The sequence below is a fragment of the Bos grunniens genome, chromosome 22 (genome assembly GCF_055505025.1).
Source record: "Bos grunniens cultivar Pamir isolate PY7600 chromosome 22, Bosgru_T2T1.0, whole genome shotgun sequence".
Taxonomy (NCBI): domain Eukaryota; kingdom Metazoa; phylum Chordata; class Mammalia; order Artiodactyla; family Bovidae; genus Bos; species Bos grunniens.
In genome coordinates, this window is record NC_141186.1 from 56,864,367 (window position 1) to 57,311,524 (window position 447,158).

General features: G+C 44.7%; 5 protein-coding genes and 4 long non-coding RNA genes across 49 annotated transcripts; 5 read left to right on the forward strand and 4 right to left on the reverse strand.

Annotated features, from left to right (window-relative positions):
- Positions 1-12,166: 12,166 nt before the first annotated feature.
- On the reverse strand, positions 12,167-19,075 carry LOC147348700 (uncharacterized). The gene is made up of 2 exons (XR_015151869.1): positions 18,789-19,075; positions 12,167-13,827 (listed from the first exon to the last, which is right to left on the reverse strand). It is a non-coding gene; the product is annotated as an uncharacterized LOC147348700 (long non-coding RNA).
- A 134-nt stretch (positions 19,076-19,209) lies between these two features.
- On the forward strand, positions 19,210-95,115 carry RAF1 (Raf-1 proto-oncogene, serine/threonine kinase). 7 transcript variants are annotated; one of them, XM_086368685.1, is made up of 18 exons: positions 19,210-19,512; positions 64,795-65,027; positions 75,110-75,222; positions 77,084-77,186; positions 77,487-77,644; positions 79,727-79,825; positions 81,883-82,036; positions 82,635-82,694; positions 85,261-85,288; positions 85,397-85,524; positions 85,857-85,974; positions 90,044-90,128; positions 90,764-90,940; positions 92,020-92,066; positions 93,147-93,265; positions 93,606-93,737; positions 93,847-93,981; positions 94,147-95,115. In XM_086368685.1, exons 2-18 carry the CDS (start codon positions 64,821-64,823, stop codon positions 94,288-94,290), a joined length of 2,007 nt encoding a protein of 668 aa, XP_086224811.1. In that variant the 5' UTR covers positions 19,210-19,512; positions 64,795-64,820; the 3' UTR covers positions 94,291-95,115. The 7 variants fall into 7 exon arrangements, with proteins under 7 accessions (XP_086224811.1, XP_086224814.1, XP_086224813.1 ...); XM_086368687.1 differs by lacking the exon at positions 19,210-19,512 and adding an exon at positions 19,611-19,929; XM_086368686.1 differs by lacking the exon at positions 19,210-19,512 and adding an exon at positions 38,775-38,884.
- On the reverse strand, positions 95,022-133,026 carry MKRN2 (makorin ring finger protein 2). Of its 3 annotated transcripts, none has more exons than XM_086368693.1 (8): positions 132,917-133,026; positions 113,975-114,103; positions 112,904-113,085; positions 111,581-111,885; positions 110,555-110,769; positions 107,959-108,069; positions 96,476-96,620; positions 95,022-96,324 (listed from the first exon to the last, which is right to left on the reverse strand). In XM_086368693.1, exons 1-8 carry the CDS (start codon positions 132,937-132,939, stop codon positions 96,187-96,189), a joined length of 1,248 nt encoding a protein of 415 aa, XP_086224819.1. In that variant the 5' UTR covers positions 132,940-133,026; the 3' UTR covers positions 95,022-96,186. The 3 variants fall into 3 exon arrangements, with proteins under 3 accessions (XP_086224819.1, XP_086224818.1, XP_086224820.1); XM_086368692.1 differs by lacking the exon at positions 132,917-133,026 and adding an exon at positions 132,372-132,473; XM_086368694.1 differs by lacking the exon at positions 132,917-133,026 and adding an exon at positions 131,805-132,157.
- Positions 133,027-143,861: 10,835 nt separating this feature from the next.
- On the forward strand, positions 143,862-152,255 carry MKRN2OS (MKRN2 opposite strand). The gene is made up of 4 exons (XM_086368695.1): positions 143,862-146,202; positions 149,761-149,810; positions 150,536-150,698; positions 151,898-152,255. Exons 1-4 carry the CDS (start codon positions 145,931-145,933, stop codon positions 152,103-152,105), a joined length of 693 nt encoding a protein of 230 aa, XP_086224821.1. The 5' UTR covers positions 143,862-145,930; the 3' UTR covers positions 152,106-152,255.
- A 16,969-nt stretch (positions 152,256-169,224) lies between these two features.
- Positions 169,225-215,125, reverse strand: TSEN2 (tRNA splicing endonuclease subunit 2). 10 transcript variants are annotated; one of them, XM_086368719.1, is made up of 12 exons: positions 215,101-215,125; positions 206,351-206,565; positions 204,470-204,551; positions 199,810-199,846; positions 195,908-196,487; positions 194,858-194,935; positions 186,275-186,325; positions 183,875-184,013; positions 176,142-176,178; positions 175,249-175,360; positions 170,842-170,931; positions 169,225-169,936 (listed from the first exon to the last, which is right to left on the reverse strand). In XM_086368719.1, the coding sequence occupies exons 2-12, from the start codon at positions 206,537-206,539 to the stop codon at positions 169,877-169,879; spliced, it is 1,455 nt and encodes a 484-aa protein (XP_086224845.1). In that variant the 5' UTR covers positions 206,540-206,565; positions 215,101-215,125; the 3' UTR covers positions 169,225-169,876. The 10 variants fall into 10 exon arrangements, with proteins under 10 accessions (XP_086224845.1, XP_086224847.1, XP_086224843.1 ...); XM_086368721.1 differs by lacking the exon at positions 215,101-215,125 and adding an exon at positions 213,146-213,190 and having other exon boundaries at positions 195,977-196,487; XM_086368717.1 differs by lacking the exon at positions 215,101-215,125 and adding an exon at positions 213,146-213,190.
- Positions 215,126-215,137: 12 nt separating this feature from the next.
- On the reverse strand, positions 215,138-386,176 carry PPARG (peroxisome proliferator activated receptor gamma). Of its 22 annotated transcripts, none has more exons than XR_015151874.1 (10): positions 385,057-385,258; positions 362,804-362,898; positions 307,958-308,185; positions 306,018-306,187; positions 297,530-297,668; positions 291,851-292,050; positions 279,943-280,393; positions 257,858-257,918; positions 257,382-257,529; positions 215,147-215,274 (listed from the first exon to the last, which is right to left on the reverse strand). XR_015151874.1 is itself a non-coding variant. In XM_086368710.1 (10 exons), the coding sequence occupies exons 5-10, from the start codon at positions 308,175-308,177 to the stop codon at positions 262,151-262,153; spliced, it is 1,428 nt and encodes a 475-aa protein (XP_086224836.1). In that variant the 5' UTR covers positions 308,178-308,185; positions 350,234-350,351; positions 362,804-362,898; positions 372,818-372,886; positions 384,066-384,127; the 3' UTR covers positions 261,944-262,150. The 22 variants fall into 22 exon arrangements, 21 of the variants coding, with proteins under 21 accessions (XP_086224842.1, XP_086224841.1, XP_086224840.1 ...); XM_086368710.1 differs by lacking the exons at positions 215,147-215,274; positions 257,382-257,529; positions 257,858-257,918; positions 385,057-385,258 and adding exons at positions 261,944-262,398; positions 350,234-350,351; positions 372,818-372,886; positions 384,066-384,127; XM_086368708.1 differs by lacking the exons at positions 215,147-215,274; positions 257,382-257,529; positions 257,858-257,918 and adding exons at positions 261,944-262,398; positions 350,234-350,351.
- Positions 226,949-228,541, forward strand: LOC147348706 (uncharacterized). The gene is made up of 2 exons (XR_015151882.1): positions 226,949-227,049; positions 227,739-228,541. It is a non-coding gene; the product is annotated as an uncharacterized LOC147348706 (long non-coding RNA).
- On the forward strand, positions 346,017-361,701 carry LOC147348707 (uncharacterized). The gene is made up of 4 exons (XR_015151877.1): positions 346,017-346,155; positions 346,873-347,003; positions 359,707-359,836; positions 360,568-361,701. It is a non-coding gene; the product is annotated as an uncharacterized LOC147348707 (long non-coding RNA).
- LOC147348708 (uncharacterized) lies at positions 384,287-414,279 on the forward strand. Of its 3 annotated transcripts, XR_015151879.1 has the most exons (4): positions 384,287-384,491; positions 386,203-386,395; positions 394,585-394,752; positions 395,133-396,046. It is a non-coding gene; the product is annotated as an uncharacterized LOC147348708 (long non-coding RNA). The 3 variants fall into 3 exon arrangements; XR_015151881.1 differs by lacking the exons at positions 384,287-384,491; positions 395,133-396,046 and adding an exon at positions 413,221-414,279 and having other exon boundaries at positions 386,258-386,395; XR_015151880.1 differs by lacking the exon at positions 384,287-384,491 and having other exon boundaries at positions 386,258-386,395; positions 395,136-395,708.
- Positions 414,280-447,158: the final 32,879 nt, after the last annotated feature.

Genomic DNA, 447,158 nt, shown 5'->3' on the forward strand with positions numbered 1-447,158 from the left:
CCATGGGTGTGCAAAGAGTCAGACACGACTGAGTGACTGAACTCAGTAGTTGTGGTACACGGGCTCAATTTGCTGCACTTGGGATCTTCTCGGATCAGGGATCGAACCCGTGTCTCCTGCATTGGCAGGCAGAATCTTTACCACTGAGCCACCAGAGAAGCCCTGTAACTTCTCTCTTACAACACACATAACCTTGAGGGAATTCCTTCTTCTTTCAGACCTTTTGATTTATCAGGTGTACACTGGGGATACTAATCCCCCCATCACAGGGTAACACCCAGGAGTTTTCACGCTAGAAGTGGACTGTTGTGAAGATTCAGAGTGCCTGGTGTGTTGTCGGGGGCTGCCTGGATGTAAGCCATCTTTCCAACCTCATCATCACCCAACTTTAGCCTCTCATGCTTTCAGGGCTCTGATTGGTCTCTTACACAGTCAGCAGAATCCTTGGGGAGCAGGCACTTCAAGGGCAGTTGCTGACGTGTTCAGAGGGATGCTGAGTGGAGGCGGATGACTGCAAGCCAGTGCCAGGGCATGGGGCCAGCTGCACCTGTGATCTAACCATCCCTGCACCCTGCAGAGAAAAACCTCATTTCATTTGGAGACGATGTTGGCAGTCAACATTTTTTATTTCAAGGCAAAAAGAAAAGAGAAGTGCTATAGGGAGAAAGTTTTTCTCTTAATCACTATTGTCAGAAAGTTCAGGTTGGAGGAAATGTTAAAGAAGGAAAGTATGAAACATAAATAGCCTCAGAAGTACTGTCTTTGGAATCAGCAATTCTGGTTCCATCACACACTATGCTGTATGACCTTGGGTAAATTGCTCCCGCTCTTTGAGCCTCGGTGACTCCTCTGTAAAATGAAGACGAGAATCCCTATCTAGTTAGCTGGTGCTGCCTCCCTTCCAACATGGGTATCTGTGACTCATCCTGTCTCTCTCTGTTTGCTGCTGGGTGTCAGGGCTCCTCTGGGGACCAGGACCGTTGAGGCTGCAGGCTGACAGCCTAGGGCCAAAGGGCTCTACAGACCCTTCTTGTCATTGTTCAATTTGTTGTTCAGTCACTAAATCGTGTTTGCAACCCCGTGAACCGCAGCACAGCAGGCTGCCCTGTCCTTCACTATCTCCCGGAGTTTGCTCAAACTCATGTCCATCGAGTCAGTGATACTTTCCAACCATCTCATCCTTGGTCACCCCCTTCTCCTCCTGCCTTCAGTCTTCCCCAGCACCAGGGTCTCTTCCAATGAGTTGGCTCTTTGCATCAAGCGGCCAAAGTATTGGAGCTTCAGTTTCAGCATCAGTTTCACGAGCCAACACTAAACTTTAAGAGACTTGCAATAAAATCTTGGCATCACAACGCTTTCAGAAAATGCTTTGGATCTTAAAAAAACACTGCAGCCTGGACTTCCCTGGTGGTCCAGTGATTAGGAATCCGCCTGCCCATGTAGGGAGCAAGGGTTGAATCCCTGGTCTCAGAAGATCCCAAATTCCAAGGAGCAACTAAGCCCACATACCGGAACTACTGAAGCGCTCGCACCCTAGAGCCTGTCCTCCGCAACAAGAGAAGCCCATGTACTGCATCTGGGGAAAGCGCGTGGCAACCAAGACCCAGCACAGCCAAAAAAACACAGCCCTCTGCAGCCCCTTCCTGCCATGATTTTGTACTCTCCTGACTGCCACAAGCCTTACCCCTTGGAGTCCTGACAGCTGCTGACCCCTCACACTTGCTGGGCCCTGGGGGCTTTGCTTTTGCATCCCTTTTTCTTTCCTCTGTGCTCTGAGGTGTTGGACACTGGCAGGCTCGCTGGAGACCTTACAATGTGCCCGATGCCGCCTCAAGCACTTTTAATGCGTTCGTCCTCCTGCCCGGCCTATGAGACAGATGCTATTATTAGCCTCCAATTCCGTGAGGAAACATACAGAGACGCTAGGGGAACTACCCACGGTCACACAGCTGGGAAGTGGCAGTGCTGGGGGCCCTGGCTCCTGAGTGGTGTGCTGACAGCCTCGATACACGCTTCCTCTGCCAGAGACAGTGAGCCCTTGCTCCTCTTTATTTTTCCCAAACTATTGTGTGTTTTTCTGATGATAATAAAAATACATGCTCATAAAAAAACAAAAACGGGAACATGTAAAGAAACAAGTAAAAAAACATGTCTCAAACTTTCACTCCCGGCCCCTCCCTAGAAGTAGTAGCATTTGGGGGTCATGTTAGCAGATGGTCACAAGTGTGTGTAATCCAAGATGGGATATTATCATCTGTATGTACTGAAAAGCTACAATGATGAGAGAATGATCTAGAACTCACACAGGGAGCCATTCAGGTGGGTTCAGATCTGCCAGCCTGTGTCCTCTGCCTGTGTGATGCCGGGCATTTCAGTTTTCTGCAAAATGGGAACCTCCTAGAACAACAGGCTTAAAAACTTCAGTGAGGAGAAATGGTTAGCATGGTTTCTGACAGCCAGTGAGCACTCCCTAAAAATCTAGTTGTGATTATGATTCATGGCTGATGGGAGCTCTTTCGGTTGGGAGCCACATGGCCACGGAAAATTCATTCTCTGGCCACGGAGAGAAGCAAAGAGTGAAGGTTGCAGATGGTGTGAAGGCTGAAGGGAGACACCCAGCATGAAAGCCAGGCCTGCCGTCATGACCTGGAGGGCCAGGAGCAGCTTAGAAAGTGAGGTGTGTGTTGGGGTGGGGGGACAGGATATGGATTGGGTACTGGGGTGGGGCAAGGGCTGGAGGAGTCCCTGGGGTAAAGACCTAGAACCCCGCCCTTGATGGGGAGCCCTCTCTTTCGTGGGCCGAGTGTACTGGGTCTCCGGGTCTGGATAATCACCCTGGCGCTGAAACTCGCCCAGCAGTCTCCTCCCTCCGAGTAAATAGGTGTTGCTATTCTAAGCCGGCCTGAGAGAAAAATACTTGCTTTGCTTTGGAAGGATTTTTTTTTTTTTTTTTTAAGCCGTGAAAATAACAGGGCAGTAGGCTGACTATTTTAGGCTGGGGCCTTTGGCTGGCTTTCAAAGGCCCGGCCCAAATGAGATCTATTTAGAAACAGGTCGCGCTGCACACTCCGCACGCGTTGATCGTCCGGTAGAACAAGCCTGGATGGAGGCGTCCTAGAGATTCTGGGGCGCGGACCCGAGCAGCAGCGTTGGGGGGAATTGCGGGCCGCTGTTTACCCGGGGACTGTAAACGCGAGGCCGGCCTCTCTCGCTCTGAGCCTCTGCGCTCTCCCCACCTGCTCCGCCCCGCCCGCCCCGCCACAGCCCCTAAGAGTTCTCAGGGGGCGGAGCCCGCAGTCTGTCTGTCTCTCCACTTTAGGAATCCCTGGTCGGGGTGGGATTGGAATATGGGGAATGCTCCCCACCTTCTCTATAAATCAGCCGGGTAGGCGGCAGCGTCGGGGCCAGGGAGGAGCCTGCCCTCTGGAACAGGGCTGAAATTTTCCACTCTCAGTGGGTCACAGGGTGCCTCTGGGGACTGAGAAAGACACTCCGGAGGTGACGGCCTGAGATGGAGTAGAAATACCTGAGCCGAGGAGACTGGAATCTTGACCCTGGCCCTTACAAGCTGTGTGACCTCGGAGAGGTAACTTAACCTCTCTGATTCTTTGTTTTCTTTTTAGTGAAATGGAGCTTCTAAAGCAAACCTAGGGCTTCCCTCATAGCTCAGTTGGTAAAGAATCCGCCTGCAACGCAGGAGACCCCAGTTCGATTCCTGGGTAGGGAAGATCCCCTGGCCAAGGGATAGGCTACCCACTCCAGTATTCCTGGGTTTCCTTTGTGGATCAGCTGGTAAAGAATCCGCCTGCAATGTGGGAGACCTGGATTCGATCCCTGGGTTGAGAAGGTCCCCCGGAGAAGGGGAAAGGCTTACTCACTCCAGCATTCTGGCCTGGTGAATTCCATGGACTAAGTCCATGGGGTCACAAAGAGTCGCACATGACCGAGTGACTTTCATTTTCAAGGCAAACCTTACAGGACAACAGGAAAGATTTAAGAAGATAACGTATTTAAAAACATCTAGCAGAGGAGCCTGGTAGGCTGCAGTCCATGGGGTCGCTAAGAGTTGGACACGACTGAGCGACTTCACATTCACTTTTCACTTTCATGCATTGGAGAAGGAAATGGCAACCCACTCCAGTGTTCTTGCCTGGAGAATCCCAGGAACAGAGGAGCCTAGTGGGCTGCTGTCTATGGGGTCGCACAGAGTCGGACACGACTGAAGCGACTTAGCAGCAGCAGCAGCAGCAGCACATATAGAGTGGCCACCAAATCTGGAAGCACAGAGGAGTTTTTAAGAATAAGTGGTTTGTGGATTATACATAAAAAATTTTCTTCCAAATGTTAGGGTCACCCTGTGGTGGTAATAATACCTAGCACTTACATGGTTCTTATCATGTGGCAGGCACTGTTCTAAATGCTTTACATATATAAACTCATTAAGTAAGTAGGTGTTAGTCGCTGAGTCGTGCCTGACTCTTTGCCACCCCCATGGACTGCAGCCCACCAGGCTCCTCTGTCCATGAGATTTTCCAGGCAAGGATACGGAGTGGCTTGCCATTTCCTTCTCCAGGGGATCTTCCCAACCCAGGGATCGAACCTTTGTCTCCTGCACTGCAGGCAGATTCTTTACCAGCTGAGCTACAAGGGAAGCCCCATAAACTCATTAAGTCTTCATAACAACCCTATGAAGTCAGTGCTATATTATCCCCATTCTATAGATGAGCAAACTGAGGCTCAACATTAAACGACTTACCCAGGATCATACAGCTAGCAAATGGCAGAACCAAGAATCAAACTCAGATTGTTAACCTTTACACATTAGTTAACCATTTGCTAGAATCCCTTTTTCAAATACAACTGATGGCTTGACCCTCAGATAATGCTAATAGGTAAAAATATGACCGGAACAATTATGATGGTCACGGACCCCCAACACTGCAAAGAATCTTAAGAGGTAACCCAGCTACTGTGGTCTTGACCTTCTGCCTTTGTCAGTCAAGAATAGACTGAAAACATTTGGGAGGTAATTGGCAAATTTCTTTCTTTTTTTACTTTGTTACTCCCAGCTGTTAGGTGAGAGGTAGTCTCTCAGTGTGGTTTCTCTTATTAGGGTGGTGGCTATATTTTCATATGTTTCATTTATTTGCATGTTCCCTCCTGTGAATTGTCTGTTTACATCTTTGACTGGTTTTCTACCTGGTCTTTTCTTGCTGATTTTTAGAGCTCTCTTTATTAAAAGAAATGAATCCTTTGTCTGTGAATTGAGTTGCAAATATTGTTTCCCGGTGTGCCATTCGACCTTTGATTTTGCTGAAAGTATTTATCATGTTGCTGAAAGTTGACTTTCACGTGGTTCAGTGTATCGTTTTTATAGCTTCTGGCGTTTGTATATAGCGCTTGGAAATGCCTTCCTGCACTGAGAAAAATTTGTTTCCATGTTTACCTTTAGTATTCTTAGGGTTTCTCTCGCTAATGCTTAAATCTTTTGAGTCATTTGGGCCTTATTTCAGTGTAATTTGCAAGCTAGAGATGAAGCCTTGCCCTCTTCTTTTCTAGATGGTAGGAAAACAGCACTTTCCTTCTACGTGCCTGGCACGTCCACATGTACCATTGGGATCATTTCTGCCCCGTGCTCCTTGGGTCCAACTTTAATAGGAAAATTTGGCCGTAGTTTGGCACATTCATTTCCTGGGCTGACACAGCAAAGTACCACAAACTGGGGTGGGGGTGGGAGGACATAAAGCAATAGAAATGTACTCTCTCACCATTCTGGAGGCCAGAAGTGTGAAATCAGGGTATCAGTGGGGCTATACTCCCTCTGAGCCTGTGGGTCACATCCTTCCCTGCCCTTCTCTTAGCGTCTGGTGGTGGTCTCAATCCTTGATTAGCAGCTGCGTCGCCCGTCTCTGCTCCTATTGTCACATGACCTTCTAGGAACAAACGCTTGCAGTAAATGTATGAGAAGTTAATTTATTTGTTGTAAAAAATAATTCGCACATATTAATTTAAAAAACACCGATTCTCCAAGAGTCAAAGGTGACGAACAAGCAAGCCAGAAAACAAGGAATATAGATGTGGGGAAATACTCACCTGCTGACTAGTGAAAAATATACAACCTAACACAGTGATATGATACTTTGCTTTTTTCTAATACCCAAAAGGGAAAAAACAACAACTTAGACTGGCAAAGAAATGGTGAAACCGGCAATCTCAGGTACCACCAATCGCTGGAACCTTCTGGAAAACTCGTGGGCAATACAGATCAAGGGTCATTTAAATTTTTCTTCCAATTGACCCAGTAATTCTACTTCTGGGGCTGTATTCTAGAGGAATCATCCTAAGTAGGGAAAAAACTATTTGAAAAGGCAGAGGGGCTTCCCTGGCAGCCCAGTGGCTAGGACCCCACATTTGCGCGGAGCACAGATTCAGCCCCTGAAAAGGGAACCGAGGTCCGGAAACCAGACCCCGCAAGCCATTTAGTGGGGCCAAAAAAAAAAAGGTAGAAAAAAAGGGACATTTATTGGATCCACGCTAAATGCCAAACTCTTCGCAAGCTTTTCTCATTTAATTCTCTCCACAGATGGCGCTAGTGATAAAGAACCCACCTGGCAATTCAGGAGATGTAAGAGACTTGGGTTCAATCCCTGGTTGGGAAGATCCCCTGGAGGAGGGCACTGCAACCCACTCCAGTGTCCTTGCCTGGAGAATCCCATGGACAGAGGAGCCTGGCGGGCCACAGTCCATGGGGTTCCAAAGAGTCAGACAGGACTGAAGCGACTTAGCACGCTGCACACATAACCTCCTGAGGTCAGCATTCTTAGCTCCATCTACTGGCAAGGAAACCAAGGTTCTGTGAGGTTAGGCCTTGTCCAAGGTCACACAGCCTCTAAGTGACAGGGCTGAGCTTCCAGTTCTAAGGCCCCTGGGTTCCCAGCTCCCCATGGCTGCTTGGGAGGCAGAGCACGCCGGGTGACCCATCAGCTACACGTGGGAGGTGGGGCCAGGGTTCCACTGAAGGGTCTCTTAAGACTTCTCTGAGCTTTTATGAATCTATTATTGCTGTAGGTAAACCTCAGGAAGGATAAATACAGAAGTGAGTAAGAATTGTGCAAAAAATATTAGACACCCTTCATTTCCCCCTTCGGCTTTGGAACTTTCAGCCAAGATTAATCTTTGTTTTGGGTATATTGGTGCTTTCTGAATTAAGATGAGCTATTTGCTGTGTTTGAGTACCTGTTTATTCCCTGGACAAATACATTGTGATGATTAAGAATGCAGGTTCTATATATGGGAGTTCCTTTTCTCTTTGTTTGAAATTGTATCAAAATAGTTTTTTTTTTCCCCCTTAAAAATAGAGATGGGTGGAGTCGGACTGCTTCAATTTCTCCCGGAGCTCACCTGCTATTAGCAGTGTGTTTGTGTCTAAGTTCCCTTGTGTGTGTGAAACAGAATGACACTGGTGCCCATCTCATGGAATTGTTACAAGTTGCAGTGGGATTTACTACCCTATGCCTTATGGCATCATCGTAGGTAGCTTTCAGTCACCATTACTATTCATTCCCTTCTTGTCAACCAACTTGCTTTGGAGTTGTCTGCCTTCTGAAATTGTTTCTGAAGAAAAGCACTGACTTTCCTGATACAGCAAACGTCGACAGGACACCAACATTACTAGAAAGTGTCCCAAGAGGAAGATAAAACCAAAGTGGCCCAGAACCACGGTGAGGAAATGAACCAAGAGAAAACAATCTCTAGAATTCTAAGTGTGCAAACCATATTCGAGGCTGAGAGAAGGGGCTGTCTTCTCAGGCCTGAGTTCTACGAATCTGGTGTCAGAAGCTGCTGGCTAAGGTTGCCCTCTTATACCACCTCTAGGTCTTGCCCTTCTGGAGAGGTAGGTGAAGGGGTACAGATGATCACCTATTGAATAAACAGAGCCCCCCAGTTTTCCCACTTACTCAAAGTTATGAGGCCCATGTCTACTTGGAAAAGGATGCAGATATTGCTACTACTGATTGGGTGTAGCTTCCGTATTGTTTGCTGGCAGCCCGAGCCACCGTGTAGCAGTTCCAACTACCTTCAGGCCGCCATGCTGGAAAGGCCAGGAAGTGCTCAGGCAGACAGTGCCCTCTCCCACCCCCTCGCCCGCCCTTCCAGCCTTCCCCCTGGAGGTACCAGACGTAGGAGTAAGGAAACCGTTTTGGAAGTGGACCCCCCAGTCCCCAGCCATTCAGGACACCTCCAGTCCCAGACATCGTGGGACAAGCCATCCTGCTTGGCTCTGTCTGCATTCCTCGCCCACAGAACCTGTAGGCATAACAAAGTAGTTCATGTGTACACTGCCAAGTTCACAATGGCTCCTTACACCCGACAGGCGACTGGAATGATCGCCTGCCACAGGAGGTGCCATCTGGTGACAGGGCTTCAGGTTAAAACTGTGCGATGAGTGGTTCCTCATTTTATTCCCATCGGTGTGCCTCTTCAACCTTGTTTGGGGAGAACTGGCAGTTTTTAAGACCCCTCCAGGGCCATATAACCGTGCTGGCCTCTCTCCAGGGTCATCTACATAATTTCTGGGGCCCAGTACAAGGTGAAACTGTGGGGCCTCTTGTTCAGGAAGCCGGGAAAATTGTCATTAGAGGTACAAAGATGTAGAACTTTTTCTTTTCTCTGGACCCGTGATGGCGTTCTGTATTTGCTGTTTATTATCAGGCTCCTTGAGGTGTGAGGATGCTGGCAGCCTGAGCGCAGACCGTAGTAGGGACACACAGGTGCCTTTTGGCTTCTGGAGTCCCCCCAACCCCACCCTGCCCTGGGGGGCTGGAGGACAAGGACGGCAAATAATCACTTGATTATTGCGGTGGAGATCGGGAGGCCGGGGAGGAGGGAAGTGCCAGAAAGGAGGGGGAGCAGGCAACGGAGAAGCCCTGGGAGGTGGGAGGCACCACTGCCTGTGAGCAGAGGCTGCAAGCCCCTGGGGGCAGGCTCCATTGTCCCATTACATTCATGGGCCAAAACACATTCAAAGATGAAATTATCAGTAATTTCGAGCTTAAAAAAAATAAAAAGAATTTCAAGATAGAGACCACAGAGCATCGAACCCCAAGTGCTGGGCCTCCTGAGTGTCTGCCCTGTGTGTCTGCCCCGATCTCACCCACACCACCTGCCCTGCCCCTCATGAACACAAGATGCTTTAGTCAGAATGTCAGCCCCGCCCTCGTCCCGTGAAAGCAAAGTTGCTTAGTTGTGTCCGATTCTTTGTGACCCTTGGACTGTAGCCCACCAGGCTCCTCTGTCCATGGGATTCTCCAGGTGAGAATACTGGAGTGGGTTGCCAGGGGATCTTCCCAACCCAGGGATCGAACCCAGGTCTCCTGCATTGTGGGAAGATTCTTTACCATTTGAGCCACCCAGGAAGCCCAGTCCTATGAGGTGGACATTATTATCCACACACACAAGCTAAGAGGACCTCTCAGACAGGCGTGTTGGCTTGTCTGCCTGGCCTGGAGTCACACAACTGACACGAAGAGGAGGTGGAAATTCAGTGTCTGGTTCCAGACCACTGAAGTTGTCCGAACTCGGGTTGGAGAAGAATTTCCAGACACAGAGTATTGCAGAAAGGAGTGCGTTTATTAGGATCGAAGAGCACAGATAACGTGGGCACTGCAAGGGCAGCGGCCCAACACCTCCTGACAGGCCAGGGAGTCGACAGCTTTTGTGCATTAGTACCCAATTTGATCGGAGAAGGCAATGGCACCCCACTCCAGTACTCTTGCCTGGAAAGTCCCATGGACGGGGGAGCCTGGTAGGCTGCAGTCCATGGGGTTGCTGAGGGTTGGACACGACTGAGCGACTTCACTTTCACTTTTCACTTTCATGCATTGGAGAAGGAAATGGCAACTCACTCCAGTGTTCTTGCCTGGAGAATCCCAGGGACGGGGGCGCCTGGTGGGCTGCCGTCTATGGGGTTGCATAGAGTTGGACACAACTGAAGTGACTTAGCAGCAGCAGCAGCAGCAGCCAATTTGTTATAGCCTCAAGGCAAAGAAAATCCTGCTGCAAGGTGGCATTAGGTGATAGGTTAGAGAGCTGTAGGGTAACTACTAGGGTGAGCATTTTTGCCTAATTTAGGGTCAGGAAGCCAGCTGGTGATGATCGGGGTGGGGGGGGCGGAGGTTGGCAGTGGTGACGAAGGGCCTCAGCCAGCTTCAGAAGTGACCCTGGTTCTGGACTCTGCTTCTGCAGCCTTGGGGGCAGGACTCAATACAGACCTGTGCGTCTTCCGCCAGTTGAAGCTGTGAGAGCCTGAGAGAAGGCACCCCCGTGAGGTGTGAGCTGAAGCGGGAAATGCAGGAAAATGCCAAGGAAGGACAGAACACTGAAGGTGTGAGGTGGAGCCGGAGCCCTGGAGCTGGGGTGGAGAGGAGAGAGGAACATTTCCCTCCGGCAGGGAATAAAGCAGGAGCCGCTTGGGCGGGTACTCTGGTTCCACAGGCCTGAGAGAACGGGCACTGTTGCTGAGATAGGTGTTGGGCAGAGGCAGAATTTTGACAAGAGGGTGCCCTTTACCAAACGTCAGAAAAAGGCACGGAGGCCTGGGCTTGGTGAATTCCCCTGATGGGAGATCTCAGTGAGCAGGAGACTTACTGGGCTTAGTGGAGGAGAAAAGGGCTTCCCAGGTGGCTCAGTGGTAGAGAATCCACCTGCCAGTGCAGGAGATTCGGTTAGATCCCTGGGTTGGGAAGATCCCCTGGAGAAGGGAATGGCCCCCCACTCCAGTATTCTTGCCTGGAAAATCCCATGGACAGAGGAGCCTGGTGGGCTACAGTCCATAGGGTCACAAAGAGTTGGACTCAAGAGTGACTGAGTATGTACTCACGCACAGGTGACAAAGTTGAGCCTGAGTCTAGACCAATTTTGGATACATTTGACCCTAAAAGGGAAGAAAGAATTAGGGTGGTAACTCAAAGTGCAGAAGGGACATTTGAAAATGTGTGTTTTTTTGTTTTTCCATTTTCAAGACCTGGCAGACTCGTCCTTTTAGGGCAGAAAGTGGGGAGTCAGGAAGAAGTGGGGAGGGGGGACGAGGAGCAGCGCTCCCTGAGCACCCACTGTGTGCCTGAGCACCTCTTAAGTACCAGGGCCTGCACCTCTCCATTTCCTTTCTTCCCAACCACCCTTGAAGGCAAGGGTTTCTGCTTCTCCATCACCTGAGGAACAGGCCAAGAATCCCAGCAGGGAGGGCAGGGCTGGGGTTTGATCTCCTATTTGCCTGATTGCACAACCCATGCCTACTCTTCTGTGCACAGAGAGAAGCACTGGGATCACCCTGAGGGATGGGATGGGGTGGGAGGTGGGAGGGAGGGTCAGGATGGGGAACACATGTACACCCATGGCTGATTCATGTGAATGTATGGCAAAACCCACCACAATATTGTAAAGTAATCAGCCTCCAATTAAGATAAATAAAAAAAAAAAAGAGGGGGGGCGTTGGGTTTACCAGGGAGAAACTATGTGTTTTTCTCATTGGCTGCTGAAATAGGAATATGGTGGAGAGGGGGTGGTGACCTTGTGGAGCCCAGTTGTGGTCCTGGGCTGGGGGGAAGCAGGCAGAGGTGAGCCTCAGAGGTGGTGGGAGAGGCCCTGGGAGGCTGTGTGTTGGCCACGCCCATAAGGCAGGTGGACACCGCACCCCACCCCCAGCCCCCGCAGATGCTGTAGGTGAGATTGTGCACTCAGGGTATCTTTCATCTCCAGACCCTGTCGCTGAGGAGCTAGAGTGGAAAAAGATGTGGTCCTGGGAAGGGTGGAGAATCTGATCGGGCATCCAGGGGCCCAGGCATCCCAGAGGGCACAGACTGAGGCCTAGCCCTGGAGTCCTGGGTGGTCAGTGTCCTGGTGAGGGTCACACTGAATTTGTGGGTGGAGGGAGTGTGGACGGCAGAGGAGGTGCTGCGGCTGGCAGACACACTGGTGACCCCGCTCCATCGCTTATTCCCCCATTCCCAATCTCCATTTCTGGTGTGGACTGTTTGATTTGACTTCCAGGCCTTTTTTTTTTTTTTTAAATTAAATTTTCGAGTGGGTAACAGGCTTGCATGGTTCAACAACTAAAAATTATAAAAGGTATAAGAAAAAAGTAAGAAAAATAAAAATAAGACATACAGAAGAAACCAAAATATAATTAAAAAGAAAAACCCTTTTATAATTTTAAAACAAAAATTATAAAAAGTTAGGCAGTGAAAGCTACTTTTTTCCACTCTGGTACTTTATCTACTGAGATCCTACCCTCCCACTAGCCTGTGATCACCATCGGTAGCATTCTGTGTGTATTTCAGAGTTAATTTTAAGCCTTTACCAGCAAATGTTTTCCTTCCTTTTCACAAGAAGTGGCATATACAGTTCGAACTGTTCTGTCCCTTTGTTGCTTTTTTTTTTCTTTCATTCAACAGTATTTATTGGACATCTTTCCATATACACATCATTTCACATGTTTACAAGGGCATCTGAAGGGTGAATTCCCAAAAGGAGAATTTCTAGGGCCAAAAAGTTTATGCGTTCATAATTTTGATATTTGCCAAATCGACTTTTTAAAAAAAAATTTATTTATGTATTTGGCCGTGTTGGGTCTTAGTTGCGACACGTGAGATCTTTAGTTGCAGCATGAGAACTCTTAGTTGTGGCATATGGGATCTAGTCCCCAACCGGGGATTGAACCCAGGCCCCCTGCATTGGGAGCAGGGGGTCTTAGCCCCTGGGCCACAAGGGAAGTCTCTCAGACTGACTTCCATGGAGATCGTTCCAGGTTATAAGCCCCAAGTCATTGCACAGGCCTTAATAGTTGCTGGTTTCCAAGATCACTGAACTAGGTTTTCCTGCCTGTGACTCCACAGCGTGCACTGTGGACCCCCCAGGAGGCAGCCCCACACCCCTCGTTACAGGCTGCCCAATTTGGCTTGAGGGAGGTTTGGCCCTCCTTCACCGTTCTCTGCAGCGCTCTGCCCCAGGGAGGTCATCTCCCACCCCAGAGCTGCTTGCTAGTCCCCGAACACGTCACACCCCTATGCTTTTGCCCGTACTGTTCCCACCTCCTGCCCTGCCCCGCCACCCTTCTCAGCCTGGAAAATTCTGACTCCTCCTTTAAGCCTCTGCTGAAAGGTTGCCTCTGCAGAGGCCTCCCTGACCCTCCCAGGCAGAAACGGTCACTCCCCCTCCTCCCCAGGGTGCCCTCCCACAGAAAGAGGCCAGCTCCTGCCCTTAGAGCACGCCGGGACCAGGTGGTGGGGTAACTGTTTACATGGCTCTGTCTCTCCAGCACGCAGCCCAGGCTGGGCCCACACTTCAGACTCATCTGGGACTAAAATTAAACTCACTGGAGAGGCAGGATGGCATGGAGAGGGCACGGGCGTGGGAGTCGGGCTGGCGTGACTCCATCCTCTGTCATCTCCCCACCGCGCCAGCCCCAGCTCCCCGCTTCCCTCCTTCTCTGAGCTCTGACCGCACCGGTCTGCACGTCTTCCCACTCATGGCCCTTCAAGTGCAGTTCCAACTGCCTGGGGCTCTTCTTTCTTCTCTGCCCAGCTTAACTAGCACCTCCCGAGTCTAAAGACACTTAGCCCCCCATTCCTTTGTTCTGTGGTCATTCCTTTCATGTATGTACTGCAATCCTGAGTCTCACGTTGATGTGTTGGTTTGCTTGTTCACTGCTTGTCTTCCCCGCTGTGACCCCAAAGTCCTTGAGGGTAGAGACCATGGTTTGTTGGCTCCTGGGACCCAGGGCTAACACGGGGCCTGGCACACAGTAGGCACAGCAGAAGTCTTCAGCAACTGGATGAGGAATAAACAGAAGAAATGGTCCAGACCCAGCCCCACCACGGCCCACTTTGCCCCTGTATTAACTACCCTCTCGGAGGGTCTCCTCATTCGAACAGCACGTTTCTCAAGTTGTGATGTGTTATATTTTTTTAAGAATTTTTTTTTTTTTGATGTGGACCACTTTTGAAGTCTTTATTGAATTTGTTATGATATTGCTTCTGTTTCATATTTTGGTTTTTTGGCTGACAGACATGTGGGATCTTAGCTCTGGGACCAGGGATAGATCGCAACCTCTCTGCATTGGAAGATGAAATCTTAACCACTGGACTGCCAGGGAAGTCCCTGTGATGTGTATCAAAGATTATGAAAACTGCCTAGTTACAATAGGTGCCATAAATGGTAGCTACTATTTGTGAAATTTTACTTTCTTTCATCTGAAAAATGCACCCTTTTTGGCCAGGTTTAAAGACCTTAGGTGGCTCAGATGGTAAAGAATCTGCCTGCGGTGAGGGAGATCCAGGTTCAATCCCTGGGCCAGAAAGGATGAGATGGTTGGATGGAATCACCGGACCCAATGGACACAAGTTTGAGCAAGCTCCGGCAGACGGTGAAGGACAGGGAAGCCTGGCGTGCTGCGGCCCATGGGTCACAGAGTCGGTCGTGACTGAGAACACCAGGGCATGTCTGGGCTTCCCAGGTGGCGCTAGTGGGCAAGAACCTGCTTGCCAATGCAGGAGACGTGAGACTCGGGTTGGATCCCTAGTACTGGGAAGATCTCCTGGAGAAGGGCATGGCAACTCACTCCAGTATTCCTGCCTGGAGAATCCCATGGACAGAGGAGCCTGGAGGGGTACCATCCATACAGTCGCAGAGTCAGAAGCGACTGAGCGCAGCATATGGCATGTCCATTTTTCCTTCAAGCCATTTCTGACTCATTCCTTTCCCCACTTCTGTTCCTCTTCCGAGAGCTTTCCTGATTCTAGCTCTCCTGCCTTCTCCTACCACCAAACCAGAGGTCTCCAAAGTAGGTATGTGCGACCCAGTGGACTGCAAGATGGTCCAGCAATTCCACTTCTCAGTATATGCCTGAAAGCACATCAACCAGCCTGAAAACAGGTACTCAGACAAGTACGTGTACACGCATGCTCATAGCAGCACTATGCGCAACAGCCCAAAGATAGAGACAAACCAAATGTCCATTGACGGATGATGGATAAACTGTGGTATATACCAATATTTGTTGTTGCTTAGTCGCTAAGTCATGTCCAACTCTTTTCGACCCCATGAACTGCAGCCTGCCAAGTCCCCATGTCCTCCACTATTTCCTAGAGTTTGCTCAAATTCAGAAAAAGACCCTGATGCTGGGAAAGATTGAAGGCAGGAGGAGAAGGGGACGACAGAGGATAAGATGGTTGGATGGCATTACTGACTCAATGGACACGAGTTTGAGTAAACTCCAGGAGTTGGTGATGGACAGGGAGGCCTGGCATGCTGCTGTCCATGGGGTTGCAGAGTCAGACTGAACTGAACTGAACTGAGCGACTGAACTGAACTGAGTTGGTGAGACTTACATACTCAGCCATAAAAAGGAATGAAGTATTGCTGCATGCAACCAGGAGGGTGAACTTTGAAAATATTATGCTAAGTGAAAGAAGTCAGAACAAGAGGTCAAATATTATATGATTTCATTTATATGAAATGTCCAGAATAGATAAATCCGTAGTGATAAATCCATATATTGGTGATTGTCAAGGGCTGAGTGAGGAGAGGATAGGAGGGTAAGGTAAACTGCTTAGGGTAAACTGTTTAAAGGGTAAGGTCTTTACTTTGCAGTGATGGAAATGTTTTGGAAGTAGAAGTGGTGGTTGCATAACACAGAGAATGCACTAAGTGCCACTTTAAAATGAGCTTTAAATCATTCACTTTCAAATGGCTGATTTCACGTTATGTGTACTTCACCTCAATATTTTTTTTATAATTTAAGTTGATACATCGTATTTTTGTTTTTATTTAGTCCAAGAAATTTTTTTTTCTTGACTTGGGCTCTTAGTTCCCTGACCAGGGATCAAACCCGTGCCCACTGCAGTGGAAGCATGAATTCAAGCCCCTCAATAAATTATTTTTGGAACAATGAAGTAGCCACTTTAGCTGGTCAGCTGAGAGGTTTGAATGAGGTACAGGTTCCTTCAACTTTCATGCTGGGCAAATACCAGCTAGGGGTGGTCGAGGAAAGGAATGGCCTAGGGGTCAGCAAGTGCAGCTTTGGTGCCGTGCCCTACTCAGTAATGACAGGATGATAAGAGAAACTGTCATGATTACAGTTAACACTTCTACAGTGTTTGATGTGAGCCTGGCACTCTTCCAAGTGCTTTAAACACTAGACTCACTGAATCCTTACAACTCTGAGCTGGGTACCATCACTTTTTCATTACAGATGACAAACTGAGGAACTGAGGTTTAAATGACTTGTCCAAGTCACAGGTGAGGAAGTGGCAGAGTTCAAATGTGAACCTTGGTGGTCAGCCTCAACTCCCAGTCTCTGTGCTAAGTGTTTCCCATGTTTTATCTCATTTAATCCTGTGAGTCACATATTGTTGACTCAGGCTGGGACCTGGGACCCTTCACTGCAATTCCTATACCTTATCCACCCTTTGATCAATTTCTATTGAATAAGGAGGCCAAGAACCTTCACAGGAAATGACGTTGTGAAATTCGCTAAGTAGTGTCCGACTCTTTGTGACCCCATGGACTATACAGTTCATGGAATTCTCCAGGCCAGAATACTGGAGTGGGTGCTATTTCCCTTCTCCAGGGGATCTTCCCAACCCAGGGATTGAACCTAGGTCTCCCACATTGCGGGCAGATTCTTTACCAGCTGAGCCACAGGGGAAGCCCAAGAATACTGGAGTGGGTAGCCTATCCCTTCTCCAGCGGATCTTCCCAACCCAGGAACCAAACCGGGGTCTCTTGCACTGCAGGTGGATTCTTTACCAACTGAGCTAACAGGGAAGCCCAAACATCATTATTATAGGAAATGTCATTATTCCAAATCAAAAAATATCCCCTCACGGTCCTCCCTATTCAATGTCTTCCAGTCTTTCCCCTGCATGGATTCCCTTTCCATACTTATGTGTATTTGTATACTTATGTCTTTGTTTTTACATATTACTTTATATTTATATAGGGACTTCCCTGGTGGCTCAGATGGTAAAGCGTCTGTCTACAATGCAGGAGACCCGGGTTCAATCCCTGGGTCGGGAAGATCCCCTGGAGAAGGAAATGGCAATCCACTCCAGTACTATTGCCTGGAAAATCCCATGGACAGAAGAGCCTGGTAGGCTACAGTCCATGGGGTTGCAAAGAGTCAGATATGACTGAGCGACTTCACTTTCACTTTATATTTATATATAGGTCCATATACTCTTTTTTAAAAAATAGTTTTATTTATTTAGGCTCTTCTCTAGTTGCAGCAAGTGGAGGGGCTACTCTCTAGTTGAGGTGTGCGGGCCTCTCATTGCAGTGGCTCTTGCTGCTGTCGAGCGTGGCCCCAGGGCTTGCAGGCTTCACTAGCTGCAGTCCATGGGCCTGGTAGTTGTGGATCCCGGGTTCCAGAGCACAGGCTCAATAGTTAAGGCAGTTAAGGCACGTGAGCTTAGCTGCTTCTCGGCATGTGGGGTCTTCCCGGATCAGGAATGGAACCCCTGCCTCTTGTATTGGCAGGTGGATTCTTTTCCACTGAGCCACCGAGGAAGCTGAGTCCACATAGTCTTGTTATCTCTTCTTGCTTCATCTTCATTTCCCTTTATACCATACATAGGACTAACTATATTTTCTTTGGCTTTCTCTTCACAAGACAGAGCTTTTGATTATTGCTGACTTCTCAATACGGAGAACAACGTGTGGTACTGACAGGCTTTCAATAAAAATTTAAAGTAAAAAATGTACATGGTATTGGGTAGCATTGTGTGCCTGTGTTAGAATGAATAGTCAGAAGATCAGCCCTGGGATTTCTTTGGAAGGAACGATGCTAAAGCTGAAACTCCAGTACTTTGGCCACCTCATGTGAAGAGCTGACTCCCACTCTGATGCTGGGAGGGATTGGGGGCAGGAGGAGAAGGGGACGACAGAGGATGAGATGGCTGGATGGCATCACTGACTGGATGGACATGAGTCTGGGTGAACTCCGGGAGTTGGTGATAGACAGGGAGGCCTGGCGTGCTGCGATTCATGGGGTCACAAAGAGTCAGACACGACTCAGCGACTGAACTGAACTGAACTGAACATGTTCTACTTTTTAAAATGTAATGTCTTTGATGAAAAAAAAATCAGTACATAGAACTGATTCTTTTTAACAGATGGATATCCTGTACTGTGGAGATAGCACCCTTTATTTGAACAGTTTCCTTTTTAACTAAGTAACATTTTTTCCCAGTGTCATCTCTAATGCAAACAACATGGCAATGAACATTTTAGCGAGTGCTTTTTTGTGCTTGCTGCTGCTGCTGCTAAGTCCCTTCAGTCGTGTCCGACTCTGTGCGACCCCATAGACGGCAGCCCACCAGGCTCCCCCGTCCCTGGGATTCTCCAGGCGAGAACACTGGAGTGGGTGGCCATTCGTGTACCTATTCCTCTAGAATTAGTGTCCAGAAGTGGACTTGCTGGGGCGATGGGTATATGCATTAAAATATTCATGTGTTTGTTCCTGTTTAGTAGCTACATTGTGTCTCTTTTGCAACCCTATGGACTGTAGCCGCCAGGCTCCTCTGTCCATGGGGTTTCCCAAGCAAGAATACTGGAGTGGGTAGCCATTCCCTTCTTCAGCGGTCTTTCCGACCCAGGGATCCAACCTGGGTCTCCTGCACTGCAGGCAGACTCTTTCCCATCTTTCCCGTCTGAGCCACCAAAGAACTGAGACTCAAAAGATTACGGACTTTCCCACATGATAGGTAAATGACAGAGTCGCGATGTGTCACCTGATGCGTCGGACTCCAGGGAGGACACGCCAAAGCTGGACATTGTTCTCTACACTGAGTCCTCGGGCTCATTTGGTTATCTCTGGACCTTGAGATGTCACCAGGCTGGCCTTCTTCTCCCTTTTAAGTCTCAGACTCCTTCGGGGCAGCTAAACTCTGACCCTCCTCGACAGCCACTCCGTTGGCCAGTCAGCACCCGCCCTAGAGCCTTCACGGCTCGGAAATGGCGACCAGCGCGATCTCTAGGCCACGCCCACTAGGAGGTGGGACCAGGGTTCAGGCCAGAGCGATGGATGCCCGAGCCAAGTTTGAAGTCGGCCCCTAGGCGGGCTCGCGCAGAAGCAGAGCTGGTGGCGGCGCAGGTCGGGAGGAGGAGCACCGAGTGTAGGGCTCGCCTGCCGGGGCCGCCCGAGAGTCTCTCAAGTGCGGGCGCTGGGGCCGCCATCTTAGATGGCGGGATTAAGGCGAGAACGAGAGTGAGACGGGAAGGCTTTCCTGCCGCTCTTGGGGCCCGGAGAGGGACAGGTGGCCGGGCTTTGGGGTGTGTGCCCTGAGGCCGCGGAGCGCGAGTGGGACAATGCGAGAGCTGCCCGGGGCCCCGTCCCCTGGGTTGGGGACGCGCCGAATGTGATCGCCTCCCGCTCCCTCACCCGCCGCGGGGAGGAGGAGCGGACCAGACGCCGCCGCCGGACGACTGGACGCGGAGGCGGCCGGGCTCCCTCAGGTAGGCTGCAGGGCCGGGCCCTGGGAGCGGGGCGGCGGGGCTGAGTGGGCCGGGTTCCCGGGCGGCCCGGCTAGGGCGTAGCTGACGGAACGGCCCCGCGGCGGTCGGGCGGAGGGCCGGGCCAGGCCGCTGTCACCCCGGGTGGCGCTGGGCGGGCGGGGGCCCCGGGGCTCGGTGTCATGGCCGGCCAGCCGAGTCCCCACATTCCCCACTCGAGACTTCCTTGTGTTTCGGGGAAACGTGCGGGCGCCACCCCAGTTCCCGTTGCACAGTCCTTGTATTTCGGCCACGGGAAAATCCGCCCAGACGCCTCGAATCCGTGTTGTCACTGAGGTGGACCACCGTCGTTTCTTTCTGGCCGCGGAGTGGGGGGACCCGGGCTTGCATCTTCTCTCAAGTGACACCCTTTTCGGGAAGGTGAGAGCAGTCGGGGACAAGAGGAGGAAATAGGTCGGTGTTCCACCACAAAGGAAGGGATCGGGGCCTCCCCTTGGGGCTCAGGATTCTGCGGGTTACTGATGATACCATTGGGATGCTTATACTGACGGTCGGCCCCAGGATGCTTGGGAAAAAAGATCCAGGGCTCCTTTGTGTGAAGTGAGAGCCGCCTGGACGCTTCAGCTGTGCAGCTGCAGAGGCTCTGCAGAGCTAGTCGATGCCCCGAGAGAGGCGTTTGGACAGGAGGAGAGGCGAGGCGGCTGTGTTCATTCATTGTTCTCGCTCAGGGGCCCAGGGTGTGCCCCTTTCTCTGGTGGGAGGAAGGTTAGGGTCTGCTGTGCCTCCTCTAGGTGTGACGGGGTTCTGAAAAGTCTTAAGGAGGGAATGGATTCAGCCCGCGTTCATTATTTCTGCCTGCTTCGTCCTCTAGGGTCTGAGTGGAGGTACGCGGCCCCTCTGTTCGCTCCCAAGTGTGAAAACAATACGCTGTGATTAGGATGGGTTTACCCAGGGTCGTGGTAGTTTGGAACAACTCGTTTTGCCTGGGGCAGTTGAGGGAGCTCGTAGACTGGAGGGGACTTTTCGTGCTGAGCAAATGCTCTTCAGGTGGGGAGGGCGGAGCAGGCTAAGTTGAGGAAACAGCTGGTACAGAGGCCCCGAGATGTGCAGGAGTTGGGATGAATTTGGGGAGCAGCAAGCCGTCTGGGGTGCAGGAAGGAAGTGGTGAGAGATGAGGGTCTGAAACAAAGGTTGCCTAGCTTGCGAAGGATCTTTCTTTGTTGAAAATAGTGAGCTAGTTGGTTTAATTGGAGTTATTTTAGACGAGTGTTGTTAATTTTCTTGCTGATAATCGATTTTCCCCCTTCTCTTGATGATGTTAAAGCTGTTAGTAATTGCACAGATTTACTTTGTTAAGTTCCGTCAAGAACATTTTGATAAATGCTTTTTGTCAGATATTTTGCTTTTGCACTGTGGTGAATGAACAGAATTCATATTTCTCGGGGTTCTTGCAAAAGGTTCTTCTGAAGTTGTGCTTGCTCACAAAAGTGTTGTCTTTATAAGTGTAAGACAGTCTACTAATACTGCATTTTAAATGGTTGTTAACATAAATTGTGCTCCCCAATTGCTTAGAAATAGGCAGATTATATGAAACAGCTGAAAACTTGTAGAATGCAACTGAGGATTTTTAGTTTAGTAAATGTTTTATATAGTACACTGTTTGGATTGATTCTGTGGATTCCAGTTCTGTTTTAAAGTCTTTAGCTCTATGAACATAATTTTCCCCAAAGAGCTGTGTTGTTGTGGTTAATGTTTGTGCTAAAGTGACTATTATGATATTAACAGACTTCATCTAAAAGTTCCTGAATCTTTTTTGGGTTGTGATGCTTATATACCACTCAAGAACATTAAGATTAAAATTCTTTTGGCTTGTTTTCACCCTTATCACTTTAAGGGCTGTGCTGTTTAAAATGCAACACAAACATTTGGCCCAGTTGAACACAGGATACTTGGGAAAATTAACCTGTTACTATTTCTGTGTAAAAGTTTATTATCTTTTAGATACACAGTGTTTGTGATTATAAGTTGTAGTGAAAGTGCTTAGTTTTCTAAAACTCTTATTTAACAAGAATTAAAAGATGTGTATGCCTTCAAAGGAGAAGGCTTGAGTGAAATACAGGAGAACATATTTTATAGGTTTTGGTTTTGCAGGAGAAAACAGTGAGAAGCAGATTAAGCTCGTCACTTATGATGAAAAGTATCTAAAAGGTGAAATAGAGAATGGTTAAACATTAAGTATTATATTACAACTGCTCGGAGACTAGTTGCTTTTAGTTTAAAACAGACCATTTGTGAAATCCAAAGAAGTTTGCTCTGAGAATTAAACAACAACTTCTTGGAAGTTAAATTTGACTTCTCCAGAAGCACTAGGCTACTTATTAAATGGAAAATATAATTAATAACTTCAAATTACTATTTCAAGTAACCTGTTTGTAGTAGGTGCATGATTCTATCACATTTTAATTCCAGATAAAGCTTTGTTAATAACCTGTTGCCTAAAAATAGAAAAATGTTACATGGGGAGTGCTTTTGTTTGCATGTTAACATAATAGCCCATACATAATAATCCTGGTCTTGGGAGGAGCTTGTTAGATGAACAGCATGCCTTAATGTTGACTTGCAGAAGAGAATTTTAACTAGTGCCTTTGAAAGGCGGTGGACTATGTGACAGTGGGGGGTTTATGAAACCATAAAGTCAAGCTTTGACTTAAAAGATCTTTTGTTTTTTTAAATCATGTGTGTTGTGAAAATCAGTTCTCCGAAAGAAATGACTGTAGTTGGAAACTTGTTCACCTTGACTAAATTAATTGGGACATCAAGGGACACTTGGGTTCATTTAGGATGAGGTTGTTTAGGGTTTTGGTTGTGTGTGTGTGTGTGTATCTTTGTGTGTGGATGTCTAAGAATTCTTATTTGCTAAACTGCCCAGGTTGCAAATGTGATACTAGTTATTTGTGTTATAATTCAGTTAGTATTTTTGGTACAGGGCTTAACTACCTTGCTGTAATCCTTAGAATACTAATGGCTGGTTTTTTTTCGTTTTTTGTGTTTTTTTGCCTTAAAGTTGTGAGTAAGAATTCCTTAATTACATATCATAGTTTTCATCTTTAATTTTATAGTGGTTGCGTCATTCTGTCCCTCCTTTTCTCCCGGGATACTTGTGAAGCTCACAATGACTTTAGTAGGTAACTTCAGATCTGTTCCCCTTTCTCCTAAAATTAGTCCTAGAATGTCAGTTTAACCAAGGAAAACGTCAAGTGGGTGTTGTTCCTTTGTTACTGGTTTTGGCCCAGGCTATCTCAAGTCTCTCTGGCAACTCACTCAAGAAGTGTGTTAATTGCTTCACATTCCAATCAGTGTAGATAGTTTTTCTTGAGGAACACTTGACACATAGTTTTATTTTTAGATCAGATTCTAAGGGATTTTACTGGGTGGGGATTAACAATCGTAAAACTGATTTGGAATTAAAACCTTTGTGATTTAGAAATTGTTTACATTTTTGATTAATGAATGGGAAGTCACAGGCAGTGAAAATGTTTTAGGGGAACCAGATATGTCTAATGGCTTCTGAGGATCCTGGTGGACTATATGGGTGACATCTTCTTTCTGCCTGTTGGGTTTCATGTACTGTCATCCAGTAGCAAGAGTAAATAATACATCTTTACTGTTTTAGTCAAGACTTATCTCCTGTTTATTTTCTTTCATCCTGCTCGGGAAGGGAAAGGTGGTCTGATTTCTTTGAAGCTACTTAATACTAGGCATCACATTTGGACAAAGTATTTACTTTCTTCATCCGTAAACATTTCTGATGGAAGAATCTGGCTAGTAGTGGTTAACTATGTTACTGTGTCTTTAAAATTATGAGTCTTCATTCTTAATCTGGGTTTTATGGGGACATACTTTTTTTTTTTTCTTTTCAAAATTAAAATTATAGTGTGATTGCTTTACAATGTTGTGTCACCTTCTGCTGTATAACAGTGGGAATCAGCTGTATGTATACGTATATCCCCTCCTCCTTAGGCCTCCCCCAGCCCCCTCCCCACGTCTCTGGGTCATCACAGAGCACCCAGCTGAGCTCTGCGTTACACAGCAGCTTCCTCAGAGCTCTCTGTTCTACACGCGGTGGTGTATACATGTCAGTGCTTACTCTCCGAATTCACCCCATCCCATACTTTTCCATGTTAGATGGCTTTTAACATCTATCCTTTACCTAGGTTTCACTTCAGTTCAGTCGCTCAGTCGTGTCCGACTCTTTGCGATCCCGTGAATTGCAGCACGCCAGGCCTCTGTGTCCATCACCAACTCCCGGAGTTCACTCAAACTCACGTCCATCGAGTCGGTGATGCCATCCAGCCATCTCATCCTCTGTCGTCCCCTTCTCCTCCTGCTCCCAATCCCTCCCAGCATCAGGGTCTTTTCCAGTGAGTCAATTCTTCTCATGAGGTGGCCAAAGTATTGGAGTTTCAGCTTTAACATCAGTCCTTCCAATGAACACCCAGGACTGATCTCCTTTAGGATGGACTGGTTGGACCTCCTTGCAGTCCAAGGGACTCTCAAGAGTCTTCTCCAACACCACAGTTCAAAAGCATCAATTCTTTGGTGCTCAGCTTTCCTCACAGTCCCAACTCTCACATCCATACATGACCACTGGAAAAACCATAGCCTTGACTCAGACGAACCTTTGTTGGCAAAGTAATATCTCTGTTTTTGAATATGCTATCTAGGTTGGTCATAACTTTCCTTCTAAGGAGTAAGCGTCTTTTATTTCATGGCTGCAATCACCATCTGCAGGGATTTTGGAGCCCAGAAAAATAAAGTCTAACACTGTTTCCACTGTTTCCCCATCTATTTCCCAGGAAGTGATGGGACCAGATGCCATGATCTTAGTTTTTGAATGTTGAGCTTTAAGCCAACTTTTCCACTCTCCTCTTTCACTTTCATCAAGAGGCTTTTGAGTTCCTCTTCCCTTTCTGCCATAAGGGTGGTGTCATCTGCATATCTGAGGTTATTGATATTTCTCCTGGCAATCTTGATTCCAGCTTGTGCTTCTTCCAGCCCAGCGTTCTCTTGATGTACTTTGCATATAAGTTAAATAAGCAGGGTGACAATATACAGCCTTGACGAACTCCTTTTCCTATTTGGAACCAGTCTGTTGTTCCATGTCCAATTCTAACTGTTGCGTCCTGACTTTAGGGTAGATGAAATCCTGAGTTTTCCTTAGAAGAACATGACTTTTGTTCTCTGGCAAATCTCATTAGGAAGCTCAGTTTCTGGGAGAGGCATTTCCCTGGATCTAGCTAGATTATTTCGAAAGGAGTTTCCATTTGCATTTTAAAAAGTTGGTTTATAGTAGAAAAGACTCTGATGCTGGGAGGGGCAGGAGGAGAAGGGGACGACAGAGAATGAGATGGCTGGATGGCATCACTGACTCGATGGACGTGAACTCCGGGAGATGGTGATGGACAGGGAGGCCTGGCGTGCTGTAGTTCATGGGGTCACAAAGAGTCAGACACGACTGAGCGACTGAACTGAACTGATAGTAGAAAAAACTGGAAAAACTTGAGATGTTCAATGATAAGTAAACTGAGGGACAGCCCACTATGGGGCACAGCGCTTTTCTTGAACCGTGGCGTATATGAAGCATTTATGACACAAGAAATGCTGTATCTGAATGATTGTAGTTCTGTTAAAACACAACATTTAATACAATGGAATGTTATTCTGTAGTGAAAAGGAATTCATCTGAGCAAACTCCAGGAGACAGTGAAGAGCAGGGAAGCCTGGCATGCTACAGTCTGGGGCGGTCTCAGAGTTGGACATGACTCAGCAACAGAACAACAACAAAACTTACACATTCTCCAGTATGTATAAACCTTGCAAACATCATGTTAAATAAAAGAAGTCAGTCAGAAAACCCCACATATTCTGTGATTCTTTTTGTATGAATTGCCCAGAACAGGCAAATCTGCAGAGGCAGAAAGTAGATTTGTGGTTGCCAGTGGCTGGAGGGAGAGGGGAATGGCAGTGAACAGTGATAGCGGTTTCTTTTTGAAGTATTGAAAATGTTCTGAAATTGATTGTGGAGGTAAATGTACCACTCTGTGAGTCTAATAAAAGCCATTGAGTTGTACACTTTAAGTGACTTGTATGGGATGTAAGTTATATCTCACGCTTTACAAACAAAAACTCAGAGGCTACACATAGGAAGAAAGCACATGTAGATGTTACTAGTGGTTGTTAAACAGAAATTATTTATTATTACTTTATATTACTTTTCATTGTCTCTGAATATATTGTTTTATAATATAAAAAAATTAGGTTTTATTAATCTTTTGTATAGATTATACACTCACATGCTCCAGAATTCAAAGGATACAGAAAGTACACTGTTTAGAGTAACTCTACTTTCTCCTTTGTTTCCCATACCCAGCTTTCTTTCGTGGAGGGAAGTGCTTTATGAGGTTCTTAGGTATCTGCCTGTTTTGTGATGATAGAAGAATATTCACATGTCGGTGAGCTGCCCTTACTTCCTGCCAAATTGTCCAAGAGTCTCCTTTGCTTTTCAGACTAAGGATACAGTTCTTGCTTTTATATCTTGGTAGTGTGGATTTCTCTCACTATCTTCAGTGGAATTCAGAAGGCTTTTTTTTTTTTTTTTTAAGCACCTAAGTGAGTGCAGCAGGCTAGTGGTGGAGGGTGAATTAGGCAAGTTCCTGCCTCAGTGACCTTATCTACTGAGGAGAGATTCACACGATTTCCTCACTTTTATCTGTTCCTCTTTTAAGAGCCATTCTGAACACCATCTTCTAAATACCATTTCCTGATCTTTTTCTCATTATGTTTTCTTCCTTGAACCCTGTCTTAAGACCCTTGCATTTATTTTTCTTACGGCCTTTATCATATAGTCATTTGTGAGTTTATCATCCCATTAGATCATAAATTCAAGTTAATGCTTTCTAGTCAGTGTGCAAGTCCTTCTTTGTTGACATTTGTGAAAAAATTTGAGAAATTGAGGGACCAGGTCTGTGTACTTCGGTGAAACTATTAAATCAAAACACTACATTTAATGCTAGACTTTATAATAAGACCTTTTATTTAAACTTCGATGGTTTGTGTATGTATTTTTTGGTACTGTACACTGTAGACTTGATATGTATTTATTGTGACATGTATTTTATTTAAATATTTGTTCACCTCTCATCTTTTCTCACAAGACTGTATCTTAATCACCTTTGAATACCCAGAGTTTAGCACAGTGTTGATGCCCCTGATTTCAGTTCAGGTCGTTGAGTGTAAGGTGCTAAATGATGTTGATTGAACTGAATTTTTTATATAGATGTCTTACATCTCTGGCTAGACATAAGCTCCTTAGAACTGAGACATGTCTAATTTGTAAATCTCTAGTTCTTGAAACTTTGTCTTGATTATGTAGTAAACATTATTTGCATAAGTAGAGATTCACAGGTTCATCACCTGTGGATTGTTCCTACTGCCCATCACACACTAATGTTTACAATTAAGATTGTAAGGTGCTACTTCCTAAACTCATACTCAGAGCTTTGTAACATAGGATTTCTATGGAAGGAATCAACCTTGCTCAGCTTCCCCTTCTATTTTGCATTATCAGTAGAGTGCTCTGGGTGCTCAGTGCCAGCTCCCTGAGGACGTTTGTCTGCTTTCGTAGCTCGCTGATGCATTGGTTCAAGTGGCTCTTGCCACACTGGCTGTTCTCTTCTGCATTCATAGGCTTTCTACATGGAAGGTATAAATGATACTCTAATACCTTCCTTGGTCTTAGTCTGGCTTGGAATTAGAGAAATGTGAATGTGAGAATAACCATCATAAATACTCCGTGCCTAGTATTTATCTAGCTGTCTGACAATTCACAAATGGGCCCCTTAGGCTTTTTTGGAGGGAGTGGTGGTGGTAAACTATACGTAACATAAAATTTACTATTTTAACCACATTTGAGTGTATTATTCCGTGGCATTAAATGCATTCATAGTGTTGTGCAAACATGACTGCTAATCTGTTTCTAGAAATTTTTCATCATACCAGATAGAACCTTGTAACAATTATATTGATACAATAATTCCCAATTCCTCCCTACCTCCAGCCCCTGGTAAACTCTGCTTTCTCTCTGAGTTTGCTAGTCCAAGTATCTCATATAAAGGGAATCATCTTTAGTCAGTTGTGTCCCACTCTTTGCAGCCCCATGGACTGCAGCATGCCAGGCTTCCCTGTCCTTCACCATCTCCCTGAGCTTGCTCAAACTCATGTCCATGGAGTCGGTGATGCCATCCAACCATCTCACCCTTTGTCATGCCCTTCTCCTCCTGCCTTCAGTCTTGCCCAGCATCAGGGTCTTTTCCAGTGAGTCAGCTCTTTGCATCAGGTGGCCAGAATATCGGAGCTTCAGTTTCAGCATCAGCCCTTCCAGTGAATATTCAAGGTTGATCTCCTTTAGGATGGACTGGTTTGATCTCCTTGCAGTCCAAAGGACTCTCAAGAGTCTTCTCCAGCACCACAGTTCAAAAGCATCAATTCTTTGGCTCTCAGCCTTTTTATGGTCCGACTCTCACACCCATACATGACTACTGGAAAAACCATAGCTTTGACTTTTGGACCTTTGGGGAATCATACAATATTTATAATTTTGTATCTGGCTTATTTTACTTACTGTGTTTTCAGGATTCATCCATATTATACTGTGTGTCAAAATTTTATTCCTTTTCATGGTTGAATAATATTCCAGTGTCACACACAAAATATTTTATCCTTTCAACAGTTGATGGGCTCTTAGGTTCCACATTTTGGCTTTTATGAATAATGATGCTGTGAACATTGATTTGTAAGTGTCTGTTTGAGTCTCTGCTTTTGTTCCCAGGAGTGGAATTGCTGGAACTGATGGTAATTCTGTTTAACTTTTGAGGAATTGCCAAATTATTTTCCACAGCAGCTGCATCATTTTATATTCCCACCAGCAATGCATGAGAGTTCCAGTTTATCTGCATCCTTGCTAATACTTGTTATATTCTGCTTTTTTGATAATAACTGTCCTAATGGATGTGAAGTGGCTCTAGGCTTTTCTCTTAACTGCTAATTAGATTGACTGAGCAAACCAGAAGTTTAGGAAGTTGGCTGTATTTGCATCTATGGAATTTTTCCTCCTTTATAAATGTATTTGTATATAATGTTCTTCAAAGAGATAAATTAATTACACAATTAATGACTCCTTTTTTGGAAAAAGGTTTTTTATTAAGCTGGTACATGTAGTTGTTGCTTTTACCTTCCTTATACCTTTCATCCCCTTTTAATCTAAAATATATTCAGTTAACTTATAAATAATTATTTCAATTAATCTTGAGTGGTAAGATACACTAAGTGAAAAAAGTAGGGTACTAAAATATGTACATTAAAATTCTATTTTTTATAAAGAAAAACATTTACAGGCACCTATTAAAATGCCTCCCCTTCAATTTCAGATGCTACAGTGAAATCATCCTTCATTGTCTGCCTCTTCCTCTGCTCAGGCTGGAAGTGATTGTTCCATGCTCCACATTCTTATAGCTTTCTTAAGAAGTTACTCCTTTTTCCCCCATCACCACACACACACAAAGCTGTCAGTTCTTGTTGTTGTAGGCCTATTTGTCATCCTGAAAGCTCTTAGCACATGGTCAGTCTTTGGTAAGTCATGATTTTTTGTTTTTTCTACTTTAACAAGGCAAGGGCTATTCTTCTGAACTTTATAGTCTTCAAAGCCACTGGCAGTTGAAATAGATTATTAGAAATTGTCAAATGATGTGCTCCTTACACTTTTCCACTCAGTTCTGTGCCACGTTGCGGTATACAGAGGCATTCTGGTTTTTTGGATTCTATGTATCAGTACTTTCATGTGGTAGGTAGTGATTCAATATCCATGAGAAAGTTTAGTATAAATAGTGTAATTACGTCATTTCTCCATTAATAGTTTATTCAGCTATTTAAACATTAATTTTGTGCAAGGTACTGTACTGGCATGTGTGCTAAGTCACTTTAGTCATGTCTGACTCTCTGCGACCCTATGGACTGTAGTCCACCAGGCTCCTCTATCCATGGGGATTCTCCAGGAAAGAATACTGGAGTGGGTTGCCATGCCCTCCTCCAGGGGATTGTCCCAACCCAGGGATCGAACTTGCGTCTCCGTTGACTCCTGCATTGCAGGTGGATTCTTTACCACTGAGCCATCAGGGAAGCCCTACTGTACTGGATGACGGAGTATATAACAAAATGTAGGAAATACATACAGTTCTTTTCCTTAAGGCGTTCGGACTTTGATGTGTAAATTACATGGGTTACATTTTCATATTTAGTTTTTTGTTTTTTTTTTTTTTTACTCCTGTGGCAAAGTAGCTGGGTATAACTTAGAGTTTTAATGAATTAATGGTCCAGTTTACAGTGGAAACCTCTGAACATGTCCTTGGTTTAAGAAAAATATTCTTGAAGAGTTGATTTAAAGTATTTTCTGGGAAACAAATGGTTTTACAGATATACCTTATTGTAATTCTTACAAGTTCTCAAGACAAGCAAGATGCTTACCTTTGTTGGTATCGTTGAAGACCAGGGGATTTTTCTGTATGAAAGCCATTGACTCCACAAGGAATCATTGGAAAAATGACTGAATCAGATGGTTACTTCTTGAAATAGCTTTGGCAACGTTGTAAACCTGGAGGAGTACTTATCTTGAGGGTAAATCTCAATGTCTGCCCAAGTGAGAGATGCCAGTGTGCAGAATAGTGGATTCACTTATTTTATATTTAATGTCTTTATTTTATTAAATTTTTTTCATGTCTTTATTTTTGAAGGAAGCTCATGCTATTTTTTTAAATCACTTGTTGATTATGCAGGACTTGCCACTAAAATTTATGCCTTTTATGTGGAACAGAAATTATTGGTATGGTTAGTTAAGTCAGTGTTTCCAGGCATTAGCTTAGCAGGATGAGATGTCTGGGTGGTTTTTATTTCCTCTCCTTCCCCTTCCACTGTGTAGCTGTTTTTTATTTCATTATTACCCGACCATCAGAGTGATCACACTTAAACCATATTTTATTTGTGTGTTGCATATTTTTCTACTTGTGTTTAAGGATATACTTTATAAATAGCTCCGTTCATTTAAAAATGAACAGTTGCTGCTTAAATGAAGAAGCAATGACTGATTTGGAGATGAAAAGTAAAAAGAGTTAAAGAGTTTAGACAAAGTGACTTAAAATGAAAATAATGAAAAACTAAGAGTTAAAAATAAAATCGGCTCCATATGTCTTTCACTGTGGAACTGGTGTTTTATTTTTTTAGGGAACCGGGGAACTGATGTTTTAATGTAATTGTTTGAACTAGCTGATGAACTTTTAAAAAATTAGTTATCCTTTAAAAAAGTTAGGTTCTTTTCTAAACTTGGGCAGCCCGGCTTGCTAACTATGAGAAGGGTAGAGTATCACATTTCTTCATGTGCATTTATGCTGGCCAGTCAGCTGATGAAGTTACCAGTTTGTGGTCAGAAATTGAGAAAGAGGGGTGAGGAAACTCAAAATATTGACACACACTCCACCTTGCAGCATCTGAGTTGCCCTTTGGACTGCTTGGGAAACTGTAGCTAGGCCATTTCCAAACCAGACTTATTATTGTTTCCTGGCTTGGATGAGATGATATTTTATTTTTAAGTGTTGGAGTGTGTCTGTTTCAGCAGAAACTTTTTATATGTGAGGGTGGGTTTTTTCCGGTGTTGTATGACCAATTGAATGAAAAAAAGGAAAAAAAAGAAAATAGAAAAACACTTACTCCTTAAAGGAGGCTTGGAGTAATCTTGAAAAATTGATTACCCAGTCCCTCAGATGGAACAGAGCTAGACTGAGCAAAGAAATAAGCTTAAAGGAAAAATGAAGAGTGAAGCTGCATTCTAAGTATATTAAAATGGGTAGGGAATTCCCTGGCAGCCCAGTGGTTAGTGTTCGGCACTCTCCCTGCGGGGAACCTGGGATCAAGCTGTGTGTTGTGGCAAAAAAAACCCCCCAAAACCCCAAAAAACAAAAACAAAGAAGAAATGAGTATTCAACTATGTTTTTGTCCTGCCAAAAAAGTATTTTAATAGTGCAGGCAGTTTCAGCCATCACTCACTCCTTATGGTACTGAGCGTATGTTCTTGGGAGATTTTGATTGCAGTTGAAGAAAGTGAATCTGTTCTTTGTCATTCTCAATTCTCCCAAGCCTTATAATTCGACCATCTCATAATTGAGTGTGTTTTTTTGGTCTAAAGATACATTTTTAAAAAAAGCATCCTAAAGATAACAGCTTACCTTTATCTTAACTACTGCATGCTAGAGTTTACCTTAATTGGTTTAATCTTCCCATAAGCCTGATGATGTAGGTACATTGTAATCCTTACTTTAAAGAGGAAGAGGCACTGAGAAAGACGGAGTAAATACCCTAAATATAGGCCATCGACTTAAGGAGAGATGAATGGTATGGACCTAACAGAAGCAGAAGATATTAAGAGGAGATGGCAAGAATACACAGAAGAACTGTACAAAAATACCTTCACGACCCAGATAATCACGATGGTGTGATCACTGACCTAGAGCCAGACATCCTGGAATGTGAAGTCAAGTGGGCCTTAGAAAGCATCACTACGAACAAAGCTAGTGGAGATGATAGAATTCCAGTTGAGCTATTCCAAATCCTGAAAGATGATGCTGTGAAAGTGCTGCACTCAATATGCCAGCAAATTTGGAAAACTCAGCAGTGGCCACAGGACTGGAAAAGGGCATTTTCATTCCAGTCCCAAAGAAAGGCAATGCCAAAGAATGCTCAAACTACCGCACAATTGCACTCATCTCACAGGCTAGCAAAGTAATGCTCAAAATTCTCCAAGCCAGGCTTCAGCAGTATGTGAACCGTGAACTTCTGATGTTCAAGCTGGATTTAGAAAAGGCAGAGGAACCAGAGATCAAATTGCCAACATCCACTGGATCATAGAAAAAGCAAGAGAGTTCCAGAAAAGCATCTATTTCTGCTTTATTGACTATGCCAAAGCCTGTGACTGTGTGGATCACAATAAACTGTGGAAAATTCTGAAAGAGATGTGAATACCAGACCACCTGATCTGCCTCTTGAGAAATTTGTATGCAGGTCAGGAAGCAACAGTTAGAACTGGACATGGAACAACAGACTGGTTCCAAATAGGAAAAGGAGTTCATCAAGGCTGTATATTGTCATCTTGTTTATTTAACTTATATGCAGAGTACATCATGAGAAACGCTGGACTGGAAGAAGTGCAAGCTGGAGTCAAGATTGCCAGGAGAAATATCAATAACCTCAGATAGATAGTGACTGCAGCCATGAAATTAAAAGGCGCTTACTCCTTGGAAGGAAAGTTATGACCAACCTAGATAGCATATTCAAAAGCAGAGACATTACTTTGCCAACAAAGGTCCGTGTAGTCAAGGCTATGGTTTTTCCTGTGGTCATGTATGGATGTGAGAGTTGGACTGTGAAGAAGGCTGAGCGCCGAAGAATTGATGCTTTTGAACTGTGGTGTTGGAGAAGACTCTTGAGAGTCCCTTGGACTGCAAGAAGATCCAACCAGTCCATTCTGAAGGAGATCAGCCCTGGGATTTCTTTGGAAGGACTGATGCTGAAGCTGAAACTCCAATACTTTGGTCACCTCATGCGAAGAGTTGACTCATTAGAAAAGACTGATGCTGGGAGGGATGGGGGGCAGGAGGAGAAGGGGATGACAGAGGATGAGATGGCTGGATGGCATCACTGACTCGATGGACGTGAGTCTGAGTGAACTCCGGGAGTTGGTGATGGACAGGGAGGCCTGGCATGCTGCGATTCATGGGGTCGCAAAGAGTTGGACACGACTGAGTGACTGATCTGATCTGATGCAGATGACACCACCTTTATGGCAGAAAGTGAAGGGGAACTAAAAAGCCTCTTGATGAAAGTGAAAGTGGAGAATGAAAAAGTTGGCTTAAAGCTCAACATTCAGAAAACAAAGATCATGCATCCGGTCCCATCACTTCGTGGGAAATAGATGGGGAAACAGTGGAAACAGTGTCAGACTTTATTTTTCTGGGCTCCAAAATCACTGCAGATGGTGACTGCAGCCATGAAATTAAAAGACGCTTACTCCTTGGAAGGAAAGTTATGACCAACCTCGATAGCATATTCAAAAGCAGAGACATTACTTTGCCAACAAAGGTTCATCTAGTCAAGGCTATGGTTTTTCCTGTGGTCATGTATGGATGTGAGAGTTGGAGTGTGAAGAAGGCTGAGCGCCGAAGAATTGATGCTTTTAAACTGTGGTGCTGGAGAAGACTCTTGAGAGTCCCTTGGACTACAAGGAGATCCAACCAGTCCGTTCTGAAGATCAGCCCTGGGATTTCTTTGTAAGGAATGATGCTAAAGCTGAAACTCCAGTACTTTGGTCACCTCATGCGAAGAGCTGACTCATTGGAAAAGACTCTGATGCTGGGAGGGATTGGGGGCAGGAGGAGAAGGGGACGACAGGATGAGATGGCTGGATGGCATCACTGACTCGATGGACGTGAGTCTGAGTGAACTCTGGGAGTTGGTGATGGACAGGGAGGCCTGGTGTGCTGCGATTCATGGGGTCGCAAAGAGTTGGACACGACTGAGCGACTGATCTGATCTGATCTGAAAGGGGTTTCTAGGTTAGTTTTTGACTGCATCCTACACCTTCTCTGCACCTCAGAATGTAACCCCAAGATGTGATGAAAACTTAAGGTTTTTGTTAGGTTTCTGGGAATGCTGTTTTATAATTTCCTTTATGACTTAGAGTAGATCCATTTCCTTCTCATAGGCCTTGTATGATTAACCCCACCTTGTCCTTGTGTTACTTCTTGATCTAAACTAAGTTTATTGAGGGCTGGGATTGAGGCTACTCTAATTTGCCTTTCCAGGTACTTATTTTTCATAGGGCCCTCAGAGATACCCCCCCCCCCCCGCCCCACTTTTTTTTGACTGCACCGTGCAGGATCTTAGTTCCACACCAGGGATCAAACCCCCACCCTCTGCAGTGGAAACGAGGAGTCTTAATCACTGGACCACCAGGGGAGTCCCGAGATACCCCTGTTGAAGAGTTGTCTTTTCTAAACCTTTTTGACTTGAATAGAAATAATTAGTTCCATTACCTTTTTTCTATAAGATGATAATCATTGTGCTATGACTTTGTATGTGAAAACTTTTCTTCTAATCTTACGTATTTAATTTAGGGAATTAGCTTAAAATAGCACTTTAAGAAGTATTCTTTCTCTTCACCACTAATCAATATTTCATAAACGTCTAGGAACACTTAATCACTTGCATATGTATAAAGCAATTGTGGGCTCACCCTGAAGCCTTTAAAGTTTAGAGTGGTTGGGGGTACCCACCTCATTTTGCCAGTTCTTACGAGAATATTTAAGCTGCTTAGACACTATGTGATACTAGTACTCTGAAAAGTGAGCTTAGTGCAGAGATTTCTAAAATGATGTATTGGTTTTTGTAATTTTAGAAGTTCATTATACAATTAAGTAATGAAAACTGAGTTGGCGCCAGGCTTTGGAGCAGTGTTCGTGTTGTGATCAGAGTGGCTGTCAGTGTCTCTAAGGTTAATGGACTCGGCTTCAGTGCTGCCATTTCCCCTACTTTGTGCTCTCAGCCTTTTTTCTAATTTTCTGATTTACCAGGAGGATATGGAGTTAGAATACTTTAATTAGTTAACTGGTTACAATTGACATGCACTTCACCTCTGCCCTCTATAGTTAATAGAGCTACTTTTAACTGTGTTTTACGTTTTAGAACAGTGAAACAGGGAATTTTACATTTCTTCTAAGGCTTGCCCTAAGTTGTACATAGCATTAGGTTTACTTCTCTTTGATGGTAAATCTTGTCTAATGTCTCCTACCATGGAGAAATATAAAAATAAGAAGCTTTTTGAGGTAATGATAAATCTAAGCAGAGAAGGAGGTATTTTCCAGAAAGTTACCTTGGTTGTTAATTGCAGGTAATTAGGCATGTGTTGATGTGTAGATAATTTAGAAATGTGTTTACAGATTCCAAGATATAGACTGATGGTAAAGCATCTAGAATTATTACTCCATGCAGGCTCTGGAGAAGATCTCTGGGAATAGAGAGACCATTTGCAGAGATCAAATGAACAAGATAGCATATTAGCTGTGTTATTCCCCCAACTGGGCTTCTCAGGTGGCTCAGTGATAAAGAATTCTGCCTGCCAGTACAGGAGATGTAAGAGAGGTGGGTTTGATCCCTGGGACTGGAAGATTCCCTGGAGGAGAAAATGTCAACCTGCTCTAGTATTCTTGCCTAGAAAATTCCATGGACAGAGGAGCCTCGTGGACTACAGTCCAAAATGGGGTCAAAAAGAGTCAGACACAACTTAGCGACTGATCGCATAGCACACATTAACAGAAGTAACGTGAGAGCTAAACAGTTGATCTGTATTTTGGAAGCTAGGTCTTAATTTTGGAACACAGTAACCGTAGTAGTGAAGAGTGTTAGGCTTTGAACTCAGAAAAACCCTGGCTGGAGGTTTATGGCTGTCTAGAATTCCTGACTGTTTCATCATGATAGTAGGGAACATTAACTGTGTCAGGCCAACACTCTGTGCTTTACATACATTGTTTAATTTTCACATTTTGTAAAACATGCTGAGTAGAGGGGAGTGAGCTCCAAGTCCATCTTAAGTCTAAATGTCGTGAGTAAAAGGCTGTTTAAAGCTGTGGGCATCTTAGTGTGTTCAGGTCATTTATTCTAGCAATAGTCTTTTCAAGCCCTTGCTACCCGTTTCTCCTCCTCATTTCTCTCCTTTTGAACCAAGGAGAAACTCACAGCAGCTGCAAAATATTACAACAGAATTTTAACTCTAGGGCAGTGCCCAGGTTATTTTGATGTATAGGAGTTCTTTTGTATTGACTAATATTCAGAATTAGTCATGGTTTGTAGTTTAGCAGTCTTCTAATTACATGGAGATTTTATTTTATCTAACTTTTGTTTGTTACCAACTTTGGGTAGAAAAATTTTGGAGTGAAGATAAAAAAAGAATGACTTAAAAACAGTTTATGAGGCCAGCGCTCTCACCCCTGAGCCACAGGCCGTTAGACACAGTGGAGACTGCCTTATGTTTGGCTTCACTGGCTAGTCACTTGCTGCAGATTGTTAAGAGTTAGCTTCTAAATAAGAGATCGTCTGTGTGCATTTTGAAATACTTACTCGGCCGCGCCAGGCCTTGGTTGAGGCAGGCAGGTCTGCGGTTGAGGCCCTCGAACCCTTAGTTGCAGCATGTGAGCTCTAGTTCCCCGACCAGGAATTGAACCCAGGCCTCCCTGAATTGGGAGTGTGGAGTACTAACCTCTGGACCACCCATGAAGTCCCAGGATTATATTTTTGATACTCTTCTATTCTGTATTATTTAATGGATAAGAAAGAAAGGCTATGTGAGAAAAAGCATTGGGAAAACAACTGCTCTAAGATAATGAATTTGAACTAAATCATTATTTAGAAAGGAAGTAAAAATCTCTTAAATATGAAGGACATTTAAATTGCTTATGTTATATAAAACATTTTTTCCCCATATACCGCATTACTTATAAACTATTTATTTCAAAGTAGTAATAGTAACAATGTTAAACAATTATTTTTCTTTCTTAATGTGTTAAAATAGACCTGTAATTTAGAGTCTGAGAACCTGAATTTTTTTGTTTGTTTTGCTTCCCTTATTGTCACTAAACCTTTTGAACTTCTTGTTTTCTTTGTCTACAGAAGAACTAGGAATAATACCTGATTTTAGCCTGTTTAATTTTAATAATACTGTGAGATAGTGGAGAGGAATAAACTGTAAAGTTATGTAAAATTTTAAGTTCTCTTGATTGAAGTAAACTTTCTCCAATCAATCTCAACCACAGAATGCATTGCTATGTTCTTAGAAACTCGATATTAGGTAGCTTAAGAATGTCTTTAAAATCTAGTTGAACACCAAAGTGCTAGTTGCCTTAGGTATTTGTGTTCTACCACTTTAATATTTTTAAGTGAAATAAAAGAGAGTAATATTTGAATAAAAGCTCAAAAGTGAGGTTTTAAGACAGATTTCATATACTGATTCACTGAAGCATTTTCAAGAAAAATGCTGTCCATCTGTCTCTGTGAGATATTTATACGTGTGTGTGTGTGTGTGTGTGTGTGTGTTTCCCTACTCAGGAAGCAAGAGTAAAATGTATTTGGTTGCTTGGCTTGGCTGAGGTAGGGAGAGGGTAAAACAGTCAACCTTAACCCCAAGTTGGCGCAACTGCTTCTTGACTCTTTTAGGCCGACGTCCTAGAACATTTTGGTTCTTGTACACTGAACTCCTGAAGAGCTTCCTGGATTAATTGGGGTTGTTTTGTTTTACTTACATGGTCCAAAGGTGTCTAACCCTTCAGGAGAGTAACTGACAAGACAATCGATGAGGAATGTTTGAGCGAGTGCTCTGCTGAGGTCTGTATCTCCAGACGTCGATAGGATAGTGTTTCCAGTCAAACATTTATCCGTCCAATTAGGCCCTGAGTTAGATGATGGACCTTAAACATAGGACTCAAATCCCTGGAGGTACACACTGCGCACTGGCGGTTACGTTTTCATAGTTGTGCTCCCATCACATCTGGCTTGTCCCAGGCTGTTTATTGGTAAGCACTCTGTATGTGTGCTGCTCCCTAATAATCCTGCACCTGAAACGGTCTTGCTTTCTGAACACTTTTTTTATAGCACATGGTAAGCTAAAAAACAAAAAAACAGCAGGAATCTCCCAGAGTACTTAATTTATTACTGTTTTATTAATCTGGTGCTATTTATTCATTTTTAGAAATGCCTCTGAATGAAGCAGTTCTTTGGTTATTGCTCGAGCTGAGCCACAGGGTGAGAAGGCTGAAATGAATGTGTTGAGTTTAAAATGCCTGTATCATAACCTGTGTATTCTGCATTCTGAGTTTCAGAATAAAGTATCCCAGTGTCCTTTGTAATGTCACTTCTCAACAGCTTGTTAGGAATTGACTAGGAAATAACTTGATTTCTCTAAAAAATTTTAAGCAAGTCAGCTTTCACAGACACAGTATGGCCCCTGTATTTACTACCCTTTTACTTTGTTTGCATACCCAAGTGTTCCTTCCTGCTCTAACCGGCTTCTCAGTCACGTGCTGGTTTGTGTAGTTTGGGGCGTGAGGATTGTGGGAAGAGTGCTCAAAACTCTGCAGACTGGAAATGCAGCCTGCAGAGTTCTGTAAAGCCTTTTGCCTTAGCCGGGAGAATGTTGGTGACTTCTCTGCTAATGCCTAGGAGATGAGCGGTAGGTGCTGTGCTCTTATGGGCCTTTTGATTTGTTGTCCGAGGACAGAAGTGAACCTTGCTTTGCCAGTGTTGAGACTTTTATAAAGATAATCTTATTTCTTGAAAGCGTAAGATGAAAATCACTGGCACCCTGCTTCTGTTCCTTTTCTTCACTTTTCTGCTTGACTGTCCTGGTGCATGTTGTTCATGGAAACTCCCAGGAATGGATTCTTGATTGTTAAAAAAAAAAAATGAATTTGCTATAAAAGTTGAGTTCCAAAAAAAAAAAGTTGAGCTTTTCTTAACATTCCTATATCTGAATTATTTTAAAAAGAGTTTGAGAAATCTTTCATTTAATCATCTAATTAGCTGTGGCCTGTGAAATATGCTGACATTCAGCAGTTCCTTGTTTTTATTCACTGAGATACTGGTTTCATCATTTTACTAAAATGGAGACTTATTTTTAGAGGTTACAACATACGGCATTAGGCCCATAGCGAATATAGAGAAGGTAATGACTAGTAACTGATTCTAGAATCATTTGCAAACCTAATGTGAAAATGTATCAGTTTTCTCAAATTTTAGCTTTTGTATGTTCTGAAATTACTGAAAACTGTAAGAAAACTTTGATATTCTCTTTAATTTTGTTGATTAGTTTCATGGTTCACAACTTATGTGTATGAAGAACACTTTAGATTGACATCCAAAAATTTAAACTGGAACTGCCATTGTTTGGTTATGCCTAAGAAATCATTATTGTTTTGGGACATGTATCCCAAATATTTGTTAATTATTATATTTCTGTTAGGCTGAACCACCCCTCCTCCTGTCTGATAGCCTACTCTTTCTACTCATTCTTTTGCATTCTCCATGATCTTAGGCATGTTTAAAAACACTTTTCTACATTTCTTTAGTAGGGACACTGTGGCTTAAAACCACTTTTTATTTTCAGCAGTGTATATTTAGGACAAATGGATGTGTGTGTAGTTGGAACATGTTTACAGTTTAGTTTGACAGAGCAGGTGAACAGGAATGGTGCTTGGTTTTATTTTTACAATAAAACAACTGTGAAGAAAAATGCCAAACAACACTAGTAAATCAAACTTTGGAAATAGTTCAAGCATGGTAGAATTCCATAATGGCTTCAACTGGCTATTACCAGCTGGCTTTTGTCCGTTTGGCATCTGTCTGATAGAGCTGTTGTAATTATCAGCTGACTGCCACCAGTGGTTATACTGTGCCGCTTCTACATTTGCAGAATTCCGCAACTCTCAGTGTTGTAGTCTGGAGCGTAGCCCCTCAGCACCGTGTGTTCATAAATGACTGGACTGATGATTTCTAGTAGAACTCAGCACTCGCTGGACCTAGATGCCAGCCTTTATTATTCATTCAGGAAGTGTCTTAATGGCCAGTTGTATGCTAGATACGGTGAAAGGTGATGGCGTTTTTAGGGTAAACTGAACGTGGCTTCTTGGAACATATTATCAAGGGTAGACAGTCACTGGGTAGCAGCTATCTAATATAATTTCAAAGTATTATAAAAATGGCATGAAGGATGGTGAAAACAGTAAAGCTCAGTAAAGAGGGAAAAATGATGGGGAGAGACAGGATACACTGAAACAGGATGGCCAAGGAGGTCCCCTTTGAGGAGCCACATTTGATTGGAAACATGATTGACAAGCTAGCAACAAGAAGGTCAGTGTGACAGGAATAAATGAACTAAGAGAAAGGACAGGAGGTAAGGTGTCAAACATCATGTGAGGCCTTGTAGGTCATAGTTTTAAAGAATTTGGGTTTTATTTTGAGTGTAAGAGGGAACCAGTCACACTCAAAATAAGGACTTTAGCAGAGCAGTCATGTGACCAGATTTGTGCCTTAAGGTAGTAGGTAGAGAATAGTTTTGCAAGTTTTGAGAGTGGGCATAGAGACACCTGGTGTAATCTAGGCAAGACATGATGGTGCTTTAGGTTGGAATGGTTGGGTTGGGTTAAAGTGGTGGAGTTTGGAGGATCTGACAGCATGTGTTGGATGATTAAATGTGGTGGGTGAGGAAGATACTAAAGGAATCAAGGATCATATCTAGTTTACTCTGTTGTGTGGGTAAGCACTATTATTACCAATAATATCATGTAGTGATAGCTATTTTGAATTAAGTGCCCACAGTGTACCAGACAGTGAATTTTGTATTCTTTATAGTTTTTCATTTATTTCTCATAACCCCTCCACCTCTTAAAATATATTCTTATTTTACAGATGAAGAAATTAAGGCGCAGATGTTTTTTGCTCAGTTCCACACAGCCAAGAAGGTTATTCATCAGCAGATCTATGACTTCAAAGTGCTCGCTTAGTTTATTTGGTCATTCAACAAGTACTCTTCTAGGAATTAAGTATACAGAGGTTGTCAAAGCTCAGTCTTTATTTTCATGGAGTTTAATAATTTGAGTGTTAAAAATTTTACCATAAGAGTCTGTATAGTTTTGTGGACCAAGTGTTTAGGAGGACCTTGCTTAGCTGAATGTTGGATTTTTGGTACTCTTAATCTTCTGGAGTGTAGGTTCGACCTTGCAAATAAGCCTATACTGAAGCCTTTTTATTACTCAGTAGGTTAGGCCTTCTCTGGGCTTCCCTGGTGGCTCAGATGGTAAAGAATCTGCCTGCAATGCAGGAGACCCAGGTTCAGTCCCTGGTTTGGAAAGATCCGTGGAGAAGGGAACGGCTACCCACTCCAACATTGTTGCCTGGAGAATTCCACGGACAGAGGAGTTGGTGAGCTACAGTTCATGGGGTCACAAAGAGTCAGACACAATTGAACGACTTTCACTCTCTGGCCTAGTAGACTAGGTTCTTTCTCTTCCTATTGTTCTGCTTAATATACAGGCTTGATTCCTCTCTTTCTCAAATCAGGTTGTCAAGAGCAAATGCTGAGGAGTAGGGAAATCAGCAGAAATACTGTCAAGTCAGAAGTGGTTCTGGCAGCTAGAGTGCAGGAAGAATCTGAGAAATAGAAGACACAGAACTCTGTTGTCTGTTACATTGATTGTCATTATTGTTTTGAAGCTTTTCCATCAAACTACCGCTAATATTAGATTAAATGCCTACTCTTTAAACATGAAAGTTTTTTGAAGTCACATTTCATCTTAAATCTTTGGTCTTTGACTTTTACTTCATCATAGATACGTTATAAAAATATTTAAAACTGTGTGGGTGCTAGTCGCTCAGTCGTGTCCAGCTCTTTGCCACCCCATGAACTGTAGCTTGCCAGGCTCCTCTGTCCGTGGAATTCTCCAGGCAAGAAATGCTGGAGTGGGTAGCCATACCCTTCTCCAGGGGATCTTCCCAACCCAAGGGTCGAACCCTGATCTCCCACATTGCAGGCAGAATCTTTAACGTCTGAACCACCAGGGAAGCCCGTATTTAAAACTGTAATTACCTTATTAACCTCCCCAACTCAAATCTGAGTAAAATTATTGTTTTTGGAAAATCTGCTATATTTATATTCTGTAGATAACCAGAGGTTACTCATTACAGTAACTTACAAATCATTAAGAGAAGGTTGCTGTATAGTCAGTTTGGAAAGCTAGGGAAGGATATTCTGTATCAGAAAATTGTAGTATTTGTTAGATTTTCATGGCAGTAGAATCATTACAAGGTGTTAGAGCTGAAGGGTCAATATAGGTCATCTCTTCCAACTCTTTTTTTTTTTTTTGGGCAGAAGAGGCAGGTAACATAAGAGGTTATGTGGATTAAATGAAATAGCATTTGAATACTATATGCTTAGGACCTAGCTTGCAGTAGATGCTTAAAAGATGCTGGGTTTTTTTTTTTTTTTTTAATCTGTCAAGTCTGTTCCTTTTATATTTTCTCATATTTTGCTTTCTGGAAATTCCATTTTCCTGGTCCTAGTGATAGATGTGTTCCACAGAAGCGATTGAACAAGAAAACGTCGTATTTTGTCCCCTGCCTGGTCAAGGATCTCCCCCTAAGATTTGCTGAAGAACAGAGTGACAAGGGCTTAAGAAGACCTGTGTCGCTTGCCTGATTTGTGCGAGCGTGTGTTTACAAATAGTGGCAATGTTTGAGAAGCTTGAAGTTAAAGGTATTACCTGAGTTTTGATTCTACCTTTAAGAGTATGCACAGTAGGTCAATTTAAGGATACATCTCTAAGCTCCTTCCTTTAACAAACCCTTGATCTTGGTGATTGTCATCTGAAAACTGGTGAAGTGGACACCTGTTGTTTGTTTCTGTTAACCCCCTTTCATTGTAACTGTACCCATATTTTTCTCTGAGGAACTGTCAGCCCTTATTCCCTATTATGTAGCCATTCAGTTTTAATGAGACTCATCTCATCTTTAGCTCTAGTGGAGAGCCTGATTTGCTTCAGTCAGTCTGTAAAGGCCAACCATTTGGACCTAATGATTTGTTCACAGTGACTCACTGGAGGCCAGTGAAATGTGAACTCATGTGTTACTCTGAAGAGCTTCCCTGGGAAATGCTGTTTACCTGAAGGCATTACCAGAAAGTTCGAAAAAGGAGAACTTGAATTTGTTCCTTTGTCAAGGCAACTATATACGTATCATTTACATTGCATTAAGTATTGTATTTGTATTACATTGCATTAATCTTGTTGTTGTTCAGTTGCTTCTAAGTAATCTAGAGATGATTTAAAGTTTGGAAGATGTGTGTAGTTTTTATGCAAATATTACACCATTTAATATAAGGTACTTGAGTGTCCTTGGACTTTGCAGGGGATCCTGGAACAAATCCCTTGCAGATACCTAAGGACGACTGTACCACATTTTATTTATTCATTCATCACAAGATGGCTATTTGTGCTGTTTCTACCTTTTGGCGGTTAGGCATAATGCTCCTGTGAACTTTCTGATGTCCTAAGGTTCTGATGGACTTCCCAAGTGGCTGAGTGGTAAAGAATCCTCCTGCCAAGCAGGAGACTCAGATCCTGGAGTAGGAAATGGCAACCCACTCCAGTATTCTTACCTGGAGAATCCCATGGAAAGGGGAGCCTGGCGGGCTACAGCTCATAGGGTTGCAGAGAATCATACATAACTGAGCGACTTCATAACAGCAGCAACATCAAAGGTTCTAATAACCTGCAAGTCTGCCCTGAAGTCCTGTAGGTCCAGTCTGCAGTAGATAGAGAAGCCTGATGATTTTTGTTGCTCTGAGTGGATTTTTGGAAGGTAAAAGAATAGATTATTAGTTTTAGTTTGGAAATATTGCAAGTAACCTGAATGTTTTATTTTTATAGTTTTTGGAATCTTGGTTCCTTGACCAGGGATTGAAAGTAGTGAAAGCATGAAGTCCTAACCACTGGCCCACCAGGGAATTCCCGGAGGCGTTTTTCTTTTTTTTAATTGGTTTGGCCAAAAAGGTCATTTGGGTTTTCCTGTAAGATATTATGGAAAAACCCCAGTGAACTTTTTGGCCACTCCAATTTGTGACATTTGGGGTTCACAGGAGTTCTGAGACTCCAAGTTAGAGGTAGGTCTGATTTAGTCCTTTGCACCTGCTTTTTAAGATGAAGCCATGAGGTCCAGGGAGATGCATGGGCTTTCCCAGAGCCTCCAAATTTACCATCAGTGACTTTAATGGTGTTTTGACATGCTATCTTTAAAAAAAAAAACATGGTAGGTTTAGGCAACTATAAACATTATTTGTAAAAAATTTATTGTGGTAAAACATAACAAATTTACCACCATGTACCATACACATAATATAAATCTCTGCACAGTTCAATGGCATTAAGTACCTTTACAGTATGTTGAAACCATCACCACCATCCATCTCCAGAACTTTTCCATCATCCCATACTGAAACTCTGTACCCTTAACCTCCCTGCCTGACTCCCCACTCCTGTCCCTGCGAACTACAATCCTACTTTTTTTATGAATTTGACTACTCTAGGTGTGCCATGTAAGTGGAGGCATAGGATATTTGTCGCTTTATGACTGGCTTAGTTCACTTAGCATAATGTCCTCAAGGTCCATCCATGCTGTAGCATGTATCAAAATCCTCTTGCTTTTTAAGGCTGAATGATACTTCGTTGTATGTGTATAGCATATTTTGTTATCATTTCACTGGTCAGTGAACACTTGGCTTGTGTCCACCTTTTGGCTGTTGGGAATAATACTGTGAACATGGGTATGCAAGTATTTTGAGTTCCTGCTTTCAATTCTGTTGGGTCTGCATCCAGATGTGGACTCGCTGGATCGTATAGTAACTGATTTTTTGAGGAAGTACCATACTGTTTTCTGTAAAGGCCACACACCATTTTACATTTCCCACCAGCAGTGCACAAGAGTTTCACTTTCTCTGTATCCTTGCCAACACTTCCCTCCCTCCCTTCCTTTCTCCCTTTTTCTTTCTCTCTTTTTGATAATAGTCATGTAAAGTGCTGTCTCATTATGTTTTTGATTTTTCTTTTCCTTAAAGATGAGTAATGTTGAGCACCTTTGCGTGTTCTTGACTGTTTCTGTGTCTTTTTTGGAAAAATGTTTATGCAGATTCTTGGCCCGTCTTGAAATTTGGTTGTCTTTTTATTATTGGGTTCTAAGAATTCGTTAGCCTGTATTCTATAGAATATTTATATTCTAGATGTAAATCCCTTATGAGTTACATGATTTGCAGGTTCCCCCCTTTTTTCAACTAATTAATTTATTTTTAATTGAAGGTTAAATGCTTTACAGAATTGCATTGGTTTCTGCCACACTTGGTTATCTTTTTATTTTCTTGATTGTGTTCTTTGAAGCAAGAAGTTTTTAATTTCAATGAAGTCCATTTTACGTTTTTCTTTTGTTGCTTGTGTCTTTAGTATTATATCTTAAAAACCACCGGCAAATTCAAGGTCATCCGGATTTCCTCTTTTGTTTTCTTTGAAGTGTTTTATAGTTTTAGCTCTTACATTAATTAGATCTTCATCTGTTGGTTTCATTTTTGCATATTCTCTGAAGTAGGGGTCCAGCTCCATTCTTTTGCATGTGGGTATCTGAATTGTCTGGTGCCCTCCTTATTTCTGTTCTGTTGCTCTAAATCGTTATGCCAGTACCACATTGATTACTGTAGCTTTGTGTAATAAGTTTTGAAATTGCTAAGTATGATTCCTCAAACTTTGTTTTTTTTCAAGATTGTTTTGGCTATTCTGGGCCCTTGAATTTTCATATGTATTTTAGAGTCAGCTTGGCAATATCTACTAAGAAGCTGGCAAAGAAGCCTATTCTGTTAGAGATTGTGTTGAATCTGTAGGTCAGTTTGCAGAATATTGTTCTCTTAATAGCAAACTTGCTTTGACTGCTTTGAACATACACGGACCAACATTCTTATAGCTCTTGAGTTTTTATGTTCTCAGTTCAAAGGATCATTCTTTATAGTCTCTCAGTTTCAAATCAAGTTTCCACTTGCTTGTTCCATTCAGTTGTAGTGGGGGCTCAAGGGGCGGGGTCATGAATATAAATAGATAAACGTCACTGCTTGGGGCTTATTCCTGTGAATGAAGGAAGGAAGTTCTCAAAAGAGGAATGTGGGGTTGAGAGACATCAGTGTTGTTTGCCACACTTTTCATTGATGGAGGCAGTGGGTATAGGCCAGACTGGAAAGGCTGTGGAACACTTGGAAAGTTGAGAAGTCTTGAGATGCATGCATGGTTTTGAGGCAGGAAGAACAGAAGCCAGCAAAGCAAGTGGAGGAGATAGAAGAAACCCCTGCAAGTGCAGGATAATGAAAGTCTCTTAGGAGGAAGAGAGGATCGTTAGGCTGAGAAACCCTCTAGATTCGATTACTAGGATTTTATTGTTCAGACTTGCTTAAAAGCCTGACAGATAAGTAATGGCAGAGTACACGGTCTTTTTTTAAAGACTGTATCGCCTCTGCTAGACCAGCGTTTCACCCGTCTCAGTCACTGAAGTGCTATCTTCCTGGCTTTTACCAGAGCAGGGAACCACCTATAGTAGTGCTTGTTCAATATATTCTCTTAAAACAGCTCACTCGTTTGTTTGTTTGTTTTTTTTGGTGATGCCCGGAGGCTTGTGGGATCTTAAGTACCCCAACCAGGGATTGAATTTGTGCCTCCTATGGAGTCCTAACCACTGGACTGACTGCCTGGGCATTCCTGGAACTTTAAAAATAGTGAAGTAGTTTGAGGCTGTAGAGTTACAGAGATAAGGGCCTGGTGCTAGCATCACCTGAAATTGCAGGGGCAAAGCATCAAGGATGCTGATGACTTACTCTCTTGCGTTGACTTCTTCTGCACAAAAATGGAGGGAACTATGTTATGTGCACTTTCAAAATACACAGTCAAAATGAATCCAAAAGGAGCTGCCGGGAGAATGGGATCCATATAGTACTGTATTCCTTTGCTACTATTTTAATATAATAAAACAACAGTATTAATTTTTAGAGTTTGTCAGTGGCTTTTTTTTCTTTAATGGAGATTAAGAAGTGTTAAAGAGGTATTAAAGATCCCAAACTGGTAATTCTTCTTTATCATAATCTTTATCTGATTGATTCAGTGTTATTTTATGTCATGTTCACAAATCCTCTAAAATCACCTTGTAAACCATGAATGATGAATGGCCTGTGCTTTGGGAAACCCTGTGTTGCTAGACCGACTATTCTGTTCATGTTGATCAACCACCCAGAATATATCAAGGTGCAGCCCAGCTCTCACTAGCTCCTGTGTAACGAAGAGTGTACTGAAAGAAATGGCAACCCACTCCAGTGTTCTTGCCTGGAGAATCCCAGGGACGGGGAAGCCTGGTGGGCTGCCGTCTCTGGGGTCGCACAGAGTCGGACACGACTGAAGAGACTTAGCAGTAGCAGCAGCAGTACTGAAAGGGATATAGGATCATGTCATACATTGTACTGATGTTTTCTTAGGTCAGTCTCCCAAGGCAGTAGAAATAAAAGCAAAGATAAACGGATCAAACTTAAAAGCTTTTGTACAGCAAAGAAAGAAGAAAAAGTCACTCAGTCGTGTCCAACTGTTTGTGACCTCATGGACTGTATAGTCCATGGAATTCTCCAGGCCAGAATACTGGAGTGGGTAGCCTTTCCCTTCTCCAGGGGGATCTTCCCAACCCAGGGATCAAACTCAAGTCTCCTACTTTGTGGGCAGATTCTTTACCAGCTGAGCAACAAGGGAGCCCCAAGCCCCAAGAAAACTTGAATGGGTAGCCTTTCCCTTCTCCAGGGGATCTTCCCAACCCAGGGATCGAACCCAGGTCCTCCTGCATTGCAGGCGGACTCTTTACCAGCTGAGCCACAAGAGAAGCCCTTTGTACAGCAAAGAAAACCACAAATAAAATGAAAATACAGCCTATAGAAGGAGAGAAAGTATTTGCAAATGATGAGACCAACAAGGGCTTATTTGCAAACTATACAAACATACAACTCAAGAATAAAAAACAACCCAATCAAAAAACGGGCATCAGATCAGATCAGTCGCTCAGTTGTGTCCGACTCTCTGCGACCCCATGAATCGCAGCACGCCAGGCCTCCCTGTCCATCACCAACTCCCAGAGTTCACTCAGACTCACGTCCATCGAGTCAGTGATGCCATCCAGCCATCTCATGCTCTTGTCGTCCCCTTCTCCTCTTGCCCCCAATCCCTCCCAGCATCAGAGTCTTTTCCAATGAGTCAACTCTTCGCATGAGGTGGCCTAAGTACTGGAGTTTTCAGCTTTAGCATCATTCCTTCCAAAGAAATCCCAGGGCTGATCTCCTTCAGAATGGACTGGTTGGATCTCCTTGCAGTCCAAGGGACTCTCAAGAGTCTTCTCCAGCACCACAGTTCAAAAGCATCAATTCTTCGGCGCTCAGCCTTCTTCACAGTCCAACTCTCACATCCATACATGACCACAGGAAAAACCATAGCCTTGACTAGACGAACCTTTGTTGGCAAAGTAATGTCTCTGCTTTTGAATATGGTATCTAGGTTGGTCATAACTTTCCTTCCAAGGAGTAAGTGTCTTTTAATTTCATGGCCGCAGTCACCATCTGTAGTGATTTTGGAGCCCAGAAAAATAAAGTCTGACACTGTTTCCACTGTTTCCCCATCTATTTCCCATGAAGTGTTGGGACTAGATGCCATGATCTTCGTTTTCTGAAATTTGAGCTTTAAGCCAACTTTTTCATTCTTCACTTTCACTTTCATCAAGAGGCTTTTTAGTTCCTCTTTACTTTCTGCCATAAGGGTGGTGTCATCTGCATATCTGAGGTTATTGATATTTCTCCCGGCAATCTTGATTCCAGCTTGTGTTTCTTCCAGTCCAGCGTTTCTCATGATGTACTCTGCATATAGGTTAAATAAACAGGGTGACAATATACAGCCTTTTCCTATTTGGAACCAGTCTGTTGTTCCATGTCCAGTTCTAACTGTTGCTTCTTTTCTCCAAAGAAGACAGACAGATGGCCTTCAGGCACATGAAAATATGCTCAACATCGCTAATTTTTAGAAAAAGGCAAATCAGAACTATAAGAAGATGTCACTCCACATCAGTCAGAATGCTCATCATTAAAAAAGTCTACAAGTAACAAATGTTGGAGAGGGTATGGAGAAAAGGGAACCTGCCTACAGTGTTTATGGGAATGTAAGTTGATGCAGCCAAAACAGTATGGAGGTTCCTCAAAAAACTAAAAATAGAGTTGCCATATGACCCATCAGGACTCCCCAAGTGGCTCAGTGGGTAAAAGAATCTGCCTGCTGTGCAGGAGACATAGGAGATACTTGGTTGGGAAGATCCCCTGGAGGAGGGCATGGTAACTCTCTCCAGTATTCTTGCCTGGAGAATCCCATGCCAGAGGAGCCTGGCAACCTCTGGTCCATGGTGTCACAGAGAGTCAGACATGACTGAAGTGAAGGCACGCACGCATGCACACGGGCCAGCAGTCCCAGTCCTGGGCAGATACGTGCACCCCTTTCTTCACAGCAGCACTATTCACAAAAGCCAAGACATGGAAACAGCCTAATGCCCGTTGACAGATGCGTGGCTGATGAAGACGTGCACACTGGAATACACGCAGCAGCAGAGAAGAATAATGCTGTTTGCAGCAATGTGGATGGTGTCAGATATTATCATACTGAGTGAAGTAAGTCAGAAAAAGACTACTGCTGCATGATGTCACCCGTATGTGGACTCTAAAGTACGGTGCAAGTGAACTTACCCAACGGTGCAACGTTGCAAAACAGCAACTGGCTCACAGACACAGAACAGACCTGTGGTTGCCCAGGGGAGGGCTTGGGGAGGGATGGAGTGCAGGTGTGGGCTTGGCAGATGCAAGCTAATTGTACACAGGGTGGGCAGACAGGGTCCTATGATACAGCATGGGGAACTTTAGTATCTTGTGATAAACCGTAATGGAAATGAATATAAAAAAGAATATACGTATGTATAACTGAATCACTTTGTTGTACAGCAGACCTTAACTCAACATTGTAAATCAGCCATACTTCAGTTAAAAAAAATATGAAGAGTATAGGATCATGTAAAACTAAAAATGTGGGCTGTTTGCTTCCATCTCTTCTCTCCCCACCTTTCCTCCCTTACCCCTTTCCCCCTCCCCTCTCTCTCCTCTGTCCCTGAAGAAAAGGCCATCGTGCAGGTGAGTGTCGTTGGTGGCAGTTCACAGTGCTACGGAGGGTCACACAGTTATGGATTCTTGTCCCTGACGCACAGGTGTGAATCAGAGATTTCCGCCCACTGGCCTGGGGATTTTGTTTTTCTTCTTTCTTGTGTTAGATGCCCTTTTCCCTATATCTCATCTCTTTCTTGATTTATTCTTAATCATGTAACAAATCCCTTGAGACATGGATCTCAAGGGTAAAATATTTTTAGTAATGAATGTCAGAAAATACCTCTTTTCTACAATAGTTTTGGTGATTATTCTAAATTGGAAATAATTTCCCTTTAGAATTTAGGAGTCTTTTCTTCATTATTTTTCTAGCTTCCAGTGTTGATAAGTTTGAAGCCATTCCAATTCCTGATCCCTTTTATTTTTTTTCTCTAGAAGTTTGTGGAATTTTCTGTTACCCCATTACTGTAAAATTTAGTGCAATGAGCATTTGATGGGGTCTGTTGTGATAATTTCAGTTAGTCTGATAGCTCAAGTCATGCAGGGGTGTATGTGTTTCCTATTGTGTTTTGGTCTTTATCATCCATGTTAAAGTGTCTGATAATTCTTGGCAGTCTTATTTCTAAAAGGATTGGATTAAATAGCTGATTGGAATCTTTCAATTGGTTAGGCTTGGGTTAGGCTTGTTGTCTTTGAGCTTCATTGTATGGTAGGGGAGCTAATGTTGGGTGTTTTTTGAGCCTGGTTGCCCAGCTGTGGAAGAAGCTCTTGGGTCTCTGCTTTCAGGCATTCCATTAGCGTGGTTTTCAGAATAGCACCCATGCTTTCAACTGTACCTGAAGCCTCCCAGTGTAGAGACCCTCTGTTGTACTTTTCCCAGGAATAAACACCTGAGCCACCTTATTAGAAGAGTCTAAGAGACCTCCTTGGGAATTAGGCTGTTGAGTGCTCCTTTTCTTCCATGGAGTATAAAAAACACAAAATAATCTTACTCAGTACCCAGCCTGCTGATGGAAAGCTGACCTAATGTGAAATTCTTAAGAAAGTTACACCCATTGGTGTTGCCTTTATCAGTCTGTATCTTTACCCTCTCTAAACTGTCAGAAGTCTTTGTCACCTCTAAGATAATGAAATAGCACAACCCTCCTTTTCCGGGTTAGATCTACCCTAACCCCCTACCCCACCCCCGCCACCCTGTGGTAAAAAAGATCAGAGAAAATAGCCACCAGTTGCTTCAGAAAATAAGGTTATCTTAAAGACAAAAATTCATCCCAGACCAATTTTAAAATATTAAAATTGTGAGAGTAGCAGCATTCATCCATAATTCTTACCTTTTGACCTAGTATCTCATACCTAGGTTATTAAGCAAAATACTTACATACCTGATGGTATTCTTTTCAGGTTCTCTGTTGGGACAAGTAAGGCACAGCATTGTTTTTATCATATGTTCTGATTTCAGAGACTTTTAGCTCTGAAAAAAAAATGTGACTTAAGAGTAGGTTAAGGATGAATTATATGCAGCACAATGGGGTATGATTAGACAAAGAATTATCAAACATTTAAAGTTGGAAGGGGAATAATGTAACAGTGTTTGGGTTGAGACTGCAGTTGTGCCTATGTACACGTATGGACAGGATTGAGGCCACAGTTAGCCCTAAAGACAGCATTGCTAAATAGTGAAAGTCGGTAGCTCAGCTCCCAGGACTCCCCACTTCACGGGATTTAGGAGAGCCCCTTCCTTCAGCCTGGTCTGTCTGTATACACGGCACACTGAGGCACAGGCTCGTTTTCCACCTCTCTCATTCTCCGTGCTGAGTGGCCTTGGTAAGGCAGAAGCAACAGCAATATCAGCATCAGGCACAGCCGTTTACAAATATTGAACCATTTTCATGACAGCTCAGTGAGTTAATCCTTCAGCACAGACATCTTCTGAACTTCATAGTTGGATGTCTACTGCGCATGTAGTTTATTTACATGTAGCAACTGGACTAGTCCTTCTAAGACCTTAGGTTGTGTGTCTTCTCTGCTCAAAACTTTTCAGTGGCTTCCCATTTCCCTCAGTAAAAGACAGAGTCCTTCCAGTGGTGACCTGGGGTGACCGCATCGCCCCCTCGCCCGGCTGTACTCTCACTTCACTGAGCTCCATGATCTTTGCTAATTGTGCACGGGACACTCCTCCTGTAGGTTTTCACTGGCTGCTCCTTCTGCCTTGACTGTCCCCCCAGCAGCTTGCAAGTCAAACTCCTGACTTCCTCACTCAACTCCACCTCCTCGGTGAGACCGACTCTGACCTCACTATATAAATTGCAAGTCTCCCTTCCCCCAGCACTTATCACCAGCTATCATGTTATGTAATTTACTTTGTTTTGTATGTGTCCTCTAGAAGATCCGCTTCTCCGGAGGGTCTTTGTCTCTAATTCACTGAGTTAACTCAGGCATCTAGAGTAAAACAGTGTCTGGTACATAATAGTTGCTCCGTAATGTGACTGAGTGAAAAAATTGGTATAGGGGAAATTAAGTAATTTGGCAAAAGGCCACACAGCTAATAAAAGGTGGAAGTAGATTCTGAACTGACATCAATGTACCGTGCTTCTAATATTAGGAGATGGTATCCAAAAATGTTTTGTCAGGAGGAATAAGGTTATGGGTAACTTTCCTCTTTTATGCCCCTCCCCAAATTTAATTATATCATATTTTAAATAAAAGTGTAATAAAAACAACTGATCAGAGTGGAAGGAAGGAGCCAGTAGCAGGAAGCTAGAGCAGGCAGCCACAGGGTTGAGATCTGGCACCTCATCTGAGCAGCAGCCTGCCACACAAATGCACTGATCTTATCTGCCTGAAGAATAAAGAGTGATAGTGTGATAAAGCTCTGGCAAAACTTGTGAGTGCTTTTGACCTCAGATATTCTGTCAGTAATCTTGGCTCTCTATCTTACTGTGTAACCTTGTACAGTTTTATTTAACTTTCTTGGCCTTCAGTTTCCTTATCTCCAAAATCAGGATAATAGTATCTCTTATAGAGTTCTTGGGAGGCTTAAATGAGAGATTGTATTTAAAGAACTGATACTTACATAATGAAATGTGGAAAATTCAATATTACTCTGCGTGTTGTAGTCTGTACTCAGTAGTATTGTAATACTGAAATGTCAAGAACGCAGTAGCAATTAGCTAATGTTATTCTTGCTGTATAGTTGGTACAGAATTTTAAGAAATTCATTTTTGGTGAATATGTCTCGTTTCCTAGTCAGTTTTGGCAGGTGTCAAAATAGAGAACAAACCAACATTGTTACTGTTCAGATAACTAGTCTTTGTTAAGTATTTGTATTTTTCGTGGATCCTTGCTTGTGGTTATAATCTTATATTACATATTAAAAATAGCCCTTTCCCTTAATAATTTACATAAATCTAAATGTTTAATATGTTGTGGATTCTGTAACAACCATCTCATTGATTTGAAGTCTTCGTTGAATAACTCCTGTGAGTCATGTGTTGTGGTAATAGTAAGTTCTGGGGAAACAAAGGGAAGCAGAGAGGCATGTGTGTGCTCTGTCCTCAAGGAGCTTATAGCCAAATAGGGATGCAGACATGTGAATAACTAGGGAAGGGCTATTAATAGCATGCATGTGAATAATAGCAATATAAAAACACAAGAGAGAGTGGTAAATTCTTTATGAATAGGAAGCAAAGAAAGGAGGTTTTATGGGAAGAGTGTTTACCTGAAGGACATCACAAAGAACCCAAAGCTCAGTAGAGGCATGTAGAATTTTTCTACATAGGGGCTGCCTTCAAAGACTTCCGGAAGCCTACTTTGTATCTTTTGAGGTTCTCATGCTTGCTATCCAGAAACTTGATCTCTGGAACTCTCCAGAAGTGAGGTTAAAAAAAAAAATTATGAGACTCTGAGTGAGGATAATCTTTCTCACGTCCACTTTGGAGAAGGATTTAAATTGGGAGTGGAATCTGCATTAAGTTCAGTGAAATAGATTTAACCCCACACTCTTATTTGGTATTTCCTTTAAAAGCAGAAAAGAATAGGAAACAAGATCTTACAGCAACAATGATCATTGTAAGGAGTGATAAATGAGACGACAAAGAGGAAGGGCAATTTTGAGAGAGAATGAAATATTACAACTTCAACATGGAGTAAACTAATTTAGTAAATGAGACTTCATAGGGGCTTCTCTGGTGGTCCAGTGGTTAAGACTGGACTCACAATGCAACGCACCAAAGTTCGATTCCTGGTCAGGGAACTGAGATCTCACATGCTGCAACTGGGGGAAAAAACAGATTTGGCATGCTGGAAACTAAGACTTGGCACAACCAAACAGATAAATATATTTACATATATGTTTAAATGAGACTTTATCATGGGAGTACAAGTTCCATGCCTTACAAATGTCACAGTAGCTCTCTTTGCTATTCTGTGGAACTCTGGATTCCATAGATACAGGTGGGTATCAGATCAGATCAGATCAGTCGCTCAGTCGTGTCCGACTGTTTTCGACCCCATGAATCGCAGCACGCCAGGCCTCCCTGTCCATCACCAACTCCCGGAGTTCACTCAGACTCACGTCCATCGAGTCAGTGATGCCATCCAGCCATCTCATCCTCTGTCGTCCCCTTCTCTTGCCCCCAATCCCTCCCAGCATAGGTGTGTATAGCTTTACTTTTGTCCTTTGCCTTTACACGTCTCATCTTTTCTCAGCTATTTATAAGGCCTCCTCAGACAACCATTTTGCCTTCGTGCATTTCTTTTTCTTGAGGATGGTCTTGATCACTGCCTCCTGTACAGTTTTACAAACCTCCATCCCATAGTTCTTCAGCACCTCTGTCAGATCTAATCCCTGGAGTCTGTTTGTCACCTCCACTGTATAATCATAAGGGATTTGATTTAGGTTATACCTGAATGACCTAGTGGATTTTCCCTACTTTCTTTAAGTCTGAATTTTGCAATGACAAGTTCTTGGTCTGAGCCACAGTCATCTCCTGGTCTTCTTTTTGCTGACTTTGCTCCATCTTAGATTGCAAAGAGTATAATCAGTCTGGTTTTGGTATTGACCATTTGGTGATGTCCATGTGTAGAGTCATCTTTTGTGTTGTTGTAAGAAGGTGTTTGCTAGAATCAGGGTGCTCTCTTGGCAAAACTGTTAACCTTTGCCCTGCTTCATTCTGTACTCCAAGGCCAAACTTGTTTTACTCCAGGTATCTCTTGACTTCCTACTTTTGCATTCCAGTCCCCTATAATGAAAAGGACATCTTTATTTGGAGTTAGTTCTAGAAGGTCTTGTAGGTCTTCATAGAACCAATTGGTCAGCTTCAGCTTCTTCAGCATTAGTGGTTGGGGCATAGACTTAGATTACTGTGATACTGAATGGTTTGCCTTGGAAATGAACAGAGATCGTTCTGTCATTTATGAGAATGATAAATAAGGTCACAAAATAACGTAATGGAACCTGAGAAAAGAATGAAAGCTTAGTATACTGAGTTTCTTTGAGTCTGCTTGGCAGTGAAATACATGAAAACTGGAAGAATCACATGGATTAGCAGAAATGACTGTTTTAGTACGAACGTAAGGTGGAATTAGCAGACACATGGAGAGCGTTCATTGGTAAAACTAAGAAAGACAATCTAAGACTACATGGATCCTTAAAAAAATTGATCATTCAAGCACAAGAAGATATATTCTGAGTGGATAAATGCACTTGAGAACTAAGTGAATGCTCTGGTAGGGATTCTGAGCTTTATAATTACACCAGCAGTTTTCAGACTTAGTAGTGAAGGCAATGGCACCCCACGACAGTGTCCTTGCCTTGAAAATCCCATGGACGGAGGAGCCTGGTGGGCTGCAGTCCATGAGGTCGCTAAGTCGGACACGACTGAGCGACTTCACTTTCACTTTTCACTTTCATGCATTGGAGGAAATGGCAAGCCACTCCAGTGTTCTTGCCTGGAGAATCCCAGGGACGGGGGAGCCTGGTGGGCTGTGCACAGAGTCGGACACGACTGAAGCGATGTAGCAGCAGCAGTGATCTATACTAAGGAATACATTTTATGATGTGTGTGTACCTGAGTCAGAGATTTCTCAAAGTAATACTTAACTCTGCTACATGGATACACTCTGCTCTACCTTACTTGAGAAAGCTGGTCATAACTCATGAAAATGATATTCTGAACACTTAGGGGTCACACTCCACAGTGTGAAAAAGTGCTGAGTTACAGTCTGGGAGAGAAAGAGACTTAAGTTTTGGAAGTCTTCCTTGAAGAAGCTGGCTGTTAAGAAGGTACTTATTCTGTCCTTGTTTGATGCATGCTGGATACTATTTTAATTACATAATAGTCCCCCCTTACCTGTGAAGGATACTTTCTTAAGTGTCTGCCCCCCACTCCCCCATGGGTGTCTGAAACTACAGGTAGTTCAGAACTCTTGTACTGTTTTATGCTGTACATACATATATACATATGATAAAATTTAATTTATAAATTAGGCCCAGTAAGAGATATTCGAATTGCCAGCATCACAACTCTTGGACTTTTGCCCTGCTGCGACAGCCCACCTGATAACCCAGAAGACCGATAAAGGACTACAGAGCAGGTGGAACATGTAGTGTGGGTGTGCCGGGCAGAGGGATGGTTCACATCCTGGCAGGAGGGGGCGAATTGGTGTGAGATTTCATCACACTACTCAGAAATCAAAAAGCTTTGAAAGGCGTGCAGTTTAAAGCTTAGGAATTATTCATTCTGAACTTTTCTATTTAATATTTTCAGACGGGTAACTGAAACTGCAGCACGCTAAGCTTTCTAAGATGGGGCACTACTGTACCAACCAGGAGGGCCCAGAGAAGGCAGCTGAAATGGATCTCAAGATAGAATTTAGCAGATTATTCAGGGGTTTGGTCCTCGACTCTTCCTTGAGTCCCCTTGCTGCATAATTCAGGGCAATGTGCTTTCTAGTGTGGTTCTTTCGTTCGCTCCCGAACTCCCTGGTGGCTCCGATGGTAAAGAATCTGCCCGAAATGCAGGAGACCTGAGTTCAGTCCCTGAATTAGGAAAATCCCCTGGAGAAGGAAATGACTACCCAGTCCAGTATTCTTGTCTGGAGAATTCCATGGACAGAGGAGCCTGGAACAGAGGGCTGCAGTCCATGGAGTCAAGAGTTGGACATGATTTAGCAACTAAACCACTACCCATGAAACTCAGTACTATTAGAATTTCTAAACCACTTTTTAACTTAGATATAGGATAGATATCATTCTCTAACTTTCTAAAAGAATATTCATGCAGAGAATAAGTGAGGTCGAATGATTATGACAAGTGAACTATGATAGTGAAAGCAAACATTTTGAAATAGAAAGATTCGGCTTTAAAAAGAGTTTAGACTACAAAACCTTCAAATTCCAGTGTGATAGATGAAGCATGAAGTCAATAAAAGGCAGACTTTTTGGTGAACCTATGGAGGCTGTCAGCCTCAGAAATTATGCTAGAAGTAATAGATTTAGGGAAATTTGGATCAACTAATGATTAACAGATATAGACTAAGTGACTCAGGAAAGCTATGATACCTATTAATTAATGAATTGCACCCCCCCCCCCTTTAATCATAAAATGTCAACTCCTGTGGTGTCTTTCAGAGACTGGATTTGGGGGTAAGCCCATTTTGGCACATCTTTAATGGAAGAGTCATGGAGGAAGCAAAGTAGAGTAGGATCTAGGTTTGATTTCTGTGTTGTTCTGTAATGGGGATGACTGGAGGAGAAGGGGTATGAATGCAGAAGGAAGCAGCTTGAAACCAGTTGAGCCTAGCCTGTTCTAGAATGTTCTGTTCTAGAATAGGCTAGAATTCATGTTAAGTAAATTGTAGGCTTCCTAAAATTATAGCAGTTTGCTATCATAATGAGATTGTGAATATGTTGTGTCCTTTCTGGTAAAAGGTCGATGTTTAGCTTGTCGAATACAAATTCTTAGGCTGTCTCACTATATATATATATATAAACACAGAAGTGTGTACAATCAGGGTCTTTTGACATAATAAAGCTACTACTTTGTATTTGTGAAGAGAGTTATCTAAAAAGTTATTTTTTAATCATGGGACAGAAAGGAGCTTTTAAAATTAGGTTCCATATAAACTTTTTGTTTCCAAAGTTATCTTCAAATGGCGTACTGAACAATCCTCTTTTACACAATACACTTTTATAAGTAAGGATTGAAAAAGTTGGATAAATACCAAGAAATACTTTATGAACATTTTAAACTTCTTTTTTTAAATGTTTGATTTACTTTTGGTATTACACAGCACATTTAGTCCTTTGAAGTATTTTTTAAAAGATGATGTCATTGGCCCCATCTTGAGAAGTGTGAAAGTGTTAACCACTCAGTCGTATCTGACTTTTTGCGACCCCATGAACTGTAGCCCACCAGGCTCCTCTGTCCATGGGATTTCCCAGGCAGGAATACTGAAGTGGGTTACCATGCCCTCCTCCAGGGGATCTTCTTGACGACCCAGCTAGTAAACCTGGGTCTCTTCCCTGGTGACTCAGACGATTAAAGAATCTGCCTGCAATGCAGGAGATCTGGGTTCGATCCCTGGATGGGAAAGTTGCCCTGGAGAAGGGAATAGCAACTCACTCCAGTATTCTTGGCTGAAGAATCCTATGGACAGAGGAGCTTGGTGGGCTACAGTCCATGGGGTTGTACACGACTGAGCGACCAACACTGTCTGCATTGCAAGCAGATTCTTTGCCATTTGAGCCACCAGGGAAGCCCTGGACCCATCTTATGGATGAATAATTTACAATTTTAGCAATAATGTCCAGTAGTTTTTCTATTTAAATATGAAAATATGAAATACTCTGTAATTAAAGTTTGAAAATTTTCTTATTAATTTTCAGGAGTTCTTTGTATGTTAGGAATGATAATCCTCTTATTATATTCTTGTGTTGTAGGGAAGTATATATGTCTTGTTTTAAATTATTTCTTCTGATATAATGAATTTCTCTATTCATAAGAGAATGTGTTTGTTTTGAAACTTTTCTTGGGAACTGTGAAAGACCTTTTACTATCAGAAGTAGATTTCTACTTTGGACTGTCTAATTTTATGATATCTTTAGGATATGTGTGGCTGTGTATATATATATTTTAACTTAGAGCATTTGGTCAACAGATCAGAGGGAGAGATCATAATATTATAAACTAGATTTATATTTACAGTGTGCATACTTTTACATTTGGGAGTAGTATCAATGGGGTTTCTGAATGTCTTCATTTAATATTGAAGTATGTTGGCTGCTATATGGTTTTTTAGAAGACTCTTTATTCTTATTTTTAGATGTGTATCCTTTCTTGTTAATCGATTACAGAATACTTTGGCTTACAGCTTCCTGTGATACAGAGGTCAGCACTGGGGCAACTGGTAGGGCCCTCAGCCTTTCTGGTCTTGTCTGCTTATCTCAGCGTGCCTTACAGTTAGGGTTCATCGTGTTCTGTGAGTGGCATGAAAAAGGCACTGCTTTAGCATGCTTCTTAGCCTGTAAGTGGTCTTGATATAGACATGGAAACTTCAAAGTTATGAATGATAAATAATCAAAAACTTGAGAATTAGAGTGGATTTGCTTTTGTCAGTTTTTACTAACAGTTATTGTAATGTGTTCCTACTAAGTACCAGCGTTATTTTCTAAGTGCCTACAGTAGGACACAGAATTGGTCATAAAATAACTATGATCTTGAATTTAGGCTGCAGTTAAGTCAACGGCACCCCACTCCAGTACTCTTGCCTGGCAAATCCCATGGACGGAGGAACCTGGTGGGCTGCAGTCCATGGGGTCGCTAGAAGTCGGACACGACTGAGTGACTTCCCTTTCACTTTTCACTTTCATGCATTGGAGAAGGAATGGCAACCCACTCCAGTGTTCTTGCCTGGAGAATCCCAGGGACGGGGGAGCCTGGTGGGCTGCCGTCTATGGGGTCGCACAGAGTTGGACACGACTGAAGTGACTTAGCAGTAGCAGTAAGTCTTGTAGGTGGGTTCTTTAGCCAATAGATTATAATGCAGAATGCAGTTTATTGCAGTTTGTCTTTTGCTGAATAATGGGTTTGTTTTTTTTTTTTTTAAAAGATGTACTACCAGATGGAGATTTAATTTACATTTACTAGTTCTTGACAGGTCTTTTCTTTTAAAATATACTTTTTTGCAGCATTATTCTGGTTCCTAACTGAATTCATTTAATAAATATTTGAGTGCTTTTGTGATCCAGGTACTGTATCAAGGACTTAAGAATACAGTAGTGAACAAGATTGGCAGGAGTCACTGGCAAGATTGGCATGGAGCAGAAAAAGGGTGGGAGGCACTGACCAAAATCTGTAAACAGTTAACATAAGTGGTAAGTGGCATGAAGAAAGACTGGGTTATTTGATGGGGGTAGGGCTGTGGAGTCTTACAGTTAGGGTGGAGAAAGCGTCTCTAAATGATATTTTAAGTAAAGCCCTTAATGCTCTGAAAAGGACAGCTTGGCTGTTGGTGGAGGCTTCGGCTTTCCAGGTGAAGGGAACAGAACGTTCAGAAGTACTGAGCTGTGCAGCTTGATGGGAGTTTAGCTTTTATTCTGAGCCACACCTTTTCAGGCTACTGAGATGCTCAGATAAGTCTTTTCTGTTTAGTTGGGCAAAAAGGTCTAGGGAAAAGAAGCTGTAGATGTCCCTAAAAAGTGACCTCATGGTAATAGAATTAGGAATGTGTTGGAGCTTGGGTGGTGTCAGAAAGAAATGGGAGGCAGTGCGTCATGGTCCTGCCCCTTGAAGGCTGTAGGATCTTGTCCTGTCCCTCCCCCTTACACAGATAGGCTTCTCGTGTAGTAGTAAAATATAAAAAGCAAAACGTAGATATATATAAAGTAAAAATTTATATATACTAAATATATTTAGTTATTGGCTGAAATAGTTATTGGCACGTTGTTTATTACTCTAGATTTTTCACCTTTAAAAAATGATTTTAGATTTTTCTCCTTTCTAGATTAGTATGAAAGAGGTTCAGACTACATTTTCATTTTGCCTTGGGTTGCTTTTTGTATCTCTGCACATACAGAGCGACTTTGTCACATGGGAGTTCACATGAAGGTCTCTCTTGTTAAGTATCCATCTTTTCCCCAGGTTTTCAAGGAAAGAACAACCCTGTAGTGAAGATGCTTATCCATATCTCTTTTTTGTTTTTCGGCTGTGCCCTGCGACATGTGGGATCTTAGTTCCCCAGCCAGGGACTGAACCCGTGCCCCCGCATTGGCGGTGCAGAGTCTTAACCACGGAGCATCATTGAATTACCAAGTTAGTCTTTAAGAACATTTCAGATTTTTAATAGTTTTTTTGTTTTTAACAATCAGATCAGTTGCTCAGTTGTGTCCGACTCCTTGCGACCCCATGCATCACAGCATGCCAGGCCTCCCTGTCCATCACCAACTCCCAGAGTTCACTGAGACTCAACGTCCACCGAGTCAGTGATGCCATCCAGCCATCTCATCCTCTGTCATCCCCTTCTCCTCTTGCCCCCAATTCCTCCCAGCATCAGAGTCTTTTCCAATGAGTCAACTCTTCGCATGAGGTGGCCAAAGTACTGGAGTTTCAGCTTTAGCATCATTCCTTCCAAAGAAATCCCAGGGCTGATCTCCTTCAGAATGGACCGGTTGGATCTCCTTGCAGTCCAAGGGACTCTTGAGTCTTCTCCAACACCACACTTCAAAAGCATCAATTCTTCGGCGCTCAGCCTTCTTCACAGTCCAACTCTCACATCCATACATGACCACAGGAAAAACCATAGCCTTGACTAGACGAACCTTTGTTGGCAAAGTAATGTCTCTGCTTTTGAATATGCTATCTAGGTTGGTCATAACTTTCCTTCCAAGGATAAGCGTCTTTTAATTTCATGGCTGCAGTCACCATCTGTAGTGATTTTGGAGCCCAGAAAAATAAAGTCTGACACTGTTTCCACTGTTTGCCCATCTATTTCCCATGAAGTGATGGGACCGGATGCCATGATCTTCGTTTTTCTGAATGTTGAGCTTTAAGCCAGCTTTTTCACTCTCCACTTTCACTTTCATCAAGAGGCTTTTGAGTTCCTCTTCACTCTCTGCCATAAGGGTGCTGTCATATGCATATATGAGGTTATTGATATTTCTCCCGGCAATCTTGATTCCAGCTTGTGCTTCTTCCAGCCCAATGTTTCTCATGATGTACTCTGCATATAAGTTGAATAAGCAGGGTGACAATATACAGCCTTGACGAACTCCTTTTCCTATTTGGAACCAGTCTGTTGTTCCATGTCCAGTTCTAACTGTTGCTTCCTGACCTGCATACAGATTTCTCAAGAGGCAGATCAGGTGGTCTGGTATTCACATCTCTTTCAGAATTTTCCACAGTTTATTGTGATCCACACAGTCAAAGGCTTTGGCATAGTCAATAAAGCAGAAATAGATGTTTTTCTGGAACTTTTCTTGCTTTTTCCGTGATCCAGCGGATGTTGGCAATTTGATCTCTGGTTCCTCTGCCTTTTCTAAAACCAGCTTGAACATCAGGAAGTTCATGGTTCACATATTGCTGAAGCCTGGCTTGGAGACTTTTGAGCATTACTGTACTAGCGTGTGAGATGAGTGCAATTGTGTGGTAGTTTGAGCATTCTTTGGCATTGCCTTTCTTTGGGATTGGAATGAAAACTGACCTTTTCCAGTCCTGTGGCCACTGCTGAGTTGTCCAGATTTGCTGGCATATTGAGTGCAGCACTTTCACAGCATCATCTTTCAGAATTTGAAATAGCTCAACTGGGATTCCATCACTTCCACTAGCTTTGTTCGTAGTGATGCTTTCTAAGGCCCACTTGACTTCACAATATTCTCCAAAAAATTTTGTCAAGACTTTATGAGAGTGATGCCAGATAGTGATGCTGTCTCTAAACTTCTCTAGTTTCCTCAGCTGTCAGCTCAGAATAGTTAGTATCTATCGTCCCTTCTGGATTCAGGCATGTGAGGTGAGAAAGAGCTTACCGCATAGTGGGGGTGCAGACAGAAGCTTCTGGTACAAAGCAAGATGTTTGGATTAAATGATCTTTAACTCTGGGCCATTTTAGCTCTGACTAAATGATTTCAAGTGTCAGTTCACGTATGACAAGGTAAGGACTCTGGAATCAGATAGAGCTGCCCAGTTCTGAATCCCATCTTTGCCAGGTAGAGTGAAATGGATGTCATTTCCACCTAGAGTATCCCCTAAGGATCAGGGTGGACAATATGAATGGGGTGTATGCAGCATATACTCATTCTCATGATAGGTAGTGGGCATCTAGTAAATGGTAACTACTGCTGACGATGCTGATAATAAGATAAAACAACTTTCTGAAGGAGGAAGGCTTGAGAAGGATGGGTTCCCTGTCGACCTCACTGTTCTGTAAAGGTGGAAGCACCTCTCACTTGTGCCGAGATTGATTGCCTTCAGGGTGGTATGGCTGTGGACCCCCTGTCACCTCTGCATGGTGGCTGACTCCCAGCCGGTGCCAGGGCATGGCACGGCCTCACTGCAGAGTATCTCCAACTTACTTTCATTGTGTGAATGTCTGTGGACTTCAACTGCGGTTTTCTTGTTGCCCTATTAAAACATTTGATTACTTTTTGTTAGGTTACTATCTCTGCATCTGTTTGTAAGCTTTGTTTCCACACTAAAATTGGACTCCAATGAATGTTATGTTGGAAAGTTCATGTACTTTATATATAAACAGATACAGAATCTGGTTATTTTACTTAGCAACCTGGATGTTCTTGGGCAGGTAGCATGGTTTTCCTCTGCCTCATTTGTTTAAAAATTAAAGCATGGTTGGAGGAAGGTATTTAAAATCTTTCTGGGTCCTTATTATAGATTAAATGAGATAATTTATATATAAAGTGTCTAACACACATCTTACAAAAACTGGTTTCTTTTTGTTCTTCAAAGGCAGAAAATGATGGCTTACACTTTTTTTTTTGTATTTCTCATAGTACTAATGTGTTACTAATATTCAAAGGTAGTTTGTGCTTAATATACAATAACAAAAGAAAAAGTGGAACTGAAAAAGCATTAGACTAGACCTAGGCTATGTTCCATGTTGGCTCTTACCTGGTTGTATAACCCTTGATGAGTCTTTTGATCTCTAGTCCCCATCTTGTTCATTTTTGAGTTGTCTGTCTATTATATACTATAATAGAAGTTTTCTGAATAATGTATTTAAGCAGAATATGTCACCTACAAAAAAACCCACATAGTACTGTTTTCACAGTTACTCTGTATATTGTATTGTTGAGCTAATTAATTTTACTCAAGAATTATTATTTTTTTTGTTAGCTTGAAGTGCTGCGTAAGCTGCATCAATGGAGCACATACAGGGCGCCTGGAAGACGATCAGCAACGGTTTCGGATTCAAAGACACGGTGTTTGACGGCACCAGCTGCATCTCCCCTACAATAGTTCAGCAATTTGGCTATCAGCGTCGGGCGTCAGATGATGGCAAACTTACGGACCCTTCTAAGACAAGCAACACTATCCGTGTGTTTTTGCCAAACAAGCAAAGAACAGTGGTACGTAAACATTCCTCTCCTAAAATGTAGCTGTCCATCACCTATAAAAACATTACAGATCATGTTGCCCATCTTATAGATAGCAAACATCTTCACTGTCACTAGAGTCTTTATTTTTAAATTTTATTTTAGTGTCTTGTAGTCGCACCTTTGTTTTGGATTGAGGTGTTGTTGATTTACACTGTTGTGTGAGTTTCAGGCATGCAGCACAGTGACTCCAGCATATATATATGCTTTAGATAACTTTCCGCTGTGCGTTATTACAAGATGTTGAATAGTTCTCCATGTTATACAGGAGATCCTTGTTTCTAATCTATTTAATGTATTGCAGTTTGTTTCTGTTAATTCCACACTCCTGACTTATCCCACCTTTCTTTCCCCTCTCCTTTGGTAATAAGCTTGGTTTCTATGACTGGTCTGTTTTGATTTTGTATGTAGATTCATCTGTCTTTAGATTACACATTTAAATGATAATTACATAATATTTGTTTTCTCTTTCTGACTGACTGCACTTAGTATGATAATCTTAAATGGCAGTAGTTCATTTTTCTTTATGGCTGAGTAATACATTGGTGGACACTGGGGTCGTTTCCATGTCTTGTGTATCGTAAATAGTGCTGTGAACACTGAGTGCATGTATGTTTTTGAATTAGTTTATGTCTTTTTTGGATATGTGCCCAGGAGTGGGATTGCTGGATCATATAGTAACTCTGGTTTTTGTTTTGTAAGGAACCTCTATCCTGTTTTTCCTCGTGTGTGTACAAATTTTCATTCCCACCAACAGTGTAAGAGGGTTCTACTTAGAGTCTTTGTTAATTGAGTTTCTAGTTGTAGATTTTATTGCTTTATATTCTCTTCACACCCCCTTGCTTTTTTCTTTCTAGCTCTTGGCCTTCCTTCGACTTAGTCTTGCCTAGACGGTCTTTTCTGACAATTCACCTAAACAAATAGTACATTTTAAAGAAAATATTTACTGAAATGTAGTTGATTTACAATATTGTGTCTCAGATATATAACACGGTGAATCGTTTATGCAGAGACATAGATCCGGTGTTTTTAATACTCTCTTCCCGTATAGGCCGTTGTCGAGTACTGAGTAGAGCTCCCTGTGCTGCAGCAGGTCCTTACTAGTTACAGTTTTATATATAGTCGTGTGTATAGGTCAGTCCCAGTCTCCCAATTTATTCCTCCTCCTCCCTACCCTCTGGTAACCATAGACTTGTTTTTTTTTTTTAGACTTGTTTTTTATATCTAACTTTCTGCTTTGTAGATAAGCTCATTTGTACCCTGTTTTTAGATCCCATGTGAAGGTGATATCATGATGTTAGTGTTTGTCTTGCTCTGTCTTCACTCAGTATAACAATCTCTAGGTCCGTCCATGTTGCTGCAGACGGAGCGTTTCATTCTTTCCTATGGCTGAGTAGTATTCCGTTGTATATATGTGTACCACATCTGTATCCATTCCTCTGTTGGTGGACATTTAGGTTCTTTCCATGACCTGGTTATTGTAAGTAGTGCTGCAGTGAATGTTGGGGTGTCTGTATCTTTAGAATTATAATTTTCTCCAGATATGTCCAGGAGTGGGATTGCTGAATCATAATGGTAGTTCAGTTTTTAGTTTTTTAAGGAACTTCCATTCTCTTCTTCTCAGTGGCTGTATCAACTTACGTTCCCCCCAGCAGTGTAGGAGGGTTCCCTTTTCTCCACACCCTCTGTGGCATTTATTATTTGTATTAGATTTTTTTGATGGTGGCCATTCTGACTGGTGTCAGGTGAATATAGTACATTCTTAATGGGGATGTATTTCAAAGGGCTCTTTTAGAAATCCCCTTAGACATTTCTGGCTAATTACAAACTTTGTTCAGTGTATTAAAGCAAACTGTTCATTTAAAAATTTTTGATACACAGTCAAGTATATAGAAGAAAATAAAATTACCTGGAAAAAAATTATTTTAGTACATTTCCTAGGTTCTGGGGCAAAGCTGGAGGTAGCCTGGAAACCAAGCTTTTTTCCACGGCCCTGGACTAGCCAGTTATTCCTGTGTAGCTTCTGACACAAAATCTCAACTTTTCTAAGAAATTACTGCTCAAAACCTTCTTCCTATTCTGGGAGGCGGTGGGGGAAACACCACCTGAAACCAGAAAGTGAAGCTGTGCTACTCGTGCTTGGTGTGTGACTGTCCTGCACCGATGCGGTGCGGGAGAACCTCTGTTCAGAACATCAGGCGTCATCCTTTCCCGCCCTCTGTTCTTTGTGTAGAATCGGTGCCTTGTGTTTATTCTGTGTTCCAAGGTTGGGAAGTGCAGTGCAGAGTTTTCTTTCTAACAGTTCCACTCTCTCCTCTTTACTGAAATTTCCTTTTACTTTTGTGAAACCTAAAGAGCCTGCCAGTTACGGTGTCATACATTAAGGTACATTTTTAAACTGAAGGCAAAACTCAAAGGCATTTAAAGTTTGAGTAAATTTATTTTTGTTCCCTTTCCTGGAAATGAAACTTTAATGACTGGCAAAATAAAGAATAATAATAATAATCTCCTTATTTCAGCAGTAATCTTTTGTTTGCAAAGTGAGTTTTCTCATTAATTTTCTGACCTTAAGAAAGTGGGAAGTGTGACTGTGTCGGGCAGCTGAAGACCCTCTGGTGCTGCTTCCGGGTGTTGCTGCCCCTGTCTTCTCCACCCCTGTCTACCCATTTGCCTGCAGACTGGGAACCTTAGTTTTGCACAATAGTTTAAGTGTTTAGGCCTTTAAGACAACGAGGCCCAAATTTAAATCCTTGTATTGCCTTTTATAAGCTGTATCATGACAAGTTACATAATATTCTGAGCCTCTGTTCCTGACCTTCATGAAATGAGGCTGATGCTAGCTACAGTGACTAATTTCACAAGTAAAATGGTAGTTATGATAGTTTCTGGAGGAGGAAATGGCAACCCACTCCAGTATTCTTGCCTGGAGAATCCCAGGGACACAGGAGCCTGGTGGGCTGCCGTCTATGGGGTTGCACAGAGTCGGTCACAGCTGGAGCGACTTAGCGGCAGCAGGATGGTTTCTGAGAGTTTCCTACATCAGTGTGTCCTCGATAGCCTTCAGCTGAGTGCAGCTGGGGGCTGGGGACCACCGATTTGAAAAGCATGACACCTGCAGCAGCTTTTGAGAAGGTTCTATCAGAGAAAGCTAGTTTCTCTTGTTTCTTTGACCAGAGGTGGACTGTGTGCTTCTGATAGAAACACTCACACACTGAGAGAGCCAGGACCTGTGTCAAATACTGTGCAGTAGTACTCTGAAAACTGAAAAGTGATTTCGGTGACATTTAATCTTCATTAGAAGCCAGAGCTCCAAGAGCGAGACGGTTCTTTGCTGCTGCTGCTGCTAAGTCGCTTCAGTCGTGTCTGACTCTGTGCGACCCCAGAGACGGCAGCCCACCAGGCTTACCCGTCCCTGGGATTCTCCAGGCAAGAACACTGGAGTGGGTTGCCATTTCCTTCTCCAATGCATGAAAGTGAAAAGTGAAAGTGAAGTCGCTCAGTCGTGTCTGACTCTTAGCGACCGCATGGACTGCAGCCTACCAGGCTCCTCTGTCCATGGATTTTCCAGGCAAGAGTACTGGAGTGGGGTGCCATGAGATGGTTCTTTAAATATCCTCTAATCCAGTGGGGTTCCCAAACGTGGCTGGTATCAGAGTACCCAGCTCCAGGGGTACCTTGAAGGAGGAAGGCGTCATGTGCTGGCCGGCTCGGCCAGTCAGCTGTTTCTAGTCATCCCCAGGTTGCTTCACTGCCGGAGCCCAGAATGACTGTTATAATCACTTAGTGGGCTCCAGAGATTCGTCAGACCGTAACTGATGACAGCACGTATCCATGGGGAGTCCAGAGAGAAGAGTGACAGAGAGGGTGTATGTGTGATAAGTGATTTTTAGAATAATTAGTAGTCGCTTGGTTTTTGAGTTTTTCTTGTCATTTGTTTTGTGAATGTGTGTCTCTCTGACTTACTGCTGCTGCTTTTTACTAGATGAGTGATTGGATCAGAGCTCAGGCTCTTTAATTACCACTGGAATCACGTCAGAAGCAGCTTAAGCTACAGATTCCTGAGCTTCGGTCAGGATGAACTGAATCAGATGAGTGTGTTAGAGGGGGCAGGCTGGGAAAATACATTTTCCCAGGCTCCTCGGATGACTCTAATACCAGCCACGTTTGGGAACCCCGCTGGATTAGAGGATATTTAAAGAACTGTCTCGCTCTTGGAGCTCTGGCTTCTAATGAAGATTAAATATCACCGATATCACTTTTCAGTTTTCAGAGTACTACTGCACAGTATTTGACGCAGGTCCTGGCTCTCTTACTGCGTGAGTGTTTATTACTTTTCATTGTCTTCATTCTTGGTGTCTTCACAGTTCAGATCAGTCTCTCCCTTTACTGAGTTGTTTTGTTTCTGAAAAGCTGGAAGTTAGTGGGATATTTCTAAGGATATCACTGCTTCAAGAAGCCTTAAAAATAAACTTGTGAAACATTGAAGATGGACAGTTGAAAATATTCTAAACCTTTAAAATAAAAAATCACTTACCTCTCTCTGGAAAGGGGCTGGATTGGCCACTGGCAGCTGTCACATTTTCAGCAGAAGGACTCCACTGTGGGCAGTTTGCAAACACTGCAAATCTCATTCTGCTCACCCTGCTGCCCATTCTGAGTGTAGTTGCCTTCCTTTTGATTAAGTTTATTGGCTTTAAAAACACTGTATAGGGCTCTTACTGAAATGCTTAAAATCTTGGTTGAAATGTTTATCTAGCTGCTGATATTAGCATGCTGGGTGCTCACACTTTCTGTTAGGCTCTGAAGTGCCTACTGAGCTCCTGAGGACCGGGTACATGGGGGTATGAAGGGGTCTATACTGCTGAGACTACTGGATGGGTGTGCACACGTGTTTAAACCAGCAGTGCTGTTTGCCCTGACAGCGGGGCAGAGGCTTTATTTCCTCCACTACCTTCTTGCCCCCCTCTACTGTGCAGTGTATGTGAGACGGCTTTTTGGTTAGGAAGATGAACCATTTTGTTGAAAATAAGTTGAAATACAAATTTTTTTGATACAAAGAACTCATGTCATAGATTGGATTGGTTAATTTTCATTTCTGGTGGATATTTATGTTTGCATGAATATTTCATTGAGTCAAACAACTTCAGTCAATTCAGTTCAGTCGCTCAGCTGCAGCATGCCAGGCCTCCCTGTCCATCACCAGCTCCCAGAGTTTACCCAAACTCATGTCCATTGAGTTGGTGATGCCATCCAACCATCTCATCCTCTGTCGTGCCCTTCTCCTCCTGCCCTCAATCTTTCCCAGCATCAGGGTCTTTTCAAATGAGTCAGCTCTTTACATCAGGTGCCCAAAGTATTGGAGTTTCAGCTTCAACATCAGTCCTTCCAATGAACACCCAGGACTGATCTCCTTTAGGATGGACTGGTTGGATCTCCTTGCAATCCAAGGGACTCTCAAGAGTCTTCTCCAACACCACAGTTCAAAAGCATCAATTCTCCTGTGCTCAGCTTTCTTTATAGTCCAACTCTCACATCCATACATGACCATTGGAAAAACCATATCCTCGACTCGACAGACGTTTGTTGACAAAGTAATGTCTGCTTTTTAATATGCTGTCTAGATTGGTCATAACTTTCCTTCCAAGGAGTAAGCATCTTTTAATTTCATGGCTGCAGTCACCATCTGCAGTGATTTTGGAGCCCCCCAAAATAAAGTCAGCCACTGTTTCCACTGAGACCGGATGCCATGATCTTAGTTTTCTGAATGTTGAGCTTTAAGCCAACTTTTTCTCTCTCCTCTTTCACTTTCATCAAAAGGCTCTTTAGTTCTTCTTCACTTGTAGATGGTGTCATCTACATATCTGAGGTTATTGATATTTCTCCCGGCAATCTTGATTCCAGCCTGTGCTTCCTCCAGCCCACCGTTTCTTATGATGTGCTCTGCATCTAAGTTAAATAAGCAGGGTGACAGTATACAGCCTTGATGTAGTCCTTTTCCTATTTGGAATCAGTCTGTTGTTCCATGTCCAGTTCTAACTGTTGCTTCCTGACCTGCATACAGGTAGAAAGGGAAAGTTGATCATTTTCTCTCTCCCAACTACTCTCTCTTGGGGCTTCCCTGGTGGTTCAGTGTTAAAGAATCTGCTTGCCAATGCAGGAGACGTGGGTTTGATTTCTGGGACGGGGAGATCCTCTGGAGAAGGAAATGGCTACTCACTCCAGTATTCTTGCCTTGGAAATCCCTTGGGAAATTCCATGTAGCCTGGTGGGCTATGGTCCATAGAGTCAAAAAGAGTCAGACACATCTTAGTGACTAAACAACAAGAAACCACTTTCTCTTAGGGGTAAGAGCTATTTTTTCACATGCATATGACATATATAGACATATATAGGTTCCCCACCCTTTAAATAATCTTCTTGTCATTGTTCAGTTGCTAAGTCATGTGTGTCTCTTTGCAGCTCCATGGACTGCAGTACGCCAGGCTCCCCTGTGCTTCATTATATCCCGGAGCTTGCTCAGTCTTATGTCCATTGAGTTGGAGATGTTATCTAAACATTTCATCCTCTGTCACCCCCTTCGTCTTTTGCCTTCAATCTTTCCCAGCATCAGGGTCTTTTCCAGTGAGTTAGCTCTATGCATCAGATGGCCAAAGTACTGGAGCGTCAGTCTTTCCACCAAGTATTGGGAGTGGATTTCCTTTAGAATTGATTGGTTTGATCTCCTTGCAGCCAAGGGACCCTCAAGAGTCTTCTCCAGCACCACAGTTCAAAAGCATCAATTATTCGGCGCTCAGCCTTCTTCATGGTCCAACTCTCATACCTGTATGACTACTGGAAAAACCATAGCTTTGACTATTCGGACCTTTATTGGCAAAGTGATGTCTCAGCTTTTTAATGTGCTGTCTAGATTTGTCATAGGTTTCCTTCCAAGGAGCAAGCATCTTATAATGTCATGGCTGCAGTCACTGTCTGCAGTGATTTTGGAGCCCAAGAAAATAAAATCTGCCACTGTTTCTACCTTTTGCCCTTGTATTAGCAATGAAGTGATGAGACTGGATGCCATCATCTTTGTTTTTTGAATGTTGAGTTTGAAACCACCTTTTTCACTCCTCTTACATCCTCATCAAGAGACTCTAGTTCCTTTTCACTTTCTGCCATTAGTGTGGTATCATCTACATATCTGAGGTTATTGATATTTCTCCTGGCACTCTTGATTCCAGCTTGTGATTCATTCAGCCCAGCATTTCACATGATGTACTCTGCATGTAAGTTAAATAAGCAGGGTGACAATATACAGGCTTGATGTACTCCTTTCCCAATTTGGAACCAGTCTATTGTTCCATGTCCAGTTCTAACTGTTGCTTCTTGACCTGGATATAGTTTTCGCAGGAGACAGGTAAAGTGGTCTGGAATTCCCATCTCTTTAAGAATTTTCCATAGTTTGTTGTGATCCACCCAAAGGCTTTCACATAGCCAGTGAAGCAGAAGTAGGTGTTTTCCTGGGATTCCTGTGCTTTCTCTGTAATCCATCGAATGTTGTCATTTTGATCTCTGGTTCCTCTGCCTTTACTGAACTCAGCTTGTACATCTGAAAGTTCTTGGTTCACGTATTGCTGAAGCCTAACTTGAAGAATTTTGAGCATAACTTTGCTAGCATGTGAAATGAGTGCAGTTGTATGGTAGTTGGAACATTCTTGAACATTGCCCTTCTTTGGTATTGGAATGAAAACTGACCTTTTCTAGATGAAGACTGACCTTTTCCAGTCCTGTAGCCACTGCTGAGTTTTCCAAATTTGCTGGCATATTGAGTGCAGTTAGAACTGGACATGGAACAACAGACTGGTTCCAAATAGGAAAAGGAGTACGTCAAGGCTGTATATTGTCACCCTGCTTATTCAACTTATATGCAGAGTACATCATGAGAACGCTGGGCTGGAAGAAGCACAAGCTGGAATCAAGATTGCCGGGAGAAATATCAATAACCTCAGATATGCAGATGACACCACCCTTATGGCAGAGAGTGAAGAGGGACTAAAAAGCCTGTTGAAGGTAAAAGAGGAGAGTGAAAAAGTTGGCTTAAAACTCAACATTCAGAAAACTAAGATCATGGCATCTAGTCCCAACACTTCATGGGAAATAGATGGGGAAACAGTGTCAGACTTTATATTTTGGGGCTCCAAAATCACTGCAGATGGTGACTGCAGCCATGAAATTAAAAGACGCTTACTCCTTGGAAGGAAAGTTATGACCAACCTAGATAGCATATTCAAAAGCAGAGACATTACTTTGCCAACAAAGGTCCGTCTCGTCAAGGCTATGGTTTTTCCTGTGGTCATGTATGGATGTGAGAGTTGGACTGTGAAGAAAGCTGAGCACCGAAGAATTGATGCTTTTGAACTGTGGTGTTGGAGAAGACTCTTGAGAGTCCCTTGGATTGCAAGGAGATCCAACCAGTCCATTCTGAAGATCAGCCCTGGGATTTCTTTGGAAGGAATGATGCTAAAGCTGAAACTCCAGTACTTTGGCTACCTCATGCGAAGAGTTGACTCACTGGAAAAGACTCTGATGCTGGGAGGGATTGGGGGCAGGAGGAGAAGGGGACGACAGAGGATGAGGTGGCTGGATGGCATCACTGACTCGATGGACGTGAGTCTCAGTGAACTCCGGGAGTTGGTGCTGGACAGGGAGGCCTGGCGTGCTGCGATTCATAGGGTCGCAAAGAGTCGGACACGACTGAGCGACTGAAGTGAACTGAACTGAGTGCAGCACATTAACAGCGTCATGTTTTGGCTTTTATTTATTTATTTAAAAAATGTATTTATTTCTTAGTTCCCTGACCAGGGATTCAACCCTTGTGGCCCTTGTGGCGGAAGTGGAGAGTCCTGAGGTGGAGAGTCCTAACCATGGACCACCAGGGAAGTCGTCCTTTTAGGATTTTAAATAGCTTAGCTGGAATTCCGTCACCTCCACTAGCCTTGTTTGTAGTCGTGCTTTCCAAGGCTCACTTTACTTTACATTCCAGGATATCTGGCTTTAGGCGAGTGACTAGACCATCATGATTATGGGTCATTAAGACCTTTTTTTTTAAATAGTTCGGTGTATTCTGTCACTTCTTGATCTCATCTGCTTCTGTCAGGTCCTTACCCGTTCTGTCCTTTATCTTGCCAGTCCTTTCGTGAAATGTTCCCTTGATATCTCCAGTTTTCTTGAAGAGATTTCTAGTCTTTTCCAGTCTATTGTTTTCCTCTTTTTGCATTGTTCACTTAAGGCCTTTTTATCTCTCTTTGTTCTCTGAAACTGTGCATTCAGTTGGGTATATGTTTCCCTTTCTCCTCTGCATCTCTTCTTTTCTCAGCTATTTGTAAAGCTTCCTCGGACAGCCACTTAGCCTTCTTGCATTTCTTTTTCTTTGGAATGGTTTTGATTACTGCCTCGTGTACAGTGTTACGAGCTTCTGTCCATAGTTCTTCAGGCACTCTGTCAGATGTAATCTTTTGAATCTAATACTACTCTTTGTGTTATTCTGAAAAATATTTTCCCCCAATTAAGATGGGGGGACCTGACCCCTTCTGACAGGTCATTAGAAGTAATATAGTAACAGCACAGCGTGGCACATGCTGATGTTCAGTGCTTTATCCCAGCTCTCGCCTGTCGCTGGGCATCCTGGTTGTTCCCCCTGTGTATGGATTTGCCATCACAGTTGGCTCTTGAACAACTTGAGGGTTATGGGTGCCCTCCCTGTGTGCAGTTGCGAACTCAGATATAATTTATAGTCAGCCCCTGGGTATGTTGCTGTGTATCTCCTGTTCCGTAGCCTTTGGATCAAACAACCACGACTCATGTAGTACTGTGGTATTTATTACTGAAAAAAGGCCACGTGTAAATGGACCTGTGCAGTTTAGAGCCGTGTTGTTCAGGGGTCAGCTGTCCAAGCAGTGCTGTCCTACATTCTCTCCTTACACCTTTACAGACCGATGCCTTTATTCTGTGCTTACTTTCCAAGGAGTATGCTTGCACAGCCTGTGTTTGTTCTAACGGGGGTCCTTCGTTTGTAGGTCAATGTGCGGAATGGAATGAGCTTGCATGACTGCCTCATGAAAGCTCTCAAGGTGAGGGGCCTGCAACCAGAGTGCTGTGCAGTGTTCAGACTTCTCCACGAACACAAGGGGTAAGAGCTTGAAAGTCAGCCAGGTCTGCCTTCATACTAGTAAGGATCTCCTAGCTTCAGATAATAACCGTTTCCATTAAACAAAAAACAAGTACTTGCTTCCTATTGAACAGTGAATATTTGAATATCTTGTTTATAAAGAGACAGCTTAGAAAAGTAAGATACCAAGACCTTGAACATTTTGCTTAAATATCACATTGGAAAATAAAATACATGTTAGGTGTTGGATACTGTTTCCACAGAAGGAAGCAGTAACGTCAGATGGTATGTTTCTTCAGAGCAAGGCTTTTGTATTTGCTGTAAGGCAGTTAACAGAACGGGTACTCAGAAAGTGTTTGCCTTATTATTTATAGTTAAAGAATGTTGTCTGTAAGAGAGAAACTTTTACAATTCACTCATTTTTATTCAGTTCTACTAAATCCCAGCAGTTTGATAGACACAGGGGTAAAAGATGCAGGAGAATTTGCTTCAGGGATGATCCATAGAATATCCTATTTCTAATGATGGTGGAAAGATAGAGACATCATCTCACAGTCTAGGAGTCATAATAATAAATACTCTGAAGCATCAGAGCTGTCTGTGACTATCCGTTACCTGTTATCGTCTCCCCAGAAATCTGGGATGATACCTTAACTTTCCCTTCTTTTTTCGCTTGCATGTTCTATTTTTCAAGGTACTCCCTAGTTTGAGAGAGGAGCCTAGGGAATGAGTCTGCTCAGAAGGGTGAGCATAAAGTCATCTGTTGATGATGCTCCTTTCAGCTTCGGAGGCTTTTTGCTGAAGTGCAAATCTTTGAAGCAGATGGCAGCTCTGTCTGGGTACAATTGCGGGTTGGTCCCCAGGCTCATGCATAGAGCTCCTTAGATATTGGGGTGCTGAGATGGTGGGGGGGGCTTGAGCCCCCCGGTCCAGGCACGTTTGTTTGGAGCCATCCTCAGTTCTCCCTTGGGTGGAGAGTACCTGAGGGCTGATCAGAAGACAGCACAACCCTCATCTTCGCCACTAGGGCGAAATGGAGTCATGTTGGGTTTCCTGTACCCAGTTCAGGGAATTATATTAAGGAATGGATTGTTTCCTGTTAGATAATCAGACAAATGGCTCTGAAGGCTTCTTGTAGGTAAAGGGAGAGGTTTGAATGGCGCTGTGTACGCAGTGTTCTCTTCCTGTCCTAGGGTCTTCTTCCTTCAGGAGATGGGCCGGATGGACTGCACAGGACACAGGAAAGGAGTTGGGCATTCATTTTTACTTACATATACCTGCGTTTATGTCTCGTGTAGGCACAGAAAGAATAGTTTCAGAGTAAATATTAAGACACTTAAGTCTTTCCTCAGTTTATATTTATAAACAGTTCTACAGAGTTGAGCCCATTATTAATAGAAAAAGTGCATTTCGTTTGTGATTCCTTTCTACTTATTTTCAAGAGTGAAATAGGCTAGTGAAGATTATATTTTGCTACTCTCACAATATTTTTAACCCGTTTTATAGGATTTTTATAGGATTCTAATGTTTAAAGATGTCCAGTTTATTGCAGATTTCATTATGAGATTGTTTTATTGCATTGTTTAAGGAAAACTTTATTCTAAGAGTACCCATTTGGAGTCTGACTGACCTAGATTCCAAATAGGTCTTTAAACTCTGTGTAGCCTTGAGCCAAATTACCTTCTTAGAGCCCCAGTTCTCTTGTTTTTAAGATGGAGGTAAGAATGCCTGCTTTATGGATTTGTTGTATGAATTAAATGTTAGTGCTGTATGGGGCTTGTGTAGCATGAGCTAAATGGTATTTATTATTTACTGGTATTCAACTCTTTTACCTTGTTTAAATATTTCCCTTTTGTGTTATGCTTTTAAAAATCCTCTTTAGTAAAAAAGCACGGTTAGATTGGAATACTGATGCTGCCTCGTTGATCGGAGAGGAACTTCAAGTGGATTTCCTGGATCATGTTCCCCTCACAACACACAACTTTGTAAGTGGCGGATCTCTTCTCTCTTTGTGGTATGTTGGGTGCTTTGGCTGGCACAGTAGGAATTTCTCAGAGATAATAAGCATGTATGTTGTTGGATTGTTTAAAGCTATGCTATTATTGTTTACAGTAAAGCAGTTTAGGTTTCACTAGATCACAGATGTACTTCAGTTTCTATGTATGAATTTTATTACAAATGTTGGAAGTATGATTCTCCATTGTAATAAAACCTCATGGGGGCCAAGGAGGAAATTATTTTGTCTTTTATTCAGCATAATTTACACACCTGTATTCTTGTTCCAGGCTCGGAAAACCTTCCTGAAGCTTGCCTTCTGTGACATCTGTCAGAAGTTCTTGCTAAATGGATTTAGATGTCAGACTTGTGGCTACAAGTTTCACGAGCATTGTAGCACCAAAGTACCCACTATGTGTGTGGACTGGAGTAATATCAGACAGCTCTTGTAAGGCATTGTTCTTTTTTCAAAGAATATAAGGGGATAGGGAGGTATACCCCCTTGGAGGGTGCATATTGTGTATTTGACTGACAGGTCTGGGTTTTAGACTTTCTAAGTGAATTATCATGATCTGGAAATGATCTACTTTAGAAATACGACAGTTCTGAAATCAGTAAGTTTTAGTGTGGCTTGTATACAACTTTCTAAAACAGCTGGGAGGACTGTCATCTAGAGATTGATATACTGTGATTCTGTAAGACAAAGAGCACGTTGACATGGAGAGCCCCCAGGGTTTACTGGGTTGCTAGGAGACACTCCTCTGTATTGTATTAAATAATGCTGACAAGACCTCTTCTGCAGAGAAGGAGTAGTAGGTATGGTTGGTGCTGTTTTCTTCACCTCAAACTAGGGAAAACAGTAGTCTTCAAATGATTTTACAGTAACCTTAAACACATATGTCCCTCTGACGACAAGCCAGTTACTCAAATATATTCCATATAGACAAACTATTTTTTTTAGTAAGGTTTAATAAAGAAGTATTCCAGAGCACCTCTTAAAACCTGTGAACAGGGACAGGAAACGTTGGAGTTGCACTTTACCCCTTTTTGAGGGCACTAGAAAAATAGAGGCGTGTTATCATGAAGCCATCATGGGAGCACCTGTTTTGCTTTCGTGGTAGTCACATGTAGCTTTTGCAGAGAGAACTTCTCTCTTTTGCAGAGAGAACTTTGTAAGTAGCACAGACTTTGGAGTCCAGCAGACACTGGTCAGAATTTCACTGTTGCATTAACTAACTGTCATTACTTCTGAGCTTTGGCTCACGCATCTGTAGAAGAGGGCATCCCCTGGCTGCAGCATTCTTGTGAGCCTTATGTGAGAACGCGTGAGCTTTCCAGTCACTGAGTGCTCATCTCATGGAGGGAAGATGCCCAGTTGATGTGAATATCACTTTTTCTCTATGTATGACTTTTGGTGCTGACGGTGATCTGTCCTTCATACCTCAGTCTTACCATTTGTGCATTTCTGAGACAGAATGTTTCCAGAAAAGCTATATGATTTAGGTTACAAAGTGCCCTACTATATATAGATTTTTTAAAAAACACTATTTCGATGTAGTTGGACATTAGGCCAGTATTTCCTAGAAGTGCACACTAGAGACTCTGTGTTCATTGGCAGGTCAAGATCGTCCACGTTTTGTAGTCATTTAAGCCAGTCACTTAGGTTGGTGGTCCATTGGTGGACTTCCCGGGTGGCTCAGTGGTGAAGAATCCATCTGCAATGCAGGAGACCCTGGTTTGATCCCTGGAGAAGGGAATGGCTACCCACTCCAATATTGCATGGAGAATTCCATGGATAGAGGAGCCTGGCGGGCCACAGTCTGTAGGGTCGCAAAGAGTTGGACGTGATTTGAGCTACTTACAAAACTTACTCTGCTGCTAAGTCACTTCAGTCATGTCCGACTCTGTGCAACCCCATAGACTGCAGCCCACCAGGCTCCCCCGTCCCTGGGATTCTCCAGGCAAGAACACTGGAGTGGGTTGCCATTTCCTTCTCCAATGCAGGAAAGTGAAAAGTGAAAGTGAAGTTGCTCAGTTGTGCCCGACTCTTAGCGACCTCATGGACCGCAGCCTACCAGGCTTCTCCGTCCATGGGATTTTCCAGGCAAGAGTACTGGAGTGGGCTGCCATTTCCTTCTCCGATGAATGTGATTGGCTCTCATCATAACCGACATGCCCATCCACGTCCCCTCCAAACTGCCCACAGTAGAAAGGATAAGACTGAAACCCAGAGAGAGAAAGTGACCACCGCTCTGAGGGGCTCCTGAGTCTCCTCCCTGGCTTCAATTCTGAGGCCTGATTGTTGATCAGGGACTGCCGAGCTGCTATGTCTGAATCCTCTTCCCCTCCGGGATCCTGTGGCCCAGGAGACGTGAGCAATAAGAAATAGCTGGCCAGCAACTTACTCTGAGTAGCCTAAAATGGTCCAGGAAAGTGTGATGAGGAGAAGCTCAGTTTGGAAGGCCAAGTAGGCTGACTGTAAAATCACTACTGCAAGTCTGTAAACCAGTCTTTCTCTGATTTCATTTAGATTGTTCCCAAATTCCACTGTTGGTGATGGCGGGGTCCCAGCGCTGCCTTCTTTGACGATGCGTCGGATGCGAGAGTCTGTTTCCCGGATACCTCCTGGGTACTTTGCACCTACTGCTTTTATGGGAAGTTGTACTGGGGCAGATGGGATTGAAAGTGTGAACACAGAGGACAGGAGTTCCCTTGGGTTCCTGTCTCTTTCCATGTACACTCTGTGCAGCCTCTGTGGAACTCAGCATTGGTGTTAGAGCAAAATGTGGAACTTTCTTTTTGTAGTCCTTTAGTTCTTAAATTCTGGAAAGTGAATATAATTAATTCTGGTATCCTGGTGTGTTCGTTATATCTCATTTGTGTGTTTTGTTTTTGTATTTTTTATTGGAATGTAATTGCTTTACAATGTTGTGTTACTTTCCCCTCTGCAGTGAAGTAAATCAGCTGTGTGTACACAGGTATCCCCTCCCTCTCCCATCCCATCCCTCTAGGCCATCATCTCACAGAGCTGAGCTCTCTGCGCTGTACAGTGGCGGCCCTCTAGCTGTCTGTCTTACACGGTAGTGTATATATGTCGGTCCTCATCTCCCAGTTCATCACACCCTCCCCTTCCCTCACTGTGTCTACAAGTCCGTTCTCTATGTCTGGGTCTCTAGGGCTGCCCTGCAAATAGATTCTTTGGAGCCGTGATTCTAGATTCCACATACATGCATCAATATTTGACATTTGTTTTTCTGACTTACTCTGTATGACAGACTCTAGATCCATCCACATCTCTACAAATGATCCTGTTTTTTTCCTTTTATGGCTGACTCATATTCTCATGTATATATGTACCACTTCTTCTTTATCCATTCATTACATTTTAAAGACTTTGAGATTTGCCTTTGTCAGTATGCAGTGAGCCTCAGGGAAAGGGTCCCAAAATGATATACGGTGATTCAATAAAAATAAGACCCTCGACTTTGAAATACTTATTATGGCCTTGCATTGCTAAAACCATGATGTTTAATAAACTGCTATCTTGAAAAAATCTAATTAGATTTTTAATATAAATAATCCATTTTAATGTGCCTGTAAGTTTGCACATAATCTGTCTTTATTCTGTTTTCCAACTTTAAAATAAGTTTTGTTGAGTTCACATGCCTCACTCAGTTTTACACATGAATTTGGAACCTAAAATAATTCAACATCTTTGCCCAAAATATCTGACTTTAATTTATATGTAGTCATATAATATTTAATGGCCTTTGTAAAACTAACATGGAAATGATTCAAGGCAGCATATCTTAGAATAAGGAATTTGTATTGAAATGATACTTGGATGTATTGTTCAATGACCTTTATTTTTCTTGATAATTTGAAAAGCATGTCTGACTGAAAAACTGTACTTGCTTCTGAATATTTAGATAGAAGAAGCCAGGCCTCTGAGGCCATTCATGTTGAATTGCCTGGAAAGGCAACTTTTCAAGGCCGAGGAACAATTTCTCTTGAAAAAGTCTTTCATCCCTTGAATTCATGCATGGTGCTAACCTTGTCTGAACGAAACCCAGAGTAATCTTTTGAGCAAATGACAGTGTTACACTGAATGCATGTTCCCAGTTTGGCTGGTGGGAGAGTGGCATTGGGTAAAAGAAGCCAGGGATGAACGTCAGAGGTATGCAGATCTGAAAATCAAAGTCATTGTAATTGATTTTGTGAGCCGTTTATGGGGAGAGGATGCCCATGAGTAAAGTGCTGCCTGTGTGCAGGCACGCTGGGCAGGTCTAAGACGGTTAGACATCTTCCTTCAGGTTTTCTAATTTAGTCTCGAAGTGAACCTGGGAAAGTTCCAGCTAGCTTAATTGTAGAGGGTGGTGTTGAGATGGTCTAAAATTTTGGCGTATTCTGTAGACGTGATTTATTGAAGTACCATTTCTTTTTACGTGAATTCTGAGCATGTATATTATTTCCTTTTTAAAAATTTGCATGCAGAGGCACCTCAACAGAAGAAAAAATTTTAATGGTGCATATTTAGATTGACAAAAGAAAGGAATACTTTTGTCGAAGGTCATAGTGTAAGTAGGGTTTGTCCCGAGTATGTTAATGAAGTAAGTAGTTGAAAGATCTTTCCATTCCAGAGGCCCGAGTGTCAGCCATGGACTTTTCTTTCTCTTTGTCGCCTAGTTCCCAGCACAGATATTCCACACCCCACGCTTTCACATTCAGCGCCTCCAGCCCCTCCTCTGAAGGCTCGCTCTCCCAGAGGCAGAGGTCGACGTCCACGCCCAACGTGCACATGGTCAGCGCCACCCTGCCTGTGGATAGCAGGATGATCGAGGTAACGGCCCGCGGTGGGGGGCAGGAGTCAGCCGTCGGGCGGGCTGACAGTTGCGTCAGAGAGTTCTGGGTTTCTAACCTGGTAAGGAATGTTGCAGCAGTTTCTCAGGCCCCTGGACTTTCCGAATTTCTTATTCACTGTATCCTCAGACTAGCTTAATAATCCTGTTGGTATATCATTCAAATGGAGAACTGAAATTTCCTGAAGAGATGTTAACATTTGAGCTCATTCTTTCCAGGTTAGATATGAAGAGAATTTCAGTGAACTAGTGGATAAGTTAGAATAGAGAGTCCTGTTTTTTTGGAGGGGGAGTGGGGAAAAGAAAATAATAGCGATAGAGGACTATGAACTCTCTGAAAGACTTTGTGATTTTATTTAGAAATAAAAGGGTGGAGTCCTAAGGTTTTAATAAGCAGATATTTAGGGATATATGAAAGTACCCAAAGCAAGTGTTTTCAAACTGCTTTTTCTTTGCTTTGCTTTATGGTATGTTCTGTTTGTTTGGTTTGCTTTCTGGTTCATCTTTATTAACAACTGAATACACTTAAAATACTTCGTTTGTTCTTTATTCTTCTTATTTCTCATTGCTTTGGACTAGAATAACAGCCTGAATGCTTCTCCCAGGGCGTGGTCCAGACGATTTTGTGTGAGGGGAAGAGTAGGTATTCTTCTTCATGCCTTTGCTTTCTTATAAACTAACAGGATTTCTTAGACTGTCAGACAGTAGACTGTCAAAAATGAAACAATCACTGCATTTTATGTTTCTTATCAGACTTGCTTTCATGTTTTCTTTTTTGGCAGCAGCATGTTTAGGAGTTAAAAAAAAATACCATATGTGGTATTGTTGATAGGTGAAATCAGTTTCTCAGGTGGGATTTTGAGTCTAAGGGTATTAAAAATTGTTCTTTAAAAATAATTTTCAACCAGAGACTAATGCTAGTTTATTTACTTCATATTGAATACCATCACTATCTGTTTGCATTTTGTTTAGAAACAAAATGTGTCAGTTTGGTTGGTATACCCTGAAAATCCTTTGATACGAGGTTGTTTTTTTTTTTTTAAATCAGAGACAGCTGTGCTGTCTGCATCCTGAATTGGTCCTTGAAAAACCTAAGGGCCACCTTCGACCTCAGACACAGCTCACCGTACTCAGACCTCAAGTCATTTCTAATATACTTGTCCTTTGAGTGTGGGGTCTACATTGGTCGTTTAGGGGCACTTTGGTTATCACACGATTATTGTGAGGTGGTGTGTATGCAGACTATGAATCTTATTATTTTATTATGATGAGCCAGTTTTTACCAGTAATATACAAGTAATATAGCCAGTAATATACCAGTTTTCTTCTGATATATAATCTGTTCTTGTATAAACACTGTATTATAGTTAGAGGGAACATTAAAAGTGAAAATTCTTGAATTGTAGAAAAACTGGTGACTTCACTTTCACTTTTCACTTTCATGCATTGGAGAAGGCAATGGCAACCCACTCCAGTGTTCTTGCCTGGAGAATCCCAGGGACGGAGGAGCCTGGTGGGCTGCCGTCTATGGGGTCGCACAGTTGGACACGGCTGAAGCGACTTAGCAGCAGCAGCAGCAGAATAACTGGCACACCTGTTGTGCTTAATCCTGTCTGTACTTCAGAAGCAAAGCAAATTTTTTTTTTTTTTTGCAAAGCAAATTTTTGACTCCTGTGTTTTAAAAATTTGATTCAGCATTTTTAAAGTACACTTTCTTGCTTTGTATAAACCATCTTAGTTCTCTTTAATATTTAGATTTCAAGATGACAAGTCAATCCAGCTGTAGAAATTAGCACAGGAAAAACAGGGAAGAAAATTACTATGGCATTAAGAAAAAATCCTAATGCACGGGGTATATAATTCTGGTCAATAAAAATACGTTGTGCCATGCTTTGACTGAAAACAATAGATTAGTTGAATAGTAAAACTACAGCCTCTAAATATTCTACTGAAATTCAGGTTTTTTTGGGATAAAGGATTGTCCACCTGGCAGTCATCTTGTCATTCTTAAAAGCATGCAGATTCCTAGATTTCCCACCTTTTCTCCCAGACATTCTTAGATCAGTTCTACTGGTGGAGGGACTTGGGAATCTGTGTTCTTACATACATCTCCAGGTAATTCTGAAGACTGACCAGTTTGGGGAACCCTAGAACCAGGCTTTATTGGTAAACTCTGAAGATGGGGCTGCCAACGCTGGGGGTCTTGGCCTGTGATTTCTCTCATCTCTTGTAAAGATACCACAGAGCGCGAGCATTCTGGTAATAATTCTGTGAAAAAAGTATCTGTGGTTACACAAGCAAAACAGAGTAGGACTTCCAAGAAAAATGTCCTTTTCGAGGATATGGGGATGAAGTGGTTTTATGTTGTTGTCATTTATATACTCCAAGTGAGCATTTTATAAAATGAGGATGTAGGCCTCATGGGAGGGCCCTGTGATCTACACTGTTCCAACTAAACGGTTTCTAATAAATTCTAAAGGTAACCTTTGAGCTCTCACCTGAGTAGAATGTGGCTCATTTCCGAGCTCACCCGCAGGGTCTGAGGAACATTTGTGGTGATGTGCTCCTGGCTGAGGCCCTCGGGTGGTTATCTTTAGTTCTGTTTCTGCCACCTGCTGGCTGTGTGGCCCTTCCCGTGTCCCTTTGCCTGTTTCCATATGTTTTCTTATATGTAAAATGTAGGTTTCAGACTAGGGGATTTACGGGTCTCCCAGCTTTCCATGATTTCAGGCTTGGATAAAGTATGTAGACATGGTGCTTACCCTTCGCAAATCTAACTCCTGGGGGAGTAAGAATGAACTGGGCACTGAATCCCTTGCTGAAAAATAGTACTTTTCTGAGCTTCAGTGGAGCAAGATCCCCAACCATTGGAAATCTCTCAGCTTGATAGTAACTTTGTTAGCCTTCCTTTAAAGAGTACTAGTCTGCTGTGTGCATTGCTTTCTTCAGAGAAAAAAGAATGTCATGTCCATCGTGTATGAGAAACTAGCATCAGTCCTCCTAATATGTAATAACAGTCCTGGAGATACTGGCCACAGACATTTGATAAATTGAATCAAAGAAAAGTTAGTGTATGTAACTAGACCTTTTGTGATTTAGAGATTTTATAATCTCTTTTGCTCTTGTAAATCCTTATCCTCCCTCTCCGTCCCCTAGAGAACGTCTTTTCTAGGGCAGAAATTGATGCTTTCCTTTTCTGTTTCAGGATGCAATTCGAAGTCACAGTGAATCAGGTACTTGCTTAAGTCATTTAGCAGACAGCAACGGGCTCTTTCTCTTTATGCTGTTGTATATTCTGTTGGCTTATCCATGAGTGGATCCTGTTTGTCTTGTCTCTTAAGGCTCCCCTTCAGCCTTGTCCAGCAGTCCCAACAATTTGAGCCCAACAGGCTGGTCACAGCCCAAAACCCCTGCGCCTGCACAGAGAGAGCGGGCGCCAGGCTCCAGCACCCAGGAGAAGAACAAAATTGTGAGTGCGCCACAGCACCCCCTGCATGTCTGGGTTCCGCAAGAGAAGCCTAGTCAGAAAAGGGGATGCCGTTAATTTTAGGGGTGGGGAAGGCTAATTATACATGTCAGTGCTGTTTTTGGCACACTTGCCCTGGAAAACTTGCTGGTTTGTTGCAAGGCAGGGCACAACTAAAATGGTATTTTCTCAAATGGCAAAAACTAGACTTATAGTAATAGGTATTTTTAAAAGATCTGGGAATGGATGGATTGGGTTGATCCTTTCTTTGACACCCTCATTCAACAGAGTTTTAACCATTCATGGAATATATTCATGATCTGTGCTTGCTTTAGAGGCCTCGTGGACAGAGAGATTCGAGCTATTACTGGGAAATAGAAGCCAGTGAAGTGATGCTGTCCACTCGGATTGGATCAGGCTCCTTTGGGACTGTTTATAAGGGCAAGTGGCATGGTAAGTTTGGTACCCCCTTGCCCCCACCAACTACCAGGGTGAAATCCTGTTTCAGTCCAGAGAGGGCCAGGTGGGCTCACAGCAGCACTGTCCAAGGGTACCTGTTCTGTCTCAGTGACACTGCATACTGTTCTTTGTAAGACTCAACAATCTATAATTGGTACAAAAAAGTTTTTAGGATAACTTGAAATCGGTGAACAAGGGTTGAACACTATAGTCGAATGTCACAGTCTCTTCTTTCTTATAAATTGACTAGATAGTGTCAACCTGGGAGGGACACGCTTTGAAGCTCCTTAAATGTGTTTAAGAGTCTGTTAGGGTCATGCATTCCAGCAAGTTAAAACTGGCAAGGCTCTTAGAGATTTTACATGCAGAAAAGCAAGGTCTCAAGAAGGGGAACTGGCACACCCATGGTCAGACAGTCACACAGTAAAGCCTTGAGCCTCCTAAGGCAGATTTTCTTTGCTCTGCCCTGGAAATTGGTTGTGGGAACCTCTGTCAGACAGGAATGCACAGACTGTATTCTTGAATCTGTATGGAGTTGATGTTCTTATTTGAATGGAAACACTTTGTCACTTGGAAGAAACTTTGTATTTTAAGGTCTGTAGCCACAGCTTCTTTATTTTGGCAACACACTTAACATTTCTCTGTCAGGTTTTTATTGCCTCTGCCTTTAAAATGTCAGCAGGTAGAGTATTTTCTTGAAAATGCTACATGTTCTCCAAAAGACATCTCTCCTATATTCAGATTTTAATAAAACAAAAAGGCAAGCAAGCAGACCAACAAAGCCTCACAAAACCACACACAGAGTCTAGAGTGCCTGCATTTCTACCTTGGGCGCCACCATGTCTATCTTTACACATAAACGGACAAAGGCTGAGAGGAGTCATGAGCGTAAAATGTGTTGGAGCATTAAGATTCAACTTGTTAACAACTGAGGAATACTTGCGGCGTTGCGAGTAGCTTATTCATTAACACATGGGTTTTCCACTTATAACTAATCATCTGACAAGTCTCTGGTTCTTTGTAAGAACTGAGAAAGGACTGAATATTTGTAAATTACATGAAGGGGGATTCCTTTCCTTTTGAAAATTGCATCTAATATACTACTCTGGCCTGTCTCCCAGGTCACCGAGAAATTATGCTATTGCTGAATATTTTGTAAATAGATGTCATAAATGTCTTGGTGATCCCTTAGAAAAGAAAAACACAATTTTGTGAGATAGAGTGCTTATATCTGAGACAGCAGGCCTGTACGTAATTGCAGGAAGTAGAGCAGAAAATACTTCTTTTAATGCTTCAATTAGGAGCATTTTATCATTTTTGTACATTTTAAAGCCTCTGCCAGAAGCCAGCACATGCAGTTTAAGTGTTGCCCCAATTTAAACCTCCTCCTATTGAGCACTTTTATTGGGGGTTCATAATTTTTAGAGCATTAGATTTGCCACAGTACTGCCTTTGAGATTGTAGATTTTCTCTCAGTTATGAGCTTGTAGATTACTGTAAGGAGGTATGTTGCACTAGTGTTACTTCCATAAAGACAACCGTTAGAATGTGGATAACATCTAATGCTTTTAGGATTCTAATTTTTCAGTTAAGAGTCTCAAAAGTCAGAGGAGTGAGGAGCTGTGGACTTTTAGGTCAGCCTCTCAGAAAGCAAGATGTGGTCTGCAAATGAAGACGAAGAAGGAGAGGGTCAAGGAAACCATGATTTCTAGAATGTTTTATGCTATGCCTGCTTCCTTCCCCCCCCTCCATGCTTTTCTGATTCCTGTATATAATATGTTTTATTAGATTCCTTAAAAATTACAGCTGTTTTGGTGATTTTTAAATGCTTTTTATTTTGCCCAGCTGCAGAACAAAAATAAAAAATAAGAAAAGGTCTTAAAGCAGCCAAGGTGGAAGGCCTCAGATCTGTGAACGGAGCCCACTGACTTCACATACAGAAGAGACTCTTTGGGCCTGAGAGCCGAGTCTCTTTTTGAGTGTGAATTTGGGGTCTCCTAATTGCAAAAATGCATTAAAAGTGATGAAGACAGCAGCTGAAGCTGTCAAACTGTTAGCAGCAGGGTCAGTCTCTCAGGGCTAGAAGAGGCAGCAGATCCCAGACCAAGGACACTCAGGGGCTGCGTGTGAGGTCTGCAGCTGGTGGAGCCATACGTGGGGACCCCCAGCCCCGCCTCAGGCTGAGGCTCATCTTGACTGAGTCAGTACGAAGAGGAGGAATGGGGTTCACTCTGTTTCTGGTCTAGAAAGCAGGGCTGTGTATAGTAAGTTTTAGACAATCCCAGATGATTAAAACAGGGAAGTTAATTGACGTATAAAAAGGTAAAAAGAAAAAGAAAAAAAACCACTTCACATTCATCCTTGAATATTAAGGGCGTGCCCGATTAGGCTAGGCCCAGGGAGCGGTTTCCCTGAGGGATGGCCAGCCTCGCCTGGCTCCCGCCCGCAAACTCCCCAGCCTGTCCCTCCGCCACCCCGGCCCTGCCTCTCAGCTGACTGCCGCGTTGAGCCGGTTCACCTTCACGAGATTCTGGCCTCTGTCCCTTCCAGGCCTCCCGTCACCTCTGCCTGCGCCGAGCCTGCGCCCGTGCTGCAGACTCCCCCCCTCCTGGACTGCAGGCGTCACAGCACACGCTAGCCTTTTCCTGGCATCTCTTTCCTCCCCCTCACCTCACTGTGTTCCTGGCGTTCCTCGTCCAAAACTGCCTCTTCCCTTGGCTGACGTCCCCTCTCCCTCCGAAGACCGCCACCCTCTCTGCTGACATACACGCTCCCCTCTTGTGTCACCACCCTCGCCTGCATTCTGTCCTGGCTCAGGGGCTCCAGAATGGGCAGTTACTCAGAAGACTCTCGTCCCTCTGTCCGTCATCAGAGCTTGGGGTCGGGGCCGCACGGTTCACCAGCTCTGTCTGCCCGGGTAGAAGGCGGCTCTGAACACACAGTGCATCTCTGCCGTCCACAGGCAGCCTGGGCCCTCTGCAAATTCATGTGGCAGGAAATTGGTTAGGAACCAGGGTGGAAGCTGCTGTTAGGTGATTTCACTTTCAGATGATGCGGAGATGGTAGGGCAGCGATCTGTCATGAGAACCATCTCTCTACCATTTGGCGCCCTCAGAAGTGAAACGAGTGCCCCAGCAGAGGTGCTGGGGTGCTGCCGCGGGCACGGGCTCGGGATGTGGGGGACTCGGTTGCCTCCGAGGTGCCGCTGAGCTGGACTCCCCCTGTCTGATCGCTTGTCCTGAAAGCTGGCGTCCCCATAGGGCTTCAGGCAGTTTGTCATTGTTACTATTATAAGGACGACATAACTCTTCTGAAAGTGGCTTCTGAATCAGCCGTACCTATAAAGCAGAATTGCTCTGTGGATGTTTCTGAAGTTACAGGAAGAGTGATTGACAGTATTTTAGTTATAAGTACAGCTGTTGGACTGGGTTCTAACCCTGGCTCTGGCTTTTTTGGGCAGTACTACCTTGGCCAACTGACCGAACCTCTGTGCGTTGCTTGTAGGGTGAGGCCAGCAATGCTAATGTCAGAGGGCAGCTGTGAGGATGGAAGGAGGTGCTGACCCGTGAAGGCAGGCACGTCAGGGTGCAGTGAGCGATCACAGGTCATCGATAGGACTGGTTTCTAATGGGATTGAAGGCAGAGGCACTTCATTACAATACAGATCTTTGAATCTGTGCAAGGAGCATCTGGGCTGTCACTGGCCCGCTTCTGGGCACCAGCCTCTGGCCCCGGAGACTCAGCATCTGCTGGGCGGCTCACACCCCGCTGCTGTCGTCCTCACGGGCCCAGGTTGTGACGGTCACCTCACCACCAGGGACGCCAGGCTTGACAGGAACAGCTGAAACCGAGCTGGTTCAAGGCCTGTGGGGCGGAATTTTAAGGATAGTAGTATAACCTATTTTTTTTCAGCCTCTTGAATAACTCAGAAATTGGCATAGTATTTGTTCTGTGTAGGGCTGTGATTTTTGAATAAGGGATTCACTATCTCTTCCTCAGACGAGTGTACATGAAAAATGAAGTTAAGATCATTCAGCTGCACTGACTGTAAACTCATTTGCAGGAGACGTTGCAGTAAAGATTCTGAAGGTCGTTGACCCCACCCCAGAGCAGTTCCAGGCCTTCAGGAATGAGGTGGCTGTCCTCCGGTGAGTGGAGAGTGGGCCTCTGCGGCTCTCTGGAGGGGTGGGCGGGACCTGCCTCTGGGGGCAAGCTCCCTTTCGAGTGGAAAGGAGTGGAACCTTCTTCCAGCTCCTGTGCTTGTTAGGCCTTGAGAAGAGCCGCTCTGATGACACCAGCCTTCCACCGCCCCCGCTTCTGGGCTCACCACCTCAACAGCTCAGATTCTGTTGCTGGGTTTTGGTTTGACATAGAGAGAAATAGGTTCTATTTTCATATTTATTTCCAAGAACTCTTTATAGCCAAATGGCCTTAATTTGGACTTCAAAACCATCAGCTTTTCAGTCTTTGTGGAGTCCCTATTTAGACTCAGGACTAGGCTGAATGGATGGGCTCCGCAGATGTGGAGTCCCTGTGACCCCTGTGGGGAGCTTGGTGGGTCTGTGCTGCTGGGAGGGGATGCCTTTTCTGCCGTCCAGGCCGGCACCCGGGCGGCCGCCCTGCTAGCCCAGAGCAGCGGCTGTGTGGGCGCAGTCTGCCGTGCTTGCTTTGTGAGCCCCGGGGTTGTCAGCACAGTGGCATCGGGGCACACCGGCTGCGCTCAGGGGCAGGATGCACCTCCCTGTTTGCAGAAGCGCAGAGCCTTTTGTTCCTCCCCCTCCAGCAAAACCCGGCACGTGAACATCCTGCTCTTTATGGGGTACATGACGAAGGACAACCTGGCGATAGTGACCCAGTGGTGCGAGGGCAGCAGCCTCTACAAACACCTGCACGTCCAGGAGACCAAGTTCCAGATGTTCCAGCTGATTGACATTGCCCGGCAGACGGCTCAGGGAATGGAGTGAGTGGATGGCTTGACGAGTAGGAGGTCTGGGGTCTGTGCACCTTGTCCCTAAATCACAACCAAGATTAGGGAAAGCTAAGTCTGTTAAGTGGATTCTGTGATATTTTTGCCCACTGGAAGTGAACCTGTGGGGTGGACTGAAAGAACGAGAAAGTTGTTCTTTGCCTGAGCTGTCTACCTGCTTGGGGCTCAGATTCAGGTTCCAGCTGCTGCCCTCAGAGTTCAGCCAGACACCCCAGAACACAGAGCAGGCCGGCGGCTTCTGGGGGGCACCACGCCTCGGAGGCGTAGCCGTCCAGTGTGGTTTATCCACCTGAGGGTTTATTAGATGTCACTTTTCTGATAATTTGTTTTCCTTTGAAGTTCCCTGAACTAAAGTTGTGCTTGGAAGTGGTTTATAAAATCTCCTGTCGTGCTTATAAAATTCATACAGAATTTGCATGCTATACGTTTTCAGAAATGACTAGTGACTCATTTTTTAGAGATGAAATTCACCCCTAGAGTTGAGGTTTTTTTGTTTGTTCAGTATATTCAGAGTTGTGCAGCCATTACCACTATCTAATTTTAGAACATTTTCAAGATTAATTAGATGGAAGTCTTCTGTGTCTGGCTTCTTTCCCTTGGCACGTTTTTGAGGCGTTCATCTGCGTTGCAGCGTGTTAGTACTGCAGTCCTTTCTGTGGCTGGAGAACAGTCCGCTGTACAGATACGGTTTTACTTGTTTGTCAGCTGATGGACATCTGGGTTGTCAGAATTACCTTTTGAATAAAACTGATGCTAAAAGACAACCCTTCCTGTTTGTGCTGTGGCCTCACTTTCAGGTCTGAGTCCTAACGGGGACCACACTGAACCAGGGCAGGACCAGTACCCATACTGGGTGGCTAAAAAGTTCAGTTAGGCTTTTCTGTAAGATGCAAGCAAACAAATAACCGAACTAACATTTTGGCCAACCGCATAATGCCTCACCTAGGAGTCAGGCCTTCCAAGTGGTTTGCTTCTTTGATGTAATTTGAAGGAAGCTGCTTTTTACCAATGTCTCTCAAACTGGTTTTAATAGATTTATTTTCCCTTCACAGCTATTTGCATGCAAAGAACATCATCCACAGAGACATGAAATCCAATAGTATCCTTTGATGGTGGTTTCATCAGACTGCTCAGTTCTAAATTTAGAAGACTTTTAAAGTTTACTTCAGCAAAAGTGACTTTGGAAAGAGTTCCACGAAAGTTGAGATACTTGTTTTGGTTATGCTTGAAACAGGCCTAATTTAGAATGCTATGTATTAGTAAATTTAACTTGGGGGAATGGGCCTTTTGTCTCATGTTTATTTCTGGTTTGTGGACTATATCTGGTCAGAAAGTAGATGCAAGTTGAAAGTTATAAGATTTTTAAAATTATTACTTGAAATTGTCTTTCTTAAATGTACGTAAGTGGTTTCCTTAGAGACCGTTGGAATCAACCCTTTTCTGACTCTAATGTGCTTTTGCAGAAGGGGAATGAATAAAGGCGGTTCTTGTGCTGTGGGTGTGAAGTAGACAAGTGCACGCCTGCCTCCCCGCCCCCAGCCTCTCTGAGGAGCAGGCTTTACTTCTGGCCAGAAGCTTTGCTTCTGGCCTGTGGGAGGCACAGCAGTTGTGTTGGCTTGGAATTTGGGATGTGACCTACTTGGGGCATGTGTCTGAGGCAGGAAATAACCTGTTAGTGGTGGGTTTGGGGGCCAACACATCACACCAGGAGAACAGACACCAGATTCTAAGGAGGTACGGATTACTGGGCATCAGCAGATCGCACACGAGGCCTTAAACTGCCAGACTACTTTACCCGGGACAGAGGCAAGTTTGGTTCTGATTTTGAAGTCACTACGGTATCTGTTCTCATGGGAAATGTCTGAAGGCAGACAGCACTCAGGACTGAGGTGTTTCCCTTGGTCATGAGAGGGCGAGGCGCAGGCCGAGACAGTGTGCACAGGTTGCGGGGCCGTGCTCACAGTCTTGGGGTGTGGGGCCCTGCAGGCTGCAGGGAGCCCTGCTCCCTGTGAGCGTAGCGGGAGGGACAGGGTTGGCCGGGCCCCTGGCTCTGGTCCCCTCGGCAGCGCCGCAGGTCCAGTGCAGAGGAGGCCGAGAGGCGGTGCCAGGGGAACTTAGGGTGGCTTTTCAGGAGGAACGGGACCGTCCTTCTAAACTAGTGTCCTTAACGAGCATTGAGATATATTTCTCCATGAAGGCCTGACGGTGAAAATCGGTGATTTTGGATTGGCCACGGTGAAGTCGCGCTGGAGTGGTTCTCAGCAGGTCGAGCAGCCCACCGGCTCCATCCTGTGGATGGTGAGGCGGCTCGGCACCCACGGCGGGTGGGGGACCAGGGGGCCGGGGGTGAACTCCCGGCCGAGCCCAGAGCACCTCCATGCCATGCCCTGTGCCGGCAGCTCCTGGGCACACAGGTTCCTGGAGGGAGCTGGCGGCACACAGCGCAGCGTGGAGTTGGGTGGTGGGGGTGCTGGGTTCACGTCGGGCTCTGAGCTCATGGATCCTGAGCGTGGGAGCCCTTGGGGGTGAGCAGCCGCAGGGCTTTCTGAGGACAGGACAGGCATGCTCAGCCCCGGGACAGCCAGCCTGCCTCCTGGACGGCTGGGGCGCCCAGTAACAGATGCACTTGGTTCCGTAGGCCCCAGAGGTGATCCGGATGCAGGATAATAACCCGTTCAGCTTCCAGTCCGACGTCTACTCCTACGGCATCGTGCTGTATGAGCTCATGACGGGGGAGCTCCCTTACTCCCACATCAACAACCGCGACCAGGTGCGTCCCCAGCGCCCACCCGCTGGCTCTGGGAAGCCCGGGCCACCGCCTGCGCGGCAGGGTTAGAGGCGCTCTGCTCACGGCCCGCCCTCCCCCGCTGCTTCCCCAGATCATCTTCATGGTGGGCCGCGGGTATGCCTCCCCAGACCTCAGCAAGCTATACAAGAACTGCCCCAAAGCCATGAAGAGGCTGGTAGCTGACTGCGTGAAGAAAGTGAAGGAAGAAAGGCCTCTTTTTCCCCAGGTAAGGCTGGCTCCAGGCACTCCAGCGCATTAGAGCGGGTCTAATGACGCGGAGACGGCTGGACACGCTGTGCGTGGGGTGGGAAAGGCCTGTCTTGGGCCTGAGGGGAAGCTGCTGCAGGGACACCCGGCGCGCCCCCCGAGACCGCCCTGGCGCCTCTTTCAGATCCTGTCTTCCATCGAGCTGCTCCAGCATTCTCTGCCCAAGATCAACCGGAGTGCCTCGGAGCCCTCCCTGCACCGGGCGGCCCACACCGAGGACATCAACGCCTGCACGCTGACCACGTCCCCTCGGCTGCCTGTCTTCTAGCAGCCCCGCGCCTGCGCCCGGGCTGCCGGCGGGAAGGGCGGTCAGCAGGCACCACCGTCTGTTCCCTTTCTGTGGGGACAGAGCTGGTCTTCCGAGAAGCTGCTGCTAAGGACCTTCTACACCACTCAACAGGGCCTTAACTTCACGTTGCCTTTTCTGCCCTTTCTGCCCCGGGAGGAGGAAGCCATTCGCCAGCTGGTCTGTCCTGCTCCCCCGGTGGCCCCCGAGCTCACGAGCCAACCTCCTCCAGATGCACCCGTGGCTGCCGATGGCCACACGCTGGGCCCAGCTGTCAGCTGCAGGAGTGTCTTTGGAGCAACGACCACGCTCAGAGGGGAAATGAGGTGCCAGGCAAACCAGCCGTGACGTGGGACGTATGGACTAAGCCAGCTCCTAGGAGGGTCGCTGTCACAGAAGGCCTTCTCTGCAGACCCCTGGTGTGGCGCCAAACAGGCAGCTTTGCACATAACGCACCAGACGGCCCAGGGCTGTCGGGACTGTGGCGGCCTGGACGAGCCCGCTTTGGTACTAGGGACTTGACTAGGGGACACGTCCTTTTCCTGACGGGCTCCAGTGCTGGGCTTGGTTCCACCAGAGGCGCTGGGCCTCCCCGCCCGGGGAGCAGTCCTCAGCCTGCCGAGTCGTCTTCCAGGGGCAGCCCCCGTGGGGCGGGGCCTGGCCAGCCTTGTCTCTGCATCACATCACGTGTGCAAGGAAGCCAGGAATACCGGTTTTCTTGATAATTTGGATTTAATTTTGTTTTTATCGCGCCTGACAAAATACAGTTATTCAATTATGTTATTTTAATAAAATAAATTAAATGTAGGTTTAATGGCTGTTTCCTCCTCTTAAAAGTAATCCTGAGTTCACAGGATCGAATTCCGTTTGTTCAGCCTTCTGGAGCAGAACTCCAGAAGCAGGAAATGGGCCAGTCTCTGCCAGAGTGAACGGAATCCAACCTCTGTTCACCCTCCACTAAAGAGTTAACTGTAGGAATTATGCAGAAAAGCAGTCTAAACTCAGGTAGAGAGACTCCTTTACCCATACTTTAATACAGTTTATAAAATATCTGCTATCTACAGATGTCTATAAAAACAGGTAATTCAGGCTTGGAGTGAGTTCTGGGATTGACAATATCTTAAGCTCTTAAAATCACAATTGATGAGACACTTGTATTCAGTTTTCCTTAGGACCACTGCTGGGTTAGAACTAGAAACTGTTCTTAGGTACTGTTAAATTTGTATAAAACTTCAACTCAAACAAAGCCAGTTTACAGAGGAGAGTGCACAGGAGCCCTTGGTACAGGGACCCTCGGGTCACAAGCCAGCAGGTAAGAGCCAGGGGCGTGTCCGCAAGGTTGTTATCTGCCCGGTGGCCCCGAAACAAACCCTGAACGGGGGGCTGTATCTGCTCTGCCCCCTGCTGCTTCAGGAGCCCCCCCCCTCAGAGGAGCATCCAGCTGCAACGCTCCTGCCCTGCCTGGGGCACTGGAGTGCCCTAAGCCAAGCTGTGAGCCAGGGAAGTATGGTGTGCGGCGCCCCGTGTTCTAAAAGCAAGGTGCAGATCCCGTGTTGAGCACACGCTGTTTGCGCACACTAGGCTCACACAGGAGCCCTCTGAAGGGGGAGGCTCCTTTGGGGATCCGAGCACCTGCTTCTGGGGGGGCAGCTCCATGCTGGAGGGGCGACTACAATAGCAGCTAGAGAAGCAGGACCCCATCTACGTGTTAGGTTATTTTATATCCTTCACTCTTCCCACGGCTGTAATAACGGAGTGGCTGAGACCCAGAGGAGTACAGCCCCACTGACTCTGGCACCCGCCGCCGTGGACGGAGCTTGGCGCGCCCGGCGGCAGGAGGCTTGGCCGCAGAGCCCCCGAGGAGGGCGCGGCCGCTCTTCAGGTTTCGGACGGCTCCACCCCGGACAGGTGCATGAAGAGGTCCCCGAGCTCCGTCACGTCCACGTCGTCAGTGCTGGGGGCATGCCGGCTCTCTCGGTTTTCGATGAAATCCCAGAGTCGCACAGAGTTAAGGAACTGCAAAGACAGCCAGCAGATGTGCTTGGTTACTGCTAACCGCAACGCGAAAGCGGAGTCTCTGAGACTCCCATTGGCATCCCTGTGGCCAACGCCCCGGCAGAGGCCAGGAGTGGCCCCAGCGATACCCACAGGTGGGCAAAGTCCTTACCCGCACGGTGCCTTCGGAGCTGAGCTGTTTCCGCGGTTTCTCAGGCTCTGCCAGCCGCCCGTCAGGGTAAGCATGACGGTAAAGGCATTTGCTTCCAAATGGACAGGTCCCTCTGCCTTGCTCAAAGTATTTACAAGCTTTTTTCCTGAAAAGCAGAAGAGGATATGTCAAAACCTGGGTGCAGATGAACCACTCCTCTGCCATTCCTGCTGAAGCGGGGTCAGCCTCCCGTCCGAGGCACTGATGGGGAGGCTCAGAGACGCTGGAAGCCGATCTCCATGCTGGACGGTGGTGCACCATGCTGCACAGCCTCCCGCGGAGTCTCACGCACACGGGGAGCCCTGTGCGGCCAAGATCCCGAAGCCGGGCGACTCGCCTCAGCCCAGGGTCCCAGCACTGGCTCCACCCCGGCAAGCTCCCCGTCCTCCCGGCCAGCAGTCATGTCAAGGTGAACACAGGAGCCTGGACCTCGGCTGCTGCCTTACGGGTCTCATTCCGATTTCCCTTGGTCCCACCCTCCAGAGCAGGGCTTCTTCACTCTGGGCCACAGACCCCCTGCTCAGACCAGTGTGTGCCTACAAAACGTAGTCGGAAAGTTAAACTTTCCCCATCTGCAGCTTCTAGCTACAGATCTCTGTTAAAAACCCCTGCTCCTGAAAGTCAAAACCAGACAGACAATCCACATTCCTTGCTGAAATGAAATCTGTGGGCCAAAGTTATCCCAAGCTGAAGAGATGCCCAAGAAGCCGGAAGGTGTCTGGAGAAGGTGGAGAGATGAAGCCTGACCCCAGCTGACCAGATGCAGAAGGTGAGGCCAGCCGGAGCCCAGCTCCCCACAGCCGTCCTCCCACAGGTCTGACCCACACACAGGGGCCTCGGTCCCGTTCCCAAGCTTCTGAGCAGGTCCTCAAAGAACTGCCCAAGCCAGGGGTTCTTACCAGGGTCTCTGGGACACTGGCTTTTTAAAACGTGTCATGTTTGACTCTAGTCCCCACCCCAAAATGACTTGTCCCAGCCTTATCTGGCCACCAAGTCTACAGAGCACCTCCCCAGGTGACCCTCCTCTCGGTTCGCACACTGCCAAAGCATTTGGGGCGCCCCTCTGGGGCGGCTCCTGGTGTGCTGTGTGAGGGGGGCAGAACCTGGGGGCCAGTGGGGACAGGACCGTGAGCAGAGTTCCCTGTCGCCCTCTTCCTGGAGACCCCGGTCAGGCTGAGGCCCTTCAGGACTTGTGTCTGTGTTGCTGTAAATGCCACATCTTCCCACGTTTCCTCTAACCCGAGGGACTGCTACCCAAACAAATCTGCTCCCCTGTCATTCCACCTGCTCCCACAAGCCCAACACAGGCTGCTCACGCGTCTGGGCTCGAGGCCTCCGCCCCATCCTGCTCTCCTGACGCTGCCAGGTGCCATGAGGACTGGGCCACCATAAAACCATGTGACTGTCCTTGCGTAACTTGCTGTGCAATTTCTTACCAGCTCTCCCACACTGGCATTTACCTTGAAGGGGCTGGGCCTACAGCTCAGTAGAATCTGCAATGCACAGAAACACTCATCCACAGAAAGCGAGGCCAGGAAGCCCAACGGCTGTCCTGGGATGTTTCCAGGCGGCTGCAGCAGAGCTTTCTGCAGGCGGACCCCCCGCCTTGCTGCTCCTGCCCTCTGGTGGACACACAGGAGGTAAAAAAACGATGCGATCTCAAGCCTTCAGTGACTTAAGGGAGCTAGTTTTGCTCTTAGTACCATTTCTGCAGATAAACTAGTACCTTCAGGTCTTTTAATCGTATCTGTGTTTCTTTTATGAAGTTTATGAAGAATGAACAAAAGCAGGGTTTTTCAAGGGATTATACGCACCTGGAAGAATGGGATGGTAAGAGGCTGAGTTACCTTTTAAGAGCAGTGCTCAACCTAGAGCAGGCCCCAGTCAAATACCTCGGCAAGGGAGCTGAAACTCCAGTGGGAAAGCCATGTCTTTGTGGCCTGAAGAACCTAAAGACAAAGTTGGTGGAAATCCCCTACTGGAGGTGAGGAAAGACGTGTCATTGGCTCTTTGTCATTCCCCACCATCCTGGGTGCTAACAATACAAAACACACAACATAAGAGTCAGTGAAAGGTGACCCATTCTTAAGGACAAAAGTCGCCAGAGGCTAACTTCAAGATGACAAGGATTTCAAAGCAGCTTCTTAATGGTGTTCAAGAAGATGAACAGAGAGAGGAAAAGATGGGGGGGGGGGGGAGAAAAACTGAGTGGGCAATATAAAAAAGTTTATCACCTGCAGAAAAAAACATGATGAAACAACGGTCAGAATGTGTTCCATCAGTCCCTAGCAGTAGCGCTTCCTGTGACAGTAAACCGTCTAGCACTTGTGGTCTGTATCACAATGTTTAGCCCTAATTGGAAGATGGTCTGAGATCATTTTCTGTTTTATAGATTTCCCTAAGCCGAATTATACGGTCTCTGAGGATAAGATCTAACAGATAATAGTGTGAGTTCTTGCTGACTTAGTAAGAGCACGCTGATCTCCTGCAGTAATTCTGAGGTCAGATACTGGAAGCTGTTTAGTGTGTGCTGAAAAATATTCTAAAACTGATGCTAATGCAAACAAAACATATGCTTTATGTGCTAAAAAGCCAGGTAAAAAATTCCAGACTACCTATTAGAGTTACCTGCACCATGGCCTTCCATTGGTTTGAATATGATTAGCTGAATATCATTTCAATATGATAAGTTTGTAAATTATCCAAATGCCTGGCTTCTAGTACAAGTCTGCCTACCTCTTGATACTGCCAGTGTTCCTCTGAACTTCAGGAGGCTTATCTGCAAGCAGAAAAGTACCTTACTTGGTTAAGTAAGTAATATCCCACATATAAACGCCCTTAGAGCACTATCCGCTGTGTCATCAAGTGTCCAGCAGATAGTTCTGTCTTCTTACCTTTAAAATGGAAGTTAAGCACTTTGGGATAATATAGGCTTACGTTGTCCATACTATCAAAAGCTTCCCATTTCCATAAATTCCTTCACACGCTCTAGACATGTGAACACAATGGCCCCTTATTTCTGTTGGAGAAAGTTAAATACTCATTCTTCATATTTTGCTTTGCATTAGCAATTACATATTTTTAATGTAAGATAACTAGATATTACTTTACTGTTTTGTCTTACTATGTTAAAGACCTATTAGGTAGACTGGGCAACTCTGCTTAATTAGTTGATTAAAATAATGCTACTAATATCGTAACAGAGAAGGCAATGGCACCCCACTCCAGTACTCTTGCCTGGAAAATCCCATGGACGGAGGGGCCTGGTGGGCTGCAGTCCATGGGGTCGCTAAGAATCGGACACGACTGAGCGATTTCACCTTCCCTTTTCACTTTCGTGCATTAGAGAAGGAAAGGGCAACCCACTCCAGTGTTCTTGCCTGGAGAATCCCAGGGAAGGGGGAGGCTGGTGGGCTGCCGTCTATGGGATCGCAGAGTCAGACACGACTGAAGAACTTAGCAGCAGCAATAAGATCCTAAAGTATGTGTTGGTTGGCTGGTTTAGTTGCTAAATGTGTCTTTACTCTTGCAACCCCATGGACTGTAGCCTGCCGGGCTCCTCTGTCCAGGGATTCTCCAGGCAAGAATATTGGTGTGGGTCACCATTTCTTCTCCAGGGGATCTTCCCGACCCAGGGATCAGAGCCCAGGTCTCCTGCACTGCAGGTGGGTTGTGTACCAACTGAGGTACAAGGGAAGACCAATATTTAACATACTGAGAAAGAAAGATGGAAAAGACAGGGAAAACTTTTGAAAAGAAAACACTGTATACAATACAGTGACACTTCAAAGAAGCAAGTCTCATAGACTGCTGATGTAAAGATAGTTCAGTGATTATCATAAAACTGGTAGCTTGAATGTAACCAACTGATGTTTTTCAATAAAGATGTCTCAAGAAACACCTCAAGGACATTAACTTTCCCACACAGGACTCCCATTAGGTCCTGGAGAAAAATACCCTAGGGACCTAGAGCGAAACGGAACACAGACAGTCCTGAGTCACCTTTTACTAATTCTTCAACACCCTCGGTCATTCAGGATGGGGTCAGACCACAGACCCAGGAGGGCCACGCCTACAGCTCAAGTGAGCCAAGTGAACCCGAAGCTCAGAGCACCCTGTGGGCTGTAAGGAGTTCTGAAAAGTCCTCCGGTCGGCAAGGGTCCTGGTGGTGGATTTCCTTCCTCTTTCCAGAGTCTTCCCTCCCTGCCACGACAGATTAGCGTGCACTAGATAATATACACAGATACACTAGCATACACAGATCCCCAGAAAGACCTGGTGCACACACCCCAGTTTTGTGAGCAGTGAGGGGGGAAGCAGGAACGAGACTCCACCCCGCGCTTTCCTCTGGCACAGCTCCCACCAGCCACCCAAGATGCAGACGTGCTGCCGCCCTGTGGACGTTTCCTGGCACAGCACCGTGACATCCCGGCTCACGGGCCCTTCTAAGTCACAAGGCCAGAGGGGCCAAGAGGGGCCCCTGCCACACAGCAGGGTCTGAGATAGGTCATCAAGAACAGCTGAAAACACAACTGCCTCTCAAGAAGCAAATTCAAGACATTCATTTCACAAAGAACAGTCCCCCCCACCCCTTTTCAAACACGTGGAAAGGCTGCCACCTCGCTGATTATTAGATAGGGCTAAATAAACATCACAGTGAGGTGTCTATCACTTCTTCACTGACAGTGGCCATCCTCAAATCTCTACAAACAGTACCTAGCACAGGGCAGACAGCAAACGGACTCCTCCTGGGCTGACTCTGGGAAGGTATGTTTGTAGGAGGCCCCATCGACAAGGGGCCAGAGTTTTCTAAAAGTTAAATATACACACACCAGGTGATCCGGCCACGACAAACCTGGCCTACAGGCGAAGGCAAGCCACGATTTCAGACGCGCCAGGCCCCACCCTCAGTGCTCCGTCACCAGCAACAGACGGCACAGGACACCCGTCACCAGATGAGGGGGTTCAGAAGACGGGGAACTTCACAGAATGGACTAGTTATTACTCAGCCACAGAGAAGGAGTGAAGTGAAGCCAACAACCTGGATAGCCTCGGACTTGGCATACAGAGTGAAGACCTTAGACTCAGGCGTTCCAAAAAATGTATATGCTATTAGCTGGAGGTGGGATCTACCACACGAGACAACTAAACCCACGTTGAAAGCAAAAACCGACTGGCAGGCCCACAGCACAGCCTGACAGCCGCCCGAGAAAACAAGATGCTGGTTGTTAAATGGGGGGGTCTGACTGGCATGAGCACACGCGTGCAGAGCAGACGGCTGAGAGAGGCCTGGTGCTCAGCACAGACGAGTCCAGACCTCACTCTAATAAACTAAGGCACGAAGTGAAACAAAATATGTATGTACGTGCATATACACAAAATATGTATGTGTGTATATATAAGTGAGTCAAGCGGCTGGACACCCAGGAGAAACAGCACAGAAGAGGAAGCCTATTCCAAAGGAAAACACAAACCGAAGGTAAAAGCAAGGCCAACGGCGTTCCCCTGAGGTCTCTGGCCCCCGGGCTGTGTCCCAGCCCTGAAGCCTGGGCGGTCTTGGGTCCTAGCGCTGCACCTCCAGGGAGCTGCAGGAGCCGGGCAGGATGAGGCTGCACACGGCACCGCCGGGCCCTGCACGGTCTGCCCCGTAAGGCGGGGACCACACTGCAGAGCCAGGAGGGCCCGCCGACGGCTCAAGCAAGCCGGGCGGACCCAACATCGGCACACCCTCCGGTCGGCAAGGGCTCCAAAAAGGCACCGCGTCTGCCAGCGTCCTGGTGCCAGCGTCCTGGTGCCAGCGTCCTGGTGCCGGACTTCCCATTCTCTACGAGGAGCCCCTCCCTGCCGGGACAGCACCCTCAGCCCAGCTGTCTCCCAGCGGTTGAGCTCTGCCTGCTGGGGCGTGAGGCTGAAGGGGAGGCGGGAAGGAGATGCAAGTCCTTGGCTGAGTCCTCTGGCACACCCCACCCTCCCCTAGGACCCAGCACCCGCACCTTCTCTAGTTCCTCACTGCCCTAGCAACCAGAACAGAAAACGCGGGAATGCTGCCGGCTTGCGTAAATCTCTGTACCAAAAACTTAAAACATGGTGCGTTCGGGCCCTTTACGCAGATCTGGGGACTGTAAATGCCACCTGTCTTCGAGCCCAGTCCCTACGTTTTGTCTTCAGTCCCTGTGACCGCGTGCGTTGTGGCCCGCCTGCCTTCTCTGTGCATGGAATTTTGTACGTAAGAAGATTTGAGTGGGTTTCCATTTCCTTCTCCAGATCCCTGGACTGAAGTGGTGTTTGCTGCATTGGCAGGCGGTTTTACCACTCAGCATTTTGTGCACACATGCTCAGTTGCCTCAGCCATGTAAGAATCTTCGATCGTAGGACTCCCGCCTGCCAGGTTCCTCTGTCCGTGGGATTCTCCAGGCAAGAATACTGGAGTGGGTTGCCATGCCCTCCTCCAGGGGATCTTCCCCACCCAGGGATTGAACCTGCGTCTCTTGTATCTCCTATATTGGCAGGTGTGATTTTTACTAATAGTGCCACCTGGGAACCCCCTGACCCACCAGGGAAACCCCAAAAGACCCGTTCCAGGAGACAAGGAAACCCTGCCACTTGTGACATCCTGGATTGTCCCGGAGGGCATCATGCTAAGTGAAGACAGACAGGGAAGACACTGCAGGACCTCACACACACCTGGGGTTCTGGGCAAGAGTTACACAAATAGCAACGGAGTAGAAACATGGTAGCCAGGAACACAGTGCTGAAAAATAGGGGAAGCTGGTGAAAGGTTACAAACCCTCCCTGTAAGATGAGCACGTGTTTAATGTAAAACACAGTGACTGTGGCTGAGGACACTGCAGGGCACTGTGGAAACCGCTATGGAGACGGCAGACTCCACACGGACATCACCACGGTCAACTCGGAAATCAGACTGAGTGTATTCTTTGCAGCCAAAGATGTAGAAGCTCTACAGTCAGCAAAAACAAGACTGGGAGCTGGCTGTGGCTCAGATCATGAACTCCTTATTGCCGAATTCAGACTTTAATTTGAAGAAAGTAGGGAAAACCACTAGACCATTCAGGTAATGACCTAAATCAAATCCCTTACAATTATACAGTAGAAGTGAGAAATAGATTCAAGGGATTAGACCAGATAGAGTGCCTGAAGAACTATGGATGGAGATTTGTGACACTGTACAGGAGGCAGTGATCAAGACCATCCCCAAGAAAAAGAAATGCAAAAGGCAAAATGGCTGTCTAAGTAAGCCTTACAAATAGCCGAGAAAAGAAGAGAAGCTAAAGGCAAAGGAGAAAAGGAAAGATATACCCATCTGAATGCAGAGTTTCAACGAATAGTAAGAAGAGGTAAGAAAGCCTTCCTCAGTGATCAGTACAAAGAAATAGAGGAAAACAACAGAATGGGAAAGACTGGAGAGCTCTTCAAGGAAACCAGAGATACCAAGGGACCATTTCATGCAAAGATGGGCTCAATAAAGGACAGATGGTATGGACCTAACAGAAGCAGAAGATATTAAGAAGAAGGGGTAAGAATATACAGAAGAACTGTACAAAAAAGGTCTTAATGACCCAGATAACCACGATGGTGGGGTAACTCACCTAGAGCCAGACATCCTGGAATGTGAAGTCAGGTAGGACTTAGGAAGCATCATTAAGAACAAAGCTAGTCGAGGTGTTGGAATTCCAGTTGAGCTATTTCAAACCCTAAAAGATGATGCTGTGAAAGTGCTGCACTCAATATGCCAGCAAATTTGGAAAACTCAGCAGTGGCCACAGGACTGGAAAAGGTCAGTTCTCATTCCAATCCCAAAGAAAGGCAGTGCCAAAGAATGCTCAAACTACCACACAATTGCACTCACCTCACACGCTACTAAGTTAACGCTCTAAATTCTCCAAGCAAGACTTCAGCAATACGTGAACTGTGAACTTCCAGATGTTCAAGCTGGTTTTAGAAAAGGCAGAGGAACCAGAGATCAAATTGCCAACATCTGTTGGATAGTAGGAAAAAAACAAAAGAATTCCAGACAACCATCTACTTCTGCTTCATTGACTACCCTAAAGTTTTTTACTGTGGAGATCACTACAAACTGTGGAAAATTCTTCAAGAGATGGCAATACCAGACCACCTGACCTGCCTTTTGAGAAATCTGTATGCAGGTCAAAAAGGAACAGCTAGAACTGGACACTGAACAACAGACTGGTTCCAGACTGGGCAAGGAGAATGTCAAGGCTATATATTGTCACCCTGCTTATTTAACTTACATGCAGAATACATCGTGAAAAATGCCAGCCTGGGTGAATCACAAGCTGGAACCCAGGTTGTCGGCAGAAATATCAATAACTTGATATTATGCAGATGATACCACCCTAATGGCAGAAAGTGAAGAGGAACTAAAGAGTCTCTTGATGAGGGTAGAAAGAGGAGAGTGGAAAAACTGGCTTAAAACTCAACATCAAAAAACTAAGATCATGTCTTCCAGTCCCATTACCTCAGGGCAAATAGATGGGGAAAAAATGGAAATTGTGACAGACTTTATTTTCCTCTCTCCAAAAATCACTCCAGATTGTGACTGTAATCAAGAAATTAAAAGACACTTGCTCCTTGACAGAAAACCTATAACAAACCTAGAGAGACAGCCTATTAAAAAGCAGAGACATCACTTTGTCAACAAAGGTCTGTATACTCAGAGCTGTGATTTTTCCCGTAGGCACGGATAGATGTGGGAGGTGGACCATAAAGAAGGCCAAGCGCCAGAGAGCTGGTGCTTCTAATTGTGCTGGAGAAGACTCTCGAGGGTCCCGGGACAGCACAGAGATCCTACCGGTCAGTCCTAAAAGAGATCACCGTTTCCACAGTCACGGGAAGCACTGACGCTGAAGCTGAACCCCCAATGATCTGGCCACCTGATATGAAGAACTGACCCACTGGAAAAGACCCTGATGCTGGGAAAGACTGAAGGCAGGAGAAGGAGACGACAGAGGATGAGGTCGTTGGATGGCATCACCGACTCAGTGGACGTGAACTTGAGCACGCTTCAGGCGGTGACAGCTGGAAGCCTGCCCGGCATGCTGCAGTACATGGGGTCGCGAAGAGCCGGAGACAGCTCAGTGACTGAACAAGCTGCAGTGTCGATTATACCTCAGTCAAGCCGAGTTCTAAAACTGTACCACCACCTTGTTAGCCTTACGTATGTAAATATAATGCATGTGTATTACATCTGTACCACAAAGATGCTAATAGGGAGGTAACTGCATTTCATGTATGGCAATAGGAGTATTAACTGCCTGAAAAATTAGGAATACATTGTAATCCCAAGTAAAAAAAACAGTTAAGAAAAAAGAGAAGCTTAAAGATGTCAGTTAAAATGGAATTCTAAAAAAAATATTCAAAATAGCTCTCAGTTGTAAACAGTAGCGGTGTCCTTCAGCAGAGGAGGGGATCAGCGCTTCAGCAGGCAGGCCTGCTCTCGTGGCTTTGGTATGTGTGTGTTTCAGCATCACGAGTCACGGTCTGAGTGTGTGTGAGTTCCCGGCAACCCTCAGGCCCAGCGGGACGGGGTCAGCAGACAGGTGATGGAGTCAGGAGGTGGGCCCTCAGGAGGGGGAGCAGCGCTCCTGCAGGGGGCCCCGTGAGCTCCTTCACCCTCCCAGCACGTGAAGACGCGGCGAGGGGGTGCGGGCCCTCACCGGAACCTGACCGTGCCGGCACGCTGATCTCGGACTTCCCGGCCTCCAGAACTGCAACAGTGAGCACGCCTGTGGTTTTTAAGTCCCCTGGTCTGTGCCATTTCATTACAGCATCCGAAACAGGCTGAGAAACCACATACAGGGAGATGCACCGTGGGCACATCCTAGCCCCTGGTTCCGGGGACAGGGCCCTCCTCTGGAGAAACCACGTCTGCTGACGCAGCGAGAGATCTCGAGAGGGGCTTGTCCTGGGTTAATGGGAGGGTCTCACAGGAGAGCCCCACCGGGGCCAGAAGGGAGAGAAGCAGGGGAGAAGGCAGAGGCAGAGGGGTGCTGCCCCCCGAGGCCGGGAGAGGCCTGGAGCCCCTGGGGAGCCACGCCTGCCCACACCTGGTTTTGGGCTCCCGGCCTGCACACCGTGGGCGCCAGTGTCCGCTGTTCCTAGCCCCCAGTCTGGTCGTATTCCAGCAGCCACGGGAGACAAAGCCCAGGGTTCTGCCAACCGTCACCGGTGCCCCCGCAACACGGTTCAGATTCCATCCTCGCAACACAGCCCGCAGGAAGCACAGCCAGCCCTTCAGTCCAGACCAGACCACCACACAAACAGCACACGAGTGCGGGGAGGACCGACCGTCCGGAGCTCTTCTCACGCCTGTCAGTGGCCGGTCACTCAGCGGTGCCTGTTGCCTCCTCTTTCCCAGTGCTAAACCCTCAAGAGATTTGACAAAAACTGATAAAGAAGAAACTGGCCAACAAAGACAGACACGCAGCCAAGCAAATGCAGAGTGGCAACACTGAAGTGAGAGTGAAATCCGGCTTCTCAGCCCTCACCACATTCAGGGCCCCAGCAAATTCATCCTGATTCTCCCGCACAGACGGAGAATCCAGGTCTGTTCCAGAAACCTCCATGCCTCCCATCACATCCCCCACCTGCTGTATCTCGCCTGGCTTGTTGTAACAGGCCGACTGGTCTCCCTGCTTCCCCTCTGTCTCCTCTTTATTTGCAGTGGTTCAGTCACAGGTCACGTCACTCCTCTGGTTAAAAGCCTATGACGACAGCCCACCTCAGCCAGAATAAAAGCGGGGTCTCCCCAGTGCCCCCAGCCCTACATGATGTGGCCCACCCTCCCTTCTCAGCTCGCACAGCAGACGCGCTCCGGCTGCAGGCCTTCTCCGCAGGGACCACCCCTCCCTCGGATGGCCTCCTCAGCCACGTGGACACGGCCACTGCCTCCCCTTCTCAAGGCCTCTGCTTCCTTTGCCGAGGTGCTCCAGGCTCCACCACGGACACCGCGACCCCTCCCTTCCTGTCCCCATTCCCAGGCTTGTTTCTCTCCTTCGTCCCACCGGCTAACATCCTGTTTATCTCACTTGTTCACTTCATTCAGTGGAGCGAGAACGGTGCGCGGGTTGGGATGTCTGTCCTCTGTTTGAAGCCGTATCCCCAGCAACTAGAAAGAGTCTGTCATTCAGACCCTCACTGCCATTTGCTGAATCAGTGATCAGGCACGACGGGTCTACCTCAGCATTACAAGCAGGATTTCAGGGGCATACTGCTCAGCTTAAGAACCGAAAGGCAAGCCCACTTCACCCCAGCCACGCTCATCTCCACGCCCCCAGAGCCCGGCCCGCCGCCTGAGAGAGAGCAGACGCCGAGTGGCCTCAGGCCCCCACAGTGGAGGCCCTACACGCTGCGCGACGGGACGAGCCGGGCCGCCACCAAACCACGCGTGCGCTCACGGCACTTACCCCATTCCCTGTTTGAAAGCTTCGATCAGCTCGTTCTTTTTGTTCTGATCTTCTACCCAGTACACACTTGGAATTACAAACTCTGATATCACGCGGCATTCTGGACAAGACCTGCAACGAGAAGCAGGTCAGGAAGGGAGAGACTCAGCCACAAACCCTGTGCCCACTCCCCACTAGACCCCGCGCCCACTCCCCACTAGACCCTGTGCTCAAGTGTGTGACCAGCCGGTGTCTCTCACCCCTGAATTCTAAAAGGTACAAACACAATCCTCTAAGCCTAATTTACAGTTAAAACATGTTCAACAGTAAAAAGACAACCTAATTTTAAAATGGGGAAAGCACCGAGTAGGCACTTCTCCACAATGGCCAACAAGCACAGAAAACGATGTTTAATACCATTCATTAGATATGGGGGAAACGCAAATTAAAACCATACTAAGGAATCACTTCACACTCGCTATGATGGCTAACATCAGAAATCAAGACAATTTCAAAATAACTGTTGGCAAGAACGTGGAGAAACTGGAATCCTCCTATGTTGCTGAAAGTGATAAGTTAAAGTGAAAGTCACTCAGTCGTGTCCGACTCTTTGTGACCCCATGGACTATACAGTCCATGGAATTCTTGAGGCCAGAATACTGGACTGGGTAGCCTTTCCCTTCTCCAGAGCGTCGTCCCAACCCAGGGATTGAACCCAGGTCTCCCACATTGCAGGCAGATTCTTTACCAGCTGAACCACAAGGGAAGCCCGAGAACACCGGGGTGGGTAGCCTGTCTCTTTTCCAGCGGATCTTCCCGACCCAGGGATTGAACCAGGGTCTCCTGCATTGCAGGCGATTCTTTACCAGCTGAGCTATCAGGGAAGCCCTGGGGATGCAGAATGGTTCACCCATTTTTTTTTTAACAGACTAAGAGCTTCGGGCTTTCTTTATCTGGCTGTGCTGGTCGTAGCTGCAGCACACGGAGCCCAGTGGCGCACAGGCCGGGAGCCGCGGGTGCCGGCTTGGCTGCTCCAAGGCATATGGGACCTCAGGTCCCTGAGGCGGGGCTGAACCCACGTCCCTTGCATTGCAAAGTGGGATGCTCACCTCTGGACCACCAGGGGCGTCCCTGGTTCAGCCACTTTGGATAGCAGTCTGGCAGGTTCTCAAAACGTTAAACACAGAGTTTCCATATGCTCAGCAACTGCGCTCCTAAGTGTATACCCAGAAGTACTGAAAACAGCAGGCAAACAAATACACAAATATTCACAAGCACTCTAGCTGTAACAGCCAAAAATGAAAACAACCCGGACGCTCATCAACTGGTGAACACATAAACAAAACGCGGCCTAGGCACAGAACGGAATACTACTCGGTCACTAAAGCGAACAGTATGTTGACTCATGTTACAACAGAGGTGAACTCTGAAAACACGCTGAGTTGAGAAGCCAAACAGAAAGGCCTGCTTATTGTAGGATTCCACTTCACGTGTCCAGAACAGGCAAATTCACAGAAATACTGATTTACTGATTGAAATCAACCTTGAATATTCATTGGAAGGACTGATGCGGAAGCTGATGCTCCAATACTTTGACCACCTGATGAATGGACTCATTGGAAAAGACCCTGATGCTGGGAAAGATTGAAGGCAGGAGAAGGGGACGACAGAAGATGAGATGGTTGGATGGCATCACCGACTCAAAGGACATGAGTCCGACCAAGTTCTGTGAGATGGTGAAGGGCAGGGAGGCCTGGCGTGCTGCAGTCATGGGGTCACAGACAGCCGGACTGAACAGCAGCAAAGCAGTCACCAGGGGCTGGAAGGAGGGAACAGGCAGTGACTCAAAGCAGAGTTTTTTCTTTTTAAGATGATGAAAACGTTCTAAAAATAGACTATACTGACAGCTGCACCACTCTGAATATAATAAAAGTCCTCTGAACTGTGTATTTTATCTCAATAAAGCTGTTATCTCACCACACAAATGTGTGACTTTAGACCAGTCACCTGACCTCACCATGAGTCACCATGTGAGTTTCCCAACACAAATCGAGGGTGATGATCACGGGGTCACTGAGAGAATGACGACGTGACGAGTGGAAGTCTCTCGCGCTGCCCAACACGTGGCGGCTTCTCCCTGTGGGCGAGTTCTGCTCCCTCCCACTAAGGAGCTGAAGACTCCCATGTTCCGATGTGAGTTCTCGCTCAGTAGAGCTGGGACAAAGCCCTGTGCCAGCTCAGAGGACACTTCCAGTGTCAGATGCCATGTGAAATGTGCTACATGCGCTACTTCATTTAGGCTTCAAGTGACCCCTATTTGACAGATGAAAAAAAAAACAGGCAACTGTCCTAAGGGCGGACCACCAGTTACGTGAGCACCAGAGTCCAGGGGGCCTTCTCACACAGGGGCGCCTGCTGAGGTCCCCCCGACACTGCAGATGCCTGCAGGAACTGACACCCACATTTAACAGGAGAAGGCATCTGGGCTCGGGGGGCTCTGTGACTTGCTCAAGGCCCTGCAGCCTGCAAGACGAGGGAAGGCTTCAGAGCGGACGGAAGAAGGTCCTGGGTCGAACCTCCTCCCAGTGCCTACAGCTCAGACCCCAGCCGCACTTACTTGATGATGGGGTTCTCGAACTGCTTGGCGCAGCGCCACTGGCGGATGCAGGACAGGCAGTACGTGTGGCTGCAGCTGGACAGGATCCCAAACCTGCGCTCCGAGGCCGACGCCTTCTCCAGGACCACCTCCATGCAGATGCTGCACACCTTGTCCTGGCTCGCCTGGAGGGCGAAGGCCTTCTCCATCTCGTGCTCGAACGCTGCCATGCAGACCTGACGCACGGAGTGGGGAGCCTGAGGTTCGGGAGCAGCTGGGCCCACGCGGCCAGCTCGGGCCGGGGACCAAGGCTGCCAGGCAGGGCCTGCGTGCGGGACAGTGCGCTCTCAGGCCACCACTGGCTCGGCCTCTGCCCTCCAGCACTGCTCCTGGGTCGCCTCCAGTTTAAACCCGAGATCAGAGGCCCGAGAAGGCTGCAGGGCCAACGTGGGGTCACGGAGGTTGCCAGGACTGTCACCCTGGTGTCCTGGCCCCTTGGGCACTGCCCTTCCCCACACCAACACCAGACACGGTGAGCAATTCTTAAGCTAAAACATCGGGCTGACAGGCCAGGGTCGGAGGTCGTCAGCATCACCTCCTCCCAGGAGCAGCAGTCACCAGACGCACCCCTCCACTCTGGAAGCAGGTGAACACATCCCGGAGCAGCACCACGTGCCAGGCACCGGAGTCAACGCGAGGGATACGCAGCCCTAGGCCCTGGCACCGTGGACGCACACCGGGCACTGCATCCCTGGGAGGAGGGCAGCTCTCAGCGGTGCTCACCTCCACAAGCCCTGGAGATGGCGGAGGGTGCAGCCCACCCACAGCCTGTGCTGAGGAGAGGCCTCCAGAAGACGCTGGAGCCTCCGGCCCTGCACGGTCCCTCCCAGCAGCGGGCTCCTCACACTCTCCGGGGCCGGCCTGGCTGGCCAGGCCCAGGATGCAGGTATTACTGGCAGAAAGACGCGGACAGAGCTACCAAGGATTTCATCACCCAGTGCGCCCCCCACTCCTTCAGACGCGTTCACGTCAAGCCGGGCACTGTACCTTCTCGTGAGCTTTCCTCTGCTCGGGGTCGAAGGGGTGCAGGACGCGTAGCCTACAGATCTCGCACACGTCCCCATGCAGGTAGACACACGCATCCCCAAAGCGGCACTCCCCGGCGGCCGCATAGGGGCACAGCTGCTGCCCGCCGCCGTACGAGCTGCCAGCCTCCAGGTCGTCCAGGCCGCTCCGGATGGCGTCCAGGTAGGAGTGCGGCCTCAGCTCGGGGCCGCTCTGTGCGTCGCTGCAGCCCCCGGGGCTACTCCCCACGCCAGGGCAGGTCCTGTCTTCAGCCATGCCGGAGAGATCTGAAGAGAAAATGCCCAGCACACAGACTTGTGAACACCGGCCCCACCTTTCTAGGAAGCCATCAGTCAAAACCTGACAAATTAACCCTGACTTTGGGAGTTTCACCCTTGGGAATGTATGGAAAAAAAATAAAGGCCAGAGGGGAAAAAATGTTCAGTGATATTACTTAGAATTGTAATAAAAACCAAAAAGCCATAATTGGCAACACAGGGAAACAGCAAAGCAGACGGTGATACATTTATATAAAAGAAGGTGAAAGTTGCTTTTTAAAAACGGCAAGTATGGAAATGTCAACACACGGACCAGTTACACTTGAAAAAAGAGAAAAAGTCACATGGAATCCAGAATGATGTCAACAGGATTACAGAGACTTCCTTTTCACCAGTCACTTTACGGTGAGGAGACTAAAGATCCGGGGCAGGTTTCTGGCCCTTCAGCCACCATCCACCTCTCAGCCAGGAGCTGCCGCTGCCCCGGCACACACTCCTAACCTCCTCAGAGGGGGTATCTATGGGACGGACCTGTTGTTCGCTTAGTAGGGTATCTGCCTATCTTATGCTGAACAATTTCCAGAAGTAGAAACTCCTTCACCTGCTGAGAACCAGCCAATAAAAACAACTACAGTTTGTAGTCTCTGAACAGGCAGACCCTGTTCCAGGGCACAGACCACTCCTCAAACTGTGACGGGCTGTTCTGTTTCTGAAAGTGCAACTGGTTCAGCGTGAGGACTAAGACTGTGAACCGACGGAGAAGGGAAACAGCGAAACACGCACTTCATCAAAATGTGGAGCTCTGCGACGAGCAGCCTGCGGCCTCTCAGAGCTAGGCCGGCACCCCACGAGGTGTCAGCAGCGGCCCTTCCCCACCTCGGGCACGAGGCCAGACGTGTGGCCCGAGCACCCTGCAGCAGAGGAGGCTGTTCTCAGGGGGCTCTTGGTAGGTGCTGAGGGGCCCTGACAGGGAAGCGTAGAACGCAAGGGTGCTGTTCAAAGGGGAGACAGGGCTGCGCCTACTCACTTCGGTCTCTCAGTACCAACGTCCTTTTCTCACGCTTCCCAGGCTCGTGTAAGTTAGTCTTCACGATTGATGCAGTGAGCTCAGAAGCAGGGCGAGGGCTGTGGAAACCCGGGGAGGGCACCCCGTGGGGCATGGTGCCCACGGCCCCACCAGCCGCAGCAGAGGGCCTCGTGTGATCATACCTGAGGAAGACACACGCAGAGGCATCAGGACCCCCACACGCACACGCCTCACCCGCCCCAGGCCGCAGCGGCTCCCCTTCTGCTCCATCTGCGCACGTGGACAGGGAGACAGTCTTCTCCTGTACTTTAATCGATAAAACTCTTACCAACTGGTAAGAACTGCCTGGCAATTCAGAGTGGGTGGTACACTGCTGTCTCTTACTTCCTCTGAGTGCCCTTGTGGAACTTGAGTGGGATGGACGTGCTGCCCAGACCACGCGGAGCCCAACCCGCCAGGAGATGCTGGCTGTTCCCTGGACTCCTGGGGGCGCCCGCTGGCGGGAGCAGAGCAGGGCGGGCCAAGTGCCCGCGTCCAGGGAACACAGGGAGGGACAGAGGGCGCCCCCGGTCTAGGAGGCAGAGCAGCCGCTCTATGTGTGCACAGGGAAAAGGCACCTACAGACGGCGGTTTCAAATGAAGACTCCGTGCGCATAATGTTTGCTGTGCGGGTGCTCACACAAAAAGCTGGAAGCCACTTACGTCTCTAAAAGTAGCTAACATAGGAAGAGTTAAATGATGGTACATCAACATTACGGAAAGTTATAAAATTACAGTTAGTACGTAACAGTGGCAGCACTGGGAAGAGCTTATGACACGTTATTAAAAAAAGGCAAGACAAAATCTTAGGTATACTGTGAATGCAAATTCATAGTTACAGACTCTTAAGAACGGGCCTGAAAGTGACTTTGGAAAATTAAAATTGTTTTTAGGGCACTAAGTTTGAGGTTTCCAAATTATTTTTGTACACTCCTTTTGAAGTTCTCCCCTCATCAAGACCCAAGGTCCAGATGAAGGATCTAAAGCCCGAGCGCCAGCTGAGGGTGCGGCTGGCGCAGGCGCGGCTCTTGCCTGCAACGCGCCCCGTAGGCGCAGCAGCCCTTCTGGTAGTATTTGCAGACGGTGGACGGCTTGCTGTTCGCCAAGTCGTGTGAGAACAGGCACTGGCTTCCTTCCCGACACACACCGTGCATAAAATACCTGGAGAGAAAGCGGAGGCACAGGGCTTTTAGAAGCACACTTCACTTTCCAAATCACCATATTCTTGAACCAAGTACACAAACACACACTCTCCATACACTGTGTGTTAAGTGGGCACTGCAGATACCCGTGTGTCCTTGACTCGAAGACACAGTGATTTTAGGCACACCACAGCTAGTTCCATGGCAGTGTTTCAAGAAGAAAAATGATCCCACATATTTCTATCTTACAATACATCCTCTTGATCTAAGAAATGTTACCCGCATAAAATGCGAGCCTCCTAACTGAGAAAGTACACGCTGAAGACCCACTCCGTTCTCACGGAGTTTAAGGGTCTGCTTGTACAGAAGCCAGAGATCTGGGCTCAAGCCCCAGTGGCGTCAGCTATCAGCACGTCGCAAAACCAGCTTTGGTGGGCCCTGCTGCTGCTGCTGCGTCGCTTCAGTCGTGTCCGACTCTGTGCAACCCCAGAGACGGCAGCCCACCAGGCTCCCCCGTCCCTGGGATTCTCCAGGCAAGAGTACTGGAGCGGGGTGCCAGTGCCTTCTCCGAAACTTACACTACCTACCCTACTAAACCGTGCTAAGGACCACACAGAACAGCACAGCACCAAGACAGTCACCAGTAAGAACGTCCACTAAGTCATCCAATTCCAGCCCTGAAGGAGCCACAGGGAGGCTCTGTCCAGCCAGAGTAGAGGCCTCACTGAAGACTCAAGAGCGAACTGGAGCGGGAGGTGCTTTGACATTAAGGGCAAACACATTCTCAAATACAGAGATTTTAGATCTGCCCCAGTAATGTTTAGAAAAAGAGAGAAAAGCTTCAAAACGAGCTAAATGATAGCAAATAACTTACTGGCAGTTAAAACAAACTTTAACATTCTGTGAGGGAGAATAAAATCTAAATGCTCAAAAACACAACATTTGGCATTCAATCGAAAATTACTGGATATACCAAAAAGCAGGAAAATGTGACCCCCAACCAGGAGGACAATCGGTCAATAACAGGAATGGCCGGTGATAGACTCAGGAGACAAGGATTTAATTACAGCCATCACAGGTTGTGTTCAGTATGCTGGAGGCTTTAAGGGAAACACAAAGATAACATGAGAAGCGGACAATGTAACAGAGAACCGAAGGGGACTTCCACAACAGATGAACCGAAGGCAACGGCACACACGACATGACGCTACAGCACGGCACCAGAGCACTGAGAAGCCTCAGAAGGCCTGCAGACACGCGCAGACCACACACACTGAAGGACAGAGGGGAAGAGAGGCTTTTGCTTCCAGCTAGGAGGAGCATGGAACTTGTCCTTCCACTATGAAAAACTAGGAAACAGAACAAAACATATCAAACAACTGCTTTCACACATGGACAAAAGGCAGCACCAGACTGGCCTTGAAGGCGAACAAAGGCACCAAGCCCGGCTTCCTGCCGCGAGGCATGTCTGGGCCTGGAGCAGGGAGGGCGACCCCAAGCAGAGCCCTGCGGTCTTGCCGAGATGAAGAGACAGAAACTGCAGTTCAAGGAGGCAGAGGGAGGCTCTTTTCAAAGCCTATAAATAGAATTACACGTGTACAGTGACTGACTTTTGATAAAGGTGTCAAGGTAATTCAACAAATGATGTTGGACCCAGTATACACATGAAAAAACAAAAAACATCATGTCTGCTGATGCTCCCCAATGTGAGTGAAGGATACAACACCACGGCCACGTATCCTAGCCCAAAACACTCAAACCTGAATCCAACAAAACTGTGGATCTACACATCAAAGAATAAAATACCTAGGGATAAACCTACCTAAGGAGACAAAAGAAGTACTCCAAACACTGTAAGAACACATAAACAGATGGAAAGATATACCATGTTTGTGGACTGGAAGAATCAATGTTGTCAAAATGACTATACTACCCAAGGCAATCTACAGATTCAATGCAATCCCTATCAAATTTCCAATGGCGTTTTTCACAGAAATAGAACAAAAATCTCAAAATCTGTATGTAGACACAAAAGACCCCAAATAGTCAAAGCAATCTTGAGAAAGAAAAACAGAGCTGGAGGAGTCAGGTGCCCGGACTTCAGTCTATACTACAAAGCTACAGTCATCAAAACAGTATGGCACTGGTACAAACCGAGAAATACACGTCAATGGACCAGGATGGAACACCCAGAAATAAGCCCAAACCAAGAAATACACGTCAATGGACCAGGACGGAACACCCAGAAATAAGCCCAAACCGAGAAATACACGTCAATGGACCAGGGCGGAACACCCAGAAATAAGCCCAAACCGAGAAATACACGTCAATGGACCAGGGCGGAACACCCAGAAATAAGCCCAAACCGAGAAATACACGTCAGTGGACCAGGACGGAACACCCAGAAATAAGCCCATGTGCCTACGGTCAACCCATCTATGACAAAGGAGTAAGACTACACAATGCTGGAAAGACAGTCTCTTCAACAAATGGTGCTGGGAAAACTGGGCAATCACATGCAAAAAAATGACAACAGATCATCTTTAACTCCGTATACAATAATAAGCTCAAACATAAAGACCTAAATGAGACCAGATACTATAAAACTCCTAGAGGAAAACACAGGCAGAATACTCTCTGCAACACATCACAGCAACATCTTTTTCTGATCCATCTCCCAGAATAATTGAAATAAAAACAAAAATAAACAAATGGGACCAACTCAAACTCAAAAGCTTTAGCACAGCAAAGGAAACTATCAACAAAACGAAAAGACAACTCACAGATTGGGAGAAATATTTGCAAATGATGTGACAGATAAGGGATTAGTCATGATCAGAATATATACAAACAGCTCATGATACTTAAGAGTATCAAAACAATCAACTCACTCAAAAAATGGGAAGAAGACCTAAATAGACATTTCTCCAAAGACACACAGATGGCCAATAGGCACACAAAAAGATGTTCAGGATCACTAATCATTCAAGAAATGCAAGTCAAAACTACAATGAGATCTCACATCCACCAGAATGGCTATCATAAAAAAAATCCACAATCAATCACTGCTGAAGAGGGTATGAAGAGAAGGGAACCATCCTACCCTGTTGGTGGGAATGTAGACTGGTACAGCCATTATAGAGAACAGTACAGAGGTTCCTTAAAAAACTAAAAATAGAGCTACCGTATGACCCTGCAATCCCACTCCTGGGCGTGCACAGACGGATAAAAACATGATCCAAAAGGATACGAGCACCCCAGTGTTCACTGCAGCACTGTTCACAGCAGCCAAGACAGGGGAGCAACCTGAATGCCCATCGACAGGAGAATGGATAAAGAAAACACGGCACATACAACATGAGGGATGTGACTCAGACATTAAAAAAGCATGCAATGACACAATTTACAGCAACCACGGATGGACCCAGAGAGTATCCTACCGAGTGAAGTCCGTCAGACAGAGGAGAAGAAATACCATGTGACAGCCCTTACATGTGGAATCTAAAAGGAAATTATACAAGTGAACTTACAAAATAGAAACTCACAGACTTAGAAAATGAGCTTATGGTTGCTGAGGGGAAGGAAGAGTTAGGGAGTTTGGGATGGCCATGTACATACTGCTGTATCTTAAATAGATAACCAACAAGGACCTACTGTATAGCGCGTGGGAACTCTTCAATGCTATGTGACAGGCTGGATAGGAGCGGGGCTTGAGATCCAACCAGTCCATCCTAAAGGAGATCAGTCCTGGGTGTTCATTGGAAGGAATGATGCTAAAGCTGAAACTCCAATACTTTGGCCACCTCATGCGAAGAGCTGACTCATTGGAAAAGACTCTGATGCTGGGAGGGATTGGCGGCAGGAGGAGAAGGGGACGACAGAGGATGAGATGGCTGGATGGTATCACCAACTCGATGGACGTGAGTCTGAGTGAACTCCGGGAGTTGGTGATGGACAGGGAGGCCTGGCGTGCTGCGGTTCATGGGGTCGCAAAGAGTCGGACACGACTGAGCGACTGAACTGAACTGGGGGAGAATGGATACATATATATGCATGACTGAGTCCCTTTCCTGTTCACCTGGAACTGTTACAACATTGTTAATTGGTTATACCAAAATACAAAATAAAAAATTCAAGAAAACCCCGAACTGCAGATCTTTGAGTTTATAGGAAATTCAGGAGGATTGGGAACAAACTAAAAGACTTCATGATGAAGCAACCAGATAAATACAAAAGAGGAGACAGCATGTGGGGCAGGTCTCTTTACCAAGCAAGTGTCATGGGAAAAGAGTAAGGGGAGAGGGCCTTGGTCTGGAAAACAGTTTGGCAGTTTCTTAAAACTTAAACATAAATTTACCACAGGACTCAGCGATTCCATTCCTAGGTGTTGACCTGTCTACCCAAGAAAGATGAAAGCATGTTCAAACAAATACTTGGACAGGGACATTCGTAGCAACGTCATTCATAATAGAGTGAGAACTCTGACATTCCATCAAGTGGTGAAGGGATAAACCAACTGAAACACCCACATGGTGGGGTACTATCTGGCAACAGAAAGGACACTGATGCGCGCTACAAGGACGAAGGGCGAGCACATCAGAGCGCGTGAAATAGGGCAGACACAGAAGACCGCACGCTGCGTGGATTCACTTACATGTAGTGTTAAAAGGGGCACGTCTATAGGGACAGAATGGTCCTGATACAGACTACTGTGCAGCTTCTACAGGCTACACACAGACACAGTCCCTATGAATGCTATGAAAATTATACTTCAATAAAGCTGTCAAATTGCACTAGCTTAGTAGACAGAATATAAGGTATGCAATAACCAGTGCAATATTTGGTCCTGGATTATATTCTGGTTTGGACAAAGCAGCTCCAAAAAACACCTGTGGCCCTGGAAAAGGCAATGGCAACCTGCTCCAGTCTTCTTGCCCGGGAAATCCCAAGGACAGAGGAGCCTGGTGGGCTGCAGTCCATGTGGTCGCAGAGAGTCAGACCCGCCTTAGCGACTGAACAGCAACGAAGCGGAACAGAACAGTGAGTACACGTGAAATAAAGTGCTCAGTGAAAATGGGGAAAGCCTGCAGGACAAATGAAGGAACCTGAGCACAGATGTGCACAGACGAGACATCAGATAATTTACTGACATGGAAACTGAAGAGTGCTAACTGAGAAAAGCGTATCACGAAACAGAATACAGAGTAAAATGGTGCAGTCGTCACTGTGCGAAACAGTACAGCGACTCCTCAAAAATTAAAAACAGAACCGCCATACGACTCAGCAATTCCACTCCTGGGGATACACACAGATGAACTGGAAACAAGAACTCAAGTATTTGTACACCCCACATGATTCACAACAGACAAAAGGTGAAAACAACCCAAGTGTTAACCCAGGGACGAATGGAAAAAACAACATGTGGTTTGCACAGGCAAGGAAGGAAAGCTGACAGTCGCTACCCATGGAAGGCCTTCGAGGTGTTATGTAAGTGGTGACACCAGACACGAAAAGACAAGCAGCACAGAACCCACTCCCACGAGGTGCTCAGAACAGCCAGACTCACAGAGGAGAGCAGACGGCGGCTGCCAGGGGCTGGGGAGGCAGATGGAGAAGCTAAGTGTTTAAAGGGGACAGGTTCGGTTTGGGGGTTGGAAGAGTTCTGGAGGTGGATGGTGGAGATGAGCGCACGAGTGTGCATGTACCTACCACTGAACTGCACACTGAAATATGGTTAAGACGGCACATTGTTGTTGTGTACATTTTACCACAAATTTTAAAACATACAGTATGCTCTCACACACACACATATTCGCATTTCAAAATGCAGAAAGGTATTTCTGCCATGAATATACACTACTTCTGTAAGAGTAAATGATGGTTGTTTTAGTTTTTAAAAATTATAGAGTATTAAATACTGGGGAGAGTGTGTTTAAAAAAAAACAAACATAAATGCTCAGTATAATACCTATCCAACCCCAAAGTTCACCTCTTATTCAGTTCAGTCCCTTAGTTGTGTCTGACTCTTTGTGACCCCATGAATCGCAGCACACCAGGCCTCCCTGTCCATCACCAACTCCTGGAGCCCACCCAAACTCACGTCCATCGAGTTGGTGATGCCATCCAACCATCTCATCCTGTCATCCCCTTCTCCTCCTGCCTTCAATCTTTCCCAGCATGAGGGTCTTTTCCAATGAGTCAGTTCTTCACATCAGATGGCCAAAGTTTTCGAGTTTCAGCTTCAGCATCAGTTCTTCCAATGAATATTCAGGACTGATTTCCTTTAGGATGGACTGGTTTGAGCTGACTCACTGGAAAAGACCCTGATGCTGGGAAAGACTGAAGACAGAAGAAGGGGATGACAGAGGATGAGATGGTTGGATGGCATCACTGACTCACGGACATGAGTTTGAGCAAGTTCTGGTAGTTGGTGATGGACAGGAAGGCCTGGCGTGCTGGAGTCCATGGGGTTGCAAAGAGTCGAACGTGACTGAGCAACTGAACTGAACTGATCCTGGCCCCACGCATCAGAACAAGACCCAGTTTCCCCCTCAGTCAGTCTCTCCCATCAGGAAGCTTCCATAGGCCTCTTATCCTTATTCATCAGAGGGCAAAGAGAATGAAAACCACAATCACAGAAAACTAACCAAACTGATCACATGGACCACAGCCTTGTCTAACTCAGTGAAACTAAGCCATGCTGTGTAGGGCCACCCAAGATGGGTGGGTCATGGTGGAGTGGTCTGACAGAATGTGGTCCACTGGAGAAGGGAATGGCAAAACACTTCAGTATTCTTGCCTTGAGAACCCCATGAACAGTGTGAAAAGGTAAAATGATAGGATACTGAAAGAGGAACTCCCCAGGTCGGTAGGTGCCCAATATGCTACTGGAGATCAGTGGAGAAATAACTCCAGAAAGAATAAAGGGATGAAGCCAAAGCAAAAATAACGCCCAGCTGTGGATGTAACTGGTGATGGAAGTCAAGTCCGATGCTGTAAAGAGCAATATTGCATAGGAACCTGGAATGTCAGGTCCATGAATCAAGGCAAATTGGAAGTGGTCAAACAGGAGACGGCAAGAGTGAGTATCGACATTTTAGCAATCAGTGAACTAAAATGGACTGGAACACATAAATTTAACTCAGATGACCATTATATCTACTACTGCGGGCAAGAATTCCTTAGAAAAATGGAGTAGCCCTCATAGTCAACAAAAGACTCTGAAATGCAGTACTTGGGTTCAACCTCAAAAATGACAGAATTATCTCTGCTCATTTCCAAGGCGAACTATTCAGTATCAGAGTCATCCAAGTCTATGCCCCAACCAGTAATGCTGAAGAAGCTGAAGTTGAATGGTTCTATGAAGACCTACAAGACCTTCTAGAACTAACACCCAAAAAAGATGTCCTTTTTATCATAGGGGACTGGAATGCAAAAGTAGAAAATCATGAGATATCTGGAGTAACAGGAAAATTTGGCCTTGGAGTACAAAACGAAGCAGGTCAAAGGCTAACAGAGTTTTGCCAAAAGAACACACTGGTCATAGCAAACACTCTCTTCCAACAACACAAGAGAAGACTCTACACATGGACATCACCAGATGGTTAATACCAAAATCAGACTGACTATATTCTTTGCAGCCAAAGATGGAGAAGCTCTATACAGTCAGCAAAAACAAGACCAGGAGCTGACTGTGGCTCAGATCATGAACTCCAAATTCAGACTTGAATTGAAGAAAGTAGGGAAAACCACTAGGCCATTCAGGTATGACCTAAATCAAATCCCTTACGATTATACAGTGGAAGTGACAAATGCAAAAGGCAAAATGGTTGTCTGAGGAGGCCTTATAAACAGCTGTGAAAAGAAGAGAAGTGAAAGGCAAAGGAGAAAAGGAAAGCTATACCCGTCTGAATGCAGAGTTCCAAAGAATAGCAAGGAGAGATAAGAAAGCCTTTCTCAGTGATTAGTGCATAGAAATAGAGGAAAACAATAGAATGGGAAAGACTAGAGATCTCTTCAAGAAAATTAGATACCAAGGGAATATTTCATGCAAAGATGGGCTCAATAAAGGACAGAAATGGTAGGGACCTAACAGAAGCAGAAGATATTAAGAAAAGGTGGCAAGAATACACAGAAGCACTATACAAAAATAGATTAACGTCCCAGATGACCACGATGGTGTGATCACTCACCTAGAGCCAGACATCCTGGGGTCCAAAGTCAAGTGGGCCTAGAAAGGATCACTATGAACAAAGCTAGAGGAGGTGATGGAATTCCAGATGAACTATTTCAAATCCTAAAAGATGATGCTGTGAAAGTGCTGCACTCAATATGCTAGCAAATTTGGACAACTCAGCAGTGCCCACAGGACTGGAAAAGATCAGTTCTCATTCCAATCGCAAAGAAGGGCAATGCCAAAGAATGCTCAAACTACCGCACAACTGCACTCATCTCACATGCTAGCAAAGTAATGCTCAAATTCTCCAAACCAGGCTTCAACAGTATGTGAAGCAAGAACTTCCAGATGTTCAAGCTGGATTTATAAAAGGCAGTGGAACCAGAGATGAAGTTGTCAACATCCACTGGATCATAGAAAAAGCAAGAGTTCCAGAAAAACATCTACTTCTTCTTTATTGACTATGCCAAAGCCTTTGACTGTGTGAATCACAACAAACTGTGGAAAATTCTTCAAGAGATGGCAATACCAGACCACTTTACCTGTCTCCTGAGAAATGGAACCAAGGAATGGTTCCAAATTGGGAAAAGAGTACGTTAAAGCTGTATATTGTCACCCTGCTTATTTAACTGATATGCAGAGTACTTCATGTGAAATGCCAGGCTGGAATCAAGATTTTTTTTTTCCCCCCAATGAAAAATTATTCAGTCTTTATTTATTTTTCCTTACAATATTGTATTGGTTTTGCCATACATTGACATGAATCCGCCACGGGTGTACATGTGTTCCCCATCCTGAACCACCCTCCCACCTCCCTCCCCATCTCATCCCTCTGGGTCATCCCAGTGTACCAGCCCTGAGCACTCTGGAATCAAGATTTAAAGGAGAGACAGCAATAACCTCAGATATGCAGATGACACCACCCTTATGAAAGAAAGTGAAGAAGAACTAAAGAGCCTCTTGATGAAAGTGAAAGAGGAGAGTGAAAAAGTTGGCCTAAGACTCAACATTCAAAAAACTAGTATCATGGCATCCAATCCCATCACTTCATGGCAAATAGGTGGGGAACAATGGAAACAGTGACAGACTTGATTTTCCTGGGCTCCAAAATCACTGCAGATGGTGATCGCAGCCATGAAATTAAAAGACGCTTACTCCTTGGAAGAAAAGCTATGACAAACCTAGGCAGCACATTAAAAAGCAGAGACGCTGCTTTGCCGACAAAGGTCCATCTAGTCAAAGCTATGGTTTTTCCAGTAGTCGTGTATGGATGTGAGAGTTGGGCTATAAAGAAAGCTGAGTGCTGAAGAATTGATGCTTTTGAGCTGTGGTGTTGGAAAAGACTCTTGAGAGTCCCTTGGACTGCAAGGAGATCCAGTCCATCCTAAAGGAAATCAGTCCTGAATATTTATTGGAAGGACTGATGCTGAAGGTGAAACTCCAATACATTGGCCACCTGATGTGAAGAACTGACTCAATGGAAGACCCTGATGCTGGGAAAGATTGAAGGTAGGAGGAGAGGGGACGACAAAGGATGAGATGGTTGAATGGCATCACTGACTCGATGGACATGAGTTTGAGAAAGTTCCAGGAGTTGGTGATGGACAGGGAAGCCTGGACAGCAGTCCATGGGGTCACAAAGAGTTGGACACGACTGAGCAACTGAACTGAGGTGAATGAGAACCTAGTGTATAGCACTGGGGTGGGTGGGGTGGGGAGAAAGTGCAATCTGTTTGTAGGACATACATTCAGTTCAGTCGCTCAGTCGTGTCTGACTCTTCGCGACCCCATGAATCGCAGCACAACAGGCCTCCCTGTCCATCACCAACTCCCGGAGTTCACCCAAACTCACGTCCATTGAGTCAGTGATGCCATCCAGCCATCTCATCCTCTGTCATCCCCTTCTCCTCCTGCCCCCAATCCCTCCCAGCATCAGAGTCTTTTCCAGTGAGTCAACTCTTCGCATGAGGTGGCCAAAGTACTGGAGTTTCAGCTTTAGCATCATTCCTTCCAAAGAAATCCCAAGGCTGAGCTCCTTCAGAATGGACTGGTTGGATCTCCTTTCAGTCCAAGGGACTCTCAAGAGTCTTCTCCAACACCACAGTTCAAAAGCATCAATTCTTCGGCGCTCAGTCTTCTTCACAGTCCAACTCTCACATCCATACATAGCCTTGACTAGACGGACGTTTGTTGGCAAAGTAATGTCTCTGCTTTTGAATATGTTATCTAGGTTGGTCATAACTTTCCTTCCAAGGAGTAAGCGTCTTTTAATTTCATGGCTGCAGTCACCATCTGCAGTGATTTTGGAGCCCAGAAAAATAAAGTCTGACACTGTTTCCACTGTTTCCCCATCTATTTCCCATGAAGTGATGGGACTAGATGCCATGATCTATGTTTTCTGAATGTTGAGCTTTAAGCCAACTTTTTCACTCTCCTTTTTCACTTTCATCAAGAGGCTTTTTAGTTCCTCTTCACTTTCTGCCATAAGGGTGGTGTCATCTGCGTTATCTGAGGTTATTGATATTTCTCCCGGCAATCTTGATTCCAGCTTGTGCTTCTTCCAGCCCAGCGTTTCTCATGATGTACTCTGCATGTAAGTTAAATAAGCAGGGTGACAACATACAGCCTTGACACACTCCTTTTCCTATCTGGAACCAGTCTGTTGTTCCATGTCCAGTTCTAACTGTTGCTTCCTGACCTGCATACAGATTTCTTAACCTTAGAAATGCGTCCCAATTTACAGTGCAGACAAATACTGTTTGATTCCCATGTATCCAAGTTACCGAGATTACCTAGTCAAATTCAGAGTCAGCAAGTAATGATAAATCGGTAGATGCCGGGGGTGGGGAGGGGCGGGGCATGGGGAGTTAGTGTTTAATGAGGACAGAGTTTCCATTTAGGAAAGTGAAAAATATTCAAGAAATAGATGATGGCGAGAGTCACTAAACAGATGATGGTGGCTCGGTGGTCAAGAATCCACCTGCAATTCAGGAGCTGTGGATACTTGGTTTGATCCCTGGGGAGGGAAGATTCCTGGAGAAAATGGCAACCCACTCCAGTATTCCCGCCTGGAAAATGTCATGGACAGAGGAGCCTGGCGGGCTACAGACCACGGGGCCACAAAGTGTCAGACGCAACTGAGCACGCACGCATGCACAAACGTTGCACAACAGTGTGAAGGGACTTGGTGCCACTGACACGTACAGTTAAATGTGGTTAAAACAGTATGTTTTGTATTGTGTGAATTTACCAACAACAACAACAAAAAGGCGAGAAAGGGCACCAGAGAACAGGGGTTCACGCTGTGCCTCAGCCCTCCAGAGCCCGGGAGGCTGCTCAGCAGGGCGCCACGGTCTGAAGCCTCCCGCCCGCCCTGCTCTGCACACCCTTCCCCGTCTCTCCAGCTGTCCATCTCCCCACCAGCAGCCTGTTTACCAGGCCCACCGGGCAGTTCCTCTTCTCCCAGGAGTGTGAAAAGGGTGCTCTGCTCTGCGTGTCAGTGCCCACTGAGTCTGGGTACCACGTGCTCAGTCGCTCAGCTGTCACTCACATAAAAAGCGACACCTGGAAAGCCCCTGGGTAGCATGTGTCACCTCTAAACACACCAACAGAATCAAGTTTCTGAGCCTACAAAGATGACTGGACCTGTGATGCAAGCGACGACACGGAGGCGGTGTCCTGTAGGGTCTCATCTAGGTGGTCAGCTAGGCTCTTCTCAGGCGACACCCCCAGGGCTGCCATCAGACCAGAGACTTGTGTAGTAACTTGCTATAAGGCCAGATGTAGTTTTATGTAAAAAAAAGAAAAAAGGCTCTGAACCTGGCAAACTCGGGGTATTCTTGTTAGAAACATTAAAAAGATAAAGAAAGGGCCTAAATAAACCTTGGTATTCACAATACTGGCTTTCAGAGTGTGCAGCAGCATTGTGAATACAGCAAGCCTGAGCCCACCTAGAAGGCGGGCCCCTGCCTACAGCCCCTGGGGCCTGGCTGGTAGACGGCCCCCTGCACCGAGAGAGACAGTCTCTGAATGACGAGACACTCGCTGCGCGTCTCCTGTGTAGCATCTGGTTGGTGCTGCGCATCTGCTTTCCCAGGAGTCTGGTCTGGGGACATGCTGGGCAGAGGGCGAGAGGCCTGGGCACAGTGTGCTGCGTTTCCGCTGCAGCAGGAAAAAGGTGCTGTGACCCTTTATGGGAGGAAGCCTGCACTCAGGTTCCCCAGATGCCACTGGAGTCTGTCTCCCTTAGGATCCAGCTGTGATCCCTCACCACTCACTGTGATCAACCTTCATCTTGAGTACAATGATACGTTGAGTTCATGGGTCATTCTAGCCAATCACCAGCTGTAATGGTGATTCTGGGATCCCCAACATGGAAGTGTATCACACTTCTCAACAGTTTGGTAACTCTTCTGGAGAAACGCTACTCAACATTGTGACGCAATTCCGGGACTCCTCTGGTGGCCCAGTGGTTAGGAATCCGCCTTGTAATACAGGGGATGCAGATCCAACCCCTGGTCGGGGAACTGAGATCCCACATGCCGAGGAGCAACTAAAGCCCCACATCTCAACTACGGAGCCCCTGTGCTCTGCAACTGAAGATCCTGCGTGCCACAACTAAGACCCAACTCAGCCAAACAAAGAAATATAAAGGAAACAAACACTGATAGATTCCAACCATCCTCAAGTATGGTAATCTTTGAAGGTGTTAAAAAAAAAAAAAAAAATCAGTGACAAGAGCCAAATCCAGTTATCAGAATTAAACTCCTGAAGAGTGGAATGCAGATGACACCACCCTTATGGCAGAAAGTGAAGAGGAACTAAAAAGCCTCTTGATGAAAGTGAAAGAGGGCAGTGAAAAAGTTGGCTTAAAGCTCAACATTCAGAAAACTAAGATCATGGCATCCGGTCCCATCACTTCATGGGAAATAGATGGGGAAACAGTGGAAACAGTGTCAGGCTTTATTTTTTGGGGCTCCAAAATCACTGCAGATGGTGACTGCAGCCATGAAATTAAAAGATGCTTACTCCTTGGAAGGAAAGTTATGACCAACCTAGATAGCATATTCGAAAGCAGAGACATTACTTTGCCAACAAAGGTCCGTCTAGTCAAAGCTATGGTTTTGCCAGTGGTCATGTATGGATGTGAGAGTTGGACTGTGAAGAAAGCTGAGTGCTGAAGAATTGATGCTTTTGAACTGTGGTGTTGGAGAAGACTCTTGAGAGTCCCTTGGACTGCAAGGAGATCCAACCAGTCCATTCTGAAGGAGATCAGCCCTGAGTGTTCACTGGAAGGACTGATGCTGAAGCTGAAACTCCAGTACTTTGGCCACCTCATGGGAAGAGTTGACTCACTGGAAAAGACTCTGATGCTGGGAGGGATTGGGGGCAGGAGGAAAAGGGGACGACAGAGGAGGAGATGGCTGGATGGCATCACTGACTCGATGGACGTGAGTTTGGGTGAACTCCGGGAGTTGGTGATGGACAGGGAGGCCTGGCGTGCTGCGATTCACGGAGTCGCGAAGAGTCGCACACGACTGAGCGACTGAGGTGAAAGAGTGGAAGAGAACAGGTTCCAGTTGGCTACAAAAACAGTTCCACACAAGTGAGATCTAACAAATGCTTCATTAGTGATTTCTTTTGGAGAAACTAGACAAAATTTCCTCAAAGAACCAGGGCAAGACTGCCAGATACCATCTACCTAACCAGGTAAGAAGAGGAAAGATGCTCAGTGGTGGGCCTGCAGATGTCTTTTATACGGAGTAATTCTACCACCACCTCCCACAAGTCCTATTTAGAAAACACACCTTCCCAACTGCACTAATTACATTCCCCATCAAAAATTCGAAATATTTAACCACCACTCAAGTTCCCAGTTTTCTCACTTAGAAGCTGGTGACTCCATACAAGGCGTTTCACCTCTGTGACTAAACTGAAATTTAGTTTCAAATATAACTTCTAAGCCTCCATCATTGCCTCCAGCAAGGCAAGTGTGAAACAAGGAGTGGAGCCCGTCCAGTCCTATTTCTGTAGCGTATGTCAGCACTTCCACCACCCGGTGACAAACCCAAAGCTTCCCTGGGAGCGGCCCGCCAGCCCTCAGGGCATCTCTGTCAGCTGCTCACAGCGATTCCTCACCATCTGGGTTATACTAAGCCTAACCCCGGCCTCTTTCATGGGGTACGTATCCTGTAATGAGTTTCCAACTGCTCACCCTTCTGGATGGCCAAACCATCCCTCACACGTCTTGCTAGAGACCAGAAGCAGACCCAAGCTGGTGAGGACTGTGGGCTGTTGGTATGTGACGGGGGACGCGCACAGCTGAGACTCAGAGTAGGGAGGTTCTTTCCAGGGGACACGCCAAAGCCATCTGTTATCCTGGGTAACCTAAAGACGGTTTCAGGTGGTGCGGCTGTTATCTGTTGCAGAGGGTATCCGGTTCACTTCTAGCTACACAGCCGCCAGCAGCTGTGGCTGAAGGCTGAGCCACACAGAGCCAAGCTGGCTTGGTGCAGGCCTTTCCACAGTGCCCGCCTCCAGCAGGACATTTTGGCAAATCACTTCCAAGTACACGGGCAATTTGCATCCTCAGTGTCACCTTCCTTCACCTTTTCCCACGTATTCTCACAGGCTTAAATTTTACAGCTGTACTGCCTGTGACGACAGATCCATAAAGGGGGAAGGAGATTTGGACTCCCCTGGTGGTCCGGTGGCTGAGACTCTGAGGGGGCCCAGGTTTGATCCCTGGTCAGGGAACTAGATCCAGCCATGCCACAGCGAAGAGTTCAAATGCCACAACTAAACTGCCTGCGTGCTGCAACTAAGACCCACGGCAGCCAAATAAATAAAACAAACTTTATAAAAGGGGAAGGAACTTAGCTAATGGGAGGCATGGCGATAGGCTTGAAATAACTGATTAGTGGTAGGGATGAAATAAAGAACAATGTAGTGGTTAAAGGAAGACTGTGAAGTTAGCTTCCTATATGACCTCGAGTAAATAATTTAAATCTCCAAGCCTTTCCCATCTGTAATATAAATATAATTCACAGTACTTCATAGACTGCATGTCAGTGCTTAGCCTAAAACATCCTCAATGGTCTTAGGATTGTTTGTTATTATCTAATCTCTTAACCAACCCTACTGGTTGGGCATTGTTATTCAGTCACCCAGTCGTGTCTGAGTCTGCCACCCCATGGACTGCGGCATGCCAGGCCTCCCTGTCCCTTGCCATCTCTCAGAGTCTGCCCAGGTTCATGTCCGTTGCATTGATGATGCCATCTGGCCATCTCATCCTCTGACGCTCTCTTCTCCTTCTACCCTCGATCTTTCCCAGCACCAGGGGCTTTTCTAAGCTGGGTGGGCATGGCCATCCCCATTTTACAGATGAGGAGACTGCAGCCCAGGTGAAGCCAGAATCAGAATCCAGAGCTGCCCTAGTTTGGAGCTCAAGCGCTTCCTATCACTCACGGGCCACAAGGTGCCCCATATTTTGTTGGTGCCTTTCAATGAGTCACAAGCTCCGGGCCTGACTCTCTGGGTCTTAACAAAGGGGCTGCTATCACATGAGGAGGAGGACAAACAAACTGGTTACCAAGCAATAATAAAGGCCTGCACTAGGCTTTTGAAAACAGATTGAAAACCTAGGGAGATGGTTTGGAAAAAAGAATCAGCAAAAAATTGAGATTCTGGACAGATTGACATTCTGGAGAGAGTGGAATGCTGAGGAATCAGGGGAGCTGACCGACAGCACAGAGGTGTGAGTGGCCATTCTTGCGGTCCAGGCAATAAATGAATGTCTTTGTCCTTAAGTCTGGGAATCCTACCATTTAGCTCATATTATAATAGAAGCAAAACAAACACTTGTCCTGCTGACATGCAGCATAAACCAAAACCAGTTTGCACCTTGACATAAACCAAAAACAGCAGACCACCCAGTTTTAGATCTGGTCTTCCAAACAAATCAAACCTTGAACGTTTCATGTAAGTTGCCAACGTCTGGAGATAAGATCTCCGCGAATAAGGTTCTGAATGAGAAAAGCTTTCCATCACTACTGCACTAATGTGAACCTGGCACTCTTGGTACCACTGCCATTCTTCCTATGTAAATATGTCTTCTGTTTCTCCTTTGGCAAGGCAGACCCTGTGACGCCAGACTCTTTCACATCGCTTTGCAAGTAACCTTTCTTCTTTTTTAATGTGGACCATTTTGAAGTCTTTACTGAATTCGTTACAATATTGCTTCTGTTGCTTATGTTCTGATTTTTTTGGCCCTGAGGACTGTGAGATGTTAGCTCCCTAACCAGGGATCGAACTGGACCCCCCTACACTGGAAGGCAAAGTCTTAAGCACTGGACAGCTAGGCACAGCCCCACTGTATAGTTTTGGATGAGTTTTCCTTTTTTGTATCAGCAAATTAAAAACTTTGAAAACTCCCGTAGTAAACAAACTGTAATTTAGCATTTCCGGAACTTATTTGGGGGCCAGAGCACCTACAAGAGCACAAACTCTGAGGCCACATATGTGCCACCTGGAAGCTGAATAACCTTGGAAGTCAGTTCACTGCTGAGGTTTGGCTGGTGATCCATGGAATGGTGTGTGTTGCTGGATGACAAGCAACATGGCTGATAGGGAACCTCAAAGAGCACCCAGGGCACCGCCAACAAACATCACTTTGTACACAACCGATCCTTTCTCAACCTTCCAACCCACTCTAGTTTCTCTGCACCAACTTCTGCAGGACACTCCTATCTGGGAAAACCAGAACCAAAGCTTGTAGGTCAAGCCATCTCCTAGGATAGAAAGAACAACCCCAAGGTGATCTTGATTTACATTTCTGTTCCTCCAGGTAGATGTGAATTCGGGGCAAGCTTCAAGTCGGAACACAGCTTCTTCTCATCTGTCAAATGAGACACCACGCAGGTGGGAGATTCCATTACAAATAGGCGCAGACACAAGCACCGTTATGCAGACGCGGCTTAGACGGGGTAACGGAATTTGGTATACAGACCACAATGATTAAAGATATTGTCCAACAGGGGGAAGTTTACAGAAATATACATAATCATACGCACAGGTCCTCACAAAAGACCTTCTATTACAAATAACCTAGTGAAATTCTTTTCTATCCACACAAACTGCCAATTTCTGACGATGGCACATAGGCCTTGGATAAACTGGTTGAACGGTTAATAGAGACTAATGCTAACAGGAAACTTCTCACATCACACTTTCCCAACTATTGATAGTAAGGAAGACAAGCAGCAACACAGATGATACACTCTTCATTACGTATAATCGAAACGTACGGCTGGGGGCTGGGTACCGCCGCCCATCGTGTCCCACACAAATTTAACTCAGACCAACTATTAAAAGTTGTACTTTCCAGGTCCAGTAAGAGCAGGACCCCCAAACCTTCAAGCCACATACCTGCCGAGGAACGCGGGTGTTACACACACCAAACTCCTTCTATTTAACGGGCGCAGTGGAGCCATCCGGTTTTGAATTTTCTACAACTACCCATCCACCCGTTACTGCTCTCACTTACCCTCCGTCGGCCTGAGTTTCCTGCACTTCAAAACAGGAATGAAGCCTGCCTAGTAGTGTTACTGTGAAGACTGCTGAGAACACAAGCCTTGGGGATACGCGGGAAAAGAAAGAAACTTAGAGCAAAGGCTATTTCCCACACAGCACCTCCCAACTCGCTAACTGTGCACGGGAGTTCTCCAGACGCTTAGGAACCGAAGGCCGCTTCCGCGGGCCCTCACCGACGATGAGCGCCTACACCTGGGTGGTATCTCCATTTGTAAACGACCTCCTCCGCCCCCTGACTGCACAGCGGCGGCTTCGCTCCAGGTCTCAGGGGCCCACCTCTTAGCCCGCACGGCCCGGCCAGCGCCCCCTCCTTCCAGCCGCGCGGCGGCCGGCGCAGCGCCCGCGGGGCTCCGCCACGCACCGCCCGGTCCTGGGCATCGGCCCCGCCGCGCCGGCCCCGCCGGGGGACTCCGGAGCCCGAACCTCGGGAGAGCCGCTTCCCACCGCCCCACTGCGGCTCGTTTCCGTGGCACGGCGGTGAGGCACGCGCGGGGAAGGACCCGCGGCGCCGCGCGCTGACCTGCAAGTGACCTGCTTGGTGCTCATGGCGGTCGGAACGGAGGGCCTTCGTGCGGCCGATGCCTCTAGCTCTCCCAGCCGCCGCCGTCTCCCCCTCGGCCTTGGCCCTGCCCATCCCGCGGGGCCGCGTCACGCCGGCGCACGCCGGCGTCTCCGTGCCGCACGCTGGTGGCGCCGGCAGGAAACCTCGCCACCGTCACAATTGGTTCCGCACCGGGGTGAGGCGGGGCCAACCGCCAATCGCTGCACTCCTAGTCCCGCCTCCCCAGGCCTCCCGGGCGGGCGCGGCTAGGCTCTCAGGCCCGGGGGTTTTACGCCCGGGGGCCCATTGTTAGTCCCTACGGGTCTCTCCCTTTTTTCTTCAGCATTCCTTAGCGACTTCTCGTGGCTTAGGATCACCTCAGCCCTTCCGCGGCCAAGCTCCCCCCTCTCCTGTGCGCAGTTCACTTCAGTCGCTCAGTCGTGTCCGACTCTTTGCGACCTCTTGGACGCAGCACGCCAGGCCTCCCTGTCGGTCACCAACTCCCGGAGTTCACTCAGACTCACGTCCATCGAGTCGGTGATGCCATCCAACCATCGCATCCTCTGTCGTCCCCTCCTCCTCCTGCCTTAAATCTTTCTCAGCATCAGGGTTTTTTCCAATGAGTCAGCTCTTCGCATCAGGTGGCCAAAATTAGAGTTTCAGCTTCAGCATCAGTCCCTCCAATGAATATTCAAGGTTTTATTTCCTTTAGGATGGACTGATTTGATCTCTTTGCTGTCAATGGGACACTCAAGAGTCTTTACTGCTGTAAAAATATTGTCTTCTGATGAATGAACATAGAACATACTTCCAATTATGTAGCACTTTTGAAATTTCTTTAAGAAACTTAGGAAGAATATTGGAAAATTTGTCGTTTTCAGTGTAGAAGTCAACAACTTTTATTATGTTTATTCTCACGTACCTTGGTGAGTTTTTTGGACGCATTTTAAATGATATTTTTTAAATGTCCTAATTGTTTATTGCTTGCTCCATGCTACATTCATGTATCAGTTCCAGTGGTTTCTTTGTTTTTTGGATTTTTTACACATACACAATCATGCCATCAACAAATAATGATAGTTTCACTTTGTTTTCAGTCTTCACATCCTTTATTTCTACCTCATGCCTTATTGCACGGCTGAGAATCTTCAGGGCAACTGTGAACAGAAGCGGTAATAGTCGACACCTCTGTCTTGTTCTTGAGTTCAGGGAAAGTAATATTTCATCATTAATTAAAATGTTAGGCCCAGAGTTTTTAAGGCTACCCCTTATCAAATAAAGGCAGTTTCTTTATTATTCTAGCTTTCTTTAAGACTTTTTAATAATAAACATCTTGTTCTTTTAAAACAAATTTGTTTTTCTCCTCTCTGAGAAAACCACACAGTCTTCTCCTTTATTTGGTTAATGTATTGAATTATATCAATTGATTTTTCAGTGCTAAACCAACCTGAGATTCCTCAGATATACCTCACTTGGCCATGATATATTATTCTTCCTATAAATCATCAGATTTGATTTGCTAATATTGTGTTTAGGAATTTTGCACCTGATTCATAAGAGATATTATTCTGTAGTGCTCCCTTGATGTCCATGTCAGGTTTTGTACTTGAGATGTGCTGGCCTCATAATACAAGTTTGGAAGTCTTATCTCTTTTCTATTCTTTGGAAAAGTCTGATAATATAGGTATTAATTTTTCCTCAAATATTTGGAAGAATTCACCACTGAAGCCACCTCAGCCTGCAGTTTCTGGCATAAACAGATTTTTAATTAAAGATTTAACTGCTGTATTACATATGGGCTGGGCTTCCCAGATGGCTCAGTGATAAAGAATCCACCTTCCAATGCAGGAGATGGGGGTTTGATCCTGGGGTCAGGAAGATCCCCTGGAGTAAGAAATGGCTCTTCTTGCCTGGGAAATCTCATGGACAGAGGAGCCTGGAGGGCTAGAGGCAATGAGGTAGCAAAGAGTCAGACGCGACTGAGCATGCACGCACACAGGCACATACAGGCCTATTCAGATTTTATCTTGTCAGGTTTGGAAAGCTTTTTTCCCCCAAGCAAAATAGTCCATTTCAATTAAAATTATTACATTTATTGTCATGGAGTTAATAATATCTTCTTTAAAAAACGATCTGTAACCTCCTTTCATTACTGACACTAATTGGTTATCTCCTTTCATTACTGATGGACTTCCCTGGTGGCTCAGATGGTAAAGCATCTGCCTACAAGGCAGGAGACCCAGGTTCAGTCCCTGGGTTGGGAAGATCTCCTGCCGAAGGAAATGACAACCCACTCCAGTATTTGTGCCTGGAAAATCCCATGAATGGAGGAGACTGTTAGGCTACAGTCCATGGGGTCGAAAAGAATTGGACACGACTGAGCAACTTCACTTCATTACTGATATTATTTGGTATTTTATCTCTTTTTTAAAAAATTCATTTTACTAGAAATTTATCAATTTTGTTAATCTTTTCAAGGGAGAAGCTTTGGACTTTGTTCATTTTCCCCACTGTAGATGCTTTTTATATTTCACTGATTTCTGCTCGTATCTTTAGTACTTTTTTTCCCCTACGTTCTTTGAATTCATAATGCTGCTATTTCTGGCTTCTTCAGATGGAACTTCAGATCATCAATTCTCAAATGTTCTTCTTTTTTGAGTATTTAAAGCTATAATTTTCCCTCTAAGCACACTTTAACTGTGTTTCACAAGCTTTTAAGTCCTATTTTCATTATCATTTAGTTCAAATATTTTCTAATTTTCATTCTTTGACTCATAAGTTATTTAGAAGTGTTCTGCTTAATTTTCAAACAACTGAGACTTTCTAATTATCTTTTCCTCACTGATTTCTAGTGTAATCCCAGTGTGGAATTGTCTTTTCTCTTTTAGGTTTGGTCAACAGTTGATTTATACATTTTGAAGCTGTGTTTTAGGCTCAAATTTAATGCTTTATCTTTTTTGTGTGTTATACATTACTGAGAAATGTTCCTCTTCGTGCTTAGCTGTACCTGTTAACCAGGGCAGAGTTATATCAGTGAAAAAAAAAAATGTGTTAGAAAGTGTCAAGAGACTCTTCTAATTTTAAAAGTACTTAGAAGAAGAACCTGGAGCTAAAGTGCCATTCTCATCACATATTCTAAGGACTGGACACACAAGCTACTGAAACTGATTCAGGAAGGAGAAAATATGAATAGACCTCCATCAGGAGATTGAATTAGTGATCCAAAAGCTTCCCACAAACACAGAAAATTCCAAAACCAGTAGCTTCACTATATCTGGGTGCTCAGTCATGTCTGACTGTTTGCGACCCCTGAGGACTGTAGGCTGCCAGGCTCCTCTGTCCATGGTATTTTCCAGGCAACAATACTGGAATGGGTTGCCATTTCATTCAGGAGAGGATCTTCCCAACACAGGAATTGAACCCTTGGCTCCTGCATTGGCAGGCGCATTCTTTACCACTAGCGCCACCTGGGGAGTCAAGCTTCACTAGTGAATTCTACTGAACATTCGAAGAGGAATTAACACCAATCCTTACAGAGTCTTACAAAGAGCGGAAGAGGATGGAATGCCTCCCATTCTATGTGGCCAGTATTACACCTTGATACAAAAAGCAAACACATCACGAGAAAACTACAGATCAATATACTTTTATATAAAGAAAAATATAAAAACTTTCCACAAATTACTAGCAGATGGAATGCAGCAACGTAGAAAAAGGATTATCTGCCACGACCATGTGAAAAGTATCCCTGGAGTGCAGGGCTGGCCAAACATACTGCTGCTGCTGCTGCTGCTGAGTCGCATCAGTCGTGTCCGACTCTGCGCGACCCCACAGACGGCAGCCACCAGGCTCCCCGTCCCTGGGATTCTCCAGGCAAGAACACTGGAGTGGGCTGCCATTTCCTTCTCCAGTGCATGAAAGTGACAAGTGAAAGTGAAGTCGCTCAGTCGTCTCCTACTCTTAGCGACCCCATGGACTGCAGCCCACCAGGCTCCTCCATCCATGGGATTCTCCAGGCAGGAGTACTGGAGTGGGGTGCCATTGCCTTCTCCATAAATCAATGTAATTCACCGTGTTAAAAGAAAAAATAATATGCTTATTTTAGTAGATGTGGAAAAAACATTTGACAAAATCTAATGCCTTTTCTTTGGCATCGCCCTTCTTTGGGATTGGAATGACAATTGACCGTTTCCAGTTCTGTGGCCACTGCTGAGTTTTCCAAATTTGCTGGCATAGTGAGTGCAGCACTTTCACAGCATCATCTTCCAGGATTTGAAATAGCTCAACTGGAATGCCATCACCTCCATTAGCTTTGAACATAGAGATGCTTCCTAAGGCCCACTTGACTTCATATTCCAGGATGTCTGGCTCTAGGTGAGTGATCACACCATCGTGATTATATAGGTCGTGAAGATCTTTTTTGTACAGTTCTTCTGTGTATTCTTGCCACCTCTACTTAATATCTTCTGCTTCTGTTAGGTCCATACCATTTCTGTCCTTTATCGAGCCCATCTTTGCATGAAATGTTCCCTTGGTATCTCTAATTTTCTTGAAGAGATCTCCAGTCTTTCCCATTTTATTGTTCTCCTCTATTTCTTTGCACTGATCACTGAGGAAGGCTTTCTTATCTCTCCTTGCTATTCTCTGGAACTCTGCATTCAGATGGGTATATCTTTCCTTTTCACTTCTCTTCTTTTCACAGCTATTTGTAAGGCCTCCTCAGACAGCCATTTTGCTTTTTTGCATTTCTTTTTCTTGAGGATGGTCTTGATCCCTTTCTCCTGTACAATGTCACAAACCTCCGTCCATAGTTCAGGCACTCTGTCTATCAGATATAGTCCTTTAAATCTATTTCTCACTTTCACTGTATAATCATAAGGGATTTGATTTAGGTCATACCTGAATGGTCTAGTGGTTTTCCCTACTTTCTTCAATTTAAGTCTGAATTTGGCAATAAGGAATTCATGATCTGAGCCACAGTCAGCTCCTGGTCTTGTTTTTGCTGACTGTATAGAGCTTCTCCATTTTGGCTGCAAAGAATATAATCAATCTGATTTCGGTGTTGGCCATCTGGTGAGTCTTCTCTTGTGTTTTTGGAAGAAGGTGTTTGCTATGACCAGTGTGTTCTCTTGGCAAAACTCTATTAGCCTCTGCCCTGCTTCATTCCGTATTCCAAGGCCAAATTTGTCTGTTACTCCAGGTGTTTCTTGACTTCCTACTTTTGCATTCCAGTCCCCTATAATGAAAAAGGACATCTTTTTTTTTTTTTTTTTTAGGTGTCAGTTCTAAAAGGTCTTGTTGATCTTCACAGAACCATTCAACTTCAACTTCTTCAGCATTACCGGTCAGGGGATAGACTTGGATTACCATGATATTGAATGGTTTTCCTCGGAAATGAACAGATCATTCTATCGTTTTTGAGATTGCATCCAAGTACTGAATTTCAGACTCTTGTTGAGTATGAGGGCTACTCCATTTCTTCTAAGGGATTCCTGCCCACAGTAGTAGATATAATGGTCATCTGAGTTAAATTCACCCATTCCAGTCCATTTTAGTTCACTGATTCCTAGAATGTCAATGTTCACTCTTGGCATCTCCTGTTTGATGACTTCCAATTTGCCTTGATTCATGGACCTAACATTCCAGGTTCCTATGCAATATTGCTCTTTACAGCATCGGACCTTGCTTCTATCCCCAGTCACATCCACAACTGGGTGTTGTTTTTGCTTTGGCTCTGTCTCTTCATTTTTTCTGGAGTTATTTCTCCACTCTTCTCCAGAAGCATATTGGGCACCTATCAACCTGGGGAGTTCATCTTTCAGTGTCCTATCTTTTTGCCTTTTCATACTCTTCATGGGGTTCTCAAGGCAAGAATACTGAAGTGGTTTGCCATTCCCTTCTCCAGTGGACCACATTCTGTCAGACCTCTCCACCATGACCCGCCTGTCTTGGGTTGCCCCACACGGCATGGCTTAGTTTCATTGAGTTAGACAAGGCTGTGGTCCATGTAATCAGATTGGCTAGTCTCCTGTGATTGTGGTTTCAGCCTGTCTTCCCACTGATGGCCTCTCTCAGCACCTACTGTCTTACTTGGGTTTCTCTTACCTTGGACATGGGGTATCTCTTCTTGGCCGCTGCTCCTGACCTTGGACATGGGGTATCTCATCTAAGCTGCCGCTCCTGTGCTACGCAGTCACCGCTTCAGCAATACTTGAACCATGAACTTCCAGATGTTCAAGCTAGTTTTAGAAAAGGCAGAGGAACCAGAGATCAAATTGCCAACATCTGCTGGATCATCGAAAAAGCAAGAGAGTTCTAGAAAGATATTTCTGCTTTATTGACTATGCCAAAGCCTTTGACTGTGTGGATCACAATAAACTGTGGAAAATTCTGAAAGAGATGGGAATACCAGACCACCTGACCTGCCTTTTGAGAAACCTGTATGCAGGTCAGGAAGCAACAGTTAGAACTGGACATGGAACAACAGACTGGATCCAGATAGGAAAAGGAGTATGTCAAGGCTGTATATTGTCACCCTGCTTATTTAACTTATATGCAGAGTACATCATGAGAAACGCTGGGCTGGAAGAAGCACAAGCTGGAATCAAGATTGCCAGGAGAAATATCAATAACCTCAGATATGCAGATGACACCACCCTTATGGCAGAAAGTGAATAGGAACTAAAGAGCATCTTGATTAAAGAGGAGAGTAAAAAGTTGGCTTAAAGCTCAACATTCAGGAAACGAAGATCATGGCATCTGGTCCCATCACTTCATGGCAAGTAGATGGGGAAACAGTGGCTGACTTTATTTTTGGGGCTCCAAAATCACTGCAGATGGTGATAGCAGCCATGAAATTAAAAGACGCTTACTCCTGGGAAGGAAAGTTATGACCAACCTAGGCAGCATATTAAAAAGCAGAGACATTACTTTGTCAACAAATGTCCATCTAGTCAAGGCTGTGGTTTTTCCAGTAGTCATGTATGGATATGACAGTTGGACTATAAAGAAAGCTATAGAGTGCCGAAGAATTGATGCTTTTGAACTGTGGTGTTGGAGAAGACTCTTGAGAGTCCCTTGGACTGCAAGGAGATCCAACCAGTCTATCCTAAAGGAGATCAGTCCTGAGTGTTCATTGGAAGGACTGATGCTGAAGCTGAAACTCCAATACTTTGGCCACCTGATGCACAGAGGTGACTCATTTGAAAAGACCCTGATGCTGGTAAAGATTGAAGGCAGGAGGAGAAGGGGACAAGATGGCTGGATGGCATCACCGACTCAATGGACATGGGTTTGGGTGGACTCCGGGAGTTGGTGATGGACAGGGAGGCCTGGTGAGCTGCAGTTCATGGGGTCGCAAAGCATCAGACATGACTGAGCGACTGAACTGAACTGAACTGAATGCCTTTTCCTAATAAAAACACTCAAAACAACTAGGAAGAGAAAGGAACTTCCTCACCCTGATAAGGTCTTCTACCCAAACCCTACAGGTAACATCAGACTTAATGGTGAAAGACCAGCAGGTTTCCCTCTAACATCCAGAACAAGAAAAGGATACTCACTGGTAACACCTCTATTCAACAGTATGCTGGAGTTTCTCACCAGGGCAATTAGGCAAGAAAAAGAAATAAAGTTATTCCAATGGAAAAGAAGAAGTAAAACTATATTTATCTGCAAATGGTATGATTCTGTGTAAAACTCTTAGATGAAAGTACAGTCACAGATTTTCATGACACTGGATTAGGCAATGGATTCTTAAATGAAACACCGAAGGGTAAGAAACGAAAGAAAAAAATGGATAAATTTGACTTCATCAAAATTTTAAAAATTTGTACTTTAAATGATATCATCAAGAAAGTAAAAAGACAGCATTTAGAATTTATATAGTATATCCAGAATATATAAAGAACAACAAAAGCACCAAAACAGATAAAATATATAAAGAACAATTATAAACTCAACAATTTATATACAGAAAAGGACAATAGGCATGTGAAAGGATGTTTAGCATCATTAGTTGCTGCTGCTGCTGCTAAGTCACTTCAGTCATGTCCGACTCTGTGCGACCCCACAGATGGCAGCGCACCAGGCTCCCCCGTCCCTGGGATTCTCCAGGCAAGAACACTGGAGTGGGTGGCCATTTCCTTCTCCAGTGCATGAAAGTGAAAGTGAAGTCGCTCAGTCGTGTCTGACTGCTAGCGACCTCATGGACTGTAGCCTACCAGGCTCCCCCGTCCACGGGATTTTCCAGGCAAGAGGACTGGAGTGGGTGCCATCGCCTTCTCCGCATTAGTCACTAGGGAAATGCAAATCAAAACCATGATGAGGGGCGTTCCCAGTGGTCCAGTGGCTAAGACTCTGCACTCCCAATGCAGGGGCCCCGGTTCAATCCGTGGCCAGGGAACTAGATCCCACATGCCACAATTAAGAGTTCACATGCCTCAAATCTAAGGTCCCTTGTGTGGAAACTAAGACCCAGCACAGCCAAGTAAACAAACAAAAAATCCACAAGGAGATTCTACTTTGAGACCGCTAGAATAGTTAAAAAAATACAGACAGTAACAAGTGATGATGTGGAGACACTGAAAGTGAAAGTGAAGTCGCTCAGTCGTGTCCGACTCTTTGCGACCCCATGGACTGTAGCCTACCAGGCTCCTCTGACCATGGGATTTTCCAGGCAATAGTACTGGAGTGGATTGCCATTTCCTGCTCCAGGGGATCTTCCCAACCCAGAGATCGAACCTGGGTCTCCCGCATTGTAGACAGACGCTTTACTGTCTGAGCCACCAGGGAAGCCCTTTGGAGACACTGGAAGCCCCTAAAATTGCTAGTGGGAATGGAAAGTGATGCAGCCACTTTGAAGACAAGTTCGGCAGCTCCTCAAAATGTTAAATATAGTCAGTATGTGACCCAGAGATTCCACTCTTGGGTACGGGATCAAGGGAACTGATGACATATGCTCACACAAAAACTTGTACAGTAATATGAAACTTGTTTATAGCAGCATTATTCATGTAACCGCGAGGTGGAAACAACCGAAACGTCCATCAGCTGATGAAAGGAAATGTAAAATGTGGTACAGCTGCCCCATGGAATATTATTCAGCCATTAAAAGGGATGAACAACCAATGCGTGCTACAACATGGATGAACTTTGCAAACATTATGCTAAGCAAAGAAACTAGATACCGAAGACCACGTATCAAATGATGCCATTTATATGCAATGTCCAGAATAGACAAATGCCTAGAGAAGAAAGACAGTGGTCCCCAGGGGCTGGTGGGAACAGAGAATGGGGAGTCACTGCTAACAGGTGCAGCTTTGAGGGAGGTGGTAAAAAACGCTCTAAACTTAGATCAGGTACAAGCCATGGAATTGTACACTTGAAATGGGTGCATTTTACATGTAAAATTTTATCTGAATTTTTTAAAAGAAAGGGGTATTGAAGACAAAGGGATCCAACATACAGAGAAGAGAACTTCATAAAGAAGAAAACCAAAACGAAGGAAACAGAACAAATCCTCAAATTATAATTTATGAAACCTTTCCTGAAATAAGATACAAAACTACATAGTCAAAGGACACAGCACAAAATATAACGGAAAAGCAGCAGACTCACAGATACAGAGAACAAACCAGCGGGGAGAGGGAAGTGGAGAGGCTGCAATACAAGGGCAGGGGATTAAGAGCAACCAACAATTAGGTATAAAATAAGCTTTACAAAGGACTTCCCTGGTGGCATGGTGGGTAAGATTCCACCTGCCGAGGCAGGGGACGTGGGTTTGATCCCTGGTCCAAGAAGACTGCACTGGCTGCAGAGCAACTACGCCTGCACGCCTCACCTACTGAGCCCACGCTTTAGGGCCTGCAGGCTGCACCTAACTGAAGCCCACACGCCTAGAGCTCACGCTCTGCAACAAGAGAAGCCGCCGCATTCAGAAGCCTGTGCACGAGAGTAGGCCCTGCTCGCTGCAACTAGAGAAAGCCTTTGCAAAGCAATGAAGGCCCAGCACAGCCAAAAGTAAAATAATTTTTTTTAAATAAAAAAGCTACAAGAATATACTGTACAATATGGGAATATAGCCAATATTTTATAATAATTTAAGTGGATTATAGCTTTTAAAAAAGTAGTTTTGTAAGTTAAAAAAAAATACAAAGAACATACCACAAGCCTGAACTGTGCTCAGTCGCATCCAACTCTTTGCAACCCCGTGGACTGTAGCCCACCAGACTCCTCTGTCTATGGGATTCTCCAGGCAAGAATACTGGAGTAGGTTGCCATTTCCTCCTCCAAGATAAGCCTGAATAAGTCAATCCAAAAAGATAACATCATGACATATTATAGTAAATCTATTTATCTTTAAAAGAAAACTATATCCTTTGGGTATACTGGCAGAAAAGCACAGGACTTATATGAGAAAGAAAATAAGTTACTTTGTCATCAGACTTTTGACAGCAGTGTCTTATACCAGGAGAAAATGGAATAAGGTATTAAAGAAAATGTAGCCAAGGATTTTATATCCAGCCAAATCGAACTTCAAGTATAAAGAACAGGGATGAATTATCCAAGAACTCACAATATTCTTCCTATGAGCTCTTCCTATGGAATCTTTTCTAGAATGAACTTCAGACAACCTTATAATTACTAGAGAGTGACGGACAGAGGAACGGTGCGCACGAAGAGAAGTTTGTGCATAAGACTAAGCCTCAGCGAGGGTCAGAAGGGAGACACAATTGTTTACCACGGCAGATGCTCTGACAGTGACGATATAGGACTGACCATGTGAGGACATGAGAGAAAGATGGGGAGACCATTGCAAAAATAAAAATAAAGCCTCTCGTCGTGAAGAGAGGTGGCAGAATTTACTACTGTTACTCCTGAGATGGCGTCAAGTGGGATTCTCAGTGTGGAGGAAAAGAGACCCACACACAATGCAGAGCGGCTGGGTGAAAACGCAGTCCTGAGCTTGGACGGAAATGCATTTAGTCTCTGTTTGCATGTGAGTTTCTTACCCTGTGGTGTTTTACCCTGCTCTGTTTACTGAAAAGATCAAGAAATGATTAAGGGGAAAAAAAAAGAATGCGAGTGTATTAAAAATGTTTATTAAGGCATAGGTCCCCCGTTTATTTTCACGGGGCTAAAAATACCTCTTGGCACTGACGTCATGAAGATGAGAATATTCTCAGTGAACAGCAGTGGTGGTTTCTATTAATAATGAACAATCTCAGACCCTTGTCACCTGAGCTAGGTGTCTAGCTAGAACCTGTCTGCCTTCGCTGTAACAGGAGAAGGTTGGTTGGAATGATTTCTAAGGCCTTTTTTATTTCTGAGAGTCTGATGATCACTCCGTATTACTACACTGGATGTGTGCTTTCCTGCATTTCAGCATGCTGTAATTTATCTGAATGCAACGAGGAAGCGCTTTTCTGAAGCACTTTTACCGCCCACGATACCTTCTCTGGGGGTCTCCCCTCTTCTCTGAAACCACAGTCATCAGCAGGGGCTGTCTAAGTGAACTGTGTCACAATCAAACTTTGGGGTCCTCTGCAGGTATCTGATATGCTGGGCTGGACTTATACAACTGATACTGTAAAGAAGTTTCCAGGATGAGAGAAAAACATGAATTTCCAAACAGTATACAGTGAACAGATAATTAACAAGAACCTGCTATGTAGGCAGGGAATTCTACTCGACACTCTGTAATGGCCTATATGGGGAAAGAATCTAAAAAAAGAAAGAGTGGACATATGTATCAATGTATGTATAACTGACTCATTTTGCTGTATACTTGAAACTAAGACAGTATTATAAATCAACTATAATAAAAATAAAAAAAACAGTATACAGTTATAACAACATTGGGGTTTGAAAAAAAGCATATGGAAATAGTCACTAGTTTTACCGTTTAGTTTTCTCCTGGGAATAGAACATGGTGGGTGCAAAAATGTTCTGAGAGACACTGGACATCGCCTTGCTTTCCATCTTTTTGTGCAGTTGCTTAAAGCTTTTAAAACTGCAGAGTAACAAACTGCAGAGAGTTAAATGTATAGTTTGATGAAATTTTACAAACTGAATACCGTCGGGTAATCAACACCTTCCCTGGTGGCTCATACAGTAAAGAACCCGCCTGCAATGGGGGAGACCTGGGCTCGATCCCTGAGTCGGGACGATCCCCTGCAGGATGGCATGGCAACCCCCTCTAGTATTCTTGCCTGGACAAACCTGTGGACAGAGGAAACTGCTGGGCTACAGTCCATGGGGGGGTCGCAAAGAGTCGGAGACAACTGCGTGACTAACACACAGTCGAAACCTAGACATCGAATCAGCCCAACCCCAGACCCCAGACCCGCCTTCATGCCCTCTCCCGGGCAGTATTCACCGCCTCGGGTAACCACTACCCCTACTCCTGTGCTGTCTGTTTTTTAATGAGCAAGATTCCTTCTACAATATAAAATATCACAAGAAAAATAACCTCAAAGTAAGTGAAAGTCACACAGTCATGTCCGACTCATTGCAACCCCACGGACTATACAGTCCATGAAATTCTCCAGGCCACAGTACTGGAGTGGGTAGCTGTTCCCTTTTCCAGGGATCTTTCCAACCCAGGAATTGAACTGGGGTCTCCTGAATTGCAGGTGGATTCTTCACCAGCTGAGCCACCAGGGAAGCCCAAGAATACTGGAGTGGGTAGCCTATCTCTTCTCCAGGGGATCTTCCCAACCCAGGAATCGAACCAGGGTCTCTTGCATTGCAGGCGGATTCTTTACCAGCTGAACTACCAGGGAATCCCTAATAGTTAAGAGACTTATTTAGTTGCTAAGTCATGTCAGATTCTTTTGTGATCGCTTAGACTGTAGCCCACCAGGCTCCTCTGTCCATGGGATTTCCCAGGCAAAAATACTGGAGTGGGTTGCCATTTCTTTCGCCAAGGGATCTTCCCGACCCAGGGACTGAGCCCTCATCTCCTGCATTGCAGGCGGATTCTTTACCGCTGAGCCACTGGGGAATCCTTGAAAGTAAGGATCCCATGTATCTATTCAAGACCCAAATGAGATAACAACCTATTCTAGCAAACCAAACGTAAAAGTGGGTCTCTAACTCCAAGAAGCTCACAGACATTGACAGCTCTAGTAGAAACAAATATTGTTCAGTTGCTCAGTCGTCTCTGACTCTTTGCAGACCCCACGAACTCAGCACGCCAGGCTTCCCTGTCCTTCACTACCTCCAGTAGTTTGCTCAAACTCATGTCCATTGAGAAACAAACACAGCACTGCCTATGCGAGGGGACGCTGGGGGAGGCCGAGGAAGCTTTCACAGATGAGTAGGGCTATGGAGGATAAAGAGGAGCTGGATGTCGACTGGGGGAAAACGTATCATGGCTAGAGAGACACGCTGTGAGCACAGATGAAGCTAGCTCTTTAAGACACTGGGGAGGCCTGGTTACAGGTTAACTCTAGCTGGCTTGGCCTGAAGCCGCCCCACAGAATGACATCACAGCTCTCAGGTTACTCAGATGCAGACACTGACTGGCTGAGTTAATGAGGAGAAGGAAGTCCGGGGAGCTCGCCCCGCTTGCCCGGGACAGGGAAGCCATGCAGTGCCCAGAGGCCGGGAAGCCTATCGTCAAGGTCAACCACTGTCAGAAGTACGTCTACAGCTTCGGGGTGCCGAGGCGCTGCCCCCTCTGCGGGCAGGATGTGGGCTCCAGGAGGCTGGAGGAAGCGCCCGTCAGCATCTCTGAGCCGTTTACCAACGGCCATCGAGAAAAGTGCTCCTTCCTCCTCAGGCCGACTCGAGGGACGTTTCTCAGGTACGCTGCTCGACGTGCTGCCCTGGACTCTGCAAGGTCTCCCTTCGCTGTTTCGGTCACTTCAACTTTCTTTTTCTAACATGCACTCTACAGTGTGAGATCCGGTGGATCACCTATTCAGAACTTTGGAGTTAAATGCTAAGACGCAGGCCTCTGTGTTTCCTAAGAGTAGAAGGGTGCATATGTTCCTGGGGGCTTCCCTGGTGGCTCAGTAGTAAAGAATCCACGTGTTGATGCAGGAGGCGAACAAAACATGGGTTCGATCCCTGGGTGGGGAAGATCCCCTGGAGGAGGAAATGTCAACCTGCTCCAGTATTCTTGCCTGGGAAATCCCATGGACAGAGGAGCCTGGCGGGCTACAGTCCATGGAGTTGCAGAGTCAGACATGACTAAGCAACTCAACAACAACCACATACTTTTCTGGGGTAAGTGCAAGAATATAGAGAGGTCAAAGCTGCTGCTGCTAAGTCGCTTCAGTCGTGTCCGACTCTGTGCGACCCCACAGATGGCAGCCGAACAGGCTCCCCCGTCCCTGGGATTCTCCGGGCAAGAACACTGGAGTGGGTTGCCATTTCCTTCTCCAATGCTTGAAAGTGAAAAGTGAAAGTGAAGTCGCTCAGTCGTGTCCGACTCTCAGCGACCCCATGGACTGCAGCCCACCAGGCTCCTCCATCCATGGGATTCTCCAGGCAAGAGTACTGGAGTGGGGTCCCATTGCCTTCTCCAGTTCATAGATGTCATACCAAGAGACTCACTGGGAAAATGACCCAGCAGCTAATCTCATCAAATCAATACCTTTACTTCGAGTTAGTCTGTAACATTTGTGACAAGCAGGTACTCAGCACAGAGCCTGAAGAATGGCCACTTACAGACCATTTTCCAGGGAGGTGCATTAAACTGAGACAAGCTGGTCTGCTTCAACTGGAGATGCCACCTGACTTTCAGAAACATTTCAGAAAAAAGGATGGTGGCTTCTCCGAGTCCTGAGTTGACGGAACTGAAACTGGCGCTGCTGCAAGCCAGGGCTCGAGAGGACACAGGTGCTGAGTGAGCTCTGGGAAGCGTGTCCTGCACTCCATCGCCGTCCAATGCCTGGACGGTCTTGCCTCCTGAAACACGCCCCCGCCCGAATCCCTCATGCTGGTTTGGGACTAGAAAATGGGACTTGAGTGCTTCTTTGCTCACCAGCGCCTTAATCAACCCCCTTCCTGTTCCTATGGGGATGAAATGAACTGACGTGTTTAGGAGGCACGGGTCAACATTAGAGGCAAAACAGACTGCACCCCGACCCTTCCTCGGGGAGGCTGCGGGGTTCAGAGGGGAGCGTGCAGGCTTTGACGGTTTTTGCTGTGCTTCAGAAGAGCTCTGGGACCCTCATCTGTTAAATGAGGACCCATCGACCTTGCAGAGTTGTGTGGGTCAGTGATAAGGCCTATCAAGCTGGCCCAGGTGTGGCAGGCGTGGTGTTGAACCAAACTGCTCCTTCCCATCCTATTTGTTCATACTCAGCTCGGAAGGTGACTGGTAGAAACTTCCTTTCCACCCTAACCAGAACCATGATGCTCAAACAGTGAACAGCTGCAGCGCTGCTCTCCAGAAATGACACAGCCCGGGACAGGCTCTCGGGCTGGCCCCTGGAAAGCACTCATTTCGTCTCTGATGCGCTAGTGACAGTGACAGGCCTGGCCTCCCTCGGCCGCGGCAGGGAGGAGGCGGTGGTGCTGACACCGACCGTCTGCTGAGGCGTCTTCCTACCCGCTCAGGCACTCAGGCCAGGAACTGCAGAACCCAAGCAGTAGCCCCCTGCCCACCAGACCCTTGAATACCAAGTTCCAGACTATTTCCTTCCCTCTCATCCTATTTCTAAGCCCTCAGAACTGGCTCCCACAACCCACCTTGAGACAACTTCATCTACTTCAGCAAAGAGAACCAGCAGGGACTCGAGGAATTGCCGAGGCTGTGGTCTAACCAGATGAGGCTCCCCCAGGGCGGCCACATACGGTTGTGCAGGTTGTGGACTGCACAAAGGCACCTGGCCACTTGTACACTGAAACTCGGCCGGAGTCCCGCCCACCCTGGGCAGAACTGCATCTGCAAGAAGAAGGGTCACCTTTTCTTAATTTGTACAAAAGTGTCATATGGCATAAGGGTGCCCTGGCCCTGCCCCTCTCACATGGTTCTCTAACACTTTCCAGGCTATCAAAAACTTGCTAAACTAAAAATGTCCTCACTGGAAGCAAGTGAACTCTGTGAGGCAGGGACCCCATCTTATTTCCCGCTGTGTCCCTGGCCCTTCGCTACAAACGACTGGCCTGCAGTTGACACCTGTTACATGACTGAAGCGGCTGAAGGAAAGGGAGGAGGGAGGAACTGGGATTCAGGTGGGGAAATGGGGGGGCTGCAGACACGGGGAGCGCGCATCCAGGGCCAGCGCCGTGACCAGCCACTCAAGACTGTCTGCCTTTCCCAGCTTCATTCTCAATTTCTGAACTAGCAGGATCGCAGAAAACTCACGGTGGCTGCAACAGGACAACGCTGGGTTTTGGGGTGGGCGGGGGGAGCTGCTCTGAAGAAGATGGAGCAGTCACCTGTGTCCTTGCGTGCATGCTAAGTCGCTTCAGTCGTGTCCGACTCTGGGCAATCCCACGGACTGTAGCCCACCAGGCTCCCGTTCACAGGATTTCCCAGGCAAGAGTACTGGAGTGGGTTACCATTTCCTCCTCTAGGGGATCTTCCCCATCAGGGATCGAACCTGTGTCTCTTACGTCTAACCTGCGTTGGCAGGCGGGTTCTCTACCACCAGCACCGTGTCCTTGGGCCATTTTAAAGCCCAGGACTTCTTGCTTTAATGAGGAACCAGACATCCAGACCTGTGGTCTGAAGAAAGAGCTGTCATTTAAAAGTGACCTGGTTCATGTGACACCTCCATGTGGTGGCACTCAGTGGGCATTTTACCCCAACAACCAGCTTGCTAAGAGGCTTATGCTATTTCCATGTTAAAGGTGGGAAAATCTCAAGGTCAGTGAGTGATGATCTGGGATCCTATATGGAGCTTAAATCACCTGGAGTTGTACATCTAATGTCAGGGTGGGGTGAAGAATCATTTCAGGAAAAGCAAGTGTGGCTACAGGCTTCAGGGAATGGGCAGTGTTCATTTTAGAGGTAGACGCCCACTGAGCTGCACTCACGACCCTCTCACCCGTGTGGTGAGGAACTGGCTCCCCCCAACACACAAGGAGGAAGGAACGAGGAACAGGGAGCTTCCTCGACAGCTGCCCACCCGGTGGACCCCTCTGCTGCGGAGCCGGGTGTTAGGTGGCTTCTTGCTCCAGCAGAGCAGGCCTTCCAGCACACTCACCTTCAGGACTGGGGGCCAAGAAAATCCAGTGGAGGCACGGGGCAGTGGCTCTCCTGGTGTTTCCACGCAGCTGGCCGCTGGTGCTGAGTTCCGGTACCAGCCAAGTAGGGAGGCCCATTGCTCTCCGCCCACTTTAAATACCAACTCCAGCTGCCAAACGTGTGCATGTGAGACGACCGGAACGCACTTGTGTCTTTCAGGGAGTACGACGGAAGGTCTGATCTTCACGTGGGAATAACCAACACGGGCGGTAAGTGTGTTCTCACAGCTCAAAAAGTTCCCACGTGATACCTGGTTAGAAGAGAGCAGTGTCTCTAGACAAAAAGTATTGCAACAATATCACCAACAACCCTCAGTATCTGAACACTCACAAAGGAGTGTCTCCAAACATTCAAACCACCATCAACCTGTGAGTGTTTCTGTTAGAGTTTTAAGACAAGAAGAAACACATCCGGAGATGGAGCTGTCCAAGCCCTCCTCTTGCGTTAGGAGCAGACCCTCTGCTCTCAAAGCCGTACCCAGCCCACTGCCACTGGGTGCTCCCACTTCAGGGGCCAGGCAGGGACCCCAGCGATAGACTGGTGGGGAGGGGGCACAGCAGCTGAGCACGTGGTGGGGCCCGCAAAGGTCTGCTTAAAAAAAAATCAGAGAACGCTGACACTGTGAACAGACAGTGAGGACTGGGTTTTGAACGCAATGACTGGTGTGAGCGTGCCAAGGTGCACCGGTCTTTGTCAAGAGAAGTCTGCTGCTCACTTACGGAAACCAGACAGACCCCTTTGTAAATACAGCTTCCACAAGAATCTTTGGAGATGACAATCTCAGGCCATCTTACTGTCTCGTTTCTCTGGGGCGACCTCGGGTGCTGAGGGGCGTGCCAGCGACCTCGGTTTCTGTTGGGTGCAGTCACCCCTGATGGTACTGGGGGGGGGCGTTTCCCCTGATGCCTCTGCGTGACTGTGGTTTTGGCCGCAGGAGTCGTGTATAACTACACGGTGCACGGTGTCCAGCGAGACAAGGTGGGCTGGGAGCAGAGTGTGAGCATCCCGCTCCTGTGGCCAGGCCTGTTCGGACTGCTGGACCAGTGGGACAAGTACCTGGAGGACTTCTCCGCCACGGGGGCCTGGCTGCCTCACAGGTAGGACAGGGCCCTCACTCACCGCCAGGTGTGATCCCAGCTCCCCGAGGACGCTGAGCTGCCCCAGCTTTCATGTTGAGCCTGTACCGGGCAGGTGCATCTGTAACAGAACGAAGCAGGGGCTGAAGGACTGGGGTTTTCTGCAGAGGTGAGCCAGCACACCTTTACACATTAGAACCACAGCACTCTACGAGCTTTGGAAAGGACCAGAACTTAGTGCTGAAGTTATTTTACTTATTTTATTCGGTATTTTTAGATACTTGATGTTTAACAGGCTTCCCCAGTGGCTCAGTGGTAAAGAACCCGCCTGCCAATGCAGGAGACACAGGAGATGCGGGTTCAATCCCTGGCTCGGGAATATCCCCTGGAGGAGGAAATGGCAACCCATTCCAGTATTCTTGCCTGGAAAATTCCATGAACAGAGGACCTTGGCGGGCTACAGTCCATAGGGGTTGCAGAGAATCAGACACAATTGAGCAACTGAACACACACAAGACATTTAATAATATACACAGCAAAACCCATAGTCTTATGTTCCCTTAAAAAAAATTTAAATGATGTTCAAAACATAAACCTATCTACAGCTCCCCGCATTTTAAACTTCAGCTATTTTGAAATTAACTTCTCAATTCCATGCCCCCTTGTCACTATAGAAGAGGTATACGGTAATGCTTGTAGACCTAAATTGTTCTGACGCTTTCCTTGAAATAAGTTTAGACACTGTTGTGTAGTTGCTAAGTTGACTCTCTGCAACCCCATATCCATGGGATTTCCTAGGCAAGAATACTGGAGTGGATTTTGCCATTTCCATCTCCAGGGGATCTTCATGACCCAGGGATTGAACCAGCGTTTCCTGCATTGGCAGGCGAATTCTTTACCACTGAGCCACCTGGGAAGCCCTTAAACACGGTGGGATATCATAAGACATGGAATTCCACTTCTAGAACATAGGTCTTCAGGGAAATTAAGCTCCCCCAATCGGCGCTTAGTGGTAACTGGACATTTCGGTGAGTCCTTTCTGCCCCGCAAGCAGAAATGGGCCCAGATGCCAAGTGTCCCTTAGAACCGCACTTCTGGATGACTTGCCATCAAGTGGGCCGGCTCACGTGGGGGCCCAGCTCGCAGAGGGATTAAGATGACGGAAGGCTTCGGGCGGCTCAGGGTAACCCTTGCCTTCTCGACACCCTCACCCTTGTAAGGTATGAAGAGGATCACCACAACTGCTACAGCTACGCCCTCGCGTTCATTAACTGCGTCCTGGCCACAGAGGGCGAGGAGCAGCTGGACCAAGACGAGTTCACGGAGAAGTTCGTGGTCCCGAGGACGAGGAAGGCTTCCAAGTACATCACGCTCTACCGTGCGATAGAAGAGCGAGGCTTCTATGTCACCGACCCCCCTGGTCCCTAGACGGGCCCACGCCCGGGAAGCGGCTCGTGCTGAGCGTGCGGTGCTGAGACCAGATGGGACAGGACGGGGCGTCTGGGGGCTCCTGCCTGGAACAGACACTCGGTTTCTACATGCCTTAAACCGTGGTTAATAAAAAAAGTTACAGCTTTCCTTTCTGCCTGTTTCAGCCTCCTGCAGTGAAAGAATTTAAGAAATGAATAAAAATGGCCCTGGGTTTTCAAAGTTGTAGACAGGGAGGACAGAGGATGAGATGGCTGGATGGACTTAATGGACATGAGTTTGGGTAAACTCCGGGAGTTGGTGATGGACAGGGAGGTCTGGTGTGCTGTGTCCATGGGGTCGCAGAGAGTTGGACACAATTGAGCAACTGAACTGAGGTGCTACTACCAAAATGCCTTCCCTAGTAGTTCAGGGTCCATGTTAAAGCATGAAGTGGCAGCATGTACCTTTTATGCACAGAGCGGTGAAAACTCTTCCTATAAAATTACTGGCGCTGAACAAAGTCACCTTTCAATGTGAATCCAGAAAGTGGGATTTATAGGATGGTGCCTCGGACCTTCACAGTTTTATTTAGTAATGAGTGCCTTCACCTCGCTGTTTTTATAGAAACAGCACATGGAACAGCCCATAGGGTTGCAGAGTCGGACGTGACTGAGGAGACTTAACACACACAACTTTTTAATGATCAATAGTAGGGGGGAGAAAAAAAAGAAAAAAGGTCTCAGAATCTGAACTGGGAATCGGGCAGTCTTCTGAACCAGACTTTGCGTATCTATGCACACAAACGGGATTGGGAATTTCTCAGTCAGTCCGTTTTCCTCTCATCTCCTGGCCTGATGTGAGGAGCCGGGGGTGCTGGGGTTATCACAGCAACACACCTCCTCTGCCCACTGAAAGTGTGGAATTCAGACACAATGGAAGTCTGTCTTCTTTCTCTAACGCCTTTAGGAGGAGGAAGGGGACAACTGGGATGGGTAACCATAATGATTCTTAACAAGCACGTTAGGACTTTTATACCCAAATGATCAGACTTGAGCCAGTGAGCAAAACATCTCAGAGTTCGTCTTTGGAGAATGCTTCCACAACTCTTTGTTTCTGACCAACCTGATAAGCTATCCACCTAATCTTATTCCCCAGTGTGGGCACCAAATGATGTCTGATTTACAAAACCCAAACCCATCTTCAAAGTGCCAATAACTACTTAGTAATAAACATATTTGGGGTTTCCCTGATAGCTCTTGCCATCTCTTCTTAATATCTTCTGCTTCTGTTAGGTCCATGCAATTTCTGTCCTTTATCGAGCCCATCTTTGCATGAAATGTTCCTTTGGTATCTCTGATTTTCTTGAAGAGATCTCTAGTCTTTCCCATTCTGTTGTTTTCCTCTATTTCTTTACATTGATCGCTGAAGAAGGCTTTCTTATCTCTTCTTGCTATTCTTTGGAACTCTGCATTCAGATGCTTATATCTTTGCTTTTAGCTTCTCTTCTTTTCACAGCTATTTGTAAGGCTCCCCAGACAGCCATTTTCTTTTTTGCATTTCTTTTCCATGGGGATGGTCTTGATCCCTGTCTCCTGTACAATGTCACGAACCTCAGTCCATAGTTCATCAGGCACTCTATCTATCAGATCTAGGCCCTTAAATCTATTTCTCACTTCCACTGTATAATCATAAGGGATTTGATTTAGGTCATACCTGAATGGTCTAGTGGTTTTCCCTACTTTCTTCCATTTAAGTCTGAATTTGGCAATAAGGAGTTTATGATCTGAGCCACAGTCAGCTCCTGGTCTTGTTTTTGCTGATTGTATAGAGCTTCTCCATCTTTGGCTGCAAAGAATATAGTCAGTCTGATTTTGGTATTAACCATCTGGTGATGTCCATGTGTAGAGTCTTCTCTTGTGTTGTTGGAAGAGAGTGTTTGCTATGACTAGTGCATTTTCTTGGCAAAACTCTATTAGTCTTTGCCCTGCTTCATTCCGTATTCCAAGGCCAAATTTGTCTGTTACTCCAGGTATTTCTTGACTTCCTACTTTTGCATTCCAGTCCCCTATAATGAAAAGGACATCTTTTTTGGGTGTTAGTTCTAAAAGGTCTTGTAGGTCTTCATAGAACCATTCAACTTCAGCTTCTTCAGCATTACTGGTTGGGGCATAGACTTGGATTATTGTGATATTGAATGGTTTGCCTTAGAAACAAACAGAGATCATTCTGTCGCTTTTGAGATTGCATCCAAGTACTGCATTTTGGACTCTCTTGTTGACCATGATGGCTACTCCATTTCTTCTGAGGGATTCCTGCCTGCAGTAGTAGATATAATGGTCATCTGAGTTAAATTCACCCATTCCAGTCCATTTCAGTTCGCTGATTCCTAGAATGTCGACATTCACTCTTGCCATCTCGTTTGACCACTTCCAATTTGCCTTGATTCATGGACCTGACATTCCAGGTTCCTATCCAATATTGCTCTTTACAGCATTGGACCTTGCTTCTATCACCAGTCACATCCACAGCTGGGTATTCTTTTTGCTTTGGCTCCATCCTTTCATTCTTTCTGGAGTTATTTCTCCACTGATCTCCAGTAGCATATTGGGAACCTACTGCCCTGGGGAGTTCCTCTTTCAGTATCCTATCATTTTGCCTTTTCATACTGTTCATGGGGTTCTCAAGGCAAGAATACTGAAGTGGTTTGCCATTCCCTTCTCCAGTGGACCACATTCTGTCAGACCTCTCTACCATGACCCGCCCGTCTTGGGTTGCCCCACGGGCATGGCTTAGTTTCACTGAGTTAGACAAGGCTGTGGTCCTAGTGTGATTAGATTGACTAGTTTTCTGTGAGTATGGTTTCAGTGTGTTTGCCCTCTGATGCTCTCTTGCAACACCTACCATCTTACTTGGGTTTCTCTTACCTTGGGCGTGGGGTATCTCTTCACGGCTGCTCCAGCAAAGCGCAGCCATTGCTCCTTACCTTGAACAAGGGGTATCTCCTCACCAACCTTGTCCTGAAGGATCCCGGACGAGCCCCCAAGATGAAAGGTTGTTGTTGAATCACGTGAAGACACCGGGACTCTTGGCCCCCAGAGGAGAAGAATTCAATCCGGGGCCAGAGACGAGGCTTGATCACTCAGAGCTCCAAAATCACTGCAGAGGGTGACTGCAGCCATGAAATTAAAAGACGCTTACTCCTTGGAAGGAAAGTTATGACCAACCTAGATAGCATATTGAAAAGCAGAGACATTACTTTGCCAACAAAGGTTCGTCTAGTCAAGGCTATGGTTTTTCCTGTGGTCATGTATGGATATGAGAGTTGGACTGTGAAGAAGGATGATTTCTTTGGACGGAATGATGCTAAAGCTGAAACTCCAGTACTTTGGCCACCCCATGTGAAGAGTTGACTCATTGGAAAAGACTCTGATGCTGGGAGGGATTGGGGGCAGGAGGAGAAGGGGACGACAGAGGATGAGATGGCTGGATGGCATCACTGACTCGATGGACATGAGTCTCAGTGAACTCCGGGAGTTGGTGATGGACAGGGAGGCCTGGTGTGCTGCGATCCATGGGGTCACAAAGAGTCGGACACGACTGAGTGACTGATCTGATCTGATCTGATAGCTCAGCTGGTAAAGAATCTGCCTGCAGTGCAGGAGACCTGGGTTTGATCCCTGGGTTGGGACGATCCCCTGAAGAAGGGAAAGGCTACCCACTCCAGTATTCTGGCCTAGAGAATTCCATGGACTGTATAGTCCCTGGGGTCACAAAGAGTCGGATACGACTAAGTGACTTTCACTTTGAAACATATTAAAGTGCTACACTGAATATGCCAGAAAATTTGGAAAAGTCAGCAGAGGCCAGAGGACTGGAAAAGGTCAGTTTTCATTCTAATACCAAAGAAGGGCAATGCCAAAGAATGTTCCAATTACTGTACAATGTCACACGCTAGCAAAGTAATGTTCAAAATCCTCCAAGTTAGGCTTCAGCAATATGTCAACCGAGAACTTCCAGATGTACAAGCTGGATTTAGAAAAGGCAGAGGAACCAGAAGTCAAATTATCAACATTCACTGGATCATGGAGAAAGCAAGTAAGTTAAAAAAAAATCTACATTTGCTTCATTGACTACGTTAAAGTCTTTGACTGTGTGGATGACAACAAACTGTGGGAAATGCTTAAACAGACGGGAATACTTTACCTGCCTCCTGAGAAACCCGTACGCAGGTAAAGAAGCAATGGTTAGAACCAGACATGGAACAATGGACTGGTTCAAAATTGGGAAAGGAGTACGTCAAAGCTGTCTATTGTCATTCTGCTTATTTAACTTATATGCAGAGTACATCATGTGAAATACTGGGCTGGATGAATCACAAGTTGGAATCAAGATTGTCAGGAGAAATATCAACAACCTCAGATATGCAGATACCACTCTAATGGCAGAAAGTGAAGAGGAACTTAAGAAGCCTCTTGATGAAGGTAAAAGAGGAGAATGAAAAAGCTGACTTGAAACTCAATATTTAAAAAACTAGGATCATGGCATCTGGTCCCATCACTTCATGGCAAACAGAAGGGGAAAAAGTGGGAGCAGGGGCAGATTTTATTTTTTTGGGCTCTAAACCCACCATGGACAGTGACTGCAGCCATGAAATTCAAAGGTGCTTGCTCTCTGGAAGAAAAGCTGTAACAAACCTAGACAGCATATTAAAAAGTAGAGACATTATTTGCCAACAAAGGTCCATCTTTGGACCACAGTCAAGGCTATGGTTTTCCCAGTGGTCATGTATGGATGTGAGAGTTGGACTACAAAGAAAGCTGAGCACCAATGAATCGATGCTTTTGAACTGTGGTGTTGGAGAACACTCTTGAGAGTCCCTTGGACTGCAAGGAGATCCAACCAGTCCATCCTAAAGGAGATCAGTCCTGAATATTCATTGGAAGGACTGATGCTGAAGCTCCAATACTTTGGCCACTTGATGCAAAGTCCTGACTCACTGGAAAATACCCTGATGCTGGGAAAGGCTGAAGGCAAAAGGAGAGGGGCAGCAGAGGATGAGATGTTTAGATAGCATCACTGACCCAATGGGCACGAATTTGGGCAAACTCTAGGAGACAGTGGAGGACAGAGGAGCCTGGTGTGCTGCAGTCCAAGGGGTCACAAAGAGTTGGACAAGACTTAGTGAATGAAAAACAATGATATTTAGATCCCAAAGCTTGGTTCTAGAGAGGTACTGGTCAGTGCTCCAGCCCTGGCAACTTCAGTGGGAAAACATGCAGGCAGACCAACGTTTGTATTTACATTTTCAGGACTGTTCTTTAAGAGACACAAAACTTGCTACCTAGAGAATGAGACCACCTTAAACAACTGTGTCTGCTATTCTGTGTGTTCAAGGGATCATAAAGACCTCAGCAGGGGAAGATGAGAGGAACACTGAGCTTGGAGGGTATGACCACCTTCCCCCTTTCTCTTCATGCTGTCTCAGGACTCCGCTTCCAGGCCCAGTTCTTTACTCGATTATTAATATTAGTAATCATAACAGCTGCATTTGATGAGTGTTCATGTACGACTCCACGCCAGAGCACACACTTTCTACTCTTCCCTTTCCATCCCTAAGATCATCCTGTGAGACTGGCACTTACAGCATGCCAATTGTGCAGATGAGAAGGGAAACTGACTTCCCCAAAGGCTGCTGCTGCTAAGTCGCTTCAGTCATGTCCAACTCTGTGCGACCCCGTAGACGGCAGCCCACCAGGCTCCCCCGTCCCTGGGATTCTCCAGGCAAGAATACTGGAGTGGGTTGCCATTTCCTTCTCCAATGCATGAAAGTGAAAAGTGAAAGTGAAGTCACTCAGTTGTGTCCGACTCTTAGCGACCCCATGGACTGCAGCCTACCAGGCTCTTCCATCCATGGGATTTTCCAAGCAAGAGTTCTGGAGTGGGGTGCCATTACCTTCAGGGAGTCAGTGGCAAAACCAGGGTTCAGACCAGGTTTGATAGCAAAGCACGTGCGGTCACCTCCAGCATCCAGCTACCAGAAAGTGGCCAGCAGTATGCAGGGTGACCCAGAAAACTGGGTCAGCAATTTGCCATCGTGAGGGAAGATAAAGGAGAAGATGAGGATTCTGCTTTCACCGGCATTCAAATATGAACAGAAGAAACATACTGTGAAACAATTGAATAAGCATTGCTAAATATTAGAGACCCTAATTTCATGCAAGTTTCTCTTAGTGCTGTGTGACCCTGATTTTCAAACAAAGCTTTCAAGACCCCCACTCCCTATTTTCAGGGCTGCTCTGCACCCCGTTAGTGACTGGCAGCAATCAACCTCGTATTTTTACACTCGAAAGTGAAAGTCGCTCAGTCATGTCTGATTCTTTGGGACCCCATGGATTATACAGTCCATGGGATTCTCCAGCCCAGAATACTGGAGTGGGTAGCTGGTTCCCTTCTCCATTGGATCTCCCCAACCCAGGGATTGAACCCAGGTCTCCCGCATTGGAGGCAGATTCTTTACCAGCTGAGGCACGCAGGCTACAAATCTCCTGCTCACAGAATCACAGTGTACAGGTTTTACCCCAGTAAAAGAAGTGAAGCATCAGAACAGCACCAACAGACGGCAATGTGGCTGTTTTGTAGAACTGTGGACCGAAAATCTGTTGTCTCCGTGATCTTACTGGCAAAATGTGAACTGCAGGAGAGTCAGTGCTGGTGCCAACCTCGCCTCCGAATGAGTGCCAGCGGTCCCCCAGGGTCCCCCACGTGTACTCCTCGGCAGCACAGCGGTCAGTGCGGCCCTGGGCACTCGTCTGTCCCCCTCAGTGCTCCTGGGACGACGACAGCCAGGCTCCTGTTTCCAGCAATGCCAGACCGTGACTGAGAGTCACCAATTCTTGGGACTAAATGCACCCACACAAAGGTATTTTTCCAAAGCCTCCACAACATGCTGGATTACTCTTACAACTAGGAAAATCCAATAAATATTATAAATGGAGGTGGGGGATGGAGAGGAGAAACATTTAATTTCTTTTTAGCCTAAGTACTTTACCCAAAAGAGAAAATGAAAACCCACATTCAAGAGCATTTTTTTTTCTTAAAGAGAAAATGAAAATGCTTTAACAAAAAAGGTAAAAATAAATGAAGATTGAAAAAAAAAAGTTTATCAATAAGTAACAATGAACTTTCAGATCTGTGTACTAGGCTCAGATACTCTGGGAAACCTAACCAGGTTGAGCCTGGTCAACCTGCCTAAAATGGTGTCCTACTCACACTGGTTTAATGCTATGTATTAAACCAATATGAGTGGGAGCCGAGTGTTACGTATAAATAGTTTTTTTTTTTTTAATTTAATTTAAATTTTTTTTAAATTTTATTTTATTTTTAAACTTTACAATATTGTATTGGTTTTGCCAAATATTGAAATGAATCCGCCACAGGTATACATGTGTTCCCCATCCTGAACCCTCCTCTCTCCTCCCTCCCCATACCATCCCTCTGGGTCGTCCCAGTGCACCAGCCCCAAGCATCCAGTATCGTGCATCGAACCTGGACTGGCGACTCGTTCCATATATGATATTACACGTATTTCAATGCCATTCTCCCAAATCTTCCCACCCTCTCCCTCTCCCACAGAGTCCAAAAGACTGTTCCATACATCAGTGTCTCTTTTGCTGTCTCGTATACAGGGTTATTGTTACCATCTTTCTAAATTCCATATATATGCGTTAGTATACTGTATTGGTGTTTTTCTTTCTGGCTTACTTCACTCTGTATAATAGGCTCCAGTTTCATCCACCTCATTAGAACTAATTCAAATGTATTCTTTTTAATGGCTGAGTAATACTCCATTGTGTATATGTACCACAGCTTTCTTATCCATTCATCTGCTGATGGACATCTAGGTTGCTTCCATGTCCTGGCTATTATAAACAGTGCTGCGATGAACATTGGGGTACACGTGTCTCTTTCCCTTCTGGTTTCCTCAGTGTGTATGCCCAGCAGCGGGCTTGCTGGATCATAAGGCAGTTCTATTTCCAGTTTTTTAAGGAATCTCCACACTGTTCTCCATAGTGGCTGTACTAGTAACTAGCATTCCCACCAACAGTGTAAGAGGGTTCCCTTTTCTCCACAACCTCTCCAGCATTTATTGCTTGTAGACTTTTGGACCACAGCCATTCTGACTGGTGTGAAATGGTACCTCATAGTGGTTTTGATTTGCATTTCTCTGATAATGAGTGATGTTGAGCATCTTTCCATGTGTTTGTTAGCCATCTGTATGTCTTCTTTGGAGAAATGTCTATTTAGTTCTTTGGCCCATTTTTTGATTGGGTCATTTATTTTTCTGGAATTGAGCTGTAGGAGTTGCTTGTATATTTTTGAGATTAGTTGTTTGTCAGTTGCTTCATTTGCTATTATTTTCTCCCATTCTGAAGGCTGTCTTTTCACCTTGCTTATAGTTTCCCTTGTTGTGCAGAAGCTTTTATGTTTAATTAGGTCCCATTTGTTTATTTTTGCTTTTATTTCCAATATTCTGGGAGGTGGGTCATAGAGGATCCTGCTGTGATGTATGTTGGAGAGTGTTTTGCTTATGTTCTTCTCTAGGAGTTTTATAGTTTCTGGTCTTACGTTTAGATCTTTAATCCATTTTGAGTTTATTTTTGTGTATGGTGTTAGAAAGTGTTCTAGTTTCATTCTTTTACAAGTGGTTGACCAGTTTTCCCAGCACCACTTGTTAAAGAGATTGTCTTTAATCCATTGTATATTCTTGCCTCCTTTGTCAAAGATAAGGTGTCCATATGTGCGTGGATTTATCTCTGGGCTTTCTATTTTGTTCTTGATCTATATTTCTGTCTTTGTGCAAGTATCATACTGTCTTGATAACTGTGGCTTTGTAGTAGAGCCTGACGTCAGGTAGGTTGATTCCTCCAGTTCCATTCTTCTTTCTCAAGATCGCTTTGGCTATTCGAGGTTTTTTGTATTTCCATACAAATTGTGAAATTATTTGTTCTAGCTCTGTGAAGAATACCATTGGTAGCTTGATAGGGATTGCATTGAATCTATAAATTGCTTTGGGTAGTATACTCATTTTCACTATATTGATTCTTCCAATCCATGAACATGGTATATTTCTCCATCTATTAGTGTCCTCTTTGATTTCTTTCACCAGTGTTTTATAGTTTTCTATATATAGGTCTTTAGTTTCTTTAGGTAGATATATTCCTAAGTATTTTATTCTTTCTGTTGCAATGGTGAATGGAATTGTTTCCTTAATTTCTCTTTCTGTTTTCTCATTTTTAGTGTATAGGAATGCAAGGGATTTCTGTGTGTTGATTTTATATCCTGCAACTTTACTATAATCATTGATTAGTTCTAGTAATTTTCTGGTGGAGTCTTTAGGGTTTTCTATGTAGAGGTTCATGTCATCTGCAAATAGTGAGAGTTTTACTTCTTCTTTTCCAATTTGGATTCCTTTTATTTCTTTTTCTGCTCTGATTGCTGTGGCCAAAACTTCCAAAACTATGTTGAATAGTAATGGTGAAAGTGGGCACCCTTGTCTTGTTCCTGACTTTAGAGGAAATGCTTTCAATTTTTCACCATTGAGGATAATGTTTGCTGTGGGTTTGTCATATATAGCTTTTATTATGTTGAGGTATGTTCCTTCTATTCCTGCTTTCTGGAGAGTTTTTATCAATGGATGTTGAATTTTGTCAAAGGCTTTCTCTGCATCTATTGAGATAATCATATGGTTTTTATTTTTCAATTTGTTAATGTGGTGTATTACATTAATTGATTTGTGGATATTGAAGAATCCTTGCATCCCTGGGATAAAGCTCACTTGGTCATGGTGTATGATCTTTTTAATGTGTTGTTGGATTCTGATTGCTAAAATTTTGTTAAGGATTTTTGCATCTATGTTCATCAGTGATATTGGCCTATTGTTTTCTTTTTTTGTGGGATCTTTGTCAGGTTTTGGTATTAGGGTGATGGTAGCCTCATAGAATGAGTTTGGAAGTTTACCTTCCTCTGCAATTTTCTGGAAGAGTTTGAGTAGGATAGGTGTTAGCTCTTCTCTAAATTTTTGGTAGAATTCAGCTGTGAAGCCGTCTGGACCTGGGCTTTTGTTTGCTGGAAGATTTCTGATTACAGTTTCAATTTCCGTGCTTGTGATGGGTCTGTTAAGATTTTCTATTTCTTCCTGGTCCAGTTTTGGAAAGTTGTACTTTTCTAAGAATTTGTCCATTTCTTCCATGTTGTCCATTTTATTGGCATATAATTGTTGATAGTAGTCTTTTATGATCCTTTGTATTTCTGTGTTGTCTGTTGTGATCTCTCCATTTTCATTTCTAATTTTATTGATTTGATTTTTCTCCCTTTGTTTCTTGATGAGTCTGGCTAATGGTTTGTCAATTTTATTTATCCTTTCAAAGAACCAGCTTTTGGCTTTGTTGATTTTTGCTATGGTCTCTTTTGTTTCTTTTGCATTTATTTCTGCCCTAATTTTTAAGATTTCTTTTCTTCTACTAACCCTGGGGTCTTCATTTCTTCCTTTTCTAGTTGCTTTAGATGTAGAGTTAGGTTATTTACTTGACTTTTTTCTTGTTTATTGAGGTATGCCTGTATTGCTATGAACTTTCCCCTTAGAACTGCTTTTACAGTGTCCCACAGGTTTGGGGTTGTTGTGTTTTCATTTTCATTCGTTTCTATGCAAATTTTGATTTCTTTATTGATTTCTTCTGTGATTTGTTGGTTATTCAGCAGTGTGTTCAGCCTCCATATGTTGGAATTTTTAATAGTTTTTCTCCTGTAATTGAGATCTAATCTTACTGCATTGTGTTCAGAAAAGATGCTTGGAATGATTTCAATTTTTTTGAATTTACCAAGGCTAGATTTATGGCCCAGGATGTGATCTATCCTGGAGAATGTGCACTTGAGAAAAAGGTGACATTCATTGTTTTGGGATGAAATGTCCTATAGATATCAATTAGGTCTAACTGGTCTATTGTATCGTTTAAAGTTTGTGTTTCCTTGTTAATTTTCTATTTAGTTGATCTATCCATAGGTGTGAGTGGGGTATTAAAGTCTCCCATTATTATTGTGTTATTGTTAATTTCTCCTTTCATACTTGTTAGCATTTGTCTTACATATTGCAGTGCTCCTGTGTTGGGTGCATATATAGTTATAATTGTTATATCTTCTTCTTGGATTGATCCTTTGATCAATATGTAGTGACTGTCTTTGTCTCTTTTCACAGCCTTTGTTTTAAGGTCTATTTTATCTGATATGAGTATTGCTACTTCTGCTTTCTTTTGGTCCCTATTTGCATGGAAAATCTTTTTCCAGCCCTTCACTTTCAGTCTGTATGTGTCCCCTGTTTTGAGGTGGGTCTCTTGTAGACAGCATATGCAGGGGGTGATGTTTTTGTATCCATTCAGCCAGTCTTTGTCTTTTGCTTGGGGCATTCAACCCATTTATGTTTAAGGTAATTATTGATAAGTATGATCCCGTTGCCATTTACTTTATTGTTTTGGGTTCGAATTTATACACCGTTTCTGTGTTTCCTGTCTAGAGAATATCCTTTAGTATTTGTTGGTTTGGTGGTGCTGAATTCTCTCAGCTTTTGCTTGTCTGTAAAGCTTTTGATTTCTCCTTCATATTTGAGTGAGATCCTTGCTGGGTACAATAATCTGGGCTGTAGGTTATTTTCTTTCATCACTTTAAGTATGTCTTGGCATTCCCTCCTGGCTTGAAGAGTTTCTATTGAAAGATCAGCTGTTATCCTTATGGGAATTCCCTTGTGTGTTATTTGTTGTTTTTCCCTTGCTGCTTTTAATATTTGTTCTTTGTATTTGATCTTTGTTAATTTGATTAATAGGTGTCTTGGGGTGTTTCGCCTTGGGTTTATCCTGTTTGGGACTCTCTGGGTTTCTTGGACTTGAGTGATTATTTCCTTCCCCATTTTAGGGAAGTTTTCAACTATTATCCCCTCAAGTATTTTCTCATGGTCTTTCTTTTTGTCTTCTTCTTCTGGGACCCCTATGATTCGAATGTTGTAGCGTTTAATATTGTCCTGGAGGTCTCTGAGATTGTCCTCATTTCTTTTAATTCGTTTTTCTTTTTTTCCTTCTGATTCATTTATTTCTACCATTCTATCTTCTAGTTCACTAATCCTATCTTCTGCCTCTGTTATTCTACTATTTGTTGCCTCCAGAGTGTTTTTTATTTCATTTATTGCATTATTCATTATATATTGACTTTTTATTTCTTCTAGGTCCTTGTTAAGCCTTTCTTGCATCTTCTCAATCCTTGTCTCCAGGCGATTTATCTGTGACTCCATTTTGATTTCAAGATTTTGGATCAATTTCACTATCATTATTCGGAATTCTTTATCAGGTAGATTCCCTATCTCTTCCTCTTTTGTTTGGTTTGGTGGGCATTTATCCTGTTTCTTTATCTGCTGGGTATTCCTCTGTTTCTTCATCTTGTTTAAATTGCTGAGTTTGGGGTGTCCTTTCTGTATTCTGGCAGTTTGTGGAGTTCTCTTTATTGTGGCGTTTCTTCACTGTGTGTGGGTTTGTACAGGTGGCTTGTCAAGGTTTCTTGGTTAGGGAAGCTTGTGTCGGTGTTCTGGTGGGTGGAGCTGGATTTCTTCTCTCTGGAGTGCAATGAAGTGTCCAGTAATGAGTTATGAGATGTCTATGGTTTTGAGGTGACTTTGGGCAGCCTGTATCTTGGAGCTCAGGGCTGTGTTCCTGTGTTGCTGGAGAATTTGCTTGGTATGTCTTGCCCTGGAACTTGTTGGCCCTTGTGTGGTGCTTGGTTTCAGTGTAGGTATGGAGGCGTTTGATGAGCTCCTGTCAATTAATGTTCCCTGGAGTCAGGGTTTGGACTTAAGCCTCCTGCTTCCAGTTATCGGTCTTATTTTTACAGTAGTTTCAAAACTTCTCCTTCTATACAGCACCATTGATAAAACATCACAGGGTTTTAATCTATTGCCTGTAGCTTCCAAGGCGGTTCCCTCTGTTATAGCTTCTTCTGTTTGCTGGTCTCTTCAGTGTCTGGTTTCTGCCCTGACACAAAGGGGATGGTGGTGGACACTTTTTTTTTTTTTTAGGCTCACTTGTTCAGTCGCGCTGTGGGGAGGGAGGGACGCTGCAAACAAATAACACTGGCGTGTGCTCGCAGTGCCTCAGCCACACTGGGTCTGCCCCCGCTCATGGCACGTGTAGCCTCCCTGCCCACACTGCTCAGGCTCTAGGTTGCATCACCGGGAACCATCCGTGGCTGGCCCTGGGCTGCTTGCACCTCCCAGGTCCAAGCCGCTCAGGTTCAGGCACTCGGGTAGTCCTCAAGAGGCGCAGATTCGGTTGGGCCTGCATTTTGTGCCCTTCCCAGGTCTGAGCAGCTCAGGTGATGAGGTGTTTGGTGTGCACGACTGCTGCAACTTATCGCCTCCCCGCCACTCGGTTATCTAGGTGTATAACCGGTGCACCTTCTCAGGGAGATGTTGACCGTCCAGACCCCCAAGAAGTTTTAGTTAGCAAAAAAGCCTGCTGAGAGTTTTATAGATAATGTCTCTCCGGGGCTGCGATTGCCCCCTTCCGGCTCTGGCTGCCTGTCACTGGGGCGGCGGGGAGGGGCGGGGGTGGCAGGGGATGGTCTGGAGCTGGCTATCTCTGTTCAGTCCTTTGTTCCGTGTGCGGGCCTGGCGGTGTCTTAGGTTAGGGCTGGCTTTTCGCGTGGTAGATATCCCACAGTCTGGTTTGCTAGCCCAAATTATTTCGCTCAGATAGTGCTCGGGGTATTCAGGCCAGATCGTTACTCTAAGCAATGCAGCCCGCGCCACGCCTCCCTGCCCAGCTCCCGCTTGCTAGTGGCGTGTGCAGGCATCTGTGCTGTTTCTCCGCTGGGGGGAGTTACCGTAGGGCTCGCAATCTGCAGGTTTTAATTGTTTATTTATTTTTCCTCCCTGTTATGTTGCCCTCTGTGCTTCCAAGGCTGGCACAGATTCGGCAGTGAGAAGGTTTCCTGGTGCTTGGGAACTTGTCTCTTTTTAAGACTCCCTTCCCGGGATGGAACTCCGTCCCTCCCTGTCTCTCTTTTTGTCTTTTATATTTTTTCCTACCTCCTTTCGAAGACTTGGGTTGCTTTTCTGGGTGCCTGATGTCCTCTGCCGGCATTCAGAAGTTGTTTTGTGGAATTTACTCGGCGTTTAAATGTTCTTTTGATGAATTTGTGGGGGAGAAAGTGTTCTCCCCGTCCTACTCCTCCACCATCTTAGCTCCTCCTCTGTTTTTTTTTTTTTTTTTTTTAAGAGAACGGAATCTCTTTATGAGGCAACTCTAGGACAGGGATGGCAAAGATGCCATCATTTTCCCTTCACAGTCTGGAGCTGAGATGAGGAAAGGTCAGCTTCTAGAACTGCAGCTAAGAGGATCACCTATGGTAACCATCATCAACAAGTATCACAGCCGTCACAGATGGGGTGCACTGTGGCTCTACAGATGCGGCGACTCCTCCACCCCCAAACGAACCCTCACAGCTGCAAAGCACTGAAGGGTGTCGTGGGCCAGGCGCTGAGCTCAAGAACCTTGGAGGGATCCATCTACCGCATCCTCCAGCAACCTGCTGGGGTCAGTGACATCATTCTTGTTTTTGGCCACGGTGTACGGCTTCTGCAGGATCTTAGTTCCCCGACCAGGGACTGAACCTGGGGCCACAACAGTGAAAGCACCAAGTCCTAACCACGGAACTGCCAGGGAATTCCCAGTAACATTGTATCATTATTCTTACTTTTACTGAGGTGAGACTCACATCATGTTAATGATATTTAACTTTTACTTTTATGTAAAATACAAAGATACAAAAACTCTGAACAATTTAATGGCATTTAGTAGAATCCCAGGGATGGGGGAGCCTGGTGGGCTGACGTCTAGGGGGTCGCACAGAGTTGGACACGACTGAAGCGACTTAGCAGCAGCAGCACATTCAGTGTTGTACAACCAGCAGCTCTATCTGGTTCTAGAACATTTCATCACCCCGAAAGGAGAGTCCGTACCCACTAACCAGTTCCTCCCCATCCCTCCCTCGCTGAAGGCTCTGGTGACCACACCAATTTGAGTTCTGTATGGATGGATCTACTTGTATTTATGACTGCAATCACACAGTATGTGACCTTTTGTGTCGGCTTCTCACTCGGCATAATGTATCTGAGGTCCATCTGTGTTGGAGCGCGGGTCAGTATCCATTCCTTTTTGTGGCTGAACAGTCTGTTCCACTGTGTGTGTACGCTGGTAACACTAATCCATCTTAACATATGAAGAAACCAAAGTTAGGGTCTCACAGTCAGTAAGTGGTCGAGTTGGACGCAAACCAGTCAGCATGATGCCGCTGAGCCCGTTCTGGCTCAGAGGGCGAGTTAGAAAAGCGACGCGGAGTGAGGATCTGGTGACAGACTTTGGTTTTTAAGCTATCCTGGAAGGCCTGCGAGATTTAAGAAGCATGTGAGTCTGATGCTTTGAAGGCCGGGTGGGCAGGCTGCAGTGGCAAACCCCAGAAACTGCCGAAGGTGGCTGTATCACAGAGCCAACTTCCTATCTTGATGAAACTCAACTTTTTTTTGGAAAAAAAAAAAAAAAAAAGTCACAGCATATGTATGCTCAGTTGCATCCAACTCTTTGAGACCCCATAGACTGTAGCCTGCCAGACTCCTCTATGGGATTCTCTAGGCAAGAATACTGGAGTGGGTTGCCATTTCCTACTCCAAACAAATGCCATCTTGTACATTTATTTCAGAAGGTAAGAAAGAGGCGTTAGGTCTAACGCTTCCACAGGTAAGCTGATCCTGCTTTCAGCTGGAGACTTTGAGGGTGATGTAAACCAAAACCTCGGCTGGTGTATCTCCTCCAGGGCTGTATCCAAACTCAGCTGGTGGATCTAACCTCGGCTGGCGTATCTCCCTCAGGGCTGTCTCTAACCTCAGCTGGCCTAACTCCTCCAGGGCCGTCTCTAACCTCAGCTGGCGTGTCTCCTCCAGGGCTATGTCTAACCTCAGCTGGTGGATCTACTCCAGGGCTGTCTCTGACCTCGGCTGGTGGATCTACTCCAGGGCTGTCTCTGACCTTGGCTGGTGGATCTTCCTCTGATGCTCAGAATGCACGGCTGGTTTCCCAGTGTTCAAACCATATACAATGGTGCAGAATCGTTCCCTCAAGGCTTGCAGGCACCCTTCCGGAGCTTTCAGTTACAAGTCATAACTGTGGTCCTCACACTTTCCTACACCTTTTCTGGAGCCTTTATTCCAAGGAGTCACCACAATCTTCGAGGCTATTAACTGATGACACAGTATCTGGAGAGCTGAGAGGGGGATGATCCTCTGGTGAAGGATTCATGACGACAAGAGTGTCTACCATTAAGGCATTCGATGCCCTGATTAGGCTTGGAAAGAAACGGCCTCATGAAGGATAAATCAAATAGGAAGGAGATGGCTCTGGAAATTTTTTTGCTGACTTGTCAAGGTTTCGAGAAAGTGATGATTCAAAGCCAAGTCTTTGTCTAAGAGAGCCTGGAGTAAGCAAGGTGGATGATAAAAATGCTGACCAACTTGTCCTGTTACTAATTAAGAACAAAGAGTGCTTTCACACTGGGCACTACTGGTCTGAAGTGGGGAGGGGGTGAACAGAGCTCCATCATCTGGACGCCAAATCTGGAAGACGCAGACTTAACCATCTGGCTGCAAGAGTAGGATCAGGAGCAGAAGAGAAGCAGCGTGTGGCGCACACAGCCTCAAGCAGAACTTCAGTCATCAGGAGCTCCAACACCGAGGTAAGCGGAATGCAAACAGGCCTGCTTTGGTTTTCCCATCTCATGGCTTCCAGAGATGGTTCTTAACTGTCTGCTTCCAGGGTAGTCAGTGCCAAGGAGAAGCCTGCCCACCAGGGGCGTGGATCTGGGTACTGAATCTCAGACACTGCTCACTGGCCCTGCCCACTCATCCCGACTCACTCCTGGCCCTCAGGTAACACTCTTCATTGTCATCTACACAATTCTGTTTTCCTTTCCTTTTTTTAAACAACGTAATTTTACTTACTTCGTCTAGTGTGTTTTATGAAATATTAATCGCACTCACCAAACACCTCGATTCATTTTTCTCACCACATATTTTTATTTCGTAACAAGTTGGGTGAAGCAATATACAACTCTCCTCTAGCCCATACTGCTGTGTGCTCTATACAACACGCCCGCCCATGAGGTCACTGAAAAATAACGAGGTAACTTGTTTTAAAATGCTTCTTGTGACACAGCAATCCTTGGAAGACAGTACATGGAATTTCCCGTGTTGGGGTAACTGGCTGAAGTTCCTGGAGAGCTGAGACCTGTTCAGAGCACCCTCCTCCAGGACAGACTCGATGTGGGTAACAAGAGGCAGGTGCACAGGGCTGAGCCGCCTGCTGTGAAACCACCGTTTCAGGTAAAATCAGAGACTAATGGAAGTCCCCTGCTGCTGGGGGAGTCCGCCTCCCAGAACCGCTGAGGGGCCAGGGCGAGAGGCTGCGGGTCGGTGCGCGAGCAATCCAAGGACAGGACCTGTGGTCCCTGCACAGGGCCGATCTCCTCCGTGAGTTGTAACTTCTAAAATACTAACACTCTCTGGTGCTGGGAGCGCCATGCCCTTTACAACTTTTACATTAAGGGCGATCACCACGAAAGGACTTTTTACCTCGCCTGAATTTGCTTTATGCGGGAAGCTCAGTGGTATCTGCCAGTGAGATTAGAAACCTGAGGCTGAATTGTTAAAGTTCGTCCTGGTCGCTCCTCTCCCGTGAAGAGACCCAGCGGCTGAGAATCACCTCCTGGAACCAATCCAAACACAAAGGCGGCTGAATTTTGGAAGCAGAAATACACGAACACGCTAGACACACGGCATCACAGGGATGTTTCACAGCCGCCTGTCTGTACAGGGACGGTACCTGCTCCTGTTTCTTGCAACTAAACGTGGGAGGAACGTGAATATGGCAAACCCAGCGTGGAAACAACACCTACGGGCAGCACCCTGGGATTCTAAGAGCTCCCCTGGCCACAGCGGTGGCTGTCTGGCAGCACATTTCAGGAACAGGGAGCGCTGGTGTGAACCCAACGTCTGACAGAAAACAGGCTCCGTGATGGCTCTGGTGTGTCTGGGTCAGCACAGAGAAGGGACTCCAGGGGCTGGGGTGGTATTTACTGAAAAGCTAACCCTGTGGACACAGTAAGGACAAACAGCCGGATGAGGCCCTGGAGACAGACTCCGCAGGCCTCCAGCAGGGCGTGGGGGGCAGGAACAAGGAGGGACAGAAATATTAACCAAGACTGGGCCACTGGAGGGTGGACTGGCAGCCCCAGCAGAGAAACACCCTCCAGGAAGATGGGGGAGCCTCAGCCTGGCCCAGGCCCCAGAGCCAACCAGAAGTTCAGTGGGGCAGCAAGCTGTCCGTGACCCATGTCTTAGGGATTGAGCACCAGGAGAGGCCAGGCTGGCCCCAGGCCAGCAGTGCAGGTGGTTCTGGCTGAGCGCTGGGGACAGAAACCAGAGGGCATTGAGGCTGCAGGGCCACGGGATTGAGGGGGAGCGAGGCTGGGTTCAGCAGGGAAGAGTCTCGGAGGGCGGAGGGGAGGCGCTGATCCTGTCCTGTCTGGGGCCCACACCTTCCAGAGGACAGACACAGCGCGACGGGCAGAGCCTTCCAGATGACGTCAACTTGGCTCCGAGTTCACTTACTTGAACTTTAATTTGTTTCATACATTCGGGTGACTCCATGTCCTTGTCAGTCATGGTGGAGGGTTTAATCAAATAGCACAGCATAAGTTCCTAAGGAGACAAGGAAATACAAACTCCTTACTGCACCAAACAGAAATACAAACCCGAGTGCGTGTGCAAGAAACGTGGGCCCCCTCCACCCCGTCACAACTCACAAGCATGTCCGTCTCCCCGCAGGAATATAACCAGGCATTCTAAACTGAAGATTTGCCATCTGGTCATCACTGACACGGCAGGCGAATGCAAACACAGCACATACACATACATACACACATACAGTGACCACAGACACAGCGTTTAAAGTGCTCAACACTGCAGTCAGCACAGACCCCTAGTTCTACAGGACAAAGCTACTTTCAAAGGCTAAAGCCTCAGCAGCTTAGCCTGCACGCAGGCAGCTGCCGTGGGCTCCCGCTGGCCCTTCCCCCAGGGCTGCCCTTTCCTCCAGCAGCGGGACAGGGAACTTGGAACTACTTACAGAGGACACTGCAAGTTCATTGCTTGTAGTCCTGGTACAGGGTGAACCGTCCCTCCTACCCTGCCGGGAGTGGGATGGAGGGAACACAAGCCGGGAGCTCACGGGGCCCTGGATTTGAAACCCAGTTCCACACACGAGCTGCGTGAGCATGGGTTTATCACCAGACCTCCCTAACACTGACTCCTCGCCCTTCGGATAACAACAGGGTGGTGAGAGAAGACATAAGGTGTTCAGTTAGTTAGTTAGTTCAGTCGCTCAGTCGTGTCCAACTCTTTGTGACCCTGTGGACTGCAGCATGCCAGGCCTCCCTGTCCATCACCAACTCCCTGAGTTTACCCAAACTCATATCCATCGAGTCAGTGATGCCATCCAACCATCTCATCCTCTGTCGTTCCCTTCTCCTCCTGCCCTCAATCTTTCCCAGCATCAGGGTCTTTTCAAATGAGTCAGCTCTTCACATCAGGTGGCCAAAGTATTGGAGCTTGAGCTTCAATATCATTCATTCCAATGAACACTGAAGACTGATCTCCTTTAGGATGGACTGGTTGGATCTCCTGGTAGTTCAAGGGACTCTCAAAAGTCTTCTCCAACACCACACTTCAATAGCATCAATTCTTCAGCGCTCGGCTTTCTTTACAGTCCAACTCTCACATCCATACATGACTAATGGAAAAACCATAGCCTTGACTAGACAGACCTCTGTTGACAAAGTAATGTCTCTGCTTTTTAATACACTGTCAAGGTTGGTCATAACTTTCCTTCCAAGGAGTGAGCGTCTTTTAATTTCATGGCTGTAATCACCATCTGCAGTGATTTTGGAGCCCAGGGAAATCAAGTCTGTCACTGTTTCCCCATCTATTTGCCATGAAATGATGGGACTGGATGCCATGATCTTCGTTTTCTGAATGTTGAGCCTTAAGCCAACTTTTTCACTCTCCTCATTCACTTTCATCAAGAGGCTCTTTAGTTCTTCTTCACTTTCTGCCATAAGGGTGGTGTCATCTGCATATCTGAGGTTGTTGATATTTCTCCCTGCAATCTTGATTCCAGCTTGTGCTTCATCCAGCCCAGTGTTTCTCATGATGTACTCTGCATATAAGTTAAATAAGCAGGGTGAAAACATACAGCCTTGACGTGCTCCTTTTCCTATTTGGAACCAGTCTGTTGTTCATGTCCAGTTCTAACTGTTGCTTCCTGACCTGCATACAGGTTTCTCAGGAGGCAGGTCAGGTGGTCTGGTATTCCCATCTCTTTCAGAATTTTCCACAGTTTATTGTGATCCACACAGTCATAGGCTTTGGCATAGTCAATAAAGCAGAAATACATGTTTTTCTGGAACTCTCTTGCTTTTTTGATGATCCAACAGATGTTGGCAATTTGATCTCTGGTTCCTCTGCCTTTTCTAAAACCAGCTTGAACATCAGGAAGTTCACAGTTCGTGTACTGCTGAAGCCTGGCTTGGAGAATTTGGGCATTACTTTACTAGCGTGTGAGATGAGTGCAATTGAGGGGTAGTTTGAGCGTTCTTTGGCATTGCCTTTCTTTGGGATTAGAATAAAAACCGACATTTTCCAGTCCTGTGGCTACTGCTGAGTTTTCCAAATTTGCTGGCATAGTGAATGCAGCACTTTCACAGCATCATCTTTTAGGATTTGAAATAGCTCAACTGGAATTCCATAACCTCTTCTAGCTTTGAACATAGTGATGCTTCCTAAGGCCCACTTGACTTCACATTCCAGGATGTCTGGCTCTAGGTGAGTGATCACATCATCGTGATTATCTGAGTCATGAAGATCTATTTTGTACACATCTTCTCTGTATTCTTGCCACCTCTTCCTAATATCTTCTGCTTCTGTTAGGTCCATACCATTTCTGTCCTTTATTGAGCCCGTCTTTGCATGAAATATTCCCTTGGTATCTCTAATTTTCTTGAAGAGATCTCTAGTCTTTTCCATTCTATTGTTTTCCTCTATTTCTTTGCACTGATCACTGAGGAAGGCTTTCTTATCTCTCCTTGCTATTCTTTGGAACTCTGCATTCAAATGGGTATAGTTTTCCTTTTCTCCTTTGCTTTTCGCTTCCCTTCTTTTCACAGCTATTTGTAAGGCCTCCCCAGACAGCCATTTTGTTTTTTTGCTTTTCCTTTTCTTGGGGATGGTCTTGATCCCTGTCTCCTGTACAATGTCATGAACCTCCGTCCATAGTTCATCAGGCACTCTATCAGATCTAGTCCCTTAAATCTATTTCTCACTTCCACTGTATAATCGTAAGGGATTTGATTTAGGTCATACCTGAATGGCCTAGTGGTTTTCCCTACTTTCTTCAATTTAAGCCTGCATTTTGGGATAATGAACTGATGATCTGAGCCACAGTCAGCTTCTGGTCTTGTTTTCACTGACTGTATAGAGCATCTCCATCTTTGGCTGCAAAGAATATAATTAATCTGATTTCGGTGTTGACCATCTGGTGATGTCCATGTGTAGAATCTTCTCTTGTGTTGTTGGAAGAAGGTGTTTGCTATGACCAGTGCGTTCTTTGCCCTGCTTCATTCTGTATTAAAAGGCCAAATTTGCCTGTTACTCCAGGTGTTTCTTGACTTCTTTCGCATTTCAGTCCCCTATAATGAAAAGGATATCTTTTTTGGGTATTAGTTCTAGAAGGTCTTGTAGGTCTTCATAGAACCATTCAACTTCAGCCTCTTCAGCATTACTGGTTGGGGCATAGACTTGCATTACCGTGATAGTGAATGGTTTGCCTTGGAAATGAACAGAGATCATTCTGTTGTTTTTGAGACTGCATCCAAGTGCTGCATTTCAGACTCTTCTGTTGACTATGAGGGCTACTCCATTTCTTCTACGGGATTCTTGCCCACAGTAGTAGATATAATGGTCATCTGAGTTAAATTCACACATTCCACTCCATTTTAGTTCACTGATTCCTAAAATGTCGACATTCACTCTTACCATTTCCTGTTTGACTATTTTCAATTTGCCTCGATTCATGGACCTGACATTCCAGGTTCCTATGCAATATTGCTCTTTACAGCATCGGACCTTGCTTCTATCACTAGTCACATCCACAACTGGGTGTTGTTTTTGCTTTGGCTCCATCTCTGCATTCTTTCTGGATTTATTTCCCCACTGATCTCCAGTAGCGTACTGGGCACCTACTGACCTGGGGAGTTCATCTTTCAGTGTCATATCTTTATGCCTTTTCATACTGTTTATGGGGTTCTCAAGGCAAGACTACTGAAGTGGCTTGCCATTCCCTTCTCTAGTGGACCACATTTTGTCAGAATTCTCCATCATGACCCGTCCATCTTGGGTGACCCTACACGGCATCGCTCACACTTTCATTGAGTTAGACAAGGCTGTGGTCCATGTGATCAGATTGGCTAGTTTCCTATGATTGTGGTTTCAGTCTGTCTGCCCTCTGATGGAGAAGGATAAGAGGCTTATGGAAGCTCCCTGATGGGAGAGACTGACTGAGGGGGAAACTGGGTCTTATTCTTATGGGTGGGGTCATCAGAGGTGTTCAGTGATAAGTATTAATTCCCTTTCTTTCTCTGAGAGACCTGCTACCTGTGAAAACAAACGTGTCCATGTTTTATGAGTCATCTGTGAATGTGTGTGGGTGGATTCTGAGCACGTGCTGGTGGGTCCTGCCCCCGGGAAGGAAGGCAAGGCTCATTGACACCCATGCCCATGGGGAACCTCGGGGCTCAGTCCCTGGATTGGGGCAGAGGGGAGGGCATGAGAGGAGGGCCAGCTTCTAGAGCTCCACTGGCACAAATGCTTGCAGTGCCCACAGATGACTTCCATGCTTCCGAAACATTTAATATGAAGATCCAACCGTTTAAGTGACATGTGACCCAAAGCTGATGCCGTTACCTTGGAGACACTGACTGACACTCTGCTCAAGGCAGCCAGGGACCTCCAGCTGAGAGGTCTGCGAGGAGCACCCTGGAAACGGTCGTCCACCAGCTCCACGACGACAGAGTAACTAGAAAACACGGTAGGCGCATTCCAGAAATGAAAAGCATGATGGCAACCCATTTAAAAAGAACTCTGTCCTACCAAGAACGACAATGCAGAAGACAGAAGCATACATCATCTGGTCCTGAATTCCCCTAAACTACGCCTGGGAAAAATAGTTTAATGAAAAACTCATACTTTACATTACAGACAGTCAGCCTGATTTCAGCAATTACAGGAAAGGAACAGGAATCTCTCTCTCAACATGAAAGCTGTGAATTCACTCACCTGTTTAGATACTAACATTCACTGATATGAAGATGAACAATTACTCTATATTAGTAACTATACAGATTAACTCAATGTTTACTATCCTGACCTATTTGTTTTATAGCGTAAGGACATTAATGTACAAGGTACAGACATATAGTATTGATTCCTATTAGGCCAGAGGAATTTGACTCCTATTAGGCCAGGAGGAATCGTGTGCCTCTGAAAATTAAACTGGAGCTCAGAAATTTCCTCCTGTCCCTTTAAGTCATTACCTTATTTAGAAATCACCCCATTAAATCAGGAGCTTGGGATGAACACACACCCACTGCTCTGTATAAGACAGATAATGAACAAGGACCTAGTGTATAGCACAGGGAATTCTACTCAATATTCTGTGATAACCTATACGAAAAAAGAATCTAAAAAGTAAAGAATATATGTGTATGCGTATCAATCGCTTTGCTGTACACCTGAAACCCACACAACATTGTAAATCAACTGCACTCCAACAGAAAAAAAAAAAAATCACTCCAAACCTTGCATGGTAAAACGGAGGGCCTTTTCGATACAGCACTGCAAAGGAAAAAGAAAATGCATGACCACTCGAAATCAAACTCTCATTTTATTACTTGATGAAGTGCTTTCTATCCTCAAAGGGACATGAATACCCAGTGCTCCGCACGTGGGTGATCTGCAGCACTCCCTCTGGTCTAGTTTCAAAACCCAAACTGTTTTTTCCCTGGAACAGAATGCAATTAGCAAAGCAAATCTGTTGTCAAGACCCTAATGCCCTCGTCCCACCCACACCCCACAAATGAACTCCAAATTCAAGCAAGATATGGCGCAGCCATCTGCCTACCAAACCCGTCTGCTCCTTTTCCTGACACGTGAGAGACCCGTCTCAGCCTCCTGAGCACCCGGCTGGGCATGACTGGGAATCATGGGCCCTTCTGGGCTGGCCCTGAAGCCCTCGCAGACACCAAGCCTGTGCCTGTCACTTTCTGAAGCCGCGTGAAGCCCGTGGGGCCACATGAAGAAGCCAGGCTCCTGCAGCCCCTTTGGGAGTTGGTCCAACCACCATCTGGATACCAGCTTTGGATTTCACAGAAACAGAATTAACTTCAAGTGCTCGCTAAGCCCCTGAAATTTGGGGCAACCATAGCTGCAGGCACTACCTTAACTAACACAATTATATCCATGAGCTCTTGGAAAAACCAAGGCAGAAAAGTTTTGTTCCCTTGAGGAACTGATAGAACTTTTCCTTCTGGGCCACATCGATCCTGTAGTTAATCACGTTTCCATTTGGCTCCAGCACCATGAGGTCAGAACGGGTGAAAGACCCTACTGATGATACAGCAACCCTCCACCTCTACTTCTCATGGTTGTATTTCCTTATTATGAACAGAATTCTGATTTAAATCATATTTAAATTATTTGGCAAGTCAGCTCAAATTCACTGGGTAAGGGTCCAAACGGAAGTTAATGTCTAAACACCCATTTCTCAACTTCTGGGCTGTGGTGCAGTGGAAGGAGACCCCCTACTAGGATGAGGCTGAATTCAGGGCTCTGCTTCATTCAGACCTCTGCCACTCCCAGTTGTGGGGCTCTAAGCATGTCATTAACTTCTCTGAGGCTCGGTCCCCGAAGCCATAAAATGAAGACATGAAGGGAAATTAAGATCTGTTTCAGTTCTCAAATGCCATTATCTCTGATCAGTTACACACCCTTCATGGATGAGACTCAACTGGAAGATGACACAGCTTGAAAGAAAGTCTGACCCCCTACTTCGGGCCCTTCGGATGTCTGACTACGATGGAGGTACACCTCAAGGGTTAGAAGCATGAACACAGCATCAGTCAGACCCCTGTTCAAGGCTCAGCAGTGCCGAGACCACACGATGACACCCGTGTTCCAATCTCCTTATGGGAATCGGGGAAAGTAATGTAGGTGGAGGTGCTTGAAAAGTTACCTGTGATAACAGTCATTACCATAGTAACAGTGCATCCAGAGCAAAAAAGGGAAAGAGTTTTACAGAAAGGCCTCCAAGTAGAAAAGATGAAAACTTCAGAAGTCTAAGGGATACTGGGTATTTAAAATAAAGTCTGAAGGAACACAGAGAAGAGAGGATGCGACGTGTGGAATGAACGGTGGAGGGCAATAACTGGTGAAAATGGTGACAAGGACAATAATTAATTCGGGGCACCACTGTAACTACCGGGGTACCAGATACTCAGTCTCACTCTATAAACACTTGTGAACTACAAAAGGGAAAATGTAGACGTCTGACAACAACCAGCTTAGCAAACAAGCGGCTTCACCAGCAGCAGGACAACCTGACACCATCCACTCCTGGACATGGCCCCTAAGGACACACATCACCTGTGCCGGCTGAAAACTGGTGAGCCTGAGCCTAACCCCTAACCACGAGGAAGTGATCAGACCTACCCAGACTGTGGGACATCCTACAGGACTTCACGAGTCGAAGTCACAGAAAACCAGCAGGTGGAGGGGCTCTTAGATGAAGAGACTGAAGAGACTGCAGTGCTGGTTGAATGGTGGCCCCCAAAGACACGTCTGCATCCCAATCCCGTGAATGTGATCGTGTTGGGAAGAAGGAACTTTGCAGAGACTGAGCGACACAGCCACTTGCCAAGGAACGCCTGGCGCCACCGGAACCTGGACGAGGAGAGGGGCGGAGGGGGCGTGGCTCCGCCCACACCGCGGTGTGAGGCTCCTGGCCTCCGGACCTTCTGCGGCTTTATGGGCCCCGGTTTGTGGTCATTTCTTATGGCCTCCCTAGGAAACTATAAGATGGATAAGTGCTCCGTGTGATAAATGAACCTTGAGTGGAGCCTGTCAAAAAAAAAAAATTAGAACCCAAACAGTCACAGAAGACACTGTGGGGACAAGCGGGAAACTGAAAAGACAGACTGAATACTTAGATGATGCTAATGAATAACTCCAATTTCCCTTAGGTATTATGTGGTGTTATAAAATGGCAACCCACTCCAGTATTCTTGCCTGGAAAATCCCAGGGATGGGAGAAGCCTGGTGGGCTACAGTCCATGGGGTCACAAAGAGTCGGACACGACTAAGCGACTTCACTTTCATAATTACGGAGGAGAATCTTCTGAGGAGCTGTGTCCAAAACCACTTATGAATTAACAGGGATTAGATGTACAAATGTGGACGATGTTAACAAAAACACAGTCAGTAGGAAAAACAAGCCAAGAGGGCGGCTTAGGAAAGGACTGGAGAAGAGATGGGATGAAGGCACTCCTCCCTGCAGGGTGAGGGCACGGGGGCCCTGATGCCTCTCCCCGGGGCAGAGCCAGCTGCCAGCTCACCATGACACGTGATGGTTCTCTGGGCTCTGGACATGCTGTCTACTGGCTTCCCACGGCTCCCATATTTTGTCCGATTTGCAACTTCTAATTTGCAGGGAGCTGTGAAATCACGTGACCAAACAGTCAACGTGAATCCAAAACTGAAATGGGTGGGAAGGAGGCTCAGGAGTAACTAGAACTCTGGGTTAAGGCCACCAGCAACTGCATGTCTAGGACAAAAATAAAAATCCTCAAGTTGGTGTTTTGGCTTTCTGGCTGGCAACTCTACTTAGCTATGGTGGGAACTACATGGAACTGAGTCATAAAGAGCCCTAATCTCTGCACTTACCAACTGTGGTTAAAACTCAACAGTAAAAAAACTAAAATCAACCATCTGGTCCCATAATTTCATGGCAAATAGAAAGGGAAAAAGTGGAAACAGTGATAGATTTTATTTTCTTGGGCTCCAAAAATCACTGTAGACAATGACTACAGTCATGAAATTAAAAGATGCTTGCTCCTTGGAAGAAAAGCTATGATAAACCTAGACAGAATATTAAATAGCAGAGACATCGCTTTGCCGACAAAGGTCCGTCTAGTCAAAGCTATGGCTTTTCCAGTAGTCATGTATGGATGTGAGAGTCAGACCTTAAGGAAGGCAGAGCATCGAAGAATTGCTGCTTTTGAACCATAGTTCTGGAGAACCGAGACTCTTGTCCTTTGGACTGCGAGGAGATCAAACCAGTCAACCCTAAGAGAAATCAACCCTGAATATTCATTGAAAGGACTGATTCATTGAAACACTTTGGCCACCCGATGTGAAGAGCCAACTCATTAGAAAACACCCTGATGCTGGGAAAGACTGAAGGCAGGAGGAGAAGAGGGCAACAGAGGATGAGACAGTTGGATAGCATCACTGACTCAATGGACATGAATGTGAGCAAACTCTGGGAGATAGTAAAGGACAGGGAAGCCTGGCGCGCTGCAGTCCACGGGGTCGCAAAGCGTTGGACACGACTGAATGACTGAACGACAACAACCAGCTGTGGGACCCTTGGTGACTGCCCTGACCCTCTGAAACCTCAATTTCCTCGGCTGTAGGAGGAGGTGAGCGCCACAAGCCTCATGGAGCGTGAAGATGAAACGAGATGGGAGTAGAAAAGCAACAGGCAAGCTGACGGTGGCCATGGAGCCGGCAGCCAAGGGTGCTTTGCAGGGGGTGGGGATGTGGTGAGGAGGGGCTCTCGTGGGGGGATGTGGGTGTGTGAGGAAGGGCTCTCGCGGGGGGATGGGGACGTGTAAGGAGGAGCTCTCGCAGGGGGATGAGGATGTGGTGAGGAAGGGCTCTCGCGTGGCTCCTGGCCTGGCTGTCTGCCGTGGGCATTCACAGTCAAGCGGCTGGGCAGCTGCGCCTGACCTGAGGTTGTGCTGCCCGTTCCACGTGCTGCTGCTGGAGTGAAACTGGACACACAGGACTTAGTCCAGGGAAGAGTCTCCCTGAGTTTCACAGCGGCCCTCTGTCGTGAGTCCCTGCCTCTGTGAGCAGGAACAACTGTGAAGGGAGCATGCCTGGGTGTTACCTGTGCCGGCAGCTCTAGCGTATGTGTGGTCTCACACTGCCAGCCTCCCAAAGGAAAACAGCAGTGTTAGACACAGGCAGCACCCTACTGCTGCGCCTGGGGCGGGGGCCAAGGTCGGGGGGCCACATCCCTCACCGCTGGCCAGCACAGCTCCCGGACTCTGGCCTGAAGACGCCCTTCCTGGTGCTGCTGGGCCAGGACCTGGGCTCACAGTAACCACACGAGCGTCTCCAAGTGCATAAAACACCCCCAGCAGGGCAAAGGCCTTGGGGAGCTGGGAAACAGCAGTGGATGGATTTTCCTCCTTTTTAAAAAGTCTGTCTGTCTGTCCACCCTTTCATCCATCCTTATAAGGCTGTTTATTTTTAAATGAGCAAGTTCTCTCTACTCACCCTCCACAAAGATGACTTGAGTACTGAAAGCACATGCGATAAGGTATGCTTACACCACACTCGACAGAGGCCCCGCCCCTGCAATTTTCTGTTTTTACTTTTTATACAGATGTTGCTTTATAAATATGATGGTATCCATGTTACACGATGAGTGACCGGAAGCTGAGAGGCACAGTAACCTTTCTGAGGTCACACAGGCAGCAAGACACTGAGCTGGCCGCGAGCCCCAAAGACTCTCTCTGTCACCCCGCTGCCTCTGAGTGCGTCACTGTGGCCTTGCTGGCTGGAAAATCCCGCTCATGTTTCACCCATTCACCAAGCACACTGGCCAAGGCCTGCCGAGTGTGCAGCCTGGGCGGCTGCTCTTCCCCAGAGAGGAAGAGGGCAGGCGGGAGCCAGTGATGGCCAGGCCACAGGCTCACCTCATTTAAGTGCCATGACCTGTGGGTGACTCTGCAAGCTAAGCTCAAGGTCATCCTGATCATTCACGTGGTGACCCAGAGTTAGGACATCTGTACCTGAAACCCAGGCCCGGAAGAAACAATAGGAGCCTTTATCTTAGAGGGGTGGGCACTCCTTAGCTTTATATATATTGCTGACCCACTTTGAGAATTTAATGAAAGCAGAAGGGGGTGGCAGAGGATGGGATGGTTAGACAGCATCACTGACTCAAGGGACATGAATCTGAGCAGATTCCAGGACAGTGAAGGACAGGGGAACCTGGTGTGCTGCAGTCCATGGGCTCGCAGAGTCGGACATGACTTAGAGACTGAACAACCACCACCCGTTCTGGACGCAGAAAAATGCACCCATTTACAAACATGCAATTTTGAATAAAATTCTGGGGGGGGTGCCTGGGGCCCCTCGAACACCATCTTATGATTCTAGGTTAAGCACACTTGATTTTAGAGCACTTGATTTAAAAGACTGAACTGGCTTTCTTTGTGCATTAACAAGGAAAGGCTCAAAAATACATGGAGCAGTACATGATCGAGCCTGTAGACCTCAGGGGCCATGACGTCACAGGAGTCCTCTCAAACACCTCGACATCTTTGTTTGCACCTCACATACAATTCTCAAGAGCTCCCAGGAAGCACCCACTGGGTGGATGTGGCCAAGTTTCAGGGGCTTATCAGGAGCAGCAGTGCTGGAGGGCAGCGGCCCCCGAACGTTCTGGCACCGCAGGCTGGTTCTGTGGAGGACAGTTTTTCCATGGACCGATGGGGTCTGGGAATGACTCACGTACATCACATCTTTCTACTATCAGTACATCGGCTCCACCTCAGATCACCAGGCGTTCGATCCTGGAGGTTGGGGACCCCTGCGGTAGGGGATCCCAAGGACCTTCGCCCACGTGCCCAGGCCTAGTGATGCAACCAGCCCCCGGCAAGAGTGTACCTCGAGGCTCTCCTGGGCTCCAGAACTGTTCATCTTCACAGCATCTTCCCCCTCCCCCCACTCCTCCTGGGCTCCAGAATCGTTCATCTTCACAGTATCTTCCCCCCTCCCCCTACTCCCAGTTGACTTACTATGTCCAAAACACAAATCCAAGAATCTAGGCGTGACCCTGAACTCCTCTCCTCCCCCAGACCCTACTTCCTATTCCATCTGCAAGGCTGGTCAGGTCAGCTTCCCTGACTCCTCTCTCTGCTTCCACCTTTTGCTCCCCTCGTCCCACCCTAACCCCACCATCTGTTAGTAACAAAGCAAAGGTCCTACTGAATCGAGTCGTTAAATATAAGTCACTCCTTTGCTTGAGATCCCCTCAGACTTCCAATAGGCAGAATAACATCCCAAGTCTGTGCCAGGGCCCACGTGATCTCCCCCAGCCTGACTCTCCCCGGGGACTGACCCCGGAGCTCTGGACGCACTGAGACCTGCTGGACTCGTTCCTGCCTCGGGGCCTTTGCGCCTCTGCAAAGGGTTACTCCCCTGGGCCCCGGGGGTTCTTCCCTACACTCTCAGGGGACCTGTTCCTTCACTGGGGTTGCACTTGAGTTGTTGGTGTTTGGGGCACATCTTTTCAGAGTCTTCTCCTAACCATCTACCTTCCTTTTACTCTCTGTCCCTTTATTCCACTTTATTTTTCTCAGTACCGTGAAATTACAGTGCGTATTTGTATGTCTGCTTGCTTGTCCCCCTCCCAGCATGTAAGGAGCGTGCCCACCCAGGCAGCTCCTGGGTGTTCCTGGCACCTAAGAAGATCTGGCTCACACGAGACCCTCAGCAATATTCTGGTGAATGGGGTGCTTGCCGGGCCCCAACTGCTTCCTTTAAATAAAGAGCAGGGAGGCAGTGCCGTATGCAGTTTCTAAGAGCCTGGGTTCCAGCATTCAGAGTGCAGTACTCTGATACTCGCCCTGGAGACTTTTAGGGGCAGGTGACCCTTTCTACCACAACTGCAGTCTCCTTATCAGAAAAATGAGGCTTGAGAGCACCAGTCTCGTACAACTGCTGTTAGGATTAAATGAGGTCATGAATGTCGAACGCCTGGCACTCAGTGAGGGCTCAAGAAATGATTGCTGTCACTACCATCACCAGTACACCATGATTATTAGTCGTAACTGCACACTCCAGTCCTCTTGCCTGGAAAATCCCATGGACGGAGGAGCCTGGTGGGTTGCTGTCTATGGGGTCGCACAGAGTCGGACACGACTGAAGCGACTTAGCAGCAACACATAATTTGCCAAACAAAACTCTCCCAGAAGACAAGGGACCGCCCTTCATCACAGGATCACAAACTAATGAGAGGTGGGGGTGGGGGCTGTGGACTCTCTTTTAAGATCTCAGAGCAGACAAGAGGGAAAAACATACCCTCCACCCTCATCCAAATGCTCTTATCTAAGCCAGGAGGAGGACAGCACCTCAGGAAAAAACAGCAACCACACACAACCGATTCGATGTTCGCCCCGGGATCTGACCCGGACCCTAAGCCTGGTTCACGTGCCTGCGAGGCCAAGGAATCACTTACGCAAATCTGTTCCGTACTTAAGTCCGGGCTTGGGCACCCAGCCCTTGCTGCGGAAGTGATGGTATGCCATGTAGGTCGTCCTGAACGTGGGCTGAACTGTGGAGAAAGCGTTCCAGAGCTTCATGATCGTCAAAGGCTCCTGTGGTTGGTGGGAGAAGACCAGGCATTACTTACTATGCGTGTACCCACCGGTCACCTGGCCAGCGCATCAACAGCATCTCTACCAAATGTGAGCTGAAGATGGTGCCCACGATGAAGGGCTTTAGCTGGAAGATACAGACCCAAGATGTCCAGTGTGGCGGCCGCCAGCCACTCCCCTGAACTGCCATAAACACACACTGAATTTCAAAGACTTCGTACGCAAAAGAGAATGCAAACTTCATATGCAAAAGAGAAGCAGTTTAAATATGTCGGGTTAAGACTATCTCAGTAGTCTTAAATATGTTCGGTTAAATAAACTATGTAAATCAATTTCAGCTGACTAAAAATAATAAAAACCTTTTCAATGTGGCTACTAGAAAATTAAAAATTATGCATGAGGCTCTCGTGTGAGGCTCCCATCGTATTTCTACTGGACAGCACAGTCACAGAGGACCTGGGCGAAGCCCCCCCGAGACAGCCACTCTGGAGACAGGGAGCAGCCAAGTGAGGGAAGGAAGGGCAGTGGACACGGTGCTGGGAGAGAACAGCCCAGCCAGAGGAACGGGGCTGGGCCGGGGCCACCAAAGCCGAGGGCGCACGTTCCAGCATGTAGAGACCCTGACGGGTAGCTACAGTACGGTGGGCCACGTTCAGAAATGCAAAAAGTGAATTCTGTAAAAGCCTTAAAAGAAAAGATACTCCATTTAGTCTCTGAAACTAGGTAATTAATCCCACAGCACAAATTAATAATCCAACTGCTTGTTTGAAGATACCATGAGATAACATTCTCACGTATCAATTCAAAACCACCACACGAAGCACCAGGGAAGTGTGAGAAGCTTCCTGCTTCATTTCAGCCTTGAGTAAAAGGGGCCATTCTGTACTTGGTTTACGGCTCAGTCACTCAATAAGACTTGATCAGTTTGTCTCGGCCTAAGATCTTAATACTATAAACATGAGCTAAAGTTGAGACTTTTTTCTTCTTTAAAAAAACAACAAAAAACAAAACCCCCAAACCAGTTGTTCCTACAGTGGAAACTCCGTATGCGTGTGGTCTTCAAATCCATCCCCCCACAAAACAAGCAAGAGTCTGGTGGAGAAGGCTGGACTCTGACTTGGACAGCCCGCCGCGTTTCAGCAGCCGGCACGTCCTGACGAGTGTTGGCGAGGGCCCAGGGGAGGACGCAGGGCGGGCTGAGAAGGGCCGCCACCTGAGAAAAGGAGTCACCCGCCAGCCACACACCCGTTCCCAAACCACGGGAATACTCGTGAAAAAGATTTATGGCGTTAGAATCTGCTGAGTGATAAGACATGTGCTCCCAAGGACAGAATAAAATACACGTTCTCCTGGCTTCCCTGGTGGCTCAGATGGTAAATTGTCTGCCTACAATGCAGGAGACCCAGGTTCAATTCCTGGGTTGGGAAGATCCCCTGGAAAAGGAAATGGCAACCCACTCCAGTATTCTTGCCTGGAAAATCTCATGGATGGAGGAGCCTGGTAGGCTACAGTCCATGGGGTCGCAAAGAGTTAGACACGACTGAGCAACTTCACTCACTTCTCCCGTCTGATGTTCTGCTTACCTTTTTCACCTTGATTTTAACTTCATGAGGTTTTTTGAAGAGGTGTTGTATTCACAAGGTCCAAAATTCAAAAAGTACAGACGTGTGCGGTGAACTCTCACCTCCCACCGCCCCCAGCTCCTTCACTGGAAACAGGATTAATGATCTTCCAAGGGCAGCAGGCTACAGCACAAAACTGTGGGCTTGAGAGCTGCCCTGGCATCAGTTCAAATGCTAATTCTAACCAGACCAGCTGCGTGACCCTGTAAGTGGCTCGTTTCCTGAGCCTCAGTTACCTCATCTGTAAAACTCTTCACGCGTGGAGGTAAGACCCAGAAGTACCGCGTGCAAGGTACCTGACTCACAACCTTCACTGAATCGGGTGCTAAGCACAGGCGGTTTTCGTTTCTGCTGTTAATTTTCAGTACCATTCTCACGGATTTCCTGATCATCAGATAAAGACACTGCTCTTCTCCTAGGATCTGGGAATGAAATTTAGTCTCAAAGGGTCAAAGTTGGCTTTTTTTGCCTGAACAGTCCCAATTCAGGATCCAAAGACTAAACTTAGAGAAAAAAAATTCAATTCCAGTTTTATCCAGTGGAAGTAGATACACTTGGAGTAAAGCAATATGAAAAGGATTACAACGTGCTTTTGGCATCAGGCAATTTTAAGTGGATTGTGTGAATAAAACACCTTACCTTTTCATAGTAAATACTCAGACATCCCAGCGCATAGACCAGGAAGAAGGCCTAAAAACAGGACAAGGAGAAAATGCTCATCAGAAACTGTTCCTTGTTCTCGAAAAACTATTTCACAGATTTATTTGTGCCTTAAATATCAATGAATGTCCTTTGCACCATCCAATTGGTCACAAACTTTTAAACATAAATGGTTCATTCAAATTTCAAGGGGTAATAGGAATGTCACAGAATAGTTTAAAATCAGTGAAAAAAAAACAACACTTTTATGAAATTTTCCATGTATTTTCTCTTTTAAAAAACCACACAGTTAAACTGAAAAACGACATAAAGAGCAAAAACAGTAGAAACTTTTGCTCATTGGATTTTCCTCTGTAAAATAACCAGGGAAAAAAATTGTAGAAGAAAAACGAAGAAATTTGTGGAAAGTGAGCAATGCAGACTTGGGCTGACTCACAATCAAATGAGTTTCTTGGTCACTTGCTGTAAAGTGATTTCCTAACAAGTAAACCCCATCTTTCCATTAACTTCATCATATGACACCATGCTTCCCTCACATGGGGATACAAGGGGGAAACGGCAAAGTCAGGCTCAGTTGGGTAAGATCACCTGGATATGGAAATAAAAATAACCTTCTGACAAAAACAAAAGGATGCCCAGCACTGACACGGGAAACAGGCCCTGCTATTTGCTCTGTCTGTAGAAGGGGGCTGGGATCTGCGTTTACACCTGAAAGACTCAGGTGAGGCTGGTCTGCAGTAGACGGCAACTAAAACGGTGGCTCTATATGCTACTTTCTTTGTAAACCTGAGGACGGAAGACGAGGCTTATGATCAAACGACAGGTTCCCTGTCAAGGGCCCTCTGGTGCAGGTGGCAGCAGAAAGGCAGTTCCCTGCCACCCCTCAGGCTGCTGTCCTTGGTGCTGACGGCTGATCAAACGACAGGTACCCTGGAAGGCCCCCCAAGCCCCCCCCCCAGGCTGCTGTCCTTGGTGCTGACGGCTGCTGTCCTCCCTGCCCAGTGTTCAGGACACAAGACCACAGCTGTGAAGGTGCAGGGCTTTTAAGGAGTGGCAAGGCTCTGCTAAGGAAACACCTTCCCGACCCTCAGAAATCACCCCAATCCACCCCATCGCCACCCTCTCCTGGCCACCTGATGACATTCCTTTTTATAGCAGTGGTCCTTGAGGTGTGGCCAGTTGGAAGATCCTAGAGTCCCCAAGACCCTTGAAGGGGGGCCACAAAGTCAAAACCATTTCCTGAGATTAAGGCTCATTCTCCCCAGAGGCTCTGACACATGCGATACCACAAGAGGCTGAACGGAGCAGCGGATGTGAGAGTCCAGGGTGCTTCTCTTCAGCCTCACCTTACAGTCTTTGCAAAAATGAAAAAACTATGCTATTCTTCTCACTCGACTTGTTTTGCTTTGAAAAAATTATAGTTGTTTTTCATAAAAATATTATTGCAGTGGGTTATCATGTAAAATGAGTTAATAAACACATACTTAAATTTTCATTTAAATATATAATTAGGTAAACATCAACAGATATAATCCACGTAAGATGCTCCTCAGGGTCCCTCGACAGTTTTTAAGAGAAAAGTGGTTTGATAACTACTTTAGTTCTATCCAGATCCAAATCGAGAGCTGCTCTGAAGACCAGCGGGTCTATGGCCATACCACCCTGAATGCACCTGATCTCGTCTGAAAACCAGTGGTCTCCTCCTGCCTGTACTTCTCCAAAGGGCCCCGCACTCTGGTCCCACAGCCTCATCTCTGGGGCAGCCCAAGCCACCTTCCCAACACGGGAAGACCCCCTGCTCCCAGGCGCCTGGCTGCATACCTGCCTTCACTGCCTCCAGCCCTGTGACTCTTCCCAGCAGGCTGCTTCACTTCTCTTCGGATGCACTGAGCTCGCTCCTGCCTTGGCCTTTGTAACTGCTGCTCCCACAGCTGGTATCAAAGGTCACTCCTCAGATAGGTCTTCCCTGACCACCCTGTTTAAGTAATCCCCATTCTGATCGACTTATTATAGTTGGGGAGGATCTTGTTCCAGTGGGGTTGGCATTCTTTAGAATTAAGTCATCAGTGTTGAAGGGGTTTGCATAACTTAGTCAAGTTACAAGCCATGCTGTGCAGGGCCACCCAAGATGGATGGGTCACAGTGGAGAGTTCTGACAAAATGCAGTCCACTGGAGAAGGGAATGGCAAACCACTCTAGTATTCTTGCTGCGAGAATCCCATGAACATGAACAGTATGAAAAAGCAAAAAGATATAACACTGGAAAATGAGCCTCCCAGGTTGGAAGGCATCCAATATGCTCCTGGGGAAGAGTGGAGGGCAATTGCTAATAGCTCCAGAAGGAACAAGGAGGCTGAGCCAAAGTGGGAATGTTGCTTAGCTGTGGATGTGTTTGGTGGTGAAAGTAAAGTCCAATGCTGTAAAGAACAATTTGCGTAAGAACCTGGAATGTTAGGCCTGTAAATCAAGGTAAATTGGACCTGGTCAAGCAGGAGATGGTTAGAGTGCACATCAACATGTTAGGAATCAGTGAACTGAAATGGACAGCAACAGGCAAATGTAATTCAGAAGACCATTCTATGTACTACTGTGGGCAAGAACCCCCTAGAAGAAATGGAGGAACTCTTCATCAACCAAAGAGTCTGAAATGCAGTACTTGGGTGCGATTTCAAAAACGACAGTATGATCTTGATTCATTTCCAAGGCAGACCATTCATCATTACACTATATATTCAAGTCTATGCCCCAACCACTAATGCTGAAGAAGCTGCAGTTGAGTGGTTCTATGAAGACCTACAAGACTTTCTAGAACTATCACCAAAAAAAGATGTCCTTTTCTTCGTGGGGAATTGGAATGCAAAAGCAGGAAATCAAGAGATACCTGGAATAATAGGCAAGTTTGGCCTTGGAGTACAACATGAAGCGGAGCAAAGGCTAGAAGAGCTTTGCCAAGAGAACGCACCGGTCATAGCAAACACCCTCTTCCAACAACTCAAGAGACGACTCTACACACGGACATCACCAGATGGTCAACACCGAAATCAGACTGATTATATTCTTCACAGCCAAAGATGGAGAAGCTCTGTACAGCCAGTGAAAACAAGACTGGAAGCTGACTGTGGCTCAGATCATCAGCTCCTTATCCCAAAATTCAGGCTTAAATTGAAGAAAATAGGGAAAACCACTAGGCCATTTAGGTATGATCTAAATCAAACCCCTTATGGTTACACAGTGGAGGCGTTGAACAGATTCAAGGGATTAGATCTTGTAGACAGAGTGCCTGAAGAACTATGGACAGAGGTTCACAACACTGCAGGAGGCAGTGACCAAAACCATCCCAAAGAAAAAGAAATGCAAGAAGGCGAAGTGGTTGTCTGAGGAGACTGTACAAATAGCTGAGGAAAGAAGAGAAGCAAAAAGCAAAGGAGAAAGGGAAAGATATTTCCAAGTGAATGTAGAGTTCCAAAGAATAGCAAGGAGAGATAAAAGGCCCTCTTTAATGAACAATGCAAATAAATACAGGAAAACAATAGAATTGGAAAGACTGGAGATCTCTTCAAGAAAATTGGAGATACCAAGGGAACATTTCATGCAAAGATGGGCTCAATAAAGGAGAGAAATGATAAGGATTTAACAGAGGCAGAAGAGATTAAGAAGTGATGGCAAGAATACACAGAAGACTATACAAAAAAGGTCTTAATAACCTGGATAACCACAATGGTGTGGTCACTCACCTGAAGCCAGACATCCTGGAGTGTGAAGTCAAGTGGGCTTTAGGAAGCATAACTGCATACAAAGCTACTGGAGGTGATGGAATTCCAGCTGAGCTACTTCAAATCCTAAAAGATGATGCTGTTAAAGTGCTGCACTCCATATGCCAGCAAATTTGGAAAACTCAGCAGTGGCCATAGGACTGGAAGAGGTCAGTTTTCATTTCAATCTCAAAGGAGGGCACTGTCAAAGGATGTTCAAACTACCAGATAATTGTGCTCATTTCACGTGCTAATAAGGTTATGCTCAAAACCCTTCAAGCCAGGCTTCAGCAGTATGTGAACCCAGAACTTCCAGATGCACAAGCTGGGTTTAGAAAAGGCAGAAGAACCAGGGATCAAATTGCCAACATCCACTGAATCACAGAGAAAGGAAGGGAATTCTAGGAAAACATCTTCTTCATGGACTGTGTGAAAGTCTTTGACTGTAGATCACAACAAACTGTGGAAAATTGTTAAAGAGATGGTAATACCAGACCACCTTATCTGCCTCCCAAGAAACCTGTAGGCAGGTCAAGAAGCAATGGTTAGAAACAGACATGGAACAACAGACTGATTCCAAATTGGGAAAGAAGTATGGCAAGGCTGTCTACTGTCACCCTGCTTATTTAACTTATATGCAGAGTACATTATGAGAAATGCTGGACTGTGTGAATCACAAGCTGGAATCAAGATAACTGGGAGAAATATCAATAACCTCAGATATGCAGATGATACCACTCTAATGGCAGAAAGTGAAGAGGAACTAAAGAGCTTCTTGATGAGGCTGGAATCAAGATAACTGGGAGAAATATCAATAACTTCAGATATGCAGATGATACCATCTAATGGCAGAAAGTGAAGAGGAACTAAAGAGCCTCTTGATGAGAGTGAAAGAGGAGAGTGAAAAAGCTGGCTTAAAACAACATTCAAGAAACTAATAAGATCATGCCATCAGGTCCCATCACTTCATGCAAGCAGAAGGGGGAAAAAGTGGAAAGACTGACAGATTTCCTTTTCTTGGGCTCCAAAATCACTGTGAATGGTGACTGCAGCCATGAAATCAAAGACGCTTGCTCTTTGGAAGGAAAGCTATGACAAATCCAGACAGCTTATTAAAAAGCAAAGACATCACTTTGCCAACAAAGGTCTGTATAAGTCAAAGCGATGGTCTTTCCGGTAGTCATGTTGGACCATAAGGGTTGAGCACCAAGGAGTTGATGCTTTCCAACTCTGGTGGTAGAGAAGACCCTTGAGGGCCCCTTGGACTGCAAGGGGATCAAACCAATCAATCCTAAAGGAAATCAACCCTGAGTCGTGTTTGGAGGGACTGATGCTGACGCGCCAACACTTAGGCCACCTGCTGTGAAGAGCCGACTCACTGGAAAAGACCCTGATGCTGGGAAAGACTGAAGGCAGGAGAAGGGGGCAGCAGAGGATGAGATGGTTAAGACAGTGTAACAGACTCAATGGATATAAATGTGAGCAAACTCCAGGAGATAGTAAAGGACAGGGAAGCCTGGCAGTTACAGTCCACGGGTCTCAAAGAACCGGACACAACTAGGCGGGTGAAGAACAACAAGTCCAGGGAGGTCTGTGGGGAATGTCTACTTCGTTCCTTGAAGTGTCACAGTAAGTCTTTACTTGGGGAGTACTAATAATGATGGATAATGGCTTTCCCTGGTAGCTCAGTCAGTAAAGAACCCACTTGCAGTGCAGGAGACCTGGGTTCAATCCCTGGGTCAGGAAGATCTCCTGGAGAAGGAAAAGGCAACCCACTCCAGTATTCTTGCCTGGAGAATTCCAGGGAGAGAGGAGCCTGATGGGCTACAGTCCACCGGGTTGCAAGAGTCAGACATGACTTAGCAACTAAACCAACCAGTATGATGGATGGATAAGCCTAATGATGGTTTTAACGCCAGATCACTAGATCTGGTCAGGGCCTAAAGCGTTATTAAGGTGAAAAACAGCTCTCCAAGACAGAAGTCTAAGCCAGCTCGGTGCTGCCATTCTCACAACCTAAGAGCCGCTTTGAATCACCACAGCAGAGCTGCCCATGTTCCTCGTGGGCATTTATGGACACACAGAAAACTGCACGGGTGGTGCTGATAAACGGGGGTGATGCACCCAAGGAAATCGGCCAAAACGGAGCTGGGAAGTGGGGCTGGGCTTAACTGGCAGCAGCCTGGAGACTTCTGCCAACATGCCTGTGGAATTTCTCGGGGACCAAGCAGCTTGCAGGAATGAGAACCCCCTCGTCTCCTGTCACTCCAGCATTTCTTCAGCAGGTGTTTGGGAAGCGAGAGCAAGACAGTCAGTGAGAAGCATCAGCGGGTCACCGGGCTGGAGCAGAGGTAGAGCCCCCGGTTCCTGACACGCATCTCGTCCCTTCAGGCTCCACCGGTTTCTGGGCCAATCCCAGACCTCGTACACGTCCATTGATAAATTGTTACCGAGCACGTCACAGACGTCAGGCACCGGGTAGGAGGGCGTGGCACAGGTGCAGCCCACTGCCCACGCTGTGCCCATCACGCCGGACCGCAGTCCCGTCTGTGAGAGGACTTGAGCCACATTCTGCTTCTCTCTGGACTGTTAATACTCAGCCCAGGGCCTGGACACAGAAGGCACCCGGTGAATAATTTTGCTCGACATGAACGGCAAAGGAAAGGTTCCAACCAGCCAGTAACGGGCTTGCACAAGTGACCATAATGATGCCGATGACAGCAGCAGCGGGCACACCCCCCGGGCACTGCGGCACAACACGCGCTTTGCTGGGGCCAGCACACGCACGATTTAATTCCAGAACACTTTACGCACGAGGTGTTACACAACCCTCATCTCACGGTGCAGACACCAGAGGCTCAGAGAGGCCAAGCAGCTAGAGACTGGTGTTCCCAGCACTACGTGTGCCTGCTGAGCATCTGAAATGCGGCGGGCGCAACCGAGGACAGGGGTTTTAATTTTGCTCAATTTTAATTAGTTTATCTAGTCACACACGGCTGGGGACCACTGTACTCGACAGCGGACTCAGCTGTCTCGTGTGTAGAATGAGTAGAGGAAGGGAATAAATCCCGACGTCCTTTCCTGCCGCGAGCTCTTCTGTGTCCCGCTGGCCGCACTGGAGGGAGGCAGGGGCCAGCGGGAGACACCATCACTTCTCTGTGAGCACATCTGGGGAATGACCAGCGTGGAGGAGCTCAATGAGCGTGGCGTGAGACCCACAGAGACGCCCAGAGCTGAGCCAGACGCCGCGGGAGCCGTCCAGGCAGGCAGGGGCTCCCCCAGAGAAGGGCACAGCCACAGACACGACACGGAGGAGGGGCGCTGTCTTCAAATCCGGGTGCAGTACAGACAGAAGCAAAAAAGGAGGCCCTCGAGGCTGTATGAACATAGGACAGAGGAACCCCAGAAGGAAAACAAGAGGCAGGTTTAGAAACCCGCCTGCACCCACTTTTGAAGCTTCCATAAAGGGGACACGTTAGTAATTCTGCAGAAGGAAACACTTAGAATCCATCCATTCACATAATCAGCTGTCATGACATGACCCAGAGCACGCATCACAGTTTACAAAAAGCTGGTAAAGCTCCAGGAATATGCTAAAAACCACTGCACAGGGGATTCCCTGGTGGCTCAGTGGTAAAGAATCTGCCTGCCAATGCAGGAGACAATGGGTTCAATCCCCGGTCCAGGAAGACCCCACATGCCTCGGAGCAACTAAGCCTGTGTGCCTCAGCTACTGAGCCCACGGTCTGCAGCCCAAATGCTCTAGAGCCCACGCTCCACGACAAAAGAAGCTTCTGCAAAGAGAAGCCTGCGCACAACTAGAGTAGTCCCTGCTCACCTCAGCTAGAGAAAAGCCTGTGCAGCAGGAAAGACCCAGCAGAGCCAAATAAATATACAATCACGTATATGCGTGTGTGTGTATATATGTACACACATATATATGGGCTTCCCTGGTGGCTCAGACAGTTAAGAATCCGCCTGCAATGCGGAAGACCTGGGCTCAATCCCTGGGTTGAGAAGATCCCCTGGAGGAGGGCATGGCAACCCACTCCAGTATTCTTGCCTGGAGAATCCCATGGACAGAGGAACCTCGTGGGCTGCAGTTCATGGGATCTCAAAGAGTTGGACATGACTGAGTGACTAAACATAGCACGCGCGCGCACACACACACACACACACACACACACACAAAGAGTCGGACACGACTGAGTGACTAAACACAGCACGCGCACGCGCACACACACACACACACATATATAAAACCACTGCACACTTTAAATGAGAGAATGGTATGTATGTGCTCTGTGTCTCAATAAACTTGTAATTTTTTTATGCTTAGTCGCTCAGTTGTGTCCGACTCTTTGGGCCCCCAGGCTCCTCTCTCTATGGGGACTCTCCAGGCAAGAATACTGGAGTGGGCTGCCATGCCCTCCTCCAGGGGATCTTCCCAACCCAGTTCTCCCACTTTGCAGGTGGATTCTTTACCATCTGGGGCACCATGTTTCTACAGTAGCTGGTAAAAAAAAAAAAGAGTAAAATGGTATTTGGACAATCTGAAACCCTGATGTCAAAAGAAGAGTCACGTGACCCCCTGAAACCTCTGTGGGATGATACCGGGCAGGACCCACAAATGGACCTCCTAGAGTGGATAAAGCAAAGGCCGAGGAGTGAAATGCAGACAGGCCGACGGCGGGCGCTGCCTGTGGTGGTCTCAGTACCCAAGTGCAGGCAGAAAGGCACAGGAGGGCTTGTCTACACTGTCGCCCAGGCCCGAGGCCCACGCTGAGAAACACCATGCTGGCAACATTACCTCTTCTAGGCTGAGCTGCAGATACTCAAAGATCCTGAACGGATTTCTCCTACATACCAGTCTCTTCTGCGGCAATACCTGAAGAGGAAAATAAAATACACGTAGGACAAACGTAAGCCCTACATGTTATACGGAGGCTGCATTTTAAAATGAACATACTTCTGCTAAGTTTCCCAGATCCACACCTGCTGGATTCTGTTAAAAATGAAATTTTCTATTATTTATGTAGAAAAAGAGGTTTTTTGTTTTCCTTTTATAGCTGACCCTTGAACAACATGGGCGCTGGGGCGCCGAGCTTCCGGGCAGCTGGAAATCTGCATGTAACTCCCGGTTGGCCCTGCAGGTCCTCGCTTCCTGTTGTCTGTGGATTCAGCCAAGCCCGGGTCATGGAGTGCAGCACTTATTACGGAAAGAAACACTCTTCTAAAGGGACCCATGTTCCCACCCATGTTGTCCCAAGGTCAGTATTGGCATCTTGACTTATTTTTTTTTTATCCTCCATGGAGGATCGTTTCGTGGGTCAATTTTATGTGTTGCTTTTTTTTTCGCCTGACTGCACACCTCACAAGCACATGCCTAGGTTCGTAATGAGACTCCCTTCTAAAGGCAAGATAACATTTCTTCACGTGGGTGTTTCACGTACTATCTAATTATGAGACTGCTTCTCACTTGCAGCTTCCATAGGTAATTCTGGGGCAACTGTTGAGTACATCCCTTAACAAAGCGGCTCCAGCTCTGCACCCCACCTCCTCCTGTGATGGCTCCCGCACACCTGAGCCCGTGCCCATGGCTACCCTCAAGACTTGCTGATCACCACTGCGTTCTTCTGCCCGACAGGGGACAGGATGTTACCTGACGTGCATTATTTCCTATGCGTAAAGCCAGGTTATTCACAGACTCTGAGGTTTTAGTTGAAACAGCCCTCCTAGCTGCTGAGCCCACAGGGCCGCTGGGGCCTGCAGACGGTCTGCAGGGTGTGTCCTGCACCGGCGTGCCCAGGCCCCAGGCGCTGGACACCAGCCCACTGCCAGGGCCCAGGGAGGGCCATACCTGCTGGCCAGCATCTCTGGGCCAGGAACAGACGGCTCTGCAGGAAGTGATCTCTTCTCTTCTACTTACATCCCCTGCTGGGACCTCTTCGCTCTCGCTCCCGGCACACACAGCTTCCTCCACCAGCACATGCTCAGGCCCTCTCTCTCCGGCTGGGACCAGACCGGCTCTCTGGCTGCTGTGCCCAGGCTGACCACCAGATGGCAGAAGGAGAGCGTCCCAGTGGCCGTGGGGCAGAGGTGCGGGGATCTCGGCCACGTGTTCACCTGAGCCGTCTGGGGTTCGGGGCTCAGGCCTGGGGCCCTCCTGCGGGCTGTTTGATCGCTCGCTGGAATCCTCCAGATCACATGACTTGCCCTCGACCCCATTCACGGCAGAGAGTTTTTCTCTGTCTGCTCTGCCTTCTGATTTGGAAACCACCTCGGAGTTGGGCTCATCGCCCAAAGGAACCTCTTCCATCATTTTCAGATGAGGATGCTCAAGGGGCTTTGTGTAGCCCTCGAGGACGCTGCGCACCGTGCTCTCGTCCCGGCCTTGTCTTCGCAGGAGCTCTGCGGCCCACTCCACGCTACGCTGATACCTGCAAAGGGGGATGTCTGTTAGCAACAACACTTCAATGTCGGTACTAAAGAGACAGCACACACACACACACACAAAAAGACAGCTGAACGTGTGAAAACGGTGGGAAGGCAGTACGCCAAAAAGTCTATAGTTCTTCTTAATGAGGTAAATTATTTCTTTACACTTCTCTGCATTTTCTAACTGCTCTGATAACTATTGTTGTTATTTATTTTTATTACAGAGTTTCATTTAATTTGCTTAATTTGAACAAAAAAATGACCCCAGCTTAACAAAGTGTGAAAATTTTATGTGATTTAAACCTGGTGGACTAAGGACTTCCCTTAGCGGCCAATACCCCATGCTCCCAGTGCAGGGGACCCAGGTTCAATCCCCGGTCAGGGGACTAGATCCCCCGTGCTGCAAAGATCCCATATGCACCAACGAAGATCAGAGATCCAGTGTGCCACAACTGAGACCCAGCACAGCCAAATAAATAAACAGAAAACAAAACCAAAAACCGGTGGACAAAATGATCTAGGTAAACATAGAGAGAAAAATGGTCGTCCTTTGTCAGGGTTTGCTTTGTATTATTTTCCATTTTGGATATCATGACGTTTTCAGACACATATCCCAGTCACAGAAAAAGGTCTTTGCTTAGTGTTGGAAAGCAAGATGAGAATTTTAATGAACATTTTTCACAGGACCTACCAATGTCTACACCACACATGGAAAGGAACAATTACAATTATATACACCCCAGCGTCTTAAAAAAAAAAAAAGACCCCTCCTCCACAATTTTCAAAATGTATTTTAATGAGATGATACACTACATTTCTTAAACCTGAAGGCAAGCCCTGAACACTTCCCAACTTAGAAACAGCCACAGGTTTTGTTCAGTGAAGCAGGGCCAACGGCGGACAAGGCTGCTGGGGTGTGTCGTATGGTACAAGACAGCATACGTGTGGACTCAGATGGGCTCTGTTCACCTCCACCTACAGCGATCCGTCTGGAAAGCATTTGGAGAAGCCACATGGCTCGTGGCAAGACAGCTGTCACTTTTCCCCTCACCTTGGGCATCCTGCCTGGGTGCAGATGACGGGATGCGTCGTGGTTTGTAAACTGCCGATGACACAGGGTGAAGCAAGGAAGCGAGCTGGCTTCTGCTGCGGCCGCCTCACCCTGACGCATCAGAAGTATCTCCAAGCTGTCCACGCCCTGTGTGTCCTGCACGGGGATGGGCCTGCCGTCCCGTGTGTACCAGAAACGGTATCACAGATGTGAAGACTAAGACCCGGCGAGGCCGCTCTACGTCTGTGAGACGGGTGCGGCTGTGGCCACACGTGCGGGACCAGAGTCCTGGTGTCTCATGTTCAGCCCCGCCTCGCTCCGCCACTTCTGGGTGGCTGAGCCAGTGACGTAACCGCTGCGTGCCTCAGTTTCCGCCCATAAGACAGAGGCAACAGTACAGTGACCTCGTAAGGATCACGTTATGTGCTGCTGTTTCTAATCGGGGTAAAACGTCGCTGCCCAGAGAGCAGCAGGGGGTCTCTCCTCCTGCATGAAAGGCATAGCACAGCCTTTTCACACGAGCGATCTGAAAGCATCTGTGCTTTTCACGCCACCTGTAATGCCTTCTAAAGCCTTCGTGGGTCTATGCATCTCCTGTGTCTGAACAAAAATGTGTATTTGTGTCATGCTATTTTCCTGGGGAAGGGATCCTCGACTTTTCAGCAGATTCCCTGAGTGAAAACACGTGAAAGAACCACTGTATTAAAGATTCAGTGGCTCCCGCTTTGGGCAGATGGTGGAACTAAGAGAAACAAAGAGAAAGTAAGAGAGCGAAAGAGACAGCGTGCACACAGGCCCCTGCTCTGCCCTCGGCAGCAGAGTGGTTGAGGCAGACGTGGGTCCACGCCCTCACTGTGAGCACGAGGTTCTCGCACCAGCTATGAGCCCGCCTCCCCAGGCTCAGGGACATCGGTGCCTGCCCCAGGGAGCTGTGAGCACGGCTTAAAGGGGACCAGACACGTGAAGGGCTCGGCACACGGGCAGTGCTGGACGAGTATTTGTTAGCTTTTGACTGTGGGGTCTTGGGGGCACACCTGAAGAGTAAAATCATCTTGACTCCAGACACAGTACGTTTCACAAAAGGACGCTTTAACAGATGGAAGCGAAGGCCTCAGCGGGCACTCCCTGGGAGGGGGAGTGGGAGTGGGCTCCTCCCTGTGACTCTGAGCGATACCACTCGGCATCCGGCTCCTTTCTCTGCTGTCCTGCCACTTTGCATCACACCTGAGTCCCTGCCTCTAATGACCTCACGTTGGCTCGTGGACAGCGGCTGCTGAAGCGCGTGCAGGAAAGCCTCCGAGGCAGACCGGTGATTGACCCATGGCAGAGGGACACAGAAGAGAAGGTGTCCTCCCGCTGGTGGGCGATGCCTTTACAAAGTCCTGCTGTGATCAGCTCCAAACACCGCTGCAGAAGCAGCAGGAAGAGAAGAGGAGGAGCTAGGAAGCGTAAGGGCAGAGCAGCAGCTCTGATCAGAAGCCAGACTGAGGCTGGTGACCCCTCCAATCCATCCCAGGGCCCCCCAACCCCTGAGTGGGGGCACCTGAACACGCCTCAGCTTGGCAGGCACTCCTGCCCTCAGACACACATCTTCTGTCCGCAGAGAACACCCTCCTCCACCTCTTACTGAAGGTTGACCTATTATTGGAAATTCTCAGCAGAACGGTTTTCAGTCAGTCTGCTTAGGTCTAAGCGCTGATCCTGAGCAAGTTAACGAACTTCTTCCTGTTCTGTGTCCTCACCTTCCAAGACAGACAACAACAGGACTGACCTCCGAGGGGCAGTGAGAGGACGAAAGCAGCTAACCCATAAAGCTGCTATGAGCGCAGTGCACGTGGCATGGGAGACGCTCCAGAAACGCTGTTACGTACAAGTTCACAGTCACCCCCCACCCCAGGCTCTGGAGCTGCCCCGCCTGGTTCAAGTCCTCCTGGGCAGCTCTCGGGAGACTCCCCACGCAGGGAACGCAAACAACTACACCCACCTCAAAGGTTTCCCGAGAAGATGAATGGGGATGATACGGGTAGGTGGCCTGGACCAGGAATGGCGCTGCCATGACAACGGCAACGATGCTGACGGTGAGGGCGACAGCCCGTCACGATACTCATCACGGAAGAGTCACCTGCCTCCTCCTCTCCCACGAGAGTCTACAGTGACCAGACCACACGGCCCCAAGGAGAGGACCCAGGGCTCTCCTCCGCTCACATAGCCCGTGCCTGGCCAGCGCCTGCCCCATGTCATTCTGCCCACGGCCAACGTCCGCCAAGACTTACTTCTTTGATGTGATTACCGGCAGGTCTAGCTTCATATCTGCAACAACAAGGAAGTAGCTGTTAATTTACGGACTGACAGCCTAGAAAAGACAGAGAGAATTCCAAGGCCTGCAAAAATCTCACACCCAGGAAGTTGATTAATCCTGTCCAAGCAGCCGCAGCGAACACGTGCTGTATAAACCACCGCTCTCTGCTGCCCACAGCCCCTGCAGGTGCTGCTGACCCGTCAGGGCTCAGACATAACCCGGGAACCCTTCTCAACACTCCAGCTAAGTGGCTGCGGCACGGAGCGGGAGACTAGCACCTCTGGATGCTCAGGCCCTCGACTTATTTCACTTCCCAGACCAGGGATCGAACCCGTGTCCCCCGCATTGCAAGGCAGATTCTTAACCACTGAACCAACAGGGAAGCCCCAGGCCCTCCATTTCTATGAGAGCGCTGAGGCCCTAAAGGTGCACGCTTCATTCTGCTGGGCATCTGGCCAGAAGAGTCTTTCTGCCTAAAGCGTTGCCGAGGTCACTTCACGGTGTAGGTTTTCGTCCTCGACCTCCCTGACCCTGCCCGTGGGGAAGTCATCTCTGTTTCCTGACTCCCTGCCCAGTGCTCTAAACGCCTGGAGTCGCTGATGTTCGGCTTTAAAATCCTAGGGAAGTGAGTTCACAGACTCCTATCTCCTTAGGAATGAGAGTTTTCCTGGTGTCATGACCTTCCTCTTCTGGTAGTTTTACAACAAGCAACAATTTAGCAAGTGTTACTAACACCCTTCCACTTACCAAGCACAGGAAATACAGAATCATTACAGCAAATCCCCTCTCCTTGAGATACTCACACTCTAGCTGGGGAGACAGACCAGCTGTATGGTTGATTCTAACCCCAGCTGATACATGGCAAGGAAAGCAAGTGTTGTCAAGGGACTGGCTTACTTGAACTGGAAGGGTTAGGAAAAAACACGAAGGAGAAGGAATAATTGAGTTGGGCTCTGCAGAATAAGTACGAGTTCGCCAGGCAGACCAGGGGAAAATGCAGAGGGATCCGTGCAGAGGCTGGGAGATGGCAAATGCTGCACGGCGGGTTCACACAACGGCTGGCAACCCACGGTGGGTGTGGTGTCAACAGGTACAACGGGGTAGAACGGAACAAAGGGTGGAAGGTATGGCTGAAGCCAAAATGCTGAAGAACATCCTAAGATGGACACTTGAGATCTACTCCCTGAGGGCAGCCTATGCCCTTAACCTCTGCTTCCTTGGCCTAAATCCATTTCCTTCACATTTTGATCACTATTGGAAACTTTAGTTAAACTACATAGATCAGGAAAAGCTCAACAGTTAAGACCATCACACTATTTGAAACTTTTTATTACTTTGCCAAGTATTAGTAACTACTGGGGCTGGGTGATGAGGACAAAGTCATGATGCTTATTTGTTCTACTTTTTTTTCCCTCCCTCTTTAAAAAGTAAAACTCTATTAAACAATTTAAAGTGTATAAAAGCAGAAAGAATAGTATAATACATTTCCATGCTCCCATCACTCAGCTTTAACTCACAGCCAGTTCAGGCTTCCCTGGGGCTCAGTGGTAAAGAATCTGCCTGCCAATGCGGGAGAAGTGGGTTTAATCTCTGGGTGGGGAAGATCCCCTGGAGGAGGAAATGGAAACCCACTTCAGTATGCTTGCCTAGAGCATTCCATGGATAGAGGAGCCTGGTGGGCTACAGACCATGGGGTCGCAAAGAGTTGGACGCGACTGAGCAACTGAACAACAAGTCATGCTCCGTCTGTCTTCTGCCCCGGCCCCCAGATGATTCGAAACACATACCTCACATCATTCCATCTTTGGTGCTTGTGTGCTCAGCTGCTAAGTTGTATCCGACTCTCTGAGACCCCCTGGACTGTAGCCTGCCAGGGCTCCTCTGTCCATGGAATTCCCCAGGCAAGAATACTGGAGCGCATTGCCATTCCCTTCTCCAGGGGATCTTCCCGAGTGTTCACAGTAACTGGAGAGCAAGCCTGAGATGGCCCGCGGAGGATGACACACGTGGGGCCCTCCACCCCTCACCGCAGTGGAGACCATCCTGGACCAGCTGACAGCCACCCAGTCTAGCCGGATCCATCGCTGGATCCATCACTGCGGCCAGCAGATCCATGACTAACCAGATACGAGCCCATCCAGACAAGAACAGCAGACCTACCCAGAACTCACCTGGAGACTCAAATGAGCAAACACAGCTGCTGTTGAAGACCACTGGATTTTGGGGTGGTTTGTTCCACAAGATCGTGGCAGGAGATACAAAGTGTATCCCATTAGGACTGAATCGCCGTGGTTTTGTTTTTGGCCGTACCACATGGCATGTGGGATCTCTTTTAGTAAACGGACTTATTTTTGGCCGTGTGGGGTCTTCGCTGCTGCGTGGGCCTTTCTCCTGTTGCAGAGCAACAGCTCTAGGGCTCCTGGGCTTCAGCAGTTAAGGCACACAGGGTCAGTACTTGTGGGGGATGGGCTTAGTTATTCCGTGGCCTACGGGACCTTTCCGGACCAGGGATTGAACCCGTGTCTCCTGCATTTGCAAGGCAGACTCTTCACCACTGAGCAACCAGGGGAGCCCCTATCATGTTTTAAAGTCACTCAAAATAGCTTCCCCTGTGGCTACACCATCAACGTGATATACAGATTCTTCATTTTCTTGATTTTTTTGTGTTTCTTTTAAATGAAATTAACTTTTTCAAATTTAACTTTCGCTTGTAGTCATGTAATACGTTTACAAGTTTCCAAAGTCAAATCTAGTCTCACTTCTCTCTCCATCCTATTCTATCCCTCCCTCACAGGCATCTAAAATTATAGTTTATCCTTCTTTACATTTCAAAACCTATTTGCAATCTCCTCCCCTTAGATGACCCGTGGCACACTGTCCTTTACCTTGCTTTCTCTGCTTAGAAATAACAGCCTAGTGAGCCCCTACTCCTATCGCAGCTCCACAGCACATCCTTCTGAGAATGGTCTATACTTTATTCTGCTGGTACCCGCATGGCTATTTGGGTTATTTCTAGTCTTTTAACATTAGGAAGAGTGTTGCAACGAACAGCCCTGGGCTCTTTCTTTTCATATTTTTGCCAGCTTATCTTTAAGATAAATTGTCAGGAGTGGAATTGCTGAGTTAAAAGCAAACGCATCTACTGGACAACTGGGTACCTTCGGGCGAAACAATGAAGCGGGACCCATATCCTACATCAAAGAAAAATTAAATCAAAACAGATGAAAGACCCAAACTTGAGAGCTGAAACTATCAACCTCTTAGAAGAAACCCTGGGGAAAATCTGCGTGAGCTTGGATTTGGCAATGGTTCCCTGAACACGACAGCAAAAGCACACGCAAGCAAAGAAAAAGGATAAATTAGACTTCATTAAAATGATAAACTCTTGTTACCATGTCACGCCCATTAAAATGGCTACTATTCAAAAAAACAAAATAAAGGAGCGGTGGTGGGGATGTGCAAAAACTGGCAAACCTTATGCACTGCTGGTGGGAATGTAAAATGACGCAGGTGTGATGGAAACAAGTTTGTGACTCCTCAAAAAATTAGAATAATCGTTTGATCCAGCGAGTCCACTCCTAAGTATACACAGAATAAAAACGGGTGTCCATACGGAAACCCGTACATGAATGCTCAGACCAGCACTACTCGTGACGGTAGAAACAACCCCGATATCTGTCTATGAATCAACAGATAAACAACACAAAGTATATCCTACCACGGAACAGCACTCAGGATGAAGTTCTGATCATGCTATGACACAGATAAACCTTGGAAAATTTATCCCACGTGAAGGACGCAAGAGCTTTTTCCCCTTACAAGAAATATTTAGAAGGGGCAAAATCAAGGGCACAGAAAGCATGTGAAGGTTACCAGGGGTTCGGGGGAGAGGGGGAGGAGGGGGGGTAAGTGCATGTGTGATTTCTTGGGACATCCAATTCCCTGTGTAACGGCCATATCACCTGCAGCCCCAGCAGGATCACGTGAGTGTTTCTCAGGGCTTACCAACAGGGCACGCTGCAAAACTTTAGGATTTGTCATTCTGATTGCTGAAATGGTATCTCAGTGCAGTTTTAATTTCTATTTTTTTCTTGCAATATAATGTTTTAAAAAAATACTTTCTAATTATGTTTTAACCTGCTGGTATTGGTTACATACTTACCATGAGACTCCCCTTAGAAAAATACACCAAGATGAAAGATTTGTAAAGTAAAGAGGAATAGCTATTGAGAACTACACACATTAGTACATTTTACAAATACATCAATGTCATGGTTACTGTTGCAAATTCCAAACCTAAAAATAAAATATAAAATTCGCCTCGCATATGGGTGAGCAGACACTTAATGACTAGAACCTTCCATATGCCCAGGACACTGTGAGGCAATGCTTAAGGACAGAAAAGTCTGAATAACACTTCTGTTAATTTCAGAAATTAGATGAAACACATTTTCCCCAATTGTTAAGAGCCCTTTCACCACGATTAGAATTATTTTAGCTGATATTTTTAGCAGTAAGATTGCCAGTGGCATGTTACTTCTCCTTTGGAATTTTATTGTATAATCTTGTGTGAGACCTAAAAATGAAGAAAAAAGATAATTTGCCAAAAGAATGCAACGTTGTACCAGCCTTACCTTTCCATTTAGCAACCAGCTTAGGATCTGAGATTGTGAAGTTTGGTCGGCTTCTGGACAGGATGCCTTTTCCAAAATAACCCTTCCGGGAAGAGAAGAAAGAGAGTTAGCTCATGTTGAGTTATTCATTTTTTAGCTGAAGGAGAACTATCTGAGTTAACAAGAGAGTCATCGCATTATTCACAGCTTGACATCTTCCCTTTGATTACGTAATGATTACTCTGAAGATCGATCACAGCATTTTTTTTTCCCTCCGATTGTGTGAAGGGAGCTGGGAAGTTTCCTGTGCACCTCATCTGTCTCAGGAGTAATGCTTTCAGTCCGGCCCGGGGAGCTGAAGGTGAAGGGCAGATGGAGGCAGGGTGTCCTCCGCACACGTGGGCCAGGAGCCACATCCACCAGACACAAAAACCTTCTTGGATTCCTGTGAGCCCAGAACTGGTACTCCTCCTCTCCTTCCTGCTGACTCCAAAAACTCTGGCTCCCTCTCCACCATTTCTTAAAAACCAGAAAATATTTAAACCCATAGACAACTGAAATAATAAAATGAACACCTTATACCCTCCTCCCAGATTGAACAGTCAGAATAAATGACCAGTACAGCGCTTCACGAAGCCTCTGCTAAATGTTATGTGTTGCGACTGTCGGAGAGACTGCCCTTGGCCTGGACCTCTGACCCACCAGGGTCAATGCCATCCACATATCCCACTCTGGGAGGCTGGCTGTGACATGGATTTTATATAAAATGACTCGAGAAGCCACACTTACAGAGGCAGGAAGTGGATCGGGAGTGCCTGGGCTGGGAGTGGGGGCAGGGATTAGTACACGGGGCCCCAAGGAACCTCCTGTGCCGTGGGGAGGCTCCACAGCTGGACCGTGGTGTGGCTGCACAGCTCTCTGAGTTTGTTACGGTCGTTGTGGTGTACACTTGAAAGGGCGAATTTTATGGCTTTATACACACAGAGTCGGACACGACTGAAGTGACTTAGCAGCAGCAGTAGCATACCTCTATAACGGAGAAGGCAATGGCACCCCAAGCCAGTACTCTTGCCGGAAAATCCCATGGACAGAGGAGCCCGGTGGGCTGCAGTCCATGAGGTTGTTAAGAGTTGGACATGACTGAGCGACTTCACTTTCACTTTTCACTTTCATGCATTGGAGAAGGAAATGCCAACCCACTCCAGTGTTCTTGCCTGGAGAATCCCAGGGACGGGGGAGCCTGGTGGGCTGCCGTCTATGGGGTCGCACAGAGTCAGACACAACTGAAGCGACTTAGTAGCAGCAGCAGCATACCTCTATAAAGCTGTCTTAAAAGTGTCTCCAGCGTTGAACTGGCTACGGAGCAGAAGATAAGGAAGCTTCCCATCTCAACCCACACCTATCAGTGATGGGAAAAGCCAAAACTGGAACTCGCCTTCATCAGAGGAGAGGTCCTCAACCAGGAGGGGGGGCAGGTGAGGAGCCGGAGGACAAGCAGAGGCCTCCTCTGGGTTGTCCTGCGGCACAACAGTCTGCGGCTCCACGGTCACGCCCGGGACGGAAGGGGGTGAGGGCCACACTTTACCTCTTAACCAGGATGTTTCTGTAAACTGCCTGAAATATTTTTTTTTTTAAACAATGAACAAACACATGTTGCTTTTACAATCAAGAAGCAAGAAAGGTCGATGCAGTGACCCAACTTCACTGCTACAATGTGGGTTCGTGGGTGGGGGTTATGGCCTCTGGGCTTAAGGCTTCTGGGCACCTGATTCAGCTCCCACGCTGGACCAGACCTCAAAGAGCGTGTGCGGGTCACTGGTGGTCTGCTTCTGGGGGTGGGTGGGGGAGCACGGCTGCCTCGGGGCTGTGAGGGAGCAGCCGGGCTGAGCTGCCCACACCTACCTTTCCATAGAGCTGCTCCATGTCTTCCAGGCCCCTCACGATCACATGGCTGTTTATCATCTCAGCCCGGAAGATTCGGAAGTCCTTCTCAGGTCCACGGTCCTGACCGCAAGGGATGGGCAGGGGAGACTCATAGCTGTCGTGCACTCTTCTCTTCCTCTTTGGGGGACGGAACACCGCCTCAGCCATCTTCCCAAGTGACTGTTCCTTCAGGACTGTAAGAGACAGACAGAAGCAAGTCAATTGGTTACCACGCCAATCAGACAGGCGGGTGCCTGAATACCCAGGCTCAGATAAACCTCGTGGCCTGTGAGAAAAACAAAATATTCAAAAGGGACAAAAACAAGATGGATCTGATGGAGCAGTACAAACCCCACTCCCCGAGGGGACCCCCATGAATTCCACAACAATGCCCCAGGAGTCATGGTACGATTTCTGATCGCAGCTGGTGCCTCTGAGCCTAGAGACAGGTCCATGGGCACAATGCTACTCAAAGGCCTCCTGCCAGCGGGCCCAAGAGGGCTTCTGCCCTCGAGGATTCCTCCCGCCCGCTCACTCGGCCAATAGACATTTACCGAGCACCCACCAGAGGCTCCTAATCACAAGGGGTGCTGGGGACAGAGAGAAAACCAAAAGCACCCCGTCCTCAAAGAAGTACAGTTAGTGAGCATTTCATGTTCCAAAACAGGATCATCTCCCAGTTTTTCAGGTAAATTAACAATAATGACAATGACTTTATATGGTCATCCTGAGCGGCTGAGAGCAGGAAGCGTCAGGCCAGGGTGTGGGGACTGGAATCGGCTCCCCGCTGCCCAGTCGTGTGATGGGCGAAACTTACTTTGTCTCACCAAGCTTTTGCTTTCTTCTCTGCAAAATAAGGATAAAAACAGGCTCCATCTTATAGTGAAGACCCGGAAGGAGCCTAGGACAGCCTCCAGCACGTGGCACCGAGCGCTCTGCGTGTCCACTATCGTTACTATTACAGGCAGAGCGCTGCCAACACTGCTGATGGATGAGAAAGCAGGGCCAGGTTAGAGAAACGCTGTCAGAGGCCCGGAGGGGAAGGGCTCGGCTCCGTCCTCCAGGTCCTGCCGGGAGCACGGGCGGCAGCCGTCCCTCTCGTTTGGAGGCTCAGTGCTTCTCCAGGTTAGGGGCTGAGGGTTATGGAGAATCCTGGAATTACTTGACACCCAGCAGTACTAGAGTCCCTTGAACAGCAAGGAGCTCAAACCAGTCCATCCTAGAGGAAATCAACCCTGAATATTCACTGGAAGGACTGATGCTGAAGCTCCAATACTTTGGCCACCTGATGCAAAGAGCCGACAAACCCTGAGGCTGGGAGAGACTGAAGGCAAGAGGAGAAGGGGGCGACAGAGGAGGAGATGGTTAGACAGCGTCACCGTGACTCAATGGACCTGAGTTTGAGCAAACTCTCCGAGACAGTGAAGGGTAAGGGAGCCTGGCGCGCTGCAGTTCAGGCAGCTGCAACGAGTCGGACATGACTGAGCGACTAAGCAGCAGCAGCGCTCTGAGGGAGGAAAGGAAGGTGAAGCTGGTATCGCTCCCTTCCTCAGCCCGAGGAGAGAAAACAAGGACAAAACACACACAGGCTGCGGTTCAGTAATGGCTGGAGGAAGGAAGTCAAATCGGGTGCGCTGCTGTGATAAAGACAGAGGAACTCAGCCACGGGCCAGGGGGGAAACGCAGGGAGTGCGGGAGACAGACCCCAGCGCTCCACGTGCTGGGCAGGCGCGCCGGAAGGAGTCGGGGACTGGAACCTGCTCCGCCCCCACTCCCAGGGCCCGGCGCCCCACGTGCTGGGCATGCGCGCCGGGACGAGATGGGGACTGGAACCTGCTCCGCCCCCAGTCTCAGGGCCCGGCACCCCACGTGCTGGGCATGCGCGCCAGTATGAGACGGGGACTGGAACCTGCTCCGCCCCCAGTCCCAGGGCCCGGCGCCCCACGTGCTGGGCATGCGCGCCGGGACGAGATGGGGACTGGAACCTGCTCCGCCCCCAGTCTCAGGGCCCGGCGCCCCACGTGCTGGGCAGGCGCGCCGGGACGAGATGGGGACTGGAACCTGCTCCACCCCCAGGCCTGGCTCTGGACTGGATTGAGGCTGACAGCACATGCGGTGCCTGAAGACCCAAGGGCGCTGTACCACTCACGTGTTTAGCCTCCTGAGCTCCAAACGCTCGCAGGGGAAAAAGCACCACTGACTGCTTAGCTGTGCCCTGCACTTGGTACCAGCATCTGTTGGACACAGGAGGCACTCAAGCCTGAAACAGCCAGTGAAGGCAGTGAAAGCTGGGGCAGGAAGCTGAGGGGCTCCTAGGGTTTCAGTTCAGTTCAGTTGCTCAGTCGTGTCCGACTCTTTGCCATCCCATGAACCGCAACACGCCAGGCCTCCCTGTCCATCACCAACTCCCGGAGTTTACTCAAACTCATGTCCATCCAGTCAGTGATACCATCCAGCCATCTCATCCTCTGTCATCCCCTTCTCCTCCTGCCCCCAATCCCTCCCAGCATCAGGGTTTTTTCCAATGAGTCAACTCTTCACATGAGGTGGCCAAAGTATTACAGTTTCAGCTTTAGCATCAGTCCCTCCAAGGAACACCCAGGACTGATCTCCTTTAGGATGGACTGGTTGGATCTCCTTGCAGTCCAAGGGACTCTCAAGAGTCTTCTCCAAAACCACAGTTCAAAAGCATCAATTCTTCGACACTCACCTTTCTTCACAGTCCAACTCTCACATCCATACATGACCACTGGAAAAACCACAGCCTTGACTAGACAGACCTTTGTTGGCAAAGTAATGTCTCTGCTTTTGACTATGCTATCTAGGTTGGTCATAACTTTCCTTCCAAGGAGTAAGCGTCTTTTAATTTCATGGCGGCAATCACCATCTGCAATGATTTTGGAGCCCCCCAAAATAAAGTCTGACCCTGTTTCCACTGTTTCCCCATCTATTTCCCATGAAGTGATGGGACCAGATGCCATGATCTTAGTTTTAGGCCCATTAAAAAGAAACCCAGGGACTTCCCTGGTGGTCCAGAGGCTTAAGACCCTGTGCTCCCAGTGCTGGGGGCCCGGGTTCCACCCCTGGTCACGGCACTAGGTCCCCCACGCCACAACTAGGAGAGTCTGCAGGGCACAGTTAAGAACCCACTGCCAGCACTAAGGCAGGGCACAGCCAAAGAGGTAAAAATAAATATTAGGGAAGTGTGCGTGTGTTGCTGCAGACTCATCGGCCACGTGTGTGCTCAGACTTTTTGATTTTTGCTAATGAGACAGCAGAGAAATAGTATCCGGTGTAGTTGTAATTTACCCTTTTAAAAATATTTCAATTTTTTCTGTATGGTTTTTCATTTCTCATGTGGTTGAGGTCATGCTGTGGATACGAGGGGAGACAGACACGCCGCTCCTTTAACCAGCCCACGGGCCAGATGGGGAGACAGACACACACACAAATCATTCCTGGCAGGACAACAAGCACCAAGGACAGCAAGGTCAGGAGAGCGAGCCCCTCGCCCAGCAGACCCACTCCTAGAGATGCACTGACTCTTCCACTTTCTCCCACAGGCTAGGAGCCTGCTGCTGCAACCTAAAAAAAAAAGGTCCCAAGTGCTGCAACTAAGACCCAGAGCACCGAAAGAAATGAGTGTTAGGGAAAAGAAAGAAATCAAAAGCTCTGTCCAATGTGTAAGGATTTCTCTGCTGCTGCTAGTGCTAAGTCGCCTCTTGTGTGACCGACTTGTGTGACCCCACAGACAGCTGCCACCAGGCTTCCCCGTCCCTGGGATTCTCTAGCCACCCTCCAAAAGATGTGAAGGAATTAAATGAGGACGAAGGAAAACAGAAACCAGGGAAGTTAAGACAGTGATAACCAGTTACAATGGTAACTATAAAAAGAATCAGCAAGTTGGAAGACTGCTTCATAAGATTGCTATTAAGTATTCCAGACAGCAAAATGCTAAGATAATTTCCAAATGAGTCCCCCAATAGATGTAAATATTGAGCATGACTGTATACATTTCATATACACATATACGTGTGTGTATCTATGCACACATCTTGCCATATAGTATTCAGAACAAAACTACATATACCACGTTAATGCGGAATTGAGAGATTCCGTCTCAAGGGCATTTTAAGTAGACTTTCCCTTGCCAATTTGTCACTCAACCCAAGCAACTACAGCGGACCCCGAACCACATGGGGTTCACCTGCATGGGTACTCGTACACCCAGACTTTTTTCAGTAGTAAATGCTACAGTGATACACCATCCATGGTTGGTTGAGTCCACAGATGCATAGCCTTAGATATAAAGGAACCACGGATCTGGAGGCGGACTGAAAATTACACTCAGAGTTTTGACGATCACAGAGGGTCAGCACCCTGACCTTCTGTGTTATTCAAGCACCAAGCGCATTTAGCATGCAACCGAAAAAACGGCAACTTATTCTAAAACTTAAAATAACGTGTCGGCTTTTTTGAGGCAGGATGCTGGTTTCTAGTTAGGGTTTCCAGGAATAATTCGTGGACTTTTATAAGCAGTTCACTTTTATAACTTAACTGCTGCTGAGTATTTGACTTGTATATATTACATTAAAAGATTTTTAAAAACAGAAAATGTTCACTAACTTCACGCACTTCCAATAAAATTCTCTCCAACCAGTGAAAAAGTTCTGTTTTAATGTGCCTAGATTGTTTAGGATTCTCCCTTTCAGACTGCTGTTAACTCTTTAAGAAAGCCTAGAAGGAGCTCTGACAGTTGATGGCAAGAACTCTGTACTTCAACCCACGTTGGCATCATAGAAGGTTCCTCTCTCAAGACTCCCTGCTGTTCACAAGACGTCAAAATTCGGAGGTCTGGTGTGCCGCTGTGCATGTGGCTGCATGGACATCAAGGAGGACGTGCCTCTCAGTAGGCCTTCCATATGTGCAGCGCCACCATTACGATCGTGTGATTTTAACAACCCACGTATGGTCCCTGAACTCAGTTTCATCTTCAAATTGATCAGGACTAGAAAACTGCGTGGAAGCCACTCACACATTAAACTAAGACCCGGTGCAGCCAAATAAGTAAATAAATATACAATAAAAAGATTTTAAAAAACATGCTGCATCCATATAGGCTTCCCTGGTTGGTAAAGAATCCACCTGCCAACGCAGGAGACTTGGGTTCGATCCCTGGGTCAGGAAGATCCCCTGGAGAAGGAAATGGCAACCCACTTTAGTATTTTTGCCTGGGAAATCCCATGGACAGAGGAGCTTGGCAGGCTACAATGGGGTCGCAAAGAGTCAGACATGACTTAGCGACTAAAGAACAACAACATATCCACGTATTGGAATATTACCAGCAATTAACAGGAATGAAGGTTAAGAGGTAATTCTCTGACTTCTCAGCAGACTTTAAGACTCTGTGCTTTCACTGCTAAGGTTCAATCCCTGGTTGAGGAACTAAGTTCCTACAAGCCCTAATGCATGGCCAAAAAAAAAAAAACACAAGTTTACAAGATTAAGAAAATTGACCTGGGGTCATATATAACAGTGGCTCTCAAGCTTGGCTGCTCTTAGAATCACCTGCGGAAATTTTGAAACTCCCAATCCCCAGGCCTAACCTACAATTACATCGGAAGGTCAGAGATGGGATCCAGGTGATTTCAATATGTAGTCCATGTTTCCAACCACTAGAGATAGGATGGCCTATTCAAACTCAATGCCAACAGCCATCCCACTGGAGAGAGGAGGAAAGGGACTGGGGGCTGGCGGGGAGTGCTACGCACCTGTAAGGAGCTGTTCCTTTCGCTCTTCCAAACCTGGCTATACTGACTCCAGGCACCCATAGTGTTAGGTACACAATACATTTAGTTTTCTATCAAAAGCAGGGCTTGTTCCTAATTCTTCCCTTGAGCACACAAGCTAACACCTTTTAGGTGTTTAGCAAATGTTTATTCCAAACAAAACAAAGGAAGGCAAAAATGAAGGGGGGAGGTGCCATTAATTTTCCACCCCCCTGGGCCCACCTTGCCAAACCAGCTGGTTAAAGCCTCCCACTCAGCAGAACTCACATTCTCCCAATTAAATATACACACAAACACGCTTGAGGCTGCAAGTGCCTACCTTGTAGGCTAGGGAGGCAAGGATGAAAAGGAAGAGACAATCCTGCCTCTGGGGAGCTTTCAGGTTAGAACCCGAGACTAAGACACACAAACAAAAGTTAAGCCTTTGAAGACTGATGGGTGATTGTGCGAACGAGCCTGATATTGGGCCTACCATGTGATGTGCGAGCCAGGCGAAAAGCTGCAGCTGCAACTAATGAGCAAAAAAAAAAAAAAAGTCAAGGGCTCAACAGACTCCCAACCCCGTGTCATAACCTGTCCCTTTGCCGGGCTCCTACAGCCCCAGCAACCCTGCTAGTAACCAAAGAAGGTTCCTCTAGGGCACAGTCTGTTATCAGATGCACCTCGCCTTACTCTGTCCGCGGCACCCTGCCCCGCGGCGTCAGTGTTTCCAGAAAAAGCATAGAAAAGAGAGAGTTGCAGATACACGGAGGAGGGGAAAGGGGGCTAATATTCCGGCAGAACTAGAAGCCGGGCCCTGCGTCCCGGCCCAGTTCCGCGTGGCTGTACGCCCGCAGGAACGTCTCAGGACCGCTTCTACTCTCGCCCCGGAGAGCTTTCGGAAAAGGCGACGCCTCTTCCCGCGGACGAGCCCCTCCGAAGGCCGCGGCCACCGCGCTCGTCGCCTCGAATTGCTACCCGCTCCCGGGGGCCCAGGGTACCTTACCTTCTTCCGCCCCCCGCACGCGCGCGACGTTACCCCGGCAACGCCGGCCGTGGGGGGCGGACACCGCTGCCGTCAAGCAGCGCGGCCGCAAAGCCGGGCGACTGCGCAGCCGTGGAGCCCGCGGGAGGGCCCGCCGGGTCTTTGCGCAGCGCGCATGCGCGGGGCCTGCAGGCGGGTCTCAGTGGGGTGTGAGTCGCGGGCGGCGCGTCCTCTTTCCTGCGCTTCCCGCGATTGTACCGATAGCCCCTCTGCACAGGTGCTGTTCTCGTTTAATCCCTACAGCAGTCCCACAAGATCCGTTTCACAGATGAGATCTAAGTTACTTAGCCAGTGTCACGTAGCTGGGAGGTATTGGCGTGACAGCGATAGGACGAGACACGAAGCCGGGCCTTAAGGAGTTGTGGTCCTCGGCCCTGGGGAGATGGGATGCTTGAAGCGACTGCACTTGCCATGACCCAAGGACAACAGGCCTGGCGTCAGACCTGCATTAGCATCCTCACCTCCCTCCTCACCAACTGTGTGATCTTTAGTGAGTGACAGCAAGAGCCTCTTTTTGAAAGTGAAAAGAGGAGAGTGGAAAAGTTGGCTTAAAACTCAACATTCAGGGCTTCCCTGGTGGCTCAGAGGTAAAGTTTCTGCCTGACAATGCAGGAGACACAGGTTTGATCCCTGATCTGGGAATACTCCACATGTCTCAGAGCAATTAAGCCCATGTGATACGGCTGTAGAGCTTGTGCTGTAGAGCCCGGAACCACAGCTGCGACTGCTGAGCCCATGTGCCACAACTGCTGCAGCCTGTGTGCCCTGGAGGCGCATGCTCAGCAGCAGGAGAAGCCACTGCAGTGAGGAGCTGGAGCGCAGCGGCTAGAGAGGAGCCCCACTTGCCGCAACTAGAGAAAAGCCCAGGCAGCAACAAGGACCCCACACAGCCAAAAATAAATAAACAAAAATTATTAAAAAAAAAAACTCAACATTCAGAAAACTAAGATCATAGCATCTGGTCCCATTACTTCATGGCACATAGATGGGGAAACAGTGACAGACTTTATTTTTGGGGGGCTCCAAAATCACTGCAGATGGTGACTGCAGCCATGAAATTAAAAGATGCTTACTCTTTGGAAGGAAAGTTATGACCAACCTAGACAGCATATTAAAAAGCAGAGACATTACTTTGCCAACAAAGTTCTGTCTAGTCAAGGCTATGGTTTTTCCAGTAGTCATGTATGGATGTGAGAATTGAACTATAAAGAAAGCTGAGCACCAAAGAATTGATGCTTTTGAACTGTGGTGTTGGACAAGACTCTTGAGAGTTCCTTGGATTGCAAGGAGATTCAACCAGTCCATCCTAAGGGAGATCAGTCCTGAATATTCATTGGAAGGACTGATGCTGAAGCTGAAACTCCAATACTTTGGCCACCTGATACGAGGAACTGACTCATTTGAAAAGACCCTGATGCTGGGAAAGATTGAACACAGGAGCAGAAGCGGGCAACAGAGGATGAGATGGTTGGATGGCATCACCGACTCAATGGACATGAGTTTGAGTAAACTCCGGGAATTGGTGATGGACAGGGAGGCCTGGTATGCTGCAGTCCATGGGGTCGCAAAGAACTGGACACAACTGAGCGACTGAACTGAATTGAACCGTTCTGAACCACAGTTTCCTCTATTAAAAAATGGGTCATCAGGATCATGAGGGATGAGCGAAACAAAGGTGCCTTGGGAATTATAAAAGCTTCTCCTACCTGGTTATTTTAAAGGAGGCCTGGTAGGGAGTGCAATATATACCTTCCTAAAATAAATCCCAGGGTCCCCAGCAAACATAACACACATGCTGGGCTATGTGGAAGGCAGGTGGCAGGAAAGGGTGGCAGATAATGCCAGAGAGATTAATGAGGCTGAGTGTGACGGGCTCTGAAATCCAGACCTTCCCCAACCTTCTCCTGTCTCCGGACCTTCGTGAACACTGTGGCTGCCACCTGGACCATCCTTCTCCTGGGTGTGCAGCAGTGACTCCTGGTCGCCCTGTAGGTCTCAGCTCAGACCTCTCTTCTTCAGGACACTTCCTCTTGCTTCCCCAGGCTGCCTTGGGTGACATTCCTCTGTGTTCTAGGATAGTCTGGTGCCCCCTGAAAAGAAGTAGTGAGAGTGTCAGTCACTCAGTCGTGTACCGACTCTTTGTGACTCCATGCATGGATTGTGGCCCACCAGGCTCCTCCATTCATGGACTTCTCCAGGCAAGAATACTGGAGTGGGTTGCCACTTCCTTCTCCAGGGATCTTCCTGACAAAGGGATTGAACCCAGGTCTCCCACACTGTCGGCTGATTCTTTACTGACTGAACCATCAGGGAAGACCTGGTGACCCCTGTGATGTCCCTAATTCCTGGTCCTCCTTAACTGGACGGTGAACTCCTGGCAGAAAGAGCCCCAGACATGGCACTTAGTGGGTACTTTACCTGCAGGGGCCTTGACTGCTCAGCTGAGGAGTTCAGACTTTAGAGAAATAGAAATCAGGGTAGGTTCCTGGTTAGAATGTTGCAAAAAAGGGAGAACTTCAGCAAGATTTGCAGAATGGTGATGCCAGGATGGACTGGGTTGGGAAGACAGCTGGAGGTGTGCTGTAATACTGCACCAGAACAAGGCGATGGAGGAAATACTGGAGTTGGAAGGAGAGGGTTTTTAAAATGAAAGAGAACACAAAGGTTGTCCAGTTCAACTTCCTTATTTACCCGGTAAGGAAAAAGGCTCAGAGTCGCCAGAGCAAGTCTGAGGGGGAGCTGAGACTAGAGCCAGGGCTGGGCAACTCAGTGGGTGCTCTGCGCTCAAGGGCTTGGGATGTGCCCACGATGGGCTCTCAGGGGCCATGATCTGGAGTCCTGTCCCCCCAGAGGGTCCCGAGAAAAAGCTAATGAACATGGTATTCTTGCACCAAGATTTTCTTCTTGGTGGTGTGTTTATTTGTCCCTTCTCCCCCTCCCCCACATGCCACGCAGGATCTGAGTTCCCTGAGCAGGGACTGAACCCGGGCCAGGGCAGTGAAAGCCCAGAATCCTAACCACTGGGCCACGAGGGAACTCCCAACAGTGTGTGTTTTAGACCTTTTGTTATGGCCCTTTTCAAACATACACAAAAGGAGAGAGAATAGCCTAATACCTCATCACTTCCAGCATCTTCAACCTTTGGTATCTTGATTCTTTTATACTGTCCATAAAACACACTTCTCTCCCACTGCTAGGGTGTTTTAAAGCAGCATATAATTTCACACTTTATATTTTGATATGTGACTCTAACAGGTAGGAATTTAAATTTTATTACATCCATATCCATATAGTTGCTTCTTGTTATTCACAGTAGTTCTGTAAAGTCACATGAACACGCAATTAGGGAATACTGAATCCCTGCTTCTAGGGGAAATACAGGCAGGTTCCCGCCAGCCTCCGGGCACAACATTTTCATCAACCAATTGATGTGCAGCCTTGTTTCATGTGTGCTTCTGCCTAAAAACACTTTACCTAATGTCTACAGTAGATTCATCAGCGTTGAACTCCTGGCCCATGTGTGTATAACTCACGAGTGAACCAAGGGCATCTAACACGTGCATCTTCTCGTGAGACACAGCACGGCCTTCTTGGCTTAGGAACAACGCGCAGCACCGCAGCACTCTGCCTGGGGGTCCATTTGAAAATCACCAACACAAAGCACAAAGATACGAAAAGCGTGGCGCCGAAGGGACGGCAAAAAGCACACCTGTTTATGACATGGGAGCTGAAACAAGACAGAGTATCAGCTGCTGACATCAGCTGAGAGCACGCCCACCGGGAGACTCAAATTTTTCTCCTCTCTGCGCATGTGCGTGTCTGTAAGTGACCTAGTACTGCGAATATTGGTTTCAACATTACAAATAAATTTTAGCCAGCAGGTGAATTTGCAAATACAGAATGTGCCAATAATGGGGACTGACTGTATAAATATATATACCCAATTTCATTAGCACATCTAACAAAATGAACAATAATCGTTAACATCTGTGAAATGTAACACAGGAGCTACATGTACTATTTGGGATATACGTATACTATAATAAATAAAAATCATTTATCTGAAACTCAGAATCAGTTGGGTACCTTGTATTTCGTCTGACCACCCTAATAATTTATCAGGCCTTTACATGTGCTAGCCACTTAGCATCTGACCTTGACTCTCATCACAGTCCTGTGAGATAGGTGTTCTCACTGGTATTTCACAGGTGAGGCTCCCTCCCTGCCCAGGTTTTCAGAGCTAGGAATTAGGGGAGGCCAGGCGACGCTCCATCGGTCTTGCATTCATTTTTGTCCATCATGTTTGATACGGGAGGGCAGTGCTTTGACAGAAGCACAGCTTGAAACACGTGTATGTGTGTTTGTGCGCACGCTCAGGGAAGTCTTGACTCTTTTTCAAGTCCGTGGACTGAAGCCCGCCAGGCTCCTCTGTCCATGGGATTTTCAAGGCAAGAATCCTAGAGTGGGTTGCCATTTTCTTCTCCAAGCATCTTCCCAACACAGGGATCAAACTCATGTCACTTATGACTCCTGCACTGGCAGGCGGGTTCTGTACCACTGTGCCACCTGGGACATGGAAATACAGAAATGCCCCAGAGGGAGTGTTGCGGGGTCGGGGCGGTAGCGGGGGAGGTCAGGGAAGACTCAGATGGGCTGAATAATCCGGGAGGCTTCCAGGAAGAGGTGGCCTTTGAGCTGATCCTGGAGAAGGGTGAGCCTGGAGGAGGAGGAGGGAGACAGCAGACAGTCAGGGGCACAGGGCAGGCCCACGTGCCAGGAGGTGTGGGCCTGGACTTTCTGGAGCAGGAAAGGAGCTGGGCCTGGCAGGGCAGGAGGTCGAAGCCGCCGATAAGGGCTGATAGGCAGGGCGGGACCCGATCTCGCAGGCGCTTGAATTCCAGGCTGGGCGTTTGGACTTTACCCCGCAGACAATGGGGAGCCACCGGCGTTTCTGAGCGGGGCAGGGCGGCCCCAGCTGTCGCCCCATTGTTTTTCTCAGACGGGTTGAAAGCCCTGCAGTATTTCCGCGCAGGCCACTAGATGGCGGTATTTTAGCAAATTTCAACTACCCAGCCTCCAGTTTTCGGCGAGGAAAACCAACACAAGCAGCCACCCAGCAAAAGGTTCTACGCGTCTACCCGCAGCATCGGCAACAAAAAACACCGGGCTGGAAAGGAAAATCAATCCGGGGACCGCAGTCTGGCTTCCCCCGGCCGGCGGGAAGAAACCTCAGATCATTTCTCTGCCATGAAGGAGAAAGGGTTCAAGATGTGCAGGAACGGGCGTTCCATTTTAACAAGCGCCCTGCAGACATTCTCCAACAATTTAGCCTCAGGGCAGCCCTTGGGAGGAGGTGCTGCCATCCCATTTTACAGCTGAGGCCACTGAGACGCTGAAAAAAACATTTGTTCAGTTATTTACGGAGCTGACACCAGGCTAGGCAGGGAGATAGAGCTGACAGCGGGTTTAAGGGGTGTGGGCCGGGAGAGGCCCCAAGGCTACGCTTTGCTGGGTCCAGGGCCCCCAGGGCAAGGTGCCAGTGTTACCTTTAGATCCTACTTTGGCTGCTAGAAAAACCCACAGCGTAGATGGTGGGAGCTGCTGGACTCCTACCATTTGCCTGATTCCAGCTGCTTTTGAGAGACCATCTCATATGATTCTCACAGCCACTCTGAATTAGCGGTTATCACACAATGGTTTTACAGGTAAGAAAACAGACTCAGAGAGGTGAAATGACTTGCCCAAGGTCACACTGGGGTTCATCACAGGAAGAGGAAGTTGATCCCACATAAGCTTACTCCTCCCTGTGATTAATGAAACAGATTTCGACATCTGGGTAAATTTCCTAGAAAAACCTGGGCAGAGATGGGACACATACAAAGATTTTTTCTTTTTTTAATCGAAGCATGATGGCTTGTGATTAAACAAGGAAACGACCTAAATGTCCATCCCTAGAAGAAGGGACGTACAGAACATGGGACAGAGGATTTATAAAGTGGAAAAGTAGTCTCAGCCATAATTCTTCTGTGCTCATTAGCATGGATAGATTTCACAAACATGTTTGCTGACAAAGGCAAGATGCAGAATGATATGAATCCTATGATACCTTTCCATTAAGTTAAAACACAGTCCCAACAGTATCAAGGCCTCAGTGTATGCACAGATATGTCAAACTATTTTAAAACAACAGGAAGGTTATGCACCAAATTCATTAGTTATCTGTAGGCCTCAGGTAGTACATAAGGGGTTTTTAGCTTTAGATTTTATTTCTTAAAGAAAAATTAAACTACAGAAGCAAACACAGGGGTAGAAATATATGCGATTGTTAATTTGGTACATTGACTTCTCTATTTTAATTTTTGCACAGAAAAGATGCTTCAGGTAACTGGATAAATACAAAGACAGGGAATGACAAAACCTAAATAATTTTCCTGCTTAGGATCAGCGGTTTGAAGATGACGGTTGCCCGTACTCTGGGAGGGCGGGAGAGGACCCTGGGGCAAGGTGATCAGAGGAAGGGGTGGGCAAATTCGGCCAGAAATGCACCGGCCTGGCTCTGGTGTTACGGGGGTCCAGGTCACCAGCAATCGCAGAGTAACAGCTCATCCTGGCAACGCCCAAGTGGTCCCAGCATCCTGTGCCTGCCACACCTGCCAGGGAGCAGCGGGCAGCCAGTGAGGCTGTGGGGACTCCAGGAGGGGGGCAGAGGGGACCAGGAGAGGGTGCAGAGGCCCCTGGAAGACGCGGCTCCTGTGTGGCTGGACATGGCTCCACCCTCTGGCTTCACTCCCTCCGTCCCTTTCCTTTGGTCATTTTCTCTGGACTCCTGATCACATGGACCACTTAATGTGTGGCCTGGAGGGGTCACACCCCCTCCCAACAGCAGGTGCTGCAAGCAGAAACTGAAGGCAGTTTTCGCTCTGCCTGCCTCCCAGGGCTGCAGTGCCCAATGTGGCAGGTCTTTAGTGCTCTGCAAACTATCGATCACTACACAAAGTCTTCTCACTTTTCCTCGTTCTCTACATTTGTCCTATTGCACAAAATGAAAAAAGATCCGTGTCAGTTCAGTTCAGTTGCTCAATCGTATCCGACTCTTTGCGACCCCATGGACTGCAGGGCGCCAGGCTTCCCTGTCCATCCCCAACTCCTGGAGCTTGCTCCAACTCATGTCCATCAAGTCGGTGATGCCATCCAACCATCTCATCTTCTGTGGTCCCCTTCTCCTCCCGCCTTCAGTCTTTCCCAGCATCAGGTCTTTTACAATGGGTCACTTTTTCCCATCAGGTGGCCAAAGTAGTGGAGCTTCAGCTTCAGCATCAGTCCTTCCAATGAATATTCAGGACTGATTTTCTTCAGGATGGACTGGTTTGATTTCCGTTTCATTTTCCCTGCATTGGCTCATTTTCCCACTCACTCATTCCTCCCAACAGCTCCGTTAGTGCACACCTTTATTCTTCCCATTTTGAAGATAAGGAGACTGAGTGGGAGAAGTTATGTAACTGACCCAAGGTAATCCAGCTAAGAAGTGGCAGAGGTAGGAATCAGACCCAGCTCTGCCTGACTTTGGGCTTCCCAGATGGCACTGGTGGTAAAGAACCCCCCCTGCCAGTGCAGGAGAGGTAAGACGCTGCTTTGATCCCTGGGTCAGAAAGATCCCCTGGAGGAGGGCATGGCAACGCACCCCAGTATTCCTGCCTGGAGAATCCCATGGACAGAGGAGTCTGGGGGGCTGTGGTCCATAGGGCCACAGAGAGTTGGACACGACTGAAGTGACTTAGCAAGCATCAGATCAGATCAGATCAGATCAGTCGCTCAGTCATGTCTGACTCTTTGCGACCCCATGAATCACAGCACGCCAGGCCTCCCTGTCCATCACCAACTCCCGGAGTTCACTCAGACTCATGTCCATCGAGTCAGCGATGCCATCCAGCCATCTCATCCTCTGTCGTGCATACACACTGCCTAACTGCAGGGCCGCTATGCTGTATTGATAAGATATGCTTGATGGTCTCATATCCTAAAAAGGAGAATCTGGGGTTTTGTTCTGCTTTTTTTCTCTTCCTTATAGAAATTTTCTTTGTTCCAAGTTGCTCTTGTGTGTGACCGCCTCCCCCTCCCCCCAACCTGGCCCCCTCTCTGAGCTCAGGGTGTCATTTCCTGGGTGGTTGACGAATTCATTGGTCTGCTCATAGGAGAGGCAGGAGGAGAAGCCCAAGGTGGCCCAAACCTGGCTTTCCTCTTTTCTGGGCACGTCCGCCTCCGATGTCAAAAGGCCTGGATTCCAGGCAAACCAGAAATAATGCCCCAGTCATCAGATTTGAAACCAAAATTCAGCAAAGACATGTATTTGCTGCCAGAAAGCAAATAGCTTTTTCTTTTCTTTCTCGTTTTTTTTCACCCAAACAAAACATCCTCTTATGAAATATGTCCAATTTGCAATATTTACTTTCCCTTTATTTAATAACAGGAAAGGGTTTGCTGGACTTCTGTTGATTTTTGCATTTCTTATTAAAATTCTTAAGGGGGTTTTGGGGGAACTTAATCAGCAGAAAAAGGAGAAGGAAAAAAAAATCGCATCTGCATTCCACAGGCCTTATTAATGGAGGAAACTTGCTGTTTGTTTAAGAGCATTTTCTGATGGGAGAAGGCAAATGGTCACGTGTTCCAGAGCCTCTGACTCCTATTCTTGACCATGCCTCCTCCTCAGCTGCCTCTACAGCTCTGAACGCCTTGTCTGAAGCTCTCTGCCCGAGAAGATGGGGCTGCTCCGAAGCTTTCAGCCTGAGAAGATGACCCCTGCCAGGCCGGGAGGGAAGCTAATGTTCACTGAAGATCCGAGTGCAGTTCTCTGAGCCCACAATCTCACTTCACCTCAAGTCAGCCCGCCTGGCAACCCTGGCTAGGCAGACAAGAAAACAGAGGCTTAGAAGAGTGAGGCCCCGTGTCCAAGCTCCCTTTCCTGGCGGCTTACATTCCTTGGGATGAAACGGAAGGGAGTCCCAGGAGTCATGGAGTCTTGCCTCCAAGGGCACATCTCTGGGCTAGCTAGACAGTGTCTCATCTTGAAGGATCAGAGAGGTTACGGGCCTTACTCAAGGCCCCAGGGCACGAGGCTTGTGGAGCTGGGGTTTGAGCTGTGCTCTGCCTGACTCTCACATCCACCTTTATTTCGCTTCACCACACCTACTCTCTGGGGCCAAGAGCAGTGTCGTGTTTCTTGTAACGAAATACCTCACTCTCCTGAGGTTCAAATTCTGCCCCCCGCAAGAGGTCTTGGTCCTGCCTCTTCCTCGGTTCTAGAATCTGACTGCAAGTAACTATAAGGGCTTTGTTTTGATATGTTCATTCTACCAGACATATTTATGCAACATGATTTTTATTATATACATTATATAATCATTGTAACATGTTTATTTCTAGAATAGTGCCTCATGTGGGGTCTTTTTTCTTTTTTCAATAATTTTTTTTTATTTTCGGCTGTGCTGGGTCTTTGTTGCTGTTTGGGTCCCTTTTCCAGCTGCGGTGAGTGGGGGCCACCCTCTAGCTGCGGTAGGCGGGCTTCTCTTGTGAAGCATGGGCTCCAGGGCGAGGGCGGGCTTCAGTAGTTGCGGCACGCGGGCTCGTGAGTTGCAGTTCCTGGTCTGGAGAGCACACTCTCGACAGTGGTAGCCCATGGGCCTAGTGGCTCCATGGCGTGTGGGATCTTCCCAGATCAGGGATCAAACCCTTGTCTCCTGCATGGACAGGCGGACTCTCTACCACTGAGCCACCAGGGAAGCCCACCAGGCTGTCTTAATAAAAGGCCTTGCGGACAGCTGGGTCTCCACGCTCCCCTTCTCTAGAGAAGCGAACTGAGGAGGAATTTGCCCCAGGTCCTGGAGGCCAGAGCCAGGTTCCAGTCTCCTTGGCCTCTCAGCTTGGTGCAAGCAACAGCTACCTTCCCGTTCATCTAGCCCCCACTCCGTGTGGCCCCGAGGGGGAGGTTAGGGCATTCAGATAAGCCACACATCGTATGTAATGTCAAAGTTCTCAGGGTTCCAGCTGTGGAGCAGGTGCTTGGAAAAGTTACTCTTGTAAACGTGGCAAATGCTACAATGAAGGGTTTCGGGGAGGGGGGCAGGGCTCAGCAAAGACTTCACGGAGGAGTGGATGCTTGAGCTGGGACTCAAAAGAATGAGGACGGACTGGCCAAGTCGGGAAGGCACTGCAGGCTGCAGGCCCCACCTAAGCAAAGGCCCAGAGGTCTGAACACACAGGGGATATTTAGGAGCGATCCAGTGGTCTGCTGGGGAAGAGAGGCAGGCCTAGAAGGGAGACTGGGGACCAGGCTGTGAAAGGCCTGGAGCGCTATCCAGGGGATGCAGGAAATGCTGAAGGAGGGGAATGACTCAGTCAGATTTGGGTTCTGAAGATCCCCCTAGATGCCAGAGGGCAGAAGAGGATACAGAGGGTCTGAGAGGCCCCGGGAAGGAGGCAGCTCCATGTTCCAGGCCAGAGATCCCTAGGCCTCCCCACCTAAGTCCTCCTCCTCCTCCCACCCTTGAATGAAATCCTCCTGTCCCTGCTGTTCCAGGAGCCCCCTCCACCCCCGAACCACAGGCCTGCCTGGAGCCCCTCTCACTGGTTCCTGGAGTTCTGACTTCTCAGGCGGCTGTTCTGCACTGTCAAGGTCCTCTCTGCCCATGGACCTTAACCTGGTCAGAGCCCTCCAGGAGAGTCCGAGGAAAGCCTTGAAAAAATTGCACAAGGATGGAACTGTTCTAAACACGGAACCTGTGTGTGGAGTCTCACACACAGCTCAGCTTCAGAGCCCCTGAAGCTGCTTTCACTTACGGGAGGGGGCAACTCCAAGACAACACCCTAAAAATGATCAGCTCCACTCTGCGAATCCCCAAGGCATGCAGAGGCAGTCCAAGGAGGCAGAGGAATTAGGAGTGAAGACCGACCGCCTTGAGAGTTCAAGCATGGACCCAGGAGGGCTGTCAGGCCAGCGGGAGCTGGAGATGAATGTAGCAATGTTTCTAAAGAGAGACCGTGTCCATCTGAAGGGCTGGGCAGCTGGAGAAGTAGAGGACAGAAAAAGGAGGATGCTGTCCTGGCCAAGGATCATTCGGGGGCATCCCGGCGGTAGGTCCAGCTTGCTCTGACACCCTGAAGCCCTGGAATCGCATAACCGGCCCCTCCCTTCCCTCATTCTGTGCTCACCAAGCCTTGTTCTGATTAGAATTTGGCCTCCCCGTGCAGGGTGCCCACAGGGAGCTGGGGTGTTGGCTGGGGGACACGTGTATCCGGTCCCTTTGGCAGTTGTGTTTCTCGTTGCAAATTAGTAAATTGGGAACAGACAATTCACAGAAGAAGCAATACAAATGACTAAGAAGCACATGAAAAAAAAAAATTTCATCCTCACCAGCATTCAAAGAAATGCAAATTCAAACCAAAACCAAGATTGTTTTCTAGCTATTAAAGTAGAAAGGATTTCTTTAAGTTAATACATACTGCTGGGAAAGGGGTGATATAGGAGGCACCCGACGTGCTGCTGATGGGTGCGCCATGCTACCTACTGGGCTGGCCGAGTCATGCCTTTACATCCTGCAGCAGAGAACCGTGCAATCCTGGTGTGGAAGGAGTGGCTGGGGGGCCCTCTGTGTGAATCTGTTCACCAAATGTTTAGGGAGCACCTAGTATGTGGTGGGCTTCCCTGGGGGCTCAGACGGGAAAGAATCCGCCTGCAATGCGGGAGACCCAGGTTCGATCCCCGGGTCGGGAAGATCCCCTGGAGGAGGAAATGGCCACCCACTCCAGTATTGTTGCCTGGAGAATCCAGACAGAGGAGCCTGGTGGGCCACAGTCCATGGGGTTGCAAAGGGTCGGACATGACTGAGCGACTGACGCTGGTCTGCGCCAGGCTGGTGAGACACCAGAGAGGGAGGGGCCACACAGAGATCTCACCCCCAATGCCAGAGGGCCCCAGACCAAGAGGGAGGCTGGAGACCAGTTCCTGGTGGGCTGGAGGGGAAGGAGACGGAGGGGAAGGCATGGGAAGATGGAGCAGCTAGCCTCCAGCTCGCCCCGCCCCACAATTTCAGTTCTCCCCTGGTTCCAGGCCCGCCTCAGGCTCCTCTAGGTGGATCCCTGGGCGTTTCCTAGAGTCGAAGTCTGCCCACTTGTCCACTCCCCAAAGCTGATCCAACTGCGTCGGGCTGGGCTCAGGCGGGACCCCAGGCATTTCAGATGTGTGGCCAGGGGCTGCGAACCACTGAGAAAATGGAAAGAAACTCATGCAAGTCACAGTGAAGCCCTCCGGCGTTGGGGCCCCCGGACCTGGGTCTCGGGCGGGTCACGCGCTGCCTGGGTCACCTGAGGCAGGACGTGTGCCCTCCCGGGGCTGTGGTTCGCTTCTCTGTCAGATAGAGAGCAGGTATTTGGGTTGGGGTCCCACGAGAGTGCCCGCCAGGTCGGGTGATCTTCATGGTCACGGTGCCAGGTCGGCCAGATACCATGACTCGCTGCCCTCTGGGGGGGACCAGGGACACGGGGCTCCCAAGGCTTCTGAAAACCACCCCGGAGAAAGACGTGAGACTGAAACAGCTCTGACCAGCCACGTGGACTTTCTCTGTGAACTTGGAGACCACCTGCCCGGTTTCCCTCGTGCTGTGTTGTTGTGTTAGTCGCTCAGTCATGTCCGACTCTGTGACCCCGTGGATGGCAGCCCGCCAGGCTCCCCTGTCCATGGGATTCTCCAGGCAAGAATACTGGAGTCGGTAGCCATTCCCTTCTCCAGGGGATCTTCCCAACTCAGGGATCGCACCTGGGTCTCCTGCAGGCAGACTGAAGGTGGATTCTTTACTGTCTGAGCCACCAGGGAAGCCCATGGTTTCATTTAAGGGGCTGGAATCCTCGTTCCAGCTGACTGTGCAGTTTGGGAGATAACCGCATGGCTCCAGCCCCAGAGTCCTGATTCGGGAAGGGACGGAGCTGGTTTTCCACGCCGGGATCACGGGCCCCACTTCCATGAGGACAACCAAGGGTACCAGCTCTCAGCGCCCGCCTCTCGCGAGCTGTGTGACCTGGGGTGAGCAGAGCCACCTCTCTGAGCCTCAGGGTCTCCTCTCTACTGTGGAGATAACGGGTCCCTGCCCCAGCTGGCTTTGAGGGAGAATGAGTGGCGTTGAGGGCTTCCCGGGGGTGCTGGGGAAAAGAACCCGCCTGCCAATGCAGGAGACATTAGAGACACATGCGTTCGACCCCTGGGTTGGGAAGATCCCTTGGAGAAGGGAACGGCAACCCACTCCAGTATTCTTGCCTGGGAAAGCCCATGAACAGAGGAGCCTGGCCGGCTACAATCCATGGGGTCGCAAAGAGCTGGACACGACTCTGAAGTGACCGAGCACACACACACATGAATGGGGTTGATGCTAGTGCAGCTCTGAGCCTGGGATCCGGGCCTCCTGACGGCCCGTGTAGATGCTGGCCACAGGGGAGTGACGCCAGGGCACTGGAGGCCACGTGCTGCCTGCTTGGCTCACTGGGTGGGGACGGTGTTTCCAAGGGGGTGGGTCTCACCTGGGCAGCGGCTGGGGCCTTCCACTGACTGCCTTCCTGGGGGGTGAACTTTGACAGAGGGGGTGAGGGAGTGCGAGGTGACTACGGACACCCCAGGGGACAGCAGCCAGCAGTGGTGAGCCTTGGCCAGAGGCCCAGGGCCAGGGCCAGGGCGGCGGGGGGAGGGGGCGGAGCCGGGCAAGTGAACTTCAGGCCGTTACGGGCAGGGTGACTCATCTGTGCCAACCGGCTGGTGAGACATAGAGAAACTCGGGGACAGGAAGATCAGTGGGATAACACTTTCAAAAAGTTCTTTGAAAAGGGTGAGTCGACCTAAGAGCAAGAGCTCTGGGCTTCAGACAGAGTGGGATGCCCAGCCTGCTTCTGGAACCCTCCTGTGATCTTGGGCTTAGCCTCGTGGGGCCTCCGTTTGCTCATCTGAAAGGAGGGGGCAGTGGGCAGGATAACGGGCCGGGTACACAGGGGTCTGGCCCAGGACCACCCCCGGCAGCCGTGGGGCCCTCAGCCAGGAGGGATGTCGGCCTTTGCCGAGTCTCTCTATACAGTTCGTCCCCATCCTTCGGCCTTGCCCGATTCCCCCGCGTGTACAGGCCCTCCCCTCTGCTCCATACTCTCACGACCTTTCATCTCAGCCTTTCCCACAGCCCTTATCAGCCTAGGCCTGGCGTGCACGGCTGTTTAGTGAGCGTGCCTTATCGCCCCCGGGGGGCATGGGTCTTACTCATGTCTGTACCCACCGGGCCCAGCACACAGCCTCCAGCCTCTCCAGAGAGGCTTCGCCGGACGCTTGAGGACTGGTCAGGAGGCAGAAATGGCAGCTGAGTGGTAGCCGTCTGTGTTCTGACACCCGAAAAGAGTATGCCCTTTGCAGTAATGAAAACGGGAGGAAGGAATTTGTAAATGTGTTTTCAAAAATTCTACAGACTTCTTTTGACGGGTACGCTTGAATGCATCTTCACAGTGAATATGGTTTCCTGCGTCTGGTTTTTAGGCTGTGATATGCAGAAAATGAATGAGAACTTGCTGCAGGATCCACGGGATGAAAGGTCCCCCTGGAAGGTCTGAAAGCTGGCCTGCATGGAGAAAGCGCCCGCCATCAGCAGAGGCCAAAACAGACAGAAAGAAAAAGCACCCCACTCTTGAAGTCTGGAGAATTCTGGGGCCTGTACCTGCGTGACCTTGTGTGATGTGACCCCCCCTAAGCTGGCAGGGGGTGGGTGGCCCTTGAGGTCCGCAGAGCTGCCCTTGTGAGGACAGCAATGTGCAGAGCCTCGGGCAGGTAGTGGGCATTTTGAGATGCCCACTACGCTTCCCTTCACTGCTTCGCAAGGATACACCAACTTATCTTTTGCACTCGTTCCAAGAGGTTCAAAGTGACTTGTATGTAGTAAAATGACCTGAATCTAACTCTAAGAGCAAGCCCAGCCCAACCCCTCTTAAATGGATAGACCTCGATTTTGAGTCTCCACTAAATAAGAAGCGGGGTGGGAGACGCTGCTGGGGTGAGGGGCATGGGGATCAGCCAAGAACTGAGCTGGGCAGGATCTTGGGGAGCTAAACACCTGGTCGCTGGGGTTTTCTTCAATGAGAAGGTTCCAGAACTACTTTGAACAGAGCTGGACCATTACTGCGTGCTCAGTCACTCAGTCGAGCCCGACTCTTTGCGACTCCATGGACTGTAGCCCGCCAGGCTCCTCTGTCCGTGGGATTTCCCAGGCAAGAATGCTGGAGTGGGTTGCCATTTGATGTCTCCAAAAACAACCAGCTAGGAAATAAAATCACTCATCTGCCAAATATTCATTGAGCTGAGAAGACTCTCTTCCTTCTTTCCTTCCCTCCTCTCCTGCCTCCCTCCCTCCCTCCCTGCCTCCCTCTCTGCCTGTCCTCCTCTCCTCCCTCCCATCTTCTCTATCAGTGGGTAATTTTCTGCCTAGTAATTTTCTAAACCTAACTCTCCAGGTCAGAAACGCCTGTGGTGTTTCTGTTCTTTCTTCTCGCCTGTCACAGGGTAGGAACCCCGCTGCTCTGAGCTCCTGATTTGCAGCCAGTATAACCGGCCTGAGGGTCACGGGGCGAACAGCCCGGCTCGGTCTGGCTGGCCCTTGGGCAGGCCCTGTGTCCTCCACACCCTCTGCTTTCTCCTGGTTGCAGGTGCACTAGGAGCAGGTGATACCCTGGCCCTTCCGGCTCAGCCACTGCGACCCCCGTGAGGCCACCTGTTGGGTCTGAGAGTCCAGCCGACTGGGGTCCCCTCCCCATTCTACACTTATGGCTGACGGCCTTGGGCAAGGTACACAACAGCCAGTGGGTACCCAGGGATCCTCGTGGGATGTCCTCTTTATAGAGTCATGGTGGGAGTGAAGTGTCAAGCCTACAGATTAAAGTTTACGCCAGTGCTGGCATGGTGAGGCTCACTCTCGTGCCAAAGAGGGTGCACATCAGAGCCGTCTCACATTGACCTTGGGGCTTGGCCGGAGGTCTGCGCTCTGCCGATTCTTAAACTTGGCGACCATAACTTGCTAGCCTGGGGGCATCATACGATCAGACACCCATGGAAGGATGGGGTGCAGCAGGCTTCAGAGGCGCTCAGGCTGGGTCAGGGCTATGTCCCTGAAACCCTAAGCACCCCACCCAGGGGTTCCGCAGGCTGGGTGCAAGGGGTAGACACATCAAGCTGCACAGGTTGAGTTAAAGTCAACCCTGAATGCCTGGAGAGCACTCAGTGCTCACGCCCAGCCTACAGGCGGAGAGATCACACACGGGCTGGAAACACTGCCAGTCCCACCAGATTCCGCGGCCCAGCCAGGTCTGCAGCCCGAGGCTCCGCACTGGGCACCTGCATGAGTGGGGCCGGAGTCACGGTCCTCAGCAGTGTGCGCCCGTGTTACTGAGACGGACTTCACATCCCCCGCAAGCCACTCTTTCAAAGTGCATGACTGGGGGACTTCTCTGGCTCTCCAGTGGCTAAGATTCTGCCCTCCAATACAGAAGGCATGGGTTCAGTCCCTGGTCGAGGAACTACAGTTCCATGTGCCACAGGGGCAGGGCGGGGTGGGATGTGCGGCCAAAATTTTCTTTGCTATACAATAGGTCTTTGTTGGTTATCCATTTTAAATATAGCAGCGTGCTCGTGACCTTCCCCAAGTCCCTAACTATCCCTTCCCCCTGGCAGCTATTAACTGTTTTTTTAAAAAATCAAAGACTACAGTTGTTTGTTGAACACATTCCCAGAGTGGTGCAACCAATGATGATCACAATGAATTGTAGAACGATTTCAGCATCCTCCAAAGAAACTTCTTACCCCATTAGTTGAATCATTCCTCGTTCTCTCCTCCCTCCTGGCAACCACGAATTTACTTCCTGTCTTTATTGATTCCCCCATTTTGGACTTTTCATCTGAATGGAATCCCACAAAATATGTGGTCTTTGTCACTCCCTTCTTTGACTTGGCACAACGTGTTCAAAGTTCACCCACGAACAGAACATCTATCAGGACTTCATATATTTTTTTCTGGCCAAATAATACTCCCTTGTATGGACAGCCCACATTTTGTCGATCCGTTCATCTGCTGATGACCCTTTGGGTCGTTTTCACCTCTTGGCGAACTGTGAATAACACTGCTCTGAACATTCATGTACCAGCCTTTGTGTACAGATATGTTTTCCTATCACTTTTGAAAGTACCCAGGGGTGGATGGCTGGGTCATATGTGCTGTGCTTAGTCGCTCAGTCACGTCCAACTCTTTGTGACCCCATGGACTGTAGCCCACCAGGTACCTCTGTCCGTGGAGATTATCCAGGCCAAGAATACTGGAGTAGGGTTGCCATGCCCTCCTCCAGGGGATCTTCCCAAACTAGGGATTGAACTCAGGTCTCCTGCGTTGCAGGTGGATTCTTCATCGTCTGAGCCACCAGGGAAGCCCAATAATACTGGAGCTGGTAGCCCATCCCTTCTCCAGGGAATCTTTCTGACCCAGGAATGGAACTGGGGTCTCCGGGATTCCAGGTGGATTCTTTACCAGCTGAGCTACCAGGGAAGCCTGAGTAGCTCTACTGTCTGAGCTACCAGGGTCATATGGTAAACTGTATATTTAACTTTGGCTCAGACGGTAAAGAATCAGCCTGCAATACTGGAGACCCGGGTTTGATCCCTGGGTTGGGAAGATCCCCTGGAGAAGGGAATGGCTACCCACTCCAGTATTCTTGCCTGGAGAATTGCATGGACAGAGGAGCCTGGTGGGCTACAGTCCACGGAGAGGCAGAGTCGGACACAGCTGAGTGACTGACACATACTGTACACACACACAAACAAAGCATTTCCTACCCCGTGTTCCCACTGGAAGCACAGGGATGATCCAACTACCTGCTCCACATTCCCACCCACCCTCGCCACGGCTGGGCTTCTGCTTCAGTCATTCTGACAGAGGACAAGGGGCAGCGGTCGTTTTACCTTGCATTTCCCCCTCCTCCCTCTGAATCACATGGTCAGCTGCCCGGCCCCGGGTGAGACTCGGGATGAGGAAGAAGCAGAGCAGCCCGGAGGGGTCTGGACTCGGTGTCGGGGCCTGGGTGACAGCCTCAGCTTCAGCTTCAAAGGCTGTCTCCACTGATCCCTCGGGGGGGAAGCAGGGCCGAGTAGGTGCTGGGGGTGGGAAATCAGGCAAAGGGAAGAGTGTTTGGGTGGCGGGGTGGGTGGGGGAGCCGGACAGAACCAAGCGGACAGCTGACTCAGCTCTCGGTTTCCAGGTTGGCTGTCTTTGTTTTTTCAGCACGTTGGAATCTCCTGGCCACTAGTCTTTTATTTCCTTTTAATTAGCCTTCCCCACTGACAGCGACGGGTCAAGATTTCTAGGAAGTGCTCTAGACGACGCTGCCTGACAGACATCCATCTCAAGGAGTTCACTCTTTAGGGCTGAAATACATCCTCTATCTCATCCTCGGAGCTGACCTGGGGACCGGCAAAACAGCTGGGCTTTGGGGCTCTGATTTCTCATTGACACTTGACCTCCAACACACAAGAAACGGAATATTTACAAAACATCCCCGTGACCTACAAAACGTCTCCCTGGGAAGAATTAAATAGTTACACATTAAAACCTCTTAAAAATGCAGGTACACATTAGCCGCCTTTAGTGCAGACCCGCCTGGCGTCTGTTTGGTAGAAAAACAAGCTTCTAAAGCTTGAAGGCAAAGTTGTCTCCCTTGAAGGGACACTTGGTTTGTACATGCGGACATCTTCAGACATGTCTTACAGAGCAATGATCCACACTGTCACCATTTTGGAGAAGGAAATTTCCTTCTGCAGATCCAATCAGATTGAGGAAATTTTAAAAGTCTGGAGCAAAAAACCCTCAGAAATCAATTCCTAACAAATTCCTAAGTTTGTTATTTCCACACACGAGACATCTATAAAGAAGTAAATGATAAGACAGCATGATAGCTGTTATGACAGAGAGAAGGACAGGAAGCACAGAAGAGAAAGCAACTGTTCGCAGCAGGTTCAGCGCTGTCGGACAGAAAAGGGGACACTGAGGCTGGGCTTTGAAGGATGAATAGGAGTTTGTTGGAAGCTAAAAAAAGGAAAAATCTACGAGTTAGAAAAGCATACACAAGGCACCGAGACGTGACACCATGCCCAGGGCTCAGCCGAGACTGCAACAACCCAAACACTCCAGGTGCCGCTTCCTTGGTATTTGAACCCCTCATGACCCAGTGTCCCAGTTGACAACTCTTGCTCCCCCGACAGCTGTGTCACACCCTGGGAGGCAGGCAGGTCAGGGCCGCTTAGACCCTTGCTTTTCCAGAGGAGGAAAACAAGATACAGAGAGGGGGCAGGGGCCTGCCCACGCTCCCAGGATTAAGAAAGGGCGGAGGCAGGACTCGGATGAAGGTCTTCAGATTCCCCAGTCACTTTTCCAAGGTGCTTCTCACAAAGGGTCAGGAAAACAAATGCTGTGCCATGTATGAAACCCACCTTTTCTTACTTGAGGTCTCAAGGCAGACCCACTTTGCAGATGAGGAGACTGAGGCTCCAAACAAGTAGACGACATACAGCCAGAGGCCTTGGTCCGCCTGGGGCCTTGTACATGCACCAAACTGCCTTCCCAAATGTGAGAACATGCTGGACCAACACCTCTTTCTACCCTGGCAACAGTCAAGCCTGCTGTGCTGGGCAAAGGCTGATGAAGACACAGGCCTCTGGAGACGGTAATATTTTCTGCATTGACATGGAAAATCACTTGCAAAATCCCATGCTATTGAGAAGGGTTTTTGCAATACAGCTCCTTGTGACAAGGCAGAGAGGCTGTGATGCTTTGGGACTTGCGCTTCTTTAGAAAAATCATTTTTTTTTTCTCTCTTTCTCTTTTTGACAAATAACTCAGATCCCGGGCCAGAGTCGGAGCGGCCAGGGGAAGCTGCTCTTCCCCCTGGCGGCACCCACTTCCTCCTGGGGCCCAGGAGAGAGCGGCCTGCCTGCTATCTCCCCGGCGGCCGTTCTCTGAGCCAGCCCCAGGTACCCGGGGTTTGTTTTATAGATGGATCTGTCGTGAGTCAATATGATACTGTTTCCTGTGAGAACTTTATTTCCCTGCATTGTTTGCAGAGTCTGCGTGTGTGTGTCTGAGCACGTACTCCCGATGGCCGCAGAAGTCTGTGCGGCTGTGCCCCTTGTGTGGCGGGATACCTCTGGGGGAGGGGGCCAGGGGCCCAGACACGGTTGTCCCTGCTGCCTCTGGTGCCAGGGAGACATGGGCTGACTGGCAGGCTCGGGTCTTGCCTCCTGCCTGTGCCCAGCTGGCTGGCCCCTTGCTGAAAGCCACTTCAATTGGGCATCTCCAGCTGGGGGTCGGGGGCGGCCTCACTGTGGGCCTAGCCTGGACTGGCTGCACCTGCCCTGGGCTCTCTGGGACTGTCTGTGATGCTCCTGAGCAGTTTCACTAGGGCTGGAGATGACCCTCCTCAAGCTTTCAACTCCCTGATCTGCAGATGGGGAAACCCAGAGAAGTCACAGGACCTGTCTGAGCTGCAGCGACCACTGGGGAGGCACATGGGACCGCAGGGAGCTCTCTGGTCCTGGGTTCAAATCCTGCCTCTGGGACTTGTCCCTCCCAGCAGCTCAGACTGCCAGATGGGATTAATACTCGCCCTGCAGACCGGTGGCGACCATTAAATCAGAAAACAGACACACAGCAGGCGCCACAGAAGGCGTCTGGAAGGTGTTCGTCCTTCCCCCGTTTTATCTGAAATACAAGCCGGAACTGGAACTGCAGCAAGTGCGACCCAGCAAACGGCTCAGGTGGAGGCCTGAGGACCACAGAGGCGTCTGCATACCTGGCCCGGAACCGTCCTCCTTGGACCATTTCATCAAACCCCGTGGACTCCCTGGGTTTCCAGAACAGAGAGGAAATGGCCTGAGTGCTGAGAGATGGCTATCAAGATCAGTCAGAAGCTGGGCCAAGAGTTTTAAAGAACGACCTATAAGTTACCTTGGTTCTCCTTAACTCCCTAGCCCACCGACCACTCCCTTCTCTGCCCATTGCCCCCCTACCCGGTGCTCAAAGACGGCCCGGCATTCACGGCACTGAGCACCCCTTGCCCTGGCGATCTCCCTGTTAATTCTTTCAACTTGCATCTCCATCTTTTGCAATCAGAGAAGCTTTCCAGGGGACGTCGGTTGTTTGGATCTGCCCATCACGCATCCCGCTCTCTTCTAGAAGCAGAGCCCAGCCTGGGGACTTCCTTGCTGGTCCAGTGGCTAAGACTCTACTCCCAATGCAGGAGACCTGGGTTTGATCCCTGGTCAGGGAACTGGATCCCACATGCCCTAACCAAAGATTCTACATGCGGCCCCAACAAAAAAACAACCCTGTGTACCCAGTGCAGCCAAAAAAAAAAAACCCAGTTTGGGTTTTCAGCCCCTCCTCCCCTCCCTAAAGGCAGTCTGTCAACAGAAGTGCCCAAGCAACACGTCTGACCCCATCTAGCCAATCACACGCCCTTCTCCTGGGGTCTGAATCTTGACGTGGAGGAGTATGAGGACCAAGAATGGTCAGCAGCCTTGTCCCATTTGGGCTGCCTAAAGACGCAAGCCGGGTCAGCTGTGTAGACCCAGGAGTTGCTTCTGACCCATCCTTCCCATGGCACGAGCTCTGGGTCTTCCTCGTGCTTCCTCAGTAAATTTCCTATGCCCTAATGTTACAATTCTAGGGACTTCCCGGCTGTCCAGCGGCTAAGACCCCATGATCCTGATGCAGGGGACCTGGGTTCGATCACTGGTCAGGAAACTAGGTCCCAAGTGGCACAACTAAGAGTTTGCAGGCTGCAATGAAAGATCCTGCAGGCTGCAACGAAGACTCGGTGCAGCCAAAAGTAATTTTTTTTTTAATAAAAATACATTAAAAAATAAAGTTACATCCTAAGTAATACACAGTGCGTGCATATACGTGGATGTCTTACCTCCTCAGCTTGTCCCACGAGCAGGAACTGAGCCATTGATTCATTCACTTTTTAAATGTATTCAACCATTACCAGGTATCTACTCCGTGCGTCAATGTTGGGATTGGTTCAGACATGAAAACACAGTGCCCACCTCCAGCACCCCAAGTCGGGTGAACACTGTGAGAACGTGCCCGGCGTCCCTCCCATCACGGGCGCCCACTCCTCTCTGGAGGCCCGGGAGAGCCTGCTGTGGTCCACGTGCTGTGCGGGGCTGGACTGGATCACATCCTTGTCCTCCCAGAGAACCCAGAGCCCGCTGCACAGAGTGAACTAAGATGACCTCAGAATCCCCCAAGGTCAGAATCTGAAGGCCATCCAAAGTCCAAACGGCCCAAGGGTTTTCAAACAATCCGGTGGGGTCCTGGGGGTTGAATGTCACTGTTTCATGAAACAATATAATTCTTTACAGCTTGATTGAGGGATAATTTACCTGCCATAAAATTCACCCATTGCAAGTGTCCAAGTTAAGGCTTTTCAGAAAATACACCACCACAATCCACTTGGAGAATGTTTCCCTCATCCTACCAAGTGTCCTGCCTGCAGACCACACCTGCTTGAAGCATTCTATTTTTTTTTTTTAAAGCTAAAGTAACATTTGAGAACCAGTGATCTGTTGGCGCAGTAGTAAAGAAACCGCTAGCCAATGTGGAAGATTCAGGTTCAATCCCTGGGTCAGGAAGATCCCCTGGAGGAGGGTTTGGTAAGCCACCCCAGTATTCTTGCTGGGAGAATCCCATGGACAGAGGAGCCTAGCGGGCTACAGTCCACAGGGTCTAAAGAGTCGGACACGGCTGAGCGCACTTACACGCACACGTGTGATCTGTTCTAACCCACAGATTCTCCAGGCAGGGAAAGTGAGGCTGAGAGAGGAGGCAGGGCCTGCTGGGGACCCAGGCACTGCTGAGATTCAACCCGGAACAGCCCGATCTCAGAACCCAGGTTCTTGGCCCTTGTGGGGAGCAGGACGCAGCAGCAGGGAAGAGGGCCGGAACCACGCAGGGCGAGCTTGCATCCTGGCCCCATCGTTTACCAACTGTGTGAGCGCGGCCAGGACACTTCGCCCAGGGGAAGCCAGTGTGTTCCTCCGTGGGTGAAGGGGGAGAATGGTACCCACCGCGAGGGTCGGGGTGCGCACCTAGTGCTTAAGGCCTCCTCCCTGGCACCGCAGGCAGGGTGCGGGGTGAATGCTCAGGGGAAGTTGGCTAATCACCATCGTTTCACCATATCTCGTCGCCCGATTTGCCCTCAGAAATTTGGAAGTGAAAAAGACACTGCTTAAACAAAACCAGGACCAGATGGAAATGCGGTACAGAGGCCGCTTTCTAAGAACGTGGTGCAACTCGGCACCCTGGGGCATCGTCGCCCCGTTTGCAGATGGAGCAACTGCCGGGGTGGGGGTGGGGGTTGCTCAAGCTGCCTGGACCCGGTGGCAGTGGCGGGGCATTGGTGGTAGCCGGGAGCAGCTGCCCCTACCTCGCCTTCCTCTCCAGGCTCGGCATTGCCCAACAGACCCGGGACAGACGCATTTCGTCAGTGACCAGGGAGCCTGGCTCCTGGCCCCACCCCTGCCCAGATGAACTAGATGTGTGATACCGAGGGACCTCAAGGAGGACAGGGCCCTGCCCCCCGCCCTGCCCCCTGCCCTGCCCGAGTCAGCACTGCTCAGCTGTCACCCAGGAAGGAAAAGGCTTACCAGCAGCCCCCATGCTCTGTGTGTATTATCTTCATCAGCCCAAGAAGGAAGCTGTTAATACCAAGCCCGGTAACAGTGGAGGAAATTTGAAATTTCAGAAAAGGAGGGGGGTGTCTGTTCAGGTACTGAGCTCCAAAAAACAAAACAAAACGAAATACGAGGTCCTGTGAGAGGTGGGTGGGATTAGGTCCAGGTAATGCTGCTCTGGTGAAGCAGAGTCATCGGGTTTTTTTTTTTTTTTTTTTGTAGTATGCACACACTGTAAAGAGGTCTGCCTTTGAAGCTAAGCAGATGCGACGTTGGGGCAAGTTGCTTAGCCTGAGACTTCATTTTGGGAAAAGCACTGTCCGGGTTGCGAGGTTACCATGGTGATTACATCTTCCCAGGTGGCACAGTGGTAAAGAACCCTCCTGCCAATGCGGGAGATACAAAAGGATGTGGGTTGGATCCCTAGGTCACAAAGATCCCCTGGAGAAGGGCATGGCAACCCACCCCAGTATTCTTGCTGGGAGAATCCCATGGACAGAGGAGCCTAGCGGGCTACAGTCCATGGAGTCGCAGAGTCAGACATGACTGAGCGACTGTGTGCACAGACACACACAGAGATTAGAGTTCCTGTTTGTAAAACGTAGTGCAGGGTACGGAGGATTCTCAGCTAAGACACACCTCCAACCCCAGGAAGGTGCAGTCTCTGTGATGGGTGGATAAAATCCTGTGGGAATCTAAGTTCCAACTGGATGAGGATTAGAATAAAAGTACTGGGGGAGAACTAAGGAGAGGCCCAGGGAGGGTTTGGGTTGCTGAACGGACCAGGAACAGCTGGAGAAGGCTTTGTGGCCCTGTGTGGTTGGGGTGGGAGGTGAGGCTGGAGAAGCCAGCTGAAGTCAGACTGTGAGGACCTTCTATGGTGGCTAAGACTTGTAATCTTATTCTGTACGTCACAGGGAGACGCTGAAGGTGTGTGAGCAAGGGAGAAACGCTACTAGAGGGTCCTTGATCTGCTGGCAGCTACGCTGGAGTCGCCTGGGAAACGGGTTTCCTCCAGGCTTCTTCCCTGATCTCCATGACTGAGCCAACTGAGAACCTGAGATGTGCTGGGTACCTGTTGGATTTAGAAATGACGCAATCAAGCATAGGGCTTTAACAAGGTGATGCCTCAGTTATCAGACCGCAGATGATACTTTGGGGAGCCCGGATTATGGCTGAAACCCGACACTCATGAGAGGTACAGCCCCCAGCAAAGAAAGAAGCAGGACAGTCAGGGAACAGCAAAGTCCGCCTGTTGCCCAATTAGTGACGGAACAACAAAAAGTTCTACAGTAGCTGCTCTGTTGTGTTCATCGTGATGACGCCAAAAGTGAGGTGAAAGTGAAAGTCGCTCAGTCATGTCTGACTCTTTGTGATCCCATGGACTGTACAGTCCATGGAATGCTCCAGGCCAGAATACTGGAGTGGGGAGACTTTCCCTTCTCCAGGGGATCTTCCCAACCCAGGGATCGAACCCAGGTCTCCCGCATTGCAGGTGGATTCTTTACCAGCTGAGCCACCAGGGAAGCCTAAGAATACTAGAGTGGGTAGCCTATCCCTTCTCTAGTGGATCTTTCTGACCCAGGACTTGAACCAGGGTCTCCTGCATTACAGGCGATTCTTTACCAGCTGAGCTTTCAGGGAAACCCTGATGGCACTGGCAGTGAGAGTCACCAGCAGTCTGGTGCTATGTTTGCGAGGGCAGGGACCGCTCATTTTAACATTACCGTGAGTCAATACGGGGGCTTCCCAGGTATCACTAGTGGTGAAGAACCTGCCAGTCAATGCAGAAGACACAAGAGACGCAGGTTTGAACCCTGGGTCGGGAAGATCCCCTGGAGAAGAAAGTAGCAACCCACTCCAGTATTCTTGTCTGGGAAATCTCATGAACAGAGGAGTCTGGTGGGCTACAGTCCATGGGGTCGCAGAGTTGGACATGACTGAGCAGCTAACAAACCAGGTCAACTGGGTGAAGCCCCAGGAGGGCTAGGGCACTCAGAAGGCCACGCTGTGGCCACTGGGGCTGGCCACTGTCCACCCGGCGTCCATCTCTATCTCCCCCAGATGCTCCACGACCTTCCCTCTCTGTACTGCCTGCTCTTGGGCCACCCTGCCCAGCTGTCGTCACCACTAACTGGGACGCTGGCTGCCAGCTGGCCACCATGGGCTTGCCCGCACTCTGGGGGCTGTTCAAGCTTCTCTGGGTCTCCCCCACCTCTCCACAGCAGCCCGCAGACACCAGGAGTGCCCGTCAGCTCAGGCTGACACTTGGTCAGGCCCATGGACGCACCCTAGAAGGGGCCTCTATGCTGCACCAAAGGAGATTAGGTCTGCGGACAGATGTCATCCGTCCAACTTCGTACCTCTTGGTCAAGAGTGGCTCCTGCTTAGCCCGTTGGCGTTTCCTCCTGGGTTCCACCAAGGGCCCGTGGTGCTTGAAGGCCAGCCAAACCCAGCGTGCACAGCAGCGGCCTGAATCACCCTGTCCAGGGGCCCTAAGATCTGGGATCCTGCAGCCTTAGGAGCTCAAGAGAGGGTGAGGCCACCCAGGGCTGGAGTGGCCGGGAAATGGGAGGAGAAGGAGAAGAGCTTGAATAGGAGAGAAAACATGAAGAAGGAAGGGAATGGAAAGAGGTTACAAAAGAGCGGTTATGTGTCTGTTTACTGTGGGTATGCGGGACGTGTCGGCCTATTAACTCCTGACTTGTTCTTGCTCCTGTAAGAGACACAGGAAGAAAGAGAGGTCTCATCTCTGTCCCTCCCACGTCAGCTTCTCCCAGAGAAGAATTTACTGGCCTTTTCTCTCCTAAAGCCTGAGGTCCCAGAGGTGATGCTGCTGCACGGCTCCAGATGAAGGGAGGGGGGATGGAAGTGGGAAGGAAGGGGCCGTAGCCACGGAGACTGGGGACCTGGGTGGTGGCCTGGAGGTGGCTGAGCCGCTGATGCGCCTACGGTATGGAGGCCGTGAAGGAGGGGTAGGTGCTGGAGCTGTGACCGTGACCGGGGACGCTTTGCACCCTGTCTTTGCTTTGGGGATGGAGCTGCCTGCCTCTGGCAGACCAGTGAGTCCTGCAGACGATCAGAGGCCCTGCTTCAGCTTCCCCCGACCTCCTACCCTGAAAACATCCTCATCTGATTTAGAAAGAAAACAAGCTTGGCTCTTCTGCTCAAGTGCTGTGCCGCAGCCGTGCCTGTATCACCTACAGCAGAGAGACGTCATCCGAGAGGAAACCCCCACCAGATGTCGGCAGTGCTGGCTGTTTGTCCCTGTCCTGTGTCATCTGCAGTGTGCACCTCATCTCTCACCAACAGGGATTATTTTTCTCCCAACGTTTTTTTTAAGATGATGCAGCAGTTTCCGAACAGCATTTTGGTTAAAAAAAAAAAGTCAAGGTACAGGCGTCATTTGGGCTTCTCGGGTGGCTCAGTGGTAAAGAATCCGCCGGCCAACGCAGGAGACTTGTAGGAGACACAGGTTCGATCTCTGGGTGGGGAAGATCCCCTAGAATAGGAAATGGCAACCCGCTCCAATATTCTTGGCTGGAAAATCCCATACACAGAGGAGCCTGGAGGGCTGCAGTCCGTGGGGTCACAAAGGGTGGGACACGACTCAGCAACTAAACAGCAACACACTCGTCCCTTAGACTGGGAGTCCGGGAGTTGTGAATGGCTCTCCGTGTCCTGTTATCATTGATTCTTAACTTCTCAGTCTTCATTGTGAAATGAATATTTGAAATAAATAGAAAATTTCATTCTCTGCTAAGTACATTTTCTTTTTCTAAAATAAAATGAATTGCATGGTACAGACAAATAAATGAAAGATATTCCCCCCAAAGCCCAGAAGCAGGACACAGGGGTGGGGATACTCTGAGCCCAGGTCTGGGGCTGAGGTGGACGGTCCCCATGGGAAGCTGTGTGAAGCAAGGAGGCTGGGCTGGGCAGGGAGGGACGGGATTCCAGAGGCTGTGTGTCCAGCTGCCTTCATCCGTCCCGGCAGGAGCGTTTGCATCAAACTAGAGGGAGGCCCTTATCTGCCCCTGCAAAGTCCACAGCCCTGAGGCCTAAGCAGACCCCCTCCTGAACGGCATGCCTCATGGCCTGAGCCTGGGTGCTGATCATTCATCAGCAGGCATTTCTCGGGTCCCCGGGATGCAGAGATTAATGTGATAGGTTTGCTGGGAAGAGCTGGACTGGTTCCACCTCTTGCATGGTGTGCGGCCTTTGGCAAGTTAGTTCACCTCTCTGGGCTCCGATGCGTTTCTCTGTAAGAATGACAAGAATGCCACAGGCCAGCAGGGTGGAATGGGATCACAGCCTACGGAAGCCCGGCTGGAGACTGGTGCATAACAGATGATCAGCAGGGGCCAGGCTCCTAGGTCCTCCTGGGCTACCTGCAGCTTCAGAGCCGGAGGGGAGAGACACTTGGACGAAAGGATCTCTGCACAACAGCAGCAATAATGACGACACTGATAGCACTGATTTGCTGTTGAGCCATTCAGTCGTGTCCAACTCTTTGCGACCCCAGAGACTGCAGCACGCCAGGCTTCCATGTCCTTCACCGTCTCCTGGAGTTTGCTCAAACTCACGTCCATTGAGTCGGGGATGCCATCCAACCATCTCATCCTCTGTCGCCCCCTTCTCCTTCTGCCCACAATCTTTCCCAGCATCGGAGTCTTTTCCAAAGAGTCAGCTCTTTGCATCAGGTGGCCAGAGTACTGGTGCTTCAGCTTCAGCATCAGTCCTTCCAATGACAGAATTTATTACCCATTTAGTGTGTGTCAATCCCTGTGCTAAGAGCATGAACAGCATTTCATTCTCATAAGTACCCTGAGAAGACAGGGTTGCCATTCTTGTTTTCAGAAAAGGATGCTGACGATCAAAGACGTGGAGTCGCTTGTCCAGGGCTGCACAGCTCAAGAGGTGGACCGGACTCCAGGTCTGCCTGGCTCTTTGCCAAGGAACTGTATTTGTCTCCAACCTGATAAATGCCAACACAGAGGTCTGTCCAGGGCCTCAGAGATGAGAGTGAGATGCAGAGCTGAGAATGTGGTGCAGAGGGCCGGTGGAATCAAGGGGGGGCTTCTCAGAGGCGGTGACATTTACAGGGGGCCTCACGCTATGGGTTGGAGTGCGCCAGACTCCGTGCTCCGCAGAAGCGAAAGTTAGTTAGATGGTGACTGTCCCGCTAAGCGGTTTCCAGGCTCTTGTGGAACTCAAGATGCGGGGCATGGAGTTCCCAATCTCTCATCGGCCTTTGAGAACAGCCCTCAGGACAGATTCTTAGCTGGTTCTGGGCTGGAAGAAACTGAGACTCACCCAAGCCAAGAGGCTTGCCTGGAGCCACAAAACTTACAAGTGGCAGGACTTGAATGCCTGTCAGACACCTAACGCCCCATGTTTAACCCTGGGCAAAACTGCAGATCTGGAAACTGCTGCATGAAGGGTCCTGTTGTAAGCACAAAGAGAGGGTCTCCCCTCTGACCACCCATCCTCAACTCAGAGAGCCTGTCCTTAGAAATGAGGGGGCAGCCTGGGGTGGGCGCCTGAGAGTCATGTAGCCCTGAGCTCCAATTCTGACTCAGGCCCTAAAGAATTGTGACTGTGTCATTTCCCTCCTCAGCCTCACTTTCCTCATCTGTAAGAGAGATAAAGATGCCTCCCCCAACCCAGGAATGCTGTGAAAATGTGCAATAATGTGTATTCGGTGCCTCGGCCGGTAGCTGCCACCCCACTGGATCCCCAGCAACAGCTTGTTGTGTTCGTATCTAAGGAACCCAGCCCTGTTTATCGGCAAACCCTTGACCCAATCCCTTGCACAACTTTGGTGCTGATCATCTGAGCCTTTGCACCAGAGCTCAGGTCCCCTGAGTCCTCAATGGCCTTATTCGGAGATGCTGAGCCCCGCGCGTGTGGCAATAACCGTCTCACGTGGCGGCCGCCCTTCTTGCACCGGGGACCGTGGAGGCAGCCAAGAGCCCCGCGGTGTCACCACCTCGTGCTCCATCCCAGAGTGGCCGGCTCCACCGGGGATTGCTAAACACGGCCGCGTGTCCTGGCACCGTCCAGGGAGCTCGCGCCAGGGCTGGAGGGGCTGGAGATAACCCTGGTCCGCAGAGCCCACTGTTGGTGGGGGCACGGATGCCCGACTGTTCCGTCTGTCTACCTTTTACCCTGCAAGGCCTTCAGGGCCAGAGAAACCACAGGTCAAGCTTAGGCCCCACCGCTACTCAGCTCTGACTCCAGACCGTTCATTTCTCTTCTGTGAAACGGGGTTTATCATTCCTGCAGTTCAGGGTTTCTGTAAAGACTAAACGGCACAATGGGGGTGAAGGTTCCAGCACAAGGCCTGGCTCAAAGTGGGTGCCTAGTGTGTTAGTTTCCCAAGGGCCTTAGATCACCCCCTTTCCTCTCTGGACATGATCACATAGTAGATGTGAGACCTGACGGTCTCTCAGGGCCTGTCCAGCTCTCAGCCTCAAGGCTTGTCCCAAACTGGAGCAACTATCCTGGGTGGTGTCAGCCTTTGGTCAGCAAACGGGACAGGACCCGCTCAATGTCACCCAGCCATCTGGCTAGAGGCCCAGGGCCTCCTGTGCCCAGGTTCCAAGGAACGTGTCCTTGAGGTGAGAACAGGGGCTCAGCCAGTTCTCTGCCTGCCACGAAGGTGTCTGGACGACCTCTGGGGCCATGGTGAGCTCTGTGAGTCTATTCATCTATGGTTCTCTTGAGCACTAGCTTGTACTGGCCTCTCCTGATTCAGTCTCTAGCTTCCATTTCCAAGAATAATACAAGCCCTTGGGGGTAGGGGCTGTGTCAAGCCCCGCCAGAGGCTGGGACACAGTTGGCACTTGTCAGACACAAATTGACCAGCTGTACCTGCCAGGCTCCATGCAAACACTGGGGTGGTAGCCAGCCTCCAAGGTGACCCCCCAGTGATTCAAGGTTCCTTGTATCCATACACCGTGCAGTCCTCTCCCACTGAGAAGAGGACTGGCCTGTGTGACCAGCAGGATCTCGTGGAAATGACAGAACATGACTTCCAAGGCTAGGTGATAAAAGGCACTGTGGGTTCTGGCTTGCTCTTTGGGATCCCGCACCCTGAGGGAAGCGAGCTGCCATGTTGCAAAGGGGACCCAGGCAGGGAGGTCTACACGGTGAGGAGCCCAGGCCTCCTCCCAGTTGCCATGTGAGCATCATGGAAGCAGACCCCACAGCCACAATCAGACCTCCCGAGGATGCAGCCCCAGCCGACACCTGGATGCAACCTCTGAGAAACTCCCAGGTCAAAACCTCCCAGCTGAGCCGCCCCGAAATCTGACCCATGATACTGCGTAAGGTGATAAAACGATTATCACTGTTTCAGGCCACCAGATGTTTGAGGGTAACCTGTTATGCAGCAGTAAATAACTGATACACCCAAGGTCCAAAACGATACCTCAGCACCATCAGCCACTCACTTCCTCTTCTGATGGCCTCCTGGCTCACTCACAGCCCCTGGTGCCTGAAACGTAAGTGCTCTGCTCTCCTCGGAAGCCTTCCCAGTTGTGGTTTCCCGACCGTCTCCTTCAGGAGCGCCTGGGATGTGCACCCACCGTGCGGGTTTGGGGCCTCCACAGGACTCGTCGGGCAGAGGCACAGGCTCCTGGTGCCCATGTCGCATCCCAGGCCCACTTGTGAGCAGCCGCAGCCGTGAGGGCGGTCTCGTGCAGGCTCACGCTCGCCTTCAGCTGTCGGGGTCCCACGCCCGCTATGTGCAGCACCCCTTTTCCCATTCTGCCCCAGGATCTCCCCCCCGGTTGTGGGAGCCTTTGAGGCTCACACGCAGACGTGCTCAGGACAACTCCCAGCATTGGTGCTCTCAACCGGGGGGTGGTGGGGACTGTCCTTCCAGGGAACTTACCTACTGAGAGGCCAGCAACGTTGCCCCCACCTGTATACTGACTTCTCCTGCTCTCCCCTCGGGTTCTCCCCATGCTGTCACCGCGGCTTCCTGCAACCACCTCCCCCAAATATCACCTGCACCCTTGGGTGAACCCCATGCTAAGACACGCTGAATCAGAGTCTGGAAATGTCCTGGGAAACTTCACTTATGCACACTCCCTGGGTGGTTTTCAAGCACTTTTAACATGGAGAACGCTGCCTGCAGTGGAGTTTCCCAGTGTGAGGACCAAGGGCCGTGCTTCCAAGAGCTGCTGGGCTGTCAGTGTACTGGATAGATGCCTCCCACCCACCTCCCAGATCCACGCCCTGTCTTTCTCCCTGCCGCCGGAGGCTGACCAGCATGGTTTGCATGAATAGACATCCTCGCCGAGTGGTTTCTGGCCAGCCCCAGTCAACGGGATACACACCTGAGACAGAGGGAGAGAGAGAGTGGGGCTGGGGCTTACTCCCCTGGCTCCTAGGCTGCCAGGGCCCCGTGCGCGGGCCACCTCCCTGGACCACTCTCCTCCCAGGCTCTCTTCTCCCCACAGCTGACTCTCCCTCCAGGTTCTGGTGACTGCTGTCTGACCCTGGGTCTCACCCTGGATCTCTACACTGCCCATTGGGAGTCTCTCTGCTCACCCCTTTGGAAATAAGCCCTTTATTAAGCTGTCTTCTAACCACCCAACCTGAGCATGCCTGCTGTTCCCTGGTGGGATGCTAACACAATTCTGTGTGCTCCGTGTCTTGTGGTGGACGGAAGATACCACGTTTTCCTCACATGACTGCAGCTATTGTTCCTCCAGAACCCACTTCCTTTTCCTTTAGCAACATCCTCCGGTGTTTGATTGGAGCTGTTCTCATCTTCCCCAAGTGCTGGAGGGGGCCCCAGCGCCTGCTTCGGGGCTGGGCAGGAGACACACTGGCTTTCTGCATCCTCGCGGATGCAGGGATTCGGCAGGTGGGTCATCATACGACTGTGGTGGACCAATCAGGTTGAGGTTCTAGCGGTTGGCAGGTGCTACCTGAAAAGATGGACTGTTTCTGGTCTGGGGGCTGCCTGACTGCACTAGGCTTCTTTGTGGTCAGAGCTTCAGCTGGGGCTGAGGTGAAGTGTGGGAAATCAGCTCCCTCTTTTCTCTGTCAAATTAAAAATGTGCCCTTGGGCAAATCACTTAACAATTCTACGTTTCGCTTGTGAAGTGTGAAAGTGTTAGTCATTCAGTCGTGTCCGACTCTTTGTGACCCCATGGAGCCCACCAGGCTCTATGGAATTGTCCAGGCAAAATACTGGAGTGGGTTGCCATTCCCTTGTCCAGGGGACCTTCCCCACCCAGGGACAGAACCCATGTCCCCTGCATTGCAGGCAGATTCTTTACCTTCTGAGCCATCAGGGAAGCCCACCTGTTCTTTAAAGGGGCACAGGAGGCCTTCCCTAGGTCCAGTGATTAAGACTTGGTGCTTTCATCACAAAGGGTGGGGTTTTATCCCTGGTCAAGGAACTAAGATCCCCAAGCCGCATGAAGTGGCCAAAACAAACAACAAAAAAAACCCAGTAGGCATAGGGATTTTACAAGAGCCTCATTAAATTCTTGCAAGACTAAACCAGAGAACCCATGAAAAGAACTGGGAACAGAGGATTTATCAAAGAAGCTCTTTAACCTCTACCTAGAGGCCTCTTCTTTCCTAATCCAGATGTAGGTCTGTGGAGCTGAGCCAGGGAGAGGGTTCAGTGACCATCCCCTGCTGGGCTCAGAACCACACCTCCCCCGACTGCAGTCTGTTACTCAATCAGGCTCCTGACTCCGCTTCACAGTCTTCTCTGCGGCTCAGGGAACTGACTCTCGGCGGCTCCAATCCACGGGCTCACCTGACCGGCCCAGGAATGTCTGAATCACCCCTCCCCTACACCCACACGAATTATCACCCAAATCTGACTTTCCCATATTTCCAGTAGACGGGGATCTCTGAAAAGAGTGGGAGCCAGTCTGCAATGGGGGGTGGGGGAGGCGCTTTCTGGGCTGGCTTGGGCTGGTTGCAGACGGGAGCCTGATGCCACCCCACTTGGTTCCTCCTGTTCTCTGCTGTCCTCCAAAGCCTCGTGTCCCTCTGCACACGGCCATCTGGTCACAGCGAGCTGTGGACCAGCAATGAGGCAGGACAGGGAGGAGGGAGGGGTCTGAAATCCACCCCCATGGGAACCTCACTTCCTGAGGCTTCAACACTGCCCTGTTCAGGGTCTCTTTCAAAAATGCAAACGTTGGCAAAACTAGAGGCCTTTTAGGGCTTTCCTGGTGGCTCAGACAGTACAGGATCTGCCTGCAATGCTGGAGATCCGGGATTCAGTCCCTGGGTCAGGAAGATCCCCTAGAGAAGGGAATGGCAACCCACTTTGGTATTCTTGCCTGGGAAATCCCATGGCCCACAGTCCATGGGATTGCAAAGGGTTGGACATGACTCAGCGACTAACACACTCACATGCACTGGGATCTGAATTCGGTTTCATTTCCCCCTGCTCTATCTCATGAGCTGAGTCCCAGCCCCAGTGGACTCCTTAGTGTTTCTGGAGCCAGCCCATGCTGGAGCCTTCACCCATACCATTCCTGACCTGGAGCTCCCTTTCATGCTTTCTTCTCCTGGACTCTTAAGACCCAGCTTAATGTCTGCCTCTCCCACACCCAGACTGAGTTAGGGGCTCTCCTCCGTGTTCCCACAGCAGCCTGGACCACACCCCATCACTTCCCGCATCACTCTGCCTGGTAACCATCGCCTTACTAGTCTGCGTCCCTCACTAGACAGTGTGTTTCTTGGAGGCCGGGTCCAAGACTGGATCTCCTCAGTGTCCCTAGCACCCAGAGTCTGGTATTCAGTAGGCGCTCAGCGTGTTCTCACTGACTGTCTGGAAAGATGCATGAGTGTCCCCACTCTGGCCACTGTTACTGCTACCTGGGTGTCTTAGTCTGGGCTCCTCCAAAAACAGGGAGACCCTGGGCAGGGCTCAGAGTGGACAGGGGTTATCAGGAGGTGAAGAGAACACCTCAGGTAGGGAGGAGGTAGGATATAAATAGAAGGCAGCCCCCCAAATCTGTGTTTTCAAGCTGTTTGCCATGGTGGGGGATGGGATCTTAATCCCACTGGGACACTCTGGGAGCCAGTATAGACTGTCCTACTGGAGGGGTGAGGGAGCTGGGTGTTTGCCCCTGACTCCCATCACCCAGTCAATCCTAAAGGAAATCAACCTTGAATATTCATTGCAAGGACGCATGCTGAAGCTGAAGCTCCAGTACTTTGGCCACTTGATGCGAATAACTGACTCATTGGAAAAGGCCCTGATGCTGGGAAAGACTGAGAGCAAGAGAAGGGGACGATGGAGGAGGAGATGGTTGGATGGCATCACCAACTCAACGGACATGAGTCTGAGCAAGCTCTGGGAGATGGTGAAGAACAGCGAAGGCCTGGAGTACTATAGCTCATGGGACTGCAAAGAGTTGGACAGGACTGAGACGCTGAACAACAACCCATCGCCCTTGGCTTCGGGCTGCTCCCAGGGGTGTGAAGAGCCCAGCAAATCGCATTAGGTGAAGCTGGTGGCTGGGTGCGGGCAAGAGGTGAGGATGCGGGAGGAGAGGATGAAGGACGGACGCGATGGGGCTCCGGGGCTTCTCTGCTGCAACAGCCCTCCAGATGGTACCCTGGGCCCCCTTCCCATCCCGACTACGAACTCCCCAAGGGCAGCGACTGGTCATTCATCTCTGCCACCAGCATACAGGGCGGAGCTCAGAGCAGATGCTCTCTGAGCCCTGAGTGAACGAATGAGTGGGTGAGTGAATGATGGACGGATGGCTGGAGTGGTCATCAGGTTAGTGACTTCCTCCCTCTCCATCAGGAGAAATTTGGGGTCTGGAGATCCCCAGAGCCGAGAGAGAAGGTAGATGTGTGTGTGTGTGTGTGTGTGTGTGTGTGTGTGTGTGTGTGTGTGTGTCAGGGGGGTGCCGGGCAGAACGGCTGGCCGGCCAGCTGGCTGTGAAGAAAGGCCTGGTTCATGTACTTCTTGGGCTGGGGAGGTTCCAGGGCCTGGCCGCTGTGGGGGTGGCTTCCGCCCCGGCCCGTGGGGTTGCGTGACTCCCGGAATGCTGGGCCCAGGGCGTGGAGGCGAGCAAACGCCGTCAGGCGTATCAGTGATCTCCTGGTGCAGATATGGAAGTTTGAGGAGGCCCAGCCGGCTCTGCCCGACTATAAAGAGACGTGATTGAGGCGGGTCACAGGGAGGTGGCGGTGATTAAGGGGGGCTGAGTCCCGTGGACTTCCTGCCCAGCAGGTAGGGGTGACCCGGGGAGCGAGATGGGACATTAGTCACAATGCAAACCTCCTCTGCGCTCATAAACCTGGGCAGAGGCGGGGCTCCCATGGCTCCAGGCACCAAAGCCGATTCCCTGGGGTGGAGCCCTAGCTCCTGGGCTTTATCTTCCTCACCTGAGACCCAAGCGTCTGGCTGGAGTCTCGAGAGCCTGGGGCCCAACTCAGGGAGGCACTTGGGGACACGGCTCTAAAAAGAGTAGCAGTAACTCGGTGGCCCCCACGATTTCTAGTTTATAGGGTTTGTAAAGCACTTCCTCCTCCCATTACCTCGTTTGATCCTCCAAACAGCTTTGTGCCATCTTATAATGGAGGGCAATCACCTCCATTTTATTGATGTGAAAACTAAGGCCCCTCAAGGTTTCAGGCCTGGAAAAACTGGGTTGGGAAGAATACCCAGGAAGTCAAATCAGGGGCTGAATTTCAATCACGGAAAGTCTAGTTTGGGGCTCCAGCTGAGGTCCGGGGACATAGGCTAGAGGGCGCATCCCCTGGGCTGGGAACGCCAGGCAGAGAAATCTTAGAGCAAAAGGACTCTGGGCCTGGGCCCCGCCATCTGTGTGGGCCACTGCTTCCTGATGATGAAACTCTCTCCAGAAGGAGACCCAGGCGCTCAGGGGAGGTTTCTGTTGAGTCGTGGAAAGAACTGAGCCCCACAAAGGAGTCAGAGACGAGCACCTATTAGCTGGTGTGTCTGTGCAGACGCCCCGTGGGACGCCCGTAGGGTCCATGTGTGCTTGCAGCCTCTACCCCTGCTCCTGGAGGGGAGAAGGAAATGCAAAGAATACTGTTCATCCTCGACTGTCACTGTTAGGAGAAATGGGATGGCCTGTGGCTTTGTCCGCTAGAAACTCTGAAGAACCGGCCTTTGGATGAAACCCTATCTCTCCAACAGCCCACAGCACATAGAAAATGAAAGTGTGAGTCACTCAGTTGTGTCCGACTCTTTGCAATCCCATGGATTGTAGCCCGCCAGGCTCCTCTGTCCATGGGATTCTCCAGGCAAGGATACTGGAGTAGGTTGCCGCTTCCGTCTCCAGGGGATCCTTCCCAACCCAGGGATTGAACCCAGTCTCCCTCAGATTCTTTACCGACTAAGCCACCAGGAAAGCCCACATAGAAGGTACTCAATATTACCGAACCAACAGATAAGAGAAAACAGAAAAAGTCAAACTTCCTATTGACCTTGAAGGGAAAACAGGGCTTAGGGAGTCAGACAGACTTGGACTATTGGTTGGCCTTCTTTCCTGCCGCTGTCCTGAGACTGCCGTCACTCTCCTCCATCGCACCTATGTGGCTCTCCCAGCCCGCCTCCCCATACTCAGCAGACGCCCACCCGTCCATCTGACGGCTAATGAGCCCTCCCTGTCCGATGATGGCCAAGTTCCCACCTGCAGTGTTTCAAGAACAGGACTTGTGTTCCTTACCTAAAACAAGCCCTCATCTCAACAAAGAACATCCCTTCCCTGAACTGTGTGCCCCAAGTCAAACCTTGCAAACCACCCCCTATTGTCGCTCTAGGAAGTTGAGCCTGGACTGCTTCCCAGATTTGAAATCCTGTCCTCCTGGCTGATCCCCGCCTCCGTTTCAGGCCACCATCCCCTCTTGTCACATGAGTGTCACAGCCTCTGGAGGTCTCCTCACCTTCCCATCATGTCCCCTCTCCTCGCTGGCTGACAGAGGGGTCGCTGGCGTGACTATATCATCAGCCAGCTCTCTGCTTGAGATCTCCATGGCTCTGTGCTGCCCCCGGGGTGGAGTCTGAACCCCTTCATCTGTAAGTAGAGGCCCCGCTGTAACTAGATTCCAGCCATTTCTCCTTCCCTACTTCTGTTCCAGCCACACCAAAACACTCACCCTTCCCAACATGCCATGTGTCTTTGCCCTGGACAACCCTCCCCTGCTTGCCAGGACGACCCTCATAAATCCTCTCAAGTCTATCTCAAAAGGCACCTCCTCCGTGAAGCCTTCCGTACGCCCACCCTGTGCAGAGTTTGACCTCTCTCACAATTCCATGGCAGCAGAAACCACAGAGCTCAGATCACCCAGGAGTTTTAAGACAACCTCTTCTGACGTCGGGTCAGAAGTGCAACTTTTGGTCGAGAGAGTGGCTGTCCCAACCAGCCATGGCGGCAGGGCCCCCCAGCCTAGGGTTTGTTATCGGAAGAGACGGCAAGTCCACGTGCTGTCAATGCAAATGCTGCTGCGTGTCATCACACGCTTTCCCCAGTAGCCTTATGAGGTAGGTGAGAGTTTGCCCAGTTATAAAAGAGGAACCCAAGACCTGGGAAGGTTATACGACTTGCCCAAGGTCACAGAGCCAAGAGCAGGCAGGGCTGGGGCACCGACACCCAGCTGCCTGCCTCCCAGCCCTTCTGTTTCTGGCCGTGTGCCGGGTGGGACCCACACAGCTCGATTCTATGCCCGTCTCCTCCTTGAGGACACGAGCCTCCTCTGGCTTTTCTGAGTGTCCCCAGAGCTGGGGACAGAGAACCCAGGGGACATGTGCCAACGCTGAGCTCAAATCTCTTCCCTCTCTGCCCTCTCGGGCGGACTACTGGTGACTTGCCCCCCTTTTGAGACTCTCTCCTGGGCTTCATTTGGCCAGATTTCCCTTGTGTCAGCCATGCAGGGAGCAAGGCCGTGGGACTCTGAGTATGATTATTAGCTGTGTGACATTGGGCAAAGAACCTCTTTCCCTAAAGGCCTTCTCTGTGGTACACAGCCTCATTTTAAGGGCACCTGAAGCCAGAGAAAAAGTGTACCACCAGTCCCTCGAGGGTACTTTTTTCCCTTGAACTTCTGGGGTAGGTAGAAATAAATTAAGTAACTTTTAAGTTATTTTAAACTATTTACTGAGGTGGATGAACCCAGAGCCTTTTATACAGAGTGACATAAGTTAGAAAAACAAATATTGTGTAAGTGAAAGTCGCTCAGTCGTGTCCGACTCTTTGCGACCCCATGGACTATACAGTCCATGGAATTCTCCAGGCCAGAATACTGGAGTGGGTAGCCTTTCCCTTCTCCAGGGGATCTTCCCGACCCAGGAATCGAACCCAAGTCGATCACTGCAGGTGGATTCTTTACCAACTGAGCTATCAGGGAAGCCCCATAAATACTGCATATTAACATATATATATATGGAATCTAGAAAAATGGAACCGGTGAGCTCATTTGCAGGGCAGGAATCGAGATGCAGATGTAGAGAACGACTTTTGGACAAAGCAGCGGAAGGAGAGGGTGGGATTGAGGGAGAAGCACTGAAACATACACATTACCATATGTAAAACAGACAGCTAATGGGAGTCGCTGTATAATACACAGAGGTCAGCTGGGTGCTCTGTGACAACCTAGAGGCATGAGGTGGGGTGGGGGTGGGAGGGAAGTTCAAGAGGGAGAGGACACATGTGTACTTACAGCTGATTCACCTTGTTGTATGGGAGAAACCAACACAACATTGTAAAGCAATAATCCTCCAGTTAAAAACAAATTACATATATATTTTATGGCGGCTCAGTCGGTAAAGAATCCACTTGCAATGCAGGTTCGATCCCTGGGTTGGGAAGATCCCCTGGAGGAGGGCATGGCAGCCCACTCCATTATTCTTGCCCGGAGAATCCCCATGGACAGAGGAACCTGGCAGGCTGCAGTCCACCAGGTCGCAAAGAGTCGGTCACGACTGAGCAACTAAGCACAGCTCATGACATAAATATATGTGGTGGAGCAAACTATAAAGCTTACATTAAGGATAAAACACGCACGGGCTGCTTGAGGCTACCCTCCTCAGCCACCAGGGGATGTGATGGAAACCGGTGAGAAGCATCCCATGAGATGAGACTGGTCCCCCTGGCGAGGAGACGCTGAATGCCTCCGCCCTCCGGTCTTCTTGCCCTGGTCCCCTCGGTCTGCTCCCACAGCTGGCTGAATACAGTGGAAAGAACCAGCGCGGAGCTGAACACACCAGAATCTGAGTCCTCAAGTGGACAGTTAAGTGTTCTGTGACTTCAGATCTAAGAGTCTCTGCTTCCTTTTCAAGTATCGTGGGTTTATCAACATCTCCTACCCGTGCTGGATTCCGCCTGCCCTGCAGAGTCACCCCCACCCTTCTCCACCCTGCCTGTGGTGCAGAGGCTGAATCGAGGGATCCCCAGTCCTACCTACTGGCTCTTTTGTTCTCTGACTTCCGGCAGGATGTGGCCCATGGGAGACTGAGGTGAGAGGACGGGAGGAGAATGGGATGGAGGGGGTTATCCGCCCACAGCTGCTCTCGCCAGCTGGGGGACACAGGGATGGGATCACTCAGTTCCCTGGATCTCCCCTCCTGCAGGGAGCCCCCCTCCTGCAGGGAGCCCCCCTCCTGCAGGGAGCCCCCCTCCTACGGCTGCCTCTCCTGGGCTCTAGTAACGACCCCTGTCCCCCCACCTCGGGGTGTCTGCCCTGGCTAGCCCTGGGGTGTCTCACCAGCCTTCACTGGTTTCCCTCACTCCCCCAACTTTGTAAACAGTCCCAAACTATAATAAATTGTCCCCAACCGTGCCTTTAGGGACTTCCCTATAGCTCAAATGGTAAAGAATCTGCCTGCGATGCAAGAGACCGGGGTTCGATCCCCGGGTCAGGAAGATCCTCTGGCGAAGGGAAGGGCACCCCACTCCGGCATGCTTGCCTGGAGAATCCCATGGGCAGAGGAGGCTGGCGGGCTATATAGCCCATGGGGTCCCAAAGAGTCGGACAGGACTGAGCGACTAACACGCACACACACAATGGTGCCTTTTGAGTGAAGCCTGTTTCTCTGCTGTGGGGCCCCGACTCAACAACTACCGCGCTGGGTTTCTGGAAGGGGTGAATGTCTGCAGAGCGGTTTATAAGGAAAGGCTGTATGCGCGTTGGAGAGCAGTAATGAGCATCATTAGGGGACTCGGAGGGGAGGGCAGAGGCAGGCCTGGCGGCTGCTCCCTCACCAACTGCGGATGTGCCCGGAGCCCTGGGAGGCCTGGCCGGGAAGCCAGGGCTTTCTCGGGGCCCGGTTCCCGCAGCAGCGGCGGCGATCGCAGCGGGGCTCCCGGGGGCTCCTGGCCGAAGCTCAGCTGGCACGCGAGGCGGCCAGGGAGCCCCAGCGTGCGCGGGGCCGCCAGCCGCTGACTCAGCACAACGGCCCCCTCCCCGCAGCGCCGGGTGGGAACCGGCGCCTCCGCGGCCCCAGCCCTCGGCCCTCTTCGGCGCCCCCTCCGCTGGAGCGGCCCCCGCCCAAAGGAGCGCTGGCTGCCGCCCGGGCCGCAGGGAACGCAGGCTCTGATGGTCGGCCGGCCGGGCCGCCGCCCCGCCCTCCGCTCTCAGGTCCTGCGGCTGCAGAGGCCGAAACGGGGACAGAAGGAGCCTCTGACTGTGCAGATGGGGAAACTGAGGTTCAGCGTAAGTGCAGACGGAACCTCTGACTGTGGAGACGGGGAAACTGAAGCTCAGGGAAAGCGCCTTCCCAAGGGCCTGGGCGGATCACTGTCAGCACCCTAACAGGCTGCAGGCAGGATTCCCGCTCTGGTTGAGAAGAAACCATCTGGTCACCAGCGGGCCCCAGTGGGGATGAGGATGCAGTAAGCTGTGTGAGGCTGGAGGTACTTGTCTTTAGAAGATTCTAATTGCTTAGGAGTTAATACTTCTAACTTCAAGAGCCCACACTTGCATCAGTTCAGTTCAATTCAGTCACTCAGTCGTGTCCGACTCTTTGTGACCCCATGGACTGCAGGGCTCACAAAGGCCCTCCCTGGCCTCCAGTCCAGCACCAACTCCCAGAGCTCACTCAAACTCACGTCCCTTGAGTCGGTGATGCCACCCAACCATCTCATCCTCTGTCGTCCCCTTCTCCTCTGGCCTTCAATTTTTCCCAGCATCAGGATGGTACCTTTCAAAATAAATCTTAACTTTCAAAACTAAAAAAAAAAAAAAAGCGGGAGGGGATTTCTCTGGTGGTCCAGTGATTAAGACTCCACACTCCCAATGCCTGGGGCACGGGTTTGATACCGGATCAGAGAACTAAGTTCCCCATGCTGTGGGTAAGGTCAAAATTTAAGACAAGGTGGGGAGGAACTTCCCTGGTGGCCCTGTGGTTAAGAATGTGCTGGCCAATGCAGGGGACAAGGGTTCAATCCCTGGTCCAGGAAGATCCCACATGCCTTGAAGCAGCTAAGCCCGTGTGCCTCAGCTACTGAAGCCTGTGCGCCGTAGAGCGCATGCCCCACAGCAAGAGAAGCCGCTGCAATGAGAGGCCAGGGCGCCACAACCGAGAGCAGCCTGCACTCACCACTGGAGAAAGCCCGAGCACAGCAATAAAGACCCATCGCGGCCAAAAATAAATAAAAATTAAAAAAAAAAGAAGATTCAAATCGCTTAGGAACTCTAGGTGTGCCCCCCATATATGACCACCTCTAATCCTCACAACAACCCACAGGGATTGGGATCTCCACAAGTTAGATGTTGATGCTGAGGCCCAGAGACAAGAAGCAACCTATCTGAGGTTGCACAGCTTGTAAATGGCAGAGCCAACATTCAAACGTTAGTCTTTGATGCTGTTAAGCTTGTGCTCTGTCAACCAGGTGATACTCCCTTCGGTTTTTCCAAAGCCAGCTTTGTTATTCAGTTGCTAGGTCGTGTCTGACTGTTTGTGACCCCATGGACTGCAGCACTCCAGGCTTCCCTGTCCTTCACTAGCCCCTGGAGTTTGCTCAAATTCATGTCTGTTGAGTTGGTGATGCTATCTAACCATTTCATCATCTGTCTCTCCCTTCTCCTTTTGCCTTCAATCTTTCCCAGCATCAGGGTCTTTCCCAATGAGTCGGCTCTCTGCATCAGGTGGCCAAAGTATTGAAGCTTCAGCATCAGTTCTTCCAATAAATATTTAGAGTTGATTTCTTTTAGGAACAATTGGTTTGATCTCCCTGCTGTCCAAGGGACTCTTTAAGAGTCTTCTCCAACACCACAATTCAGAAGTATCAATTCTTTAGCACTCAGTCTTCTTTACAGTCCAACTCTCACATCTGTACATGACAACTGGAAAAACCACAGTTTTGACTATCTGGACCTCTGTCAGCAGAATGATATTTCAGTTTTTTAATATGCTGTCTAGGTTTGTCACAGCTTTTCTTCCAAGGAGCAAGTGACTTTTAATTTTGTGACTGTAGTCACCGTATGCAGTGATTTTGGAGCGCAAGAAAGTGCTGTCCTATAAATGAAGCCTAGATGGGGTGGGCCTCAGAAGGCTGAAGGGCTAGCCTCAGCTCTGCGGCTCCCTATCTTTTCTGTAGCCTTGGGCTAATTCCTTCACCTCGCTTTCTTATCTGTGAATAATGGTGACCAGGCCTGCCCCGCTTCCTTCCTGTGATACTCTGTAAGGCATGTACCTAGGTACTATCATTCCCATTTTACAGATGGGGCAACTGAGACCCACTCATTCCTTTATATTCATGATGAATGAATTAGATGTAATTTTCTGAGGGGCTTCTAGAGGCCAGGTACTATATCCCCAGAGGGGAAAGTGACTTGCCCAAGGCTACACACCTAGAATGTGGCAGATCTGAGCCTCAAACTGACAGTGGAGACTCTAGATGGTCTTCCTGGCCTCCAGGGTTGTGGACAAGTAGCCAGAGGATCACCGACTCAACGGACATGAGTCTGAGCTCCGGGAGCTGGTGATGGACAGTGAAGCCTGGCGTGCTGCAGTCCTTGGGGTTGCAGAGAGTCGGACACGACTGAGCGACTGAACTGAACTCAGCCAGAGGATCACAGTTTTCCAGCTCCAGCAGAAAGTCACTCAGCTCCTCCTTAAGCCCAGTCCATGGCACTACACAGATCCCAGGAAGGACCCTCTTCCTGGGAACTTTTGGCCTGGAACATATTTACAAAACCCCAGAGGGGATGGAAATATCCTGGCCCACTCCCTACAGACCTAAATTAGCAATTTTCTTATAGTTTATAACCCCTCTGGAAATGCAAACTATGTAATATTAGTCTAAAATTAGGAGCATAAGTCACAAGAGAAAAGTCCCACTACTTCTGGAGAAAATGTTTTCCTAAGCCTCATCCTGGCATTTGTTCTAAATCCAAACACGGTGGTTGTGTTTCAGATAATTATTTTCCCCTAGTACTTACGGATTGGAGGCGGGATGCTTCAGAGAGAACCCATTCTTACGGTACTGTCAAATGCAGAAATCCAATCTCTTCACCTGGCTTTAGGACATCCAGGTAGGGCCTGGATACTTGAACAGGAAGAGCCTGTCCTGTGGACCCAGGATGCCTTCTGTGAATAATGAAGGGCACTTTAATAATAACAAGGGCAATAGTGTTACTGGTAGCTGACGCAGATTAACTGGTTAAGATGTGCCAAGAAACCAAGTGAAGTGTCTTACGACCACGTTTAAGCCTCATGATAACCCTGTAAGATGGGTATTATGATCCCATTTTACATATGAGGTAATTAAGGCCTAAACAGGTTAAGAGATTGACCAAAAGCCATGTGGTTATAGAGCCAGTAAGCAGTGGAGTTAGAGTTTTAATCCCAGTCAGCCTAACACTAGAGTCCACACAAGGGGGTGTTCCCTGGTAGCCTGGTGGTTAGGGTTTGGTACCTTTGCTGCAGAGGCCTGGATTCAATCTCTGCTCAAGAACCACCCTGCATGCTGCGAGGCGCTGCCAAAACACAAAACATCAAGAAAAAAAAAAATGAGAATATCGTCTCCCCTAAAAGCTGCGCTTTCCATGTGCCAGACACAGTCCTAAGTGACCTACACGATACTTACACGGTACTTAAACGATAATCTCTCGATCGGCACAACAAGCCCTCACAGGACTCGGTTGCTTCCCTGTCCTTTGCTCACCAGTGCAGATACTCACACTAGCTTCTAGTCCGTCTGAGCTTCTCTGGTTAAACTATGGAGTTCAAATTCTTTGAGTAAATTAATCCTAGCCTCCTAAGACCCTGGTCATGTTTCTTAATTTCTTTGACCCTCAGGGTTTTCATCTGTCAACTGAGTTGGTTGATCCCTTCATCTCTAATTTTCCAGAATTCCAGGACAAACGCAGAGCCCATGTGGATATGGGCATAGGACGTGTAGGTGGGGTAGAAACGACCCTCATCAAGGTGCAGGAACTTTGTGGTGAGGCGGGTGTGAGGCTGGGCTCCTGGGAACAGTGATGGGGAGGGTGGCAAGGTCCTTCAGCCGAATGGTTGTAACCGGACCCCAGGGAATTCGGTGAGTCAGGACCTCCAGGTATGTGTAACCCCAGGGGCAGAGCTGGGTCTATGAGGTGGAAAATCCCTGGGGGGGTCTGGAAGGGAGACAGCTTCCTGCCCCTTTAGGTGGCTGTTCAGGGCTGGACCGCCACTGGAGGCGTGGAGACTGACTTCCAGAGAGATTTTTTTTTCCCCATATGCAAATTTGGTCACGTCCCTCTACTGCCCGACCACATTCCCTGGATCCCTACTGCCGACAGATGCAGTCCTCAGCACGGTACATGAGGCTGTCCCAGCCTGACACCGACTCGGCCACTCTCATCTCATGCCCGACGCTAGCGCGGGGGTCCCTGACGTCTCGTTTTCTGAACACATTCTGTACGATCGCACTTCCGTGCTCCTCGGAGGGTCCCTGTGGACCCCCTCTCCCACCTCTAGACAGTTCATCGCTTGGGCTGAGTTGCAGTAATGCATCTGACCTCATTGCCATACTGTGGTCCCCTCCAGGGTGGGGCCCCATCACAGGCATCTCCACGAGGACGGGGGCGGGTGGTACCCATCATGTACAAGCACGGAGTGAAGGCCAGGGATGTATAGAGACTAAGAGTGAGAATCATGAGAATGGAGGCAACCAGGGGCTGGGGGCCAAGGACCAGGATGGGGTGGGGGAAGAGGGGGGCTGGCCCACCTAGTGAAGACAGGCATCTCGGGCCCTTTGTCTTGTAAGCCCCACTGTTCCAGCAAGTCTGTAGGAAGAGGAAGGAGAAAGCAACGGCATGATCCTCCTGAAAAGGAACTCTGGTTCCTTCTCTCAGGACTCAGAGCTGAAGTTTGCTTTCTTGAGGCGGCTCCACCCCCACCCCAGGTCCCCAAGTGGTGGATAAGATACTGTCTGTGGTTCTACAGGGCTGAGCCCAGAAGCGGTCTCTCCTCAAGGCTCAGGGATCCTACATTTCTAGGGGCTCACTTCTGTAACCTGACTCTTTCTGAAGGAATAGGTACCCGGGGGTGGGGAGGAGGGGGAGCGATTCCCAACCCCTGTCACCCTGCCCTGCTTGCATATCCAGCAAGCTTGGGCCTGCCCACAAGAAGGATTCGCCTGGTAGCCTCGAGGGAGCCACGGAAAACACACTGGAATTCAGGAGCAACTCAGTAAACCTCCGCAGCAGTCTGCTCCCCCAGCCCTGGTGTGCTCAGCGGAGCTGATGCAGCTGACCATCCCATTTCTGCACCGCACTCCCCCACCCCGGTCCCATGCTTCCCAAGACCCCAGTCCTCTTGCTCCTCACCCACTCCTTAAAAAAAAGAAGCCCTTGGATCACTCCCGTTTCTGGTCGTGTCTAGAGAAGCAGGGTGTGTGCAGCCACGGTTTCTGCCCTGGGTGCCCTATTGCTCCTGCGCTCCATGGCACAGATGGCGGGGGCTGGGGAGAGGGGGGAGACGAGAGGATTGGAGAGGAGCCAGGTGCTGGGGCAGGGCCCTCGTGGGAGCCTCGAACGCTTTTTCTTTCTTGTTCTTTTGGCTTTTGACCACAGTTAACTTTTCTTCCTATTTTTGTTAACACAAATCCCTAAGTGTGTTTGTGTCCGGAGAAAGTGCTATGAATAACTGCTGATACATTTGTTGATGATGAACTTGTGAATCATCCTGGGGGGAAAAAGGAGTCCAGAGAGCGGAGCGGGAGCTCTGGAGCCTGCCTATGACGTGTCGTAAAATATTTAGCGAATGATGGTCCAAACCACAGGGAAAAAGTCAGAGAGATGGGAATTTGAAAGCTGCCAGGATTTAAAAGCTGTTTAATGCTAACCATCAGTGCCAGAGAGCTGAGAGCGGCTCCCTTCCTCCCTGCACTGGCCCGAGGGCGCGGAGAGGGCTTCGGACCAGCACGGGCGGCTGAAAGGCTCTTTGTTCGAGCCCTCCTGTAAACAAGGGGTCTCCCCACAGGTGGAACCTCACCTTGTCTACTGCCCACACGCTCGCTTTTTCTCCACAAGGAACAGTAGGGGAGCCACTGGCTGCTTGGCATCAAAGAAGGAAAAAGAACCCCTCATGATGGATCGAATTTGTCACTTTGCCATGTTCTGATGTCATTTACATAATGAGCTTGGTCCAGGGTCCCTGGATGACCTGGTCATGTCTTTGGTTCTAAAGGTCTGAGCTCTGAAGCTGTCTCTCCTAAAGGGTTAGGGACCTTGCATGTTTAGGACTGGGGTCAGGACTCACCTCCCTAACCTGACTCTTGGGAGATCTGTTTATTTGGGGGTAAAGGATGAAAAGATTTGAACTGAAAGCTTCAAGTGTAAAGTCATGTTCTCTTTAGTATCAACACCAGGAGGAAGCCTAAACTAAGGGAGAAGCGTTAGGGGAATAATTCAGGTCGGCAGAAACAATTATCTTGCAGAAGAGAGACCTCAGCATAGACTGCTGATGAAGCGTGCTTCAAAGTCATCATGTTGTTCATGGCCAAGCAACGCTAATGAACTTGGTGGCTGCAATCAACTAATCTGTTCCCTGTGCCAAGAAGGTCTCTGCTTTTAGGGAACATGCCATCTGTTTTGCTGGGGAGGCATGTTTTACCTAAACAAGATAATTAGCCTGTGAGGTCACAAAAGTCAGAGCTCCCTGGGCAAGGTGATCCCAAGGAAGCCAGCAGGAAAATGCAGCAAAATTGCTCTACATACATCGGGAGCAGAACGTGGCCCTTTTTCCCTCATTCGTGTTTTTGTTTGGCTTGGTTTCCTCTTGTTGCTGTTATTCCTATAATTTGCTTTCCTAGAACGTCTCTTCTTCCACTCTCTACCTATCACCGAGTCGGACACATCTTTGAGGCCCGCTTGAATGAGTTTATAGTCACTCGTGACTTTTCCAATCTTCGTTACTTTGAACTCCTATAGTCCTTGGCATCCAAACCATTCATTTGGCGCACACTGTGTAGTTTAATCTGCTTTTAAGAAGGATTCATCTCTTCTCAATTCAGTGGTAAGTTCTTTTGGCAGGTACCACGTCTTATAACACTTCTGTGTTACCACAGCGTCTAGCTGTTAATACTTGCCACTGGGGTATTTGCATATGCCTTGGTATCCTGTTAGAGGGCTGCTGCTGGTGAGTGAGAATCTTGGTTGAGATTAAGGAAGAAGACTGAATTCCTGGTAGGCCTAAGGATATGCCTCACATGAGTATATCCAGGTTAAGAAACACATCCTCTGAACGGTTTTTGGTCCTGGAGTTCCTTTCTTAGTTGTAATTTTTAAAGCAGACAGAAGGTTCAGAAAAGTTGTAAATTGAGTAAAAAATGATTTGACTTAGAATGAAAATTAATCAGCAATTCCATCCACATTGTTTCACGTATTTAAGAAAGAAAGGAAAATGAAAAATAAAGATGGAAAAGGACGGAAGGAAGGGAAGGGAAATGAAAGGGAAAAAAATCCTGGAGAATGGGGTAGGGAACACAACAGACTCAGTCTTCAAATATGACCAGTAATTTCACGATGTGGTAATTTTTAATATTAAAAGTAAATTGTAAATGTATCTTTATAAACAATACGCATAAAATAGATCTATTATTCTAAAACCTTTTCTTTTTTCAAATGCTTTTTCACAGTAATTTTTTTAGGTGTCAGATTTTTCCCTCAAAATAATAGTGCAATTGGGAGAAGGAAGATGCTGTCAGTGAACTCGGACTTCTCTGCTAATACAAGTCCTTGTAGATTTCCTGTAGGAGTGGGTGGAGACTCATGTCCGTCTCTGTTTTCTTTATTACTTGCAACAGCTGCACGTGTTCTGTCACAATCTGTCTGAGGTCTGTCATTTTCTGGAGCAGCTTGGCAAAGAGCTGGGAGGACTCGGGGTGGTTCAGCTTGAGCTGCAGCTCCAAGGCTTGCAGCAGGTTGTCTTGTATGTCCTCAATGGGCTTCACATTCAGCAAACCTGGGCGGTCTGGGAGAGCAGAAATGGAAGACAGAACAGGAGGTTGAGTTACAAAATTCTCTGGTCCCACATCTGAGGCATATTCAGCCAATGACTCACATTTTATTGGTTTTCCTTTGGTTCTAAAATAGCGTGTTGGAGAGAAGGTAAGCAGATAGCAGGCAAGAATTGCATACAAGGAGAATGGAATGCAAGCCAAGACTATCAGAGCTCTTTTCCAGGGCCATTCTCTGCCTGGCCAAGACTAAAGCTGTGTGACCAGTTGACAGAACGCAGTGGCAAAGCAATCATCTCCCCAGACTGGGGACTTTTCTGCTGGCATGTTTCTACTCATTCAGAAATCTCATTTTCAATTTCTGTTTCTTCCTGATGCGTCTATGTTTTATCGCCTCTACTTACTTTCTTATCACAAGTTTAAACACACTTTGAAAACAAACTTTTGTCTTCTTTTTGCTTAATATAGCACATGCATTTTCAAAGAGACAGTATTTTCAAATACTGTTACACTTTGGAAGGACAGACCAAATTTTAACATAGGCTTCTTCTGACTAGAGAGGTTGCAGGTAATTTTCACTTTCTTCTTTATATTTTCCTTACTTGAACTTTTAAATGGTGAGTTTAAATTACTTTTAAGTTCTTAATGTTTTTGCTTCATGTAGATCTTTTTAGATTTATCCTTGAATACGTTCTAGTATTCTTTGCTTTCTTGAATTCTATACTTCTTTTTCATCACATTTTCTAATGTATCCCTGCTGATGTTTAGAAAAAAATGATTGATTTTGTTATACTGAATCTATTCCAATTTCACTCTTGTGGATTCAAATAGTTTTTATCATGGATTTTTAGAAAACTTTGGACAATTACATCTGCAAATAATCGTAGTTTAAATTTATCTCTTCTTTTCCAGTGTTTGCTCTCATTTCTTTTTCTTGTCATACTGCACTGGATAATACCTCTAAAATGGTATTAAATAATACTAGTGTCGGGAGGCATTCTTATTTTATTCCTAACATTGAGGGAAATGCTTCTAATGGCTTATCACAAGCATGATGTTTACTAGATTATGGCAGGTAGGTTTTTCTCCTGGCTCCCCCAGAGTTTTAAAGTGTTTTAATCAGGAATTTTGTTGCGTTTCATCAAATGTTTGTAAGTTTTTCTATCTACAGTGATGAGCACATGGTTTTCTGTTAACCTAGTGTAGTGAATTACATTCATAGATTTTTTTATACTCTTACATTCATTTGCTAATATTTTACTTTAGGGCTTTGAAATTTGAGAGGTTGGTCCAGAGCCTTCTTTTCTGTGAGCCATCCCTTGTCTATTGGTAATAAATATTAACTAGCCTTACAGACGGAGTTGAGACATTTTCCTTCTATTTCTATGTGTGATTATCTATTCCTTGATGGTTTCTTGGAATTCATTTGCAGAACCATCTGAGGCTGGTGGTAAATCTGTGACTATCTTTAACTTTCCTCCTATAGCTTTTACTATATCCAGGCTTTCTACTACTTATAAAGGAAAATTTTAGTAATTTACATCAGAATAAAGTTGTACATAATGTTCTCTTAGAATCTGAATCTCTATTATTTATATCTCCTCTAATTGAATGCTTTTTGTGTATCCTCTCATTTAAAATTTTTATTTGCCAAAGGCTTATCTATTTTATGGGGCTTCCCTGGTGGCTCAGAGGGTAAAGCGTCTGCCTACAATGCAGGAGACCCAGGTTCAATCCCTGGGTCAGGAAGATCCTCTGGAGAAGGGAATGGCAACCTATTCCGGTACTCTTGCCTGGAAAATCCCATGGACTGAGAAGCCTGGTAGGCTACAGTCCGTAGGGTCACAAAGAGTTGGACACGACTGAAAAGCTCCACATGTTCCACATCTATTTTATGCTTTTTAAAAAAGCACAACTTTTGGTTTTACTGATCAACTCTGTTTTTGAAAACTGTGTTTTGTTTTCAATTTAGCTAGTTCATTCTTTTAACTTTCTTTAGGTTTATTTTTTTCCTTCTTTTTCTCATTTCTTGGGTTGAATGGTTAATTCATTTAGTTTCAGTATTTCTTGTTTTCTGATAGATGAGTTTAAAGCTCTAAAATTTCCTCTCAGTGAAAACCTATGGGGTAAAACAGTTTCACCCTGCAGGCTTTGGTAAATCATCCTCTCACAGTTCTTTTCTAAATAGTCTGCTTTACTATTTTGATTTCACTTTTAATCTAAGAGTTATTTAGAGACGGGCTTCCCTGGTGGTTCAGCTGGTGAAGAATATGCCTGCAATGTGGAAGACCTGGCTTCAATCCCTGGGTTGGGAAGATCCCCTGAAAGAGGGAATGGCTACCCACTCCAGGATTCTGGCCTGGAGAATTCCACCGACTGTATAGTCCATGGGCTTGCAAAGAGCTGGACATGACTGAGCGACCTTCACTTGACTTAGAGACATGTTTTTAGATTTACAAGTGGAAAGGCTGAGTGTTTCTGTTTCTTCTAATTTCTGAGTTTGTTGCACTGTGGTGAGAATATAAGATTCTTTCACTGAGACTCAGCAGACGGGTGCAGAGACTACGTATGGCATTTAAGATACTTACTTGATATTTTATATTGATTCAAATTTTAGCTCTTGAAGGCCACCACCTTCTTTTTTCTTTTTAACTCTTCTCCCCTTCCCTGTAAACTAAAGCACTGTATGAGAGTTTTTACCTCCCTTTTAATGTCCCTCATCATCTTGCCTCCATTTATCATTGTTCCTTTGCTTCAGCCACAGTAAGCTCTTTCTAAACCGAGTCCTTCAAGTATCCTATGTTCTGTCATAACTCTGTGCTTAGGCAGTTCTGTTCCTCCTGCTGGGAGCAGTCTCACATTCCCTCTAATCATCCGACTGACTTAAGCTTACTCTTCAAAACCCTGCCTGTGTCCTTATGTCCTGAAGCCTTTCTGGAGATCATCCCTTCCTCTCCCTTGTTCTTCCAATCCCCTTTCTCTGGACTGTGTAGTGCGTACAAAAACCTCAACTGCTACTATACTAGGAGATTACACTTACTGAGTGGCTATCATTTCCCAAAAATTGTACAAAGGGCTTTGTATACAACACATCGTTTAATCTCCACGTAACTCCATGAGGTCAATGCTTTAAGGAGGGGAAAATGAAGATTTAATTAGAGAAAGGAGAGAAATCCTGCCCAAGAACTGCCACTTGATAGTAAACAGCAGAGCTGAAATTTGAATCTGATTCCAAACACTATACTCTTAACTTTTAGTATGTCCAGCTCCAAGTAAATATAATATGCCTAGCCGCTGTTAACGGAGAAGGCAATGGCACCCCACTCCAGTACTCTTGCCTGGAAAATTCCATGGACGGAGGACCTGGTGGGCTGTAGTCCATGGGGTCGCTGAGAGTCGGACATGACTGAGCGACTTCACTTTCACTTCACTATGCTGTATTATAGGTACAGATTTTTTTGTTTATCTCCCCTACTTGGCCATGAGTGATCAGAGGGCGGAGACTATGTCTTGATCATCTCTGAGGCTCCAGTGGAAACACAGGAAGCACTCAGTTGACTGAGTTAATGAGTGAGAAGGCTGTTCTGGCTAAGAGTCCTGGATTGAAAACTACAATTCTTCTGGTTGGTGAACAAGCCTAAAGGAAGGATCAATACACAATGAAGAAGTCTCTCGGACACAGGGTTTTCCTGTATCAAATAAACTCGAGTAACCTTTATCCATTGAGGTGAGACAAAATGGTCTCGGGTGGGATTTTCAGAACTTTAAACATGCTTTTAAGTTTTTTTTTTTTTTTCCTTTTCTTTTTAAAATTACAGACAGAAAGTTACCTGTAGTTTTTTTTTTTTTTTTTTCCCCTTAACTTCTCTAACATATCCCATTGACTGGAGTAAATTTTTTTTTTTTTTTAATTTTAGCACTTAATTTTGGAGTCATCAGCAAGAATCTCTGATTCTGAGAATGAAACAGATGATTCAGTCCTGGCCTAGAGACTCACGCCCCTGGAGGAGTCATCCTTTCTCACAGTTGCTATGCAATAACGAAACCCCCTGACACTTCAAGGAAGAGCAGATCCTGGATGGGTGCCTTTGGTTCAATGGCTGCCAATCCTCCCCCCGGAACAGATGTGCCAGATTTTGAAGGCCTGGACAGCACACGCTTGTGCATCGCAAGCAGCAGCACTCTGTGTGGAAGTGTCAGGGTGGCTCCTCCGTGGGCTGGGACCCCATACTCTTAATGCAGAACCCTCTGCTCATGGGCACCTTGACTGCTTAGCCCCTCTCCCCTTCCTCCAGAGCAGCATCCGTGGGGTCAAAACTTCTGCAGAGGAGATGATGTTAATCTACCAGGTTTCATTTATCACGACAGTTCAAACAAGCTAAAGCCACGAATGCAGCTGACGGGGCTTGCTGGAAACACTTGGCCGCCGTGCAGCGCAGTGGAACTGTGGCCTCTATGAGGGGAGAAGGATCTGGTTTGGATTTTCAAGCCTCTCCCTGGCAAGTTTTTTTTTTTTTTTTTATGATGTGACAGATGAAGTTTGGCTGAAATTTTGTGGCCACTGATTTATGTTTTCTCTAGTGGCGAGTTAGATCATTTACTGATGTGTCCCACTGTCGCCCTCACTGGGCCTCAGTCAAGGCAAAGACAGAGAGCAGGAGAGTGGGGAAAGTGGATGTGCTCTGCTTCTAGCAACTCTCACTAACCGACTCTGTGACCCTGGGCAGGCTGATGAAGTTCACTGCGCCTCGATTTTCTCCTCTGTAAACGAAAAGGAATGGACTAGAGAGGGGATCTCTAAGACCCTAGTTCAAGAGTTCTAAGCTTTCTTCTTATTTGTAATTCCCTTTACAAGATTCACATAACAAAATTGGGGGAATTTTCTACTCAAAATCCAAGTAGAAAAGCACATTAACAGGCTCACACATTAAACTTAGAGCACTTGGCTAATTTGGAAAGCTAGAAAAGCTTCCTTTGGTCTTCAGCACTCCCTAGGGTTAAGAGCAAAAGGGATGTGGCAGGCTTGCCCTCACCCCCCAGCTGGCTCCAAGGTCTTCTCTGCTCCCCTTGCTGTCTTGTTGCTTCCAGCTTCCTTCCACTCATACCTGAACCCCTACTGAGCTAAGCTGGGCAACACAAGAGTGCCACAGGAACCTGTCTACAGACCCAGCTGTCCTGGATCCCTTGCTCTTCCCTCTCCCTTCCCCTCAGCTCAGGGCCTGCTAAAGTATCATTCTGAGAAACCTTCTGAGGTCCTCTCCCTTCACCTTGCTGAAGGTTAGAGTTGGGGTCTGGAAGAGGATCAAGGCCAAGGGACCCCACTTCACTAGCCCTAGATTGCCTAGAAAGCCCTTTTGGCAAAGTGCGTGCTGACTCAGACTCCAGGACCCAACCTTCAAGGAAGCTGGAGTCAATTATTGGTTCCTTACTCCCCAAGCTGCGAAGAATTGGGAAAGAAAGCTTTCCGGTCCCCATCACACAGTGCTGGAATTGATTACAGAACACTGTTGATTGCGGGCAAATCTACAAAGCTTCCATCTTATCCAGATCTGGTTCTGTTAAGAGCTTATCGGAAGCAGATTCAAATTCTCTGCCCACCTGGGCCAGGCATCTCCCTACCCCACATTTTCTCAGGAGATGTCTTAGTTAGGGGACCAGATGGCCATGGCGGTGTCTCCTGAAGAAGGTCCGGAAAAACCAAAGTGGATGGCTTTGTTTCTTTTCTAATTGCTGCTGTTATGACACTCCCAGTTCTTTCCTATTGGCTTTCTGACGGAGACAAATTGGAAAAGGACTGTATCCAGTACATTTAGGAAAAAGAAGTCTTGATAGCTGGGGAGTAAATTGATCCAAAGGCGATGAAAGCACTGAGCTCGGGTGAAAGTGAAGGGAGGTGGGGCTCCTTAGGGAGCTCACACTAGGCATTTCACTTCCTCTTCCTCTCCAATTGCCTTTATTCTACTGCTTCCTAAGTACACAGGTGTGTTAAAAAAGAGCAGTGGATGCTATACTTAAAATGGATAGCCAACAAGCACCTACTGTACATATAGCACACAGAGCTCTGCTCAGTGTCATGTGGCAGCCAGGGTGGGAGGGGAGCTTGGGGGAGAACGGATACGTGTACATGTGTGCCTGAGTCCCTTTGCTGCACACCTGAAACTATCACAACATTGTTAATAGGCGATAACCCAATACAAAATAAAAAGTGTTTTTTTTTTTAAACAGCAGTGGATTTGGAAACTGAAGACCTGATCCCGTCTGTCCTCCACTTGGCTCCACGTGACTGTGGACAAGTCATCTTATCTTTCTGGGTTTGCCGTAATCTTTAAGACAACAGTGGTGTTTCTTTCCTTAAGGTCACGGTGAGAAGGAGTCAGGTACAGGAGCTTTATAACACAGTGCTGGTCTCTGTGTTTGTTCAGGTAGAGGCAGTTCCCACAGGGATAGTGTCTGGAGTGTAAGCAGGGGTGGGGTGGCATCTGTGCAGCCGGGAAACGGGGTGGTTTCTGAGCTGTTACTGGTAGAGCAGAAATTCGGGAGCATGAGATAAGGGTTCTTGATACAGACACATGTTGGGAGTTTGGGGCAAGTTCTCGTTCTTGTAGTTGAATGCGTGTAAGCAAGACTGTTTCAGAACAATTATGAGACAAAGAAGCCCCGGTGCCCACATTCACTTCTTCCTTAGAGATGGACTTGGGGTTCTGTGGTCCTTCTGTGGTCCTTTCCTGACCTAACCATCAGAATCATGGGGACCGCTAGGCAAACCCCTGCATTCATCCAGGTCTGTCTCTGGCAAACTCTGGCATGACCTGTAGCAACTGCCTCCTACCATCCTACCTTTAAGAGGAAAAAAAAAAAAACCTAAGAGAATTTTCACATGTGTTCTTTTCGTATTTAAATTTGAACTGGGGCTTGACTGAGTGCAGTGATTCTTGACTTTGCCTCTACACTGCAATTATCTGGGGAAATTAAAAACACGCAAATGAATGCCTGGCTCCCCTCTTTAGAGACTCTGACTGACTTGGCCTGGGGTGTGACTGTTGTTCCTAAAAACTTCCAGGTGACGGGAAGCCAAGAGCAAACACCACTGATTTCAGAAGCATCTGGAATCTCAACCTCAAAGCTTACTTGCTGGGTAACCCTGGGCAAGTTCCTGAACCTCTCTGTACCTCGGTTTCCTCATTTGGAAGGTGGGAGACCTGACAGTAATCTAGTGCACAGTGTGGACGAGAGGATAAAATGCGTCCTGAGATGACAAGTGCCTGGCGCAGCATCTGACACGTGCAAAGTCAGCCATTTCCAGCTGTTTTGTGTAATGGTACCGTCCAACACGCCTCTTTTCTTCTTACCTTTCTGCCCCTCTCATTTCTCTGCTGCCCCTGGGTCTTCTCTGTGCCTCTCCTATTCTTTCTCCCTTAACTGCTCCCTTCCTCGCCCTGCCTTCTAGATGCTTTTCTTTTTCCGCTCCTGGGACCGCACCTTGCAGGGGATGCAGTGGCAGGAATCCTAGCAAGACCAGCCTACAATGATCAGAAGTGTGAGCAGCGGATGATGTGGGGAGAAACGTGGTCAATCACTGCTATGGGGAAAGGAAATGACGGAGCAGACACGGGCCATCTGGGGCAAGTGTGTCAGCCATGGAGGCCCATGTTGCTGGTTGACTCTTTCCCTCTGAAGGGGCTCATGGTCTAACACATCCTTGTTAGACAGCAGTTCAAGAATGCTTTCTCTGTTTCCACCGAGGACGTAGCAATGACACATGTGACTTGGCTAGGATGGAGGGTGGGAAGACCACCCCCACGAAACCACGCCCAGGTCCTACCTTCTTTCACCTGCCCTTTAAGTAGCAATTGCACACCAAGTCCCCTCATCTCAAAACGCTTGACTGCTGCCTCCAAAAGCCACCTCCTTGACTACAGCCCAGAACACAAAGGCATCTGGTAACAAGGTGGGCGGAGCTTCCCCCTCTGTTGTGTTCACAGCTCTTTCATCTCTTGAGGGCACCTGCAGTAAAGGGAGTGTGGGTCCTGTTTTATTTCCAGCTCTTTCAGAATGGAAATGGGACTGGAGACTTCAATCCTGCCCTTGGGAAGTCCTGTCTTTTTCTAACTCCTTTCACAGGGTGTTTGGGTCCCTTTGTTCTGGACATTCAAGGTCAATCAAGTGAAACTCAGCCTTGGGGTTTGCTCCCCTTCTCTGAGTCTGGACCAGGGAAGCTACTGACTCCCTTCAAGCCCAGGGATGCAGGTCAATTTCTGCCCCTTCTGTGTCCCACCCCAGCTCCAACCAAGAAGCAGGGGCAGAGGAACCAGGCTGGAGTACAAAGATGGAGAATGGTTTCTTCTTCTCCATCAAGCCTGACACATTCACGCTCCAAATCGAGTGACTCTTCCTTGCTTCCTCAACCTCTAGAAGTGCTAAGAGCAAACCAAAGGGAGTCAACAAAATAGAAGGTGGCCAAGAATTAGCTCTCTGCACCTCTCCCCTCCTCCCCCACATTGTCCTTGCCAACATCTTTGAAAAGAACCTGTGATCTCAAAACAGGTGTGACCTCCAACTGCTAAGTATGATCTCTCACCATATAATGTCCCCCCAGACTTCACAGCATTCCACAACCTCCCCCCCACACCCCCTGTTGCCACACACACATACTCCTGCTTGGTCCGTACCTCCTTCAGGGGCCAGCAGGGCCCAGAGTTCTCCCCTCACCCATTCTCCCCAGTATCTTTCTCCCTTGGGGTTTTGTTCTCAATCCACAGCTAATCCCCTTAAAATGATAGCTGATAAGAGATTAGCTGATATCTCCCTAGGAGTATTTATATGGTACTAAGGGATTTTAAGAAGGACTATTAGTAAAATTTCAAGCGATCTGACTGGCAGGATCACATGGAGCTACTTTATATTATATCGCATAAGGGAAGAGGGAAAAGGAGCATTTATGTGTGCCAACCATGTCCCAGGCATCATGCCAGAGGCTTCACATAATGTTATTTATTTAGGGAACTGATAAGGAATTTGAGGCTCCGGTAGGTAAATGTGTGCAATCACACATTTAGTAAGTGGTAGAGTGAGGGGGTTTGGGGAGCCCACAGCCTCCCGCCGCCCCTCCCGCCTCTCCTGGTCCACGGATGGAGGGGTGGCGGGTGGGACCCCAGGCAGCCTCTCTCCCCTCGCCACCTGTGCTGGCCTCTGGAGCCGGTACCGGCTTCACTCTTCCTCACTTGAAGAGGATCTGTCTGAGTGTCGTGGCTAGCTTGTGCCAGCCTGGAAGGCTGCCTGGGGTCACCCAGAGTTTAACCACACATTGTGAGAACCCCAAATGATAAAGTGCTCCCCAAAGTGGCCCACTGACTGGCTGGCTCAGCCTCTTCCAAGATGTCGGTGCGGGGACAGGAATGACTCAGCAGTTTGGCTTTCAAGCCCATGTCTGTCTCTGAGGTCAAGTGCCATGACGAATGATCCCAGCCTATGGGGCCTGGGGTTGGGAGGGGATTTTATTTCTGAAGCAGTCACAGATAAAGATGCTTCAGGGTTCTACTACAAATGACAAAGGCCTCTGTGTGTGAGTGTGTGTGTGTGTGAGAGTGTGTGAGTGTGTGTGTGTGAGTGTGTGTGTGAGTGTGTGTGGTTTAAGTGCCTCAGATGATTCTAGTATGTTCTTCTCCCTGCCCACCCCAACCCCGAGGTCTCTGGTTTTCAGAATTTGGGTGCCAGTTGAGAACTTGTATAAATATACCTCCCTCTGTCGAAACCAAGCCCTCTATGGGACATTTCTAGATAACCCACACTGAGTCATCATTCAAAGCCATCTCGGCCACCTGACAGGGTCTGCCTGCTGGTCACGGCAGCACAATGGGGAGACCAGAATACCAGGAGAAGGGAGCAGTGTCACACGCTATGTGGACGCAGGGCAGGTGCCCAGTCGATATTTTCCAATTAATAAATGAAAGCAATTACTCTCTGACACAACCGTGGCCCAGATGGGGAATATGAATCATGTAATCAACACTCGTCCACTGTCCAGCTCAAGGTTCAGTCACATGAGAAATCAGATGTCTGTGTTTCTTCTCAACATTACAGAGAACAGTTAGAAAAAAACAACTTTTACCCTTAGGTACCAGCCTGTCTCGTATGGATAAAGCAGATGAATATTTAACTGTCACAGCAGAATGGAAGAAATCTGCCCTACTGTTCTTCACAGTATTCATAATATCTCAGTTTTAAAATATTTTTGGTTTTGTCTCCTCCCAGTTAACTAGTAAGGACGATGCCAGCAGACAAAGAAGGCATGGGGACCATTGGATTGTGGAGAATTAGGGTCCCCCCCCACCCCCCGAGCTGGGATTTCCTCACTCAGGCACCTGCCCTCTTGTCTTAGATTTTAGAAGAGAGGGGGGCTGTCCATTCTAACTTGCAGAAACAACAGTTCTGCTGTTAAAATGAAAGGATTAGACACGAGCTGTCAATATCCACAAGGTTCTGGAGGGCTGTTAGGGGTATGGAGGAGAGCCGACACTCACAAGCCCAGAGGACCTCCCACCCTGGACCCGTGGGTCTGTGGTCCTCCGGAGAGGGGTGCTCGCTATACAAGGAATGGGAAGAGTAGACATCTGGATGGTCAGGAAGACATTAAGTTACTGACGAGTATTTTAACAGTTTTACATTTCTCTCACAAACTTCCTTGCAACCACTCCTCTCTATCAGAGCCTGCTGTAAGATGCTATCTGACCACACTGGGACGTATTTACTTGGGTACTTCAAGTTTATGGTCAGTTTTTGCAGGGAGCTCTGCGAACGGGGGTGCTGTGCTGCCTGAATAAACGGAAGAAGCAGCACCGGTCTCGGGGTAAACACGGGGTCCACTCCTTCCCAGAGCAGTCCTCAAACCCGGGACATAATTTTGTGAGGCAGTTGGGAACAAACGGTGTCTGGACAAGGGCTCTGGATAGTAGGAAGTGATGTTTGGAACTGTACCTGGAAATTCTTGATTGAAATACTTGAAGGTAACAGGGAAATGGTAATTTCTGCCAAAGAACTCCAAGACCGAGGTAAGTACCTGGGCTGGTCCCACATCTCAGCACACAAGGCAGTGCAGCTGGGCATCTGCTGGAAGGTCAGGGTGGGCCTGACCTTGGCCTCACTGATGAGGAGCTCTGTGACCACGGGGCAAATTGCTTAATCTAAAGCAATTCTAAACTTCTGTTTTCTCCGTCTGTAAGATGGGGATAAGTGAGAGATTTTTCTAGAATTGCGGGGAAAATTAAAGATTCAGGATGTAGGTAAAGTGCTTACCATCTATTCTGGCTCACAGTGAACTGGTCAATAGATGGCAGCTCTTTTTATTAGTAATATTTGATCACTGTTCACTCAATAAGCATTTATTAAGTACTTATTCTGGGCCGGGTTCTGTGCTCTGATTCTAATTCCAACAAACGAAAACGTAGATATCATATCTATGGGATGTCTCTGGCGGTCCAGCGGTTAAGACTCTGCTCTTTCAATGTAGGGGAGCGTGGTTTTGATCCCTGGTTGGGGAACTAAGATCCTGCATGCCCTGAGGTGCAGCCATAAATAAATAATTATTTTTAAAGTATCTATCTATACACATGTAAGTCATGACCAAGGCTAGAAACAGAGCTCTAGTGTACTGACCTGAGTGGCTAGGTGTCACAGAATATCAATTCTTCCTTCACCTACAGATGTATAGCTATGCAGAATTCTCCCTAGTAGCCTGTGCTCTCTGCCCACTCTGTAGGAGAAAAGCACATATTCACTCCAAGAGCAGCTGTCCAAAACTGCTTCATGGAGAAAGAACATGACTGGAATGGCTGGAAACAGGAGGAGCCGCTATACAGGAGGTTTGCATAGCCGAGCCAGACTCAAGAGGGTAAATGGGGAGGCCGGGTGACTTGCCATCTGTGGCTCCTGCACCAATATTTACAGTTTCTCTGTCATTAGGATGGTGATGACAATCTGCCTCGAGAAATATATTGTAAAATCCAGTGAATTTCCTCCCCCATATCGTGGAAGTTTGGGAAGAACTGTGATGGATTCCAAACTGTTTTGAATTAACAGAAAGAGCTTTTGCTTGTTGCCGAGTTCCAGCTGGAACCCTCCTATGCTTTTTCTCCACCAAACAGCAAACGCCCGAGGGGGGCAAAGTGTCCAGTGGAGTGTCCTGGGGCTTGTCAGCTTTACTGAGCTTTCCACTTGGCCTTGGCTGCTGGTAGGTTTTGGGGAGTTTGCTGGTGTGGCTGGCATGATGCTGTGGCGCCAGCTGCAAACATGCCCTTGCTGGAGGCAGTTTTATTACTCTTGACGCCACCCATCCAGGCAGTGAGACGAGAGGGAGCAAGGGCCTCTTGCTCCTTCTCTTCCCTTAATATGACTCCCGAGGAAACCTTGCTTCTGGACTCTGTGCGCAGGGCTCCAGAACAGTGATGGGAACACAGGTTGGGACCACTGACCCCATGAGGGAGTTGACCACATCTGCCAGTCAAGTGGCAGAAGGAACTCGGAGAGGTGACAGTTAGGATACCTGGGTTTCCCTTCTAGTTTCACTGCTCACGAGTTGTCAGTTCTTAGACACAACCCTTTCATCTCTGACTCTCTCTTCTCTCTCTACGGAATAAGAATAAAGATACAGGAGAACTGTCGGGACCTAGTGAGAGAAAGTAAGGGACAAAGTGCTGTCCTTTGGCTCGGGGAATGTGGTTCTTTTTAGTCTCATTCTTCTTGCTTGAAGCTCGAAGAAGGAGGGAGAGAGGAGGAAATTCTGAGAAGAACTAGGTCATCTCTCTCAGCGAGCTTGGTCTGAGAGGTTCATACATAGTACAGATGCTGAACACCGGGCCAATCTAAGTACCAAATCTAACGGCATCAGCAGCTTCTAGGGTTGAAGCCGAGTGACCGTGATCTTTACTACTGCAACTCCAGTTTCCCCAGCGAATACTTAGTTGGGTCAAAATCAGGTACTTTCATCCAAAAACCCCCTTTGGGTCCTCTGGGGAATCCCCCACCTTTTACCTCCCCAATTCCTCACCACCCTACTCTTACATAATGCCCATCTCCCCTTCAGTCTAGGGTCATAACCTTGACCGGGACGAAGCTCTTCTGTGAGTGACTCTTAAGGCCAGCTTAGAAGGAGGTCACCAGGTTCCCTGCCCATAACACTCCTCTCTCAAGTCCCTGAAGCTATCTGCAGACTTCAGAACAAACCATAGAGGAGAAAATAACCCCTCTTGTTAAGAACAGGTAGGATCAGAAATTTGTCAAAGCTTCTTTGCTTACATGAACATTTTCCCTTGGAAAACCCACGATGGGAACTGAGAAATTATACGTTGTACAAGAAATTACATGCTGTACTCAAACAACCCACTGTCTGGGACGGTGGTTCCACCATCTACAGATGACCAGGAAGCTCATCTCATTGGGATCCAGTCTTTGGATCCAGAAAGACCAGAGCAGCTCTTTCTCCGGCCTCTACCCACCAGCTTCTCTGACTAAAAGAGGGAATCAAGTTCCTGGGTGCTGAGCAAACATTCTTACCTAGTGCCCAGAGGCTGGCTTCATCGACAAAGTCAAACTTGGCTCAGGGAAGAGAAGGATTTCCCTTTTGCGATATGGGAACTTGCCAGTGGGCCAATGGTATGTTTTTCTTTTTTTTAAAGGAAGTCTCAAATGATTTACAGGGTTTTCTTCTCATTATAACTACATATATATGATTTTAAGATTCTATGACTGGCAGCTACTTTCAGATTTCTTTTCATTAGTGTGAGGATCCAATGAACTCTGGAAACTGGCTACTGTGAAGACAATCTGGGGAACGCTCAAAGGAACTCGTTTATACAGCACTGACATTTAAATGATACCATTTTTAATTGTCTTAACTGAAAGCCAAAGTCTGCAGTATCTATTAAAACAAGTTATTCTCAGAGCTATTTTTGACCAATTCATACACATTTTAAAGGCCTAACTGAATAAATGATTTTAAAAATAATCTAGTTTGTGTGTCATGCGGAGTATATGGCATTTTTCTAGATGAAATTATACTGTCCTCTCACGTGCCCATAAAACAACATTGCTCAGGTTCAAAAAGCCCTGAATTACCATGATTATTTCTTGCCTAAACCTTTCCTGGATAGAAACCAAGCATGTTGGAATGGCTTATTTCAAGTGCCTCCCTTAATATCTGTGGTAGGAATGAATATAAACCGGCACAAACTTTATGGAAAAACAATCTGGCAACAATGAAACAAAAGATTTAAAAATGTTCATGGCCATCTACTCAGCAATTCTACTTCTTGTAATTTATAGAGTGAGAAAATAATCTGAAATGTTAACAGAAATTTACACGTAAGAAGAATCATTGCAGTAGAATTTAGAACATGTTTTCCATAATTTTCTATAACATAAATCAGCCATAATTTGCTCTTATAATATAAAGCAACCTATACATAAGTAGCGGAGAAGGCAATGGCACCCCACTCCAGTACTCTTGCCTGGAGAATCCCAGGGACGGGGGAGCCTGGTGGGCTGCCGTCTATGGGGTCGCACAGAGTCGGACACAACTGAAGTGACTTAGCATAGCATACATAAGTAGGGAGATAATTTAGCATGTAATGTTCTTTTATGAAATGAAATATGTTACAGTCACTAAAAATGATAGCATACATTAGAGAAATGCAAATCAAAACCACAATGAGGTACTACCTCAGAGTAGTCAGAATGGCCATCACCAAAAATCTACAAGTAACAAATACTGAAGAGGGTGCAGAGAACAGGGAGCCCTCCTGCACTGTTGGTGAGATTGTAAGTTGGTGCAGCCGCTATGGAAAATAGTATGGGTTCCTCAAAAAACTAAAAATAGAGTTGCCACATGATTCAGCAATCCCACTCCTGGGCACATATCCAGATAAAACTCTAATTCAAAAAGATACGTGCACCCCTATGCTCACAGCACCACTATTCACAACAGCCAAGGCTTGGAAGCGACCTAACCGTCCAATCGGCAGATGGGCGGATAGAGAAGCTGCGGTTCATACTTACCATGGCATTATTAGTCACAAAAAAGAGGGAAACAACGCCATTTGCGGCAACACCACTACAGCTAGAGATCACATACTAAGTGAAGAGAATCAGGAGGACGAATACCGTATGATGTCACTTACGCGTGAAATCTAAAATACGACACAAATGAAACTGTCTGTGAAACAGAGAGAGACTCACAGATATAGATAATAGACTTGGGGTTGCCAAGAAAGGCAGGAGATGGGGGAGGGATGGAGCGGGAGGCTGGAGTTGGCAGACCTAAGGAATGGACAGACAGCAGGTCCTACTCTGTAGCACAGGGCACCGTGCTCAGTATCCTGTGGCAAATCATGATGCAGAAGAGTAAAAAAGGAATAAATACACACACACACACGCAGCTGAATCATTTCGCTATACAGCAGAAATGAACACGATGTTGTAAGTCAGCTATACTTCAAATAAAACAAATTTTAAACGGCAGCATACATATATGCCAGCACAGGCACAGAAACGTTTTGGTAGGAGAAACAGACCTTTGTTAATCCTATTTTATTTTGAGGATATGGAGCTTTACTTTTCACTTACACCTTTCTTTGAATCAAAAAATGACCATATATTACTCTTATTTTTAAAATTAAGAAAAATATTAAGAGTGTTAATGACATGAGAAATGATTAGGTGAAAAAAGTAATAGAAAGATGGTACGTGCTCAGTTGTTACCATGTCCGACTCTCTGTGACCTGATGGATTGTAGCCACTAGGCTCCTCTGTCCGTGGGGTTCTCCAGGCAAGAATACTGGAGTGGGTTGCCATTTCCTACCCCAGCGGCTCTTTCCCACCCAGGGGCTGAACCTGCGCCTCCTGCACTGCAGGCAGATTCTTTACCATTGAGCTACTGGGGAAGCCCACAAACATGGTATATATAGTATAATTAGGAAAAATCTTAGAAATAGATCACATGTCAATAATTATATTTCTGTATTTCAATAAAGATAAAATGGGCCTTAAAATATTAGCTAAACAATACCAACTTGTTTTCTAACCTGGTTGTTCAAAATTGAATCTTCTTCTCCCAATGGACCTCACATAAACTGGAATCTCATTCTTCGTTGAATGAATCACAGAGATTCAAGGGTCAACTGAAGAAGTAAGTATCAAAACACGTCGGATAGCATAGTTCTGCTATTATTAAGCATAACACGACAAAGGGCTTGTGGTGTCAGAGTTAATCTGCACTGTGCTGTTATCTGTTTGCACCCTGGTCATGAAAAGTGGGCTGCCGGTGTAGACCGTGGTGCCACCTAGATGACCTCGGTTCATCATCCTGACTCCATCTTTGCTGTCTGGGAGATTCTGGCCAAGTTACTGAACCTTTCAGGGCTTTGGTTTCCTCATTTAATACTCTCATTGGGGCTGTGAGAATTAAATGAATGTGTGTGAAGTGGTTAGAAAACTTCCTGCACACAGTAAGTACTCGCTACTTACTCTTCTCATTACTGATACACCGCGCATCTGATTTCAGAAGCACTCTGCTCTCGAGTAACTGGACCACAAAAGACTACAGAGTGGGCCTTGCTCTTTGCAACATGCTGTCTAATCCACACAACTTACATCTAAAGGACCACTGTCCCCCCACACATCAGTTTCCATGCACAGGGAGTATTCTGCACCCACAAACAACTTCGCCCAAATTCCATCTCAGCAATGAAAACTGGTTATCTAAAGACAATTTTTATATAGAGAGATGACACTAAAACTTTCTTCTACTCAAGTTGGAAACCCATGAGGTGCCAATGAAAGTAGCATGTAGTGTAAAACCTGGCTTTCGGAGTTGGTTAATTAGATCATGCCCTTGCAAGGCCAAAAGTACAATGAATGCCTAAATAACTCAATTTACTTCTCTGCTGGGTGTTCTCTGGTTCGGACTGCATTCTTGATCACAGCCAACCACCTCACCAAGGTACTGTCAGGGGAGTCGTCAGAGGACTCCACACGGGAGAGGAGGCAGAGTCAGTAGACGTGTGCTCTTTGATCCCTGAACCTGCAAAAGCAGTTCAAAGTCACACCTCGCTGATGGTGGGGCTGGACCATAATCTAACCACACACACAGTGGTGCTTTCTCCATGCAAGTGAGCATCGTCTTAAATTACTTAAATGAGAATAGACTGGCCTTCTGGAAAGGAACAGAAAAAGACAAGGAAAAAGGAAATAAAGAGAGAAAAACAAAGAAGAGGGCATTTGTCTTCCACGTTTGGATTTGAGCAGAAAAAAAATTTTTTTCAGAATAAAGGAAAAGCACCTGAGTTACCCACAGCCGTCAGAGAGGAAGTCAATTGATATTCTTTCTCAGTATGTCTCATGGGTAGCGACACTCCCAGGGCATTATCCCACTGGCACTCTCTGTGGGAAAGTGCGGTAAGTGCAGAGAGAAAAGGCGCAAAGCCTCACGCGAAGGCAAGTCGACATTCATTCAGCCATCCCAGCCCCACCCCACCCTCCTTCACGGAAAACCGCCAGCAGCAGCTTACCTCCACTGAGAATAATGACAGCTATAAATATTGCTAAGTCGCTGTCATCTAATTCCAGTGCGTTGAACTTCACAGCAAACTCGAACTTGGGCTCCATAAAGTCACCAAAGGGCTTTCGCAGGCTCTTTAGAAACTCCCTTGTCATGAATCCTTGGCCCTCGGATATGAGGACCCCATCCTTATTCATCAAGGAGGCCAGCATCGTGTAAATGATCTCGTGCACGCCGTATTTTAGGAGAGTTACTTGGTCGTTCAAGTCAAGGTTCACAAAGCCGGGGATATTCTTGGCGTACTCTGTGATCTCCTGCACGGCTTCCACGGAGCGAAACTGACACCCCTGGAAGATGCGGATGGCCACCTCTTTGCTGGGCTCCTGCAGGGGACTGATGTGCTTGAACTTGATTTTATCTTCTCCCATCATTAAGGAGTTCATGTCATAGATAACAAACGGCTGCAAAGAAAAATGGGAGAAAGTGGCTGAGTTGGAAATTTCTCATTCACGGTCAACACCATCCCAGCGTCTTCACAGACACTTGCTTTGCTAACGAACATCTTTCAAGTTGAAAACATTGAACAATGAGAAAATACTCATGTCTTGATTAATCCTCCAGGTTGTCTTCTGGAACCAAACATATTTCACCAACATTGGTGATATGGTACCACGACCGGTGACTCATTAGTAGCTCCAATTCCTGTTGTTTGGAAGGTCTTTGTTGTTGATTTAAAAAATGATGCAAAAATCTACTGTTTTATTCTAGCTTTCAATGGCATACATGTTTAACCTTCTTTCAATAAAAAAATTATTTCAGCAACTCAGGGTTGAATAGACCCACTTGGACATAAAGTAATCTTGCTGTTTTAGATAAAATCCTCTCAGAGCTTAAATGAAACATAATGTATATGTAAACTATACTTAACTATAGAAAAATCAGTCTGATAGCAGACTACAAACACTGAGTCAAGAAAATGTCTGTTTCTTTCTTTCCTCTTTTTTTTTTTTTTTAATGCTCTGGAAGCAATCTGTTTCAGAAGGAGCAGCTGCATAAGGCCTATGGGCAAACACTACAAAAGTGGCAAATTAAAAAAAGGTTGGAACTTATTTTTAAAAGTATCTGCCCTTAAGGGTCAAGAATCAATAAAACTCGTTTATCAGTTATTCAGGTTTGCAATAGGCTGCTAGCAAAAGCCTGTTGGGTTTGTCCACGAAATAATCTTTCTCTTTCATTTCCTTGTATAGATTTAACCAGAGGTTTGTGGTCCTTGTGAAATTCTCAAGGCTACCCTGAATAAGTGACCACAATTATATATATACACACACATGTATATACCTACTGAACTCTGTGAGGAGCTACCCCTCAATTCTAGTCATGTGTTTTACTCAGAAGCAAGGAATAAGAGTTGAGGGTATCTGGCTTCCAGCTTTGGTTCTGTGGTTAACTCTGTGACTTTAGAAAAGTCATTTATCTTTCCTAGCCCTCGAATTTCTCATCTGAAGTGGATTGCATAGATTTCCAACTCTTCTCGTGAGGATATGCTAGTTGCATTTCTTGGAAGTAGCGTCTGTGATGTGTGTGTGTGTGTGTGTGTGTGTGTGTGTGTATCTGTGTGAGTGTGCATGTACACATACATGTCCACTGAATATGAAGTCTCTGATGTACTAAAAATAAAGCTTCTTTTGAAAAGCTTTATTGAGAGACATTGAGAATTCTCTCCTCTTTGGTAAGAGGAAGCAGACACAATGAGAGCCAGCAGTAGCCAGCTTCAAGACCCACTGGTTCAGACAGTTTAAACTATTAATCTCAACAGTAGTCTAAGATTGTTATCAAACTTTTTTGGGGGAGGGGCAAGCCACATGTCTTGCAGGATTTTAGTTCCCCAACCAGGGACCGAACCTGGGCCCAAGCAGTGAAAGCACTAACCAATGGCTCACCAGGGAATTCCCTTCACCAAACTGTTAAGTCTATTCTGCACTGAAGGAAATAACACTAATCTAAGTAGATTCCCAAACTTGCCTCTTATTTCAACAACATTCGCTGGAGTTATTCCAGAAATTGCTACTTTTTTTAAACCAAAAAAATTCACTTCAATTGTACTGTTTAGCAAATACAAAACCGCAAAGTAGGACAGATGAGCGGAACCCAAGAGTAAGCTCGCCTGGTGACTCAAGTCTTCAAGTAAGCCAAGAACGAATAGTTCATACTGCTTTGAGGCATTCTGCTTTTTTCTCTACTTCAGACCTATATTATTAACAGGAGGGAAAAAAAAAAAAAAAAAAGGACAGAGTAGATGGACAGTCTCTTCAGTTAACATGTGTTGAGTTTTTCCAGAATGCCAGATTCTGATGCTGACGAACACTAGCTTTTACAGAACCTAGGAGAAGGTGGTTTCTGATCTCAAAGAGTTTTGGGGCCCATTTTCATTTACGCTACCAAGGGGCTGGCTTTCTTTACTGCTATGAGAAATCTGAGGGCACCTGAAGAGCCCACCTGCACCTGTACAAACACAAATGACAAGGATATAAAGTCATCAGCTCTTCACGTGTGGGAGGACAGTGCCTCATCTGCCCAGCTTCTGGATGACCTCAGGCCCTCAGCTTCTTGGCACAGAAGGGATGCATAACATTCTCCCACCTCCATGTAAGCAATTTCTCTGGAACTATGCCCTGATAAATCATCCTGTGACTCTTCCCCCTCGACTTCCCCTGTCCCCTCATATAAAGCCCCAGGTTCCTGTTTTTGAAACTCTGTGATAGTTGCACAGAAGGCACAAAATCCTGCTACTTTTCTCTCCAAATTTAACAACAATGTGACTTGGTAACCCCTTGGCAATCGACGTTGGTCAGGATTTCCTGGCAGTAAACACTCAAGGACAGAGAAAGGAATCAGCAGCTCCCACCGTCATGCCAAACCATTCCAGCTTTTTTCTTTTTTTAAAAAAGATCCCTTCAGCATTTTCAAAATGTTGAGTTGGCAGAGGATTCTGGGTACAGACATGCAAATGAATCCCAGGTGGGTTTCTTTGTTTTTCCTCATCATAGATGATGTTGCCTTTTTTTTTTTTTTTTTTTTTTGCACTTTTTAAGTCTGCATAGATCCTTTCAGCTCCCGTGTGGATCTTTCAAGCTGCAGGAGTGATCCAGATGTGATCTGCCCAGAGATCTGCCTTTCTTTGCCACCCATTCACCAATTATTAGACTGCAAACAGTTAACGTGCATATTTTTTAAAAATCAATGAATTAATTTATTTGGCTGCACTGGGTCTTAGTTGCGGCATGCAGGATCTCGTTCCCTGACCAGGGATTGAACCCAGGCCCCCTGCATGGGGAGTGCACAGTCTTAGCCACTGGACCCCCAGGGAAGTCCCAACCCACACACTTTACATTGGGATTCCTCATACAGAAACAGCAGAAGATGGTGGCCCGCCAGGTTTACAGATGGCTGAACTCTGAAAACCACGAGGGGAATTCGGCCTGTGGAGTTTATCTTGAATCAATGACTTAATATTATATTTCTGGTAAAACGTTCCACACAAAACGTCCTTCATTGCACGTTTCTGTCTTTTCTACAAAGCCTTATATGCTCTACTAGCTTGCACGGTATCGTCGCATGATCTGCCATTGTCAGAGGAACCATATCCTCTTCAGATTTGGTTTTAATGGTTTTACACTTCTAACTTGGGGCTAACAATGTATTTATCTTCAGACACTGTATCAAACGGCTAGATAAGCATCTCTTCTTAACAGGAAAGAATGCTTAACTACATCTAGGACATTATCAGGGTGAGATCCAGGCTTTGTGGGGCCTGAAATGTACATGACTGTTGAGTACATTTACAACAACTGTTGGGTTCAGTAATACAGATTATAAGAACAAATAGCTCAGGCCCTTCCCTGAGCACTGGAAGGGGCTCTATACAAGGGAAGAGGCCCCGAGGCTTCATTAGCTTCATGGTGAATCAGCCTCTGGCTGTTAGAAATGCTTGCACTTCTACAGACCACAAAAAGGTCATGATGCAATGAAGAAAATTTCACTTGAACACAATGTTTCTCCAGGGGAACATGATTTCAGTAAGAGGAAGCTAGTTTTCTTTGGAGAGACACAGCAAGTGTAATCTATGTTGATATATTTTGATTTCCATAAATGGCTCCACATATCAAAACTGGGATGGAGTTAAGGGCACTGTTTTTATAGATAATTAAAATTAGTTCTAGAACTATTGCATACCTCCTATGTATAACACAAAGATCACAGGAAAAGCTGGCTTATTAATGAAGACAAAGTAGAGTAATAAAAGTTTACTTTTTTGAATGGACAGATAGAATAATACTGTTTCTTAGCAGTCGAACATCAGCATTTTAATGTATGAGTTATTTCAGTGACTATAGATGAATGCTTTAAATTTACAGCTCCTTTTGAATAATAAAATGAGAACCTAAGAAAGACAAATGAAAAAATCAACTGAGAAAGCAGGGATTATTCTGGTGATGGGTTTCCCAGGTGGCTCAGTGCTAAGGAATCCACCTGCCAATGCAGAAGACGCAGGTTCGATCCCTGGGTCGGGAAGACCCCCTGGAGAAGAAAATGGCAACCCACTTCAGTATTCTTGCCTGGGAAATGCCAAGGACAGAGGAGCCTGGCTGGCTACAGTCTATGCGGTGGCAAAGAGTTGGACACGACTTAGCGACTAAACAACAATAGCAACAATTCTGATGATATCTCCAAGTTGGGAAACTGAAATTAGAGAAGTAGACAACTCTACACTCTCACGATCACTTGGTAACCACGTCAGAGTTAAAACTGGCCTGGAAAAATGGTGATCTTAGTTTAGACCCTGGTGGTCTTAGGTTTCTTGACAGATAACAGCAAAGCCTCAAGGAAGAAAAGTGAATTCTTAGGGCCTTGTCTTCTTCTTCTTCTCCTTCCTTTTTATACTTCTGACCTTCATCCTCTGAGGCACACATGGTTCTCCTCAATTATTAGCTCCAGTGGGTGAATGTTAATCCAGATTGCATTGGTTCGGTTTCCTCAATTTCTTCCTGGTTTCTCCTCTGTCATTCCTATTTCCCTCTTGTGGAGAACCACTGGCTGTAGAGAACTAACAGGTAGGTCTTCAGGAATAATCTGCAGCATCATTCTTTGACTAGGAATGAATAAACTGAAGCTAAGAGACTTTCTAAAGTCAAACAGCTATTTATAGCAAAGCCTAAACCAGATCCCCTCACTCATGACTAATTCTTTTCTCTTTCCGCTACTTTCTACATGACTTCTCCACTTTTGCTTTTTTAACATAAAATGACAGTTCTGGGAGGAACTGGGGCTTCTAAACTCATCTATGCTGGGATCTTGGCACAGGGCCTTTGAACTCTTACTTCCTAGAGATGCCATTTAAGTGCTAAAGACTGAGGGCAAGAGGAGGGGGTGACAGAGGCTGAGATGATTGGATGACATCACTGACTCAATGGACGTGAGTCTAAGCAAACTCTGGGAGATGGTGAAGGACAGGGAAGCCTGGCGGGCTATAGTCCATGGGGACTTAGCAACTGAACAACAACTTGGGATCGAAGTTAAGTTTCAAAGTCTTGCCAGTGTATCTCATTTTCCTGCCATCATTTAAAGATTTAACACAAAAACTTAATAGGAGGAATTGTTCACAGTTTAATGACCCAGCACATACACTCATCTCTTAAAGAAACATCTATGGCTGACCAAAATGTCACTCAGCTGGCAAACAAGCATACTGACCAACTAGGTCTAATTACTAAAGATGAAAAAAAAAAAAAAAATGCTTTTCTTGGAGATCCAATCAGTCCATTCTGAAGGAGATCAGCCCTGGGATTTCTTCGGAAGGAATGATGCTAAAACTGAAACTCCAGTCTTTGGCCACCTCATGTGAAGAGTTGACTCATTGGAAAAGACTGTGATGCTGGGAGGGATTGGGGGCAGGCGGAGAAGGTGACGACAGAGGATGAGATGGCTGGGTGGTATCACTGACTCGATGGATGTGAGTCTCAGTGAACTCCGGGAGTTGGCGATGGACAGGGAGGCCTGGTATGCTGCGATTCACGGGGTCACAAAGAGTCGGACACGACTGAGCGACTGATCTGATCTGATCTGATATAGAACATTATCTTCTAAATTTATCATCTAAAAGAAGGCCATTTGTTCAGATCTGTTATATCTTCAGTGATTCCTGACAGTACTGGAAATAAGCTTATTTTTTAAATGTGACTCTATAGATTAATGATTCCAGGAGCCAAATTCCTTCAATAGTGATCAAAACAAAACAGAACTACCATTCTGCTCCTTATTTATACTGCAGTTCCCCAGGCTCTTTTCCTCTGAGGGCCTGTCTGTCTGGTGTCTTCCTTCTCAGGGGAGCAAATTCTAGCTCACTCAGGGAAAGGGGGAGAGAGACCACACTTTGTTTAGCTGGTAAGCATAGGATTTAAAAGGACAGATATCTTTCCAATAGTTTGAGTTACTATATTTGACGGCCCTTGTAAATTTTAGGATGCAAACATTTAAATGGATACAGAACTGTTTTCACAAAAGTTTATATTTCCATACTGGTTTTACTATTCCTTAGTCTCCTATTTCACACACTGTTTAGAAGAACCATTTTTATGATGGCACCAGTTTGCTCCTGCAATTATAAAAACAGTGACTCCACATATATGCATTATAAGCAGTGCGATGCTTCGGGACCCAAAGTCCAATACAGTATAAATAACAAGCTTTATTCCTTATTTGCAGACAGAGTGCAGCCAGGAGGGCCTCACCATCCCTCAGATATGGAGTGAAAAGCTGGCAGACACACCAAGGGTTTTTCTATTTATTGTTTTATGACAAACCATGGCACTGGAAATGGTTTTTTGAAAACCACTCTCTGTTTATTTTCATCAACAAACATGGGATCATGTGGCAACCATACACCCAGTGTGATCATCACAGCAGGGTAACAGTCAAACACTGGGAACTTCCAAAGTCCATTCAGTTCTCAGGTTGCCTTCAGGAGACACAGCACCCTGGTTCTAGCATATTCGTGGTTTTAAGAGTTCTGTAGACCCCCTCTCAAAGAAGGGGTCTGGGCGGGAACAAGCCATTGACAGGAAACAGACCATGGGGAGAGTCAGTTCCATTTCTATCTGAGGGTGGCTCAAAGGTCCAGTGCTCCTAAAGTTTCTTCTCTGATGTCCCACATCCTGTGATTCCAATTCCCCATCTTCCCCTAAACCCAGAGCCTCAAGTACCCAAATATTATTCTTTGAGGAAGGACAATGAAAGTAGGACCATTATATTCTAAAGGTATGACGTCTAAGTTTAAAAGATAGGAGGGGAGCCCCTCGTGGCCCACTGGTTAAGAATCCATCTTGCAAAGCTGGCGACATGGGTTCGAGCCCTGTCAAGGGACTAAGATCCCACATGCCACGGGATAACTAAGCCCACATGCCACAGAATGTGCGCTGCAAGGAAAGATCTCTTGTGTTGCAACGAAGACCCAATGCAGCCAAATGAATAAATATTTATTTAAAAAGGAGCATTTAATTGATCTGCTCATTTACTTGTTCTGCACAGTGCCAATGGCACCAGGGAATAAGAGACAGAGGAGAGCTGAGTGGGGAAGGGAGAAGCTCTGGTTTACCTGGAGGCAAATGCTGGAATTGGGCCTGAAAGACTAGCAGGCGCTTCACCAATGAGACAGAACAGGCAATGGTTAAATGGAGCAGGAAGATAAATTTAAAGAAAGACCTCTTCAGTAAAGCCATTTCCTTTCCCAAAGGTTCTGGGTAACTGGTTATCCACTATGCTGAGCAGCCTTCCCCCGGCTTGGCAGAACCCACCCTAATGACAACAGTTCCAGTGGGGTGTGCAGTGAGGCCCAAATCGCTTTCCTGCACCAGCCGTGGCCCCTTTTCCAGGTCCCCCCATCCTCTCAAGAGTCCGCACTTCTGCAAAACTTTTCCTATCAATGCAAATCTTCACTTTCAAAAGTCCTGGCCAAGAAGAGATAACATAACAGCCCTGAGATAGATGCTATCAAATGAATAACATGACCATGTAAGATAAAGAACAAATCTCTAGTCTCATTGGAAATCACATTCTGATTTTATTTTTTCCCTTTCCCATATTCCTCTCTGCACTATTTCTTTCCACTAGTGCTTAATTTGATTTTGCAAGATAAGGAGAAAAGAGAGAGCCAAACAATTCAATTTCAGTTTTGTGTAATCAGAGGGTGGATTATTCTAATTTGGCCCAGTCTCTCTTTCCTTCCCAGACCCTAACAAGAGGCAATTCTGCCTCCATCCAGATTTTTAATGATGTCCAGGTTGGTGAGCAAATCTTGGGCTAAAGGCCTTCTGATTAAAGTCCAGAATTTCAAAGGCCATAGGCAGCAGCTTTTAATTCAATTAAGCAAACACGTTTTGAGTAACCATTATAGACAAAGCACAGTCTTAGTTACTATAGGGGGAAGCCGATAATTAAGCATTTTATGGCACTTTCCCTTAAAACAGCTTAATACCTATTTACCCCATAAAAGTTTGGGGCTTCACTGCCCCCCGCGCCCCTCCCCCCCACCCGCCATGAAATCCCCTGGAGAAGGGAATGGAAACCCACTCCAGTATTCTTCCCTGGAGAATCCTATGGACAGAGGAGCCTGGCAGGCTACAGTCCACGGGGTCATAAAGAGTCAGACACAACTGAGATACTAATATTAACATCCCATAAAGAGCCTTGGTTCCCTGGTGGCTCAAATGGTAAAGAATCTGCCTGCAATGCAGGAAACTCAGTTCAATCCCTGGGTCGGGAAGATGCCCTGGAGAAGGGAATGGCAACCCACTCCAGTATTCTTGCCTGGAGAATTGCATGGACAGAGGAGCCTGGCGGGCTACAGTCCACGGGGTCATAAAGAGTCAGACACAACTGAGATACTAATATTAACATCCCATAAAGAGCCTTGGTTCCCTGGTGGCTCAAATGGTAAAGAATCTGCCTGCAATGCAGGAAACTCAGTTCAATCCCTGGGTCAGGAAGATGCCCTGGAGAAGGGAATGGCAACCCACTCCAGTATTCTTGCCTGGAGAATTGCATGGACAGAGGAGCCTGGCGGGCTACAGTCCATGGAGTCGTAGAGTCAGACAGGACTGAGCAACTAACACACAAACAGCCTACAATTACCTTCATTTTTAGAGCCAAAGACTCAATTGCGGTGAGCTTTGAAAGTGATTTATGGTGAACTGGGCTCTGGACCTCTCACAGTTAACACACAGTATGCTGGCCACTGGAAGTGTAAATTTAAAATCTTGACTACTGGAGAAAAAAAAATTTTTTTTTTTTTTTAATGCTTTCCTCTTATCTTTCAGGTACTATTAAATTAATAGGACTTCCAGGGTGGATTGCAGGTCTGGATGGGGAGATAAAGAGAAGGTGAGAAAGTAGTTTCTGGAAACTGAACGGCCCGAGGCAAACTGTGGAGTAAACAGTGTGCTCTGGGCTCTCCCTGGTCACCAAGCCTCTCCCAGCTCAGGGTCTCCTGCTGGGCTCCTTGTCACACATGGGCCTCTCAGAGAACTGGCACAAGCTGCCTTCCACTGTTAACTCTACTTAGCCAGGCTGCTCTGATTTTCTTGTTTCTCTAACCTTTAAATGAACACAGTTTACCTTCCATAGTAAAATCAGCTAGGCCGGGGCCATTCGTTTCTGTTTGGCTGTGCCCTCATTTTTTCATTTAAAGAATACGTAGACTCCACTTTTTGTTGTTTACTCACTAAGTCGTGTCTGACACTTTTGACACCCTCATGGACTGTAGTCCACCAGGCTCCTCTGTTCACGGGATTCTCCGGGCAAAGAATATTAGAGTGGTCTCTGCTGTTTCCTCCTCCAGGGGATTTTCCCGACGCATGGATTGAATCCAGGTCTCCTGCGTTGGCAGGTGGATTCTTAATCACGGAGCCACCAGGGAAGCCCTAGACTCAGCTTTATCATGACGTACAACCTGTTGCCTGCCCTATGGAAGACAGTAGGTCCTCGCTAGAATTCGAGAAGAACGAAACAATACAAGGAAGATTTCCTGACTGTGAAGGTATTGGGGCAGCAGAACAAGGTGGGAAACTCCTGCTGTTCTAAACATTCATAAAAATAAACCATCACTGAGAATGTTTTCCCAAGGTGAAAATTCTTGGGAATTTCACACACAGTGTCTCTGTCAACGGGGCCATTGCTGGCCAATGGGCAGGACTGGCTTCTGGGAGGAGGACAAAAGAGGATAATACAAAAGAGGATAATAACAGCAGCTGCAAGGTAGTGTGGGTCTTGAACATACTGAATGTGCAAGACTTTTAAAAACCTGTAAGCAGCTGGATAGAGGTATAATACTGTTAGGGCACCAGTGATCTCTCTGGCAGTCAAGAAACCCACTGCCCTTGTTGATAGTTGGCTTTTTACGCAGCCAACTGCGTAACAAGTTTTTCTTTTCTATTAGCTGATTTTACTCTTACGGTATAGCTAAAAGAAAAAAAAAATAACGTCTTGAGATAGTCATCAAAATACAGTAACGGGTGATAAAACTTTCCGCCAAATAAAATTAAGTGGGGAAAGAGTTAAGCATTTCTGTTCATTTGTTCAGTAATTGCACACCTCTCCTGCAGGTGTTCATCTGAAAATAAATGACAGCATGAAAAGGCTTTCAAGGGTTGGGACAGTGTCTTCAGAATGTCCTGTGGTTCTTACTACTCTAGGAACCTACTTCATTGTACTCAAAACCAGACCCTGCCTGTGAAAACTGCAGTCCAGAGATGGGATCCAGGTCACAGTTGAAGGTGATGGCAGAACTGGGGACAGAGTTCAGGCACAGTTATAGTTTGTTTCAACATAATTCCCATGTGCTTTCTCAGCTTGTTATCAGGGAAGAATTCTACTTCTTGGAAAACGGACTCAACCACCATTAGCACCCACTCTGGGTTTCCTGAACAGGTCATCAATGTGCCTGCTGATGTTTGAGAATCCCCCGTAGTAGCCCAGGCTGCTCAGAGCCTCTGAGAAGATAAAACTCATACACACAACACGAGGACAGGGCTCCCAGCTCCCTGGGAATAATAATCAAGACAGCCCTACAAGGAAAGAAAGGTGGTGTGATATCCGAAATATATTTTTATGCCCCACAGAGAACTTCTGAGAGGTACTTGAGTAGTTCTGCACGATACAATCATGGGATCGACCACCTTTTCCAAACCTAGGTCAGGCCCTTCCCAGAGAAAAACAGGGCTGCTTGAAGGCCTACAAATGTGGCCAGTGACTTTGATGCCAAGAAAAGAAAAGATATGGATCCTGAAAGAGCGTGGTGGCATGAGGGAAGCCTGAGTTCATTTGTTCAAGTTAAGATGAACTCCTGCAGAGTTGGACAGTGCTTAGCAACTAACCCACCACCAAGATGACCTGTACCTTTCTAGTCTCAAAAACTTTATTAGGAGAGCTTGAAGGAGTTTTTCCCTATTTAAAATAATGTTTACTTACTGTATCTGAAAACACTCTCTCTCCTCTATTTTAGACTCAGCCTGTGGTAGGTACCAGCCAACCACAGAATGGTACTCTGTGTGTGTGTGTGTGTGTGTGTGTGTGCAACACACATGCATGGGTGCTTAGTTGCTCAGTCGTGTCCGACTCTTGGCAACCCTATAGACTGTAGCCCGCCAGGCTACTCTCTTCATGGGATTTCCCAGGCAAGAATATTGGAGTGGGTTGCCATCCGCTTCTCCAGGGGATCTTCCCAACCCAGGGATTGAACTGAGTTCTCCTGCATGGCAGGCAGATTCTTTACCACATCTGTGCATCACATGGTAAGTCATTTACTCAAAGGGAAAACAACAACAAAACCCGGCCACCCCAAATGAAGACAGTAGAAGAGAACTAACTGATTTGTCTGTCGTCTTTCCCGTCAAGATCGCCCTCGCCTTTGCTTTGGTCAGCGGGAAGGACTTTATGTACGAGTCATACAAATGCTTTGCCAGGGCCCGGAGGTCAGCAGACTCTGGGTTCAGTTGGTCGATATCGCTGGAGATCTCCGCTAACAGCTTCTCCTTCTCGGCCTGTGGCATGCGCCCAAACCTGATGGCTACAGAAGAGAAAGGGCAGGATGAATGAGTGCATTCCTGTATAGACATACATATATTCCTGTGTGTATATATATACACACACACACACATCACAACTTCTTTACCCTTTCATCCGTCAGTGGATACTTCGGCAGTTTCCATGTCTTAGCTATTATAAATCATGCTGCAATGAACATGGTGGGGGTGGCAAGTGAATTAGGTTGCCTTATTAAAGATTAAAGATCTTATTAAAAATATTTTTGTCCTTTAACATCTAAGGGGTGAATTCGCAGTCATATCAGGCTTTTGACAATGAGTAAGGCTTCGTCTCATGGTCAGTTTTTCCACTTTTAACATGTTTATTTTGCAACAGCTGTAGCCTGTAAACAAGACTTGTATGAAAAATAATACTATTGCTTTTCATATGACTGTTGCCAATAAGTTATGTTTTTCCACCTCTCTTTCTTGAGGGAAAAAAATATGCGCATTTGGAGGTTTTGCAGGACTTGGCAATCATTTTATTTTCTAGCTCCTCTACAGTAAAACAAGGGGAAGTCTTATCACCATGATTAAGTAATTTTTAAGTTGGGGGTAACGTTTTTCAAACTATTTGGAGAGGACATTTAAACATTGTCCAGGTTTCTCTCCAAAGTCAAGATGAGCAAGATACTACAGCCTCATCTTCTGACTCTGAAGTCTTATGTGACATCGTTCAATTCATTTACTGAACACCCGTTTGATGGAAGATACTGGCTCAACAAACTGGACTAGGGGACACAAGGATGAAAAGGATGTGTACAGTAGATCCAAAACATAAAAGAGAGCCTACATATGCATGGGTTATTCTCTCCCTCTCCTGTACTGCTTTCTACAAGCTCCTTCCTTTCCATCTAAGCAGGGTTTAAGGTTCTGACCCCAGAACAATCCACCCCATGCTCTTTCCTCCACCACTGAACTTACTGAAAGAGCTATTGTCCCTCACTGTCTTACTCTTTACCTCCCAACCCACTGCCACTGCTTCTTGGCCTTTTGGCTAGGATCAAGTGTAGTAAGGGGGCTTCCCTGGTGGCTCAGTGGTGAAGAACTCGCCTGCCAATGCAGGAGAAGCAAGAGATGCAGGTTCAATCCCTAGGTCGGGAAGATCCCCTGGAGGAGGAAATGGCAACCCACTCCAGTATTCCTGCTTAGAGAATCTCATGGATGGAGAAGTCTGGCAGGCTACAGTTCACTGGGTCACAAAGAGTAGGACACGACTGAGTGACTGATCGAACAGCACCACTGCAATCTAGCTTTTCCTCATTTAAATTCACCAAAACTTTGCTCTCACAAAGGCCCCTACAGCTCCTCTAACGGTCACATCTAGGGGCCTGTTCTAAGTGCTCGTTCTGCTTGAGCTCCCCGGCTTCCTCCCAGCCCTTCACATTGCTGACCTTCTGCACCCTCTAATTTCAAAAGTTTCTCACACTGGTCTCTGCCTTTCTGGCTCCCCATATCTTTCTGTCTGCTATTTTCCAGAACTGCGTGACAGCCCCTCTTCCTTCACTTACATTCTGTTGTTCCTAGTTCAAGTTTTCTCTCTAATGCAGAAAATGTGCTAAAGACTCCTGCCCTTTCTTCCCTGAGATTTGTATCCTTATTTCTCACTTCTTCCTGTGTCCCTTTGCCTGTGGACGCTGGATATTCTATAGGCACCTCAAGTCAGTGGCTCAGTCGTGTTTCTCTGTGACCCCACGGACTGTAACTCACCAGGCTCCTCTGTCCACAGGGTTTCCCAGGCAAGAGTACTGGAGCGGGGTGCCATTCCCTTCTCCAGGGGAATCTTCCCAACTCCAGGATCAAACCTGGGTCTCCTGTAGGCAGATTCTTAACCATCTGAGCCATGATTTAACGAAACAGAAAATCAAACTTTTTATTTCCCCTTCAAATTGTCTCCTCTTCCTGTTTTCCTTTCTTGATTAACTCACTCTGTCACCCAAACTAAGCACCTCGAATAATCTCTGACAACCTCTCTCCCCTTGGACATGTGCATTCATTGGTCATGGCTGTGATGTTTCTTTCAATGCCGCTGCCTCTCGCCATGCCCAATCTCTGAGTTCACAGTATTGCACTGGCCTCCTGATGGATTTCCCTGACTTTTCCCTCTCTAACTTCTCCTTTTTTACTGTTTTCAATAGTTTGGTTTTTGGCAATACAGGTCTGTTTGCTCCCTTGCTTTCTGAGAATGTGGTGCTTACAGGAGAGGTTAAGAAGCTCACAGAAGAGAAAGAATGGGGAATCAGAAACCGGATGGCAGAGAAGGTGTTTGAGTTGGGCCTTCAACACTAGGTAGGATTTTGACAGGGAAGGAAGGGCACAGGAAGCAGAGCCCCAGAGGTGTTCTATCACCGGGTAATTTGCAGCAACAGCCAAGAATACAGCTTGTCTGAAATGTAAGTGGAAAAAGCAGCAGTGGGAGAGGGAGGTGGAGGCTGGACTGTGGGCAGTAATGAACGCCTTGAAGGTGTGGGTACCACAGCCTCTGCCTTAGGACTTTTCACTCTGTTATATCTTCTGAAAGTTATTTGAATTTGGGGAGATTTCCCCCATACCACAAAGAAGACTGCAGAAACAAAAAGTAACATGTTGCAGTTTAAAGTCATTTGCCATTCGGGTTTTTCTTTTTTGCAACATACACTGGTGCTTCTGTTTGCCAGAAAGAAGAGAACTACCTTAAGATGGGAAGAGCCACAGAAACTTGTGAAACCATTTTTCTAGAATTGAACAAGCTGCTAAGAAGGTATTTTGGGAGAAGGCAATGGCACCCCATTCCAGTACTCTTGCCTGGAAACTCCCATGGATGGAGGAGCCTGGTAGGCTGCAATCCATGGGGTCACTAAGAGTCGGATACGACTGAGCTACTTCACTTTCACTTTTCGCTTTCATGCATTGGAGAAGGAAATGGCAACCCACTCCAGTGTTCTTGCCTGGAGAATCCCAGGGATGGGGGAGCCTGGTGGGCTGCTGTCTATGGGGTCACACAGAGTCGGACACGACTGAAGTGACTTAGCAGCAAGAAGGTATTTTGAAAGTTGTCGGCTTTTTTTTTTTTTTAATAAAAGAAAAAAGGCATCATTTATATACTACAACATCCTAATCAGTAAAGCGAGTGAAAGTGTAAGTGTTAGTTGCTCAGTTGTGTCTGACTCTGCAAACCCCATGGACTGTAGCTCACCAGGCAGAGCCAGTAGCCATTCACTTCTCCAGGGGATCTTCCCGACTCAGGGACTGACCCGGGTCTCCCACATTGCAGGCAGATTCTTTACCGTCTAAGCCAAAGATGCTTAATTCTGTAAAGCTAAGGTTTCACTAACTTTTAATATTTGTGAAAAATAAAACTTCTGTCTAAAGTGGATGGAATAGGGAAAACCTAGCTGTTTTCTGTGCAGCCCTTTTCCATTAAAAAAAAAAACAAAAAAACCCTGAAAAGGGATTTTCTTAGTCATGTTTGCAATCCTGTAAATGCTAAAGTATGATCTTTGATACCATGATATTTAATTTCTTTCCTTTTTCACCTTTGTAAGAATTAACTGAACACTCTCTACAAAGCTGCTCCTCTCTCTAAATAGAGTAAGCTAATGGTCACAAGAAGGCAAAAGATGACCTAATTATCATGCTTATGATAGCTTTGACTTTTCTGGAAAGAGAAAATTATACCATCAATACTATAAAAGTTGCATTTTAAATTATTTGCCTATAAACAACAAGCAATAGGGGATATATTTTACATGAATGTGTGCAAGCAACAGAAAATATATTGTACCTCAATATGAAAAGTGACAATTTTTAAAGGACAAAAAGTAAATATAATTGAAAGCAAAACTGGCATCTTTTCCTAAGTGGTATTTATAACAATGACCTCAAAGTCAAAGATTCCTTCATAAAGATAAAATAAATTTACTGCAACATGATCACATCACCTAAAATGTAATCCTTCAACTGAAAACGTACCCTTGCTTTACGAAGTCTGAAATAAAAAGGAAATTGGTAGAATTAAACCAGCAAATTATCCTGCAATTAATGACTGAAGTTGTATAGACAGCAGATGTAATCTGCTAGGAAAGTTGGACCAAACTTCTATCCTGTCTAATATAGTTGGTAGAACTATTCAAAATACATTCTTGCCTTTAGAGGAAATTACCCCGTATTAACGATACAAATATAATTTTGTAAACCACTTTTAAAGGGTAGAAGACCTATTCAATTAGTGATTCCCAAATATCTTGATTGTTGCTGTTTAAAAAAAAATCTGCATGATGGAACAAAAATTTAATTTTCACAGATGCTGTTGAGTCCTCATAGATGACAGCTGACTTCAAATATTATATCTTCTTACCAGATAAGTTTTGAGAGAGGAAAAGGTAAAAGAAAGAAAAATAGGGCATACGATGACATTAGACTTCAGACTTAATTTGATTACTTTGGCATTTTATCAATATATCTCTAAGCCCATAATAACTTTTGAAAGAATTGATGAATACTTGACAAATATAATACTACCTAGTTACATCAAAAACTTGTTTTGTGAGCCAGTCAACCAATGAAAGCCAAATGGCGATTAAGAGCTATTTCTTCAAACAGGGCTATGTCCCATGATTGTACTGAGTTAGTTCTACAGTTCATGAAAACATGGGTCTTTAACAGTCCTGCCCTTAAGCTGACACTCCTAATTATAAGCTTCACTTAAGATACAGGTTCAAAAAAGTAGAATGTTTTACTCTCCTATTGAAGTTCTGTGAAACTTTTAAAAATACTTGCTTAATCCACAAATTGTATGCTGTACAAAGTCAAGGATAGGGTTCTGCTCATTTCTGCATAGCAAAGAGAAAAAAAGGTATATCTATGTCTGATATACCACTAAAGTTCCATATCCATAAATCAGAATTTTCTTACATTTAAAGTAGAAACTAATGTTTATAAAATAGATATCTAGTAATAATCTGCTGTATAGCACAGGGAACTTTGCTCAATACTCTGAATGGCCTATGTGAGAAAAGAATCTTAAAAAAAAAAAGTGGATAAATGCATATGTGTGACTGAGTCACCTTGCTGTACACCTGAAACTAACCCAGCTTTGTAAGTCAACTATACACCTATAAAATAAAAAAAAGTAGAAACTACTTACACATATAATTCTATTTTTAATACTATTAAAGCAACACAAAAAATTAATCACAACTCTCACATTACATGTGTTTCAGAACACTACAGTAACTTTCATTACCACCCAGACTTCCCAGTCTTTTCTCCCATCGTGGCAAATGCCCAACTACAAGACAGAAGGATTCACACTTAAAGCCGAACAACTCTGACCTAATAGAGAAATGCTTTATTGGCATGCAGTCTTCTGAAATCTGGCGATCTGTGGGAAAACTGAACACGTTTTCAGCCACGGCCCTCGGGTCTACGGGTCTAGCAGCCGTGATGAGAAGCGTCGAGTGCGGGCACAAAGTGCTCACTTACCATTATGAGACATCCCCACAGCAAGGCACTTCTGAAACCGACAGTACTGACATTTGTTTCTACTTTTCTTGTGGATCCGACAGTTAAGATCACACCTATCGTAAATAAGTTTCAATCTGATTGTCCTCCGGAAGAAACCCTACAAAGGAATATGGGCGAGGGAGAAAAGAAGCAAGTGTTAAGTGTTTGTGACAATGGCTGAAAGCCACACTGGCCTGAGTATTAGATACTGTAGGCTCTTGACACGTTCCGTCAGTGGTGACTTTAGACAAATCACTTAAGCTCTCTCGGTCTTCTCTGCTATAAACTAAAGAAACAGAGGATCTCCAGTGTCCCTTTTTTAGCTCTTAGTGACCACAACCCACTGATGTCATTCAGTGCATCTTGGCCCCACATCTGGATTTCAGCAAGCTCTAAGAAGTGCTCTGGATTTAATGTAATGCAAATAAAACACCATGTAATCAGTTCAGTCTCTCTGTAAATCATTCCAGCAGCATGCCCTAACCTTATAATTGTGCTAAGCAGTTTGGCAAACTTAGAGTCATTTCATTCTAAAACATGAGCAAGGCCAATAAAAATCCACATGTGGGTAATTTTTTTTGGAATTCTCTATGTTGCATAATTTCCTACAAAATTGGTTTCATTTATTTATGCATTTGAAAGAGTGTTCCATAACCACTGTAGCCTACAAACAGAGATAACAGAAAATAACAGGAGAAGTAATATATATGTTCTCAGAAACTTGAGCACTATCTCAAAATAGCAAACATGTCAATTTGAGGCTGAATTCTGCTATGTTTATTTTTGAAGACCTGAAAAAATTCTAATGAGAAATGTTTTCTAACTCCATTTTGTTGTTGTTGAGAATATTCCTACTCATTTCTATTGCATTCATTCTCATGCAACCCACTTTTTAATTCTTTCAAATTTATCTGGCCCTGTTTGAATACAAAAAGCACTGAATTAGGATTGATTCTACCACTGACATGCATTTTGACTTTCTCCAGATTTCTACCTTGAACTCTAGACAAGTATGTTCAGCTGTTTACTTGACAACTTCACTTGGAAATCTAACATTATCTCTAACCCAGCACGACCACCACTGAAGTCCTGGTCATACCCTACAAGCTTACCTCACTGCAACTTTCTCCATCTTAGCTGTCACAACTCCAGCCCTGAAGGCACTCTCATCTTCCTTCTCTCATGTGGAAAGCTCATGCTCCAAATATACAATTGCCTGTTTCCCTCACTGCTTTCAAGCTGTGTTAACGTTTCAACGTCTTAATGAGGTTTATCTACCTTATTCAATACTGTGGCCTGTCCCTGTCCCCACCCCTCATCGGCAATTCTTGCTCTGCTTTATTCTGCTCTTACCTGCCATCTCCCCGCTCCATTAGCAGTTATGACTTCCTAATGTGCCACATAATTTAGTTATTTATGTTTATTTTCTGCCCCTCTCTCACTGCTCAACTATAATTCTGAGCTCCCTGGGGACAGGGCTAACCCTTAACCCAGACACTAACAATAGTGCCCCATTAAACTATTTTGTTGAATAAATATGTGTCATTTAACTTCCTTCCTGGGCCATCTCTGATATTTTGAGATTCTAAACTATGACTGAGATATTAAAAGGTCATTGGCACACTTTTTTCCTTTCAGGTTTTGAAGCTATCTTATTAAATGTAATAATTACAAACATGTAGGAAATGCATGTAACTGTAAAACATAATGGGCTTCCCTGCTGGCTCAGCTGGTAAAGAATCTACCTGCAATGCGGGAGACTTGGGTTCTACCCCTGGGTAGGGAAGATCCCCTGAAGAAGGGAATGGCTACCCACTCCAGTATTGTGGCCTGGAGAATCCCACGGACAGAGGAGCCTGGCGGGTGACAGTCCATGGGGTCACAAAGAGTCGGACATGACTGAGTGACTTTCACTATAAAACATAGTAAGATAATTATCACACATGAGCCCATTATGCAACTCAAGATTTAAAATCATAACCAGCCATGTGCATGCACTTATGTGTTCTTCCCTTATCCAACTGTTGCTCCTGTGGCTGCTTGACAATATAATCATAACCCTAATTTTGAGCTTATCATTTCCCTGACCTTTTAAAAAAACACAGCTTTACCATACAGCCTATAAACTAAATAATACATTGTAGGTATGCTTGATTGAGGGCTTTATTAAGTAGTATCATACTACATATAGATTTTGCAAAGAGATTTTCCTCTCTATGGCTTACTATCCTTGAAGAATATTATTTTAGTCTTTTTATTTTTTTAACATGTAAACCTTTTCATTTTGCTCTCATTCTTGAAAGAGTCACAGGGTACTCAGTTTTCCCTCTTAACAGTCTGGATTCCATTGGCTCTATGCTTTCATTGTTTCTGTTGAGATGTCTGCTGTCAACTGACTTTGGTTGCACTTAATTCTTTGTTTTTTGTACTCTGCAGTTTTACCGTAGTGTGTCTAGCCATGGATTTCTTTATCTTCTTGGACGTTTTCTGCATCATGGTTTCACTTGTTCATTGGTTCTTGTATTCCAATTAGATGTTAAGACTTTCTTTTCAAGCCTTCCATATTTCTGAATTTCTCTTTTATATTTTTTATCTTCTTGCCATTAATGTTGATCACAAAGGTAACCACCAGAAGAGCCAAATAAGATGAAAAAAAAAATGCAATGGCAAAAGTAAGGAAAAGCAAACATTTCTCACCAAAGTTCATCAGTGAGAAGAGTTCTGTATATTACTCTTCATTAGTAAAGAAGACATATTTTTAATATTCAAAGATCCTATGAATCCTTCAAGAAGTAAAAGAGGCTTCAAATTCTAGCAGATTCTAGGTGGGATATGTTCTTTAAAACATTGTTGGTTTCTTTCTTAATAACTTCTTTGCACATATCTTTCAGTTTGGTAATCCTTTCTTTTGCTGTGTCCAGTATGCTATTTAACCCTTGCATAGAATTTTTATTTCAATGATCATATTTTTCACTTTTAGAAGTTTCACTTATTTTCAAGGCTGTTGGTCATTCTTGATAGTCTATTATTGTTCATTCATTGCTGTGATTCTGCCCTCTATCTTTAAACAACTCACACACAGCTGCACGTTCTGGACCAGGCAGTTCCAATATCTGCATTCTTGGGTAGGGGTGGAGAAGCCTGTTTACCTCTGATGCATGTCATCAAGCTAGCTGCCTATTTATGTGCTTGCTGATATTTTACTTTGAAGTCATTTCTTGACCTTAAACTGTGAGAATCCTACAGGGTAAAAATTGGGAATTCCTTCCTCCAAAGAGAATTTGAAGATCCTTCTTTTGGAAGTCAGGAGTGCCACTGACTTATGACTATTTCAGACTCTCTTGGGAATTCTGGCTTAACTCAGAAGCTGGGCATCTATCATGAGGAAACTCTGCCCCTCCAAGTGTGCCTGAAGCTGCAGTTCAAGACCTAGGATTGTTTGCTTGTTTTGCTACTAATGTTTTGGAGAGTTTCCCCTACCTCTTGTGAGATCAGCACTATCTCAAAGGATATGTCCTGTGTAGGGTATGGTGGAAAGGTAAACCTCTTTAATTCTCAGAGGGTTCTAAGATGCTTTAAATATTTAAAAGGCATTTCCCCCCTGACTGATTCACAGAAGGCTAAAGTACAGAACTGTTGCCACTGTTAAATACTGTTGAGAAATCTTGCTTTGATTTTTGCCATTGGGTCATATATATTTCATGATATCTTTGGCTGCTTCTCTGAGCTTCACTTTTAAAACCCAATACTAGTAGTTGAAAATGCTGCTCGGCTATCTGACAGGTCCCAGAGTACTCACCTTTTTTGGCATGGTTGGAGATGAAGACTTTTTAATAAAATAACTATGTTTTTTAAGTTTAACGTTTATAATGTGATTTGTTTTTTGTTTTGACCCCTATGATGTCTTTCAAAGAGTATCACATTTTTTGTAATGATTCCAATGTTAAAGGATCATCATTCTGTATATCATATATGCACTGACCATACACATAAAATCTTGAACTAAATGTATACAAACCCCAGTACAAGCTTGGAACTGCTTTTACTTAAAAAAAATTTTTTAAGACTAAGTTCATGATAACTAACCATTTTCTTGTCATCTGACTTTTTCAAGAAACCTAGAGAGGAAGATACAAGGCTCTCATTTAGTGTTTTTTGTAAAACTTATTTCTTTACTTGATGAATGAAGCAGGCTTCCCCCAAATTTTCTTCATTGCCAAGAAAGAAACACTCATTTTTATTATGTCAGTGTCCAAAAATGAAGTGCCATTTCAACAGTTCAGAGTTCTGATCACCATGAAGTCTATGAACTGGTGTGATGGAGATGCATCAGTCACCATAAATTGCTTTGTGTATATTTTTATTATAAAATCTTCACACTTGCTTGTGAGAACATAAAGCCTGCTTATTTCTTCCTTAAAACATTTTCTCCAGCCTCTCCTTCATTGCTTTATTAGTAATAAAACCTCAGGTACAATGAGACCTGAGTGGTATTTAAATTTTACAATGAGATTAAATGCCCTGTGTCAGATCTGAAGTCAGCTTTAACATGATATGGCCCACAGAGGCTGAATCAATGAGCTGTCACTGGTGCATGGGAATATACTAAAAACTCTTCCTGAGGTAGGAATACAAAAATACATAGAAATATAAAAATAGATTATACAGTATTGTATGGTAGTGTTTCCTTGTATCTTTACTAAGTCTATGGTTCTAGAATTATCTTTCACTACAGACACAAAAATATTATGAAACCTATTAGGGAAAAAAATAAATGTCCAATTTATAAGCAATCAGTGTCAGCTTTGCAAGTTCTAAAGTGTATGAATCTTTCATTAGTTACAGATTATATATTACCTACGTCAGTAATATTAGTAACTGAAGAATCTATCACTGTTTTCCTGTAATCCAAACATTTTTTTCTGTCTGAACTTTGGCAAGGGTCAAATAAACCTGTTCCACTGGCATGTAGATATGTTTAAGAAGATCTACCGACAGCCATCTTGAGCAATATAGCTATTTTTTTTTTCTATTGTAAATTAGTTTGTAGGTTTGTGGTCAACTGTATTTTAATTATGGGTGTATCCCACATTCTACTGAAATGACAAATGTTAAATTGCCAAAACACCTTCTTTTAACGCAGTCTAACATGTGTGTTAATTTCACTTTCACTGAGTACTGTTGGTGAGCTAAGGCTGTATCTTTTTAAAATTTATTTATGGCTGTGCTGGGTCTTCACTGTGGCACACCGCCTTCCTCTGGCTGCAGCAAGCAGGGGTTCCTCTCTAGTTATGCTGTGTGGGCTTCTCACTGCAGTGGCCTCTCTTGCTGTGGAGCACAGGCTCTAGGGTATGTGGGCTCAGCAGCTGTGGTGCATAGGCTTACTTGCCCTGGGGCATGTGGGATCTTAGTTCCCAGACCAGGGACTGAACCCATGTCTCCTGCATTGGCAGGTGGATTCTTAATCGCTGGACCACCAAGGAAGTCCCATTAAGGTGGTACCTTTGATTACTGATGGGCACTGGTCTAACTGGTCTAATGATGGCATTCAGAGTGTGGCAGCAATTCTGTTTAACTCCAAAGCACTGAAGAATGAGTAAGCATGTCTTCAGCCTTAACAATAGTTCTGGTCTCAGTCCCCCTTTACTCACCCCAAAACGTTGAGGTTTCTAAACAGTTTTAATTTATGTGAGCTATACCTATTGATGTTGATTAGATTAGAAATAAAACCTGAGACATTATTAGGTACAAGAACATTCAGGTCACATTCCATCAGGCATTAGAACTATGCGACCATTCGGTGTCATGTAGCTTCTAGAACACTCCACTTCCATTTCTGAGAGAATGAGAGTGAACAAGGCAAACAACAAATTAATATTATTATGAAAACAGTATCAACCTCATGGGTATCTGGAAAAGGTCGTAGGGACCCCATCCCCAAACCACACTTTGAGAACTGCTGACATACTTGGAGAAGCCAAATTATATTATTCCTCTAACATTTTTCTTATTCTTATCTTTAAAATGGGCAGATGCCTATTCCCCCTTCTAAGGTTGGCATAACCTTCTTTGTATTTTCGTCTTCTTGTTGCTGCTGTTCAGTCACTAAGTCGTGTTCAACACTTTGCAGCCCCACTGACTGCAGTGTGGCAGGCTCCCCTGTCCTTCACTATCTCTCAGTTTGCTCAGATTCATGCCCACTAAGTCGGTGATGCTGTCCAACCATCTCATCCTCTGCTTCCCCTTCTCCTTTTCTCTTCAATCTTTCCCAGCATCAGGGTCCTTTCCCATGAGTTGTCTCTTCCCATCAGGTGGCCAAAGTAGTGGAGGGAGCTTCAGCTTCAGTATCAGTCCTTCTAATGAATATTCAGGGTTGATTTCCTTTCATAGGAAGTCTGTAATCTTTATTTTGGATGGTTTACAAGTTACTGGAGGTTACTATACAATACTGTGAATTTTCTTCTACTTCTTTTGCTTGTCTGTCTCTGGTAGGTGAAGGACTCCTCTGGATTCATCAGGTTTTAAGTGTTAATTCTCCGTCTCTGCCTTAGAACATTTCTGTTTGTAACCAGAGGGCACCTGAGTGTTCTCCTCCCTCTTTTCTCTTCTTTTTGCTTCTTTTCTTCTTTGTTTGCTTTGATCTTCTAAGTTTTTATGCCCTTAGAACTTAGCTTTAACACTATATGCAACTGCTGACAATATCTGTCTTTTCAATTTTTGGTTGATTGGTTAGTCCTTAAATCACCATTCAATTTTTAGCTGTTCTCAGAAATGTTAACTCTCCACAAATATCTGATGAATAGAATCACAATGAAACTATTTGCTTAAAATTTCTTGTTTTCTAACTGCTTTACCAGCCCATAAAAAACAATATTATACTGTGGAAACTTAACCAACCATACTTTATTTATCAACATAAATTACCAAGATAATCAAAACTAGATGATTTCTTCAAGTACTTCTAAGAATTTAGCCACAATTTCCTCAAAATTACATAAATCTAACTGAGTAAAATGACAGGTTCTTACTATTCCTTGAGAACATAATGATTTCCTATAAGGTTACAGATATTTTAGTTTGGTTTCAATCATTGAATGAATGAGTTTTCATGTTTTAAATGAAAGCATCTCTTGCCAGGAGTCATTTTGGAATTTTAGACTCAGAGATGAATCAGAAGCCCTTTGGCGAGCTACTCTAGCTGAATTATTTTATACATGAGTGACTGAGGCTGAAATCCTCATGTGATTGGTTAGAGACCATGGACAAGTGGCCACGTAACCACTAACTTGTCTCTTTCACTTTATTAGGTTGCCTTTAGAAAAATAAACTTTTGGACTGGAGAGGCTTTAGTGATCATCTAAATCAATACCATCATGTTATAGATGTGGAAACTTAGGCAGGATATGGTTAAAAATATAATATAGACAAAGGCATCTTACACAATATCTGGTGTATAGCAAAATTCAGTAAATATTAACTTCCTTTTTTGGCTCATGGTCCAGTGAGGAACACAGATCTTCCAACCTACTTAACTGCTGTCACATATCTTCACTCTGAACAGAAAGCCCTACTGATGATTGAACCTGATCTTATACAAGCAGCATTACTGTATAAGGTAAATATCTATCCACAATTTATTCTGAGCCCTAGAGTACATAATACTATTCGATTACTATTTTATTCATGGAGCCTATTAGAATTAATTCTTTTAAAAGACTACATTTTAAAACATGAGTAGATTAACATTTTCTCAATAGTTGGGCAGAATATTACTAAAAGAACTTTCCAAAATAGCCTTTTTCACAAAGAAAGGAGGTGAAGAGAAAGGGTATCTCTTTTCCAAAACAGCTGTATCTCTTTGCCTAACCATAACACATGGCTCACACTGATGCTGAATAAGGAAACATACAGCATCGGTTTAGGAGTCAGAAGGTGTATCGATGTGCCACTTACAATGGATGACCGTGGGGGAAATCTCAGTGACACAAGATTTCTACACCTGCAAAGTGGCCATAAATAAGCTCAACCTTATAGGAGTGTGGTAAGGCTCAAATGAAGGTTATCCATCTATCTACATATACAGAATATTACACAGTATAGTGGAAAGAAAAAGCATTAGAAGATTCAGGAGATCTGCGTTCTGTTTGGGGTCAGCCCGTGACTGTCATGCCATGTTACCTTGAGCAAGCAATTTCTTTTTTTGTAATCTGCAAAATGCGAAGGTGGAATTAGATCAGTGCAGCACAGGACCAATTCGGAAAAAATGAAGTGAGGCACAGTAGCCTTGCTTTTTAACGATTTTCTTAGGTTTTCAAGTATTATATCATCTAAAGGATGGGTTTTACCAAAGATATTTAAAAGTTTGACAGCTTTGTCTCAATTCTTTGCCATCTGTTTGCAACACGAAATGAAAACCTAGGTACCTTTTCAGCAAATTATTTCAAAAATGATCTTTTTTTTTTTTTACCTTGCATCCTTCACAAGCATGAACTCCATAGTGGAACCCTGACGCTTTATCCCCACAGACCCGGCATTCAATGGCCATGAGGGAGTTGGAAGGCTCTTCATGAGGCTTACTGTACAGCTGAGTCTTTTCAGAATAATAAGGTGGGGATACAGGCTCCACTTTGATTGCACCTGTGTACAGAAAAACAGGAGCAGACAATCATCACAGGAAAAACAATGCTAAACAGGCAGCAGGGCATATCGTTATAGTACACCTTATTACCATATTTTATTATTTAGGTTAGATGCACTATGGAACATGAAAAGGACACAGGAAAAAGTGGGCTTTGTAATCCCATGCAAGTCACAACCTCTGGGCCTAACCTGTGAAAACAAATTGGGAAGGGAAGTAAGTTTATGGTTCTATGACCCTCTAGTACCTCATGATACTAAAGTTCCCACAGGAAATATATAATATCTGAAATCATGAAGGTTATTTTTCTATGGGCTGTATTTGGCATTCATGACAATATTAAATTATACATTTAAACTTAAATATTGCATTTTAGAAGTGTTTTTAAACCACTCTTGCAAAGGAAACACAAAAGGAACTGAGAAGGAAATGGTATGCCCAGCTTGAGGGTACATGAAAAGTAAGAGAACAGGTTCTCATCAATATTGAGTCAGAAAAGATGGTTTGTAAAATGATCTTTGATAGAGAGAGACACTTTGGAAAGCAAGCACTATCTTCCCGCTGGTCAGGATCAAGCCTACTAAATTTCCATATTAGGCTTCAACTGAAATCACACATGTAAATATAACCAAGTATATAATTTACCTTAAAAAAAAAAAAACTAGAAATACAGGAAGTTCTTACTTCTTGTCAAGTAATGGCTGCCAATTACACAGTGGTTGCTCTGGAAAACCAGCATATCAACAAAGAGATAAAAATCAAGGAAATAGCATCACAGAAATTTATCTTATCTTGAAAAGTGCAGTTTTAGTTTTTCTTGATGTGAACTGCATTAATGGCATGGAGATTTATCAATAGTCTACAATGTCAACATTCAAATTTGTGCTGAAAAATAGGTTTCAGTGTAAGCTGCTCAAACTGCAGAATTAGGAAAGTTGCATTAAAGTAATAGTGATTTAGCGATAAGTTAAAGGAGGTAATAAACTGTTACTTATCTACTTAAAAGTAGAAACAACGAATCAAAATTTGGGGGGGTGGGGGGATGGACATTTAGCCTGATATACAGCTAGCACTGTACTCATGCTGGAGACTGTCCCTGAAAAGGGAAGAAGAAAACAAAGAGAGGACGGGAGGGAGGAAAAAGGAAAGATGATCCAGGGTGTTCACACACGACCTGCCGTGTTGGTCAGTTACATGTGTGTGTCAGCTCAGTCACACAGTCATGTACTCTTTTCAACCCCTGGACTGAGCCCACCAGGCTCCTCTGTCCATGGGATTCTCCATGGCAAGAATTCTGGAGTGGGTTGCCATTTCCTCCTCCAGGGGATCTTCCCGACCCAGGTATCAAACCCACGTCTCCTGCACTGCAGCCAGATTCTTTACCACTGAGCCACCTGGGAAGTGGAAGTATCAGTCACTCAGTTGTGTCTGACACTTTTTCCCAAGAACTTTAGCCTGCCAGGCTCCTCTGTCTATGGAATTTTCCAGATAAGAACAAGGGAGTAAGTAGGTAGCCATTCCTTTCTCCAGGGGAATCAAGGATAGAATCCAGGTCTTCTACATTGCAGGCAGATTCTTTACCATCTGAGCCACCTGGGAAGCCCTTGGTCAATTATAAACACTTAGTATTTCATGGACAAGTGGATGAATAAATGAATGGTAAATGTCTTCACTACAGCCATTAGTCCTGGGAGCATTTACCCTACTGTGGACGAGAGCTTAGTCCAATTCTAGTCTCAACAGTCTGAAAAGTGAAATAAACCTCATACTTTGGTACTCTTGGAGCTTCAGGTCATACTTATAATCTGCAACCATCGGGTCAGCTCTTGGGAACGGAATGTCCTCATAGTGCGGAGTGGAAATGCTGGAGAAGTCAACGGTGGTGAAGGGCTTGATGTCAAAGGCATGGGAGTGGTCATCCATCATAGAAAGGTCCACGGAGCTGATCCCAAAGTTGGTGGGCCAAAACGGCATCTCTGTGTCAACCATGGTAATTTCTGAAACAAAGAAAAGACCAGCTGTGACGTTAGCCCTGAGGACTGGGCAGTCTCATGAAGACACACAGAAAGGGAACAGAAAGAGTCTCCGGTCAAGATGTCACCTAGGTGATCACGAGGAGAGAAGCAAACACAACCACCTTCCTAGCGCCATCCAGGTTGCTGAACTAACTGAGGGAAGTCACCCGTTACCTGGACGTCATGGTCGAGGATCCTCTAGCAGTGTCAGCCTGTACAGCGGACCCACGCCAACGTCCTACAGACAGCCCTGTTCTCCTTACAGTGGGATGACTCTCCTAAGGGTATCTGGGAATGGGCTTCTTGCTTTTTCCCAGCGAGGAGAGAGCTAAAGAATGCAGCTGTCACAGGCTGACTCTTGCAAGAGGTTAAAGATTCTAGCTGTGGTCTTCGTAAGAAAAACAAAGTGCCTGGAAAACACAAATAAGGAGGGGAGCGCTGTGGATGTGCTTCAGTGGCTCCACGAGGGCTCCTCAGGCAGTGTGTGGGTCCACACGCCTGGATATCTATCTGCATGAATAAGGATGCAAACAATCTGACGTTATCTGTGTTACGGTACAAACCCTACGCTGCTGACAGTTCGGACCTCACACTGGGTCTCAATGACATCCAGAAAGCAGTGTGTGCTCTTGGTGACAGGGGCCTCCATCAAACTGTATCTTTTGTTCCGAACGTCACCTAAATCTACCTAACCCAGGACACGTCATTTACTTTGCCTATCTCCTCAATCTGCTTATTTTATTTTTCTCCAGCCATTTTTTCTGAGAATAAATCACTTTCCTATGAAAAGACACCTCTCTTGTCTCACCTGCAATATCCACAATTGTGGGTTTATCAACTGGTTTCTCAGTATGCTGACTGCAAAGTGCTTCTGAACACCAAAGTAAAGGTTGACCAAGCTAAAGGTAGTGCATATGCTGCCATATCAATACTGGGAAATAAAAACAGGGATGCAAAACATGTCTGGGTTGCAAGAAAAGTTGTTTGCTCATCATTTTACTGGTTTAATTTTGTTTCACTTTTAACATATGACCTCAGTGACCGCCTGCCAACCAACGTCGGGCTTCTCAACACAGGAATCATATCCCTAAGGGTCATTGGTTTTACTGAAAAGCTTTGCGGAAAATTTTAATGATAAAATAGCTATTTATGTGTAAATAAATAGAATGAAAAATTCATCTGATTTTAAAGATATGACTCTGAAACTCCTAAACAACTTTATACTTGTAGTACATTTCACAGCTACAAGAACACTAATTTTTTTTAAACAGACTGTATTTTTTTAAGCTTTTTTAATATGGACCATTTTCTAAGTCTCTATTGAATGTGTTACAATACTGCTTCTGTTTCATGTCTTGGTTTTCTGGCCACAAGGCATGTGGGATCTTAGCTCTCGGACCAGGGGATTGAACTCGCGCCCCCTGCATTGGAAGGTGAAGTCTTCACCCCTGGACTGCCAGGGAAGTCCCCAAGAGAATAGACTTTATTTTAGAAAGCAGCTTTAGGTTTACTTAAATATTGAGCAGAAAGTTCTCCTATACCCCTTCCCCTTTCTCCTTCCCCGCCAAACCCTGAAACACACAGTTTCCCCTATTAGTAATTGGCATTTCCCCTGTTATTAATCCTTGCGTTAGTGTGGTATTGCTTGTTACAAAACTGATGAACCGACAGTGATACATCACTAACTAAAACCCACAGCTTACAGTCGGTTTCTCTCTTCTGTGTTGACCATTCTATGGCTCTGACGAATGTATGACGTCCCGGATCCACCACCACAGGGTCCTACATTTCCTTGCCCTAAACGCCCCTTGTGCTCCACCGATACATCCCTTCCTCCTCCAAGATCGCTAACTTTGTTGTCCTCATCTCCTAAGGGCAATCTGCTGCAAAAGCAGGGGAAGCACCGATCGACGTGCAATAAATTTAAAAGTCTTCATCTGTCATGCAAGCGCCCCGACAGTCTGACTTCTTCGGTGTCTTTTTCCACTTGGGCTCCCTGACCTCACCCCCGTCCTCAGCAGTCACATGCTTGGGCGCCTCACACTGTGTGCCCAGGCAGACACTCTGCACTCTTCAGTCCACTCATCTCTGTTCACGCCGTTTCTGGGACTCCTTGGACTCCTCCCATTCCTCACGGTCACACATCACGATGCCCGTCTGTCTTTCCCACAGGAGAGGGGAAAATCCCACACTGATCCGCACGCTACTTGCTCCATGAAACCTTCCATGAATTCTCCAACTTAAAAAAATATCCTCCCTTCTCCGTGTTCCCACAGCACTGAGTACACCTCTTTCATTCCGGTATAATTATTTAAACAAATATCTCCGCTGTTAGATTTCCAGTTTTTGGAGCAAAGGACAGTGTCTTATTATTCCGTTTTCCCTTTAGACCTTGTTTACTAAATGCTTGCCAACTCAATGATCATATTTTATAGGGAAGGCCAGAACAAGTATTCATTTCTCTGTGGAAAATGGAAAAAATAAAGATACTTTCTCAGCGGTTTAGTTTTGCTAAGACTGAAGCTCCCCAGGAAAAAATGTAGCCTTCAGTATCATAAATAAAATACAGTTTAAGCTGTACCCCCTCCTCTCAACAATGCATACTCAGTTTTTCTCTTTTGATAATTGCAGCAGAAAGATTAGGGTCCTATAAACTTTTTTTTTTCCTACACAGAAAGGACAAAGAAAGAAAGAAAACTGTTAGCTTCTTCATCTCTATGAAAACAAAGTGTCTGACACATACTTCCTTCCCTCTCCCTGTCCTCTCATCCTGGGACACCTTGACCTAAACAACAGTACTCCACCGGCCACAGTTACTGGGAGGCACAGTGGTTCCCTAGATGTTTTATTTTATTTTGACTTAAGAGATGGGTCCAGGGAGCCTGCTTCTAATTTTGTCTCTAGAAAACATAAGCTACTGTTTCTGCAAGCTGTAAGGCGAGTAGGTGTTTTTCGTTACCTAGTGCAATTACCCACGGAAGAACACATGCGCAAACCACGTGCATGAACGGCAGCTCTTCTCAGGGGTAAGGAACAGTGTCTGCACTTTCCAGCCGGGTGACAGGAGTGCACTGCGTTCGGCACATCCCTTAATGTCACAACCGTAGGTGTTTCAAGCAGACGGCAGTCCTGGGGCAGATGTTGTGGGGCAGGACAGACCATCAACCCTGGCTGTTTATCTCAGACCATCAACCCTGGCTTTAAACTCTGCGATAGTTCATGAGCAGATTTTTTCACAATGTGTCAAAGTACAGTGTATTTCACGCAAAGACACATGTGATGCAAAGTAAAGCAACTTCTCTTACCAGAGAGGCATCACTGTTTGGGAGTACAGAAGTGGGTCAGAAAAGATTTTAAATGACAAGTCGAGCACTAGAACTACACAGTCTGTCAGGTTTTACGCTGTCTGCTATGAAAAGTAAAGAAAAACTTCTAGAATATCCAGGGAAATGCTGCATCTCCCTAATAATTGTTGTTCAGTTGCTAAGTCATATCTGACTCTTTGCAAAGCCATGGACCATGCACGCCACACCCCCTGTCCCTCACTATCTCCTGGAGTTTGCCCAAGTTCATGTCCATTGAATTGGCAGTGCTATCCAACTATCTCTCTTGCCTTAATAATTACATTAGCTGAAGCCTGGCATGCTGCAGTCCATGGGGTTGCAATGAGTCGGACACAACTGAGTGACTGAACTGAGTATTAATAGAACCCTAAATTTTTGCTGAATGTTTTGCCAAATATCATCTTATTTAATGCTCACAACGTCCTATGAAGTAGATATACTTGTAAATCTCTTTAAAGAAGAGGAAACCAAGGCACAGATATGGAAATAACTTGCCCAAGACCACCCAGTTACTAACAAGCAGAACTGGATTATGAATGAACACAGATGGTCTAATACTCCACAGCCTGTACCAGTTATTAAGGAGCAGAGCTGGGTTATCAACCCAGACGGTCTAAAACTCCAGAGCCTAGCCTGCACATGTGACTTCCTAACTTAGTACTGGTTAGGAAAACAAATCTCTTCTTGGATCTTCTAGTTCTATATCGAATAACAATTAATTTCAATGAACCCTCATTGAACACCTATGATGTGCCAGGTTCAAAGGGGTGTCCTGTAAAGGGTGAATAAGTCTCCAATAGAGGTTTCACTGGAACAACTGGTTAAGCTGAGCAACAAGAGTGGGTGCAGGAGAGAGCCTTTCCTAGATGGTCTAAAACTTAGGAGCCTTGTTGGAAGTGACCTCAGAGAGACATTTGGTCACTGGTGTGTGTTTTTTTTTTTTTTTCCAATCTCATTTTTTTCAGTTCAGGGTCATGGTACTCTTTTTTTTTTTTTTTTTAACTTTACAAATTGTATTAGTTTTGCCAAATATCAAAGTGAATCCGCCACAGGTATACATGTGTTCCCCATCCTGAACCTTCCTCCCTCCTCCCTCCCCATACCATCCCTCTGGGTCGTCCCAGTGCACTAGCCCCAAGCATCCAGTATCGTGCATCGAACCTGGACTGGCAACTCGTTTCATACATGATATTATACATGTTTCAATGCCATTCTCCCAAATCTTCCCACCCTCTCCCTCTGCAACAGAGTCCATGTAATTCACCCAGCCACCCTCCTTATTGATCTATTCAAATCACTTTGCAGTGACCTGTGAATTTCCTAAATCCTCTCCTGTTACAATAGCTGATATCCAGAGACAAGAATCATCTTGAAAACATTAGAGCAGAAAGGGCCTTTTGGAGATCATCTAAGCTCCTCATCTGACAGATGAAGAAAAGCAGGCCAAGTGATTTGCTCACGAGTCTAGAGCTAGAGGCTGAGCCCGTGAGAATCCAGGTTTTCCGTCTTCTTCTCTAGCATCCTCCGCACTGCATTAGGGAGTTGTTACTGTGTGTAAACACATTGAAAAGGGGACTTTTTAATCTACACCAATATCTACAGATCTGAACATTTTAGTCTTGACTCCTACACAGGAATGACATCAAACTCATGAAGGAAAAAAGTCTCATGCAAGAAGCCATGTGCTGGATGACAAATTAGAATTAAAAAAAAACTGGGAGTAGAATTTGTTTCTAAGAAAAACAATAAACTCTGAATTCATCAAAAGGTTTAGGGAAAAATCTGATAATGTGAGCATCATACCAGTCTAAGTTTTCATATCATAAATGTATGCATTTTATATGTTTGTTTGTTGAAGGGGCTGCTGTTCTGGACATTAACATCTGCAGATGGAGAGCCGGTAGTAAGTCAGAGGCCCTGGGTTTGAATACTGCCCTCCTGCTTGTCATTTTGTGATTTCTTTATACCTAATTATCCCTAGTCTGTAAACAATCATACTGCCAATCTCACGGAGTTGCTATTGAAGATTCAGTTAAATAATACATGTGAAGCATCCAGCATGGGGCCACTGAGTTCTCTATAAATATAATTATGGGTGGCAGAGGTAATTTTTGTCACCAGAGTACTAGAATCATGTAAAAGGTGGGCTAAAAGCTCCCCAACGCTACCACTAGGGGACAGGAAGAGGAAGAAACAGCAGCGAAGTCCTATTGTTCAAACAGGACTACGCCTAAAACAGATGTCCTGTTTTAAAGGCCTCTGCAAAAGGAGAGTCCACAGCCTCTCCTGGTTACTCATTCCAATGCTTAATTGCTCTTCTGCAGCCAGGAAAGTCTACATCTTATCTGGCATGTCCCCAACTGTGTTACACATATGTTAATGATGTTCCTTTCAGAATAATTAAAAACAAAAAAAATCTGGTGGGCAAATAAACTTAGGGAATGCTACATGAAGCCAGTTTAAATGGGTTTGCCGCAGGACTTCTTAGAATTATATGCTAATAATTCATGAGAATATACAAAAGCAGGTGGGGGGAGGGGGCATGGCCTACAATGTTCACAGAGTTTACTGTTTGATGGAATAGGGTTTGTGAAACGGTCTAAGCTATGTTGTTGGAGTTTGTAATTTTGGAATTTCATTTTCTAAATGGATTGTTATCACCCTCTGTATATTTGTACTTTACCACATGTACTTGAAAAACATTAAGTTACTCCTCAGGTTTTTTGTGACTTTAGAGTGACTAAGGGCAAGGATTTATGCTGGTTGAAACAATAGCAAACACAAGAGAGAACTTAAACCACACAGAAAGGAATCACAGTAAAGACGAATGCTCCTTTTACAGAGACTCTCCTAAAAGATTCCAGATGGGAAAAAAAAGTCCCATATAAAGGGCCAGGAATCAGAATGCCACTGGCCTGTTCAAGAGCAACACTGGAAGCTAGAAAATAAAAAAAGCAGTGTTTTCAAATTTCAAAGAAAAAAAAAAAAAGATTTCCAATTTAGAATTTTATACTCAGCCAAACCGTCACTCAAGTGTAAGAGGAGAAAAAAGACATTTTCAGAAATACAAGGCCTCAAAAAGACTCACCTCTTTCCTAGAGTTCCACACCAGAACAAAAAGGAAACCAAAGATCCAGGAAGCAAGGGATGGAAACCAGTGGAGAGGTGGAAGGAAGGCCCAGGACGCCAGAGCCCGAACAGAACCTGTTCCTAGACACAGAGAAAGGAACAGGGGGACAGAGGAGGACAGAGGGATCCCCTGAGCAACCCAATGCCTGATACATCCAAATGCCCACTTTGAGGGAGAGTTTGAGGATGAATTAGTGACAGCTGTGTAGAAAAAGAACAACATGTGAGCAAAGATAATAATAATAATAAACTCCAGAAAAACAAACAGCTATTCAGGGTCAGAGGCAGAACTGCAGCATACTTTCTGGCTCAACCGTAAGCAACACTTTCAAAGGTGAGCACAGATATCTGATTTCACCTAAAATTATGAATCAACACACTGTGAAGTTGGGAGGAAGGAGAAGTGTGTGTTTTGGGAAAGGGACCGTGGTGGCAAAGGGCTAAATAAATTCTTATCTATCACAGTAAGTCAGTGGGTAATGATGGATACAATTTTAAAATAGCAGTATAACTTAAGACACAGTAGTAAAAGCCAGGAGAAATGTTTTTAAAAGTTAAAAATCATTGCCTCTGAGGAGTAGGGACTGGGTATGGACTAAAGATTGCGATTCTTCATTAAAAGCTTTGTACGATCTGACTTCCAAAACTGTGTGCAAATTTTACTTTGATAAAGGTAAAAATTAAGCAACATTTTCCCATGATTTCACCTAAGAAGGAGGAAATACATTCCCTGCCTGTTTCTCAGTCCTCTTAAAAGGATTTATCATATACTACTCTGGAAAAGTAGAGAAAAATTTAATGTGGTTTCAAGTAAAATAAAGGAAAATCAGAAACTATTTTTAATACTTGACCAACAGATGACAGTCCACAGACGACTGTGACTCAAGCATTTAAAAGATAGATTCCATCATTTCATTTCTTTTCCTTCACTGGTATCAAGGAAGAAAGAGTCTGGGTCCCACTAGCAGAAGCATAGCTTCCTGTTGTGGTTTGTTGCTGTTCAGTCACTAAGTTGTGTCTGACTCTCGTGACCCCATGGACTGTTGCCCACCAGGTTCTTCTGCCCATGGGATTCCCCAGGCAAAAGCACTGCAGTGGGTTGGCATTTCCTCCTCCAGGGATCTTCCTGATCCAAGGGTTGAACTCATGTCTCCTGCACTGACAGGCGGGTTCTTTACCACTGAGCCACCAGGGAAGACCCACAGTTTAACAGTAGCTAATAATTTTTAGGCACTCATTCCATGACAGGCACTGAACCATTACATATGTAATTTATAATTTGTTAATATATGTATAACTTATAAATGTAATATAACTTACTATTTTTAATACAACTTACTAATGTTTAAAAGGATTAAAAAATGGATTCCTCAGAGTGTCATTTGTTTCTTTAAGAAAAGATAGTTTCATTGTGTTGTCAACTTAGACAATACTACAAACCAAATTCAATGCTTCTGTGGTTGACGTCTTGGTGATACTCCCATTGATAGCCTTGGCTTTCAAGAGGTTGAAAGCATTCTAATATGCATCTTTACATGCACATGTCTTTATAATAAGCTAGGAGGTCTCACAGCAAATTTCCAAATTCAGACCAACAAAGGGCTTTAGAAAATGTTCATTTATACTTTTACAAACTTCATTTTCTCTTGCATGGGCCACGTCTGGTTTAGATAGCTTGTTTAATCCAGTCCTGAGATATCAGGTGACAAGAAAGATGACAGAATCATGCCCTCATCTGGACTGGTCATTTCTCTTGCCACCTTAGCTGGAGATTCAAGCCCTCTTTCTCATCATGGTCAAACTAGTTCAAGGTTGGTTCTTCTGATAAAAGCAGAAGAGAAAACAGGTCATCTGTTGGTCAAGTATTAGAAAAACATGTTTCCAAAGGGAGACTCACTAAAATCTAGTCAGGACTGAATCTGTTGAACTATAGTTACTCTGGCTGAGTTGAAAATCTGGTCTTGCCGAGCACACACCAGCAGCCAGAGAAGAATGGTGCTTAGGCCAGAAACAGGGAACTGGAATGCTCTCCGCTGCTCAGCTCCCTCTGTGCAGCTTGATTTGAGTTTTGCAGTGGTGGGGGGAATGCAAATGGGAGACAGGAGGCTGAGTGGGAAGGGAAAAAAAAATGAAAAGAATGCTCTAGAAGTGTGTAACTACTTAGAAAGGAGGCAGCCACCAAAGACCCCCAAAGGACTGCTTCTCCTGACTCTGTCCACCTGTCAACCATCGCAAAGGACCTCCTGCAACCAGGGAGAGAGAGAGGGGGTAGGTGTTTTTAAAGAACACTTTACTGCCGAAGCATCTCTAAAGGCCTGAGATTATCCTAGAGGGGAAAGCTGGCCTTACTCAGAGTTGTTTAGTCTGGCAAAGTGAGTGATACACTACGCTTCTGTTTACCCTTTTGTTTTCAATTTGCTGTGCCAAACACTCTTAATGAGAAGACAATGGTCTTAAGCTAAACAAACTCTTGAGGACAAAAGTGTCAAAACAGATGTAGCCAGATCACCAGTGGCTATGGAGTGAAACACAGGTTTTCATTAGCTATACTATATATACATACATAGAGATTTTATATATATATATCTAATCTTAAAACATATTGCCACATCATATTAAAATATTCGATGTAAGCATTTTCATTTTAACTCTTCCTCCTGACCCATTATAGCATGATGAAAAAATGTTCTACAATTCAACACTCATTCATGAGTTTAAAAAACTTCTTCACTAGGAAGGGCAGGAAACTTCATTAATCTGATAAAGAATAGCTATTTTAAAAAAAGACAAAACCCCTAAAGTAGCCATCATACTTGATAGTGAAATACTTAAGCTTTCCTTCTAAGATCAGGAATGAGATAAGGATACTAGTTTATCATTATTTCTATTAAACACTGGAGATCCTATCCAATCCAACAACAACAACAACAAAGACACCGAATTAGAAGAGTACAAATAAAACTAACATTACTCACAGATGACATGACTGTATAAACACACACACACACACACACACAAAAACCCATTACAGTTAACAGGAGAATTTAGCAAAGTTGCTGACTATAAGGTTGATATTCAAAAGCCAGCTGTATTTCTATAAAGCCAACAACAAACAGAAAATGACATTTTAAAATGATTTTTTACAATAGCATCAAAACCATCAAGTACCTATGGAAAAAATCTATCAGAGTAAGATCTCTACATTGGAAACTGAAAAATACTACTGAAAAAAGATCTAAATCTTTGAATGAAGGGGTACAGCATGTTCATGCACTGGAAGGCTCAGTGTTATAAAACTGTCAATTCTCCCCACATTTATCTATAGATTCGGAACAATTCCAATCAAAATCTTAACTTTTTTTTTTTGGTGTGGAAAATGACACGCTGAGCCTAAAAAATTACATGAAGATTTAAGGGGCTAAGACTAGATGAGGCAATCTTGAAGAGAAGAAAATGCTGGTGGACTTACACCACCAGATACCAGAACCAATGGCAGTGTTACAGTCCCCAAGACCAGATACTGGTTGGTGCAAAGGCAGAAAAACAGACCAGTGTGATAGAAGAGCAAGCCTAGAATCCATTCCACATGTAAACGGTCACCTAGTTTATGAAAAATGCCAGTGAAGCGTAGTGGGGAAAGACAGTCTTTTCAATAGAGTAGGTCACACATTGGACATCCACATAGAGAAGAAAAAGGTTCAACCCCTACCTTACATCATACACAAAAAATCAATTTCATGTGAACTGTAGGTCTTAATCTACACGTTCTTAAAGCAGTGTGAACAGGGCAGGTAAAAACTCAAAGGGTGCACATTTCATCCTGGGAGTGAGTATTAGAAGATACGTTTTTGCTCTAGATATCTTTGGCCTATTTTGTTATATAGAGACCCTGTGTTCTTTAATAATGCAGGAAATCTATCTCTAAAACCTAATGCCTACATCAAGAGTCCTCTGTTTGGAAGGTTAATGTGCTTCAATTAGTTGAGTTGTCTTTTGAGACATTCTTTTTAAGTGAAATATATCAGTAGGTTAAATTCAAGCTACCTATTTTATGCTAATAATTTAATGTCTTCTTTCTATCAATGACCTATTTTATAACCTTGCTCCTTATACAAGTCATCGTATATTTCACTATGGTGTTTCTCTTCCCAAAACTTTTCCTTGGTTTACTTTTCTTTGGCAATTTTTCTTTCTCAGCATCTTCATCTCAGTTCATGCTCAATCAGTAATACAAAGCCAGTTCAGTTCAGTCGCTCAGTCGTGTCCGACTCTTTGCAACCCCATGAACCGCAGCACGCCAGGCCTCCCTGTCCATCACCAACTTCTGGAGTCCACCCAAACGCATGTCCATTGAGTTGGTGATGCCATCCAACCGTCTCATCCTCTGTCGTCCCCTTCTCCTCCTGCCCTCAATCTTTCCCAGCATCAGGGTCTTTTCAAATGAGTCAGCTCTTCGAAATCAAGATACCCAATGGCCTAAAACTATGTGCAAGGTATTCTTCAGGTCTCACAAGAAATACAATATAATGTAGTTCTTGACCTTGAGATGTTACCAAGGTGAAAGACGTTTGATAAAAGAAGACAGTAGACAGACAGTAAGTGCTTTAGAAACAGAGGAGAAAGAGACCCACACGTTCTGAAATAATCAGGGCTCTCTTCACTGTAGAGATGTGTTTGAACTGTAAAGGCCAGTGGAATGACTAGGATTGGATTGTTCCTGATAAAGATAATCCAAGGAAAACATACTCATCTCCAACATCTAGCATGGCCCTTCTAATACCTGAATTTATTTAAGCAATAATAACAAAATGAATATAACATCAAAGAGGATTAGATTTCATACAGAACCAACACTTGCAAATTGGGCTGGTTTCTCCTGGGTCAATTGTTTTACCTTGTAATTGGCTAGAGGTGTGGCTGTATCAGTAGTAAAGAGATTCCTTGTAAGTGGTAGAGATTTCTACGGAAACTTGGCCAGAATTAGGTCAAAGTTACACACACATTTGGATCTTATTAGCAACATAGTTCGGAGAAGGCAATGGCAACCCACTCCAGTACTCTTGCCTGGAAAATCCCATGGACAGAGGAGCCTGGTGGGCTGCCATCTATGGGGTCGCACAGAGTCAGACACGACTGAAGCAACTTAGCAGTAGCAGCAGCAGCAACATAGTTTAATCAACTAAGCAAAGTTGCCCAGTCTGCATAATAGGTTTTTTTAAAACTAAAAGGCCGAGTTTTAGGTAAAGGGTAAGACAACAGTAAGGTAATATCCAATTATATTACATTAAAAATATTTAATTGCTAATGCAAAGCAAAAGAGTAAGAAGAATGAATAAGTTTCTCTGAAAGAAGTAAGGGGGCCATTGTGTTCACATGACTGGAACGTGTGAAGGATATCAGAACTTCTGTTACCAGGTTCTGCCATTGGCTCTCTGCCAAAACTAGAAATTGAACCTTGGTTTTTCTTCTAGAACTATGATTAGTAATGGGTATCTATCAGATAATACCTAGATATTCTGAAAAAATGTTAAGGAAAAGATTGGAGGAGACTTAAGAAGTCAGTCTGATTTAAGTAACTGAAAATAGAAAATTTTTGGTAGTATGGATAATGTAAACCTGTATTATCCCAGAGTGGTAACTTCTGTTTTAAAGGTGACAAGACAGAATTAACATCTGCTGGACCCTGATGACACAGCAGGCAGTGCTCTAAGGGCTTCATATGTGGGATATCAGTTACTAAACCAAGTAAGGTACTTTTCTGCTAGCAAACAGGGCTCCTGGAAGTATCAGGAGATAGACAGACTTGCCAAAGAAGCCAGGCACTTGGATAATTTAAAAACCTGTCACATTCAAATTAATATTCAAATGATAGTCAAACCAATGGAGGGCCATGGTGCACATAACTCTTAGTAATAGGTCATCCATAGTATCTTTGTACTTGGTTTTTAGCACATATATCACATGGTTTGCTTTTAATAGCATTAATTTTAGAATGTTATTCAGTGCACACTAAACTTTCATTTTTACACACTTAACAGATTTCAGTGTCTGACCTCAGAAAAGTACCGTGGAAGAGCAGCGTGTTCTTCATAAGTCAACAAGAACTTATTAGACACCTATTACGTGTTAGATACTGGTGGAATAAAAGGAAAAATAAACTTGGATCTTATCCTCAGTGACTATGTAACTTGGCTTAGGGAATCTTTAAAACAGAAAATAATATCAGGCAGTCTCAAGTTAAGGGTTAAACACTGTGATACAGACCAAAAAATGCTAGAGGGTTTTATTCTTTCACTGAACAAGTGTCTGAGCCCTGCTATTCACCGAGCACGTTCCAGGTAGCTGGGGTGTGTCAGTGGATGAACAAACTAGACAAAGATCGCTGACTTCATGGGGTTAATGTGCTAGTGGGGTAAAGCAGACAATAAACAATAAATACGGGGAGTAAGTTAATTATACGGGAGGCTAGAGGATGAAGAATGCTTTAGACACGAGAAAATGTAGAGCAGGGAGAGGGAAAGACCCGTGGGGAGGACAGATAATCAACAGAGGGTCAAAGCAATCCTCACATGAAGGTAAAAGCTGAGCAGAGATTAGGAGGAGCTAAGAGTTAGCCAAGGTGTCAAAGGAAGAGAATTCCAGGAAGATGCAAGAGCTGGAGTGAAAGCACTAAGGCAGGAGCAGTGTGGAACGTGGGAGAATAGCAAAGAGGCGGATGTGGCTGCAGAGGAGGGTGAAGGGCAGACGGGGTAAGAGGGGTGTTGACATGGTGAGGTAGGGGTGCGGGGCTTACGTTTAAGAGAAGGGAGAGTCATGCACGGTGTTGAGCACAAGGACAGACCTGACTTGCACTTTAACGTGATCCCTGTGGGTTGAGACTAGGTGGCTGGGGGCTAAGGCAGACGCGGGTAAACCTCTCAGGAGACTGAGATGGTCCTCAGGGGCAGTGGAGGGGAGAGAAGAAACACAGTCCTTTTATGGGAAAGGGAGAGCAATTAATGGTAACGTATCCAGAGAGTGTTTCATAGAGGAGACGTCACCTGAACCTGACCTTGAAGGACAGAGAGGACATGGGAGTCTTGGAGGCAAGGGTGAGTGCGGCTTGCTCTTGGGACAATGGCACTGGTCCAGTTAGAGCAAGGCAGGCCAGTCTCTCGGACTGGGGGGAAATAAGATACACAAGGTGGAAACAGGTTACAAAGAGCTCTCAAAGCCAGTGTTCCTGGTGTCTCGTATTTATTATATTGTAGATGCTCAACATGTATTAGAAGATGGGTAATAAAGACAGGCTTTTAGGACCACTTATCTGGCAGATTGGATTGGCTGGCTGACAGTTTCTCATTTAGAAGGTCAGCTATAAGGCCGTACAGAAATCCTGGCATGAGGTAATGAGGGATAATTCTCCTGTAGGTAACTGACAGTTGCTGTTTTGAATCTACTTTATAATGTAAACCATTCGCCACTTGTGGGAACCTCAATCTTGTGTTGGCAATCCCTTTCTCAACTAAAAATTGCGTGGGCCTAAAAACCTGTGTGCTCAGGCAGCCACGTGGTCTTGATTCCCATGTTATAAGAGCTGAATAGCAGTTGCTATCAAATACATGTACAATGCCCGCGTCTCTAAATTAGTTACAGGTACAAAACTGTCTATAAAAAAAAAGTAATAAGTTATCTGGTAAAGGTTTATAGAAACTTAGTCCTATTCAAGTGAATCTGATTCATTTTCTATCACATATTTTCACAAATAACTCAATACTAGTAGGTGGACCGGAGAAGGCAATCGCACCCCACTCTAGTACTCTTGCCTGGAAAATCCCATGGATGGAGGAGCCTGGTGGGCTGCAGTCCATGGGGTCGCTAAGAGTCAGACACGACTGAGCGACTTCACTTTCACTTTTCACTTTCATGCATTGGAGAAGGAAATGGCAACCCACTCCAGTGTTCTTGCCTGGAGAATCCTAGGGACGGGGCAGCCTGCTGGGCTGCCATCTATGGGGTTGCACAGAGTCGGACACGACTGAAGCGACTTAGCAGCAGCAGCAGCAGTAGGTGGACACAAGGTGTTTTCTGGACAGCTTTCTAAGGCCTAATATAAGGGTGTTCAAAGGAAGCTAAGGCAACAGAAACTTTGTGTCTGTTCTGTTGATCTAATATAACTAAGAAATTTGCTTTGGTCAGATTTCCTCTGACACAAAGAATACATACCTTACAAAGAGCTATGATGATTTCAGAATCTCCTCCAGCTTATCTTATTCAAGTTATAAGTGACAATGCTGATAAAGGTAATAATCCACGACAACCTCTATCAGAGGCATAACAATTCTTTTTCATTTAACGACCCATGTTTTACACTGCATTTATATGGATTTATATTGCAGTTTATATGGATAGTTGCTGGCAGGCTTCCCTGGTGGCTCAATGGTAAAGAATCTATCTGCAACGCAGGAGGCACAGGAAACTCAGGTTCAATCCCTGGGTCGGGAAGATCCCCTGGAGGAGGAAATGGCAACCCACTCCAGTATTTTTGCCTGGAAAATCCTGTGAACAGAGGAGCCTGGTGGGCTACAGTCCATGAAGTCACAGAGCTGGACACAACTGAACGACTAAGCACACGCATGAGCTTTGAAGACAAGTCGTGTTCCTTAGGCTTTGTTGGGGAAAATAAAAATTTTTAAAGTGCTATGTTTTCTTGTAAGCACTTAATATAAATGACATATATTTGGAGTGTTTCCTATAATTCATAATTGGGGGGAATGCACAAGGGAAATGACAGTTTTCGGAAACATAATAAGGAGATTCCTAGAGTCTAGAAATCTGCCAAATCTACTACATCCTAGTGATAAGAAAACAAATTTGAACAGTTAAATCAGAAATAGATGATAAAACTAGAGGCATACTATTAAGGAAAGGGCTTCGCTGGTGGCTCAGACAGTAAAGAATCTGCCTGCAATGCAGGAGACCTGGGTTCGATCCCTGGCTCAGGAAGATCCCCTAGAGAAGGGAATGGCAACCCACTTCAGTATTCTTGCCTGGAAAATCCCATGGACAGAGAAGCCTGGTGGGCTACAATCCATGGTGTTGCAATGAGTCGGACACGACTGACTGACTTTCACTCACTCATACTAAGGAAAACATTATTATGGACAACAGTAAAATTCTAGAAAAACTCCCTGAACTGTTATTACTTGTGAGATCATGAAATCTGGAGCTGTCAATGACCTAAATCTTCATCATATAGAGAACATTATAATCCAAGACAATTTTTCAGTGTCTCTGAGAAGAAAACATGCGATCATTGCTCTCATTTAGGCACAAAAAATGATTGAACTTGTGGAAATTCAATCTCTTTATAGACAAATGTTAATGAAATCGGGAGGTAACTGGCCCATTTAAAAAAAAAAATCAGACATGAGGATGCTTTTTCTAAGTCTGATCATTTCCTTATCAAAACCTTCAAGAGAGGTTATACAGAGGCCTCATCTCACTTAAAACTGCCACTCATTTTGATGCATAAGGAATCCTGCAGGTTTTCTTCCTCCATATTCCTTAAAATGCTTCAAATTTAGGATACTGTGTATCTTCTGTTCTATCCACAAGTGAGTAACACCACAAGCCCAGGACAATGAACTTCACAGAGGGCGTCTGGTGTGCTTTCGCAACAACTGTATCGTTCAGTCCTCACAATAGTCCTGTATTTTCTGTTAACATGTGTGCGGAGGGCAGAGGGGATGGATGACACGCTTAAATTCACACAGAAAGCATACTGCCAGGACATGTTCAGGAGTTCCATTTCCTGACACCACATGGGTCCCTTAGAACTTGTGGAAAGGTAAAAGCCTTGGCTTGGCTCAGTTATCTAATGCTCCAAGTACACAGCTGCCTGGAGCCACATGGCCACAGTTTAAGTCTCCCTCAATAGAAACGGCAGCAATCCATCACTCACCCCTCTCTCAGGAGAGACTCTGGTTTCAAAGAATCATCTATTGCAGCATTTGTCGTGTCTCTAAGGCACACTCCCATTGCTCAATCAGTTCCAAAGGACAAGCGTGTCATCATCTTTCAGTGCTCTGGTGCAACAACTTAAAATTAGAGAATTCACCCAGGACTAAGTCTGGCGCTGAAAGCGGGAGGCATGTTCAGCTTCAGCTTATGGACGCTTCCCTTCAACCTTGCCAGTTTCTCTAGTGGAAACGGGGTTTCACGGCCAGCATGGGGTTACTTGGGGTTCCTTGAAAAGCTCACGATGAAAACAGAAAGGGGAATAAGATACATGGAATCACGGTGATAATGAATCCCAGGAAAACATGCAGAAGTCCCCTTTGGGCACAGAGGTTACAAAGAGTGGACTTTTTAAAAAGTCTCATGAAGGGGACCAGTGTGGCTAGATAACTGGACCATTCACACTCAGTGAGCCGCTTTGCCTTCAACAGCAGCACCCAGATCTTTGCAACACCCTTATTTCCCTTTGCCTGTGATGAGCAAGAGAAGCCAGATAAATTCCTGTACCGAGGCCAGGTACCTAATCTCTACAGGGTTTCATCTCTGCTGGCCTCGATTAGCTAATGATGACCACGTTCCCAATTTATTTTCAGGTTTGTTTGTTTGTTTTGGCAACAGTGAAGTACTTAAGTGGCCCTCTACAAAATACAATAGAAGTGAACTATCACGGGTCTTTGGCCTTTAGAAACCTATTTTTGACAGAAAAAACATTTATGACTAAAGAGTAATCAGAGATCATTTAACATGAGAGTTAAATAATTGGCACAATATATAATTTCTTAACTGCTCGTAATTCTATTCTGTACCATCTTAATTAAGAAGAAAAGTACTGGGTCATTCTTTTGAAAGGGATTTGAGACACAAAAAAATTACACCCAGGGTAAATTCAAGGTATAAAAATAAAGAGGTTAGTGCAGAATGAAAACTAATGCAAAACCCATAACTATCCCTTACCATAAACATATTTGCTTCAGTTAACCTTAAATATTTGTTGCACTGCATTCTGGACATATTCTTTTCAAACAAACAAAACTGTCAAATTTTGACACAAGAATTATTTTACAGTATGGGTTGGACATTCTGCCCTGATGCAGGTTAAATTAATAACGGGAGAAACATACCAATACTTTTTATGGCTTGTAGAAAAACAGAATAACAGGATTTTATGTAATATAGTAAGATTAAACTCCTGTTTAAGAGACTCAGATGACAGAAATATACATTGAATCCAAATGTCACAATAAAATGAAATGTCACTTCAGGAAATTTTTTTCTTAACTTTTAAAAAGCTCAATGTTTAAAAAATTCTGTGATTAATATGCTCAAACTTCAGACTTTCAGAAAAATTAAAACATCAAAATGTACAGCCATCCATTTCAACACTTAATCAACTGAATTTTAACACTTTGGCATTTACATTGTAAAATGTGAATCAGACTAGGTAACACAATGAATTTTTACGTAGCATCTACAAGAAGAGAAAAAAAAAGAAATAAATATGATATAGCACAAAACAGAAGCAGCTGTGCTAATACGCTCCAGTAGAAGGAGCTATAGAAATAAAAAACCTACATTTCGCAAAGGCCAAGAAAGAAATGCTGAAAATGAGGTATCTAACTGAATCTCTCACATCTGAGTAACAGTGATAATCATTTACCTAGCATGCAATAGTAAAATGAGATGCTTAGAACAGGCCTTCTCCAAGGTCTCCACACTGTTCTACAAAGCACTGGGCACTCTGCTTCGCACCCTAGGAAATATAAAGAATAAGACTTGGCTCTGTACCCTGGATGCTTACAATTCTCTGAGAGAGATAAAATGCCCACACAAGTATCTAGATTTCAAAGTAGAGCAAAAACATGTTGAGAGTACTTTAAAATGAATAAACGCTGCTGTGAGAGATACATAACACACAAGGCTAAAAGGAGGAAAGACATTCCAAGACGACCTTAGGTATTTGGGGAAAACATACGTCAACACAGAAAATGTTAGGTAGCCCAAAAAGTTCCTTCAGGTTCTTCGTAAGATTGTGCAGAAAAACCCGAACAAGTCTTTTGGCCAACCCTATGAAAACAAGTAGAATTTCTTTGGATATAAATACACCTTGAATACTTAAATTCAGGACACAGGAGTCAAGCACAGAAATAAAATCTGGATTTAGTTGTTTGTTATTTTTAAAAAAAAGCTCTGAGTATGCTTTAAGTGAACGCAAGAGCAGCAAGTTAAGCATCAAAATACTGACCTACACACATCAGAGTAGCAGAACACACATCACTTGGAAGACAAGCCACAAGATCAAGTCCACCCTTCCGCGATGCCCAGGGGATACCGACAGCCAAATCTGGAGGTGACTTTACCTTGTGAGGTCCTTGCAGACACTGTGACAGCGAAGGGCTCACTCTCTGGGTCAATAAGAGCATCTCCCAGGGTTTCACCCATCACAGCACGGAACAGGGATTTGCCACAACTCCCACTGATATTTGGTCTATTTCTTGCAAAAGGCCAGTTCCGTTCAAAGAAAAAGATGCATGGCAGTAAAACTTGGGAACGCACCAATGAGTCAAGACGTCCGTTTCCAAATGTTTGGAGGAGGTGGGAATAAACTCACAGAGGACCAGGCCTGGATGGACTGGCTGGCATCCTCCTGTTAGAGACCAGCTGTGACAAACTGTTGCGTCATAAGGCTGTTCACTGCTTTGGCAAGACCTGGTACATTACAAGGAAAACATTGCCACACCGTCTCGCCGGTGGCCCTCGTGTCTTGTGAGGGGCGGGGGCAGGACAGTACTTAGAACTCTGAGGGCAGACGTGGTTCAATATTCAGTTGATTCCAAAATGGAAAACTTTACATCTCTGGGTTATGAAATACTAGCTAAACTTACTTGGATAATTTTTTTTTTCTGTCTGCCCACCCTTGGTTGAATCTCTAGTCATATCATCTGATATCTGAAGAAAATGTCTGAATTCAAGTATGTGTTTATAAAATTTGCGATCAGCTACTGAAATTCTCTGTCCTTAGGTATTTACTCTCTTACTTTGTGTAGTCTGTAAAAAAATGACACAGCGATCCAGATTCTCTAAAACTGAAGCATTAACAGACTTGGAGACAGGGCCTGAGACAGCTCAGATTCTATATATCAGGGTCTGCTGCTCAGAAACTTAATTATTAAGTTTATCCATCCATAGCATATACATCAGCTGATGTGTGAACGTTCGTTAACATTGGAAGGATAGATTCCAGATCATCATGAAAAAAGTAGAATTCTCCCTGAGAGGAATAATGCATTACCAGAAAGGAAAAAAAAAAAAAAAAAAGACTGACACGGATAGGTTGGAGAGGAATTGTGGTCAGTTTTGTAATCAGGAAAAAGCTGGCTTCTTGCTCAAGGCCTTTGACCTTTTTGGCAAAGGGAAACGCTAGCTGTGCCAAATTTCAATGTGGGAGCAGGCCTCCTCCTATCACACAAGTGGCCTCATGGAATTGCAGTGACTTGTGGATTTAAAAAGATGCCCCCACATGGGGCAGTATATCAGGTGGTAATAAATCTCTGAATACGCTGATCCCAATATTCCCCGAGCAGAATACATATATATCTGGTCCATCTACATTGAGTAACTCATCATCCTACAAGAGATTAGCAAAAGTTCTCTTGTCAGTTGTGGAGCAATAGCTTGGTGGGAAGAAGACTTAACTGGGTCTCCACGGCACAGAATACAGTGGAGAGTTGGGAAATTCCATCGTGTATAAACTTCTAAAAACCAAAAACACCTTTATTAAGGTGACTGAGCTAAAAGAACTTTCTTGACAGTCAAAATAACTGAGGGAATTACAGCTGTGTAGAACTAGTTTTTTCTCTTTGTTGCTGTTGTTGTTCAGTCGCTAAGTCGTGTTTGACTCTTTGTGACCCCAGGGACTGCAGCACGCCAGGCTTCCCCATCCTTTACTATCTCCTGGAGCCTGCTCAAACTCATGTCCATTGAGTTGATGATGCCATCCAATCATCTCATCCTCTGTCACCCCCTTCTCCTCCTGTCCTCAATCGCTTCCAGCATCAGGGTCTTTTCTCAATAAACGAGTTTCTTCTTCTCAGTGGGAAACTTTGCACAATGACACAACATTTAAAGGTGTGATTAATCCAAGATTCTTGGTTGAAGTTATGATAGATAAAAATAAGTCAAGAACACTTTCCTTTTTGTTGATAAAACTGAACAAAAATTTAAGCCCCATTTGGCCTACAGATAGGGCTTCCCAGGTGGTGTGAGGGGTAAAGAACTCACCTGCCAATGCAGGAGACGTAAGAGACGTGGGTTCAATCCCTGGTTTGGGAAGATCCACTGGAGGAGGGCATGGCAACCTACTGCAGTATTCTTGCCAGGAGAATCCCTTGGACAAAGGAGCTGGCAGGTTTCAGCCCACAGAATTGCAAAGAGTCAGACACAACTGAAGCAACTTAGCACCCACACAGTGCCTACACATACTCCATGTTCCAAAATGTGCCTGAGTCTGAAAGGCATATTTTGGCTTTATTCCTGTTGTGCGTGGGTGTGTTGGTCACTCAGTTGTGTCCAACTCTGCGACACCATGGACTGTAGCCCTCTGGGCTCTTTTTTTTTTCATGGGATACTTTAGGCAAGAATCCTAGAGTGGGTTGCCATTTCCTTCTCCAGATCTTCCCAACCCAGGTATCAAACCTGGGTCTCCTGCATTGCAGGCAGACTCTTGACCGTCTGAGCTGCCAGGGAAGCTCCTTATTCCTGTTAAGTGGCAGTATCTCACTCAGTTCCCTATCATCACCTCATTCTTGCCTTCTGATTGCACAGTCTCTGCAATTTTTAAAAACTGAACTTAGAACAAGTTTACTAAAGTGTGCTTAAGATTATGATGGATTATAAGAAGGATAAAGTTGGCAGAATGATACCATTTTCGAGTGAGAGAAGCCCTTTGCGGGTCTAAGGATCTATTAATAAGATGAGGAAATGGGGATCCCAAATGAGAAGTAAATTCTCCAGGTTAAACAGCTAGGGAGGGATGGAGCTGGAACTGGAATTTAATTCTCAGGCCAGTTTACCACCACTGGCCTTCACTGACTTCTACTCTTAGAAGTGACTGAATCACCGCTTTTAATAAATCAGGCACAACAGGGTTAGAGCACTGGGTGAGTTAAGGGGGAGACGCGTTAACTCTTTAAAGGAACATCAATAAGTAACTGTTCTTCACTTTTCCGTATCTATGGATATGCAGGGAATGTGGGGACTTTCTCAATACGCTTCTTCCTGTCATTCCCGCACTTCCTCAGTGACCATGTAGCTCATTCATGCCCCACAGTTCTACCTGAGGATCATCTGAGTTTTGTTTCTGAGGTCAATAGTATCACCTGGTTCTCTAGCCATCTCTTTTACTCTCTGGGCAATACACACACGCATTCTTTCCAAGAGTCCTCAAAGGGACTGAGTTCTGGATTCTTCACCTACTGTTACTTCTATTCTCTTTTTTTCCTTCTCAAACACCATTCAACTTGGCCTACCTGCTGCGTCGCTAGATGCTGTAAGCCTCGAATACTTCTGAAGACAGGCTTCAGCCATTCAAACATAAAATTATTTTTAACAGCGAATTACTCCACAGCCCCTGAATCTAATACCATCAACTCTTACAGCACTGACCACAATCTGCCAACCCTTCTCCCCTAGACTATATTACAAGAAAGCAAAAAACTTGTCCTGTTCACTGTCTTTCATTCATTTATTTATTCAATGAATGTTTACTGGCAATATATCACCACTATATTGGCAGGCATGGAGCTAGGTGCTGGCTTGGTGAACAAGATGGATGTGCTCTCACCTTGTAGAATTTAAAAATAATCAATAGACAAAAATGACGTGTGTTGTTTTTCTTTTTTTAATGATGGTTTTAATATTAGTGGCGGGTGCAACAAATGTTGCTTAAACTCTTGACAACATACCAAGCAATGCAGAAATCACCCCAAGTTACTAACAAAATACTTATAGAATACAGACTGTTTAATCGTATTTGTTATGTTAGTGATTTTTTCCTATCACACTGCAGCACTGGATCATGTAAGATACAACTTACAAATTAAATGGACAAAAGCAAATGGAGCCAGAGTCCCTCCGCTGTTCACCTGAAGCTACCACAGCATTGTTCATTGGCTATACCCCAATACAAAATGGTTTTGGTGTTAGAAAAATAAATAAATAAAAATTAAAAAGATAAACGGAGCCAATCTCATTTGTATCTAATTACACAGTTGACAGCTATCCACTCGTGTATCTCTCAGATGTTCATGAGATACTAACTGCCAGGTGTTATTCTAAGGGATAAGAGATAACAATATTCATAAGTCAAGGTTCCCATCCTCGACGAGTTCACATTTAATTATATTTATCAAAATTATCCAAATATCCCTAAAAGGGTGATCTTTTAGCTTCCTTAACCTTGAAGGTCAATTAGCATGTGATGGTACCAGAAATAATGTATTTGCTTAAGTTAAGTCGTTAGCATCAGTGGACACAGTATATGATCACTGACAAATTTGTTAGTGTTTTGACATGCGTGTGAATTTACTTACTGTCAAGGTCTTGAGATTTCCCAGTGTCTTACTCTTTATACTATCAAAATATGAAGGATATTATAATAAGATGCATAAAAAAGCATGCCAGTAAATGGGGCCGTAATGTAGATCTTGGAGCTTTAGACCACGTCTAGGTGTTTTCTACACCAACTGGTTATCAGCACTTTGTTTCTGAAGGGTACTTTTATAAAGAATTCTATTGCCTTCCATCCTGTGGAGCATGCCCTTTGAAAGATTGTTATTATTTGGTCGTTTAGTCATGTCTGACTCTTTGCGACCCCATGGACTATAACCCGCCAGGCTCCTCTGTCCATGGGCTTCTCCGGGCAAGAATACTGGAGTGGGTTGCCATTCTCTTCACCAGGGGATCTTCCTGACCCAGGGATTGAACCCACATCTCTTGCGTCTCCTGCACTGGCAGGCAGGTTCTTTACTGAGCCACCTGGGAAGTCAGCTATGAAAGACAGCCCTTGGTTATTTTCCAGAGTGAGGAGAAGTGGGAGAAGGCCACCTTCCTAATGCACTCGCACAAAAGCTAACCCAGCTTCCAACACTGGGGGATGTCGGGCTCTGTGCCGTGTAGAGGCGAGAAGACGAGGCGATCGTCTCCCTGTGGACGGTGAAGACGCAGGGGTGTGGATGTGACTGTGGGTGCAGGACACATCATCAGCAGGAGGAAGCATGGGGGAAACCAGGAATGGTGCTATCATAAGGAAGATGGAAAGCGTAATCCTATCCTAGTTATGACATCTGAAAGAAATGGAAGACTGGAATTTGAGAAGGCTACTCTTCAGTATTTAGTCTTCAGTATCGTTTACATCTCTTGACCAAAAGAATCTGACTATTACTCAGTCAAAATACTCCCCAAATTTTAGTACATTTAGGAGAAGCAACTAGAGTAATGGGCTTCCTAGGTGGTTCAGCAGTAAAGAACCCATCTGCCAATGCAGGAGACGAGGGTTCGATCCCTAGATCAGGAAGATCCCCAGAAGGAAATGGAAACCCACTTCAGTACTCTTGCCTGGGAAATCCCATGGACAGAGGAGCCTGGTGGGCTATAGTCCACGGGGTCGCAGAGGGTTGGACACGACTTAGCAACTGAACAACAGCAACAAGTAGAGTAATAATGTTAATGATTCCATAACAAAAAAGTAAGAGAATGTCTAAAAATGTATAATTAACAGTATTGTATCTGTATGAAGTTTTTCAAAAAGCACTAGATTGACAAAGATTTACATCAAATGTTCCCACAGAAGAGAGTATTTTTCCTGTCACATTACTCTTGGAAACTAAAACCTTTCTCTTTTTTCAATCCTAGTAACATTAGTTGATAACATCATGTAAGTTTCACACGTACAATGTTATAGCTCAGCTTCTGTAACATACTGCAGCATGTGTGTGTCTGTGTGTTAGTCAAAAGGTCGTGTCCGACTCTTTGCAACACCATGGACTGTAGCCTGCCAGGCTCCTCTGTCCATGGGATTCTCCAGGCAAGAATACTGGAGTCCGGGTAGCCATTCCCTTCTCAGGGGATCTTCCCAACCCAGGGATTGAACCTGGGTCTCCTGCATTGGCAGGCGGATTCTTTACTGTTCCAGGTTGGGTGGCTACAGGTTAAATTTGGATTTCATTCCCTAGATTGAATTTGAATTTGAAAGCTGCTTAAGTGCGTTATTTTTCTTTTCTGTAAAGCAAGCTGCGTTAGTACAAGTTAGCACAGTGCGTAAAGAATTCTTTCTCCTGCTGGCTCTCCATCTCTACCTGCGCTCAGTTGTGTCTGACCCTTTGTGACCCCGTGGACTGTAGCCCTCTAGGCTCCTCTGTCCATGGGTTTCCCAGGCAAGAATACTGGAGTGGGTTGCCATTTCCTTCTGCTATAGCCCCACTGAAAAAGTTGCTTTGTTTCATGCTACAAGAGCTATGACCACCTGCATTAGCTCCTAAAAGGTCAGGAGCTCCTTGAGGGAACAATACCTAATAATTGTGAGCATCCCTCGGGTCCTGCCTAGCTGTGTGCCTAGCTGGCATCAACACATGTTATTGATCGTTTGGTGATGAGAGCCATGAGGAGACAGCTGCCTGACACATCTGTCTCCCAGGGATCATTCACGGAGGAGAGGGACCTTGGGAAGTGACAACACCTTCAGCTTTCTTCTTCTGACAAGATTGACATCTCCCCGTGGTCCCCCAAGGAAGCCACACAGCTGCCAACAACCAGAAAGACTTCTGAAGCTCACTTCACCTGCCCAGAACTGCTGCCTTTTCCTGGTGCAACTAAAGTCAGCTCAGAACCCCACCTTCCAGTGTCGGGGGTGCATCGATTCAGTTTCTCCACAGTCTCTGGGAACACAGCATGGGAAAAACGATGTTTCAATGGGACACAGGCCTTTAAGCAGAACATACAACCCTGTATCCTAACAGGTAGATCCCACGGCCACCATCCCAGCAAGTCCAGGATTCCCATGGAAAGAGAGAAAGGAAGGCCACCACTGAACATATCTGGGTTCTTTCTTTTTCTTTTTTTCTTGAAAGAAAGGAGGGCAAGATCCATTCTTCTTTAAGCTAAAACTATAACTTGGTTCAGAATTTCAAAAAGTATTGGCCACAAAGGTCATTCGGATTTTCACATACATGAAAAACTCGAAATAGTTTTTTTGGCCAACTCAACAACATGTTTTCTATGTTAGCATTGTTGTTGTTCAGTCGCTAAGTCAAGTCCGATTCCTTGTGACCCCATGGACTGCAGCACGCCAGGCTCCTCTGTTCTCCACTATCTCCCAGAATTTGCTCACGTTCAGGTCCATTGAGTCGGTCATGCTATTTAACCATCTCATCCTCTGCCACCCTCTTCTCCTTTTGCCTTCAAACTTTGCCGTTAGCAGGGTCTCTTCCAGTTAGTTGGCTCTTTGTGGATCACAGCCTTGTCATAGTGAAGGGGCCTGTGTAACTCAGTGAAGCTAGGAGCCATGCCATGCAGGGCCACCCAGGACAGACACGTCACACTGAAGAGTTCTGACAAAACGTGGTCAACTGGAGAAGGACACGGCAACCCACTCCAGTGTTCTCACTTGGAGAACCCCACGGACAGAATATGTTTTCTATACAGGATTATTACTCTAAGCTAATAAACCATTTTGATGAATGAACATGAATCTGAGCAAAGTCCAGGAGACAGTGAAGGACAGGGAAGCCTGGTGCACTGCAGTCCATGGGGTCGCAAAGAGTCAGACACAACTTAGCGACGAAACAACAACAACAACCATTCTGAACAAAAAAAATTAACTTGATGAAAAGATGTTAGCTTATAGCCAATAGCTCCAGAAGATGTGTATTTGGTATTTTAAAAGGTTTTCTTGACCCTGAAGTGATGTGATCCATGGGGTCACAGATAGAAACTGGAGCCAGAAAGCATAGGTTTTCAGTTGTTATATGGCTTCAGACTTGTATTAACTCTTTGGGTTCACGTTTCTCATCTCTGGAATGAGAAGAATTTTCTGCAAAACCCTTTAAGTCCTTTTGGCTTCCAATGTGGAGATACTTAACAGTATGCCTGCAATTTGTTTATTTAAAGGGTAATGGAAACTCTGTATATTGCATTCTTATTCATGTTCTAATCCTGAGTTACTACTTCCTTCTTATACCTGGTGGCTAATTAGGTACACCACCAAAGGCACTTTCATCTGGAGACTTCCTTCTTCCCGCGTCCCCCCATCCCCTTCAAAAGTTAACTTGCCTGTTATACCTGAAAAAAAACAAAAACAAAAACAAAACAAAACTCTAACCTGTCTAACCACTTTCTAGGGATCAACTAAACACTTTTCCAGTCATTATACCGTTGAACCAAAGACATACCACCTAAACTATGTTAACTTGTGTTTGCAGTGTAATATTTGAAATTCTCCAGCAATTTGGTTTCTAACCATAATAAAATACCTACAGGTGATATCATCAACTGACCCATATTTAAGTTGTGGGAAATCCCAAACTTCTAAAACATGTATCTTCTTCACTGTTCAGATTTTATCAATTAATTTTTCAAGATCAGCTATCTGGAGATTCCTAAGGTAACGTATCCCATCACTGGTGAGCCATATGAAACCCCGCAATCCTAATGCAAGTTCAGGGCCACAGAGCTTTAGGCAAGTTTAGTTTATGTAAAATAAGCCATTTACCAGTTTTGTGACTGCCCCAAAGGAAATACAATGAGATTACAGACTCCTATAACTTGATACCACAGAGATTAACACATTCAAACTCTTAATTTTTCATAAGGAAAATGAGTTACAGAGAAATCAAATGATTTGCCCAAGGTATGACTCCAATAATCAGAAGCAGACTTTGAGCTAGAAATCAGGTTTCTTCATTCCCAGTGTGTGCTCTGCCTCATTAAAATGATGCAATAAAACGTTCAAGTAAATTGTTCCAATCAATTATTCTTAATGCCAACAATTACGTTAGAAGTGTATTAGCACAAAAGCTTCAGTACCATGCGAGTCACTTAATGTGGGTGACTCACCTGTGGGAACGCCACAGCGGACCACAGAGTTTAGGGTCGGGGCTTTTTAAAAACGAAGTACTCAATAACAGCTTGGTAATTAAAAATTGGTGATATCTGATCAATCAGTTCAGGAACCCATTCTGCTGACAAATGTCCTTTTGCCTCATGCTCAGATTCTTCATGAGTCATCCTAACAGCCTGGGGTTCTTCTGGTACAAACAGTTGTACTTTCTATTGACACAGTTCCTCTAATGAAAAGAATAAAATTACTATGTGAAAATTTCCACTGTGAGGTACTCATACTTTTAAGTTTTAAAAAGCACTTTAGAGCTGCACTGTGCTTTTATCTATTTTGAAATTCACAATGATGCTATGAGGTCCTTCAAAGCAAAAGAAGAAAGTAAAAAGCAGCTCTTGAAAAGAGCTTGCATGTGGAACCTGACAATGGATTTTGGCTACAAAATTAATCTTTATTTTTCTATCAGCTCTCTAACTGCTACCATAAATAAAAATGGGTCTTCTATTGCTAAGCGAACCTTTAAAATTCATACTTGTTTTGAAGATCTAACTACTTAACAATTTCATACTCTTGTTATATACACTGGGTCTTTGTGAAACAGAGAAAGTGAAAGTGGAGTCACTCAGTCGTGTCCGACTCTTTGCGACCCCATGGACTGTAGCCTACCATGCTCCTCTGTCCATGGGATTTTCCAGGCAAGAGTACTAGAGTGGGTTGTCATTTCCTTCTCCAGAGGATCTTCCCAACCCAGGGATCGAACCCCAGTCTCCCACAGTGTAGGCAGATGCTTTACCATCTGAGCCACCTGGGAAGTCATACTCACTTTGCGAAACATACTTACATTCAAAAAACGTAAACTTAAGAGCAACCGAGGTGTCAGTTGGTGACTGTTCTCATTATTTTATTAATCAAGTTGTCATGTGTAAGGTTTAAATCGCTGATGATAAGATTTCAAAATATTATAATTTTGAAAGTGCACTCTGTTCCGGGCACTGATTTATTTAAGGCATCTTTAATTCTCACAACCACTCTTTTAGATGAGAAAACAGAGACTTGGAGAGATAAAGTGACACGCCCCAAGTAAAAACGCTTGTAAAGTGACAGAGCTTGAATTCAAACATGGGTCTGTTTGACTCTTTACACCATGTTGACTAAAGACAAATAGATACAACTTACAGGCAAAACCCACTACCAGATGTTTTTGAAAGACACTAAATTGTTTTCCAGTCTTTTCACTTTTCTTCCTCCATGGAAACATTTTTATTTTCCTTAAAGGACAGAAAACACTGTTGCTTTACTATATGAAAGTGGTTTTTTTTAATTAACATTTTATATTTACAGAACCAATCCATTTTCATTGTTGAAAATTTCAAAATACAGATTGGTAAAAATAAAATCATCATATTTCTGCTACTTAGAGATCACTAATGTTGAACTCTTAGTGCTTCTCTAACTGCATCTTTTTCTGGGCATATGTATAATCCTAAGCACATACATAAATGTACTTACCTGTATCTATACACATAGTATTTGTGTTTTTTAGTAAAAATGAGATATGGTACTTAAGTGGTGGCAAGCCTGCTTTTCATTTACTTATAAGTTGTTTTATTCATTATTTTTTATTTTTAACTTCATACTTGCATTGGGGTAGAGCCAATTAACAATGTTGTGATGGTTTCAGGTGGACAGTGGAGGGACTCGGCCATGCATAGACATGTATCCATTCTCCTCCAAATCCCCTTTGCTTCCAGGTAACCTGCTTTTTAACGTTCATAATGCCCATCTTTCCATTTTACTAAATTTTCATTTCAAATAATACCCAGTTCAAATTTAAATTTTCCCAGTTGACCCCAAATGTTCTTTATAACTGGTTTATGCCTAGCCTGAATCTAACCCAGGATGTAGCTATCCATTTGGCTGTACGTTCCTTAAGTCTTCTAAAATCTAGGGTAGTCACCTTCCCCCACTGCTGACTTTCCTTAATTTTAAGGCCACTGACTAATTGAAAAGATTAGCCCAATTCACCCCATGGTATGTCCACCCTCTGGATTTGTCTGGCTGTTTTCTTCTGGGATTGTTTATCTTGCTTCTCTATCCCCATGTTTCCCACAAATTGGGTGTTATATCTAAGGGTGTGTGGATTCAGGTGAAACATTTTTTTTAATGTAACATAGGTAACAGTCTATGTTTCCTAGCTCATCACATCAGAGAGATGGTATACGACTGACCATCAGTGATGCTAAGCTCAATGACTAATTTAGAATGACGATAACACTGTAGGGTTCCTTTTTTTCCTTGCAACTAGAAAGTAATATGTGTGCTGCTAACTATGGAATTATAGGGATATTCAGTTTCACCAACCATTCCCCCAAAAGCCACAACACACTGAATAATCCTTGAGTGAATCAGCACTTTGAGTTTATGATGTGTGATTCTATCCCTCTTTCTACATTTATTAGCTGGCATTTTTATATGAGGTAGAGCTTTCCATTGAGAACCAAGGCAATGTGGATACCCCTGAGGTATAGTTTTCTATTGCAAAGGAAGAGTAAATATTTAATTTTTTCTCTTACTTAAAAAAGTAGATATCTTCAGTATCGAAATCTCTTGCTTAGGCATTCTGTTCTGAATGTTCACTGAATGCTCTTCTGTTCTTGAATGCTTTTCACTGAATTCCTATATCATAAAATACTGACATATTTAAGTTCCTATTTTTTTTTGCTTCTCTGTTATCTTTGGTTCTAGGACAGTGACAACCAAGACACCCATCCACTGGGTCTTTAGAGCTCTAGTCCTTTTTCCTTTTATTAAACATACAAACCACTTGTCAACTCCTAATAATATAACGAAGGCTTCAGTTTCACCTAACGATTTCCACTACTAACGATTTTCAGTTTTCAGCAAGTGGTTATTCCTAAATTATAGGGAATACATACAATACAAACTGAACTGGTTCCTCCAAAGTTATGTTGTATGTCAGCATAGCTTTGGGAAGAGAGTTTAAGATTCCTGACAGGTTTGTGGGCTTATTAAACCACATTCCAACCACTGAGTTTGTTTTTTGCACTCCAGGGGTGCTTTTCTTCAGATACACTGAGCACTAGAAAGTAAGATGCTATGTTTTTTCATTTACAAACATGAGCTGCATTTTAATAAACTCTTTACTTTGAACATTTAGAAACATCTTATTGAACACAAAGGGAAGGAGAGGAAAACTAAAATATGAAGAGAGACAAAAACAAACAAACAATGCTTTCAATTCTAAAATAAGTATGCCCTCCCTCCATAAAAATAAAATCAAGTATTAAGTCAGTCTTCCTTTTAATTATGTTTTTATTTATCTATTGCGTACACTCAGATGAAGAGCTCAAAATGCCTAAAGTCATTCTGGGCAAGTTGACAAGTATCCTACACACTGAAATGAGAAGTGGGAAAAAGGCCAGATTGCCTAATTGTTACTTGGGAATCCGAGGAGGTGGACAAGCCAAACTCTTTACAGGGATCCAAAGAGTACAGCTTCTTCCTTAGGCAGCAGAAGAAAACAATGGGCCAGAGTCTCATTCTGTGTAATTTTATAGGATGATTCCATTGTTTCTTTCATGTAGTGCCTGAAGGGAAAGTGTATTGCTATCTATGGGAGAGCTTCCATCAGAGAGTTATTATCAAGGATGAGAACGTAGCCCCTGGGAGATTAATGAATGATACACATTCAGTCTCCTACGGAGCTCTCAGATAAATGCTTTGGGAACTGCGCACCCAAAAGACCTCTGCTCTGAGGTCAGGAAGTTTTAGTGACCAAGCGTTAATGAGGCAAGCAGTATGGCAAGCTGATTAAAGGAGCTTTGAAAAGAGCGTTTGGGAGAGGGGATAAATAGGGGATTGGGAAAGGGTATGGTATACACAGATAATGGAAGTGTGAGATTGGCACTTATGCAGGAAGTCTTAAAGAACGTTTAACTTAACCCTTTGCCACTTATGGTTGGGGAAACCAAGGTACTAACAGGTTAAGCGACTTGCCCACTGCTGTGCCCTAGATAACACGGAGTTCGTGACAAAATCAAAGCTAGAATCCATGACATCTTTTAAAAAATGATCCAAATAAACTTATTTACAAAACAGAAAATGGACTCACAGACTTCTAATTAGACGACAAACTTATGGCTGGGGGGAGGGGAAGGATGGGAGAAAGAGACAGTTAGGGATTGGGGATTGACATGTACACACTGCTCTACTTAAAATGGATAACCAGCGTGGCCCGGCTGTATCACACAGGGAACTGTGCTCGATGTTATGTGACAGCCTGGATAGGAAGGGGGTTTTGGAGGAGAATGGATACATGTGTATGTATGGCTAACTCCCTTTGCCGTACACCTGAAACAATCACAACTTTATTAACTGGCTGTACTCCAATATAAAATAAAAAGGTAAAAAAAATTTCTTAGCTTTTTAGTCCCAGTTTAGATGCCACCTCTCCATGAGGCATTTTTGGACCATTCTGGTCTCTTTAGAATTCTTTCCTCTCCCATAAACAAAGGCAAAAAATCCCTCATATAGTAGTTATTGATGTTCTCTCATACGTTAGTTTATTTTATTTTGGTCTAATCTGGGAACAAAGTAGATGCTGAAAGAACAAGCGAATGAAAAGAAAAAGTTAAGAGGCAGAAGAGTGTAACTGAAAGGAAGCAGAAGACCAGGGTTCACCCTTGAGTTCTGCTACTAACTCCATTCATGAACAAGCCACAGTGGCTCTGGTCTTAATTCCCCATTTATAAAGTGGAGACAGGGAAAGGAGAGTAGATGAGAAGACATCTAACATTTAGCTCTTCCAATCAATGTGCTTTAAGGATTAAGATCTCATCTGTTATAAACTCCTGTCCCTAATCAGAATCATGCCTAACCTATTATTAACAGGTTGATAGTCTTATGACTCTCATCTGCCCACACACCCACCCACCCACTCAACACCCTACTGTTCACTATTTCCTAACACACACCTGAAGTTCTATTCAAAAGGACGTTATCTACTCATTCAGATGTACCTGTGGTATACAGTAGGTGCTCAATACATGTTGAATGGATTCATTAACATGTGAATCAATATGTATACTCCTATTTTCTATCATCTTCCAGGGCTTGTTTCTGGCTTCCTGATCTTATTTCTGCTATAACACTTAATGATATGTTTTTTTTCTTGATGGGAGCAAAGTAAATGCTGTTTGAATGTCAGTTCATTAGTTCTTAACCTTAATAACAAATTGTACACAGAGTCAATACCACATAATTTGTTGCCTGTTGCTAAGTCCTGTCTGACTCTGCAACCCCATGGACTGTACTATGCCAGGCTTCCCTGTCCTTCACCATCTCCCAGAGGTTGCTCAAACTCATGTCCATCGAGTCAGTGATGTCATCCAACCATCTCGTCCTCTGTCGTACCCTTCTCCTGCCTTCAACCTTTCCCAGCATCAGGGTCCTCAAGACCCTGTTTTCCCGACAGCCAGTCCCTCCCATCGGGAAGTTTGCACAAGCCTCTTATCCTGATCCATCAGAGGGCAGGTAGAAGAAGCAAGAACTACAATCCCACAGTCTACAGAATGAAAGCCACAATCACAGAAAGCTAACCAAAATGATCACGTGGGTCACAGCCTTGTGTAACTCACTGAAGCTATGAGCCATGCTGGGCAGAGCCACCCGAGATGGAAGGGTCATGGTGGAGAGTTCTGACCAAACGTGGTCCACTGGAGAAGGGAATGGCAAACCACTCTAGTATTCTTGCCTCAAGAACCACACAATTTACCCCTGAGTTGTTTCACATGTTTGTTTTATTCCTCCAGGTATATTGCTAAGTCCTTTGAAAACAAGAGAAGGTATGTTTTACTTCATTTATTCTTCTTAATATAGCATTAGAGGTTCAAGACTTGATTGACTATTAATTCTAAACAGACAATACACTATATTTTCAAAGGCCTTCAGGAAAGTTCCCTACCCCCAAAGGACTCAGCCCCCTTGTTACACTTTCGGAAGAGGTTCTAAGAAAGATGGTTATCACTCTTTGAATACAACCCCTCTACAAACCTAAAGACCATTCTACAAAAACACCACTTCTCTTTCCTTACTTTCTTTTCCCACTTAAAGAATCAGTTTCTCATAATTAGTTCTTTAGACCTCATTCTGTTTTGGAGGACTTAAAAGTTCTAGTATAAGAAATTTCTCAAGCTGTACACAGAAAGAGTCTTGGACTGTGAAGGAACCCAGGGTTCTAGTCAAGGCTCTACTGCTTGCAAGTGTCTTTGGGAAGATTACTGAGCATTTCTGGGCTCCAGTTTCCCTAGTTTCTCCAGTTTTCCCCTAATGTAAAAAAGGAAATAATATTTGCCTTGTCTTACAGGGATATTATTACAATTAAACATGTTTCTATATACATAAAAAAAAATCTTTACATGTTTTAAAGCTCTACACAAACGTAAGATATGATTTTCCCATTGTTACCAGAACACTAAAAGCATTTTCCATAAAGATATAATTTAAGACCTTCATTGAATAAAAGTTAAAAATATATATGTTTAAGAAAGCTGAAAAGAACTATGCTATAGTCTTAACATTAGTTATTTCATGGTGACAGGATTATGAGTGCTTAAGTTTTTGCTTTATATTTTTCTGCATCTTTTTTTTTTAATAGTAGCTACTACTCCTAGAATTTAAAAAGGCTGCTTTAAGTCAAATAATTACACTGTGCAACAACTGAGTATTAAAAAAAATAGCTATCAAATACTGAGGACTCTTTAAAAGAGAATATCAAAAGCAAGCCTTTTATAATTGATACAATTAAATTTCTAAGCAGATCACTAAGGTTAATGGCAGAGATATTTAGCTAAACTTTTCGAAGAAGATGAAAGTTATCAGGAACAATGTGTTTCCATTTTTCTAAAGAACTATTATCTTCCTTTTTTTTTTTCTCTGAAGTGCTTCTATTAGATACCAGCATCACTGCTCCCCAGGGTATCAAGAGGTGAGACTCTCAACTTGGAAAACCTCAGACAGGAAACCTAATGTCAGTGTTACATAAAAGATACCACAAGCTCCTGACCTGGTTCTGGCCCTCTGCCTCTCCATGCTCCCTGAGAGCAATCAGCATTAATCTGGGGGACCCTGTGACATTCGGAATGTGTTACCAATCAATTTCTAGCTCAGTTTTCATCTTCTTTAGTGAGAATTCTGATCAGCAGCCTTTCGGTTCTAGCACTACCTCAACCTGAAGTTCCTTTAATTGGTTCTCATCATTCAGTAAGATTCAATCATTCAGTCAGTTCATCATTCAGGCTTCAGTAAGATGACCATACACTTTATTGCCCAAAGTCTGGAACTTTGAAGACTGCAACAGAGCAACAGGCATAAACAGATTGTCACAGGCCACTAGAACATATAATCACTTTAAGCACAGTAAGGATATTTAAAGAAAGAAGTTCTGCGATGTCTCTGGTCCTGACAAATAGAAGCCAGATCGATGCTGCCATAGTGTCTTTCATACTGTCTTCCACTCCCAATGGTTGTTAGCTCTTAAATATAAGAATTATATTCACGCTGTTATTGGACATCTATAATTAAATGTGAAAGTAAATCTTCTTTCTCTTTTCTTCTTTTTCATTTTAAAGGTTCACACAGGGCAGCTGTTTTGCAAAGGAGGGTGGGAATTGCAAAGGTTTTGCCCCAGGCTGTCTTGCATTAAGAATTGTTGCATTTGGCCACTTTTCAAGGAACCAGATGTGAAGTAAGTAATGCCCATTTGGATTACAAATCTCATTTTAATATCTTTCAACATAAATAACAATAGCAACAGTCAATATATTTATTTCAAGGCTTCCAAGAGGTGGACAGACATTACCCACATAGGAACCACGCTCTAGAAAAGCTAGAGGAAGCAATGATCCTATTAAAACCAGTTTTTACATGCTCAAAAAAGTTAATTTCAATGAAGACAACAAAATAAAGTTTGGTTTGATGGTTACAATTAACCAAAGCATCAAAAGTGGTAAAGACTAACTCAATTCATTAAATTCTGTACACTTGGAAAGTCTTAATCACGACTTAGATATTGAAATGACTGTATTTTGGGGTTATTACTAAGTTTGCCAAGGTTTCATAAACATAACTGAAGGCAACACAGGCTTGGAGAGTACCAGTTCTAACATATTCTTTAGAGAATAAACAAAGTTTTAATATAGATTAAAAAAAAATCTCAATATCAAGTTCCTAACAACACCTTTATATCAATCTGAAACTGCAAGTGAATGGATTAAGCTAGCCTGAAAGAAAATTAACAATAATTTCTATTACTCCCAATTTTGCAGTATGAGGGGCCCATTAATTTGACGGACTTTGAGGACAGTTCATTTACATCCACAGTCATAAATAAGACTAAGATTTGGGAATATTCAAAATAAAGCAAAAAAAAAAAATTCAGAACTACACTTAGAGCAAACAAAGATGTTAAGCTGTATAGAGCTATAAGAGGACCAGAGAGATAAAAAGAGATCAAATGAATAGCTGAAGTAAACGATGGGACATGAAGGATCCATTGGAGGAATTCAGAATATGGTGATTTTCATCACAAGGGATAACAAATTTGTAAGGCTTGTGTGCCTCTTAAAGTGCACAAAGCATTTTTCCATATATTACTTATTTAATCGCGACAGGTAGCAATTATTACCATTTTATAGAAAACTGAGGAAGCTACGTGACACGGCCAAGATCAGCCGACCAAGAAGTAAGACCTCAATTTAAAAAATTTAACCCAAATCAATACACACCTGTTGAACGAACCCCGTCAGAAAACCTTGCCATTTATAAGACACTGTGGGAAATACAGAGAAGTGTCAGTCTGCCCTTAAGGAATTTATATCTTGGAGAAACAAGCTGCAAACAGGTGAAAAGTTAAGTAATGGTTCATGATGTAAATAAGAGCTCCAGCCAATGACGGAGGAGGTGTTACAAGGTAGCACCTGGTGAATCGCCAAATACGTGGAAAATGACTCAGCTTCACAGGGACTCAGGAGAGCGTATCAAGATGGGATGGGTTCACGGAAGGAATGGGATTCCAGCTGCGGCCTATACATGAGCAAGATGCAGATAAGACCAGAGTACGGTCTGCTGAAAAAGAGGGACCAGGTCTCTACGGCCTACAAAGCTATGGGAGTATCTATTCACAGCTGTGTCACAGAACCTCAGTTATGTATGAATAAAGACTACTGTTGTCTGACCCACTGATGAAGGGTTAACAATGCATGAATGGACACCTGGAGAGGAAGCAAGAAGCATTCCAGACAAGGGGAAAGAGCAAGAATATGTCCGGAGGACAGTGAATCCTAATGTTATTGTGCTTTATAGGAGTCTTCTTGTTATTGTCACTATTCAGTCCCTAAGTCGTGTCCAACCCTTTGTGACCCCCTGAACTGCAGCCTGCCAGGCTCCTCTGTCCATGGGATTTCCCAGCCAAGAGTACTGGAGTGGGTTGCTGTTTCCTTCTCCAGGGGATCTTCCCGACCCAGGGATCAAACCCTCAACTTCTGCGCTGGCAGGCAGATTCTTTACCATTGAGCCACCTGGGAAGCCCTTACAGGAATCGAGGAAAGGACATATCCAAGGCAACATAGTTAAGAGGATGAGGCAGGAGCTAGACTACAGGTCTCCTGAAATCCTGGTAGGAGTAGAGATGTAAATAGAAAGAACACTCACTTTAAAATGAAATTTCAAGTAGAATTCTGGCATCACCACCTACCAGGGTGTAACTTTGGGCAAAGTACTTAACCTTTTAGTCTCAGTGGCCTCATTATAAAACAATTGTGGTTTTACGATTTCTTTGTTTTACAAAGAAATACAGTACTAAGTCTTGCATGTAAGTCTTCTACACACAAATGAGTTCAGTTCTGAGGGCATGTTCAGAAGTCCAATTTGTTTTTAAATCCAACAAAGATGGCCTAGGTACCCGACTAATACAACCAGCTATATAGTACTGCACTATAGTAGGTTTATCACACTTTTCACACAAACAATACACAGAAACAAACACAGAAAATAAAGGCGACATTTTTAACCTTATAGTACAGCACCTTAAGAGTAGGGTACTGCAGTGCAACAGCTGGCCTCCAGGGGCTGGCGTCGAGTGAACAGACAAGAAGAGCTACTGACTGGAGGAGGGAGAGGAGGTGGGAGATGGTAGAGCGGAAGTGTCGTCAGCAACAGGAGACGGAGGGCAACGTCACTCATGCCTGACGGTGACGGAACACACGTTTGCATCTTTGAAGGTTTGCAGTTTGAAGGGTCGTATGCATGGGATTTACTGTAATGTGTGCAAGACACTGAGAACCGCTTGGCACAGAGTAAGCATAGATGTTAGTTTCCTTCTCCCTAGACCACACTTTGAAGGGTATTTCACTTCATTTTAAAAGATTCACTTTGGTATTATTACCATTGGAAAGATCACCTGTGCAGTTGCCTCATGACTTATTTGCTCAAACCTGATATAGCTGCAACTTTTCACATTGCTCTTTATTGCCTGCATATGTATATCTGTAATGTCACTAGAATAATTCTCAAAGAGCTGCCTTATACACGGGGTCAGTGATCAAAGAGTACACATTTTGATGAAATTAACAACACTGAGAAATGTACGGACATCCTTGGTTCTACTAGGTTAGAATTATATAAAAATCCACATATAAATAAAAATAAATGCAATATAACTTTCATCAGCTTTCAAAAGCTCTTGATGTACTGAAAGCTGTTCCCACACCTTTAGAAAAAAATGGACAAACACTAAGGGAAAAAAGGCAGTTAAAAAGTGATTTGTTTTTTAAAAGTGGCTTCTAGAGCATTTCCTGAGATAATCTTCAACATTTTCTATATCTTTAGTAAAATGTTATCTGCTATTCAAAATGAAACTAAGACATGAAGAGTTCCTGAATCATTAGAATTACCTAAACTCAATTTAAATTTTATTTCACCCCACAATAATTACCAAGACAGAAACTTGGCTTACTGTGTTTTAGAAGGATTTTACGTAACAGAAATGACGAGGGCTTTCTGGTTGATTCCAGAGAGACTCAATTAACTGAGAACACTGTACATACCAGTTCATCAACGTTTCACAAGACTACCTTCTGGAAAAAGAAATGGAAAAATGTTTGACTTGACACATCAGCGGCGTCCAACTATCTCAGCATGTCAGGTAGGTAGATATTTTGCAGAACTAACCATTCGGCTTTTCCATCACAGAGCAGACCTCTAGAGCCTGGTCCTTCTTCCGTGGTTTCTCTTCTTTCTGGCTCCTGAGATACCAGTGATCCTACCAAGAACGTTGGTTCTTCCTCAAGGCTCTTCACTCTTCCAACTCTATATACTCTCCCCTCAGCAATCTCATCACAGAAGACTTCAAAGGTCGAGGATATACTGAGATTATTAAATCTCCATCTCCATCCTCATCATCTCTTTTGTGCCTCAGACCTCTATATAAACATCTATTTGATATGTCCATTGCAATAGGCTCCTCAAAATTCAACAGGTCCAAGACTACATCTATCATCTTTTTCCTAGAACTGGTCTCATTCAGTGAGCCTGACTTAGTAAATGGCTCCTACTAATCTACCAGCTGATCATACCCCCCCCCCAAAAAAAGTCATAACTGACTATTCTTACACTCACATGCAATCAATCACCACCTCCTTTTGATTCCATCTGTTAAATTCATTCGGTCACTTCTCTCAACCTTCTCTGCTATCAACCCCGATCCAAATTACTCGCCTCTCTTACACATCTTTCTGATCATTTCCCACCTGCTTTCCCTAAGTCAGCTCTAATTGCCTCTCCAGACAGTTCGGCAACTTTAGCCAGAATGACTTCTTTAAGTTCAAATCAGATTCTGTCACTCCATTATTTAAAATCTATATTGGCTTCTGATTGCCTGGCATCTGAACTGCTTTGAGTAATCCCTGTTTATCTTTGAAGCCTCTCCCCAGTCCTTTTCTCCATTTACAGCTTGCTTTTCCCCATGCAGAGCCTTCGCATGTTATTTCCTCTGTGGTACTTCTCCTTTCTCCTACAGCTAACTCCTTTCTTAAGCTGACTCCTACACTCTCTCTTCCATTATCAGCATAAAAATCACTTCCCCAAACCCTCAGATCAGGTGAAATCCCCGTTATCACTCCAAACAACTCACCACTCTTCGTCCCTTGCAGCACTCTGTCTTAGTTATCACTTGCTCACTGTCTGCCTTTCCCACAACATTTAAATCCAATGGATTCACGATCCCTGCAGCATCCACAAGAAACGCGGACTAAAGACTTGAGATTCAGTGTTGGTTGGTTTTATTAACTTGCTGTGTTATTCCGGGAAGTCTTAACTTCTCTAGGCCTCCTTTGTAAAAGGAGAGGAAGGGGACTTGATCAGAGTTTCTTGAGCATCACAGATGTGAGTCCCTTTTAAGGGAAGAAAAAAATTGGACAGATCTGCGAAGGCTGTGTCTTCAGACTATCCCCAGGTTGAGGAAACTAATGTAAGAAACCATGAAAATGTCCTTGAATTGTGAAACTGGGGCTTTATAAAGACCTTTATTGTTGATGACAACACAGTATTTTTAAATTCTGAAATTCTCAGAGCCCAAGAATATATCTGTGGACCCCCAAGACTCTTTGGATCCAAATTTCAGAAAGAGATGGTCTCTTCTAGGTCTACAGTGAGCTCTTTCTAAGAAAGTAGACGTTTGTTTTCCTGAGTACTTCTCAGTGAGTCAGTCCTGTAGGGCCGTGAGCTCATGAAGCTGCCATTTGGGAGAGAATACGAGGAATTTCAGAGCATCAAAGCACTCTGAAAAACTCTTTCATTTCAAGGGAGACTCTCAGGTACTAATTCTGGCAACAGGGTGAGAAGCCTTCAACCTCGACTCTGTGGTAATGAAAGGCAGATATAAAGCATGTCTCTGGGCTCAGTGAAATAATCTTTTTGATTATACAGAAAAGTGTGTAAGAAAATGAACTAAGAAGTGAGAGAAGAACAATAAAAGGCAAGAAAGCAAACAGCCCAACTAAAAGGGGGCATAGGACTAGAACAGATATTTCTCCAAGGACGGACTGATGGCCCAGTAAGCACATGGCAGCCAGTGCCAGTCTGTACAAAAAAGATCCTGGGATTTGAACGTCTCTTTTATGACATGAGTATTTGTTTCAAAGGCCCTTCCCAAATGTACCTCAGCTGTAGTGTGAGCAGTAACCTCTCACCACCTCTGCAGACTGTGGGTCTGAGACCTTTCTCAGCAGAGCCACAAAAAGCATGATGCCAGCTGCCATCTCACACGCACTGCTGCGGCCCTTGCTCTCTTTTGATTTGGGGTCCTTACTCTTTAAAAAAAAAAAAAAAGCTTGCCAAGTAACTAGAAAGAGAAACATCCTTAGTTTTTCTCAAGGTACTTGGATTTAAACCTCCTAGTGCAGAAAGGTGACATCTATTCATAATAAATGTCCTGGTTCTTTGGGCTTCCCTTCCCTGACTTCTTACTGAATGCCCAGACACCAGGTTCTCGAATTGTCTAAATTATAAACAAAATGCTTGTTTCCTGGCTGAGACCTCATCCGCCAAGATTCTGCTCCGTCTACTGATTTATAGCTGCTTCTAACTCTCTAAGTGCAGAATACTGTAACAGAAGTGGTGACGCTGCCTGTGTTCAGGCAAACAGAACAGCTAAAATAAAATGAATAGCAGTCCAAAGAGGAAGAAGCAAACTGGGTTAAAACACCCCATTTCCTTCTCTTTTACCATGCGACCCTTTTCACTCCTGTTGTATTTCAAATGACAAGATAACCTCTTTCAACACAACGTGCACAGCACATTGGCCACTTTTAAAATAATACGGTGAGGGTGTATATTTTGAAAAAAAAACAAACAAACTTAAAATTGAACAAACTTTTAAGGGGGAAATGAAGATCAATCACCCTCTTCCTTCAAGTTCATGTTTTCACAGGATGGCTGATTCTATATGTTATGCTGCTTACTATCTTGACTCAAAACCCAGGATAACTAAAGCTTTCACTGACCACTCAGTTTTGGGATCTTTGGTTGTCTTGCCCAATATTTCCATTTCTATCCAAGAATCAAACAGCCATTTGTTAAAGTTGGCATTTTTGTGTGTCCCATGGTAAACAGTCTGAATTTCTATCTCAGGAAAAGGGAAGACCAGGGACAATCTGTAGACTTGAAGCACAGTAATGAGAGACAGAGGCATCTTCAAGTCACCAGATCGCTAAAGTCAGAGTCTGCTAACAGTGAAAAATGTCAGCTCCGGCTCTAATTCCTGTCAGAGAGATGACAGCAATCAGTAAGTCCCAAAGTAGCACCAAGTAACATCGGTGCCATCTGGAAAGTGGTATAAAGTATATAAAAGCATGCATTTGAAAAAAACATTCCTACAGTCAATCTTCACACTGAAGTACTTTAGCCGGAGATGTTTCTGTTGCTTTTGTGACAGCTGCAACTCTTCCAACGTATGGAGCACTGAAGTTACAAACTGGCTTGCTGGTTGAGTGGTCTGGAAAAAGTAATATTCTATCTCAGTGGACTGCTGTAAATTTAAATCCATTTCCTCTATTTCTCAGCTCATTTTGGCAGAATGCTTCTAACTAAAAGTGTAATAAACTATATTGTCATACTTCAGGGTTTTTACAACTCCATCTACCATATTTGGGAATAAGGGTGGGGGGAGCAAGAACTCATAAGGAAGTGAAGGGTATTCGGTGACATTTTGTAACCTTTAGCTAGCTGGGGACAACTGAAATCATGTGTTTAAGATGGGAAGCATTACTAATTTGGGATGACTTCTTGTGGCTTTTTTTTTTTTTCTTACACCACCATCACTGAATTTGTTCAGAAATAGATTTCTGCTTTTCTCAAAATCAGTTTTCCTCTGTAATACAAAACGCGATTCCTTTTTATAAAGGCAACGTTCTTGGTACATTGGGGTTGCAAAAGGTCAGACACGACTTAGCAACCAAATAGCCAACAGCCAAACTGACAAAAAAGTGTGACACTAGAATACTAATTAATTTGTAAGTTCTTACAAAAGATAATTTTGTAAAAATCCTAAGGTTTCAGTGAACTGTCCAACTCACCAAGGACAGATTCCTCTTAACAAAAAACCAACACAGCGATCAAATAAAAGAGCAATTAAAATGGTACAGAAAGAAAGCAGCATATTGAAAAGTGACCACCTTGGCATAATTAATACACTTCTGAATAGTCACTGAGGAGACTGAGAAGGGAGAGCACAGGAGACAAAAAGCACCCTCTCTAATGGAAACACTGTGTTTTGTAATTCAACTCTCATTCATTTAATAAGCAGAATCATTATTCTGTATCAAGCACTAGGCTTGATGGTGAGGACATATCAGAGGATAGGATAGAGACCTTGCCTTCAAGAATTAGTAACAAGAGTTAGTTACACTTAGTAACACACTGACATTTTACTAACTGTTAATAAGGGAGAAAAGAGATACAACCAGAAATTTTGACTGGAGGACTTAAAACTTTAAAAATTTCCTTTGTGTCTCTAATTTTAATTATTCCTACAAGTTTCTTTGATGTATAAAGCTATGTGATTGCCCTCTCTCTGAACAGATCAAGGCTATCCCATTCCACAGTGCTTAGAAAATGAAGTAGCGGAAGGGTCCTTAGAGACTCATTTGTCTACCCTACACCAAACTGTCAGCACACAGGAAAACTGAGGCCGGAAGAGGGAAAATGATTGATTACGGTCACGTAGCCACCATATCTATATTTATGAGCTCTTCCCCAAGTAAGTTATAACTTGGAGGTGTCATTACAACTAGCGTTGTTTTTTTTTAAATCTGTTTTAGAAAACAAACTTACAGTTACCAAAGGAGAAAGGCAGAGGAGGGGAGGGATAAGTTAGGAGTCTGGGATTAACAGAGACATGCTACTATAAACAAAATAGATAACCAACAAGGACCGTACTGTACAGCACAGGGAATTGCTCGATATTTTACAATAACCTTTAAAGAAAAGGGTTTCCCTGGTGGCTCAGCTGGTAAAGAGTCCGCCTGCAGTGCAGGAGACCTGGGTTCGATCCCTGGGTTGGGAAGATCCCCTGGAGAAGGGAAAGGCTACCCATTCCAGGATTCTGGCCTGAAGAATCCGTGGACTGTATAGTCCATGGGGTCACAAAGAGTCGGACACGACTGGCGACTTTCACTTCACTTAAGGGAGAAGAATCTGAAAAAGAATATACATACATATATATATATATATATATATCTGAATCATTTTGCTGTATACCTAAAACCAATGGCACACTGACTGTAAATTAACTATATTTCAATTAAAAATAAATGACTACTTCCCTGATGGTCCAGTGGCTAAGACTCTGAGCTTCCAAAGCGGGAAGCAAGGGTTCAGTCCCTGGTAGGGGAACTATGATCCCACATGCTGTGGCGTGGCCAAAAAATTAAATACATAAATAGGAAAAAAGTAATTTAAAAAAATTCTATGCTTATCTGACATGTTTCTCATTTACTCCCTGCCCCCTGGTCTCCACTGGAAAACCAACCTCTAAACTCAGTGGAAGCAATCCTTTCTTGCAGGTTCCGGCCCTTTTTAACGACTTTTCTCAGGCCTCAGCCCTACACTATCTCCTCCCCCACTGATTTGCGCTCCTCACTACATTCCTTGATTTAGCTTTTTGGGAGAGCTGTCCTATTTGTTGCCCCACTCAGCGGGGGTCTAAAATCTCCCCCTTCATCGATATATTACCACCTGTTACCTTCTAAGCTCCCTACACAGTCATCCCGCCCACTCTGAGTGCTTGTGCGCTCACTCGCTCATTCCTGTCTTGAGTCTTTGTGACCCATGGACTGTAGCCTGCCAGGCTCCTCCGTCCATGGGATTCTCCAGGCAAGAATACTGGAGTGGGTTGCCATGCCCTCCCCCAGGGCATCTTCCTGACCCAGGGGATGGAACCTGAGTCTCCTGAGGCTCCTGCATTGCAGGCAGATTCTTTACTGCTGAGCCACCAGGGAAGCCCTCCTCCCACTACACTTCAGCTATAAAATTAAACAATGATCTCCTCCTTGCAGCTGTTAATGGCATTACTCCTTTTCTCATTCTTCTTGACAGTTCGCTGTCATTTTACAATATTTCAGTTGAAAAAAAAAATGTGTGAGCTTGGAAGTCAAAAGAATCTCAGTTGAAATTACACTCCTTTTGGCACTGATAGTATGCCCTCAGGCACATTATTTCACCTGTTTAACTTCACTTTATTCATCTGGGAAATGGGGGTAATTATAATTCCTACCGGTTACACAGTTGTTGTGAGGATGAAACAAGATTATATACGTCAAGTTAGTAACGTAACGCCAGGTGCGTAAGAGGTCCTAAGGCTTGTATTCTTTTCCTCGTCTTAAAATTTGCCTTATTTGGCAGTGATGTGATGATCTTATCTACTCTTGCCGTTTGTTCAGCTTCCCCCTTTAGGCCTGACCTGTGCGCTGTTCTTCACTCTATGTTCCATGCTGTGCTGCCCTATGCTATGTGAAGCATGCTTTACTCTGTGTTCACGACATCCAAGACAACGTGTCTCATTCCAGCCTCCGAAACAAGGCTCAGTCTCGAATCCTCACCTCTCTAGGGCTTTCCTACTGAGATACTCCACCTTCACTTCAAATTCAACAAGCCTAAAATCAACCTCATCTTTTTTCCCCCAAACACAGTTCCTCTCCCACAGTTTTTCCATCTCTCTATACATCACCCCAAAGGTCATTCTTGACCCTTTTCTTTCATTCTCTTTGCTTTTTATTCAGTCACCCAATCTTACATTATCAAAATATCTCTTTCACTTGTCCTTTCCAAATGGAGTGACTGTTGCACCACGTCCCCCTCCCGAATCTTCAAGTTGCCCAGTGTCTCCTAGACAAAGCCCAAGTTCCTTGCTCTGGCCTTCATATCCTGCCAAGCTCAGCCCTTCCCCTCCTACGTGACCCTCCCACTGACTCTAGAGTGCAGTCAGTGTGTCCCTGAAATCCTGAAATCCCCGCCCCACGATGCCCCTCGTGTCTAATATCTCCAGCTCCTTCCTTCTCAAGTGTCCGTATCCACCTTTTCAGGGTGCAGCTCACCTGACTACTCCAGCTCTGTGGATGTGTTTGCTTCTACAAACTTTCACCCATGTTTCCCCCCAAACACACGTCACTCAGCTCTGTGATTTAATTCTTTCATGTGGTCTGTGTTGGCACTGCCCTTGAAATGAGACTGTGAGTAATGAATGGTGTCATTCCCCTTGGTCTAGAACAGGGCTGGATACAGAAAAGTAGCTCGGAAATGCTTGTCAAATAAACAACACATATAATTAGGAACAACAACAAAACCTCCGTACAAATAACTGCCATAGATCTTTACCTGACTGAGCAGCTCTGTTTCAAATACTGCTGCTGCTGCTAAGTCGCTTCAGTCGTGTCCGACTCTGTGCGATCCCATAGACGGCAGCCCACCAGGCTTCCCCGTCCCTGGGATTCTCCAGGCAAGAACACTGGAGTGGGTGTTTCAAGTACTAGAGAAGACTGAAAGGTCATAACAAGTCTGTGAACTAAATATTCCTCATCTCTGAATTATACGGGTCAGAAAGTAGCTGGCTGATACCACACTTTGTATCACCCTTCCAGCTCTTGTTGGTAGACGTAAAAGTAATAGTTAGGCAAGAATGCTAATAGTACTATCCTTAATTAGCAGTAATAAAAGTATAGCTGAATCATTTAATTTTAATTCCATTAGAATTGTAGCACTTGCATAATCCTTGCTAGGAACTGTATTAAGTACTAGGGACACCCAGAAGACAGTCTTTATCCCCAAGAAGCTCCCTTGGTGAAACTAACTAAAAAATCAGCAATCATCTGATACTTGGTACATTCTAGGCATGAACCAATGCTATGAGAGCAACACTAATAGAGCCATCTGGTGTGGCCACGCCCTAACATGGAAGCCACGAGACTGAGGCTGTAGGTTGAGGTTGGCCATGAAGCCTGTAACGCTCCCAGGAATCGGGGTGAAATGCAGACACATGTTTGAGAAGAAAATCTATCTACTTGAAAGATGAAATGGGAATGGTGGATTGAGTCAGAGAGACAATATGCAGTAACTCAGGTGAGGAATAAGGAAAACCTGAACTAAGAAAACATCAATGGAAATTAAAAAGTTGGAAAAACAAATTTATAGTAGCAGCCATCAGTAGTTCACACATAAAGATTTTTTTCCCCTTGCCATGTCGGGGAGCAGAAGTGCACAGAGAACTTATTCTCCTAAGACTCTTACTTGCTGTTGCTATTACTGTTACTGCAAAGTCTGATGGATGAAAGGATGAGAACAGCGACCTCCACATACTGGAGCTGGGAACATTGTAACTTCCACTCATCACTTAGGGTGTAAGTCAAGTCACTTCATCGCATTCCAGCCACCACGCATCCCAGTCGGTTCTTCTTAAAAGGATGTGAACTTGCAGGAAGTGAGTCTACTTTGTGGGACCACTCCCCAGCAGGCACTTTTCCCGAGGAATGTGCAGTAGGGTCTAGGTCTATTACATTTCACCCTTTTCATATAGGTGCACAAAACCAATGTTAATTAACGAATTAACACAATGAAGGAGCCTAACACCATTCCTGAACAGAGCTATTACAAAGATATTGAGTAGTTGTAGACATTCTTTGAACATACGTTCTATCACATGGATGAGCACTAAATTTCCTCATGTGGAAAAGATGAAAACCAAAGACAGTGACGACAGTAACATCTTAAAGATATATGATCTGTAAAAAATTTTTCTAAGCCCTGTATTTATTTGATCTTACTTGATCCTCATAATCAATATCTTAACAGATAAGGAAACCGAGGCTCAGAGATTTTAACAGATCGCCAACTAATAGAAAAGAAGAGACTACAGCCTAGGTGACCCTGATGTTCAAGTCAACCTTCAGATGTTCCTGGAAGCAGGAGTTCTGTTTAGAATTACATACTTAGGGTTTTTCCAAAGTATGACTGGGGGTCAGGGCTGGTAAAAAGTGGAGTATTAAACATCTCTATAGTTATAGGAAAAATCCCTTTCTCTGTATATAATTATTATACTACTTCCTGAATAATATGCCTTATATTTTCAGTGAAAGCAACCAAAAGCATTTTGTGGTTTATGATTCATGCTAGATTTCTCTGGATGCTCAAAATGGATTGCTAAAAAAAAAAAAAAAATTAGGTCTTGTCAATTGTACTGATATATCAGTGGTTATTTCTGTACACAAAAGTGTTCTCAATTTTATGACGCTATCTGGAAGAAGTTCAACAACACATTGTTAATACTCTATTGCTACAAAATAATTTTAAAGCTCCATGGGAATTTAGATTTGCACAAGTTATTAGGATGTGACCTTTCCCTTAGATTTCTTATTTTAGGATCAACTTAACATGGTATTTCCCCAGTGGGAACTGTTGTACTTCCTTCGCAGATAAGAAAAATAGCAATCACAAATTATAGTGAGTAAACTTAGGGAAACATATATTTCTGTGATGCAGATGAAACTGAAGTCATAAAAGGTGGCCACACGACTTATTCCTTGGGTTTGAAAGGAAAGCCAACTGGCTTGCTAACAAAAGAACACAAGTCATACCATTTTGGTATTTCCCTGAAATTTATGCCTAATTGTTTCTTGTCCCAGCTACCAAGTCTTATGACTTTTAAAGATTATTAAAGATGCTTACGTCACTAAATTTCCTATGTCCTGTCTACTGAGAGTATAAAAGGTTAAAAATATCAAACTTTTAATAATTTAAATGATTTCAGATCACAAGATCTGGACTGAAGGACAAGGAGTTCGTAAGTGTAAAGAAAGAAAAGTCAAAACAACAACTAGAATAATACAGAGAGATCACAGATGCTTCACTTCATGGTCCATGGAATAGCGATGGCTCCAGTGGTGAAGCTCTTCCCATGTTAAGCTGATCCTATATGGCAGAATTTATGCACGGTATTGGGAGTAGCCAACGAATCAAGCAAGCTACAGCCAGGACAGCACAGCTCATTACTGGCATTTCTAAAATGGCAAACAAAATCCTGGAAGGAGAGATTAGGAAGACGTGTACATTTTTCCTAACTGGTCTAACTAGGTGCCAAAAATCAGTAATTTTACACACTGTTAGTTCATGAAAACACTAAAATTATGAGATTATAAAAAGATCAAAAACTTTTTTTCTCTTACAAGAATGAAAGCACAGTTATAAATGAAAATCAAGTCATCGCCAAAAGTAATTTTTTGTATTCTCTCCTATCAGACCTTTGTACGGTAAGTTTTATTAAAATTACTACTTGAGGTCAAAATTGCTTTATTGAAATTATTACTCACGAGTCTCAAATAGTCAAACCCCTCACCTTACCATGAATTCTTCAGTTTAATAAACTGTGAACATTACAGAAGTTTTTCTTTCAGGCTTAATTTTTTGCAGTTAATCCTCTACATTTCATAGCAGTGACTCACATTTTTTAGGTAAAGATAGTACTCATTGTGATCAATTTATATGTTTTTCCAGAAGATGTTACAGAGTTTAGACACAGTTAGGTTTTAAAATACTGTTTTTGAATGAAAAGATAACTTAGAAATCATTTATCATAATTTCCTAATTTCACAGACATCGAGGGTCAGGGATAGTGTATTTTCTTTCTCAAATTCTATATAAACATACAAAAATGTGTGTATATTTATTAAGAACAGGAAAGCAACTTGTAGAAATTAGTTTCAATAACGATGTTGATTATAGATAACCTTTTTCTTTAAATGATCTTTATTGTTGTTCTTATGTAGCTTATTTGATAGTAAAATGTATAGTACACTGGATTGTAGTTAAAAAGCTGTAACCTCTATTTCACATCATTAACTGTTACACTTAACCCCCAAATGAGAGTTTAGAATAAACAGGGAAGACTGCTACTGCTACTGCTAAGTCGCTTCAGTCGTGTCCGACTCTGTGCAACCCCATAGACGGCAGCCCACCGGGCTCCCCGTCCCTGGGATTCTCCAGGCAAGAACACTGGAGTGGGTTGCCATTTCCTTCTCCAATGCATGAAAGTGAAAGACAATCACCAATAATCTTTTTCTATTCATTGTAATACATTTTAAACATATAATTTTGTATCTTAAAATTTTCTCTTATCATTATATCTTTATCCTAAAATTACTATTCCCTTCAAATATTCATTGGAAAAGACCCTGATGCTGGGAGGGATTGGGGGCAGGAGGAGAAGGGGACGACAGAGGATGAGATGGCTGGATGGCATCACTGACTCGGACGTGAGTCTCAGTGAACTCCGGGAGTTGGTGATGGACAGGGAGGCCTGGCGTGCTGTGATTCATGGGGTCGCAAAGAGTTGGACACGACCGAGCCACTGATCTGATCTGATCTGATCAAATATTCAAACTACCAATTTAAAATATTTGATTGAAATAAATCCTTTAAAAAGCATTTGTATCTGTCTGTCTGGAAGTGCTACTTAGTTAAACCTGCATTTTCAAAAGCCATCATTCCTTTATAACAACCAGCAACATGCAGACTTAAAGGCCATGGGGACCTCCAGCACAGGCTTTACATCTGATTTAAATCTGGCATAGCTCCAGGAAATAATCTGCAACTTCATTGCAACCAAGTTGGTTTTTCCTAACCCAGAACAAAACCAACACCTCCTGACACAACCCTGAAACTACCCCAAAGCCCATATTATTCTAATATCTAAACAACCAGTGAAACTCTTCACTCTCCAACCTCATTCTGCTGTCATACACACACACACACACACGCACACACACGCACACACACCCAGAGCTAAACAATAATAGATTCAAATGAACAGAAATCATTTAAACACATGCTCTGGAAATATGCTTTTGTTCAGTTTGTTGCTAATATATTCTCAGAGCAATGTGAAATGTCATAAAAACGAATAATGCAGGAGTAAATACAGTTGCTCAAAGCCTTAAACATAGAACTCCTCTTAAAGCAATTAATCTGAAGAAAATGACTTTTTTGAAAAGTGAAGTATGTGCATGAAGATATTCACTGTATGTAACTGAGTAAGAATCAACAGTAACTGTGTAACAATTAGAAAATTAGAAGCCACCTAAAAACTGGCTTACTAAATTCTGTGATATCACTAAGATGAACTACCGTGTTGTCATTATGACATCTGAAAGCCAGGTAAAAAGGGAGAAAGATACGTAATCTAACAGGGAAAGAAGCAGAAATACGACATAAACCATAACTGTTAGTGATTTAAAAACATACATAGGTCAGCTAGAACTGCAACAAACTAAGCAGAAGTTAGAATAGTAGTTTCTTAGTTTAGTATAGTGTGATTACCGGTGGTCTTTTTCTTGTAAAAGATATTTCACAGCTTTTCAGTAACAAAAACATCTTGAAAGAATTTAATGTGACATGAGACAAACCCAATGGCCCAAATTCAAGAGCCAGAGTCATTTTATCTGTCCTAGTTCCTAATCTTATTGCTATTCGTACCACCTCCCCACCTGGAAGGTTTCAGAACCCTATCTCTGTTCCAGTCCTGCAGCTCTGAGTGCATACCTAGCAGCATAGCTGAGCAGAAAGTGTATTTACAGAGGGCAGGCCTGAACCCTGCATGTGAGCACATACAGAAAACGATAAAGATCGTGGGGTCCTATTAGTAATTTACAGGACTGCGATTTGCTCTGGCCGGTACACCTCTAATTGAATTCCTCAGCCATAAAATCACTGGGACCAAACGAGTTCAGATATCTTTTATCTAAACCCTTTTTTCTCCCTTACCATCAGTTAACATAATTCTTATGGGGCTTTTCTTCTTTTTATAGATTCATTTGTCTTAGTTATAAATTAACCCAAAAGCAACTCTCCTGACTACCCAGCGCTCCTGTTTCCTGTGTGCCGGGCTCCTTTCTACTTGCACCACTTAGGATACGGGGCCATTTAAACTTCTGGTTGGTAAGTGATGTCCAGGAAACCATCTCTAGATTTTTAAAAAAGATTCCTCAGAAGGAGAAACACCCCCAGTCAGAGATTCTGCTCAAAGCTGGGCACTCTAGAAAGAAGGGGAATGGAACTGCTAAAGACTTCTACTTATTTTTTCACTTTTTAAAGTGCTGGTAAAACATACACTTACATAAAAAATGTACCATTTTAACCATTTAAAAATGTACAGTTCTGTGGCATTAAGTGCATTCACACTGCTCTGCATCCATCACTACCATCCAAAACTTTTTCATCTTCCCAGACTGAAACTGAGTTCCCTTTAAACACTAAACTCCCATTCCCATTCCTCCCAGCTCCTGGTCACCAGCCTACTTGCCATCTCTATGAATCTGACTATTCTAGATGACACTTCGGTTTCTTCTTGTTTCTCTTAAAGTTTCTGAACTAGTGCAGTTTACCAAATTGGTTGAACACACAAGAGAGCTGATGACAAAAAAACCTTCAGGGAAGAACTAATACTTAGTATTTTTGTTTTTCAAGCCTAAATGCTCATTTTCAGAAGCCAGAGTACATGTCTGCCCCTTACTTGGTCTTTCAGGAGTTCAGTCTTTTGATTTTAAAGTGGCTTTGGGTTTTTGTTTTTTTTGTTTTGTTTTGTTTTCAAACTGATTTTCAAAGCAAACAATGCAGCTATCGACTTCCTTTAAGAATCAAAGTTCCCTTATTATTCCTTGTATTCACAGAACTCCCAGAAATTTTACCTGAAAACAGCATGAGCTTCTCTTCTCTTCACCATTCAAATATAAGGCTCCTAATTCTACAGGCTTGTTCACATGCTGTCTTGCATCAAGAAGAACGGTGGACCAAGAGATCATTAATGAGATGTAGACTTAGTCTGAACACTGAAGTCACACCCTGACCATCGCCAGCTAAAATTTTCGCTAAGAGGTGGTTTCTGAGGACGCAGCGCCTTGTGGGTGTTCTCCCCCACTCACAGGTGTTCTAGGGGCTGGAAGCAACTGGTTGGAGAACTACCTGAGGAGGAAGCCTGTGGAACTGAAGAACTATGTGGGGAGGAAGGCTGTGGAGCCTAAGGAAGCGCTGTGCACACACAGGATTAAGAAAGAGCTCAAGGTGTAATCCTTGATGAGAAGAGTGTTCTAAAGTTGGCCAACAAACAGAAACTCCCTCTGAAAACCAGTGAGAATCTAATAAGAATGGTTACTGAGGGACTCCAATGTAACTTCGAAAGAACGTCTTATCTTGAAATAATTTCAGGTTGACAGAAAGGTTGCAAAGATACAGTTCCCATGTCACTTGTGCTGGGCTTCCTACTGTGAACATTTTACAACGGCAGCCCAACAAGGAAAACTAATAAACGAACTGGCACGAGAATGTAAACAGGTTTATTCGGATTTCACCAGTTTTTCCATTCAGGCCCTTTCTCAGTTCCAGGGCCCAGTCCAGGATCCCACATTGTGCTCTGTAGCTGCTTCTCCTTATTTCCTCAGTTTCTCACTCTTTTTTCTTCTTCTTTTTTTTAAGAGGTATACTTGACATACAGTGAAGTGCACACACTGAACGATCAGTACCTCAATCCTTCCTTGTCTTTCATGCCCTGGACACTGTTGAAGAACGCTGGTGAGGTACTTCGTGGGATGTCTATTTAGATTTGCCCAACATTTTCTCAGATTCAACTACTGTTATGAATTTTGGGGAAGAATTCTGAGGACCTGATGGGCCCTTTTCAATATGTCTTATTACTGTGGATATAAACCTGTTGACCTGGATTACTTGGTTAAAGTGGGCTCTGCCAGGATTCTCCCCCATAAAGTAACTACTTTTCTTTTTGTAATTAATAAATATTTGGAGGGAGACACTTTGAGGTTCTGTGTCCATATTCTGCTCCTCCTGACACTCATCTTCTGAGTACTGGTCAGTGGCCCTGCCGGGAGCAGTCACTGCTGCTGGGGTTCTCTGAAGGCAATTTTCCATCTCCCTCATCCCTTTCACGTTTACTAATTTAAATTCTTCTGTACAGAAAAGTACTTCTCCTTCCATTTACTTATTCATTCAGTCATTCATTTATTTTGTTTTGTGCCTTACTCATTCAGTCGTGTCTGACTCTTTGCAACCCCACAGACTGTAGCCCGCCAGGCTTCTCTGTCCATGGGATTCTCCTGGCAAGAATACTGGAGTGGGTTGCCATTTCCTCCTCCAGGGGAATCTTCCCAATCCAGGGATCAAACTTGTGTGTCCTGCATTAGCAGGTGGATTCTTCACCATCTCAGCCACCAGAGAAGCCCTTTATATCAGTATAGAATCGTGTGTGTGTGGATATGTATATACATAGACACACATACATACATGATTGTATATAGATGGGGGTTGTAATCCAAAGCTGTAGTTTTTAAAAATTTTATTGTTCAAATTATTCCAGCCTTGGTCACAGGGAGTTGGAATTATTTGAATAATAAAATAAATAACTGTAGCACTGGATTTTATTTTTTTTATTTATTATTTTTTTTAAAACCTTCCTGTAGCCATTTGAAGCACTGGATTTTAATACCCCATATAGAATATATATACCTGGGCACTGGATAAATTAAGCTACTTTCTCCTCTGTAACCTGGCATCATGGCTGCAAGACTTACAGGGAATCAGGCAAGATATTTTTATTTTTCTCTCAATTTAACTACTAACACAGGAATCTAATATAATGTACTTGAGACTTATTTTCTAAGGATCTGAGTTATTTTCTCAACTTCTAGGTCACTTTCCTATCTTTGTTTTGTCTTAGACAAGTAAGTTACTGTGGCCTCTGTTCACTGACTGGTAGATTATACAGTAGAAAGTATTCTCATAGTCAAAATAAAAGCTCTCTAAGAAATTTTGCAATAAAATACTATGAAGCATTCACAGTTTTTTTTTTAAAGATTCTTTTAAAAACAAATTTAGTACAATAAATTCTGAGTTTACCTACTGTTCAGGAATGACACTTGTTTATGGAAACGTCCCTCTTGTATGTCTCTGGCTTAGAGTTGTACGTTGTGGCTTCTTTCAAACCTGAACAACTGAAAAGAAAGAAGATTTTTAATATACACACATATTCAAAATTCTTAGACAAACTCATCTGTCAAAATGGATAAGCAGAAGTACATGTATTTCCTCTGTTGGATTTCATCTTGAATGTTTGCTTTCCCTGAGCTTAAAACACTTTGTGTTCTCTAGAAGCAAACAACAGACTGACTCATAAATCATGGAGAATCTTCCTGAAAAGACAAGTCTGTCACTGATCATGAGTCAAGGTCCTTTGTCTCACCCATCTTTTATGCAGAATTAATAATCGCACCTATGTTGCCATGCAGACTTAAGAAAAACTAGATCTTAAAAGGATTACTAACCTCAAAAGATAGGTGATTGATAAAAGTTATACACAGCAAAGATGACATTTATGAAAATACAAGCTTGTTCTAGAGGGCACATGCCTGCTAACCTAAAGTAAAAGTGTCACAACCATTTAGAGACAAGAGATGTCACACATTTCATGTGGAGCCTTTAAAAAAAATTTTTTTTAGACTTTTTATTTTATTTGTGAGTTTAGCCAATTAGTAATGTTGTGACAGTTTCAGGTGGACACCAAAGGGATTCAGCCTTATACATACATGTATCCATTCTCCCCCAAACTCCCTTCCCAGTCAGTCAGATTTATAAAGGAAGACGCAGAGAGAAGATTATTGAGTAATCATGCCAAAGGTCTAAGAATGTGTATCCTTGGCTCTTACAAAGGACTCAGGGATCCGAGAATAGCCATGTGTCCATAAAGACAAAACAGCACCCAGTGCCAAAGCCTTATCATCAGGGCCTTCAAAGTCCCAACAGCCAGACCCAACATTCTGCCCAGTCTAACCTCCTCCAAATTCTCATTTCTCTTTTCTTTTTTTTAAATTCTGCACCCTTCCATCTGGAATTTGCAGAAACTAATCTATTACTAATTTGTGAATGGCACAAACGTGTTGTCATTGCTGTTTAGTTGCTCAGTCATGTCTCTTTGCGGCCCCATAGACTGCAGAACGCCAGTCCTCCCTGGCCCTCACCATCTCCCAAGTCTGCCCAAGTTCATGTTCGTTGCATTGGTGATGCCTTCCAGTCATCTCATCCTCAGATGCCCTCTTCTCCTTCTGCCCTCAATCTTTCCCAGGGGAGGGAATAGCAAACCACCCCAGTATACTTGCTGTGAGAACCTCATGAACTGTATAAAAGGCATAAACATAGTGGATCGTGAATATAAAATGTTTTCCCATTTTGCTATTTCTGCATTAAAAGAATATAAACTGCAGCCAGTGTAGTTTGTTTGATTATTTGTTTGTTTCCCCAGCATTGGTTAGTACTTCTGTTTGGAAATTGAAAACCTCCTAATGTGAACTCAGTATCAACGGTTAAGGTAACTATTTTGTGTTCAGCATGGGGCACAGACAGAGCTAACTTGCCTGTTTTAGACCAGCATGCTTTTTGCTTTCTGACTGTTGATCTGTATTGTAACAATGTAGTCTGCATGTGAAACACTCTCTCATCTGTTAGTAAAAAATGAAAGGAGTCCCCACATCAAAACTGTTCATAACATATAATACACATAATACGTGAGAAACAGCTTATCTACAATGGATTACCACTTAGAAAAATTTGAATAAAATCTCTATCTGAAAAAGTAAAGAATGTTTACTCCAGGCTAAGATTAAATCATATTAGCTTTTCTTGACACTCAACCTGAAATAAATATGAATTCATTAAAAAAAAATTAATAGGAAGAAAGTTAAGCTCTCTGGAAACTGCTACATATTCCTACCTTGTGGCCCTAAGAGTTGGACCAGACAGAAAACTGGGCCAGTTTCTGTGACTTTCAGAAAGTCTAACTTTTTCTCAAGCCCCTTCCCTTTGGTAAACTCAGTAATCCACTCTCTTGTATCCATTTAGAAGTGCACTGTGCCATAGAAGGTATAGTTTCCAGACATAAAATGTAATAATCGGGCAGAAACAAGATCTGTTCTGGGAGCCGTATATACCAAGGGGTATAGTCCTTTCATGTTCCCCGTCTGATCAGTTAAATGCAGACGGTGTAGAGTCATTCATTCATAAATCTCTCTCCTTATCGATGTAAGCCAGAGAACGAGGCTGCAAACAGAGCAGACGAGCCCCTCCCACTTCAACAGAACCCACACTAGACAGGGTCTGTTCACGTCTACGCATCCACCTTTCTGTTATCTGAGACAGGCTTTCTATCAGAATCTAAGTAGACGATAATTCAACTTACTCTACTCTGTCTGAAATGGTAAAAGTTGACTTAAGAAACAGGAAAATAATTAAAAAGGGAAACAACTGAAAACTTATCAAAGAATTACTTCCCCAAGAAGCTCTGGGCCTTGATAACTTTATAGATAATTTTTTTCAAGTGTTCAAGGCAGAAATGTTTTTTGCTACAAACATTGTTTCTGAGTAGAAAGAAAAAGAGTGACCAAATTAATTTTCAACACCTAACAAGAACAAAAATACCAACTTCACTTATTAATATTGACGCTAATGTACAAATAAAATGCTAATGAACAAATGCCAATAGAACAGTAAAAGAATAAAATACCATAATAAAGTTGTATTTATCTCAGAAAGACAAAGAAGATTTAATATTGGAAAACCTATTAGAATAATGTGTTCCAGTACTGGGTCAAACTTTAAAAGAAACCACATGACTATCTCAAAAACCACCAGAAAAATACCCAGTAAAATTCAACATTCATTCTTGAAAATATTTTCTTAGAGATCTAAGAAACTTTAAAAACAAGAATATTAATCTCAAAGTTACAGCCAACATCATCTTATTTGTGAAAGATTACAGCAGCATCTCCCCAAATATGCATTCTATGGATAACTAGATTCCTCAAGATTTTCCAGTGGAAAAGCTTCCACCAGAAATGAATCTGCACATATTGTTCCTATTTGGAGATTAATAAAGTACATTAACATCGCATATGTTCTGTAAGCTCCACGATCAGGAAAAAACCCAACAGTATCAACAATAACAATCTGCTTAGCTATTTAGCTCACTAGTTTTCAAATGTATTTGAACATTTTTCTCACTTTCCATTATTTCACTCAACCCACTTCAGTGTGGCTTTGGCACCCACCTTTCTACTGAAACTCAAGCAAAAGTGACAAGGGGGCTCCTTCTTAATAAATCCATTAGGCTTTTCTTGGTTTTCATTCTATTTGCACAATGGTGTGCTGTTAAGTGAAAGTCGCTAAGTCATGTCTGACTCTTTGCAACCCCATGGACTATATAGCCTGCCAGGCTCCTCTGTCCATGGCATTCTCCAGGCCAGAATACTGGAGCAGTTGCCGTTCCCTTCTCCAGGGGATCCTCTCAACCCAGGGATTGAACCTGGGTCTCCTGCACTGCAGGCAGATTCTTTACTGAGTCACCAGACATTCAAGGAGGCTCAACTCAAAACCACAGGAGACCCTTCTCACCTCCCTTTCCTTTGACTTTTTCATGTCCTATGCTTTCCAAAGCATCTCCTTCAGCAAAAGTCCTCCTAACTCAACATGTCCTCCGCCCCCAGCCCAGTAATGTCACAATCTCTCCTTCCTCTCTGTCCCAGCTCTTTAGAACTGTGGCAACTTAAATCTCCTCCAACTTTTCACGTCCAGCCCCTTTCTACTCATTCTCCAATACCTGACAAAAATGCAGGAACTGACCTAGTAAAATCAACTATTCTAAGGGACAGGGGAAAGAAAAGAAAAAGAAAGAAAGTGAAGTTGCTCAGTCGTGTCCGACTCTCTGGGGCCCCATGGACTGCAGCCCACCAGGCTCCTCTGTCAATGGGATTTCCCAGGCAAGAATACTGGAGTGGGTTGCCATTTCCTTCTCCAAGGTGCTCTCAAATGAAAAGTCTCTTTGGTGCACTGAGGGAAGGCGAAAGTGTATGAATGCTTCCAAATGACTAATTTCTATCCCATTGAGTTAAATACCTGGTCTACCACTGACCTCCCTGCCCCCAAATTGGTGACTGATTCCATGAAAATCCAGAGTCAAGATGAGCCAATCATACCCTTCCCTAGATTTTTATAACATTCCCATTCAAAACTGGCTATTAAATTGATGTCTATAGCCTGAGGTGACAAAATAAAGTGACTTTATTTGAATGAAGAGGAATTTAAGAGAAAGGGAAAAATGGAAATAAAGAATCTCCTAAGAACGGTCGGTTTTCAGTGACAGTGGAGTTACTGAATATAAAGATTTGGTGATCTACTTTACTTTGTCACAAGTAATTATAAGTACTTTCAAGTTGCTTCCTGCTAACACATAAACCAATTGGCAGGGAACCAGAACAACTGAAAAGCTTGGACCTAATCCTTGGGTACATCTGAATACGGTTCCACTTCTGTGGATGGAATTGTTAGGTATGGAACGGTGCTGGGTCGTGTGGGGTGTAGTTATCTCATTCTCCGGCAAGTTAAATACTGGGAAATTAGACTCTTGTTAGTGTGTGCAAGTCAAGGTGTCTGGGTTCAGGCTGCCTGAGTTCAGATCTTAGTTGTATCACCTGGCAGGTTATTTTTACCTCCTTGTGTTTGTTTCGTCTGCAAAATACAGATAATAGTGTATACCTTTAACAGGTTGCTGGACGACTAAAATGAGACAATGCATGTAATATGCCTAAAATAGAGCCTGATAAAGAATCAGGGCTCAGTAAGTATTAACTATTACTATCAATTGCTGGGTTATTTTTCTGATGCCTGAGATAGTTAAGGAAGAGTCCTTTAGAAGGATGAGTAAATGACAGTTTAGCTGAGGATATAAACTGTGGACTGAAGTGGAGACTGAACTGGAAGGAAGCAGTATCTAAACATGAAATCCTATGGTTACATTTATAAACCCATCTTTAAGTTATCCCAGTGAACAAAACGATTACTCCAAAAAGTCATGATACCTATTCAGGATTAGGAAGGAGAATGAAACTGTAGATTTGAAATGAAAAGCAATAGGGACTTCCTGGTGGTCCACTGGCTAAGACTCTGTGTTCTCAATGCAGGGGGCCTGAGTTTGATCCCTGGTCAGGGAACTAGGTCCCTGATGCTGCAACAAGAGCTTTCACGCCCCAACAAACATCAGAGATCCTGCAAGCCACAACTAAGACCGCCACAGTCAAACAAATAAAGAAAACTAAATATTAAGAAAAAAAAAGACTTCCAAACTTAAAAGCAACAATTATTTGTTGAGCATCTGACATTTGTTAGCAGTGTTCTAGGCACTGGGGATAAACAATGAACAAAACAGAGAAATATTCCAGCTCTTGTGTAACAGTGTAAATCAAGATGTAATAAAAAAATTAGATGGTGCTAAAGGATCCCATGATATATCTGATACATGTACCATGTGGAAAAATGAGGAACTCAACTTGTTCAAGACAATTAGCTATTTCAGTAAGCTACAGTGGTTTACTAGGAATTATGACTTAAGATCTGTTGATCCCCTTCTCCAAATCTGAGGATTAGTGATTCACTCATTTTTTAAAAAATCAATCAAAATCCATTTCTAAGTGATAATCAATTTTATTTCAAATATGAAGGAGCAATATAAGCATGCTGCTTATGTTACATTCAGAGTAAAAAATCCTGAATGTACTCATGGTGACTATAGTTGTTAACACTGTATTATATAATCAAAATTTGCTAAGAGCATAGAACTTACATGCTTTCTCCAAAAAAGAAAAAAAATGAATAAATAAAGGAGAGAGAGGTATTTGTGAGGTGATGGATGTTAATTAACAAATGGAGGGAAACCTTTCACAATACATAAGTATTTCAAATCACCAGAATGTACATTTTAAATTTATGTCAATTTATGTCAGTTATGTCAATTATACCACAATAAAGGAAAAAAAAAATACCTATGTCCTTATTTGATTAGTAGATTAAAAATACATTGCTTTTCCATACTGTATTTAAGAGACTGGACCAAAAACAGAGATACTAGAAACTGGGAAACGAGAAAAGGAAGAGGGCCATCAGATGAGAGAGCAGAAAAAGAAGGAGAAAAAGGGACAGAATATGGAAAACACCAGAATGTTAAAAAAAGGGGGGGGGGTGGGGAGTAAGAACAGAGTTAGAGTAAGAATGGTGCAGTGGTAAAGAACCCACCTGCCAACGCAGGAGGCGTGGGTTTGAGCCCTGAGTCAGGAAGAGCCCCTGGAGGAGGAATGCCGACCCACTGCAGTATTCTTACCTGGGAAATCTCCTGGACAGAGGAGCCTGTCGGCCTACTGTCCACGGGGTCACAAAAACGGTCGGACACAACTGAGCAACTAAGCAATAACAAAAAAAAAAGAGCAGGCATTGAGGGGCAGGGGGAGGCAGGAGAGGCCCAGAAAGCAGAGCCAGAGGAAATGGCTTTTCCCATTTCAGCTCAGCTGCTCTCTGTGGACACAGACTTAGAAAGGACCAGCACTGGTATCTTAAATATTGTGTGGAAATTAAGAAGCCTCCACAATTACTGAGCCAAAAAGTGTTCACACTGGTAATTACAAAAGGACGTTGTTGCCTTCAGGCAGGAGATGGCAGGAGACGTGGGTTCGATCCCTGGGTTGGGAAGATTCCCAGGAGGAGGAAATGGCAATCCACTCCAGTATTCTTGCTTGGGAAATCCCATGGACAGAGGAGCCTGGCGGGCTAAAGTCCGTGGGGCCTCAAACAGTCAGACAGGACTGAGCTCTGAGCATGCATGCATCACTCCTACAGAAGTCTAATTCTCCGGATCCTCCCAAGTACAATCAATCTATGATTATTTGAGCTGCTCAAATGTTGACAGTAAGAGTTTGAGACTTGTCATAACTAAGTGAAATAAGCTGAATAATAAAAGTTATTTCAGCTTTCACCCACACCAAAATGGAATCCCAAAGGCATTCCCCACATGGGTAGCCGTGCCTGGTCTTGTCTGGCCTTTGCGTTACATCACAGGAGTGGGGACTAACGATTTATGTAACTTACTTCTGCAGAAATCTGCGTTGCCCGTACAAGTGTCACATGGAAGAGGAACTCCACGAATAGTAAAATTGGAAATAAATGACAGCTGAGAAGGCATTCGAGAACAGTACTTTCTTTAAAAAGAACTGTGGAACTCACTGCGCAGGTATGTTTAAAAATCAAATTTGCAGGCAAATTTAGGGAAATATAATTACAAGCGATGATGAGAATGGCAGTAGACACTGCTGTTCCGATATGGTCAAATAAGAAAGAGAAACGTAATCTGCAAAAATGCTGCACTCACTAGCTGTATACCTGAAACTTACACCATACTGTCAATCCACTACTCTTCAACTTAAAGAAAGAGAAGAACTCTGTTCTTCTAAGTTACTGTTACAGAACAGGGAATCACCTTAACATTGCAAGGGACTTTATAAGGTTCATGATTCATTTCTCCTATCAAATAAGGCCTCTTAACAGACAGCCATTCAGATTCTGCCTAAGTATCTCTACTGACAAAAGCACACACTTGGCACTCACACGACAGCCTTCCCCACCTCTGGACAACTGCAGTTGTGGGATTTTTTCCTTTACACTGAACTTACGTATGCCCCCCTTTAATTTTTAGCAATCCTTTGACAATCTATGACCTAGGAGCTCCACAGGGAAAGGAGCAACCTGCCTTGCCCACTGTTCATCGAGAGCCAGCGTGACGCATGGCACAGGGTAAAGTGCCATAAAAATGAGCCATAAAACTGCTGACACGGCTGACTGCCCGGCAAGACCCAGTCCCTAAGTCCAGTCCATCTGTCCTTTAGGGCAGTGGAGTTCTAAGTCGGGATGAAGGCATTTTTCTTTTTCATCTGTTGTGGATACTTTTACAAAATGCAAAAAAGCATGTGCCTGAATGTCATGACAATATAGACCTTTTTCCCCCCATTCATGATGTTTTTCATTTATTTTTTAAATTTGACATGTAGTTGATTCACAATGTTGTGTTAGTTTCCGGGGTACAACAAAGTGATTAATTATATATACACATATATTCTTTTTCAGATTCTTTTCCACCATAGGTCACTACAAGATACTGACTACGGTTCCCTGTGCTATATGGTAGGTTCTTGTTGATGATTTATTTTATATATAGTAGTGCCTCCATGCTCAGTCGCTCAGTCAAGTCCGACCCTTTCTGACCCCATGGACTGTAGCCCACCGGGCTCCTCTGTTCATGGGATTTTTACAGGCAAGAATCCTGGAGTGAGTTGCCAGTTCCTACTGCAAAATACACAGTAAATGTATCTACTAGTCTCAAAGTCCTAATTTATCTCCCCCTTCCCTTTTGGTAAGTGTAAGCTTGTTTTCTACTATAAACGTCTGTAAATGCTTATCCTCATATCTGAGCTTACCTTTTACCAAGTCGGAAACCAACAATGAGCAGAGCAGCATCAGAGCAGGGGCCGTCTCCAGAAGCTGCTTCACAACGGCCCTCTCCTTTTGTCTCTTTCTGTTCTGACAGGCCCTCCTCTGTCCAGATTTTGCGATAGCCTCCTAGCTGCTTGCCCTGCACACTACTGCCAAATAAACCTTCTGATTAAATCATCTCACTCTTCCCCCCAAGACCTGGAATCCCAACCTTCCTTACAAGATAAAGCCCACACTCCTTTGCCTACACCCCAGAACCTTTCTCATCCTATCTGAAATCTACACCCAAACCCATTTCTCACTCCTCGCACAGACACACGACCCACTTCCGCCAGGATGATCTCTGCAGAATGACCTCCCAAGCCTGTGCTTATTCACTAGTCCAGGCTTCGTTTTCTTGCCCTGGAAATTCTTTCCCCTTCCTCTTATGCCATCTCAAGCCCTGAACTTTTTTGCTTCTGCGTAAAATTCACATACATAAAATTAACTACTCTAAAGTGTGCAGTTCAATAATATTTAGGACATTCTTAAAGTCGTGTAACTGTCACCTCTATCAAGTTCTAAAACAGCTTAATCTCCTCAAAAGGAAATCTTGCACCATCAAGCAGTCACTCCCCTGGCCCCCGCTGCCTCCAAGCCCTGGCAACAAATAATTTGCTATCTATCTCTATGAATCTGCCTAGTCTGAGTATTTCATATTAATGAAATTGTATTTTGATTCCTTTTTCTTTTCTGGTATATTTAAAAGTCATTTTCCATTTTTCCAAAATTAATTTTTATTGGAGTACAGTTGCTTTACAATGTTGTGCTCATTTCTACTTCACAGCAGAGTGAATCAGCCACATGTCTACATATAAGCCCTCTTTTGGATTTTTCTTAAGGTTATCCTGTCAAGTCCTCAATTTTTCACATATAATCCAATACCCATCTGCTCTACAGGCTTTTCATGGGTTTGCCCTCCACTCCACGCTGGTCTTGCCATCTCTGAATCAGGCTTTTCACAGGTTTGCCCTCCACTCCACGCTGGTCTTGCCATCTCTGAATCAGGCTTTTCACGGGTTTGCCCTCCACTCCACGCTGGTCTTGCCATCTCTGAATTTTTGCAGCACCTGTTTTCTGCTTTCTCTAGTCCTTCCCCACACACCGATTCGAACTTTTGGTTAACTGCGTCAGTGTTGCCCCTTTTCAATTCACGTAGCTTATAAACTCTTAGTTCTAGGAGCTTTGCTGTCTCCCTTTGTGCCTAGAGCCCACTGAACCTGTACGTAACTCACTGTGTCCGGCTGTGCGTGAATGAGGCACAAGTGAAGGACGCTCAAGTCTGGATCATCAGTGAGACCCGGCTCCAGGCCCAGGTCAGCTCTTATCCTTCCTTCTGTCGTGGCCTCCTGCCTGCCCTGTGCTTCTCCCTCAGTGTCACAGGTATAGGTATGGGACACCTCTTTGCCCTGGTAGGAGATGAACAGGTGTGGCTGCAGGAGAATGATGGCAGGTTGCCCAGGGGTGGAGAGGGTGTAAGTTCCTTGCACTGATCTCTTGCTAAGAGACTCCTACCTTCATTCTTCAGGCACACATGAAGCCCTAAGGAGAAAAGTGGGCGTGCAGAGATATCACAGGGCCACACTAAAAAAAAAAAAAAAAGTTCGCCTGTTTGCTTTGCTTTTATATGTAAATCAGTTCCTTTGCCTGGTATTTTGATTTGAAGTAGCTCATAAACGTGTATCTACCTTGTAAAAGGAGATTAACTGTTAAACAATTATGGTGATAATACTTGTGATTCACATATGAAATAGCTGAGCATATAATTATTTTATACATTATAAACAAATGAATAGGCCGAGACTATGTAGTGTTTTATCTAACAATTGACAGAACGTTTGAAAGGGAACTGGTTTTATTTTCTGCATGAGTAATAAATCTAAGTAACATTCTGGATCATACATCTGTAGGAACTTTTCTCCCTACTGTAGTATTAAACTGAATTTGCTACAGTTGCCACTGGAAGTCTCCAAACAAGAAAGTAAAACGGCGCCCTGGCCCTCAGGCCATTTAAAACCTGTTCTTCTGACCAGGACAAGAAAAAGATCCAACATAGAATGCTAAAGTCTATAATTAACATTTTTTTTTTCTTTTATATCCCATTTTGCTCACTTTAGCAGAGCAAAATGGAAATTTCTTCTGGCATTAATTTCATATCACTCTGTGTAACCAAAAATGTTAAAATAGAAATAAACATTTTTAGAGAGTAATTTAGGGAATTCCCTAAACATCAGTAAAGAATCCGCCTGCAATGCAGGAGACCTGGGTTGGATCTCTGGGTTGGGAAGATCCCTTACAGAAGGGAATGGCGACCCACTCCAATATTCTTGCTGAGAAAATCACATGGACAGAGGAGCCAGGCGGGCTACAATCCATGAGGTCACAGAGAGCCAGACATGACTGAGTGACTTTCACTTCACACTAAAGATGTGGAGAAGAGTAGCACCGAGAAACCCACAATGAAACAGCACAAAGCAGTCCTCAAAATCAAGCCAAGTTTGAAAGCATTTATAAAGTGACGACGTGCTCAGTCCCCTGTGCTGTGCGCTGTGGATCAGGGAAGGTGAGCAGGGCACATACACGTGAGAAGAATAAAAAGATCCTCACCACTCATTTCTACTCTCTAGGAATTCATAATTTTGCTTGGTACAGAACTTGCACATAAAACTTTTAAGACCTGACTGCAAACAATCAGCAAACACAATGAGTAATATAGAATCTGGAACGTGTTAAATTGCATTTCAGAGTAAATCTCTTCCAATTATGTTTCAGCTAAAAGTAAAGTTAGTCTGCATTTTCTGAGTGTAATAGCTAGTGGCCAGGGTGAATTATTTCACAAGTACGTTGTGTGACAAAGGAAATCCATCTGACACTTAAAACTTAACGTGTGGGGCAAAAACAAAATATCTGTGTGTATGTGCTGTGCTTTGTCAGGACCAGAGATGGTTCTAGCAGGTATGCACACATGGTCAAGTGCACATGAATCATGTGAATGGCCTAAAGACACATCACACCACTGGGCTGTGTTCCGTCACTTAATCATTTTCTTAACTTTAACTGAGTTCGGTTATTTGCCTGCCTGGTGCTAGGTTCTGATTCCCTTCCCCAATCTGAAAAGCGCCTGGGCCACCACCTACAAAGCCATGTCACCAGGTGGGCAGACTTTGCTTCCTGTATAAGGAAACCTAGTGCTGGAAAGCGAGAGGTCATCTGACAAATGTCCACGGATTTGTGAATAAATTATGGTGGAATTTGTAAAGTTTGAAGGCTTTGGTTACATCTGCATTGAGATGCACTCTAATATTCCATGTCTATATAAGAAAATATTAATTCTACTTAACTTCATATAACTTCCTTCAAAATCTATTTTCCTTACCATTTTTCCCCCCCAAAGTTTCATGTTGTTTAGGATTTATCTCTAACTGGTCAGTAAGACATTTTCTGAGAATTTAAAAACAGAACTGAAATGGTAATCAGACAACTGGGTCTTGAGTACAGAAGTTGAAACAGCAGTAATACTTACATTGACCAAAGGACAGTCATTTGAAGTAAGATCTGGGTCTCCTTTTACTCAAACATTATATTCTAAATATTTAAAAATTCTAAATATGCTTTTAAAAGGTAAGTTGCTAACTTTATTTCCCAGGAGAAAAAAGTATTGTTGTTGTTTTTTAAATTTTAATGGGATAGTCTCAGTGAAATTTGTTTCACGTTTTTGTTAGGTGTAATTCATTTTTCTGATAAACAAGGTTATGAACTAAATTCACTTGGATAGCTAACCACTTAACTATATCCATTTTGAAATTACTATGAAATACATACTCCTTCTGCAAAGTGAATCAGCATTCTATTATTTGTATTTTCAAGAAAAGTTAACAGCTTATTAACAAAAGACACATCCTTACATCCTTTGCTAGTAAACTCTGTTGGTAAGAGAGAAATGAAATAATACAATAATTATATTATTCATAATGTCTGATACATACTACGTATGTACAACCTAAAATAATATAAGAGATTTAGGAAAAATATTCAAGGACACAGGTGTTCCCCTCCTTCACATCTAACTCATAGACAGCCACCCAGTTCCAGGCTGGCCTGGCAACGCTGCCTGGTCACAAGGCAGGGGTTAGACTATTGCCTGCTCTTAGTCATCATGTCTCCCACTAACACCCTCGTTAAATCTAGATAACAATACTCATGAATGTCAGGAGGGATATCCTTGTCTGTTTTGTTCACTGCTTTAAACTCCTTCTCTAAAACAGCTGTTGGCACAAAGTAGGAGCTCAATAGATTTTTGTTGGATAAATAAATCTTCACTAAAAAGGAGCTTCTCCTCTGTAGATTTGTTCTTGGGAGTGGGAGGGTCATCTCCAGGTTTGTGTTACCCACTGAGGTTTGGCTTGGGCTGTATTAAGGATTAAATCATCAGAAATAGTGGCGGGGGAGGGGAAAGAAGAGAGAAATAGCTAATATCCCTGATATAAAGTTTCTAAAATAACGTTTAAAACTTTGTTTTCATTTAGATAAAGGCTATTCTAAAGGCATCAGTCTGATATAAAATTCTCAAAGGAAGTTCCAGAGAAAGTGACAAGAAAAATATAACCTGTAATCTGGGTCGAAGGCAAAACTATTTAATTTTCCCTTTGGGATTTTCTAGAGCAATGCAACAGAGAAAAGGAAGAAGTATTCAATTCAAAGGACATTGCTGTGTGTGTGTATCTGGATGGTATACACATACACATATATATTGCTGTGTGTGTCTGTCTTTTTCTGTGCTCACTCTGAGGTCTGACAAGATTTTGGGAAACCTCTACTCATCACAAATTATATCAAGGTCTCATAATAACCATTTGTAGTAGAAGTTTACCCTCTTGTGCTTCTGCATCAGCTATTTATGGTTACAAGTTCAGAATTCTATCAGAGTTAGAAGACAAACTATCCCGAGGTTATTTAATTTTAGGGGAAAAAAAACCCGTAATAGATATACATAGGTTTTAGAAAAAGACTTAAAAGGGGATAGCTGGAAAGTAAAATAACTCTGGAAACTATTGTTTAAAATAGCTGTTGTTTGGTGGATGCTAAAGATCAGATAGAGCACAGGCCCAAAGAAATCAACAAAAGCAAACTGTATGTATGACTGAGAAAAACTAAGAGGCTGATACAAAGATGGAGTATTTTTTCCCCCCAGAGAGTAGTCCAGCAGAGGACAGAGAAGCCCAGTATGTGAGAGAAGACTAAGTGTGAAATAAAACTGGGTATAACAGAAAAGAATTCATGTCCTCTCTCACATTATCTTGAATGGCTTAAAAGCAATAAAACAGCTAGAGGGTTCTCAATGTTTAATTTACTCTTTGCTTGATCTTTACTGATCAGGGGCACAGACATACTAAAAAATAAAAGCAATAAATGTAGGCTTTTAAGTAGAGAAGTAATTTTATACTAATGGCTAAACTTTGGAAAAGAGAGAAAAACATAAAAACAAACAAAAAGCCTTCTGTATCTATTTTAAAATATAAAATACGTTTTTTTCGTAACTTTTTTATTGTCCCTTCATATGCACGTTTATATAAGGTTTCAATCAATGGTGCACATACATTCTTTATGTTACTTTTTAAAAAATATTTTTCAAGTTTGCTCTAGTTTTCCAATTTGTCACTGACAATTACATAACATTCCACCTACTAATTACATCATAATTTACTTAAGCATTCCGCTGCTGTTGAATAGTTATTTCCAAATATTGGTTCCTATAGCAATGCTTGTATGAAAGTCTTCGTGTGTGTGGCTTGTCCTATATCCTCCACCTCTTTGGAAAAAATCTCCAAAGTAGGGGTACAGCAGCAGATTGTGCAATATTTTGCCCAACTGCCTTTTTAGCAGGCGGAACTAAGTGATAATGACAACAGCTATACATAAAATAACCAGTTTCTTTAATTCCTGAATCATAAAATTTTAGGATTAAAAAAAAAATCTATCATCAACAATCATTAGGACTGGTACATTTTCCAAGATTATGAAACTGGAATTGAAGTTTACAAATCCTTTTCTTGTAAGTCTGTTTAATGTGGGTCCTCCAGGGCCAGACCATCCTCAGATACTGTATAAAATCCAGTCTCTGAACTTACAGACTGGGGATTCTTGGCAACCATGCTTAAAGGTAAGGGGAAATCAGCGATTCTCCGACGAAGCAGATAGCCGGCTAGCCTCTACAGACTCGAGCTTATCCAAAACAAGACTGAGTCTCTCTAATAAAATGTCAAACCAACAGAGCCAACTGACAGGACGGTCTCAAGAGCTTCTATCACTACCTACAGAGTTAATACATCAAGAGACTTAACTATAGGCAAGAGGGAGAACAATCCGGACTGCCTGCGCTGCACACTGGGCTCCAGGCTCTCAGATGGGACACGGGGCTCAGCAGCAGTGAGAGGTTCTCACACACTACACGAGAGAATCCCCTGCAGGGCTTGTTGAAAGACAGATTATCAGGCCTTATCCCTAGAGTTTCTGATTCAGTAGGTCTGGGGTGGGGCCTGAGAATTTACATTTCCACCAAGTTCCCAGACACTGCTGCTGCTCCAAGGACCACTCTTTATTATAGACTATTTCTTGATTCTTTTAAAAACATGTATTAAGTACCTAGAGAGTACTGTTCTATGTGCTGGAGACAGAAAGATGAGTAAAACCAGTCAGTCCTGCTTCAAGAAATTAATAATCTATGTTTTTGTAGACATTGTACTGCTCTCGTGCTGAAAGTCAACAAACTGGGACCTTGTTGAAAACCAAGTTTAAAAGTATATTGCTTTTAAATAAAACTAGGGTATTTCTAATTAGTTCCAAATGCTTTAGGAAAACATGTAGTAATCCTACATTGGCAAAGGCCTGGGTGTTTTCTTCACTCTTCTGAATTTTCTGAACATATGCAAATAATTTGCTACAGTATCTTCTTCATTTATTTATATATATATATATATATACACCATTCATGTTTGTTCTCTTTCATAACTTCATCCACCACATAAAAAAGAGAAAGATTTTATATAAGTACTTGTCCATACACAATCAAAACCTTGTTTACAAAATCCAGGTAATTACCAACTGACAGAAAAAAACAACAGTAAGTACGGTAGGACTTAGGGATTCTCTGATTTAGATTTAGACTTCAGCAACACTGTGGAAAAGTGAATGACACAACCATGCAATATGCTTACTTATACCCATGACGGTGGCCTGTACTTAACTGTTAAACACTGCCTATCAGCTGATTCACAGAATTAATGAACTTGCTTTTCAGGTGGCTACTAAGCTTCTATTTCCATCAGATACACATTGATTTCCTGTAAGTATTTTTGGCAAAAAACATAAAAGGAAAAATAAAGTATGTATAAAATGTTATGACCTGAGGATCTGCCAAAGTCTTAAGCATTATTTATACATCCTTGGCATATTTTTTTATGATGTGATTGAGAGATTCCTCTCATTTCAATCTGTTAGAAAGCTACTTTATAAGTTTGGAAGAACTAACTCAAGAAGGGACTAGATAATTCGTCTAATGTCACAGAGAGAGGAAGACATGGTCAGAAGTAATAGTCATATATCTAATTATACTAGCCAACTACCAACTCCTACAGCCTTAAATTTGATAAGTTTCTTAAACTGACGTTTAGGAATGACGATTTGTTTTTTCTGAAGGAAAAAATGGTTCAAGGAAGAATTACAACACATGTTGATTTTGGTTTTTAGGCCAGGCCGTGCAGCTTGTGGGATTTTAGTTCCCCATCCAGGGACTGAACCCAGCCTCTGGCAATGAGAACGCAGAGTCCTAACCACTGAACCGCCAGGGAATTCCCCTGTGTTGATTTTTAAGAGAAAAAAATATGCCTGTGTGGGAGAATATATCCTTTTGTGTCACTACTATCTCAAGTAACTATTTTCAAATTTGGTTTCATAAAGGCTGGTTTATGGAGAACTGGGGACAGGACTCGCTTTAATTTTATTCTGCCTTCTCCTGATCCCCTCTTTACATTTCAAGAGTGTTTATTATTCCTTAAAAGCTTTGCCTGCAGGTAGCAAGCAAACCAGGAAACTAAACTCTCAAATTTTTGCTGATGATGTCTTAAGGAATATTGGCATTTTGAAGGCAGACTTCAAACTTTCAAAGGACACAGACAGCGGAGGCGAAATGATGGTCAGTGGAATGGGGTCAAGGTGAAGGAGTTCTTTCCAGCATCTCACTGCTGAATGAGGCAGTCTTCACCATACAGGAGTAGTTATTCCTTAAACACACAGGATAATAATATCCCCTCTCCATTCACTTGCTAGGGCTCTCTCCTGAAGCAACCCAGAGCTCCTGAGACAGAGACAGTGCCAAGCAGCAACTTTAGAATTCAAAGCTGTCCTAAAAGTTTCTGATGTCACCAAGGCACAGGGTAAATTCTTAGAAACCAACCCCTTCCATTCAGGTCTCTGTACAATTACTGTGCAACCCGCTGAGTGTGGGAAGTGAGTGCACACAGATCTCTTACACTCCCACTCAGGGTATTTCCCTAGTTTTCTCTCTCCCTTCTAGCTACCTTCTCCTTATCTACGGTAATCTGTGCAGACTTCACACCCCGGCTCTATGCTAATCTGAACTCTTCCCAGAAGGTCAGGAAATGTGTCTCAAAGGGTCTTATCCACATATTACAATTCTAGATGAATCCACGAATTGAAATGCTTCTTAAAAAAAAAATCAGTTAAAACCAGCAATGAATTTATTTTCTAAAAAAAAAACAAAAACAAAACCCACTGAAGTGAAATAAAAACTGTTTCTTAAGACACTGAATCAAATTGAACTAAACTTATAGGATCGAGTGTAAATCCTCCCTTATGGTTTTAAATCTCCATTGTAAATGATTGATGGTGCATGAACTGATGACTTCACTTCTTTCCTTTATGTCTGAAAAATCGCAATACAGAAAGGAAACCTATCCCAAAAAAGATTTTCAAGTTGAGAATGGCCTGGTCACTGGAATAGCTGAAGTAAAGTGTAGCCATGGCTCTGAGAAAGTCAGAGAAGACCCATGAAGAGAATGGAAATGAGGGCTGCTCCCCACTCCCCAGCTGCAAAGGGGGAACACCCATCTACAGGCACGACCCAACACTTCTTTGTCATCTGCCTCCTCATACTTTTACTGAGGTCCCCAGTTGGCCTCTGTAGGTGAACTGGGAACAGAGTGGGGTTCGAGCTGGGAGTCAAGGCCCTTACTTTCTTGCATAGGAGACAGTTCACAAAAGAATGGATTTTTAAACAATCCATAAGAAGAATTTAAAATTTATTATCTGGACAATTCACCCTTAATTACAGGCTTTTCCAATGAGTCCCTACTAGTAAACTGGTGGGTTCCTAGGAGGCATGTTCACTTTTCAAGTCGCTAAAAGCCTATGTTTTGGGATACGGCTTCTTAGAAGGAGCCCCACGTTTTATGACAAGCACGGTCCCTATTTATTCTTTAAGCTGCGACACTAAAATGTCTTTTGATCTGAAGGATCATAGGCCTCAGTATAAAACAAACACACAGTAAGCATTCACAGTATATGCCATAAAAATATGTAAAGACTAGAACTTCATCAAATGAAAGCACAGCTTGCACCTTCTAAATGCGTGAAGACGCAAAAATGGACACGAAAGACTACATACTGTGTCTACACAGGACTCACAGAGATATTATCAACAGGACAAAAATAATTCTAGGCTGATTTTTGTCCAAAGTCACCAGAGAATAGGAGATACAGTTTTAAACTGAATAATGATGAAATATCTCATTTCAGAAACATCTGATAAATTGATCACCACATGGCAAGCATTATCTTCTGTTCATTGTTAACAAGAATCTCAAAATTACTAGGGTGAACTATTAATATTTGTAAAAGAATTAGCTCAATTAAATTCAGGGACAAGGTCATATCATTTAAGATACACAGATTTGTTGATAAAGTCTTAAAATCATACAAAAAAAGAGCACGGAACAATAATACCAATACTTTCCCCATTTACACTGATAAGGAAACGGAGAGTTAGAAAGGATAAATTACTTGCCTCAGTATAATAATTAAAATAGTTAAAAATGTAAACATTCACAGTCTGAGTTAAACATTTGTTATTAAAACATACGTGTGCATTAACTGTTGAAGAAAAATACTAATAATAATAAACCTGTTTTTTAAAATAAAAAATAATTTAAGTATACACTATCATCGGTGATAGTTGTCTTCACATCTCCAAAAGTTTCCCCCCAAATACAGTCTATTTTATTTGAGCTGATTTCCTTTCAAAAACCTACAGTATTTTAGGTAAATAAAAATTAGAATGAGTTCAAAAGATATGCAATAAAACTCCCCCAAATCTACATCTTGTTGTGATAAAATACAAATAGTAAATGACAAAGCCGGGGAGGATTAAAAATAGTCTTCAATTTAAAATTTTCATCTAGAACGCTATGACACTAACTAAAGTTTGATACACTGGGGCTATCTATGCTTGCAAGGTGGTTATTTACAGATCTTATTCTATTTTTGTGGAGTCAAATTAGATCAGTTTCAAGGCATTAAGCTTTTTAAATCACTGCCCTTTTTGTTGCTTTTAGGCCTTAAGAGAGAAAGCAACAGCTCAAGAGGTCAAGAGCAGTACAGAGATCTGCTAGGAAAAATAAAAGCAAGTTAGAAATTCAGTTTAATAATTTTGAAGGTGGTGGGGGACACATGTTAGGGTTAGGGTACCCTAACCCTAACCCTAATCCATAGGCCAGTAACTTTTATCGTTTTCTTGATTAGGATTTTAAAAAAATTCTCTACAGCTGATATTTATTTTTAGTGGAACCCAAAACTTCTTTCAGTATACTTGCCACATTTTATGACATTATTATATTTCCAAGTTCAAGTGATAGTGAATTCAGCAGAACATCCACAAATTAGAATGACCAACATTTTCTGCCCTGCTCATTGGTCATATACAAATCCTATGAAAGAAGCAAAAGTAACAGACCAGGATATATAAAACATTTGTAAAGTATTATTTTAATACTGTTTTCATGAAACTCTCCCGACAGTAAAACACCATTTCACAATTTGAAAACTAAACGAAATGTATTATTAAGACTTGTGTGCGTTTCCATGACTGTGCCATTCATACAACTGTCGAATACATAATTATCTTATTTAAACAAATGATTTTTTTTTTACTGATTAAGAGCAATTAGCTATGATCAGTAATGTATGTTCCTAAAGTCATGCTTTTTTCCTGTATAAATTTTCATATACAGGGATAATACAGTTTTAATGTCATAGAGATGTTATAATTAATACTGTGATTGTTTAAAGTCCTATGTTAAGTCTTTAAAATGTCGTTCTGAAAAATATACGAAGAAATGAAGAGTAAGGAAACAGTCCCCTCAAAGAAAATAGCAATATTTATTTAAAATGCCAACTGCAAAAATATGTTCAAGGTATTTTAAGTTTAATAAAGAATATGATGCAGGTGGATATTTTAGTTTTAATTTGAAAATAAATTATATTCTTTTAAATTTAAAAGCATGAAAAAAACAGCGCCTAAAAAACTTAGCCTGGAAATCTCCAAACCTTTATACCTCACTGATGCCACGTTTTTTACAGTAGTTATCATAAAAGCAAGAGATAAACTTTTAAACGTGAAAAAGAATTTTGATTTAAAAATTAAATCACCAGTTTCTACCCCCTTTCCAGTGATTTGCAAGAAATTGAGCGGTGGGTCATTAATTGATCCTAAGATCTTTAAATTTAAGATCTAATTATCAGCAAGTGAAGTATCACATATCATTATAATTTAAATAAAGGATAATGACAAGAAGTACACAGTAAGACTAAAATGGATGATTTTGTAACAATCCTCACTTTTTGGCTAAGGGCATTCATTTAAGCGTTTTGTATATCAGAGAATACTATGGTGCCTATTAACTTCATAGACTGAATCCGATTGAAAATAGGCAACATAAAAACTGTTTTCAAATTTGAAAAAGATCTTTTGAAGTATCACCCCGAAAGCTGACTGGTGGCATCTCTGTTTTCTACAGACCTTTCATAGGAGTGGAAAGAACTTCTTAAAGAAAGAAGCTTCAGTGAACATCTACATTGCTCTCTATTCCAGAAGGGTTTTGTAAAAATCATCTAGACGATCATGAGGTCCTGTTTTCAGTCAGCGATTGATCCCTTAACTATGAACAGGAAGACTGCCACCAAACACCTGGGGTATGTCCAAGGTTTGCCCAGCGCCTTCTAAAGAGTGTTAGTCATTGCTCTCTCAATATCTCTAACTACAATTTGTTTCATGAATGATAAAAACAGTTGACATGAAAATAGTGTACTTCAAAACCAAGTTTCTCCAGCAACAGGTTTCAGACAACTCAGTTAATCATCGTGTCTGGTTTTGTTTTCAGACAATGATCTATACAAATCAATCTTACATGTTAACCTCAATCTTGAAAAGAAAAAAACTTTAGTTTTTCTTCATGACAGACTGCTATGTTCTTTTAAGCTTTCTCTCCTCAAATAATTGACACAATTTCCCCAACCATTACTCTCAGACCCAAGTGAATGAAATTCTCGCGGTAAAACAAGAGCACGACCAAATGATAACAACAGAATAATCATCACCACGAGCCTCACGAGCAGCGTCCTGCAAATTTTGGACACGCATCACCAACAGAGTGATTTCAACAGAGTGCAATTACAGAGTAAGCCGACTCACCTAAGCAAGGGGACTTAAGAATTTAGAGACGCAGGCTTCTGATCACCGGCGGAGGTAAAGGCCCCTTCTTTACCTAACCACTGACCTTATATAAAAGCCGCAGATAGGTTACTCCCAGTTTCAGCCTCCTTACCTTAGGCTCCTCCCCTAACACCGAGGCAGATAGTACCACAGATACACACCCACTTTCCGCCCCCTGCACGCAGGAACTAGAGATTTCGGTGAAGCCAGCCCTGCGTCCACCTTCCCCGGTCAGGGCTCGGCAGGGCGGGAGTCGAGCCCGGCACGTGGAAGAGCCACCGCACCGTCCGGCCACCTTCTCGACCGCAGAGCGGGTGGGAAGGGCCCGCGCTCTCCATACGCTGCCCCCCGGGAGTCAGGGAGCCCCGCGTCCCGGGCCACTCCGCTCGGTTCACGGCCAGCCCGGTGCGTGAGGGCACCGAGGCTGAGGGAGCGCACCACCCCGTCCCCTAGCGCTCCGCCCGCCCCCAAAGTGCGCCCCAGGCTTAACTGTCACCGCGACCCCACAGTGGTCAGTCTGGGCGCCGGAGACGGAGCCAGACCCCCGCGGCCGCGGGACGCGCCCGCACGGGATCCCGCGCAGGGGGGTCTGGGGTACCCCGGGCAGCGGCTCCCAGACCACTCCCTCCCTGGTCCCAGGCGCCCCGCGCCGCGCCGCTGAGGGCTCGCAGACCCGCGCGCTCTCGAACCCTGGACAGGCGCGCGGGGCGCACGGGCTCGCGCTTCTGGTCGGACCGCAGCTCTCCCCCGCGCGCGTCGCCCGCGGCCCGTGCCCTCCGCCGCCCGGACGTCTCCGCAGGGCGCGACCCTCGGCCGGGACGGGACCTGTCAGCCCGGGTGCCGCCGGTCCACGACCCCTGCCACCCCCGGGGCCCCCTCAGCCCGAGACCCCATCGGCCCCACCCCGAACTCTTCTCAGCCCGGGTCCCCGTGCCCGCCCCCGAGCGCAGCGGGGCAGCCCGGCTCTGACCTGCGCCGGTGGCCTGGCGGCCCGCTCCGGTGTCCAGGCGGCCAACCCGAGCGCCCCAGGCGGCGGTGGCTCGGGCGCGGGCTCCCGAGTGCGGTCGGCCCCGCCCGCAGCGGCTGGGGCGGGGGCAGGGGCAGGGGCGCGGGGCAAGGGGAGGGGCGCGGCCGCGGCGCCGCCGCCCGGCGCACAGTAGGGCCCCCCGCGCGCCGCGCCCACCGTCTAGCGGGCGAACCTACTCTGCGCCCGGCCCCGCCTGTTCCTCGCTACCGCCGCTGGGCGGCGGCCCCGAAATGGTCCCGTTTTTCCTGACGAGGGACCGGCTGGAGCCCGGGAGGATGCCCGCGGTCACGTCGGGGAGATCCGACGAGGTGTGGGGCTCCCTAGCCGCCCCCTCTCCCGGCCCGCGGTTCTCGCCTTCGCACGGTGGTCTGCGGGTGTTTTTGTTGTTTCCCCTCAAGTTATTTTCAGTAACATCCTTTTAAGTCAAAATTTTAAAAAGGAAGAAAGAAAGAATGAGAACGTACTAAGAATCACCTGTTTTTTTTTAAATCCCCTACCCAATGACGCTGCACACTTTCAGCTCCCCGCCAAGCCACCCCAACCCCCACCCCCACCCCACTCAACCCTTTCGCATTTCGTATTTCCCGCTGGTATTCATGGTTCACTTAAAGTGACAAAGTTTAATTGTAAAAATTTAAAGTATTCCTTAAACTCATTGACAGAATTTTTGAAATTCTTTTAGCAGTTTCTGACGCCGAGGGAGCCGGACACGTGGTGTGTGTGGGTGAGGGGTGCGAGTGGGGCGGGGCCTGGGACTCAGGTTGGGAGAGTGAGGTGCAGTTCGGGTTCCGGCTGCCTCGTGCATGGACCGGGTGGACTCTGGGCACCTTCGTTTCCTGCCCCTCCCGTGAACCTGTCCAAAGCGGGGCTGAGAGATGGCCAACTAGAAAGCCTCTGGTCTTCTGGACTGAGGCCTTACTTACCTTGTCTGTTTCTGATCCTATTTGCTGAAAAGCACACCGTGTACCGAGTCTGGCAGTCCTTGGGGAGCGAATAGAGCCTGTGATTTCGAGAAGCGTTATCAATGACTTGCCCACGATGCTCTCCACCCCCTTAGCGTCTTAATTTGGCCGCTTCATTTTCCTCTAGGGAAGCTGGTCCTCGTTTGCAGTTACAAGTAAAATATCGTGAGGATGTTTATCATCTTGGAGAACGTTCAGAGTTTAATTCAACAAATCCATGTCCTCTGCCTGGCCCATAAAATAGGAAGTTGAAGAATCATAGCTCTAGAGGGACTTAAAAGAAGACCATCACCGAAAAACCCTACTTCCTTGCCTGCCAGGTAGGTAGACAGCTTGACACTGGCTCAGCATTCTCTGCTCGGGCATCGAAGTGCTGCGTGCGTCCCTCTTCTTGATCACTCCAGACTGCCAGTCTGCTTAAAAAAAAAAAAAAAAAAAGCTGAAATATAATTTGTAGAATCTGACATTTAAATAATCTAATTTAAATGTACAACCCAATGATTTTTAGTTTATTGACAGAGTTTTCCCCCACTTGTATTGTGAAATAATGGACATATATCACTATATAAGTTTAAAGTGTACAGCATGATGGCTTGATTTATGGTATGTTGTGAAATGATTACAATGGGTTTAGGTAACATTCATATAGAGACAATAAAAACAGAAGAAAATGTTTCTCCTTGTGATGAGAACTCTTAGGTTTTAAACTCTTAATAACTTCCTTAGTATCATGCAGCAATGCTAACTATAGTCATCATGTTGTGTATTACATCTCTAGTACTAAATTATTTTTCTTGCAGTCTTACTGAGATATAATTGACATACAGCACTGTATGTCAAGGTATATAGCATAATGATTTGACTTACATGCATCATGAAATGATCATCACATTATAAGTTTAGTGAATATCCATCATCTCTACTAGACTTAAATTATTTTATAACTGAAAATTTGTACCTTTTGACTATCCTTTAATTCCTCCCCTCCCACATCTGGTAGCCACAGATTTATAGGTTTAATTCTTACTTTTAGGTCTGTGATGTAATTTTGAGTGAGATTTTTTGTATGGTGTGAGGTAGGACCAATCTGCTTTTGGTGGAGAAATACTCATAATTAAACAATATTGACTGAATGGAATTCCATCATAGTAAGCTTTCCCCAGCTACAAGGGCTTATTCCAAATACTGAGGCTTGGTCCTAGGGCACTTGTTTTAAGCTCCCTGGTGGCCCTTTGGTAAAGAGTCTGCCTGCAATGCAGGAGAACCGGGTTCCATCCCTGGTTGGGGAAGATCCCCTGGAGAAGGAAATGGCAATCCATTCCAGTATTCTTGCCTGGAGAATCTCATGGACAGAGTATCCTAGTGGGCTGCAGTCCATGGTGTCGCAAGAGTTGGACACAACTTAGTGATTAAACCTACCTACCTACCTAAGCTCATAACTGGTGCAACATGTTTTATAGTTGATCTGAATACTTTCTAAATTTCCTTCCAGATTTTTTTAAGTGATTTTTTTTACTATATATAAAATAGTTTAACAACAAGGACCTACTGTATAGCACAGGGAACTATACTCCATATCTTAAGCCTATAATGGAAAAGAATCTGAAAAAGAAGATATAAATGTATAACCGAGTCACTTTGCTATATACTTGAAATTTTCAACACAACATCGTCAATTAACTATACTTCAATGAAAAATGTAATTTTAAAAAAGTGACCTATACTTAGTGAAGCCTAAAAATGTAAGAAGTTAAGCAATAGAAAGAGAAATAGCATAAGTCTGTTTTTTTAAACTACTGGTCTTGATTTATTAGTGGATTATGAAATCAGTTAGTGTGTCATAGCCAAATACTTTTTATAAGTCAAATAATACAGAACAAAATAGAAACTATCAGCATTCTCTCCTAGATTAAAGTGTTGCTTCATTGTATTATGTGTGTGTGTTTGTGTGTACCAACAGTTGATGTAAAATTTGTTTTCTTACTGTGTTTGGGGCTACATTTTCAAAACTTGGACAGACAATGTATAAACTATAGTTGCAGAATTCTTTCATCCCATAGACATTTACTGAGTGCTTATTTTGCGCCAGGTCCTCTGCTAAATTCTGGGGATAATATGATACATAACACGTGGTCTCTGCCCTGCAGCAGTGCACACATGCAGTTCTATCCACATGTAACTTCTAGAAATGAAAGATTGTGCCTTGGTTCACTCTCCTCAGCTACAAGGGCTTATTCCAAATACTGAGGTTTGGTCCTAGGGCACTTGTTTTATTTTTTATTTTTTTGCAGTTAATGCTTAGTTGTTTATCTCACTTGAGATTTGCAGGCATATTTGCTTTTCTTCTAACTAGGGGAACTTTGTTCCCAGGTTCATAATTACATACTATGTTTATTGTATTGGGAAGGAAGTACAGGTCTAGTCATGGGAGTTGGCCTTAACTGAATCAATTTCCAGTTTATTCCAACTATACTTAAACTACCCCTACCGACGGGCCTCAACTTTTTTGTTTTGTTTTGTTTTGTTTTTCCTCAGTCCTCAGATATTTTTAAATACTGGTATATTATTTTTGAAATCATGACAAAATGTTATTTTCTAGGCATTTAGCAAAACAGTGTTGGCATCAGTAGTGAATGACATTTAACCATGTTGCAGACCAAAGTTAGGAAAATGAATATGCTGCATTTCTGGTTGTCCAGTGTGGGAGGAGGGTCACTTCTTTACAGCAGCTGTGTGCTGTCATGTCCCTGACATTTGTTCCTCCTCTATCTGCAATACCATTTCTCAGTCTCTAGACACCGTAAATTCCCAGCAGATTTATAAGATCTTAATTTAAAATTAAAAAAAAATTATAACCAGTTCAACATGTTGGGCAAGTTAAACACACACACACACCTACTTTGTGAATGACTGTTGTGTTTCTACACATGATTTTTAAATCTAGTTATGAAATTTTACCTGCAAGCTCTCAATTTTACTTGAATTTTATTACGGTCCTTTTCTCTTTCTCTTGCTATTCTGTCTTCTCTTATCTTGCCTCTCGCCAAATGACTTGCTCCTTTTTATAAGGTCTTAAGCACCATAGCCAGGCTTGCAATCCATTTCTTCTGATTTTCAATTGCCTGATCCTTTCACTATAACATCTCTGCTTAATTCACATTCTATTTCTGTTTGGAGTGATTGCCTATAAATAAAAAAGAATTTTGCCAGAATATTTTAATAAATGCTTGATTATATGTAAATTATTAGGTTACAGTATAATACAGCTATTGGTTCAAAATTTTAAAAATGGAAAATATACACAGCTTTGTATTTTATTTTCTCTTAATACCCCAATTTACAGCTTTCTTTTAGATAATTTGAAGAGATTGAAACAGACATCATTTTAAGGCCATTTCTTTGATGACTCCTAGTTTTGAAAATGTTCTCTCTCTCATAATTTGTAATAATAATATTTAATTCCAAGGAAATCCCGTTTGGTAGTTTCACTAGTTTTGAGTTAGACTATGTAAATGTTAAAGTTTTAATTGTTTAAAACATCTTTTAAACATTCAAAAAATACTTTTGCTACCCAGAGAATAATCAAAAAGAGGTTTGCCCTGCTTTCTCAGTTTTTCTTCATTCCTCTCCTATCCCCAGGAATTGATGTATTTTGCCTTTCAGATTGCCCTGTAAATATCAAGAGGTAGGAAGTAGTCAGCTATTCAGAAGAAGAGAATGCCAAGCAGGGTTTTCAGTTCAGGAGAACTGTTCTACCTTCTATCTGTCTTTTCGTTTCAAGAGTTTCGTTTTCACGAAGTAATGGTAGAATGGAAAGAGCCCTTACCTTTATCTCTGCTCACTGTGACCTAGAGCAAGAGACCCACCCTCTCAGGCTTAGTTTTCTCATCTAGAAAATGGAAATATATTCTCATAATCTCATCAGTGACATAATTGAGAAAATATCAAGTCAGGCTCCTAGTAAGAACTCAGTGAATGCGGCTTATCAACTAGGTGAAAGCAATTAGACTGCTTTTTTTTTTTTTTTTCTGATAGTCACTTGCATTAATACACAGTTTGGATGCTAAACGAGGATTTTTTCATATACACATTCATCTTTAGTCATCAGCCTACATGGATACTCTACTATCTTGCATGTAAAAAAATCACTAGCCAAAATAAGTAGATTTTGAAATACCTATGAATCCCAGATATCTGTATAAGAATGGTTTTCTCAGGACATGCATGGAACTTACAGGTCCTAGGCTTTGTCGCATAAAACAAAAAGCAAAACAAAATAAAAAACCCTTTTTATGATGGAAAACATTAGACAAGTATAGAAGTAGGCAGAATAATGTAATGAATCCCCCTTGTACCCATAACCTGGTTTCATTCTATGGCTAATCCTGTTCCATCTTACCCGCCTCCCTCTTCTGTACCATTCTAAAACCCCCAAAGGAACTTCATCATTTAAAAGTTGGTTCAAACAGTTAGCTCTGGTAGATTTTCAATTTATCAGAAAAATTTCTCTGCTAATATTTTCACAACTCTTCATGTCCATCATGGGCGTGTTGCAAAACGGGCTCACAGCTCAGAGGGCTGCCATCTGCTTACTCTGGAGTTTTGGGACCTGAGGACATAAATGCTGTGTCCAGGCTGAGAAATGGGCAAGGAGCTTGGACTTGGGAAAAGACAGTTACGGTATTTCAGTTGCTAACAACAGAACCACCAGAACAAAAAAAAACATAAACAAAATCCCAACACTTGTGTGTCTGTGATGTATCTGTCTTCCCTTACTAAGATGTAAGCACTTTGACAGCAGAAGCCATGGTTTATTGATTTTTTTAAGCCCAGGACCTGTTGCCCTACACGGCTTGAAACCAAATAAGTGGGCCATCAGTGTTTGTTGAATGATTGATTGCTGAGTGTTTAACTTGCAAACCTAAGCCTACTATTAAGCAAATAATTCAAATGTCTCTTTGTCAAGAGATCCTCCATCACTATGGTTCTTTATTCTAACAGTTTTATTTTTCTTTCTACATGTATCACTACCCGAAATTATATTTTTAACATTTATTTATTGTTTGTTTTCCCACTCTGGAACATGAACCCCATGAAAGCAGCAATTTCTTTTTTTAGAGACTATTATTTTAGAGCAGCCTCAAGTTCACAGCAAAATTAAGACAAAGGTACAGAGATTTCCCATACAGCCCCTAAGGCTGTGTTTTTTTTTAATTTGCTATTGTAACCTTGGCTTATGGTATGCCTAACATATGGTAAATCTTTTTATTATTGAAAAAATAGTAACGCCATAAATTCAGTCACCTTTAGAGGCCGTATTTTCATCATTCATGTCTACAAAGTGGAGCGAGGTTTCTGGTTACCGTGAGTTCAGCGACTCTTTCCACGGTGACAGTCCTGCCACATAATTTCCCTTATCCCTTTTTACAGAAGAGGTTTTCAGGCACACAGGGGCCTATTTCTGAAATGCCTTAAGGTATAAAGGTGTGAACTAAGTTAGCAGTAGACTTCTTGCTGCCCTGGCCATCCCCACAACTTTCTCTCCAGTCCTGGCACTGATACCTACAAGGAGCGCTTTTCACGCATCTGAGACAGGAAACATGGACCCACTTTCTGGAGATGACACTTAGGCCTGTCCTACACTTGTGTTTTGCATTTTTACTGCCTTTTAAATGAGTAACTGGTAGATTGATCATGAATCGCCTTTATATGTTTAGGAACTTTTGTACACTAGTGGGGACGGATAGGGAGGGCGTTGGGAGATGTGTATGCTTTACAGTAGGTAATACTTTGTTAAAACTCAGCATTCAGAAAACTAAAATCACGGCATCTGGTCCCATCACTTCATAGCAAATAGATGGGGAAACAGTGGAAACAGTGACATACTTTATTTTGGGGGGCTCCAAAATCACTGCAGATGGTGACTGCAGCCAGAAATTAAAAGACGCTTACTCCTTGGAAGGAAAGTTATGACCAACCTAGACAGCATATTAAAAAGCAGAGACATGACTTTGCCAACAAAGGTCCGTCTAGTCAAGGCTATCGTTTTTCCAGTGGTCATGTGTGGATGTGAGCGTTGGACTGTGAAGAAAGCTGAGCGCTGAAGAATTGATGCTTTTGAACTCTGGTATTGGAGAAGACTCTTGAGAGTCCCTTGGACTGCAAGGAGATCCAACCAGTCCATCCTAAAGGAAATCAGTCCTGAATATTCATTGGAAGGACTGATGCTGAAGCTGAAACTCCAGTACTTTGGCCTGATGCGAAGAACTGACTCATTTGAAAAGACCCTGATGCTGGGAAATATTGAAGGCAGGAGGAGAAGGGGATGACAGAGGATGAGATGATTTGATGGCATCACCGACTCAATGGACGAGTTTGAGTGAATTCCGGGAGTTGGTGATGGACAGAGAGGCCTGGCCTGCTGCGGTCCATGGGGTCACAAAGAGTCGGACATGACCGAGCGACTGAACTGAACTGAACTGAATACTTTGTTTACTGACATTGTATCTGGCAGCCACCCTTCCTACCATGGTGATATGGGTACATGGAATTTTTTCTCCTCCCAAAAGTATTTTTCTGATTTTAATCTCCTGTAATTATCCATTTATTCTCTCAAAGTTTCAGTAGGTCAATTTCTGCATACCTTCACCTAGAATGCAGAATTTTAAAATATTTTTTTTATTCCTGTGGTAGTAAGAAGTTGATTCTTCCCTATACAGGGATTTAAGAAGGTAAATTTAATTGACCTCTTTAACTGTTCTCCTGCCAAGTGGAATTGCAGTGGCCTAGATGAATTGCATCATTTATTAATGACAGAAATAGAATTATTAGCATTTAGGGCAATATTTAGTCTGGTTCTACAGAACATAATTCTCATTATGGTTTTTCAATTACTATATTTAATACTAGACTGACTAGACATTCCCCCTACCTCCAAGTTTTAAATCTATCATGTAGCATCTTAAAAGAGGCAATGTTGTATAAAACCAATAAAATATTTACAAACCTGCAAAAATCAATAACAATTGTAATATAGGGGCAACAGAAGTCAATACAACCAAATAATGGAAGGATACTTAAATCTAAGAGGAAAAACAAAAGAGAAAATAGAAAGAAATCACAGCTCTGGACTTTTATGTAAATTGTGACTTTTTTCTTTTTAATTATTTTTTAAAAATTATAGAATATAAGCTTCCTGTAAAAAGTCAAGCCACCTGTATACCAATGTTCATAGTCACAAAAAAGTGGAAACCATCCAGATGTCTATCAGTTGACAAATGGATAAACAGAATCAAGTCCTACAGTGGAATAGTATTCAGCCTTAAAAAGGAACAAAGTGCTGATAATAGAAGTATAAGCCTCAAAAGCATTATGCTAAGTGAACAGTGGCTTAAAGCTCAACATTCAGAAAACTAAGATCATGGCATCTGGTCCCATCACTTCATGGGAATTAGATGGGGAAACAGTGGAAACAGTGTCAGACTTTATTTTTTGGGGGCTCCAAAATCACTGCGGATGGTGATTGCAGCCATGAAATTAAAAGACGCTTACTCCTTGGAAGGAAAGTTTTGACCAACCTAGATAGCATATTCAAAAGCAGAGACATTACTTTGCCAACGAAGGTCTGTCTAGTCAAGGCTATGATTTTTCCAGTGGTCTTGTATGGATGTGAGAGTTGGACTGTGAAGAAAGCTGAGTGCCGAAGAATTGATGCTTTTGAACTGTGGTGTTGGAGAAGACTGTTGAGAGTCCCTTGGACTGCAAGGAGATCCAACCAGTCCATCCTAAAGGAGATCAGTCCTGGGTGTTCATTGGAAGGACTGATGCTGAAGCTGACACTCCAATACTTTGGCCACCTCATGCAAAGAGTTGACTCATTGGAAAAGACCCTGATGCTGGGAGGGATTGGGGGCAGGAAGAGAAGGGGACGACAGAGGATGAGATGGCTGGATGGCATCACTGACTCGATGGACATGAATTTGGGTGAACTCCAGGAGTTGGTGATGGACAGGAAGGCCTGGCGTGCTGCAATTCATGGGATTGCAAAGAGTCGGACACGACTGAGCGACTGAACTGAACTGAAGTGAACAGTCGGTCACAAAAGACTTCATATCATATGATTCCATTTATATGAAATGTCCAGAACAGGCAAGTGCATGGTGCCAGAAAGAAGATTAGCTGTTGCCAGGGGATTTAAGGGGGCACAGAGAAAATCAGGACTGATTATTCATGAGCATGGTTTCTTTGGGGAGCGGTGATGAAATGTTTCAGGTAGTGGTGATGGTTGCACAAGTCTGTTCCATATATGAAAACCTACTGAATTGTCCATTGAAAAGGATGACTTTTATGGTCTGTGGATTATATCTCAACTAAAAGAATGATGGGGAGAAAAAGATGGTTAATTATATCCTTCCCGTACCAAATAAAACACCCAGAATGTTTTTTCTTTTCTCCAGCCACCTAGCCTTGTTTTTTTTTTTTTTTTTGTCCTCTTATTCTCTTATTCCAGGGCTGCAGCAGACTACCATTCAGGTTATAACTCTGCCCATAGGGGCTGGCCAGGTGGACAAAGAAGGGCTGATGTCCCAGCCATGCACTCATTCATGCTGAAAGAGAGGGCTTCCTTCTAATTCATGTAAAGGTGACTTTGCCTGGGCTTTTGGAATCGGGACGGTTGGTAAGTACATGTACTTAGTCTACTATCTTGGATTGAAACGCAAGGGCTTCATAAGTCAGAAAGAGAAAGACAAATACCATACGGTAGCACTTACATGTGGAATCTAAACTGTGACAGAAATGAACCTATGAAACAGAAGTAGACTCAGACATAGAGAGCAGACTGCTGTTGGCCATGGGGCAGGGAGGGCGGGGGAGGGGCGGATTGGGAGTTTGGGGTTAGACGAGGTAACCTATTACATATAAAGTGGGTAAACAACTTCCTACTGCATAGCATGGGGAACTATTGATATATTCAGTACACTATGATAAATCACAATGGGGAAAGAATATTTAAAAAACAATATACACGTATAACTGAATCGCTTTTCTGTGTTACAGCAGAAATGAACCCAACATTATAAATCAACTGTACTTCAACTTTAGAAATTCGATGAAGAAGTCAAGCACTTCATTGTACTCTGATGCTGTAGTGGGATTATTTTCTAGAAGCGAGCACTCTTTGGGCCTCTCTTTACGAGTTGGGCTGAAAATTATCTGATTAAGCTTAAGAAGTACATTTCTATTTTAAATATGTTATACAGTTCCTTTAAATTTGCCTTTTTTGTTTAAAAAGGATTTGGTGTATTGTTCAACTTTACATTATGATCCTCCAATACAGTTTTTGTATTTGATACCATCACTACTAAGAGGATTTCCTGATGCTGATTTGTTCTAACAATGCAACTTTTCTGAAGGCATTCTTATAGAGATTTCAAAAGAGCTCAAATAATAGTATTTTCTACACTAAATTTAATCAGTGAGTCAATGCACATTTATTGAGTTATTATTATGTTCAAAAATAACAGTCTATTCCAAACAGGAAGAACCCCCAAATCATGGTACTTTACATACAAAGTACTTATGTACTTAGCATATAGTAGGTACTCAATAAATATTAGTAGATGAATCGATGAATAAGAGCAATTTTGTTTATTTGTGCTACTTAAACGTATTTGTGATACCTAAACACTGACAAATAACCCTAGAATTTAATAGGTCCTTAATTTTACCATTAGAGAAAGAAGGGAAGCTGATGTAAAAAGTGTGATAAAATTAATGACTACTTCTAAGATAAATCCCACAACTCTGGCAAACTAACCATTGTTTTAGTGTTAAATATTTGTAGCTGCCAATTTTTTTCAGCAGTTTTTTTGTTTACTTTGCCTGTTTGTTTATGACAGAGTATTTACTGTTACCTTTCATGAATATTTGAAGTGTTTCTACATAAAAATCAAGGATCAATGGCTCTCAAATCTGGCTGCATATCAGTGGATGTTTGTGTACTTGTGTGTTTCCAGTCCTCGAAAGGTGGAATCCAGGATTCCTAGACTAATTAGTACCACCTGTTTGAGCCCGTGAATCAAATGTAAGAAGCATCTTAGGTGATTATTTTAAGTCTTATTTTTAACTACACAAGTTATACAGGAACAGAATTTTTTTCATAAAAAAATGGAAATGTTTTGAATAATGCCAGATTCTCATCATCAGTCCCAATTCTGCTTCTTTCCTTCCTTGACACGGGTGTGCTCCTTTCCCACAATAAAAATTTGAGAACCTCTGCCATAATGAAGAGGTCCGAAGCAGTAAACTGAAAAGTTGTGTTAGAACTCAAATACGAGGCCATGTTTTTAATGTTTTCTCTATTGTGGAGTCGCAAAAAGTCCCGCACATGCGCGCGCATGTGTGCACACACACACACACACACACACACACACACAGTGTTGTGTGAATCACAGAGTCCAAGTCCCAGTTAAGACAGAACTCCCTTTTCAAGTATTTGAGGGCCATCATTTAAGATGATATCTTACCAAAAGAATCTCTTCCTTCTCACGAAAAAAAAAAAATTGTTTAATTTCAGCTACCCTCAGTGAGAAATGTGAGCAATGGAAATAGTAAACATATTCTGTGCATGGGGAAAACAGTTGGTATTCGGTAAACACCAAGTAATTTATTGACTTGGCAAGGATCCCTTGAACTCTAGTGTATAGTTAACTCTTACTTATCGAGGAACAAATTTTACTATTTTGGAAGTTGTAAGGTCATTGAGCCTCCTCTCATAATTTTACTAAATTCTGGACTATGGATCGTGTGCCTGAGATAGCAGAGATGAATTAACCGAGCTGAAGGTGTGGGGGTGGGGAGCTGGTATAGGTTCACTGTCAAGTCCTTATTAAGTACGTCCTCTTTGCCACATCCTCTTTGCCACGCACAGTGTTAGCTGGAAGAGAAACATCCTGCTTTTAGGGAGCTTATTGTCCTGTAGAGGAGGCAGAAACTTAAAGAAAAGTAGAACACAATGGGTAAGTACAATGAAAGAGGGGTTGCATGATTCTGGGGGTACACAGGAAGGCTGGGAAGGGAAGTGCTACCTGAGCTTCATCTTGAAGGATGAGTACAATGCAGCCATATTAATAATAAACATATTTAGGAGGGAGAGTCCAAGACCTTTAAAAAGAAAAACAGAAGAAAAGGATTTGCTCCAACTTGAGCAATTAATAGGCCGAGTTTGAGACACACTAGGTTTTCAGTGTTGGTTGTAGGATGGGATCCAGGTGAAGATGTCCATGGACGATTGGCACCCCGTGCCTGTAACTTTGGAAGGGATTCTCAGGTGGAAATTCAATGGAGTCGTCATATGCTAGCAGTTGAAGCCTTTGATGTGCCTGGGTTGCCAGGGGGAGCAAGAAAAGGAGGCTGAAGAGAACTCTCTGCAGGTGATGAACTTGTAAGGGATAGAAGGAGTCTGAGAAGGAGCCACTGGAGGGGTAGAAAAAAGAAAAATGAGAACGGCCTGGTACAGTGAAGGTCAAAGGAAGAGGGAAGACGATACTGTCAGATGGTACAGAGCCGTCAGTTAAGACGAGCCTGGTGACTTTGGTGAAGGAGGAGACGGAGGCAGAGACCGTGTTGGTCAGGAACATTTACTGAGCATCTACTATGTGCCAGGTGTTGTAAGGTATCCTGCTGTTTAATTTTTACTGCAGCTCTCTGAGGTATTAAGGCATTATCCTCACACTACAGCTGAGTCAGTGAGGCACCGAAAGGCCTTGACCAGAGACGAGACAACTTGCCTGCAACAGATGGACACTAAGCCAGCTGTACCTGACTTTGGGTCCAGCCTCTCAGCCACTGCTGGTGTCCAATGGTGGTGAAAAACTGGAGTTAATGAATGTGGGGCAACTCTCTAGAGACGTTTGTCAGTGAAGGAAAGAGGATAGATGTTCCAAAGGAGAAGCTGGGTCTAAATAAAGTGGTTTTTATTTTTGTTTTTAGGATTAGAGAGGTTTGCCCATGATGATAAGCTGAGGACCAGCGCTAGTGAGAAGGAAAACAGTCGTCTCTAGAATGAAGTGTTGATGTATTTCTAATCAGAACAGATCTGGGGAGAGGCTGTCAGTTTAAACAGTTGAAGCTGTTTGTTACACTTTATGTATGTCAGTATGCTTTATGAAAGAAATCACCTTCAGTGGGTGTCCATCCAGTTTTTTCTCACTCTGGAATCCATTAAAATGTAATTAATATCATTCACGATAAAGTAGACTGAATTTCGTATTTCACTACAATTCACAACTTTACTTACCATATCAAAGTTGGCCCTACCTATCTATGCTCAAGGTCAATACTAACAGTCAGAGATAGGCCCCATTTACACGATCCCTTCCTACGTTCACACGATAAAATCTAGCATTTTCTTTCCTTTCATCAGCTGCTATGCTCTGGTGGAATGCTCAGAGTTCTTTTCTTCGTAACAGAAAAAAAAAAAAAGTGCCCATTTCAGAGCTCCTAGGTGATCCTGCTGGTACTGACTAGTTTCGTTTCTCCCAAATCTTGTTTTCAAAAAAAACTTATGCCGTGTGTGGGTAAACTTTATCTAAACTGAACTTCTAGTAATTACACTAGAAGTGTTAGCTGTTCACTCATGTTTGACTCTCTGCGATCTCATGGACTGTAGCCCACCAGGCTCCTCTCTCTCTGGAATTCTCCAGGCAAGAACACTGGAGTGGTTTGCCATTCTCTCCTCCAGAGAATCTTCCTGACCCAGGGATCAAATCAGCATCTCCTGCATTGCAGGTAGATTCTTTACTGTCTGAGCTAACAGGGAAGTCCAATTATACTAGAAAGGGCAGTAAAATTCAACATGTTTAGTTTACAAAGGACTCATAATGAATTCCCTACTGAGACCCTCCAGAGTTCTTTGTAGCTTTCTCTCCAAAAGATCATAGTTTTGCTGCTCTGCAAATGTGCTAAGTCACTTCAGTCATGTCCGACTCTACAGTCCATGTCCCCATGGACTGTAGCCCACCAGGCTCCTCTGTCCTTCTGAATCATAGAGGATGAACTTATGGTTACCAGGGGGGAAGAGTAGAGGGAGAGGTAGATTGGGAGTTTGGGATTGACATGTACACATTGCTCTATTTAAAAAAGATAACCTTAGAGAAGGGATGGCAACCTACTCCAGTGTTCTTGCTCGGGAAATCCCATGGACAGAGGAGCCTGGAGGGCTACAGTCCATGAGGTCACAAGGAGTCGGACTCGACTGAGCAACTAACATTAACACTTTCACACTCGGGATGGATTTTCTAGCTCCAACTTACTCTTTGGGGAACTGTGCTTTGTGTAAAAATAAAGACTATTGTTTACAAAAAAATAAATAAAATAGATAACCAACAAGGAACCTACTGTACAACATCGGGAACTCTGCTCTAATAACCTAAATGAGAAAAGAACAGATACATGTGTTCATATCACTGAATCGCTCTGCTGTACACTTGAAACTAACATGACATTGTTAATCAACTATACTCCAATATAAAATAAAAATTAAAGAAATCATAGTCTAGGTCATTATTTTATACCTTTAGACATACTAGGACTTTCTGTGCTGAGGCTCCAGTGGCAGGGCTACGGGGGAAAATGCAAAGTAACTGTGCCTGCCTCTCCAGGAGCTTTCAGCTGTCTTAGGAGAGATTTGCTGGCTGCAGAAGTGATAAGAATTCAGAGTCGTAAAAGGCCAGTGAAAATGGTGAAATGATGTTGGGTCACCCTAATTTCTTCCATTTAAAAATAATTACACCGGTAGTGCAGGAATTTATTTTTGTTGAAGGGGATACAGAAATATCTAGAGTAAACTGTAAAAGTTCCCCATTACTTCCTCCCCACTTCCACTTCCCTTCCCAGAATGAGGCGTCCTGTGCATTTTCATAGGTATAGAAGTCCATACGGGCTATAACACACACACTTTTATAGTTGTTTAGCCTAAATTATTTGAAATGCATTGTGCTGTGAATTTTCTCACTCCAGAAGTCCTTCCATGTCAGAACATATGTATCTATTCTATTTAAAGTCACTGTGGAATACATTTTTAAATGTGTCTTACAGGAGAGTGAAATAACATGCCTAAGTTCTAAAAGCTTTGATGGGCAAACAGTAGTGATTATATTCAATTACTTCCATCTTTAATTTCTTGTTTGAGAAAGCTAAACCTCATAGGAATTTCCTCTTAACTTTTCCATCTTTTAAGAACATATTTTGATGCATAAAAGACTATACGTAAGTATTTTGTTCGAAACAAAGTGTTAAAAGTATATACACATATATACAATTGTACGCACTTATTTTTGGCTGCTCTGAGTCTTCGTTGCTGCAAGGGCTTGTCGTCTTTAGTTGTGGCAAGGGGGCTACTCTCTAGCTGGGGTGCCCGGGCTTCTCACTGCAGTGGCTTCTCCTGTTGGAGCACAGGCTCTAGGGCGCGAGGGCTCAGCAGCTGTGGCACCCGGCCTCTAGAGCACAGGCTCAGAAGTGGTGCCGCACAGATCCTGTGGCATGGAGGGTCTGCCTGGATCAGAGATCGAACCCGTGTCTCCTGCATTGGCAGGCGAATTCTTTACCACTGAGCCACCAGGGAAGCCCCAAAGTATTCTTAAAAGGGATACTTAAGCATAAAATACTAGAATATTACCTAACAAGCTACAGTTGAAAACTGTGGATCCCATGATGCAGAAACAGAATGAAATAAAAGAAAAAAATTCTTACATATCTAATAATAATGGGAATTCTAATAGTATCTAAGAGGTTCTTTTCTCATCATTGTTAAACTGATAACTAAAATCTTAAAGGAAAACCAGGATGCTGTGTACACCTTGTTAAAAAAACATTTACATGCGCATGAATAGAAAAATGCCTAGAGAAAAATAAGTATGTTTTAACAGTGGTTATTGCTAGGTGGTATGATGTGTTCAAGGTGATTGTCAGTCTTTATTTTTTTCTGAACTTTCCAATTTAAAAAATAATAAGTATGTGTTTCCTTAATTAGAAAAAATAAAATGAATTAGCAATTAATGAATGACTATTTCTCTGGATTTAAGAAAAAGAACTGTGGCCTCTTTATATTTCCCCACGTTTACTCAAGTTAGCTGTCAAACTTTTAAAATCTAGAAAAACAAAAAATAGCGTTGGACCATTTAGCATAATGTATTAAATTATAACCTCATGTCAGATAAACTAAAAAATAGACTTGTAATGCATAAATAAAACACATCATCTAAAGCAGCTTGTTCTAGTACGATTAGGCCAGCTCACAAAATGTATTTTTATTGACTAATATGTTAGATTTCTTTTGTTAAATTATTACTATATTTAATTTATAGTTTGGCAAAATTCACTTTTTCGAAAGCTTATTCTTGTCATTTCCAAAAAAAGACAGGGGAAAGGAGAGAGGAAGCTGTGTTTACTGGGAAAGTTGCAACATCAGTTCGTAAGTGCTTTTTGCTTTAGATATTTTTTTCAACTACTTCTCTTACATAAGAGTCCTGTAATATCTCCATAGGGAGAAATAACCCTGGGTTGAATGATGTCTTTTTAATTTTTCCTCCAGATAGTGTTTACACATCAACATGTAGCAGTGACTCCATATTCAGAGTTATTAGCCAATTTGGGTGTCCATTTGCCATTAAGGACAATTGGTAATTTTAACAATCAATGAGAGTTTATTTTAGGAGAAAACTTACTGAAATTTGCAGGAAATAACCTTTTTGTTCCCAAACAGCTGCCATTGAACACCATTATATCTACAACAATTAAAATTATCTCTGGTGACTTTCAGCATTTGGCACGGCTCCCCTATTGTTCGGTGAAATATTTTTCAAGTTTGTTAGGACTTTTGCCCACTGTGTGCTTGCGGCCCTTCATTGTCAATATGTATCTTAGACTTCACCTTTGTGACATTATTTTTTTGTATTGTGGGAGAGTGTAATTTCTGAAGCCAGTGGCCTGAGAGATCAAGTAGTTACGTATTGGGAAATGGCAGCATACAGATTTACAAGTTACTTATGAAAATGTCATTGCAATGTATCCCATTATATTTGGCTACCGTCGTCTTCTCTCTGTTTCTGGATCATCTCCCCAGAAATTTCCAGTTTAAAGAATTAGCTAATGTTTAGTTAACAAGCAAGAGGGCAAGGGTGACACGTGCTGCCATTTTAATAACTTGAATTGAAAACTGATGAAAATTCTAAGACCGACTATCAGTGCAGGAAATTGATTGTCAAAAACCAAACCAAAGAAACACCAAACATTCTATCTTGTATGCCAATAGAAGTCATAAACATGTTAGTTCAGCATCTACCCTAAACGTTCTTAGAAAGAAATAGCAAGCTTCAGGCCACCCAGTTTAAACCCTAAGTAAGACTTCATGTTTGTTCATTTAATTTTGAAAGGAAGTAAATATTTGTCTTCGGAAATGATTAGTTAAATATTGAAATATAATAAATAGCTTAAGGAATGCTAAATGCACCATAAGGTAAAATATATCGGACTTTGATTGCTTTTACTTGGTGACCATATTTTGAGGGAAAGAATTTATTTGCCATAATTTATTCAGACCAAAAAGTTATTTGAAAATATGTAACCATTAGTACTCATTGTTTAAACCTAGGATACTGATAACAAAAGAACGTTTCTTATAACCTAATATTACTGAACACATCCAAGCCCATAATCATTCAGACAAAACAAACAAAACAACAAACAGAAAACCCCAAGCAAACAACAAAAATGCCAACTGGAAAAGATTTAAAGGGGCTCACAGGGTAAAACTTATTTAAGCATCTTCAACCTGCAGGTAGTAAAGCGCTGTAAGCTTTGTGTGCTGTGTTTAGGGCTCATCAGTTTGCACACGTGGTCTTTAGGCTAACTCCCTTTGGTGATCTTCCCTCCATTATGTCACAACAGATATGTTTATTTCTGAATCTCTCTCCCGATTTCACATAAGCAAATCCAAGACTTTTTTTGAGGAGAGATCGTAGCTAATAAAACTGTTTTCCCATCTTAGGAAGTTGTAAAGGAAGGGCATGCAATGTATTATTTAAAATTCAGATGCAAAACTTGCATAAAATTTAAAATCAACTGACAATCTGAAGACAAATACCTCAAATTGTCAAAAGGTCTTATCTCTAGGGTATGGAATACTGGTGATTTTTCTTTTCCTGCTATTTCCTGAACTTTTCAGAAATTCATGTGTGACTTTCTTATTTAGTAAGGTATGGGGAAAAAGGGAGAAGAGTGTCCTGTTGATCAAGAAAATGTGAATAAAATATGTAAAGCGCTGAGTTTTCTTGAGTAAGTCAGTTTTTACAAGTTACAAACTTACTTTTGTGAAAATAATCCAGGCCTCCAAGCTCTTCCTCTCATTTGTGGAACATAAAGTATATTTTGGATCAAAACATGGAACATTCCAGACAATGTGAAATCTGGAAAGGAACTGCACCTGTATCCCCACGCAGCGCCAAAAAAATGTAGCTACTGAATAAATAGTCGTCCTAAATTAGGGGAAAGAATTAAAGCCCACTTTTCCACTTACTACTCAGCACAAAAGTGAAAGTTTTACTCTTGGCATGAATGTGATCGAATTTGTGGGATAGCAATTATTAGTGATAAGATTTTTTTTCCCAAGTTTGATTATGCTGAGCAGTTTTCACATGGAAAAATAGATACTGCAGAATATAACTCAGTGCTATAGTTGAAAACTTCATGATTTTGAATCAAACTATAGCTATTTACATAGTTTTAAAAATTACTTGATTAATTATTTTCCTCAATGCTGCAAATGGTACCAAACAGAAAATATCATTTGAGGATTTGTTTACCTAAACAGATGCTTTTGGCGGGGATGAATTTAGTTTCAGCAGAAGTTCTTGTAAGAATAATGTTTCTAGAATGGCAATTCTAAAAAAAAAAGTGATCTTTTCATAGGAAAATGTGAAGCAATGCATGTGGAAAGCTGCGAAGTCTGGAGTCACAGGCAGATTAAGCAAGGATAACATTTGGTGGAAAAAAAAATAAATGATAGTTAAGGATTTTTTTGACAAAAGTAATATATAGAACAAACTATTAATAACACTCTTAGGGATGAACTATTAGTACTGCTTTTTAAAAATAATCAGAAGTTGTAAAAGAATTCCAGCACCAGAGAGGCATGAGATAAAGAGGGAAGTTGAGAAAGAAGGAGTATATGACTGGACATGTGACTTGGTCATATTTTTATTATCTTTGCAGAAAACCTCAGACAAACAAGGAAAGACGGTTGCAGAGAAGACCAGCTAAAATTGAGGTCTCTAGATGAGATCTTTGGTTGGATTTTATATTTTTCTTTTTTTCTTAAAAAAAAAAAAGTGTTTTTCAGGATATATTTCATGTAGAAAAATCCCTCATATGGTCTATAGTTTACAACAAAAATTGAAAAGCAAATGAAGTATGTGAAACTCTTCTCAGACATAGAGGAGAGTTTAAAAATAAATCATCGCCTTTGTGTTTTAAAGTTCAACAGTTGTGTTACAGTGGTTAAAGTCTGACAGGCCTTTTGGCCATAATCTTGGCCACTGCTTGAGGAATCTCAACCGCTAAAACTGTCTCCAGTGTAGTCAAAGGATCTGATTTCTTTCTTCGTTAAACCTTCTCATTAATCTCCCGTTTGTCAGAATCTGACATTTCTCTTGAATTTGCACTCTTCTGTTGGAAGGTTTGATCGTGCAATGCATTGTTTTATTACCCACAAAACACGTGTGTGTGTGTGTGTGTGTGTGCGCCAAGCACTGTGTTAGGGACTTGAGACCCAATGCTGAAGAATTCAGAAAAGTTTCTCATTCTCACTGTAACTGGTATAACTTGTACACCAAGTTCTTTCCCCGCAAAAGCTTGTAAAGGTTCTAATGATCTCTACAGCGGTATCAAAAATAATCTCTCTTTTCTAATTTGGAAAACCAAAACACTAGCCGTAATTTGGCTCCTAGTAATTTTCCACTTGCCAGTCATCCTGTCCTGGAACGCTTCAGTCTCAGACCAAACCCCTCTACTGGTGTATGACTTTTCCCATGTGACCCTTTAAATAAATTCTAAGATTTTTCCCATAATTAATTAATCTCAGAAATCAAAATGAAACATGTCATCAGGGTCTTATTTAAAGCCAAGAAATTTATTGGCTATTGTCCAGCCTTCTTTCTAAATTAAACAACCCCAAAGATGACTCTCACCATCCTTGCTTCTTGATATTAGTCACTTTCTCTTTAGAGAACTCGGGCACATATAAGAAAGAGTTTTGATATGTCTGTGCTTTAACCAAGGTCACACTTATTTCTTATTTCCATGACACATAAGGAAATTTTCCTCTAAAATTTCCGTGTCTGTATTTCCTTAAAAAGATATATGCACCCTATCCTATCCTTGGTAGTAAAATGCTATTACACCAATTTTCATTCTTTGAATGACCCAAACTATAGCAGCTCAGAATCTTTTCTCAAAGTCTGATTCTTTAGGCCTGGTAACAACTTAATGTACAACTAAATCTTTATGATTTATAGATGGATTACTTGAATTATACTTTATCTCTGGTGACTCAGCTCTTTCTCACTCTGGCACTTGAACCAGGTTCAAGGATGCTGAAAGGAAGCTGAACTGAGTCAGGGTCATACATGTAAAGTGAAATCACTGGGGGTGGGGTGTCTGTGTGTGTGTGTGTGTATGAGACAGAGAGACACAGAGAAGGACAGAGACAGATTTAATTCCCAAGTCAAACTCCAGAGTGCCTTTTTTTTTTTTTTTTTAAAGAATCTTTTGCTGTGTGCTTGTGTGTGCTAAGTTGCTTCAGTTGTGTCCGACTCTTTGCGACCCCATGGACTGCAGCCCGCCAGGCTCCTCTGTCCATGGGATTCTCCACCGAAGAATACGGGAGTGTTGCCATGCCCTCCTCCAGGGGGACTCTTTTGCAGAGGTAGACAAAAAAAAAAAAAAATACATAGAGCTAAAGAGATATCATGTGACATCGCTTATACATGGAATCTAAAGTATGACACAAGGGAACTTATCTGTGAAAAAGAAAACTCACAGTCTTGGAGAACAGACTTGTGGTTGCCACGGAGACGGGCTGGGGGAGGGGTGGATTGAGAGTCTATTAGCATATGCAAATTACTACGTACAGGATGCATAAACAACGTCCTGATGCATGGCCCAGGGAACTGTACTCAGTTCCTATGATAAACCATAGTGGAAAAGAAAATGAACAATAATGCATATACATGTATAACTGAATCACTTTTCAGTACAGCAGAAATCAACACATGGTCAATCAACTATACTTCAGTTTTTTTTTTTTTTTTAAGGAGGAAAAAACAAAAAAGAACTTAAAGTTGGGAACGTTTTCTTCCTTCCTTCTTTCCTTCCTCCCTCCCTCTCTTCCTTCCTTTGCAAAAGTGTCATCTCAGGATTCTTTGGCACCAGGGCAGGTAGGATACCTACTGCCGCAGTGTTCAGTTTAACTGCGTCCAGCCCTTAGGGAGAGGGTGACCGAGCTATTCGGACCACCGTACCCTAAAGGGCCCTGCTGCGCTGCCGGCTGTTCCATGAAGACGGAGGCTCTGCACGGCACTCGCTGTGCCTCCACAAATGCACGTGTCAGTGCCAGCCTCGCTTCCTCAATTTTCTTCTCCCTCCCCATTTTGTCCTCTCCTCTGCCTTCCATGGTTTTTTTTTCTCTTTCTGTATCTGCCTGCATGTCTCCCTGTGTCTCTACGTCTGCTGTTCTCCCTGTTTCTCTTTCATTCATTCACGTTTTTCTCTTTCTTGTAAAAAAAAACTCTAAACTATTATTTAAAGCATTTTCTTTCCTGAATTTAGATGAGAAAGCTGGTGATTTGATACAATATCTATTTCTCCAAAGATATAGCTGTGGTAACTTCTAATTTTTGTGTCTGTGGGTCAGTGATCTTTAATAGAAAGAAAGCATTCTTAGTACGGTGTACAGCACTACCAGTTAGGAAATGTATGAGATATTCAAAGGGGCTTCTGTTAATTTTTTTCCAAGTTTCTTAGGAAAATTTTAGAAAGAAACTGTCATGAACATTGAAAAGCATAATTATCCTCAGGTAGGGTTGCCTATAAATAAATAAAAGACATTCAGTTAAATATAAATTCATATAAAAGCAAATAATTATTTAGTATAATATTTGAGTATAATATTCCTGTGTAATATTTGAGACATACATATAAGTAGGTTTTATTTATCTGAAATTTCATTGAACTGGGCATTCAGTATTTTATGACTGGTCTTTTACATATACATGCTTTTAATTTGAGGACTAATTGTATTTAGAGTTCCTTGCTGCTTCCGTATTTAGAGATCCCTGGTGCAGTTTCCCACTGAAATTTTACTATGCCTGTGGAAGGCCACTGGATAAAGGTGAGTGACAGTGAAAAAAAAAACTATAATTAAAAATAATTTTCCTATTTCTAGCATGAGGGTTGTGAGAACAACCAGTAGGTTTCTCACTTGTTTCTCCACCGCAAATTCTGAATTTAAAACAATCTCTTGACTTTATATTTCCCCCCTGGATATATATATCTATTATTTCACTTCCTTTCAGTTCCGTCTGAAACATAAGTGGTTTAAAGAGAAACATGTACCTACATATTCCATTCCAGATCACTTCCCTCTGAAATAGGCATGTATTTGCTTAAAAAACATCGTAAAAGGCAGCATTTCTGAGCCTCTTATAAAAGTCAGCCTTATTAATTGCACTAGGTCGATTTTTTTTTTCTTAACCTTTCTCTCATTTTAAAATAAGTATCTGAAAGTGTGAGTGACTTTAGTAATCATAATAACTAGTATTTATTGATCACTTACGATTTGTCGGGCATTATTCAAGCATCGCAAGGCTTCCCGGGTGGTCCTAGTGGTAACGAACTCACCTGCCAAGGCAGGCGACAACAGACACGGTTCGAGCCCTAAGTTTGGAAGGTCCCCTGGAGGGGCGCATGCAATCCTTTCCAGTATTCTTTCCTGGAGAATCCCATGCACAGAGGAGCCTGGTGGGCTACAGTCCATGGGGTCACAAAGAGCTGGACATGACTGAAGCCTAGCACACATGCATGCATTCAAGCATTGTATGTAAAATGGCTGAATTCCCCCAAACCAGTAATGTGGGTACTACGATTATCCTCACTTTCGAGAAGAAACTGAGCCAAGGGGAAGTTAGGTAACACCCAGTTTCCTTTGATATGAACATTATCCATGAGCATGGTGCCTTTGCCACAGGTCATGGGCCAGTGTTACATATGTTATTATCAAAGTTCATGCTTTCTTCACATTCCCTCGGTTTTCACCGGATGGCCTCTCTCTGCCCAGTGTCCCATCCAGGACGCTGTGTTACATTGGTCATCACGCCTCCTTGGCCTTCGCTTGGCTGTCACAGTGCCTCACACTTTCCTTGTTTGCAGTGACTTCGACAGTTTCGAGGAGTGCTGACTGGGTGTTCTGCAGAAGGTCCCTCAGTTGGTATTTGTTTGATGCTTTTCTCCTGTTTAGCCTCGGACTATGGAGTTGGGGGAGCAGACCACAGAGGTTTACCTTTTGCCATTCTCACTGTATCATGTCAACCCCGACACCAGGCTAAGGTAGTGTTTGTTGGATTTCTCCACTGTGAAGTGACTCTTTTCCCCCTCTTTCTATACTGTCCTCTTTGGAAGGAAGTCACTATTCCCAGCCCATACTTAAGGGGTGGAGAGTTATAACTGAGCTATTATTCTAATAACAGTTTTATGGACACATAATTCATATGCCATATGATTCATCTATTCAAAGTGCACAATTCAGTAGCTCTCAGTATGTTTACAGAGTTGCGAAAACCTCACCACCACGACCAATTTGAAAACATTTCCACCACTCCATAGAGAAACTCATACCCACCAATGGCCATTCCCCTTTTTCTCTCCTTCCCTCCCCAGGGCCATGTCAACCTAATCTACTTTCTGTCCCTATGCATTTGCCTATTCTGGGCATTTCATACGAATGGGATCATGGCGCTTTATGACTCTTCTTTCACTGGGCACGGTTTGGAGCACGTCGGTGTAGTACGTATCAGTGCTGTGTTGCCCATCATTGCTGAGTAGTAGTCTATTGTATGGACTCACCACACTTTGTTGACCCATCCGTCAGTTGATGGACATTTGGATTGCTTTCCTTTTTTGGCTACTATGAATAATGTTGATAGGAACATCGTACCCAAGTTTTTATGTAGACATATGTTTTCATTTCTCTTGGCTAAACACCTTGGCAGTGGAGTTGCTGGGTATTACTGAGCTATTTTTACAATAAGAAGAACAAGGCCGACTAGGCAGTACGCTGCCCTTGCTCTCAGTCATCCACAGGGCTAGGAAGACCTAGCAAGTGCTGTATAAAGCCATACACGAGGCTCCACCTCTAACCTGTTGGCACGTACCCAGATTGCAAGCATGTTGACTAAGATGAACGAAAACAGCTTCATAAAAGCCTGCCTACACATCCCGTTCTATAAACCTATGGCAAATAACATGGTTTATATGCATTGGGGGAGAAAAAAAAAAAACAGATCCCACTTAACACTTGTTTCTGTTAAAAAGTTATGATGAGGAAGCTCTGAGTATCCTAGGTCTAGATGTTCCTCAGGGTCCATAGAGTAAGTTGTTTGCCCAAATCCCCTTTTTGAAACTCTTCTAAGGTGGGCACTATTACTATTAGGATTAAGTATTATTTATAAAGAAAATAGAAGCTAAGGAAGGGTCAGCAGCTACAACTTCCAAGTGTAAGGGATGCACATATCATCTGAAGGAAGCATTTGGTAGAAGGCAAGAAGATGTGATTATACAGATATTATACACAGACATTCCTACACTGGGGGAGCAGAGTGACAGAAAAAACAATGAATCTAGAGTCTAGCATACCACTTCCCACCAACCAATCATGGTAGGAACTAGTTTAGTTATTGGCTGGCATGTTTAAAAAGTCAAAGCCTATTTGGTCATTCTCCTGGCCTCGGTGGAAAGAAATTAAACCCAAGCAGTTTGTAATAGATATTATTTAAATTATTCCCTTAAAAAATAAGCTATGAGTGCTTCTATGTAATGCCTTTGACCATACCCATTGTTCCTTTGAAACACGGTCAGCAGAGTTGGGCAGGACAATTTCAGCCTAGTCCTTTAGCAGAGAATAAGAAACAGGGAAATGAGTCTGTTTCTAATGAATGGGAAAACACCAGAAGATAGTGGTCTACACAAGCCCATCACATCTTCTCTTCTTTTTGTTCCTTGTTCTCTCCCCAAAGCCCACACCAAACCTGAGAAACATTACCTGTCGGCTGATGGCTACTGATTTACTTCTGTATCTGCTTGTAGAGTTTTGCTCACCCCTGATAGTAAAGATATTTATTAAGCAATCTGTGAAAGGATGGGTCAGAGCTTGGTCACTGAGTGAGGTATGCCTTACGGAGGGTGGTTTGCAAAAGAAAGCAAGATAGGAAACAGCTTCTTTAAAGGATGCACTGACGAGTGTACACCTAAAATAAGGCCTGTCAATGATGTGGAGGCCCAGAGGAGCACGGGATTTGAATTAAGGGATCTCTGACTGCTGTTCAAATAGGGAAATCTGAGGAATAGCCAAAAGGAAAAAATTACCTCTGGAAGAGGGGTAGGATCTCTTCTCCTGGGGGCATTTCTAAACAGAAGAGATGGACCTCTGGCTAAGCGATATATATCAGAGCTGGTGTGCAGGGAATGTGTCTCGGGTGTGCAGAGACAGCGATCATTTCAGCCCTGGGGGAGCTGGGCAGCCCTGGGGCCCGCAGAGACCCAAGGCTGGCCAAGCGTTCTCATTCTCAAGGGTCCTCTTGGACTCAGCCCTGAAGTGAAGTGGAGTGAAAGTCCCTCAGTAGTGCCTAGTTCTTTGCAACCCATGCACTGTAGCCCACCAGGCTCCTCTGTCCGTGGAATTCTCCAGGCAAGAACACTAGAGTGGGTTGCCATGCCCTCCTCACCATTTTCCACGTGCCCCACAATATGAGAGAGGTTGGGAGGCTCATGTTTAGACGAAGCTTGCCAGAGGTTGAACTAGATGATTATTCAGTAAGGATCAGTTCAGTTGCTCAGTCATGTCCGACTCTTCGAGTCCCCATGAATCGCAGCACGCCAGGCCTCCCTGTCCATCACCAACTCCCAGAGTTCACTCAGACTCACGTCCATCGAGTTGGTGATGCCATCCAGCCATCTCATCCTCTGTCGTCCCCTTTTCCTCCTGCCCCCAATCCCTCCCAGCATCAGAGTCTTTTCCAATGAGTCAACTCTTTGCATGGGGTAAGGATTAGGGGTATACTGAATTCTCCATCATGCCTTCTCATGAAAATAAATGATGATAACAATAATTTTGAGTCTTTCTTTTTTTCTGGCCTTGCAGTAGGATCTTAGTTCCCTAACTTAGTTCCCAGACCCTAGCAGTGAAAGTGCCAAGTCCTAACCACTGGACCACCAGGAATTTCCTAACTGCAAATCATTTTTAAATTTAGCTTTAGAATTTGATTTTGTTTTAGACAAAATATGGCCATCTCCCATATCCTTGAGTGTGAGAATTGCAGGGTTTTTAAACCAGCACCACAGGTGGCTGTTGTTGAGTCACTCAGTCATGTCAGACTCTTTTACGGCCCCATGGACTGTAGCCCATCAGGCTCCTCTGTCCATGGGATTTCCCAGGCAAGAATACTGGAGTAGGTTGCCATTTCCTTCTCCAGGGGATCTTCCCCACTCAGGGATAGAACCCATGTCTCCTGCATTGGCAGGTGGGTTCTGCACCACTGAGCCACCAGGGAATCTCTGCAGACATTTAATTTGTTTCTTGGTGTCCTGATTCTGATAGCTGGAGTTCCTCCATACTCCCTTCTCCCTGCGTTCCTGTCTTCGTGTTCTGCCCAGTGCCCCTATATCCTCTCCACCTTAGGCCCTGTCTTGTCCTTACAAGCCATTTCTCCAAAGAAATGAATTCTTTGCTCCTGAAATCAAGCCCAGGGCATACAGGAAAAACAACAACAACAACAAAAAACCCACACAAAAACACAGCATCTGTAGATAAACGTGGCACATTCAGCGAGATTAGGCAAGAGCTCTCAGCGTGACTGAAATGAAGGGAAAGATTTATGAAGGGCAAACAATAAAATTAGTAGAGGAAGTAGAGAACATACTGTAAAAGCCCTGAGATGTTCTTTTTAAGGATGTATCTGTCCCTGTCCTGTCAGAGACACATTGTGGATATATAGATATTATATATGGCATATACAATATGTATTTTAAAATCTACTTTATTATAAAAGAATGTGTGCTCCCTGAAGAACATTTGGAAAATATAACCAAATTTAAAGAAAAAAATAAATATAGCTTGTCCTCCCTTACCCAGATAGTTTGACTAAGGATATTGTGGTATGTTTCTTTCCCAATTCATTTCATGTGAATAATATGTCATGATTTAACATAAGTAGAATGGTCTGCTTCTTTCATTCAATGTTATGCCTTGTACTCTTCCCAAATTCTTCCAGAATACAATTTTAATGATTATGTAATATTATATCTAAAAGTAGTAAAATTTATTTATGCATATTCCTAGTACTTGACATTAGGTTGTCTTCAGTTTTTTCTTTCTTATTAGTAATACTGCAATAAATGGTCTTGTACCTAAATACTTATATTCTCTCCTGTCATTTCCTTGGGATGGTGTCCTCGCAACTGAATGTCTAGATGAGAATGCTAAATTCTCACATATTTTTTTCTAAGAATTTTCAAATTACATTTCCATCAAGATTGTATTCATTTTTATTCATATCAGGGTATCTCATTACACTCTTCTCACACTTAGAATAAAATCTTTATCTTTGTGAAATCGATGAGCAAATAAGGTATCTTATTTTAATTTGAATGTATTTGATAAGGGAATACCAGACCACCTGACCTGCCTCTTGAGAAACCTATATGCAGGTCAGGAACCAACAGTTAGAACTGGACATGGAACAACAGACTGGTTCCAAATAGGAAAAGGAGTACGTCAAGGCTGTATATTGTCACCCTGCTTATTTAACTTTTTTTGCAGAGTACATCATGAGAAACACTAAGCTGGAAGAAGCACAAGCTGGAATCAAGATTGCCGGGAGAAATATCAATCACCTCAGATATGCAGATGACACCACCCTTATGGCAGAAAGGGAAGAGGAACTCAAAAGCCTCTTGATGAAAGTGAAAGTGGAGAGTGAAAAAGTTGGCTTAAAGCTCAACATTCAGAAAACGAAGATCATGGCATCCGGTCCCATCACTTCATGGGAATTAGATGGGGAAACAGTGGAAACAGTGTCAGACTTTATTTTTTGTGGCTCCAAAATCACTGCAGATGGTGACTGCAGCCATGAAATTAAAAGAGGCTTACTCCTTGGAAGGTAAGTCATGACCAACCTAGATAGCATATTAAAAAGCAGAGGTATTACTTTACCAACAAAGGTCCGTCTAGTCAAGGCTATGGTTTTTCCAGTGGTCATGTATGAATGTGAAAGTTGGACTGTGAAGAAAGCTGAGTGCTGAAGAATTGATGCTTTTGAACTGTGGTGTTGGAGAAGACTCTTGAGAGTCCCTTGGACTGCAAGGAGATCCAACCAGTCCATTCTAAAGGAGATCAGTCCTGGGTGTTCATTGGAAGGACTGATACTAAAGCTGAAACTCCAATATTTTGGCCACCTCATGTGAAGAGTTGACTCATTGGAAAAGACCCTGATGCTGGGAGGGATTGGAGGCAGGAGGAGAAGGAGACGACAGAGGATGGGATGGCTGAATGGCATCACCGACTCGATGGACATGAGTTTGGGTGAACTCCGGGAGTTGGTGATGGACAGGGAAGCCTGGCGTGCTGCAATTCATGGGGTCACCAAATAGTCGGACACGACTGAGCAACTGAACTGAACTGAACTGAAGGTGACCGTTTTTAATGGCTATTTGTAATTTTTTCTCTTCAACGGCTTGTTAATGCTAGTTTAAAATTTTCCTATAGACATTTTGGTATTAGACTATTAATATAAATGCCCAGATGACCTTTTAATGTATGGCATATATTGGGTAAATCTAAGTAGAAGATATACTTGATTAAAAAAATCTGACAAAAATCATTCTGTGAAAACCTAATTTATTAATATCTTGGAAGCTATTAAACTTCATTTTCCTTCATACTCTACTTATTTATATTAAAGGTAAACTCATAGTGGATAGAGAACCTTTAAGATACTGCTACTCACTAAACTAAACAAAATTACCTGCTCTAGGCATGCTGTTACTATTACCTCCTTTCCTCAAGACTTAAAAATAGTCAAATGTATTTTGCTCAAAAGATCCTTTCTTCCATCTTCTTCTGGTCTGTAGGCTGCTTGTAGGAATAAATGTGTAAAAATAGCAATGATGATCACAAAAGATTTTTCAAAGAAGGAAACACTCAAATAAAACTTTGAAGACCTGATCTGCCATAGAGAATTTCAATGCAAATAATCTTCTATACTTAACTGAATCACATTCACAACAGGGAAGATATATACACAATATGAACTTGCAAAGACTTTTAGATGGTAATTAAAATGCAAGATCACAAGAGAAGATTCTCCTCCTAAGTTAAGCCAAACATACGAAATGAAGTGAAAGAGTAAAGAATACGCAAGTGATGGAGACTCCATGCAACGGTCTCGGTCTTATGCTACAAAATTTAAGAAATAGCATCAGATACAACACACCTTTTGTCGAGTTAAACGGAGAATATGGGGAATAGACCCTCAACTGAGAGAAGTGCAGTGGGGTGATCGGTAGTCAGAGAAAATCCCGGAAAACCTCACTATGGAGATGGGAGATACAGAAGACAAAATGTAGAGAACTTCTGACTCACAGCTCCTCCGTACAACCTTAGATAAATAGTTCGTGAATCTCATTTAAAGGTCCTCATAGGATTTACCAGTGAAAGAGATATTTTTGTTTTGTTCTAAGTAGCCAATAAAGTCTCTGGATAGTGGGTGGGAGGAAGGAACATTAGGGTACCCTAGACTCCAAGTGGAAAACAGCCAGTGCTTTCATTCTAAATACACGAGTTTGATGACCCTGGAACAGGGAAACCTCACTGAAAACTCAAGAGAACCTCACTGCCTTAGCTATTTGAATATAAGGACAACCCATCTCCCCGAAACTCAAGCAAATGACCTCTTTATACAAGACTCATTAGGAAGGGTGGGGGTAAAGTTCCAAGACTTCATCTGTTCCAAGTCCCAACCCTCTCAAGCCCCTTCCTACTCCCACAGGACAGATCATAACCACAATCCATTAACAGGAGTCCTTAAACTCATGTTCTGAGGGTCGGATTCAAATATTACTCAGATAAGCAAGGTTTGGAATTAAGGAGAATTTACAAACATAGCAAAGAATCCCAATTGGAAGAAAACTTACCCTGGAAAGGGAAGAAATGTTTAAATATTGTATTGGTCACACTCTTGAGAAAGTGAAGAAGAAAATGAAACAACAAAATAACACAATAAGGTCCAAAAGGAACTTGTCAAGAAAAGGAACGGAGGACTAAGCAACACAGTTCCAGAACAAAGAGATTTTTTTTTTTTCTGTGTGTTGATTTTATATCCTACAACTTTACTATATTCATTGATTAGTTCTAGTAATTTTCTGGTGGAGTTTGACTTCCATATATTCTTAAGGGTTCATTTCTTTCAATATTATCTCCCACACTTCTTTTGCACTACTAATGCTTTTAAAAAGAGATGTTTTAAAAATTAAAAGGCAAGGAATGAACATGTGGAAAACCATGTCAAAGATATATTCAGTGACAGAGAGAAACATTTCTTAAATGATTAGTTCAATTTGCATATCAAAGGGATTCAGGGAAAAAATAGAAAATAACACCAAGAAGAATACTGGTGGGGTGCTGAAGACAGAGAAAAGTTCTTTCAGGTCTCCTGCAAAAGGGGTCAAACCACTTACATAAGGAAAAGGAATCAGGCTGCCTTCAGCCTTCTTTACAGGAACATTCATCTGAAAACAGTGAAGCAACATCTAAATGTCTTGAGTGATAAGGGATTTTTCACTGAAAAATTCTATACCCAAGTGTCATCAGGCAACAGATAAGCACAAGAAACATACAGGCAATAGATAGCCTCAGACAGGCAAAGATTCTGGAGATAAAGCATTTCTAGAAAATATACTTGATGATATAAGTACTCAACCAGGAATTGAAATGAAGTGAAAGTGAAAGTCGCTCAGTCATGTCAGACTCTTTGCAACCCCATGGACTCTTTGCAGTCCCATGGAGAGTCCATGGGATTCTCCAGGCTGCAATACTGGAATGAGTAAACTTTTCCTTCTCTAGGAGACCTTCCCAACCCAGGGATCGAACCCAGGTCTCCTGCATTGCAGGAGGATTCTTTACCAGCTGAATGACAAGAGAAGCCCATTGAAGTGAAAAGCTGCAGTATCTGAGTCACGGAGAAGGCTTATTTTCAACTTTACTAGCCATTGCCAATGCTCTTCATGTGCTTCCCAGGTGGTACTAGTGGTAAAGAATCCATCTACCAAAGCAGGAGACTCAGGAGACACAGGTTCGATCCCTGGGATGGAAAAGGGAATAGCAACCCATTCCAGTATTCTCATCTGTAGAATCCCAGGGACCAAGGAGCCTGGTGGGCTACAGTCCATGGGGTCACAAAGAGTCAGACAGGACTGAGTGACTGAGTTCACACAGTGCTCTTGAAAATGATCCTCTGGAGTTATACTGTATCTATCAAGCATACACAGTATCAAATTTCCCACCTACTTGCCAACACTTAGTATGGTCAGATTTTAAAATTGCTGCCAACCTGATGTGCACTGTTTTATTTTGTATTTTTCTGATGTGAAGCTCTAGAATGCTTTGCAAATGGCTGTACCAAATTTCACTCCCAACAGAAGCATATTAGCATCTATCTTGACCCACATGATATCTTGACCACAAGCCTTGACTAGGCTTGTAGTGTCGGGAACTACAATGGTCACCAGCTGGCCTGACATAGGCTGCAAATTTGATATAAACTCTTTTAACCATGTAAATACTTGTAGACCCTCTCTATAAATACATAAATATTGCCCTCACTTTAAACACAGAGTGGATATGATGGTACATATCATGACCTCCTTTATTTTACATTTCAAATTTACTCAATTTTTAATAGAAGGATAATTGCTTTACAGAATTGTATTGGTTTCTGCCTAACATCAACATGAATCAGCCATAGATGAGCTCCTTTTTAAATTCAACAATACATAACAGAGGGTTCCAGTCCCCCTTCCCTCTACCCCTCACCAGCAACAAATTCTATAAAGAAATTGTGTAGGAAAAATATCCCTTTCTTCCTCTATCACATGATTCAACTAAAACTCTGTAAGTTTTAATGGAGTATAAAGTTGAAAATCCTAAACAATATGTGGACTTTCTTCCTGTGAATCTACTGGACCATACAATGGGTCTTCCTTTTCCTACATTATGTTCCTGTGAAGACAAACTTTACATGAAAATTTGCTGTGGTTACACACACACACACATGAATATTTATAAATAAACTATTGATTCCATCAGATTGCTTAATTTCAAGTTAGTCACAGGATTATAAAGTATAGTCTTCCCAGATGCTTAGGCAATATTTTATTGAGTTAATCCCTCTGAGATAGGTCAAACTGCACTCTAGACAGATTATATTTTGTCACTCTCCAATTTTGTTTTTTTTTAAACTGTATAGAGTCAACCACTGTTTCCCTATTTCATCATTGTAACTTGGGTTTGTCTGCATTTCTCTCAAAAAACATTTTCTTCTGATGAGGATATTCATGAAAACATAGCAAGAGAATCTAGGAAGCAAGCACCTAATATTGTGCCTGGCACGTAATACGTGTTGGACATTAGTCATTGAATATGCAAAAATAACGTAGTTTTCTGATTTAATTTTATATTACATTTATCCCTGTATTCCATATTATATTTGAATTATCATTTTAAATGGTGAAGTGTAGGTCATTTGTATCATATACATATGATAATCTCCATTACTGGGTCTTCTTTTTTTTTATGTTTTGAAATGAAATAGTTTTTTTCTTCAGCAACTACCAAGATGACCCCCAGAGGTTTCCAATAGGACAGTAACAATCCTCCCTGCAGCTTAACTTCATAAAGGAGAAAGTGAAAGTGTTATTCACTCAGTCGTGTCAGACTCTTTGCAATCCCATGGACTATAGCTGCCAGGTTTCCCAGGCAAGAATCCTGGAGTTGGTTGCCATTTCCTTCTCCAGGAGATCTTCCCCCACCAGTGATGGAACCCAAGTCTCCTGCATTGCAGGCAGATTCGTCACCATCTGAGCCATCAGGGAGGCCTCATGAAGGAGGGGGAAATAAAATCTATCATCTTAACATCAGGCTACTAGGTCTTCTTAAAGTTGTCCCATTTCTCCAAATCTGTCCTATGAAAGTTACATGGGTCAATGCCTGTGAAGTACAATTTTACATATTATATAAAGAAATATAATATAGTTTTGTTTGTTTGTGTGTGCCCTTCCCTGAACAGCTGTATCACATTTCTCCCTTACACTAATCTTTTAGGATCATGTCTTTCTCCTTGATCACAGAACAAACTTACATGCACCTTACACATATCCAGAAGCCATTTCCACTTGAATTAGGATTAAGTGTTATTGTCGTTCAGTCGCTAAACTGTGTCTGACTCTTTGCCACCCCGTGGACTGCAGCCTGATAGATTGATAGAGGGTGGGTGGGTGGGTAGACAGAGGGATGGACGGACAGATGGGGAGAGAAGGGAATCCTCTTACTTTTGGAAGAACGCTGAGTGCTGATTGGTAAGTGCAGGAGTTAAATCATCATTCTCAATTGTTAAAGATTGTTTCAAGCAAGAGTCATCAATGACTACGAAACCTAGGGGGAAATTTCAATGATGAAGAAGATGTTAGCATGGCCTGAAAGTGTCTTCCCACCGGTGTCTCACCACAGGGGAGAAAATAACTATCCAGTGGGGAAAAAATTGAATAGCACCTAGACCAGGTGACCAAAATTAACATCGTTAGTGAGAAGCAGATGGACATTGGGCATCTCTAGATGCGAGGACTTGGAAAACACAGTTATCGCTTATGTTGTGCTTCTGACCAGGGACGCATAATTTGAATCTCACTCTGAAGAAACACAGGGAAACCAAAATGTGGAGCATTCTATTTAAAATAAAAGAAAGGGGGCGGGGCTTTGTGCTTTAAAAAACCAAAGTGAAGGGAAAGTGAAAGTGTGTCCAACTCTTCGCGACTCCATGGACTGCAGCCCACCAGGTTCCTCTGCCCATGGGATTTGCCAGGCAAGAGTACTGGAGTGGGGTGCCATCGCCTTCTCCGTGAGGATAGAGACTGTACCTTTTTTCCTGTTTCCCTGGTTCTCAATAACAACATCATTCTGGTGGGGAAAGCAGACCAGTTTTGGCAGCCCTGGTGGGAAAGGTGGATCTTGCATTTACCTGGGTTGGGGCCGGGAGGACCCTCTCTGGAGGGAATGCTAAATGGGTATACATGAGTGAGACAGGAGGCTCTGGGTTCACACACCCAAACAAATCATCATAAATGACAAAGACTGGCTGTGGAAAAGTTCCAGATTAAAGGAGACTAAAGAAACCTGACTCCTGAACACACTGCCTGATCCTAGGCTGGATCCCGTACTGGAGGGGGAAAAAATAATATAAAACACATCTTTAGATCAACTGACAAAATTGAAGGGCAGATAAAAGTATTGTGTCAGTGTTGAATTCACCAAAATTGACAACAGAGCTATAAACATACAAGATAGTATCTTTATTCTTATGAAATATAAGTTGAAGTCTTTAGGGATAAAGGATCATTATGTACAGAACTTAGTTTTAAATGGTTCAGAAAAAATATTTTTATTATATGTGTACACATACACATGTGTATGTGTGTGCACATGGGGCAAAATGTTACATATTGGAGAAGATGGGGAAAATTAAAATTTAGTCATGTAATCTTGAAGTTATTTACAAAGAGAAAGTTGTTAAAAACTGCCACCCACTCACCTTTCCTTGGCAAGTTACTTGATGATGGAACTCCAACAAAGAAATGGAGTGAAACAATGACAAGGAAGACAACAAATCCAGGAAACTGGGAAACACCATTGGGAAAGGAAGGACAGTTCTCAGGATAATGGTGGAGGCAAGGTTGGCAAGTTCACAGGAGACCAAAAAGAACCACTAATTCTATCTGGAGGGGGAGGATGGAGAGATTCTAGAAAGATATCACCCCATGCCCCAGAATAATACCAATAGATGATCTGACTGTGTTGAAAGGAATTCTACAGTTCTTTACAGAGTTTGGGAAGAAAAAGTGGCAGTAAAAAAAAAAAAGGCAAGAAACAATTATTAACTCTAGGGGAAAATAACTTTGTACAAGAAAAGAAATATTTTGTGAGCAATATTTACATTGAAATAATACATGTAAACACAGAATGTTCATCTTTCCAAATATTGTGAGAAAACTGTACTGAGAAAAATGGAAAAAAAAGAAAAAAAGGAGTGAAGGAAAGGGATGGACATGGGTGGGTGAGGATGTAAGATGCTAAATTCACAGCCTCCATAGTTGCGAGTGAGATAATGCCCAAGCTGACCGATAAAGAAAAAGCAGTATAAGCACATCATCTCGAAATACAGGGGGAAATATTGGAAGAAACAGAGAAATAGCAGAAGAAAGCGGTGAAAGATTGAGAAGTTCTGAGGAGCAGAATTCAGAGACGGTGGTGTGAGGAAGTGATCTGTAGTTTGGGGAGGGTGTTGTTTGTTTGTGGTAAGCTTTGTAATGCTATTTCACTTATATACTTGAATTGTTGAGACAAAAAAAAATTTTTTTTAACTCCAGATTTCTGCTCAGTATGATGATTACAAATTTATTTTGCATTTCCCTTTATGATAGTACTAGGATATAGGTACAGCCAAGAGGAGCTGCCAGGTAAAAAGTTTTGATTGTTATACCGATGATAAAACGTATATTCTCATATTAATTGTTTAAAACTATTAGTGTGGGGTCAAGATCACATTCAAAAAGGTCAGTTTTCATTCCAAAGACAGGCAATGCCAAAGAATGTTCAAACTACTGCACAATTGCATTCGTTTCACACGCTAGCAAAGTAATGCTCAAAATTCACCAAGGGAGGCTTTAACAGTACATGAACCGAGAACTTCCAGATGTTCAAACTGGATTTAGAAAAGGCAGAGGAACCAGAGATCAAATTGCCAAAATCCGCTGGATCATAGAATAAGGAAGAGAATTCCAGAAAAACATGTACTTCTGCTTTATTGACTATGCTAAAACCTTTGGCTGTGTGGATCACAACAGGTCAAGAAGCAACAGAACCAGACATGGAAAAATGGACTGGTTCCAAATTGGGAAAGAAGTACGTCAAGGCTGTATATTGTCACCCTGTTTATTTAACTTATATGCAGAGTACATCATGTGAAATGCCAGACTGGATGAAGCACAAGCTGGAATCAAGATTGCAGGAGAAATATTGATGACCTCAGATAGGCAGATGATGCCAACTTTATGGCAGAAAGCAAAGAGGAACTAAAGAGCCTCTTGATGAAGGTGAGAGAGGAGAGTGAAAAAGCTGCTTTAAAACTCAACATTCAGAAAATGAAGATCATGGCATCTGGTCCCATCACTTCATGGCAAATAGATCATGGCAAATGAAAACAGTGAGAGACTTTATTTTTGGGGGAGCTCCAAAATCCCTGCAGATCATGACTGCAGCCATGAAATTAAAAAATGTTTGCTCCTTGGAAGAAAAGCTATGACAAACTTAGACAGTATATTTACAAAACAGAGGCATTACTTTGCTGACAAAGGTCCATCTAGTCAAAGCTATGGTTTTTCCAGTAGTCATGTATGGGTGTGAGAGTTGGACCATGGAGTAGGGTGAGCATTGAATTGATGGTTTTGAACTGTGGTGTTGGAGAAGACTCTTGAGAGTCTTTTGGACTCCAAGGAGATCAAACCAGTCAATCCTAAAGGAAATCAGTCCTGAATATTCATTGGAAGGACTGATGCTGAAGCTGAAGCTCCAATACTTTGGCCAGCTGATGCGAAGAGCTGACTCATTGGAAAAGATGCTGAAGCTAGGAAAGACTGAAGGCAGGAGGAAAAGGGGACCACAGAGGACAAGATGGTTGGATGGCATCACTGACTCAACAGACTTGAGATTAAGCGAACTCTGGGAGATGGTGAGGGACAGGGAAGCCTGCCTGGTGTGCTGCAGTCCACGGGGTTGCGAAGAGTAAGCATAACTGAGCAACATGACAACAACAATTAATGTGGGGTGGAGTGTGTGTATGTGTGTGTTGGTTTCAGGAAAAGAAAAGTTTGGGGTTTTAAATAAATCAAGAATTTGCGGCAAAACTCAAGAAGAACTTTAATCATTTGTTCTGTTTCTGTTGTTGGTTAGTGGCTAAGTTGTGTCTGACACTTTTGTGACACCCTGGACTGTAACCCACCAGCTCCTCTGTCCATGGGGTTCCCTAGGCAAGAATACTGGAGTGGGTTGCCAAGCCCTTCTCCAGGGGAATCTTCCCAACCCAGGGACTGAACCCACATCTTCCGGTCCATTTACCAATGAACCAACTATGCTTGTGCTCAAGAGAGTAATTAGCACCCAAGTGGAGTTTGATACCTAAGAGTAAGAAAAAGAAGTACAGAGAGAGGAGTTCTGATCAAGAGAAAGTTGTTGTCTTTAATTTTGGATAAAGAACAAGATGGAAAGGTGGAAACATAGGAAAGATGTTTATTTGATTTTTACAGAGTAGGCACTAGACCTCATAATGTGGTACAAGCTGGGAAATTATTTCACCTGCAGGACAGGTGTAACAGAACAGGGCACAAGAGGAGTTTCTACATGTTCTATGGGTTTCAAGCTGATATTTCCCTAGGGAAGTGGGGACGCCAAGGAGAAGAGTGTGGGTGGTACAAAATCACTCACTCTGGTTGGTGGAAATTTCACGGCTAGGCAGAAATACACTGAATTTTCTTTGGCAAAAAGACATGTGTAAGAACACCAGTGATTTCTTAATCCAATTTTGCAAGTACAAACAATGACTGTGTGTTATAAAAAGGGCTATTCAGATTTAGATTTCTTCATAGTTCCAATAAGGCAAAGATCAAATTTTTAATGCAAAAAAAGAAAAGACAGGCAAGCAAGCAGGCAAGGAGTGAGAATGTTCTAAAAACTTAAGAGTCATTTAACTGCTTTATAGTTTGTATTAATAGCAAGTGGATGCCAACATGCAAAGCTGAGTTAAAATGCTATGGTTATGAGGTTTTTTTACTCTCTCGTGTCAATCTGAAATAAAGCAAAGCATATGCTTTATCAAAGGCTGATGATGTCAACGTTATTGATTGGAAGTGCTTCTTGGTTATAATGCCAAATAGCCCGTCAAAATGAAAGTTTTCAGGTCTATGATCTGGATGTTTCCAAACATCTAGACACTCAGTACCATCCAGACAAAACAGAACAAGTGACATAACACCAAACACAGACATTTCACAGAAACTTGCAGGTTGTGTCCTGATACTTGGGTGGTATGACTGGATGTGCATTGCTGTTGATCTCAGGCCTGAGGAAATGGGCTGTGCAGAGCTCATGACTTTATTTAAATCTGTCTTAAGTTAGCTTGGCTTTTTGTTGAAATGAGTTATGATTGCAACTCTTTAATAATCATATGCACAAGTTTGACTGTGTGGTTTAGCACATCAAAGAAAAAAAAAAGACAGATTTGTACCCTGGGGTTTCTAAACCTGGGTCAGGACGGGTTGGTTACGTTTATTTTAGTGATCAATTTGGTCTCAAGCGGGCAACCTGGTGGCCGAGTTTTTAAACATAACAGAAACCAGGTGTGACCTAGTTGTCTTTTGACGGGTTGAACTGAAGTCAGAGCAAGAATGAGTATCCTCTCAGACCACAGTATTTCCCCAGGAGATTCAAGAATGAGGAGCACCCAGTCCCTGGAGGAACATTTTCCTAAACTCACCTACTACCCCAAATTTGGAACTTAAGAGAGAGGAGAGAATTTAAACAAATGAGTGATAAAGAAAGAAACAAACAAAGAAATGCTTCCTTTCATCAGTAACTCCTAAAGCTTTTAATATATATGAGTACATACATAGATATGGATCTAGAGCCAACAACAAAAAAGCCTACCTCTCATAGTTCTAACAAAGAGTGAAAAGAAAGTCCCTAACCAAATCCTCCTATGTGATAAAGAAGTAATGGAGATGGAAACAAACGAAAGCGCTGCCTGGTTTTCTGAGTTTCTGAGGTCTTTAGTGAGAGAGAACATTCTTCTTGGCTCTGGATGACAACATTTCACGTGTGACCCTGTGGGAAGCTCACCCTTCTTCCATAACAATACCGGATTCTCTTTCCAGAACTACCTATGGTTTGGAGCCCATCACATAATGAAATTGCAACATGTGAGAGCAGGAAAGGACACCTCAGAGGGAATTCAGTTCAATTCGTTTGCCTTCTCCACCAAGGAGTATCAGTCACTTAGTCATGTCCAACTCTTGTGACCCCATGGACTGTAGCCCGCCAGGCTGCTCTGTCCATGGGATTCTCCAGGCAAGAATACTCAAGTGGGTTGCCACTTCCTTCTCTAAGGGATCTTCCTGACCCAGGGACTGAACCCAGGTCTCCTGCACTGTGGGTGGATTCTTTACTGTCTGAGCCATCAGGGAAGCCCTCTCCAGGAAAGAAGGAAAATGATAAGTCCCTGATCCTAGGTCCTGAAGCGAATAGGAGGCAGAGCCCAGGCGTCACATCCCCCAGCGCTGCACTCTCTGCTGTGGTGCTCCCGTCCTGCGTGAGAGGGGCGTGCATCTCTCTCGTTCCTGCTCAACTCTCATAACTTTTCTATCTCCCAGACATGCTCTTGGCTTGCCTCTGATCTTTTCCTGGTTCTCATAAACTAATCCTGTAGCTTCTAACCTTTAAGTGTTGAATCTTTGCTGAGATAACATCTATAAACAACTTACTGAAAACATCGTGGCAAAACAGTGCAATGAAAAGAATATTAAATTTGGATATAAGGGACTCTCCTGGTGGTCCAGTAGTTAAGAATGTGTAATAGTGCAGGGGACATGGGTTTGATCCCTGGTCAGGGAACTAAGATCCCACATGCCTCAGAGCAACTACACCTGAGCACCACACACCACAACTAGAGAATCCATGCACTACAAGGAAACCGTGCCATGCACAGAAGATCCTGCATGCAGCAGCTAAGACCAAACACAGCCAAATTCATAACCAAATGAATATTTTTTAAAATTGGATGACTACATTGTCATCCCGAGTGTGTCTTTAATTTTCTGTAGCATTGGGCAAGTCGCTCTGCCTTTCTCTTGCAGGGTTTTCTGATCTATAAAATTAAATATTTTTCCTACTTCTATAATTTTGTATGGTTGCTTTGCTTTTTAACAAATTTAACTGTGAAAACAAACAACAACAACAACAACAAAACCCTGTTCTTTTTAATCTTCATAATGCCTTATCCACTGGAACCAACCTATATTCTTCATGTTTTGTCGTGGTCTCAGCTTCCCTTTCCATCCAGAAAAATGGGAATTATCTCGACATAGTTCTCTTTATACTCTGCTTACCACAGCACCATACACACTCAATAGCTTAATAAGTATTTTTCAATGTGATGATGACGACAATTATAAAACATAGTGCAAACGTTGACATTCTAATGCCTGACATTTGAAAATCATTTTGTTTTACCCCTCTTTTCAAAACACTGGTTTCAGCAAAAGAAAATTAATTAAATTGCTCTAGGGTTCCACCCCTGCATGCTAAGTCACTTCGGTCTGTCCGACTCTACGGACTGTAACCTGCCAGGCTCCTCTGTCCAGGGAATTCTCCAGGCAAGAATACTGGAATGGTTTGCCATGCCCTCCTCCAGGGATCTTCCTGATCCAGGGATCAAATTTGCATTGCCGAGGCTCCTCCATTGCAGGCAGATTCTTTACCACTGAGCCACCAGGGAAGCCCAGGGTCTCATCCCAAGCCAAACTTAATAACATTTGAAGGATCCTAGGAGAGGGAAGGACAGGGAAGCCTGGCGTGCTGCAGTCTACAGGGTTGCAAAGAGTTGGACACGACTTACTGACTGAACAATAACAGCAAGGAAAGGCACATTTCTTTCCTGGCCCCTAATAACCAGGTTTTGTTTAATTTGTTCAAAAAATATTGGAATTCAAGTGGGATAAAGAAATATTTGAAACAGAGGCAAACTAAGGTTTTAGCCCTTGGGAAGACTATGGTATTTCTTTCTTTTTAAAAAACGTGTTTAAAAGAAAAATGAACCCCTTTTTGGGAGATGAAAGGAGGTAACTGGTTTACAAATAAGAGTTATTCAGGTTTCTGGATTTTCTTTAGGATTTGCCATAACATGTTCCCTGGAAAAGGAATTCTATGCCATTGGAAAGGGTGCAGACAAGTCTAAAATAAAAGTTGAATAGTCGAAGGTAACTGCCCAATAGTAAATATGAGTCATCATCCCAAATGATAAGCAAAGGAAAAAACTAAATGAGAGCAGAAGAAAGCAGAATTACTGGAAGCTTTATTGGATCACCCACAAATAGCACAACCCCTCTCCACAGAGGGGGCTTCCCTGGTGGTTCAGACGGTAAAGAAGCTGCCTGCAATGCAGAAGACCTGAGTTCAGTCCCTGGGTTAGGAAGATCCCCTGGAGAAGGAAATGGCAACCTGCTCCAGTATTCTTGCCTAGAGAATCCCACGGACAGAAGAGATTGGCGGGCTAGAGTTCATGGGGTCCCAAAGAGTTGGACACGACTTAGTGACTAACACTTTCACTTCACTTCTCCTTATAGAACAGGATTGCCTTTTGAGGCCATTCTAACTACAAGGCACCATGCTAGCTAGATGGTGGTGCGGCTTCACTGGTTTATTGGCGATTACAAACTTTTCTTTCTCCATGGCACTCTGTGTTACAGAAGTGGTTTATTTCTACTTACCTTCCTGCAAAAATGAGTGCTCATTTTGAACTTTCTCCTGCTTGATCCTGGTGCTAGGAACATGGGGGTGGCTTTAAATATGCTAGGGGAGACAGTCTTGCTTTATTTGGCATGACACTTCAAGAGCAATAAAAGGAAAAATGGGAGGAACTCTTAAGCCAAGTGCAATTAAAAATAGTGAACATTATCTGATCTTTCCTTCTTAGAGCTCACGGTGAGTGAGAACAGAAAGGCATTTAGGATGACAGGCAGATATGTGGATGTCTCACTAGAGAATAAAAGATGAGTTATCACTCAAAAAACATATAGGTAGGGACTTCCCTGGTTGTCCAGTGGTTAAGACTCCATGCTTCCACTGCAAGGGGCATGGGGTTTGATCTCTGGTCAGGGAACTAAGATCCTACATGCTGTGCGGTTTGACAAAAATAGAAAAAGTGACATTTATATCACAAATCTTCATATTACTGCATTCACAATGACCAGGGACTCTCCTCGTCAGTCATAAGGCCAGCCATGTATTGACCACAGGGCCTGACCTTCTGGTATTTAGAAGGATATTTGTGACATTCATTGAAATGCTTTTCAGAGAAGAATTTCTTTTCAGGGGTTCACCTCCAGAATCCACATGTACCCCATCATAATAGAAACACAGAGTTCAAAAAAATCCTTTCTGCCAAGTTGGCCTCCAGTGAAATAAGGAGACGATAATTCCATAATACCTGTAACCATTTCTCTACCACCTTAGGAATTTTTTTTTTATCATATATCCCTGCTCGCTAGCTTCTCCAACATAACCAACAGGAAATTTTAAAAGGTGATGCTCAAACAAGAATTTGGATCCTATGCAAAAGCAGCGAGCGGGTTTGTAAGAAGAGTGTGAGGAAGAGGCTGAAATTTTATTTACCAGGAATTTAAGAATTATATTTTAACTGCTTCAAAGTCTCCCAGTGAGGATTCTTCAGAATTGACCATATGAACAAATAGGAATTTTGAGACAGCCAAATCATTAAACACCCTAAAATCATGCCCCCAAAGGCCTGTCTCTCATAGCTAAAGTTCCACCATTAAAGACATGGACGTTTGAATCGTAACCTAAAAGAGAGCAAATATTCCCCGAGAGATCATCACATATAAATGCACTATTATCTCTCCCCGCTTCAAGCATCATAGTCTTGTCATGGTGAAGGGGCTCACATCAGCTCAGTGAAGCTATGAGCCATGCTGTGCAGGGCCACTCAAGATGGATGATCATAGTGAAGAGTTTTGACAAAACGTGGTCCACTGGATAGGCTTCCCTGATAGCTCAGTTGCTCAAGAATCCACCTGCAATGCAGGAGACCCTGGTTCAAATCCTGGGTCAGGAAGATCCATTGGAGACTGGAGGAAGGAATGGCAAACCACTCCAGTAGTCTTGCTGTGAGAATCTCATGAATAGTATGAAAAAGCAAAAAGATATGACAGCAGAAGATGAGCCCCCCGCCCCCAGGTCAGAAGGTGTCCACTATGGTACTGGGGAAGAGCAGAGGGCGATTACGAATAGCTCCAGAAAGAATGAAGTGGCTGAGCCAAAGCAGAAACGACACTCAGCTGTCGATGTGTCTGGTGGTGAAAGTATCTCTCCATACTGCCACAGTGTGACTTTTATGGTCTGGTTCTATTTCTAGCATGATCTCTGCCTAAGAGCAAATTTGGAGAGCATGTACAGGTGATGGTGACCCTAGTGGGGAGTGAGATGTGGGGTGGGGTAGAGATGGAGGGAAGGAGATGGTGCATGGGCTGTGGAGAAAAAGGTATGCAAAACAGGGGCGGCCTGACCCAGGAACCTCTGGTTGACCGCAGTGAGAGCGTCTTGTCTGCCTGGGAGCTGCATGGGCCCCTGAGCAACCAAAGAAAGGAGAGGAGGGAGGGGAAGGGGATCCTGAAATGAATTTTATCCTCACAGTTTGGTTTAGTTCTGACTCTCGGCCACCTTGACAGACAGGATGACAAAGATTTTAAGCTTGGTGACTTAGTCAGCTCTGGGGAGGAGAGGGCTGCAGAATGGAGGCGTGTTTGGGCCTGCCGTGGTGTGTGTGTGTGTGTGTATGTGTGTGTAGGAATTGGGATCAGGAGTTTGCCAGCAGAGCAGGCATTGCTGGTATGAATAGCAGAGTGATCTTGGTTAGCATAGTTAAGCAGAACTAAGAATCAGAAGACAGGCTGGCTTGGGAGGCTAGTGGGTGGGTGGTGAGGAGCTCTGTGGCTGGGAAATGCTGTATTGATCTTTGCGCTTTTTTTTTTTTTTTGCATTGCACCCTCTTTGTCTTTTTCTCTCTTGTCATTTTGTGTTTGTCTCATCTTTCCTTTTTTTTCTTTTAAATGTGGTTTTAAAAAAAAAAAAAACCATACGACTCAGAATTTACCCTCTTAACCACTTCTAAGTGTCCAGTTCACTAGCATTACGTATATTGACAATGACGAGCAACCAACCTCCAGAACATCTTTATCTCGCAGAACTGAAATTGCGACGGTTAAAGAACAAGACCCTACGTCTCCTCCCCTCAGTCCTTGGCAACCATCATGCTACCTTCTGTTTCTGTGAATCTGACGACTCTAGGGACCTCATATGAGTGGAGTCTTACAGATTCCGTTGCTTTGTGACTAGTTTACTTCACTTCATTTAGTGCCCATGTTGCAGCATGTGTCAGAATCACCCCCTTCTTCGGGACGGATAATGTTCCGTCGTGTGTATGGACCACATTTGGTCTCTCCGTTCATTCACCAGTTGATGGGTGCTTCCACCTCTTGGCTATTGCACATGCTTTCCGTTTCCAGCAGTTCCTTTGCCTCTTCCTTAATTGTACACATCAGGAAACTAGAGTATATTTTACATTATTTATTTACTAAATAAATCAACAGGAGAAAGGCAGGAAGCGTAACATATGGAAATCAGCTTAGTGTCCAGTTCACTGTATGACCACGGAGAAGTTAATATTGCTGAGTCCTCTATACATCTGTAAACTGAGGGATTCGGTCTAGATGAATGTCCTCCCAAGGTGCGCAATTTCTTGTTCTCTCTCCTTATTTTTAAAGTGGGAGGGTTAAATTATTATCTTAAATCAAGTAGATAGTTCCTCACTTGTTCTGGATTTTTTTTTCCCTTAGAGTAAACAATATCTTTTTTTTTAGAGTAAACAATATCTTAAGAAAAAAGCCTCCGCTTCTGAACTCCTTTTATGAGTCTGTATATATTTTCCACTTGTACTGCCTTTAACATGTAATGAATTTCCTACAGATAAATGCTAATATTGTCTCTTTTAAACCTTAGCCTCAATCAAGGCTTTTAATACACAAATATCCATTGAGCTCTTATATATGTCCAGAATTCTGTTAGTCACCAAGGAGGCTTAAAAAGAGAGAGAGAGGGAGCAGCATAAGACAATGGTACTGCTCTTAAGAAGCTCAAAACCTAGTGAACGGCATCCCAGGTTTGTTGTTGTTGTTATTCAGTCGCTAAGTCGTGTCTAATTTTTTACAACCCCATAGACTGTAGCACTGGAGAAGGCAATGGCAACCCACTCTGTTACTCTTGCCTGGAAAATCCCATGGATGGAGGAGCCTGGTAGGCTGCAGTCCATGGGGTCGCTAAGAGTCAGACACAACTGAGCGACTTCACTTTCACTTTTCACTTTCATGCATTGGAGAAGGAAACGGCAACCCACTCCAGCGTTCTTGCCTGGAGAATCCCAGGAATGGGAGAGCCTTGTGGGCTGCTATCCATGGGGTCACACAGAGTTGGACATGACTGAAACGACTTAGCAGCAGCAGCAGCAGACTGAAGCACCAGGCTCCTCTGTCCTCCACTAGCTTCCAGAGTTTGCCCAAATTCATGTCCATTGAGCTGGGTGATGCTATCTAACTTATCTCATCCTCTGCTGCCTCCTTCTCCTTATCCCAGGTTTGGGGAAGTAATTTTTTCACAATTTCCTTTCAACTTATTCTAAGTTATTCTTGGATTTTTATCTTCACCACTGTTTCTAAAATCAATTGACTCTGTGATGTTTCTCTGGTTTTCCTTCCTCATTCAGAACATAAGATATTTTCTGACCTGGTGGATATTAATACAAATCCAGTCTTTCATAAGCTATAGTCATTGCATGCATGGCGTGAGCATTCTGTATTTCACCCATGAAGGCATGTCATGAAGAAGAATTGGAAACAAAATTTTTAAATTATTCATAAGAAATGTTGAGTTTATGGAAAGGAGAAGGATTATGAGCACACCATCAAAGTCAAATAAATATTGACAGATTTTAGTGAAGGACCCTGGAACTAGGGAGAATCCAACAGGGCACGAAAATGGACTTTGGACCAATTGAATAAGCCAAACAACATTTAAGAACTGCGCTACTCTGAAGAATTAGTATGGGCTTATTGAACTCATTAAGTCTCAAGGAGAGGCAGAGGCTTAAGCATAGTGTTGAATAAGAGTTTGATTGATGAAGACAACAGGCTTAAAGGAAAACATGCAAATAAAAGACCCGCCCTTCCACGTGATTTGGCAGCTGCTGTTACACGTGGCTGCTTCCACTCCAAGCGCTGACTCTGGAGTCGAGGCACCCCCATTGAAACTGCTGTTGCTACAGGCTGAATTGGGTGTCATCCCCCAGTTCATCTGTTGAAGTTCTAACCCGCAGCACTTCAGATTGTGCCCATATTTGATGACAGCATCTCTACGGACCTGATTAAGTTAAAATGAGGTCATTAGGATGGGCCCTTATACAGTATCACAGATGTTCTTATAAAGAAGTATAAGTCTGGGGACTTCCCTGGTGGCCCAGTGCTTAAGAATCTGCCATGTAATGAAGGGGACGCAGGTTTGATCTCTGGTCATGGAACTGTAAGATCCCACGTGCATGGAGCAACTAAGCCCATCTGCTGCAACTAGGGAGTCCCTACACTGCAACGAAATACCCCACGTGATGCAAAGAAGATCCCATGTGCTGCAACTAAATTTTTTACTTGCAGACAAGTAGATGATAAATACATAAATATTTTTTAGAAGAAAGGTAAATGTAGACACAGATATTTACAAGAGGGAAGACTCAGGGAGAAGTCAGCCACTTACAAGCCAACAAGAGAGGCCTGGAACAGATGTTTCCATCATGGCCAGCCCTCACGGGGAACCAGCCCTGAGGCCATCTTGGTCTCGGACTTCCAGCCTCTAACCGTGAGACGGTAAATATCTGTTGTTTAAGCCACCCGTCCTGTGGTGTAGTCACGGCACCCTGATCTGACTAACACGGCCGTGACATGCATCTTTATTTCGTTTATTTAACAAACACCTCTAGAGCTTACTATATGTGCCAGGCACGCTGTGAGCAGCTTTATGAACATTAATTTAATCCTCATAACGGCTCCATGAGGTAGGGACTACTCTGGTCCCCGGTTTGCAGATGGGGGAGCCTCAGCACATGGAAATGTAGCAACTTGCTCGGAGTCTCCTGCTCGGTAAGGAAGGGAGCGAGGACGCGAACCTGGGCAGCCTGACTCAGGTCCTCGTGCTGAAACCCCTCTGATATACTGTCTCTCTGCTTTTGTCTCCTGAGATTTAAGCAGGGGTTCCAACATACAGGTTAAGACCTGTCTCCACAGAGTGTATTTTGTGTGTGTGTGTGTGTGTGTGTGTGTGTGTGTTTAAACGTAACACCATCCCCTCACTCGTTGCCAAGTAGATAGAAATCACATTTCATAATGTTTTTCTAGATTTTTAAGCTCTCACATCAAGGAAAATAATTCAGGATTCCTGAAAAAATATTTGCTGACCCTTCATGAGAGGCAGACCATCAGACTCCCCAGGCTTTGAATGAAGAATTCTTATTTCTTACCGGGGCACATTCCACGGAGGTAGGAGAGGAGCGATGTTGTCTTCTCGGTTGGCCTGCAGATAACTTCTTCCAGCTATGAGGAATGTTGGAGTGTAGCAGGAAGGAGCGGGCCCTGACACTGCAGCCTGGCATGGAGGCAGACCAAGGCTCTGGGCTGTTAGCAGACCACCGCCCAACGTGTGTGCAGGTGCTTGACGTCAACGTGTGAAAAAGTCTTTCTACAGAATCAACCAGAGGAGCCAAACATTACTAATCACGTTTCTCATGTTTAGCAATTAAATTACAAACATTTTCAGAACAATGAGAAACGAGGAAGGGGCGGAAATCAGTGTAGGAGAGAGGGAACCCTTTATCCCTGGCCAGAAAGCACAAGGGTTTTGAAGCTTGGTGTTGTCCCAGTGGCATTTTCCATGAGGAGAGCGTGAGAGCTGGACTGCAGTGCGGCAGGGAGAGTTAATTCCTTTCTAATCATTAAATGGAAGGAAAGTACACATGTCCGACCTGCCGAACATGCACAGGGCCGCACACTTTCCCACACCCTACCCTTGAGAGTTTCAGGTTGAAAGACTTTGTTTGCAGTCCTTCATTGCTCAGAGTCTTGAGTGGAGGAGCCAGAAACACACCTCTTTACTCCTTCCCATTTCAGCTGACTCACCTGTGGCTTTTATGGAGGCGATCATGAGAGGCCAAGGTAGGGCAGCGGAGGTCAAGGTGGTGCCAGCAAAAAGTCTGGACTTTAGTGAATCAACATACTTTGTGATTGAAAAGATAGAGTGAAGGAAGGACTTCTTATACTGCGTGCATTCGGCGCTTTTACTGGAACCCAAGTTATGCAGGGAACACCTTGGCAGAAGGAGGGCAACAGAGCTTTTTCCAATTATGAGTGACAAAACAAGCCAACATACGCTCAGTAAGAAAGGGGCTCTTCCGCACCATCTCCTCTCTCGACCAGTCCAAAGCTCAGCTTCTTTAAAATGATATACGTGCTTTTCTGTCTTGTTCTAAAAGGAAGCACTGATGCTATTTTTTTTGGGTGGGGGTCTCCAGATGAGATTGTTGTATGGCATCACCGACTCAATGGACATGGGTTTGGGTGGACTCCGGGAGTTGGGGATGGACAGGGAGGCCTGGCATGCTGCGGTTCATTGGTTCGCAAAGAGTCAGACACGACTGAGCGACTGAACTGAACTGAACTATCTCTGGTGTTTCCAAACAGGCCCCAGTCCCAGAATTTCCACTACGGAGACATCCTGAGCAAGCTGGTTGGCAAGTCTCTCCTGATGGTCTGGGAGCCAGGTCCGCCCCAGGTGTTCTACTGTTGATGTGCGCTGCGGGGAGCCGGCTTAGAACACCTGAGAACAAAAGGAGAAAAACATTATGAAATGTGATTGCTACCTGGGCTATGTCAGATAGGAAGGAAACAAGTCTTTTGTAAGGAAGCAGGTCTCAGCCTGAATCTCAGGGCCTCAGTAAAGAACGCCAGGAGATTGGTGGTTTGATGGGGATGGTGGTGGTGATGGCGGTGGTGGTCGTGGTGATGGTGCAGGACAGTCAAGGATTTCTAAACGAGAACACCTCATGGACGTGCTGCCCTTAAGGGATCAGCACCCGCCAAACCTGGGGTAGGGACGTGGTTCATTCTGGCGCGGTCCATTCATTTTGGGCAAATATAAGAAGCAAGATCAGATCCGCCCACATCAGGCTTGTGAGAAAACTCCATGAGACGGCCAGGGAACTGGGAGATGTTCTGTAACTGAAACCTTTGTAGTTCTCTCGTATCTTTGGAGATAACTGCTAGAGGACAAAATTATAGATAAGGTCAAGACCGGGTTCGGCTTCTTTACTGGATAGTTTAACTCAAATTGAAGGCTTTGGAGAGTTCTAATTCTTCAGGTCATGCTGAAAGCCAAAAAAAAAAAAAAAAAGTTGCAAGCCACCTCCCACCCAAAACTGAAGTTCTTTATCACTCTTTTAAAGAGACACCATGACAACAACACAGCAGGTAGTTTTTATGCTCCTTCAGGTCCTTCTAACTTGAATAACATTGCTAGTTTATCATTCTCAGCTAAGTCAGGCAATACCTGCTATGCAGGATTTCTCAGCAAAATGATTTACTGCAAGAAACTATCAATTGCCTGTCTCCCTTGGTGACTCTAGAGAGACTGACAAAGACCAGAGATATGAAAGGAAAATATTTGTGAAATAAAATTAGAGTCCTTGCTCCTTCCACTTGGCACCAGTCTTATCTCTCTAGAGTAATTCTAAGACTCTTATTCAAGTTGAAAGCTCAGCCTGCCTTTCCATGATGAATATTTGCATCATTGAATAATTTATTTGTTACTCATTTAGCTAACCAATGTATTTCAGGGGCAGACTAAGTATACAGGGTGTGAACTAATTTGCACGTACTTTTGGGTCAGAATAATAGTTTCATTTTGCCACAAGTGATGCTAAAACTCACACAAAGAAGCATAGTATGTAAGGCGCTTTGTAAAAGGAACTTGCACATTTTCTGATTATTTTAGTACATAGGGTTCATGCTACGCTAAGTCGCTTCAGTTGTGTCCGACTCTGTGCGACACTAGGGACAGCAGCCCACCAGATTCTCTAGGCAAGAATACTGGAGTGGGTTGCCATTTCCTTCTCCAACATAGGGTTCAAGTAGAGCTTACAAAGGGCTTCCCTGATGGCTCAGATGGTAAAGAATATCCCTGAAATGAAGGAGACATGCGTTCAATCCCTGGGTGGGGAAGATCCCCTGGAGAAGGAAATGGCAACTCATCACTGCAATATTCTTGCCTGGGAAATCCCATGGACAGAGGAGCCTGGCAGGCTACAGTCCATGGGGTCACAAAGAGTTGGACACAACTGAGTGACTAACACTTTTCACTTTTCACTTTCTTTCACAGGTTCCAAAAAAGTCTCATCTCTATTTTAATGTAGTTACCTCTTTAATGAACTTATCTCAAGATACAGTCATATTCTGAGGTGTTGAGACTTAGGTTTTCAACATATGAATTTTGAGGGGACATCATACAGCTCATAACACTGAGTTTTGTATTAGTCATATCTGCTATGGTCTGAATGTTTGTGTCCCTCCAAAATTCATATATTGAAACCTAATCCCCAAGGTCACGGTATTAGGAGGTGGGATCTCTGGGAGGTGATTAAGAGGCTGGAAATCTACTAGAAAGTGGATTAGTGCCCTTTAAAAAGTGGCCGAAGAACACATATTTGCCCCGGACCACCACGTGAGAACACGGTGAAGAGGTTTTGTCTATAAGCCAGGATGCAGGCCTTCACCAGACACTGAGTCTTCCAATGCCATGATTTGGACTTCCAACCTCTTAACACTGTGAAATAAATTTCTGTTTTTAATAAACCACCCAGTCTTTGGTATTTTAGCAGCCCATACAAACGGGCCACTTGGGGTCCTTGGTTCTCTGAGTCAACAGGCACAGATTAAAAGGAAAAAAAAAAAGAGTCTCATAAGGTTATTTTTTAAAAAACAAAAAGCCCTAGTATTGGATGAAAGTGCCTAAATATTTTCTCACCCCAACTAATTTGTGTTGGTTAAATTCTGCTGATGGATTGCATAACTGAATTAGGAAAAAGGAATGCCAGAAACCCGCTTGAGGTTCAAAGGACAATGAAGTTAAAATAACTGTGGTCTCTAAAGTACTGAGTCAAGAGAATGTCCTGGGTTCATGGAAGGAGTTAGAGAGAAAGGAAAAGGAATTCAGTGGTAACTGTGGTGAAGAAGTACGGTTTCTGAATTGACAGATGAGGGATCTAACTGCACATTCTGGTACTTGTCGCCTCACCCTGGGGCCTCCACAGAATGAGGCGCTTGCACTAGATGATCTCTGAGGTCCTTCGGTGTCTATTAGTCTGTAAAACAGGGGACATCCGTTTAGAGGATGCCAGGTTTGATCAGTAACACATTTTTGTTTATATGTGATTTAAGTAAATAAAAATTTGTACTATATTAGCATACTTAGCATTTTCTCAATGGCTTTTCCAGTCTCTGAATTCCACTTGGTTAAACAGGCTATTTAAATAAAATTAGAAACTTCCAGGTAGAATCAATGGGGTAGGATTGTCAATTATACCTCAATTAAAAAAATTAATGGGTAGGGAGATAATTAGAGCAAGCTATCAAAACAATAGAACAAAGATCTTAAAGAAAAGAATGAAGGTATATAATACTTGTCTAAATGTTACCAGCAAGAATATTAGAGCTAGGGAATTTGAAGAAAGCCACAGCAGGAAATGCAAAGAGCCAACTCATTGGGAAAGACCCTGATTCTGGAAAGAGGGCAAGAAGAGAAGGGGGCAACAGAGGATGAGATGGTTGGATGGCATTACCAGTTCAATGGACATGAGTTTGAGCAAGCTCCTGGAGATAGTGAAGGAAAAGGAAGCTTGGTGTGCTGCAGTCCATGGGGTCACGAAAGAGTCAGACATGACTTAGCATCTGAACAGCAAATACCAACAGTGGGAAAATATGTGTCCATAAATAATCTTTTGTTTTGGACCATCAACTTTGGTTTAAAAGAGTTAAGAAAACATAGAGGATGGTCCAAATAAACGTTTCAAACATTGAAGAGATAAAATAACATTAAAAAAATCCTTGACACTTCATAGTCTACCAGTGGAGACTTCTTCAATAAAGGTGGTTCTTGAATAAATGTTAGCCTATAATCTAATCTATTTGGAAACCTCATTTTTATAACCTCCACTAGTCAACTTCAAAATCTCCACACAAAGAAGAAATTCTATGGAAAACATGGAAATCAAGAACTGGGAGCAAAACCGGGCAAGAGGGAAGACCTGTCCTAAGACACACAGGTACCACTGCTGTGAAGGACACCGGCAGGGCTGAGGTCACACCACCTGTCTTAGTGGAGGTTCCCTGGGACACAGACCTGGAGGTGGAGATCTGCCTGCAGGAGGGTCAGCCAGGATCTTCTCAGCAGCAAGCCCTGGAAGGCAGTGAGGGAAGCAGGACTGCGTATGAGGAGAAGTCGAGCTGTGAAGAAGCTGCAACAAAGCTTCAGCCAATCCCGCCAAAAGTTCTGGAGCTGGGGTGGCCTTTCAAAGCTGCCTCAAGTCAAAATGAGAAGATTGGGTCTTTGTACAAGCCCATGTACTGGATGTAAGTGGCACCTGGGAGAGAGCGTAACCTGGGGTGAAGCAGCTGCCCAGGGCTGAGGGCAATGCCCAGAGAGAAACTCGACTGTAAGCTTTCAGCAGTCAGTGCTGTCAGCTACTGGGGGACGTAGTCCTCAGCTGGGGGAAGGAGGACTTGGGTCCTGCACTAAAGGTCACCAAGTCTATGCACCACAGATAACGAACCTGATTCACAGGAGTCTCTGCACAAGAAACCTGGCAATACGTCATCTACGCCCACATTCGATGAGAACTAACACATGCAGAAGAGAATTAAAAACGTCTTGATAACAGGACATTGTAACTGCTGACAGTGTACCTGTGAGATAGGAGCCAAAGAAAAATGACACGAAGGAGGAAAACAAAAACAACAACAACAACAACTTAAAGGGCAAGGCGTCCAGAATCAGTTAGTGTTGTAGAGAAAACGGATCCTAGTGTCTCACTATGCCTGATGGCATCATCCTATCACACAGCCCATCACTCTGATGATCAGATCATCAAGAAAGCGGTATTCCTTACATTTTGTTTATAAAGCCAAAACAGATTTCAGGAAAATTTCCTTCCAGCATGTAGTTGATGGTTTAAAAGCTTGACTGCTTACTCATGGCTGTTCAGACTCCACCCCCTTCTCTGGAGGATCTGAAGCTCACTAGGCATGGCTTCAACAAGAGCTTTGTTAGGTAGATGTTCCCACCACGTGTCTGTGGCAGTGGCTCTGTATCCTATTTCTTTCCTTCCTTAATCAGGTCCCCTGGGGAGTGCACTTGATAAGCACGAGGCCAGGTACTGATTCTTGCAGGTCGATTGCAGGTTTGGAACATGCTCTTTGCCTCATCAGTCATCTTGTCCTTGCTTACATAGCTTAAGAAAATTTCCTGCCAGCAGGTAGACTTCTGCTCCGGCTCAGCCATTCAGCCAGTCTCTTTCCTGTCTTATAAAGAAGACACAGTAAAAGCAGATTTCGGACCAGCTTTCAGAGGCTGTATGCCTGCGACCTGGGGGGCAGTGAGAAGTTGTTGCATTTCAACGGTTAAGTATGAGGAGAAAGTATTCCTGAAAATTAACCTAACTGGAAAGTCAATGAAAGTATTTTTTTTTTTTTTTTTATGAAACGCTGAATCATTCTCATGCATGGAGCCAGGAGTTTATGCAATTTCTCTTTTATCACCGGAAGATCTTTAGTAATTGTGGGCACTCCTCTTATTTCAATAGCTTCAGAGAGGGATTGTTGACACCTTAGATTAAGCCAGTGGATACATGCCACCTTTTTCCATTCATAAAGTCAAAGCACCAGGCATGTGCTAAAAACCTGAAAGTCATTAAAGAACTGGACTTCAGTCTTTTTTTAACCTTGATTTTTTAACATTTTTGTAAGATTTTTATATCATGAACACAATCAGCAATCCTTTTTTTTTTTTTTTGTAATTTAATTCTTATGGCAGTAGGAAATGGCAACCCAATCCAATATTCTTGCCTGGAGAATCCCATGGACAGAGGAACCTGGTGGGCTACAGTCCATGGGGTCGCAAAGAGTCAAACACGACTGAGCAACTGAGCACACACATGGTGGCAAGAACTTAACGTGAGATCTACCCATTTAAATTTTTCAGCATACAATGCAGCTCTGTGGACTCTAGGTACAAGGCTGCATAGATCTCTAGAACATACTGTCTTGTTTAGCCCATTGATTAGTAGCTCCCCGTTTCCCCCACCTCGAGCCTCTGCCAACCACCATTCCACTCTGATTCTACACATTTGACTATTTTAGATTTTTCATGAGTGGAACCACGAGGTGTTTGTCTTTCTGCGACTGGCTTACTTCACTTAGCATGATGTCCTCGAGGTCCATCCGTGTTTCCCTCGCTTTGGGGGCTGGATCTTGTCTCATTGTGTGCATGTGGCACATCTTCCTTATCCACTCGTCCGTGGAAGGGCATGTAGGTTGTTTCCGCGTCTTGGTTACTCTGAAGGCTGGTGCAGTAAACATGGATCTCCTAGGGATCTGAGGAGTCTTCTAATCCTCAGCACCTCAAAATGGATCCATTCCGTCTCTCTCCTCCCCTCATCGTCCTTTGTCCTCAGATAAGCCTTCAGGCTTATATGGCATTTCTAGCGAACACACTGACTCACAGTGTGAAAAGTGTAACACATTATACCCTGGCAACCGCTTTGCCAACTAAATCGACAAAATTGGACATAATCTCAAAAGCAGATCTTACACATCCATATCTTATAAAGATTTTATTTTCTTTATGAAATTGTATACAAATGTTAGTATACTTGACCTCAAGAATATGGTTGGATGACTTAATTCCAGTAACCTTGAAGCAAATTGGAGCTTATTATTTGCACCTCAGTAATTGAAGGCACATACAGAATATACTCAAGTTTTCCTAATTTTATGTTAGGAATCACAGAAGACAGCTAGTGTCACTAGACTTAGATTTCTTTTGTTTTGAAGATCAACTAAAGGCCGGTTGTGAAGGGATAATGTCAAGAAATACGCATGGCCTGGGAGAAAGAATGAACCTTACATTAAACTGGCAATATGACTTAAAGTATTCTACTTTAAAGTGAAAACTTAAAGTTTCTCCAAGCTATAGGGTACCTGACTACACAATTGGTGATTTATTTTACTATATTTCACTCATCCCTATTTAACCTTGAGTCGGAACACAGCTATAAGCTATTATTTTTCCATGAGACTGAAATGCAGATTGGAGTTCTGCTTCTAGCTGTGATGGAATAACTAGTACCAGACTTGCTCTCCAGCTAGACAACGAAAAAACTGAACAAAATTTATGAAACAATTGTTTTCCAGACAGCAGACAAGAGAGAGCATAGCACTGCTGTCCTCAGGAGAAGAGAGACAAAAGGGGTAAGCCCTATGTGCACCCCAGTGAGCCACTGCACTTTCTGGAGTTCAGTATAGGGAAGGGGGACAGAAGCAGAACATGTAGGTCTTGCTAAGAGAAGAGACAGGGACTGGGGTTCTGGGAGGCTGAAGATCCTGGAGTTTATGGGCTAGAGTAATAGTGAGGTGGGAGCTACACTGAGAAAAAGCTCCAGAAGTTGTTTGAGCCTGAATAAGAGCATGCATAGAATGAGACCACAAAGCAGGGCTAATAACAATGATGTATAACAATTACCAGGGAAAACATGAGCAGCAGGGAGCACAGTTCACAGAGGTCATACAATGCTAGGAGACATTCAAGTGTGGACCCCCTTAAGCACCTGGATCACTCAGCACGCACCCCCGAAAGACCATACCTTAGAAATAAGGCTAAACTAACTATAAGTTAAGGTTGTCCCATACATACATAGCAAAACTTAAAAAGCAAGCCTTGAAAAGGCCAAATTCATCTCTAGGTATTTTAACTGCCTGCCGAAAGCCCATAATACTCTTTGAAGGAAGATAGCAAAATTCAAACAATCAACACAAAACATCACAATATCCACTATCCAAGAAAAAGTTGTTAGACTTGTGAAGAAACAGGAAATGCGATCCATAGGCATGATTAAAAATTAGTCAGCAAAGACAGTTCTAAAAATGACAGAGATGGTGGAAATATCGACAAGAACTTTGAAAGCTAACACAAATATTGAAGGGTTTGAATAAAAACATGAACACAATGAAGGGTGAAATTAAGATGTGTGAAAGGACTGAATAGGCATTCTAGAGCTGAAAAATACAATATCTGAAATGAAAAATGAGAATAATAGTAATTAAGAACGTGTGATGGAAGATCAGGGAACTTGAAGCCATAGATAATAGAAACTATAAAGGCCAGGTATAGAAGAAAAAAAGATTTGGAAAAAGATAGAGCCTTTGTGACTTGTGTGACAAAATTAAGTGGTCAAACATGAATGTAACAAAAGTCCAAGAAGGAGGAGAGGCAGGAAAAAAAATGGAGAAATGAAGGCCAAATTTCCCTCAAATTGGGCTTGCCTGGTGGCTCAGAGGGTAAAGAATCTGCCGGCAATGCAGGAGACCCAGGTTCGATCCCTGGATCAGGGAGATCCCTTGGAGAAGGGAATGAGAACCCACTCCAGTATTCGTGCCCGGTGAATTCCATGGACAGAGGAGCTTTAAGGGCCACAGTCTGTGCTGTCACAAAGAGTCAGACGCGACTGAGCGACTAACACTTTCTCTTTTCCCTCAAATTAAATACAAAACAAAACCAACCTATGAACCCATGAGTCAAAGACATTCAATGAATTCCAAGCAAAATAAATACAAAGAAAAGTACATCAAGACACTTCATGATCAAATTGCTGAAAACAAGTTATAAAGAGAAAATCTTAAAAGTAGACAGAGGGAAAAACACACATTTTAATTCAGAGGAAACAAAGATAATGACTTTTAACTTCTTTTCAGAAACCACGCAAACTAGATGATTTTTAAATGCTGAAAGAAAATTTTCCAATATTCCAAGTGAAAATAGTCTTAAAAACTAAAGGTGAAATAATGACATTGTCAAGCAAACAGAACCTGGGAGAATTCAGCAGCAGCAGCCTAGCACTGCAAAAAGTTCTAAAGGAAGCACTTCAGGATGAAGGCTAACAACATCAGAGGGAAATCTGGATCTAGACAAAGGAATGGTGAGTCTCAGACATAACAAATGTGTGGGCAAATTTAAAAGATTTTTTCTTTTTTATTTCTTTCAAAAAATAATTTACTGTTTGAAGGGAAAATAACAACAAGGTATTGAGTGTTTATAATATACAGAATTTTAAAAGTATAGGCAGGAGGGAGGAATGGAATATTTTTTAATTTTTTTATTGTGCCTATATATATCTATCTATAATGTGTATGTATATATATATGTGAACATAAATTTGTCTTTTTAACCATTTTAAGTTCAGCGGCATCAATTATACCCACAATGTTGTGCAAACATCACCACTATCTATTTCCAAAATAATTCATCATCTAAAACAGAAACTCCATGCCCATGAAATAAGAATTGCCTGGCATAATACTCCCAGACTTCACATAATACTACAAAGCAACAGTAATCAAAATAGGATGGTATTGGCACGAAAACAGGCATACAGATTAATGGAATACAATACAGAGACCAGAAATAAACCCACATACCTATGGTTAATTAATCTATAACAAAGGCGAATATACAATGAATAAAAGATGGTCTCTTCAGTAAGTGATGCTGGGAAAGTTGGACAGTTGCATGTTAATCAATGAAATTAGACTACCTTCTCTTACACCATATAAAAAAATAGAATCAAAATGGTTTAAAAATCTAAATAAAAGACTTGATACCATAAAACTCCTAGAAGAGAACACAGGCAAAACAGCATTCCTGGACTTAAATCAGATCAATATTTTCTTAAATCAATCTCCCAAGGCAAAAGAAATAAGAGCAAAAATAAACAAATGGGACCAAATAAAACTTTAAAGTTTTAGCATAGCAAAGGAAAACAGCAACAAAACAAAAAGACAACCTATGAGATGGGAGAAAGTATTTGCAAATGATGCAACTGACAAGGGCTTAATTCCAAAATATACAAACAGTGCATAAAACTCAATAAAAAAAATCAAAAAATAGATTTTTTTGACCTAAATAGACATCTCTCCACAGAAGACATACAGATGGCCAACAGGCACATGAAAAGATGCTCTACATTGCTACTTATTAGAGAAATGCAAAGCAAAACTACAATAAGGTACCACCTCACACCAGTCAGAATGGCCATCATTAAAAAGTCTACAAATAATAAATACTGAAGAGGATGTGGAGAAAAGGGAGTCCTCCTACGCTGTTGGTGTGAAGGTAGATTGGTGCAGCCAACTTTTCCATATTGTTTTTTTGGAAAACAATATGGAAGGTCTGTAATAAACTAAAAATAGGCCTACATATGATCTAGCAATCCCATTTCTGACCATATATCAAGCAAATACGAAAACTGTAATTTGAACAGATACATGCACCCCAAGGTTCAAAGCAGCATATAAGACATGCAAACAACCCAAGCATCCATCAACAGATGATCAGCTTAAGGAGATGTGGTATATATTAATCCAATGGAATATTACTTGAACATAAAGAAAGAATGAAACATTAGTACCAACATGGATGGACCTAGGAAATACCACCCCAAGTAAAGTTAGGTCAGAAAGAGAAATACAAATATTATACTACTATACAAATATTATATGCTACCACTTATATGGGGACTCTAAAAAATAATACAAATGAATCTATACACAAAACAGAAACAGATTCACAGACACAGAAAACAAACTTGTGGTTGAAGGGAAAGGGAAGGGGAGGGGTGAATTAGGAGTATGGGATTAACAAATACAAACTACTATACATAAAATAGATAAGCAACAAGGATTAACTTATGGTACAGGGGACTATGTTCAATATCTTATAATAAACTATAATGGAAATAATCTGAAATAGGCATCAGTTCAGTTCAGTCATTCAGTCGTGTCCGACACTTTGCGACCCCATGAATCGCAGCACGCCAGGCCTCCCTGTCCATCACTATCTCCTGCAGTTCACTCAAACTCATGTCCATCGAGTCGGTGATGCCATCCAGCCATCTCATCCTCTGTCGTCCCCTTCTCCTCCTGCCCCCAATCCCTCCCAGCATCAGAGTCTTTTCCAATGAGTCAACTCTTCGCATGAGGTGGCCAAAGGACTGGAGTTTCAGCTTTAGCATCATTCCTTCCAAAGAAATCCCAGGGCTGATCTCCTTCAGAATGGACTGGTTGGATCTCCTTGCAGACCAAGGGACTCTCAAGAGTCTTCTCCAACACCACAGTTCAAAAGCATCAATTCTTCGGCTCTCAGCTTTCTTCACAGTCCAACTCTCGCATCCATATGTGACGACAGGAAAAACCATAGCCTTGACTAAATGGACCTTTGTTGGCAAAGTGATGTCTCTGTTTTTCAATATGCTATCTAGGTTGGTCATAACTTTTCTTCCAAGGAGTAAGCGTCTTTTAATTTCATGGCTGTAGTCACCATCTGCAGTGATTTTGGAGCCCAAAATATAAAGTCTGACACTGTTTCCACTGTTTCCCCATCTAATTCCCATGAAGTAATGGGACCGGATGCCATGATCTTCGTTTTCTGAATGTTGAGCTTTAAGCCAACTTTTTCACTCTCCTCTTTCACTTTCATCAAGAGGCTTTTTAGTTCCTCTTCACTTTCTGCCATAAGGGTGGTGTCCTCTGCATATCTGAGGTGATTGATATTTCTCCCGACAATCTTGATTCCAGCTTGTGCTTCTTCCAGCCCAGCGTTTCTCATGATATACTCTGCATACAAGTTAAATAAGCAGGGTGACAATATACAGCCTTGACGTACTCCTTTTCCTATTTGGAACCAGTCTGTTGTTAGATATAACTAAATCACTTTGCTGAAATTAACATAATATTGTAAATCAACTATATTTCAATAAGAGAAATAATTCCCTGTCATTCACCCGTCAGTCCATGGTTTCTTCTATTCTACTTTGGTCTCTGTGAGTTAGCCTACTCCAGTTATTTCAAGTAAGTGGGATCATACACTGTTTGTCCTTTTGTATCTGGCTCTTTTTCACAATGTTTTCAAGTTTCATTCATGCTGAAATGGATGACATAGAGTATCAGAACTCCATTTCTTTCTGTGGCTGAATAATAATCCATTGTTCGTACAGGCAGACCTCAGAGATACTGTCAGTTTGGTTCTAGACCATCAAAAAGGGAATATTGCAGCAAAGTGAGTCACAAAAATTTTTCAGTTTCCCAGTGCATACAAAAGTTATGTTTATACTATGCTATAGTCTGTTAGGTGTATAATAGCATTATGTCTACAAAAAAAAAACATATCTACCTTAATTTTAAAATATTAAAAATTTATTGCTAGAAAATGCTGACCATTATCTGAGGTTTAGTGACTCATAATCATTTTGCTGGTAGAGAGTTTGAAATATTGCGAGTATTGCCACAATATGACACAGACACAAAGTGAGCAAATACTATTGGAAACATGGCTCCAATAGTCTTGCTCCACACAAGGCTACCACAAACCTTCCATTTATAAAACACAACACAACACAACACAACACAACACATAGTATCTACAAAGCACAATAACACAAAGTGCAATAAAATATATGTGTGTGTTTATATATGTTGTTGTTACTTAGTTGCTAAATTATGTACAACTCTGCGACTCCATGGAGTGTAGCCCTCGAGGGCCCTCTGTCCATGGAATTTCCCAGGCAAGAGTACTGGAGTGGGCTGCCATTTTCTTCTCCAGGGGATCTTCCTGACCCAGAGATCAAACCAGCGTCTCCTGCATTGGCAGGTGGATTCTTTACCACTGAACCACCTAGGAAGCCCAATCATAAATAATTTAATTAATTTCAACAAAATATTTCAGATAGAAAAGTCTTCTCAACCAATGGTCCTGGAAGAACTGGAAAGAAACAAGCCTCCACCTTCATCTCACAAAGCTAGCTTGAAATGTGTCATAAACCTTTGTGTAAAATCAAAAATTGTAAAACTCTAGAAAAACATTTAGGAGAAAAATCTTCAAAACTTTAGGATAAGCAAAGATCTCTTCTGTAAGATGCAAAAAAAAAAAAAAAAAAGAACTAACAGTGAAAGAAAAATAAACATAAGTTTGGTTTCATCAAAATTGCAATCTACTCTTAGAAGAATACCACTAAGAAAATGAAAAAAAAAAGTCACAGAATGGAAGAAAAAACATTTAACTGACAAGAGACTTATATGCAGAAAATATAAAGAAACTATACATATTATGAAGACAAAGAAACTTATTTTTAAGTGGGCAAAAGATTTGAATAGATACTTCACCAAAAAAGGATATAC

What these genes read in the sequence shown, in the direction of transcription:
- RAF1 (XM_086368685.1), top strand. Translation starts at nt 64,821, where the DNA reads ATGGAGCACATACAGGGCGCCTGGAAGACGATCAGCAACGGTTTCGGA. An exon ending in TTATAAGGGCAAGTGGCATG is followed by an intron (nt 85,975 to 90,043) that starts GTAAGTTTGGTA and finishes ACTCATTTGCAG; the next exon opens with GAGACGTTGCAGTAAAGATT. An exon ending in AATGAGGTGGCTGTCCTCCG is followed by an intron (nt 90,129 to 90,763) that starts GTGAGTGGAGAG and finishes CTCCCCCTCCAG; the next exon opens with CAAAACCCGGCACGTGAACA.
- PPARG (XM_086368697.1), bottom strand. Translation starts at nt 327,114, where the DNA reads ATGGGTGAAACCCTGGGAGATGCTCTTATTGACCCAGAGAGTGAGCCC. An exon ending in ATGCTTGTGAAGGATGCAAG is followed by an intron (nt 297,669 to 306,017) that starts GTAAAAAAAAAA and finishes ATTCCTTTGTAG; the next exon opens with GGTTTCTTCCGGAGGACAAT. An exon ending in GAAAGACGACAGACAAATCA is followed by an intron (nt 280,394 to 291,850) that starts GTTAGTTCTCTT and finishes TTTTCTTTGCAG; the next exon opens with CCGTTTGTTATCTATGACAT.
- TSEN2 (XM_086368719.1), bottom strand. Translation starts at nt 206,539, where the DNA reads ATGGCTGAGGCGGTGTTCCGTCCCCCAAAGAGGAAGAGAAGAGTGCAC. An exon ending in GCTGGTTGCTAAATGGAAAG is followed by an intron (nt 199,847 to 204,469) that starts GTAAGGCTGGTA and finishes TTGTTGTTGCAG; the next exon opens with ATATGAAGCTAGACCTGCCG. An exon ending in TGCAGCTCAGCCTAGAAGAG is followed by an intron (nt 186,326 to 194,857) that starts GTAATGTTGCCA and finishes TCCTGTTTTTAG; the next exon opens with GCCTTCTTCCTGGTCTATGC.
- MKRN2OS (XM_086368695.1), top strand. Translation starts at nt 145,931, where the DNA reads ATGAGGAGAAGGAAGTCCGGGGAGCTCGCCCCGCTTGCCCGGGACAGG. An exon ending in ACTCGAGGGACGTTTCTCAG is followed by an intron (nt 146,203 to 149,760) that starts GTACGCTGCTCG and finishes TGTGTCTTTCAG; the next exon opens with GGAGTACGACGGAAGGTCTG. An exon ending in GGGAATAACCAACACGGGCG is followed by an intron (nt 149,811 to 150,535) that starts GTAAGTGTGTTC and finishes TTTTGGCCGCAG; the next exon opens with GAGTCGTGTATAACTACACG.
- MKRN2 (XM_086368692.1), bottom strand. Translation starts at nt 132,397, where the DNA reads ATGAGCACCAAGCAGGTCACTTGCAG. An exon ending in GCCTACGGGGCGCGTTGCAG is followed by an intron (nt 113,086 to 113,974) that starts GCAAGAGCCGCG and finishes TGTCTTCCTCAG; the next exon opens with GTATGATCACACGAGGCCCT. An exon ending in TTCGAGAACCCCATCATCAA is followed by an intron (nt 108,070 to 110,554) that starts GTAAGTGCGGCT and finishes TTCTCGTTGCAG; the next exon opens with GTCTTGTCCAGAATGCCGCG.